The sequence below is a fragment of the Ranitomeya imitator genome, chromosome 1 (genome assembly GCF_032444005.1).
Source record: "Ranitomeya imitator isolate aRanImi1 chromosome 1, aRanImi1.pri, whole genome shotgun sequence".
Lineage (NCBI taxonomy): Eukaryota > Metazoa > Chordata > Amphibia > Anura > Dendrobatidae > Ranitomeya > Ranitomeya imitator.
The window spans coordinates 190,329,558-190,906,273 of NC_091282.1; the positions used below are offsets into that span (position 1 = coordinate 190,329,558).

General features: G+C 43.6%; 1 protein-coding gene across 1 annotated transcript; it reads left to right on the plus strand.

Moving 5' to 3' along the window:
* The first annotated feature begins 124,192 nt into the window (after window positions 1–124,192).
* On the plus strand, window positions 124,193–389,108 carry KCNN2 (potassium calcium-activated channel subfamily N member 2). The gene is made up of 8 exons (XM_069752987.1): window positions 124,193–125,125; window positions 125,812–125,907; window positions 160,834–161,252; window positions 305,462–305,603; window positions 322,760–322,870; window positions 334,204–334,331; window positions 380,674–380,743; window positions 388,178–389,108. The coding sequence occupies exons 1-8, from the start codon at window positions 124,193–124,195 to the stop codon at window positions 388,463–388,465; spliced, it is 2,187 nt and encodes a 728-aa protein (XP_069609088.1). The 3' UTR covers window positions 388,466–389,108.
* The last annotated feature ends 187,608 nt before the right edge of the window (window positions 389,109–576,716 follow it).

Consider the following 576,716-nt stretch of genomic DNA (forward strand, 5'->3'; position numbering starts at 1 on the left):
ATAAGTGAAACAGTGAGAGTTTTTGCAGAGTCAAAAGTAAGAAAAGGGCGAATTCTAGGTGTCGCCGCCCTGTCTGAGTCTCAACTCCATAAAATCAAACAGGGAGGCCGGCTGGCTGAGGAGTACTGCTCAGAGTTTAGATGGACCACTGACACGCAGTGGAATGACCCTGCTCCAATCTCCAGGGTCTGTCAGCTACGCTTCAGGATACTCTGGTGCAGTATGCTGCTCCTGGGTTGTTGGAAGCTGCCATGGCCCTTGCTATCCGGGTGGATAGACGCCTCAGGGAGAGACATACACTGAATCTGCCCCTTGTTCTTTCTAGGGAGGAGGACACACTGGTGCAGACAGATGAACCTATACAGGTGGGAGGAGTCTCTTCTCAAATTGGGTTGCCTGTGGTTCGCCCTGGGATGGGGGCATATTTCTATTATTGTCTTATGGGTTGTTACATCAATGTCTGCCCAGCTTGTGCCAAAGTATGCTCACCATCTCAAAAGCCACGTCCTCCTGGTCATATGGAGGGAGGTGACCAAAGTGTGTATATTTCATCCATCTTTTCGTCTTAGTGTACTATTCCTGCTGAAGTGGTGGTTGGGGGGTTACTGAGATTGTACCGGTGCTTGTGGATAGTGGAGCCGGAGTCAATTTGGTGCATTTTTGGTTTGTCCAGACTCACGATTTGATGGGTAGGACGCAGGAGAGACCGCTTAGCATTCAGGCAATTGACTCTGACAACTGTTTCTTATCCACCATGCATTTGTATCTGTCCCCATGATTGTCAAGTTTTTCTGAATGCCTTGCCATGCAGATGAGAGTGATGAAGAAAATTGTTGCTCCCCGGGAACCCCTGAAGACCCCTCTTTACTGAAAGTACAGAACTGTGGGTGGAAGCCATATGTATCAAACAATGGTGAGTTACCAGTGCACTCACTGCGACGATTATGCAAAGCAAACTCAGCTAACGGTAAAAAAAGATGACCAATCCATCTGATTATATGATATAAAACACTTGCGTTATGTCTCCAAACTCTGGTTTAAACATTCAGTCTGACCATTAGTTTGAGGATGGAACGCCAAAGAAAAGGATTCATGCATCCCAAGATGAGAACAAAATGCCCTCCACAATTTAGATAAAAATTGGGTCCCTGATCTGACACCACATCAGATGGAACCCTGTGAAGCTGCACAATCTCAGTGACAAATACCTGAGCCAGGGTCTTAGCATTAGAGAGAGCAGGTAAAGCAATGAAGTGTGCCATTTTACTAAGCCAATATACCACAACTAAGTCAACAGTCTTACCAGAGGAGGAGGGAAGATCTGTAATAAAATCCACAGATAAATTTATCAATGGTATGGTTAAAAGTAGAAGAGCCCCAAATGGACGAGTATGCGGGGTCTTTGAACGCGAACAGACATTACAGAAGGACACAAAGTCGACTACATCCCAATGCAATCTTGGCCCCGAAAAATGAAGAGAAATGAGGTTGATTTTCTACCCGGATGACCAGCCAGAGCCGAGTTATGATTTGCCCCTAAAACTTTGAGGCGCAGATGCAATGGTACAAACAATTTCTCTGGAGGGCAAGCCGGAGTGTCCTCTTGAACCTTCAATACCTCTCCCTCCAACTCAGAACTCACGGCAAAGACAACCACCCTTTCTTGTAAAATTTGGACAGAGTCATCTGAAATACCACCACAGGGAAGCACCGAGATAAAGCATCAGCTTTGGCATTCTTAATTCCAGGAGGGTAAGTGACAATAAAATAAAACCTGGAAAAAATAGAGACCAACTAGTTTGTCTAGGATTAAGCTATTTAGCTGATTTGAGGAATAGCAGATTTTTATGATCAGTAATGACAGGGACAGGGTGGACTTCCCCCTCCAAAAATGATGCCACTCATCAAAAACCAACTTGATGGCCAAAAGTTCTCCATTGCCTACATCATAGTTCCTTTCATCTGACAACAAATTTTTTGAGAAAAAGGCACAGCAATGCCACTTGCCTGGGGACATGAGACAACACAGTCCCCATCCCTATCACAGATGCATAAACCTCAACAATTTATGATTGAGAAACATCTTGTTGAATGAGTACAGGAGCAATGGAAAAGCATTTCCTCAAAGAAGAGAACAACTGAAGGGTGCAGTTGGACCACCTCAAGTAGGCTTTTCCTTTCTTTGTCATGTCAGTGAGGGGTTTGACAAATGATGAGAAGTTTTTAAAGGGAACCTGTCAGCAGCTTTGGCCAATATAAGACAGGGCCATCACTTTTCAGGTCTGATATACAGCATTCTATAATGCTGTATATCTGCCCTCAACCCGACCTGGAAGAAAAGAATAATAACTTTTATTATACTCGCCCGCGGGGTGGTCTGGTCCGAGGAGTGTCTCTAGTCCGGCGCTTTCCATCTTCTTGCGATGCCATTCCCATGCTTTCTTTGTGAGGACTGACCTAGCACAAAGTCTTGTTTGTAGATGTGCAGTAATTGTATAACGATGAGGTACGTAGATGATGCGTATGTGGCACCCCTAGGGGTATTTGCCACAAAAATAGTTACTGACAGTAAGTACAAATACTAAAATAGCAAGACTGCACTACCACCTCCGGCCAGAAGGGGGAGCTCCAGAGACTCCCCTTGATCCATTCTGGTCTGAGAGAAGAAATGGCAGTTGGGCTAAGGAGCTGAAAGTGAGAGGTCATACAGTTGAATCTCTAACAGCCCTGTGACTGTTACCAGGCCTAAATCACCGGCCTGAGGAGAAGAGGGATAGAGAAAAAGGACATTGTGAGAACCGGGTAGCATTAATCACTACCCAGAACAGGCGCAAAGACGGATACCGGATCCGTGGCTGTATTCATTATATATAATACAGCAACCGGAAAAACGTGAGGTGATATCAGCTTCACTAGGGCCGGACGCAGCAACAGACACAGAGTTCAGCGGTACTCCCAGAGGGGGTAAACCGATAAAAGGACTCGGGTTGCCCGTCGAACCAGGACCCGGAGGGGACAGATTGGGCCGGCAGCCAGTTCACATACAGCAGCAGGGCCACACAGAAATTGCGCACAATAAGAGGCGAAGACCCCGGCAGGGTCAAAGTAACTCAGAGTTCCCATACAGACTCCGGTGACAGGACTGGTTGTAAATCCTTTTATGTTAAAGTAAACTGGTTAAACGTTTCAGTGCCTCAGTCTTTCATTTGGACAATAGCCATCTATCCAGGATCGGGATCGTCACCGCTGGGAGAACCTGCTGCTGATCAAGTAAGTGCCTGTCCCCTCATGATACCCCTTACACTGTGCATTGCCTGAGGCCACAGCACCGGGTCAAGCCACCCGTGACATCCCCCTCAAGAGACAGACTCCATTGGTCCGGTGCTGGGTATCCCGGTCTCCTGGGCGTCACAATTGGCGTCACGAACAGGATCTAGCCAGCCCGTATACCGGGTATTGTGTGCCGTGATTGGAGCCCAAAACTGTGAAAACTGGGATGAAAAATCTTGAAAATTGACTTTATTAAAGAAAAATCCATTCCCCATTGAAAACTATTGAAAGTGACTTTTCCCCATTGGTTATAATGGAGTAAAGATGGCCACCATCCCCTGAGGTAATCACTTCATAACCGTTAGGCACGAGACTGTTAATTGAGCTACGCCATTACCTGAGCCCCAGTCTAACTGAAAAACTTCAGAATCCGCCATTACTGAGCGCGCGGCGGGCGGGAGCAGCAGGGGGCGTGTCATTGTGGGCGGCACCAAGCTGAGCGCTCTGACATCAGAGCAAGGGGAAAATCGATCCTGCTGCACAGCGGAACGAATCTACACTATCCCGACGGAAGCGGAGGACCGGAAGGGTCCGGATTAACTAAGGGGGCACAGTATGTCGCAGCACGGAGACGCCGCAGCACCCGGCAACGCTAATGCAGCTGAAAGACAGAGTGTCAATAGAGAGTCCGGTAGCGCAGCGGTGCAAGGAGTGGCGCCCATCATGCCGGTGCTGATGCCATATACCCCGGGTGGCCCATGGCTTCCAATGTATGAAGGTGAGCCTAATACCCTTGACGATTTCAGAGAAAAGATGCTGGCCCATTTTGACATGTTCCCTGTGGGTGAAGTTCAGCATGTTAGTCTCCTGATGATGCAGTTAAGTGGCCATGCTAAGCGAGAAGTCACAGCATGGGCAGCTGATCTAAAAGGCACTGTTGAACGCATATTTGCTGGATTAAAAGCTACATTTGAAACCACGGCCAGCAGCAAAGCTAAAATACGATTCTTTCATTGCAAACAAAAAGCTAATGAGGGCGTGAGAGACTTTGCCTTAAACCTGCAGGAAGCCCTTAAATCACTTACACTGGCTGAACCCATTTTTAACACCGGAGCGGATAAACTACTAAGAGATCAATTTATTGAGGGACTCTACACCCCTTCTCACCGGGGGCATGTGAGCATGCTTGTTTTTAAGAACCCTGAATTGACATTTGCCCAATTAAAGGAGAGCGCTATACGTCTCCAGCTGGCAGAGGCACCTCGGGATCAGGATCCTGCGCAACCCATGGCAGAGGCACCTCAACAACAGGGAGTGCCAGTGACATCAGCTATGTCTGGGGCCATTGCTTAGCCCCTGGGGCCCAGTACTAATGAGGCTCTTCAACAAAAGCTTGACTCTTTAGCTGATGTTGTTGCTTCAATGGCTAAAACCATGCAGGAGATGAGAGGACACAAGATGGAGTTGGCAAACTGTAGAGAGGATGTTCCATGGATGAGACCCCGGAGATACCCGACATGGAGAGGACGACCCCGCGACCGCTACCAACCGGATGGACAGCCCATTTGCCGCCGTTGCCAGCAGCCGGGCCACTTTGCACGAGATTGTGATTTAAACGGGAATCCCCTGGGAATGCGGGCCGCTTCGCAGGAATGAACTTTCAAGGCCCAACACCCTGGCACGACAGGTACATCGGAGGACGACCCATTATCCCTATCGTGCTGGACGGAATTCCCCTCAACGCTTTGCTGAACACAGGTTCCCAGATTTCATCTATACCGTATATCCTTTATAAGAGGTACTGGGCTGATGCAGATATTGATAAAGGGCCCTCTGATGTTGAACTAGATATATGGGCCAGTAATGGTAAGTTGGTACCGAAACTAGGATTCAGGGAGATGACCATAAAGATTGGTAAAGTAGAACTGAAGAAACAGGGTATAATTGTTGTTGATGTTGACCGGCGGAACTGTGAACCAACTGTATTGATAGGAATGAATGTGTTAGAGAACTGCTTTTCCGAAGTCATTTCTGTCTTACAGCAAATTGCTGAAACTGCCCAATCCTGCCAGCAGAGAGTTCTCCGGAGGGAAATAAAAGTATTGATGTTAAGGCAACAGGTAGAAGTTGCAGGTGGAGAAATCGGCAGTGTGAGGGTAAGTGATCCAACGTCTATTGTAATCCCACCAAAAACAGAAATGCTGGTATGGTGTAGAGCAGCCATTGGTACTAAGGGACGAGATTATCAAGCCTTAATAGAACCAGTGTACACCGACAGCAGGCCCACTATACTCACAGCACGAGGGATAGTCGAGGTACACCGGGGACGAGTGCCGGTACGACTTTTGAACTGTGGAGAGGAAGAGGTCACTTTGCCAAGGTATGCTACAATGGCAAAGCTATATACTGTTGACAACAATGCCATCACAACCATTGAGCCCTTAGAACCAACCTGTCAGGTGGAAGGCAATGGCTCAGATGGAGAAATGGAGGATTGGTGCCAACAGCTACACGTGGGCATAAATTCAACACCTACCCATCAAAAACAAGGGGTGTATAGGCTAGTGACGGAATATGAACAAGTCTTCAGTAAACACCCATTGGACTTCGGACGGATAGAAGGGGTAGAACACACAATCCCCACAGGTGACCATCCCCCAATAAAAGAAAGATATAGACCCATACCGCCCGCTCACTATCAATGTGCAAAAGATATGCTGAGGGAAATGAAACAGGCCGGGGTAATAAGAGACAGCTGTAGCCCCTGGGCGGCCCCTCTAGTGATTGTCAAAAAAAAGGACGGAACCATGAGAATGTGCGTAGACTACCGGAAGATTAATAACATCACCCATAAAGACGCCTACCCCTTGCCTAGGATAGAAGAGTCCTTAACTGCTTTGAAATCTGCTAATTATTTTTCCACCTTAGACTTAACAAGCGGGTATTGGCAAGTCCCTGTGGCTGAGAGAGATAAGGAAAAGACGGCATTCACCACACCAATGGGTCTATGTGAATTTAATCGCATGCCGTTCGGACTCTGCAACGCATCCGGTACCTTCCAGCGGCTGATGGAATGCTGCCTCGGACACAAGAACTTCGAGACCGTCCTCCTGTACCTAGATGATGTGATCGTCTACTCGAAGACTTACGAACAACACTTAATAGACCTGGCAGAAGTGTTCGAAGCCTTATCCAGGTATGGCATGAAAGTCAAGCCATCCAAATGTCACCTTCTCAAGCCAAAGGTACAGTACCTGGGACACATCGTGAGTTCGGAGGGAGTAGCACCAGATCCCGAGAAAATAAGCGCCATAAGGGATTGGCCAAGACCTACCAGCGCAAAAGAAGTGAGACAATTCCTGGGATTGGTGGGTTACTATCGCAGATTTATAAAAGGATTTACCAAGTTGGCAGCACCCTTGCAAGACACCTTGGTAGGGCAGACGAAGAAACCTTCAAACCGAAACCCTCCTTTTCAGTGGAACGACGAAAGGGAAGACTCCTTTGAACAACTAAAGAAGGCACTAACCGGAGAAGAGGTTCTGGCATACCCAGATTACCATCAACCTTTCATCCTCTACACCGATGCCAGTAATGTGGGACTAGGAGCGGTGCTGTCACAAAAGCAAGAAGGTCGGGAGAAAGTCATCGCCTTTGCAAGTAGAAAGCTCCGGCCTACTGAAAGAAATTCAGAAAATTACAGCTCCTTCAAATTGGAACTACTGGCAGTAGTTTGGGCTGTGACGGAGCGTTTCAAACACTATCTGGCCGCTGCAGAATTTATTGTCTATACTGACAACAATCCGTTGACCCACCTGGACACAGCCAAATTAGGTGCGTTAGAACAGCGATGGATAGCCCGGTTATCTAATTACAACTTCATAATCAAGTATCGAGCAGGTTGCAAGAATGGAAATGCCGATGCCCTATCCCGGATGCCACACTTGAGAGATGTAGAAGAGGAAACGGGGGAGCTTGAAGAAATTGAACTACCAGCCTTCCATCGTCCCAAGGCAAAACATCATCAGTCAAGTACCTATCAGAAACAACAAGAGGTGAATTTTAATCCGTTAGCACACCATAGATGGGCTGACACCCAAGACAGCAATCCGGCTGTGAAGTTGGTGAAGGAACTGTTGACTGAGCAAAGTGCATATCCTGATGAGGATGCCCCAGAAGAGACGCATCAACTCTGGAAAGAGAGAGGCAAAATGTTCCTGTATCAAGGGAAGCTCTGTAGAAGATACACCAATCCGAAAACACATGAATTGGTTTGGCAGATTATTGTGCCTAAACAAGATGTGAAGATGGTCCTCGAAGCTTACCATAATGGTGCTGGTCACTTCGGTTGGAAAAAGTTAGAAGTACTTCTAAGAGAAAGATTTTATTGGGTCGGGATGAGAAAATCAATCGAACAGTGGTGCAGAAATTGTGGCCCGTGCAACCTCAGAAGAAACGATCAAAAGAACCAAAGAGCACCACTGCAACCCATAATCACCAAACAACCACTTGAACTTGTAGCCATGGACCACGTGAAGTTGACACCAAGCCGGTCCGGCTATGTCTATGCCTTGACCATCGTGGACCATTATTCACGTTTCTTGGTAGTAGTACCCGTAAAAGATCTGACAGCAAAAACAGCAGCCAAAGCGTTCCAAACGTACTTTTGTAGACCCCATGGATATCCGGAACAGGTTCTCACCGACCAAGGTACAGCCTTTGAATCAGAGATCTTCAGAGAATTCTGTAATATGTATGGTTGCAAAAAGATCTGGACGACGGCCTATCATCCACAAACAAACGGCTTATGCGAGAAGATGAACCATATTGTAATAGACCTACTAAAGACTTTACCTGAGACAGATAGGAATCAATGGCCAGAGAAATTGCCTGACTTGGTGGATCTGTATAATCATGTCCCGGTGAGCTCCACCAACTGCACCCCAGCTTACCTTATGCGTGCAAGACCCGGCCAATTACCAATCGATCTAGAAATGGGAATTCTGAAACCAGACGCAGAAGTTCAAGACTCCAATTGGGATATCATACGGCAAAAGCAGTATCGCCAAGTGCAAGAGAGTGTGGAAAGAAGCCTTCAGCAAACTAGAGAAAGACAAGAGCGAACTTTCAACCAGAATGCTCTAGCGACCCCATTAAGACCGGGTGACCAAGTGCTCAAGAGAAATCGTCGAACCAATAAACTAGACAATCAGTGGGAAGCCGTACCCTACACAGTTTTACCAACAAGAATGGATAATCCTAAAATGTGTCTCATTAGCAAAAACGGAGGCTTAACATCTGTACTAGTGTCAAGAGACAATCTTAAATTGTGTCCGGAAGCATTGAAAGAGCCAGAAGTTGTCCAGCCAGAACCAGAAGTTATTCAACCCATACAGGTTCAACCAGTAAAGGAAAAAGAAGAGGAAATGTATCACACCTGTATAGGAGACTTTCCCAAAACCCTACTAACATACCATGGTGCAGTAGTGGTTCCCATGGTGGCCTTTTACCCAACACCGAACCCAATACCAGAAGTCCCAAGACAGGAAGAGGCTGACCCCGTACTACAGGAGGTTCCAGGCCAGGAAGAACAGATTCCTGATCAGAGTAATCTCATTCACGGTGGACTTGCCAACTCCATAGTCATGGAATTATCTTTAGCAGAGCGGGCAGATACTACATCCGCAGTAGACAGTAGTACACCACATGAAGAGATACCGCTATTACGTAGATCACAGCGTAGTACCCAGGGCCAATTACCGGCCAGGTATGCAGATTACCAACTATAAAGCTCATAATGTGAATTGTATATACAGGTCCTTCTCAAAAAATTAGCATATAGTGTTAAATTTCATTATTTACCATAATGTAATGATTACAATTAAACTTTCATATATTATAGATTCATTATCCACCAACTGAAATTTGTCAGGTCTTTTATTGTTTTAATACTGATGATTTTGGCATACAACTCCTGATAACCCAAAAAACCTGTCTCAATAAATTAGCATATCAAGAAAAGGTTCTCTAAACGACCTATTACCCTAATCTTCTGAATCAACTAATTAACTCTAAACACATGCAAAAGATACCTGAGGCTTTTATAAACTCCCTGCCTGGTTCATTACTCAAAACCCCCATCATGGGTAAGACTAGCGACCTGACAGATGTCAAGAAGGCCATCATTGACACCCTCAAGCAAGAGGGTAAGACCCAGAAAGAAATTTCTCAACAAATAGGCTGTTCCCAGAGTGCTGTATCAAGGCACCTCAATGGTAAGTCTGTTGGAAGGAAACAATGTGGCAGAAAACGCTGTACAACGAGAAGAGGAGACCGGACCCTGAGGAAGATTGTGGAGAAGGACCGATTCCAGACCTTGTGGAACCTGAGGAAGCAGTGGACTGAGTCTGGTGTGGAAACATCCAGAGCCACCGTGCACAGGCGTGTGCAGGAAATGGGCTACAGGTGCCGCATTCCCCAGGTAAAGCCACTTTTGAACCATAAACAGCGGCAGAGGCGCCTGACCTGGGCTACAGAGAAGCAGCACTGGACTGTTGCTAAGTGGTCCCAAGTACTTTTTTCTGATGAAAGCAAATTTTGCATGTCATTCGGAAATCAAGGTGCCAGAGTCTGGAGGAAGACTGGGGAGAAGGAAATGCCAAAATGCCTGAAGTCCAGTGTCAAGTACCCACAGTCAGTGATGGTGTGGGGTGCCATGTCAGCTGCTGGTGTTGGTCCACTGTGTTTCATCAAGGGCAGGGTCAATGCAGCTAGCTATCAGGAGATTTTGGAGCACTTCATGCTTCCATCGGCTGAAATGCTTTATGGAGATGAAGATTTCATTTTTCAGCACGACCTGGCACCTGCTCACAGTGCCAAAACCACTGGTAAATGGTTTACTGACCATGGTATTACTGTGCTCAATTGGCCTGCCAACTCTCCTGACCTGAACCCCATAGAGAATCTGTGGGATATTGTGAAGAGAAAGTTGAGAGACGCAAGACCCAACACTCTGGATGAGCTTAAGGCCGCTATTGAAGCATCCTGGGCCTCCATAACATCTCAGCAGTGTCACAGGCTGATTGCCTCCATGCCACGCCGCATTGAAGCAGTCATTTCTGCCAAAGGATTCCTGACCAAGTATTGAGTGCATAACTGAACATTATTATTTGATTTTTTTTTTGTTTGTTATTAAAAAACACTTTTATTTGATTGGATGGGTGAAATATGCTAATTTATTGAGACAGGTTTTTTGGGTTATCAGGAGTTGTATGCCAAAATCATCAGTATTAAAACAATAAAAGACCTGACAAATTTCAGTTGGTGGATAATGAATCTATAATATATGAAAGTTTAATTGTAATCATTACATTATGGTAAATAATGAAATTTAACACTATATGCTAATTTTTTGAGAAGGACCTGTATGTTATGCCATATATAGTTAAACAGAAAATGTAGTATAGTCATTGTTATCAGTCTGCAACGTTTAAGCCCAGTGCCTACAGAGACTTGTCTGTATGAACTTATTGCATATTCTTGAACTTTTTATCAGCCTGGAGGCACTAAATCAAAGCTCCGGAAAGACTGCTTTTTGAACTTTGCTTTTTGCTCTTTTTGAACTTTCTTTAGACTTTATATTGATAACTCCGTTGGAAAAATGGAACTAAATTCCTGGACACTAAGTACAGTGCCTTTCCTAATACCTTCAAGGATAGAACTGTATTAATGGACGCTATTTGAAGTGACTTTTTACAGAACTCTATTTTTGTTTCCTTGAGTGGTTTTTGTAACTTTTCATTTTTAAGACTCTGTACATATTAATTGTTATTTCAAAATGTTATTGTCCCACAGTCCCGGAGTACTGTTCTTAACTAAGGGGGAATGTGGCACCCCTAGGGGTATTTGCCACAAAAATAGTTACTGACAGTAAGTACAAATACTAAAATAGCAAGACTGCACTACCACCTCCGGCCAGAAGGGGGAGCTCCAGAGACTCCCCTTGATCCATTCTGGTCTGAGAGAAGAAATGGCAGTTGGGCTAAGGAGCTGAAAGTGAGAGGTCATACAGTTGAATCTCTAACAGCCCTGTGACTGTTACCAGGCCTAAATCACCGGCCTGAGGAGAAGAGGGATAGAGAAAAAGGACATTGTGAGAACCGGGTAGCATTAATCACTACCCAGAACAGGCGCAAAGACGGATACCGGATCCGTGGCTGTATTCATTATATATAATACAGCAACCGGAAAAACGTGAGGTGATATCAGCTTCACTAGGGCCAGACGCAGCAACAGACACAGAGTTCAGCGGTACTCCCAGAGGGGGTAAACCGATAAAAGGACTCGGGTTGCCCGTCGAACCAGGACCCGGAGGGGACAGATTGGGCCGGCAGCCAGTTCACATACAGCAGCAGGGCCACACAGAAATTGCGCACAATAAGAGGCGAAGACCCCGGCAGGGTCAAAGTAACTCAGAGTTCCCATACAGACTCCGGTGACAGGACTGGTTGTAAATCCTTTTATGTTAAAGTAAACTGGTTAAACGTTTCAGTGCCTCAGTCTTTCATTTGGACAATAGCCATCTATCCAGGATCGGGATCGTCACCGCTGGGAGAACCTGCTGCTGATCAAGTAAGTGCCTGTCCCCTCATGATACCCCTTACACTGTGCATTGCCTGAGGCCACAGCACCGGGTCAAGCCACCCGTGACATCCCCCTCAAGAGACAGACTCCATTGGTCCGGTGCTGGGTATCCCGGTCTCCTGGGCGTCACAATTACCTGCTCTACCAATGCTCAATCACTTTTTCAATATGTAAATTGTGCAGAATGCTTTGCGCGTCACCTTCTTCAAACTTTCCACCAAGAAGACAAAGTTCAGGCGGATATCAACTAGAATCCTTCAGACCTCAAAGAAAATTTTTAGATTATGCCTAAAATGCTATCCGTTACCCCATTTGCACCATGTCATGGATTCTGCTTCATCCCTGAGGAAGGTATTTGTGTTTTCCAAAACAGTTAGGATCCATTTGTTTGTCTTTGCTTTTAACAATAGGTACATCTTGACATCATGTGACACCATTTCCTTAACTCTTATGTAGAAAGCACAGGCAACTTTTATTTCAAGTGATGACTGCCGGCCAGACTCCTCAGCCGGGACCTACATCTGCTGTAATACAATTACTGCACATCTACAAACAGGACTCTGTGCTAGGTCAGTCCTCATACAGAGAGACCTGCTAATGTTGGAAATCAGTCTGGATTACTAAACTGTAATGAGTCTCACCTAGTGTATGCTGCTATTTTTATCCATGTAGACATACTGACATATGTACGCAAATAGTATCTATATACATATATATTTTAATTACTTGTTGGATTAATGTGTGGCACCTCAGGGGTCTGGTTGCCTGGGGCCCCCACTCCGCCTGTGGAAAGCAGAACCATCCCACCTGCATCACCATCAGCCCCAGCGGTCTCCCTTTAATCAGCATCGGGCATTCCTGGCCGAGTACCACAGGTGGCGTCACGAACATTTCCCGTATTCCCTACAAATGTTCCCTCATCCCTTTATTGCACACTCAGGGCCTCGGCCTGGATCACTGCTGCTGTGACCACCCCTTTAAGAACCGTCCAACCCAGTTCCGAGTACCTCACGGCCCTAGCTGGTGTTGCATTTTCTGGCATCACGAATAGGATGGACCAACCGAGTAAACTGAGTCCTTTGCGCCATTGACTTTATCGAACTGTTTAATCATCGCCATGGTCTCACCATGTGGTGTGGGAAAAATGGAGATGAGTTGTCGCGGGCAGAGCCCAAGGAAGGGCGCAAAAACCGTACCCGCTCACTGTAAAGATTTCAATAGAGAAAGAACTCATCCGTCAGTGGGATGGATCCGCCTCCTGATATGGCTGGCGGGACAAGGGGGTGGAGGAGCTGGCCCGCCAGCTCATGCAGACTCAGCTGGCGGCAGTGAGCAGGTGGAAATCAGCCCTGCGGAAGAAGATCAAGCTGGAGGAGCAGCGTCCCATTCCATTGTCTCCAACCGCAGTGGAGTAGGAGACTGGCACCGGTGAGACTCCAGCAGCAGGTATTTTGACCAACCCTGCCCCAGTGGCCGACCGGCCCTACTCCGGTGACTGACAGCTTTAGTAGACCCACTTCCCACCCCGACAGCCACTAGGCCTGGCTGGGCGTCCAGGAATGGGTCCTGGGACCAGACACCTGAGATCTTAGATGAGATGCCAGCTCCACTGACACCAATGATTGGGCCTCAGGAGGTGGATGCTGAGCTGGTGGTATTTAATGGGGAACCCCAGGGGTCTGATATGATCGATCTCCAGGGGGAAACACCGGCTATCACGTGGGAAGAATATCGCAGGCAGCGGGCAGCAAAATATGATGCAGAAAGGAGGGCCTGGCAGGAGGAGACGGAGAATAGGAACCAGCAGGCTAAAGCCCAAGCCCTTAAGAGCAAACTCATTGACAAATGCCCATTGCGGCAAGGGGTGGTGGTTGCCTTTCATAAAAAAAGCGGGTGGTATGCTTTGAACATTTGAAAATGTACCTCCATGTCAGAGAAACCAACAGCTGTGGACCAGGTAGCAGCCCCAACCACTGAAAGCGCAGCCATGCCAGTCACCCAGCTCACACAAGCCAATCAGAGTTAACTATCCTAGCATTATACGATGAAATGTTATTTATGGATGTTTTTGTGTGTTATGACTATCTGGATTAAAGGGATAATCATTCAAAGTTTGAAAATTGCTAATTTTTTTTACATTTTTCTCAAATTTTTGATATATTTTAGAAATAAACACAAAACATACTGACCTAAATTTACTATTATCATAAAGTATAATGTGTCACGAAAAAACAGTCTGAAAATCACTGGGATATGTTGAAGCATTCCAGAGTTATTACCACATAAAGTGACACTGGTCAGATTTGAAAAATTTGGCTCCGTCACTAAGGGGTTAATGTGCATTTGGAAACTAGGCAGCACTGAAAGTTGTGTCATACATGGATAAAACTATTTTCTCTTTAGCAGATTTTGCAATGCAATGAGTGAAACTACAAAATCAGTAGCGTAGCTACCGGGGGGGGGCAGAGGGTGCAGGCGCCCCAAGCCCTGTGCTCTGAGGGGGCCCACCCGGAGCTAGGCTACTTTCTGTGGCAGAGCAGGGAGAATCGATCTCCCTGCTCTGCGCCCGGCCGCTGTGCAGCCCTGAGCAGGCGGGGGCCCGGTGCCAGCAGTGGACCCCCGCTGTCATCGGAAGATCAGCTGTACCAGCATTTAGCCGATACAGCTGATAGCATTGATGGGAGAAGGAGCGCTGCAATCCTTCTCCCATCATCCCCCTGTCAGTGTCGGTGTCTGACGTCGCCGACACTGACAGCGGGCGCGATGACGTAATGCCCGGCGCCCGCTGTCAGGATATCAGCAGGAGCAGCGCAGGAACCAGGAAGAAGAGAGGTGAGTATTTTTTTTATGGGGCTGCCTTATTACAGGGTCTGCCTATGGGGGGTCTGCCTTATTACAGGGTCTGCCTATGGGGGAGGCTGCCTTATTACAAGGTCTGACTATGTGGGGGCTGCCTAATTACAGGGTCTGCCTATGGGGGGCTGCCTCATTACAGGGTCTGACTATGGGGGGGCTGCCTTATTACAGGGTCTGACTATGGGGGCTGCCTTATTACAGGGTCTGACTATGGGGGCTGCCTTATTACAGGGTCTGACTTTGGGGGGGCTGCCTTATTACAGGCTCTGCCTTATTACAGGGTCTGACTGTGGGGGCTGCCTTATTACAGGGTCTGACTATGGGGGTGCTGCCTTATTACAGGGTCTGAATATGGGGGTGCTGCCTCATTACAGGGTCTGACTGTAGGGGTGCTGCCTCATTACAGGGTCTGACTATGAGGGGGCTGCCTTACTACAGGGTCTGACTATGGGGGGGCTGCCTCATTACAGGGTCTGACTGTAGGGGTGCTGCCTTATTACAGGGTCTGACTATGAGGGGGCTGCCTTATTACAGGGTCTGACTATGGAGGTGCTGCTTCATTACAGGGTCTGACTGTAGGGGTGCTGCCTCATTACAGGGACTGACTATGGGGGCTGCCTTATTACAGGGTCTGACTATGGGGGGCTGCCTCATTACAGGGTCTGACTATAGGGGTGCTGCCTCATTACAGGGTCTGACTATGGGGGCTGCCTTATTATAGGGTCTGACTATGGGGGTGCTGCCTTATTACAGGGTCCGCCTATAGGGGTGCTGCCTCATTACAGGGTCTTACTATAGGGGTGCTGCCTCATTACAGGGTCTGCCTATGGGGCTGCTACCTTATTACAGGGTCTATGGGGGTGCTGCCTTATTACAGCGTCTGACTATGGGGGTGCTGCCTTATTACAGGGGCTGCCTTTTTACAGGGTCTGACTATGGGGGTGCTGCCTTATTACAGGGTCTGACTATGGGGTGCTGCCTTATTACAGGGGCTGCCTTTTTACAGGGTCTGACTATGGGTGCTGCCTCATTACAGGGTCTGACTATGGGCGTGCTGCCTCATTACAGGGTCTGACTATGGGCGTGCTGCCTCATTACAGGGTCTGCCTATGGGGGCTGCCATATGCTATAGAGTCTGCCTATGGGGAGTGCATTATACTATATTGTTGACTATTTGGTGCATTATGCTACTGTATATGGAGGCTATCTAGGGGGCCATCATACAGTATGGAGATTACAGTGTGGGGGTCATTATACATTGTTGGAGCTATCAAACAGTTTGTGGGCTACTAAGGGGCCAGTATACTGTGTATAGGGGAGCTGTACAGGGGAGACTCGGGACTTTATTAAATGTAAAGTGGGCACTTATTGTTATAGGGGAACTGAGGTTACTATGGCTATCAAAGGGGCACACAGGGCATTATTATATTATAGAGGGGTGCTTTAGAATTTAGAGGGCACAGAGAACCACACAGCAGGTGCAGTAATAGGGACACATACGGCAGCAGGGGCTCAGTATTGGGGTATCAGGGGCAGTAATAGGGACACATACGGCAGCAGCGGCTCAGTATTGGGATATCAGGTGCAGTAATAGGAACACATACGGCAGCAGCGGTTGAGTATTGGGGTATCAGGTGCAGTGATAGGGACACATACGGCAGCAGCGGCTCAGTATTGGGGTATCAGGGGCAGAAATATGGACACATACGGTAGCAGCGGCTCAGCATTGGGGTATCAGGTGCAGTAATAGGGACACATACGGCAGCAGCGGCTCAGTATTGGGATATCAGGTGCAGTAATAGGAACACATACGGCAGCAGCGGTTGAGTATTGGGGTATCAGGTGCAGTGATAGGGACACATACGGCAGCAGCGGCTCAGTATTGGGGTATCAGGGGCAGAAATATGGACACATACGGTAGCAGCGGCTCAGCATTGGGGTATCAGGTGCAGTAATAGGGACACATACGGCAGCAGCGGCTCAGTATTGGGGTTCAGGTGCAGTAATAGGGACACATACGGCAGCAGCAGCTCAGAATTGGGGTATCAGCAGGATGAGGAGTTTGTGCAGGTTGGGAATAGATGGTGATGACTGGAATATGAGAAGTTAAATATGTCTTTCTTGTATTCTCTGCAGGTGAGTCATTACTGGAAGATATTGTCATGTCAGTCTGGGCCAGATGGAAAAGACGGGAAAAATGAATGATTCCATTAGAAAGGACGTCAGTGGTAAGACATTATCTGTAACTGTGCAGTGATCTCTTATATGTTGTAGGGCTGGTATCTACAACTGACCATATGGTAGTAATATCCATATTGGTCTTTATATAGAAACTAGCTGAAGAGCCCGGCGTTGCCTGGGCATAGTAAATATCTGTGGTTAGTTATAGCACGTCACTTCTCTTATTTTCCCATCACGCCTCTCATTTTCCCAATCACATCTTTAATTTTCCCCCTCACATCTCTCATTTTCTCCCTCACACCTCTCATTTTCTCCCTCACTCCTCTCATTCCCGCCTAACACTTGTCATTTCGACCTCACATCTGTCATTTTCCGATCACTACACTATTTTCCCTCACTCCTCTCATTTTGCACTCACACCTTTTCATTTTCACCTCACACCTCTCATTTTCACCTCAGTATATACATGTTTGTCATCTCCCTTATATATAGTATACACCTGTATGTCATCTCCTGTATATAGTATATACCTGTATGTCATCTCCCCTGTATATAGTATATACCTGCTGTGTGTCATCTCCCCTGTATATAGTATATACCTGTATGTCATCTCCTCCTATATATAGTATATACCTGTATGTCATCTCCTCCTATATATAGTATATACCTGTATGTCATCTCCTCCTATATATAGTATATACCTGTATGTCATCTCCTTCTATATATAGTATATACCTGTATGTCATCTCCTCCTGTATAAAGTATATACCTGTGTGTCATCTCCCCTGTATATAGTATATACAGGTCCTTCTCAAAAAATTAGCATATAGTGTTAAATTTCATTATTTACCATAATGTAATGATTACAATTAAACTTTCATATATTATAGATTCATTATCCACCAACTGAAATTTGTCAGGTCTTTTATTGTTTTAATACTGATGATTTTGGCATACAACTCCTGATAACCCAAAAAACCTGTCTCAATAAATTAGCATATCAAGAAAAGGTTCTCTAAACGACCTATTACCCTAATCTTATGAATCAACTAATTAACTCTAAACACATGCAAACGATACCTGAGGCTTTTATAAACTCCCTGCCTGGTTCATTACTCAAAACCCCCATCATGGGTAAGACTAGCGACCTGACAGATGTCAAGAAGGCCATCATTGACACCCTCAAGCAAGAGGGTAAGACCCAGAAAGAAATTTCTCAACAAATAGGCTGTTCCCAGAGTGCTGTATCAAGGCACCTCAATGGTAAGTCTGTTGGAAGGAAACAATGTGGCAGAAAACGCTGTACAACGAGAAGAGGAGACCGGACCCTGAGGAAGATTGTGGAGAAGGACCGATTCCAGACCTTGGGGAACCTGAGGAAGCAGTGGACTGAGTCTGGTGTGGAAACATCCAGAGCCACCGTGCACAGGCGTGTGCAGGAAATGGGCTACAGGTGCCGCATTCCCCAGGTAAAGCCACTTTTGAACCATAAACAGCAGCAGAGGCGCCTGACCTGGGCTACAGAGAAGCAGCACTGGACTGTTGCTAAGTGGTCCCAAGTACTTTTTTCTGATGAAAGCAAATTTTGCATGTCATTCGGAAATCAAGGTGCCAGAGTCTGGAGGAAGACTGGGGAGAAGGAAATGCCAAAATGCCTGAAGTCCAGTGTCAAGTACCCACAGTCAGTGATGGTGTGGGGTGCCATGTCAGCTGCTGGTGTTGGTCCACTGTGTTTCATCAAGGGCAGGGTCAATGCAGCTAGCTATCAGGAGATTTTGGAGCACTTCATGCTTCCATCGGCTGAAATGCTTTATGGAGATGAAGATTTCATTTTTCAGCACGACCTGGCACCTGCTCACAGTGCCAAAACCACTGGTAAATGGTTTACTGACCATGGTATTACTGTGCTCAATTGGCCTGCCAACTCTCCTGACCTGAACCCCATAGAGAATCTGTGGGATATTGTGAAGAGAAAGTTGAGAGACGCAAGACCCAACACTCTGGATGAGCTTAAGGCCGCTATTGAAGCATCCTGGGCCTCCATAACATCTCAGCAGTGTCACAGGCTGATTGCCTCCATGCCACGCCGCATTGAAGCAGTCATTTCTTGAAAGTATTGAGTGCATAACTGAACATTATTATTTGATGTTTTTTTTGTTTGTTATTAAAAAACACTTTTATTTGATTGGATGGGTGAAATATGCTAATTTATTGAGACAGGTTTTTTGGGTTATCAGGAGTTGTATGCCAAAATCATCAGTATTAAAACAATAAAAGACCTGACAAATTTCAGTTGGTGGATAATGAATCTATAATATATGAAAGTTTAATTGTAATCATTACATTATGGTAAATAATGAAATGTAACACTATATGCTAATTTTTTGAGAAGGACCTGTATCTGTGTGTCATCTCCTCCTGTATATAGTATATACCTGTATGTCATCTTCTATATATAACATATACCTGTATGTCATCTCCTCCTGTATATAGTATATACCTGTAGGCAATCTGCTCCTGTATATAGTATATACCTGTATGTCATCTCCTCCTGTATATAGTATGTACCTGTATGTCATCTCCTCCTTTATATAGTATATACAGTGGGGCAAAAAAGTATTTAGTCAGTCAGCAATAGTGCAAGTTCCACCACTTAAAAAGATGAGAGGCGTCTGTAATTTACATCATAGGTAGACCTCAACTATGGGAGACAAACTGAGAAAAAAAAAATCCAGAAAATCACATTGTCTGTTTTTTTAACATTTTTTTTGCATTTTATGGTGGAAAATAAGTATTTGGTCAGAAACAAACAATCAAGATTTCTGGCTCTCATAGACCTGTAACTTCTTCTTTAAGAGTCTCCTCTTTCCTCCACTCATTACCTGTAGTAATGGCACCTGTTTAAACTTGTTATCAGTATAAAAAGACACCTGTGCACACCCTCAAACAGTCTGACTCCAAACTCCACTATGGTGAAGACCAAAGAGCTGTCAAAGGACACCAGAAACAAAATTGTAGCCCTGCACCAGGCTGGGAAGACTGAATCTGCAATAGCCAACCAGCTTGGAGTGAAGAAATCAACAGTGGGAGCAATAATTAGAAAATGGAAGACATACAAGACCACTGATAATCTCCCTCGATCTGGGGCTCCACGCAATATCCCACCCCGTGGGGTCAGAATGATCACAAGAATGGTGAGCAAAAATCCCAGAACTACGTGGGGGGACCTAGTGAATGAACTGCAGAGAGCTGGGACCAATGTAACAAGGCCTACCATAAGTAACACACTATGCCACCATGGACTCAGATCCTGCAGTGCCAGACGTGTCCCACTGCTTAAGCCAGTACATGTCCGGGCCCGTCTGAAGTTTGCTAGAGAGCATTTGGATGATCCAGAGGAGTTTTGGGAGAATGTCCTATGGTCTGATGAAACCAAACTGGAACTGTTTGGTAGAAACACAACTTGTCGTGTTTGGAGGAAAAAGAATACTGAGTTGCATCCATCAAACACCATTCCTACTGTAAAGCATGGTGGTGGAAACATCATGCTTTGGGGCTGTTTCTCTGCAAAGGGGCCAGGACGACTGATCCGGGTACATGAAAGAATGAATGGGGCCATGTATCGTGAGATTTTGAGTGCAAACCTCCTTCCATCAGCAAGGGCATTGAAGATGAAACGTGGCTGGGTCTTTCAACATGACAATGATCTAAAGCACACCGCCAGGGCAACGAAGGAGTGGCTTCGTAAGAAGCATTCCAAGGTCCTGGAGTGGCCTAGCCAGTCTCCAGATCTCAACCCTATAGAAAACCTTTGGAGGGAGTTGAAAGTCCGTGTTGCCAAGCGAAAAGCCAAAAACATCACTGCTCTAGAGGAGATCTGCATGGAGGAATGGGCCAACATACCAACAACAGTGTGTGGCAACCTTGTGAAGACTTACAGAAAACGTTTGACCTCTGTCATTGCCAACAAAGGATATATTACAAAGTATTGAGATTAAATTTTGTTTCTGACCAAATACTTATTTTCCACCATAATATGCAAATAAAATGTTAAAAAAACAGACAATGTGATTTTCTGGATTTTTTTTTCTCAGTTTGTCTCCCATAGTTGAGGTCTACCTATGATGTAAATTACAGACGCCTCTCATCTTTTTAAGTGGTGGAACTTGCACTATTGCTGACTGACTAAATACTTTTTTGCCCCACTGTACGTGTGTCATCTCTCCTGTATATAGTATATATCTGTGTGTCATCTCCCCTGTATATAGTATATACCTGTGTGATCTCCTGTATTAGACCTCGTTAACACGTTATTTGCTCAGTATTTTTACCTCAGTATTTGTAAGATAAATTGGCAGCCTGATAAATCCCCAGCCAACAGGAAGCCCTCCCCCTGGCAGTATATATTAGCTCACACATACACATAATAGACAGGTCATGTGACTGACAGCTGCCGTATTTCCTATATGGTACATTTGTTGCTCTTGTAGTTTGTCTGCTTATTAATCAGATTTTTATTTTTGAAGGCTAATACCAGACTTGTGTGTGTTTTAGGGCGAGTTTCGTTTGTCAAGCTGTGTGTGTTGAGTTGTGTGTGGCGACATGCATGTAGCGACTTTTGTGAGATGAGTTTTGTGTGGCAACATGCGTGTAGCAACTTTTTGTGTGTCGAGTTGCATGTGACAGGTTAGTGTAGCAAGTTGTGGGCAGCAAGTTGCGCATGGCGAGTTTTGCGCGTGGTGAGTTTTATGTCTGGTGCCTTTTGAGTATGTGCAAGTTTTGTGTGAGGCAACTTTTGCATGTGTTGCAAATTTTGTGCATGTGGCAATTTTTCAGCATGTGCAAGTTTTGCGTGTGGCGAGTTTTCCATGAGGTGAGTTTTGCACTTGTGGCGAGTTTTGCGTGAGCCTATTTTTTGCATGTGGCGAGTTTTGCGCGGCGACTTTTGTGTTTCGACTTTTATGTGGCGAGGTTGGTGTATGTGTGGTGAAATGTGTGCTGAGGGTGGTATATGTGTTCAAGCACGTGGTGTGTGTTCATATCCCCGTGTGTGGTGAGTATCCCATGTCGGGGTCCCACCTTAGCAACTGTACGGTATATACTCTTTGGCGCCATCGCTCTCATTCTTTAAGTCCCCCTTGTTCACATCTGGCAGCTGTCAATTTGCCTCCAACACTTTTCCTTTCACTTTTCCCCAATATGTAGATAGGGGAAAAATAGTTTGGTGAATTGGAAAGCGCGGGGTTAAAATTTCACCTCACAACATAGCCTATGACGCTCTCAGGGTCCAGACGTGTGACTGTGCAAAATTTTGTGGCTGTAGCTGCGACGCCTCCAATACTTTTCATTTCACTTTTTCCCCATTATGTAGATAGGGGCAAAATTGTTTGGTGAATTGGAAAGCGCGGGGTTAAAATTTCACCTCACAACGTAGCCTATGACGCTCTCAGGGTCCAGACGTGTGACCTTGCAAAATTTTGTTTCTGTAGCTGCGACGCCTCCAACACTTTTCCTTTCACTTTTTTCCCCATTATGTAGATAGGGGCAAAATTGTTTGGTGAATTGGAAAGCGCGGGGTTAAAATTTCACCTCACAACGTAGCCTATGACGCTCTCAGGGTCCAGACGTGTGACTGTGCAAAATTTTGTTGCTGTAGCTGCGACGCTTCCAACACTTTTCCTTTCACTTTTTTCCTCATTATGTAGATAGGGGCAAAATTGTTTGGTGAATTGGAATGCACGGGGTTAAAATTTCGCCTCACAACATAGCCTATGACGCTCTCGGGGTCCAGACGTGTGACTGTGCAAAATTTTGTGGCTGTAGCTGCGACGGTGCAGATGCCAATCCCGGACATACACACACACGTACACACACACACACACACTTTCAGCTTTATATAGAGACTAGCTGAAGAGCCCGGCGTTGCCTGGGCATAGTAAATATCTGTGGTTAGTTATAGCACCTCACTTCTCTTATTTTCCCATCACGCCTCTTATTTTCCCAATCACATCTTTCATTTTCCCCCTCATATCTCTCATTTTCTCCCTTACACCTCTCATTATCTCCCTCACTCCTCTCATTCCCCCCTAACACTGGTCATTTCGACCTCACATCTGTCATTTTCCAATCACTCCACTATTTTCCCTCACTCCTCTCATTTTGCACTCACACCTTTTCATTTTCACCTCAGTATATACATGTTTGTCATCTCCCTTATATATAGTATACACCTGTATGTTATCTCCTGTATATAGTATATACCTGTATGTCATCTCCCCTGTATATATAATATACCTGCTGTGTGTCATCTCCCCTGTATATAGTATATACCTGAATGTCATCTCCTCCTATATATAGTATATACCTGTATGTCATCTCCTTCTATATATAGTATATACCTGTATGTCATCTCCTCCTGTATATAGTATATACCTGTGTGTCATCTCCCCTGTATATAGTATATATCTGTTTGTCATCTCCTCCTGTATACAGTATGCGCGTGGCGAGTTTTGAGTGGCGACTTTTGTGTTTCGACTTTTATGTGGCGAGGTTGGTGTATTTGTGGTGAAATGTGTGCTGAGGGTAATATGTGTTCAAGCACGTGGTAGTGTGTGGCGCATTTTGTGTGTGTTCATATCCCCATGTGTGGTGAGTATCCCATGTCGAGGCCCCACCTTAGCAACTGTACGGTATATACTCTTTGGCGCCATTCTTTAAGTCCCCCTTGTTCACATCTGGCAGCTGTCAATTTGCCTCCTACACTATTCCTTTCATTTTTTCCCATTATGTAGATAGGGGCAAAATTGTTTGGTGAATTGGAAAGCGCGGGGTTAAAATTTCACCTCACAACATAGCCTATGACGCTCTCGGGGTCCAGACGTGTGACTGTGCAAAATTTTGTTGCTGTAGCTGCGACGCTTCCAACACTTTTCATTTCACTTTTTCCCCATTATGTAGATAGGGGCAAAATTGTTTGGTGAATTGGAACGCGCGGGGTTAAAATTTCACCTCACAACGAAGCCTATGACGCTCTCAGGGTCCCGACGTGTGACTGTGCAAAATTTTGTTTCTGTAGCTGCGACGCTTCCAACACTTTTCCTTTCACTTTTTTCCCCATTATGTAGATAGGGGCAAAATTGTTTGGTGAATTGTAAAGCGCGGGGTTAATATTTCACCTCACAACATAGCCTATGACGCTCTCAGGGTCCAGACGTGTGACTGTGCAAAATTTTGTTGCTGTAGCTGCGACGCTTCCAACACTTTTCCTTTCACTTTTTTCCTCATTATGTAGATAGGGGCAAAATTGTTTGGTGAATTGGAACGCGCGGGGTTAAAATTTCGCCTCACAATATAGCCTATGACGCTCTCGGGGTCCAGACGTGTGACTGTGCAAAATTTTGTTGCTGTAGCTGCGACGGTGCAGATGCCAATCCCGGACATACACACACACATACCCACACACATACACACATTCAGCTTTATATAGTAGATTATCTTCAGTAACAGCGCGGTCATCTGCTGAGGTTCTCCTCCACTATTAGGGCTCATCACCCAGTTGTAATCCAGGATACCTGGTTAGGGGCCCACTCAGAAGCTTCGCCCCTCCTTGACCAAAACCCTAGCTACGCCTCTGTACAAAATATATTATATAGATTGGTGATCAGGTGACATACAGAACAGAATGGCCGCTTAGTAAACACACAAGTCTCAAAAGTATGTGGTGGGGCAGATCCCCTCCTTTGTGCTGCTGCTGTGGGCTGCAGACACCATAGACCACATAAACTCATCCCTGATTAGAGGAGAATGTCTTCTCCCCCTCATCTGAGGTACGTTCTTGAACTTGGATATGATATGGCTCTCATCCAATATTTTGCTAAGAACAATCCACAGTCAGAAGCGCTTCCTTCACTAGCTGCTGTAATGGTGGAGCTACCCTGCGTGAAGGACATGGTGCTCTCTTCTATCTGGGGCTACTTCATCAACCTCAGCTGTCAAATCACAACAGTCTCATTTAAGACAACAGGTCTCTTGTACATGTGAGCTTGAACATACTGCACAATAACATGGACTTCTTGGTCCGAGTCAGCCCAGTCACACTTATCTCCCCTCTTCGTCCTTAATTATTACACCACCAGGGACAAGGTTTTCAGTGTAGTCCAACTGTAAGAAAATAGCGTGAAGTGATCTATGCACAAGTGCTCAGAAATTCAGATCATCATCTTCTCTCTCCATTTTCTATTGCCCTACAAACACTTTCTGTGGTTAAATAGTTGCTGTCACTTGGAGTGCTTCAGGGGCATTCTACTTGGTTGATTAATATCAGCCATGAGGTCAACAGCTCATTTATTCACATATTGATTATTGTTGGCATGTTACTCCAAGCTAAAGTTAATTGACATTATGAATAATGTATCTTTTGCTCAACAAAATGTGTTCTCATATTTACTTATTTATTTATACAGAGTAGAGTAGTACATCAATAATAAAATTATTGGTGCTGGATACTGTGGAGGAAATGATGGGACTGCATAAAGATGCAAAAACACATAGGAAATGGTGAGCAGGCCCATTGTGGGCAATACATAATGTAAAGAAATTAAGACACAAATTCAGCATCTAATTTAACTCTCAGAGGGTCGGCCACAGATCTAATAAAATGTGATTGTCTTTAAATTGTAAGTAAAATGTTCAAATGTACCATAACCTGAATGCCAGTCACATTCCGTATTGATATTGACGAGGGACCAAAATTTGAGAGTCTTATAATAATATTGCCAGATGTGACATAAACTATTATAATTTAATTATATTAAATTATATTTGCCCACTTATATAACCCAGGGGAAGGGAGGGTGGGGGAATCGCACTGTGTAAAGGGCAGTAGCCCGGCGAGACCAGAGTTTGAGTAACTTCCTCTCAGATTTTGAACCCTCCCCTGTCAAAACTCAGAAAAACCTTAAAGGTGTCCTATTCCTGAAATATCTGTATCACAGTATCAGCGCACACGTCTGCGCCGGGGCCGGGAGCTGTGCACGGCTGTCTCCGTGATGGCTGCGCAGCTCCCGCTCCCTCCATGTTCTCTGTACTTCCGGGTCAGGTGTCGGGCATGTGCGATGATGTCATCGCGCACACGCTAACATGCCCCAGAAGCTGGAAGCAGAGAGCCGCTGCAAGGGAGCGACTGGTAAGGTAAGTTTGAAAAACTTTTTTGTTTTCTTTATAAAATGAATTCAATGGTGGGTAACTGCAAGTGATGACGTGAGTGGGTCTAAGGAGGACTGCACATGATGGAGTTTTGGAGTTAAAGGAGACTGCACATCATGGAGTGGGGTTGTAAGTGGGGCTGCACATGATGAAGGGGGAGTAGGGCTGCACATGATGGAGTTTGGGGGTTAAAGGAGACTGCACGTGAGGGAAGTGAGGCTGTACATGATGGAGTGGGGCTGCACATGATGAAGGGGAGTGGGGCCGCACATGATGACATGGGGGGTAAGGGGGATTGCACATGATGAAGGTGGAGTAGGGCTACACATGAAGTGTGGGGTAAGGGGGACTTCACATAATGAAGAGGGGGGAGGAAGGGGGACTGCACATGATGAAGGGGGAGTGGGGCCGCACATGATGAAGTGGGGGGTAAGGGGGACTGCACATGAAGTGGGGGGTAAGGGGGATTGCACATGATGAACTGGTGGTTAAGGGGGACTGCACATGATGAAGTGGGGAGTAAGGGGGACTGCACATGATAAAGTGGTGGGTAAGGGGGACTGCACATGATGAAGTGGGGGGAAGTGGACTGCACATGATGAAGTGTGTCTGAGGTGGGACTACACATGATGAAAAGGAAGGGCGATTAGGGCTGCAAATGATGAAGGGGCACTGCAGATGAAGTGAGGGGGTGATAGGGGACTGCAATGGATGAAGGGGACTTCAAATTAAAGTGGGGGGACTGCAAATGATGAAGTGGGGAGAGATCGGGGGACTGCAAATGACGAATTCAGTGTGAGGGATGGGAGACAGCAATTTAATTGAAGGTGGGGAGAGCAAATGATCAATTGAAGTAGGGTGGGAAGAGCAAATGATGATCTAGGGGGAGAACAAATAACTAATTTTGAGAGTAGGGGGGTAAATGATACATTGAATTTGGGGTAGAGCAGTGGATAATGAATAGAGGGTGGGTGAGAAAGACATGACAATGAACTGGGGCGGGAAGGGCATGTATATATAATGAATAGGGGTTAGGGTTAGAGTGGAGGTATATAGTGGGGGCGTTGATGAATTGACTGGTAATGAATTGGGGGAAAGAGTACAGATGCTAGTTAATTTATATATTAAATGGGGAAAGTGGCTATTTATAGTTAGTGGGTGCACAGTGGTGGATTATAATTTACATTTGCAATTTGCAATAACAATTTTATTTCTATAGCACCAACATATTCCACAACACTTTACATTTTAGAGGGGACTTGTACAGACGATGGACATTAAGCATAACAATAAACACATAGATCAACAGATACCAAAAGGAATGAGGGCCCTGATCGCAAGCTTACAATCTATGAGGTTGCATAATAACCAATTATATATTGATTGTGGGTGCACCTCTGTATTCAGATTTGTAGTGTAGAAAAAAGGGAAAAAGTGGGGAATGTGCTTTGGAAGCTGTGCTCTAGGTAACTATGTTATTTTATGCAGAGTCGAGTCCTGGTTGGTAGAAGTGACGGCGGTCTGCGCTGGATGAAAAAGAAAAGCAAAGATGAAAGTCTTCAGCTAGAGACGTCACTGGTGAGTCAGTGTGTTACCTGTACACTGACACTATACACTGTATACTACATACAGAGCTCCTGTGTATAATGTCACTGGCAGTGGTGATCACTGTATTACCTGTGCACTGAGACTTTATACAGAGCTCCTGTGTATAATGTCACTGGTGATCCCTGTATTATCTGTACACCGACACTATATACAGAGCTCCTGTGTATAATGTCACCATTGATCACTGTATTACCTCTACACTTACAGTAAATACAGAGTTCTTGAATACAATGGCATTTAGTATTGTGTTTTTTTTTTAAATTAATGATCAGTATTGTAGTATTCAGTCACTATGTGGTGGTAATATGTGGTCTGGTCACGGTGTGGTGGTATTTGTTCCTTGTATGTGGTATTATACAGTCACTATGTGGTGGTAATATGTGGTCTGGCCATGGTGTGGCGGTATTTGTTTCTTGTATGTGGTATTATTTGGTCACTATGTGGTGGTAATATGTGGTCTGGTCATGGTGTGACGATATTTGTCCCTTGTATGTGGTATTAATGGTTGGTTAAAGAAAAATGTAAATGTATGTCACTCATTCCCTTAACCCCTTCATGACCTTGGGATTTTCGGTTTTTCTGTGTTTGTTTTTCGCTCCCCTCCTTTCCAGAGCCATAACTTTTTTATCTTTCCATCAATATGGCCATGTGAGGGCTTATTTTTTGAAAAATAAGTTGTACTTTTGAAGGACATCATTGGTTTTAGCATGTCATGTACTAGAAAACGGGAAAAAAATTCCAAGTGCGGTGAAATTGCAAAAAAAGTGCAATCCCACATTTGTTTTTTGTTTGGCTTTTTTTACTAGGTTCACTAAATGCTAAAACTAACCTGCCATTATGATTTTCCAGGTCATTACAAGTTCATAGACACCAAACATGTCTAGGTTCTCTTTTATCTAAGTGGTGGAAAAAAATCCAAACTTTGCTTAAAAAAAAAAAATAAATTGTGCCATTTTCCGATACCCGTAGCGTCTCCAATGTTCATGATCTAGGGTCGGTTGAGGGCTTATTTTTTGTATGCTGAGCTGGCATTTGTAATGATACCATTTTGGTGCAGATACGTTCTTGTGATCGCCCTTTATTGCATTTTAATATAATGACGCGGCGACCAAAAATACGTAATTCTGGCGTTTCTAAAATTGTTCTCGCTACGTAGTTTAGCGATCAGGTTAATCCTTCTTTTTATTGATAGATTGGGTGATTCTGAATGCGGCGATACCAAATATGTGTAGGTTTTATTTTTTTATTGATTTATTTTGAATGGGGCAAAAGGGGGTGATTTAAACTTTTTATTTTTTTTAATTTTTTCACATTTTTAAAAAAATTTTTTTTTACTTTTACCATGCTTCAATAGCCTCCATGGGAGGCTAGAAGCTGGCACAACTCGATCGGCTCTGCTATATAGCAGCGATCATCAGATCGCTCCTATGTAGCTTAATAACAGGCTTGCTATGAGCGCCGACCACAGGGTGGCGCTCACAGCTAGCCGGGATCAGTAACCATAGAGATCTCAAGGACCTCGATGGTTACCATTCTGATGCATTGCTGACCCCTGATCATGTGACGGGGTCAGCGATGTGCTCATGTCCGGCCGGATGGCCAGAAGCGCCTGTTAAATGCCGCTGTCAGCGTTTGACAGCGGCATTTAACTAGTTAATAGCGGGGTGTGAATCGCAATTTCATCTGCCGCTATTGCGGGCACATGTCAGCTGTTCAAAACAGCTGAGATGTCCCGGCTTTGATGCGGGCTCACTGCCGGAGCCCTGCATCAAAGCGGGGGATCTGACCTCGGACGTACTATCCTATCCAAGGTCAGAAAGGGGTTAAAGAAAAATGCATAAAAATATACACTCCACAAAAAAATTAAGTGAACGCTAAAATACCACATTCTAGATATCACTGCATGAAATATTTCAGTTGCAAATCTTTATTCATTGCATAGTAGAATGTGTTGAGAACAATAAAACATAAAAATGATCAATATAAATCCAAATAAATATCCCATGGAGGTCAGGATTTGGAATTATACTCAAAATCAAAGTGGAAAATCAAATTACAGGTTGATCCAACTTCGGTGGAAATGCCTCAAGACAAGGAAATTATGTTCAGTTGTGTGTGTGTTGATTCCATGTGCCTGTATGACCTCCCTACACCTGGGCATGCTCCTGATGAGGCATTGGATGGACTGCTGAGGGATCTCCTCCCAGACCTGGACTAAAGCATCCGCCAACTCCTAGACAGTCTGTGGTGCAATGTGACGTTGGTGGATGGTGCGAGGCATGATGTCCCAGATGTGCTCAATCGGATTCAGGTCTGGGGAATGGGTGGACCAGTCCATAGCTTCAATGCCTTCATCTTGTAGGAACTGCTGACACACTCCAGCCACATGAGGTCTGGCATTGTCCTGCATTAGGAGGATCCCAGGGCCAACTGCACCAGCATATGGTCCCTCAAGGGGTCTGAGGATCCCATCTCAGTATCAAATGGTAGTCAGTCTACATCTGGCGAGTACATGGAGGGCTGTGTGGCTCTCTAAAGAAATGCCACCCCACACCATTACTGACCCACTGCCTGAATGGTCATGCTGAATGATATTGCAGGAAGCTGATTGCTCTCCATGGCGTCTCCAGACTCTGTTACGTGCTTAGTGTGAATCTGCATCTTCTGTGAAGAGCACAGGGCACCAGTGGCAAATTTGCCAATACTGGTGTTCTGTGGCAAATGCTAATCGTCCTGCATGGTGTTGGACTGTGAGCACAACCTCCATCTGTGGACATCGGGCACTCAGACCATCTTCATGGAGTCGGTTTCTAACCATTTGTGCAGACACATGCATATTTGTGGCCTTCTGGAGGTCATTTTGCAGGGCTCTGGCAGTGCTCCTCCTGTTCCTCCTTGCACAAATGCTGAGGTAGCTGTCCTGCTGCTGGGTTGTTGCCCTCCTACGGACCCCTCCACGTCTCCTGATGTACTGTCCTGTCTCCTGGTAGTGCCTCCAGCCTCTGGACACTACGCTGACAGACCTAAATCTGCGAACTCGGCTTCAGGAAAATGGTCACCGCGATCTCCATCTGCGCACGCGCGGCCTCCCGCGACCATTTTTCTGAAGCCCCGGGAAGCAGAGCATTCCATCTGCACACGCGCGGCCTCAGGAAGATGGCCGCCACCACCGATAATGCCATAATTCACCCAGCTCTGCTGCTTACCGGGCTGCTGCGTCACCTCACCTGTGGAAGGGACCCCGCTCATGCCATACCGCCTCCTCATCCCCGCAACTCTGCCGCCACCACATCACTGCCGGTAAGCCTGTATTCCAACTATAATACGCACCCCCCATTTTCCCCCCCTTTTTTGGGGGGGAAGTGCGTCTTATAGTCAGGAAAATACGGTATAAACTTCATTATTTTTTGATATGGAGAACTTAGGCCATCAATATATATATATATATATATATATATATATATATATATATATATACATATACAGAATATTACTCCAAGTAAATCAAACTTCTATGAAATCAAAACTGTCCACTTAGGAAGCAACACTGTCTGACAATCAATTTCACATGCTGTTGTGCAAATAAAAGACAACAGATGGAGATTATTGGCAATTATCAAGACACACTTAATAAACGAGTGGTTCTGCAGGTGGGGACCACAGACCACATCTCAATGCCAATGCTTTCTGGCTGATGTTTTGGTCACTTTTGAATGTTGGTTGTGCTTTCACACTCGTGGTAGCATGAGATGGACTCTGCAAACCACACATTTGGCTCAGTTAGTGCAGCTCATCCAGGATGGCACATCAATGCAAGCTGTGGCAAAAAGGATTGCTGTGTCAGTCAGCGTAGTGTCCAGAGGCTGGAGGCGCTACCAGGAGAATAACCAGTACATCAGGAGACGTGGAGGACTGCTACCTCAGCCTTTGTGAAAGGAGGAACGGGAGGAGCACTGCAAGAGCCCTGCAAAATGACCTCCAGCAGGCCACAAATGTGCATGTGTCTGCACAAATGGTTAGAAACCGACTCCATGAGAATGGTCTGAGTGCCTGATGTCCACAGATGGGGGTTGTGCTTACAGCCAAGCGCCATGTAGGATGATTAGCATTTGCCACAGAAGACCAGGATTGGCAAATTCGCCACTGACACTCTGTGCTCTTCACAGATGAAAGCAGGTTCACACTGAGCACATGTGACAGACGTGACAGAGTCTGGAGACGCCATGGAGAGTGATCTGCTGCCTGCAACATGCTTCAGCATGACCGGTTTTGCAGTGGGTCAGTAATGGTGTGGGGTGGCATTTCTTTGGAGGGCAGTACAGCCCTCCATGTGCTCGCCAGAGGTAGCCTGACTGCCATTAGGTACCGAGATGAGATCCTCAGACCCCTTGTAAGACCATATGCTGGTGTGGTTGGCCCTAGGTTCCTTCTAATGCAGGACAATGTGAGACCTCAAGTGGCTGGAGTGTGTCAGCAGTTCCTGCAAGATGAAGGCATTGAAGCTATGGACTGGCCCGCCAATTCCCCAGACCTGAATCCGATTGAACACATGGGACATCATCCAATTGAACACATGGGACACCATCCACCTATGTCACGTTGCACCGCAGACTGTCCAGGAGTTGGCCGATGCTTTAGTCCAGGTCTAGGAGAAGATCCATCAGGAGACCATCTGTCGCCTCATCAGGAGCATGCCCAGGCATTGTAGCGAGATCATACAGGAACGTGGAGGCCACACACACTACCGAGCATAATTTCCTTGTCTTGTGGCATTTCCACTGAAGTTGGATTCGCCTGTAACTTCATTTTCCACTTTGATTTTGAGCATCATTCCAACTCCAGACCTCCATGGGATATTACTTGTGATTTACATTGATCATTTTTATGTTTTATTGTTCTCAACACATTCCACTATCTAAAGAATAAAGATTTACAACTGGAATATTTTATTCAGTGATATCTAGGATGTGGGATTTTAGTGTTCCCTTTATTTTTTTGAGCAATGTATAAAATTTTCATCCTTTACATTTTAAAAATTACAAAAATGAAAATGGGCCGATAAAGGTTTGGACATTCTGCATGGTTAGTACCTAGTAGCACTACCTTTTGCAAGTATTACAGCTTGTAAATTCTTTTGCAGCCAGCCAAGAATTTCTCTATTCTTGTTTGAGGGATTTTAATCCAATCTTCCTTGGAAAATTCTTCCCGTTCTGTGAGATTCCTGGGTCGTCTTGCATGCACTGCTATTTTGAGGTTTAGCCACAGATTTTCAATGATGTTCAGGTCAGTAGACAGTGAGGGCCATTGTAAAACCTTCAGCTTGCACCTTTTGAAGTAGTATATTGTATAGTTTGATGTGTTTGGATCATTATTCAGGGTGAGAGAACATGCTTGGTGATACTCGGCTATCACTCGAGAATCACAGTGCTCGGATGTGCTCGTTACTTGGCGAGCAATGGGCGATGCTCGATGTAAAACTCGAAAACCCCACCCTGCCATTTTTGGTGCCTGTTATGCAGCAAATATGCATGTGGCGCTTGCCTGTGAGTCACTGTAATGTTATAGCCATGCTGGTTATGGCATTACTGTGATTGGCTGGCAATCTCACATAAACTGGGATTATAAAAGGGCACATGGACGCCATTGCACAGCTCTGTGACACTTTGTAATAGAGGGAGAGAGTGCTTTTCTAGACCTATGTACACAATATAAGGAATCATAGGCCTGTTGTGTTCATACTGGTGCTGAAGCTGAGCCATCATAGTAATAGCACTTGAAAGGGCTAATCATTTGCTTTGCGGTTTGTGTCACATATAATCTGCATTTAGCCTAGGGAGGGAGAGAGACTCGAAGGAGCAGGGAGAGAGACAGAATCCAGTCTATAGACATAGATTAGGCCTGTACAGTGCATTGGCAAATACATTTGTGCTCAAAAGTTTACATACCCCAACAGAATTTTTGCTTTCTTGGCTTTTTTTCAGAGAATATGAATGATAACACCAAAACTTTTTCTCCACTCATGGTTACTGGTTGGGTGAAGCCATTTATTGTCAAACTACTGTGTTTTCTCTTTATAAATCATAATTACAACCCCAAACATCCAAATAACCCTGATCAAATGTTTACATGCCCAATTTCTTAATACCATGTATTGCCCCCTCTAACATCAATAATAGCTTGATTTCTTTTGTGGTAGTTGTGGATGAGGTTCTTTATTTTCTCAGATGGTAAAGCTGCCTACACTTCCTGGCAAAACACCTCCAGTTCCTGTAAATTCCTGGGCTGTAGCATGAACTGTGCGCTTGAGATCTCCCCAAAGTGGCTCAAAGATATTGAGGTCAGGAGACTGAGACGGGGACTCCAGAACCTTCACTTTGTTCTGCTGTAGCCAATCACAGGTCGACTTGACCTTGTGTTTTGGATTGTTGTCAAGTTGGAACGTCCAAGTATGTCTCATGCTCAGCTTCCAGGCTGATGATTGCAAATTTGCCTCCAGTATTTGATGATAACATGCTGCATTCATCTTTCCATCAACTTTGACCAAGTTTCATGTGCCTTTGTAGCTCACACATCCTCAAAACATCAGCGATCCACCTCCGTGCTTTACAGCAGGAATGGTGTTCCTTTCATCATAGGCTTGTTGATCTCTCTTCAAATGTAACGTTTATGGTTGTGGCCAAAAAGTTCAATTTTGGTCTCATCACTCCCAATTACATTGTTCCAGAAGTTTTGAGGCTTGTCTCTGGGCTGTTTTGCATATTGTAGACAAAATACTTTGTGGCATTTGTGCAGTAATAGCTTTCTTGACCATACAGCCCATGTTTCTTCAAGTGCCTCTTTATTGTGCATCTTGAAACAGCCACACCGCTAGTTTTCAGAGAGTCCAGTATTTCAGCTGCTGTTATTTGTGAGTTTTTCTTTGCCTCCCGAACAATTTTCCTGGCAGTTTTGGAGAAAATTTTTGTTCGTCCGCCTGATCGTGGTTTTGTTTTACAGAGGCGAGTTCACCAGGAGAATTTCACTGCAGTTAATTTTAACTGCAGTGAACTCACCTTTGCACCATGCAACTATCTCATTGTGCTAGCGGGGATCTCACCGTGGTCACAGCAGTTCAGCCCAGCTGGAAACGCACTCAGTAACGTCATCACTAGTCACTGAGGCTGCGCTCACAGCAGTTTATTCCCCAGTGGAACTCAGCCTGGACGGACGCATCTTGGCACTGTCCAGGTTGAAAACTGTTTCTCCCCGAGACATGGATTACAGCATGGGACAGAACGACAGTCAGGTATGTTATATTGTTGTTTTATTATTTTAGTTTCATTACTAGAGAACGAGGGCCTCGGTAGAAATAGGCAAGATCGTAAGTATGGTTTAATTAAGATTATTAAAGGAGTCTGGGTAATTTTTTCAATTAACGGACTTTATTCTTGGTGTGTGTTTTTATACAATGTGACTATGGGGTTAGTAGTGGGTGCGTCTTATTGACGCCTCTCCATTGCTTACCTTGGGGCTTGATGTCACCTGACAATACAAAGGTGACATCAACCCCACAAATATGAACCCCACTTGCCACCGCTACAGGGCAAGTGGGAAGAGATGGGCAAAGCAGATGTGCCTTTTTCTGGGCAGCAACGGGTTGCTATTTTTAGGCCTGGGGGGTCAATATCCATGGTCCCTTACTAGCCTGAGAATACCAGCCCCCAGCTATAAGCTTTAGCAAGGTTGTTGTAAAAAATGGGGAAGGACGCCAAACGATTTTTTTTACATTTAAATAAATTTAATTTAAATATTCACTTAAATAATTAAAAAATACAGCGTCTCCCCCAGTTTGGTGCATGCTCTGGTGATGAGCTGGCACTTTATCCAGAATATAACAGCAGATCTGATCAGCTGACATGTGCCCCTAACAGCCGTTAGGGTCAAATGCCACTGTCAATCTCTGACAGCGACATTTAACATACAACGCAGGAAGCGCATCATTACCTCCTTCCATCGGCGCCCGTGTCACATGACTGCTGGTCTCCGATGGGTTGGCATGACAACCTGGGGTCAGCAGGACCCATTGGGACTACTGAAGCACGCAAAAAGTGAAAAAAAAGTTTTTAAATCACCCCTCTTTCGCCCCATTCAAAATAAAACAATAAAAAAATCAAAAATGCACATATTTGGTATCGCCGTGTTCAGAATCGCTCTATCTATCAATACAAAAAAAGATGTGACAAATAAGTTACATTTTTATTGAAACATTCCTTAAAATATAAAATATTGTAGGGTTTGGATTAAAATTCTTCTGACCTCATGCATAATCATACTACTATTTAGTAGTACTATTTTTGTAATTTGCCCTTTATGGTACTATGCATTGGCTTAACTGTATACACTCCCTGACAGAAGTTACAACTCTTATCCATGTTATGTAAATAAAAGCTTATAACCGGACGTTAAATTCATCCATTGGTTGTATAAATTATTCTTTTGAAAGCTGAAACCCTCCGAAATGTGGTTTAGGTTAAGAAAATAAATTGGCAGCAACGCAGAAATATTGTTGTTAGTTAATGGACACAGAAAGGTCAGATTTTGGCAAGACAAAAGTTTTGTCGCCCACAGAAAGTAATGCGATATTCAAACAAATAATTAAGTTAAAATCTAAATATATGTTGCATAACATTGGGGAATGAAGTTGTGGTGCTATTAGAGTCATATTTAATATTTTATGTGACTTTCATGAGCTTGAAGGACTGCATCCATGCGGTTTAACAATGATTCATACAATTTATTAATGTAGTCATCAGGAATAGCAAAGAATGCAGTCTTACATGCCTCCCAGAGTTCATCTAGATTCTTTGGTTTTGTCTTCCAAGCTTCCTCTTTCATCCTACCCCAAACATGCTCATGTCTGGTAACTGGGTTGGCCAGTCCTTGAGCACCTTGATCTTTTTTGCCTGGAGGAACTTTGTTGTAGAGATGGATGTATGAGATGGAGCACCATCCTGCTGCAGAATTTGACCCCTTTTATGATTTGGAATATAAGAGGCAGCTAATACTTCTTGATATTTTAGGCTACTGATATTGCCTTCCACTTTGCAAATGTTTTGCACTCCCCCATACTGAATGCAACCCCAGACCATGGTCTTTCCACCACCAAATTTAACTGTTTTCTGGGTGTATTTTGGATCCATACGGGCTCCAGTAGGTCTCCTGCAGTATTTGCGGAATGCTGTAGATAAGCCTCTAATGTCAGTGGCCGCAGATTATATGCAAAAAATGAGGTGACAGATTCCCTTTAAAAAGTAAATATGGAGTTGTAAGTGACACATTTATTAAGCTACAATTTTCCATTTATGCCCTTTGATAATTTTTAGCTTGGAGTTGCCATCTAATTTGTTACTAACATATACCAATTTTATAAATTGTGTGCAAACATTTTTATGTCAAAGATCGTATTAGAAGTAGACTGTAGATGAGGGTTGTGATAGGCTGCACTTCTAATTTTCAAATACCTTGCACCAGTGTTAAACTGGAACTTCCTATGTCCCACTGTCGTGATTTACCTCTGTTATCCCATGGGAAACAATGGAGAAATTGGCAATTGGATGTTACCATTTCCTTGACACTATGTATTCGGCCATTTTTTATGCAATTAAAAATCATTCTTATGTTATGATTTATAGCTTACCTCAGTGTATGGATGTTAAAAATGTATCTCCTAATCCTATGATATCACTTACATGTCCTAATTGCCTTTTACACGCTTACAGTTCCCAATAATGACTCTTTACATGCCCGGTAGGAATTGATGTGGTTATAGCAGTCTTTGCAATCATTATTATTGTGTGAATCATTGTTTTCTTGAGTAACACATACAAGGAGAAGGATTTTATCTACTAAAAAAAGTTTAACTGTGATTTAAATTTTAGATTTTCTGCTTGTGAATTTGCCAATTTGTTTTAGTTCGCATGCGTTATCACGCAGCATCTTTTTCAAGCGGACTCGCACCGGGAATCCACCTGAAGTGCTAAAAAACCCTGTGCTAAAACAAATGAATATTATGCATAGACATGCAAAAATCACTTAGGCTGGTTTCACATTTGTGGTTGTGCCCACAGCGTTTCGGATGCATACATCTGCATGCGTCTTGATTTCATATCTTTAACATTGTAGACGCAGGTGCATGTGTTTGCCCGCATTTGCTTATGCATGAGTATTTTCGCGGTGTGCAGCTGGGCATGGCTAACGCACCATGTTGGAATTTTTGTGGCAGCAAATTTCTGTTGCCATACGTATGTGGACCATTACGGAAGGAGTGTGTCAAATAAACACATTACAGTCTATGAGAACGCATGCATACGCAAGTACAAATGTGTTTGCTTACGCATGTGTTCTTATGAATAAACATGTCTAGGAACTTGTTTTAAGCCAAACCCCAAACAAACCTTATAAAAGATGCGGGCAGTGGAAGTCCAGTACTCTCAAGACTCTGTAAGCGATTCAACAATTGCTGCTTCTTTTTTGGAAGACTGACTATCAAAATGTAAGTATACAAGCTATATGTCTGTCTGTCTGTTTTTCTCCCTGCAGTCTGTAATCATTTCAGTCTCTCTTGCAGCATTTCTCATCATGTCCTCCACTGAAGGTCAGAGCTCACAGAGTGGACAGGAGACGTAAGAACATTTGCTACTGATTGGTAAGTATTCACTGTCACTATTAAACATGTGGCAAAATATTTATTTTTCTTTTTACAGAACCATTCCAGGGCAGATGAGCAGGAGCAGCAGGCTCAGGCCCAAGTTCCAGTGGCAAGACGTCATGTAAGTATTCTTGACTGTTTTTATTTATTCTTGACTGTTTTTGGTACTCAACTGTTTTTTTTTTCTTTTTGACTGTTTTTGTTTTATCTTTCCAACATTACTGTCTGTGTTTGATTTCTAGGTCCCACAGTTGGAGGAGGATTTCATAGACAATGACCTCATCACCTTGGTGTGGAGTGAGTTGCATTGTGGGACACCCGGGAGCAGCAGCACTTGAACGCTGTGGTGATTCGGCAGCTGTGGAATGAGGTGGCCATTGGTGATCGCTGAAGGATCGCTTCAACAAGGACCTGAGGCAGGAGATCCAAGTTCGTAGGGGTGCTGCAACAATGACCGGGAAATACAAATACCACCGGGAGCTGTCTTTCCCGAGGAAGTATTTTTGTGTTGTAATCCATTGTGTTGTATTCAGTAATCTGAAATTTTCTATTCCACAGGAGTTGGCGCTTTTACAATTGTTATTTTTGGGTAGTAATGTTTTACTTTTCTTGTCACAGAACCTGTAGCAGCACCCTCGAACCTGGATCGTCCTCTGGAGCGGTCCCTCATCGAACAGCCACGGACCAGTCCCAGCCATCCACCAGCAAAGCAGCAAGTGGGCCAGCATCACAGGCTGGGGAACATGCTGCTGGTCCTTCCGGTGTTCCCCTTTTCCCAGTCCTCTGCCTCTTTTGGGGGAGCTCTTCCTGCCAGTGGCAGAAGGCCTCAGACACGTCACTCATGCCTGAGTTTATTCACTTGAGCTCGGTCTACCAGAATGGCTTGAAGGCGCTGGGAGATAGACTGGAAAGTGGTCTGACCCATATTAACACATTTTTCCAGGATGTAAACCAACACCTTAACCATCTGGAAGCTGACCTCCAGAGACCAGCACACCATTTTTTAAATAAGATAGAGCAGGGCATGTCAGAACACTTTACGTCTGAACTCCAGCTCAACATGATGCAGGCCTGCAATGCTGCTTACGTTCAAGCTATGCAGCAGACTCGGTACTTCTAACAGCCACAGGTGGTATTTCCACCTGTGTCACAAATTACACACTTAACATCAATACCAAGTTCTGCTGCATATCACTGTACGGCCCCCACCATGCCCAGTCCTGTCGCACACCACTACACCGCCACCACCATGCCGGGTGCTGCTGAAAGCCACTCCACCACCACCACCATGCTGAGTCCTGCTCCTGCATGGCTGACCACCGGTACTAGCACTAGGCCACCTACAGATCCTGCACGGCGGTCCGCCGCCACCACCACTAGGCTGCCTGAAAATCCTGCATGGCTGTCTACTGCCATCACCATGCCGGATCCAGTTCCTGCACACCCTGCTGACCCCACCACTCCCACCCTCCCAAGGAGACACAAAAAAAGCAAGCTGCTGCATAAAATGGGACAGAAAGCCAAAAGGACTAAAGGCAGCAGAAGTGTCGAACTACCTCCACCCTCACTTCCCAATGTGTCTGTGTTGTCCAGTTTTCTCTCCCTTCCAATGTGTCTCTCCCATCCCATGATTCCACTCCTAGTGTGTTTACTTCCATCTTTGACCTCCCAAACTCCATAAAAGTTTAGTTAGCCCTTCCCCTGGAACCCCTTCATCTTCCACCCGTAACCAATCCTCCCAGCACCACACCCCCAGGTCCATAACATTTCCCCCTCATTGGTTTGTAAAAGCTAAATATTTTTTTGGAAATAAATTTGTGCTGTTTTTCCCCAATCACTGCTTGATTTTTGTCTCTTTCGTTGCCGGCAACACACACTGTGATACGTCAACACACGTCGCCGTGTACGCACAGTGTTTTTGCCACCTCATGGCTCCATGACACACAATCTACTGCCCCTCTTCTTTATTTGCTTTACACTGCAGATTTACTTCTTGTGTGTGTAATGAAGCTATGAGGTGTCAAAAACTCAAAGAGGACTGAAAATCCTCCAAAAATATATATTAATACAGGAAAAAAGGTCGGGGTCAACAATGTTTACTTGCCCAGGTGTCAGCACTAGTGTACTCAGGATGCAGCATTTTCTGCATCCTCAGTGCACTAGTTCTGACACACGGGTAGGTGAGTAAAGATGTGAGGTGGATTAGGTCCTTCATCTCTTCAGTCTGCATTAATGTATAGAAATATAGAAATGCAGACTGAAGAGACAATGGAGCTAATCCAATGTCACCTACCATAGCACTGACCTCAGAGAGAAGAGGTGTAGTGTAAAGCATCGGTTACATAACCCAATTTGGGTATAATCCAATCCCTGTCTCTTGCAATCTGCATGATACAGCAAGTGGATTTTGTAAAAACTGTAGTTGTGAAATAATTCTAATATAGAGGGCACGTGGAACAGGTGTTTAACTAGAGGTGTTTTATGGTCAGCAAACATTAAAGGTACATTTTAATAATTACAGGTACATAACATTGCACAACATTACAAGAACACTAAACCATGTCATCTTGCCAGGACAAACGTCCACTCTCAGAAACAAAGTAGGACGCAAATGTATCCCTCATTTTGGCAACTTCAACTGTTGTCCTGAGAGGGTGATGATGGTAATCTAGCAATGGGTTAGAAACAGGTTCATCAAGTTCAACGTTGGGTCGTTCTTTAGCCATTATGTAGTTTTGCAGAACCACACACGCCTTGACAACCTCATCTACTGTCTCAATTTTGAGATTAATGGCTATCCCTAAAATGCGCCATTTTAAGACAAGGATACCAAAGGCACACAACTGTTCTTCGAGCCCTGGTCAGTCTGTAATTAAAAATCCTTTTTGTGTGTGTTAAGTCCCGACTGGAGACACATCTGAAAGGCCTCATCCCCAACCACAACAAATGACATTGGCGGGCCTTGAGTGTTGGGAAGAGGTTGTGGCAGGAGGAAATTAAAATGATTCCCATACAACCTTTGGCCCATGTCCAAGTTTTTAAATGTCTGGGAGTCATTACCACGACCAAAAGATCCAATGTCCACGGCGACGAACCTACAGTCCGCAGTTGCAATCGCCATGACCACTATGGAAAAATATTTTTTATAATTAAAGTACTCGGATCCAGTTCCATCTGGTTTGGTAATTCTGATTTGTTTTCCGTCCATTGCTCCCAAACAGTTGGGGAAATCACAAACTTCAAAAAATTGGTCTGCAGTTTGCTGTCAGATTTCCGTGGTGGGTAGGGGGATAAATTCCGCACAGAGAACATCCCACAAAGCCCGGCAGGTGTTTGCGACAATTCCAGAGAGTGTGGAAATTCCTATCCGGAACTGGAAATGGAGCGATGATAGGATCTCTCCGGTAGCCAGGAATCTGCAGAACAGAGAAAGAAAAAAAGAATTAAGAACAATTATATTTAAGACTGGGGTTTTTCAAAACAGTAAGAAAAAAAAAAAAAGAGAGAAAGAACATGGCTTTTATAACAATAATATTTAGGACAGTATTTTAGCAAAGCAAAAAAAGTGTCTATATAAAAGGTATCCAATAACACACGCCCACTGTTGTCACATTGGCGGTGTCTGTTTATCTAGATTTTTCTCCTGTAAAATGTTCCACCATGCGCACAAAAAACACAAAAGCATGCAAATCGAATGAAAAAGCATGTAAACGTTGCGTTTTTTTGACCGCATGCGTTAGCTTATGCGTCTCAAAACACTGCGTTATCGTGCGTTTCAGATTGTGGCATAAACGCTGCGGATTCTACCGCAAATGTGAGACTAGCCTTAAAGACATACAGTATTTGTGGCATTTTAATGATACATAGAGCAGTTTTTTTCACATTGACTTCAATGGAAAAACTACTACTTCAATACTGTTTTCTATATTTCAATCAATATTTTCCCACAACTTGCTTCTCTAATTCTGGCATTTATGAAGCAAAGTATCAAATTACTGGCCCTTTTTTTTATAGAACTAATTTTAGACATACCTGCAATTGTGATTTTTAAACATCTATTATTTTCCTTAACCCCTTTCTGACCTCGGTCGGGATAGTACGTCCGATGCCGGCTCCCCTGCTTTGATGCAGGGTTCCGCGGTGAGCCCGCATCAAAGCCAGGACATGTCAGCTGTTTTGAACAGCTGACATGTGCCCGTCATAGGCGCGGGCAGAATCGCGATCTGCCCGCACCTATTAACTAGTTAAATGCCGCTGTCAATCGCAGACAGCAGCATTTACCTACCATTTCCGGCCGGGCGGCCGGAAATGACGTCATCGCCGACCCCCGTCACATGATCGGGGGTCGGCGATGCTTCAGAATAGTAACCATAGAGGTCCTTGAGACCTCTATGGTTACTGATCCTCGGCAGCTGTGAGCGCCACCTTGTGGTCGGCGCTCACAGCACACCTGCAAATCTGCTACATAGCAGCGATCTGATGATCGCTGCTATGTAGCAGAGCCGATCGTGCTATGCCTGCTTCTAGCCTCCCATGGAGGCTATTGAAGCATGGCAAAAGTAAAAAAAAAAAAGTTAAAAAAAATGTGAAAAAAATAAAAAAAATATAAAAGTTTAAATCACCCCCCTTTCGCCCCAATCAAAATAAATGAATAAAAAAAAAAATCAAATCTACACATATTTGGTATCGCCGCGCTCAGAATCGCCCGATCTATCAATTAAAAAAAAGCATTAACCTGATCACTAAACGGCGTAGCGAGAAAAAAAATCCGAAACGCCAGAATTACGTTTTTTTGGTCGCCGCGACATTGCATTAAAATGCAATAACGGGCGATCAAAAGAACGTATCAGCACCAAAATGCTATCATTAAAAACGTCATCTCAGCACACAAAAAATAAGCCCTCAACTGACCCCAGATCATGAAAAATGGAGACGCTACGGGTATCGGAAAATGGCGCAATTTTTTTTTCTTTGCAAAGTTTGGAATTTTTATTCACCACTTAGGTAAAAAATAACCTAGTCATGTTAGGTGTCTATGAACTCGTAATTACCTGGAGAATCATAATGGCAGGTCAGTTTTAGCATTTAGTGAACCTAGCAAAAAAGCCAAACAAAAAACAAGTGTGGGATTGCACTTTTTTTGCAATTTCACCGCACTTGGAATTTTTTTCCCGTTTTCTAGTACACGACATGCTAAAACCAATGATGTCGTTCAAAAGTACAACTCGTCCCGCAAAAAATAAGCCCTCACATGGCCAAATTGACGGAAAAATAAAAAAGTTATGGCTCTGGGAAGGAGAGTAGTGAAAAACGAACACGGAAAAACGAAAAATCCCAAGGTCATGAAGGGGTTAATGAAGTTATACTGATGCCACAGGAAAAAACACTATAAAGTAGGAAAGTATTTTTGGAAAAAAGGAAACCTATTTGCATTTAATTTAATCTGTACTTTTATTAAGCATTTCTTTTTAGAAAATGTTTATAAAATTTGGAATTTCTCAAGTTTCAGGAAACTTAAAACAAATAGAAAGCTTTTCTTACAAGTAAGTCGAAATCTTATTTTTCAGTTATTCTCTAGGAGGTTATTTACCCTTCAATAGATTTTTACATGACCACGAGAATGTCCTATAACCGGAAAACTATCAGCTCACATTGATTTTAAGTTTAAGGCATTTTACTTATTTTTTATATGGATCCATTGAAGCCAAACACAGATTGAAGCATCAATGATATGAGGACAGGGGATAGGGGGCACAGCACATTTGATTCCCCAAATTATACAGCAGAATCTAGTTACAGAATAAATTCACTCACATCAGATTCTCAGAAAACGATTTCTCTTTATTTAATACTAGATGGTATTCTAGAATATGTACACTGTGTGCAGAATTATTAGGCAAGTTGTATTTTTGATCACATGATACTTTTTATACATGTTGTCCTACTCCAAGCTGTTCAGGCTTGAGAGCCAACTACAAATTAAGTAAAATCAGGTGATTTGCATCTCTATACTGAGGAGGGGTGTTGTCTAATGACATCCAAACCCTATATAAGTTGTGCTTAATTATTAGGCAACTTTCTTTCCTTTGGCAAAATGGGTCAGAAGAGAGATTTGACGGGCTCTGAAAAGTCCAAAATTGTGAGATGTCTTGCAGAGGGATGCAGCAGTCTTGAAATTGCCAAACGTTTGAAGCTTGATCACTGAACAATCAAGCTTTTCATGGCCAATAGCCAAGAGGGTCGCAAGAAGCGTGTTGGGCAAAAAAGGCGCAAAATAACTGCCCATGAATTGAGGAAAATCAAGCGTGAAGCTGCCAAGATGCCATTTTCAACCAGTTTTGCTATATTTCAGAGCTGCAACGTTACTGGAGTATCAAAAAGCACAAGGTGTGCGATACTCAGGGACATGGCCAAGGTAAGGAAGGCTGAAAACGACCACCTTTGAACAAGAAACATAAGATAAAATGTCAAGACTAGGCCAAGAAATATCTTAAGACTGACTTTTCAAAGGTTTTATGGACTGATGAAATGAGAGTGACTCTTGATGGGCCAGATGGATGGGCCAGAGGCTGGATCAGTAAAGGGCAGAGAGCTCCACTCCGACTCAGACGCCAGCAAGGTGGAGGTGGGGTACTGGTATGGGCTGGTATCATCAAAGATGAACTTGTGGGACCTTTGCGGGTTGAGGATGGAGTGAAGATTAACTCCCAGACCTACTGCTAGTTCCTGGAAGACAACTTCTTCAAGCAGGGGTACAGAAAAAAGTCTGTATCGTTCAAGAAAAACATGATTTTCATGCAGGACAATGCTCCATCACATGCCTCCAACTACTCCACAGCGTGGCTGGCCAGTAAAGGTCTCAAAGAAGAAAAAAAATGACATGGCCCCCTTGTTAACCTGATCTGAACCCCATAGAGAACCTGTGGTCCCTCATAAAATGTGAGATCTACAGGGAGGGAAACAGTCCACCTTTCGGAACAGTGTCTGGGAGGCTGTGGTGGCTGCTGCACGCGATGTTGATCGTAAACAGATCAAGCAACTGACAGAATCTATGGATGGAAGGCTGTTGAGTGTCATTATAAAGAAAGGTGGCTATATTGGTCACAAATTTTTTTTTGGATTTTGTTTTTGCATGTCAGAAATGTTGATTTCTATATTTTGTGCAGTTATATTGGTTTACCTGGTGAAAATAAACAAGTGAGATGTTAATATATTTGGTTATTATTATTAAGTTGCCTAATAATTCTGCACAGTAAGGCTGCAGTCACACTAGCAGTATTTGGTCAGTATTTTACATCAGTATTTGTAAGCCAAACGAGGAGTGGAACAATTAGAGGAAATGTATAATAGAAACATATGCACAACTTCTGCATTTATCACCCACTCCTGGAGGGGATTATGGAGCGGGCGCCGGGCACTGACTGCGGGGAGTAAGGAGCAGCCATTTTGCCGCCGGACTGTGGCCGTTGCTGATTGGTCGTGGCCGTTTTGCCACGACCAATCAGCGACTTGAGATTTCCGAGACAGACAGAAAGAAAGACAGGCTGATAGACAGAAAGACAGAAGTGGCCCTTAGACAATCATATAGTAGATAGCATAGACAATACAGAGGTGTGACAGGAGCCTGCGAAGAGATTTTGTAAGTTGATGACTGATTGACATGATTATTAGTGACTAGATGGAGGCCCGATGCTATAACATCGGGAGGGCGGTAATGTCACGATGGGGGCAGGCATGCGGCGCTGTTGTTGCCTAATGGCATCCTGTGATAATCTAATGAGTTTTGCATCAGGGGACTCATGTGCTTGACGCCTACGCTTCTATACATTGTTTTTGTCCCAGTGATGCTGTTGCTCTTCAAAAGTCTCATTTGCCCTTTGTTGTCTTAGACGTTGTGCCTTTGCTGCTTTCCTTTCATTGTCATTGGAGTACTTTTTAGGAGGAGCCATGTTGGTGTTGATATTTGCTTTTTAAAAGGGGGTTTTCCACAAACAAAAGTTCATTTTAAAAATTGTCTGTGTCTGACCGTGTACAGAACATACTACAGCTCCTAGGCAGGGGAGGAAGCAAAAAACAAAACTGACATTACAGCAGATCACAGAGGATGCATTTTGTGAGGCTGCGTGAGTGTGAGTGTATGAGTGTGTGTGAATGTGAGTGTGAATGTGAGTGAATGTGAATGTGAGTGAGTGTGAATGTGAGTGAGTGTGAATGTGAATGTGGTGCATATAGAGTGTGTGTGTGTGTGCGTATAGAGTGTGTGTGTGTGTGTGTGGTGCGACGGTTTAAACAAAAAAAAAAGCAAATGGAGAGCACCATCTCCAATTCACTGAAGAAGTATGTAAACAAATGTAGGGGAATCAACCTGGCATCTGTCTAAAATAGGGACTAGGATTAAAGAGAAAAAGAGACAGACTATATTCCAGGGACCACCAACAAATACCACTAAATAACACATTTTATTAGAGTCACAAAGCACAAACATTAAAATCAATTAAAACCACAAAAACAAATACCCCATATAGGAATGAGTACCCCCTGGAATAACACATAAGAAGTATAGTTATGTGACATTGTCCAGTTATACACAAATGATTGCAGAAAATCTGGTCAAAGGTATGATATAATAAATATTTGATAAATAATGGTATATACACAGGGACACTACAAATTAACCATGAGCAGGAAGGTATAAATGACAAGGTGTCAACAAAGCCCATATACTAGTTACCCGCCATATAGTCCTCTGGGTGACTACATATTTGTGATTCCAAGACCCACACATGAAAGAGAAAAAAAAAAGGTGCTTGTTGAAAAATGTCTTGCAAGAGTATCAAATAATAAACAAAATTGTTTCATGGGTGGGTACCTTTGCCAGTTGTGCACCTTAGAGGTTTAAGTACATATGGGACTCCAATCTCAGTTTAGGCCCAATATGTTGGTCAGTACTAGGCTCTAAAATAAAGCTGATAGCATGTCTCAAATAGGCATACCACATGCCAATGTGGGCATAGACTCAAACAATAACAAAGAAGATGTAAGCTATATTTGGAGCTCCTTGATAATTTCAAATAGGTGCAATGCAAAATTACACAGCAGATGCCCTGTATAAATAAAGATTATCCTATAAAGGTCAATTAAACCATATACAGGGCGGCACAAAATCAGTAGCCTTATGAGTCATACCACATACGATGGCAAAAAAGTTAGATAAGTGTCATGTAGAGAGAAACAGGCTAAATGCTGAGCCACAGCATAATAAAAGATGTGCACCTATTGAGCATGACCAGAATGAACGCAAACCTATATTTCAGGGGGTGCTGGAACCTAAACAGTGGCTTCAGCAGGGGTAGGAGTACTGTCAGCTGGACTCTTGATACCTTTATATACATTGTACCTAAATAGAGGATCCCTCTCAGCTGGGCGACTAGAGTGTCGGCATCCAACCAGAAGTGACATACAACAATAGAGCTTTAAAGGTGTACAAAGCCAAGGCTGAGTGTAGCAAGATGGCTGAAACCAAGATACTGGGCATGTGGGAAATGACAAGCAACATGTAGCAAACATGTGTGGTGCGACAGTGTTCCGCTGGTGGTACCAGCAGCAGTTTCCATATTGAGACACCCATCACTTGGGTGTCCCATTATGGTGGTCGGTGAACTTCCTCCACTTGGAATTCTGGGATACAGTGACATCTGGACAGAACAGGAAATGAAAACACTACAAGGCAATTATATAAATAGATTAAATGAGAACTCAAAATTATATATATTATATACAGTACAGACCAAAAATTTGGACACACCTCATTTAAAGATTTTTCTGTATTTTCATGACTATGAAAATTGTACATTCACACTGAAGGCATCAAAACTATGAATTAACACATATGTAATTATATACTTAACAAAAAAGTGTGAAACAACTGAAATTATGTCTTATATTCTAGGTTCTTCAAAGTAGCCACCTTTTGCTTTGATGACTGCTTTGCACACTCTTGGCATTGTTTTGATGAGCTTCAAGAGGTAGTCGCCGGGAATGGTTTTCACTTCATAGGTGTGCCCTGTCTGGGTTAATAAGTGGGATTTCTTGCCTTATAAATGGTGTTGCGACCATCAGTTGTGTTGTGCAGAAGTTTGGTGGATACACAGCTGATAGTCCTACTGAATAGACTGTTAGAATTTGTATTATGGCAAGAAAAAAGCAGCTAAGTAAAGAAAACAGAATGGCCATCATTACTTTAAGAAATGAAGGTCAGTCAGTGTGAAAAATTGGGAAAACTTTGAAAGTGTCCCTAAGCGCAGTGGCAAAAACCATCAAGCACTACAAAGAAACTGGCTCACATGAGGACCGCACCAGGAAAGGAAGACCAAGAGTCACCTCTGCTTCTGAGGATAAGTTTATCCGAGTCACCAGCCTCAGAAATCGCAGATTAACAGCGGCTCAAATAAGAAACCAGGTCAATGCCACACAGAGTTCTAGCAGCAGACACATCTCTAGAACAACTATTAAGAGGAGACTTTGCGCAGCAGGCCTTCATGGTAAAATAGCTGCTAGGAAACCACTGTTAAGGACAGGCAACAAGCAGAAGAGACTTGTTTAGGCTAAAGAACACAAGGAATGGACATTAGACCAGTGGAAATCTGTGCTTTGGTCTGATGAGTGCAAATTTGCGATCTTTGGTTCCAAACACCATGTCTTTGTGCGATGCAGAAAAGGTGAAGGGGTTGACTCTACATGCCTGGTTCCCACCGTGAAGCATGAAGGAGGAGGTGTGATGGTGTGGGGGTACTTTGCTGGTGGCACTGTTGGGGATTTATTCAAAATTGAAGGCATACTGAACCAGCATGGCTACCACAGCATTTTGCAGTGGCATGCTATTCCATCCAATTTGCGTTTAGTTGGACAATCCTTTATTTTTCAACAGGACAATGACCCCAAACACACCTCCAGGCCGTGTAAGGGCTATTTGACCAAGAAGGAGAGAGTTATGGGGTGCTTCGCCAGATGACCTGGCTTCCACAGTCACAGACCTGAAACCAATCAAGATGGTTTGGGGTGAGCTGGACCAGAGTGAAGGCAAAAGGGCCAACAAGTGCTAAGCATCTGTGGGAACTCCTTCAAGATTGTTGGAAGACCATTCCCGGTGACTACCTCTTGAAGCTCATCAAGAGAATGCCTAGAGTGTGCAAAGCAGTGATCAAAGCAAAAGGTGGCTACTTTGAAGAACGTAGAATATAAGACATATTTTCAGTTGTTTCACACTTTTTTTTTAAGTATATAATTACACATGTGTTTTTTCACAGTTTTGATGCCTTCAGTGTGAATGTACAATTTTCATAGTCATGAAAATACAGAAAAATCTTTAAATGAGGTGTGTCCAAACTTTTGGTCTGTACTGTATATATATTGTGTTTAAACAACTTACAAATAAATCATCTCTGTTTGGTAAAATAGTTTAAATCCACCTTAAATAGTATAAGGTAGCAATTAGTGGAAAATAAAACTTAACTTTTAATCCAAAGAAGCTAATAAAACTGTGAACAAATATATTCCAGCCGGACCAAAGAGTGCAAAAATTAGCGCAATATGTAAACAGCAATTAATCAAAATGGATGTGATGCCATCAGTACTGACCAACATATAGGACTAGAGTACTGGCAGCATGTAAATAATGACACCAAACAAAATATCAGCAGACCTGGTCAGATAACAATGTGTCATAGATCCATTACTGGCAATCACAATTACCCATATAATGACAGGCAATCTGACTTAATAGTCATGCACATATCCCCATTAATGAGATCATGTATCAATCAAGGACAACACTCTCAACAGTTCAGACGACATATGCGGTCATGATAATCCATTGGGGATGTAAAACAAAGTAAGTGCACTGTTTTTTACTCCTCTGGACCACTTAGGTAAGGTGTCATGCTGTCTATGATGAGGTACTGCGTTTAAATCCATATGCCTGCAAAGTTACCAGAAGTGCAAATCAACACTTCTGGTCGGCAGAATGCAGCGTCCCATGACTCGCAAGTGTCACTGACAGGTGAACGTCATATCTGGACGGCACCCGACCTGAACCATAGCATACAAACAACATGCGCTGTTAAGTGCCGCCCAAAGGACATATGCTATATATTCATAATGCAGGGGGTGGGACCAACAGATAGAGACACTCCTCACTAACCTCCATGACTAGAATGAATATTCACAAAAGACATGGGAAACAAGATCATGGGAAACCAGATTGAGACTAGTGTTGAGCCACCTCCCTAGTGTTCGGGTTAGGTTCGTCGAACAGGGACGTGTTTGACAAATTTTTCGTCGAACGTACGAAGAACACCGTTGAACCCCATTTAAACCAGTGGCAGGCAAACACAAACCCATACAAACACATGGAAAACACACAGAAAACACCTTAAAAGGTGTCCAAAAGTTGACAAACTGCTCAGAAGACACAACAAACACATGGAAAAGTCACAACTACATAGTCATGCGAAAGGAAAAGAGGTGGAGGAGTAAAAGGAGGAGGAGACACAGATATAGGCATGTCATGCCCTTCTAAAATCAAGAAAGGCTGGAGTAAAAATCTAAAATCACCCTACCAACACCCAGATGTTGTTAAAAAAATAAAATAAAAAAGAAATAACTTTAGGTAGAATGGCGGTGGGTCCATTCAGAACACTTTCCTTAGAAGACGTAGTGGTACCCCCGTTGGGCGTTGGGCCAAAAAATGAACCCAACACATTCAGACTAATCCACCATTTGTCATATCCAAGGGGCAGGTCAGTAAACGACAACATCGACGCGGAACCATGTACAGTACTATGTACTGTACCTCCTTTGACGAGGCAATCAGGTGGGTCAAAAAGTTGGTAAGGGGCACCCTAATGGCCAAAACAGACATTGAGGGGGCGTTCGGGTTACTACCTGTGCCTCCGATTAGTGTACTCCCATTGGGCTGCTTCTGTGAAGGAGCATACTACATAGATCGCTGCTTGCCCATGGGGTGCTCCATATCCTGCTAACTATTTGAGGTGTTTAGTTGCTTCCTCGAATGTGTCGTCATGGAGGTTTTAAGGTGGCACATATCATCCATTACCTCGACGACTTCTTATGCCTGGGCCCAAAAGATTCGCCACAGTGTGAAAACACGCGGTAGTCCACCTGTGAGAAGGAGAGAGCTAGAGGGAGAGTAGACACCCCAGAGCCGAGGGGTTAGATTGAGAAAGAAAGAAGGTGGTGTAGCTTTCTTCATGGGTGGGGTACTCTGCTGAGTAGCAGAAATTGCTACTAAGCCCAAAAGGATTTCCTGGGCCAGATGTCGTTAAAAAATAGTAAGGTAAACAGGCGGTGTAGCTTGCTTCATGGGTGGGGTACGCTGCTGAGTAGCACTAAATTCTACTAGGCCCAAAAGGATTTCCTGGGCTAGATGCCATTACAAAATAGTAAGGTAAACAGGCGGTGTAGCTTGCTTCATAGGGTGGGGTATGCTGCTGAGTAGCACTAAATTCTACTAGGCCCAAAAGGATTTCCTGGGCTAGATGCCATTACAAAAGAGTATTTAGGTAAACAGGCAGTGATGCTTGCTTCATTGGTGGGGTACTCTGCTGAGTAGCACAAAATGATATTAGGTACAAAACGATTTCCTGGGCTTGATGCAGTTAAAAATTAGTAATTAGATCAACAGGCGGTGTAGCTTGCTTCAAGGGTGAAGTACACTGCTGAGTAGCACCAAATTCTACTAGGCCCAAAATGATTTCCTGGGCTAGATGCCGTTACAAAATAGTAGTTAGGTAAACAGGCGGCGTAGCTTGCTTCATGGGTGAAATACGCTGCTGAGTAGCACCAAATTCTACCAGGCCCAAAAGGATTTCCTGGGCGAGATGCCATTACAAAATAGTACTTAGGTAAACAGGCGGTGGGTGACTGGGCTACTCTGCTGACTAGCAGACACTGCAGCTTTGGAGCAGACCTCTGAATCCCAGGCCATAGTATGAGTAAACAACTCTGCAGATGACCCCACCAACCTGGAATTGACGATCGCAACATCAAGTAAAACACAGCAAGGGGACTCAATAAAGAGTCCCCATTTTTCCCAAAAATTCGGCCACAGACACCACTTAAGTGGCATCAATTTCACCAGAGTTTTTTAAAACGGTTGGAGAGGCGATTTAAAAAATCATCAAGCTTTTAGTCTCCCCAAGATGACACAGGGGTAGAAAAGTCCTTGCAGATCCAGGATTTCTTCATCTTGATGAACGTTCGTCTGTCTACATTGTCACTGGACAGCCGCGTGCGCTCATCTGTCAGTACACCACCAGCAGCGCTGAACACACGTTCAGAGAGAATGCTGGCTGCGGGGCATGACAAGATCTCCAAGGTGTGAGTGGTGAGCTCAAGCCATTTTTCCAGATTGGAAGCCCAAAATAAGCAAGGCTCCAGTTCCACAGTCATGGCATCGATGTTAACTTGGAGATACTCTTGTACCATCCACTCTAGGCGTTAGCTGTGCGTAAGACTTCTTGTCTCCTGTGGCCTTGCAAAGGATGGTCTAAAAAAATCTTGAAACGATTGGAAAAAAATTGCTGTTACCACCAGATACGATGTTACTGTTACGGTTTGAGTGATGACTCGATAGTCCCACGGTTGGCAAGTTAGAACTCAGAGATTGACTATGTGCACCACTGGTGTTTTGTGGAAAAGCAGATGTTAGATTCTGTAACAGTCTCTGCTGATACTCCTGCATGCGTGAATCCCTTTCTATGGCAGGAATTATTTTGCCAAATTTGCTTTTGTACCAGGGATCTAAGAGTGTGGCAACCCAGTAGTCGGCATTACTTCGGATTCTGACAATCCGAGGGTCATGTGGCAGGTAGTGCAGCAAGAAGGCACTCATGTGTCTTGCGCATCCAGGAGGACCAAGTCCTTGTTGTCTTGGTGGGGGCGAGGCGAGAATCATGCTTCCTTCGTCTGCCCTCTCCTCCAACCTCGCACAACAGAAATTTGATCAAGGTCTCCCTCATCTGATGAGTCTTCCATGCCCAGCGCCAGTTCGTCCTCCAGTTTGGCTGCTACCATGCGCCCCTGGTAATCCCTCTCCCCCAGCCTCCAATGCCAGCCGCCTTGGTGCTGCCAACCTTCTTGACCTTGGAGATATGATCCCTTCTGCATACGACTCCTCCTGTTCCTCTTCCACCTGACTCCGAACACTGTGTAAGGTGTGCTTCAGCATGTAAATCACCGGAATGGTCATGCTGATAATGGCATCATCATCACTAAACATCTTTGTTGCTATTCCAAAACTGTACAGAAGGGTGCATAGGCCCCTGATCTGAGACCACTCCTGCAGTGTGATTTACATAGTAACATAGTAACATAGTTAGTAAGGCCGAAAAAAGACATTTGTCCATCCAGTTCAGCCTATATTCCATCATAATAAATCCCCAGATCTACGTCCTTCTACAGAACCTAATTGTATGATACAATATTGTTCTGCTCCAGGAAGACATCCAGGCCTCTCTTGAACCCCTCGACTGAGTTCGCCATCACCACCTCCTCAGGCAAGCAATTCCAGATTCTCACTGCCCTAACAGTAAAGAATCCTCTTCTATGTTGGTGGAAAAACCTTCTCTCCTCCAGACGCAAAGAATGCCCCCTTGTGCCCGTCACCTTCCTTGGTATAAACAGATCCTCAGCGAGATATTTGTATTGTCCCCTTATATACTTATACATGGTTATTAGATCGCCCCTCAGTCGTCTTTTTTCTAGACTAAATAATCCTAATTTCGCTAATCTATCTGGGTATTGTAGTTCTCCCATCCCCTTTATTAATTTTGTTGCCCTCCTTTGTACTCTCTCTAGATTTGCCCCACCTCTTGATCTCGTTGACCCAGGCTATATGTCATAACACATTGCACCAGGGCTCGTCGGTGCTGCTACAGTCGCTGCAACATGTGCAGAGTTGAATTCCACCGTGTGGGCACATCGCATTGCAGCCAGTGAACTGGCAGGCCCAACGACTTCTGTAGAGATGCAAGTCGTCGAGCTGCAGAATGCGAACGGCGGAAGTGAGCATACAGCGACCGTGCCCTCTGCAGAAGCCCATCTAGTCTGGGATAGTGGGATAAAAATTGCTGGACAACCAGGTTCAAAATGTGAGCCATACAAGGCACGTGTGTGACATTGCCCCGGCGAAGGGCCGCACCCAGGTTTGCAGCATTGTCGCACACAGCCTTCCCTGGCTGCAGGTTGAGTGGAGGCAACCATTGATGGAACTCAGTCTCCAGAGCTGACCACAACTCCTCTGCTGTGTGACTCACATTTCCAAGACATTTCAATGTAAACACTGCCTGATGCCGTTGAGCCCTGGTGACAGCATAGTGAGCTGTGCAGGATTCCTTCTGCGCAGTTACAACGCGGGTGGCATTACCAGACAGGCTTTGGGTGCAGGTGGAGGACCAAGAGGAGGTTGAGGAGGCAGAAGCAGTGGAGGAACTTCCAGATACAGAGGATCGACGAGCTACTCGTGGGGATGGCAAGACTTGGACAGCAGCCCCTTCTCCTGATTTTGCCATAGTTACCCAGTGCCCAGTCACCGACATGTAACGCCCCTGTCCATGTCTACTCGTCCAAGTGTCTGTGGTGAAATGCATCCTGTCACGCACAGAATTTCTCAAGGAAGCGGTTATGTGTGCGACATGCTGATGTAGCACAGGCACAGCTTTCTTTGAGAAGTAGTGGCGACTGGGCATCTGGTACTGGGGCACTGCGACAAACATAAGGTCTCGAAAATCCTCTGTGTCCACCAGGTGGAGTCAATGTCAGAGAGCGCTAAACAACAGCAGGTGTTTCCACTTGCAAATGTCCTGACGACCTGCCAATCACACTGGCTGTTGTGGGTAAAAAAGGTGTAAGGTCTACATCCAAAACCATGTGCGACTGCTGTCCCCACAGTCACAGAGGATGAAGAGGACGTGGATGCACTTGATGGGGCAGACGGTGGTTGACCCGGCCCACTAGGCCACATTGTAGGACAGTGAGCTTCCCACTGCAACTTATGCCTCATATCCATGTGACGGTTCATGAATGAAGTACGCAAGCTAGTGATTTTTTGGCCTCTACTGAGATTTTGTTGACAAATCTTACAGACAACATGAGTTGGGTCATACTTTGCAATGTCAAAAAATGCCCAGGCTATGCAAGGCTTAGAGCCAGTGTGACCTGAAGAGCCACCACGAATTCTGGTCTGAGGCACAGTTGGGGTTGAGGATGCAGTTGTTAACATGCTTCCAGTACTCCATCTGTCCAGGAAGGCGCACCGTTACCTCGTCATCAGACTCATCACTAGCATCCTCCTCCATCTCCTCTGCTGACCTCATGGACTGGTGGACTGGGGGTTGACAGTAAGTGGGGTCTACAACCTCATCATCATCCTGTGTGTTCACACCTGTCGTCCTCAGAGCCAACCTCTTCCTGCCCCGACCGAAAAGTAAAGTTTTCATTCCAATCAGGTATCTCAGTCTCATCATCGACTTCCTCATCACCAACAGGAGTTACAGTTTGGGAATGAGGGTCAACATTATGCTCAGAACCTTCTTCATCTGGGCCTGGATCCGACTCACAAAGATTCTGGGCATCAGTGCAGATCATTTCCTCGTCTGGATTCACAGAAGCTCTGGAGCAGACCTCTGATTCCCAGGCTATAGTTAACAGCTCTACAGACTGAGCCATGTGTGTTACCCCATGCTCAGATGGGCAGCTGGAGACTTGGGAGCTGTGAGGAAGCAAGTGCGATTGGGGTGACAACTCTGAGGACTGGAGTAGTTGTGATGTTGAAGTTGACATGGAGGAGAGCCCACTTGAACGAGCACTTGATATCCGTTCAAGCACCTGCTGTTTTTGTGCCACATCTGGAATTTTTTGCGATGCTTGAAGCGATGGTCGTAAGAAAGGGATCATATCAGATTGTCCACGAAAATAAGTAGACATCTTACTTTGGCTGGAAGATGGTCTTTCTTCTGCAGATGTTACTGTTGCTTTACCACCTACCTCACGGACACAACCTTTTTTTCCCTTTCCAACACGCCTATTCCCCTTTCCACCAGCAGCAGGCCTTTTGCCACTTATATTAGTGCCTAACTAATTGGCAACTCTGTATCTGTAGTTGTTGGCACAACAACCGATGGATGAAAACTGAGCAGAACTGAGTGGCCAAACTGTGGTACTAGGCCCAAAACTAATAACTGGATTAGATGCAGGGAAAATAGAGATACACAGGCGGTGTAGTTAGTTTCACAGGCGGGCTACTCTGCTGACGTACAGACACTGCTCCTAGGCCCAAAACTATCAACTGGATTAGATGCAGTGAAAATTGAGATACACAGGCGGTATAATTTGTTTTACAGGCAGGCTACTCTGCTGATGTGCTTACACTGCTCCTATGCCCTAAACTATTAACTGGATTAGATGCAGTGAAAATAGAGATACACAGGCGGTGTAGCTAGCTTCACAGGCGGGCTACTCAGATGACTATCAGACAATGCTACTAGCCCAAAAGGATTGGCTGAGCTAGATTACACCAAATGCTGTGAAAAACACTGCACAGCACTGGCACAGACCTGCCTGGTAAACAGTGCTATGAACTGCTGTAACCTACCCTGAAAAGGGCTGATATTACAACTAGTACAGACTCCTTCTGACTCCCTTAACCTATCTCTCTGACAATTCGCTCCAAAAAAACACTATTAGTCTGTATAGCGCCCACAGCAGCAGCGGTGCTGTCTAACACTAAGCTGCAGCAGTGAGGAAATGGTGGCGACGGGGCAAATGGCTGGTTCTTATAGGGCAAGGACATGTGACATACACAGCCAATGACACATGCCCTTGCTTGTGTGCATCACATGCACCTTGCTGTGTGTGTGTGCACTGCTGATAGGCTGAGAGACTGCACCGCCCCACTGTAAATGCGGTAAAGAAAAAAAAATGGAGATCGGCGTTATTTTAGCACAGATCTATCCCCTGCCCAGTATACACTGAAACAGTCTATTAACAATGATAAACAGGGACACTGTCACCTGAATTTGGAGGGAACAATCTTCAGCCACGGAGGCGGGGTTTTGGGGTTTTTGATTCACCCTTTCCTTACCCGCTGGCTGCATGCTGGCTGCAATATTGGATTGAAGTTCACCGCTCATCTCTAATTGAGACTCGGCAGCCTGTGTCTCAAAACAAGCATCATTGGAGCAACTGCGACGCAGTCATATGAATTGCCCTTAAGGGATCCATTTCTTCAGAGGCACTGGGTGATTACTCTCCCACCTTAGTATTCAATTTGTGGCAGTAGCTTTCCTATGGGTTTCAGTCATCAATTCCTTATTAGTTTACTTTTGGATCAGTAGGCCCAAAAAGGGAAGTTAATCAACACCAATTTCAAATGTAAAATGTAAATAGAGAATGTTATTATTCAATTTACTCACAAATTCATTAAACTGTGCCGAGTACGCCCTCCAAATAACCAGAATGTCATCTATAAAAGAGTCTACATTGATATATTCTAATTGCTCTCCACTGGAATGTCCCCAAAGACCACTATTTCCTCACACCAGCCAAGGAATAGGTTGGCTTACCACAGGGCAGTGAGTCCCCATCGCCACCCCTGAGCTGGTGGAAGTACTTACTGTCAAAGTTAAAGACATTCCTGGTTAGACAGAACTAAAATGCTTTGAGAATAAAACCATTATGATTTTGAAATTGGCGACCTCTACTCCTGAGAAAGAACTCCACGGCCAGCAAACCCTTATCATATGGAATAGCTGAGTATAATGACAACATCAATGTTAGCCAGCATCATGTTATTTTCCTGGCTTTTTACCCATTTTGCTTCTTTAAGGGTAGTGTTGGGTGCAGTATTATGATTAACTAGATGGTGGCCCGATTCTAACGCATCGGGTATTCTAGAATATGCATGTCCACGTAGTATATTGCCCAGTCACATACTATATTGCCCAGTGACGTAGTATTTTGCCCAGCCACGTAGTATATTGCCCAGTCACGTAGTATTGCCCAGTCATGTAGTATATTGCCGTCACGTAGTAAATTGCCCAGCCACGTAGTATATTGCCCAGTCACGTAGTATTGCCCAGTCATGTAGTATATTGCCGTCACGTAGTAAATTGCCCAGCCACGTAGTATATTGTACAGCAACGTAGAAAAAGAGAAGAGCCACGTAGTATATTGCCCAGCCATGTAGCATATTGCCCAGCCATGTATGTAACAGGTTAAAAAAGACTTAAAATAAAAAATAAACATATACTCACATTCCGAGGGCCCCTTGTAGTCCTGGTTCTTGTGTGCAGTGCACGCGGCAGCTTCTGATCCCAGGGTTGGTATGAGCACAGGACCTGTGATGACGTCACGGTCACATGACCGTTACTTCATGGAAGGTCCTTCTCACATAGCATCCTTGCCAACGGAACTTGCCGCTTGCACTGCCAAGGAGAGGGCGCACGTCGGAGGATGAGAATAACCTTTTTGTGTGAGGGCTGATTAGAGGGGAGTATGGAGCAGGCACTGACTGCAGGGAGGAAAGAGCGGCCATTTTTCCGCCGGACTGTGCCCGTTGCTGATTGGTCGTGGCAATGGTTATGGGCGTTTTGCCACGACCAATCAGCGACTTGGATTTCCATGACAGACAGAGGCCGCGACCAATGAATATCTGTGGCAGAAGACAGACAGAAAGACAGACGGAAGTGACCCTTGGACAATTATATAGTAGCTACTCCCCACCAAGAATTGTCATGCATGGGCCCAGATCACAGTATCAGTGTCATGCTCACGATCTTGTTTCCCATGTCTTTTGTGCATATTCATTCCATTCATGGAGGCTAGTGGGGAGTGTCTCTATCTGTTGGTCCCACCCTCTGCATTATGAATGTATAGCATATGTCCTCTGGGCGGCACTTGCCAGCGCATGTTGTTTACGTGCTATGGTTCAGGTCGGGTGCCGCCCAGATATGACGTTCACCTGTCAGTGAAGCTTCAAAGTCACGGCCAGATGTTGCATTCTGGCTACTGGAAGTGTTGATTTATACTTCCGGTAACTTTGCAGGCATATGAATTTAAAAGCGGTACCTCATCATAGGTCTGAGGAGTAAAAAACAGCAGTCTCCTGGTGTCATCATGTTGGGAGCCACCACCTCTATGCTATAGACTCCCCTGAAGAATTTTTTAAAGAAAAAGCACCTTACTTTGTTTGTTTTACGATGGATTACCGTGACAGCATATGGGTGATAGTGTTCCAAGTTGTGTCCTTTATTGATACACACTCTTATTAATGGGGATATGTGCATGACTATTAGGTCAGATTGCCTGTCATTATATGCGTAACTGATTGCCAGTAATGGATCTATGATACATTGTCACCTCACCAGGTCTGCTGATATTTTGCATGCGTGGTGTCATTTACATGCTCCCAGGACTAGTCCTGTATGTTGGTCAGTACTGATGGTATCACATTCATTTGATTAATTGCGGTTTACATACTGCACTAATTCTTGCACTTTTTGGTCCAGCTGGACTATATTTGTTCACGTTCTTATTAGCTTCTTTGGATTAAAAGTTAAGTTTTATTTTCCACTAATTGCTACCTTATAATTTTTCGTAGTGATTTTCTCTCTTACCCATTGCTTATTACCACCTGAAATAGTGCATTAGTCTTAGGCCGAGTGCCCACAATCTGGAACTTGCAGCACTTTGGATTCAGCGCATGTTTTGCCTTGTGCAGGCGTGTACTACGGAGGACAGAGAATGAACTTCAGTCCAATATTGCAGCCAGCATGCAGCCAACGGGTAAGGAAAGGGTGAATCGAACACCTGAAAACCCCGCCCCTATGGCTGAAGATTGTTTCCTCTGAATTCGGGTGACAGAGTCCCTTTAAGTGGAAGGAAAAAGTATGGTAGAAAATGGTGCACAAGCAACAGGGTAAACTGCAACTTGGAAAGGATTAAGAAAAGGTCATTCAAAAATTTTGGGGAGATTTACAAGGAGTGGACTGCTGCTGGAGTCATTGCTTTAAGAGCCACAACACAAAGAGGTATAAAGGACATTGGCTACAAGTGTCGTATTCCTTGTGTAAAGCCACTCATGATCAATAGACAACACCAGAAGCGTCTTACCTGGGCCAAGGAGAAAAAGAACTGGACTGTTGCTCAGTGGTCCAAGGTGCTTTTTTCAGATGAAAGTAAATTTTGCATTTCATTTGAAAATCAAGGTCTCAGAGTCTGGAGGAAGAGTGGAGAGGCACACAATCCAAGCTCCTTGAGGTCTAGTGTGAAGTTTCCACAATCAGTGATGGTTTGGGAGCCATGTCATCTGCTGGTGTAGGTCCACTGTGTTTTATCAAGACCAAAGTCAGCGCAGCCGTCTACCAGGAAATTTTAGAGCACTTCATGCTTCTCTCTGCTGACAAGCTTTTTGGAGAGGGAAATTTCATTTTCCAGCAGGACTTGGCACCTGTCCACACTGCCAAATGTACCAACAGTATCACAATGCTAGATTGGCCAGCAAACTCACCTGACTTAACCTCATAGAGAATATATGGGGTATTGTCTAGAGGAAGATGAGAGACACCAGACCTAGCGAGAAGCACTTGTAGAAATTAATGTCCCTGTGCACAACGCGCCCCGACGCGCGTTTCTGTACAGTTTCCTTTGTCAGGGGGAGGAAGGAAACTGTACCGAAACGTGCGTCGGCGCACGGTGTGCACAAGGACATTAACCCCATTAAGGTACCTGTATGCTCTTAATTTTTACCTTCTATCACTATTTTTTACATTCATAGCGGTGTTCTGATATTTATGCTGGCCCTGATATATATTTTGGGCCAGTGAAAACACTTTTTGTTTACTATAGCACTTGAGCACTTTAGTCACTTATTTATATATATGTGTATATATATACACTTTATACAGATATATACTTTTTCCACAAAAAAGTTTTTTATTTTCACTTATCTAATTATTCAGCATCAGGCTTTGCCTTCCCCCCTTTTTTTTATACTGAGGGTTACTATTATGTATATACCTATGTATTATTTAGATCAGTATATGTTCTGTAGTGCACATCTCTTTTTAATAATTTTATAATATTATATTACCATTTGTTACCATAATAAATAATAAAATTGAATATTTGCACATCCTAGCCTGGTGGTCCTCCTTCTTTGGATCCTTGTTTTAGGTTTTGGTTTTCTCTATATTCTGAGTGGGCTCCACTTTTTCCTTGTCACACACCTCATACACTATATACTTTGTATACCTATTTTTAAAAAATTATTCTAAGTATTCTATTATTTTGGATATACGAGTTATATTTTATCTAGGTTGATATAGAGAGTGTGTGTCTTTTTAGTTATTAAACTTTACAAATGTGATCAATAGGCCTTAACTACGAACCATAAATAACACCTAGAGAATTATAAAAGGCCTTCATTTACCTTTATTCTTCTACTAGCCAAATGACATAACGTTTAAGCTGTTTTCGCCAATGCAGAATTGACCTGTATCTGTAATATCCTGCCATTGTATAGAGAATTATATTCATCTGATAGATCAAAATGAACATAAAATCCCCCTGAGGAAGTCTGTAAACCAGTAAATTTAAATCCTGCTAGTGATATATTTAGATCTTGTTCTATTTTGTAATATTGGGTATAACTGTTTAATATCAGCTTTCGCAATTTCATGCCTTTATTTTTTGCATTTTCATGGGAAAGTCATTATTCTGAAACATTATAAAGGGGATTTCCAAATACTATTTAAGATTCAGGACAAATGGTACCAATATAGATGAATACATGAAGAGGATGATTGAGCTATAATATCGGTTTCTCATTAACACTGTTATGACCTGGTGGTCAGGACAATAATGGACCTGGTGGTTAAGAGCACACGGAATGACCTGATAGTTGCTGATAATAAAGGACGAGCTCTGGGACGTGGAAACTCTGCTAACCGCAATCCCTAATCCTATCAAACACACTAGAAATAGCCGTGGATTGCGCCTAACGCTCCCTATGCAACTCGGCACAGCCTGAGGAACTAGCTAGCCCTGAAGATAGGAAAATAAAGCCTACCTTGCCTCAGAGAAATTCTCCAAAGGAAAAGGCAGCCCCCCACATATAATGACTGTGAATAAAGATGAAAATACAGACACAGAGATTAAATAGATTTAGCAAAGTGAGGCCCGACTAACTGAACAGACCGAGGATAGGAAAGGTTACTTTGCGGTCAGCACAAAAACCTACAAAAAGACCACGCAGAGGGCGCAGAAAAGACCCTCTGCACCGACTCACGGTGCGGAGGCGCTCCCTCTGCGTCCCAGAGCTTCCAGCAAGCAAGACAACAATAAAAATAGCAAGTTGGACAGAAAAATAGCTAACCAAAGAAATACAAGCTGGAACTTAGCTTCTGCTGGGAAGACAGGTCACAAGAACGATCCAGGAGAGAACTAGACCAATACTGGAACATTGACAGGTGGCATGGAGCAAAGATCTAAGTGGAGTTAAATAGAGCAGCCAGCTAACGAATTAACCTCGTCACCTGTGGAAGGAAACTCAGAAACACCCACCAGAGGAAGTCCATGGACAGAACCAGCCGAAGTACCATTCATGACCAAAGGAGGGAGCCCGACAACAGAATTCACAACATAACCCCATAAAAGTTCTGGGAGCTGCCTATAGGTATGCCCTTTCACAATACTGTGAAGAGCCTATTGACTTCAAAGATAAAGAAAGAATCCATTGATGGTCCATTGAATACAAAAATTTGACCATCAGAGTAGGGAAGTTAAAAACATACTTCAAGATCACTTTGACATTTTAAAGACCAGTCAAAGATCATATGCTAGCTGACTGACCAAAGTTGTGAGGGATATGCTCCTTTAGGGGCTAATGGTGACTTAGATAAGGGATAAGATCCTCAAAGATCAATTTTGTTGAACCCAAAAAGTTACTGGTACGCAAATAAGGTGCATGCAAATGCTTTAGAGAAATCAAGAAGAACAATACATTCACAATCACATCTATGCATAATATGTTTCAGAAATTGATTTGGCAATTGCAAAACTAAGGTTATATATCGGGCCACATGCGGCTGACCCCTGCCTTATATTGACGAACAGGGAATTTTTATTTGATAAACCGTGGACCACATCGGTTATATACGGAGAAAGGAATATACTATTTTATCCTGGCATATGTTGAAAATACATAAAACCAGAGAAATCCAGTGAAAAGTCTATTTCAGGTAATTGAGGTAGAACGCTCACCGGTGGTAATTGGGACAGATAGCTCTTCCAAAAAGGAATGTACGTGGATTCAATGCCTGCACTCCTTACAATTATCGGGCTTAAATGACTTTCTTTCCCTTGCTTTATTGAGGATTACCCTAACAGACTAATGCTCCCTAAAATAATAAAAAGCCTTTGAGTCCCACAATTAATTCAATATTAAATTCTATTATGATCTTCACAATACTATTGAAGTTTGTTATTGCTTCTTTCACCTCCTTCCCTACTATTATCCCACACACCAATTAGGATTATTCAGGTCTTACCCTTAATATACATGTATATATCACAGAATATTTTCTCCCAATCCTTAACATATATTTCTATCAGTTAATATTTACCTGAAACGCTTCTCTTATTTGTGTGCTTCTTTAATTATGGAAATCACTTTAATTTTTTTGACTGACATATGCATCGATAGATTTGTGTAATCGATTTTTTTTTTCTTTTACCATTAGTAGTTTTTATCATAGTAACATAGTAACATAGTTAGTAAGGCCGAAAAAAGACATTTGTCCATCCAGTTCAGCCTATATTCCATCATAATAAATCCCCAGATCTACGTCCTTCTACAGAACCTAATTGTATGATACAATATTGTTCTGCTCCAGGAAGACATCCAGGCCTCTCTTGAACCCCTCGACTGAGTTCGCCATCACCACCTCCTCAGGCAAGCAATTCCAGATTCTCACTGCCCTAACAGTAAAGAATCCTCTTCTATGTTGGTGGAAAAACCTTCTCTCCTCCAGACGCAAAGAATGCCCCCTTATGCCCGTCACCTTCCTTGGTATAAACAGATCCTCAGCGAGATATTTGTATTGTCCCCTTATATACTTATACATGGTTATTAGATCGCCCCTCAGTCGTCTTTTTTCTAGACTAAATAATCCTAATTTCGCTAATCTATCTGGGTATTGTAGTTCTCCCATCCCCTTTATTAATTTTGTTGCCCTCCTTTGTACTCTCTCTAGCTCCATTATATCCTTCCTGAGCACCGGTGCCCAAAACTGGACACAGTACTCCATGTGCGGTCTAACTAGGGATTTGTACAGAGGCAGTATAATGCTCTCATCATGTGTATCCAGACCTCTTTTAATGCACCCCATGATCCTGTTTGCCTTGGCAGCTGCTGCCTGGCACTGGCTGCTCCAGGTAAGTTTATCATTAACTAGGATCCCCAAGTCCTTCTCCCTGTCAGATTTACCCAGTGGTTTCCCATTCAGTGTGTAATGGTGACATTGATTCCTTCTTCCCATGTGTATAACCTTACATTTATCATTGTTAAACCTCATCTGCCACCTTTCAGCCCAAGTTTCCAACTTATCCAGATCCATCTGTAGCAGAATACTATCTTCTCTTGTATTAACTGCTTTACATAGTTTTGTATCATCTGCAAATATCGATATTTTACTGTGTAAACCTTCTACCAGATCATTAATGAATATGTTGAAGAGAACAGGTCCCAATACTGACCCCTGCGGTACCCCACTGGTCACAGCGACCCAGTTAGAGACTATACCATTTATAACCACCCTCTGCTTTCTATCACTAAGCCAGTTACTAACCCATTTACACACAATTTCCCCCAGACCAAGCATTCTCATTTTGTGTACCAACCTCTTGTGCGGCACGGTATCAAACGCTTTGGAAAAATCGAGATATACCACGTCCAATGACTCACCGTGGTCCAGCCTATAGCTTACCTCTTCATAAAAACTCATTAGATTGGTTTGACAGGAGCGATTTCTCATAAACCCATGCTGATATGGAGTTAAACAGTTATTCTCATTGAGATAATCCAGAATAACATCCCTCAGAAACCCTTCAAATATTTTACCAACAATAGAGGTTAGACTTACTGGCCTATAATTTCCAGGTTCACTTTTAGAGCCCTTTTTGAATATTGGCACCACATTTGCTATGCGCCAATCCTGCGGAACAGACCCTGTCGCTATAGAGTCCCTAAAAATAAGAAATAATGGTTTATCTATTACATTACTTAGTTCTCTTATCGAAGTATAACATGTACATATTAAGGTAATAAACAGAAAACATAAGAAAAATAAAGTTATTAGTTCAAGAAGAAAAAGATGAGCGCATTAACAACAATGATACAATATATATCTGATTGATAATCGTGCCCTGGATTATAAAGCATCTATTGCAGTTAATAGTTGTTTTCACTGTACTGTATCCTATTTTTTTATTAAGTGCACATTGTTGCAAGTGTTAAGTATATGGATGGCTATTGGATAGTTATCGAAGCCTCACATTATGGATTGGACTGGTGAGGGTCCCCCTGCAATTGGCTACTTACATAGTGATATTCATCTTCATTGGTGTCTAGTCAGGAATTAGAAGGATAGACAGCACCGGCGAGCATATGTTGCGGCTGATCATTGTTTGTGGTCACTGACTAAACAAATTACGGGGAAGTTCTAACTGAAAAACGGGTGAGCCTCTGACCAGAACATTGCAGGAGGGTTGGAGATTTTCAACTTTATAAAAGGAGCAGTCTGGACGCCAAACGTGGCCAACAATCTTGCCGAAATGTGTACATACTGAACACATTTTAATTAATCTACTGAATATGCATCTTTTTCTGATATACTTCTGGCCCCTGATGATTCTAAGCAGTTTACAGTGAACTGAAGAAAGGCACAGAGATATTTCTGTATGGCAGATAAAAAAACACTCATTGAGTTATCTAGTCATGTGTTACATCTCTGGAAGCTCCAATCTAGCAGCATTTTTCTAGATCTTTTCTTTGAGATCTCCAGCTAAAGTGAATGTTTGGGTCACTATGTAACCTCCAAGCGAAAAATATTTAGTGAGCAAGTATCACTTTTCAATTCTAATAGATCTTTCCACTTTCTACACTCCAATTGTATTATAAAGTGAATTACAACACTACTGGAGAAGAAAGTACAAAAATAGGTTGCTGTATGGAATTGATTTTCACCATAATTTTTTTTATTATTATTAATAGTGATGATGAGCGAATATACTTGGTACTCGAGATTTCCCGAGCATGCTCGGGTGTCGTCCAAGTATTTGTAAGTACTCGGAGATTTAGTTTTCAGCGCCGCAGCTGAATGATTTACATCTGTTAGCCAGCTTGATTACATGTGGGGATTCCCTAGCAACCAGGCAACCCCCACATGTACTTATGCTGGCTAACAGATGTAAATCATTCAGCTGCGGCACTGAAAACTGAATCTCCGAGTACTTACAAATACTAGAAGGACACCCGAGCCTGCTCGGGAAATCTCGAGTACCAAGTATATTCGCTCATCACTAATTATTATTGTTAATTTGGAAATGTCACAAAATCTCACATTAGAATGTGGTATTACAAAGATATAACACACTGGAACATATGTGCAGGAGCCCTGAGTTATGGCTTATTCTCACGTCAGTATTTTACATCAGTGTATGTATGCCAAAACCAGGAGAGAAACATACAGAGAAGAACTATAATTGAAAGTTTGACACCTGTTTTGTGTTTTGGAGACACTCCTGATTTTGGCATAGAAATACTGATAAAATGCTGCTAAAAAATATTACATGTTAACATAGTTAGCAAGGCCGAAAAAAGACATTTGTCCATCCAGTTCAGCCTATATTCCATCAGAATAAATCCCCAATTCTACGTCCTTCTAAAGAACCCAATAACTGCAAGATACAATATTGTTCTGCTCCAGGAAGACATCCAGGCCTCTCTTGAACCCCTGAATTCACCATCACCACCTCCTCAGGCAACTAATTCCAGATTCTCACCACCCTAACAGTAAAGAATCCTCTTCTATGTTGGTGGAAAAACCATCTCTCCTCCAGACGCAAAGAATGCCCCCTTGTGCCCGTCACCTTCCTTGGTATAAACAGATCCTCGGAGAGATTTTGTATTTTGTAATTATATTGGTGTGTGAATAAAGCCTTATTATAAGGGTTCACTCACACTTGCATATAAAATGAATGAGCGCAATGCGATAAAAAAAATTCACCAATGATATTCAGTGAGGCAGTATAGATTTTTTTTTCTCAGCTGTATTCGGCATGAGTAAAAAAAAATTGCAGCATGATGCGATATTACTCCAAAAATCAGATAGCGAGAAAATAAATGAAAAAAAAAATGAAAAAAAAAAAACATTTGTGTGTGTGGTGTGTGTGTATATATATGCCATATGGACCATCAGTGTGGCATTCGATGTTTATGGATACATTACCATTATGTAGCATAGGAAACTGTAAATGGTCCTGTAAAAGAATAATAGCTGCAGAGTAAAAAACGGATTGCATGTGGACTGCACAAGGATAACAAGAGAGAAAAAATCGTCACACTCTCCTGGATGAGAATGGGACAGATTATCATTTATACACCAGTGTGAACGAGCCCTAAGGCTGTATTCACAGTCTTTTTGCTGAGTTTTTAGTCAGAAATGTTCCAAAATCCTCCTCAAAGAGTCAAAACTCCTCAAAAACGTGCAAATTGTGACTCGGCATGAACACATCCTAAGCCACCTGTGTCCATAAGCGGTTCTCATGGTAGAGCACGTTACAGAATACATTTACATAGAAATTAACTGAATAGTGTAACCATGCATTCAGTGGGCCAATCTCGACCCGTTAACGGGTGCCGATTGACTACATACAATCACTTCTTGCTTACTGGCCTGCATAACCAAGTTGAGTACTGATTGGAACAGAAGGATCTTGGTTCCGATAATAATGTACCCATACAGCATTACTATCATCAGCACATCCCATTTATGATGTGCAACAAAAACCAATCATTTTTATACCACCATTTATACTCCCAATCACACTGCGAACAAACATTTTGCTCATTCGTTAGAAGATAACATGTTCACAGGGGTCTATGATCTTTCAAACATTCGTTCATCGCACATAAGGAAGTATTGATCAGACACTTCTCATTCCAGTGGATTAGTGGTAAGTTGTGATTCTGAAAAGATCCCTTTAAATAGCACCTTTTATCAGTGATAAAACAGGGTTCATACTTGCTTTGAAGTTATTGTTAGGAAACTCAGAAAGTCCCATTATCACAAAAAGAAAAATGACAGCATGCTGGACTACTGGAAACTCAATGGACTCCACTCTAGTTGATGGAAAAGGACTGGCATCATCTGTGTCCACCATGAGACAGATCAGTTTGTTTTATGCTTTCTATAACAGAACATAAAAATGGAACTCCGAATGTTAGTGTACATCCAGCCTAATATGCGTGACTGTACGATGGCAGGAAAATCCCTTTCTCATTTTTGCCGTAATAGTCAGTGGGGTAGATTTGGGAATCTGTATATGCAATAGAATAAATGGATGTATTCTGTATTTTGTCTTTGAATGAAATGTGGCGGGACTTTACCTGGTTCATATACCACATTCTTAGAGGGATCTGCTAAGATAAATTATTCAACTGAAGCTGTAAAAAGGCCAGAGGTGTCTGAACAGCAACTTTAAAGGTGATAGAGAGTAGAATTTCAGGGAATTGAATCCAGGTCAGAAATTCAATTACTTAATGACAGCTATTTTGTTTCAGTTAGTGCTTCTCGGAGCAGGGGGAGCTCTCTTTTAGTCAGCAGAAAATACAATTTGTTAAAGGGAAAATCAACACATGGCTGAGTAAACAAGATACTCTTTTTTGGTTAAATAATGCTTTAGCAGCGCCGTCGGGGACGATGCCAAGCACCTGAATGGCCTTAAAGCCTTTCATTTGTATGCTCCTGCAGTCAAACTAGCCTTTAATTTCTAACAAAGGTTTACAAGGCATCAAGTATGAAAGCATTCGACTAAGAGGTTTCCCTTTATTGTGATTCAAACAACAGGCTTGGAAAATGATTGCATTTATTTTACTGGTTAATGTACATTTCTTCAACTAGCATGAAAACAAAGACTCTACATGTGCACGCTCATACACCCACACACGCTCATGTTTATGGGAAATAATAATGCCAGATAAAGAGCGCGGGTAAGGGAAATGCTGGGGTATAGAATTCTCCTATTATATATGATCATTGTGTGAAGGATGACAAAATGGAAAGGAACAGGTGTAAAGAATAGCACTTTTATGAGTTTTTAACATTCATGCTCCAGGTAATAGTTACCTTCCAGCTTTTTACTTGTCAACATTGTCTATCTGGACACCAAACAACGCACAACTGCCTATATAAACAATAATAATAGTCCTAAGTTAATGAAGACACTTCATGCAAGATACAACAGCCTAAAACCCAATAAGTGTGGTAAATACGGTAAGGCAAATGAAGCGATCCAACAAAATAAATTAAAACAATTTTTTTTTTTTATTGAAATATATTAAACCATATTATTTAAAAAGCAGAAAAATGCCGTAAAAGGGATGCTGAGTGAATGAATGGAGAGTAGAATATATGGATATAATAACAGTTCAATGGCCCCCCATAGTGTGATGACAAAACTCCCTAAATAGTACAGCAGGGGTGTCAAACTGCATTCCTCGAGGGCCTCAGACCATGCTTGTTTTCAAGATTTCCTTTGCATTACACAAGGTGCAGGAAACATTCTGTGCAGGTGATTAAATTATCCCCTGTGCAATGCAAGGAAATCCTGAAAACATGACCTGTATGCAGCCCTCGAGGAATGCAGTTTGACACCCCTGTAGTACAGTACATTCAGTAAGTATAAATACAAGAAAAAAAAACATCCCAATAGTGGCGGTGGTCACAGTAGGGGATAAGGAAATAGGAAGGGTTAAAGGATATCAGAATACACTAAATATCCCATGGTGCAGTTAGCAATAAATAAACCCTAAAGCTGAAGTGTTAAAAAACATAATATAATAAGGTGCTGCCAACAATAGGATTAACAAATTCAAATAGAAAGGTGTGAGGTATACCTGTGTAAGGAGAGGTAGGACCACCAGAAGGGATGAGCTCAGCGTCCCCTCACACTCACTGGATTTGCCTCCAGCTTCTTCCGGGGGCATGAAAAAATGGTTAATGACCAGAAAGATTTTTTTTTTTTATTTTGCGCTAAATTAATGAACCACATGCATCATTGTGATGAATTTGGAGCAATAAACATCAGCTGATACCACAAGACAAAAGAGGAAAAATGACATAAAAAATAGCACTTGATGAATTGGGAGGGCATGGACTATTCAGTGACTCTACCCTTTTTCGTAATGGATTTTTGGGGCAGAATTAACACTGAATTTTTAACTAAAAGCATTTTAAGTACGTAAACACTGGGGTCCTATACTCAAACATGATTGCATGCAATCTTTTAAGTCTCCTCATAGAAGCTAATTGGAAGAAAAATGCAACAAAAATGCACAGTTCAATAGAGTCTTTAATATTTTAGGCAAAGTTGATGAGATTTCATGAAAACTCAAGCCCACTAAGCTTTTAAATGCAGCAGGTTTTTACTTTATGGGAATATGGTCTTAAAAAGAATCTATCAGCAGACGTTTGTAATGTAAAGTAAAGCCATGGTTGTAATGGTTCTGTAATACAGATTACATTGATACCTTTGGTGAAGAAATCCACAAAGCGAATTTCTTCACAAAAGGTATCAATATAGCCAAAGAGGAGTAGGGCTGATAGTGATATAATATATGTCACATTGAGTTCAATTTTGACAGATGCTAAGGTTTTAATACTAGAGGGTAGGACTGTCCTGACAGGATACACCTTTGCATTGTTGGGATGACTTTTACACTTTTTTTTTTTTAATCAAAACCGATGTTCATCTAGAACCTTAGTTATTTATATGCACTGCTGCTTTTTACTTATTTACACAAGGATATATGTTCTCTTTGTTTTTGTCTTATCAGTGTGAACATGCTCCTATACATTGCATGTATACCAACTCAATTCAATTCATTTTTTTTGTTTTGATATTAGAAACATTTTCTTCTTTTTTTGTGGTTTTACACAAAGCCTTGCACACTTTTTTTAGAAGTGCAGAAAATGCTGCAAACAGATTTTTCCATGAAAGCCTACAGGGAAATGAAAGACACTAACAAAAAAATGCTATTTTTTAAGGTCTTTTTGTTGATTTTTTTTTATTAAAAAAAGCACAGACTAGTCAAAAATATAGTGAGAAACATTTTAAATCCATAGCATTTCTCACAAGTTAAAAAGAAAATGATAAAACAAGTCTATGTGAAGGAGGCCTAATTTAGAATTTCTTTTCATCTTGTTGTTCATGTGCAAAGAGGAAAAAAATGCCTTGAAATGCATTTGCATAAGACAGATCATAGCCATGTGCACTAGACAGTTGTCAGTTTTCCCCGTGTGTGGGAATGTGCACAGATGAATAAGAATACTGGATCAACAGAAGCATATTTATTGTCAATATTCATTTATTCAGGAGATATACAAGCAAGTTTGCAGAGAACTTGCAGTAAAGGCATTACAAAAATAAAGTTCACTCTATATGACGATATTTTCTTGAGAGACGAGATGATTTTCATGGCACCATTTTGGGTTCAATATATGGTATTAAAAAAATAACTTTTTTTTGGAAGGATGATCGAAAAATAACAGCAGTTTTGCAATTTTTTTTAGTTCAGTTTTTAAAGCGATCAATAAGTAGCATAAAAGATATTAACCATAATTTGTCAAGTTTAGACAATTACAATGCCATCTTTAAGGGTTTTACAGTGCAGACTGTGTGGTATTTGTGTTGAGGCTCGGATAAAAACACTATTAAGTTCATGATTTTTTACAAGTATTGTTGGTGTCTTTTTTGGTGCACACACTTTGATTTAGGGCTCATTCAGACATCAGTTTTTCTCTCATGAGTGTTGTCGGTATTTTTCACCCATGATAGCCTATATAGTTCACATGTACAACTTCTTCGTTGACAGAGTGGGCCGCACAAAATCACAGCACAGGGACGTATCTGACATTGATCTGGTTGTTGGATCCAACTTGCCAATGCAAGTCTATGGGTCAGTGAAACAAGTGGACAGCACTCGGATGCTATCCCTGTGCTGCCTGTTTTAACACGGTCTGTTTGATCAAAGAAGCTTGAGAATCCTCCACCAGTAATTTCCCATGCAAGAAAAACGGATGAAACTTTTATCACACTCTAATGGTAAACACTGACATACTCACCAAACTCTGATAACACTGATCTAAGAAACTGGTGAAACTTCGTCAATATTTTTGTGTGCGAGAAAAATCACTAACGTCCAATTTAGGTCTTATGTACAGGAAAAAATTCTAAAGTAGTGTCTACCTAGGGTATGAGAGCATGGTTCTTTTAAAAGAAATATCACAAATACACAAAGAAAATAACTCATTAAATAAATGGCACAAAAATCACAATGTTTTTATTGTGTCACAATTTCCAATGAAACAACAAGCTAACAATTGTCCAACAAAAACAGGTGCTGTTTTTTCCTTGGTTTCTGTTTTGCAAATAAACAAAAAAAACACATCATTAAAAAAAGGTTTGTTTTTTTACACCATATTGTGAGACAAATAACTATTTATGTTTAGAAAAATATTTAGAATTGAGAGTCCCCAGTGGTTGATACCTTTTAATGGCTAACTGAAAAGATGGTAACAAATTGCAAGCTTTCGAGACTACACAGGTCTCTTCATCAGGCAAAGACTAAAACAAATTCTGAAGAATCACATATTTATGCACAACATAGTATAGGAAAAAAAAAAAAGGGAAAAAAAAAAAACCATGGATAAGCCAGGTGACATGAAGCAGAATTACCATGGGTGATAAACAGTTACGTCCATAAATATTCTCCTAAACCTGTTCTCAGCCTTCAACACAGTGGACTATTCCCTCTTATAACATCATCTCTTGGCATCAAAGACTTGGCCCTATCTTGCATCTCCTCATCCCTAACAGACTGGACATTTAGCATCTCTCACTCACACACCACCTCCTCATCTTGCCCCCTATATGTTGGTGTCACCAAAGGTTCAATTTTAGGACTCCTGCTCTTCTCCATCCACACCTTAGGCCTGGGGCAGCTCATAGTATCCCACAGCTTTCAGTGTCAGGTGTCGAGTTCCTGCCCCTGCACAGGGGTAATCTCAAGTCACCTCCGCTGCGGTCTCCCATTCTTCTCCAGCCACAGTGGAGCCTGCTCAGCGGAGACGTCAGTCCCAGTGTCTGGCTCAGGCAGATACTGTAACTGTTTATCACCCATGGTAATTCTGCTTCATGTCACCTGGCTTATCCATGGTTTTTTTTTTTTCCCTTTTTTTTTTTTTCCTATACTATGTTGTGCATAAATATGTGATTCTTCAGAATTTGTTTTAGTCTTTGCCTGATGAAGAGACCTGTGTAGTCTCGAAAGCTTGCAATTTGTTACCATCTTTTCAGTTAGCCATTAAAAGGTATCAACCACTGAGGACTCTCAATTCTAAATATTTTTCTATCCACTGGCTAACACGGTACCAAGATATATTTCTTTCCTGTATTTATGTTTATTAACTATTTTAACTACTCAGTCCTCCTGCTCCAAAACCATCTTCTCCGCCATTATGGAAGATCAACTTTCCTCTCTACTCTCCAGGTCACATCTCACCACCTGTGTACTTGACCCGATCCCCTCCCACCACATCCCAAATCTCAACAAAGTCTTCAGCCCAACCCTAACCCATCTCTCCAACCCATCACTAACAACTGGTATCTTCCACTCATGCTTCAAACATGCCTTGATCACACTCATCCTCAAAAGGCCCTCCCTTGACTCATCCTCTCTAGCTATTGCCCCAGATCACTTCTTCTCTATGTCTCAAAACTACTGGAACAAGTCCATTTTGAACTGTCCTCACACCTCTCCTCCTGCTCACTCATCAACCGCTTACAATCTGGCTTCCGACCGCATCATTCCACTGAAACAGCCCTGACTAGTCACCAATGACCTACTAACTTCCAAATCCAAGTGACATTACTCTGTCCTCCTCCTCCTAAACCTGTTCTCAGCCTTCAACACAGTGGACTATTCCCTCTTATAACATCATCTCTTGGCATCAAAGACTTGGCCCTATCTTGCATCTCCTCATCCCTAACAGACTGGACATTTAGCATCTCTCACTCACACACCACCTCCTCATCTTGCCCCCTATATGTTGGTGTCACCAAAGGTTCAATTTTAGGACTCCTGCTCTTCTCCATCCACACCTTAGGCCTGGGGCAGCTCATAGTATCCCACAGCTTTCAGTGTCAGGTGTCGAGTTCCTGCCCCTGCACAGGGGTAATCTCAAGTCACCTCCGCTGCGGTCTCCCATTCTTCTCCAGCCACAGTGGAGCCTGCTCAGCGGAGACGTCAGTCCCAGTGTCTGGCTCAGGCAGATACTGTGCGCTTGGCTGCTGCCCTTCCAGGCTCAGCCATTGTAGCCAATACTGGTCAGCGGCGAGAGGACACTTCTGGGACTAAGTCCTACTTTTCTCCTTCTGAGCATGCCCAAAGGAGGAACTTTCATTGGAAGTCGGGGATCACACGCTCAGGTCCTGTAGCAGCTCTCATTTGTCCTCTAGGAAGGTCCTGAAGTTGCTGCAACTATAAAAGGTTCGCATGGCCATGCGCTAGCATCATTTATGTTTGAGCTTGTCGCCAGTGAATACTCTGCCACTCAGGCTACATGTGCAGTGCACTCAGGCTACATGTGCAGTGTAAGCATAACGCCCAATCCTATAACCCCTTTACAAGGGGAGTAGGCAACACTTTATATAGATCAAAAACATACCAGGAACACAATAAGTGAACTATTGTGATCCACAAAAGTGCAGCAAAGATATATTAAAACAGATTCTTTTATTAACAATAAATACAATACATAACATACATAAAAATACTAAGGTGCCTCTGAATCACAAAAGGCGGACAGCTGGAGGAAGACACTAAATATCAAGAGCAAAACAAATGGGCATATATAGATCTCAAAGTACAAATATTATTGGTTACAGGAGCAGGAAATTATTAAGAATGTATCCATAATATCCAATTAAAAAATTAACCAGCCATGCCGATAATTCCCTATCCAATATAGATGTCACCATACAATGTACCTAAATCGGTATATAAGGCTGGCAGGATAATATCCCCTATAATTCAACTAGATAACTCTAATTCACCGGCATTTGTCATCTTATAATAACCGTTGTAGCTAAATGTTACTATGCGCCCCTAAAAAGGCAGTGTACTTACAATAAACATGCGGCTACAATTAGCCTGCATTCACCACAATGCAATGTCCGCTGTAGCTAACTCCTGCTATATACCTGTAACATGCTTCCTGTCCTATATTCTGCTCATGCTGCCGTACGCACAGTTGACAATAAATATGAGGCTTGAATTAGCCCGCATTCACCATAGTGCAATGTCCGCTGTAGCTAAATGCTACTATATGTCTCTGACAACCCAGCGCAATAAGCTTCTGATCTAATACATATCACCTGCACAAGCTGCCGTACGTCTCCGCAAATGCAGCCATAATGAGCCCCCTGTCCCACACGTATTACCTGCTCCGTGTCTCCTCGTAGAATACCTAGCCAAAGTGGCGTGCTGAATCCGCCTGCCCCGACGCGCGTTTCGTGTGATGCTTCTTCCAGGGGGTTTATTGTAAGTACACTGCCTTTTTAGGGGCGCATAGTAACATTTAGCTACAACGGTTATTATAAGATGACAAATGCCGGTGAATTAGAGTTATCTAGTTGAATTATAGGGGATATTATCCTGCCAGCCTTATATACCGATTTAGGTACATTGTATGGTGACATCTATATTGGATAGGGAATTATCGGCATGGCTGGTTAATTTTTTAATTGGATATTATGGATACATTCTTAATAATTTCCTGCTCCTGTAACCAATAATATTTGTACTTTGAGATCTATATATGCCCATGTGCCCATTTGTTTTGCTCTTGATATTTAGTGTCTTCCTCCAGCTGTCTGCCTTTTGTGATTCAGGTTGTACAGAGGCACCTTAGTATTTTTATGTATGTTATGTATTGTATTTATTGTTAATAAAAGAATCTGTTTTAATATATCTTTGCTGCACTTTTGTGGATCACAATAGTTCACTTATTGTGTTCCTGGTATGTTTTTGATACATGTGCAGTGTGTCTGTCTAGCTGTGGGAATTGTTCAGGCAGGCAGCTAGCATCAGTGGTGGCAATTAGTCGCTTGGCTCTGGTTCCTTCTTGTGTGCGGTTAGCACAGAATTGTTCCGAGCAAGCACAACCCTAGTTAGGGTATTAGTCCCACTAATATTACACAGCTCTGTGAAGCAACAGGGTTTGTCCTTGTACTGACCGAGTGACCAAACTCGCGTCTAATTTGGCATTGTCCCGTCATATGGGGCCGCCATTTCACTAGCAGCAGGTCTCTCTCCTGCATGGTGGACCCCGGGCTGCGAACGCACCAATATCATATCAACTTCGCATTTACTCGGTGCATTCCGCCAGCAATAACAATACTAGCACCAGGGTCTGGCTAGTAAATGGAAGACAATCAGCATCTACAATGGTACATCCAGCAGCTGGAGGGTAGGTTGGCAGCTCTAAAATGCAAAACCTTAGCTGTGGATGTTACCGCAGTCGCTGTTCAGGCTGCTAGCGTAGCTGCAGCCAGTTTGCCCTCTGCCACCCCTGCTCCGACATTATCCCGTCTCCCGTTACCAGACAAGTTTGCTGGTGACAGTAAGCTATGTCGGGGATTCGTGAGCCAGTGTGCCATACATCTAGAGCTCCTGGCTGCATGTTTTCCTACGGAACAGGCTACAGTGGGATATAACATATCCCTTCTGTCGGGCAGGGTGTTTGAGTGGGCAACGCCGCTGTGGAAGCATGATGATCATGTGGTGCAGAGTGCTCCTCGCTTCCTGGACTTCCCGGAACAGGTCTATTTGGGACCTCGTGTCACCCATGATACGCGCTCCAACTGCTGGCATTAAACCCTTCCCAACCTTTGACGCAGCATATGCGTAATGAAAACCTGTGCCAATCTGACCTGTGACTCAGCATATACGTCATGGTCGGCTCTCGCTACTGAAGGTCGAGTGAAAGGGTTAACTGTAATTTCACCCGATCTTTAGGGACAGGGGAGTGGTACTTGAGCTGGGGGGTGGCCTCGTCCCCCCGTGGCTACGATCACGTTGATTGGCTGTTGAAAGTGACGTTTCACTTTCAATCAGAGCAATCGTAATATTTCACCAACGAAAATTGGTGAAATATTACAATCCTGCCATAGCCGATGCTGCAATATCATCGGCCATGGCTGGAGACCGCGATCTGCCCCCGCCACAACCCCGTCCTGTCCTCTGCTCAACTCCATCCTTCTGTATGCTCCCCCAGTGCTCCAATTCCACGCCCCCGTGCTCCGATCCCACCCCCATATTTACCAAGCTCTGGTGTCCCTCCCGGTGTCCGTCCGTCTTCTCCATGGGCACCGCCATCTTCCAAAATGGTGGGCGCATGCGCGTTGCGCCTGCCGAATCTGCCGGCCGGCAGATTCCTTCCAGGTACATTTTGATCGCTGTGATAGGTTCTATCACAGCAATCAAAATAAAAAAATAAACCTTCCCTTTATCAGCCCCATAGGTAGGGACAATAATAAAATTAAAAAAATATATTTACTTTTATTTTTCCACTAGGGCTAGGGTTACAACTAGAGCTAGGGTTACAACTAGGGCTAGGATTACAACTAGGGCTAGAATTAGGGTTACAACTAAGATTAGGTTTACAAGTAGGGTTAGAAGTATTGTTAGGGTTAGAATTCGGATTAGGGTTACAATTAGGGTTAGAACTAGGGTTAGGGTTGCAATTAGGGTTAGAGTTAGAATTAGGCTATGTGCACACGGTGTGGATTTGGCTGCGGATCCGCAGTGGATTGGTCGCTGTGGATTTGTAGCAGTTTTCCATCACGTTTACAGAACCATGTAAACCTATGGGAAACTAAATCCGCTGTGCCCATGGTGCAAAAAATACCGCGAGGAAACGCTGTGTTGTATTTTCCACAGCATGTCAATTCTTTGTGCGGTTTCCGCAGCATTTTACACCTGTTCCTCAATAGGAATCCGCAGGTGAAATCCACACAAAAAATGCTGGAAATCTGCAGTAAATCCGCAGGTAAAACGCAGTGCGTTTTACCTGCGGATCTTTCAAAAACTGAGGAAAAATCCTCACACGAATCCGCAACGTGGGCAAATAGCCTTAGGGTTAGGGTTGGAATTGGAGTTATGGTTGGAATTAGGGTTAGGGTTGGAAACAGGGTTAGGATTAGGGTTAAGGGTGTGTTGGGGTTAGGGTTATGGTTGGGATTAGGGGTGTGTTGGAGTTAGGGTTGTGATTAGGGTTATGGCTAGAGTTGGGATTAGGGTAGGGGTGTGTTGGGGTTAGTGTTGGAGTTAGAATTGAGGGGTTTCCACTGTTTAGGCACATCAGGAGTCTCCAAACGCTACATGGTGCCACCATTGATTCTAGCCAATCTTGCGTTCAAAAAGTCAAATGGTGCTCTCTCCCTTTCGAGCCCCGACGTGTGCCCAAACAGTAGTTTACCCAAACATATGGGGCACATGCGTACTCAGGAAAAATTGCACAACAACTTTAGGGGTCTAATTTCTCCTGTTACCCTTGGGAAAATTTAAAAATGGGGGCTGAAAACTTATTTTTGTGGGGAAAAAATGAATTTTTTATTTTCATGGCACTGCGTTATAAATTTCTGTGAAGCATTTGGGGGTTCAAAGTGTTCACCACACATCTAGATAAGTTCCTTGGGGGGTCTAATTTCCAAAATGGGGTCACTTGGGGAGCTCCAATGTTTAGGTACACAGGGGCTTTCCAAACGCAACATAGTATCCGCTAACGATTGGAGCTAATTTTTCATTCAAAAGTCAAATGGCACTCCTTCCATTCCGAGCCTTGCCATGTGCCCAAACAGTGGTTTACCCACACGTGAGGTATCGGAGTACTCAGGAGAAATTGCCCAACAAATTTTAGGATCCATTTTATCCTGTTACCCATGTAAAAATGAAAAAATTGAGGCTAAAAGAAATTTTTGTAAAAAAAAAAAATAGTACTTTTTCATTTTTATGGATCAATTTGTGAAGCACCTAGGGGTTCAAAGTGCTCACTATGCATCTAGATAAGTTCCTTGGGGGGTCTAGTTTCCAAAATGGGGTTACTTGTGGGGGAGCTCCAATATTTAGGCATACAGGGGCTCTCCAAATGTTACATGGTGTCTGCTAAAGATTGGAGCCAAATTTTCATTCAAAAAGTCAAATGGTGCTCCTTCCCTTCCGAGCTCTGTCGTGCGCCCAAACAGTGGTTCCCCCCACATATGGGGTAATCGGCGTAGTCAGGACAAATTGTACAATAACTTTTGGGGTCCAGTTTCTCCTTTTACCCTTGGGAAATTAAAAAAAATTGTTGCTAAAAGATAATTTTTGTGACTAAAAAGTTAAATGTTCATTTTTTCCTTCCATGTTGCTTCTGCTGCTGTGAAGCACCTGAAGGGTTAATAAACTTCTTGAATGTGGTTTTGAGCACCTTGAGGGTTGCAGCTTTTAGAATGGTGTCATTTTTGCGTATTTTCAGCCATATAGACCCCTCAAACCAACTTCAAATGTGAGGTTATCCCTAAAAAAAAAATATGGTTTTGTAAATTGTGTTGTAAAAATGAGAAATCGCTGGTCAAACTTTAACTCGTATAACTTCCTATCATAAAAAAAAAATTTTGGTTCCAAAATTGTGCTGATGTAAAGTAGACATGTGGGTAATGCTATTTATTAACTACTTTGTGTCACATAACTTTCTGGTTTAACAGAATAAAAAAATCAAAATTTGAAAATTGCAAAATTTTTAAAATTTTAGCCACATTTCATATTTTTTCACAAATAAACACAAAAATTATCGACCTAAATTTACTACCAACATGAAGCCCAGTATGTCACGAAAAAATATTCTCAGAATCGCTAGGATCCGTTGAAGCGTTCCAGAGTTATTACCTCATAAAAGGACACTGGTCAGAATTGCAAAAAATGGCCAGGTTATTAAGGTCAAAATCGGCTGGGTCATTAAGGGGTTAATACAGGGCTCGTCCATGGTCAGCAAATTCGCCGTCCACTTCCGGAGTTTGGCATCAGAGCTGGAGTGGCCGGATAAAGTCCTTATTCCAGTGTTCTGGAGGGGACTGGCTGACCATGTGAAGGGCGTCTTGGCCACCAGGGAGATTCCCGCCACACCGTCTTGGCTTACATCTATATCCACCCGCATCGACCTTCGTTTTAACGAGCAAAGGTTGGAGCAGACCCAGTGTAGGCACAGGTTCCGGTTAGCTCCTACCTTCGCCAGTCCTCTGGAATCTCCTGTTCAGGTGTCCGACTCCCATGAGGCCATGGAGGTTTCTCGAGCGGGACCTAAGTCCCGGGCTGCTCAAATACCTGTGGTCTGTAATGTCTGCCAGCAGTTACGACATTATGCCAATAAATGTCCCAAGCGGTCGGGAAAATGATCGCGTCTAGTAACCATAGGAGGTTCACTAGACACAGCAGCATTTTCTTCTAAACTGTCCTTTGCGGAGAGCAATTTTATGTCATTTGCCTTCGCCCAATGCCACGCAATATCCCTGGTGATGCTCGCCAAGCCACTAACCGTACAAGTGGTGAATGGGTCGACACTACCCTCACAGATTACTCACCAGACCATCCCATTTACTCTATGTCACCATCTCATCAGGAGATTATATCCTTGTCATTCCTGAGGGAATTGATGAGGTCCTGTTAGGGATATCTTGGCTTCGGTATCACTCCCCTACTATAGAGTGGTCCACAGGCAGAATTTTTGGTTGGAGTAAATCTTGTGAGGGTAGATGTCAGAGGGAGTACGTTCAGGTTGCTACTACAGAGGTACTCACAGATCTTTCCTCTCTCACCAAGCATTATCGGTCCTATGCGGATGTGTTCTCCAAGAGGTCTGCAGAGACCCTTCCATCTCACCGCCCCTATGACTGTCCTATTGACCTCTTGCCTGGTGCTGAACTTCCCCGGGGGTCGAGTCTATCTGTTATCTCTCCCGGAGATGGAGGCAATGTCTCAGCACATCCAGGAGAATCTGGCATGAGGATTCATTAGGAAGTCAGTGTCTCCTGCAGGGGCTGGGTTCTTCTTTATGCATGGACGTAGTTCTCCGTTCTTCTGCACAGACTACAGGGGTTTTAACGCCATCACCGTTAAGAATAAGTATCCTTTGCCCCTGATATCTGATCTCTTTGATTGGCTTCGGGGAGCAAGGGTATTTACTAAATTAGATCTGCGGGGTGCTTACAACCTGATTCGCATCCGTGAGGGGGACAAATGGAAAGCGGCTTTTAACACCAGGGATGGGCACTATGAATTCCTAGAGATGCCCTTTGGGCTCTGTAATGCCCCAGCCATTTTCCAAGACATTGTAAATTATATCTTCCAGGATATGCTTTCCACCTCGGGCATAGTCTATCTGGATGATATTCTCATCTACTCTCCAGATATTGACTCCCACCGGAGAGATGTTTTCAAAGTCTTCGACCTCTTACGGGCAAACTCCATCTATGCCAAGTTGGAGAAATGCGTGTTTGAGAAGGAGTCCTTACCTTTCCTTGGCTACATCATCTCCGCCCAGGGATTGGCTAAGGATCCTGCCAAACTACAGGCTGTGATGGATTGGCAAGAACCCCATTCTCTTAAAGCGGTGCAGCGCTTTATGGGGTTCATTAACTATTATCGTCAGTTCATCCCTCATTTCTCAACTTTGGTAGCTCCCTTGGTTGACCTCACCAAGAAGTGGGCAAATCCCAAATTGTGGTCAGAGGTCTCCAAGGCCTTCACCTCTATTAAGTCTCATTTTGCTAGCGCTCTCATCCTACATCGCCCCGATAAGCCGTTTATAATGGAGGTGGATGCCTCATGCGTTGGTGCTGGAGCAGTCCTCTTCCAAAAGGATGCTCAAGGTCGGAAGCATCCTTGCTTCTTCTCCAAGACCTTCAAACCAGCAGAGAGGAATTATTCCATCGGTGACAGGGAGTTGCTAGCCATAAAGTTGGCTTTTTTAGAGTGCAGACACCTCCTGGAGGGGGCTCGCTCTTCCTTTAAGTTTATACAGACCACAAGAATTTGGTGTACATTCAGACTGCCCAGCGGCTACATTCTCACCAGGCTAGATGGTCCATGTTCTTCTCCGGGTTCCATTTCACCCTCCATTTTCTCTCCAGGGAGAAGAACATTCGTGCCGATTCTCTCTCTCACTCCATTGTGTCATCCGAGGAGGAAGAGGAGCCTTGGCTTATTGACCCTTCTGAGAGCCTGAGAACCATGGCTCCGGTCTTGCTAGAGTCTGTGCCCCCAGGCAAGACTTTTGTACCATCACATTTGCGACCGAAGTTTCTCTCGTGGGCTCATTCCTCCAGGGTGGGTGGAGATTTTGGGACCAAGAGGACATCTGAGCTGCTGGCAAGGACATACTGGTGGCCACATATGGTCTGTGACGTCGGGGACTATATTCGGGCATGTGTCTCCTGTGCCAAGAATAGGTCCCCTCGACAATGGCCAGCTGGGTTACTTTACCCCCTGCCGGTTGCGGACAGGCCCTGGGAGATGGTCAGGATGGACTTTGTGGTGGGCTTACCCAAGTCCCATAGCTGCACCATTATTTGGGTAATTACCGACCATTTTTCCAAAATGGTGCACTTGGTGCCTCTTCCACGGCTACCTTCTGGACGGGCTCTGACAGCGCTGTTTATTAAACACATCTTTCGCCCAGACGGTATGCCAGACAAAAAGTAAATCAAAACACCCCTTTATCACCCCCTTAGTTTGGTAAAAATAATAAAATTAAACAAAATGCATTTTTTTCCATTAGGGTAGGGTTGGGATTAGAGCTAGGGTTAGGATTAGGGTTGGCTTTGTAGTTATGGTTGGCATTAGGGTTGGGATTAGGGGTGTGGTTAGGGTTATGGTTAAAGTTGCAATTAGGGTTAGAAGTGTGTTGGGGTTGAAGTTAGAATTGGGGGGTATCACTACTTAGGTACATCAGGGGGTCTTCAAACGCGACATGACACCCGCCATTGATTCAAGTCAATTTTGCGTTCAAAAAGTCAAACAGTGCTTCCTCCCTTCTGAACCCTGCCATGTGCTCAAACAGTGGCTTTCCTTCACATACGGGGTATCGGTGTACTCAGGAGAAATTGCACAACACATTTTGTAATCCATTTTCTCCTGTTACCCTTGTGAAAATAAAGTTTAGACCCAAAGTATTTTTTTTGTAAAAAAGTAAAAATGTTCATTTCTTCCTTCCACATTGCATTAGGTCTTGTGAAGCACCGAAATGGTTAATAAGTGTGGTTTTGAGCACCTTAAGGAGTGCAGTTTTTACAATGGTGTAACTTTTGGATATTTTCTGTCATATTGACCCCCCAAACTAACTTCAAATGTGAGGTGGTCCCTAAAAAAAAAAAAAAAAAAATATTTTGGAAATTTTGTTGGAAAAATGAGAAATCGCTGATCAACTTTTAACCCTTATAATGTCCTAACAAATAAATAATGTTTCCAAAATTGTGCTGAGGTAAATTTGACATGTGGGAAATGTTATTAACTATTTTGTGTGACAACTCTCTGATTTAAGGACACAAAAATTAAGTTTGAAAATTGCAAAATTTCAAAATTTTTGCCACATTTGTTTTTTTCAGATATAAATGCAAGTCATATCAAATAAATGTTACCAGTATCATGAGGGACAATATATCACGAATAAACAATCTCAGAATTAGTGGAATCCGTTGAAGCGTTCCAGAGTTATAACCTCAAAAGTGACAGTGGTCAGAATTGTAAAAATTGGCTTTGTTATGAAGTAAAAAATTGGCTCGGTCAATAAGGAGTTAACATTTTTCATTTGCATTGACCAAAAAAAAAAAAAATTCACAAAAGGCAAAATAATTTTTCAATTTATAATCAATGTATTTAAATGTATTTATTTCACTCACATAGCACCATTGATTGCACAGCGCTTTACAGATATCATTTTCACTGTCCCCAATGGGGCTCACAATCTAAGTTAACTATCAGTATGTGTTTGGAGTGTGGGAGCAAACCCGGGGAAATCAGTGACATGGGGAGAACATACAAACTGCTTAAAGATTGGTGAAATCTGAAGAGGATGTAAGGCACCATTTCTAACCACTATGATGCCCACACTTAATTGATTTTGCTCCAATCCCCATTAATTATTTATTTATTTTTGTAGTTTTATAGGATATAATTTTTTTATATTTTTTTAATAAGAAAAGTCACGTCACAGAATTTCTGTGAATTCTTCCAAATTAGGGAAAATCTCCAACAAATGCACAGTGTAATCCAATGAAATGAGGATTTGAGGGAATGCTGCAAAAATATGATCTCCAGCATTCACTGTACTGCCTATCATGAATTTTTCAATCACGTTTTATTATGTGGGGTGAAATCCACAGCAAAGATTTCCACAAAATACTGTACATGAAAGCTTTCAGGCTACGTTCCCATGATGAGCTTTCGGTGAGTTTTTGATGTTGCAGATTTTCTGCATGATTTCTGCACCCATTAGGGCAAGTTCACACTAGGCGTGTATTGAGCTTTTTTTTTACGCATTTTTTTTTATTCAAATTTTCAACGTTGTTTTACGGTACCAGTTATGTCTATAAGATTTCAGAAATCTCATACACACACTTTGGTTTTGGGTCATCAGTATTTTGTGATGTGCATGTTTTTTTGCACAACAGAGCATGTCAATTTTTTCATGTTTTTTCAGCGCATTTCACCCATTGATATGGATGGGTGGTGAAAAAACGCTGAAAATCTGCAGCAATAACACAGGTATCAGGTTTTCTTGAGTTAATGCCAAAACTTGCATCATAGGGAGCGAGCTCAGTCAGTGACGTCACCACTAGTTACTGAACCTGCGCCCGCTGCATCTCATTCATTCCCCAGTAGTTTACAGCCAGTGGAGGCCCCATTAGCAGCGCTCCTGGTTGTAAACTGTACATTCCCAGATATGGATTACGACGCACGACTGACTGTACGCTGGACAGGTATGTGTATATTGTTGGTTTATTATTTTGACTTGTGTTTATTGTTTTAATTAAAATACTTTATTCTTACTGTTTTATTAACCCTTTAACAACTAAAGGATTAGTAATGGATAGGTGTCTTATTGACACCTCTCCAGTACTAAGCCGGCTTAATGTCACCTTACAATAGAAAGGTGACATTCACCCCTAAATACCCCACTTGACACCACAGCAGGGCAAGTGGGAAGAATCGGGCAAAGCTCCAGAATTGGCGCATCTAATAGATGCGCCTTTTCTGGGCAGCTGCAGGCTGCTGTTTTTAGGTTGGGGCCCCATATCCACGGCCCCTTACCAGCCTGAGAATAGCAGTCCGCACCTGCGAGTTTTGCTGGCTAGGTTTAAAAATATAGGGGGACCCTACGTCAGGTTTTTCTTTCATTCGGGGAGAAGGGATGACAGCCAGCTTCAGCACCACACGCAGGGGAACAGCACTTACAGTAGCGCTGCTTCCACGTGGCCCGCCGTGCACACGGAGGACAGTGTACACTGTTCTCTGTGTGCACGTGTGTGGCACGTTTTGCGGCCCGTGTATCCGGGTAAAAACGGACATGTCTGCGTGTTTTGCACATGGACACACAGTCCGTTAAAACATGCTGACATGTGCATAGACCCATTCATTTGAATGGGTCTACATGTATCAGTGTCTCTGGTACATAAGCTGTCACTACATGTACTGGAGACACCGACGTGTGAAACCGGCCTTAGGTAAATTAGGTTTCTTGTAAGTTGTACTGCATTTCTGAGTGCATTTTTCTTTAGAGATGTTTTAATAGTGTTTGTATATGTCATGTTTTAAACAAAGTTACTTTGTTTTTTGATATTTGCGGTATTTGGCATTAACAAAATTTTATTGATATAGTCATGTGTGGACGCATGTGTTTTTTACCTGAGGATTTTCCCACATAATGCAAGTCTGCACATAAAGCTCAGCATACCCGCAAGAGAAATTGACATGCTGCAGATTTGAAACATGCACCACAGGTCAGTTTATGCCAAGTAACAAAAACTAGGAATTAGTCCTACCGGTAATGGTATTTCCAAGAGTCCATCATGACAGCACCACCAGGAGGTTGTCCTTCATATCCTTGATAGGGAGAGGAACACAGAAGAGGTTAAATAGTTATAGATTTTCCAAACTACCACACCAGGATGGATGCAACGCAATTTTATTGAACTTCCTCTCTATACATGTTCATATCACACATCAGAAAGGAATTCAAGGGAGGGTAAATAATCTGTGCTGTCACGATGGACTCCTGGAAATACCATTACCGGTAGGACTAATTCCTAGTTTCCAGGTCGTCCCTCCTGACAGCACCACCAGGAGAAATACCAAATAACTCCTATTCAGGGTGGGATTACAGCTTGGAGGACTTTCCTCCCAAAGACAGACTGTTGATTTGACAGAATGTCCAGCTTGTAGTGTTTGCAAGAGGTATTTGAGTTAGACCAAGTTGCCGCCTGGAAAATTTGGTCCATGGATGCACCTGCACTCTCTGCTCAATGAAGCAAATATTGCTCTTAGTGAGTGAGCCTTTAGGTTTTCTGGAGAAGATTCACCAGCTGAAATATACGCAGCACAAATGGTAGATTTAATCCATCTGGCTAGAGTAGCCTTTGAGGCTTTTTCCCTCTATTCTTCCCGGACATCTGGATAAATAGGTTTGAGTCAATTCTCCAGCCGTCTGTAAGTTTTAGATATTGAAATACTGTTCTTTTAACATGCAGGGAATGGAGAGAACGTTCTTTGTCATTGTTGTAGTTCTGGCAGAACGTAGGCAATATAATTTCCTGGTTTCTGTGAAAGTCTGTCACTACTTTTGGGAGAAACGTAGGATCCAATTTTAGAATAATGCAATCTTCTTGTATTTTTAAGTATGGGTCTGTTATGGACAGGGCTTGGATCTTGCCTATTCACCTTGCTGATGTTATTCGACTAGGAAGACGGTTTTGAATGTTAGACTTTAGGTCTGCTTCATCTAGCGGTTCGTATGGAGCTTTCCGTAATTTGTTTAGTACCAAGCTGAGATTCCAGGGGGGTACTGAAATAAGTATTGTTGGCCTGATATGTTGCGTAGCTTTGTTGAACCTCACTACCCAGGAGTGATCAGCTAGTGGATAGTCATAAAAGGTGCTTAAAGCTGAAATTTGTACCTTTAGCGTACTAGGCCTCAAACCCATATCAAAGCCCGCTTGAAGGAAATTTAAGATATGAGGAATATCTGGTTCTTGGAAGACGGATATTGGAGTTTTGCTCTGTGTGCAAAATTTCTTCCAGATTTTTAGGTATATAGCCGAGGTCACTGGCTTCCTGCTATTTTGCATGGTTGAGATAACCAAATCTGACAGACCTTTTGATCTTAGGATTTCCTTTTCAAGATCCACGCTGAAAGTTGTAGCATGTCTAGATTTTGATGGACTAGCGGTCCTTGCATCAGAAGGTCCCACCTTAGTGGTAGAACTTGTTCTTCCAACGCCATCCACTTCAGCAGGGGAAACCAGCTCCTCTTGGGCCAATATGGCACTATTAGGATTACTGCTGCCAGACTTTCCTGAATTTTCCTCAGAACAATGGGAATTAAAGCGAGTGGAGGGAATGCATAAGCAAGTTCCATGTCCCAGTGTTGAGCCAAGGCGTCTACGACAGTTGGATTGTCTCTTGGATTTAACGAAAATAATTCTTTTGTCTTAGACTTATTCGCCTCAAAGCAAAATACAATTTGTGGAGTGCCCCATTGCCGAGTTAGCTGAAGAAAGACTTTTTCGTTTAGAGACCACTCCGAGGGTTGCACCTTTTCTCTGCTGAGAAAGTCTGCTATCTGGTTCTCTGAACCTTTTAGATGTATTGCCGTGATGGACTTCACAGTGCATTCCGCCAAAGAGAATATTGATTCTGCTAGTCTCTGGAGGTGACGGTGCCTCGGACCTCCCTGATGAAAAAAGGATACCGTGGTCGAGTTGTCTGAGAAGATTCTGATGTGACGCCCCTGCATCTCCTCTTGGCACTGATTTAGTGCTTCCCAAACCGCTCTAAGTTCCCTGTAATTGGAGGAACTGTTGCGTACCGATGTGGGCCATGTTCACTAAAGGTAACCTCCTATGTGGGCTTCCCAGCCGCTTAAGCTTGCATCAGTGGTTATATTTAAGCATGGAGACACTCTCCAAGGTCTCCTTTTTTGAGGTTTTCTATGTTGACCCACCATGAGAGGGACTGCTTTACCTCGCTGGGTAACAACATTTTGTTGTTTAATGATTTTTTCTTTCCATTCCATACCGAAAGGACTTCCCGTTGAAGCGTTCTGGAGTGAAACCGGCTCCATTGTACGCTGGGAATACATGAGGTCATCAAACCTAGAATCCTCATGGCTTTCCTGATGGAAGTGTATTTGCGTTTTCTTAATGCTTGAAATTCTTGTTTGATTGCTCGTTGTTTTTGGTCTGGTAGGAAGGAGTATTCCAGTTCGGAATCTAGTAGTACTCCCAGGAATATTTTCTCTCTTTCTGGTTTGAGACTTGACTTTTTTGAATTTATTATCCACCCTAGACTCTTCAGGAGTGATATGGTCATTTTTAAGGATTCTTCCATCTGATGACACGAATCTGCTATCAACAACAGATCATCCAGGTATGGAGCGATGAGAACTTCTTTTTCTTGTAGGTGAGCCATGACCTCTGTCATGAGTTTTGTGAATATTTTTGGGGTGGAAGCGAGATCGAATGGTAGACACTGGAACTAGAAATGAAGTATTTTCTTGTGGCTCTTTATTGCAAATCTGAGGAATCTTTGGTGTGAGGGATGGATGGGCACATGATAGTAATGTGCACACTAGATCTCAAACACACGTACTGAGTTCTTTTTTTATTAAAGGTATGATTGATCAGAGAGACTCCATCTTGAAACTTTTGTAAGCCACCCATTGATTTAATGGTCTTAAGTTTATTATTGTACAGTATTCTCCGCTTGTTTTTTTTTTTTTATGGAGAACAGGCTGGAGTAATGTCCATGAAATCGCTGGTGATGGGGAACCGGAACTATGACCTGCAGCTCTAAGAGCCCCTGTATATGTTAACAGTCTTTGATGAACTGCTGACGACTCCGTACGCGTTAGGCAGTACCTTTTGGGGGGTAGGTGAGTGAATGCTATCCTGTACCCTTGGGCGACTGTATGAAGAATCCACTTATTCCGAGTGATATTCTGCCATCCCTCTAGGAAGTACTGTAGTCTTCCTCCTATATTGTTGGCGCCATTGTCTGCTGGGTCCCAACAATTGGTCTTGAAAGAAACCTCTTCCCCGCCACCTTTAGGGTAGCTCCATCTGCCAGACTTCTCTTTCCCTTTGTAGTCCAGCCTAAGGTGGGAGCGAGTTTTCCGAAAGAATGGCGTCTTCTTTGGCTTCTCTTCAGGAAAGCCATTTTTCTTGTTAGATGCTTTCTCGAGCAGCTCATCTAGGACTGGACCGAATACATGAGAACGGAATTGAACACAGTTTTTCGATTGAGTATCTCCCGTCCAAGATCTTATCAACAGGGCCCCATCTTGCTGCATTTGACAGTGCGTTATTTCTGGCTGCAAAACGCACTGACTCCGCTGAAGCATCCGCCATGAAATCCGTCACCATTTTTAGTATTGAGAGACTTCAGAATTTCTTCCCTGGGAGTCCTGTCTTTAATGTGACCTTCCAGTTCGTTTACCCAGAGACTCATGGATCTTGCTACAGAGGCGGCTGTTATGTTTGTTTTCTGAATGGCAGCTGACGACTCCCAGGCTTTTTTAAGAAGATCTTCTGATCTCTTATCCATTGGGTCTTTTAAGCCAGATGAGTCTTCAAAAGGAATAATGTTTTCCTTGAAACTTTTGCTACCAGAATGTCGATCTTTGGTACAGATTCCCAGACTTTAGTCTCTTCCAGATTAAAGGCAAGACTGTACTTGAAGTCCCTCGGGACTACTAGCTTCTTTCCTACATCTTCCCATTCTTCCAGTATCATCACTGTTATATGGTTGTTTACTGGAAATACTCTGTTCCTGCGGGTTGTCAGGCCACCGAACATCTCATCCTGAACCGATAGTGGTTCAGTGGAGTCCTCTACCTTCATGGTACTTCAAGCCGCTTTTAGGAGAACATCCGTGTTTTCAGATGAAAACAGGTATCTTTTGCGTTCCTCTGGAACCATTACCGAGGAATTCTCCTCCCCACCCGAGTCCAGGTCAGAATATCCTGATACCTCTCCTTCTTCCGAACTCCAGTCCACATCCCATCTGGGTCTCTTAGGACAAGGGGATTGGGGTGGAACGATTGTTGAGATGGTAGCCTGGACTTCATCTCTAATCAAGGTTTTTATATTAGTTAACAACGAAGCATGTTCGTCTGAGTAATTTAGCGATGCACACTTCACATAATTTCTTGTTATAACCGTCTGGGAGTTTGGCAGTACATAACAGACATCTGGTAGCCTTCTTTTTAGTTGTAGCAGACCTTTTGGGGATGTCCTTGTCCTAAAATGTAAAAGAAGGCCCTGTAGCTATTGGATCTAAAGTCCCGCTAGGTCCTTTCCCCACGTTTACTCACATGGCTCGTGGGCAGCTCTAGGGACTGGACGTCTGGACGACTTGAACTGTCCATCTTACTAAGTCAGGGTGTGCTGTCAGCTGTCATCATTAAATAGTCAGTCTTACCCGACTTCAAAATATGATTTGTCCTCCTTCCGAGCTCAGCTGCTGGTATTCACTGTGTCATCTGGAACGCATGCTGACCAGCCTAAAATCCCCTGATGTCGGCGCCATCATGGCCGGGACTCTTCTCTCGCCAGCGTGCCCGGCTGATACCGGAAACCGCCGGCACTGGAAACTCCGACCATGTACCCTCCCCCCCCCGGAAGTAGTCACCGGCGCGCCCCCCTCCGATATGCCACCGGAAGTTCGGGGAGACGCCGCCGGCTCCCCGAGGGGCCAGGGAACAGCGCCGAACACCGCTGCAGCAGCTGCTGCCTCAGACCCCCTTCTGAAGGGATGAGGCAACAGACGGGATCACACAGCTCTACCTGATCATGTGAGGGACCTCTGTCGGTGTCCTGCGATCTCAGGAGTCCCTTCATGGAGACAGCCATGGTCCAGAGCCCCCTCCAGGAGGAGAAGACTGCCCCGGGAGCACCAGCTCGACCGAACCTGATCTGCATCAGGTAAATCCATTTCTTCTGGCGAACACTCTCCTGCGTCTGTCCCTGATAGGGACAGGAAAAACACTGAAGGGTGGTGATGAGGAGGGGCTATTTAACCTCTTCTGTGTTCCTGTCCCTATCAAGGATACGAAGGACAACCTCCTGATGGTGCTGTAAGGAGGGACGACCTGGAAAAAAGCATTTTGGGCATGAGATTTCTACAAATCAAATCCACTGTGAGCATTGGTGAGTTTTTTCACCACAGTATTTATAAGCCAAAACCAGGAGTGGGTGATAAATACAGAGGTGGTGACGTGTTTCCATTATATTGTTTCCTCTGAATGTTCTACTACTGGTTTTGGCTTATAAATACTGAGGTAAATAAACTCCAACAAAATTCAACTTGTGCACATGGCCTACAACGATGCTTTTTTGACATAGAAAAAATATGCAGCATCAAAAACTCACAAAAAGCTCATTGTGGGCACATAGCCTTGGCTAAATTTGCTTACCTACATTTTTTTTCAATTGCGTTTACAAGAACAGTTTTTTTTTCATGCATTTTTTGATCGCTTTTTTTTTACATCCTTGGCAAATCTATGGGGAAAATCCACAAATGAAACTCAACATACCCGCAAGAGAAACTGACATGTTGCGGATTTCAAAGATGTACTCCAGGTCAGTTTACGTTAAATGAAAAAGGCACAGTGGGCATAAATCCCATCACTTTGGTGGAACTGTAAGGTGTTGCATTTTCTCAACAGTGAAAATAGGCATTGTCAAAAAAATCACCACTTATCGTGGGAACTTAACCCAAAGGGCATGTTCACACGCTGTATTACAATATTTTACAGTACTAACAAAGTGAATGAGATTTTATAAATCTCATGCACATGCTGATTATTTTTTCCTTGTAGACTTAAACCATCCAAGCATATTCTTTCAAATCTGCAAAATGTGAACTCACCCAAAAACTTGAGTATTCTGTTTTTTTTGCTGTAGAAAAATCTGCTGCAAATATTCAACATGTGCACATATGGGTATTGCTAGTGGAGTATCAGCAGTATACAAAAAAAATCTAAACAAAATTCTACCATGGCTTACTCTTTAGGTTCCATTTCCAAATTTATTATGAAAAAAAAAAATAATTAAAATAAAAAAAAAAAAATTAAAAAAAAAAAAAAATCAAACACTAGAAAACGTAATACGGGCCTTTACTTTAGCTAGTTCCATGTATAGCGATTTCTCTTATACAGTATATTATTTTTTGAAGATCTGTTTCCAAGTGGAAGGAGTGAAATTTCCAGTCTGGTGATTTATTAGCGAAATGTTTCAATCTGTTCTAACATTATGTGATTCTATAATCTAATGGCTCCAAACCAAAATTTCCTTTTAAAATTCTAAATAATTAATCATTCATTAAACTACCATTGCAGTTTCTGCATAGATAAAGAGAAGGATGGATGTCAGCGAAAACATTTTACTGAACTACTGCATCCAGTGTAACAGAGGTATAGTTCCTAGGGTGGGATGAATTATATAACTATTCTTATACATATACAGATGTGCAACATACATAAGTCATATTTAGCATATACCCACACATTCCAATCCAATAGCATACATAATAAGGCCTCCTTCACACGTCCATGTTTACAGTACGTGGTCCCCATGTACCGGTAGCTGTTTTTCAGCTACCAGTTTTATATGGACATGTGAAGAAGGCCTAAAGCAGCATTTTCTTAGGCCAGGTTCACATTGCGTTAACAGCAGCTCGTTCAACACATGCGTTAACGGGCTGCTGTTTACGCAAGTGCCGATGTGTCATCGCGCTAGCGCAGATAGAGCTAGCAGATGCTCTATCTGCGCTAGCAGCGATGGACCCGGAAATGCTGCAGCCCGCGTCCCAGGATCCGTCACTCAATGACGCCACATCGCTAGCGCACGCTCATTGTGGGCGTGCGCTAGCGGTGTGTCCGACATTGGACTCAATGGCGGCGTTAACGGACTGCGTTACACTGCGTTATGCCACGGTGTAACGTAGTCCTTCTAACGGATGCCAGTAAAGTAATGTGAACCCAGCCTTACAGGTTGACAAGAATTTTGAAAAGGTAAAATGATTCAATCACTGATAATGTGTAGTTTGCCTTGAAGCCACTTTAAAAGGATTCTCCAGAAGTAGAAAAAAAATAAAGAGGAAATAAAATTATAAATGTCTAAAATGTTAAAAGACAAGTGCCTGTGACCATGTGCAGTAGAAGGCCTAAAGTTAAAGATGACACATTTCCTTTGTATTTTAGGCACACAAAAAAAATATTTTTTCTCTTCATCTAACATTTTAAAAATTAGAAAAAGGAAAATGGGCAAGAGCAAAAGTTTGGGCATCCTAGAAGGAATTTTCATTCTTCCTTAAAACATTCTTCCAGTTCTGTAAGATTCCTGTGTAGTCTTGCATGTACTGCTATTTTGAGTTCTAGCAACAGATTTTCAACGATGTTCAGATCAGGGGACTGTGAGGGCCATTGTAAAAACTTCAGCTTGCGCCTTTTGAGTTAATCGATTGTGGATTTTGATTTGTGATTAGGATCATTATCCATTTGTAGAAACCATCCTCTTTTCAACATATGGTGTTATGTTTGCATCAAGAACTTGTTGAAATTTCATTGATACCATTCTTCCCTCTTTCCATGAAATCTTCCTCATGCCATTGGCTGCAACACTACCCCAAAGCATGATTGATTCATCCCTGTGCTTAATGGTTGGCGATATTTCCTTTTCCTTAAATTCTGTGCCCTTTTTATCTCCACACATACTCATGATCACTGTGACCAAAAAGTTTTATTTTAACTTCATTGGATCACAGGACTTGTTTCCAAAATGCACCAGGCTTGTTTAGATGTTCTTTTGCATACTTCTCATGCAGAATTTTATGGTAAGGATGCAGTAGAGGTTTTGATCTGATAGCTCTTCCATGAAGGCCATATATGTGCAGGTGTCTCTGAACAGTAGAACAATGTACCCCAACTCAAGAGTATGCAAAATCTTTCTAAAGGTCTTTTGCAGTTAAGCGTGGGTTCAGATTTGCCTCTCTAGCAATCTTAAGAGCAGCTCTCACTGAAACTTTGCTTGGTCTTTCAGACATTATCTTGACCTCCACTGTTCCTGTTAACTGCCATTTCTTAATTACATTTCGAACTGAGGAAACGGAAATTTGAAAAGGCTTTGCTATCTTATTCTAGCCTCTGCAGCTTTGTGGGCCTCCATCATTTCCATTTTGAGAGTGCTAGGCAGCTGCTTGGAAGAACCCATGGCTGATGTTTATGGCACAAGGTTGGAGGAGGCTGGGTTTTTATAAAGCTGGGAAATTTGCATCACCTTGCCTTTCCTAACGATGATAGTGAGCAAGACTTAAAAATATTTGAAACTGTTTATGATGTAGATTGTGCAGCAGAATCTGATCCAAACATCCAGTACAAAAAAACCTGTGCAAGTATAACCCCGAGTCTACTAGAGCAAAAAAAGGGGAGAAGCCAGTGCAATCTAAGGTTAAGACGCAATACATAAAGTGCAAATGCACATATTAATTTCTAACTGTATTTTCAAAATGAGACATTTAGCAAACAATTGATCAATTCTTTGAGCCACACCGCCTCTTCACGGCAATCTCATATTGGGGCAGTCCTACACTACGTTTTTTATATTCGCTGTGCCATAAAGGCCTCCTAAATGAACTAAAAGCAAGACCACATTAAAAGCATGCTGTACCTGGAGCATTACTGAGTCACCCCCATGGCGCCAGAGTAGGCAAGCGAGGATAAAGGTTGACCAGGTCCAGACATTTTGGATCCAACCTCCACACTGCCAATCCAGTACCACAGATGAAGAGTGAGACAGGCTGAGGCATAGGTGCATAATTAAACAAAGCCTGAGGCAGGGCAGGGCTGCTATGTGTCTAAATGTCTCATTTTGAAAATACAGTTAGAAATTAATATGTGCATTTGCACTTTACGTATTGCGTCTTAACCTTAGGCTGCGCTGGCTTCTCCCCTTTTTTGCCCCGAGTCTACTAGTCCACATTTACTTAGCAGTTTTCACGAGACTGACATACTGGGCAATGATAGTAACAAATTATGACATGCCAACTTTACACAAAAAATTGTGACTTTCTGTCATTCATCAAATTTTAAACGTGGCCACAGTCTGCAAGGATTACTCAAATACAGTAACAACAACAACAAAAAAGCACGATATCTGATCATAACAGATTTAAAGGGAACCTGTCACTCCCCACCCCCGGCGATTTAACTAAAAGAGCCACCTTGTGCAGTACTAATGCTGCATTCTGCCAAGTTGGCGCTTTTAGTTCGGGTCCCTTCTACCGCTGACAATATCTGATGATTCTTATGATACTGCACATTAGAGAAGAGGCGGAGGGAGAGCCGCAGAGAACTACTGCGCATGCCCAAGATTCCCAGCCCCGCAGTGTGAACAAAATCAGAAGAGACTGCGGGGCGGGATCTCGGCCGCATGTCCACACAGGTGCAAGAAGAAAGACATCATGTGATGTCAGTGGACGGGCAGCACTAACTGAGCATGCCCAAGAAACAAAGATTACAGCACAGGCGCCGGGTAAACGCTGAGGCGGCGCCCAGAAGAAAGGAGGAAATGACTGATGGCTGTGAGGCATTAATGTCAGGAGGAAAGACCTGCCCCCCTGACAAACTAGGGGTATGAGGAACAAATTATAAAAATGATACTTTCAGCGGTGGAAGGGACCCGAACTAGAAGAGCCACCTTGGCAGAATGCAGCATGAGTGCTGCACAAGATGGCTCTTTTAGTTAAAAAAACCTGGGGGGGGGTGACAGGTTCCCTTTAATAATCCCACACTGAACAGCATAATGTTTGCACAGTCTCTCTACCCATCTACAGCACTGTACAGCATGTGATGTTTGCACAGTCTCTCTACCCATCGCCAGCACTGTACAGCATGTGATGTTTGCAGTCTCTACACCCATCTCCAGGACTAAATGACGCGCCCACAGGGCCGTGGAATACTCGGTACCGGGTCCTGCAGTTCATGGGGGGATGTCAAGGTGGCGACCCGGTCCGTGGCCCTGGGCATCAACGTTAAAAGGGAAAGGTCTTTAACCCCTTTACCCCCAAGGGTGGTTTGCACGTTAATGACCAGGTCAATTTTTACAATTCTGACCACTGTCCCTTTATGAGGTTATAACTCTGGAACGCTTCAACGGATCCAAGTGATTCTGACATTGTTTTCTCAGGACATATTGTACTTCATGATAGTGGTAAAAATTCTTTGATACTACCTGCGTTTATTTGTGAAAAAAAATGGAAATTTGGCGAAAATTATGAAAATTTCGCAATTTTCCAACTTTGAATTTTTATGCAATTAAATCACAGAGATATGTCACACAAAATACTTAATAAGTAACATTTCCCACATGTTTACTTTACATCAGCACAATTTTGGAACCAAAATTTTTTATTGTTAGGGAGTTATAAGGGTTAAAAGTTGACCGGCAATTTCTCATTTTTACAACACCATTTTTTTTTTTAGGGACCACATCTCATTTGAAGTCATTTTGAGGGGTCTATATGATAGAAAATACCCAAGTGTGACACCATTCTAAAAACTGCACCCCTCAAGGTGCTCAAAACCATATTCAAGAAGTTTATTAACTCTTCTGGTGCTTCACAGGAATTTTTGGAATGTTTAAATAAAAATGAACATTTAACTTTTTTTCACAAAAAATTTACTTCAACTCCAATTTGTTTTATTTTACCAAGGGTAATAGGAGAAAATGGACCCCAAAAGTTGTTGTACAATTTGTTCTGAGTACACCGATACCCCATATGTGGGGGTTAACCACTGTTTGGGCGCATGACAGAGCTCGGAAGCGAAGGAGCGCCATTTGACGTTTCAATGCAAAATTGACTGGAATCGAGATGGGACACCATGTTGCGTTTGGAGAGCCTCTGATGTGCCTAAACATTGAAACCCCCCCACAAGTGACACCATTTTGGAAACTAGACCCCCTAAGGAACTTATCTAGAGGTGTGGTGAGCACTTTGACCCACCAAGTGCTTCACAGAAGTTTATAATTATCTTTTCACCCCCAATTTTTTATTTTCCCAAGGGTAAGAGAAGAAATTGGACCCCAAAAGTTGTTGTACAATTTGTCCTGAGTACGCTGATACCCCATATGTGGGGGGGAACCACTGTTTGGCCGCATGGGAGGGCTCGGAAGGGAAGGAGCGCCATTTGGAATGCAGACTTAGATGGAATGGTCTGCAGGTGTCACATTGCATTTGCAGAGCCCCTAATGTACCTAAACAGTAGAAACCCCCCACAAGTGACCCCATGTTGGAAACTAGACCCCCAGGGAACTCATCTAGATGTGTTGTGAGAACTTTGAACCCCTAAGTGTTTCACTACAGTTTATAACGCAGAGCCGTGAAAATAAAAAATCTTTTTTTTCCCACAAAAATTATTTTTTAGCCCCCAGTTTTGTATTTTCCCAAGGGTAACAGGAGAAATTGGACCCCAAAAGTTGTCCTATTTGTTCCGAGTACGCTGATACCCCATATGTTGGGGTAAACCCCTTTTTGGGCACACGGAAGAGCTCGGAAGGGAAGGAGCACTGTTTTACTTTTTCAACGCAGAATTGGCTGGAATTGAGATCGGACGCCGTGTTGCGTTTGGAGAGCCCCTGATGTGCCTAAACAGTGGAAACCCCTCAATTATAACTGAAACCCTAATCCAACAACACCCCTAACCCTAATCCCAACAGTAACCCTAACCACACCTCTAACCCTGACACACCCCAACCCTATTCCCAACTGTAAATGTAATCTAAACCCTAACTTTAGCCCCAACCCTAACCCTAACTTTAGCCCCAACCCTAACTGTAGCCCTAACCCTAGCCCTAATCCTAACCCTAGCCCAAACCCTAATGGGAAAATGGAAATAAATACATTTTTTTAATTTTTCCCTAACTAAGGGGGTGATGAAGGGGGGTTTGATTTACTTTTATAGCGGGTTATTTAGCGGATTTTTATGATTGGCAGCCGTCACACACTGAAAGACGCTTTTTATTGCAAAAAATATTTTTTGCATTACCACATTTTGAGAGCTATAATTTTTCCATATTTTGGTCCACAGAGTCATGTGAGGTCTTGTTTTTTGCGGGACGAGTTGACGTTTTTATTGGTAACATTTTTGGGCACGTGACATTTTTTAATCGCTTTTTATTACGATTTTTGTGAGGCAGAATGACCAAAAATATAGTTCTTACCGATAACGGTATTTCTCTGAGCCCATGACGGCACCACGGAGAGAGGGGATCCGCCCACCAAGGACAGGAAACCTACGGATAAAAAGGCGGTACCACTCTCCTGCATCAGTTGTTTTACATAGAGAACGATGGGAGACTACTAAACATTTGTTAATTTTAACTGTTTATCATAACTAGATACCGCGTGACTTTAAAACTATGAGTAGACTATGGAACTATTTTGATGTGAGCACCCACAAGTGAAGGGAGGGAATGTACGGGTGCCGTCATGGGCTCAGAGAAATACCGTTATCGGTAAGAACTATATTTTTCTCTGATCGCCCATGACGGCACCACGGAGAGAATTGCATAGATAGTACATTCAGGGGGGGACCACCGCCTCCAGAACCCTTTTACCAAAAGTAAGGTCTGAAGAGGAGATTAGGTCCAATCTATAGTGCCTATAGAATGTGGATGGTGAGGACCAGGTAGCAGCTCTACATATCTGGTCAATGGAAGCTCCAGCCTTCTCCGCCCAGGAAGTCGCTACTGCCCTTGTTGAGTGAGCCTTAACCTCCCCGGGAACGGACATCCCACTTGCCGAGTATGAGAGACTGATGGCGTCCGTGATCCATCTTGCTATGGTGGCTTTAGATGCTTTTTTCCCCTTCCGGGGACCCTGAAAAAACACAAACAGAGAGGAATCCTCCCTACTCTCTCTAGTGACTTCTAGGTAGTGTAAGAGACACCTTCTTACATCTAGTGTATGTAGTGTTTGTTCCTCCTTATTTTCCCAGCGTCTCGCGAGACCAGCGTAACTCCGGGCATGCGCCGGACTCTCAAGATGGCCGCCCGGAGTGCAGATATGGCGCTGCTGACCGGCACCCCCGGTCCTATGCAGACCCTACCGCGCGGCTCTGCATGCCCGATGGCAGTGTAGTGTGCAGGCTGACGCGTACTAGGGGAGGGCCGCGCAGCACCTCCCGCAACCACAGAGGGACCCCCCTGGATGTTGCCACTGCTGCATCTTACCTGGGGAGGTGACCGCAAACTCCTTGTCACCTCCCCCACTCACCCTAGAGGCCCACTAGCCCCCAGCGGTGGTGCTTCGGGTCACCACCCCAGCCGAGGCAGAGGGACCCCAGCTGCCTGAGTCGGACTGGTTGGCCCCGGAATTCCAACGTTGAACCGGTAAGTCCGTAGGTCTCCCATCAAGGACAGGAAACCAACTGATGCAGGAGAGTGGTACCGCCTTTTTATCCGTAGGTTTCCTGTCCTTGGTGGGCGGATCCCCTCTCTCCGTGGTGCCGTCATGGGCGATCAGAGAAAAACCAGCTATTAATGAATTTCTTTTGGGGGAGGCGTTTATACCGTTCCGCGTTTGGTAAAATGGATAAAGCAGTTTTATTCTTCGGGTCAGTACGATTACAGCGATACCTCATTTATATCTTTTTTTATGTTTTGGCGCTTTTATACAATAAAAACTATTTTATAGAAAAAATAATTATTCTTGCATCGCTTTATTCTCAGGACTATAACTTTTTTATTTTTTCGCTGATGATGCTGTATGGCGGCTCGTTTTTTGCGGGACAAGATGTCGTTTTCATCAGTATCATGGTTATTTATATCTGTCTTTTTGATCGCGTGTTATTCCATTTTTTGTTCGGCGGTATGATAATAAAGCGTTGTTTTTTTGCCTTTTTTTTTTCTTCTTACGGTGTTTACTGAAGGGGTTAACTAGTGGGCCAGTTTTATAGGTGGGGTCGTTACGGATGTGGCGATACTAAATATGTGTACTTTTATTGTTTTTTTTATTATTTAGATAAAGAAATGTATTTATGGGAATAATATATATATTTTTTTTCATTATTTAGGAATATTTTTTATTTTATTTTATTTTTTTATACATTTGGAAGGTTTTTTTTAAACTTTTTTACTTTGTCCCAGGGGGGGACATCACAGATCGATGATCTGACAGTTTGCACAGCACTCTGTCAGATCACCGATCTGACATGCAGCACTGCAGGCTTCACAGTGCCTGATCTGAGCAGGCTCTGTGAAGCCACCTCCCTGCCTGCAGGACCCGGATGCCGCGGCCATCTTGGATCCGGGGACTGCAGTGAGGAAGGAGGTAGAGAGACCCTCGCAGCAACGCAATCACATCGCGTTGCTGCGGGGGGCTCAGGGAAGCCCGCAGGGAGTCCCCTCCCTGCGCGATGCTTCCGTATACCGCCGGCACATCGCGATCATGTTTGATCGCGGTGTGCCAGGGGTTAATGTGCCGGGGGCGGTCCGTGACCGCTCCTGGCACATAGTGCCGGATGTCAGCTGTGATAGGCAGCTGACAGCCGCCCCCGCTATCGGTGGCGCTCCCCCCGTGAGCGCTGCCGATCGCATATGACGTACTATCCCGTCGAGGGTCAGATAGGCCCAGGGCACCTCGACGCGAAAGTACGTCTAAGGTCAGAAAGGGGTTAAAGGGAATAAAGCTTATGTTCATGACGCCACCTGTGGTATTCGGTCAGTAGGGACCGACGCTGCTTTAAGGGGTCCTCTGGGGTGATGTTATGGCAGCTAGATGGTATAACTTCCCACAGGTGAAGTGTATCCCCAGGGCTCCTGGTGGTGTACATGAAAGATGGAGAGGAGTGCAGTAAAGAATGAGGACACAAGGTTGCAGTCTCTTTACCTTGGTTTACTAAAGACTTCAGCATCCACAGTCCAGAGCACCAGATCACAGGGCAGGCAGGGTCTGGCCGGCTTGAAGGCAAGTTAGGAGTCCCCTTACCCAGGTGGAAGTCAAAAGCCTTCCTCTAGCGCGGTGGTGGTGAAGTCCCTTACTATTAAGGCTTCACATAAGGTCCTCACAGATGTCTCTCTCTCTGTTCCCCGCATAGGATAGGACTTAACCCGTATGACTGGTGGCTTGAGGCTGTTTATAGGGACTCTAGCACGCCCCGGCTTCAGAAGGATGCCACCGTGTCTCCTGGGTATTAGGTCGAACAGGTAACTTGAAGTTCAGCTGTCCTGCTGGACAGCATTCTCTCTACCCATCTCCAGCACTGTACAGCATGTGATGTTTGCACAGTCTCTTTACCCATCTCCAGCACTGTACAGCATGTGATGTTTGCATTCTCTCTACCCATCTCCAGCACTGTACAGCATGTGATGTTTGCACAGTCTCTCTACCCATCACCAGCACTGTACAGCATGTGATGTTTGCACAGTCTCTCTACCCATCACCAGCACTGTACAGCATGTGATGTTTGCACAGTCTCTTTACCCATCACCAGCACTGTACAGCATGTGATGTTTGCATTCTCTCTACCCATCACCAGCACTGTACAGCACGTGATGTTTGCAGTCTCTCTACCCATCACCAGCACTGTACAGCATGTGATGTTTGCACAGTCTCTCTACCCATCTCCAGCACTGTATAGTATGTGATGTTTGCATTCTCTCTACCCATCTCCAGCACTGTACAGCATGTGATGTTTGCAGTCTCTCTACCCATCTCCAGCACTGTACAGCATGTGATGTTTGCACAGTCCCTCTACCCATCACCAGCACTGTACAGCATGTGATGTTTGCAGTCTCTCTACCCATCTCCAGCACTGTACAGAATGTGATGTTTGCAGTCTCTCTACCCATCTCCAGCACTGTACAGCACGTGATGTTTGCATTCTCTCTACCCATCAACAGCACTGTACAGCATGTGATGTTTGCAGTCTCTCTACCCATCTCCAGCACTGTACAGCATGTGATGTTTGCACAGTCCCTCTACCCATCACCAGCACTGTACAGCATGTGATGTTTGCAGTCTCTCTACCCATCTCCAGCACTGTACAGAATGTGATGTTTGCATTCTCTCTACCCATCACCAGCACTGTACAGCATGTGATGTTTGCAGTCTCTCTACCCATCACCAGCACTGTACAGCATGTGATGTTTGCATTCTCTCTACCCATCTCCAGCACTGTACAGCATGTGATGTTTGCAGTCTCTCTACCCATCACCAGCACTGTACAGCATGTGATGTTTGCATTCTCTCTACCCATCTCCAGCACTGTACAGCATGTGATGTTTGCAGTCTCTCTACCCATCTCCAGCACTGTACAGAATGTGATGTTTGCAGTCCCTCTACCCATCTCCAGCACTGTATAGTATGTGATGTTTGCATTCTCTCTACCCATCTCCAGCACTGTACAGCATGTGATGTTTGCAGTCTCTCTACCCATCTCCAGCACTGTACAGCATGTGATGTTTGCACAGTCCCTCTACCCATCACCAGCACTGTACAGCATGTGATGTTTGCAGTCTCTCTACCCATCTCCAGCACTGTACAGAATGTGATGTTTGCAGTCTCTCTACCCATCTCCAGCACTGTACAGAATGTGATGTTTGCACAGTCTTTAAACCAGTCTCCCACACTGTACAGTCTATGTTTGCGCAGTCACTGCAACTCCCACACTACATGACAAACCTGAACTATGCCTATAATATATGTAAAGATCAAAGTATATGAGTCAGAGACGAAATTCATCATAAATTATACATATATCTGCCGGACACATTATTGCAGAGACCATTTGTGAAAAACAGGAAAACCAATTAGAAGGCATTCCGAACTATGTGGTCGTAAATAAATACGGAATCAATAAATAAATTTAAAAAACTTTTATTAGAAAATGGTTGATACTATGGTGGCACTGAAAAGATGTGTGAACACTAGTGATGAGCGAGTATACTCGGTGTATGATTTACATCTGTTAGCTAGCATAAGTACATTTGGGGGTTGCCTGGATGGTAGGTTGCTCGGTTGCTCAGAAGGGGTGCATTCTCGAAGGAAGAGATTTTCGAAATGCGCATCAGGGGGTATGTTGTGGCAGTCCGGATCCTGTGTAATTATCTGCATATTTTCAGCTAATATTTATCAAGCACTTTCTCAACATGTGTCTATGTTTTGCTATGATGTGCAGAGAAATGTTTTTATGTCTCGTATAAAGTTTCTAAGTAAAAACTTTTTTCCCCACTATGCATTGCATTATACTACCTGAATAATTATACCCAGCTCTGCTGGATGTGTTTGGTCCTCATTATGTATTTTTGCACATGATTTATTTCAAGCACTGTGCTGTTATTAATCTGTTGACTTATGTACGAAGGGTCTTCTCTATTATTTATATATTTATTGTTGGACCTGATTCATCCCTCTGCCCAATATTTGCTTGTTCGTTCTTCTCTGTATGAGGTCATCCCATTTTAATATTTTTTAGACATGGCTCAATAAAATATACATTTAGTATGAATTTTTTGGAGGACTTTTTCTGTAGGTTTTCATGTGATATTTCAGTTTTTCTTTTTTAATAAATTTGCAAAAAATTCTACATTTCTGTTTTCTTTCAGTCAATATGGGGTGCAGAGTGTACATTAATGAGGAAAAAAGGAACTTTTTGAATTTACCAAATGGCTGCAATGAAATAAAGAGTGAAAAATTTAAAGGGGTCTGAATACTTTCTGTACCCACTGTATAACATCTGATATTTCTCTGATGTACAGTAGAACACAGATTAAATCCTGAGGTTAATGAACTGAAAGTACGCACAGGGTCCTAATGAATGGATTACGACATCAAGATACAAATAAAGTTTGTAAGTAATTGAGCAGAGTACCTATATAGTCTGGTCAGTGAGTGTGGCGCCCACCCAAGGCTGCGTTAGGGGCAGGCAGAACAGGCAGCTGCCTAGGGCCCCCGATCCCCTAGGGCCTCCCAGCTAGCGGTACATCACACAGCCGCTATGAGGCCCCTGTGAGGCAGATAGGCCCACCTGCCGCCAGCGCCGACTTCCCTGCCACCACCCCATTGAACTATACCGATGTCTGCCGGTACAGTTCAAAGTGATGGAGGAGAGTCAGCCGACGCTCCCGCTCCCATCATTCCTCGCTCTGCCTCTGACACTGCGGGTGCACGATGACGTCCACGGACTCACTGTGTGCCAGGCAGTGCAGCCACTGAGACAAGAGCAGGGAGCAGTACGGGCACGAGGAGAGGTGAGGAGAGTTTTTTTTTTTTCACTATAACAGTGAGTACTGGACTGTGGGGCCATTCTGCGGGCTGTGCTATATGCTGTGCGGGCTATGCTATATACTATGAGGGCTGTGCTATATACTATGGGGGTATATTATATTCTATGGGGGAGGATGTGTTATATACTATGTGGCTGTGTTATATACTATGGGGGGTACATTATATTCTATGGGGGAGGCTGTGTTATATACTACGTGGCTGTGCTATATAATGTGCGGGCTGTGCTATATACTATGAGGGCTGTGCTATATAATATGGGGGGTATATTATATTCTATGGGGAGGCTGTGTTATATACTATGGGGGTATATTATATTCTATGGGGGAGGCTGTGTTATATACTATGTGGCTGTTTTATACTATGGGGGTACACTATACATTATATTCTATGGGGAGGCTGTGTTATATACTATGGGGGGTACATTATATTCTATGGGGAGGCTGTTATATACTATGGGGGGTACATTATATACTATGGGGAGGTGTGCTGTATTATTTTCTATGGGGGGCTGTATTAGATTTTATGAGGGAGGATTGCATCATACTCTTTGATGGGGCTACATTATATTCTATGGGGGGCTGTATTGTATTTATATTCTATGAGGGGTGATTGCAACATACTCTATGAGGGGGCTACATTATACTATATGAGGGGGCTGCATTATAGTCTATGCGGGGGTTACATTATACTCTGTGGGGTGGTTGCATTATACCATTTTACTCTGTGGGGTGGCTGCATTATACTGTATCGAGGACTATGGGGAATACATTATACTATATGAAGAACTAAGGGGTGCATTATACTATGGGAAGTGAATTGTACTTTGTACTACATGGATGACTATGGCGGTGCATTATACTATATGGAGCACTATGAGGAGTGTATTATACTATGTGGAGGACTGAGCAGTGTATTTTAATATATGGAGGACTATGCGGTGTGCATTTTACAATATGGAGGACTGAGGTGCACATTATAATATATGGAGGACTATGGGGTGTATTATACTAAACAAGCAAAATGCTGCATATTCATCGAGTGATTGGATTGTTAATGCCGGAACAAAAATCATTGTTCTCAGCAGCACATCACCAGCGTAAACTGTAGATGTGCTGCTGATAACATGATATTGTATGGTGATCTGTTAGTGATCTATTACTGATTGTTCAGTCCCCATCATTCTTTCTCAGACGGTGGAAAGAGGCCGTAAAAAACAAGAGTTGAACTATTTGAATATTGTCGATCACACTCGTTTAGCGGCCTGAACTCAGCGCATGTAAATACAACAGAAATGCTTTTGTGTGATGTGCAATATGTTAGCATTTCGGGCCTCATTTTAAACTTTACCTAGGGTCCCACTTTCCCTAAAATCAGCCCTGCGCCCACCTCGATGCACGTTTTGGTAGTCACCTTCATCACTTTCCCACACTATACACAATATGATGTGTTTGCACAGTCTCTAGCCCCATCTCTCACACTGTATAGAAAGTGATGTTTGCAGTCTCTACATCTGTCTCTCACACTGTACACAATATGATGTTTGCAGTCTCTACTCCCATCTCACACTGTACACAATACCGTTTTCGGTAAGAACTATATTTTTCTCTGATCGCCCATGACGGCACCACGGAGAGAATTGCATAGAAAGTACATTCAGGGAGGGACCACCGCCTCCAGAACCCTTTTACCGAAAGTAAGGTCTGAAGAGGAGATTAGGTCCAATCTATAGTGCCTATAGAATGTGGATGGTGAGGACCAGGTAGCAGCTCTACATATCTGGTCAATGGAAGCTCCGGCCTTCTCCGCCTAGGAAGTTGCTACTGCCCTTGTTGAGTGAGCCTTAACCTCCCCGGGAACGGACATCCCACTTGCCGAGTATGAGAGACTGATGGCGTCCGTGATCCATCTTGCTATGGTGGCTTTAGATGCTTTTTTCCCCTTCCGGGGACCCTGGAAACACACAAACAGAGAGTAATCCTCCCTACTCTCTCTAGTGACTTCTAGGTAATGTAAGAGACATCTTCTTACATCTAGTGTATGTAATGTTTGTTCCTCCTTGTTTTTAAGGTTGGGACAGAAGGAGGGGAGAGATATCTCTTGAGACCTGTGAAATTTTGAAGCCACTTTCGGGAGATATGCCGGGTCTGTTTTTAAAATGACCCTATCCTCTAGAAATTGTGTGTAAGGAGGGTTAACTGAGAGAGCCTGTAAGTCGCTAACCCTACGGGCAGAAGTGAGGGCGACTAACAGAGCTGTTTTGAGAGATAGGTTTTTTATTGTAGATTTGTGTAATGGTTCGAATGGTGGACTAGTCAGGGCTTTAAGGACCAAGTTTAAGTCCCATTGAGGAACTACTTTTACCGGAAGAGGCCTCGATCTTCCTGCCGCCCTGATGAATCTAGAGACCCACCTATTTGAGGCTAAGTCAAAATTGAATAGGGCTCCCAATGCCGCCACGTGAACTTTTAGGGTGCTAGTGGCTAAACCCATCTCCAACCCGTTCTGTAGGAACTCTAATATAGAATTAAGGGGAATTTCTTTCCCTATTTTTGCACCTGATGAAGAAAGAAACTTTTTCCATATCTTGCCATACTGTTTTGTTGTAACTGGCTTCCTACTTTGTAACAAAGTTGAGATTAACCCCGGGGAGAACCCCCTGCTTTCTAATAGTTTCCTTTCAAGAGCCAAGCTGTCAAGTGCAAGTTCTTGACTCGTGGATGACAGACTGGGCCCTGTGACAACAGATCCTGGAGGTCTGGTAATACCCAAGGGTCGGATATTGACATCTTCCTCATCCATGAGAACCAAGGTCTCTTCGGCCAGAAAGGGGCAATTAAGATGACCAGCGCCCCGTCCTCCCGAATCTTCCTCAGCACTGCTGGAATCAGAATGAGAGGAGGGAAGGCATAGACCAGATGGTGACCCCAAGACATCAGGAAAGCGTCCACAGCTACTGGGTTCTCCAGGGGAGATAGGGAGCAAAAGGAGGCTACTTTTTTGTTTAGATGACTTGCAAAGAGATCTATTTTGGGAACACCCCATTTCTCTGTGATCTGGGTAAATATATCTTGATTTAGTTCCCATTCCCCCTGTTTTAGGCTGGACCGGCTGAGGAAGTCTGCTTTGTAATTGTCTACTCCCTTTATGTGCAGGCTTGTTAGGGATAAGAGATTGCTCTCGGCTATTTGTAGAATTGAGTTGGTCACTTCCATTAGATTTTTGGAACGGGTGCCCCCCTGGTGATTTAGGTACGATACTACCACCCGGTTGTCCGACATCACCCTTACATGGTGAGAGTGAAGGACCCCCAAGAATTCCTGAAGGGCAAATTTTACCGCAAGAAGTTCCTTCATATTGGAGGATTTGTTTGCTAGAGACGGAGACCAAATGCCCTGGGCTACTAGGTCGCCCAGATGAGCCCCCCACCCTGAGGGGCTTGCGTCCGTAGTCAGGACTTTCGAGATCTGAATTACCCATGGGACTCCCTGGGAAAGATTTTCCTGCGATTTCCACTATATCAGAGAGTGATTGGTGCGAGGAGATAGAGTTAACCGCCCGTCTAAATGCCCTCCTAGATGGATTTGCTCCGATAATATCTGCCATTGAAGATCTCTTGAGTGTAATTGGGCCCACTGGACGGCGGGGATGCAAGAGGTCATGGAGCCTAAGAGGGACATGGCCTGACGGAGTGTTATGGAGGGGAGAGATTGGACTCTTGATACTAAACTTTTTAGTTTCTGTATCTTGTTCTCCGGGAGCCGACATTCCATTTTTTTGGAGTCTAGAGTAAGACCTAGGTACTCCTGGACCTGAGAAGGCATTAGTCTGGATTTTTCTATATTTATTAGCCAACCCAATTTCTTTAAGGAATGTATCACTATTGCCAGTTGATCCTCGCAATGTTGCGGGGAGGAGCCCATCACCAAGAAATCGTCCAGATATGGTACGATTAGGGTATTTTCTTCCCTGAGGTGAGCCATTACCTCCGCGATCAGTTTTGTGAAAACCCTCGGGGCTATGGCAAGACCAAATGGTAGAGCTGAGAACTGGAAGTGACTTAGGACTCCCTTGATGTGAACTGCCATCCTGAGGAATCTCTGGTGATCCTTGTGTATTGGGACATGATAATATGCGTCCTTCAGGTCTAGGACCACCATGAAGCATTGGGGAAACAACATTTTGATAGATGACTTTATCGTTTCCATCTTGAATGCTTGAAGCTCTAGATAATCGTTTAGATTTTTCAGATTTATAATGGTCCTGAAGGAACCGTCTGGTTTTTTTCTCAGAAATAGAGGGGAATAATACCCTTGCCCTCTTTCTTGAGGGGGAAGTTCCAGGAGTACTCCCTTTTTTACTAACCCGATGACCTCGTTTTCTAGTGCCAAATGTTCTTCTGCCGAAGATCTTGTAGATGTCATCGTGAAAGAAGGACGGGGGCATCTTTTGAATGTTAACCTCAGTCCTGATTCTATGATGTTTAGTATCCATTGACTGGAGGTAATCTTTTCCCAGGCTGGGAGAAAGAGAGATAATCTCCCTCCCACCTGGGGCGAACCTTCATTGAGAAGGTTTCTTGTTATCGTTGGGGTTTTTGTTAAAGATAAACCCCTTATTTTTGTTCCTCTTATCCTCCCATTTTCCCTGGCCTCTCCCCGGGTTCTTACGGAAAAACCTCTTGTTCCGAAAGGGCTTCCGGTAAGAGGGGAGACCCAGAGAGGGAAATGACTTTCTTGTCCCCTGCTTTTTCCAAGATGTCGTCTAAGGAAGAACCAAACAAAAATTCTCCTTCGCAGGGGATAGTACACAGTTTTGTTTTTGTTTGCAGGTCGCCAGGCCAGTTCTTAAGCCAGAGGGCGCGCCTGGCCGCATTAGCAAACACTGCTGACCTGGCGGCTAATCTGATAGAGTCAGCCGAGGCGTCAGCCAGGAAAGCCGCAGCCCCCCGTATTACTGGTAAAGTATTCAGCATCGAGTCTCGGGAAGTCTTCCCCTTTAATTGACCCTCCAGTTGATTTAACCAGATCATTAGGGAGCGAGACGTGCATGCAGCTGCTACTGCTGGTTTTAGGCCTCCTCCCGCTGACTCCCAAGAGCCTTTGAGGAAGGCGTCCGCCTTCTTGTCCATAGGGTCTTTTAGGACCCCCATGTCCTCAAACGGGAGAGCGAATTTTTTTGATGCTTTAGCCATTGCTAAATCTAATTTGGGGGCTTTCTCCCAAAAGGAGCAGGATTCATCCTCGAAGGGGTATTTCCTTTTTTGGAGTTAGGAGAGTCTTTTTCATGGGTTTTTTCCATTCTTTCTTAATTAAAGCTGCAATTGCGTCATTAAGCGGAAAAGCTCTTCTCTTTTTTTGTTCTAGGCCCCCAAACATGATGTCTTGTGCCGATTTTTTAGGGTGGGAGTCTACTAACCCCATAGTACTTCTCACTGCCTTTATGAGGCCATCGGTGTCCTCTAGAGGGAAACAATTGTGCCCCCCCGAGGAAGAAGTGGATGATGAAGATGAGGAGGAGTCGGAGGATACTGAACTCGCACTATCGCTGTCAGATTTTGAGACAGGAGACGGGGACCTGTGTCTGTTCTTTCTCCGTTTTTTTCCCCTTTTTAGGGATCTAAAGGAGTCTTCCACTTGCTCCTTAATCAGGTTTTTTAGATCGGTTGCAAACCCAGGCAGGCTTTCAGATACTGTCTGTTGTATGCAAGAATTACATAGCCGCTTCTCCCAGGCGGGTGGAAGATCCTCTCTACAGATGGCACAGATTTTGTGCTTTGTTTTACCTACGCTTTTCCTCCCCTAGAAGAGACAAATAATAATCTTACTGTCTCTGACTTTCACGAAGATCCAGTTACCACCTCCAGGACCCATAAATACCGGTTGGGGATTCTCTGCCTCTGGCTTTTTCCCCGACGCCGTACTGGACTCCTTACTATGTTGGGACCATTGGCGTTCTTTGCTGGTGTCCTTTCTGCTTGCTGTCGCCTTTTTTGCTGCTGCTGCTGCTGCGGCGATGGTATAGGTGGAGGTGATTCTGGCAAGGGTGATGCCGGGTCACTCATACTGCTGCTGGTCTGCGGTGGCTGCTAATAACGCTTTCTGCGCTCATGCTGCGATGACTGGTAGCTCCTGAGGCTCCTGCTGATGTATTGCAGAGCCACTGGGAGGAAGTAACTTCTCCCATTTAAATCTTTCCCGCCGTCTTTTTTTTTTTTTTTTTTTCTTCTTTCTCCCGGCGCCTGCGCAGTAGCGCCCAGCCGACGGCGAGGAGCGGCGAACGCCGGCGCCTGCGCAGTTGAGCTTCTGCGGTATCGCAGATTCCCCCGACGCCGCCTGCGCAGTGGCGCCCAGCCGACGGCAAGGAGCGCCGAACGCCGGCGCCTGCGCAGTCGAGCTTCTGCGGCCTGATCGGTAATCCACCGTTCCTGCGCAGTAGTCGCAGTCAGGCTTCAGCGGCGCCTGCGCAGATCCGACCGCCGGCATCTCGCGAGACCAGCGCAACTCCGGGCATGCGCCGGATTTTCAAGATGGCGCCCGGAGTGCAGATATGGCGCTGCTGACCGGCGCCCCCGGTTCTATGCAGTCCCAACCGCGAGGCTCTGCATGCCTGATGGCAGTGCAGTGTGCAGGCTGACGCTTGTATGGGGAGGGCCGCGCCGCACCTCCCGCAACCACAGAGGGACCCACCTGGATGTTGCCGCTGCTGCATCTTACCTGGGGAGGTGACCGCGAACTCCTTGTCACCTCCCCCGCACACCCTAGAGGCCCACTAGCCCCCAGCGGTGGCGCTTCGGGTCACCACCCCAGCCGAGGCAGAGGGACCCCAGCTGCCTGAGTCAGACTGGTTGGCCCCGGAATTCCAACGTTGATCTGGTAAGTCCGTAGGTCTCCCATCAAGGACAGGAAACCAACTGATGCAGGAGAGTGGTACCGCCTTTTTATCCGTAGGTTTCCTGTCCTTGGTGGGCGGATCCCCTCTCTCCGTGGTGCCGTCATGGGCGATCAGAGAAATAATAATAAAAAACAAGTGTGATATGGTAAAATGCCTTTATTATAAAAATATATACTGGGCAAAAGATGGCAACAGCAGTACTGTGCCTATAACTGGAGGAAAAGATATATAATAAACAAAATATACAGCAAAAATAGCAATAATAAAACCGGACGCAGAAAGGAGGTAAGGTACGTATTATATGAAATATATACATAAAACAGTGGTCATATGATGACTAGAAAGAAGCACTCCACATATATAGTACATAACAATAATAATAGCTCTCAATTATGCTGCAATGCTAAAAAATATATAATAATCATATATATAAACCTATAAGTGTAGGAAGTGAAAAATACTAAAAAAAGGGGGGCACTGAATAATATGTGATAAAATATATATATATAAATGGGTAGTACCACTAAAGAAGTGTGATGACAATGTAAATATAACAAAAAATATATATAAAAAAATATATAAAAGTGTTACTACGAACAGCTCATAAAAATAACATGGGCTGTACAAAAAGTGTATACTTGTGTAAAAGAGTAAATGCAGTGCACAATAAAACATGCAGCGCCTTGAGCATAAGAAAACATAAACGTGAGCTGAACTCACAAGAAAAAAGTGCAGTATGTGAGTATATGGATACTGCAGCATAAACTGGAGACCAATGCAGAGTATATTTGTGCAATGAAATAAATGCAGTACTCAATAGAACATGCAGCGCTTTGAGCATAAAAAGACATGAACGTGAGATTGAACTCACAGGCAAAAAGCGCAGAGTGCCAATATATGGATAATGCAAACCAATGCAGAGTTACGCATAAACAGCAACAATATTACCTCCTCCTTAGAGCCGTCCGATCCTCCTCCAGGTACAGAGCACCCCGACGCGCGTTTCGGACTGACTGACTGACGAAGGACACAGTCCGAAACGCGCGTCGGGGTGCTCTGTACCTGGAGGAGGATCGGACGGCTCTAAGGAGGAGGTAATATTGTTGCTGTTTATGCGTAACTCTGCATTGGTTTGCATTATCCATATATTGGCACTCTGCGCTTTTTGCCTGTGAGTTCAATCTCACGTTCATGTCTTTTTATGCTCAAAGCGCTGCATGTTCTATTGAGTACTGCATTTCATTGCACAAATATACTCTGCATTGGTCTCCAGTTTATGCTGCAGTATCCATATACTCACATACTGCACTTTTTTCTTGTGAGTTCAGCTCACGTTTATGTTTTCTTATGCTCAAGGCGCTGCATGTTTTATTGTGCACTGAATTTACTCTTTTACACAAGTATACACTTTTTGTACAGCCCATGTTATTTTTATGAGCTGTTCGTAGTAACACTTTTATATATTTTTTTATATATTTTTTTTGTTATATTTACATTGTCATCACACTTCTTTAGTGGTACTACCCATTTATATATATATTTTTTATCACATATTATTCAGTGCCCCCCTTTTTTTAGTATTTTTCACTTCCTACACTTATAGGTTTATATATATGATTATTATATATTTTTTAGCATTGCAGCATAATTGAGAGCTATTATTATTGTTATGTACTATATATGTGGAGTGCTTCTTTCTAGTCATCATATGACCACTGTTTTATGTATATATTTCATATTATACGTACCTTAGCTCCTTTCTGCGTCCGGTTTTATTATTGCTATTTTTGCTGTATATTTTGTTTATTATATATCTTTTCCTCCAGTTACAGGCACAGTACTGCTGTTGCCATCTTTTGCCCAGTATATATTTTTATAATAAAGGCATTTTACCATATCACACTTGTTTTTTATTATTATTTTTGGGTTTACAATTTGGTTATCATTTCTTAGTCATTTACGTGTTTACTTCCATACATAGGGCCTTTTTTTGTTTTTTATTACCGAATGGTATGCCATTCATTCTTTAAGTAGTGGGCTTTTCTATAGATTGGATATATCTATATATTTTCTCACTTGGACAGTAATACACATTATTGTTTATCATTTTTTATTATAATATTTTTTGTCCATTTGATTTAGTATTTTTTGTCCGCTGCTTCCTTTTTACAATATGATGCTTGCAGTTTCTACACCCGTCTCTCACACTGTGCACAATGTGATGTTTGCACAGTCCCTATACTCGTCTCTCACACTGTACACAATGTGATATTTGCAGTCTCTACACCCACCTCTCACACCGTACACTATGTGATGTTTGCAGTCTCTACACCTGTCTCTCACACTGTACACAATGTGATGTTTGCAGTCTCTACATTGGTCTCTCACACCGTACACAATGTGATGTTTGCAGTGTCTACACCCCTCTCTCACACTGTACACTATGGGATGTTTGCACAGTCCCTACACCCATCTCACACTGTACACAATGTTTGCACAGTCTCTACACCAGTCTCTCACACTGTACACAATGTGATGCTTGCACAGTACCTATACCTGTCTCTCACACTGTACACAATGTGATGTTTGCAGTCTCCATACCCGTCACATTATACACTATATGACGTTTGCACAGTCTCTACACCCGTCTCTCACACTGTACACAATGTGATGCTTGCACAGTACCTATACCTGTCTCTCACACTGCACACAATGTGATATTTGCAGTCTCTACATCCATCTCTCACATCGTACACTATGTGATATTTGCAGTCTCTACACCTCACACTGTACACAATGTGATGTTTGCAGTCTCCATACCCGTCACATTATACACTATATGACGTTTGCACAGTCTCTACACCCGTCTCTCACACTGTACACAATGTGCTGTTTGCAGTCTCTACACCCCTCTCTCACACTGTACACTATATGATGTTTGCACAGTGTCTACACCCGTCTCTCACACTGTACACTATATGCTGTTTGCACAGTGTCTTACATCCGTCTCTCACACTGTACACAATGTGATGTTTGTACAGTCTCTACACCCGTCTCTCACACTGTACACTATATGATGTTTGTACAGTCTCTACACCCGTCTCACACTGTACACTATATGTTTGCACAGTCTCTACACCCGTCTATCACACTGTAACTATATGTTTGCACAGTGTCTTACACCAGTCTCTCACACTGTACACAATGTGATGTTTGCAGTCTCTACACCTCTCTCACACTGTACACTATATGTTTGCACAGTGTCTTAAGGCCCCGTCACACATAGCGAGATCGCTAGCGAGATCGCTGCTGAGTCACAAGTTTTGTGACGCAACAGCGATCTCAGTAGCGATCTCGCTATGTGTGACACGTACCAGCGATCAGGCCCCTGCTGTGAGATCGCTGGTCGTGTCGGAATGGCCTGGGCCATTTTTTGATCGTTGAGGTCCCGCTGACATCGCTGAATCGGCGTGTGTGACGCCGATTCAGCGATGTCTTCGCTGGTAACCAGGGTAAACATCGGGTAACTAAGCGCAGGGCCGCGCTTAGTAACCCGATGTTTACCCTGGTTACCATCCTAAAAGTAAAAAAACAAACGCTACATACTTACCTATCGCTGTCTGTCCTCGGTGCTCTGCTTCTCTGGTCTGGCTGTGAGCGCCGGTCAGCCGGAAAGCAGAGCGGTGACGTCACCGCTGTGCTTTCCGGCCGCTGTGCTCACAGCCAGACCAGAGAAGCAGAGCACCGAGGACAGACAGCGATAGGTAAGTATGTAGCGTTTTTTTTTTTTTACTTTAACGCTGGTAACCAGGGTAAACATCGGGTTACTAAGCGCGGCCCTGTGCTTAGTTACCCGATGTTTACCCTGGTTACCGGGGACCTCGGGATCGTTGGTCGCTGGAGAGCTGTCTGTGTGACAGCTCTCCAGCGATCAAACAGCGACGCTGCAGCGATCCGGATCGTTGTCGGTATCGCTGCAGCGTCGCTATGTGTGACGGGGCCTTTACACCTGGCTCTCACACTGCACACAATATGATGTTTGCACAGTGTCTTAACCCCTTAATCCCATATGACGTACTATCCCGTCCAGGTGACCTGGGACTTAATTCCCATGGACGGGATAGTACGTCATATGCGATCGGCCGCGCTCACGGGGGGAGCGCGGCCGATCGCGGCCGGGTGTCAGCTGCCTATCGCAGCTGACATCCGGCACTATGTGCCAGGAGCGGTCACGGACCGCTCCCGGCACATTAACCCCCGGCACACCGCGATCAAAGATGATCGCGGTGTGCCGGCGGTGCAGGGAAGCATCGCGCAGGGAGGGGGCTCCCTGCGGGCTTCCCTGAGACGATCGGTACACGGTGATGTGCTCACCGTGTACCGAGCGTCTTCTCCCTGCAGTCCCCGGATCCAAAATGGCCGCCGGGCTGCATCCGGGTCCTGCAGGGAGCACTTCCGGGTCAGGATCAGGCTGCAGCTGCAGCTCTAATCCTGCCCGGCTGTATGTCAGATCACCGATCTGATAGAGTGCTGTGCACACTGTCAGATCGGTGATCTGTGATGTCCCCCCCGGGACAAAGTGAAAAAGTAAAAAAAAAAATTTCCACACTTGTAAAAAAAAAAAATAAAAAAAAAATTCCTAAATAAAGCAGAAAAAAAAAAATATTATTCCCATAAATACATTTCTTTACATAAAAAAAAAACAAAAAAACAATAAAAGTACACATATTTAGTATCGCCGCGTCCGTAACGACCCGACCTATAAAACTGGCCCACTAGTTAACCCCTTCAGTGAACACCGTAAGAAAAAAAAAAAAAAAACGAGCCAAAAAACAACGCTTTATTATCATAACGCTGAACAAAGAATGGAATAACACGCGATCAAAAAGACGGATATAAATAACCATGTTACCTCTGAAAACGTCATCTTGTCCCGCAAAAAACGAGCCGCCATATAGCATCATAACCAAAAAAATAAAAAAGTTATAGTCCTCTGAATAAAGCGATGCCAAAATAATTATTTTTTCTATAAAATAGCTTTTATCGTATAAAAGCGCCAAAACATAAAAAAAATGATATAAATGAGGTGTCGCTGTAATCGTACTGACCCGAAGAATAAAACTGCTTCATCAATTTTACCAAACGCGGAACGGTATAAACGCCTCCCCCAAAAGAAATTCATGAATAGCTGGTTTTTGGTCATTCTGCCTCACAAAAAAATCGGAATAAAAAGCGATCAAAAACTGTCACGTGTCCGAAAATGTAACCGATAAAAACGTCAACTCGTCCCGCAAAAAACAAGACCTCACATGACTCTGTGGACCAAAATATGGAAAAATTATAGGTCTCAAAATGTGGAGACGCAAAAACTTTTTTGCTATAAAAAGCGTCTTTTAGTGTGTGACGGCTGCCAATCATAAAAATCCGCTAAAAAACTCGCTATAAAAGTAAATCAAACCCCCCTTCATCACCCCCTTAGTTAGGCTAGGTTCACATTGCGTTAATGGGTTAACGCTAACGGACAGCGTTGCACGGCGAAAATGTCACAATTAACGCCGTGCAACGGGTCCGTTAGCACAACCATTGACAGCAATGTGATTTTCAGGTGTAGCGCATCGCTAGAACGTGCCATTTTCGGCTCGCGCTAGCAAGGTGCCATTCTTTTGTGGCGCGCCTCAGACGCTGCTTGCAGCGTCCGCGGCGCGCCCGAGGTCCGATCCCCGATCTTCCAGAGCGGGGACGTTAACGCGACCACTAAACACGACACCTAAAAAGACATTGTGTTAGCGCAATCCGCTAGTGCTAAACGGATTTCCCTAACGCAATGTGAACCTAGCCTTAGGGAAAAATAATAAAATTAAAAAAAATGTATTTATTTCCATTTTCCGGTTAGGGTTAGGGTTAGGGTTAGGGCTAGGGTTGGGGCTAGGGTTAGGGTTTGGATTACATTTACGGTTGGGATTAGGGTTGGGATTAGAATTAGGGGTGTGTCTGGGTTAGGTGTGTGGTTAGGGTTACAGTTGGGATTAGGGTTAGTGGTGCGTTTGGATTAGGGTTTCATTTATAATTGGGGGGTTTCCACTGTTTAGACACATCAGGGGCTCTCCAAACGCGACATGGCGTCCGATCTCAATTCCAGCCAATTCTGCATTGAAAAAGTAAAACAGTGCTCCTTCACTTCCGAGCTCTCCCGTGCGCCCAAACAGGGGTTTACCCCAACATATGGGGTATCAGCGTACTCGAGACAAATTGGACAACAACTTTTTGGGTCCAAGTTCTCTTGTTATCCTTGGGAAAATAAAAATTTGGGGGGCTAAAAATCATTTTTGTGGGAAAAAAAAGGATTTTTATTTTCACGGCTCTGCGTTGTAAACTGTAGTGAAACACTTGGGGGTTCAAAGTTTTCACAACACATCTAGATAAGTTCCATGGGAGGTCTAGTTTCCAATATGGGGTCACTTGTGGGTGGTTTCTACTGTTTGGGTACATCAGGGGCTCTGCAAATGCAACGTGACGCCTGCAGACCAATCCATCTAAGTCTGCATTCCAAATGGCGCTCCTTCCCTTCCGAGCTCTGCCATGAGCCCAAACAGTGGTTCCCCCCCACATATGGGGTATCAGCGTACTCAGGACAAATTGAACAACAACTTTTGGGGTCCAATTTATTCTGTTACCCTTGTAAAAATACAAAGCTGGGGGCTAAAAAATCATTTTTGTGAAAAAAAAAAGAATTATTAATTTTCACGGGTCTGCGTTATAAACTGTAGTGAAACACTTAGGGGTTCAAAGTTCTCACAACACATCTAGATAAGTTCCTTAGAGGGTCTAGTTTCCAAAATGGTGTCACTTGTGGGGGTTTTTAATGTTTAGGCACATCAGGGGCTCTCCAAACCAACATGGCGTCCCATCTTAATTCCAGTCAATTTTGCATTGAAAAGTCAAATGGCGCTCCTTCCCTTCCGAGCTCTGCTATGCACCCAAAAAGTGGTTTACCCCCACATATGGGGTATCGTCGCACTCAGGACAAATTGCACAACAACTTTTGTGGTCTAATTTCTTCTCTTACCCTTGGGAAAATAAAAAATTGGGGGCGAAAAGATCATTTTTGTGAAAAAATAAGATTTTTTATTTTTACGGCTCTGCATTATAAACTTCTGTGAAGCACTTGTTGGGTCAAAGTGCTCACCACACATCTAGATAAGTTCCTTAAGGGGTCTACTTTTCAAAATGGTGTCACTTGTGAGGGGTTCCAATGTTTAGGCACATCAGGGGCTCTCCAAACGCAACATGGCGTCCCATCTCAATTCCAGTCAATTTTGCATTGAAAAGTCAAATGGCGCTCCTTTCCTTCCGAGCTCTGCCATGCGCCCAAACAGTGGTTTACCCCCACATATGGGGTATCGTCGCACTCAGTACAGATTGTACAACAATGTTTGGCATCCATTTTATCCTGTTACCCTTGGTAAAATAAAACAAATTGGAGCTGAAATAAATTTTGTGTGAAAAAAAGTTAAATATTCATTTTTATTTAAACATTCCAAAAATTCCTGTGAAACCCCTGAAGGGTTAATAAACTTCTTGAATGTGGTTTTGAGCACCTTGAGGGGTGCAGTTTTTAGAATGGTGTCACACTTGGGTATTTTCTATCATATAGACCCCTCAAAATGACATCAAATGAGATGTGGTCCCTAAAAAAAAATGGTGTTGTAAAAATGAGAAATTGCTGGTCAACTTTGAACCCTTATAACTCCCTAACAAAAAAAAATTTTGGTTCCAAAATTGTGCTGATGTAAAGGAGACATGTGGGAAATGTTACTTATTAAGTATTTTGCGTGACATATCTCTGTGATTTAAGGGCATAAAAATTTAAAGTTGGAAAATTGCGAAATTTTCAAAATTTTCGCCAAATTTCCGTTTTTTTCACAAATAAACGCAAGTTATATCGAATAAATGTTACTACTAAAATGAAGTACAATATGTCACGAGAAAACAATGTCAGAATCGCCAAGATCCGTTGAAGCGTTCCAGAGTTATAACCTCATAAAGGGACAGTGGTCAGAATTGTAAAAATTGGCCCGGTCATTAACGTGCAAACCACCCTCGGGGCTTAAGGGGTTAAGGTACCTTCACACTCAGCGACGCTGCAGCGATACTGACAACGATGTCGATCGCTGCAGCGTCGCTGTTTGGTCGCTGGAGAGCTGTCACACCGGCAGCTCTCCAGCGACCAACGATGCCGAGGTCCCCTGGTAACCAGGGTAAACATCGGGTTACTAAGCGCAGGGCCGCGCTTAGTAACCCGATGTTTACCCTGGTTACCAGCATAAACATAAAAAAACCAAACACTTCATACTTACCTTCTGCTGTCTGTCCCCGGCGCTGTGCTTTCCTGCACTGACTGTAAGCACAGCGGCCGATAAGCAGAGCGGTGACGTCACCGCTCTGCTTTCCGGCTGGCCGGCGCTCACAGCCAGTGCAGAGAAGCACAGCGCCGAGGACAGACAGCGGAAGGTAAGTATGAAGCGTTTGTTTTTTTTACGTTTATGCTGGTAACCAGGGTAAACATCGGGTTACTAAGCGCGGCCCTGCGCTTAGTAACCTGATGTTTACCCTGGTTACCAGTGAAGACATCGCTGAATCGGCGTCACACACACCGATTCAGCGATGTCTGCAGGAAGTCCAGCGACGAAATAAAGTTCTGGACTTTCTGCAGCGACCAACGACATCACAGCAGGATCCTGATCGCTGCTGCCTGTCAAACTGAACGATATCGCTAGCCAGGACGCTGCAACGTCACGGATCGCTAACGATATCGTTCAGTGTGAAGGTACCTTCACACCCGTCTCTCACACTGTACACTATATGATGTTTGCACAGTGTCTTACACCCGTCTCTCACACTGTATACAATGTTATGTTTGCACAGTGTCTTACACCCGTCTCTCACACTGTACACTATATGATGTTTGTAGTGTCTTACACCCATCTCTCACACTGTACACTATATGATGTTTGCAGTGTCTACACCCGTCTCACACTGTACACTATATGATGTTTGCAGTGTCTTACACCCGTCTCTCACACTGTACACAATATGATGTTTGCACAGTGTCTTACACCCGTCTCTCACACTGTACACAATATGATGTTTGCACAGTGTCTTACACCCGTCTCTCACACTGTATACAATGTTATGCTTGCACAGTGTCTTACACCCGTCTCTTACACTGTACACTATATGATGCACAGTGTCTTACACCTGTCTCTCACACTGTACACTATATGATGTTTGCAGTGCCTACACCTGTCTTTCACACTGTACACTATATGATGTTTGCAGTGTCTTACACCCGTCTCTCACACTGTATACAATGTTATGCTTGCACAGTGTCTTACACCCGTCTCTTACACTGTACACTATATGATGCACAGTGTCTTACACCTGTCTCTCACACTGTACACTATATGATGTTTGCAGTGTCTACACCCGTCTCTCACACTGTACACTATATGATGTTTGCAGTCTCTACACCCGTCTCTCACACTGTACACTATATGATGCACAGTGTCTTACACCTGTCTCTCACACTGTATACAATGTGATGTTTGCACAGTGTCTTACACCAGTCTCTCACACTGTACACTATATGATGTTTGTAGTGTCTTACACCAGTCTCTCACACTGTACTCTATATGATGTTTGCACAGTGTCTTACACCAGTCTCTCACACTGTACTCTATATGATGTTTGCACAGTGTCTTACACCCGTCTCTCACACTGTACACTATATGATGTTTGCACAGTGTCTACACCAGTCTCTCACACTGTACACTATATGATGTTTGCACAGTGTCTACACCAGTCTCTCACACTGTACACTATATGATGCACAGTGTCTTACACCTGTCTCTCACACTGTACACTATATGATGTTTGCACAGTGTCTACACCAGTCTCTCACACTGTACACTATATGTTTGCAGTCTCTACACCCGTCTCTCACACTGTACACTATATGATGCAGTGTCTTACACCTGTCTCTCACACTGTACACTATATGATGTTTGCAGTGTCTACACCCGTCTCTCACACTGTACACTATATGATGTTTGCACAGTGTCTACACCCGTCGCTCACACTGTACACTATATGATGCAGTGTCTTACACCCTGTCTCTCACACTGTACACTATATGATGCACAGTGTCTTACACCCGTCTCTCACACTGTACACTATATGATGCACAGTGACTTACACCCGTCTCTCACACTGTACACTATATGATGCACAGTGACTTACACCCGTCTCTCACACTGTACACTATATGATGTTTGCACAATGTCTTACACCCGTCTCTCACATTGTACACTATGATGCACAGTGTCTTACACCCGTCTCTCACACTGTACACTATATGTTTGCAGTGTCTACACCCGTCTCTCACCCTGTACACTATATGATGTTTGCACAGTGTCATACACCCGTCTCTCACACTGTACACTATATGATGCACAGTGTCTTACACCCGTCTCTCACCCTGTACACTATATGATGTTTGCACAGTGTCATACACCCGTCTCTCACCCTGTACACTATATGATGCACAGTGTCTTACACCCGTCTCTCACACTGTACACTATATGTTTGCAGTGTTACACCCAGCTCTCACACTGTACACTATGTTTGCACAATGTCTTACACCCGTCTCTCACACTGTACACTATATGTTTGCACACTGTCTTACACTGTACACTATATGTTTGCAGTGTTACACCCGTCTCTCACACTGTACACTATATGTTTGCACAGTGTCTTACACTGTACACTATATGTTTGCAGTGTCTACACCCAGCTCTCACACTGTACACTATGTTTGCACAATGTCTTACACCCTTCTCTCACACTGTACACTATATGATGCACAGTGTCTTACACCCGTCTCTCACACTGTACACTATGTTTGCACAATGTCTTACACCCTTCTCTCACACTGTACACTATATGTTTGCACAGTGTCTTACACTGTACACTATATGTTTGCAGTGTCTACACCCTTCTCTCACACTGTACACTATATGTTTGCACAGTGTCTTACACTGTACACTATATGTTTGCAGTGTCTACACCCTTCTCTCACACTGTACACTATATGTTTGCACAGTGTCTTACACTGTACACTATATGTTTGCAGTGTCTACACCCAGCTCTCACACTGTACACTATGTTTGCACAATGTCTTACACCCTTCTCTCACACTGTACACTATATGTTTGCACACTGTCTTACACTGTACACTATATGTTTGCAGTGTTACACCCGTCTCTCACACTGTATACTATGTTTGCACAATGTCTTACACTGTACACTATATGTTTGCAGTGTTACACCCGGCTCTCACACTGTACACAATGTGCTGTTTGCAGACACCCATATACTACTCTCCCTAATTCCTCCCTGTGGCTCTTTTGCAGGACTTGCTGCCATGAACCCCCTGTGACTGCACCGATGACTGCTCCCTGCAGCCGCACAGCTCGGCACACGTGCTCACACCGCCTCCTCCTAGGACACATGTGGATCCTCTGTTGAGCCCCCAGAGCGGAGAACAGTGGTGGTGAGAGCAGCGCCCCTCCCCCGGAATGCCTCGCCGGAGTGGGCACCCCGCAGCACATGGCAGCCCCACAGTGACACCCACCTGAGTGCTGCCGGCGGCGCGGGGACATGTGTGCTGAGGACTCCTCGGTGGCCGCACGTCCCAGCACCAGGACACACTGACTGAGCCGCTCTTCGGCCACAAGCTGCGCTTTCCTTGTTATAGACCCCGCCCAGGCGTTGACGTCATGCCCTTTGTTTTGGTTCGCCCGACCAATCGGACGTGCTGCTTGGATTCTACGGGAGCTGAGATGGGCCCTTCCTCCCGGACTGAGGACTTCCCCATCCCTGAGAGCACGCATTGCGCTGGGCGCACAGCCTGGCGATCCTCCTGCAGCTTTAACAGCTCTGACATGGAAACATCGCTGCAGTTCCAGCCCGGCTTCTTCCCAGAGCAGCCGCCTCCTCCCTCTCCTCCTCCTCAGCAGCACAGTCCGGGCGAGCAGCTCTTCTTCCAGCAGGACGGCCCGTGCCTACAGTGCAACAGCTGCTCCCAGCACGGGGACCACCTGCCGCTTCTCCGCACCTCGTCCCCCATAACCGCCGGCGCGTTCCGCACTAACTCTTCCCCGCTGTCGTCGTCCTCCTCCCGGCAGGGCAGCCAGCTGAACGTGAGTGAGCTGACGCCTTCCAGCCATGCCAGCTCCTCCAGAGCCCCGCAGCCCCAGTACCAGCAGTGCCACAGCCGGCAGCAGGCGAGTCCCAGCAGCCAGCGCCGGGAGAGCAACCCCTTCACGGAAATAGCCATGAGCAGCTGCAGGTACAACGGCGGCGTGATGCGACCGCTGAGCAGCCTGAGCGCGTCCCGCCGGAACCTCCACGAGCTGGACGCCGAGTCCCAGCCCCTGCAGCCGGCGGCCGCCCCGGAGATCGTCGTGTCCAAGCCCGAGCACAACTCCAACAACCTGGTGCCGTACAGCGGCGGCTCCGGGCAGGCGGCGGCGGGCGGCGGCAGCAAGTCCAGCAAGAAGAAGAACCAGAACATCGGCTACAAGCTCGGGCACCGGAGAGCGCTGTTCGAGAAGCGGAAGCGCCTGAGCGACTACGCGCTGATCTTCGGGATGTTCGGGATCGTGGTGATGGTCATAGAGACCGAGCTGTCCTGGGGGGCCTACGACAAGGTGGGCACGGGGAACCATGGCACTCTTCAGATAAGGGGGGTTCGGAGGCTTTTTCTTGAAGAGGTATTGAAAAACTTCTGGAGTGAAGAAAGTGCCCGTCCCTTCTCCAAACCAAGGACTGTCCTATCAAAGCATCCTGAGGGAAAACACAACTCTCCCAAAACTTTTCAAAACCTCTTCAGGACAAGAAAATCTCCAAATCGCCAACCTCACCCTTCCAAAAAAGGTTTCCACCTGAAACCATCTCAGTGTGAACACAGCCTAAGCCTCTGTCCTGTGCACATGTCCCCCTGTAATCAGCCAGTGCAGGGGCTGGTGGAGGTCTGGGTCACCTTCACCCTGTGTGCCTCCTTATCTCAGTGCAGGGGCTGGCAGAGGTCTGGGTCACCTTCACCCTGTGTGCCTCCTTATCTCAGTGCAGGGGCTGGTGGAGGTCTGGGTCACCTTCACCCTGTGTGCCTCCTTATCTCAGTGCAGGGGCTGGCGGAGGTCTGGGTCACCTTCACCCTGTGTGCCTCCTTATCTCAGTGCAGGGGCTGGTGGAGGTCTGGGTCACCTTCACCCTGTGTGCCTCCTTATATCAGGGGGCTCTGCCAGCCCCTGCAGCTCAGCTCACATTGTGCCCCCACACCCTTGCCCCGGCCTCCTCGTGTCTTCTCTGACCACTGCATCTGTTTCTATTGCAGGGCTCGCTCTACTCATTAGCTCTGAAATGCCTTATAAGCCTCTCCACCATCATTCTGCTTGGTCTTATTATTGTGTACCACGCAAGGGAGATCCAGGTAAATATTATGACTTTCCAATGTTTTCCTTAAAGTGAAGATGATTTTTTGTTGTATGCACCTGAATGCAATCCACGACATTTCCGTTATTATGTCCTGTCCTACAGAATGTACAATAGGTCTAGAGGTTTCTGGTTCTGGGTGGACTCAGTGTGATAAGTGGGGCGTCCACAGCTCGTGCTTTCTGAGTGGATAGTGTCATTAACCCCTTGTTTGTTCGGGGAGTAAAACTTCTTTATGGCTCAGAGCATCTTATCCTAACTCCATGGACTGGGTGTAGTAAATCATGTGGGTTCTGACCCTGCTGGGGAGAAGTCACTCCTGTCAGTTATCTTCCGTGTCCCCAATGTCTTACTTTTAGTAATTAATTCGGTTTTACTTCCATAACTGATCCATTTTGGAATTGGAATAATTGAACTGAATTGATTGCACATGATGAAGGTGTTGATGTGTGGTGTGCTGTAATGTGGGCACATTGTTACAGAACTTATATGTGAATGGAGTAGCCGTCTTCTCGTTATTTCAGAATGTTCATGTACAAATTAGCAGGTGATGCAAATGCGCAAGAAAGGATGTTGGGCTAGTAAGTGACTCACATTTCCGTCATGTTTTGGCTGCAGAGTACAGAGATATTGTCATTTTATTCCTGTTCTGTGTGAATAGATGTAGCAGAGCTAAGCTTGTCATTTATCCCTTTCCCTGCACACTCCCTCAGTGTCAGACACTGCTTAATTAATTACTACTGCAATGGGCATTATTAATGTGCCGAATGTCAGCTTTTTCACATCTTTAGATTTTCTTCATTACTTTAAAGCCATAAATCCCGAGCTCATGTGTCAATTCTGGAACCTAATTCGTTTCAAGGACAATTTGTGATACATAATAGATACAATGCTGCTCCTCAAGATGTTCTGTGCAGGGAACTTAGAATTTAGGCATCAGAGCGTGGATTATTACCTTCAATATCTGGCGTAGAGAGATTTCAGCACCAGGGAGAGCGCCTCACAATTAGGATGTGGAGCTCCGGGCTGCGGGCGAGGAGCTTTCAGCACCAGGGAGAGCACTGCACAGTGTCGGGACCTGCCATTGTGAGGGACCTGCCATCCCCTGCCCGTGAGCTTGACCTGCCATCCCCTGCCCGTGAGCTTGACCTGCCCGTGAGCTTGACCTGCCATCCCCTGCCCGTGTGCTTGACCTGCCATCCCCTGCCCGTGTGCTTGACCTGCCATCCCCTGCCCGTGTGCTTGACCTGCCATCCCCTGCCCGTGAGCTTGACCTGCCATCCCCTGCCCGTGTGCTTGACCTGCCCGTGAGCTTGACCTGCCATCCCCTGCCCGTGAGCTTGACCTGCCATCCCCTGCCCGTGTGCTTGACCTGCCATCCCCTGCCCGTGTGCTTGACCTGCCATCCCCTGCCCGTGTGCTTGACCTGCCATCCCCTGCCCGTGTGCTTGACTTGCCATCCCCTGCCAGTGTGCGGGACCTGTCATCCTCTGCCCGTGTGCGGGACCTGCCATCCTCTGCTAGTGTGCTGGGCCTGCCATCCCCTGCCAGTGTGCTGGACCTGTCGTCCTCTGCCCGTGTGCGGGACCTGCCATCCCCTGCCAGTGTGCTGGACCGGCCATCCCCTGCCAGTGTGCGGGACCTGTCATCCTCTGCCCGTGTGCGGGGCCTGCCATCCTCTGCCCGTGTGCGGGGCCTGCCATTCTCTGCCCGTGTGCGGGACCTGTCATCTTCTGCCCGTGTGCGGGACCTGTCATCTTCTGCCCGTGTGTGGGACATATCCTTATCTGTCCGTGTGCGGAACCTGTCCTTATCTGCCCGTGTGCGGGACCTGTCCTTATCTGCCCGTGTGCGGAACCTGTCCTTATCTGCCCATGTGCAGGACCTGTCATCCCCTGCCCATGTGTGGGACCTGTCGTCCTCTGCCTGTGTGTGGGACGTGTCATCCTCTGCCCGTGTGTGGGACCTGTCATCCCCTGCCCATGTGTGGGACCTGCCATTCTCTGCCCGTGTGCGGGACATGTCCTTATCTGTCCGTGTGCGGAACCTGTCCTTATCTGCCCGTGTGCGGGACCTGCCATCCCCTGCCCGTGTGCGTGACGTGTCATCCTCTGCCCGTGTGCGGGACCTGCCATTCTCTGCCCGTGTGCGGGACCTGTCGTCCTCTGCCCATGTGCGGGACCTGTCGTCCTCTGCCCGTGTGCGGGACCTGCCGTCCTCTGCCCGTGTGCAGGACCTGTCATCCTCTGCCCGTGTGCAGGACCTGTCCTTATCTGCCCGTGTGCGGGACGTTTTATCCTCTGCCTGTGTGCGGGACCTGTCGTCCTCTGCCCGTGTGCGGGACCTGCCGTCCTCTGCCCGTGTGCAGGACCTGTCGTCCTCTGCCCGTGTGCAGGACCTGTCCTTATCTGCCCGTGTGCGGGACGTTTTATCCTCTGCCTGTGTGCGGGACCTGTCATCCTCTGCCCGTGTGCGTGACGTGTCATCCTCTGCCCATGTGCGTGACCTGCTATTCTCTGCCCGTGTGCGGGACCTGTCCTTATCTGCCCGTGTGCGGGACGTGCCATCCCCTGCCAGTGTGCGGGACCTGTCATTCTTTGCCCGTGTGTGGGGCCTGCCATTCTCTGCCCATGTGCGGGACCTGTCATCTTCTGCCCGTGTGCGGGACCTGCCATTCTCTGCCCGTGTGCGGGACCTGCCATTCTCTGCCCGTGTGCGGGACCTGCCGTCCTCTGCCCGTGTGCGGGACCTGTCATCCTCTGCCCGTGTGCGGGACCTGTCGTCCTCTGCCCGTGTGCGGGACCTGTCATCCTCTGCCCGTGTGTGGGACGTGTCATCCTCTGCCCGTGTGTGGGACGTGTCATCCTCTGCTCGTGTGTGGGACGTGTCATCCTCTGCCCGTGTGCGGGACCTGCCATCCTCTGCCCGTGTGCGGGACCATCCATTCTCTGCCCGTCTGCGGGACCTGTCGTCCTCTGCCCGTGTGTGGGACGTGTCATCCTCTGCCCGTGTGTGGGACGTGTCATCCTCTGCTCGTGTGCGGGACCTGCCATTCTCTGCCCGTGTACGGGACCTGTCATCCTCTGCCCGTGTGCGGGACCTGCCATCCTCTGCCCGTGTACGGGACCTGTCATCCTCTGCCCGTGTGTGGGACCTGCCATCCTCTGCCAGTGTGCGGGACCTGCCATTCTCTGCCCCTGTGCTGTCCCAGGTGAAAACCCACAGACTGATGCCCCACAATCTATGAATATCCTATATCGCTCATCCCCACTTCTACTACAGAGTGATCCTTGTTCTCTGGCACAGTCAGCACTATGGAGAGCTCCATGTACAGGACTTTCTGCAGACCACATACCGCTCTTGCACTTGTTACTTTACATCACTTGCAGTTTTTCTGCACTAGGAGAATATCCTGTACATTTAATATATAGACACTTTGTTATTATCCTCTGTCTTCTAGTCCTACATATGATGCTTTCCGCACCTCTGGGAGCGCCTTGCACTTTCCCAATACTACTCTACTCTTGTAATATGCAGACTGCAGAGCAGTCAGTAACATGGAGAGCTCCCTGCTCGCCTGTACTGCTCTCACTGCTGGCATGGTCTTGTCTCATGCAGATTACATGGAGAGATCATTGTGCGTTTATTATATTTGGTTCTGTCTTGTTATTTCTTTCATGTTCTACAATGCACAAGGGAGATCATTTTCTACTGTTGTCTATAGTATTCACCCCCTAAAGATATATTACACCTTTCATACAGTTATTGATTAAAGAAGACTCCAGAGTAACCTACGCATCCTTCACTACACGCATTATTAGAGTTGTCATGCTCTTCTCATTTGCATGATTGAGAATCTTATATATGATATTAATGTTTCTGTACAATACAGAACAGTCAACATCAGGGAGACCTAAATGTGCATATTATACTAAATGCAATATTATTCTGTTTCTGCTCATGCTGCCTATGTGTACATCATACAAGGCAATAGCAGCCATTATGCTTCAGTAGAATGTAGATTGATCAGTTTGCAGTTCCACTAGCAGCTGACTGCATACACTATACAGTGTTAGCATTGCTTTTATGGCTGTGTCCTTAGCATCACAAAGATCCTGCCACACATATGCCCACAATATCATTATTTAACTGTTCTCATGCCAGTCCTATGTGCACTGCAGAGCGTTCAGCACCCAAGGGAGCTCCCTGTATATATTTAATTACTTGCAGTGATACTCATGTTCTCACGCCCTTGACCTATGTAGACTGCAATTATTTCAGTACCAGAGACAGCTTTCTGTAGATATTATATTACATACAGGGTTATTTCTGTCTATATGTCCTGGCCACATATATAGTGCCCACCAATCTACACCACAGAAAGCTCTGTACTAATACACAGACACCCTACATTTGTAAAACTGTCCTCATGTTCATTGTTCCATGTAAAATATTAAGCCTTCATTAGCATGGAGCTTCTTCTACATGTTACATGTAAATCTCAGGACCCCTAGATTCTCCCTGCACATTTATAATACTACATACAGTGCTATTACAGCTCTCATACCTTTGTCGTGTGTAATCTGTGCTGCTTCTAGAACCGTGGAGAACTTTCTGCAGATATATCACCTCATTCATATCATATGTAATCTGCTGAGCTTTTAGGACCACTGATGGTTTTTCACACGCCTGATGTTATTACAGCTCTCATACCCTTGAGCTCCAGTATGTTGTGTGTAAAGCTTCCAGGACTACAGAGCCTCCTATGCATGTTATACTGCATACAGTTATTACAGCTCCCATGTTATTGTGCTGTGTGGTCTGTAATGTTCTCAGGACCATGGAGAGCTTTCTATCACTGCACCTATTATTCTGCATACAGAGTTATTACAGCTTCCAGGACCCCGGAGAGCTCTCAGTACACATCATGATGCACACCGTATTACTGCAGCTTCCAGGACCAGGGAGAGCGGTCTGTACTCTTTTGATATCATGCTGCATACATTATTAGTACAGCTCTCAGGACCACATACAGTCTTATCACAGCTCTCAGGACCACATACGGTCTTATCACAGCTCTCAGGACCACATACAGCATTATCACAGCTCTCAGGACCACATACAGTCTTATCACAGCTCTCAGGACCCCATACAGCATTATCACAGATCCCAGGACCACATACAGTCTTATCACAGCTCTCAGGACCACATACAGCATTATCACAGCTCTCAGGACCACATACAGTCTTATCACAGCTCTCAGGACCCCATACAGTCTTATCACAGCTTTCAGGACCCCATACAGTCTTATCACAGCTCTCAGGACCACATACGATCTTATCACAGATCCCAGGACCACATACGGTCTTATCACAGCTCTCAGGACCCCATACAGTCTTATCACAGCTCTCAGGACCCCATACAGCATTATCACAGCTCTCAGGACCCCATACAGCATTATCACAGCTCTCAGGACCACATAGTCTTATCACAGCTCTCATGACCACATACAGCATTATCACAGCTCTCAGGACCCCATACAGCATTATCACAGCTCTCAGGACCACATACAGTCTTATCACAGCTCTCAGGACCACATACAGCATTATCACAGCTCTCAGGACCACATACAGTCTTATCACAGCTCTCAGGACCCCATACAGCATTATCACAGCTCTCAGGACCACATACAGTCTTATCACAGCTCTCAGGACCACATACAGTCTTATCACAGCTCTCAGGACCACATACAGTCTTATCACAGCTCTCAGGACCACATACAGCATTATCACAGCTCTCAGGACCCCATACAGTCTTATCACAGCTCTCAGGACCACATACAGTCTTATCACAGCTCTCAGGCCCACATACAGCATTATCACAGCTCTCAGGACCACATACAGCATTATCACAGCTCTCAGGACCCCATACGGTCTTATCACAGCTCTCAGGACCACATACGGTCTTATCACAGCTCTCAGGACCCCATACAGTCTTATCACAGCTCTCAGCACCACATACGATCTTATCACAGATCCCAGGACCACATACAGTCTTATCACAGCTCTCAGGACCACATACAGTCTTATCACAGCTCTCAGGACCACATACAGTCTTATCACAGCTCTCAGGACCCCATACAGTCTTATCACAGCTCTCAGGACCCCATACAGTCTTATCACAGCTCTCAGGACCACATACGATCTTATCACAGATCCCAGGACCACATACGGTCTTATCACAGCTCTCAGGACCCCATACAGTCTTATCACAGCTCTCAGGACCACATACGGTCTTATCACAGCTCTCAGGACCCCATACAGCATTATCACAGCTCTCAGGACCACATAGTCTTATCACAGCTCTCATGACCACATACAGCATTATCACAGCTCTCAGGACCCCATACAGCATTATCACAGCTCTCAGGACCACATACAGTCTTATCACAGCTCTCAGGACCACATACAGCATTATCACAGCTCTCAGGACCACATACAGTCTTATCACAGCTCTCAGGACCCCATACAGCATTATCACAGCTCTCAGGACCACATACAGTCTTATCACAGCTCTCAGGCCCACATACAGTCTTATCACAGCTCTCAGGACCACATACAGTCTTATCACAGCTCTCAGGACCACATACAGCATTATCACAGCTCTCAGGACCACATACAGTCTTATCACAGCTCTCAGGACCACATACAGCATTATCACAGCTCTCAGGACCACATACAGTCTTATCACAGCTCTCAGGACCCCATACAGCATTATCACAGCTCTCAGGACCACATACAGTCTTATCACAGCTCTCAGGCCCACATACAGTCTTATCACAGCTCTCAGGACCACATACAGTCTTATCACAGCTCTCAGGACCACATACAGCATTATCACAGCTCTCAGGACCACATACAGTCTTATCACAGCTCTCAGGACCCCATACAGCATTATCACAGCTCTCAGGACCACATACAGCATTATCACAGCTCTCAGGACCACATATAGTCTTATCACAGCTCTCAGGACCACATACAGTCTTATAACAGCTCTCAGGACCACATACAGTCTTATCACAGCTCTCAGGACCACATACAGCATTATCACAGCTCTCAGGACCCCATACAGTCTTATCACAGCTCTCAGGACCACATACAGTCTTATCACAGCTCTCAGGCCCACATACAGCATTATCACAGCTCTCAGGACCACATACAGCATTATCACAGCTCTCAGGACCCCATACAGCATTATCACAGCTCTCAGGACCCCATACAGCATTATCACAGCTCCCAGGACCACATACAGTCTTATCACAGCTCTCAGGACCACATACAGCATTATACCAGCTGCCTGCCCCCCTACAGTCTTATCACAGCTCTCAGGACCTCATACAGCATTATACCAGCTGTCTGCCCCCCTACAGTCTTATCACAGCTCTCAGGACCACATACGGTCTTATCACAGCTCTCAGGACCACATACAGCATTATCACAGCTCTCAGGACCCCATACAGCATTATACCAGCTGTCCCCCCCCCCTCCCCTCCCCCCTCAGCATTATCACAGCTCTCGGGACCCCATACAGCATTATACCAGCTGTCTGCCCCCCCCCCCCCCCCTACACAGCATTATCACAGCTCTCAGGACCCCATATAGCATTATACCAGCAGTCTGCCCCCCCTACACAGCATTATCACAGCTCTCGGGACCCCATAGAGCATAATACCGGCTGCCTGCCCCCCCCTACAGCATTATCACAGCTGTCGGGACCCCATACAGCATTGTACCATCAGTCTGCCCCCCTTCCATACAGCATTATCACAGCTCTCGGGACCCCATACAGCATTGTACCATCAGTCTGCCCCCCTCCCATACAGCATTATCACAGCTCTCAGGACCCCATACAGCATTATACCAGCTGTCTGCCCCCCTACAGTCTTATCACAGCTCTCAGGACCCCATACAGCATTATCCCAGCTGTCTGCCCCCCTACAGCATTATCACAGCTCTCGGGACCCCATACAGCATTATACCGGCTGTCTGCTCCCCCCTACAGCATTATCACAGCTCTCAGGACCCCATACAGCATTATACCGGCTGTCTGCCCCCCCTACAGCATTATCACAGCACTCAGGACCCCATGCAGCATTATCCCAGCTGTCTGCCCCCCCATACAGCATTATCCCAGCTGTTTGCCCCCCCATACAGCATTATCCCAGCTGTTTGGCCCCCCATACAGCATTATCCCAGCTGTTTGGCCCCCCATACAGCATTATCCCAGCTGTCTGGCCCCCCCCTACAGCATTATCACAGCTCTCGGGACCCCATACAGCATTGTACCATCAGTCTGCCCCCCCTCCCATACAGCATTATCACAGTTCTCAGGACCCCATACCGCATTATCCCAGCTGTCTGGCCCCCCCCTACAGCATTCACAGCTCTCAGGACCCCATACAGCATTATCCCAGCTGTCTGCCCCCTACAGCATTATCACAGCTCTCAGGACCCCATACAGCATTATCCCAGCTGTTTGCCCCCCCATACAGCATTATCCCAGCTGTCTGCCCCCCTACAGCATTATCACAGCTCTCAGGACCCCATACAGCAGTATCCCAGCTGTTTGCCCCCCCATACAGCATTATCCCAGCTGTCTGCCCCCCTACAGCATTATCACAGCTCTCAGGACCCCATACAGCATTATCCCAGCTGTTTGCCCCCCCATACAGCATTATCCCAGCTGTCTGCCCCCCTACAGCATTATCACAGCTCTCAGGACCCCATACAGCAGTATCCCAGCAGTGGCGACCCCCGAGCCCCTGATCGCAGCACAGCCAGGCAGCTGGCAATCTCTGGTTGCAGTGGTCCAGATAAAGCCCCCATCACTGCAGATGGATCCCTGCTCACGTGCCCCATTAGTAATGATGCGGGTGAGAACGTCTCCTGTCTTCTCTGCCCATTAGTACCAGCGTGTACACAGACAGCCGCCGGTCCCTCCCGTGTGCGGTGTTCCCCGGGGATGCCGGGATCCCATCTCGCTGGAGGAGCTGTTGCTGTCTGGCTGGAGACCACGCGCAGATGAAGGGGGATTCCCTCTGCTTTCCCCGCTGATGTTACGTGCTGCTGCAGCAGCCAGGCTTCTCGCTGCCATTCCCCGGTGCCCCCGCACCTACTGAGTGAGCGCTCTGCATTATTAATGTTTCGGAAGCTAAACATAGCCGCTCGCCTTTTGCTGAGGAGCCCGCAGATTATTAATGAGGCGCGTTCTGGGGTTACCCCGGCAGGAATCACCCGGCTCTTCCAGCTGGGAGTGCGCACGCGTGTCACCGCAGTGCGTGGGAAGGAGAGCGCTGGGGGCGCAGGCAGGATGGCAGCCAGGGGGGTCACTGGGGTGGGGGATTCCTGGCTGCAGGCATCCAACCAGCAGCATTGTGTGCCAGGAGGGTTGAGGGGTTCTTTCTTCTAGAAGAACCTGACACATTCTGCTTTATTGTAGCATTTCTTTTATAGCTGCCATGGTCCATTGCAGGGCTGTATTTATATCACTATATCATTACCTTCTGCAATCACACACCTAGAGAAGCATGGTGGTAGCAGGTGGGGAGGATTGTGCAGCAGGGATTACTCTACTGTATGGTCTGATTTATTAAACTGCAGTTAATAAAAAAAAAAAAACATTTTCTATCTACAGACTCCAATGTTACAAATGAGAAGCCTTGTCCTCCAATATTCAGTCATTGGTTTCTGACTGTTGAGAACGCTATCACTGCTTGTGTGTACTAGGCATAGCTTCCACAAAGGCGGCTGATGTCCTGTATGTGGAGGATGCGTGCGTGGATTTGTTTCTACACCGTGCATTTATCAGGAATTAATTCTGCATTCTAAATTACTCCTAATTTGACTATATGCATTGAACTATAAATTCTTATTACTGACTTTTGCAAATAAGACATATTTAGGCTATGTGCCCACGGTGAGGATTTCTGTGCGGATTTTTCCACACCATTTTTGAAAAATCCGCATGTAAAATGCACTACGTTCACCGTGGATTTCCTGCGTTTTTTGTGCGGATTTCACCTGCGGATTCCTATTGAGGAGAAGGTGTAAAACGCTGCGGAATCCACACAAAGAATTGACATGCTGCGGAAAATATAATGCAGCGTTTCCGCTCGGTATTTTCCGCACCATGGGCACAGCGGATTTGGTTTTCCGTAGGTTTACATGGTACAGTAAACCTGATGGAAAGTGCTGTGAATCCGCAGCGGCCAATCCGCACCGTGTGCACATAGCCTTATGTCGATTTTGAAATTCGTTTTTCTTTAGGAGCTGTTTCACAAATGAGAATCAAACAATGATTCTACACTCTTTATTATCATAAGAATGTAAGCACTAGCCAAATAAAAAGACTCTTCTCTAAATTCAGGGCAGCTATAAATTATTCTCTATATCCAGACACTTATACATTCTCTGGTTGGCTGCACATTGTGTAACATTCAGGCTGAGGCTGACAGTTTTCAAAGCTGCCAAGTATTTCTTGCTTTATTTCTTTAGCAAGGGCAGGGTGAGGTAAAGCTATGGACTGAAAGCCCTGCAGCACGATGTATGGGAAAAATGACACTCCGGTTTCTCTAAGGCCGGTTTCACACGTTAGTGGCTCCGGTACGTGAGGTGACAGTTTCCTCACGTACCGGAGCCACTGACACACGTAGACACATTAAAATCAATGCATCTTTTCAGATGTCATTGATTTTTTGTGGACCGTGTCTCCGTGTGCCAAACACGGAGACATGTCAGTGTTCGTGGGAGCGCACGTATTACACGGACCCATTAAAGTCAATGGGTCCGTGTAAAACACGTACCGCACACGGACGTTGTCCGTGTGCAGTCCGTGTGCCGTGCAGGAGACAGCGCTACATTGTCCCCCCCCCACTGGTGCTGAAGCCCCATTCATATCTTCCCTGCAGCAGCGTTTGCTGTTAAGAAGATATGAATATTAGTGTGTAAAATCAATATCCAGGACCCCACCCCCTCCCACCCCCTGTGCGCCCCCCCCCGCTGTGTTTAAAATACCTAGCTTACGGATCCCTCGCAGCGTCCTCTCCTGGCCGCACCTTGTACTGTATGAGCGGTCACGTGGGGCCGCCGATTACAATCATGAATATGCGGCTCCACCTCCCAAAGCGGTGGAACCGCATATTCACTACTGTAAATGAGCGGCCCCACGTGACCGCTCATACAGTACACGGTGCGGCCAGGAGAGGACGCTGCAAGGGATCCGGAAGCTAGGTGAGTATTTTAATCACACCGGGGGGGGGGGGGGGGAGGCGAGGGCGCACAGGGGGTGGGGGCCTGGATATTGATTTTACACACTAATATTCATATCTTCTCTACAGCAAACGCTGCTGCAGGGAAGATATGAATGGGGCTTCAGCACGATGCCGGGGACAGCGCTTAACTTTAGCGCTGTCTCCGGCACGGTGCGTGTGGGACCCAGTGGGCACACGGGCGGCACACGTGTGCCACACTGATGTGCCACAGAAACGCACCGGCAAACGGACACGGGTAATTCCGGTACCGATTTTTCCGGTACCGGAATTATCTGGACGTGTGAGACTGGCCTAAGGGCGAATTCGGATCTCTATTTTTATCACGAGAAAAAGAAAAACATTAATAGTTTTATCAGTGATTTTGTTCAGGGTTTCATCCGACTTTCATCAACGTCGTCAGAGATTTATCAGTTTTTCTTGGAAGGGAAAAACCCTTTTTCCACCTTCTGTATAGCAGTTCATATGGCATCGTAGTGCTGTTTCGATTTCACTGGCTCATAGACTTGCATTGCTGATTTTGATGCGACACTCGGATCGATATCGGACATGTTGCAGTAATATTGTGCAGATCACAGTCTTCATATTAAAGCAGACATGAACAGACCCACAGACTATACCAGGTATCGTAGCTGAGACTCCTAGGCTAGAGTCACACGAGCGTATACAATTTTTTTTCATCCAGAAAAGTGGGACAATTATTTTCTCAGTTGACATCCATGTGCAATCTGTTTTTACATTAGCAGTAATTAATCATTTACAAGACCATTTACAGTTCCCTATGTTACAAAATTACAATGCATCCGTAAAAAATCAGATACCGTACTGTGGCATCCAATTATTTTCTCGCACCCATAGACGTGAATGTGTGAGTCTCGTCCGATTTCAGAGTGAAATCGCAGCATGCTGCCATTTTCTTCACGTGCAGATTCTGTCAGTGAAAAAAAATCGGTCATCGGCTCTGCCCCATTGAATAATATTTGTCGAATAAAAAATCGGATAGCACTTGTCCAAATGATACGGTTGTATGAGCGATGCCTAACAGTGAATTATGGATGTGCCGATTTTATTGGCGATGTTTAAGGCTACGTTCACACTAGCGTTGCGCCGCCCTGCGTCGGCGACGCAACGCGCGATGCACGAAAAAACGCGCGTTTTGCGACGCGTGCGTCGTTTTTTGACCAAAATCGGACCCACAGAAAATGCAACTTGTTGCATTTTCTTGCGTCCAACGCTAGCGTCGGAAACGACGCAAGTGTCGAAAAACGCCACCCTAAAAACGCACGCGTCCCCTATGTTAAACATAGGGGCGCGTCGCCGCTGCGTCGCCGGCGCAACAGCGACGCACATTGGCGGAACGCCAATGTGAACGTAGCCTAACCCCTTACCGGCATCGGACGTACTATACCGTCCGATGCCGGCTCCCCTGCTTTGATGCAGGGCTCCGCGGTGAGCCCGCATCAAAGCCGGGACATGTCAGCTGTTTTGAACAGCTGACATGTGCCCGTAATAGGCGCGGGCAGAATCGCGATCTGCCCGCACCTATTAACTAGTTAAATGCCGCTGTCAAACGCAGACAGCGGCATTTAACTACCGCTTCCGGCCGGGCGGCCGGAAATGACGTCATCGCCGACCCCCGTCACATGATTGGGGGTCGGCGATGCTTGTATATTGTAACCATAGAGGTCCTAGAGACCTCTATGGTTACTGATCGCCGGTGGCTGTGAGCGCCACCCTGTGGTCGGCGCTCACAGCACACCTCCATTTCTGCTACATAGCAGCGATCAGCAGATCGCTGCTATGTAGCAGAGGCGATCGTGCTGTGCCTGCTTCTAGCCTCCCATGGAGGCTATTGAAGCATGGCAAAAGTAAAAAAAAAAAAGTTTAAAAAAATGTGAAAAAAAAAAAAAAACATAAAAGTTTAAATCACCCCCCTTTCGCCCCAATCAAAATAAATCAATAAAAAAAATATCAAATCTACGCATATTTGGTATCGCCGCGCTCCGAATCGCCCGATCTATCAATTAAAAAAAAGTATTGACCTGATCGCTAAACAGCGTAGCGGGAAAAAAATTCGAAACGCCAGAATTACGTTTTTTTGGTCGCCGCGACATTGCATTAAAATGCAATAACGGGCGATCAAAAGAACGTATGTGCACCGAAATGCTATCATTAAAAACATCATCTCGGCACGCAAAAAATAAGCCCTCAACCGACTCCAGATCACGAAAAATGGAGACGCTACGAGTATCGGAAAATGGCGCACTTTTTTTTTTTTTTTTAAGCAAAGTTTGAATTTTTTTTTCACCACTTAGATAAAAAATAACCTAGTCATGTTAGGTGTCTATGAACTCGTAATGACCTGGAGAATCATAATGGCAGGTCAGTTTTAGCATTTAGTGAACCTAGCAAAAAAGCCAAACAAAAAACCAGTGTGGGATTGCACTTTTTTTGCAATTTCACCGCACTTGGAATTTTTTTCCCGTTTTCTAGTACACGACATGCTAAAACCAATGATGTCGTTCAAAAGTACAACTCGTCCCGCAAAAAATAAGCCCTCACATGGCCAAATTGACAGAAAAATAAAAAAGTTATGGCTCTGGGAAGGAGGGGAGCGAAAAACGAACACGGAAAAACGAAAAATCCCCCGGTCATGAAGGGGTTAAAGGAACACTGTGTAAAAGGTGAGGGACCTGTCTGGAGGGTGAATGTCCTCTGCTGTATTATTGCTTGTATGAAAAATGTAATATTTTATATTCCTGCAGTGTTTATACATAATGCAGCACATTAAAGTACTGTAATAACAATCACAGCATCTACCAAATATTGATGTTTGTAAACAACCTTTCTTTTCCTCAGTCTAATGTTCTGTGACCAGGAAAATGACATGCAATGTTCCAGGCTGCACGGCAATATGTATCACTCTTCAGCCTGCAGTCTCTCTGGGATTACTTAGTACTAAAGCAAGATTCATTCCCTCTGCAATAAAATAATGCATATGGGATATGCCTAAAAATAGCATTAAAAACAACAATTACAACTTCAATACTATTTCATTGACGGATCTCAATCTGCTTATGCGCTGTGCGTAGCCCACTCTTTATAATAAAGACTTGTGCTTGCAATCTTACAGCTTTTAGAAGCTTACTGTGTGGTAATCTTTGTTATTGTATCTTAATTAAGAAGATATAATACATATGTGAGAAACTAATGCCGCTTTTATATAAAACCAAGGGTGTCTTGATTATAAAGAGAAATGCTTCATTGCTTACAAATAGCCCTTTCTCCATTAAACCTTTTAGCTTTATTAGGATTTGTAAGTGAAATTCTCCTTTTTCTATGAATGTAAATGGTTATCAGGTACTTGATTCATTTTGATCTGCAATCTGTGAGTCAGAAAAATAGTGGCATCTGATTCTTAAATGCTACAAATCGGTGTTTATATATAGGCAAATTCTAGTTAAAGAGGTATTCACATCTTAGATATTTATGATATTTCCAAAGGATATGCCATTAAAATCTGATAAATGTGGGACTCGCGTCTACATATGCTTCTACTTGTATTCACATCCATGGGCATTCGTAATTTAGCCAAGCAGTACCATAAAGGTGCAGCAACTTCCCAATTCATGGCAGCTCAAAACAGGGTCCCTTTCTCAAGATTATTATTATTATTTATTTATATAGCACCATTAATTCCGTGGTGCTGTACATGAGGAAGGGGTTAATACAGAGTTATAGATATCGTTAACAGTAAACAAATTTTCAATGAGAGACTGGTACAGAGGGGAGAGGACCCTGTCCTTGCAGGCTTACATTCTACAGGATAAGATAGATGTGGATTCCGTTGGTTAAACCTGCATCCATGTCTGAGGCCTACACGTATCTCAGGAATGGTGCAGTGTATGAAATGGTGGCTGTGCATGCAACACTTTTTTTTATATACGGTACTTCTATCACAGTTTCAAAAAAATATACAGTACAGACCAAAAGTTGCACACACCTTCTCATTTAAAGATTTTTCTGTAGTTTCATGACTATGAAAATTGTAAATTCACACTGAAGGCATCAAAACTATGAATTAACACGTGGAATTATATACTTAACAAAAAAGTGTGAAACAACTGAAAATATGTCTTATGTTTTAGGTGCCAAGAGTGTGCAAAGCAGTCATCAAATCAAAAGGTGGCTACTTTGAAGAACCTAGAATATAAGACATATTTTCAGTTGTTTCACACTTTTTTGTTAAGTATATAATTCCACATTTGTTAATTCATAGTTTTGATGCCTTCAGTGTGAATGTACAATTTTCATAGTCATGAAAATACAGAAAAATCTTTAAATGAGAAGGTGTGTCCAAACTTTTGGTCTGTACTGTACGTACACAATGCGTCAGCACACTGCAATTAGTACATAAACTCCAATATTGGGGTGCAGGTGTGATATACACAGATGTGACACCCCATTACTTGTAAGTATACCTGTTGAGCACTACATAGAGTACCTTGACCTCTGTTGTTTTTCTCTTCCTCACACAGTAATATGGAACAGTGATTTGACATTCAACTCTAACCAAAGTAAAGGAACTTTGTAACATACATATACAAAAAACACTAGCACCTTAAAGGGAACCTAAACCAAAATAGCCCTCTCGGCCAGCAGAGGGCATACCTCCAAGCCTAAACATATAAACCTATAAAGAAGACGCCAGGTAGTGGTTTTAAGGTAAAGAAAATTACCAAGCCCAAGAAGGACTGCAAAAATGACCCACAGACCACAACCAAGCAATAGAGGTATAGACAACAATTTATTAGAAAAAATATATAACACACAAAATATGTAATAAATATATATATATAGGAACAGCAGGTGTTTGGGATCATACAAAGATCGCTCCACATATGGGCATAACTATGTCTAATAATAAGTAACAGGCCCAGAGCAATAGACCAAGATATGTAATGAAAAATCTCCAAAATATTATACATATATCCGTGGAGCTCACAAAATATACCAAGCATATAGATGTACACAACGCCAGCAAGCCCAAGTCCTAGGAACAATGAACGCATGCTATATAGAGTGTCACTGTGTTACCTTGAGACATGCTGGTGTCCGGGCGCCGGTGTGGTGGGAGCAGGAAAAGAGCCTCGACGCGCGTTTCGCCGTCGCGGGCCTGTTACTTATTATTAGACATAGTTATGCCCATATGTGGAGCGATCTTTGTATGATTCACCCTGGATGCTCATTCCATTTATAGGCATATCTCCGGTGTGGTGTGTTAGTTAGGATGCCTGGATCTTTTGTGTTCCTGTTTCAGCTTTTTACATCTTTTTGCTGATGTAGTTTGATCTGTTTTCCCAAACACCTGCTGTTCCTATATATATATATTTATTACATATTTTGTGTGTTATATATTTTTTCTAATAAATTGTTGTCTATACCTCTATTGCTTGGTTGTGGTCTGTGGGTCATTTTTGCAGTCCTTCTTGGGCTTGGTAATTTTCTTTACCTTAAAACCACTACCTGGCGTCTTCTTTATAGGTTTATACCTTAAAGGGAACCTGTCTGCAGAATTGTGCACAGTAATCTACAGTGTCAGGTCGGCACCGTTATACTGATTAAAATGATACCTTGGATGATGAAATCCATCTTGAGGTTGTTGTTTAACCTTTATTTTCAGTTTTGAGGTAACGATATCCTCATGCTCCGGGGCGGCCTGTGGGGGTCTTCATGTGGTGCTCTGCTTAAGTATTCACCAGTATGGCTCCTGACAGGTCACTGATACCCGTAATGAATATATGTACAATAGATGGTGGTCCGATTCTAACGCATCGGGTATTCTAGAATATTCATTTCCACGTAGTATATTGCCCAGCTACGTAGTATATTGCCCAGCCACGTAGTATATTGCACAGCCACGTAGTATATTGCCCAGTCAGGTAGTATATTGCCCAGCCACGTAGTATATTGCCCAGTCAGGTAGTATATTGCCCAGTCACGTGGTATATTGCCCAGCCACGTAGTATATTGCCCAGCTACGTAGTATATTGCCCAGCCACATAGTATATTGCCCAGCCACGTAGTATATTGCCCAGCCACGTAGTATATTGCCCAGTCAGGTAGTATATTGCCCAGTCAGGTAGTATATTGCCCAGCCACGTAGTATATTGCCCAGTCAGGTAGTATATTGCCCAGCCACGTAGTATATTGCCCAGCCACATATCTCACAGGTTAAAAAATAAAAAATAAACATATACTCACCTTCCGAGGGCCCCTTGTATTTCGGTCACATGACCGTGACATCATGGCAGGTCCTTCTCGCGCAGGCGCGCAGGACTTGTAATGACATCGAGGTCACATGACCATGACGTCATGGCAGGTCCTTCTCGCGCAGGCGCGCAGGGCCTGTGATGACGTCGCATTCACATGACCATGAATTCATGGCAGGTCCTTCTCCCATATTATTATTGGCACCGGAACCTGCTTGAGGTCACCGGAGCGTTGCGAAAGGTGAGTATATAATGATTTGTTATTTTTTTTAATTATTTTTAACATTAGATGTTTTTACTATTGACGCTGCACAGGCAGCATCAATAGTAAAAACTTGGTCACACAGGGTTAATAGCAGCGGTAACGGAGTGAGTTACCCATGGCATAACACGGTCCGTTACCGCTGGCATTAACCCTGTGTGAGCGGTGACGGCGGGGAGTATGGAGCGGGCGCTGACTGCAGGGGAGTAGGGAGGGACTAATCGGACTGTGGCCGTCGCTGATTGGTCACGGCAGCCATGACAGGCAGCTGCCGAGACCAATGAGCGACTTGGATTCCATGACAGACAGAGGCCGCGACCAATGAATATCTGTGACAGGCAGAAAGACAGACAGAAAGACGGAAGTGACCCTTAGACAATTATATAGTAGATACTGAAAAATAAATCCCTTCTGCAGGCAGGTGTCGGCCGTGGCCCCCGGCTGCAGCATAATCGCATGTGTACTGTGTATATAATAAATGTGCTTGAGGTTATCGTGATATTAAAAAAAAAAAAATCCATTTGAAAATGGCGCCCGCCGCTCCAGTGCAGTAGCAGTTATTGGTGTATACAGAGGTGATCCGATAGCTTCGACTGCGCTGTCGTGGGTAGCGCCATCTTCTTAGAGAAGAAAAAAATTCCTCCAAGATGGCACTGCCCACGACTGTGCAGTCACAGCTATTGGATCACCTCTGTATACACCAATAACTGCTACTGCACTGGAGCGGCGGGCGCCATTTTCAAATGGATTTTTTTTTTAATATCACGATAACCTCAAGCACATTTATTATATACACAGTACACATGCGATTATGCTGCAGCCCAGGGGCCATGGCCGACACCTACCTGCAGAAGGGATGTTTTTTTTTAATATGTACAGTGCATATTCATTATGTAAACTAGGGGTGCAGGTCAGTGAGGGATCAGTGACCTGTCAGCAGTCAGAGCACCACAGAAAACTGTAAATAAAGAGTAAACAACAACCACAAGATGGATTTCATCAACCCAGGTATCATTATAATCAGTAGAACGGCGCCGACCTGTCACTGTGTGTAGGTCACTGTGCAAAATCCTGCTGACACATTCCCTTTAATGTATTTAGATATCTACATGGTCCTGTTTTTGAATGTAATTCTTTCTTTATTCTTTCTATCCTTAGTCTAGTTTTTTCTCTTTGATTAGTAGCTCTCAATTCCACTCACAGAAACAGGAATTTAGTATAATATAAAAAGCATTTGCACTTTAACGTATGTTTAGGATTTAGATATCCCTATTTGGTTTATATGTTTTGATCTGGTTAGTCTAATCTCAAATAGGTTTATTGAGGTATCATTTTTGGTCATCTCTTTAGTGTGTATATATATACCTAGATCTTGGCTATATCAGCTTGCTACAGATTGACTGCTTGTTTTACAGTCAGGCTGGGACTGGCCCATAGGGTAACAGGGGAATCCCCCGGTGGGCCCCTGTGTAGATCTGGGCTCCCAACCCCACTATATGGGCAGTACTTGGCATAATTCACTTGATTACCTCTGCACAGGAAAATGCAGCATCTCATCATTCGTTAACCAGATTATCCAGTTTATTATATATATAGAGATATGGGTAAATTTGTGAATGAGGGTAGTCTAATATTTGCAAGCAGATGAAAAGTGGGCCCCCCAAAGTCAATATTACTGGTGGGCCCTTGACACCCCAGTCCGACACTGTTTACAATCATATCTGTTAGTGAAATTTTCTAATAAAAATTGCATTTTTTTTCTTAATTTCACATATCTGCCTTTTTGTCCCGAGGCTATGTCTCTCGGGTAGTGTTTTTGTCTGATATTCTGTAGCTTTTAACCACTTCACAACAGGCCAGTTTCCGTTTTTGTGGGTTTGTTTTTTACTTCTCCTTCTTCTCAGAGCCATAACCATTTTATTTTTCTGTCGACATTAACAAATGAGGACTTGTTTTTTGATGGACGAGTTGTACTTTTCAATTACACCCTTCTTTTTATCACATGGTTTACTAGATAATGAGAAAAAAAACATTCCAAGTGGGAGAAATTGTGAAAAAAAAACCGCTATCCTGACATTGTTTTTTGGAAATTGATTTGACAGTGTCCGTTTTGTGGTTAAAAATGACCTCGCAATATGATTCTGCTCAATAAGATTATTGCGATAATAAACATGTCCAGTTATTTAAATTATTTTTGTGATTAAAAAAAATCAGAAGTTTGCAGAAATAACTAAGGTGTTTGTGCCACAATTTTCCGAGACCCATAACGTTTTCATTTTTTTAAGCAAGACATTGCTTTTAGTCATACCATTTTGGGATAGATGTGACATTTTGATCGCTTTTTAAAGCATTTTTTGTGGTGTTACATCACCTAAAAATGTAATTTTGATGTTCTTGATTTTTTTTTCTACGTTTACAATATTTACTGATCGAGTTAATTATTTTTATAATTTGATAGATCAGACTTTTCTTAATTCGGCAAAACCATGTGTGTATTTTTTAATTTTTTTAGCATCTTTTTTTTTAGTGGGGGATGATTTGAACTTTTTTTAATTTTTTTTTTTCAAATCAGTTTTTTCTTTTCACTGTATTTGTTAGTCCATTTAGTGGACTTGATACTACGATCATCTTATCGCTTGTGCTATATACAGCAATGCCACAATTTTGCTGCATATACCGGTAGTTAAAATCACAGGCTAGGTTTCAAAGGAGATCTGTAATGATCTGTAATAAGCATGGAGGTTTTCAATAAAACACTGACTGTCATAGCAACCCATCGGTGTCCAGAAATCCTGTTACGGGTGCACTGATGGGTGCATGGAATAACACTCCCCCATTCCCGCCTGTGTTAAATATTGCTGTCAGAGATTGACAGTAGCGTTTAACAGGTTAACAACGATTGTTAGAGTCCGTGTAGAGACACTTGGCACTCGTGTAAGTGTTTTCAAAGGAAATTTCTTAAATGTAGAAATCCAGAAAAATAAACGTTTTGGTCAACACAAGGGCACTGATTCAACCATGGAGGCCATTTCGAGACAGAATCCTACAAATTGTTCTAGTTGACACAGGGACTTGAGGTGACCAGGCCTGTTGGAGCTCTGCTGCAGTGGAAGAGGGGCTTGCTTTGGATTTTCTAACCAACAAACGTTCCACCTGGGCAGTTGTCTTGCGGGGTCTGCCGGACCTGGGTTTGTCAAACACATCTCCAGTCTCTTCAAATCTTTTTTTAACTTCTTTGTACTTGACGCTGAGACACATTAAAGGTGCCAGCCACCTCTGCAGTGGATCTGGTCTTCAGCCTCTTGATAATCCAGGCTTTGGTCGCAGGGTGGATTTTTGGCATGTTGTCAGAGCTCAAGTTGCAGTTCAAGTGAAGGTCTGGGGTGCTGGGTTTCTTTTTATACACACTAATTAACCTATCATTTACTGAGCACAGGTGAGGATGTAAACTAGAATTGGGTGCATTATATGACCAGGTGACAACTTTTGTCTTGCCAAAATCTGACCATTCTGTGTCTATTAACTGATCAATATTTCTGCATTGATGCCAATTTATTTTCTTAGCCTAAACCACATTTCGGAGGGTTTCAGCTTTCAAAAGAATAATTTATACAACCAATGGATGAATTTAACGTCAAGTTATAAGCTTTTATTTACATAACATGGATAAGCGACATAACTTCTGTCAGGGAGTGTATAGTGGTTAGGTGTCATCCATATTTAAAGATGCATCTTGATGTGGATGTATGGCTTTTGCTCTCTTTGATAAAAAAAATGCTAAGTACTTTAGTTTTTTTAAATATTTACAGCAATAGTGGTGTTCATTTATCGCAGTGTGCTGACGCATATGTTTATATATTGGCCAGATAGTGTATTTGTGCACCTGTACATTAGCACTAAAAGTGTGCGGGCCCTATAAGCCAACCCCCCTAATTTTGCCACAAAAAACTGGGAAAACTTAATGACTCGAGTATAAGCCTAGGGTGGGAAATGCAGCAGCTACCGGTAAATGTCAAAAGTAAAAAGAGATACCAATAAAAGTAAATTTAATTGAAACATCAGTAGGTTAAGTGTTTTTGAATATCCATATTGAATCAGGAGCCCCATATAATGATCCATAAAGTTTATGATGAGCCCCATAAGATGCTACATATTAAAATATGCCCCATATAATCCTGCATAAAGGTTAATAATGGCCCCATAAGATGCTCCGTAGACACATTTGCCCAATATAGTGCTGCACAAATGTTGATTATGGCCCCACACAGACACTTGTCCCATATAGTGCTGCACAAACGTTATGGCCCCATACAGACACTTGCCCCATATAGTGCTGCACAAACGTTATGGCACCATACAGACACTTTCCCCATATAGTGCTGCACAAACGTTGATTATGGCCCTATAAGACACTTGCCCCATATAGTGCTGCACAAACGTTATGGCCCCATATGATGCTCCATACAGACACTTGCCCCATTTGCTGTTGCTGCAATTAAAAAAAAAATATTACATACTCACCTCTCCGTTGCTCAGGCCTCCGACACCTTCAATATTCACCTGCTCCTCGTTCCGGCGCTGCTCCATCTTCAACATCTTCTGCACTGACGTTTAGGCAGAGGGCACGCACTAAGCACGTCATCGCGCCCTCTGACCTCAGCGTCACTGCAGAAGACGCTGAAGATGGAGCAGCGCCGGAACGTGGAGCAGGTGAATATCGCGCAGTGCTGCGCTCTCCCTCCCCACTATACTCACCTGCTCCTGGCGCGGTGCAGTCCCTGCTTCCCCGGTGCTGCTTCCTGTACTGAGCTGTCATCGTTGCCGCTCATTACAGTAATGAATATGCGGCTCCACCCTTATGGGAGGTGGAGCCGCATATTCATTACTGTAATGAGTGGTACCATGTGACCGCTCAGTACAGGAAGAAGCTGCCGGCTCCGGGGAAAAGACATGCAGGGACATCGCCAGGAGCAGTTGAGTATAATTAGATAGCCCCCTGTTATGATCCGGTGACCTTGGAGCTGCATGAGAACCTTCACTGGAGAAAGTGGCCACTATACTGACCGCAAACCTGAACTTAAGACGGCAACTAGAAGTAGCCGTGGAGTGTACCTAACACACCTAGACACCTCGTCACAGCCGGAGGACTAATTTCCCCTAAAGATGGAAATCGGAATACTATCTTGCCTCAGAGAAAATCCCCAAAGGATAGACAGCCCCCCACAAATATTGGCGGTGAGTCGGAGAGGAAAAAACATACACAGGCAGAAAAAACAGGATTTAGCACAGGAGGCCACTCTAGCTAGATAGGACAGGATAGGACAGAGTTCTGTGCGGTCAGTATTAAAACCCTTCAAAAAATCCACCGCAGAATATACAAAATACTTCCCACATCCAACTAAAGATGTAGGAGCGTATATCTGCAACTCCAGTGAATCCTACAAACAGAGCAGGAATAAACTGAAACAAGCACACAACAGTGTGCCACAGATACAAAAACAAAAACACTTATCTTTGCTGAAATTGGCAGCTAAGCAGGTGAGGCCAGGCTGTGATCCAATACTTCCAAAGAAACATTGACTACTGGCAAGGGCTAATGAATCCTGCACACTTAAATATCCCAGTCAGAACAGCAATTAGCAGATACACCTGGCCAGGACTGTGACTCAGAGACAACTGCATTCCCACTTACCACCACTGGAGGGAACCCAAGAGCAGAATTCACAACAGTACCCCCCCCCCTTGAGGAGGGGTCACCGAACCCTCACCAGGACCTCCAGGATGATCAGGATGAGCAAGATGAAAGGCACGGACCAAATCAGCAGCATGAACATCAGAGGCAAAAACCCAAGAATTATCCTCCTGGCCATAACCCTTCCATTTGACAAGGTACTGAAGCTTCCGCCTCGAAAAATGGGAATCCAAAATCTTCTCAACAACATATTCCAACTCCCCATCAACCAACACAGTGGCCGGAGGATCAACAGAGGGAACAACGGGCTCCACATATTTCCGCAACAAAGATCTATGGAAGACATTATGGATAGGAAAAGAGGCTGGAAGCGCCAGTCGAAAAGACACCGGATTAATAATCTCAGAAATCCTATAAGGACCAATAAACCGAGGCTTAAACTTAGGAGAAGAAACCTTCATAGGAACATAACGGGAAGACAACCAGACCAGATCCCCAATCCGAAGCCGGGAACCAACACACCGACGACGGTTAGCAAAACGCTGAGCCTCCTCCTGAGACAACACCAAATTGTCCACCACATGAGGCCAAATCTGCTGCAACCTGTCAACCACAGAATCCACACCAGGACAGTCAGAAGGCTCAACCTGCCCAGAAGAAAAACGAGGATGAAAACCAAAATTGCGAAAGAAAGGCAAAACCAAAGTAGCCGAACTTGCCCGATTATTAAGGGCAAACGCGGCCAATGGCAAAAAAGCCACCCAATCATCCTGATCAGCAGACACAAAGCATCTCAAATAAGTCTCCAAAGTCTGATTAGTTCGCTCGGTCTGGCCGTTTGTCTGAGGATGAAATGCAGAAGAAAAAGACAAATCAATGCCCAGCTTGGCACAAAAGTCCCGCCAAAACCTAGAAACAAACTGGGAACCTCTGTCGGACACTATATTCTCCGGAATACCATGCAAACGGACCACATGCTGAAAAAACAACAGAACCAAATCAGAAGAAGGCAATTTAGGCAAAGGCACCAAATGAACCATCTTAGAGAATCGGTCACAAACAACCCAGATAACCGACATCCTCTGGGAAACCGGAAGATCGGAAATAAAATCCATAGAAATATGCGTCCAGGGCCTCTCAGGGACCGGCAATGGCAAAAGCAACCCACTAGCACGGGAGCAACAAGGCTTGGCCCGCGCACAAGTCCCACAGGACTGCACAAAAGAACGCACATCACGCGACAATGAAGGCCACCAAAAAGACCTACCAACCAAATCTCTGGTACCAAAAATGCCAGGATGACCAGCCAACACGGAACAGTGAACCTCAGAAATCACTCTACAAGTCCATCTGTCAAGAACAAACAGTCTCCCCACAGGACAGCAGTCAGGTTTGTCAGCCTGAAATTCCTGAAGAACCCGTCGTAAATCAGGGGAAATGGCAGAAAGGACCACCCCCTCTTTCAGAATACCGACCAGCTCTAAGACCTCAGGAGAATCAGGCAAAAAACTCGTAGAGAGGGCATCAGCCTTAATATTCTTAGAACCCGGAAGGTACGAGACCACGAAATCAAAACGAGAAAAAAACAAGGACCATCGAGCCAGTCTAGGATTCAACCGTTTGGCAGACTCGAGGTAAATCAGATTCTTATGATCGGTCAAGACCACAATACGGTGCTTAGCTCCCTCAAGCCAATGTCGCCACTCCTCAAATGCCCACTTCATAGCCAACAACTCCCGATTGCCGACATCATAATTGCGTTCAGCAGGCGAAAACTGACGGGAAAAGAAGGCACACAGTTTCATTAAGGAACCAACAGGATCCCTCTGAGACAAAACAGCCCCTGCCCCAATCTCAGAAGCGTCAACCTCAATCTGAAACGGAAGAGAAATATCCGGTTGACGCAACACTGGAGCAGAAGTAAAACGATGTTTAAGCTCCTGAAAGGCAGAGACAGCCGCAGGGGACCAATTCGCCACATCAGCGCCCTTCTTCGTCAAATCAGTCAAGGGTTTAACCACGCTGGAAAAATTGGCAATGAAACGGCGATAAAAATTAGCAAAACCCAAAAATTTCTGAAGGCTCTTCACGGATGTGAGCTGAATCCAATCATGAATGGCCTGAACCTTAACCGGATCCATCTCTATAGACGAGGGAGAAAAAATAAAGCCCAAAAAGGAAACCTTCTGCACCCCAAAAAGACACTTAGACCCTTTCACAAACAAGGCATTGTCACGAAGGATCTGAAATACCATCCTGACCTGCTGCACATGAGACTCCCAATCATCGGAAAAAATCTAAATATCGTCCAAATATACCATCAAGAATTTATCAAGATAATCCCGGAAGATATCATGCATAAAGGACTGAAAAACAGATGGAGCATTAGAGAGTCCGAATGGCATCACAAGGTATTCAAAATGGCCTTCGGGCGTATTAAACGCAGTTTTCCATTCATCACCCTGTTTAATACGAACAAGATTATAAGCCCCCCGAAGGTCAATCTTAGTAAACCTACTAGCTCCCTTAATCCTAGCAAACAAATCGGAAAGCAAAGGTAAAGGATATTGAAACTTGACCGTGATCTTATTCAAGAGGCGATAATCAATACAGGGTCTTAAAGAACCATCTTTTTTAGCAACAAAAAAGAACCCCGCACCCAACGGTGAAGAAGATGGCCGAATATGCCCTTTCTCCAAAGACTCCTTAATATAGCTCCGCATGGCGGCATGTTCAGGTACAGACAGGTTGAAAAGTCGGGCTTTAGGAAACGTACAGCCTGGAATCAAGTCAATAGCACAATCGCAGTCCCTGTGCGGTGGAAGGGAACTGGACTTGGGCTCATCGAATACATCCTGAAAATCGGACAAAAACTCTGGAATTTCAGAAGAGGAAGAAGGGGCTGTAGACATCAGAGGAACATCATTATGAACCCCCTGACAACACCAACTAGTCACAGACATGGACTTCCAATCCAAAACAGGATTATGTACCTGTAACCAGGGAAAGCCCAGCACGATAGCATCATGCAAATTATGCAACACCAGAAATCGACAATCTTCTTGATGGGCTGGCGCCATGCGCATGGTCACCTGTGTCCAAACTGGGGCTTATTTTTAGCCAAGGGTGTAGCATCAATGCCCCTTAAAGGAATAGGGTTCTGCAAAGGCTGCAAGGGAAAACCACAACTCCTAGCAAAGTCAAAGTCCATTAAGTTCAAGGCAGCGCCTGAATCCACAAACGCCATGACAGAAAATGATGACAATGAACAGATCAAGGACACAGATAACAGAAATTTAGGTTGTACAGTACTGATGGTAAATGAACTGGCGATCCTCTTTGTCCACTTAGGGCAGACAGAAATGACCTGGAAAGCGTCGCCACAATAATAACACAACCTATTGAGACGTCTGAATCTTTGTCGTTCCGTTCTAGACAGAATTCTATCACATTGCATAGGCTCAGAAATTCGCTCTGAGGATAACGCCACAGCGCGCACAGTTCTGCGCTCCCGCAGGCGTCGGTCAATCTGAATGGCAAGAGACATAGAATCACTCAGACCGGAAGGCGTGGGAAACCCCACCATAACATCTTTAACGGATTCAGAAAGACCCCTTCTGAAAATTGCCGCCAAAGCATCATTATTCCATTTAGTCAACACAGACCATTTTCTGAATTTCTGACAATACAATTCTGCCGCCTCTTGACCCTGAGACAGGGCCAACAAGGTCTTCTCAGCTTGATCCACCGAATTAGGTTCATCATACAGTAATCCTAACGCCTGAAAGAAGGAGTCTACATTAAGCACAGCAGGATCCCCAGATTCCAGGGAAAATGCCCAATCCTGTGGATCACCACGCAGCAGGGAAATGATGATTTTAACTTGTTGAATGGAATCACCGGAGGATCGAGGTTTCAATGCAAAAAACAGTTTACAGTTGTTTTTAAAACTCAAAAATTTGGACCTGTCACCAAAAAACAAATCAGGAGTAGGTATCTTCGGTTCTAAAGCAGGAGTCTGAACAATGTAATCAGAAATACCCTGTACCCTAGCAGCAAGCTGGTCTATACGAGAAGCTAATTCCTGAACATTCATGCTAGCACAAGGCTCTTCAGCCACCCAGAGATTAAGAGGGAGGAAAAGACAAAACAGACTGAAGAAAAAAAAATGGCTCAAGACCTTTCCTCCCTTCTTCTGAGATGCAATTAACTCATTGTGGGCCAGTAGTACTATTATGATCCGGTGACCTTGGAGCTGCATGAGAACCTTCACTGGAGAAAGTGGCCACTATACTGACCGCAAACCAGAACTTAAGACCGCAACTAGAAGTAGCCGTGGAGTGTACCTAACACACCTAGACACCTCGTCACAGCTGGAGGACTAATTTCCCCTAAAGATGGAAATCGGAATACTATCTTGCCTCAGAGAAAATCCCCAAAGGATAGACAGCCCTGTTATGACCTGGTGGTTAGGAGCACCCGGAATGACCTGATAGTTAAACCTCATACAGGACGAGCTCTGGGATGTGGGAACTCTGCTGACCGCAAGCCCTAATCCTATCACACACACTAGAAATAGCCGTGGAGCGCTCCTGACTAGACCTAGGCGCCTCATCACAGCCTAAGAACTATCTAGCCCTAGAGAAGGAAAATAAAGCCTACCTTGCCTCAGAGAAATTTCCCAAAGGTTAAGGAAGCCCCCCACATATATTGACTGTGAGTAAAGATGAAGTCACAAACGCAGAAATGAAACAGGTTTAGCAAAGGGAGGCCAGACTTACTAAATAGACAGAGGATAGGAAAGGTAACTTTGCGATCAGCACAAAAACCTACAAAAAACCACGCAGAGTATGCAAAAAAAGACCTCCGCACCGACTCACGGTGCGGAGAGGCCTCTCTGCATCCCAGAGCTTCCAGCTAGCAAGACAAAATCATGATAACCAGCTGGACAAGAAAACAAAGAACAAATAATGATTATCAGGAACTTAGCTTCTGCAGGAGAAGGCAGGTCACCAGAGAGATCCAGGAGCGAACTGAACAAATGCAAAAACATTGACAGCTGGCATGGAGTAACGATCTGAGAGGGGTTAAATAGAGCAGCCAACCAAAGGATAAATCACGTCACCTGTGTAAGGAACCATAGAAGCCGCAGCTTCACTCATAGCCACCAGAGGGAACCCATAGACAGAACTCGCCGAAGTACCATTCACGACCACAGGAGGGAGCTCGACAACAGAATTCACAACACAGCCCCCCACAAATACTGGCGGTGAGTCGGAGAGGAAAAAACATACACAGGCAGAAAAAACAGGATTTAGCACAGGAGGCCACTCTAGCTAGATAGGACAGGATAGGACAGAGTTCTGTGCGGTCAGTATTAATACCCTTCAAAAAATCCACCGCAGAATATACAAAATACTTCCCACATCCAACTAAAGATGTAGGAGCGTATATCTGCAACTCCAGTGAATCCTACAAACAGAGCAGGAATAAACTGAAACAAGCACACAACAGTGTGCCACAGATACAAAAACAAAAACACTTATCTTTGCTGAAATTGGCAGCTAAGCAGGTGAGGCCAGGCTGTGATCCAATACTTCCAAAGAAACATTGACTACTGGCAAGGGCTAATGAATCCTGCACACTTAAATATCCCAGTCAGAACAGCAATTAGCAGATACACCTGGCCAGGACTGTGACTCAGAGACAACTGCATTCCCACTTACCACCACTGGAGGGAACCCAAGAGCAGAATTCACAACAGTACCCCCCCTTGAGGAGGGGTCACCGAACCCTCACCAGGACCTCCAGGACGATCAGGATGAGCCAGATGAAAGGCACGGACTAAATCAGCAGCATGAACATCAGAGGCAAAAACCCAAGAATTATCCTCCTGGCCATAACCCTTCCATTTGACAAGGTACTGAAGCTTCCGCCTCGAAAAATGGGAATCCAAAATCTTCTCAGCAATTAGCAGATACACCTGGCCAGGACTGTGACTCAGAGACAACTGCATTCCCACTTACCATCACTGGAGGGAAACCAGGAGCAGAATTCACAATAGCCCCCGCTCCCCCTCCCCTGCCGACCCCCGGATGTGACTCGAATATAAGCCAAGAGGGGGACTTTCAGCCCCAAAAAATGAGCTGAAAATCTCGGGGACATCACCGCTGTGCTCTGCTTTACGGCAGGCCGGCGCTGACTCAGTCAGTGCGGGAAGCTGACGCCGGGGGACGTGACAGACATCGGAATGTGAGTATGTACTGTTTTTTTTTTTTAACTTTTACAATGGTAACCAGGGTAAATATCGGGTTACTAAGTGCGGCCCTGCCGAAGTCTTTCCCCTGATCGTTGGTCGCTGGAGAGAGTTGTCTGTGTGACAGCTCCCCAGCGACCACACAACGAATTACCAATGATCACGGCTAGGCCGTATCGCTGGTCGTGATCGTTGGTAAGTCATTTTGTGTAAGGGTACCTTCAGAGGCAGGAGCTGCTGTGTCCCAGCACTGATAAGCTCCTGGTGCTAAAACAATCATTGCAAGCAAACAAAGCCAGGGAGCTTGATAAGAGAGGTATTGCTGAATTCTGTGTTTTAACCCCTACCTCATGCTGTCTTCAGATTACATTGCAAAAACCTGCGGAAAGATTCCCTTTAAAATGAATAATGGTATATTTATAGTGATAGCATATCTTGTTTCCTCCGCGGTCAGTTGCCTTGTTAGATTCTGGCCCGATTACTGAGTAACATTTCAATTTTTCCTCTCTTCTTTAATTACTTTGACCTTTCACAATAAGGTATTTTACTTTTTCTGGCACATACACTATTTGGACAAAAGTATTAGGACTAGTGATGAGCGAGTATACTTGTTGCTCGGGTTTTCCTGAGCATGCTCGGGTGATCTGAGTATTTGTTAGTATTTGTTGCCTCAGCTGCATGATTTACAGCTGATAGACAGCTTAATTACATGTGGGGATTCCTTAGCAACCAGGCAACCCCCACATGTACTCAGGCTGGCTAGCAGCCGTAAATCATGCAGCTGCATCTACAAAAACGAAATCTCCGAGCAGTTACAAATAATCGGAGACCACCCGAGCGTGCTCGGGAACACCCGAGCAACTCGCTCATCACTAATTAGGACACCTACATTACGCCTACAGGAAGTTTTATGACATCTCATTCTAAATCAAAAGTTATTAATATGTAGTTGGTCTACCATTTGAAGCAATAACACATTTTACTCTTTTTAGGGAAGACTTTCTACAAGATTTTGGTGTATGCCTGTGGAATTTTTTGCAAATATTTTCAGAAGAGCATGTGTGAGGTCAGACACTGTTGTTATGTGAGAGTACCTGACTGATAATCTGCATTCTAGTTCATGGCAAAGGTCTTCAATGCAGTCAAAGTGCTGTACAGCCAGTCAAATTTTCCCACGCTAATGTCAGGCAGTCATGGACCGTGCCTTGAGCACCGTGACACAGTCATGCTAGGACAGAAAAGGATCTTCCACAACTGTTACAAAAAAGTTGGAATCATACAATTTTCCAAAATGTCTTGATATGCTGATATGCAATTTGCCTATTCAGAGAAAAAGAGGACTTAAACTCTATGGCTCCACCTGTTGGAAGTAGCGATCCTACAAGTCACAATCAACCCTTTAACGAGTCTTGCAATATGACTTAGGATAAAAGCCAAATCAGTATCTCAATTCGCAGATATGGTGTTTCGGGCTGTTGGCCCTCATCAGTGCATAGCATGAGAACTAATTTGGCTAGGTGAGAGAGTTTAAGTCCTCTTTTTCTCTGAAGAGGCAAATTGCATATTCAATTTCTCAGAGGAGCAGTGCACGGCGAATAAGCCTCCTTACCTTGACAAGCCAAAGCTGGTATGTCACTCTCCATAAGGAGAAACGTTACCCCTTGATATGCTGAAGCATTAAGATTTCCCTTCACAAAAATTGAATAACCTAGTCAAATCCTTTTAAAGCAACTGTACAGTATTTTCCATCTTAATCAAACTTTAAAGATGGAACAATGCGGTTGGAGAGGTAAGGTTCTCCTGGCATTAACCAAACCCAGACTCATCCATCAGACTGTCCGGTAGAAAAGTGTGGACCCTCACTCCAGGAAATGTTGCCAATGTTCCAGTGTCCAGTGGTTTACAACATGGCATTTCATGCTTGTCATTGTGCAGAGTGATGTAAGGCCACCATGCAGCTGTTCGGCGATTACAACTCATTATATAATGCTCCCAGTGGGGGCATGGTTTTTAAGCTTATGTTAAAAGGGGTATTCCCATCTCCAAGATCCTATCCCAAATGTAGCAGGTGTAATAATAATAATATTAGTAAATACCTCCAATTAGAAATGTAGTTTATTTTTTCTGATTCGCTACATCTTTCCTCATGTGCAGACATTACGGGACTTCAGGTATTGGAGGTTATGACCACTGATATAGTGACAGTTAGCTAGTTGCTAGTGATGTTAACTAGCCATGGGCGATCCCGAACAATAAAGTTCGGCGTCCGTACCGAACCCCTACTGTTCGAGCACAGACACCAAACAAAAACTTCAGCAGGAAGTGCATGTTACTGTTTGGTTTCGGCCTCCCAAACACTGGTTGTTTGTCGTGCTGTCATGCACATGACAGCGCTGCAAACACCGCTTCTGATTGATGGTAAAATCATCATCGCCAGTTAGACAGCCGCGGTTCCCATGCTGTCAAAAGATAGCGTGATCACGCTGCTGTGATTGAAGGTATAAAGTTCATCTCCGGTCGCTGGTGTCTGCTGATGGGACTACCGCTCCATCAGCTGCCGCCTGCTGCCACTAATAACAGTAAGAGCAGTAGCGGCTGATGGGAGTATTTATCAGTCCACTCCTGTGCTGTAAATAAATAATTAAAAAAAAATGGTGTGGGTTCCCCTGCATTTGTGATAACCAGCCAGGCAAAACTCATAGCTGGGGGCTGCAACCCTCAGCTGTCAGCTTCTGCAAGGTTGGTTATCAAGAATAAAAGGATCCCCACACTGTTTTTTTAATTATTTAAATAAATAATTAAAAAATTAGCATGGGATCTGCCCATTTTTGACAACCAGCTTTGCAAAAACAGACAACTGGGGGCTAGTATTCTCAGGCTGGTAAGGGGCCATGGATATTGCCACCCCAGCCTAAAAATAGGATCCCACAGCCGCCCAGAAAAGGTGCATCTATTTTTCTTAACAGCAACCTGAAAGTCAGAAATGCGTCCAGGCGTCTTCCCCATGCTGATGCCATCCCATTTGAGCATTGTTTCCATTCATTTCAGCAATTTTCCTGCCTCCCCGGCCGTCCTGAGTTTCCCATTGTCTTCCATTATACTCATTACTCGAGTCGAGCCGGTCTGAGCATCCGGCCTACAAAATTAGAGTACCGAGCACTTGAGCATTTTAGTGCTCGATCATCACTATTTACAATGTACAAACATGAGCATTAAAATGGATTTTTGTGGGGGTGTTGACCCTTTCCCCATTAAAGGGGTTGTCAAACTCAGTGCAAAATATCAGCAAGCACTGATAACGAGCCCTTCACATTTCTCCGAAAGCAGAGTGCAAATTACCTTCAGAAATAAAAGTGTGCTGAAAGAGATTGGGACTCTGAGACTGAGTTGATCAGTATGCATCAACTTTGAGAATATGTAGAAGAGGCCTGGGATCATATTTCGGTCCACACATGCTTGAATCTGATTTAGGGCATGCCCAGAAAGATTCAGGCAGTGTTTGAAAGCCAAAGGTGGATTTACAAAATACTAACAAAATAATACAAATAAAAATTTAGATCTTCAGGAGCAAAACAGTAGCACTGCAGTTACATAACACAAATCTGCTTAACTAACCATATGCTAAATAGATGGAAGTCAAATTTATGTATGAGATAGCCAAGATTATTGTCTATAAAATTATGGTAGTCTCACGCTTGAAGCCATGGTAGATGGTGAGAAATGGAGCTTGAAAGTCAAAAGTTCAAAATATCGTTACCCTTTAGTGTGTCAGTGTATGTATATTACGGCGGAAAAATGTTGGCACATTGGAATTTGTCCCAGAAAATGAAGTATTTCTCCCAGAAAATTATTGTAATTACACTTGTTTAGTTTCACACGTTTATTTTCTTTGTGTTTATTGGACAACACAAAAACAGAGAAAAGAAGGAACATAATTTCACACACAACCTCAAAAATGGGCCAGATAAAATTGTTGGCACCTTTCCAAAATTGTGGATAAATAACTTTGTTTCGTTCAATCTCACCTATGGCAAGTAACAGGTGTGGGTAATGTGAATATTACACCTGAAACCAGTTAAAAAGGGGAGAAGTTGACTCAATCTTTGCATTGTGTGTCTATCTGTGTATTTCAGGATATATGAAATGTTCTATAAATGTCTGGTGTGTGCAGCTTTAATCTCTATGACCCACACATATCTCGAAAATGGGGCTCTACCTTATACCTTATGCCTTTCTAATTTAGGAACACCCATAGATGTATATGGAGGGAGCTGCACATGTGTAGGGACTCCTATTATTCAGACATTTATTGCATATTCTGTCTAAGATGGGAAAGCCACTTATAAAATTCATTGTACACAATTATTAGTTCCCATTGATATAAATATAAACCCATTAGATACCTTAGGGCAAGTTCACCCATCAGATTTTTTGTTTTGTTAGAAAGGGAAATGTTTAGTTTTCCATTTTTTTTAATCCTTTTGTCAGTTTTGACATTTATTGTTGCATCCTTTTTTCTTGTAAGAAGAAACAATTGCTTAGTTTTTTTCTCATTAAACAGTAAAACACACAATTTTATGAGGCCATTGACTTTAGTGAGTTTGCATTGATCATAGTAGGATATGCATTTGGTTTTTTTTTCTGAGGGCTGGGAACAAATGGTCCACATAGAAAAAAAGACACAAAAAGTGAATTCATTGTAATGTATCCGTGATCTATCAAAAAAAATAAAAAATAACAGATAATACATGTACCCCAAAAATTGATTTGTGAAAGAATCCTGTTTGGCATATATTTATATCATCATTCGTTTTACATGTCTTGCTAAATCTATCCTAAAAAATTGATGGAAATGCTCCTAAGGGTCAATTAGATTTTGTTAGTATCTTTTATTAATTCGGTGAATTAAAGTACCAACATAATGGACACTGTTCAGACACTTGCGCTGGATTCCCCAGAGCACACATTACACATTATAAGCTCTTTTATAAATATTGCCCATTATAATGTTAATCTAATTTTTTGTTTGCGATGTTCCGTTCTATTTTATTAGTCTTTAAATTAGTGATTTGTTAAGAATAGTATCTGAAACTGCCCAACCCTCTTCTACTTCCAGTTATTCATGGTGGATAATGGAGCGGATGACTGGAGAATAGCCATGACCTACGAGCGGATCTTCTTTATCTGCCTGGAAATCCTAGTGTGTGCAATCCATCCGATACCAGGAAATTATACGTTCACGTGGACAGCACGCCTTGCCTTCTCCTATACCCCCTCCACAGCTACGGCTGATGTGGATATTATTTTATCTATACCAATGTTCTTAAGACTTTATCTCATTGCCAGAGTTATGCTTCTGCATAGCAAACTTTTTACTGATGCCTCTTCTCGAAGCATTGGAGCACTAAACAAAATAAACTTCAACACACGTTTTGTAATGAAGACTTTAATGACCATATGTCCTGGAACAGTACTGTTGGTTTTTAGCATTTCCTTATGGATAATTGCTGCATGGACCGTCCGAGCTTGTGAAAGGTAAGGCCTCTTTCTTCCTGAATTTCTATTAGTGAATGAATATACTGTATCAATTTAAGGACACTTTTCAATTTCAAAGGCAGTGGTTAATTAAGAGCAATATCTTTGTTTCAGTGTGACACTACTACAGGTAATTTATTGTAACACAGCTCCTGTGCAGACCTCCGACTACAGACTACATACAAGCTATGTTTGCAATGTGGTCATACAGAGTAAAATCCAGCTCCTGTGCAGACCTCTGACTACAGACTACATACAAGCTATGTTTTCAATGTGACGCTAGAGTAAAACACAGCTGTGCAGACCTCTGACTACAGACTACATACAAGCTATGTTTGCAATGTGACCCTACATAGTAAACCACAGCTCCTGTGCAGACCTCTGACTACAGACTACATACAAGCTATGTTTGCAATGTGACCCTACATAGTAAACCACAGCTCCTGTGCAGACCTCTGACTACAGACTACATACAAGCTATGTTTGCAATGTGACCCTACATAGTAAACCACAGCTCCTGTGCAGACCTCTGACTACAGACTACATACAAGCTATGTTTGCAATGTGACCCTACATAGTAAACCACAGCTCCTGTGCAGACCTCTCCGACTACAGACTACATACAAGCTATGTTTGCAATGTGATGCTAGAGTAAAACACAGCTGTGCAGACCTCTGACTACAGACTAAATACAAGCTATGTTTGCAATGTGACCCTACATAGTAAACCACAGCTCCTGTGCAGACCTCTGACTACAGACTACATACAAGCTATGTTTGCAATGTGACGCTAGAGTAAAACACAGCTGTGCAGACCTCTGACTACAGACTAAATACAAGCTATGTTTGTAATGTGACCCTACATAGTAAAACACAGCTCCTATGCAGACCTCCGACTACAGACTACATATAAGCTATGTTTGCAATGTGATGCTAGAGTAAAACAAAGCTCCTGTGCAGACCTCCGACTACAGACTAAATACAAGCTTTGTTTGTAATGTGACCCTACATAGTAAAATACAGCTCCTGCGCAGACCTCTGACTACAGACTAAATACTAAATACAAACTATGTTTGCAATATGATCCTACATACTAAAACACAGCTCCTATGAAGTCTCCTTTCTATAGGCTATAAAAAATGTTTGCAATGTGATCCTAGAGACTAAAATACCGTATTTTCCGCTTTGTAAGACGCACTTTATTTCCCCCAAATTTGGGGGGGAAATGTGGGTGCGTCTAACAAAGCGGATATACCGCTTACCATTACAGGCTGGGAGGAGGGGGTGTCCGCCGCCGCTACCGCCTGCCGCCGCTGTCGTCCGCCGCCACTGCCGGGGTTGTCCGCTGCTGCCCCGGGTGATGCTGAAGGCTCCGGTGCTGCGGGGGGCTCTGGCGACATATTGTGAAAGACCAGAGCCCCCCGGCAGTTCTTCCATGCGTTCCAGTATGACTAATTCCGGGAAAATGGCCGCCGGAATCTCGGGAGATGAGATTTCAGCGCTGAGATCTCATCTCTCGAGATTCCGGCGGCCATTTTCCCGGAGTTAGTTCCAGTATGACTGACTCCGGGAAAATGGCCGCCGGAATCTCGGGAGATGAGATTTCAGCGCTGAGATCTCATCTCTCGAGATTCCGGCGGCCATTTTCCCGGAATTAGTCATACTGGAACGCATGGAAGAACTGCCGGGGGGCTCTGGTCTTTCACAAAATGTCGCCAGAGCCCCCCGCAGCAGCGGAGACAGCCCTACAGCACAGGAGCCCCCTGCAGACCCCTCATCCCAGCCTGCAGCAAAGGAGCCCCCTGCAGACCCCTCATCCCAGCCTGCAGCAAAGGAGCCCCCTGCAGACCCCTCATCCCAGGCTGCAGCACAGGAGCCCCCCTGCAGCACAGGAGCCCCCTGCAGACCCCCTCATCCCAGCCTGCAGCAATGCTCCACTCCTGCCTCCGGCAACGAGCCTGGGACCCTGATCCACCACAACCACAACCCCTGGTAAGTAATAAGACGCATGGATTATAAGACGCCCCACCAATTTATTAAAAAATAGTTTTTTCCTATTTTTCTCCTCAAAATTTGGGGTGCGTCTTATAATCCGGAGCGTCTTACAAAGCGAAAAATACGGTACATCTCCTTTGTAGTCATCTGACTAAAGGCTATACACAAGCTATGTTTGCAATATGGTCCTTCAGGCTAAAGAATACGATACATCTCTGTAGACATTTCACTCTAACCTGTTTATAGACCATAAAATCAGTTAAAATCAGTTCCCTTGCAGATTTCCAACTACAGATTACATACGTACCATGTTTTTACTGTTCTCCTATATTCATGTGTTTTGTTCTTCTCTTTTTACTCTTCTATTATCTGCAAATTATTACACAGAGTGGGAATAAAGTATTACTCCAAGATCAGACTATACAGATTTTGTTTGTAGTCCACAACCATTGATATATGTCAATTAGAGTAGGTGCTGTATAGGCCTAACCATGGCATATTTTTTTATCTAGTCTAATTGCAAAGTAGCCGTATTTGTGTAATTCTGGATGCAACGCAGCAAAATTGGCAAAATTAGCTGTAAGTCTTTAATAGGTTTTTTAAGGGCTGGAAAATAAAGGGATAAAGGGTTTGCACCACATTTATTCAAAGACTGTGCTTTGAATTGCAGAACATGCCCATTTGTAATGCAGACGAGTTTCTGTATACACTGCTCAAAAAAATAAAGGGAACACTAAAATCCCACATCCTAGATATCACTGAATGAAATATTCCAGTTGTATATCTTTATTCATTACATAGTGGAATATGTTGAGAACAATAAAACCTAAAAATTATCAACGCAAATCACAACTAATATCCCACGGAAGTCTGGAGTTGGAATGATGCTCAATATCAAAGTGGAAAATGAAGTTACAGGCTGATCCAACTTCAGTGGAAATGTCTCAAGACAAGGAATGATGCTCAGTAGTGTGTGGCCTCCACGTACCTGTATGATCTCCCTACAATGCCTGGGCATGATCCTGATGAGGCGGCGGATGGTCTCCTGAGGGATCTCCTCCCAGACCTGAACTAAAGCATCCGCCAACTCCTGCACAGTCTGTAGTGCAACGTGATGTTGGTGGATTGTGCGAGACATGATGTCACAGATATGCTCAATCGGATTCAGGTCTGGGGAACGGGCGGGCCAGTCCATAGCTTCAATGCCTTCATCTTGCAGGAACTGCTGACACAGTCCAGCCACATGAGGTCTGGCATTGTCTTGCATTAGAAGGAACCAACCGCACCAGCATATGGTCTCACAAGGGGTCTGATGATCTCATCTCGGTAACTAATGGAAGTCAGGCTACCTCTGGCGAGCACATGGAGGGCTGTGCGGCCCTCCAAAGAAATGCCATCCCACACCATTACTGACCCACTGCCAAACCGGTCATGCTGAAGGATGTTGCAGGCAGCAGATCGCTATCCACGGTGTTTCTGTCACGTCTGTCACATGTGCTCAGTGTGAACCTGCTTTCATCTGTTTCCAAATATAAGGCCCATAAATCATAGGCTCATCCACTAAAACAACAGCATTAAACCAAACAAAGAAAGTGGGTCCTAGAGCAACTTGTGGAAATATATATATATATATATATATATATATATATATATATATAAATTTTATTCAAAATTCCAACAAGACAATACTTGGTCATAAAAACAGATAAATATAGAAAAACTCAGGGTAAATCGACAACATGGTGCCACGTCCGCAAACCAGTTGGTGAAAATGTAATCATGAAATAAATAAATAATACAAAAATGCTTGTATCAGAGTACAGACAGCAGAAATACTAAATGCACTGACAAAAAAAGGATACACATATATATGTTTGTATAATCCAAATAAACATGGCCAGATGCTGAATGTGCTAACAGAGCATATGGTATTTCATAAATTCATATATGAACCCAGAATGTAAACAATAATAACTGCATAATACTGCATGATACAGGAAAACATTAGGGTTGAGATAATAATATACAAGAAACAGTACTAAAGTGCAGCGTATACAGGCCAATGTCATTCAGACTGTGCTAGGACAAAAAGTCTGTAAGTGGCATGCAATGGGTGATATGAAAAAAGAAGAAATTCTTGTCAGGAACCAACGTGGGAGAACACACCCCAACGCGCGTTTCGCAATGTTGCTTCCTCGGTTGGTTCATGACAAGCATTTCTTCTTTTTTCAGATCACCCATTGCATGCCACTTACAGACTTTTGTCCTAGCACAGTCTGAATGACAGTGAATGACATTGGCCTGTATGCAACCCCCATCTGTGGACGTCGGGCACTCACACCATCCTCATGGAGTTGATTTCTAACCGTTTGTGCAGACACATGCACATTTGTGGCCTGCTGGAGGTCATTTTGCTGGGCTCTGACAGCGCTCCTCCTGTTCCTTCTTGCACAAAGTCTGGGGTAGCGGCCCTCCTACGGCCCCCTCCACGTCTCCTGGTGTACTGGCCTGTCTCCTGCTAGCGCCTCGAGCCTCTAGACACTATGCTGACAGACACAGCAAACCTTCTTGCCACAGCTCGCATTGATGTGCCATCCTGGATGAGTTGCACTACCCGAGCCACTTGTGTGGGTTGTAGAGTCCATCTCATGCTACCACAAGTGTGAAAGCACAACCAACATTCCAAACTGACCAAAACATCAGCCAGAAAGCATTGGTACTGAGATATGGTCTGTGGTCCCCACCTGCAGAACCACTCCTTTATTGAGTGTGTTTTGATAATTGACAATAATTTCCATCTGTTGTCTATTTCATTTGCACAACAGCATGTGAAATTGATTGTCAAACAGTGTTGCTTCCTAAATTTCACAGAAGATTGATTTACTTGGAGTTATATTCTGTTGTTTAAGTGTTCCCTTTATTTTTTGAGCAGTGTATGTTCAGGTGGTAGATGGGAGCTTGAAATTTGTTTAAAAAGATTTTAGTAAAAGTAGAAACAGTTAAGTGGTCAACCCAATAAATTTGTCAGTATTTTGCGGGCGCATGCAGTAATGGGTGCAGACAGTGTTGGACTGGGATGCTAAGAGCCCACCAGTAACCAACTCTAGAGTCCAACTTTTCAGCTACATCCAATGTGACATTATCCTCACTTGCAAATTTACATAACAATAAAATGAGTAGATTTTTAAATGAATAAGATGCCGCCTTTGTACATAGAGATTCAAGTATATTGTGGCAAATATTGCTGATATAAGAGGGTGGTGGTCCACTCTTGCACAGGGGTCCCCCGGAGGATTCTTCTGTTCTCCTGTTGGCCAGTCCAAGCCTGGGTGCAGTATATAATGATGATGTCCTGGCTCCTGCTCCTAGTCTTGTCCGCTGTCACTCTAAGCCTGCCTTTAATGGATTTATTATTGCTAAAACCAATGTACACCTTGTCTCTCTTTGAGCCTCTATTTTCCCTCCCTTTATATAAAGCTTAGGGAGTGAAGTGTGTGCGGAGAGTGATATTGTTTTGTTCAGCAGCTTCTCCCATAAATTCTTTATAAAAATGTATGTTCAAAGTGGGGGTCCATATTGCGTTATACTTATAACATTTTTTTGCATGGAAATTTTAAAACTGCAACATATTCATTACTTAGTGAAAGTACCACCGATTTGCTGACAATCTGCAGCACAACCCACATGCAGCAAATTTTCTACATTTTCTCAATGGTTTGGGTGACATATACAACAAATTTTGCACTCACCCTGATTCTCTTAGTTTCTCTAATTCTTCTATTTTCAACATTCACCTAATTTAGAACATACCTTAGAAGAGGTGCAAGTGGGGGCTATCATAAGTGTAAAGGTACCGTCACACTGAACGATATCGCTAGCGATCCGTGACGTTGCAGCGTCCTGGCTAGCGATATCGTTCAGTTTGACAGGCAGCAGTGATCAGGATCCTGCTGTGCCATCGTTGGTCGGAGCAGAAAGTCCAGAACTTTATTTCGTCGCTGGACTTCCCGCAGACATCGCTGAATTGGCGTGTGTGACGCCGATTCAGCGATGTCTTCACTGGTAACCAGGGTAAACATCGGGTTACTAAGTGCAGGGCCGCGCTTAGTAACCCGATGTTTACCCTGGTTACCAGCGTAAATGTAAAAAAACCAAGCACTACATACTTACATTCCGGTGTCTGTCCCCCGGCGCTGTGCTTCTCTGCACTGTGTAAGCGCCGGCCGGAAAGCAGAGCACAGCGGTGACGTCACCGCTGTGCTTTGCGGCTGGTGCTCATAGTCAGTGCAGAGAAGCACAGCGCCGGGGGACAGACACCGGAATGTAAGTATGTAGTGTTTTTTTTTTTTTTACGTTTACGCTGGTAACCAGGGTAAACATCGGGTTACTAAGTGCGGCCCTGCGCTTAGTAACCCGATGTTTACCCTGGTTACTAGGGGACCGGCATCGTTGGTCGCTGGAGAGCTGTCTGTGTGACAGCTCTCCAGCGACCAAACAGCGACGCTGCAGCGATCGGGATCGTTGTCTGGATCGCTGCAGCGTCGCTAAATGTGACGGTACCTTAAGGCTAAGAGCAGGATTCATTCCTTGGGTACAAAGCATTGACTATAGTGTGCAGTGACTATGTTGTGCTGCACAAGATTTTATCAGTTGCTGTCCTTGGCAATAGTAAGAATTTTCCCAAATCATGATTGGTTATTTGGTACATGCTAAAGTATATTTAACTGTTTAACACGGCTTTTTTGTCCGCTCTGTGAATATAGTATATAATCTATTTATCTATTTTTTCTTATTGCTTCAGAAAAATTACTTCATAGGAAACTGCTGTTACCAATAAAAGCAGCAATAGTCAAAAGAAATGATTAGGGAGAAAATTGTTTTGTAAGATTAAAAAAATCAACATGAGTAACATATGGCAAACTTAGAAGTTAATAATACTGTTATGTATCTTTTCTGGCACAAGCGCCTGGTCTGGCTCCCTTCTCCTTTGGCTGCATGTACTTGCAGTCACCCATGCTTTTTTTTTTTTTTTTAAAGGGAAGGTGCCACCAGTTTTCTTGTATTTTGTTTTTTTGTGAAATTAAGCTTAAAATAGTAATTAAAATAAAAATATGCATTAATATGCAATGTTTGCACTGTTTGCAAACATTTCTATATGAAAAATATTATATATTTTTCTACAAATATACATATTTACCACTAGGGGGAGCATTTTCCGTTTTAGACCTCAAGCAGCTATAGTAAGATTTAGCAGCTCTGCCCCAGGGATATTAGACCACCCAAAAGGGGAGGGAAATGGTGATGTCAGCAGTTACTGCCCCAACAGTAAGAATGAAGAGCAGCATCACAGGGCAGAGCCATTTTGTGTGTGACTGTCCTGTGACCTGCTGTCACCAGCAGTTACTGCATCAGAGTCACAGCTCGTTTACAGAGGAGCAGAACACAGTGGGCTCAGCAGCATCTGGACCCAAGAAGAGTGAAGACATCTGGTGTGCATGGAGCAGCATTAGGAGCTGTCAGGGACTCATCCCTCAAGAAGATAAGAAGGAGCTCCAGCTCTGCAGTGAATAGCCAGGCATTATGGAGGGAGGGGAGAGATGCATTGTATGGCTAAGGCCGGGGTCACACTAGACCGTAATACGGGCGAGTGCAATGCGATAAAAAATCGCATAGCACTCGTCCCAATGTTAATCTATGGGGCAGCTCCCATCATCCGATATTTTCTCGGCCGTATTCAGGATCCGAGTGAAATCGCAGCATGCTGCGATTGTCAGCGTATCTAGGCCGAGAATCGCCAATGAAAGTCTATGGGGGTGAGAAAAAATCGCACAGCACATGGACCATCAGTGTGACTTGCGAGAAATTCTCAGGCATTGGGCAGGTGACAGGAAAGGTTCAGCCATTATTTGCTTATTTTGCAAGTCTTTGAGAAAATCTCACCATTCGGATGCCACACGGATCATTGGATGCGAGAAAATCGCATCCTCGCACTGCACACGGATCACTGTTTTGGTAACATTTGTGCGATTCTCGTCCGTCAAAAACGGACCTTTTTTTATACGTTGTGTGTGTCCCCGGCCTAAGAGTGACTGATGGGAGAGAAAGAGACGTGAAGTATGATGAGTGAGACACATATGGAGTGTGATGGGGAGATACACATTGAGGCTGTGTGCACACGTTCAGGATTTTTCGCATTTTTTTTGCGTTTGTTCGCTATAAAAATGCGATAAAAACAATTTAAAAATGCATACATATGCATCCCATCATTTATAATGCATTCTGCAATTTTTGTGCATATGTTGCGTTTTTTCTGGGGAAAAAACGCATCACAGTAAAAAACACAACATGTTCTGCGCATGTCGTGTCTCCTCCTTTGATGTGGGCTCCGGCGCTGAGCCCACATCAAAGTCACGACATGTCGGATGTTTTGTACAGCTGACATGTGCGCGCAATAGCGTCAGGATGGTCACCACAGAGGTCCTTGAGACCTCTATAGTTACTGATGCCGGCCTGCTGTGAGCGCCACCCTGTGGTCGGCACTCATAGCAAGCCTGTAATTCAGCTACGGAGCAGCAATCTGATGATTGCTGCTATGTAGCTGAGTTGATCGAGTTGTGCCAGCTTCTAGTTTCCCATGGAGGCTAATGAAGCATGGCAAATGTAAAAAAAAAATGTTTTTAAAAATATGAAAAAAAAAAAAAAAAAATTAAAGATTAAATCACCCCCCTTTTGCCCCATCAAAAATAAAACAATAAAAAAAATCAAACCTACACATATTTAGTATCGCCGCGTTCAGAATCGCCCGATCTGTCAATAAAAAAAAACATGACTGACATGTGCCCGCAATAGCGGCGGGTGAAATCGCGATTCAACCGTTCCTCTGTATGTGTTTTCCATCCGGCGGAAACAGCTGTTTTGACGGATCCTGCAAAAAACGGATGAAACGTGTGGCCATCCGGCGCTAATGCAACTCAATGAGAAAATAACGGATCTGGCGAAAAAAACCTGATCTGGCAGAAAAAAAAAGAACTTGTGGAAAAAAACGTATCTGGCGGGAAAAAACGGATACGGCGGAAAAAACTGATCTGGCAGAAAAAAAGGAACTTGTGGAAAAAAACCGGATCCGGCGTAAAAAAAACGGATCAGGCGGGAAAAAAAGGATCCGATGGAAAAAAAACTGATCTGGCAGAAAAAAAAGGAAATTGTGGAAACAAAACGGATCCGGCGGAAAAAAACGGATCAGGCGGGAAAAAAAGGATCCCATGGAAAAAAAACTGATCTGGCAGAAAAAAAAGGAAATTGTGGAAAAAAAACTGTGAAGGCGGAAAAAAACGGATCAGGCGGGAAAAAACGGAACTGGCAGATAAAAAAAAGAACTTGTGAAAAAAAACGGATCTGGCGGGAAAAAAGGATCCGGCGGAAAAAACTGATCTGGCAGAAAAAAAAGGAACTTGTGGAAAAAAAACGGATCCGGCGGGAAAAAAAAGGATCCGATGGAAAAAAAACTGATCTGACAGAAAAAAAAAAGGAAATTGATGAAAAAAACGGATCAGGCGGGAAAAAAAGGATCCGATGGAAAAAAAAACATGATCTGGCAGAAAAAAAAGGAACTTGTGGAAAAAAAAACGCATCAGGCGGGAAAAAAAAGGATCCGATGGAAAAAAAATGATCTGACAGAAATAAAAGGAAATTGTGGGAAAAAAACGGATCAGGCGGGAAAAAAAGGATCCGATGGAAAAAAAACCTGATCTGGCAGAAAAAAAAGGAAATTGTGAAAAAAAACGGATCCGGCAAGAAAAAAGTGGATACGGCGGGAATTAACGGATCCAGCAGGAAAAAAATGGATCCGGCGGAAAAAAACGGATCCGGCGGGAAAAAATGGATCTGGCGGAAAAAAACGGATTCTGCAAATGTGCTCGCAGGATGCGTTTTTTTTCCCATAAACTTGTATTAGCGACGGATCGTGACGGATGGCCACACGTCGCGTGGTTGCGTCTGTCGTGCAACGGATCCGTCGTGTTTTGGCGGACCGTCGGCACGAAAAAACGTTCAAGTGAACTTTTTTGTCCAGCGTGTCCGCCATTTTCTACCGCGCATGCGCTGCCAAAACTCCGCCCCCTCCTTCCAGACTTCAGAATGGGCAGTGGATGTGTTGAAAAACTGCATCCGCTGCCCACGTCAGGGAACAAATTTCACGTGCGTCGGTACGTCGGCCCGACGCATAGCGACGGACTCGTACAGACGCAAGTGTGAAAGAGGCCTTTATGAGGGTTTAATTAAAACAAAACAAAAAAAAAAGTGTGGGCGCCCGTGCAATTTTCTGCGCCAGAGGGGGAAAGCCGACGGCCAATATCTGTAGCCTGCTATGAATATCAGCCCGCAGCTGTCTGTATAGCCTTTACTGGCTATTAAAATAGGGGGACCCCCAAAAAAAAAATTGCTTGGGGTCCCCCTATATTTTATAGCCAGAAAGGCTACGCAGACAGCTGCAGGCTGATATTCATAGCCTAGAGAGGGGCCATGGATATTCCCCCCCCCCGGCTACAAATACCAGTCCGCAGCCGCCCCAGAAATGGCGCATCTGCAAGATGCGCCAATTCCGGCACTTAGCCCCTCTCTTCCCACTCCCGTGTAGCGGTGGGATATGGGGTAATGAAGGGTTAATGTCACCTTGCTATTGTAAGGTGACATTAAGCCGGGTTAATAACGGAGAGGCGTCAATAAGATGCCTATCCGTTATTAATCCAATAGTAAGAAAGGGTTAAAAAAAACACGCACACATTAGGAAAAAAGTATTTTAATATTCTTCATTTCACCATGCTTACCATACTTCAGCGCCTGCAAAAAACGTAAAATAATAAACCGTATACTACCTGTCCGCCGTAGTCCAATTAATATCGAGTGTCCCACGACGATCTCCCCTATAGAACAGTGACATCGGGTGATGTCACTGCTCTATAGGACCCTCAGTGACACACTGACAGGAGACAATGGCTCCTACAGTGCATCACTGAGAGGTTACCTTAGGACAAGGTCTCACTTTATGGCAATTGCTGCCTGGAAAAATTTCTCATACAGCAATGGCATAAAGTGAGACTAGGGACTTTTTTTTTACAGCGGCGGAGGAATACAGTGGTGGAAGGATACCTTCCTGCTGTCATTGTGTCACTGTTCCTGGAGCCCCTAGAGAGCAGTCGCATTATCTGATGCTGCTGCTCTCCACGGGAGATCGTCGTGGGACACTCGTGGATTTCTGCGGAACAGGGAGTATATTGGTTGTTTGTTTTTTTCATATTTTTTTTACAGATGACACTGGCTTCGGGGAACAAAATGACAAGTAATGGTGAGTATTAAATCTATGTTTAATGTACTGTATGTCTATAAGTATGTAATGTATTGTATGCAGCATGTATGTAGCATGTATGTATGGAGTAATTTTTTTTTTTCATTCAACACATTAGCCGGATGATGGGACTATTACTGTCCCATGATTGGCTAATGTGTCAATCACTGTCATTGTAGCAGGCATCGTCCGATGGGACTTGTAGTCCCATCGGACGATGCTTGCATAGACGCATAGAGACCCCCCCCACGCCGCACAGACCCTCCCACGCCGCACAGACCCTCCCACGCCGCACAGACCCTCCCACGCCGCACAGAGACCCCCCCACGCCGCACAGAAACCCCCCCCACGCCACACAGAGACCCCCCCACGCCGCACAGAGATCCCCCATGCCGCACAGAGATCCCCCACGCCGCACAGAGACACCCCCCACGCCGCACAGAGACCCCCCCAAGCCGCACAGAGACACCCCCACGCCGCACAGACACCCCCCAAGCCGCAGAGACACCCCCACACCGCACAGAGACACCCCCCAAGCTGCACAGAGACCCCCCATGCCACACGGAGACCTCCCCCACGCCGCACAGAGACCCCCCCACGCCGCACAGAGACCCCCCACGCTGCACAGAGAGGGAGAGCAACACAGGGGGAGAGTGCAGTTTACCGGAGATCACTGGGATTGTGGGGAGGCGGTGACAGAGCAGAGGGAAGCACACGGCAGAGTGTGAGAGCAGAGGACGTGTGCCCAGGACGTGCAGTGCCTGGAGTACAGAGGAGCAGTGAGGGCTTCTGTCCTGCGATAGAGAGTAAGTGGAGCTCAACAGATAGCACTGGACTCTAATAAAATGGCAGCTAGTCACACCTACAGCAGTGAGTTGTGCAGCCCACAGAGGCGTGCCCAGCTCACTGCTAATGCTGCTGCAATGTTACAGATAGGGTCCGAGCCGGTCTATTATCTCCTATGTCCATGGGGTGCCGTAATCTGACACTGATAGTGCCCTGCTACTGCTGCAAAACCAACATGTCAGCCCCCAGTTCCTTCTTTCTACTCATATATCACACAAAATCTGTTTTACATGCATTCAAATCTGGGTTATAACAGCATGTTATGCTACATTACATTGATTAATTAATTAATGATCTACAAACGCGGTACCTTCCCTTTAAGTAATCCTGCAAACTTTTCTAACATTGTCACTTTATTCCTTTTTAACCCTCCAGTGACAGAGCCTTAATGACCAGGCCAATTTTTGCAATTCTGACCACTGTCACTTTATGAGGTTATAACTCTGGAACCCTTCAACGAATCCCACTGATTCTCGATTGTTTTTTCGTGACATATTATACTTCATTATAATATTAAAATTTCTTCGATATTACTTGAGTTTATTTATGAGAAAAACTGAAATTTGGCAAAAATGTGGAAAATTTAGCAATATTCAAACTTTTAATTTTTGTGCCCTTAAATCAGAGAGTTGTCACACGAAAATAGTTAATCAACAACATTTCCCACATGTCTACTTTACATCAGCACAATTTTGGAATTTTTTTTTTGTTCGGACGTTTTAAGGGTTAAAAGTTGACCAGCGATTTCTCATTTTTCCATCAAAATCTACAATACCTTTTTTTTAGGGACCACATCACATTTGAAGTGAGTTTTGGGGGTCAATATAACAGAAAATACCCAAAAGTGACACCATTCTAAAAACTGCACCCCTCAAGGTGCGCAAAACCACATTCAAGAAGTTTATCAACCCTTCAGGTGCTTCACGAGAACTAAAGCAATGTGGAAGGAATAAATGAACATTTTACTTTTTTCATAATTTTTTTTTTATTTGGAACCAAACTTTTTATTTTTACAAGGGTATCAGGAGAAAATGGACCACAAAATGTGTTGTGCAATTTCTCCTGAGTACGCCGATACCCCATATGTGGGGGAAAGCCATTGTTGTTTGGGCCCATGGCAGGGCTTAGAAGGAGGGAGCACTGTTTGACTTTTTGAATGCAAAATTGGCTGGAATCAATGGCGGGTGCCCTGTCGCATTTGGAGACCCCCTGATGTTTTTAAACAGTGGAAACCCCCAATTCTAACTCCAACCCTAACACAACCCTAACCCCAACACACCCCTAACCCTAATCTAAACCTAATCCCAACCCTAACCCTAGTCCCAATCCTAACCCAACCCTAACCCTATCCCCAACCCTAATCATAATGGAAAAATAGAAAAAAATACATTTTTTTTATTTTATTATTTTTTACCAAACTAGGGGGTGATAAAGGGGGGTGATAAAGGGGGGTTTGATTTACTATTTTTTTTGTATTTTGATCACTGTGATAGGGTCTGTCACAGTGATCAAAATGAACCAATAGGAAAAATCTCTTATCGTTGCCGGCGACAGATCTCTATGAGCGCACTGCACATGCGCCCACCATTTTCTTCCCGGAAGAAGATGTCGAGGGCTGGGGGTCAGAGGCGGAAGGACCGGGGGATGCCGGAGATACCAGGGGGCTCGGGGGACCCCATTTCTCTCTCTTCTGGCATGCTATATCATATCTGAGGAGAAAGAAAGAAATGGGAAATCTGACTTTTCTTTAATCGCAACACTGGGGTGGGTAAAAACCGACCCAAATCATGTTTTCTGGGGTCTCAGCTAGCCTATATCGGAGATTTTCCGATGCTGGGGGACGCTATACCCTTATATCTCAGCGCTGTTAAAAAGCGGCGCTGAGGAATAAATACTCTTAACTGCCGCTGTTAAAAGGCGAATCGGCGGTTGTTAAGGGGTTAAGGCTAGCTCTGTTGTTTGTTATTAAGTAGCATTGCCCACAACAATTGCATTAAACTGGTCCCAAGATTTTGTTTGTCATTTCACTTCTAGTTTACTCTGCTGCTGTTCTCCTTGGTCCTCCTGGAAGATTACAAAATGCATTTAAGTTGTTTTTCTTTGCTATTGTTAACCATTGGCCTGCTGGAAGATTCACTACTGCATGTACTTTTCAGTTACTGGTGTGTTTATAGGTGCATTATGGGGCTATCATAATTGTAAGGCCACATTCAGATGATCAGGATTCATTCCTTCAGTACAACGCAGTAACCATAGTGTGCTGCATAAGATTTTATCAGGTGCTGTCTTTGGCAATAGTAAGAATTTCCCAAAAAGATGATTGGTTATTTGGCACATGCTAGAGTGTATAGAACTGTTGAACCAAGCTTTTTTTGTCTGCTTTGTGAAATCCAATTTTTAGTATGTAATCTATTTACCTATTTTTTTTATTGCTTAAGAAAAATTAGTTGATAGGAAACTGCTGTTACCATAGTTACCAATAAAAGCAGCAATAGTCAGAAGAAATTATTAGAGAGAAAATTGTTTTGTAAGATTAAAAAAAAACAATACAAGTAACATATAGCAAACTTACAAGTTTTTGTAATTAACACATGATACTGTTATTTATCTTTTCTGTGTAGGCGCCTGGTCTGACTCCCTTATCCTATAGATGCATCTACTTGCAGTCACCCACTCTTCTTTTTTTTTTCGTTTAACCTGCAAACCTTTCTAACATCATCACTTTAGGACTGTTAAGGCCAGCTCTGTTGTTTGTTATTAAGTAGCATTGCCCACAAGAGTTGCCTTGAGCTGGTCACAAGATTTTGTCATTTCACTTGTAGTTTACTCTGCTGCTGTTAACCATGGTCCTCCTGGAAGATAACAGACTGCATTTAAAAGTTGCTTTTACTTTGCTATTATTAACTATTGACCTGCTGGAAGATTCAATGCTATATTTACTTTCAGGTTACTGGTGTGATTAGCCATTTCCCTACTGGAATATAGCAGATTGCATTCCTTAATTTACTGCTTCATTGGTGGAAGATATATGTTTCCTATGCAATTACGGTTGCAGTATGTATATAGACACACAGCTTTATTTCATATGTCAAACCTGTTCAGTCTGTTGGTTTGCCATACTGTCCAGTCAGCTGTCCTGGACCTCACTGATCCTTGATCCTGCTGCTCGCTACTGTATAGTAGCTAGCCAGGGTGGGGCTCGCTATTGTACATCCACCTCCTGTTGAATTGAATGGTAGGCGGATGTGTAGTACCCCGCGGCAGCCACCACAAGTAGATGGCCAAGCTCCGCAAGTAAGGACTTCAGTGCGCCTCCGCCGCCAGCACCAATAACAGCTGGTCAATGAAGGTTCCGAGTACTGGACCCTGGCCAATCAGACATTGATGCCCTATCCTAAGGCTAGAGCATCAGTTTAAATGTAGTGGACAACCTCTTTAACCCCTTCATGACCCAGCCTATTTTGACCTTAAAGACCTTGCCGTTTTTTGCAATTCTGACCAGTGTCCCTTCATGAGGTAATAACTCAGGAACGCTTCAATGGATCCTAGCGGTTCTGAGATTGTTTTTTCGTGACATATTGGGCTTCATGTTAGTGGTAAATTTAGGTCAATAAATTCTGTGTTTATTTGTAATAAAAACGGAAATTTGGCGAAAATTTTGAAAATTTCGCAATTTTCACATTTTGAATTTTTATTCTGTTAAACCAGAGAGTTATGTGACACAAAATAGTTAATAAATAACATTTCCCACACGTCTACTTTACATCAGCACAATTTTGGAAACAAAATTTTTTTTTGCTAGGAAGTTATAAGGGTTAAAATTTGACCAGCGATTTCTCATTTTTACAACGAAATTTACAAAACCATTTTTTTTAGGGACCACCTCACATTTGAAGTCAGTTTGAGGGGTCTATATGGCTGAAAATACCCAAAAGTGACACCATTCTAAAAACTGCACCCCTCAAGGTGCACAAAACCACATTCAAGAAGTTTATTAACCCTTCAGGTGCTTCACAGCAGCAGAAGCAACATGGAAGGAAAAAATGAACATTTAACTTTTTAGTCACAAAAATGATTTTTCAGCAACAATTTTTTTATTTTCCCAATGGTAAAAGGAGAAACTGAACCACGTAAGTTGTTGTCCAATTTGTCCTGAGTACGCTGATACCTCATATGTGGGGGTAAACCACTGTTTGGGCGCACGGCAGGGCTTGGAAGGGAAGGAGCGCCATTTGACTTTTTGAATGAAAAATTGGCTGCACTCTTTAGCGGACACCATGTCACATTTGGAGAGCCCCCGTGTGCCTAAAAATTGGAGCTCCCCCACAAGTGACCCCATTTTGGAAACTAGACGCCCCAAGGAACTTATCTAGATGCATAGTGAGCCCTTTAAACCCCCAGATTCTTCACAAATTGATCCGTAAAAATGAAAAAGTACTTTTTTTTCACAAAAAAAGTTTTTTAGCCTCAATTTTTTCATTTTCACATGGACAACAGGATAAAATGGATCCTAAAATTTGTTTGGCAATTTCTCCTGAGTACACCGATACTTCACATGTGGGGGTAAACCACTGTTTGGGCACATGGTAAGGCTCGGAAGGGAAGGAGCGCCATTTGACTTTTTGAATGAAAAATTATCTCCATCGTTAGCGGACACCATGTCGCGCTTGGAGAGACCCTGTGTGCTTAAACATTGGAGCTCCCCCACAAGTGACCCCATTTTGGAAACTGGACCCCCCAAGGAACTTATCTAGATGCCTAGTGAGCACTTTAAACCCTCAGGTGCTTCACAAATTGATCCGTAAAAATGAAAAAGTACTTTTTTTTCACAAAAAATTTATTTTCGCCTCAATTTTTTCATTTTCACATGGGCAACAGGATAAAATGGATCCTAAAATTTGTTGAGCAATTTCTCCCGAGTACGCCGATACCTCATATGTGGGGGTAAACCACTGTTTGGGCACACGGCAGGGCTCGGAAGGGAAGGCGCGCCTTTTAACTTTTTGAATGGAAAATTAGCTCCAATTGTTAGCGGACACCATGTCGCATTTGGAGAGCCCCTGTGTGCCTATGCAATGGAGCTCCCCCACAAGTGACCCCATTTTGGAAACTAGACCCCCCAAGGAACTTACCTAGATGCATACTGAGCACTTTAAACCCCCAGGTGCTTCACAGAAGTTTATAATGCAGAGCCATGAAAATAAAAAATAATTTTTCTTTTCTCAAAAATGATTTTTTAGCCTGGAATTTCCTATTTTGCCAATGGTAATAGGAGAAATTGGACCACAAATGTTGTTGTCCAGTTTGTCCTGAGTATGCAGATACCCCATATGTGGGGGTAAACCACTGTTTGGGCGCACGGCAGGGCTCAGAAGGGAAGGCACGCCATTTGGCTTTTTAAATGGAAAATTATCTCCAATCATTAGCGGACACCATGTCGCGTTTGGAGAGCCCCTGTGTGCCTAAACATTGGAGATCCCCCACAAATTACCCCATTTTGGAAACTAGACCCCCAAAGGAACTAATCTAGATGTGTAGTGAGCACTTTGAACCCTCAAGTGCTTCACAGAAGTTTATAACGCAGAGCCATGAAAATAAAATAAAAAAATTATTTTCTCAAAAATGAATTTTAGCCCGCAATTTTTTATTTTCCCAAGGGTAACAGGAGAAATTTGACCCCAAAAGTTGTTGTCCAGTTTCTCCTGAGTACGCTGATACCCCATGTGTGGGGGTAAACCACTGTTTGGGCACACGTGGGGGCTCAGAAGGGAAGTAGTGACTTTTGAAATGCAGACTTTGATGGAATGGTCTGCGGGCGTCACGTTGCGTTTGCAGAGCCCCTGGTGTGCCTAAACAGTAGAAACCCCCCACAAGTGACCCCATTTTGGAAACTAGACCCCCAAAGGAACTTATCTAGATGTGTGGTGAGCACTTTCAACCCCCAAGTGCTTTACAGAAGTTTATAACGCAGAGCCGTGAAAATAATAAATACGTTTTCTTTCCTCAAAAATAATTTTTTAGCCCAGAATTTTTTATTTTCCCAAGGGTTACAGGAGAAATTGGACCACAAAAGTTGTTGTCCAGTTTCTCCTGAGTACGCTGATACCCCATGTGTGGGGGTAAACCACTGTTTGGGCACACGTGGGGGCTCAGAAGGGAAGTAGTGACTTTTGAAATGCAGACTTTGATGGAATGGTCTGCGGGCGTCACGTTGCGTTTGCAGAGCCCCTGGTGTGCCTAAACAGTAGAAACCCCCCACAAGTGACCCCGTTTTGGAAACTAGACCCCCAAAGGAACTTATCTAGATGTGTGGTGAGCACTTTCAACCCCCAAGTGCTTTACAGAAGTTTATAACGCAGAGCCGTGAAAATAATAAATACGTTTTCTTTCCTCAAAAATAATTTTTTAGCCCAGAATTTTTTATTTTCCCAAGGGTTACAGGAGAAATTGGACCACAAAAGTTGTTGTCCAGTTTCTCCTGAGTACGCTGATACCCCATGTGTGGGGGTAAACCACTGTTTGGGCACACGTGGGGGCTCAGAAGGGAAGTAGTGACTTTTGAAATGCAGACTTTGATGGAATGGTCTGCGGGTGTCACGTTGCGTTTGCAGAGCCCCTGGTGTGCCTAAACAGTAGAAACCCCCCACAAGTGACCCCATTTTGGAAACTAGACCCCCCAAGGAACTTATCTAGATATGTGGTGAGCACTTTGAACCCCCAAGTGCTTCACAGACGTTTACAACGCAGAGCCGTGAAAATAAAAAAATCATTTTTCTTTCCTCAAAAATGATGTTTTAGCAAGCAATTTTTTATTTTCTCAAGGGTAACAGGAGAAATTGGACCCCAGTAATTGTTGCGCAGTTTGTCCTGAGTATGCTGGTACCCCATATGTGGGGTAAACCACTGTTTGGGCACACGTCGGGGTTCGGAAGTGAGGGAGCACCATTTGAATTTTTGAATACAAGATTGGCTGGAATCAATGGTGGCGCCATGTTGCGTTTGGAGACCCCCTGAAGTGCCTAAACAGTGGAAACCCCTCAATTCTACCTCCAACACTAACCCCAACACACCCCTAACCCTAATCCCAACTGTAGCCATAACCCTAATCACAACCCTAACCCCAACACACCCCTAACCACAACCCTAACCCCAACACACCTAACCCTTACCACAACCCTAATTCCAACCCAACCCTAAGGCTATGTGCCAACGTTGCGGATTCGTATGAGATTTTTCAGCACCATTTTTGAAAAATCCGCGGGTAAAAGGCACTACGTTTTACCTGCGGATTTTCCGCGGATTTCCAGTGTTTTTTGTGCGGATTTCACCTGCGGATTCCTATTGAGGAACAGGTGTAAAACGCCGCGGAATCCGCACAAAGAATTGGCATGCTGCGGAAAATACAACGCAGCGTTCCCGCGCGGTATTTTCCGCACCATGGGCACAGCGGATTTGGTTTTCCATATGTTTACATGGTACTGTAAACCTGATGGAACACTGCTGCGAATCCGCAGCCAAATCCGCACCGTGTGCACATAGCCTAATTCTAAAGGTATGTGCACACGCTGCAGAAAATGCCGCGGATCCGCAGCAGTTTCCCATGAGTTTACAGTTCAATGTGAACCTATGGGAACCAAAAATCGCTGTACACATGCTGCGGAAAAACTGCACGGAAACGCAGCGGTTTACATTCCGCAGCATGTCACTTCTTTCTGCGGATTCCGCAGCGGTTTTACAACTGCTCCAATAGAAAATCGCAGTTGTAAAACCGCAGTGAAATGCGCAGAAAAACCGCGGTAAATCCACCATAAATCCGCAGCGGTTTAGCACTGTGGATTTTTCAAATCCGCTGCGGAAAAATCCGCATAGGACCAGAATATGTGTGCACATACCGAAACCCTAACCCTAGCCCTAACCCTACCCCTAACCCTAACCCTACCCCTAACCCTAACCCTACCCCTAACCCTACCCCTAACCCTACCCCTAACCCTAACCCTAGTTCTTACCCCAACCTTAGTGAAAAAAAAAAAAATTCTTTATTTTTTTATTGTCCCTATCTATGGGGGTGACAAAGGGGGGGGGGTCATTTACTATTTTTTTTATTTTGATCACTGAGATAGGTTATATCTCAGTGATCAAAATTCACTCTGGAACGAATCTGCCGGCCGGCAGATTCGGCGGGCGCACTGCACATGCGCCCGCCATTTTGGAAGATGGCGGCGCCCAGGAAAGAAGACGGACGGACCTCGGGCGGCCAGGTAAGTATAAGGGGGGGGGGGGAGATCAGGGCACGGGGGGGGCGTCAGAGCACGGGGGGGTGGATCGGAGCATGGGGGGGGGTGGATCAGAACACGGGAGGGAGGATTGGAGCACGGGGTGAGGGATCGCTGTGCGGGGGGGTGGATCGGAGCACGGGGGGGGGGGGTCGCTGTGTGCGGGGGGGGGACCGGAGTGCGGGGGGTTTGATTGGAGCGCGGGGGGTGTGATTGGTGCACGGGGGAAGCGGACAGGAGGACGGGGGAGCGGAGTACAGGACCGAGGGGAGCGGACCACAGATCGGGGGGCTGGGGGGGCGATCGGAGGGGTGGGGTGGGTGCACATAAGTGTTTCCAGCCATGGCCGATGATATTGCAGCATCGGCCATGGCTGGATTGTAATATTTCACCAGTTTTTTAGGTGAAATATTACAAATCGCTCTGATTGGCAGTTTCACTTTCAACAGCCAATCAGAGCGATCGTAGCCACGAGGGGGTGAAGCCACCCCCCCTGGGCTAAACTACCACTCCCCCTGTCCCTGCAGATCGGGTGAAATGGGAGTTAACCCTTTCACCCGGCCTGCAGGGACGCGATCTTTCCATGACGCATATGCTGCGTCATGGGTCGGAATGGCACCGACTTTCATGACGCAGCGTATGCGTCAAAGGTCGGGAAGGGGTTAAAGCAATAAAGGAAATTTATCAGATGGTAATGGGATTTTTCAGTAACTTTTCAGAATAAGATGTCCTGTGTGGAATCGAGAAATAACCTTTGGCCTTTATATGTATTGTACAGTGTATTGCAGTTTCTCCAGATTTCCCTTCTGCAAACTCTATTTCTAATTTTCAGTTGTCTCTGAGCTGGTTGGTGGAGACTAACTGCTGTGTTTCCCATATACTGGACAGCACACAAGGATAATTTCTTACTTTTAATTCCTTAGTTAGCATGCAGAGAGAGCAGCGGTAGGATAGAGGAAATTATACAGCAGTACTGAGCTGTGTAAGTGTTAATTCAGCTCTGGTGTGAGGTAAACGTCTTGTTATAAAGCTCAGTATGACCTTTCTGTGTCCCACTGCCTGTTTTTTCACTGTGATCTTCATTCCCCCTCGCTCCTCTTCTATTCGTACAGTATCAAAAATTGTTTAACCCCTTCACCTTGGGTTTTCCATTTTGACTTTTTGTGCTTTGCTCCCCTTCTTCCCAAAGCCACAACTTTTTTTATTTTTCTGTCAATTAGTAATGTGAGGGTTTGTTTTTTTGCGTGTCGAGTTTTTAAACTACACCATTGGTCTAACCATATAGTGTACTGGACAATGGGAAAAAAAATCATAGTGCGGTGAAATTGCAAAAAATTGCAATTGAAATTCCACAATTTTTGTATTTTTTCTCTACCATGTTCACTAAATGCTAAAAATGACCTGTTATTATGATTTTCCAGGTCATTTTGGGTTCGTAGATACCAAACCTGTATTATTTTTTATGTAAGTGGTTTAAAAACAATTACAAAGTTTGTCAGGAAAAAAGCTGCCATTTTTCAAGACCCTTAGGTTAGCACTCCCACCATCATTTAAATATGCATCAGCTGACTGTCGGTGATAGAGCAATCTATGTTGACCAAGCCTGGAGTAAGGAGTTCTCTGGCTGCAGTGGTGAATCTGCTTGTTTAGTGGAGTTCATGGTCCAGGTGCCTTTCTTCTGCTGTGCGGTGCTTTTCAGCAGAGAAAGTTGTTAAGCTAAGTTTGGTGTTTTTACCTTGTCTGTCTCATGTTTGTCACTGTCCCCTGTGTTGTACCATCTGCAGTGGAAAGGCTAGCTCCCTTGTCAGCCAGTGCTCTAGCCAGGGCAATGTGAGGTGACAGTGAGAGATGAGATTCCAGACGACAGGGGGGAAGGACCTGCTTAGGGCATTAGGGGAGTGCAGGGACAGGCTCAGATTGGAGCTTAGGAGGTGTCCATCCCTCATTCTCTATCGGTAGGGCCTTCCTCTCCCCATTTCCATCCTGTTGAGTGTGTGTTGTGCCATCCACTGACCAGCACTCTGTTGGGTTGTTACATTTCTTGACAAAATGTTTATAAAAGCCAAATGGATATCAGCGTTGCAGTCATTATGTTATTCGCCGGGGTTTTTCCGCTGTGCACACCAGAGCCTAAGTCTAGAAATCATGCTACGGAACATGTCCATGAGGTGGCGCCGTCTCATTGGTGCTCGCTCGTCAGCTGTTCTGGTGATGTGGCAGCTCCTGATTGGTCCACGGGCAAGGTCCTATCCGATTGGACTTGAGCTTTATGTATAAAGGCTCTCAGAGGCGCACATGCGCCACTATCAGGTTTGTTCATGTGTGTATGGGATTTTGCTCCGGTGTGGTCTTTGCCAGCATGTGCTCAAGGTTAGCGGTAAGCCGTTAGAATTCTGGCACCTCCAGAGAAGAGTTTGTCTGTGTGAATTCAAAGCTAGCGTATAGCTATTAGAATTCCGGCACTTCTGGAGAGGAGTTGGTTGAGTGTTTTTGCTGGCTGTGTGACCACTGTTTGCTATTTACCCCGTGCGCAGGTTTCGATCTTCTGTGAGGTTAACAGGGATCGTATCTAGCGTCATTTTTATTCCATTACTGTGTGCGAGTGACAGAGCTCTATAGCAGAGCATCTCTTCCATTACTGTGTGCAAGTGACAGCGCTATTGCAAAGCATCTATTCCTTTTCTGTGTGTGAGTGACACAGCTTCGTGTGTAGTTCACTTAGTGACATTTAACTCTGTGCATGCTAGCAATCACTCGCTGTGTGTTCCACCATTGTTCACATTAGCTGCAGTTTCACATCTCTGCATGGTGGACTTCTCCATCAAATTTATTTAGTGCAATCCGCTGACCCTAACACATTATATGAGCAAAAGAACTGAAGATTTCACCCCAAGAAGTTTAAAGTTATGTGTTATCGCAAGCTTTTTGGATGAGGGTGACACCCAGCTCTCAGGCTGAGTGAACATGGTTAACCCTTTTCTGACCTCGGACAGGATAGTATGTCCAAGGTCAGAACCCCCGCTTTGATGCAGGCTCCGGCGTTGAGCCCACATCTAAGTCGGGACATGTCAGCTGTTTTGAACAGCTGACATGTGCCCGCAATAGCGGTGGGTGAAATCACGATTCACCCGCCGCTATTAACTAGTTAACTGCCGCTGTCAAACACTGACAGTGGCATTGAACCGGCGCTTCCGGCCATCGGGCCGGAAATGAGCGCATCACCGACCAGCGATGAGTCAGGATAGTAACCATAGAGGTCCTTGAGACCTCTATGGCTACTGATGCCGGTTTGCTGTGAGCGACACCCTGTGGTCGGCGCTCATAGCAAGCCTGCAATTCAGCTACATAGGAGCAATCTGATGATCGCTGCTATATAGCAGAGCCGATCGAGTTGTGCCAGCTTCTAGCCTCCCATGGAGGCTATTGAAGCATGGCAAAAGTAAAAAAAAAAGGTTAAAAAAAATTGAAAAAAATAACAGAAATATTAAAGTTTAAATCACCCCCCTTTCGTCCCATTCAAAATAAAACAATAAAAAAAATCAAACCTACACATATTTAGTATCACCGCGTTCAGAATTGCCCAATCTATCGATAAACAAAGCATTAACCTGATCTCTGGCGTAGCGAGAAAAAAATTCGAAATGCCAGAATAACGTTTTTTTGGTCGCTGCGACATTGCATTAAAATGCATTAACGGGCGATCAAAAGAACATATCTGCACAAAGTGGTATCAATAAAAACATCAGCTCGGCACGCAAAAATAAACCCTCAACCGACCCCAGATCACGAAAAATGGAGATGCTACGGGTGTCGGAAAATGGCACAATTTTTTTTTTAAGCAAAGTTTGGAATTTTTTTTCAGCACTTAGATAAAAGAGAACCTAGACATCTTTGGTGTCTATGAATTCGTACTGACCTGGTGAATCATGATGGCAGGTCAGTTTTAGCATTTAGTGAACCTAGTAAAAAAACAAACAAAAACAAGTGTGGAATTGCACTTTTTTTGCAATTTCACCGCACTTGGAATTTTTTTCCCGTTTCCTAGTACACGACATGGTAAAACCAATGATGTTGTTAAAAAGTACAACTCGTCCAGCAAAAAATAAGCCCTCACATGGGTATATTGATGGAAAAATAAAAAAGTTATGGCTCTGGGAAGGAGGGGAGTGAAAAACGAACACGGAAAAACGTAAAATCCCAAGGTCATGAAGGGGTTAACTACTTCCGGACTGCACATAAGCCTAATTCATCAAATATTTTACACTGCTGGCATAAAAATATTTGAACAAGTGCAGAATTTTGGCGCAATTTGAGGCTGTGCTAAAATGTTGTGCCTTTAGGCATTCTCACACAGTTTTCGCTTGCCTCTGACAAAGTGGGCGGAGCTGTGGTGGGTGAGTGTGGCAGCTGGAGTAGGATTTGTGGCGAGGTGCACACTGAGGTATATATTGCTGTTACCAGCCCTGATCCCATAAAAAAAAGTGTCCAAGATATTAAAATAATTGAAGCAGAATGGGTAACAATTTTTTAATTGTATTTCAGTGGTCCTTTATGGTCCTAAAAAGGGAAAAAATGCACTTCTTTCCCCTTAGTTTCCCATTGATATAGCCTGATATCGGAAGAAAAAAAAAAGAATGACACTGAGATAAACACAAAGCCCAATGCATCATGAAGTAAATATGCAAATATTACATCAATTTCCGAACAAGAACATTTTTTACAGCTCTTTAAACAAGTGTTCCCCAACTCCAGTCCTCAAGGCCCACCAACAGGTCATGTTTTGAGGATTTCTTTATATTGCACAGGTGATGGAATTATTGCTTGTGCAGGTGATGCAATTATCACCTGGGCAAGACTAAGGAAATCATGAAAACATGACCTGTTGGTAGGCCTTGAGGACTGGAGTTGGGGACCTCTTCTTTAAACTATAAAAAAAAAAAAAGCCTGGTCAGCAACTGGGCTTAAATGGCATGGTCTTGAACTGGTTAATGATATAAGGAAATGTTTTGATTATTTGTTGGTTATCGACTGAGCAGATATCGGTTATTTATTATTTATTGGTTTTATAGGTAACACTTAATAAAACATTGTGACCATTTTATGCTAATTTTGTTGAGACTCCTTTATTTAACATGAGTAATTACAACTGACACACATATTCCCAAGACTGTTCTCCGTAACTTCTGTAATGGATGTCAATGGTTGCATCCAGTCTCTGTTGCGAGGCACACGCCACTTGTCAGACACTTGTGATTCGTTAGAGACATGAACCTCTTAATGAATCAGGAGCATCTGACTACAGCGCATGTGACAATCGCTGGTCTTGATCAATCCGGGCCATGGTCCTACCTAGTGCCATTTAGTGACGTTTTTGGTTTTAGTGTGTGATTTATTACTTTCTATGCTCCACGATTTATCAGTAATTTTTCTCCATAGGATTTACAGTTCTTCATTTTTTTTTAATCAATTAGAAGATGTAGAATATTTATTTTACTACTCATGAAATTTTGCATAATTTTAAGCGCTTGCAACTTATTCTTTTACTTCATTTAAATGATGTATGACTTCACGTTGAGTATATTTACACATTGTATATTTTTGGCAGACATTCCTGTGACTGAGAAATCTGTTTGGGATTGGGGTACGTACATTGGTTTACCATAGCCCCTTGTGCACATCGATAAGACTTGGTGCACATGACCCAAGACATTTTGAAATTTTTCAATTTGCTCTTTCGCCCAGGCTTTTTTTAATATCGGATTTGCACAGCACAATCCAAGTACATTGTATAGAGTCATCTGCTTCCACTTGTGAGCCTACTGTGCATGGAGATTACTGTTAAGGTACCTTCACACATAACGATATTGTTAACGATATCGTTGCTATTTGTGACGTAGCAACGATATCGTTAATAAAATCATTATGTGTGACAGCGACCAACGATCAGGCCCCTGCTGGGAGATCGTTGGTCGCTGAATAAAGTCCAGAACTTTATTTCGTCGCTGGACTCCCTGCAGACATCGCTGGATTGGCGTGTGTGACACCGATCCAGCGATGTCTTCACTGGTAACCAGGGTAAACATCGGGTAACTAAGCGCAGGGCCGCGCTTAGTAACCCGATGTTTACCCTGGTTACCATGCTAAAAGTAAAAAAAAACAAACACTAGATACTTACCTACAGTCGTCTGTCCTCCAGCGCTTACTCCTCCTGTACTGGCTGTGAGCCGGAAAGCAGAGCGGTGACGTCACCGCTCTGCTTTCCGGCTCACAGCCAGTACAGGAGGAGTGCAGAGAAGCAGAGCGCAGCGCTGGAGGACAGACGGCTGTAGGTAAGTATCTAGTGTTTTTTTTTTTTACTTTTAGCATGGTAACCAGGGTAAACATCGGGTTACTAAGCGCGGCCCTGCGCTTAGTTACCCGATGTTTACCCTGGTTACCGGCATCGTTGGTCGCTGGAGAGTGGTCTGTGTGACAGCTCTCCAGCGACCAAACAGCGACACTGCAGCGATCCGGATCGTTGTCGGTATCGCTGCAGCGTCGCTTAATGTGAAGGGGCCTTTACTGGAAGCTCCATGCATGGCAATTACGTTGCTCTGTGACATCTTCAATTAGCTGAGCTCAGGCTGGAGGAGACACAAGCAACACTCATTTAATTAGTGAGAGCACTGACACGCAGTAGACACAGGGGAATGAGACTGCACATAGGAAAAATCAGCAGAATCCTAATTCCGACATTAGAATAATAAATAAAATACGATGCTCTCTATCCTTACGTAAGGCTTTTTATCTCGAAATCAAAGGCGTGTTTCTAAGTTGTGACATAAGAAGTCCATTCACACTGAGGTTTCTATCTAGGTTCCTTACACTTAGGAACTGACCATCAAACTTTTCCATGAAATAGCGGTAATGGCACATATCACTAAACAAGGACAACTTGTGTTACGCTACAGAGGCTTTTAAGTGTATTATTTATGAATGATTTAGAAGTACATTTTAGGCTTCGACTTACTTCAATTAACTTTTACTCATTTGAAACTTTGGTTGAAACATCTAGCTCACCTGTCATATTCTTTCCAACCCATAAATCAAGGTGACGGCAAAACAGCTTGATACCTGTCTTAATGAATATTTAACACGTACTTTTACAGTAATTGTAGAAACGTGATCAGTAGCTGCAGCACATTCAATACACCCTCAAGCAACCCCACATGAAAATCTTTGCTTTGACCTTAACAGCACCAAACCATGTAAATAAACTCTGCGAAGAAGAATACAATGGGATGGAAATGAGTGCTAATGATCTATTCAGCAGGGCTGCACGCTAGGGCAGCCATAGTTGACACACATATATTTAACTTTTTTTTTATGATGTCTAAGTCAATGTCAACTCCACAAAAAAAAAAGACAGAACATGCTATTGAGCATTAGCAGATATGAAAGGCGACTGTAAAAACCATCTGTCACATCTGTTAAATACTTCATGGCAGAGTGACAGGACACAAATCAGCTTGGCATTAATGGGGCATTAGATTTGATTTCAACCAGCTCACAGTATAAAGACTTTATATATTCCTGAAATTAAATTGTGTTTATGACCACTGCCTAAAGTTCTAAAAGGGCTATTAACTTGCTGACCAACATGAAAGTAGACTTGACGTTGACATAAATTCTTTTTCTATCATACTATTTACTTACTGCGATTAACCTGATATCCACAGATGCCATTATAATGGCTTAAAGCACCACACCAGCGTAAGCTTTCAGCAATAGGGAGGTGACAATACAATAATTTCCCTGATCCTAGTATTACTCTTACCAGCTGCTGTTTTCAGCTGTTCCTGGCACCACTCCAGTCCTACGCCACCATCGTGTGACCGCCAGTCAGAGGTAATGGTCCCAAGCTCTCAATGTAAGTCTATGAGTGCCTCCTTCAAGTTCTCATAGACTTACGTTGACTTGTGAGGTCTGGATCACCCAGCATACACTGGAGCGATCCGGCAGGTCACTCACTGCTAAAGACCTACCGGATAAAAGATGAAGACGGCGGCTGGAAGGGAAGAGACTACAAGTAGGGAACTCCAGTGTTGCAATGAAAAAAAAGCTGGAGTGGTGCTTTATATAGATGATTATCAATTAATTTCCCCTGAAAAGCAGTAATATTAGTCTTCTAGGCACAGCATGTATTGAAATGTCCTTGTCAGAACTATTATTCAGCCTTATTGTATGTTGGGTGGTGTTGGAGTCAAACAGGGGTGACGATCATGAAATATAGATTGCCCTACATCACGTTGCACTGTAGCAGAGTCATTACTTTACATCACCAAATGAAGACATGCCTTATATTGTTACTGGGTCTGTATATATCTGGCATTGGAGAAGACTATTTGTATAAATTCTCCATGTATTAATAGGGTTAGATATAGACCTAAAGTATCATAGGGCACCTCAATAATCTTAAAGACGGTGAGAGGTACTTATTATGGCACTGATAGTAGCTGAACATCATTTGTAATAATATATTTCATGCCTTCCATATGGGATTTTAAGCACGAAAAGAACTTGATAAATGACTCAATTAGACAACTGGCTTCTATGAATAGTATAATTGCTCATCTAATTGAGTCTATACCTTATGACGTCCAGACAGAAAATCAGCACAAAAAATGTAGTATCTGTGTTCCAATTGTGTCTATATGCACTCGACCCAAAGTTATAATATGAGGCAGTGCAGATCTGTGATTTTTTTTCTCATCCCGATTCAGCATGTGAAAACAATCACCATATGCTGTGAGTGCATCCAATAATCAGCTCACCCGCACACATACAGGTCTATCTGTGTGTGTGAAACCTCAGACTGCACTTGGATGACATCAGAGTGCAATCAGATCTATGCAAACAGAGATAATGGAGAAAATGGAGGTATTAAAGGAGTTTTCCCATGAGCAAAGTACATTTTAATCAACATTTTAATCAATAGATCTGTTAATATTATTAAGGTCCACAATTGGATGTGCTTAAAAAAAATGTTCCTGTGCTGAGATAATCTCATAAATGTGCCCCTACTGTAACATAGTAACATAGTAACATAGTTAGTAAGGCCGAAAAAAGACATTTGTCCATCCAGTTCAGCCTATATTCTATCATAATAAATACCCAGATCTACGTCCTTCTACAGAACCTAATAATTGTATGATACAATATTGTTCTGCTCCAGGAAGACATCCAGGCCTCTCTTGAACCCCTCGACTGAGTTCGCCATCACCACCTCCTCAGGCAAGCAATTCCAGATTCTCACTGCCCTAACAGTAAAGAATCCTCTTCTATGTTGGTGGAAAAACCTTCTCTCCTCCAGACGCAAAGAATGCCCCCTTGTGCCCGTCACCTTCCTTGGTATAAACAGATCCTCAGCGAGATATTTGTATTGTCCCCTTATATACTTATACATGGTTATTAGATCGCCCCTCAGTCGTCTTTTTTCTAGACTAAATAATCCTAATTTCGCTAATCTATCTGGGTATTGTAGTTCTCCCATCCCCTTTATTAATTTTGTTGCCCTCCTTTGTACTCTCTCTAGTTCCATTATATCCTTCCTGAGCACCGGTGCCCAAAACTGGACACAGTACTCCATGTGCGGTCTAACTAGGGATTTGTACAGAGGCAGTATAATGCTCTCATCATGTGTATCCAGACCTCTTTTAATGCACCCCATGATCCTGTTTGCCTTGGCAGCTGCTGCCTGGCACTGGCTGCTCCAGGTAAGTTTATCATTAACTAGGATCCCCAAGTCCTTCTCCCTGTCAGATTTACCCAGTGGTTTCCCGTTCAGTGTGTAATGGTGACATTGATTCCTTCTTCCCATGTGTATAACCTTACATTTATCATTGTTAAACCTCATCTGCCACCTTTCAGCCCAAGTTTCCAACTTATCCAGATCCATCTGTAGCAGAATACTATCTTCTCTTGTATTAACTGCTTTACATAGTTTTGTATCATCTGCAAATATCGATATTTTACTGTGTAAACCTTCTACCAGATCATTAATGAATATGTTGAAGAGAACAGGTCCCAATACTGACCCCTGCGGTACCCCACTGGTCACAGCGACCCAGTTAGAGACTATACCATTTATAACCACCCTCTGCTTTCTATCACTAAGCCAGTTACTAACCCATTTACACACATTTTCCCCCAGACCAAGCATTCTTATTTTGTGTACCAACCTCTTGTGTGGCACGGTATCAAACGCTTTGGAAAAATCGAGATATACCACGTCCAATGACTCACCGTGGTCCAGTCTATAGCTTACCTCTTCATAAAAACTGATTAGATTGGTTTGACAGGAGCGATTTCTCATAAACCCATGCTGATATGGAGTTAAACAGTTATTCTCATTGAGATAATCCAGAATAACATCCCTCAGAAACCCTTCAAATATTTTACCAACAATAGAGGTTAGACTTACTGGCCTATAATTTCCAGGTTCACTTTTAGAGCCCTTTTTGAATATTGGCACCACATTTGCTATGCGCCAGTCCTGCGGAACAGACCCTGTCGCTATAGAGTCACTAAAAATAAGAAATAATGGTTTATCTATTACATTACTTAGTTCTCTTAGTACTCGTGGGTGTATGCCATCCGGACCCGGAGATTTATCTATTTTAATCTTATTTAGCCGGTTTCGCACCTCTTCTTGGGTTAGATTGGTGACCCGTAATATAGGGTTTTCATTGTTTCTTGGGATTTCACCTAGCATTTCATTTTCCACCGTGAATACCGTGGAGAAGAAGGTGTTTAATATGTTAGCTTTTTCCTCGTCATCTACAACCATTCTTTCCTCACTATTTTTTAAGGGGCCTACATTTTCAGTTTTTATTCTTTTACTATTGATATAGTTGAAGAACAGTTTGGGATTAGTTTTACTCTCCTTAGCAATGTGCTTCTCTGTTTCCTTTTTGGCAGCTTTAATTAGTTTTTTAGATAAAGTATTTTTCTCCCTATAGTTTTTTAGAGCTTCAATGGTGCCATCCTGCTTTAGTAGTGCAAATGCTTTCTTTTTACTGTTAATTGCCTGTCTTACTTCTTTGTTTAGCCACATTGGGTTTTTCCTATTTCTAGTCCTTTTATTCCCACAAGGTATAAACCGCTTACACTGCCTATTTAGGATGTTCTTAAACATTTCCCATTTATTATCTGTATTCTCATTTCTGAGGATATTGTCCCAGTCTACCAGATTAAGGGCATCTCTAAGCTGTTCAAACTTTGCCTTCCTAAAGTTCAATGTTTTTGTGACTCCCTGACAAGTCCCCCTAGTGAAAGACAGGTGAAACTGCACAATATTGTGGTCGCTATTTCCTAAATGCCCAACCACCTGCAGATTTGTTATTCTGTCAGGTCTATTAGATAGTATTAGGTCTAAAAGTGCTGCTCCTCTGGTTGGATTCTGCACCAATTGTGAAAGATAATTTTTCTTGGTTATTAGCAGAAACCTGTTGCCTTTATGGGTTTCACAGGTTTCTGTTTCCCAGTTAATATCCGGGTAGTTAAAGTCCCCCATAACCAGGACCTCATTATGGGTTGCAGCTTCATCTATCTGCTTTAGAAGTAGACTTTCCATGGTTTCTGTTATATTTGGGGGTTTGTAACAGACCCCAATGAGAATTTTGTTACCATTTTTCCCTCCATGAATTTCAACCCATATGGACTCGACATCCTCATTCCCTTCGCTAATATCCTCCCTTAAAGTGGACTTTAGACAAGACTTTACATAGAGACAAACCCCTCCTCCTCTCCGATTTTTACGATCCTTTCTAAACAGACTGTAACTCTGTAAGTTAACTGCCCAGTCATAGCTTTCATCTAACCATGTCTCGGTTATTCCCACTATGTCAAAGTTACCTGTAGATATTTCTGCTTCTAGTTCTTCCATCTTGTTTGTCAGGCTTCTGGCGTTTGCGAGCATGCAGTTTAGAGGATTTTGTTTTGTTCCAATCTCCTCACTGTGGATTGTTTTAGAAATGTTCTTACCTCCCTTCTGAGTATGTTTTCCTGGGTCTTCTTTGTTCAAGTCTAATGTTTTTCTTCCCGTCCCCTCTTCTTCTAGTTTAACGCCCTCCTGATGAGTGTACTGTGTACTGTGTAATGGCTGTGTCTGACCGTACAGAGACATGGTGTAATCATACATCTCCTGGGAAAGAGAGGAAGCAAAAGAGTATACAGACAGGACAGAATGGGATCACAGCTGATTCTTTCATTGAGGTAAAACATTGCTTAACCCCTTTCCAACATCGGACGTAATACTACGCCAATGTCAGACTCCCTCCCTTTGATGTACGCTCCGGTGCTGAGTCCACATCTTTTCTGGCACATGTTAGCTGTTTTGAACAGCTGACATATGCCTTTAACAGCCGTGGGTGGAATCGCGATCCACCCACAGAAGTTAATTAGTTAAATTCCACGGTCAATCTCTGATAGTGGCATTTAAAGCAAGATTCCGGCTAGCGCATAGGAAATCTCGCCCATCGGTGACCCCATCACGTGATCGCGGGTCATCAATTGGTTCGCATGACAACCAGTGGTCTCCAGTAGACCTCTATGGTTGCCATAGCCAGATTGCTATGAGCTTCGCCAGTGGTCGGCACTCATAGCAAGTGAGCAATTCTGCTACATCCAGGCAATTTGATCATCGCCTGTATATAGCAGAGCGGATCGGATTATGGCAGCTTCTAGCCCCATTGAAAATAAAACAATGAAAAAATAAACATACACATATTGGGTATCGCTGCTTTCACAATTGCCCAATCTATCAATATAAAAAAAGAATTAACCTGATCGCTAAACAGCTTAACGAGAAAAATAGTCAAAATGCCAGAATTACGTTTTGTTGGTCGCTGCAACATTGAATTAAAATTAGTGATGAGCGAATATACTCGGTACTCGAGATTTTCCGAGCATGCTCGGGTGTCCTCCGAGTATTTTAAGTACTCAGAGATTTAGTTTTCCTCACCACAGCTGAATGATTTACATCTGTTAGCCAGCTTGATTACATGTGGGGATTCCCTAGCAACCAGGTAACCCCCACATGTACTTATGCTGGCTAACAGCTGTAAATCATTCAGCTGAGGCTATGAAAACTAAATCTCTGAGCACTAAAAAATACTCGGAGGACACCCGAGCGTGCTCAGGAAATCTCGAGTACCGAGTATATTCGCTCATCATGAATTAAAATATAATAACGGGCGATCAAAAGATCGTATCTGCATCAAAATTGTATCATTAAAAACATCAGCTTGGCATACAAAAATATGCCTTCATCCAACCCAAGATCACAAAAAAATGGAGACACTACAGGTATCGGAAAATGATGCAATTTTTTTTTAACAAATTTGTGTATTTTTTCATCACTTAAATCAAAAAGAAACTGTGGGATTGCACTTTTTTTGCAATTTCACCAAACTTAGAGGTTTTTTTTCCCATTTTCCAGTAAATGATATGTTAAAACCGATGGTGTTGTTCAAAAGTACACCTCGTCCTGCAAAAAACAAGCCCTCATGTGGCCATTTTGACCAAAAAATAAAATAAGTTATGTTTTTATGAAGAAAGGGACCTAAAAATGAAAATGCAAAACCAAAAATACCTCTGGTCGTTAAGGGGTTAAAAACAGGCAGTGGAATGTTTTACCTCACAAAAAGAATCAGTTCTGTCTGTATCCTCTCTTTTCCTTCCTCCCCTTCCCAGGAGATGTGGTATGATCAGACCATGTTCCTGTACTGTCAGACACAGCCATTACACAGTACATGGCAGGGGTACATTTATAAGATTATCTCAGCTTAGGGACATTTTAACACATCCAATTGAGGTACTTAGTTTTATTCCAAGATCTATTAATTAAAATAAACTTTGCTAGTGGGAAAACCTTTTTACATTCTCTATCGCCTCGTCACCTGTGATAGTGATACTGTTCTCTCACGCGAGAGAATCAGATAACAGTAAAATGGCATTTGGCTTAAACTCTAATCATTTTGAGCCGAGTGTCATTAGCTAAATCGTCCTGATTCGCATGAGAGAATATACGGCAGTGTGAACTTAGAGCTACAACCAAGTGAACACTTGGTGAAACAGTCAATTTCGTCTTGTTGTCCTGATGTTGAGTACTGTTATGTCCTTCAAGCTGGTAAGAACCTGGCAATGCCCATCTCACAATTACTTATAAAACTGCTCATTTATCAGTCTTCCTGCCATGTTCCCTGGCTGGTAATACACAACATATTTGGTATACCGTATAGCTATTATTTTATACCCAGTGTATAATGTGCTGAAATTTGGAGTGCCTCATTCTATGTAGGAAGCCATGAAGCATTGGTTGAACTTTTGCTAACGGTTGAGAAACCGATCTGTTCTTAAATACCGGTAATTAGCTTTGTGGCCTCCATTTGAGTGGAGCAATTTGCTTTTTCCTGTTGCTAGGTATTACAGGGGAACTTCCTATGATTCCAGCTGAGATTCAAGCTGAAACTGTCTTTCAGGTAGAGCTGACGGAGGGTAATGTTCCTGGCAGGTGTCCTCCTTTAATGAGTCACCAGGAACTTTGACTCTTAAAAGCCAGTGAGGTGAAGCAAAATGATCAGGATTTATTAACCATGCAGGGCCTTATTCACATGCAAGATTGCTGTTGTGGTTAGTGAGGTCCAAAACTGCCCATATATCGTCTACATAGAAGGAGCTGATATCATTGTCTATTGTTGAATGTTATAATTACATATAGACATGGACTACTGGCTGAAGGCTACCCAGACCCACAAGATTGCTTGTGGACACAATGACAAAAGCGAAATCAAGCGGAACTGATATGCTAATATGGGGGGTTTATTGTGCATGTTTAGGTTGTATAAGCATTTAATCAAAATTATAAAAATGTAATAATACTGCCATGGAAAGCTTCAATTTTTGAGATGATGAAAATTGTGCACATAGCATGATAAATTAGGCACAACTTCCTGGGTAAGATTTTTTTCCTCTTCCATATGTCACCTCATGGCCCGTACACCAATATTGTGCACCCAAACTGTATACATCCCCACTTGGATAGAACGCTTTTATAGACACTTTTCAAGCTGTTGAAGTTGGTGTAAATAAGTCTACAATGCATACATTATTTTTAGATTATAAGACGCATATTTTTCCCCTAAATTTTGGTGAAAATGAGTGTGTCTTATAATCTGAATTGTAGCTGTGGTGGAGCTTACCAGCTACTGATGCGCGGGGTCCCAGGGTCGCTGCTGCCGGAAGCTTCTGGCGGAGGCAGGAGGCAGGCGATGGCTGACTCCTGCTGGTACGACGAGTTGTTTAGCGGTGCGGGGGCTCCACTGACATCTCGGCCCCCGAGATCTTAATTGCGTGGCCTCCGGGAGCCATTTTCCTGGAGTCCACTGCATTAGAGCATTAGAAAGTATGGAAGGTGCAGGGCTCCGAGCTGTCACAAAATGTTGGCGGAGCCCCGGCACCACTGAACAGCCCATCCCACCAGCCTGAAGCTCGCAGCATATCCTGCCTAAGCCAGCAGCGACCCTGCCACCTGGGACCCCGCTCCACCACCGCTGCCCCCCAGGTAAACTACAAAAAAGTGGATTATAACAGTTTATTTAAAAAAAACATATTTTTCCTATTTTCCTTTGGGGTGCATCTTATAAACCTATGCATCTTATAATCCACAAAATACAGTAATCAATTTGGCAGCCATCATGTACTGTACATTTACCAGCACCCTATGTGAAAAAAAGTGCTTAGTAATTATCCCCATAATGTCCTCATATAGTGAAATTTTTATCTCACTGAGCACATATCTTGCCTGTCTGCTCTTGAATTTGAGTACATTTTAGACTTAGGAGATTTTTCATTGCTTGAACATTACTTGACCTCAGTTTCCATTTAGGGAAAAAGTTGTAAGGCTCTTGTGATGATCACAATAAGGGTCAGCCACACACTTTATTTTTTTCAAAGTTATTAGGTGTAGACTAATGACTATGATGTTTCCCAAATACTGCACACACAGAGATCCTATCTCTCTGAAGTAGCTGCAACACGGCGGGCATTATACCACAGTACTGAGCAGTGAAGCTATAAATCCTGCCCTAGGGTGAGATACAGGTACGGACTAGGGCTGAAATTCAGCCCTGGCATTTGAAATCACACAGGCCCATGTTGTCCCCATCACCAAGCACCAGATGCGACATATTAATAATATTATCCTGGATAGAGGGAAAACAAGATTTACTAGAAGACCAATATGTCTCATGATACCCATGGCCTGCTGGGGTAAGTAAAGGAGTCAGCGACTTTGTGCTCCATCACAACTCTTAACAGTATGAGTGTCCTGATAACACAGATTTTGTTAACAATGCAGCAGAAAGGCAGCCCACAACCAGACAGGCCCTTCTGGCATTTGCCAGAATTGCCAAATGGCCAGTCCGGCCCTGGTGAGATACAACATTCACGATGAGTTTTTGAAGATCTTTTTACACTGCGTATGTTTGAAAAAATACAAGTACCATATATACTCATGTATAAGCCGAGTTTTTCAGCATATGTCTTTGTGCTGAAAATTCCCCCCACCGGCTTATAAACAAATTATTGTCCCAGTTTAAGGCAAGGGAGGGGGAGTGGCGGGTCACAGGAGGCAGGAGTCGGCGGCTGCGGCTACAGCCTGTACCCGCTGCTAAAGAGAAATGGATATTCACTGCACTGGCAATGAATATTAATTTCTCTTATAGCGCGCACAGTTACATTCCCATTCGTCGGCTTCCAGTATAAAAAAAAATCCTACTTAACTTCCCTGCGCACCCTCGTACATACAAGGATGGGGATAAGGAGCCATGCAGACAAGGATGGGAATAAGGAGCCATGCATACAAGGATGGGAATAAGGAGCCACACATACAAGGTTGAGAATAAGGAGCCACGCAGACAAGGATGGGAATAAGGAGCCATTTTAAATATTTAGTAACTGAACTTATGATGCCCTAATTGCAGATGGTAAGTAACTTATATGATGATTCATCAAAATATAACTTTGCTGACATCCTCTCAGAGGTAATCAAGAAAAGATTTTTAATAACATAATCTAAAATGCCTTAACATTCAAGCCCACAGAGATCCCCATAGTTATGGTTTCCTCCTCCGCGGCTGCCTTAATTATGCGAGTGCAAATTCACTTTACAGTCCTGGATGCCAAACTCTGATGTTTAGAGACAAATGTGGGTTTTTGTTATCTGATTGAATACAGTATGTTTCATATTTTTTTCCACTTCTGAGACCATGATTTGTTTTGCCGTAGACCCATGAACATAAGAAACTTCACATTGCCGTGGTATTCATGGATTAATCAAAACTGGCAGATGATAAAAGTGTAAGAGTGGAAATTGTATTAAGAGGTGAACATATCTTTATAAATTTAGAGCATCTTCAGCTGTTAGTGTATAGCAAACTAAAACTTACAATAGATATGAGCTGGGATAGGTTTCGCTATAACTTCTGGATTTTTTAAATGTAAATAATACATCTGTGGTTAGCTCTGCCACCACTAAGCCTCACTAATATTTTTAGGAAAATTGAAAGAGAAGTCTAATATTGAAAAAAAAAAAATGTTTAGCACAAAACAGTCAATCATCAAAATTTTAAACTTTAACCCCTTCATGACCCAACCTATTTTGACCTTAAAGACCTTGCCGTTTTTTGCAATTCTGACCAGTGTCCCTTCATGAGGTAATAACTCAGGAACGCTTCAATGGATCCTAGCGGTTCTGAGATTGTTTTTTCGTGACATATTGGGCTTCATGTTAGTGGTAAATTTAGGTCAATAAATTCTGTGTTTATTTGTGATAAAAACGGAAATTTGGCGAAAATTTCGCAATTTTCACATTTTGAATTTTTATTCTGTTAAACCAGAGAGTTATGTGACACAAAATAGTTAATAAATAACATTTCCCACACGTCTACTTTACATCAGCACAATTTTGGAAACAAAATTTTTTTTTGCTAGGAAGTTATAAGGGTTAAAATTTGACCAGCGATTTCTCATTTTTACAACGAAATTTACAAAACCATTTTTTTTAGAGACCACCTCACATTTGAAGTCAGTTTGAGGGGTCTATATGGCTGAAAATACCCAAAAGTTACACCATTCTAAAAACTGCACCCCTCAAGGTGCACAAAACCACATTCAAGAAGTTTATTAACCCTTCAGGTGCTTCACAGCAGCAGAAGCAACATGGAAGGAAAAAATGAACATTTAACTTTTTAGTCACAAAAATGATTTTTCAGCAACAATTTTTTTATTTTCCCAATGGTAAAAGGAGAAACTGAACCACGTAAGTTGTTGTCCAATTTGTCCTGAGTACGCTTATACCTCATATGTGGGGGTAAACCACTGTTTGGGCGCACGGCAGGGCTTGGAAGGGAAGGAGCGCCATTTGACTTTTTGAATGAAAAATTGGCTGCACTCTTTAGCGGACACCATGTCACATTTGGAGAGCCCCCGTGTGCCTAAAAATTGGAGCTCCCCCACAAGTGACCCCATTTTGGAAACTGGACCCCCCAAGGAACTTATCTAGATGCCTAGTGAGCACTTTAAACCCTCAGGTGCTTCACAAATTGATCCGTAAAAATGAAAAAGTACTTTTTTTTCACAAAAAAATTATTTTCGCCTCAATTTTTTCATTTTCACATGGGCAATAGGATAAAATGGATCCTAAAATTTGTTGAGCAATTTCTCCCGAGTACGCCGATACCTCATATGTGGGGGTAAACCACTGTTTGGGCACACGGCAGGGCTCGGAAGGGAAGGCGCGCCTTTTAACTTTTTGAATGGAAAATTAGCTCCAATTGTTAGCGGACACCATGTCGCATTTGGAGAGCCCCTGTGTGCCTATGCAATGGAGCTCCCCCACAAGTGACCCCATTTTGGAAACTAGACCCCCCAAGGAACTTATCTAGATGCATACTGAGCACTTTAAACCCCCAGGTGCTTCACAGAAGTTTATAATGCAGAGCCATGAAAATAAAAAATAATTTTTCTTTTCTCAAAAATGATTTTTTAGCCTGGAATTTCCTATTTTGCCAATGGTAATAGGAGAAATTGGACCACAAATGTTGTTGTCCAGTTTGTCCTGAGTATGCAGATACCCCATATGTGGGGGTAAACCACTGTTTGGGCGCACGGCAGGGCTCAGAAGGGAAGGCACGCCATTTGGCTTTTTAAATGGAAAATTATCTCCAATCATTAGCGGACACCATGTCGCGTTTGAAGAGCCCCTGTGTGCCTAAACATTGGAGATCCCCCACAAATTACCCCATTTTGGAAACTAGACCACCAAAGGAACTAATCTAGATGTGTAGTGAGCACTTTGAACCCTCAAGTGCTTCACAGAAGTTTATAACGCAGAGCCATGAAAATAAAAAAAAAATTTTTTCTCAAAAATGAATTTTAGCCCGCAATTTTTTATTTTCCCAAGGGTAACAGGAGAAATTTGACCCCAAAAGTTGTTGTCCAGTTTCTCCTGAGTACGCTGATACCCCATATGTGGGGGTAAACCACTGTTTAGGCACATGCTGGGGCTCGGAAGTGAAGTAGTGACGTTTTGAAATGCAGACTTTGATGGAATGCTCTGTGGGCGTCACGTTGCGTTTGCAGAGCCCCTGATGTGGCTAAACAGTAGAAACCCCCCACAAGTGTCCCCATTTTGGAAACTAGACCCCGAAAGGAACTTATCTAGATGTGAAGTGAGCACTTTTAACCCCCAAGTGCTTCACAGAAGTTCATAACACAGAGCAGTGAAAATAATAAATACGTTTTCTTTCCTCAAAAATAATTTTTTAGCCCAGAATTTTTTATTTTCCCAAGGGTTACAGGAGAAATTGGACCACAAAAGTTGTTGTCCAGTTTCTCCTGAGTACGCAGATACCCCATGTGTGGGGGTAAACCACTGTTTGGGCACACGTGGGGGCTCAGAAGGGAAGTAGTGACTTTTGAAATGCAGACTTTGATGGAATGGTCTGCGGGCGTCACATTGCGTTTGCAGAGCCCCTGGTGTGCCTAAACAGTAGAAACCCCCCACAAGTGACCCCATTTTGGAAACTAAACCCCCAAAGGAACTTATCTAGATATGTGGTGAGCACTTTGAACCCCCAAGTGCTTCACAGACGTTTACAACGCAGAGCCGTGAAAATAAAAAATCATTTTTCTTTCCTCAAAAATGATGTTTTAGCAAGCAATTTTTTATTTTCTCAAGGGTAACAGGAGAAATTGGACCCCAGTAATTGTTGCGCAGTTTGTCCTGAGTATGCTGGTACCCCATATGTGGGGGTAAACCACTGTTTGGGCACACGTCGGGGTTCGGAAGTGAGAGAGCACCATTTGAATTTTTTAATGCAAGATTGGCTGGAATCAATGGTGGCGCCATGTTGCGTTTGGAGACCCCCTGAAGTGCCTAAACAGTGGAAACTCTCAATTCTACCTCCAACACACCCCTAACCCTTATCCCAACTGTAGCCGTAACCCTAATCACAACCCTAACCCCAACACACCCCTAACCACAACCCTAACCCCAACACACCCCTAACCCTAACCACAACCCTAATTCCAACCCAACCCTAAGGCTATGTGCCAACGTTGCGGATTCGTATGAGATTTTTCAGCACCATTTTTGAAAAATCCGCGGGTAAAAGGCACTGCGTTTTACCTGTGGATTTACCGTGGATTTCCAGTGTTTTTTGTGCGGATTTCACCTGTGGATTCCTATTGAGGAACAGGTGTAAAACGCTGCGGAATCCGCACAAAGAATTGGCATGCTGCGGAAAATACAACGCAGCGTTCCCGCGCGGTATTTTCTGCACCATGGGCACAGCGGATTTGGTTTTCCATATGTTTACATTGTACTGTAAACCTGATGGAACACTGCTGCGGATCTGCAGCCAAATCCGCACCGTGTGCACATAGCCTAATTCTAAAGGTATGTGCACACGCTGCAGAAAATGCTGCGGATCCGCAGCAGTTTCCCATGAGTTTACAGTTCAATGTGAACCTATGGGAACCAAAAATCGCTGTACACATGCTGCGGAAAAACTGCACGGAAACGCAGCGGTTTACATTCCGCAGCATGTCACTTCATTCTGCGGATTCCGCAGCGGTTTTACAACTGCTCCAATAGAAAATCGCAGTTGTAAAACCGCAGTGAAATGCGCAGAAAAACCGCGGTAAATCCACGATAAATCGGCAGCGGTTTAGCACTGTGGATTTTTCAAATCCGCTGCGGAAAAATCCGCATAGGACCAGAATACGTGTGCACATACCGAAACCCTAACCCTAGCCCTAACCCTACCCCTAACCCTAACCCTAGCCCTAACCCTAGCCCTACCCCTAGCCCTACCCCTAACCCTACCCCTAACCCTACCCCTAACCCTACCCCTAACCCTACCCCTAACCCTAACCCTACCCCTAACCCTAACCCTAGTTCTTACCCCAACCTTAGTGAAAAAAAAAAAAATTCTTTATTTTTTTTATTGTCCCTATCTATGGGGGTGACAAAGGGGGGGGTCATTTACTATTTTTTTTATTTTGATCACTGAGATATAACCTATCTCAGTGATCAAAATTCACTCTGGAACGAATCTGCCGGCCGGCAGATTCGGCGGGCGCACTGCACATGCGCCCGCCATTTTGGAAGATGGCGGCGCCCAGGAAAGAAGATGGACGGACCTCGGGCGGCTAGGTAAGTATAAGGGGGGGGAGATCAGGGCACGGGGGGGGGGCGTCGGAGCACGGGGGGTGGATCGGAGCATGGGGGGTGGATCGGAACACGGGAGGGAGGATTGGAGCACGGGGGAGGATTGGAGCACGGGGTGGGGGATCGCTGTGCGGGGGGGTGGATCGGAGCACGGGGGGGTCGCTGTGTGCGGGGGGGGATCAGAGTGCGGGGGGGTTTGATTGGAGCGCGGGGGGTGTGATTGGTGCACGGGGGAAGCGGACAGGAGGACGGGGGAGCGGAGCACAGGACCGAGGGGAGCGGACCACAGATCGGGGGGCTGGGGGGGCGATCGGTGGGGTGGGGTGGGTGCACATAAGTGTTTCCAGCCATGGCCGATGATATTGCAGCATCGGCCATGGCTGGATTGTAATATTTCACCAGTTTTTTAGGTGAAATATTACAAATCGCTCTGATTGGCAGTTTCACTTTCAACAGCCAATCAGAGCGATCGTAGCCACGAGGGGGTGAAGCCACCCCCCCTGGGCTAAACTACCACTCCCCCTGTCCCTGCAGATCGGGTGAAATGGGAGTTAACCCTTTCACCCGATCTGCAGGGACGCGATCTTTCCATGACGCATATGCTGCGTCATGGGTCGGAATGGCACCGACTTTCATGACGCAGCGTATGCGTCAAAGGTCGGGAAGGGGTTAAATCAAAACTGGTGTAAACAGCTTAAAATAAAACTGAATTGCAACAACCTTTTCATAAATTGTAGAGGCAAATACAGTGCCTTGCGAAGTATTCGTCCGCCTGGAACTTTTCAACCTTTTCCCACATATCATGCTTCAAACATAAAGATACCAAATGTAAATTTTTGGTGAAGAATCAACAAGTGGAACTCAATTGTGAAGTTGAACAAAATGTATTGGTTATTTAAAATTTTTGTGGAAAATCAAAAACTGAAAAGTGGGGAGTGCAATATTATTCACCCCATTAGCTTAATACTTTGTTGTGCGACCTTTTGCTGTGATTACAGCTGCAAGTCGCTTGGGGTATGTCTCTATCAGTTTTCTTGCCCATTCTTCCTTGGCAAGGAGCTCGAGCTCAGTGAGGTTTGATGGAGAAAATTTGAGAACAGCAGTTTTCAGCTCTTTTCACAGATTCTCGATTGGATTGAGGTCTGGACTTTGACTTGTCCATTCTAACACCTGGATATGTTTATTTGTGAAACATTCCATTGTAGATTTTGCTTTATGTTTGTGATCATTGTCTTGTTGGAAGACAAATCTCTGTCCCAGTCTCGGGTCTTTTGCAGACTCCAACAGGTTTTCTTCAAGAATGGTCCTAAATTTGGCTCAATCCATCTTCCCATGAATTTTAAAGGGACACTGTCACCTGAATTTGGAGGGAACAATCTTCAGCCATGGAGGCGGGGTTTTTGTGTGCAGGCATGTACTACGGAGGACAGATAATGAACTTCAATCCAATATTGCAGCCAGCATGCAGCCAGCGGGTAAGGAAAGGGTGAATCAAAAACACAAAAACCCTGCATCCATGGCTGAAAATTGTTCCCTCCAAATTCAGGTGACAGTGTCCCTTTAACCATCTTCTCTGTTCCTGCTGAAGAAAATCAGGCCCAAACCATGGTGCTGCCACCACCATGTTTGACAGTGGGGATGGTGTGTTCAGGGTGACGAGTTGTGTTGCCTTTATGCCAAACATATTGTATGGCATTGTTGCCAAAAAGTTTGATTTTTGTTTCATCTGACCAGAGCACTTTTTTCCATATGTTTGGTGTGTCTCCCAGGTGGCTTGTTGCAAACTTTAAACAACACTTTTTATGGATGTCTTTGAGAAATGGCTTTCTTCTTGCCACTCTTCTATGAAGGCCAGATTTGTGCAGTGTACGACTGATTGTTGTCCTATGGACAGACTTTCCGACCTCAGCTTTAGATCCCTGCAGGTCATCCAGAGTGATCATGGGCCTCTTGGCTGCATCTCTGATCAGTCTTCTCTTTGTTTGAGATGAAAGTTTAGAGGAACGGCCGGGTCTTGGTAGATTTGCAGTGGTAGATACTCCTTCCATTTCAATATCATTGCTTAAAGTTTACATTTTAAAGTTTTGGAAATCATTTTGTTTCCAAGTCCGGCTTTAAATTTCTCCACAGCAGTATCAAGGACCTGCCTGTTGTGTTCCTTGGTCTTCATGATGCTCTCTGTGCTTGAAACAGAACCCTGGGACTATCACAGAGCAGGTACAATTATACTGAGGTATGATTACACACAGGTGGATTATAGTTTATCATCATTAGGCATTTAGGACAACATTGGATCATACAGAGATCCACAATGAACTTCTGGAGTGAGTTTGCTGCACTGAAAGTAAAGGGGCTTGAATAATATTGCACACCCCACTTTTCAGTTTTTGAATTTCCACAAAAATTTAAAATAACCAATACATTTCATTCAATTTCACAATTGTGTTCCACTTGTTGATTCTTCACCAAAAATTTACATTTGGTATCTTTATGTTTGAAGCATGATATGTGGAAAAAGGTTGAAAAGTTCCAGGGAGCCGAATACTTTCATAGGGCACTGTATATTAAACTTTACAATACATCTTATTAGTGAAATCAACTTCTTTATCCATTTATGAGACACTTCTTCCCCTCCATGCTGAAGAAAACCAGCTTAACTCAGCCAGCAAAGGACGTTGGCAAATTAACCCCTTTAAGACCTCGCCTCCCCCTGTTTGATGCAGGTCCCGGTGATGAGCCTGCATCTTTTCCAGCACACGTCACCTGATTTAATCAACTGACATGTGCCTCTAATCCACCTGTGGCTGTTAACATGTTAAATGCCTCTGACAGCGGCATTTAACATGATCGTGCCAGAAGCGTGCAATTAGCTCTGTCTATTGGCACCCATGTCACATGACCGAGGGTCGCCAATGGGTTGGCATGACAACTTGTGGTCTGCAGGAGACCCCAGTGGTTGCCATTGCTGGATAGCTGTGGTTGGCGCTCATGGGAGATGAGCATTTTATCTGCACAGTGGCTCAGTGGATACCACTGCAGCCTTGCAACACTAAGGTCCAAATCCCACCAAGGACAACATTTGCAAGGAGTTTGTATGTTCTCCCCGTGTTTGCGTGGGTTTCCTCCGGGTTCTCTGGTTTCCTCCCACATTCCAAAGACATACTGATAGAGATTCTAGATTGTGAGCCCCATCGGGGACAGCGATGATAATGTGCGCAAACTGTAAAATGCTGCGTAATATGTTAGCGCTATATAAAAATAAAGATTATTAAGATTATTATTACAAAGAGCAGGGTTAAAGCCCTGCTATGTGTAGCACAGGCGATAAAAGTTCAAATTACCCTCCATGCAAAATAAAGAAATAAAAAAAATACAGGTGTTTGTTATCGCCGAGTTCAGAATCTCTTGATCTATCAATATATAAGAATTAATCCAATTGGTAAACGGTGTAATGAGAAAAAAATCAAAACGCTAGACTTACGTTTTTACTGGTTGCTACAATATTGCATTAAAATGCAATAATGGGCGATCAAAACATCGCATCTATCCCAATATGGTATCAGTAAAAACATCAGCTCGGCACGCAAAAAATAAGCTCTCACCCTGAACCAGATCAAGAAAAATGGAGACGCTAAGGCCAATACCCACATTAGCTGACGTAGCAACTCTGGAATTGCAGCACACTGCCAGCAAGGGAAACTGACATTAATTCCTGCTGAACTGAAAGAAAAAAAGCAACATGGAAATCATATTGGAACCAGAGCTGCCACGCCTCTAAAAAATGGGCACCTTTTTCCTGTCTTATGATCTAACTTGACCAGTTCAAGATTGCCATTCTGAGCAAGAAATTTGTTTCTGGGGCTTCCATTCTGTTCAATTACCTAGTAAGTTCATGACATCTTAACATAGTTAGCCATTGATGTTGCTCAAAGAAAAGTATATGATTAGTTACACTGAACATAACTATTAAAACATTACCAAACTCATTTCGCCCAATACTCCCAAAGGCCCCCTATGCCTTTTGCCCAGCTGACCCAGTATTTGGTCATCCAACCTATATACACAGATTATAACTAGTATTTGTAAAGCAAGGGGTGATCATAGAAAATCCCACACTGGACCTACTAATGAAAATTCCTCAATGCGTATAGCTTTTTTTTTGCAAAGTATGACGCAAGTAAAAGCAAGTATATAATTCATACATCAATAATAAAATATAGCTTTTTAATAGTGACGGGTAAGCAGTTTACACTGGTCTCTGTATGGTCTTTGCTGGTGGATTAATAAAACAAAGAACAGAGGTTTGTTCCCCGAACATACACAATCTGTACAAGCACACATGCCACTACTCGGAAAACTGTTCTAGTGGTTCATGTTGGTCAAGAGTTCTAGTAACCATGGAAACTTGTTGTCATGCCTTCCAATGCTTCTCTTCCATAAAGAGAAAACATGTTTATTCTACATTTCACCCTATAGAAAAATAGAACTGACGTCCACAAGTGGCTCAAATATCCTACATACATAGGTACTGTATATATGAAGAGGGTTGGGCAGGTTGAAGAAATAGACCAGTTTTCATATTCACTTCCTACGTTTGTCACTGTAAACTATTTCAAGTATTTTTTTTCCAGAAAGTATTACATTCAGATTTTTCCCTTACACTGTGTGGATGTAGATGGAGATATTTGCTAGAAGCCAATTCCTGCGACTACTTCTGCCCATTTATACTTTCAATTAGAAGCACAAGTGACCACAGCTGTTGCTTAGTAAATAACTAGGCAGATCGTTATGAAGATGGGTCTTTTCGCTGGTCTTTATTCGGACAGAGATCTTTAATCTTTTATATTACCACTGGGCAAATATTGATTTATTCAACTTACTCAGCTGATTAGTCCATTAAGTAGAGTGGAGGCAAGATTAGATAGTTCAGTAAAATATCATGTACAGATTCTATGTAATTAGATGGAGGGTTGGTAGGGTAAGATAATTATCTTCAATAGCAATGATGGAAATAAAAAGTTTATTTACGTATGGTATAAGTACAGTATACACTGTATCTAAGGAGCACTCCACTCCTTTAAATACGCTAACCAATCATTTATATAATACTTTATAGGAGCCTATTGAATCTTGCCAAAATAATAGATCAACATGTCAGATCCAATATGCGGGATATGGAAATCATTGCTCTGTTCACAGTTATGTTAAATGCAACAGATACATTGCATCTGTCACAAGTTCTGCCTGATCTGGTGGGGGGGATTAGCTATTCTTCCCGCCTCCATAGATGCCACAATAGGTCACTGGCTAAGGGTCCATCAGGTGCTGTTCGAATCTACAATGAGTACTTCAGAGCCTTGTGACTTTTGCTATGAATGCAAGTGTAAACGAGTGTTAGTTTTAATCTTTTTTTATTCAGTCCATTATTAAATTGGTTATTTTAGTCCAAATTATTTCGTTCTGGTCGCTTTCAAAGTAGACAGCCATCAAACCCAATTTTTACAGTAAGGGTAGGTTCCCAAGACTGATGTCTCTACATATGAGAAAAATGGTCTGATTATTCTGATCCGACTTTGGTCAGAGTGGCATCTGTTTTTCTCAGGCTTGGAGAGAAAAAAAGGTCCTCTACCTTCTCCATTCTGTCTTTCCATGAAAATGTCATCCGATGGCAGTCCGATTTTTTTCACAGACCCATAATGGTTTAACTGCCAAAGCACATTCACACAGGTAACATACAAACCAGGGAGACAAATACTTAAATCTGACAGGTCCCTGTTCAGTCTTGGTAAAACCCTTTTCTGACCAGGTCTCTGCCTGACCGCGGAGGTTGGCACCCTAAGATAACGCTCTGTCGCCCCCACTCGAAGGTGGCTTACCCTAAATGTCCTTAGCATCTACCAGGATAGCTAGAGTAACAGTTCTTTAAGGAATGAAGGAATCACACACAAAACTGAAATCAACACAAACTACAGCCAAGTGAATGAATCCAGCAAAGTCTATCACCAGCAGGTAACACCAGTAGGGAAAGGTACTTACAGCTGCACTCGAAAGGTGATAGGACAGACAAACAGACTAAGTGAAACAAATCTGTGTTAAGCTATAGAGACTGCAGCCAGTATAGCAGAACCAAAAGACCCAGTGAAAAGGTGTGTCTCCTGTGGCTTGGCAGAAAGAGAAGCCGACCACAGAACACAAACTCAAGGAGTTGAATCCAGGTGCATGATACGTAGTCGTGTATTGCCAATTATAATTTCACTCGTGGATTAAAATTTTATATGTCTCCAATTTTTTTCCGAGGACCCATTGGTCCGAAGAAAAAGTTGGACATCTGCATAGTCCTATAGACTATCATAGGTACAAGTACTATCCATGAAAACCATGGATAACATTTGTAAAAGATTATCAGTCCAGCTCATACCATGTGAACTAAGCAACAAATGAAACAGTTTGTCCAACATTTTCCAGAATCCATTAAAGTGAATATTTCACTGGATTTTGTAATTTAAACTGAATTGCTCCACCAATTGCCACTGATGCACTAAATTCTCAGTTTAACCCCTTCCTGACATGCGCCGTGCATATACTGCTTTGCGGGAGCAGAGTTCCCACAAACAACAGTTTGTGTACAGTTCCGCGATTGCGGGGCCTCACGCTGAGCGCCAGAGTGATCGGGTGTGAGTGTCAGCTCTGTGTGAGAGCTGACACCCTGCAGCAACATCCATGATCGGTGCTAGCACCTGTCACATGCATTAAACCCCTCCGATGCCACAGTCAGTAGTGACAGCGACATAGAGAAGCATCCATCAGGACAATTCGATGCGATCGCGTTGTCCTGATGGTCTCAATGGAACCCCCCGGCCACAAGATGGAGTCCTTCAGGGAAGGTGGCTTTGCAGTGCCTGAAGAGAGCCTTCTTCCCTGCCTGTCAGATGCTGGTCTGATGCTCTGTAGTGCAGAAAATCAGAATAGAAAGCGATAAAAAAATGATGTGCCCGAAATGGTACCAATAAAAACATCAGCTCGTCCCGCAAAAGACAAACCCTCAAATGATTTTGTCAGCCAGAATATGGAAAAATTATAGCTTTCTAAATATTGTGATGCAAAAACTAGTTTTCACAATAAAAAGCATCTTTTGGTGTGTAACAGCGGCCAAACATAAAAACCCCAATATAAATCTAGTATCACTATAATCGCACTGACCCGAAGAATAAAGTCACCTAATCACTTATACCACAGGAGGAAAGGTGTAAAAAATAAAACAAATTCTTCACATGCTGTTGACTTTTTCATTCTGCCTCCCAAAGATCGCAGTAGGGCTCGGTGCACATTTATCCTGCGCTCTACGCTAAGCGCTTACATCGGGGTTTCCATGTAAATCTCTGAAATACGTGATTCAGACAGAACTTCCGGTGGAAGATTCCCTATAATGAGGCAGATGGAGGCACTGTGGATGACATAGGACCTGTAATCCAGTAGTTTCCGTACTTTTAGGATTGCATAAAAGTGCAGTCTGCCACAGTAACTCTGCTGCCTCATTATAGTGAATGGATCCATCGGGGGTTTCCCCTGTCACATCACTCTTGAGATTTTGATGGAAACCCTAATGTAAGTGCTTAGCGTAGGGTGCCGGATAAATGTGATCGTAAATGTTATATAAAATGTTCCCAATAAAAGCCTCAACTGCATTCACAAAAAAAGCAAGCCCTCACTCAGGTCCGTCATCTGTTAACGGAAATATAGATGGCTTCCACATTGTTGGTAGCACAAAGGCCCTGGAAAAGCAAAATGACTCTTCACCCCCAAAGAAAATTTCGCAAACTCTCCGCTCCCAAATCCAAATGCCCCCCTCCCTTCTTAGCCCCAGTGTTTACCTAAACCACATTTAGCACCCGCATATTTGGCATTTCTGTAGTGATGAGAGCCTGCCTAATTTACAGGTGTGTGTCTCCAGAAGCATGAGCTGGACATAATGTACTGGTCACTAGTGTTGAGCATTCCGATACCGCAAGTATCGGGTATCGGCCGATACTTGCGGTATCGGAATTCCGATACCGAGATCCGATACTTTTGTGGTATCGGGTATCGGTATCGGATCCATAGTGAGGTGTAAAATAAAGAATTAAAATAAAAAATATTGATATATTCACCTCTCCGGCGGCCCCTGGACATCACCGCGGGTAACCGGCAGGCTTCTTTGTTTAAAATGAGCGCATTTAGGACCTGAGGAATGACGTCGCGGCTTCTGATTGGTCGCGTGCCGCCCATGTGACCGCCACGCGACCAATCAGAAGCCGCGACGTCATTCTCAGGCACTAAACTCCTCATTCTAGGAATTTAGGACCTGAGGAATGACGTCGCGGCTTCTGATTGGTCGCGTGGCGGTCACATGGGCGGCACGCGACCAATCAGAAGCCGCGACGTCATTCCACAGGTCCTAAACGCGCTCATTTTAAACAAAGAAGCCTGCCGGTTACCCGCGGTGATGTCCAGGGGCCGCCGGAGAGGTGAATATATCAATATTTTTTATTTTAATTCTTTATTTTACACATTAATATGGATCCAAGGGCCTGAAGGAGAGTTTCCTCTCCTTCAGACCCTGGGAACCATCAGGATACCTTCCGATACTTGGTGTCCCATTGACTTGTATTGGTATCGGATATCGGTATCGCCGATATCCGATACTTTTCGGGTATCGGCCGATACTATCCGATACCGATACTTTCAAGTATCGGACGGTATCGCTCAACACTACTGGTCACTAAAATGGCAGTTTGCAATTTTCACTCAGGAACATCCACTGCTGCTTGTTTCTGGAAAACACATGGAGTCAAAATTATCACTACATCTGTAGATAAATTCCCAAAGGGTTATAATTTCCAAAATTGGGTCACTTGAGGGAGGATTCTGCTTGATAGCACTTAGGTGCTCCTTATATGGAATCCGCAAACTCTTGTAGGAAAATCTGCACTCCAGGAGACAAATAGTGCTGTGTGCCTCCCGAGTCTCTCCGTATGGCTAAGCAGTACTGTACAGCCACATATGGGATATTTTTACATTCAGCAGAAATTGTGAGACACACTTTGGTGCCATTTTTACCCATTTCCCAGTATGAAAATGTAAAACTTGGGGCTAACACACAATCTTCATGGTAAAAATGTAAATTATTTTATCTTCACTGCCCAATGGTATAAAAGTCTGTGACACACCTTTGGTGTCAATATTATCACTGCACCCCTAGATGAATTGAGAGGTTTAGTTTGTAAAATGTGGTCACTTATGGGAGGATCTGTTGTGTTGGCACCTCAGGGGCTTTGCCAATGTAACATGACACCCTCAAACAAGTGCAGCAAAATCTGCACTGTAATATGGCTTTTCTTCCCGTCTGAGCTTAGCACTGTGCCTCAAAAGTAGTTTTTGACCACATATGGGGTATCAGTGAGCTCAGGAGAAATTGCTCAACAAATCTTGGGGTCCATTTTCTCCTGTTATCCTTGTGAAAATACAAAATCTGGAGCTAAAAAATATTTTTTTTTTGCGTGAAAAATTTGATTTTTTTAATTTTCACATCTCAACATCATAAACTTCTGTGGAATACCTTGGGGTTCGTTGTGCTCCGTACACATCTAAATATGTTCCCAAAGGGGTCTAGTTTCCAAAATTGTGTGACTTGTTGAAAGTTTCCACTGTTTAAGCACATCAGGTGCTCTCCAAACACGACATGGCATCCGCTAATTATTACAGCAAATTTAACATTCAAAAAGTCAAATTGTGCTCCTTCCCTTCCAAGCGCTGCCGTGCAGCCAAACGGTTGTTTTCCCACATAGTGGGTATCTATGTACTCAAGAGAAATTGCGCAACAAATTGTAAGGAGCAGTTTCTCCTGTTACTCTTATGAAAATGCAAAATTTGGAGCTAAAAAAAGATATCTGGTTAAATGTGATTTTTGTTTTTCATTTTCACGGCTCTACGTTATAAACTTCTGTGAAGCACCTGTGGGTTCAGGGTGCTTAATACACATCTACATAGTAACATAGTAACATAGTTAGTAAGGCCGAAAAAAGACATTTGTCCATCCAGTTCAGCCTATATTCCATCATAATAAATACCCAGATCTACGTCCTTCTACAGAACCTAATAATTGTATGATACAATATTGTTCTGCTCCAGGAAGACATCCAGGCCTCTCTTGAACCCCTCGACTGAGTTCGCCATCACCACCTCCTCAGGCAAGCAATTCCAGATTCTCACTGCCCTAACAGTAAAGAATCCTCTTCTATGTTGGTGGAAAAACCTTCTCTCCTCCAGACGCAAAGAATGCCCCCTTGTGCCCGTCACCTTCCTTGGTATAAACAGATCCTCAGCGAGATATTTGTATTGTCCCCTTATATACTTATACATGGTTATTAGATCGCCCCTCAGTCGTCTTTTTTCTAGACTAAATAATCCTAATTTCGCTAATCTATCTGGGTATTGTAGTTCTCCCATCCCCTTTATTAATTTTGTTGCCCTCCTTTGTACTCTCTCTAGTTCCATTATATCCTTCCTGAGCACCGGTGCCCAAAACTGGACACAGTACTCCATGTGCGGTCTAACTAGGGATTTGTACAGAGGCAGTATAATGCTCTCATCATGTGTATCCAGACCTCTTTTAATGCACCCCATGATCCTGTTTGCCTTGGCAGCTGCTGCCTGGCACTGGCTGCTCCAGGTAAGTTTATCATTAACTAGGATCCCCAAGTCCTTCTCCCTGTCAGATTTACCCAGTGGTTTCCCGTTCAGTGTGTAATGGTGATATTGATTCCCTCTTCCCATGTGTATAACCTTACATTTATCATTGTTAAACCTCATCTGCCACCTTTCAGCCCAAGTTTCCAACTTATCCAGATCCATCTGTAGCAGAATACTATCTTCTCTTGTATTAACTGCTTTACATAGTTTTGTATCATCTGCAAATATCGATATTTTACTGTGTAAACCTTTTACCAGATCATTAATGAATATGTTGAAGAGAACAGGTCCCAATACTGACCCCTGCGGTACCCCACTGGTCACAGCGACCCAGTTAGAGACTATACCATTTATAACCACCCTCTGCTTTCTATCACTAAGCCAGTTACTAACCCATTTACACACATGTTCCCCCAGACCAAGCATTCTCATTTTGTGTACCAACCTCTTGTGCGGCACGGTATCAAACGCTTTGGAAAAATCGAGATATACCACGTCCAATGACTCACCGTGGTCCAGCCTATAGCTTACCTCTTCATAAAAACTGATTAGATTGGTTTGACAGGAGCGATTTCTCATAAACCCATGCTGATATGGAGTTAAACAGTTATTCTCATTGAGATAATCCAGAATAACATCCCTCAGAAACCCTTCAAATATTTTACCAACAATAGAGGTTAGACTTACTGGCCTATAATTTCCAGGTTCACTTTTAGAGCCCTTTTTGAATATTGGCACCACATTTGCTATGCGCCAGTCCTGCGGAACAGACCCTGTCGCTATAGAGTCACTAAAAATAAGAAATAATGGTTTATCTATTACATTACTTAGTTCTCTTAGTACTCGTGGGTGTATGCCATCCGGACCCGGAGATTTATCTATTTTAATCTTATTTAGCCGGTTTCGCACCTCTTCTTGGGTTAGATTGGTGACCCTTAATATAGGGTTTTCATTGTTTCTTGGGATTTCACCTAGCATTTCATTTTCCACCGTGAATACCGTGGAGAAGAAGGTGTTTAATATGTTAGCTTTTTCCTCGTCATCTACAACCATTCTTTCCTCACTATTTTTTAAGGGGCCTACATTTTCAGTTTTTATTCTTTTACTATTGATATAGTTGAAGAACAGTTTGGGATTAGTTTTACTCTCCTTAGCAATGTGCTTCTCTGTTTCCTTTTTGGCAGCTTTAATTAGTTTTTTAGATAAAGTATTTTTCTCCCTATAGTTTTTTAGAGCTTCAATGGTGCCATCCTGCTTTAGTAGTGCAAATGCTTTCTTTTTACTGTTAATTGCCTGTCTTACTTCTTTGTTTAGCCACATTGGGTTTTTCCTATTTCTAGTCCTTTTATTCCCACAAGGTATAAACCGCTTACACTGCCTATTTAGGATGTTCTTAGACATTTCCCATTTATTATCTGTATTCTTATTTCTGAGGATATTGTCCCAGTCTACCAGATTAAGGGCATCTCTAAGCTGTTCAAACTTTGCCTTCCTAAAGTTCAATGTTTTTGTGACTCCCTGACAAGTCCCCCTAGTGAAAGACAGGTGAAACTGCACAATATTGTGGTCGCTATTTCCTAGATAAGTTCCCTAAGGGGTCTAGTTTCCAAAATGGGGTCACTTGTGTGAGTTTCCATTGTTTAGTTACATCAGGGGCTCTCCAAACATGACATGGCGTCCGCTAGTTATGTCAGCAAATTTTACACTCAAAAAGTGAAATTACTCTCCTTCCCTTCCGAGCCCTGTCGTGTATCCAAACAGTGTTTTTCTTCCACATATGGGGTATCGACATGCTCAGGAGAAATTGTACAATTTCTATGGTCCATTTTCTCCTGTTATCCTTTCAAGAATGAAAAAATAGGTCTAAAGGAAAATTTTTGTGAAAAAAGTAAATGTTTATTTTTTCCTTCCACATTTCATTAATTCATTAATTCATATGAAGCACCTGAAGGGTTAATAAACTCCTTGAATGTGGTTTTGAGTACCTTGAGTGGTGCAGTTTTTAGAATGGTGTCACTTTTTGGTATTTTCTGTCATAGAGGCCAAGTCACTTCAGATGTGACCTAAAAAAATGGTTCTGCTAATTTTGTTGTGAAAACGAGAAATCGCAGGTCAACTTTTAACCCTTATAACTTCCTAACAAAAAAAATTATGTTTCAAAAATTCTGATGATGTAAGGCAGACATGTGGGAAATGTTATTTATTAACTACTTTGTGTGGTATGACTCTTATTTAAGGGCATAAAAATTAAAAGTTTAAAAATTGTGAAAATTTCAAAATGTTCACCAATTTTTTGTGTTTTTTTCTCCCAAATAAATGCAAGTCATATCAAAGAAATTTTTACCAGTATCGTGAAGTACAATATTTCACAACAAAATAGTCTCAGAATCAGTGTGATCTATTGAAGCCTTCCAAAGTTATGACCTCAGAAAATGACAGTGGTCAGAATTGTAAAAATTGGCCTGATCAGGAATGTGAAGAAGACTTCGGGATTACAAAATCCACTTTAATGAATTCTTGAAAATTCTGGACAAAGTGTTTCTTTTGTTGCTTATTTTACATGGTATTTGTGAGAAATGGGTTTGATTCCTGTCTACTTTGAAAGAAACCAGAACAAAAAAATGGATTCAAATAATCTGTCTAATATTGGACTTGAAGAATAACAGATTAACTCCTGCTTCTTTCTCTGTACATGACAGCCAATCTGTGGCTGTTAAAAAGTTAAATGCTGCAGTCAGTCTCTGACAGCAGCATTTAAAACGTGCGGAAGCATGTCACAAGACCTGCCCATCAGCGCCTTTGTCATGAGATCATGGGGTGCTTATGGGTTGTCATGACAGATGGGGGTCTGCAGAAGGTCCCCATCCCTGTCATTGTAAATCTCCTATGGATGCCAGCCCGTGATTTATGCTGCACTTAGCAGTCTTAAAGCTCTACTGTTTGTAGCACAGGTGATCGGAAGGGAACTATTGAAGCCAGCAAAAAGTTAAAAGAAAAGTAAAACAAATTAAAAAAACAAAAACTAAAGTTGTGAGGCAGTGAGGGGGATCGTATGTGAGGGTCGATATGTATCCCCCAGGATGCGGACAACAGAGTCCGATTCAGTCCGCTGGAGTGTCTTGTGTTCACAGCAGGTCACCTGTGAGTCACAAGGCAAAATAAAAGTAAGTGTGGACCTGGTCAAGCTATTTGGCCAAGGCAGCGTTTAGGAAAACCAATTAAGGGCTTTTATTTTCAGAGCGAAGTACAGGATGGTAGTGGGATGGTTCCCTCTATCCAGCTTGGTCTTAAAAGTGTTGATGTCTTGACGCTCTGGCTGTGATCCGGGGGATACCATTTACTCTTCATTTGTATGTTTTGGACATTAAAAGCGCTTTGTTTTAAACTTTCTTGTGGTCCCTGCCTATCTGTCGCACTGCACCAACCCCGCAGCACACCCTTTTTGCCCCATTCAAAATAAAATTTAAAAAAAAAACATATATGGTATCACTGCGTTTGGAAACGTCCAATCTATCCAAATATAAAAAGAATTAATCAGATTGAAAACAGCTTAACTAGAAAAAGATCGTAACACCAGAATTAATTTTTTGGCGATAAAATGCAATAACAAGTGATCAATGCATCCTATCTGCACCAAAATGGTGTCAATAAAAAGGTCAGCTCAGGGTTAAAAAATGAAACCATCATCCAGCCCCAGATCCCAAAAAATGGCGACGCTTTGGGTCTCAGAATATGGCAACATTTTGTTTCTTAAAAATGTCGGATTTTGTTTTCAACACTATTGAAAGATCCTATACATGTTCTGCATACTCGTACTGTCTTGAAAAGGTTAGTTTTAGCATTTAGTGAACATGGCAAATTAAAAAAAACAATTGTGAAATTTTACTTTTTTTCTCAATTTTACCTATTTTTTTCCTGTTCTCAGTACACTATATGGTAAAATCAATGGTGTATTTCAAAAGTACAACTCATCCTATAAAAATCAAGCTCTTATAAGCCTATATTGATGGAAAAATAAAAAAAACATATGGCTCTGAGAGGAAGGTGAGCAAAAAAATGAATGTGCCTAAATGGAAAATCACAAGGTCGTGAAGGGGTTAAAACAAAACTTTCACACTCACATTCATAGTGTAAGCCACAAGGCTCTGAAGGATTCATTGTAGGTTCAAACAGCACGTGATGAACCTTTGGTCAGAGTACCGTTGTAGGAAGAATAATTAATCCTTGCATCAAATTAGACAGAACTCGTGACAGATGTAATGCATCTGTTGCATAATTGCGAACAGAGCATGAGCCAATGATTTCCATATCCCACATGTTGGATCTGACATGTTGATCTATTATTTTGGCAAGATTCAATAGGTTCCTATAAAGTATTATCTCAATGATTGGTCATTGAAGGATTTGAGGTTCTCAGTTTAAAGTGAACCTGTCGGCAGGCTTTTGCTAAGTAAACTAGAGACATTGTAATTTTGCCACTGTTATACTGATTAAAATGATAGTTGGGGTGAAGCAATCCATCTTGTGGTTCTTGTGTAATCAGTGTTAGAAGTTTTCAGTTTAATGAGGTGCCAGTGCTCTGGGGCCGGACTGTAGGCAGAGTCTTATCTTCCTATTCTAAGCCATAGAAACCAAGGAAAGACCTGCCCACAGGCTGCCCAGAAGAACAAACAGTGTCTCTTTCTGTCTCTATTATGAGGAACATGTTTGTGCTTCAGGGCGGCCTGTGGGCAGGTCTCTTTGGTTTCTCTGGCTTAGAGCAGGAAGATAAGACTCTGCCTTAAATCTGGCCCTAAAGCACGGGCTTATCATTAACTGAAAGCTTCTAACACTGATTACACAACTACAAGATGGATTTCTTCACCCCAGTTATCATTTTAATCAGTGTAACAGCAGCAACCTGACAATGTCTGTAGTTTACTTAGCAAAATCCTGATGACAGGTTTGCTTTAAAGGGAGCCTCAAAGGTTGGATTGCCCTATAAACCTGCAAATCTAGGGTTAATCTACAGGCTTATAGCATTAGGAAGGTGCCCGGCTGCTATAATGAACGTGTGAGAAAATGAACTTTTTTCCTCCCTGGAACCGCTGCCTTTCAATTATACAGATGTGCTGTAGGATGCTAGAGTCACTGCTCACAGCAATGAGAGCTGAAGCTATTAGCACGCCCGACACTGACTGACACCTGGCTCTGCACTGATATCAATGCGACGGCCGGGCACCTTCCTAATGCTTTTAACCTGCAGATTAATGCTATATCTGTAGGTTTATAGCATTATCTGTCCTGTCTTTAAAATACAAGTGCTTTTCACTAAATTAGAATATCATAAAAAAGTTAATTATTTTTAGTTCTGCAATACAAAAAGTGAATCTCATATATTATATAGAGTCATTACAAATAGAGTGATCTATTTCACGTGTTTATTTCTGTTAATGTTGATGATTATGACATACAGCCAATGAAAACCCAAAGTCATTATCTCAGTAAATTAGAAGACTTTATAACACCAGCTTGAAAAATGATTTTAAAATCCGAAAATGTTGGCCTACTGAAATGTATGTTCAGTAAATGCACTCAATACTTGGTCGGGGCTCCTTTTGTATCAATTACTTCATCAATGATGCATAGTATGGAGGTGATCAGTCTGTGGCACTGCTGAGGTGTTATGGAAGCCCAGGTTGCTTTGATAGCAGCCTTCAGCTCATTTACATTGTTGGGTCTGGTGTCTCATCTTCCACTTGACAATACCCCATAGATCTGAGGGGTTAAGGTCAGGCAAGTTTGATATCCAATCAAGCACAGTGATACTGTTGTTTTTAAACCAGGTATTGGTACTTTTGGCAGTGTGAACAGGTGTCAAGTCCTACTGGATAATGAAATTTCCATCTCCAAAAAGCTTGCTGGCAGAGAGAAGCATGAAATGTTCTAAAATTTCCTGGTAGATGGCTGAGCTGACATTGGTCTTGATAAAACACACCAGCAGATGACATGACTTCCCAAACCATTATTGATTGTGAAAATTTCCCACTAGACCTCAGGCAACTTGGATTGTGAGCCTCTCCACTCTTCCTCCAGACTCTGGGACCTTGATTTCCAGATGAAATGCAAAATTTACTTTCATCTGAAAACACCACTTTGGACCACTGATCAACAGTCCAGTTCATTTTCTCCTTGGCCCAGGTAAGACGCTTCTGGCGTTGTCTATTGGTCATGAGTGACTTGACACAAGGAATGCAACACTTGTAGCCCTTGTCCTGGATACGTCTGTGTGTGATGGCTTTTGAAGCACTGACTCCAGCAGCAGTCCACTCCTTGTGAATCTCCCCCAATTTTTTGAATGGCCTTTTCTTAACAATCCTTTCAAGGCTGCGGTTATCCCAGTTGCTTGTGCACCTTTTTTTATCACACTTTTTTCTTACTCTCAACTTTCCATTAATATTCTTGGATACAGCACTCTGTGAACAGCCAGCTTCTTTAGAAATGACCTTTTGTGGCTTTATTTCCTTGTGGAATGTGTCAATGACTGCCTTCTGGACATCTGTCAAGACATCAGTCTTCCCCATGATCGTGGAGTCTAATGAAACAGACTAAGGGACCTTTTTAAATGCTTAATAAGCCTTTGCACGTGTTTTTTGTTATTTATTTAAATTTACTGAGATAATGACTTTTGGGCTTTCATTCGCTGAAAGCCATAATCATCAACATTAATAGAAATAAAAAACACTTGAAATAGATCACTCTGTTTGTAATGACTCTATATAATATGTGAGTTTCACTTTTTGTATTGAAGAGCTGCAATAAATTAACTTTTTTGATATTGGAATATATATTATCTACCATACACTTTACAAGTATTAAATGCCATTTATTGACTGCAGTGTATTGTAATATGCAGAACAAAATGTTAGATCATTATCTTCCTTGCAGGGAGTAAAAAATCTTTGTCTTGATGCTTTGGCTTTTTATAATTCTTTCCACTTCATTCAGTGCACAGGAAGGCAGTAATCTTTATTTTTTGTAGGTCATGTTAGATGAATACTTGGATGAACACAAATGACCCTGAGGGGTACTCTTTCCATCTAGACAATTTTCTGAATGACATTAGAACATTTAGTTTGATGGAATGAAGAGAAGAATCACAGTATTTTGGATAACAATCCTTAAAGTTCACTGTGGATATGATTATGACCCTAATATATTTGTGATAGCCTACAGATTTTTTTTTTACTTTAGTGTCCATTCTGCTTCATGTAGAAAAATCCATACACTTTCCCCGGTAAAAAAAAAACTGGGTCTATAATACAATAACTGACCTTGTTTAGATCCTGGTTCTTAGACCTACAAACATTTTTGAATGATACATTCACAAACTGGATAGCCCATATACAGTTGTGCTCAAAAGTTTACATACCCCTGAAGAATTTTTGCTTTCTTGGCCTTTTTTCAGAGAATATGAATGATAACCCCAAAACTTTTTCTCCACTCATGGTTAGTGGTTGGATGAAGGCAATAATTGTCAAACTACTGTGCTTTCTCTTTTTAAGTCATATTGACAAACCAAAACATCCAAATGACCTTGGTGATTTTGGCCTGGTAACATGCACAGAAGTTGACACAAATGGGTTTGAATGGCTACTAAATGTAACATCCTCACCTGTGACCTGTTTGCTTGTAATCAGTGCATGTGCATAAAAGCTGAGTGAGTTTCTGGGATCCAGACAGACTCTTGCATCTTTCATCCAACCACTGACGTTTTTGGATTGTGAGTCATGGGGACGGCAAAAGAATTGTCAACAGATCTATGGGAAAAGATAGTTGGTTGAACTGTATAAAACAGGAAAGGGATACAAAAAGATATCCACGGAATTGATAATGCCAGTCAGCAGATTTCAAACTGTGATTAACAAATGGAAAATCAGGTGCTGTGAAAAACAAAACCACGGTCAGGTAGACCAACAAAAATGTCATCCACAACTGCCAGGAAAATTGTTTGGGGTGCAAAGAAAAACCCACAAATAGCATCAGCTGAAATACAGGACTGTCTGAAAAACTATTGGTGTGGCTGTTTCAAGATGCACAGTAAGGCGGAACTTGAAGAAAACTGGGCTGCATGGTCGAGCCGCCAGAAATAAGTCATTACTGCGCAAATTCCACAAAGTTTCGCCTATAATACACAAAACAGAACAGAGACAAGCTTCACAACTTCTGAAACAAGGTAATTTGGAGTGATGAGACCAAAATTGAACTTTTTGGCCAAAACCATAAACTTTACATTTGGAGAGAGGTCAACAAGGTCTATGATGAAAGGAACACCATTCCTACTGTAAAGCACGAAGGTGGATCGTTGATGTTTTGGGGATGTGTGAGCTACAAAGGCACAGGAAACTTGGTCAGAGTTGAAGGAAAATGAATGCAGCATGTTATGAGCAAATACTGGAGGTAAATTTGCACTCATCAGCCCAGAAACTGTGAATCAGATGTACTTGGACGTTCCAGCATGACAATGATCCAAAACGCAAGGCCAAGTTGACCTGTCATTGGCTACAGCGGAACAAAGTAAATGTTCTGGAGTGACCATCTCAGTCTTATGACTCAGTATCATTGAGCCACTCTGGGTAGATTTCAAGCGCACAGTTCATGCTAGACAGCCCAGGAATTTGCAGGAACTTGATGCTTTTTGCCAAGAATGGGGAGCTTTACCATCTGAGAAAATAAAAAACCCTCATCCACAACTACCACAAAAGACTTCAAGCTGTCATTGTTGTTAGAGAGGGCAATACACAGTATTAAGAAACGAGGTATGTGAACTTTTGATCAGGGTCATTTGGATGTTTTGGATTGTTATTATGATTTAAAAAGAGAAAACACAGTGGTTGGGCAATATATGGCTTCACCCAACCACTAACCATGAGTGGAGAAAAAGTTTTGATGTTATCATTCATATTCTATGAAAAAAGGCCAAAAAAGCAAAATTTCTTCAGGGGTATGTAAACTTTTGAGCATAACTGTATATGGAGTGAATCTGCTCTGTTATGAAGAATGTTTTTTCTGCTGTGCATTTAAAAATCATATAACTATATATCTAAAGAAGCCAAATATATTTATTGCCCAGTGCAGTATAACTAAGACAGTGGAGAAGAGAAATATTAGATTGAAGGAAGGAAATAAAAGGAAGATACATAAGGGCAATTGCTGTTGAGTCATCTCAGCCTGTAGGCATAATTCACTGGTTCATGTTTTATCAAATAGTGCAGACCTTGTATTGGCACTAGTTCCGGCAGATGGAAGTAGAAAAGACCATTTAAGCCAAATCAGATCAAAAACATTAAAAAGGAGTTATAATAAAAAATGATGTGCCTGAAAAGGAGATTCCAAACCTAGAGATGAGAGAATACTGTATATTTAAGTGAGATTGAATTCTACTCCATTACAAAAATCTACCGTTTTTTGTAAGTTGCTTCAGAGATGGCAGGATTTTGCTGAACCTTAAACGGCTGTCAAAAGGTAGGAAGTTAGGAACATTTAAAAAACTTATGCTCACCTTACGACTCATCTCTCCTGTTCCTACACTCCTTACTGTACCCTGTCCAGTTCTCTTCGCGTATCGTTATGACTGGGCTTGTGTTTAATCCCCTGGCCCCTTCATGCTAAGACAGGTTTTCTGACCCTGATAAATTCTGTGGATATATGACAGTGATAAGTAGTTGTGATGAAGACTCAACAGTGAATAGTGAAGATCAGATGAGCCAGAGAGGTGAGCAGAAAGGTGAGTATATATATATATATTTTTTTTACATCTTTTGTTTATAATGGTCTTTGGTCTCTCCAAACACCAAATAATAACGGACATACACTTCATGGAAAATTACACATCTGCAATTCAAATTTTTTAGGAAAATTTGCAACAAGAGAAATTTAATTTTATCTCATCTTTAATCAAGTCCTTTTATAGAATTTTTCTGCCACATTTAGATCAGCGAAATCTATGTATTTTTTTTCAGGGAATCTTAAGTTTTAATTGTGTTGTCTGAAGTTTCCAAACTATCCTTTATCCATTGAATAGGGGATAACTTCAAGAATGCTGGGGATTTGACTGCTGGGGCCCCCACTGATCCTACGAATTGGGGTTCTGAAGAGCTCAGTGGGAATGGTGCTGTGATTGATTAAGAACCCATCCACTCTAGTTATTCTTAATGGGGCTGCTGGAAATAGCCAAGTGCTACGTTCAGATGGTCTTCGGCACTCCCATTAAGAAAGAATACAGCAGATGTGCGCATAATGGATTACTTCTCCAATCACATGGGGCTCCCTTGTTCTCGGGATTGGTATGGATCCCAGCAATTGGATCCCCAGTGATCGCAAAGTAATCCCCTTTCCCATCAAGAAGGGAAACAATAATCACCAGAATTATATGAATGAAAAATAATAAACTAAAATCTTAGATTTATCACTGCAGCATCCATTATGGTGCTTGCTAGAAATCTGACGCAGACATTTGCCTAATTTTGCAGCACGCAGATATCAACTTTGATTGAAAATAATGTGACAGAAAAGGTTACGGTGACAACTAGTGATGAGCGAGTGTACTCGTTGCTCGGGTTTTCCCAAGCACGCTCGGGTGGTCTCCGAGTATTTGTTATTGCTCGGAGATTTAGTTTTCATTGTCACAGATGCATGATTTCCGGCTGCTAGACAGGCTGAATACATGTGAGGAATGCCTGTTTGTTAGGGAATCCCCACATGTATTCAGGCTGTCCAGCAGCTGTAAATCATGCAGCTGAGGCGACGAAAACTAAATCTCTGAGCACTAGCAAATACTCGGAGATTACCCAAGCATGCTCGGGTAAACCCGAGCATCGAGTACACTCGCTCATCACTAGTGACAACTTATATAGACTAGTTATTTTACTAGCTGGGGGTGTTGGTGAACACTTATAGAGTGACTGAAGATTATGTTTCAACTTTCCTCCAGCTTACAACCGAGTCTACGTGTCTTAATAAGTGAAATTATAGACGTATATGTGACATTATAGATGTATTGCTTAGGAGTGCACAGGCAGATAAATGTATTTTTAACACTTCTGTATTGCTAGCAATTTCCAAGCCACAAAGTAGTTATTATGGGAGGATTACAAAGGTGAATGTATCATGAAAACTCGGAAAGCTGCATCACAAGCTTCTAGAAAAAGTTAAATATTGCATGTCTTGTTTTAAATATGACATCAATCAGTTACCTGGGGATGAATCCACTACTTCATATTTTATGGAAGTATGCAATCATAAAATGTGAAAAAAGGAACAGCTACAGTGTTGAAATTCATGCTTCCCTTTGCAAATCCCCCTTCTAATGCTTTTGACATTAGCCCTTGACACCCGGCTAATTGTTCTCTGACCCAAGCAGAGCTAATTATATGCAAAGTGGCTTGTAACATTACCAATCTGAGATACGTTTTCAGAATGCTTGTGCCCACAAATGTACAGAAATATCCTTTCCTATTGAGCCCATCATTGTGTTTCCACATGGCTGCAATAATATACAGAGCCCTTTGTATTATGAACATAATTTGCCGTACTGAAAGCCTACATGGAAATTATAAAAGGACAAAATGTAAAACTTGTCACCAAGAGTTCAAAGAAATATTAAAAAAAAAAAAATCAGCACCTGTAATAGAATAAAAAGGTTACAGACAAAGAGCCGAATGAAACAGCCTGGAGGCAAGTGCTAGTTACACGCAGCTCAACTGCCGGCAGTCAAGGCTCTGAAGTATAAAAAAGACCCTTTCATACTCTAATCGATCTCAGATATTGTTATTGTAAGCGGACAAGCTCTCGTGCACATAAAGATTGACTAAAATCTATAGGGAAATAAACAACTGAGGATATGCGCACACAACTGCAATGTGCAACTGACAGGGACCATAACCTCAGTGTAGGTTCACACAATGCAGTAGCACTACATTTAGTTTTTTGCTACAAAAAATGTCTGAACATAGCTAAAGGGGCTGATTAATCAAGACCAACATTTCTTAGAATGGATGTGTCAACCGGTTTTTGCCACCCCATGTGAGAGCAGCATGATATAGGAGCCGTGAACCTGATTCCAGCGTTGTGTCACTTACTTTACTGGGTGATGCAGTTTTGATTAAAGACTGATTCATCAGGTGCAGCTTTACCAGTCCTCTGAATTCTGAGCTCTGTATAACCCCACCCACACTCTGACTGGCAGCTTTCTGTGTACACTGTGCATAGGCAGAAAGATGCAAATCATTGAGGAGGACTACAAAGCAGCAAGCCAAGTAGTCCTCTAGTGATAAGCTTCTGCTGGTTAAAGAATGATTGTATAAAAACTACACTAAGCAGCCCAGTTAGTGACACATCGCGGGAATCTCAGACTAGGTAGCAAAATAATAGTGATTCCCTTTAAGCCAATTTTAAAGAAAAGTACTATGGCCATGCAGTTTTCTTAATAAATCTGATGCATCCTTCGGGATACATGAACCCCAGAATCTGAAATCATTGTCAGCTATCTGCCGGAGTAGATTTCAGCTACAAGTTATACAACGTATAGCATACATTTTAGTGACTTTGTCAGGCCTAGATGACAACTCTTCTCGTACTAAGCCCCACTCAATTTTTATAAAACTGCGGAAACTGGCATAAAGATGGCAATAGTTGCCATGTTTTTGAGCAACTACGCAAAAAAGCTGCCACTTTTATGCTCATGAAGTGCATGAAGATCCCCCCTTATAGTATAAAGTAGCATTAAGGAAACAGTATAATGCTTTAACAGTAAAGTAGAACCACATCAGAAATCTTATTCTGGTTATTGACTCCGAGTTGTGCCAAAATTCTGCAGATTTTCTAAATAATTTACGCCAGAATTCTGGCAAAATGGTTTTACTGAATCAGGGCCATAATTATCACAAATGTATAAAACCGGGATACAACGTAACAATTTCCAAAACCAAAGTTTAACGTAGCAACTAAAGAAGCATTTAGCATGAGGGATGAACATGATGTGCCTTAGGTTGTGAGCCCCAATGGGGACAGTGATGATGATGTCTGTAAAGCGCTGCGGAATAAAATAGTGCTGTATAACCAAGTTATTAGCATAGTCAGAGCCTTCGTTCTTAAAGGGAACCTGTCACCACCAAAATCGAAGATGAGCTAAGCCCACCAGCATCAGGGGTTTATCTACAGCATTCTGTAATGCTGTAGATAAGCCCCCGATGTTACCTGAAAGAGGAGAAAAAGAGGTTAGATTATACTCATCCAGGGGCAGTCCCGGTCCGATGGGCGTCGTGGTTCAGCGCCTCCTATCTTCTTACGATGACGTCCTCTTCTTGTCTTCATGCTGCGGCTTCGGCGCAGGCGTACTTTGTCTGCCCTGTTGAGGGTAGAGCAAAGTACTGCAGTGCGCAGGCGCTGGGCCTCTCTGACCTTTCCCGACGCCTGCACACTGCAGTAATTTACTCTGCCCTCAACAGGGCAGACAAAGTACGCCTGCGCAAGAGCGGCAGCGTGAAGACAAGAAGAGGACGTCATCGTACGAAGATGGGAGGCGCCGGACCGGACCACGACGCCCATCGGATCAGACCGCCCACCCAGGTGAGTATAACCTAACCTACAGAATGCTGTAGATAAGCCCCTGATGCTGGTGGGCTTAGCTCATCTTCGATTTTGGGGGTGACAGGTTACCTTTAAGATATTATATAATTCGGACTTAATGGTATCTCTGGCGCTGATTACTATGCTGCAGGTGACAGATGACAGTCTCTATTCTCTAGTAGTTAATAATCGGTGGCACATACTGACATCAGCATTTACCTCAAAGAAAAAATGACAGCTAGGACCCAGAATTGAAGAAAAAATGTTGCTCATATAGAATTTATTATCAATTACGCATTTATGCAACCTATAGTGACTTGTGACTGCTACTCTTCTCTCTCCATAAAATTAATGGAGTCTAAAAAATATGAATGTTTAATATATCTAATTAATCTCTTCATAAGGCCGGTGGAGTGACCAAGTATAAGACTCTATTTTAGATTTAATTGAATACAGATCATATCTCATTCTATATATCAATACATTCTTAGACGCCATTGATGTTTATGGATCTTCTATAAACAGAGAATCCATTACGGATCCATATCTTCCACATACTTGTCAACGGAGATGAGTTGAAAATCAATGTATTTAGACAAGTTGTATCCAAGCATGTTTTTTTTACCAATACGTTTATAAGTATTTACTAAAACACTGACGATTACTCTGTAACGATACTCGTCCCACCATCACTAGTATCACAGCCACAGCAGCATGATGAAAGCGAGCAGAGAGGTGGAAGATAAGAAGGAGGACTTGTTCTTCTCCTCCCTGCACCACAGGCTTTATATGCCAGCCATGCTGCTGTGGGTGTTATAACAGTGAAATGCTGGGACATGTGATGGCGCTCTAAGGACTAGTCCGGGTGCAAAGACGCCAAAAATAAACTACCTTTTTGTAGTAAATGCATAAAAAATGATAATCAAGACATGATTAAAAAAGTTATTAAGAAGCTGATTCAGTTGAAAATTATGGAGGTACATCCTGCCGTCAGGTTCCCTTTGGGAATCGTGCTCAGATTTGCTGAATCACTGACAGTAATTTGCTGTCGCTGTAATGAAATAATGTGTTAAAACATTAAAAAAAATTATCCTCTTCTTTTCCTTTTGTCTTTTTTAGCCATTAGTCAGAATTATTATCATTTCTCTAGGAAACCAAAAACACTTTTTTTGCTGGATTCTGTGGTTTCCAATACAAAGCGCAAAGCTGATTTGTGTCATGTCCCAGGGCAACAGAAAACTGTGTTAGGGTACGTTCACATTTGCGGTTTGCGCCGCAGCGTCGCCGCCGCAACAAAACGCATGCGTCGTGCGGCCCTATCTTTAACATTGGCGCCGCATGTGCATGCGTTGTGTTGCGTTTTACGCCGCATGCGGCGTTAGGGCGCACCTGTCTGGGCGCGGCAAACGCAACATGTTGGATTTTTTGTGCGGCGCCGACCTTTTAAAAAACGCATGCGTCGTGCGGCCCTATCTTTAACATTGGCGCCGCATGGGGCCGCATGTGCATGCGTTTTGCTGCGTTTTTGTTTGCGTTGTGCGTTGCGGCGACGACGCTGCGGCGCACAACGCAAATGTGAACTTAGTCTTACCCAGTTATATAATGCTTGCCTGAAAATGCATGAAGAAAAGCCAAAGGTTAAAGTTCTGGATTTTGTGAAACCTATAGCACAGCTCTTACAAACATGCAAACCAGGGCCGGACTGGCCATTGGGCAATTCTGGCAAATGCCAGAAGGGCTGGTCTGGTTGTGGGCGGCTATGTCTGCTACATTGTTAACAGAATCGATGTTCTCAGGACACCCATACTGTTAACAGTTGTGATGAAGCACAAAGTCACTGACTCCGTCACTTACCCAGCATGCCATGGGTATCATTTGAAATATTGGTCATGTAGTAAATCTTCCTTTCCTCTATCCAGGGTAATATTAGTAATATATCCCATCTGGTTCTTGGGGACGAGGACAACATGGGTCTGTGTGGTTTCAAATGCCAGGGCTGAATTTCAGCCCCAGTCCGTACCTGATGCAAACCTATAAATAATACAAAGCAAAAACATCATGTATAATAGTAACGAATGCATCTATAAATAAAAAGTCCTCTCTCTGTTAATAAAGAGGATACTGGCATGATCGGCACTGCATCTGTCTCTGGGCAATAACATTTAGGCTATGAGCACAAGTCAGGATTTCTTGCAGAAATTTCCTGACAAAAACCGGATATTTCTGCCAGAAATCTGCATGCGCTTTTTTGGCGGTTTTTACGCGTTTTTTGCACATTTTTCCCAATGCATTAACCCCTTCCCGACCTGTGACACAGCGTATGTGTCATGACAGTTGGTGCCAATCTGACCTGTGACGCATATGCTGTGTCACAGAATGATCGCGTTCCTGCAGGCTGGGTGAAAGGGTTAACTCCAATTTCGCCCGACCTACAGGATTAAGTGGGAGGGGTACTTCAGCCCAGGGGGGTGGGTTCGCCCCCCCGTGGCTACGATCGCTCTGATTGGCTGTTGAAAGTGAAACAGCCAATCAGAGCAATCGTAATATTTCTGCAATGAAAATTGATGAAATATTACAATCCAGCCATGGCCGATGCTGCAATAGCATCAGCCATGGCTGGAGACCCCGATCTGCCCCCCCCACACACTGACAGCGGCGATCTGACACCGCTGTCAGCCTTTCCTACCCCTCCATTCTGTCCCCGCTTCCCTCCTCTCCCCTCCGCCCCCCCCGTCCTGTCTGGCGCCCCCCGCTGTCCAATCCCACCCCCCCATACTTACCGAGTCCTGGGGTCCCTCCCGGTGTCCGTCCGACTTCCAGGATGGGCACCGCCATCTTGCTAAATGGCGGGCGCATGAGCAGTGCGCCGGCCGAATATTCCGGCCGGCAGATTCGTTCATTCATTTTGATCACTGTGATACATCCTATCACAGTGATCAAAATAAAAAAAATAGTAAATAGCCCCCCCCCCCCCCCTTTATCACCCACATAGGTAGGGAACATCCTAAAATAAAGAAATTATATTTATTTTTATTTTTCCACTAGGGTTAGGGTTACAACTAGGGTTAGGGTTAGGGCTAGGGTTAGGGTTAGAACTAGGGCTAGGGTTAGGGTTAGAACTAGGGTTAGGGCTAGGGTTAGAACTAGGGTTAGGGCTAGGGTTAGAGCTAGGGTTAGGGCTAGGGTTAGGGTTGCAATTAGGGTTAGGATTGCAATTAGGGTTAGGGTTAGAACTAGGGTTAGGGTTAGAACTAGGGTTAGGGTTAGAATTAGGGTTAGAATTAGGGTTAGAATTAGGGTTAGGGTTAGAATTAGAGTTAGGGTTAGAATTAGGATTGGAATTAGGGTATGTTCACACAGTGCGGATTTGGCTGCGGATTCGCAGCAGTTTTCCGTGCGGTGTACAGTACCATGTAAACCTACGGAAAAGCAAATCTGTGCTCTTGGTGCGGAAAATACCATGCGGAAACGCTGAGTTGTATTTTCCGCAGCATGTCAATTCTTTGTGCGGATTCCGCAGTGTTTTACACCTGCGCCTCAATAGGAATCTGCAGGTGTAAAACCGCATGTGAAATCCGTACAAAAGATGCAGGAAATCCACGGTAAATGCGCAGGTAAAGTGCAGTGCGTTTTACCTGCGGATTTTTCAAAAACGGTGCGGAAAAATCCGCACACGAATCCACAACATGGGCACATAGCCTTAGGGTTAGTATTGGAATTAGAGTTATGGTTGGGATTAGGGTTGGGTTTGGAATTAGGGATAAGATTAGGGTTAACGGTGTGTTGGGGTTAGGGTTAGGCTTGTGGTTAGGGTTGGGATTAAGGCTAGGGGTGTGTTGGGGTTAGAGTTGTGGTTAGGGTTATGGTTAGGGCTGGGATTAGGGCTAGGGGTGTGTTGGGGTTAGAGTTGTGGTTAGGGTTATGGTTAGGGTTGGGATTAGGGTTAGGGGGTGTGTTGGGGTTAGTGTTTGAGTTAGAATTGAGGGGTTTCCACTGTTTAGGCACATCAGGGAGTCCCAAACGTGACATTGCGCCACCATTGATTCCAGCCAATTTCACGTTCAGAAAGTGAAATGGTGCTCCCTCCCTTCTGAGCTCTGCCGTGCGCCCAAACAGTGGTTTACCCCCACATATGGGGCATCAGCGTACTCAGGACAAATTGTACAACAAAGTTTGGGGTCCAATTTCTCCTGTTACCCATGTGAAAATAAAAAATAGCGGACTAAAAATCATTTTTGAGGAAAAAAAAGATTTTTTATTTTCACGGCTCTATGTTATAAACTTCTGTGAAGCACTTGGGGGTTCAAAGTTCTCACCACACATCTAGATAAGTTCCTTGGGGGGTCTAGTTTCCAAAATGGGGTCACTTGAGGGGGTTTCTACTGTTTAGGCACAGCACATCAGGGGCTCTGCAAACGTAACATGATGCTCGCAGACCATTCCATCAAAGTCTGCATTCCAAAACGTCACTACTTCCCTTTCCAGCCCCGACGTGTGCCCAAACAGTGGTTTACCCCCACATATGGGGTATCAGCGTACTCAGGACAAACTGGACAACAACTTTTGGGGTCAAATTTCTCCTCTTACTCTTGTGAAAAATAAAAAATAGCGGACTAAAAATTATTTTTGAGGGAAAAAAAAGATGTTTTATTTTCATGGCTCTACGTTATAAACTTCTGAGAAGCAATTGGGGGTTCAAAATGCCCACCACACATCTATTTAAGTTCCTTGAGGCGTCTAGTTTCCAAAATTGAGTCACTTGTTGGGGATCTACAATGTTTAGGCACACAGGGGCTCTCCAAATGCGACATGGTGTCCGCTAACGATTGGAGCTAATTTTTCATTCAAAAATTCAAATGGTGCTCCTTCCCTTCCGAGCCCTGCCGTGTGCCCAAACAGTGGTTTACACCCACATATGAGGTATCGGTGTATTCAGAAGAAATTGCCCAACTAATATTATGATCCATTTTATCCTGTACCCCATGTGAAAATAAAAAAAATTGAGGCTAAAAGAAATTTTTTGTGAAAAAAAGTACTTTTTCATTTTTACGGATCAATTTATGAAGCACCTGGGGGTTCAAAGTGCTCACTATGCATCTAGATAAGTTCCTTGGGGGGGACACACATACCTGTTAGGTATTATTGTATTTACAAACTTGTGCACGACCTGCGCATGCGCTGCTGTTCGGTGTGAGTGCCAGAGTTCTATACAGGCATCGCGTTGACCTGGTTACGGGTCCGGTCAGCTGACCGGATCATGTGACCGGAAGACGCGATCCTTGAGCGCCGCTCTCATCACTGAGTGACAACATGCCGGGGATGCGCCGTTACAGCTGCAGACACTCGGGTAATTATAGGCACTATATAAAGAAAGGCCATACACAATACTGTCCTCCTGACGAAGCTGCGGTGACAGCGAAACGCGCGTCGAGGTGCAGCCTTGTGATCATTATCCTTAGACTGCGATGGCCGCAGGTAACCGATACATCTATTTACACTAAGCATGTCTTATGAGATTGGGCTTACTGGTGCCTTATTTTGGGCAAGACTTATGGTGGTCTAAGTTATCATTAGTGTTGAGCATTCCGATACCGCAAGTATCGGGTATCGGCCGATACTTGCGGTATCGGAATTCCGATACCGAGATCCGATATTTTTGTGGTATCGGGTATCGGTATCGGAGGTGTAAAATAAAGAATTAAAATAAAAAATATTGTTATATTCACCTCTCCGGCGGCCCCTGGAACATCACCGCGAGTCACCGGTGTCCGGCAGGCTTCTTTGTTCAAAATGAGCGCCTTTAGGACCTGCAGAATGACGTCGTGGCTTCTGATTGGTGGCGTGCCGCCATGTGACCGCCACGCGACCAATCAGAAGCCGCGACGTCATTCCTCAGATAAATTCCTAGAATGAGCGCCTTTAGGACCTGTGGAATGACGTCGCGGCTTCTGATTGGTCGCGTGGCGGTCACATGGGTGGCACGCGAGCAATCAGAAGCCGCGACGTCATTCCGCAGGTCCTAAAGGCGCTCATTTTGAACAAAGAAGCCTGCCGGACGCCTCGCGGTGATGTTCCAGGGGCCGCCGGAGAGGTGAATATAACAATATTTTTTATTTTAATTCTTTATTTTACACCTCACTATGGATCCCAGGGCCTGAAGGAGAGTTTCCTCTCCTTCAGACCCTGGGATCCATCACGATACCTTCTGATACTTGATGTCCCATTGACTTGTATTGGTATCGGATATTGGTATCGGCGATATCCGATACTTTTCGGGTATCGGCCGATACTATCCGATACCGATACTTTCAAGTATCGGACGGTATCGCTCAACACTAGTTATCATGCATATTTATTATAGGTGGTGTGTAGCGGCTCTGTAGATTGACATCATATGGGATATTTGTTATATGATATAATATCTTTATACATTTAGGTCGGTTAATATCCCTATAGATCAGCAGTGTCAGGATATATGAGTCACATTCTCTATTTTCTCTGTTGCTAGTCATTTTCTGTCCATGAGCAACAGGGTTGTTTTATTCACCTGTGTTGCGTATTATATATGTGGTTATTTATAGTGAGATATATTTATATTCTATTTACGGAATTGTCCTGTTTGATATCCTAATAAAGCCATTTATTTTATACTATTTTGATCGTGTTTTGACTTTACTGTCTCTGTTGGTAGTAGCTCCTTGGGGGGTCTAGTTTCCAAAATGGAGTCACTTGTGGAGGAGCTCCAATGTTTAGGCACACAGGGGCTCTCCAAATGTGACATGGTGTCCGCTAACCATTGGAGCTAATTTTTCATTCAAAAAGTCAAATGGTTCGCCTTCCCTTCCAAGCCTTGCCGTGTGCCCAAACAGTGGTTTACCCCCACATGTGAGGTATCGGTGTACTCAGGAGAAATTGCCCAACAAATTTTAGGATCCATTTTATCTTGTTGCCCATGTGAAAATGAAAAAATTGAGGCTTATAGAATTTTTTGGAGAAAAAAAAAGTACTTTTTCATTTTTTTGGATTAATTTGTGAAGCACCTGGGGGTTCAAAGTGTTCACTATGGAGCTAGATAAGTTCCTTAGTGGGTCTAGTTTCCAAAATGGGGTCACTTGTGGGGGAGCTCCAATCTTTAGGCACACAAGGGCTCTCCAAACGCGACATGGTATCCGCTAAAGATTGGAGCCAATTTTTCATTCAAAAAGTCAAAAGGCGCGCCTTCCCTTCCGAGCCCTTTTTTGCGCCCAAACAGTGGTTCACCCCCACATATGCGGTACTCAGGACGAATTGGACAATGACTTTCGGGGTCCACTTTCTCCTTTTACCCTTGGGAAAATAAAAAAATTGTTGCTAAAAAATCATTTTTGTGACTAAAAAGTTAAATGTTCATTTTTTCCTTCCATGTTGCTTCTGCTGCTGTGAAACACCTGAAGGGTTAATAAACTTCTTAAATGTGGTTTTGAGCACCTTGAGGGGTGCAGTTTTTAGAATGGTGTCACTTTTGGGTATTTTCAGCCATATAGACCCCTCAAACTGACTTCAAATGTGAGGTGGTCCCTAAAAAAAATGGTTTTGTAAATTTTGTTGTAAAATTGAAAAATCGCTGGCCAAATTTTAACCCTTATAACTTCCTAGCAAAAAAAAAATTTGTTTCCAAAAATGTGCTGATGTAAAGTAGACATGTGGGAAATATTATTTATTAACTATTTTGTGTCAGATAACTCTCTGGTTTAACAGAATAAAAATTAAAAATTTGAAAATTGCGAAATTTTCAAAATTTTCGCCAAATTTATGTTTTTTTCACAAATAAACCCAAGAATTATCGACCTAAATTTACTACTAACATGAAGCCCAATATGTTGCGAAAAAGCAGTCTTCTCAGAATCGCTAGGATCCATTGAAGCATTCTTGAGTCATTACCTCATAAAGGGACACTGGTCAGAATTGCAAAAAACGCCAAGGTCATTAAGGTCAAAATAGGCTGGGTCATGAAGGGGTTAAATAGCGGAAAAAAACATGAAAAATCCGCAAAATTAATGAACATGCTGCTTTTTTTACCGCGATGCATTTTTTCATGGAAAAAAACGCATCATGTACACAAAAATTGTGGAATGTATTCTAAATGATAGGATGCATATGTATGCGCTTTTATCGCGAAAAAAGCGAAAATTCCTCAACGTGTGCCCATACCCTTACAGTTTAATCCTTTAAATGTGTCACCCAGTAATCCATATACATAATTATAGGGTTGTTACCAAAATTAATTATCCACAATTAATAGAGTATAACTTTTCCGACCACTTGGAACTCCAGCTGTACAACCTTGAGAACAAGGAGCTGCAGCCCTGTTCTGAACAGATGAAGGTTCAAATGTTTGGCTGCTACTTCATTCATTTTTGATGCGACTACTAGAGGAAGCCAAGTATAGCACTTAGCTATTTCCAACAGTCCCTTAGACAATGAATAGAGATTGAGAGTGCACACTTGTACTACATTCCAGATGTGGCTGCAGAGCCCTGTTCTTGGATATCCTTTGTGCCAATCTCAGAATCATTTTGTGTCCAAGCATTCGGAAACCAAGCACTTAGCAAGTTATGCCCTATTACCGTATAAACTCGTGTATAAGCCGAGATTTTAAGCACATTTTTTGTGTGCTGAAAACACCCCCCTTGGCTTATACACGAGTCATGGTCCCAGAAAGCCTGCAGGAGAGGGGGGGCGTGGGAGCGGCAGGAGCTGGCGTCTGTGACATCATACTCACCCTCCTCACGCGGTCCTGCATGTCCCTGCATCTCCGTTGACTTGCGCCGGCAGCTCTCGTCTACTCTGTTCAGAGGTCAGGTGGTACCACTCATTAAGTAATGAATATATACGCATCTCCACTCCCATAGGCGTAGAGCGCATATTCATTACCTTAATGAGCAGTACTACGTGACTGCTTAGTAGGGGAGAGGAGAGCTGCCTGCGCCGAACAATAGAGATACAGGGACATGCAGGACACGGAAGGAGGGTGAGTATGATGGGGAAGATTGGGGAAGGCGCCGAGCATTACATACAAGGGGATGTTGAGCCATGCATAGAAGGAGGAGGATGCTGAGACATGCATAGAAGGGGGAGGACGCTGAGACATGCATAGAAGGGGGGAAGCCGAGCCATGCATAGAAGGGGGAGGACGGGGATGACGCTTAGCCATGCATAGAATGGGGAGGACGCTGATTCATGCATAGAAGGGGGAGGAAGCTGAGCCATGCTTAGAAGGGGGAGGATGGGGATGACACTGAGCCATGCATAGAAAGGGGAGGACGCTGATTCATGCATAGAAGAGGGAGGACGCTGAGACATTCTTAGAAGGGGGAGGACGCTGAGACATTCTTAGAAGGGGGAGGGCGCTGAGCCATGCATTGAAGGGGGAGGACGCTGAGCCATGCATAGAAGGAGGAGGGCGCTGAGCCATGCATAGAATGGGGATGACGGGGAGGATGCTCAGCCAAGCATAGAAGGGGAGGAAGCTGAGCCATGCTTATAAAAGGGAGGACGCTGAGCCATGCATAGAAGGGGAGGACGCTGAGCCATGCATAGAAGGGGGAGGACGCTGAGCCATGCATAGAAGGGGATGACGTGGAGGACGCTGAGCCATGCATAGAAGGGGGAGGACACTGAGCCATGCATAGAAGGGGATGACGTGGAGGACGCTGAGCCATGCATTGAAGGGGGAGTACGCTGAGCCATGCATAGAAAGGGGAGGACCCTGAGCCATGCAAAGAAGGGGTAGGATGCTGAGCCATGCATAGAAGGGGGAGGAAGCTGAGCCATGCATAGAAGGGGGAGGATGCTGAGCCATGCATAGAAGGGGGAGGACGGGGATGACACTGAGCCATGCATAGAAAGGGGAGGACGCTGATTCATGCATAGAAGAGGGAGGACGCTGAGCCATACATAGAAAGGGGAGGACACTGAGCCATGCATAGAAGGGGGAGGATGCTGAGCCATGCATAGAAGGGGGAGGAAGCTGAGCCATGCTTAGAAGGGGGAGGACGCTGAGACATGCTTAGAAGGGGGAGGACGCTGAGCCATGCTTAGAAAGGGGAGGACGCTGAGACATGCTTAGAAGGGGGAGGACGCTGAGCCATGCATTGAAGGGGGAGGACGCTGAGCCATGCATAGAAGGATGAGGGCACTGAGCCATGCATAGAATGGGGATGACGGGGAGGATGCTCAGCCAAGCATAGAAGGGGAGGAAGCTGAGTCATGCTTATAAAAGGGAGGACGCTGAGCCATGCATAGAAGGGGGAGGACGCTGAGCCATGCATAGAAGAGGGAGGACGCTGAGCCATGCATAGAAGGGGGAGGACGCTGAGCCATGCATAGAAGGGGATGACGTGGAGGACGCTGAGCCATGCATAGAAGGGGGAGGAAGCTGAGCCATGCATAGACGGGGGAGGACGGGGATGACACTGAGCCATGCATAGAAAGGGGAGGACGCTGATTCATGCATAGAAAGGGGGAGGACGCTGAGCCATGCATAGAAGGGGGAGGATGCTGAGCCATGCATAGAAGGGGGAGGATGCTGAGCCATGCATAGAAGGGGGAGGAAGCTGAGCCATGCTTAGAAGGGGGAGGACGCTGAGACATGCTTAGAAGGGGGAGGACGCTGAGCCATGCATAGAATGGGGATAACGGGGAGGATGATCGGCCAAGCATAGAAGGGGAGGATGCTGAGCCATGCATAGAAGGGGGAGGAAGCTGAGCCATGCATAAAAGGGGGAGGACGCTGAGCCATGCATAGAAAGAGGAGGGCGCTGAGCCATGCATAGAATGGGGATGACGGGGAGGATGCTGAGTCATGCATAGAAGGGAAGGACGCTGAGCCATGCATAGAAGGGGGAGGACGCTGAGCCATGCATAGAAGGGGATGACGTGGAGGACGCTGAGCCATGCATTGAAGGGGGAGTACGCTGTGCCATGCATAGAAAGGGGAGGACCCTGAGCCATGCATAGAAGGGGGAGGAAGCTGAGCCATGCATAGAAAAGGGAGGATGCTGAGCCATGCATAGAAGGGGGAGGACGGGGATGACACTGAGCCATGCATAGAAAGGGGAGGACACTGATTCATGCATAGAAGAGGGAGGACGCTGAGCCATACATAGAAAGGGGAGGACACTGAGCCATGCATAGAAGGGGGAGGATGCTGAGCCATACATAGAAAGGGGAGGATGCTGAGCCATGCATAGAAGAGGGAGGACGCTGAGCCATACATAGAAAGGGGAGGATTCTGAGCCATGCATAGAAGGGGGAGGATGCTGAGCCATGCATAGAAAGGGGAGGATGCTGAGCCATGCATAGAAAGGGGAGGATGCTGAGCCATGCATAGAAGGGGGAGGATGCTGAGCCATGCATAGAAGGGGGAGGATGCTGAGCCATGCATAGAAGGGGAGGATGCTGAGCCATGCATAAAAGGGGGAGGAAGCTGAGCCATGCTTAGAAGGGGGAGGACGCTGAGACATGCTTAGAAGGGGGAGGACGCTGAGCCATGCATAGAATGGGGATAACGGGGAGGATGCTCAGCCAAGCATAGAAGGGGAGGATGCTGAGCCATGCATAGAAGGGGGAGGATGCTGAGCCATGCTTCTAAAAGGGAGGATGCTGAGACATGCATAGAAGGGGGAGGAAGCTGAGCCATGCATAAAAGGGGGAGGACCCTGAGCCATGCATAGAAGGAGGAGGGCGCTGAGCCATGCATAGAAGGAGGAGGGCGCTGAGCCATGCATAGAATGGGGATGACGGGGAGGATGCTGAGCCATGCATAGAAGGGGAGGACGCTGAGCCATGCATTGAAGGGGGAGTACGCTGAGCCATGCATAGAAAGGGGAGGACCCTGAGCCATGCAAAGAAGGGGTAGGATGCTGAGCCATGCATAGAAGGGGGTGGAAGCTGAGCCATGCATAGAAGGGGGAGGACGCTGAGCCATGCATAGAAGGGGGAGGACGCTGATTCATGCATAGAAGAGGGAGGACGCTGAGCCATACATAGAAAGGGGAGGACGCTGAGCCATGCATAGAAGGGGGAGGATGCTGAACCATGCATAGAAGGGGGAGGACGCTGAGCCATGCATAGAAGGGGGAGGATGCTGAACCATGCATAGAAGGGGGAGGAAGCTGAGCCATGCTTAGAAGGGGGAGGACGCTGAGACATGCTTAGAATGGGGATAACGGGGAGGATGCTCAGCCAAGCATAGAAGGGGAGGACGCTGAGCCATGCATAGAAGGGGGAGGAAGCTGAGCCATGCTTATAAAAGGGAGGATGCTGAGACATGCATAGAAGGGGGAGGAAGCTGAGCCATGCATAAAAGGGGGAGGACACTGAGCCATGCATAGAAGGAGGAGGGCGCTGAGCCATGTATAGAAGGAGGAGGGCACTGAGCCATGCATAGAATGGGGATGACGGGGAGGATGCTGAGCCATGCATAGAAGGGGAGGACGCTGAGCCATGCATAGAAGGGGGAGGACGCTGAGCCATGCTTATAAAAGGGAGGACACTGAGACATGCATAGAAGGGGGAGGAAGCTGAGCCATGCATAGAAGGAGGAGGACGCTGAGCCATGCATAGAAGAGGGAGGACGCTGAGCCATGCATAGCAGGAGGAGGGCGCTGAGCCATGCATAGAATGGGGATGACGGGGAGGATGCTGAGCCATGCATAGAAGGGGAGGATGCTGAGCCATGCATAGAAGGGGGAGGACGCTGAGCCATGCATAGAAGGGGATGACGTGGAGGACGCTGAGCCATGCATAGAAGGGGGAGTATGCCGAGCCATGCATTGAAGGGGGAGTACGCTGAGCCATGCATAGAAAGGGGAGGACCCTGAGCCATGCAAAGAAGGGGTAGGACGCTGAGCCATGCATAGAAGGGGGAGGACGATGAGCCATGCTTAGAAGGTGGAAGACGATGAGCCATGCATAGAAGGGGGAGGACGCTGAGCCATGCATAGAAGGGGGAGGACGATGAGCCATGCTTAGAAGGTGGAAGACGATGAGCCATGCATAGAAGGGGGAGGACGCTGAGCCATGCATAGAAGGGGGAGGATGCTGAGCCATGCATTGAAAGGGGAGGACGCTGAGCCATCCATAGAAGGGGGAGGACGCTGAGCCATGCATAGAAGGGAGAAGACGCTGAGCCATGCATAGAAGGGAGAGGATGCTGAGCCATGCATAGAATGGGGAGGACTCAGAGCTGTCCATGCAACTAGGAGATCGGGGGAGCCACACATAGCATGACAGGGATGAGGGGACAATGTATACCCGGCTTATACTTGAGTCAATAAGCTTACCCAGTTTTCCGTGGCAAAATTAGATGCCTCAGCTTAAACTCGGGTCAGCTTATATTAGAGTATATACGGTAAATGGATCCTATTCAGTAGCTTAGCTACTAGAGTGGTGGGAGGAGCAGGGGGGTGGTTTCCTCTTCCCATTATTATGGTACAGGTTTATCTTAGTTTCATCTGTCCAAAGAATGCTTATCCAGAACTGTGCTGGCTTTTTAAAATGTTTTTGGCAAAGTCTAATCTGGCCTTTCTATTTTTAAGACTGAGTAATGGTTTTGCACCTTGTGGTGAATCGTCTGTATTTACTCTCATGAAGCCTTCTCTTTATGGTTGACACAGATCCTGAAATACCTACTTGCTGGAGAGTGTTTTTCACTTGGGTGGATGTTGTGAAGGGATTTTCTTCACAATGGAAATGATTCTGTGATCATCCACCACTGTTGTCTTCTGTGGATGTCCAGCTCTGAGATCTCATCCCCCAAGATCTTGGTGCCAAGATCTCCATCTGCGCATGCACCGACCCCGGCCAGCAGCCATTTTCCAGTGTCCAGTCCAACACATAGAAAACCATGTTATTGCGGAAGCTCTGGGCTTTCACAAAATGTCAGCACAGCCCCCAGAGCAGCAGACACCCGCAGCACCAAACACTCGCAGCGGTGCATCGCACATCCGAACCCCTCCTCATCCCAGCCTGCGGCTGGTAAGGTATATCTGCATTATAAGACGCACCCCCATTTTCCCCAAAAAAATTTTGGGAAAAAAGTGTGTCTTATAATCTGAAAAATACGGTATATTGTTGTAGAGCAGCAATTCCTAAATTAGTACTCCAGTTAGGATATGAATACCCTTAAATGAAAGCTGAGAGTCTGCACTTTAAGGATATATTGATTATATAGTTGTTTAATGTATATATTTCAGCAAACAGCTCAAAATGCCTAACTGTACCTGTGTATATGTAACGTTGCTCTGCCGGTAGTTAGCCCTAGCCTCTTTAGTTATGTCCTATCCTTTTGATTTGCTTCGGATACTGGTAGGAACAAACCTAGAGAAGATTTTTTTCCTGTTTGTTTTGTCAGCTTTCTACAAAACAAAGCAAACAAGACAAGACAAACACTAATGTACTTCAGAACGGATAGATTTGGTGATATGAGTCATATTAATACATATAGTATGAAGAGACTGCGGCATCTATCAGTAAAATGTACAGGAAATGCAACATGACCACCACGAATTATCGCGTACTACTTTGTTTTTGTTTTTTAGCTTAACAAATGTGATTGGACAGATGTAATTGATCAGGAGCTATGTGTAATTCCAGATGAGGAATATATTAACTCTCTATGGGCAAGAAACGATGTAGAAATGTAATTTATTATACAATCTGAAATTCAACATCACACATGATATATGCAAATTGTTAGGTATGACCTCTGACACAACTAATACATAATCATCTGTGTCGTTATGTTCATCCTTTTAACTAGTAACGTTCTTATAATTTTCATGATGATGTAACTGGTATACAAGTAGGTCCTTTTATTTATGACTGGCTGCCCACAAAGAGACTTTTAGAAGCGATTGGTAGCTCTATAAGTGTGATGTACTAAAATGACCATTTTTGCAATTGTGAAAAATTATTGTATGCAAAATGAATTAAACAAGCTGAAAACTAAATGATGACACACCACACTTGGATATCTCATCTAGACATTTGTTGCATTGACAGATGAAGCATGAAGGGAAGGAAGTTGCTAGCCTATATACTGATGTATACTAGTATGTCCATTGCTTCTTGTATAAGACGTACAAGGATGGGCTACTTACCCAATAAATGCTGGAATATGCACATAAAACATTTACTGTAGAGTTCTGTAATTCCAGTAATAAAGGTCTCCGTTTTATGTACACATAGCCCTTGCACATTATGAGAAGATTCTCTTGGCAGATGAGAAATGATATCGCAAACTGATGTTTATCTATATAAAATACACAATATAACATTCATTAACCTCTGATATAAAATGAAAATAAAAGAGATGTCAATATGAGTTTCTAGGTCAGAATGCCACCCTTTTGGCTGGTAATTAGGTGATGCTGTTCCTGGCATTGTGCACTTTCTTATGAGAAATAGAGATTACTTAGTCAATTGGCTCAAAGAGAATATTTTGCAGTTTTGTGTAATTTCAACATGCATTTTGTCTATTTTATTTTATTCGTTTTATCTATAGGGAATATGTTACACTGAAGTTCTATTTGCAAGCAGTATGTTATTGAGCAGGGGGAGCTGGACATCTAGTTTTGCAGACAGAGATTTACCCACACAAATGCTACAGCGTCAAAAACGTGATAAAAATGCAAGTAAAAAAATGCACATAAAAAAGCAGTCAAAAATGTAATCTCGTTTACTTAATAGATGCAAAAATTCTGAAACATTAAAACCTCACCAATAGCTCATTGTGGGATCATAGCCTTAAAGAGGTTGTTCTCTATTTGGACAATCTCTAATCAACACTATATACCCTAGTAAAAAATAATAATAACAGAAGCTTACCTCCAGTTCTAGTTCTGTTCCAGCGATGTTGGCACTGGGTCTTCCAGGGTTCGTATTACATAATTATGTCACATCAGTGTTGCGGCCAATGTGCTGCCATTCTCACACTTCCTTTGGGCGTCTGAGTTTCATCCGAGTGAAGTAGTCCATTGGTGACTGCATATTGGCTGCGGCGCTCATGCGGCGCTACAATATCAGGCAAACTCTGGAAGACCTACCACCTATATAGCTGAAATGACATTGGGACAGGAATATATGTTATTTTAATTGGACTCTTAGGAATGCAGTAATTATAAAGCAGTTGTCCAAGTAATGTCCAACCTCTTTAAAATCAAATACATAACTAACAAATCAGCAAACCCTTCAACAAAATGTTTTTAAATTTAGGACTCGTGCAAACATGGATTCCCAATAAAGATATTGAAGTGTTTCTATGAGAAAATGCACATCAATATATTTCCATTTAGTGTTGTGTTTTAAGTGTAGTCAGGATAAAAAAAGTACTTCATTGATTATTTTCACGTGTACTGTATTTTGCTTTAAAAGTTTCTAAGTGTGAGATAACCCACTATAGAACAATTAGGCATAATGTACTAAAGAAAAGAAGATAATGCTTAACAAGATCATCCCAGGAGCAATACGGTATTCCTTGGATAAAATATGGAAAAAATAATCATTTTCAAATGTAAATGTATTAAAAATACTATGTGTGTTTTGATATAAAGCATATTGAAGTTCATGGTAGCGCTCACCAAGAGTTTTCCCAAACAATGGTATCTGTGTCTACCTACGGCATCAAGCAGCTGATGCAAATGCTCACACCCTTCTACTAATGCCACACTATTGCGTGAATGTGCTTCAGCCATGTACTGTACACATTTTCTTCTCTACTAGTTAGAAAGTAAGAACATTCAAAATATATGCCGACATCACAACTTCATATAATTATGAACTGCTAAGATGGAGTGAACAGAGTGATCTATATCAAGTGTTTATATCTGTTTATGTTGATGATTATGGCTTACAGCCAATGAAAACCCAAAAGTCATTATAGCAGTAAATAAGGTGTGAAGCTAGCTGTTCACAGAGTGCTGTATCCAAGCATATTAATGCGAAGTTGAGTGGAAGGAAAAAGTGTGGTAAAGGTGCACAAGCAATCGGGATAACTGCAGCTTTGAAAGCATTGTTAAAAAAATGCTATTCAAAAATTTGGGGGAAATTCATAAGGAGTGGACTGCTGCTGCAGTTATGGCTTCAAGAGCCACCACACACAGACGTATCCCGGACATGGGCTACAAGTGTCGCATTCCTTGTGTCAAGCCACTCATGACCAATAGACAACACCAGAAGCTGTCTAGAAGCTTTTTGGAGATGGAAATGTAATTCTCCAGCAGGACTTGGCACCTGTCCACACTGCCAAAAGTATGAATACCTGGTTTAAAACAACAGTATCACTGTACTTGATTGGCCAGCAAACTCGCCTGACCTTAACTGCATAGAGAATCTATGGGGTATTGTCAAGATAAAAATGAGACACCAGACCCAACAATGTAAATAAGCTGAAGGCCGCTATCAAAGCAACCTGGGCTTCCATAACACCTCAGCAGTGCCACAGGCTGATCGCCTCCATGTCACACTGCATTGATGCAGTAATTAATGCAAAAATAGCCCCGACCAAGTATTAAGTGCATTTACTTAACATACATTTCAGTAGGCCAATATTTCAAATTTTAAAATCATTTATCAAGCTGGTGTTATAAAGTATTCTAATTTACTGAGATAGTGAGTTTGGGGTTTTCATTGGCTGTAAGCCATAATCATCAACATTAGCAGAAATAAACACTTCAAATAGATAACTCTGCATTAACTCTAGATCACATGAGTTTAAATTTTTGTGTTGAAGAACTGAATTAAATTGAATTTTTGATGATAGTCTAATTTTGTGAGAAGCACTTGTATATCTCCTATCATGTCATATACAGTAATATCATACATTTTCTTTTAAATTGATAACTACATTAGCAGCACAAGGGAAATAAAGAACATAAATTGAAAATTAAAGGGATTTTCCAGTGGTTCACAAATGTGGCTGAAAAAAGTGAGCAGTCAATGGAGTTTGATATCATTATCAGGTCTGCACCTACACCAGCATTACTCTTTCCAGCACAGAACTAATTACCAAATATGAGATTTCACTATACCAATGAGCAGAAATAATCTTAAAATTCCTCTCACACACATAGTTGTATTAGCACTTTTAAGTATGTTAGGCTCTCTTTGTGAAGATTATCTGTCCTTTAAACAAGAGCTTCCATAATTGTTTTCTTGTTTAACAGGACACATGATATAACAATGGCTGCAAAGCAGAATATTTTATTTTAATCTTTCAGTCATCCTTCCATTGCAGAGATATTAACAATCAAAGTATATGTCACCTGAGTTCCTAATGAGTTAACATTTTCTAAGTCCAATTAGGTGTTTTCAGAGTTTTAAGGAAGGGAATGATGTGTACTTCTTCCCCCTGTTTAATGCTGACCAATCATAGGTGGGCAGCTATACGCAAATAAAAAAAAGAACACACCACCTCAATAACTTAGAGCAGGTTTCCCAGTGTGTAAGATGTATAATGACAGAAGGCCTGGACTCGTGGTCGAACCTCCTGCATGATTAGGCAGCACAGATGACTAATGCCTTTCAGATAATGTCCCTGTGGAGTGAGGGGCAGCACAGCTGAGTTTATCTGTGTCACATTACAAGCCCTTCTATCAGCTCTCCTAGCAGCGCAGCTGAGTTTATTTTTGTCACATTACAAGCCCTTCTATCAGCCCTCCTAGCATTATCAGCTGTATTGCTTTTACACCCACAAGGTGGCAGGTTCCCTTTAAGATGATCTTGTTATTTCAATATTAATGACCTTAATACCTAAATCTCAAGCAAGTGTTTATAAGCAATGTATTTAATGTGTAAGGATTTCATTCTTGGGACACAGAAAGCCAATATCCTGCTCATCTTAAATTTAACTAATGAAGCTAGGTTTGCTGCCTGGGGTGCATTTTGTTCTCTTTTATTATGGACAATATTTTGCATGCTCTGCTTATTACTCTAACAGATAAAACATGTCTCCTGGCTTTTTAATAAATGTTCTGAAAATAGTAGTAGCGTTTTTCTGCAGCTATATGAGCTTACATATGTTTACTATGCAATTATAGAATATTTTAATAATGTTTCTATTCATTTTCATAGCAAGTAGCCCATCAACTCCCAGCAATTAACACTCTTTGCATGCCTAAGGCAAAAAGAATCTCAGCATTTTGTTATGCACCAGTGCCCCATCCCAATACATTTCCCTCACTGTAGTATCCGTACCAGAAGAGATTGCCTCTGTAGTAATCAGGCCAGTTTAAAAGATGTGAGAACCTTGAACCCTGCCCTGCGGGTGAATTATTCACAAGTATTACATACAGTATGGCAGACAGAGTGTCTCAGTTTTAACTGAAGTCTTCCTAAATGCCATATGTTTGTGTCTTGGGGCAAAAATACTTTGAAACAAATGTGATTAATGACAGATGAGGTGCAACCACTTTATGAATTAAACTACTGACACAAGCTCATCATTTACATTTGATTTATCCATCTGTAGTGTTCCCCATAGTCTAGATGTGTTACCCGCCATTGGAAATCATCCAGAATTTCTGACTACCGTAATACAAAAGTCATCTGAGCATTTAAATGAAAGTTGGTTCCCTTAAAATTGAAATGGTAAACCCCTAATTACTGGGAGGAAATATTAGTTTATTGGCTATTCTTTTCTAGTAGCTTCACTTTTATCAGAGAAGGGGTTGATACAGCACTCAAGGTTTTAAGAGGACCTTTCACCAGTTTGAGCATGGTCAATTGACCACATTATGAAGTAGAGGCTGCAGAGTAAAACATTTGGATTTTTTTAATCTCTCCTCTCTGTTGCAAATATATTAGCTTGTAAAGTTTAGCTTATAATTTATCTTATATTTCACTCTGTATTTTTCCAGATATCTGTCTTTGAGGGTATACTTCTTCCTTTGCATGCGGTTGACCAATCATAAGCAGGCAACCTCATGTAGGGGAGAACATCTTCTCTTCACTGATCTCTGAGGTGAGCAGCAGAGCTGAGTTATGAATCAATATGAACAATTCCAGATCTCATGTCACAGCAGTCAGTTTTGGGGAGGGATGATAGCTGACAGGATTTCTAATGATGCATAGCTCAGCTCTTCTGTATCTCAGTACAGACGCTGTAGAGATCAGGGTGGAGAGGAAGTGGTGTTATTTTCTCTCCTGCATGATGCCGCCTGCTTATTATTTGTCGATCTCATGCAGGGGAAGAAGTCCATGCTTCGAAAGACAAATCTCTGATAACACCCAGTTGAACCATAACATAAATTATAACCTAAACTTTACAAGATAATATCTCTGCAACAAAGAGGAGAAATTAAAAACGGTTTTACTCAGCTTTGCAGCCACTATTCCATGATGTGGTCAGCTTGAGATGCTTAAAATTGTGACAGATTCTCATTAACCCCTTCATTGCCTTTTGTATGTACATGTACGTCAAATGCCAAGCCCGCATTTCTCTCCGCACTTGATTGCTTATTTAATTTGCCATCAAGTGCCTCTAACATCCGCGGGACTTAACACACGCCAGCCGGAAGCTCGCCACATGATCGGTGGGTGCTGATGGGTTGTCATGACAGCCGGGGGGTCTGTTGATGATCCCCGTGCCTGTCATTATGATACTCCTGTGAATGCCATCCTATTAATTCTGCCGAAACCCTGATATGTGTAGCACAAGGGAACGGACGATCTCAGCTTCAAATCTCCTAAAACAACGATTGAACACAGTAAAAGGTAAGAAAAAAAGTTTTTAAATATATAAAAAAAAACAGAGTTCAAATCACCCCCCCTTTTACCATAATAAAAATGAAACAATTAAAAAAAAATACACATATTTGGTATCACAGAAATATCGGATCTATCTATAAAACAAAACTAATGTGATCAGTAAAAGGCATAGCGAGAAAAATAAACAGAACACGAGAATTATATATTTTTCTTTTTTTGCCGCCAACACAGTGCAATAAAATGCAATAAGAGGCGATCAAAACTTTGTACCTACCCCAAAATAGTATCAATAAAAACTTCAGCTCAGGGCGCAAAAAATATGCCCTCACACAGCTCCAAATCCCAAAAAAGGAAAACATTAAGGGTCTTGGAAAATCGCAATTCTTCTAACAAATTTTAGATTATTTTTTAGCACCATGTTTGGTATCTGTCTACTCATACCGATCTCAAGAATAAATTTGCAGATTCAGTTTTGCCATATAGTGAACATTCAAAATTAAAAACTCCCAAAACAATTGTGGAATTGCACTTTTTTGTACTTTCAAAGCACTTAAAATGTTTTTTTTTATAGTTTTCCAGTTGTTGTGTCCAATTAGCGAATCCTAATATTGATAATCTCCCCTTGCTAAGCCCATCCTGCAAAGCTTAAATGTAATAACAGACAAACTAAACCAATTGATGTGCCCACCAAGCAAAGTCTCACCCAAGAAGCCTTCACAATAATAACGATAGCTTCATCCGATGTTCTTATTTGGTAAAAACTTCACCTCCATCCATCAAACCTTTACCATGATAGCAGAAATTCTTATCCAATCAATGTGCCTGTCTAGTAAGACTTTATTGTGAAAGCTGACAGTCTTTTCAGCTGATAAGCTCACTCGGTATGGCGCCACAGTGATAACTGACATCTCATTCACTTGATGTGCCCACTCAGCAGACTTTCACAGTGATAGCTGACATTCTTCTCCTATTCTCTACAGTCAAAGTGATTGTTATAGAGCCGTAGTAGGTAAAAGTGGATGTTTAGCTTCAAGGCGTGAATTGCCCAGTGGTTGTAACTGGCCGTCAGTATCGGAATGAGCTCAAGGGAATACTGTAAGATTTTAAAACATTTATGACAACTCCTAAAGATCCCTTGTTTACAAAAATGTGTTGCTGGAAATGGGAAGCTGCACTCATAAAATATTTATATGAGTGAAAATATAGCAATTTAGTTTTATTTTGAAGTGGTTGTAGAGCAGTGATTTTCAACCTTTTTTGAGCCGCGGCACACTTTTTATACTTAAAAAATCCCGAGTCACACCACCAACCAAAATGGCACAAAATGGTGCGTCCAGGTTTGAGATGAAAGTCTGCAGTCATTCTATGTGACTGCAGGCTTCTGAATTCTCACAGCGCAAGCACTGCACACTTTCAGGATTCTCCCTTGCCGGTGGCCAGAGTGGACGGTCATGACAGCACAAGTATGTGATTTGGATACTTCTGGCCACATTCTATCTAGACGTGTCCGGCCTCAGTCAATTCATTTTCATTGAATGAGGCCACACATGTCTAGTCAGCACGTGACCGCATGTATGTAAATCACCAACATCAGAGAATTATGATAGCAGTGTGCACTGTGAGAATTCAGAAGTCTGCAGTCACATAGTATGACTGCAGACTCATCACAACCTTGGACATCCCCTTTAATGTTCCTAACAAATAAAAATGAGAATTAGTATCACAAATAAAACACATTTACATCCAGGTACCTGATAGATGACGTTGTTTGTGGAGTCGCCTCTTTCTTTTCATCTTCACCTTGTCCAGATGCCATGATGACTCTTCTCATCCACCGGCAGAGCTCGTTTCTGCAGACTTCCATCTTCTCCTATCTTCTGCAGCACATCCCGACACAACACCCTTAAAGATAGCAGTGTTATTATAATGCTCCGGAATAACAATATCTGCCCTAGGCTGAGCCCCTGAGTAAATAATTGCCCCCCACTTTATTCCCAGCACATAATATGACCCTCACTGTCCCTCTTATGGTACATGCCATCCACACTACCCTCTCTCTCTTTTCCATACTTCACACTGCCTTCTCATACGGTGTCCCTCATAGAGAGCCCAGTCTCCTACTTGGCATACTGTCTCCTCCTGGCTGTTAGCCTCACACTACTCAGTATCTATTATGTGTCCACTCACACTTTCATCCCCCCATACTGTCTGCACACATTTCTAATAGCCTCCTCCTGTACATCCCCCCCTGCTAACATACCCCTTTGCTCTCTCCATATTTCCTCCTCACACATTCCCCCGACTCCCCATACTGTCCTCACACATCCCATCACCGTTGCTCCCAGTACTGTCAGCACACATTTTTCCCCTCGCTACTGTGTCCACCCCCATCTCCCCACTCACCCCCACAGAATATATCCACTCCCCTTCCGATAGAATAAATCCATCCCCTTCCACACAGAATAAATGCACCCTGCCCCACACATGCTAAATAAATTCCAGCCCCCCCCACGTACACACTGAATAAATCCCCCCCACACACTGAATAAATCCCCCACACACACTGAATAAATCCCCCCCCCACAGAATAAATCCCCCCACACACTGAATAAATCCCCCCCACACACTGAATAAATCCCCCCACACACTGAATAAATCCCCCCCACACACTGAATAAATCCCCCCCACACACTGAATAAATCCCCCCACACTGAATAAATCCCCCCCACACACTGAATAAATCCCCCCACACACTGAATAAATCCCCCCCCACACTGAATAAATCCCCCCCCACACTGAATAAATCCCCCCCACACACTGAATAAATCCCCCCACACACTTAATAAATCCCCCCACACACTTAATAAATCCCCCCACATACTCCCCATAAACCCACCCCACGCTGAATCTTCGGTGTCTTCAGCTCCACAGCAAAGGAGCACTTACCACCAAGTGTCTTCTGTCTCCTGCGCGCCGGATAGTGACGTCAGCAGCGTGATCACATGACTTGATCACGCTGCTGGCGTCGCTCTGACCCAGCGGTCAGAGCCTCAATTGTACTCGCAGCTGGTAGATGTCTGCGAGTACAATTGATCTCCGGGAGCCGGCGCGCTGCAGCTTCTCTGTGCCGGCTGTCAGCTTGACAGTCGGCACAGAGAACAGCTGACTCCCTTTCCCCGCGGCACACCCGACCATGTGTCGCAGCACACTAGTGTGCCGCGGCACACTGGTTGAAAAACACTGTTGTAGAGGATTATAGTAACAAGATTAATTTCTTTCAAAAACAGTTCCACTCGGGTTCTCAGGCTGTGTGCAGTATTACATTCTAGCTAGTTATGAGAGAACATGAAAATGCTTGAACCTAGCAATTCCTAATGATCAGATGCTCATTTTGAGCAAACGAGATTAATGGGAGTCAATGGGAAATCCAAGCATTTTTCTAACAGACCATTCAAGGATGTCTGGGTGGCAGTGAAAATGTTGAAATGGATGGAAAAAGTGTTGAATCGAAGGAGAACAGCATGAGGAAGGACCCTGGAAGCATCTCTGACTCCGAGATCGCTGCTCAGAACAATGGTGTAATAAATTTACTCCATTTTAAGGGCTGACAATAAAACATTCAAAATCAAAGATGAATTGAAGTTTACAGGAAAAAAATGTTAAGAAACATTCTTTCCTATTTAATGACTTGTATATAAGGCGGCATTTAAAAAGGATTTAAAAATAATGATTTAAGTAAACCAAAATTTACATTTTGATTAAAAATTGGAAATGTCAGTGTAATTTGTGAAGGAAGCAAGAAATGACAAAAATTAGATGTAAGAGGAAATGAGATACATCCTGTCCTGTATTAGACATAGAGGAGGGCCTCATGCACATTCTGTGCAAATTGTAATGTAGTGGTACTCTTAGACTAATAAAAGCCATCCACACAGTGCAAATCCAGTAAAAAAATATAAGGATAGTCATGCATACACCTTTGAAGGCACCAACTGGAGTGCATCATTCAAATATTAAGAAAGTGTAGTTTTGGATTTCCACACTTATAAAGGCTCTTCACACAGTGCAAAGCCAGAAAAAAATATAAGAAGGGTAATCCATAGAGCCGTGAAGTCAACAGCTAGAGGGCCTCATTCAAATATTGAAGATTAAAAGCATTTTTTTGTGTGCTGCTGTCTTCTGGTGGTGTAGAAAAGTTGAGGCTAATCCAAGCTTTGTTCATTTTTATCAGAGTTAGCCTGTCAGCATTTTCTTTTGACAGGTGAAAGCGCATGTTTGTTATGACCCCCTCCCCCCCGGAGGCAGTAAAAATCCACTCAGACAAGACATTAGTGGCAGGGCAGCACAACACCTCCAAGGCATATAGGAATAACTCATACCAAGTTTCCAGCTTTGAGACCCAATAGTTGAATGCTGCAGAGGAATTATGGAGTATGCTGGTTTGGTCAATCAGGTATTGCTTGACCATTTTTAAAAACTTTTCCCTCTTTATCAAACATACCTGGTCATCAGGGCCTGGACACTGGGAGGGTGTCATGAAATTGGCCCAGGCCTTTGACAGTATACTCATGCTTCTGCTGTACCTGGTGTGTGTCTCCCCCGCCTCTCCTCCTTGGTTGGGCAAGGAAACTTGCCCCCTGCCGCTAGCATTGTCTTTTTTGAATTTTTTCAACATATTTTCCATAATAGCCTTCTAATATAGCACCATTTTAATATACCTCTCTGCCTCAGGAAGGAGAGATGTAAGGTTTTCCTTGTAGCGTTGGTCTAGCAAGGTGAAGTTTTTTTTAGCCACGATGAATATAACGTGAGGGTCAGGGGAAAGACAGCGGTACATAAAGTCGGCCATGCATGCCAAGCTCCCTGCAGCCTACACTTTCCTGTCTCCACCTTGATGACAACAATCCATCTCCTCCTACCACCCTTTCTGCTCATTTCCATCCTCAGCCCATCCACGTAGGAGAGACGGGACAAAAGTTGTTGTGGTTACTAGCCTTTATTGCACTAGCAACCAGGTCCTGTTCCTCCCCTTCCTCCTCTTCAGCTTCCACCTCCTCCTTGTTACCCAATCCACGCTGAGTAGATGAGGTGAGGCTGAGCTGGGTAGTATCTCTATGTCTCTTGTCTTTCTCCATTTCTACCTGGTCTGCATGCAAAGCTTCATCTATAATTGTGAGCAGTGACTGCTTAAGTCGGCACAGAAGTGGAATTGTAGCGCAGATTACGGTGTCATTGCCGTTCACCATCTTTGCAGAGTCCTTAAAGTTTTGGAAAATGTCATAAATGTCAGACTTCCATGCCCACTCTTCAGCTATGTGCGAAGGCTGACCAGAATACCAATGGGCATGTTAGAGCTGGTATTCACTAACTGGCCTCTGCTGCTCACACAGCCTTGCCAGCATGTGCAGTGTGCGTTCCAGGGCATGGCCAGATCGCACTCCCTGGCCTCTGCTGATCACAAAGCCTTGCCAACTTGTGCAGTGTGCATTCCAGGGCATGGTTACATCGTACACCAATACACCAGTGGGTGAGCTGGCACTTACATGGGCTGCTGCAGCACTGCCAGAGTGGCAGCAGCTGTAGCTGTCTTGACAAAATGGGTGTTGACACGGCGTACATTGACCAGAAGCTCTTGCCAATCTGGATAGGGTTTCAGAAACCACTGAACCACCAAGTTGAGCACATATGTGACCATGCCAAGCTTCACTGCCACCACCAGGTTACGGCTATTATCAAACACGACCATGCCTGGTTATAGGTTAAGCAGTGTGAGCCACAGATCTGTCTGGCCTGTTATTCCTTTCAATAACCATGTGGCGGTGTGTGGTTTGTCTCCTAGACAAATTAGTTTCAGCAGAGCCTGTTGCCTCTTCGCTAAGGCAGTACTGCAAAGTTTCTGGCTGATGTGGACGAAGGGCTTTGAGACAACAAATCGGAGATTAAGGATGAGAAGAAGCAGGAGAGGGTACAGCAACTGGTGTAGGAGGTGGAGGAAATCCTGGTAGAAGCACTGTAGGGCCAGTAATCCCCGGTGTTGGTAGAACATGTGCCATGCCACGGTGAGACTCGGCCCCAGCCTCCACAGTGTTTACTCAGTGTGCCAGCAGGGAAATATAGTGTGCGTGCCCACAAGTGCTTGTCCACGTGTCGCTCATTAAGTGAACAATCTGTTGTGAATTCTGCTTTTGGGTTCCCTCCAGTGGTTGTAGGTGGGAATGCAGTTTGCTCTGAGTCGCAGTCCTGGCCAGGTGTATCTGCTGATAGCAGTTCTGTTGTGAATTCAGCTTTTGGGCTCCCTCCGGTGGTTGTAGAGGGTAATGCAGTTGTGCCTGGACTGCAGGAGTGGACAGGTGTATCTACTAATTGCAAAACTGACTGGGGTATATAGCTTTGCAGGATCCTTTAGTCAGTGCCACTTGTCCATTGTTCTGGAAGGATTCACTTCCCTGCTGGTCTCTCCAGTTTGCTGTGCTTTTCTTCAAAGATAAGTCCTGGCATGGTTTTTGCTGTCCACCTGCAGTGGACTTTATAGTTCTGTGCATTTTCATGTTTTTGTTTTGTCCAGCTTAGTCTGTGAAGGATTTTTTGCAGCCTAGATATTTCTCTGGAGATGCAGATATACCCCCCATGTCTTTAGTCAGATGTGGTGATCCGTATTTTCTGCGGTGGATATTTTCTAGTGTTTTTATACTGACCGCATAGTACTCTGTCCTATTCTTTCTTTTTAGCTGGTATGGCCTCCTATGCTAAAATCTGATTTCATATCTGCGTATGTTATTTCCCTCTCCTCTCACAGTCAATATTTGTGGGGGGCTATCTATCCTTTGTGGATTTTCTCTGAGGCAAGATAGGTTTCCTGTTTCTGTCTTTAGGGGTAGTTAGATCTTAGGCTGTGCCGAGGGGTCTAGGGAGTGTTAGGTACCCCCCACGGCTACTTCTAGTTGCGCTGCTAGGTTCAGGGTTTGCGGTCAGTACAGGGACCACCTTCTCCAGAGTCCGTCTCATGCTGCTCCTAGGCCACCAGATCATAACAAGTTCTGACTGGGATATTTAGGTATGCAGGATTCATTAGTCCTTGCCAGTTGTCAATGTTTCTTGGGAAATGTTGGATCCCTTTCTGGCTTCTCCTGCTTAGCTGCCAATTCAGCAAAGATAAGTGTCTGTTTCTTTTTCTGTGGCACACATGCAGTGTGCTTATATTCTGTGCTATTCATTTGTTTTCTCTGGTCCAGCTTAGACTGTGTCAGTGTTTTCTCAGTCTTGTTGGATTCTCTGGAGTTGCAGATATACGCTTCACATCTTTAGTTAGATGGTGGAGTTTTTGTATTTTCTGCTGTGGATTTTTTTGGAAGGATTTTAATACTGACCGCTTAGTATCCTGTCCTATCCTTTCCTATTTTAGCTAGTGTGGCCTCTTTTGCTAAATCCTGTTTCCTGCCTGCGTGTGTCTTTTCCTCTACTACTCACAGTCATTATTTGTGGGGGGCTGCCTATCCTTTGGGGTTCTGCTCTGAGGCAAGGTAGAATTCCTATTTCCATCTATAGGGGTATTTAGTCCTCCGGCTGTGTTGAGGTGTCTAGGATTTGGTAGGCACACCCCACGGCTACTTCTAGTTGCGGTGTTAAGATCAGGGTTTGCGGTCAGTATAGTTACCACCTACTCCAGTGAAAGTTTTCATGCTGCTCCAAGGTCACCTGATCATAACAACAATCCCAGTAAGTGGGTTGGTAAGGTCACAGTTGATATTACTGTGCTAGTGCAAGGCGGGGACACCACGCTGCTTGAAATAGTGGTGGCTGATGACCGAGTATCGAGGGACGGCTGCCGCCATGAGCCAGCGGAAATCCTCCTTGTGCACAAGCCTAAATGGCAACATTTCCATGGCAAGCAGTCTGGGCTTGTGAGTGGATGGCTGGCTTTTTTTTTCATTTCAAATCCTGGGGTATGAAAAGCTGAACGCTGTTCTGGGACAAAGATTTGAAAGTCCCTGATGATGGTGAGTCAGGATGTGCAAGGCTAGGTGCAGGGCAGAAGGCATCTGCACCAGTGTTATCTACAGGGGCTTGGCAAGCACCTAGCACAGGAGTAGAGGCAGTGGTGTCGGGTGCTTAGAAGACGTGTCTGATCATGCTTGCGGTGGTTAGGCTCTTAGTGGTCATGCCCTTACTGGTCTTAGCATGACACAGGTTGCAAATGACCATTTTTGTTTTCTCAGAACTCCCTTTTAAAAAGTCCCAGCCTTGGTAACACCTATCTGTCAAGGGTTTGCCGTGACAGAGAGGAGCCAGAAGACTGCAGTGTCTAATTTCTCCTACTCCTGCATTGATTAGAAACACTTCACCTTCATATTAAACTGTGTAAATTTCTTTAGCAGTGCAGGGCTTAATCTGCTCAGTTGGGAGCTCCTGGAAACTTTCCTGCTTAAGATTCTCATCTGTGCACTGTTAGCCACTCCCATCTCTATATAAACTGGGTCATGGATAGCACTCATTGTCAAATAGTTCATGCTGCATGGCTTGAGGTTGTTGGTAGTTGTTGGAGAATGCATTTGGTGTATTTATCTGTGACTGTGATAATTCCCTTTCTTCTTCTATTTTGGTTTAACCCCATCTTCCACTCCCCGGTGTTTACCTCTGTTGTTTATGTGTGTATATTTGTATGATTGGTATTTTCCTTTATCCCTGTTCATATTACCTTGTTAGTCTGGTTGGTGTATTACGGTACACTACTACTCCCCTCTTCCCTGGATGTGGGAAAGATACAGACTGAGGGTGGATTCAGGAGTTATGGCAAGGTATGTGACCCTGGCATCTTCAACATCGGAATTAATCCAGGGAACAGGGTGAGCTAGGGTGCCCCTAGCCTTAGAGACAGGGAAGTAGCCCCTGGTCTGGGACACCCAACAACAGAGTCGTGACACTAACTCTCTGATGACATAATTCACGATTGTTGTTGCTCTGCGGAACAGTTTCCTGCCTTCTCTCTGGTCACACCACTGCTTGTTTCAGTGCTACCAATTCCTTCCCCTTAGTGCTGCTGTCCGGGCTCTGCATGCCAGCTTCCCAGGTTAGGTCAGTGACTTCATCATCCATCACCTCATTTTTTGCCTCCGCACCCTGGTGCTCCTGACTTGGTGACTTAAAAGCAACCTGACTTGTTGACAACTGTGTCTCAACATCATATACCTCCTGAGATAAACTTTGCTGTTGCCTACCATCATGTTTTTGTTACCGTAGCTTCTCTAAGTTTGAGCATCACTATCAGCTTGTCCTTCAGTCCATGTTGGAACATGCATGGTGAGAGGACACAATCTAGAAAGGATGATGTACATAGCTCCTTGTTGTTTCCTAGTGTGGGATCACAAGTTGCAGCAGGCAAAGCTTTTTTATTAACCACCATAGTGTAATACAAAGCATGTTAATCTGTATGGATGACAAATTCAATCCAGTAAAAAAAATTTTTGTTTTGTTTTGTTTGAGTTTAATAACGCTTTAATTTAACACAAAGCACGTGAAACTGTATGGATTACAATATAGTAAATTTTTAAACTAAAAACAAAAATTGGTCACGTGCAGCAGCTATATATTTAGTAATGGATTGCAAAGCCCTAAGCCCTGCCTAGATGCTTTATTCAGCCTCTCTCCCTGCTCCAGCAGCTGTCCACAGGCTAAATGGCTAAATGCGGAATGTATCTCATAGAAACAGCAAAGCACAAGATTAACCTTTAAAAGGACTTTTAGTCTGATGGTTCAGCAAAGTATCACCACTAGAGGACTCTGATTCCTTAAACTGTGCACACAAGCCTGGACAACTGCTCCCTCCCTCCAATCAGATCTGTCCCTGAGCTGTGCAATGGCTTCAGTGTGCCGAGCGTGGCGGTGTTGGTCATTTTTTATCCTTTGATGAGGTAATGCGGCCAGCCAATCACAGTAATGCCACTACCAAGATGGATACAGCATTACAGTGACTAGCAGGCAATCTTCGCATGTTTATTAACTGTGTAACAGGCTTCAAACATGCAAGGCTGGAATTCAAGCATTAAATCCAAGCACCAGCCAGTCTGCAACTCCGTACACTGTGTAGTATTGCTTCTGGGGTACTGAGGTACATCTTCCAGTCACTTTAATAGGAGCTTGGCTGCAGTACCAGAGACTAACCCCTGAAGTTTGTAGAGACCTGTGGTGTTTTGGCTCCATACACGGTCTACGTCTCACAGGCACAGGACCTACTAACAGATAATCGGAGTAGTTCAATCCCAATATGATGCTGATGAAGAATGGAAGATACCTTTTTGGGATATTGCACATCTGATAATTCATTTGTAACCCCAGGAGAATATGTTAAGTATTATGTCGCAGGGGGAAATAATATTGCAAGAAATGGCACTATTGATACTTTATCCAATATTTTACAAATGCTGAAATCTAATACACCCAATTTGATAAACAAATTAAATAAAAAAAGATCATTGAGGTCTTTCTTGTCTTTGAAAAGATTTTTAAAATAACAAGAATAGACTAACAAAAATTAAAGCGGAACATTGCAAAATTTATGCAATAATGACACAAAATTTTAATGAGATAAGAACATTTTTAGACCAGATATTAGAATATTTTTGTAATCTTCCTAGACCTGCCACTGTGATCGCCTTTGGGAAATAAAGTCTGATTTTATTCCTTTGTGAAATGCAATATCACATTTTATTGAGCAACATGCCAACATATCCTTCTGTACAGGTTCTCCCACGCATACACAATTTGATTTTACAGCTAAGGGCAAGTTTATTAGTAAACTGAAGACCTGCTTAAATGCAGCCATCACCAATAAACACAGGGTGCATCTACTGTATTTTGTAGAAATCTGTTACTGGGACCAAAGTGCTAATCACATAATGATGCCAATAGGATCAGCTCAAAAAATATTGTAATAATAATAATAATAATAATAATTTTTATTTATATAGCGCCAACATATTCCGCAGCGCTTTACAAATTATAGAGGGGACTTGTACAGACAATAGACATTACAGCATAACAGAAATACAGTTCAAAACAGATACCAGGAGGAATGAGGGCCCTGCTCGCAAGCTTACAAACTATGAGGAAAAGGGGAGACACGAGAGGTGGATGGTAACAATTGCTTTAGTTATTCGGACCGGCCATAGTGTAAAGGTACCGTCACACTAAGCGACGCTGCAGCGATACCGACAACGATCCGGATCACTGCAGCGTCGCTGTTTGGTCGCTGGAGAGCTGTCACACAGACCGCTCTCCAGCGACCAACGATGCCGGTAACCAGGGTAAACATCGGGTTACTAAGCGCAGGGCCGCGCTTAGTAACCCGATGTTTACCCTGGTTACCATTCTAAAAGTAAAAAAACAAACGCTACATACTTACCTACCGCTGTCTGTCCTCGGCGCTCTGCTTCTCTGGTCTGGCTGTGAGCGCCGGGCAGCTGGAAAGCAGAGCGGTGACGTCACCGCTCTGCTTTCTGGCCGCTGTGCTCACAGCCAGAGCAGAGAAGCAGAGCGCCGAGGACAGACAGCGGTAGGTAAGTATGTAGCGGTTGTTTTTTTTACTTTAACGATGGTAACCAGGGTAAACATCGGGTTACTAAGCGCGGCCCTGCGCTTAGTAACCCGATGTTTACCCTGGTTACCAGCGAAGACATCGCTGAATCGGTGTCACACATGCCGATCCAGCGATGTCAGCGGGAGAGCCAGCGACGAAACAAAGTTCTGGCCTTTCTTCCCCGACCAGCGACAGCACAGCAGGGGCCTGATCGCTGCTGCCTGTCACACTGGACGATATCGCTAGCCAGGACGCTGCAACGTCACGGATCGCTAGCGATATCGTCTAGTGTGACGGTACCTTAAGGCTCGGGTGTTCATGTAAAGCTGCATGAACCAGTTAACTGCCTAAGTATGTAGCAGTACAGACACAGAGGGCTATTAACTGCATAAAGTGAATGAGAACATGATGCGAGGAACCTGATTTTTTTTTTTTTTTTTTTTTTTTTTATAAATAGGCCACACAGGGATCGTTAGGTTAATGCATTGAGGCGGTAGGCCAGTCTGAACAAATGAGTTTTTAGGGTACGCTTAAAACTGTGGGGATTGGGGATTAATCGTATTAACCTAGGTAGTGCATTCCAAAGAATCGGCACAGCACGTGTAAAGTCTTGGAGACGGGAGTGGGAGGTTCTGATTATTGAGGATGCTAACCTGAGGTCATTAGCGGAGCGGAGGGCACGGGTAGGGTGGTAGACTGATACCAGGGAGGAGATGTAGGGTGGTGCTGAGCCATGGAGTGCTTTGTGGATGAGGGTAGTAGTTTTGTACTGGATTCTGGAGTGGATGGGTAGCCAGTGTAATGACTGGCACAAGGTAGAGGCATCGGTGTAACGGTTGGTGAGGAATATGATCCTGGCAGCAGCATTCAGGACAGATTGGAGCGGGGAAAGTTTGGTAAGAGGGAGGCCGATTAGTAGAGAGTTACAATAGTCCAGACGAGAATGAATAAGTGAAACAGTAAGAGTTTTTGCAGAGTCGAAAGTAAGAAAAGGGCGAATTCTAGAAATGTTTTTGAGATGCAGGTAAGAAGAGCGAGCCAGTGATCGGATGTGGGGGGTGAATGAAAGGTCAGAATCAAGGATGACCCCAAGGCAGCGGGCATGTTGCTTTGGAGTAATGGTGGAACCGCACACGAAGATGGCAATGTCAGGCAGAGGTAGGTTAGTAGAGGGAGAGAACACGAGGAGTTCAGTTTTTGACAGGTTTAGTTTCAGATAGAGGGAGGACATGATGTTAGAGACAGCGGCAAGACAATCACTGGTGTTTTATTGTACAGCTGAAGTATAGAAAACATTAGAAAAAAAAGCATTTTATGTATAGCTGTATTACTACATTTATCTGTGCAAATTGCCTCTTCTGAGAAAAAGAGGACTTAAACTCTATAGCGCCACCTGTTGGTAGCAGCAATCCTACAAGTCACAATCAACCCTTTAACGAGTCGTGCAATATGACTTAGGATAAAAGCCAAATCGGTATCTCAATTCGCAGACACGGTGTTTCGGGCCGTTGGCCCTCGTCAGTGCGAAGCATGAGAACTAATTTGGCTAGGTGAAAGGCTCTGGACTGGGGTCTAAGGGGTAACGTTTCTCCTTATGGAGAGTGACATACCAGCTTGCTTGTTAAGGTAAGGAGGCAATGCTCCTCTGGGAAATTAAATATGCAAATTGCCTCTTCTGAGAAAAAGAGGACTTAAACTCTATAGCGTCACCTGTTGGAAGTAGCGATCCTACAAATCACAATCAACCTCTCACCTAGCCAAATCAGTTCTCATACTTCGCACTGACGAGGGCCAACAGCCCGAAACACCGTGTCTGCGAATTGAGATACTGATTTGGCTTTTATCCTAAGCGATATTGCACGACTCTTTAAAGGGTTGATTGTGACTTGTAGGATCGCTACTTCCAACAGGTGGCGCTATAGAGTTTAAGTCCTCTTTTTCTCAAAAGAGGTAATTTGCATATTTAATTTCCCAGAAGAGCATTGCACGGCGAATAAGCCTCCTTACCTTGACAAGCCAGCTGGTGTGCCACTCTCCATAAGGAGAAACGTTACATTTATCTGGACACTGAAGCAAATTTTTATTCTGCGACCCATCGAAAGTTTTACATTCACAATGCCATCGTTTAGTGGTAAATAAAAATGGCTTACAGTGATGAAAAATATTACCATACCGGGCTGGCCGCAGCTCTCCTGAGCCAAGCATGATTGCTCCATATATTTCTATGTACCTGTCACGGTTGGGTCACTAGACCCACTGGCCAGTCCGAGCATTGCGGTCCAATCTTGGTCTGACTGCACCCTTAGGCCTCAATCAGGCATCCATCTATTTTCCATGTAAATAAAAAGTGCACCAGATCTTTATACATTTTTTATCTTTTTCTCCATTTTTATCATCAATTTTTCATCCAAAAATCTAATAAACTTGTGCCCATTAAACAGTAAAAACTTGATACCACTTGGATGACACATGGATGATATCTGCGTCTTGTCCATTTTTTTTACTGATCTATTGATTTCAATGGGCAAATTTGATCTTCTAAAAATATGGATAGATTATAAGAGATATTTGTTCTATATGTTAAAAACGAGTATAAAAAATGAGTGTGAAAAACGCACATCAAAATTAGGCCTTTATAGGAGCTTCATTATGGTTCATTGAATTTTTCATTATTGGTTTTCTGGATAAGTAAGACTCTAACCAATCTTTGTACAAGCTTTCTGGCACCTAAATTGTCTAGACTCCTGTATTTCAGTTACATGAGTGCATTATAATCATAAATATTTTTCATTTAAAACTGTATGATGAACAATGACTTGTAGAATCAGTTCAGTGACAATAGCCTGTGGAGATGATTTTGCCTTAGCATGCAGAGCGGTTCCAGTACAGCTCTGTTTTCACAGCTCTTCTTGTATAGAAGACAGTTGAAAGTGTCTCCCAGTCTCATGTTATGCCGTGTCTGGAGATGCTGCCTTTGGCATTTTTTCTGTAAAAATCATACTCAATTTGGTTCATACTTTGATGTTTTCACAGAATGCTCAGATCGCGCAGGACGTGTTAAAATGATGCAGCATATTACAATGGAAATAACAAGTTCTTATGCAGAGGCACAAAAAGACGAAAAGGATGATAGTAATCATAGTAAATCTAACATACATTTAATATTAATTGTGACCTTATACTTTGTCAGAATCTATGGTGTGAACCTACGTAGCCTATGAAGTTGTCAGTGGATAGACTTTTCAGATGGGGAAATCCCCAATGTATTAAAGTACCAGCAAAATAGATAACATTTTACTAAATCTTAATCATCACACAGCTAAAAAAATTGGCAGGAATTACCATACCTGTGAAAATTGGCTTGAGGTTAATTCTATTTTCTTTATTCCCTGTGACATTTAGCCTCTGCAATGCATTGGGTCAGATCCATGGTAAATTCTTGTAATATATTGAGGTCCATGTGGTCAGACTCTACGTCCCCTTCTCCATGCGAGTGGCGGTGGTGTATCGTCCTCCCAGCCCCTCTCATCAGTTCCTGGATCACTTTGCCACCTGGCTTCCACACTTTCTCTCCTGTGACACCCCCACCCTTATCATGGGTGATTTCAACATCCCCATTGCCTCTCCCCTCTCCCCATCTGCTTCTCACCTTTTATCTCTATCCTCCTCTTTTGGCCTCTCGCAGCATACTAACTCTCCAACACATGAAGATGGAAACTCCCTTGACTTGGTCTTCTCCCGACTTTGCTCAGTGGATGACTTCACAAACTCCCCTCTCCCGCTCTCTGACCACAACCTTCTTTCATTCTCTATCAAGAACTGCCATCCCGCTCAGGTCACCCCCACTTTCCACACCTATAGAAACATACAGGCCATTAACACCCAGAAACTTATGATGAACTTGCAGTCCTCATTGGCCCCTATTTCCTCCATCTCATGTCCTGATTCTGCATTGAAGCATTACAATGAAACCCTGCAAAGTGCTCTGGATGAAGCTGCTCCTCCTATACATAAAACAACTCGGCACAGACGGCAACAACCGTGGCACACGCTGCAAACACGTTTCCTGCAGCGGTGCTCCAGGTGCGCAGAACGTCTGTGGAGAAAATCTAATCTACCCGAAGATTTCATCCATTATAAGTTCATGCTAAAGACATACAATTCTGCCCTTCACCTCTCCAAACAAACCTACTTCAACACCCTCATCACCTCCCTGTCCAATAACCCTAAACGTCTCTTTGACACGTTCCAGTCCCTACTCAACCCAAGAGAGCAGGCCCCAACCACGGATCTCCGTGCTGACGATCTGGCCAATTACTTCAAAGAAAAAATTGACCACATTCGACAGGAAATCCTCTCCCAATCTCTTCATACCATGCACTGTCCTCCCTCCCCCACTGCATCTAGTTCACTCTCTGACTTTGAAGCAGTTACAGAAGAAGAAGTAAGCAGGCTCCTTGCATCTTCTCGCCCGACCACTTGCACCAGTGACCCCATTCCGTCACATCTCCTCCAGTCCCTTTCCCCGGCTATCACCTCTCACCTAACAAAAATATTCAACCTTTCCCTCACTTCCGGTATTTTTCCCTCCTCATTTAAGCATGCCATCATACATCCATGACTTAAAAAACCATCCCTCGATCAAAACTGTGCCGCTAATTATAGACCTGTCTCTAATCTTCCCTTCATCTCTAAACTCCTCGAACGCCTGGTCCACTCCCGTCTTACCCGCTATCTCTCAGATAACTCTCTTCTCGACCCTCTTCAATCTGGCTTCCGCTCTTTACACTCTACTGAAACTGCCCTCATTAAAGTCTCTAATGACCTACTAACAGCTAAATCTAATGGTCACTACTCCATGCTAATTCTCTTGGATCTCTCTGCAGCATTCGACACTGTGGATCATCAGCTCCTCCTCACTATGCTCCGCTCCATCGGCCTCAAGGACACCGTTCTCTCCTGGTTCTCCTCCTATCTCTCTGACCGATCCTTCACTGTATGTTTTGCTGGTTCCTCCTCCTCTCACCTTCCCCTTACTGTTGGGGTTCCTCAAGGATCAGTCCTAGGCCCCCTACTCTTCTCGTTGTATACTGCCCCTGTTGGACAAACAATCAGTAGATTTGGTTTCCAGTACCATCTCTATGCTGACGACACCCAATTATACACTTCTGCTCCCGATATCACACCGACCTTTTTAGAAAACACCAGTGATTGTCTTACCGCTGTCTCTAACATCATGTCCTCCCTCTATCTGAAACTAAACCTGTCAAAAACTGAACTCCTCGTGTTCTCTCCCTCTACTAACCTACCTTTGCCTGACATTGCCATCTCCGTGTGCGGTTCCACCATTACTCCAAAGCAACATGCCCGCTGCCTTGGGGTCATCCTTGATTCTGACCTTTCATTCACCCCCTACATCCGATCACTGGCTCGCTCTTCTTACCTGCATCTCAAAAACATTTCTAGAATTCGCCCTTTTCTTAATTTCGACTCTGCAAAAACTCTGACTGTTTCACTTATTCATTCTCGTCTGGACTATTGTAACTCTCTACTAATCGGTCTCCCTCTTGCAAAACTCTCCCCGCTCCAATCTGTCCTGAATGCTGCAGCCAGGATCATATTCCTCACCAACCGTTACACCGATGCCTCTACCCTGTGCCAGTCATTACACTGGCTACCCATCCACTCCAGAATCCAGTACAAAACTACTACCCTCATCCACAAAGCACTCCATGGCTCAGCACCACCCTACATCTCCTCCCTGGTATCAGTCTACCACCCTACCCGTGCCCTCCGCTCCGCTAATGACCTCAGGTTAGCATCCTCAATAATCAGAACCTCCCACTCCCGTCTCCAAGACTTTACACGTGCTGCGCCGATTCTTTGGAATGCACTACCTAGGTTAATACGATTAATCCCCAATCCCCACAGTTTTAAGCGTGCCCTAAAAACTCATTTGTTCAGACTGGCCTACCGCCTCAATGCATTAACCTAACGATCCCTGTGTGGCCTATTTATAATAAAAAAAAAAAAAAAAAGGTTCCTCGCATCATGTTCTCATACACTTTATGCAGTATTAGCCCTCTGTGTCTGTACTGCTACATACTTAGGCAGGTAACTGGTTCATGCAGCTTTACATGAACACCTGAGCCTTCCACTATAGCTGGTCCGAATAACTAAAGCAATTGTTACCATCCACCTCTCGTGTCTCCCCTTTTCCCCATAGTTTGTAAGCTTGCGAGCAGGGCCCTCACTCCTCCTGGTATCTGTTTTGAACTGTATTTCTGTTATGCTGTAATGTCTATTGTCTGTACAAGTCCCCTCTATAATTTGTAAAGCGCTGCGGAATATGTTGGCGCTATATAAATAAAATTATTATTTATTATTATTATATATTTTAGCAATTATTAAAGACAGTTTGCTACTAATATCTGATACAGTGCTTCCATTATAGATTATTAGAAGCCCTCCCTATATGAGTTTACAATCTTTAAGGGACATGAAATAGATTAGAAATACTGAAATATGTCAGAGGCTGATTCAGGCCTGTACGACTGGTACTGCTGTATGGGGCCCTATGCAGATTTCTCTGACTGATGGGATTCACCCCTGGAGTTGGGCTGGGAGGAGAAGAGAGTGGGACACTGAGCCCTGCCTTGTGCACACCCATGTGACTGCTTATCTACACCCCCTAGACCTATTCACATTCCACTACATGATAAAATCAGCCATCCGGCATAAAAGTGAGTGCATTTGCTGTGTGTATAATGTTTGTACAACCCCAATTCCAAAAAACCTTCGAGATGGTGGAAAATTTAAAGAAAACAAGAATGCAAAAATGTGTAAGGCTCTGTGCACACGTTCAGGAATTCATGCAGAAAATTCCTGTGGAAATCCGGACATTTCTGCCAGATTTCCGCAAGAAATCCGCATGCGTTTTTTTGCGCGTTTTTTTGCGCGGCTTTTGCCCGCTTTTTGCGCGTTTTTTTCCGGACATTTCCCAATGCATTAGACAGTGGGAAATCCGCGAAAAAAAACGCAAAAATTAATGAACATGTTCATTATTTTTCCGCAATGCTTTTTTTAATGCGGAAAAACGCACATCATGTGCACAAAAATTGCGGATTCCATTCTAAATGATGGGATGCTTAATGTATGCAGATTATTTGCGGTTTTATAGCGCAAAAACGCTAAAAAAACGCAAATAATCTGCAATGTGTGCACATAGCCTTAATCTCTTAGACATATTAAATTTAAAATAGACCATAAAAGACATGTAAAAGGTTGAACATTAGACATTTTTTTTTCCATTTAAAGATGCACTCCCATCAAAACTTGTCTCTTCATATATTCCAATTGTCATATTATATAGCATTGTTTACTTAAAATTGCTAGTTTTGCCCCTCTAATTCTTCTCTGTTCTATAAGGTCTTATTTCTCTGAATGAGTCATCATTAGAACTACAATTCTACATTACTTCAAATGTCCCTGGTAGGGAGGAAGATGGAGCAGCTGCATCAGGAGTAGAAGAGGGGGATGACTCAAGCAGGGCTTCATGATTCTACATAGAACAGAGAAAATAGAAAGATTAACTGAGTAGTAAGGCAAAATTAGTTTAGCAATTGTAAGTACACAAGTACTATATAATATATTGATTGCAATATACTACAGAGGATGAAATCTTTGATGGGAGGAGTGCTTCTTCAGTTAAAACAAGAGCAAAACTAATTTCTGAATTGATAGAGGCACCAAAGATCAAAACTTGGGACAGGGCCATGCCTTGTCTGATGATCTAGTTACTCAACAATGTTTGGTCTTCTTTCCCAGATTTTTCCATTTTACCTCAGTTCATTTTAAATTAGCTTTAGTCCAGAGAAGACTGGAGCATTTCTGGATTGTGTTGAATTATATGTTGAATTATGACAGACACCAATTTTTTTTTTAGTATTCCTGAGTCCATGCAGTGCTTTTCACTACCAAATTATTCCTGTTCTTAAAGAAGGTGTCCACTGCTTGTACAGCTTCTTCTTATTCACCTGGCATGGCTCCCATAAAATTATAAAGCTTATACTTGGGCAGCACGGTGCAGCCTTGCAGCGCTGGAGTCCTGGGTTCTAATCCCACCTTGGACACCATCTGCAAGGAGTTTGTATGTTCTGCCCGTGTTTGCGTGGGTTTCCTCCGGGTACTCCGGTTTCCTCCCACATTTCAAAGACATACTGATAGGGAATTTAGACTGTAAGCCCCATTGGGGACAGTGATGATAATGTGTGCAGAACTGTAAAGCGCTGCGGAATATGTTGGCGCTATATAAAAATAAAGATTATTATTATTATTACTTACCTCCCGTGCCAGCACCATTCCTGCGGTGTCAGCACTCTGTCTCTTGGGGCTTCCATGCTGTTGTTGTGACACGTGATGCCAACACCCAATCACCAATAGCATCACTGTCCCCGCTTCCTGTCGAATTCAGCAGGAAGAGGAAGTCCGAGATCAGCTGCAGCCCGGGCTTCCTCTTCATGTTCGATTTGTCCGAAGGCGGGGACAGTGACGCTGGCGCTGATTGGACACCGGCGTCTCATGTCACAACAACAGTACTCGAGCCCAGGACCATGAGTGCTGACAGTGCGGGAATGGCGCTAGCACGGAGATGAGTATATGCTTTATTATTTTACGGGGGCCAAACATTTTGATCAAGAAGGGGTTGTCCTAGTAGTGGACAACCCCTTTAATGTAGTCCAGCCTGAGGGCCCAAAGATCCTGAGCACTTGTCTGATTTTTCCTTTGTGGACATGGATTTTTCCAGAGTCTCTGAATCTTTTGATCAAATTATATACTGTAGATTATGGAATATTCAGAATATTTTACGTTCAATTGTTTAACGATTTTAAAACCCAGTTTTTCACAGATTAGATACCATATTTTTCTGATTATGAAACGCTCCGGATTATAAGACGCACCCCAAATTTTGAGGAGAAAAATAGGAATTTTTTAAAAAATAAAATGGTGGTGCTTCTTATAATCCATGCGTCTTATTGCTTACCAGGGGTGGTAGCTACGGTGAAGCGGGGTCCCATGGTCGCTGCTGGAGGAGGCAGGAGTGGGGTGATGCTGCAGGCCGCAGGCTGGGATGGGGGGTGTTCCAATGTGCTACTCGACGCTGTGGGTGTCCGGTGCTGCTGCTGGTATCCGGTGCTGGTTCTGCCAGAGAAGAGCCCCCCACAGTTCCATGGTTTCCTGTGTGGTGGACTTTGGGAAAATGGCTGCTGGGATGCGGCACATGCGCAGATGGAGATCTCGGCACCAGGATCTTGGAAGATGAGATCTCAGCGCTGAAATCTCCCGAGATCTTGGTGCCGAGATCTCCATCTGCTCATGCACTGCCCCCAGCAGCCATTTTCCTGGAGTCCACCACACAGGAAACCATGAAACTGCGAGGGGCTCTGCTCTGGTCCCCCACAGCATCGGAGACACACGCAGAAGCGCCGCACACCCCCTCACCTGGTCAAAGCAGCAGTGTGCATGCAATTATTCTCTATGAGCCAACTAGTATAAGCCAGATACAGCATATGGCTAATTCCGGCAGTCCCATAGGCAATGAACAGAGCGGTTTTTGAGTATATATACTTGTGCTCTATTCAAATATGAAACATAAGTTCTGTTATAGATTGAACTGGATTAGAGTAGTGGTATTACAACCACTAGGGGCAGCACCGGCAGGTAGCTTTATCAGGCATAGCAAGCGGTCAGTACACGGTAGCAGCAATGTAGTTTAAGGATCATCAGGTTGCATAGTCAGAAATAGCCAGGGGTAGGTACACAGAGCAGCAATGTAGTTAAAGTGTCTGCAGGTTGCATAGTCAGGAATAGGTAGGGGTCGGTACACATCGCAGCAATATAGGTAAAGGATCAGCAAGTTGTGTAGTCAGGAACAGCTAGGGGTTGGTACACCGTAACAGCGGTATAATCTTGGAATGAAGCAGCTGATGAAAGAAAAGATTGACTAAAGGCTAGGAGTTCAATAATCTCGAAATGCCAGGTTTAAGTAGGGTGTTCAATCAGGGTGGTGCTAATCAGGAACTCAGGGTGGAGACATTCAGAAACAGCACAGGTACTAGTATCTGGGTTAGCAAGGAACTGACTAGCGAGCTGAATAACGCAGAGGGAAGAGCTGTCTCCTGGTGCACAAGATCTGCTGGATTCGAGTCCTAACAAGTCAACTGTTCTGGTGATTGTGTGCAGTGGGACCACCACCTACAGCATCATCTAGCCTGTTGATACATGATAATGTCTTCTTGATGGAAAACCCTTTATGAAATTGTGTTATATAGAAATCCTGCAGTATAATACTTGATCTCAGTGACTTTCTCATTGTGGCACTGCATGTTGATGCTCTCCTTGAGGGAAAATATTTAAAGCTTTGTGGATCATTTTTGTTGCTACTAGGAGTGTATTTTGTGCTTTACTCTGCTATTTGTTTAGTGGCATTTGGGAGATGCCCTTTTGGTCTTGGTGCTGTTGGTTGCTGTCTGAGCTATTTTGTGATGCAATGTTATATTTTATATATGTTATACTTTCATGTGGTAGGCGATGTTGGAATGGTCAAATGAGGCCCTGATTATTGCACTATGTGAGGTCCAAGATTTTCTAATAGCTGCCGTAGGTTGATTGTTACAGTAAATAGCGGGCTCATGGCATTTATAAAGTGCTACATACTGGGCCACATCTATATATAATCGTCTAAAGGAGCACTTTCGTCTGTTTGTCTGTCTTTCTGTCTGTCTGTTTGTCTGTCCGTCTGTCACAGAAATCCCACGTCGCTAAATCAGCGACGGGCACAGTCCAGCCGCAAATTCGCCTCTTCCTACTCTCTGTCAGTGCCCCCTCCATACTCCCCTCCAGTCAGCACTCACACAGGGTTAATGGCTGTGTTACACCGCGTTATGCAGCGGTGTAAGGCAGTCCGTTAACGCTGCTATTAACTTTTTACTATTTACAAAAAAAGGTTGCACTCTATCGTGCCAAAGCATGTCGAATATGAAATACATGAAATATGACTAGCAAAATGTCTTTTTGAACATTAGGAAAAATATTTGAGATGCTTTGCACAGAATTTGGCCAAATATTGTGAGCCCATCAACCATCGTCAAGGTGGTCTCATTAATCTGATGGGTCCCTGACCTCCCTGTCCAAATGTGAACACTTACCGAAGGCTAATGTCTGTATGCATGGGTGAATGTGGACACCTCTCTCAGTAAAGCCTACATATATGGGTTGGCCGGAACCAAGTGTGATTAGATGTAATTAAAAACCACATGGTGAAGGGAGGAGTGCTCAGTCAGTAAGCTAACATAGAAATGACAGAAAAACGACTGGCACATCCAAACTAGTGTGAATAGGTGCATACCAGGAGCAGTCCGTTAACGCTGCTATTAACCCTGTGTGACTAACTTTTTACTATTGATGCTACCTATGCAGCATCAATAGTAAAAAGATCTAATGTTAAAAAAAATTAAAAAATCATTATGTACTGACCTTTCGGCGCCTTTCCCGCTTCTCGGGATGCTCCGGGCCATGCATTGCAGTCTCGTGAGATGATGACGTAGTCATCATCTCGCAAGACCGCAATGCATTCTTTGGACCAGAGCGTCGCGAGGAGCATCGCTAAACACCTCGCCTGGATCCGGGGGGCGACGGAAGGTGAGTATATAACTATTTTTTATTTTAATTCTTTTTTTTAACAGGGATATGGTGCCCACATTGCTATATACTACGTGGGCTGTGTTATATACTACGTGGGCTGTGTTATATACTGCGTGGGCTGTGTTATATACTATGTCTCTGCTATATACTATGTGGGCTATGCTATATACTACATTGCTGTGCTGTATACTATGTGGGCTGTGTTATATACTGTGTGAGCTGTTATATACTGTGTCTCTGTGCTATATACTATGTGGACTGTGCAATTTATTATGTGGCAGGGCAATATACTACGTGGCCGTGTTATATACTGCGTGAGCTGTGCTATATACTACGTAGCTGTGCAATATATTACGTGACTGGGCAATATACTATGTGGCTGTGTTATATACTGCGGGAGCTGTGCTATATACTACGTGAGCTGTGCTATATACTACGTGAGCTGTGCTATATACTACGTGGCTGTGTTATATACTACGTGGGCTGTGCTATATACTACGTAGCTGTACAATATACATGGCTCGGCAATATACTATGTGGCTGTGCTATATACTACGTGGCTGTGTTATATACTACGTGGGCTGTGTTATATACTATGTGGCCTGTGTTATATACTAAGTGGGCTGTGTTATACACTGTGTGGGCTGTGCTATATACTACGTATGTTATACACTGCATGAGCTGTGTTATATACTACGTGGGCTGTGCTATATACCACATGGGCTGTGTTATATACTATGTGGGCTGTGTTATACACTGCGTGGGCTGTGCTATATACTGCTTGGGCTGTGCTATATACTACATGGCTGTGCTATATGCTACGGGGCTGTGTTATATGCTACGTGGCTATGCTATATGCTACGTGGGCTGTGCTATATACTACGTGGCCTGTGCTATATGCTACGTGGCTGTGCTATATGCTACATGGGCTGTGTTATATGCTACGTGGGCTTTGTTATATGCTACTTGGCTGTGGTATATTTCTCTGCTGTATCTGTGCATCATGAATCGTGGTATGTGTTAAAGAGGGGAGCCCACTGAGACTCTTTCGCCCGGGGCCCTCAAAAACCTGGAGCCGCCCCTGGCTTCACTGATTGCTCACGCCCGGCCGGCCGCGAACAAGCAGCGACAGGCGCAGTCCGTCCCAAATTGGCGCGGAATTTCAACCACACTAAGCTAATTGGTCGCGCCCGGCAGGCCGAATCCTGTGTGTAAATTGCATTATTCTGAAAACTTCATAAATAAACTACATACATATTCTAGAATACCCGATGCGTTAGAATCGGGCCACCATCTAGTACAATTATAAAGCTCTATATAATGGGCTCAGTGCTTTTATAAAGCTCTGATGTACAGTATCATATCATCAGCTAATGTATAGCTAGTTGTAAATTGATATACTACAAGTCAGCAGGGATCTAGGAATCTACAGTATATACATTTGTATGATCCAAGTGCTTTCACATGGTCTGTTTTTATATCTGACACTTCTGCTCCTCATTTATGTGCCGTAGAATTGTAGATTGCAGTAACTAGTGTCTATAACTGGAAACTAAAGTGATGAATATCACTCTGTAATGTTAATACCCTGTAAACTCATTATGATGTATTTCCTTTAATGCAATGCTCAGTATTGGCATTCATTTTCTTCAGTTGCTCTTTCAGTTTTGCTTTCTTTGCTGCCTGCTCTATATTTCACTGGTTTTACAATTGCCAAAAATACAGTTAATAGCTAAGTTAGGATTTTATTAAGAAATGGAAGAAATTACTGATTTATGTGAATTAACAAGGTAGTTATACTGTGGCTATTAAACTTAATAGCCTGTACAAATATTAAATGAGATTTCCTTGTATTTGTAGTGAATGACTTTCATAAATTGAAAAAGTAGAATGAGGATACCAGCCACAAATGGTATGCAAAAAAAATAAAAGGAGTTGAATCACAGATTGTTGGCTGTGAAATCAAAATGAAGACATCTAAATATTGTATTTTTACATATTATAAAATTAGTTATTTTGAATTTTCCAACAAAAGCTTTGCCAAATGTAACAGTAGTGTGTGAAAAATTAGGTACACCCTTACTGCTTCCATGGTAAGTAGTAGTTAGGTTCTGCTAGTCAAATGCTTTTGATTAAAGGGATCCTGTCACCAGGTTTGGCCGATACGATCTGGTCCGATGGGTGTCGCTTTTCTTGGTCTGGCGCCTCACATTTTCTTGCGATGCCGTCCACCTGCTTGTTTTATGTGGATGTCGCGTCCCTGCGTCATCCACATAGGCTCCCTGGAATTGCGCTCTTACTTTCCCAATGCCTGCACACTGCAGTACTTTGCTCTGCCCTCAACAGGGCAGATTAGTATGCCTGTGCAGGAGTGTTATTCCAGGGAGCCTGTGTGGATGATGCAGAGACGTGTCATCCACATGAAGCAAGCAGGAGGACGGCATCGCAAGAAGATGGGAGGTGTCGGACCAAGAAGAGTGACACCCATCGGATCAGACCGCCCTACAGGTGAGTATAGTGAAAGTATTTTTCTGCTCTTACAGGTCGGATCGGTGGCTTATATACAGCATGATAAAATGCTGTATATAAGCCCTGAAAGGGTGTGGCCGTAACTCGTATCAGCCAAACCTGGTGACAGGTTCCCTTTAATTCTTCATCAACAAAGGCTGACCACCTTTCTAAAAACTTCAGTTTTGGCAGTTTGGAACATTTAAGCATGTGTTAACACAATGCAAAGGAAGAAAGACATCAGCAATGAGAAAAATCATTGTTGCCATCATTCACTCTGGAAAAGTTTGTGAGGCTATTTCCAAACAGTTCTGCATCCATCCCCCAAAAATATTGCAAAACATTCAAAATGGTTGACAGACTGTCTTATGATCAGAGAAATTGCAAAAAAAACCAAAAGACACAGACGACTAAAGGCCTTTATGAGCATGTTAAATAAGGATTAGTCTGAATAAGTATGGTTTGGTTAGAATCGCTGCCTGGAGAAATCTTCTTTTCAAAAACAACATGGTCTTCATCATGCTGGCAGAGATTTTCCTGGGATCCTCCCCTTTTCTTTTAGGCGTTTTAGGAGTTAGGGTTTGCTGTTTTCAATGTGCTTGTCCTGCTCTTGGGTACAACACTTTTGGATTTGCATTTATTACCTTTCACAGACAGTCACTCATCGATCTCTAATGAAATCTACTTAGGAGGTGTTCCTTGATGGACCTATACCTGATATCTCGAAATACACCCTGAAATTGAAATTAATCTTATATATGTTCCTTGATGCCAGAATTTCTATTGCAATAACTTGGAAAATGCCTTTGATTAACATTAATCAAGAAAAATTAAAACGCTCATGTATGATAGTAAATGAGAAGCTCTCTAAGGGCTCCTACTCACTTGCGTAAAATACGTCCGAGTCTCGCAGGTTAAAACCTGGCTCTGCCGCCGGCACTCCAGAGCGGAGCGTGCGGCCGCACAGCAATACATGGAGCTGCACGCTCCGCTCTGGAGTGCCGGCGGCAGAGCCGGGTTTTAACCTGCGAGACTCGGATGTATTTTACACAAGTGAGATGGAGCCCTAATATTCTGCTACAGAAAAAGGCCAAGCGTTTTGAGACTACGAAAGATTTTGTTTTTCATAAAGCTTCAGTTTTATTGTAGAAATTTTCATTAATTTACTCTGGATTGTTATGAAGAGTGATCAAATGAATTTTAAAAAAATGCACAGTTAATACTTGCCATGAAAATAAACGTAATCACAAAACCTTATTTCCTCTGAATTTCTGCTCTGCCACAAAATTACCTGAGTACCTGGGTGATCTTGTTGGCTCAGGAAAACATGTTAACAAGGCCAAGCAGCTGATGTCACTCTGTCTTGAATTATGAGATTAAGCTGGTTGCTTTAAAGGGAACCTGTCACCCCAAAAATCGAAGGTGAGCTAAGCCCACCTGCATCAGGGGCTTATCTTCAGCATTCTGGAATGCTGTAGATAAGCCCCCGATGTATCCTGAAAGATGAGAAAAAGAGGTGAGATTATACTCACGCAGGGGCGTTCCCGCTGCGGTCCGGGCAGAGCAAAGTACTGCAGTGCGCAGGCATCGGGAAAGGTCAGAGAGGCCCGGCGCCTGCGCGCTTCAGTACTTTGCTCTGCCCTCAACAGGGCAGTCAAAGTATGCCTTCACCTGCGCCGCAGCGTGAAGACAAGATGAGGACGTCATCGTAAGAAGATGGGAGGCCCCGGACCGGACAGTGACGCCCATCGGATCGGACCGCCCACCCAGGTGAGTATAATTTAACCTCTTTTTCTCATCTTTCAGGATACATCGGGGGCTTATCTACAGCATTCCAGAATGCTGTTGATAAGCCCCTGATGCCGGTGGGCTTAGCTCACCTTTGATTTTGGGGGTGACAGGTTCCTTTAAAATGGGGGTTTTGCTTGAAATCATTGTCTTCTTCTGTTAACCATGGTTACCTCTAAGGAGACATATGCAGTCATCATTACGTTGCATCAAAAGGGCTTTACAGGCAATGACATTGTTGTTTGCAAGATTGCCTCTAAATCAACCACTTATTAGATCATCAAGAATTTCAAGGAGAGTGTTTCATTTGGTGTCACGAAGGCTTCAGGATTCCCAACCAAGTGCCAGGGCCATCTTCTATTGAGAATTCGTATACTGGATCAATTCAACACCAATGCAGAATTTGCTCTAGAATGGCAGGTGTCAGTGCATCTGTACGGACAGTGAGATGAACGCTTTTGGACGCTGGTCTGCTGTCAAGAACTTCAGCAAAGAGGAGACTTATTTCCAAGAAAAACATCAATAACAAATTTACATTTTGCAAGAAGTAGAGGCATTGGTCTTCTGTGGTAATATTATTTTATCTAATGAAACCCCCTTCAGACTGTTTGGGACATCTGGAAGAATTATTATCAATAAAGGGAAAGGTGAGTGCTAACGTGAGCTTTGTTTCATGCCAACAGTAAAGCATCCTGAGATCATTCATGTGGTCCCTTTTATCCAAGGGAGAGGGTTCATTCACAATTTTGCCTAGGAACATTACCATGAAGGAAGATTGTTATTTAAACATCCTGCATAACTCACTTATACCAACGATCTAGAAGCAATTAAGTGATGAACAATGCTATTTCCAGCATGATGGAGCATAATCATTAAGGTGCATTGTCACAAAGCAAAATTGATAACTAAGTGGCTCAATGAACAAGACATTGACATGTTGGGTCAATGGCCAGGAATCTCCTCAAAAAAATAGGTGGACGAAGAAAAGCAAAGAAATTATGACAAAATCCATGCACTGATCATAGAAGAATGGGTTGTCATAAGTCAAGATATGGTCCAGAAATGAATATGCCATATGCCAGAGTGAATTGCAGAAGTCTTGAAACATAAGGGTCAACAATAAGGCTATGTGCCCGCATTCCGGATTTTTCATATTTTTTTGGCGGTTTTCCGCTGCAAAAACAATTACATTAAGCATCCCATCAATTTTAACCCCTTCATGACCTAGCCTATTTTGACCTTAATGACCTGGCCATTTTTTGCAATTCTGACCAGTGTCCCTTTATGAGGTAATAACTCAGGAACGCTTCAACGGTTCCTAGAGATTCTGAGATGTTTTTTTCGTTACATATTGGGCTTCATGTTAGTGGTAAATTTAGGTCGATAATGTTTGCGTTTATTTGCGAAAAATGGAAATTTGGCGAAAATTTTGAAAATTTTGCAATTTTCTAAATTCTAGTTTTTATTCTGTTAAACCAGAGAGTTATGTGACACAAAATAGTTAATAAATAACATTTCCCACATGTCTACTTTACATCAGCAAAATTTTGTAAACACATTTTTTTTGTTAGGAAGTTATAAGGGTTAAAAGTTGACCAGTAACTTGTCATTTGTACAACAAAATTTACAAAACTATTTTTTTTAGGGACCACCTCACATTTGAAGTAATTTTGAGGGGTCTTTATAGCAGAAAATACCCAAAAGTGACACCATTCTAAAAGCTGCACTCCTCAAGCTGATTAAAACCACATTCAAGAAGTTTATTAAACTTTCAGGTGTTACACAGCAGAAGAAGCAACATGGAAGGAAAAAATGAACATTTAACTTTTTAGTCACAAAAATGATCTTTTAGCAACATTTTTTTTATTTTCACAAGGGTAAAAGGAGAAAGTGGACCCTAAAAGTTGTTGTCCAATTTGTCCTGAGTACGCTGAAACCCCATATATGGGGGGAACCACTGTTTGGGCACACGGCAGGGCTCGGAAGGGAAGGAGCGCCATTTGACTTTTTGAATGGAAAATTAACTCCAATCGTTAGCGGACACCATGTCGTGTATGGAGAGCCCCTGTGTGCCTAAACTTTGGAGCTCCCCCACAAGTGACCCCATTTTGGAAACTAGACCCCCCAAGGAACGTATCTAGATGTGTGCACTTTGAACCCCCAAGTGCTTCACAGAATTCCAACCCTATCACTAACCCTAACCCTAATTCCAACTCTAACCCTAATTCCAACCCTAATCCTAATTCTAATCCTAACCCTAATACCAATCCTAACCCTACTTCCAGCCCTAACCCTAATTCTAACCCTAATCCTAGTGGAAAAATAAAAATAAATATATTTTCTTTATTTCATTATTTTTTCTACCTCTGGGGTTGATAAAGGTGAGGGGTTATTTACTTTTTTTATTTTGATCACTGTGATAGGGTCTATCACAGTGATCAGAATGTACCTGGAATGAATGAATGAATCTGCTGGCCGGACGATGGCGGCGTCCATGGGGAAAGACGGACGGACACCGGGAGGGACACTGGGACTCGGGAGGTATAGGGGTGGGATCGGACCGCAGAGGGAGTGGAGGACAGGACAGAGGGGAGAGGAGGGCAGCGGAGGACAGGACGGAGGGGAGAAAAGACTGACAGCGGTGGCAGATCACCACCGTCAGTCGGGGGCAGGGGTCAGATCGCGGTCTCCAGCCGTGGCCGATGATGTTGCAGCATCGGCCATGGTTGGATTGTAATATTTCACCAAATTTCATTGGTGAAATATTACAATTGCTCTGATTGGCTGTTTCACTTTCAGAAGCCAATCAGTGCAATCGTAGCCACGTTGGAGCAAAGCCAACCCCCCCCCTGTAGTCAAGTATAGGTCCCCCTGTACCTGCAGTGTCACTTGGCCACCTGCTGCTGTGCTGGCATTGGAAAATTTTTATAGTGTTCTCTGTGCGACATGTGGATTCACAAGTCTGCAGTCACATAGAGTTACTGCAATTTTTTGTGCCAAACCTGGACAACCGCATTAATGAAAGCTTTGCTTATACTGTATATAAGCTAAGACATTATATATATATATATATATATATATATATATATATACATATTGTAGCATGGCTAAAGGGTTTGTAGTCGATGGGAGGTATGTGCCACATAAGTGCCTGGTTGCTGTAATGTAGCCCGGAGTATTCCTTTCTTGCACATAATCTTGTATATGTGTTTCAGGACCTGTGGTAATGTCAGACCACATGGCTAATCATGTGATGGGTTACTGGGTGGGGTTAGCTCTTTATAAGACTGGCTAATCCTTTACACAGCAGAGATGTGTGGAGGTGAAACCCTCCTGAGTGTGTTACAGCTTCAGGACTGAGCCGGATGAACTGGACACTTGTTTTTCTTTACCTGAACCAAAGGCTATTTGTTTTCTGTTGTTTGCAACATGGTTTATGAAGCAATAAACCCAGTGAACTTTAAAGGAACACGTCTCCTGAGTGTCAGCCGTCGCAGCTGAGTGAGTGAAATCCTTACAATTGGTGGAGACGTGCGAGCAGCGTTCCCAGCGGAGACGTGAGTTTATTTTGAATGTCCTGGGTCAAGGCTGTTGCAAGCCAGCAAGCATTGCCGGAGAAAATGGAGGACCTGCTGAAACAATTGGTCCAGATGCAGTCACAGCAGGAGAAAAGGCAGCAAGAGACCAACAGGCTGTTGATGCAGCAGATACAACAGAGCCAGCAGGAGCAACGGCAGCAGATGCAACAAAGCCAGCAGGAGCAACGGCAGCAGTTACAACAGAGCCAGCAGCAGATGCAGCAGAGCCAGCAGGAGCAACGGCAGCAGATGCAGCAGAGCCAGCAGGAGCATCAGCAGCAGATGCAGCTTCTGGCAACCGCCATCCAGGGCAAGGCGAGCGCCCCAACCCCAGGTTTGGCTGATGACACCCACGTCCGGAAAACGGTAAGACGCGCGTTGCAGAAAATGACTCCCGGGGATGATGTTGAGGCCTTCCTGACGGTGTTTGAGAGGGTCGCTGAGAGGGAAAAACTTCCGCCAGAGCAGTGGGCAGAGGTACTTGCGCCATACCTGACGGGAGAACCCCAGAAGGCGTACTATGATTTGACCTTGCAGGATGCCAAAGAGTATCACAAATTGAAAGCCGAGATTCTCGCACGTTTGGGGGTGACACTGACTGTCAGAGCACAGCGAGTTCACTCCTGGGGCTATCACCGGGACAAACCACCTCGTTCCCAAATGTTTGATCTGTTGCACCTGGTCCAGAAATGGCTGCAGCCAGAATCCTCTGCGCCTGCACAGATGGTAGAATGGGTGATGATGGATCGGTTTGTCCATTCCCTCCCGAGGCCTATACAGTCTTGGGTTGCCCAGGGTGATCCCCAGAATGCCGACGAGCTGATCGGACTGGTTGAGAGGTACCAAGGGTTGGAAGGCTCCTTCGGGAGGCAGCCCATGCCGTACTGGGGATCCCAGAAGGCAGCTGAGTCCCAAAAAGGGGTGGTGCGTCCAAGGTCACAAAGGGCGGGGGAGGTGGTGCCCAAGGTCCCCACGGGTGATATTATTTGTTGGAGGTGCCACAAGCCAGGACATATAGCTGCCCGTTGTTCCCAAACCACTGAGCAGATGGACTGCAGCATGGGACGCCGTTGTTCATACTATGCGTATCCAGCTTGCAGTGTGAACTCTCCGCCCAACGAGGGACCTCAAGCATGTCCCGTGAAGGTGAACGGTCAAGCAGTAACGGCACTGTTAGACTCGGGGAGCCTAGTGACCCTGGTGAGGGCCACTTTTCCTCTCCACCTGCTCCCGGGAAAGAAGGTCGGAGTGCGGTGCATACATGGTGATGCAAAGGACTACCCTGTGGCCAGTGTGAACATTGAAACGACATGTGGCACGGAGTCCCACATAGTCGGCGTCGTTCAGGACTTGTTGCACCCTATAATTATTGGCCGGGATTTCTGTTTGTTTTGGGATTTGTGGGGGAAAGGTTCTGAGCTCCCTAGCAAGAGAAGGGAACCAGTGAACCCGGGAAGGGTGGTGCCACACCCCGAGTCAGACAGATTTCCTTTTTGTGTCCTGGCTGGAGATGAGGAGGAAGTGTCCCCTGCATCTGACATTCTGGAGTTAGAGGTATCCGGTGAAAATTTTGGGACTGCCCAACATAGGGACCCCACTCTGAGGGAAGCCTTTAATAATGTCACAGTTATTGATGGGGTGGTACAGGAGCCGGGGGCAGACACAAGATTTCCCCATTTTCTAATGAGCAGGGAGTTGTTGTACCGGGTCACGAAAATAAGGGAGGAGTTGGTAGAGCAGTTGGTAGTGCCGGGTCCATATAGACGGAAGGTGTTGGACATGGCCCATTCACACATCTTGGGTGGACACCTAGGGGTGGAAAAAACGCAGGAACGGGTTGTGCAGAGGTTCTATTGGCCTGGGTGCCACCGGGAAATAGTGAACTATTGCAGGTCCTGCCCTACATGTCAGCTAACTGCTCCCACTCCTCATTTCCGGAACCCCCTTGTGCCACTGCCCATTATTGAGGTGCCATTCGAGAGAATTGCCATGGACTTGGTCGGTCCCTTAGTTAAATCAGCCCGGGGCCATCAGTATATATTAGTCATCCTGGACTACGCCACACGCTATCCTGAGGCAATTCCCTTGAGAAATTCTTCTTCAAAGAGTATAGCTCGCGAGTTGGTCCATGTCTTTTCCCGGACAGGTCTGCCGAAGGAGATCCTGACTGACCAGGGGACACCTTTCATGAGCAAGGTGATGAGGGAACTATGCAAAGCCCTGAAAATCTCCCAGTTGAGGACCTCGGTGTACCATCCCCAGTCAGATGGCCTTGTTGAGAGATTTAACAAGACACTGAAGAGCATGCTGAGAAAAGCTATAGAGAAAGACGGTAGAGACTGGGATTGTCTCTTACCCTATTTGATGTTTTCCATTCGTGAAGTTCCACAGGCCTCCACAGGTTTCTCACCGTTTGAGCTTCTGTATGGCCGACATCCACGAGGACTCCTGGATATAGCCAAGGAAACCTGGGAAGCCGAAGTCACGCCCCACAGAAGCGTCATTGAGCATGTGGCCCTGATGCAGCAGAGGATTGCAAAGGTGATGCCTATCGTGAAAGAACACCTTCTCCAAGCACAAGAAGCTCAGGCCAGGGTCTACAACCGGTCTGCAAGAGTGAGGCAATTCAATCCGGGAGACCGAGTTCTTGTGTTAGTTCCGACAGTGGAAAGCAAGTTCTTGGCCAAATGGCAAGGGCCATATGAGGTTGTCGAGAAACTTGGTGAAGTAAACTATAAAATTCACCAACCAGGAAGACGGAAACCATTCCAAGTATACCATGTCAACCTTATCAAGCCGTGGCAAGATAGAGAGCCGACAGTAACTCCATCGTTGTTAAGCAACCCAGAAGATGAGGTTGGAGCGGTTACTATAGTGGAGACGCTATCGGAGTCCCAGAAACAGCAATGCCGGGAGTTACTCCAGAAAAACAGGGACCTGTTTTCCGAGTTGCCTGGGTACACCGAAGGTCATAGAGCATGAGGTCCTGACAGAGCCCCATGTGCGCGTGAACGTGAAGCCCTATAGAATTCCTGAGGCCCGTCGAGAAATAGTCTCCAAGGAAGTGGAGCGTATGTTGAAGCTTGGAGTCATTGAGGAATCCAAGAGCGGTTGGTCGAGCCCAATTGTCCTGGTCCCAAAACCTGATGGGGAGTGGAGATTTTGCAACGACTATAGGAAGTTGAATGAGGTCTCCAAGTTCGACGCATATCCCATGCCCCGAGTTGATGAGCTCATCGAAAGGCTTGGGCCCGCCAGGTACATAACCACCTTGGATTTGACGAAGGGGTATTGGCAGATCCCCATGGCACAGGAAGCCAAGGAGAAGACGGCGTTTTCTACACCAGATGGATTCTTCCAGTATGTCCGGATGCCATTTGGCCTACAGGGAGCTCCGGCCACCTTCCAAAGGGCTATGGATAGAGTCCTTGCACCCCACAAGGCATACGCTGCTGCGTACCTAGATGATATCGTCATCTTTAGCCCGGACTGGGAGAGTCATCTGGAGAAAGTCCAAGCGGTGTTTGATGCTATAAGAGAGGCCGGATTTACAATAAACCCGACGAAGTGTGTATTGGGTAAAGAAGAAGCTAAGTACCTTGGATACATAGTGGGTCATGGAGAAATAAAACCCCAAATCAGTAAAGTGGAGGCAATTCAAACATGGCCAAAACCAGTTTCCAAGAAGCAAGTTAAAGCCTTCCTGGGAATCGTGGGATATTACAGGAGGTTCATCCCAAACTTCGCCACAATGGCGGCGCCTCTGACTGACCTGCTAAAAGGGACAAAATCAGTAATGGTTAAGTGGTCCGAAGAAACAGATTCAGCCTTCCAAGAAATGAAAGAGGCTTTATGTAAGCAACCCGTTCTGATGGCCCCAAACTTCAAGAAAGAGTTTATTCTTCAGACAGATGCCTCAGATGTTGGGGTGGGAGCAGTCCTTTCCCAAGAACTACAAGGGGAGGAGCATCCTGTTCTCTATCTGAGTAGGAAGCTGTCCTAATCTGAAAAGAACTACTCAGTCGTTGAGAAGGAGTGCTTGGCCATAAAATGGGCAGTGGACACATTGCGGTACTATCTGCTGGGACGTAAATTTAGACTGGTATCTGACCATGCCCCGCTTAGGTGGATGAGAGAAACGAAAGGAAGAAATGCTAGAGTCACCCGTTGGTTCTTAGCCCTGCAGGACTTCAGTTTCCATGTGGAACATAGGGCCGGAAAGCTGCACGGTAATGCGGATGCCCTATCGAGAATCCCTTGTTTAGTGGGGGAAAGTGCCAAGCCCCACGGCTTTAGGCAGAGGGGGTAGGTATGTAGCATGGCTAAAGGGTTTGTAGTCGATGGGAGGTATGTGCCACATAAGTGCCTGGTTGCTGTAATGTAGCCCGGAGTATTCCTTTCTTGCACATAATCTTGTATATGTGTTTCAGGACCTGTGGTAATGTCAGACCACATGGCTAATCATGTGATGGGTTACTGGGTGGGGTTAGCTCTTTATAAGACTGGCTAATCCTTTACACAGCAGATATGTGTGGAGGTGAAACCCTCCTGAGTGTGTTACGGCTTCAGGACTGAGCCGGATGAACTGGACACTTGTTTTTCTTTACCTGAACCAAAGGCTATTTGTTTTCTGTTGTTTGCAACATGGTTTATGAAGCAATAAACCCAGTGAACTTTAAAGGAACACGTCTCCTGAGTGTCAGCCGTCGCAGCTGAGTGAGTGAAATCCTTACAATATATATATATATATTCATACATACATATAATACATACCTATGGAATATAATGGAATATAGGCTGAACTGGATGGACAAATGTCTTTTTTCGGCCTTACTAACTATGTTACTATGTTACTATGTTACCTACAGTACAAATCATTTATCAAACTGCCATGTCATGGAAGCAGTTTAGTTAATAGAAAGTAGCTGTGAAGGGATTGAATCAGCAAAACACAAGCACTATCTGAAATCCATGTATTCTGTCAAAAAATGGAGAAGGTTTTGTGATGTGCTGATGCGTAGAGATAAACCTTAGTTATAAGGCTATGAACACGCGTTTTATCGGCATTTTTATGCTTTTTTTTCTGCATAAATCAAACTAAATTTTACTGTACCAGCAAAAGCTATAACATTTCAGAAATTTCAAGCACATTCGTTTTTTTCCTGACTTAATGTGAATACTGCAGAAATGTTGAAATCTTCAACATGTCTATTTTTTCAACGTTTTTGTAGCATTCTTTCAAACATAGGAAGCAGCAAGAAAGTGAAAAATATGATGAAATGCCGCAAGCATGTTTTGCTACTCTTTTGGTGAATAAAACAAACTTTATTAAGCATTTACTATAGATAAATCACACATGTATTCAGCACCAAAAAGTTCTGCAAAAAACGAAGAAAAAGCTGTGTTTTGAACTCATTTTTACAGCTAAGGAAGTTGGTTTTGACAAAAGAAAAAGTTGCAAAAGCGCTTTGTGTAAACACAACCTAACTTTTAATTCCTACTTTGTTGGTCATATTACATTTTCATGCCGTACTTGCAGTCCTGTGCGGATGTCTAAACCAGATTTGCTGTTTATGCTTCTGTTATTTACTGAATTACTGCATACCCATTTGCCCTCTCACCCTGTTTCAGACATTTCCTCATTGTAATGGCAAATTTGACATTTTATTGTGGCATATTCAAATCCTTATTTAGTGCTGTCACTGCAGAAACAATTCCTAAAATACCATAACAACATGCAAAAGCATTAACAAGGGATTCTGTGTCCGAGATTACTTTTCAAGTAAAATAAGAAATGAAAACAAGTCTGACTTAGGTGACCACAGAGGATTTTTAAAAAAAGGAATAATATGGACAAAGATATTTGTCAGAGACTGCCTACTAGTGAGGTCTTTATGTGAAAAAAATTTCAATTGTTGCTAATTAAACAGTGAAATGGACAGATGGCGGATGTAACAGATTACATGTGAAAAGAATTATACTTAAAACACCACCGGGTATTTCCAAATCCTATACATACTAAAAATACTGTATCTCAAAATTCTGTTTTATTGTTATTAAATATTTTGTATTTTTACATCATTTATATATTCTGTGTGACAGGTATTCACTCACGTTGATACCTACAGTAGTTCATATAGTAAACTTACATATATTTATATGTAGAGAGGTTGTCTCATGTTCATTAATTGGAAAAAATTCACAATGAAGTATTAGGATTCTTAGAAAGTAGAGATGAGCGAACCTGAACTTAAAAGCTCAAGGTTCGTACCAGACAGTCAGTATCTGGCACTAAACGCTGAACATGGACTTCTACCGGACGCCTGTTGCAAAATTTAGAGTTCGGGGGAAGAGGAGAGAGAACAATAGGGAAGGGGATAATTAGAAGCATTCACCAGATAACATATACACATCCACACACACACGATATTATGTCTATACTAGCGCATGGCCAAGCGGCCATGCAAACCTTTTATAAATGCAGCCTTCTGGGACCTTCCCAGTGGTCCAATCACAGCCGCTACAGGACCTAAGCATGTGACTTCTGACCTCCAATGAGAGGTCGTCCCACGGGCATGCTCACTAGAAGAAAAGCAGGACGTAGTCCTTGGAGCATCTGCTTGCCACTGATCAATGCTGGTTACAATGGCTGAACCTGGGACGACAGCAGTAACCAGATGTACAGTATCAGCTTGAGCCAGATGCTGGGACTGACGTCTCTGCTGAGCAGACTCCTCTGCGACTGGGGAAGAATGGGAGACTGCAGAGGACATGGTTCGAGATTCTCCCTGTGCAGCGGCGGGAACTCGACACTTAACACATACAGGCTCAAAAGACAAGCTCCTATAAAATATAGGTATATAGCCAAGATACAGTACAAAATATATCTTTTATTAATCAATATATACACAAAATATAAATATATATATATTCAAAGTGTAACATCCCTGCTGGCATCACTGCATGGCTTCCCATCTCCTCTCTTACAAACCACTCCAAGCCATGCTGTGAGTTCTGTCCTATGCCGGCTCTTGCTCTGGGCCTCATGTCCTTCCTTACTGCATACTTCCTGGCTGCATGCTTAGGGCTGCGGCCCTGGCACTTCCTGTTTCTTATAGAGACTGTGTGCACATTCCTAAGGTGTCCCCTGCCAATTGCCAAGCGGCATCAGGTACCTAAAGCATTTCCACCCCTAGGGGAATGCCTGAGCAACACTTCCTCAGTTAGTGTCTTGCTGCTGAGGTGCCAGGTCCTGTTTTGCTTTTTCTCTTGTGTCAGCCACTGAGAGGAGCTTCTTACCCTGGCCAGTACCTGTGTCTCTGTGCTCTTTGCTCCACCTCCTGAGGTTCTGCTCTTTTCTCCGCCTCCTGTGGTTCTGCTCTTTGCTCTGCCTCCTGCGGTTCTGCTCTTTACTCTGCCTTTTGCGGTTCTGCTCAGTGCTCCGCCTCCTGCGCTCTTGTCTTTTCTCCACATCCTGTGGTTTTGTTTTTTTCTAAATCTGGTTCTGGTTTTTGCTCCATCTCCTGCGGTTCTGGTCTTTGCTTCGCCTTTTTGCAGTTCTGGTATTTGCTTCGCCTCTTGTGGTTCTGGTCTTTGCTCCTCTTGTGGTTCTGGTCTTTGCTCCGCCTCTTGCGGTTCTGGTCTTTGCTCCGCCTCTTGTGGCTCAGTCCTACCCTCTGCATCATGCGGTTTTTCTCTGCTCCCGCTCCACGCCCTGTGTGTCCTTGTCCCTCCAGTCTGTACTGGTTCCTACCGGCTTTCTTATCCTACTCATTCCAGCCTGTGTTCCCGTGTATCCTGAAACTGTTCCTGTACCTCCAGTCTTAAATGGTTCCCATCTGTTCCCTACTCATACCTGCCTATGTTCCCATCCTACCTGAACCAGTTCCAGTCCTCCTATCCGTGCATGCCTGCTTGCCTAGAGTGCTAGCCATGCCTGCCTGCTTGCCTAGAGTGCCAGCCGTGCCTGCCTGCCTAGAGTGCCAGCCATGCTCACCTGCCTGCCAGAGTGCCAGCTGTGCCTGCCAGAGTGCCAGTCGTGAAAGCCAGAGTGCCAGTCATGCTCATCTATACCTGCTCCCACCTGTTAATAGTGTTCAGTTCCTCAGTGGGATCAGCTGCCACAGCCAGACACCGCCCTGAATTGGTACCTGGCAGCTATCACAAGTCTGACCTCACAAACAGAGGCTCCAGCAAACACCAAGGTAACTGCTTAGTCACGCCCCTTCCAGGGTAGTCTGGTTTGTGGCACACTGTGGCCACAATCCCCTCGCTCACGCCACCCAGTCAGGGCATGAGCGTAACACAAAATAATGCTAATTGAGTAAGAAGTATATATACCGTATATACTCGAGTATAAACCGAGGTTTTCAGCCCCCAAAAATGGGCTGAAAGTGCCCCTCTTGACTTATACTCAAGTCATGGTCGGCGGGCGGGTCGGTGGGTGAGGGGGAGCGACAACAGTCACATGCTCACCTGTTCCTGGCGCTCCTGACGCGGTCCCTACATGTCCTATGGTCTCCTGCGCCGGCAGCTTCTTACCCTGTTCAGCGGTCACGTGGTATCACTCATTAAAGTAAAGAATATGAACTCCACTCCCATAGGGGTGGAGCCGCATATTCATTACAGTAATGAGAGGTACTAGTTACCTCTGGACAGAAGTATTTCATATTCACCTTTCTTCGTTCCACCGCCGCCCCATCTTCCGCGTCCTCTGCAGTGACTGTTCAGGTCAGAGGGCACGATGACATATTATTGTGAGCGCCGCCCTCTGCCTGAACAGTCAGTGCGGAAAGATTATATGTGGCACATTGTTATATGGAGCATCTTATGGGGCCATAATAAACTGCTTGGAGCATTATATGGGGTACATTGTTATATGGAGCATCTATGGGGCCATAATGAACTGTATGGAGCATTACATGTGGCACATTTTTATATGGAGCATCTTATGGGGCCATAATGAACTGTATGGCACATCTTATGGGGCCATAATCAGTATACTATAGGAAGTGTGGATTAAATCCACGCTGCCATAATAATGATGAGGTTTCAATTGATAGAAGACTTAAAACAGTGGTTTATTCAACGCATTTTAGGGCTCTTATGGCCCCTTCTTTAGGAATTACCACATACAACATACCTGGTACCTTAAAGTAATGATGGCCACTCATTTTTCTTTACTTAGCTGCTTTTTTCTTGCTATAATACAAATTCTAACAGTCTATTCAGTAGGACTATCAGCTGTGTATCCACCAGACTTCTGCACAACACAACTGATGGTCCCAACCCCATTTATAAGGCAAGAAATCCCACTTATTAAACCTGACACGGCACACCTGTGAAGTGAAAACCATTCCCGGTGACTACCTCTTGAAGCTCATCAAGAGAATGCAAAGCAGTCATCAAAGCAAAAGGTGGCTACTTTGAAGAACCTAGAATATAAGACATATTTTCAGTTGTTTCACACTTTTTTGTTAAGTATATAATTCCACATGTGTTAATTCATAGTTTTGATGCCTTCTGTGTGAATGTACAATTTTCATAGTCATGAAAATACAGAAAAATCTTTAAATGAGGTGTGTCCAAACTTTTGATCTGTACTGTATTGGTTATAAAAGTAAAGAAGATTATCAAGAAATTATGTTCTTAAGATTGCATGAACCATGAAGGCTATGTGCACACGATGTGCGGATTTAGTGCAGAACTGCAGTGGATTTTTCTGCGCAGAAACGCAGATCCGCACTGTGATTTACAGTACAGTGTAAATCAATGTGAAAAAAAAAAGCTGTGCAGATGGTGCGGAAAAATCCTCGCGGAAACCTCTACTGTGGGTAAAATCCTGGAGGGCATTCTAAGGGATGCTATACTGGAGTATCTGAAGAGGAATAACCTCATGACCCAGTATCGGCGCGGGTTTACTAGGGACCGTTCATGTCAGACTAATTTGATCAGTTTCTATGAAGAGGTAAGTTCCGGACTGGACCAAGGGAACCCAGTAAATGTAGTGTATATGGACTTTTCAAAAGCTTTTGATACGGTGCCACACAAAAGGTTGATACATAAAATGAGAATAATGGGGATAGGGGAAAATATGTGTAAGTGGGTTGAGAGCTGGCTGAGAGATAGGAAACAAAGGGTGGTTATTAATGGAGCACACTCGGACTCGGTGGCGGTTAGCAGTGGGGTACCACAGGGGTCAGTATTGGGCCCTCTTCTTTTTAACATATTTATTAATGACCTTGTAGGGGGCATTCAGAGTAGAATTTCAATATTTGCAGATGACACTAAACTCTGCAGGGTAATCAATGCAGAGGAGGACAATTTTATATTACAGGATGAGTTATGTAAACTAGAAGCTTGGGCTGATAAATGGCAAATGAGCTTTAATGGGGATAAATGTAAGGTCATGCACTTGGGTAGAAGTAATAAGATGTATAATTATGTGCTTAATTCTAAAACTCTGGGCAAAACCGTCAATGAAAAAGACCTGGGTGTATGGGTGGATGACAAACTCCTATTCAGTGGCCAGTGTCAGGCAGCTGCTACAAAGGCAAATAAAATAATGGGATGCATTAAAAGAGGCATAGATGCACATGAGGAGAACATAATTTTACCTCTATACAAGTCACTAGTTCGACCACACTTAGAATAATGTGTACAGTTCTGGTCTCCGGTGTTTAAGAAAGACATAGCTGAACTGGAGCGGGTGCAGAGAAGAGCGTCCAAGGTTATTAGAGGACTGGGGGTCTGCAATATCAAGATAGGTTATTACACTTGGGGCTATTTAGTGTGGAAAAACGAAGACTAAGGGGTGATCTTATTTTAATAAATATATGAGGGGACAGTACAAAGACCTTTCTGATGATCTTTTTAACCCCTTTCTGACCTCGGACGGGATAGTACGTCCGAGGTCAGATCCCCTGCTTTGATGCAGGGCTCCGCGGTGAGCCCGCACCAAAGCCGGGACATGTCAGCTGTTTTGAACAGCTGACATGTGCCCGTAATAGGCGCGGGCAGAATCGCGATCTGCCCGCACCTATTAACTAGTTAAATGCCGCTGTCAAACGCAGACAGCGGCATTTAACTACCGCTTCCGGCCGGGCGGCCGGAAATGACGTCATCGCCGACCCCCGTCACATGATCGGGGGTCGGCGATGCTTGTATATTGTAGCCATAGAGGTCCTAGAGACCTGTATGGTTACTGATGACCGGTGGCTGTGAGCGCCACCCTGTGGTCGGCGCTCACAGCACACCTCCATTTCTGCTACATAGCAGCGATCAGCAGATCGCTGCTATGTAGCAGAGCCGATCGCGTTGTGCCTGCTTCTAGCCTCCCATGGAGGCTATTGAAGCATGGCAAAAGTAAAAAAAAAAAGTTGAAAAAAATGTTAAAAAAATAAAAAAAATATAAAAGTTTAAATCACCCGCCTTTCGCCCCAATCAAAATAAAGCAATAAAAAAAATATCAAATCTACACATATTTGGTATCGCCGGGCTCAGAATCGCCCGATCTATCAATTAAAAAAAAGCATTAACCTGATCGCTAAACAGCGTAGAGGGAAAAAAATTCGAAACACCAGAATTACGTTTTTTTGGTCGCCGCGACATTGCATTAAAATGCAATAACGGGCGATCAAAAGAACCTATCTGCACCGAAATGCTATCATTAAAAACGTCATCTCGGCACGCAAAAAGTAAGCCCTCAACCGACCCCGGATCACGAAAATTGGAGACGCTACGAGTATCGGAAAATGGCGCAATTTTATTTTTTTTTTTTAGCAAAGTTTGGAATTTTTTTTCACCACTTAGTTAAAGATTAACCTAGTTATGTTAGGTGTCTACGAACTCGTACTGACCTGGAGAATCATAGTGTCAAGTCAGTTTTAGCATTTAGTGAACCTAGCAAAAAAGCCAAACAAAAAACAAGTGTGGGATTGCACTTTTTTTGCAATTTCACCGCACTTGGAATTTTTTTCCCGTTTTCTAGTACACGACATGCTAAAACCAATGATGTCGTTCAAAAGTACAACTTGTCCCGCAAAAAATACGCCCTCACATGGCCAAATTGACGTAAAAATATAAAAGTTATGGCTCTGGAAGGAGGGGAGTGAAAAACGAACACGGAAAAATGAAAAATCCCATGGTCATGAAGGGGTTAATCATAGACCTGAAATAGGGACAAGCGGGCATCCTCTACGTCTGGAGGAAAGAAGGTTTAAGCATAATAACAGACGCGGATTCTTTACTGTAAGAGCAGTGAAAGTATGGAACTCTCTGCTGTATGATGTTGTAATGAGTGATTCATTACTTAAATTTAAGAGGGGACTGGATACATTTCTGGAAAAGTATAATGTTACAGGGTATGTATACTAGATTCCTTGATAGGGCGTTGATCCAGGGAACTAGTCTGATTGCCGTATGTGGAGTCGGGAAGGAATTTTTTCCCCCAAGGTGGAGCTTACTATTTGCCACATGGGGTTTTTTTGCCTTCCTCTGGATCAACATGTTAGGGCATGTAGGTTAGGCTATGGGTTGAACTAGATGGACTTATAGTCTTCCTTCAACCTTAATAACTATGTAACTATGAAAGGCTGCGGATTTAAAAGTAGTGCATGTCACTTCTTTTGGGCGGATCTGCAGCGTTTCTGCACCCCATTATAGAAATCCGCAGTGGTAAAAAACGCAGAAAATCCGCATCAATTCCGCATAAAAACCGCACAAAATCCGCATAAAATCCGCAGAAAATCTGCACCTGTGGATTCTGCCAGGAGATGCGGATTTTGTGCAGAAAATTCTGCACTCCATTCCGCAACGTGTGCACATAGCCTAATAACGTTACTTCAGAATGAAGAACATCTTTTTGTGCGAGTAAAAATGAAAATGAAGACATTTACTGAATATCAGACTTCCACAAACACATTGAGAGAAGTAATTTCTACTTTTTTACTGTGAAAAAAAATCTGTACAGTCTGTACAGATTCTGCTTTCATTTCCTTTCTGGAGGGCTGCCAGTGATACAAAGCAAAAGAGGGGGAAAAACTAAACTTGATTGTGTTCCACTGCAATAAAATCACCATGACACGCATATAGATTAGATGTGCTTTTGAATTTAAAAAAATTCTTTCACTGGTTGAGTACTGTGTATATGGGTTGCCTACAGTCCGCAAAATAGTTTTTTCCCGCTGTCCATAATGTTAGGTAGAAAAAAAAATACTATTAATGATTTTATTTAAAATGTTTCCATTATTTGTACCATGCATTAATTAAAAAGACTGACGTGCGCAGTACAAGCAAAAGAGGAAGACCGTTATAGAAGAGGTAGGAAGAGTCTCCATTGCTGCTCAATGTTACCCATCTACCCCACTCCTTTCCCCATTCAGTTCCAAGCTGCTGAGGCTCTGCCAGCGCAGACCCACCTACACCTGAGTCACCTCTTCAGCAGTGTCCAGTAACATCTATGACACCGGCTCTCAGACTTCTAGCATCTGTGCGTTGTAGTCTGCGCCACTGATGATGTCTGCTGCTTACACTTGAAAGTGCTTCAGTTTCTCCCTTTCTAGCACTTCATCTTCATTCTGCATAACCACCATTTTTGTTATTGGCAGTAGTGATAAGTTAATCAATCCACAGAGTATCGAGTTTGAGTCGCATTTCCTAAAATTCGCAGTTTGAAGTGAATTTAACACTTTGAGACTCTGTTCATGGTTTGCAAAAAACTTGCCGAGCACCATTTTCGACACAGCTGAAGCATCAGAGAGAAGGCTAGTCTCTTTTTTTACGTAGCTGTGTGGGCTCAACTTAATGCCTTGCCGCGATGACATCTAGCAGATTATTATATTTGCACTCTGGTGGTCAGTACCTAGGTCATCAGAAATCAGTGGTTCACAGTGGAGCACAGTTTGTATGGCAGGGACGCTTTCCATCTCCAGAGTCGCAAGGTAAGGTCGAAATCACACTACCTTAGAATATAGCCTAGTGCTATGCAAGAAAACATCGCATAGCACTCGGCCCACTGTTACGCTATGGGGCAATCCAGATCAGCATTTTTTTCTCAGGTGTATTCGGCGTGCGTGTAAAATCAAAGCATTCTGCAATTGTATGACACTCGCCAATGTAAGCCTATGGGTGCAAGAAAAAAAATCACACAGCACTTGGACCATGCGAGTGCTGTCTGATTTTTGCACACAGATGTCCTTTGAAAAGCTGGCAATTCAGCTGCTGCATACAATAAAATTACAACATGACAGGTTAGAATAGAATAGATAGAAGATGTCAGTGAAACACACACACATATATATATATATATATATATATATATATATATATATATATATTACATAGATATATAGATAGATATAGATGAGAAAATGGCAATTCAGCAGCTGCGTACAGTAAAATCACAGCATGACCTGACAGGATAGAATAGATGGATTAGATACAGTATATACACATATAACAGAAAGATATAAAGATGTCAGTGATATTTACGATACGTAAAGTGGGTGTGCAGCTTACTGTACATGTATTTACTTATTAAAATATAACCAGCAGAGGGAAGTCCGGTGGATTTGGGCAGATGTTTATAGCCTGGGAAGGAGGTAATACCCATGGAGCTCGACAGGTTATTAAAACCAGCTCACAACTGTATACTTGGCCCTTACAGGCTATCAGAACAGGAGATCCTCCAACAAAATGATGTAGGGTCCCCCTATAATAAATAACCAGCAAAGGCTAGTCAGACAGCTGCGGGTTTATATTAGTAGCCTAGGAAGGGGCCATGGATACCCCCCCAGGTTAAAAACATCAGCTCTCAGCCTCCCCAGAAAAGGTGCATCTATAAGATGTGCCAATTCTTGCACTTAGCCCAGGGGTGTCAAACTGCATTCCTCGAGGGCTGCAAACAGGTCATGTTTTCAGGATTTCCTTGTACTGCACAGGTGATAATTTAATCACCTACACAAATAATGAGATGGTGATTAAATTATCACCTGTGCAGTACAAGGAAATCCTGAAAACATGACCTGTTTGCAGCCCTCGAGGAATGCAGTTTGACACCTCTGACTTAGCCTCACTCTTCCTACTTGCCCTTATGCGGTGGCAAGTGGGGTAAAAGTTGGGGCAGTTGATGTCACCTTTGTATTGTCAGGTGACATCCAGCCCTGAGGTTAGTAAGTAAGATGCCCCCACTACTAACCCCATAGTCTTATTGTATAAACCATCGCAGGTTCAAGTCCCCTAAGGGTAATAAAAAGACAGTAAAAACTAATTTAAAAAAGTTTTAAAATATACATAAAAACAAAATAATTTGAATTATCACCTTATTCCCATTAAAAATAAGGAGAAAATAAATATTTGTCATCACCATGTCCAAAAATGTCTAATATTATAAACAGAACAATTAATTAAAAAATACAGCAGAAAGAAAGACAGCACTGCTTACCCGCCCAGGTCTTTGAACAAATGCACTCCAGAATGCACTCCAGCCCATATAGCAAAGATGTTGCAAAACACAGGTGCAAACTACTAAATAGACAGCCACTCACCACCTACCCATTCACGGAGGGGGTGACCTGAGCAGGTAAGTGGTGCTGCCTTTTTTTCAGCTGTATTTATGAATTTTTAGAGGATTTTTAGTCCTCTTTTGAGGCTTTGCTATAAAATTAATAAATAACCAGATAAGTAAAAAATGAAGATGCCAGAACTGTAGTGCGATCACCGCTAAGGGCAAAAAGGATGCTAGAAATGATCATAATGTATAAAAAAAATCATCTCAGGGCTCAAAAAAAGCACTCACACAGCCCCATCAATGAAAAAAAGAAAATGTTACAGGTCTCAGAATATGACAACAGCAGCGAACATTTTGTTTTACTCATTTTTTAATTTTTTTTTCCTACACTTAAATGAAGAAATATAGGTACACAATTTTAGCATTGCTGTATTCGTACTGCCCTGAAGAATCATATTGCGAGGCCATTTTTACTGTACAAGGAATGCCATAAAATGAAACAAACAAAAAAAATCTGTTGTGGAATTGCATTTTTTTGTTCAATTTCACTGCACTTAAAATGTTCTTCCCATTTCCAGTACTTTAATGGTAAAATTAATTTTGTCATTCAAAACTACATCTCGGCGAAAAACAAACCCTCATATGTCTGTGTGGATGGAAAAATAAAAAAGGTATAGCTCTTTGGAAGGAATGTGTTAAAATATATCTAATAAAGATCTAAATAACCTTTAATTGAATAATCTGGTCTTATGCATGTGTTTGTTCTGATAAGTATGCTTTACCAATCATAAACATTAAACATACTGCAGACAATAGAGTTTTCTAGAGATCTAAAATGTGTAATAAATAAGCATAGTATTTATCAAATTGGATGCAATTTAATGTGACGGCTATTTTTTTATATACTGTAAGATTTTTTAAAAAGTTGCATAAACTGTAACACAGCAAACACAATATACTGTACATCGGTTTGCAGTTGCTATGGATGCAGCTTTAATGGATTTCTGTTCAAGGGGCTAGCATATACTGTATATTACTTAGCATAGAACTCCATCCACTCTCTGTGGTTCTTTTCAGTTCTCTGATTTCAATTGCAGTTGTTATTTATTAATATTTTTGGGGGGTTACATACTGTATATACTACATAGATTTTCTCATGAAGAATTTCCAATTTATGGTCATGAAGATTTTGTTGGGAATCCTATATCACCAGGAATTAAGCACAGCATGAAAAAACTAGAAAACTAGATTTGATCCTTCCAAGTAGATTAAAGACATAAAATTGTTTATAAGAAAGCTCAAATGGAAGAGATTTTTTGTACAGAATGATAAAGTGAAATGTCAACAACTAGGGATATTACCGGATGAGCTCCCAGATTTCTTGCTATTGGCAGAGCTGTCAGAAGGATTCTTCTCAGATTTAAAACCTAAGAGCACAAGGATACCCCCCACTGGTGATAAAGGAAGCATTGATATTTTTTTTTACAACTAATCATGGAAGGGATACGTAAAATTGACTCGAAATATGAATCTACTCAATCTAGTTTGTCCCAGCCCGAGTGGAAAACCCTTGATGACTTGAATATTGACAAGGAGAAAGTCCTGAAACATTAGACAAAGGTGGTCATACTGTGGTGATGGACAAGGATAAATATGTTGAGATGTGTTACACCATAATAATAATAATAATCTTTATTTTTGTATAGCGCTAACATATTCCGCAGCGTTTTACGGTTTGCACACATTATCATCGCTGTCCCCAATGGGGCTCACAATCTAAATTCCCTATGGGAGGAAACCCACGCAAACAAGGAGAGAACATACAAACTCTTTGCAGATGTTGTCCAGGGTGGGGCTTGAACCCAGGACTCCAGCACTGCAAGGATGCCCTGCTATCCACTGAGCCACCGTGCTGCCCCATCCATTCAACATGTGAAACACTTCCCAGGGATTACATTAAGGATTACACCTCTTGACATCCCAATCTCCTCTTGGAGGCTCTTCATACACTATTTTCAGACACTCGGAGAACCTAAAAGTGGTCAACTATTATCTGATCAATATAGGGCCTCACAATAGTTTCCTAGGGAAACTTTTGGAGTTTGTACTTTGCGATATTTTTTTCCCTTTTAATGGCAAGTACTACCACCAACTCGGGCACGGCAATGGGGAGCCCATGTGAGCCACATATGCCAATTTGCTCCTGGGTTGATGAGAAGACACTGTGGTCTTCAGGGACGAAAATGTTGTCTGGTGCCCCCAAATACTCTTCTGAGGCTAATACATTGACAACATCTTCATCCTAAGGGAAGGGGACAGGAAGTCTTTTGGATCTTTTGTTGAATATTTAAACGCTAATTAAATAGGTCTATTTTTTAGCTCTGAGGTGGGTGAGAATCAAATTGCATTCTAGGATGTAAATATCTTGATTGAGAAGGATGGTTCACTCAAGACCTCTCTGTTCAGTAAGCCTATGGCAACTAATAGGCTCCTTAGATGGGAGAGCCACCATCCCCCTTTAAACGAAGCATCACCCTGTTCCTTATGGACAGGAGGAACTGCTTCACTTGGGGGGATTTTTAGTCTCAATCGAGTGACTTCAAGACCAGATTCCTTGATCGAGGTTACCTGTGGGAATTGTGGAGTCATCATTTAGACAAGCAAAGGAAGTGAGTAGACCATCCTTACTCATCCCCAAGGATAAACCAGACTTTGACCCCATGGGAAGTTAATTGGGACATTTGATGACCAGCCTGGCAACATCATAGAGGTCTTAAAAAGATATTGGGGAATCCTGAGAGCTAACTATGATATCCACTACTTTATCCCTTTCAAGCCATCTACAAAATAGAGCATTGGGAACGTTCAGATGAGGCCATTGTAATTTTTGTCAATTTGACTAAAACCTTCTCAAGTACCTTTACTAACATGGTCAACAACATGAAATGCTTTGCCAATTTCAAGACCAATTTTGAGGGGGTAGTGTACTAATGTACATGCACTTGCCCCATGAACTACGTAGGTAAGGCGAAGCTAGAACTACGTGTTCAAATTAGTGAACATCTTGGGGACATCAGGCATGGCAGGGACACACCACTTGCAAGACACGTGAATGAAGAACATGGGGTGACAGTAGCAGTATCTTTTTTCAAGTGATTGAAATAATCCAGCCCTCAGAAAGATATGGAACTGGGATTGAGAACTCATCTAAAAAGAAACATGCTGGATGTTTTTGTTAGAATCCCTTTGCCCCAAAGGTTAAACTAACAAGCTTCTCTAGCTCCATGTAATTAAATTATAGGTACTATATGGATAGGTCTAGTCTTCATTATATATATAGGCTTTTTAGCCATAATTGTGAAAATATACCCCTAACTTTGGTGGTTTTATCTCTTTTCTTTCACTCCTGTATATACTGCATGTGAATTGAATATGGGTAGCACACCGTTTAATATGATGCTTACCTTTACAATGTTTGTGTGTGATTTTGGAGGGTTTTTAAGATGATTCCCCCTTTGTTCCTTTTATGTGAATTGAATATGTTTAGCACACTGTTTTAATATGATGCTTACCAGTACAATCACATAAATAAGGCAGCACACTGCGGCGCTAAGACATGCAAACATGAAAATTGAACTGCATTACTGCATTAGAAATATGAAAAAATGAGAGTGTTTAGTGCATAAATTGGCCAAGTCATGTGTACCTGGTAGCCACATTAAGGCATCTCTCGTATACCAGGACCTAGACATTCCTTTCCTCACTGAGAATAAACGTCTTCATCTGAATGGGTACCTGTGAAACCTCTTCTTAGACTAAATTTCTCTCTCTCTGTGGAGGGGTAATGGACCTGCTGCGATTAAAACACCTGTGGCTAAAGAGGCGGAGGAAGGCTCAGTCAGAAGGCTAATGAATACACATTTTAAAAAACTGACCGTCACATCCAAACCATAGACTAAGTGTGAACAGGTGCTGAACCTAGTGTCACCAACTCGTATACAGTCAAATAGTCAAATAAATAAGGCAGCACACTGCGGCGCTAAAACATGCAAACATGAAACATGAAAATTGAACTGCATTATTGCACTAGAAATATGAAAAAATGAGAGCGTTTAGCGCATAAATTGGCCAATTCATGTGTACCTGGTAGCCACATTAAGCCTTATACTAGTATATATATATATATATATATATATATATATATATATATATATATATATATATATATATATATATACAGTTAGGGCCAGAAATATTTGGACAGTGACACAATTTTCGCGAGTTGGGCTCTGCATGCCACCACATTGGATTTGAAATGAAACCTCTACAACAGAATTCAAGTGCAGATTGTAACGTTTAATTTGAAGGGTTGAACAAAAATATCTGATAGAAAATGTAGGAATTGTACACATTTCTTTACAAACACTCCACATTTTAGGAGGTCAAAAGTAATTGGACAAATAAACATAACCCAAACAAAATATTTTTATTTTCAATATTTTGTTGCAAATCCTTTGGAGGCAATCACTGCCTTAAGTCTGGAACCCATGGACATCACTAAACGCTGGGTTTCCTCCTTCTTAATGCTTTGCCAGGCCTTTACAGCCGCAGCCTTCAGGTCTTGCTTGTTTGTGGGTCTTTCCGTCTTAAGTCTGGATTTCAGCAAGTGAAATGCATGCTCAATTGGGTTTAGATCTGGAGATTGACTTGGCCATTGCAGAATGTTCCACTTTTTGGCACTCATGAACTCCTGGGTAGCTTTGGCTGTATGCTTGGGGTCATTGTCCATCTGTACTATGAAGCGCCGTCCAATCAACTTTGCAGCATTTGGCTGAATCTGGGCTGAAAGTATATCCCGGTACACTTCAGAATTCATCCGGCTACTCTTGTCTGCTCTTATGTCATCAATAAACACAAGTGACCCAGTGCCATTGAAAGCCATGCATGCCCATGCCATCACGTTGCCTCCACCATGTTTTACAGAGGATGTGGTGTGCCTTGGATCATGTGCCGTTCCCTTCTCCAAACTTTTTTCTTCCCATCATTCTGGTACAGGTTGATCTTTGTCTCATCTGTCCATAGAATACTTTTCCAGAACTGAGCTGGCTTCTTGAGGTGTTTTTCTGCAAATTTAACTCTGGCCTGTCTATTTTTGGTATTGATGAATGGTTTGCATCTAGATGTGAACCCTTTGTATTTACTGTCATGGAGTCTTCTCTTTACTGTTGACTTAGAGACAGATACACCTACTTCACTGAGAGTGTTCTGGACTTCAGTTGATGTTGTGAACGGGTTCTTCTTCACCAAATTAAGTATGCGGCGATCATCCACCACTGTTGTCATCCGTGGACGCCCAGGCCTTTTTGAGTTCCCAAGCTCACCAGTCAATTCCTTTTTTCTCAGAATGTACCCAACTGTTGATTTTGCTACTCCAAGCATGTCTGCTATCTCTCTGATGGATTTTTTCTTTTTTTTCAGCCTCAGGATGTTCTGCTTCACCTCAATTGAGAGTTCCTTTGACCGCATGTTGTCTGCTCACAGCAACAGCTTCCAAATGCAAAACCACACACCTGGAATCCACCCCTGACCTTTTAACTACTTCATTGATTAGAAGGTTAACGAGGGAGACGCCTTCAGAGTTAATTGCAGCCCTTAGAGTCCATTGTCCAATTACTTTTGGTCCCTTGAAAAAGAGGACGCTATGCATTACAGAGCTATGATTCCTAAACCCTTTATCCGATTTGGATGTGGAAACTATCATATTGCAGCTGGGAGTGTGCACTTTCAGCACATATTATATATATAATTGTATTTCTGAACATGTTTTTGTAAACAGCTAAAATAACAAAACTTGTGTCACTGTCCAAATATTTCTGGCCCTAACTGTATATATATATATATATATATATATATATATATATATATATATATATATATATATGTGCAATACAGACAGGAGGTTTTCTGCTATTCTTTTTCCAAGTTTCAAATCTCAAAAAGTCAAATAGTAGAAATGTACAGCTAATTTGATTATTGAACTCCTCTGCAACTTTAAGTAACACAAGCAGATAGCAGGAAGAAAAGAATATTTAACATGTTGTTCACCTTTCTATTGATGGATTGACCTCTAACAGACAGTACAATATCACATCCTCTGCATCTTGTCAATGTTTCCAGCTCAGTTGTTCACAAAAGTCAGAATGAAGTGTTTGAAAAGATAGATGGTAATTACATCAGACATAAAACGTGCAGAATGTATTCTGGTCACCATTTTAGAGCTCAAGTAAATGGAAATGTTTGCATTTTAAGAAGAATGAATGGCATAATAGGGATTAGAGCAGCATGTTTATCACTATATGCAAATTATTTCAATATATCTGTTCCGTGTAGCAAAGAATGGGTAGAGAATTTAACCAGTTTCCACCTTGTACTAATTCTCAAGATGAGCTGCAGAAAAGTTGTTGCGCTGGTATCTGTATTTGACAGCTACCCATACATAACAGTGATCTGGAATGCTCCATCTATAAATGTTGAGTGCTCTATTCTCAGTCAGTGATCACTAACTGACAGTTTCTTAGTGACTTATAGGACCCATATGTATTTTCTGAAAATATAGACAAAAAGAAGTCATCTCGCCCTGGAGACAGCCTCACAGTGCAATTAGTTTTTTCTTTATCACTTGGTGAAATGCATAAATGTTTATATTTTTTTATTTTAGACTAGCTGCCTGGGCATAGTAAATATCTGTGGTTAGTTATAGCACGTCACTTCTCTTATTTTCCCATCACGCCTCTCATTTTCCCAATCACATCTTTAATTTTCCCCCTCACATCTCTCATTTTCTCCCTTACACCTCTCATTTTCTCCCTCACTCCTCTCATTCCCCCCTAACACTTGTCATTTCGACCTCACATCTGTCATTTTCCGATCACTCCACTATTTTCCCTCACTCCTCTCATTTTGCACTGACACCTTTTCAATTTCACCTCACACCTCTCATTTTCACCTCAGTATATACATGTTTGTCATCTCCTGTATATAGTATATACCTGTATGTCATCTCCCCTGTATATAGTATATACCTGCTGTGTGTCATCTCCCCTGTATATGGTATATACCTGTATGTCATCTCCTCCTATAAATAGTATATACCTGTATGTCATCTCCTCCTATATATAGTATATACCTGTATGTCATCTCCTTCTATATATAGTATATACCTGTATGTCATCTCCTCCTGTATATAGTATATACCTGTGTGTCATCTCCCCTGTATATAGTATATACCTGTATGTCATCTTCTATATATAGCATATACCTGTATGTCATCTCCTCCTGTATATAGTATATACCTGTAGGTAATCTGCTCCTGTATATAGTATATACCTGTGTGTCATCTCCTCCTGTGTATAGTATATACCTGTATGTCATCTCCTCCTGTATATAGTATATACCTGTGTGATCTCCTGTATTAGACCTCGTTCACACGTTATTTGCTCAGTATTTTTACCTCAGTATTTGTAAGATAAATTGAAAGCCTGATAAATCCCCAGCCAACAGGAAGCCCTCCCCCTGGCAGTATATATTAGCTCACACATACACATAATAGACAGGTCATGTGACTGACAGCTGCCGTATTTCCTATATGGTACATTTGTTGCTCTTGTAGTTTGTCTGCTTATTAATCAGATTTTTATTTTTGAAGGATAATACCAGACTTGTGTGTGTGTTAGGGTGAGTTTCGTTTGTCAAGTTGTGTGTGTTGAGTTTTGTGTGGCAACATGCGTGTAGCAACTTTTTGTGTGTCGAGTTGCATGTGACAGGTTAGTGTAGCAACTTGTGTGCAGCAAGTTTTGCGCATGTCGAGTTTTGGGCGTGGCGAGTTTTATGTGTGGTGCCTTTTGAGTATGTGCAAGTTTTGTGTGAGGCAACTTTTGCATGTGTTGCAAATTTTGTGCATGTGGCAATTTTTCGTGTGGCGAGTTTTCCATGAGGTGAGTTTTGCACTTGTGGCGAGTTTTGCGTGAGCCTAGTTTTGAGCGTGGCGAGTTTTGAGCGGCGACTTTTGTGTTTCGACTTTTATGTGGCGAGGTTGGTGTATGTGTGGTGAAATGTGTGCTGAGGGTGGTATATGTGTTCAAGCACGTGGTAGTGTGTGGCGCATTTTGTGTGTGTGTTCATATCCCCGTGTGTGGTGAGTATCTCATGTCGGGGCCCCACCTTAGCAACTGTACGGTACATACTCTTTTGCGCCATCGCTCTCATTCTTTAAGTCCCCCTTGTTCACATCTGGCAGCTGTCAATTTGCCTCCAACACTTTTCCTTTCACTTTTCCCCATTATGTAGATAGGGGAAAAATAGTTTGGTGAATTGGAAAGCGCGGAGTTAAAATTTCACCTCACAACGTAGCCTATGATGCTCTCAGGGTCCAGACGTGTGACTGTGCAAAATTTTGTTTCTGTAGCTGCGACGCCTCCAACACTTTTCATTTCACTTTTTCCCCATTATGTAGATAGGGGCAAAATTGTTTGGTGAATTGGAAAGCGTGGGGTTAAAATTTCACCTCACAACGTAGCCTATGACGCTCTCGGGGTCCAGACATGTGACTGTGCAAAATTTTGTGGCTGTAGCTGCGACGCCTCCAACACTTTTCCTTTCACTTTTTTCCCCATTATGTAGATAGGGGCAAAATTGTTTGGTGAATTGGAACGCGCAGGGTTAAAATTTCGCCTCACAATATAGCCTATGACGCTCTCGCGGTCCAGACGTGTGACTGTGCAAAATTTTGTGGCTGTAGCTGCGACGGTGCAGATCCCAATCCTGGACATACATACACACACACACACACACACATACACACATTCAGCTTTATATAGTAGATGTGTTAATTCTAAACCTGAAATACTCCTTATATTGGTCTTTTACAATTACATCTGTTGGTTTTTATACATTGTATGTCCAGCCACCCATGTTACGACTAAGGGCCATATTTTCTTGAAACAAGTAAATGAGATGGTTCGAGTTTTTCTCTGTCTGATTATTTGGTTCATTGCTGTTTTTAGAAGAAACAATAAAGATATCTGATTTTAACCTATCTTGGACGCTGGCACATTTCTTCAATATGTATTTTATGTAACAGACAATAATACACTGTAACTATACACTAATTCCATTGTTTTATAAATGGAATTGTTAATCTAAATATGAAGGGGATGTTGAGAATTAGCAGGAAAATGGCCCTTTTTACCTAAAAGCAAGGCCATTTTTGTTGATAAGCTTTCTCTGATATTGCAGCTTAGGCCAACCGAAGTACGAGGTTGACATGGGACATTTCTTCAGTTTATGGAAATATTAACATAAGAGCAGCAGAATAGCAGAACTCCTCAAATCTCCTTCGCCCAACCAATAAAAAGCAAACAACTAAGCTATGGCTGTCGGAATGTGAAGAGGCAAAACATAAATATTGGTTGCAACTTGAAGTGATTTATTTTTGAGACATTATTGTTGGCATACTACTAGAATATGCCATTAAAGGAAACCTAGCACTCAACTTTAGGTAAGATGCAGCAGGAAAAATTTATTGTAGTAAATAAAGGAAAACTTTTCGGTCAATTGTGACCTTCATCAGTTACGGGTTATTAAATTAAAGCTGGTAACGGGAATTATAATCGCTGCACGATCATATATCAAAATTAGTTCAGCGTGGTTGTTGTAGGCAAACCTGCTATGAGCAAATAGGAAGATTCCTGGAGCTGCAGTGCTCTCAGACGCGGCATCCACCGCTTGAGGCAAGCATTAAACAGCGGGAAAAATGTGAAAAATCTGCTAAATTAATGAACATGCTGCTTTTTTTTACCGTGATGCGTTTTTTTCGCGGAAAAAAATGCATCATGTGCACAAAAATTGCGGAATGCATTCTAAATGATAGGATGCATATGTATGCGTTTTTTATGTGTTTTTATCGCGAAAAAAACTTGAAAAATCCTGAACGTGTGCACATACCCTTTAAATTTCCTGTTGCTCTAAACTCGTACATACTGAACAGTTCCTTGATCCCTCACTGGTTATGTAAGTTGCTCCTTCAATAACATGTCATTTCGATGAATAACTATGGCGGCTCAATCACTGACTGTAGCAGTGACAGTCAAATTGACATGTCCTTGTATTGATCAATAGATTAATGACAGTGGCCATAAAGAACCTGTATTCATTTCTCTATGTTTTATACTTCTTGCAGATACCATGACCAACAGGATGTCACTAGTAACTTTCTCGGAGCAATGTGGTTAATTTCAATCACTTTTCTATCAATTGGATATGGTGACATGGTACCAAACACGTACTGTGGAAAAGGAGTGTGTTTACTCACAGGAATTATGGTAAGAAGACATTTAATCGCTATGACTTTTCTTGAACTGCTTTAAACATTGATGAATGAGGTTGGTTCTTTTTTCCCGTATATTTGTTTTAACGCATGGCATCAAATTGCTGAACAGCTCCGAAAATAACCATATATCTCATGGAACATGGCCTGTCATGTTCTCTCTTGAAGGCCTGGTATTTAACAGAGCTATTTTTTGTTCTATGAGTAAGTTATAGCTCCTATACATTACAGTTTAAAAGGGATATTCCCATCTCCAAGATCTTATCCCACTATGCACCATTTCCGGTGACTACCTCTTGAAGCTCATCAAGAGAATGCCAAGAGTGTGCAAAGCAGTTATCAAAGCAAAAGGTGGCTACTTTGAAGAACCTAGAATATAAGACATATTTTCAGTTGTTTCACACTTTTTTGTTAAGTATATAATTGCACATGTGTTAACCCTGCTGTTCTGTTCGGTCTGGGGAGACCTATTTTGAACTTTGGTATTTTTTGGGGTGTTCAAGATGCGGTTCTGAAACTTGTGGTTGATTGACTTAAATGAGGATGGGTCGGTCGGCCACGGGTTTCAGAGCCGCATCTTGAATATTTTAAAGAATATTGAAGTTCAAAGTCGGTCATTTTTGACCAACAGAACAGCAGGGTTAATTCATAGTTTTGCTGCCTTCAGTGTGAATTTACAATTTTCATAGTCATGAAAATACAGAAAAATCTTTAAATGAGAAGGTGTGTCCAAACTTTTGGTCTGCACTGTACATAGTGGCTTGTAAAAGTATTGTGTTGAGTTTGCCAAAAGACAGTGGGGACTCCTCAAATGTATGGAGGAAGATGCTGTGGTCAGATGAGACCAAAACTGAACTTTTGGCCACCCAGGTAGACGCTATGTCTAGTGTCAAACCAACACAGCACATGACCCCAAGGACACAGCCCCCACAGTGAAACATGGTGATGGCAGCATCATGCTGTGGGGATGTTTTTTGGCAGCAGGAACAGGAAAAATGGACCAAGTCAAGAGAAATATGGATGTTGCATAGTACAGGTATATTTTTGAGCAAAACCTGTTTCAGTCTGTCAGTGAATTGAGACTGGGAGAGAGGTTCACCTTCCAACAAGACATTGACACAAGGAATACTGGTAGAGCAGCATTTGAGCGGTGTAAGGGAAAACGTGTAAATATATGGAGTTGCCTAGTCAAAGCGCGGACCTTAATTCAATTAAGGAAACAATCTAACTTAAAGGAGCTGGAGCAGTGTTTCCTTGAGGAATGGGAAAAAATCCCAGTTGCTAGATGTGGAAAACTCATAAAGACTTATTCAACGCGACTTGCAGTTCTAATTGCCTCAAACGGAGGCTCTTCAAAGTTCTGACTTAAGGGGCGTGAATAGTTATGCACAATAAAGTTTTCAGTTATTTTGTCCTAGTTGTTGTTTGCGTCGCAATAAAAGGAAAACCAAATGTTCACAGTTGTAGGCATGTTCTTTACATAAACTGATGTAAACCCTCAAAAATGTGAGATTACTGGTTGTGAAGTACCAAACAGGAAAAATGTCAAGGGGGAGTGAATATTTTCGCAGGCCGCTGTATAGCAGTCTTTGGTGCGTGGGGGCATCATATGAAATCTTTGGGTGCCAAACTCCATGGCAAGAGACGGTTTTCCATTGAAGGGGCCAGTTAGTGGATTAATAAGTTCCTCTACCTTGCACCTTTTTGGATTATTAACCTTCCCTGCTTATATGTATACTAGATGGTGGCCCGATTCTAACGCATCGGGTATTCTGGAATATGTATGTATATAACAGCCACATAGTATATAGCACAGGCCACGACATATTTTTGAATACCCGATGCGTTAATACAGGCCACGCATTATATAACAGTGGCCATGCAGTATATAACACAGCCCAAACAGTATATAAAACAGCCCACGCAGCATATAACATTGCCCACATAGTATATAACACTGGCCACGTAGTATATAGCAGCCATGCAGTATATAACGCAGCCCACACAGTATATAACACTGCCCACATAGCATATAACACTGCCCACGTAGTATATAGCAGCCATGTAGTATATAACGCAGCCCACACAGTATATAACACTGCCCACGTAGTATATAACAGCCATGTAGTATATAACGCAGCCCACGCAGTATATAACATTGCCCACATAGTATGTAACACTGCCCACGTAGTACATAGCAGACATGTAGTATATAATGCAGCCCACGCAGTATGTAACACAGCCCACGTAGTATGTAGCAATGTGGGCACTATATGCGTGGTTAAAAAAGACTTAAATTAAAAATAAACATATACTCACCTTCCGCAGGCCCCTTGTAGTCCTGGCGCCTGTGTGCATACACAGCATCAATAGTAAAAAGTTGGTCACACAGGGTTAATAGCTGCATTAATGGAATGCGTTACACCGCGGCATAACGTGGTCAATTAATGCTGCCATTAACCCTGTGTGAGGGCTGACTGGAGGGGAGTATGGAGTGGGCACTGACTGCGGGGAGGAAGGAGCGGCCATTTTGCCGCCGGACTGTGCCCGTCGCTGATTAGTCGTGGCAATGGTCATGGGCGTTTTGCCACGACCAATCAGCGACTTGGATTTCCATGACAGACAGAGGCCGCGACCAATGAATATCCGTGACAGAAAGACAGACAAAGACAGACAGAAAGACAGACGGAAGTGACCCTTAGACAATTACCGTATATAGTAGATATGTCTGTGCCTGCGCTGTTTCCCTTTTATCACTATTTCTATCTTGAACAGCATATATAAAATGGTGGGTGTCTGTTCTAGTGATAATTGAGTTGGTTTATTGTTATTATTTATTGTTAAGTGTACAGTATATTTTGAGGGTTTTAATACTGAATTTTCTAAAATTGATGTTTTTATTGGTATATATAGGGTTATCTCCTGTAAGCAATATTCTGCTTCTGCTCTTCTGGATTTACACTTTGCAATTCAGGAGGAAGCCAAAAAAAAATTTGTCATAAAAATCCAAATGACACATATTTTTTTTCTTTTAATGATTAGCTGCAAAAACTGAATAAACGGCATATCATTATTATTTATTATTATAGCGCCATTTATTCCATGGCACTTTACATGTGAGGAGGGGTATACATAATAAAAACAAGTACAATAATCATAATCAATACAAGTCATAACTGGTACAGGAGGAGAGGGGACCCAGCCCGTGAAGGCTCACAATCTACAAGAAAAGGGTGAGGATACAATAGGTAAGGGTAGAGCTGGTCAGGCAGTAGTTTGGTCGATCAGTGGTTACTGCAGGTTGTAGGCTTGTTGGAAGAGGTAGGTCTTTTAAAGGTTTCCACAGTAGGCGAGAGATTGATATGTTGTGGTAGAGAGTTTCAGAGGAGGTGGAATGCGTGGGAGAAATCTTATATGCGATTGTGAGAAGAAGAGATACGAGGGGAGTCGAGAAGGAGATCTTGTGAGGATCGGAGGTTGCGTGTAGGTAAGTATCGGGAGACGAGGTCACAGATGTATGGATGAGACAGGTTATGGATGGCTTTGTATGCCATGGTTAGGGTTTTGAACTGGAGTCTCTGGGTAATGGGGAGCCAGTGAAGGGATTGACAGACAGGAGAGGCCGGGCAATAGCGGGGGGATAGGTGGATTAGTCGGACAGCAGAGTTTAAGATAGATTGGAGGGGCGCGAGAGTGTTAGAGGGGAGGCCACACAGCAGGAGGTTGCAGCAGTCAACACGGGAGATGATGATGGCATGCACTGAGTTTTTTCAGATTCTAGGTTGAGTAATGTACAGATGGATGTTTTTGAGTTGAAGTCGGCAGGAGGTGGAAAGGGCCTGGATATGGGGTTTGAACGAGAGATCAGAGTCAAGGATTACACTGAGGCAACGAGCTTGTGGGACTGGTGAGAGTGAGCAGCCATTTACTTTAATGGATAGGTTTGTTGAGGGAGGTCGAGGGAGATGGGGAAAGATGATGAATTCTTTTTTGCCCATGTTAATTTTTAGAAATCTAGCAGTGAAGAAGGATGAAATAGCCGACAGACATTGTGGGATTTTGGCTAGTAGGGAGGTGATATCTGGTCCAGAGAGGTAGATCTGCGTGTCATCAGCATAGAGGTGATACTGCAAGCCGTGAGATTCTATGAGCTGTCCCAGGCCAAAGGTGTAAATGGAGAAAAGCAGGGGTCCTAGTACTGAACCTCGTGGGACGCTGACAGATAGTGGGCGAGGTGAGGAGGAGGTGTGCGAGTGGGAGACACTGAATGTCCAGTCTTTTAGGTATGATGTGATCCAAGATAGGACCAAGTCTGTGATGCCAAGAGATGAGAGGGTCTGTAGTAATAGGGAGTGGTCCACTGTGTCAAAGGCAGAGGACAGGTCCAGGAGAAGGAGGACACAGTAGTGTCGCTTGGCTTTGGCAGTCAGCAGGTCATTGGTGACTTTAGTTAGGGCAGAATAAGGCATATCTAGCCTTATTATACCTGTTTATTACAGCTTAATGCAAGTTCTAATTTCTAGAGGAAAACAGTTGTTATTTATGATGCTTTATGGAGGCATCATAAGATGATTTCCCCATGGTTCCTCAATATGTAAAGCTTAGGTGTTCATGGGAATAAGATCTTATAGTTATTTCAACTATTTTGGTTTTACTAATGTAGAGGATTAAAGTTTTAGAAAATAATATAAAATATGTCTAGCAACCAAGTCTTTAGAGAAAATTTGAAGTTAAATTGTATTGTAACCCATTTGAAACAAATACATTTAACAATACTGACAAAGTGTATATATCAAAAGGAGGACTAAACACAAAGTACTCAGCTCATGCAAAATTCTATATAAGAGTGGTCTAATTTATAGACTTAATCACAATTTTCAGCCTTACAGTACATAACAAATTGCCGAACGAAGCGATCCAGAGGGTAAGTAAAATTCCAATTCTTTATTTAGTTGAGCTTTAAAAAAAAGAGGGATACAAATATAAAACAATATACTAAAATAAATTACAAGAGCGCCCTAACCAGGAGGGACACTGAGTGATAGTCTATAATGTACACAATTAAAGGCCCATATCAGAGGCAGACAAATATCAAATCCAGTATTTTGATCAAAAAGATTAGTGGATGTACATCATGTCCATGTTATCTGGCTAAACAAAAGGTAACTAAGAGTAAAAGCATGTACTGTACATATAACCAGAGGCATTATGGTACAGAGGATGGCTGCCAGTGTTTTGATCAAAGCATTTTAGTGGGAAAACATCATATACATGTTATCTGGCTAGATACAAGCTAACTAAACACAAGATCGTCTAAAAAAGTAAACAACGCATATTACCAGAAGTGATATCATACAGATGATAGCTGCCAAATGAAGACCACAGAGTCCCTCCTCACCCCAACGTACGTTTCACATCCAGCTTCTTCCGGGGGTCGGAAACGTGTTAGGGCTCTCTTGTAGTTTATTTTAGTATATTGTTTTAGATTTGTAGCCCCCTTTTTTTTTTTTTAAAAAAAAACTCAACTAAATAAAGCATTGGAATTTTACTTACCCTCTGGATCTCTTCGTTCAGCAATTCGTTACGCAAGTCCGAAAATTGTGATTATTTGATTTGAAGTGCCAATCACTTTTGGACACTTATGGATTTATATGTAAATATACCAGAAACAGAGATATACGGGACAAAATGTTGAATGAGGACAGACATTTTTCTGGATGTCGAATTTGTTCTTTGTTTTTTGTTGAAAAATACTTAGTCTTATCTCCTATTTCAGCAATTTTAGTGACATCCCAATGTACAAGATATGCAGGGATTATAGTGTTTAGGTTTAGTCCCTCGTTAGTAAAATATACTATATTATTTTTGACTGATATAAGTTCAGTCAATTAGCATTTTAGAAAAATGAACCATGTACCTGTTAAACAGTACATGACATGCACTTGTTCAAGGCCATGTGGAGTGGGTATTGGCATCAAGCTCTGCCACCACCCACTGCGACACATGCAATGTGCCCATACATCATGCCCTGGCAGCTGTGAGAGCAGCTCACTCCTCTTTATACTCAGTTTATTACAGCTATCCAGGCTAAGAAATAGTTTCAGATATACTGATTGTCAATCTCTACAAATCAAACCGCAAAGAAATAGTGTACCATGGTATAAAGTTTACTAGATAGGCTGTGTGATGAAAGGCCAAGCGGTTGATGGTGAAGGAAGGCGATAATACTTGTCCAAGTGTCAGTAGATATCTTCACGTCCCAGATCTGCATTTCATAACACAACCTTATCTTATCTCCTCCATCATTCAAGTTGCTTTAGAACCTGTAAACTCTCTGGACTGTAAAACTGCTCCATATGTCTGTATTCAAACAACCCGCAGACAGCTCCGAGCAGCAGATTTCAACACTCATATACTGGAGGGCATGCAAAATCATCAAGGCAGAACAAAATACAAAATAGGGATGACCAAGCAACACAGCATCTGACTTAAAACCCCCGCAAGCATCTGTCATAAATATCTCTGCAGACTACTGAATATTAGCAATATACCACCTGACAATAGAAGTATATTGATAAGGAAAATAGATTATTAACCATAAATATTTCACTTGTCATTCTACAACAATTTATTCCTTCTTTTCTTCTTTTCCTTTTACTGGTTTTCCGCTGCCCTTTTTCCCCTTTCACTTTCTATCTACCTCCATTTCTTTGTCTCTGTTTATTTAATTTTCTGTATATCTCTTTTTTTCCATTGTTTCCTACTTCCATTTTTTCCTCCTTTCCCCTTCCACTCAGGGGTGGACATATCATTGGTTCAACCTTTGCAGCTGCACAGGGCCCAAGAGGTAAGGATAACCATTTCCATGTACAAGACAAGTGGAATGGTGCATTATGATGAGCTATAAGACAGCACAGAGCCCATCTGCTTCTCTTGTCTGTGTCTACCAGTCCTTCCATTTATCTTACTTTCCTCACCACATCTTCCTTTTCTCCCTCAACCATCTGAAACTTATTTGCTTCTCTCGCTTTCCTTCCTTCATTCTATCTTCTTTTTGGACTTCTACCACCTTTCTTCCTTCCACTCCTTCTCTGTGATTTTCTTCCTTCCTGATCATGTTTTTGTCAAAGGGGTTGTCCAATGTCTATGGCTGCGTGCCCACGATCAGGAATAGTAGTGTTTTGAATGCAGCACATTTGCGCTATGTCCAAAACGCTGTGTTCTACATTAGAAGCACAGTGGATGGGATTTATAGAAATCACTATGCTTCTAATTACCTCCGCGTAAACTCATGCACAATGCAGGATTATGAGCCGCAGCTATTCTCAGCTGCAGATTTGGACCAATTGAATGTCATTACATGCGGTGAATCTGCGTTTTGGATGCAGCAAAAACACGCTGCGTCCAAAGCATTGCAATTCCTGATCATGAGGATGTAGCCTAATATGCCCTTTATAAATACCTATCTTTCAATCCTAACCACTTTTGTAATAATCATTTTTATTTATATAGCACCAACATATCTGGCAGCACTTTACATTCCATAGGGTACTTGTACAGATAATGAAGACGTAATAGATTAAACGTATAATTCAACAAATACCAACTAACTTTATTATAAAATTCCCTACTGTTCTCCCTATCTTACTATTCTGTATATGTCATTTTTTTTATTTAATTCCTGTGACGTTTAATTTGAGGGGAGTCTCAAATGCGATGTCACAGGGGGATGATCCTGGAATCACTTCTCCATAGATTCTATCACCCACACTGAAACAGGACATCATCACCTGCATCTTCAATAGCCACTGCCACACTTTTGTCACCGCTACCTCTTTCCTAGAAATTAAACTCCATCAAGGAGCGGTGATAGAAGCAGGGTGAGTGACATCCTGTCATCGCCCTAAAACTAATTATTATATTATATTCACAATATATGTCAGTGGAGTGTCTTTCTGGCAATTAACTGATGAAAAAGTACAACACTTGTGTGTCTGGTGAAATGATTTTTAATCTTGCTTAAAAAGCAATGTTCTCGACCGACAACACATCGTCCCGTGTAAACAAGTTGTGCGAGCATGAATATTATTTTCTTTGCGCACAAAACAGCCAGAAATGTGGTCAGCCTATCTAAACAGACTGTTACGCGACTGTCTTAAATGTAGCCAATCGACATTCGTTTAACGCCCATGATCGCACTGCCTACAGTATATGCGGCCTTTGAATAACTTCTGTGTCTTAGGCTGCATTTAGACCCCTGAATTACAAACACTGAAAAATGATCCCTGAAGGGCTAAATATAAGCCTGTCATGGTCATTTAACAACCTGTTTAGATGTGTGACCGCACTTTTGGGTGCACAGAATGAGTGTTAATACAATGAACAGTGATCAAGCAAGCTTAAAAATCATTTCACCCAACGAATGAGCACTTTGCTCATTCATTGGGTGATTTCCAGCCTCTTTAGGCTTCTTTTACACTTGCCATGATTTTGCGGCCGCAAAAACAACGGAAGGTTGTTTATGCGGTGCACCGTGACTTCCGTTTTTGCGGACCGCTGTTTTTTTTTTTCCCCAACACTTCTGCTATAGTATTGGGAACCCGAAAAACAGCGATCCGCCAGTTTTTTGTGGTCCGTTATTGCGGAAGACCGTGAAAATTCTGGCGATACGGCCCGTAAAAAAGGCCCGCAACAATAACGGGCCGCAAAAAACTATGTGTAAAAGAAGCCTTCGATAAGCCAGTTATCCAGAGATAAGCATTCCTAGGAATACTAGTTTGGAATTATTGGACAGCATAAATGGACTCTTACTGTAGCGAGATTAGATAATAGTGAAATCTCTAATGTGAGAGCGTGTGAAAATACATTTGTAAAAAGCTTAGCGGTGGTGTGTACAGAGCCTTATCTGTAAAATGTAGCATTGTTGTAATGGGCTTTGTAAATTAAATGTTGACATTTTAATAGTGAATAGTGTTGTTTATGTTTAAAGAGTAATCACCATTTATTGATTTTTTTCTAAATCGGTGGTACATGTGAAAATAAACAACTTTCTAATATGTTTTAGCAGAGAAATCTGCTTCTTTCACCTCCTGGACTGATCATTCTCAAAATGCTCAGTTTACTGGTAAAATCTGTATTCGGTGAAGACATATTATTATTATTGCAATAATGAGATAGGAGATGACAATTGAATTGGTGCTTATAACCTTTTCTGGACAATTGTAACTGTCGTTCCAGGAAAACTTGCAGCACATTGTCTGTGTCTCCTTCCCCACTGCTGTCCATAGAGTTTTATAATCACTGCCATCTCCTATGTAAGTTGTGTGAAATCTGTCTTCACTGAATTCAGATCTTACCCATGAATTGAGAATGAATGATCAGTCCAGGAGGAGCAGATAGCTCTGATGAGATATATTACAAAGTTCCTTTTTTTATCTGTAGTTTTGATTTATGAAATAAAAATTAAAACAAAGGTTACTCTTTATGTTTTTAGTGATAGAACAGGAAAGCTCTTTAGATTGATTACCACATGTACCAATGTACATTTTTGCTCCTGTTCTATGGCAGCTATAAGGAGTGCCATATTCACCTCTAAATTAATTGTTGCACCTTACTACAGTGCACATTTAATCAAAACTTACTTATAAAACACCACTCTTCTCAAATCTGCGCCGTAGAATTGTAGACTAGCACCATAGAATGTTATGCTATGGGGCCGTGCATATGTCCGATTTTTACCGGTGTCTGAGGAAAACAATCAGTGCATGCCCGAGTGTGATCCTGTATTCAGATCACACTCTGCCATGCAAGTCAATGAGACTGTGGAAATCATCAGACTACAATCGGATGACATCTGACTGCAGTCCGCTTTCCACACACTGACACAATGGAGAAAGTGGAGAAATTTGGTTCTCCATCTTCTCCTCATCTGAAACAATCAGATCACACTATTCTGACACTGATCAAACTCTGATCAGCATTTGATCAGTGTCATTTGCATAATCGGCCTGATTCTCTCGGACGAGAGACTCTACGGCCTTCTGCACCTGCCCCTTGGAATATACTTTGACTTCAAGCACTGAAGAGATGTGGTCAGATGTGTGTTGAGATTCCATCAGTGTCAGGTGTAGATGCCTTGTAAATATCTAGTTGCTATTTGGAATGAAACTAGCTGATGCAGTAGGAGCCATACAGAGGCCAAATGAAGGAGCCCTGGCATACAAAGCACGTTACCCTACCAGAATCCAGGGCAGAGGCAATCAGTGACTGATCAGATTTCATTTGTGTCTGTCTATTATTATGAACAGTGACCTTTATTTTGCCATGCTTAGTCATCTCACTGATTCAGTAGTTTATTAAAAGCATTAGGGGTCATCTGAAGCTGTGAAACCTATTCTAGACTATTGAAGGGTATTGCCCAAAAACACATTTGGCAAACAGCCAGCAGCAATGTTATTGTGTTCTGCTTCTCCTTCCTCACACTCATACGTCTAAAGATCTCTTATATTCCATACATATATGGTATGTAAAGAAGTAATTTACAGTAGCAACATTACAAATCTATTAAAGAGTTTCTCCACAACTTTCTCATTGATCACCCATCCTATGTGGAATCTGACACCTGTCACTCCCACCAATCAGCTGTTCTCAGTGGCGACAAGAAATGCTCAATTGCTCCATCTTCTGATAGTGGCTGTGTCCGGGTACTGCACATACGCCTCTTATTGCTTTAAATTGGAGGCAAATGTGCAATCCCAGCCCCTGCCACTATCGGAAGATGTAAGCAGCTCCTCAATTGAGCATCTCCAGCTGCCGACACCGAGATCAGCTGATCAGTGAGACGCCGAGAACAGCTGAGCAGTGGGACACCGAGAACAGCTGATCAGTGGGACACCGAGAACAGCTGAGCAGTGGGACACCGAGAGCAGCTGATCAGTGGGACACCAAGAACAGCTGATCAGTGAGACACAGAGAACAGCTGATCAGTGGGACACCGAGAACAGCTGATCAGTGGGACACCAAGAACATCTGATCAGTGGAACACTGAGAACAGCTGATCAGTGGGACACCAAGAACAGCTGATCACTGGGACACCGAGAACAGCTGATCAGTGGGACACCGAGAACAGCTGATCAGTGGGACACCAAGAACAGCTGATGAGTGGGACACCAAGAACAGCTGACCAGTGAGACACCGAGAACAGCTGACCAGTGAGACACCGAGAACAGCTGATCAGTGGGACACCAAGAACAGCTGATCAGTGGGACACCGAGAACAGCTGATCACTGGGACACCGAGAACAGCTGATCAGTGGGACACCGAGAACAGCTGATCAGTGGGACACCGAAAACAGCTGATCAGTGGGACACCGAGAACAGCTGATCAGTGAGACACTGAGAACAGCTGATCAGTGGGACACCAAGAACAGCTGATCAGTGGGACACCGAGAACAGCTGATCAGTGGGACACCGAGAACAGCTGATCAGTCGGGGTGCCGGGTGTTTGATCCTGACTGATCAGACATTGATGACCTATCTAAGTCATCAATGATAAAGTAGTGGACAGCTTCTTCAATTGGTATTTCACTTTGCTTTTATTTACTCTTGACTTCTTTGGAGGCATTTTTTTCTACACAATTCAAGAAAATTGTTTAGGTTACTGATCCAATAGGCTATTCATCAAAGCTTTTAAGCCAGAAAAGTGGTAAAAAAAAGCTTTGAAAAAATGAAAAATTGTAGTGCAGTGCAGAGTGGTGCAATCATTTTGCAACTTTAAGCGTTTGAATATGCTCAACCAAAATGGACTGAATGGGGGGGGGGGGGGGGAGTACTGGAACGGGACGGGAAGGAACATGACTATACCCGTCTGTCCAGTTAATCAAAATTGCTGACGTTTTGTACTGTAGAAATGCTACGCCAGTCCCTGACTGGAGTAGCATTTCCGGCACGACGTGTGGAAGCGGACACCACTCAGAAGCAGCGCCGAATTCATTAGATGGCACCTTTTACTTCAGCAAGACTGGCAAAGTGAGTTTTCCATAGTTTTTCAATCCAAATCTCCTGGGTCAAATACTACTGCATGAGTAATTGGCTTATATTTAAGAGGGAAGTCCCACCATAGCAAGTAATATCTTGCTGATCTCAAGAACAGGGCTTTAAAGTCTTCATTCAAATGGAGAGATAACCCATTTACTGCCTATGGAGCTACCAGAGATTTACAAGTACACTGCTGCATAGACAATGCATGGAGCTGTTGTGTGCATGCTTGGCCAGCATGCTATTCACATGGGGCACTTTGGAGCATCAGGAACAGCAGTGATGGAATGGTGGGGATCTCGGCACTTAAAATTTTAACTATTTTAGTTGCATGCTATAACTTGTTATATTGAAATATACCCTTAAATATCTGGGCTGCTACTAGACACCACTAAGGGATGATGAGGAACTTAATAAAGGCAGGTAAATTAGTTCAGTAAAAGCTGACAACTCCATTTTCTGTAAACTACACAATTGCTGGCTTCAGACAGAAAATGTTATCACTTAAAGGCATTTTTTATTACTTTCTTGCATTTTTTAAAAACTCTGGCTGTATTTCTTGTTATTATGGTACTCAAATCCCCCATAGACATGGCAGGAGTCCAATGGGCCTACAGAGGGAGCCACCTAATTCTATCACACAGTTTAGATGCCACAGATGCTATTGATTATGGCACCTAAGCTGTTAAATGATCAGACACCAACTTTATGCGTGATAGCCTATGCTCTTAGCATCAACCTGAGCATCGGGAATGTGCAGTATATTCTACTTCCAAGTGCCATCATAAAAAGACTGCACATCAGAAGACCCATCAGCAGCTGCCATAGAAACACCATAGGGATTCATTAAGAAGTTAAAAAAGGATAATTTTACATTCATTTAATACATTTGTGGTACATTTCTAGCCTCTCACAAAAAAGTAAAGGATCCAGAGGATGCACCAAAGTGTGTAAAATGCCTCAAAACCGCACTGATTGTATTACATGTAGTATTTTACTACAGACTAAGAACAAACATCTGGCTCCAGCTTTTTGGCCACAAACAATTGTGTGCGCACTTGTGTGAAATTACCCTTAGTCTCGCTCATACCACCTTATCAATTGGATGAGTGCTATACGATTTTTTTAGCGGATAGCACTTGGACCAATGATATGTAATGCGGCAGTGCTAATCAACGCAAGCTGCGATTTGACTCGCTTGAGGCTCACCCATTCAAGTCTATGGTCATGGAAATCATCAGATTGCATACGGATGACATCTGAGTACAGTCCGATTTCCACGGACTCATACAATGGAAAAGATGGAGAAATTTTGTTCTCCATCTTCCCCTCATCCAAGAGAAATAGATCACAGTGTGTTGACACTTAGGTCAAACTAGGATCGGAGTGTCATTAGAAAGATCGACCCTGTTCGCTCTGATGAGAGAATCTACAGTTATGTGACCTTGACCTTAACGTGATTTTTGCACCTTTTTTGTGTCACTACTTTAAAATCTGTTTTCTCCAATCACATTAATAGTCACTACTAAAGCTAAGCTGGAGGCTAAGATTTCTCAGATATATTATAGGTTTGTGAGATGTTCATGTGGAAAATGGAACGTTCACAGTCAGCACATAGACCAATGTTAACTAATGTGTTGGTTCACATGATAGTTTTTACCACATTGACCATAGGTCTGTGTTAAACAAAAAATTGAAGCATGTACTAATCTGATCATTTTCTGATGAATATTATCCATACATTACAATACAGATACATTATAACGATGCCATGGAAAAATGTATTATGCTTTCAATTTTTATATGGATGAAATATTATCCATGTCCCTGGATGGAAAACAGACTATTTTTCATAAGTTTGCCTGAACTTAGACTTTGGCATGGATATTGGCATGGCATATTCACCTCTATGCAATAAAATTTGATCCTCTTGTTTCTTGTGTTTTACATACAGTATGTCTAGCTCTAACATCTGCATATTTGGATATGATATATAAAGAAAGCCATAAAAAAGTTTATCCTAGAGAGTATTTCATGTTCTTTATTTAGTTATGTACTCCTAAAGTCCAATTAAATTGATGGTGAATTGTTTGCTTTCATTTATGTTAAGGCTTTTTGCTTTATATAAAAAGTATATCCACCTATGGCACAGGAGTGTGAGGCTCTAGAGAAATATTGTATTGTATATTGTCTGCTATATACATGTAGACACAGGTGTGCATAGCAGCTGTAGTCACAAAACAGTTGCCCATTTGTACTGTAGACAATTTCCAAACTTAAGGCCCCCATGCATAGTAGACTAATGTTGCCTAATTCTGTCGGTTTTGGTAGGGTCAGCTTTGAGTTTACTGTGTTTGGGGGCCTCCGGACTCTACCCTGACAGATGATGACGGGGGAGAGAATAATCCGCCACATCAGATTTCCAATTGACAATCCTTTTATTCTCTGGAAGATAAGCCTCTGCCAGACTCCTCCTTACTTGTAGAGAACGCAGGGGTGTATGCCAAGCCAAGAGTTGCTGGGAGAGATACAGTGGCATGTAAACGTTTGGGCACCTCAGGTCAAAAATACTGTTGTTATTGTGAACAGTTAAGCAAGTTGAAGATGAAATGATCTCTAAGAGGCCCAAAAGTTAACGACAACACATTTTCTTTGTAATTTAGGCAAGAAAAAAATGTTTGTATTTTTTTACATTTGAAAAATTACAAAAAGGAAAATGGGCCAATGCAAAAGTTTGGGCACCCTTGGAGATTTGTGTGCTCAGATAAATTAAGCCAAGGTTTCAGACCTTAATGAGCCTGTTTGGGTTATGACTTGTTCACTATCATCATTAAGAAAGGCCAGGTGATGCAACTTTCCAAGCATTATACTGTATAGACCCAGCTACCTCTATCTTTGTGCAAAAAAACAGAAGCCATGGGCTCTTCAAAGCAGGTGCTTAGCAGTCAGATTAAATTAAAATGATGGAAGCCCAAAAAGCAGGAGAAGGCTAGAAGAAGATAGCAAAGTGTTTTTAAATTGCCCTTTCCTCGGTTTGAAATGTAATTAAGATATGGCAGTTAACAGGAACAGTGGAGATCAATATAATATATATCAATAAAAGGTCTAAAAGACCAAGCACAATTTCAGTAAGCGCTGCTCATAGGATTGCTAAGAGGCAAATCAGAACCCCCAATTGACTGCAAAGACCTTCAGAAAGATTTAGTAGACTCTGCAGTTGTGGTACCCTTCTACTGTTCAGAGAGACCTGCACATACAGGGTGGAGCGCGGTAATTTGCTGATTTGGGAATGAAATAAAAAAATTATGATCATTAGAAAAATTTATTTTATATTTTAATTATACTGAACAGTAATGGAATTTTTAAATTACATGGTTTTAAATAGTGTATCTGGCAAATGTCGACCTTCGCTATCCACACACTGCTGCATACGTTTTCTGAAGTTTTCATGAACTCTAACAAGCATGTCCACTGGTATTCTGCCAATTTCAGCTTCAATATTGTTCCTTAGGTCTTCCAAGGTGTTGGGACGGTTGATATACACCTTAGACTTCAGGTAACCCCAAAGGAAAAAATCGCATGGGGCTAAATCTGGTGAGCGTGCTGGCCAGTTCACATCTCCCCTCAAAGAGATAAGCCGTCCAGGAAACATTTGCCTCAAACAATTCATGGTAACCCTCGCTGTGTGTGCAGTGGCACCATCCTGTTGGAACCATGTATCCTCTAGTTCCATTGCCTCAAGAGCCGGCTGAAAATAGTCCTGTCCGCCGTGTCAAATAGTCCCATGCTGACAAATGTTGGACCACGCACATTTTATACGGGTGAAAATTCAGTTCATCATGAAGAATCCGGTGGAGAGAACGTCTTGAAATGCCAAGAGCAAATGATTGCTTCCGAGCAGAGCGTTTCGGAGATTGCAGTACTGCTGCTCTAACTCTCTCGATGTTTTGTGGTGTTGTAATCCTTCTCTCAGGTCCCCTTCGTACACATGACACATTCCCTGCTGTTCTGAATGCATTCACCCAATTTACAATTGATTGCCGTCCAGGAACACGTCCGCGTGGAGGAACAGCGAATTGTAAACGAAAAGCACGCTGCACTGCAATGATCGAGTGGGCATTTGAAAAATACGCTTCAACACAAAATGACCTCTCCTCACGTGTCCACTGCATGATGGCAACTGAAAGGCAGAGGAATACAAATCTCCCATCAGCCACTGTAAGCCACACCCACTCTCCCCTCTCTTCGACCGACAGTGCCGCCACAGCATGCAGTGCAAAAAAGCAAATTACCGCGCTCCACCCTGTATATGGAAGAGTCAACAGAAAAAAACCTCTCCTGCGTCCTCACCATAAAATTCAGCATCAGAAGTGTGTAAGAAAACATCTAAACAAGCCTGATGCATTTTGGAAACAATTCCTGTGGAACTATGAGGTTAAAATAGAACTCTTTAGCCACTATGATCGAAGGCATGTGTGGAGAAAAAAGGGCACTGAATTGCCGGAAAACAACATCTTGCCAACCATTAACTATGGGGGTAGATCAATCACACTTTGGGGTTGTGTTGCAGCTAATGGTACGGGGAAAATTTCAGTAGAGGGAAGAATGAATTCAATGAAATTTTCAACAAATTATTGATCCGAACATAACACCATCTGTAAAAAAGCTGAAGTTGAAAAGGGGATGTTTCTACAAATGGATAATGATCCTAAACAGACGTCAAAATACACAATAGACTACCTATGCAAGATGACCATGGGATCTCACAGAACTGGAAGAATAGATGAAAATCCCCCACACAAGAATTGAAAGACTCTTGTCTGGCTACAAAAAGCGTTTACAAGCTGTGATACTTTCAAAAGGGGGAGCTACTCAACTTGCTTAACTGTTCACAATAACAATAATTTTGACAAGAGTTGCGCAAACTTTTACATGCCGCTGTAGCTGTCGGCCGGACTGTCGTTCGGACAACAGCTGTGTGTTGCATATTGGAGGCTGTGCCAAATGCTTTTTATATCACATAGGAGCAAAACAACTTTATGTTAAAGGATTTGTAGTTTTACATTTAGCGTAATATAGCTCTGAAATGATTGTTCATTTGTCTCACTGATTTCAGGGCGCTGGATGCACTGCCCTTGTCGTTGCCGTGGTTGCAAGAAAGCTAGAACTTACCAAAGCAGAAAAACATGTTCACAATTTCATGATGGATACACAGCTCACTAAAAGAGTAAGCAAGCAATGCTCGTTTTTGCATTATTATATGAATGTAAAGGGATGGGATGTCAATGAAAATGTGGATCCAAGAAAATATTTTCGAAACTAGGAAGTGTTTACAAAAATGATATGGTGCCCATGTTGCATCCTCCATGCTTGTCCTTCATCTACACTCTGGCTGCAGCCATTGAACAATTTTTTCCAATTTCTTGCAGATAGATTGTTAAGACTTCACCTTATCAGCACCTGTTGATTGTCTGCAGTAGTGACCTGACACCTCCACCCAATATGTCATGCCAAGAGACTGTGGAGTCTACCATGCAAAGTGCAGATGAATGGTGTATGCCAATTAGTTAAAAATAAGTTTTTGTTTTGTTACGCTAACTTGGGTATTATGTTTAACTGTTTTAACAGCGGAGAACATTTTTTAAAAGGAACTTTAGAAATCTTCTGACATTTCAGAGGCATATCAGAAGATTTTTCCTGTGGGGTGTGTGTGCTGAGATCCCCACCAATAACTGAAGTGAAGACTATGACCTTGAAGAATAAAAATGGGTCAATACAAAGTTGATCGCTTGTGCCTCTTTATTTTAGTGATAGGTGGGGATTTAGCACATGGACTCGATCACTCAAAACGTCTGACTTGTAATAAGTTTTGCGAAAGTGCAACATACCTCCAAAAGCAAAAAAGAATATTAGATATTATCAAATGAGAAGTTAGAGGGATAGCCAACATTTTGGTACTATGATTCAGTGTTTGAACGCAAAAGATGTCTACACTTCTTGTTGTCCCTTTATGAATATGGATGAAAAAATCAATGAGTATATTATTTCATAATACCCATGCTTTGTCTTCTGATGAATATGTGGCCAACGTAAAGTGAAAATAATAAAATGGTATTCAATGTGTTACATTTTTGTTGTCATAAACTAGGGCACCATGCTAGAAATGTAGAGATGTCTATATACAGTATGTCTACTTACGTACACCCATCCATACAGCAAGACAAGCTAAGTCCTGGAATATTATACTTTACACACCATAATACAGGCACAATATTTAATTTAATGTTTGTTAGCTACAGAATACAATATATGACAGTTATATTAGTGATATGTTTGGTGCATTAGTTCTAAAATAAATATAAAATAAATAAAGCTCCAGTACATTGTACAGAAACCTGTAGAAATCTCTACAGCAATTGAATAATTACTGTTTGGTTTTTCCGGTAAGTATATTTCAGTTAATCTTTCTGCATAAACCTTTTTGCACAGAATACCATAAAACATGTTACCATTAACATGAAGAGACGTTTACGACTTGAGGATAAAATCCGTGGGTTATAATGACACAGATTGGTAGATGGCTTACAGGAGTAGAAATTTGCAGGAAACATTTATATTCAAATAGAAGAAACTTTTGTTCATTTCTTAAATGAAGTTTACCTTATATACTCGAGTATAAGCCGACCCGAGTATAAGCCAAGGCAACTAATTTTCCACGGCAAAGTGGGTAAGCTTATTAAGCAGGTTATGCATTGTCCACTCATCCCTGTCCTGGTATGTGTAGCTCCCCTTGATGTATGCATGTCTCTTCCATCCTCCCCCTGTTGTGTGCATGGCTCCTCTGTCCTCCCCCTGTTGTGTGCATGGCTCCTCTGTCCTCCCTCTGTTGTATGCATGGCTCCCCCCCGTCCTCCCCCTGTTGTATGCATGGCTCCTCTGTCCTCCCCCTGTTGTGTGCACGGCTCCTCCATCCTCCCCCTGTTGTGTGCATGGCTCCTCTGTCCTCCACCTGTTGTATGAATGGCTTTTTCGTCCTCCCCCTGTTGTGTGCATGTCTCCTCCGTCCTCCCCCTGTTGTGTGCATGGCTCCTCTGTCCTCCACCTGTTGTATGAATGGCTTTTTCGTCCTCCCCCTGTTGTGTGCATGGCTCCTCCGTCCTCCCCCTGTTGTTAGCATGGCTCCTCCGTCCTCCCCCTGTTGTGTGCATGGCTCCTCCGTCCTCCCCCTGTTGTGTGCATGGCTCCTCTGTCCTCCCACTGTTGTGTGCATGGCTCCGCTTGGCTTCCCCCATCCTCATCCGACCTTCTCTGTCCTCCTGACCCTGCTCACGCTGTCGCTGCACGTCCCTGCATATCTCTGTTGTCCCGGGACTGGCAGCTTCTTCCTGTGTTTAGTGGTCACGTTGTACCGCTCATTAAGGTAATGAATATGCGTTCCACCCCTATGAGAGTGGAGACGCCTTCATATTCATTACTTTAATGACTGCTGAACACAGAAAGAAGCTGCCTCGCCGGGACAACAGAGTGGTGCAGGGAGGATCTGCAGCGATCGCGCAAGAAGTGGGTGGGTATGATGTGACAGCCGCCGGCTCCTGACGCTCCCCCTCCCCCGTGACCCCCTGGGACAACGGCTCTTGTATAAGCTGAGGGGGCCGTTTTCAGCACAAAAAATGTGCTGAAAATCTCTGCTTATGCACGAGTATATATGGCAGATTATTGTTGTGGCTGAATACAATTTCTGCTTAAAGGGAACCTGTAACCAGGTCAAAAGTCCTCTTATTTTATTCCCTTTGCTCCTCTGAGTATTCTATTTTTTATGTTTGTTTTTTAAATCCGTCAATTTAATTTTTTCCTAATCCCTCCTAATTTTGTATTTAATGTAATGCAAATATATTGAAATATTTACTGATCCTCTTCCCAGGTGTCCAGTGCTGCATGCTATTCTGGTCCTTATAACCACTTTTCAGTGTTGCTTCTCACACTGTGTGGGGTGGTGCTTCATTTCTAATGATAGTCTACGAGACTCAAAATAAAGCTCTATAAGCATATATTACAGATCGTAAGCTTGCGAGCAGGGACCTCACGGTTGGGGGTGTGGTTGGACTAGGATGCACAAAGCTAATTGACCTGTAGTGATAATCACTGATTGTATTGAAACAGCATACACCGCCTATTAAGTGACACATCATGGTAATCAGGCTCTCTGTACCTACAATATGTTGTTCTCAGATTACATAGAAAATTTCCCTTTAACCTCTTTCTGACATCGGGTGTAAATGTACGCCAATGTCGGACTCCCTCCGTCGCTGAGCCCACATCTTTCCCTGCACATCTCAGCTGTTTTGAACGGCTGACATGTGCTTCTAACAGCCGTGGGTGGAATTGTGCTCCACTCGTGGCTGTTAACTAGTTAAAAGCTACTGTCAAACTCTGACAGTGGCATTTAACACGCGCTCCTGGCAAATGTGCCAGAAATCCTGCCCATCGGTGACTCCATGGTCAAAGATGGGATGGCATGACAGCCAGAGGTCTCCAGCAGACCTCTATGGTTGCCACTGCCGGATTGCTATGATCGCCACCTGGTGGTCGGCATTCATTGCAAATCAGCAATTCTTCTACATACAGGCGATCTTATCATCGCCTGTATGTAGCAGAGACAATTGGGTTATGGCAGATTCTAGTCTCCCATGGAGACTATTGAAGCATGCCAAAAGTTAAGAAAAAAATGTTTTTAAAAATATTTAAAAGATTAAAAAAAATATAAAAGTTCAAATCAACCCCTTTCGCTCCATTCAAAATAAAACAACTAAAAAAAACATAAACACCAGAATTACTTTTTTTGGTCGCCCCAACATTGCATTCAAATGCAATAACGGGTGATCAAAAGATCGTTTCTGCACCAAAATGGTATCATTAAAAACATCAGCTCAGCACACAAAAATATGTCCTCAGCCAACCCCAGATCACGAAAAATGGAGATGCTACAGGTATTGGAAAATGGCACAATTTTCTTTTTCAAGAAACTTTGGAAATTTTTTTTCACCACCTAAATAAAAAACAACCTAGACATTTCTGGTATCTATGAACTAAGAATGACCTGGAGAATCATAATGGCAGGTCAGTTTTAGGATTTAGTGAACATGGTAAAAAAAAAAAACAACTGTGGGATTGCACTTTGTTTGCAATTTCACCGCACTTGGAATTTTTTGCCCATTTTGGTGTCGTTCAAAAGTACAACTCGGCCTGCAGAAAACAAGCCTTCACATGGCCATTTTCACCAAAAATTTAAAAAGTTATGGCTCTGGGAAGAAGGGGAGCAAAAAATGAAAATGCAAAACCAAAAATATCTCTGGTCATTAAGGGGTTGAGAAAGTGACTTCCCACACTTAGGGTACGTGTCCACGTTCAGGATGGCCGGCGCTTTGGATGGAGTGGAAAACTCGCTCCGCCCCCTTCTGGAGACGCGATGATGCCAGATGTGTTCATTGCACATATCCTGAATCATTGCACCCCACACATAGGGCCCTGTGTTTTACCTTGCGGCGACGCAGAGTCGCCGCAAGGTAAACCGGCATGCTGCGATCTAAAAAGACGCGCCACACGTCCGGAATCGCAGGGCCGTCGAATGCGTGTTACCACGCATAGTGGAGATGGGATTTCATAAAATCCCCTCCACTATGCTGTAACATTTGGATGCTGCGGATTGAATGCTGCGGTTCCACGCAGTGTTCAATCCGCAGCTAGTCTGGATGTAAAACAGCCCTTGGACACGTACCCTTAGGCTATGTGCACACGTTAAAGATTTCTTGCAGAAATTTCCGGAGAAAAACCTGAAATTTTCTGCAAGAAATCTGCATGCGTTTTTTGCGCGTTTTTACCACGTTTTTGGTGCATTTTTTGGCGGATTTTTCCGGACATTTCCCAATGCATTATATAGTGGGAAATCCACAAAAAATCCGCAAAGTTAATGAACATGCTGCGTTTTTTCGCGGGAAAAAAATGCATCATGTGCACAAAAATTGCGGAATTCATTCTAAATGATGGGATGCTTAATGTATGCTGTTTTTTTGTGGTTTTATAGCGTTGTTATAGCGAAAAAATGCAAAAAATCAGCAACGTGTGCACACAGTCTTAAACCTTTGTCTTAATGATTAGTCTGATTTCAATATTTGTCAGTCGGAGGAGAATCAGAGCCAAGCTGGAAACCAGAGAGGACGGTGATCAGTATGTATTTTAATACAGTTTCCCTGCATCTGCATCCTATACATGTTCATCAGTGATTATGCAAAAAAGCAAAAAAATTAGCTGAAACATCTTTAAATTTCATTAAACTTCAAATAATTCAGAAAAAAAACAAGTCAATACATTCCATTTAAATGAGCATTTCTATGAAATGTGTAACTTATAAAATAAAAAAATAGGTGTTTTAGGAAATTAAGTGATTAAAAAAGCCAACATATTTAAAACTCCTAACAACCAGAATTGACAATCTAGGAAAACTGCAGAGTGTGAACTTTTAACGTTAGTTTAAAACTTGCGTCACGGATATACCTCTATTTGACCCCCAAAAATGAACTTTTTGTTTGTATCTACATTTAGAAAAAAAAAAATAGGTCACCCTTTTGTCTTAACTGAGTTTACTACCAAAGCAAGATGAAAAACACTACTGAAGAGCGTATCTCCCCTGCTGCTCGTGGATTTAAGTCATAAAAGGAAATGTAGTAGTTTGAATTAAGCTGCTTTGAATTACTGAAATGATTAGGATATCTTACTCCAGATTGATCACTGAACATCAAACCATGAAGGTCAAGGAAAGTGAGTGACTCGCAGGAGCTTTCATGCTGACTGGATATTCTTACCACTAGTGTGACCTGTTGGAATGAGATGATGATCAGTTTCTCTTAATAGCAACTGGAACCCGACATTGAGCTTTCAAAGACATACAGACTGAGTAGAACATTGCGGGCCCTGTGGAATATAGTTGTAATCTTCATTAATTCTCCATCAATAGTTCCAGGCATTTTTACCCAGCACAGATTTCGAGACATTAGTAAAAGAAGCAACTTCTCCACAGGCTATTGATTTTTGATTCTTTATAAAGCATTTAGATGGAATGCTTATAAAAATTGTTATAACTTTCACTAATTAATGTTCAGCCACAAAATTGAATGGAAAAAACTTTAAGGTCCACGTTTGAATATGTTATGGACTCTTCATTTATTAACATACACCAGTTGTCCTCTTCCATCTGGTAGATCTAAACCTACCATCTACTGGTTTTTGAGATCACAAGTATTGCAGCCATGGTGAAACTAAGAGGGATCTGAACCTTTAGCATTAAAGATTATTACAATCACTGTAGCCATGGTGTAATTTCATAAATTGTATTTGAAAAGCACCTATCACTTGCAGTTTTTCTTGACCCATTGTTGCACTTTAAGTAGTGTTTTAACCAGTGGCGTAACTATAAAGTTATGGGCCCCGGTGCAAACTTTCAAATGGGGCCCCCATGCCAAACTTTTAACATTAATTACCCTCACTAACCTTCTGTTTACAGTCCACAATTCTGTTTTCATTCGGAAGCTGGTCAGTGCACAGCTCAGTAAATGCTTCTGCACTCCAGATCTCCACAGATCTAGAGGGTTTTTATGGGACACCGATATATTCTTAAAAAAATACAACTATTTACTCACAGTACAGTACTAGGCTATCTAGTTTTAAAAGCCAACGTACCAAATGTAAACCCAAAAAAGATCTTGCCAGTGCTCACTTGACATAAACATGAGCTTCAGCAAACATAACAGTGACATTGCTGGAATGTCACAATGTGGGATGTCAGCATGTGAATTATTTTTACTGTACATGAGATACTTTAGCATTTAAAGGGAACCTGCCATCTACTTTATGCCCCCAAACCTATGACTTCTTGTTCCTGCAGCTTCCTAGTACACCCATAATCATCCCTGTCTGACCTAATACTGTCCTGTAATCGCTGAGAAAAATTATTTTATAACTTACATGTCCCTAGTAGTGATGAGCGAGTATACTCGTTACTCGGGTTTCCCAGAGCACGCTCGGGTGGTCTCCGAGTATGTGTGAGTGCGGCTGCTAGACAGGCTGAATACATGTGGGAATTCCCTAACAAACAGGCAATTCCTGCATGTATTCAGACTGTCTAGCAGTTGCAAATCATGCAGCTGTGGCGATGAAAACTAAATCTCCGAGCACGCTGAAATACTCTGAGACCACCCGAGCATGCTTGGGGAAACCAGAGTAATGAGTATACTCGCTCATCACTAGTCCCTATGCTAATTAGGGTGATGTCTTTGGAAGTGCAGACACTTTGGGCGTTAATTTCCTCCCTCGCTCTGATTCCAAGCGCATTCCCAACTTTTGAAATCTGTGTGCTGTTTCTTCCTGGTATGACGCTGCAGCATGTCATTTCCAGGTCTGTGCAATGTGCGGGTGTATTGGGTGTACTGGTCGGCTCTGGAGCATGTGCACTACACATTCTAAAGCTGGCGAGTAGACTCAATATTACCCCACAATGCACAGGACCGGAAATGACGCAGACAAACGTCATACCTGGAAGAAACAGCACACAGATTTCAAATGCTGGGAGTGCGCTTGGAATTGGAGCGAGGGAGGACATGACCGCCCAGAGCTAGGCAGGCCTCTAAGCACTCCAGGCCCCATCACAGCTGTGATCCCTGCGACCTCGGTAGTTACGCCCCTGGTTGTAACTGACCAAAGGCCCATGGGATCATGTGTCTGACCCTTTTCTTAATGATTTTTCTGGAATCTGTGAGGGCCGTGATGACAGACATATTGGTTGTCACTGGTGTTGAGCGGATCAGGCAAATTCAAATTTGCCTGTTTGTGTGATTTTTGGGGGGGAAGTAATTCTCCGCATATTTAATGTCCCACATTATGATCTGGAATCTCTGCAGACCCGAGAGCATAATTAATAATTTTGAAAACAATGCTTACACTCAACTTACCGCTCACCTCTCCAGCCCCTTTGCTTCTCACCAACCACTACCTGTCCGATCCTCGCCGCAACTTCTGATCCCCTTTGGATCACACTACAATTTCTGGGCCTCTCACTCTGAGCCAGGATTGCCAGCATTCATGAAGCATTCGCACAGAACATCATGGTGTTGAGACATCACAATGTGGACTGTGACATTCTGTGCTCATGCACATAACTCTCTGGAGCCTCATGAATGCCAGAAGTACCAGCTTAGTGCGAGAGGGCTTCGGATTCTGAGCAAGTGTCGTGGATCAGAAGATGTGACGAGGAACGTTAGGTTTTTTATTTATGGTTCAGGAAAATATCAGTCAACTGCTACCAATTTGTTGAATCCACGTGGAAGCAAATTATCTAAAACCTGCATTTTGGTGAATGTGGGTTTTTGGAAAATTTGAGTGGAATTCAAATCACTCCACTCAAATTTATTCTCTCATCTCTAGTCATCTAAATTTCATTGTAACTGATGAATAGAAACAGTGTATGATGTTAAAGGGGTTTTCTGCTTCGAACAATCTCTATTTATTAGATCTTTTTACCTTGACTAAGAGGGAGGAACCTGAGCAATAAGGCACATTAGCTCCTTGAAATGACATCATACAAGTGAACTATTCAAAAACATATTACAAATTATCCTATTTAGTTTTATGATATGTTTTATTTTTATTGAATTGCATGTGCAGGAATGCAGTTGCAGGTTCACAATTACAAGTTTATTGAAATTGGCTGATCAGTAGGGAAATTGCTAGAGACTAATGAGAAAAGTTTCCTTTTGCCATCCTTTTCCAGTTGTCTTTTTAGAACATACTGTTTTTGCACACAGGAACACTACAGCATGTCTGTGACTACCCCAGGCTACTCTATGAATGTTGAGATGATTTATTATGATATTAATTGTTATTTAGAATCAGGCACTTGAGGCTAAGTGGAAATGAAGCTCTTATTATGAACATTATTTTTTTAAGTAAGGGAATTTTTATGGTGTTGTGTGTACTTTTAGTTTGAGATCAGGATATTCTGTTTTTGTGTGATGTCTTTTATTACAGAAGCCAACAGCATATGGGAAGCAGAATTTGTTCTCACAAAGCCTCTCAAAGTATTCTTTGTTATATATATTCTGTTTAACTCTTTCCTAAGGCCACATGCACTCATTCAGTATTTGGTGATTTTTTTACCCCAGCATTTGTAAGCCAAAACCAGGAGTGGGTGAAAAATGCAGAAGTGGTGGATATGTTTCTATTATGCTTTTCCTCTGACCGTTCCACTCCTGGTTTTGGCTTACAAATACTGGGGCAAAAACTCAACAAATTCTCAATGTGTGAATGTGGCTTTATGGAAATATTGCTTGTGTTATTTTTACACCACCAATTGATCACTTCAATCTTACGCTGATGTCAGTTTGGAAACAGAACAAATCTGCCTCCTAATTGCACACCTGATCTTTTCATTTTTTTTTTAATTTGAAAAATCTGATTCTGCCTCATCTCACATCCATCCATTTTTTTTAACCCTTTAAAGTGGGGTTTCCACCACAGTAAAGGGAATCTGTCAGTTGGGTCAATCTTTGCTAGCCGTCAATATTGGCATGCAGGTCATAGGAAGCTGAATAAAATGATATCTTATATCTGCGATCCGATGTCTTATTCCAGAGTTATCCACATTTTTCTGAATATGTAAATGAGCTGTTAAGATCTAGGGGTGTGACACAGATCTCACCCTAGAGTCTGCCTCCAGTGCACATTTTAAATGATAAGGGGCATTATCAGTGTGTGACAGGTAATGACTGACAGCCTGATCTACATGCCTCACACTAGTAATGCCTCCTTTCATTTAAAATAAGCTCTAGTGTCTGTGTCTGGCCCATAGACTTTAACAGCTAATTTACATATTAAGAAAAACTTGGATTTCTCAGGAATAAGACTTCAAATCACAGATATCGAGGTATGATTTGTATTAATTTTTCTATGATCTGCATGGCCATATAGATGGCTTAGGATGGCTGAACCTAGCGACAGATTTCATTTAACAATTAAACTTTATGGGACCAGGGGCGTGAAACGAAAAAAAAATCTCACCTCCTGAATGGCTGCAGCTCCTACACTATTCCAGCTGTATCCCCCTCTGAAAGCTGGCATGATCATCCAGCATGGGGGGCATCATCTGACAGCTCTAACTGATTACTTGCCACTGATATGCTGCAGCTGAAAAGTGATGCTCCCTACTGGCTGTTTAAGCAAACAGTCTGTCAGGAGACCCATCTGCAATAGTGGAGGAAAAGTCCTCATACAGACGGTGAGTACAATTTTTTTTTTATTATATTCTTCTGGACTTACAGATATTCATTGTTAATGTGATGGAAAACCCATTTAACCGCTTTCTGATCGCTCACTGTACATAAACGTTGACGCGTGTTGGGCTCTGAGCAGCTCCCACGCTTATGAGCAATCAGTGGTCTCGCAGCGCTCAGGACCCCCAGGGTCCCTCATCGTGGCATTTATAAGATAGCATAGGAAGACCACTGATATACTCACGTCTCCATTGCCCTCGAAATATCTGTAATAGCAGCAGACAGAACTGGAATGGACCCTTCTGCTATATGCACTGCAGTCTGCCACATACACTGCCTGCCTGCCTAGCACTGATATCTATGCAGCTGGATTAGTCCTCAGAAGGACTGTTAGTTGAGATGGATATGTGTATAATATATTGTGGTATACCTACACTAACTAGGACACAAGCAAATCTCTCCCTAGCTCAGCAGCAACTCTCCCTACACTGCATGATTCCGGAGTAGACTGTGATGAGCATGGCGGTGTCAGGTCTGATATAGACCTGACGACGCTGTGCGGCCAGCCAATCACCGTAATGCCACAACCAACATGGCTGCGACATTACAGTGTGTGGCAGACAATCCCTGCATGTTCATTGGCTCACTAAAGAGCGCCAAACATGCAGGGTGGGGACCCGAGCTCCCACCGAGCAACCCGGAAATACTCAGCGAGCTCCGAGCATTTCGAGCAGTGAGTAGTGGCGAACATGCTCGCTCATCACTATTCATAACCAGAGTGTTTCAGTCTTAAAGGCCAAGACATTTTTAGATTTTTGTTCGCGGGTTGATTTAATGTCCCTAATTTTCACTTATAATTCATTCTTTTCACATCAGAGTAATTTTTAATCATTTTCATGTCACATAGGTTTGTTGCGTGATAACTAGTTTCAGAAATGTTTATTTTTTCAGTTTTTTGTTGTATTATCAATAGTCAAATTTACCGAGAAATCTGTTAAACTCTGAAGCGTTCATAAACTTTCAAGCACCATGATATGAATTTGGGTTTCTGTAGTTGTGGAGCATTCAGGATTTATGAAATCCTGTCTATGAGTGTAACATATTTTGCTGAAATTATTGGTGTTATGTATCTTTCCACAAATGTCAGTAAACTCAAGTTTTATTTAGAAACTGTCTATAATACAAAATCAAATGTAAATAAGCCTTCTAATGTTTTACTAGGGTTTTGTCTGTTTTTCCACAGGTGAAAAACGCAGCAGCTAATGTTCTCAGGGAAACATGGTTAATTTACAAAAACACAAAACTGGTCAAAAAGATAGACCATGCAAGAGTAAGGAAACATCAGCGAAAATTCTTACAGGCTATCCACCAGTAAGTGATTTACTTATCATTTTATTTGGATACATTTTCTAGTTACATTACTTTGATTTAATTTGTAATGAAAATTTTGATTAAAACAATGAAATATTACCCTGTATTGAAGGTCTTGTTGACTTAAAGTAAAATCTTTGGATTATGTGACATTTGATATGCATAGGATTATATTACTAATTGGTCAACATGTCTTGTACGAATCATAATTTTAAAAGATTGATAATGTACCTAAAGGATCAAAAAGATCAAAAAGATCAACCTTTCTTCATTGGGCTCCTTATACTACAGAACCTCTGTTACCAAAAGGAGAAGCCGATGCGCTCTTCTCCCTACCTCTTCCTTGTATGAATTGACATTCTCATCTGATTTATTCTATTTAAGAAATGGAATCAATCTTGTTTTTAACCCCTTTCTTGCATGAAACGTACTATTTTGTCCATGTGCCCTGGGCCAATTTCACCATGGACGGAATAGTACATCTGAGCGATTGGCCACTCACACAGGTGGTGTGTGGCCGATTGCAGCTGAGTGTCAGCTGATTCTCACAACTAACACCCGGAACTAAGTGGCGGGAGCAGTCTATGGCATTTTAACCCCCCGGAATACTGGGATAGAACATGATCGCAGCATTCCGGAAGCAGGCAGAGGGCTGACAGCCCCTCTGCCTTCGGATCGGGGACCCCAAGTCATGACGCGGGGTCCCGATCACTGTGATGGTAACCCAATGTTGTCATGATGACATCCGGGTTACCAGAGCTGAGAAACTTCCTGCCATGCGCAGTGCATGTCAGGAAGTCTCTCAGGTCAGTGTGCACTGATTGCAGCGCTGACAGCTTCTATAGCATGCAGATGCTGCTTCATTTGCATGCTATAGAAGCGATCAGCCTGCAAAAACTGAGTGTCTCATAGTGGGACAAAGTATATGTTAGGTTTCGAGTTCCCGCTTCTGCACAGGGGGAGTCTCGAGCCATCTCCGCTGCGGTCTCCCATTCTTATCCAGCCGCAGTGGAGTCTGCTCAGCAGGGACGTCGGTCCCAGCGTCTTGCTCAGTCTCACTCTGTACAGAGAGTTACTGCTGCTTCTTCAGCTTCTGCCATTAAAGCCAGTGCTGGTCAGCAGCGAGCGGACTTCTCTGGGACTAAGTCCTTGTCTGCACACACTGAGCATGCCCAGGGCAAGATCTCCCGTTGGAGATCGAGGGTCATGTGCTCAGGCTCTGCAGCACATTCCATTGGTCCTCTTGGCAGGTCTTGGAAGGGCAAAGTTTCTGTGGCCACTTCCTGTGCTGCAACTATATAAACTGCGCATGACCGCACGGCCATGCGCTAGTGTACATTTGCTTACATGTGTTTGTTGTGAGTGCAAGTCGTCCTTGGATACCCCTTCCCTATTGAATGTCTGTTCACGGAAGGTGTATGGTTGCTATCTAGCGCCCGACTTATCCTACAGCACTAATCACACGTTACAGCGTCCAGTTGCTGTGACCGCCAGTACGGCGCCGTGCACTTCCTCTGTGCTTTCCTTACCCAAGCCTGGGTGGTTAGTGGCGTTCGTCAGTGGGGCACCGCATGCACTCTTGTGCCCTAATATTGTTATTCAGCTTCCTTACACACCCAGTTGCGGTGTTGTGCCAGCAAGGGTCTAATCGGACTTCAATCCTAGTTGGGGTTGAGTTCGCTGACTGCTTGCTCGCCTTCTATGTGCGGTACCGCGATCCTGTGACGCAACAGGATCGCTTCCTTCACGCTGGGTGAAGTTTAACCCACGTGTGTATACTTATGAGTACCGCCATATAGTCCGTCATTACTTAGCAGCAGGTTCCATCTCTGCACGGTGGACCCCGGGCTGCGAACGCACCATACACTATCTGTCTTATTATTTGGTGCGTTCCGCTAGCCCTAACATTACACTAGCGCCAGGGTCTGGCTAGTAATGACGGACAAACAGCAATCCTTGCGGTATATCCAGCAGCTGGAGGGTAGGTTGGCGGCTCTTGAGAGTGCAACCTCAGCTGTGGATGTTACCGCAGTTGCTGAACAGGCTGCTAGCGTGGCTGCAGCAACCCTGTCCATTGCCACCCCTGCTCCGACATTTTCTCGCCTCCCGCTGCCAGAAAAATTTTCTGGTGATAGCAAGTTTTGTAGGGGATTTGTGAGTCAGTGCTCTATTCACCTCGAGCTCCTGGCTGCACGTTTTCCCACAGAGCGGGCTAAGGTGGGATTTATAGTGTCTCTCTTGACGGACAGGGCGTTGGAATGGGCTACGCTGCTGTGGGAGCGTGGTGATCATGTGGTGCAGAGTGCTCCGCTGTTTCTGAGCACTCTGAAACAGGTCTTTTTAGGACCTCAAGTCACCCATGATACTGCGCTCCAACTGCTGGCATTAACTCAGGGTGAGTCCTTGGTCAGTCATTTTGCCGTCCAATTCCGCACTTTAGCTTCTGAGCTGGATTGGTCGGATAAAGCTCTTATCCCCATATTTTGGAGGGGCCTGGCTGACCATGTTAAGGACGCTCTGGCCACTAGGGAGATTCCTGCCACACTGGAGGAGTTAATAACTGTCTCCACTCGAATTGACCTCTGTTTTAACGAGCGGAGGTTAGAGCGAGCCCAGTGTAGGCAGAGGTTTCGGTTGGCTCCTACCTTCGCCAAACCTCTGGAATCTCCGGTCCTGGTTCCTGAGTCACATGAGGCCAGGGAAGTGTCACAAGCGGGATCTAAGTCTCGAACCGCTTGTGCACTCAAGGTCTGTCATGTTTGCCAGCAGTCAGGACATCTAGCCACCAGATGTTCTCAGCGGTCGAGGAAACGTCAGCGTCTAGTGGTAGTAGGTGGAGGTACACTAGACACGGCGACGTTTGCCTCTAAATTGTCCTTTAAGGGGACAATTACTATAGGCTCATTCTCCCACTCGGTAGAGCTCTGCGTGGATTCTGGGGCGGAGGGCAATTTTATGTCTTCTGCCTTCGCCCAACGTCACGCAATACCCCTGGTTATGCTAGCTCAACCAGTAATGGTACGAGTGGTGAATGGGTCGACACTGCCCTCACAGATAACACACCAGACCATCCCTTTTACTCTGTCCATGTCGCCATCTCATCAGGAGATTATATCTCTGCTCGTCATTCCAGAGGGAATTGATGAGGTCCTGTTGGGAATACCTTGGCTACGGTACCACTCTCCTCATATCGAGTGGTCCTCTGGCAGAATCCTGGGATGGGGTGAATCTTGTGGGGGTAGGTGTCAGAGGGAGTGCGTTCAGGTTGCTACTACAGAGGTACCCGCAGATCTTTCCTCTCTCCCCAAGCAGTATTGGTCTTATGCAGACGTGTTCTCCAAAAAGGCGGCGGAGATCCTTCCGCCCCATCGCCCCTATGACTGTCCTATTGATCTCTTGCCTGGTGCTGAGCCTCCCCGGGGTCGAGTCTATCCGCTATCTCTCCCGGAGACGGAGGCAATGTCACGGTACATCCAGGAAAATCTGCCAAGAGGATTCATTAGGAAGTCAGTGTCACCTGCAGGGGCAGGGTTCTTCTTCGTGCAGAAGAAGAATGGGGAATTGCGTCCATGCATAGACTACAGGGGTCTTAATGCTATCACCGTTAAAAATAAGTATCCTTTGCCCTTGATATCTGAGCTCTTCGATAGGCTTCGGGGAGCAAGGGTATTTACTAAACTAGATCTGCGGGGTGCTTACAACCTGATTCGCATCCGTGAGGGGGACGAATGGAAGACGGCTTTTAACACCAGGGATGGGCACTATGAATATCTGGTGATGCCCTTCGGGCTCTGTAATGCCCCAGCCGTTTTCCAAGACTTTGTGAACGATATCTTCCGGGATATGCTTTCCACCTCGGTCGTAGTCTATCTGGATGATATTCTCATTTACTCTCCAGATATTGACTCCCACCGGAGAGATGTTTGCAAAGTCTTCGACCTCCTGCGGGCAAACTCCCTCTATGCCAAGTTGGAGAAGTGTATGTTTGAGCAGGAATCCCTACCTTTCCTAGGCTACATCATCTCTGCCCAGGGATTGGCTATGGATCCTGCCAAACTACAGGCTGTGATGGACTGGCAAGAGCCCCATTCTCTTAAAGCGGTGCAGCGCTTTACGGGGTTCATTAATTATTATCGCCAGTTCATTCCGCACTTCTCAACTTTGGTAGCTCCCTTGGTTGCCCTCACCAAGAAGGGGGCGAATCCCAAATTGTGGTCTGAGGAGGTCTCCAAGGCCTTTAACTCTATAAAGTCACACTTCGCTAGCGCTCCCATCCTACATCGCCCCGATGTTGATAAGCCATTTATCATGGAGGTGGATGCCTCTTCTGTTGGTGCTGGAGCAGTCCTCTTCCAAAAGGATGCTCAAGGTCGGAAGCATCCTTGCTTCTTTTTCTCCAAGACCTTCGCACCTGCAGAGAGGAATTATTCCATCGGGGACAGGGAGTTGCTAGCCATGAAGTTGGCTTTCTCGGAGTGGAGACATCTCTTGGAGGGAGCACGTTTTCCCTTCCAAGTCTTCACAGACCATAAAAATTTGGTGTACCTGCAGACAGCCCAGCGGTTGAATTCTCGCCAGGCCAGATGGTCCTTATTCTTCTCCCGGTTTCATTTCACCCTCCATTTTCTTTCTGGGGAGAAGAACATTCGGGCCGACGCTCTCTCTCGCTCCGTTGTGTCATCTGCGGAGGAGGAGGAGGAGCCTCGGCTTATTGTCCCCACCGAGAGCTTGAGAACTGTGGCCCCGGTTTCACTAGAGTCTGTGCCCCCGGGCAAGACTTTTGTTCCATCCAATTTGCGACCGGAGGTTCTCTCTTGGGCACACTCGTCCAGGGTGGGTGGACATTTTGGTACCAAAAGGACATCTGAGTTACTGGCGAGGACATACTGGTGGCCGCATATGGCTCGTGATGTCGCAGAGTATGTTCGGGCGTGTGTTTCTTGCGCCAAGAACAAGACTCCTCGGCAACGGCCAGCTGGTTTGCTTTTTCCTCTGCCGGTGGCGGACAGGCCCTGGGAGATGGTCGGGATGGACTTTGTGGTGGGCTTACCCAAGTCTCGTAACTGCACCATTATCTGGGTGATCACCGACCATTTTTCCAAAATGGTGCACTTGGTGCCTCTTCCACGGCTACCTTCTGCACGGGCATTGGCTGTCTTGTTTGTCAAGCATATCTTTCGCCTACACGGTATGCCAGACAAAATTGTTAGTGACCGGGGTCCCCAGTTTGCGTCTCGATTCTGGAGGGAGCTTTGTCGTCTACTCAGTATTGAGTTGAATCTCTCTTCGGCATATCATCCCGAGACGAATGGGTTGGTAGAGAGGGCCAACCAGACCTTGGTCACATATTTTCGACATTTTGTTTCTGCCAGGCAGGATGACTGGGCATCCTTGCTACCGTGGGCAGAGTTTGCACTGAACAATGCCGTAGCCGACTCCACCGGTCAGACTCCATTCCTCCTAAATTACGGCCAGCATCCGCGTGTTCCTGTGCCCATGCCTGTGTCTTCTGCTGACTCCAGGGTGGCAGACTGGGCTGTGGAGGCACGGGACATTTGGGACCGCACGCAGGATGCCATTCGGGCCTCCAAGGAGAGAATGAGGTCCTCCGCCGATGTTCATCGGCGCCCCGCTCCGACCTTTGCTCCTGGCGACTTGGTGTGGCTCTCCGCCCGTAACATCAGGCTGCGAGTTGAGTCCACTAAGTTTGCTCCTCGCTACTTGGGTCCCTTCAAGGTTCTCGAACAGGTTAATCCTGTGGTCTACCGTTTGGCTCTTCCTCCACGCTTGGGTATCACCGACACCTTTCATGTGTCCCTCTTGAAACCCGTATACATGTCCCGGTTTTCCGAGTCATCTGCCGGGACATCGGGTTCGTCTACGGACGATTACGAGGTGAACGCTATTTTGGGGTGCAAGGTGGTACGCGGCTAAAAGTTCTATCTGGTGGATTGGAAGGGTTATGGCCCAGAGGACAGGTCATGGGAGCCTGCTGAAAACATTCGGGCCCCACAGCTCATTGCTGCCTTCGAGCGTAGCGAGGCCCAAGGAGGGGGGGCCCTAGGAGGGGGGGGTAATGTTAGGTCTCGAGTTCCCGCTTCTGCACAGGGGGAATCTCGAGCCATCTCCGCTGCGGTCTCCCATTCTTATCCAGCCACAGTGGAGTCTGCTCAGCAGGGACGTTGGTCCCAGCATCTTGCTCAGTCTCACTCTGTACAGAGAGTTACTGCTGCTTCTTCAGCTTCTGCCATTAAAGCCAGTGCTGGTCAGCAGCGAGCGGACTTCTCTGGGACTAAGTCCTTGTCTGCACACACTGAGCATGCCCCAGGGCAAGATCTCCCGTTGGAGATCGAGGGTCATGTGCTCAGGCTCTGCAGCACATTCCATTGGTCCTCTTGGCAGGTCTTGGAAGGGCAAAGTTTCTGTGGCCACTTCCTGTGCTGCAACTATATAAACTGCGCATGACCGCACGGCCATGCGCTAGTGTACATTTGCTTACGTGTGTTTGTTGTGAGTGCAAGTCGTCCTTGGATACCCCTTCCCTATTGAATGTCTGTTCGCGGAAGGTGTATGGTTGCTATCTAGCGCCCGACTTATCCTACAGCACTAATCACACGTTACAGCGTCCAGTTGCTGTGACCGCCAGTATGGCGCCGTGCACTTCCTCTGTGCTTTCCTTACCCAAGCCTGGGTGGTTAGTGGCGTTCATCAGTGCGGCACCGCATGCACTCTTGTGCCCTAATATTGTTATTCAGCTTCCTTACACACCCAGTTGCGGTGTTGTGCCAGCAAGGGTCTAATCGGACTTCAATCCTAGTTGGGGTTGAGTTCGCTGACTGCTTGCTCGCCTTCTATGTGCGGTACCGCGATCCTGTGACGCAACAGGATCGCTTCCTTCACGCTGGGTGAAGTTTAACCCACGTGTGTATACTTATGAGTACCGCCATATAGTCCGTCATTACTTAGCAGCAGGTTCCATCTCTGCACGGTGGACCCCGGGCTGCGAACGCACCATACACTATCTGTCTTATTATTTGGTGCGTTCCGCTAGCCCTAACAGTATAAAAGTTAGAATGAAGTTAAAAAAATGTTTAATAATTGTAAAAATATTTAAAAAATAATAATAAAAATTAAATCTTTATGCTATCACTAAATAAATATTCGAATGGATAAAAATCTAAATAGTAAAAATACACATATTTGGTAACGCCGCGTCCGTAACGACCCGACCTATAAAACTGTCCCACTAGTAAACTTCTTTAGTGAACACCATAAAAAAAAAACAAGGCAAAAAACTGCTTTATCATCTTACCGCCGAACAAAAGGGAATAACATGCGATCAAAAAGGCGGATATAAATAACCATGGTATCTCTGAAAACGTCATCTTGTCCCACAAAAAAACAAGCTGCCATACAGCGTCGTGAACGAAAAAATAAAAGCGTTCTAGCTGTCAGAATAAAGTGATGCAAAAGCAATTATTTTTTCTGTAAAATAGTTTTATTATATTTAGGTATCGCTGTAATCGTTCTGACCGAAAGAATAAAACTGCCTTATCAGTTTTACCACACACGGAACGGTGTAAATGCCTCCCCCAAAAGAAATTCATGAATTGCTGATTTTTGCTCATACTGTCTCCCAAAAATTGGAATAGAAAGTGATCAAAAAATGTAATTTGCCCAAAATTGGTACCAATAAAAACACCAGCTCATCCCGCAAAAAAAGAAAACCTCACATGACTCTGTGGGCCAAAAGGTGGAAATATTATAGCTCTCAAAATGTGGTGATGCAATAACTATTTTTTGCAATAAAAAGCATCTTTTAGTGTGTGACTGCTGCCAAACATAAAAACCCGCTATAAGGTCTCTTTCACATGTCCTTATATTTTTAGTACTGGAGATGTCAGTGTCCGTGTGTGTAATACTTGCGGCACACGTGTGGCATGTGTGTGCCGCATCAGTACCACACAGACGGGTGCCAGGGAAGAAGCGTTACAGTAACCGCTGTGCCCCGGTGCCGGTTGCTGAGCATGGCTTTCTTCATTCTCCCCTGCCCTGCCGGTGATGTGCGCAAGCAGGGCAGAATGATGAGAGTTACATTTAACCCCTTATCGAATGTAAATACACCTTTTAACAGCGGCAGCTAAGGGTAATTAAACCACAGCACCAATTTTTAACAGCGCTGAGGTTTAAGGTTATAGCGTCCCCAGCGTCGGAATTTCTCTGGGGTCTCGGCTGCCGGGAACAGCCGAGACCCCAGAGAGCATGATTTGGGTTGGTTTTTACCGACCCAGGTGTTGCAGTAAATCATACTCTGCTTTATCACCTTCTTAATTAAGGAAAAATAATAAAATTAAGAAAAATGTATTTATTTCTATTTTCCCATTAGGGTTAGAGTTGGGTTAAAGTGAGTTGGGCTAAAGTTAGGGTTAGGGTGAAGGCTAAAGTTAGGGTTAGGCTGGGGGCTAAAGTTAGGGTTAGAGTTGGGGCTAGAGTTGCGATTAGGGTTTGGGGTGTGCTAGGGTTAGGTTTGTGGTTAGGGTTATGGTTAGAGTTGCGATTAGGGTTAACCCCTTCCCAACCTTTGACGCATACGCTGCGTCATGAAAGTTGGTGCCATTCCGACCCATGACGCAGCATATGCGTCATGGAAAGATCGCGTCCCTGCAGGCCGGGTGAAAGGGTTAACTCCCATTTCACCCGATCTGCAGGGACAGGGGGAGTGGTAGTTTAGCCCAGGGGGGTGGCTTCACCCCCTCGTGGCTACGATCGCTCTGATTGGCTGTTGAAAGTGAAACTGCCAATCAGAGCGATTTGTAATATTTCACCTAAAAAAATGGTGAAATATTACAATCCAGCCATGGCCGATGCTGCAATATCATCGGCCATGGCTGGACACACTAATGTGCACCCACCCCACTCCTCCGATTGCCCGTCCTCCTGCCCGCTCCCCCCGTGCTCCAATCACACCCCCCGTGCTCCAATCAAACCCCCCCGCACTCCGATCCCCCCCCCCGCACAGCGATTCCCCCCCCGTGCTCCGATCCACCCGCCCGCACAGCGATCCCCCACTCCGTGCTCCAATCCACCCACCCATGTTCCGATCCACCCCCCCGTGCTCCGACGCCCCCCCCCCGTGCCCTGATCTCCCCCCCCTTATACTTACCTGGCCTCCCGGGGACCGTCCGGCTTCCTTCCTGGGCGCCGCCATCTTCCAAAATGGCGGGCGCATGTGCAGTGCGCCCGCCGAATCTGCCGGCCGGCAGATTCGTTCCAGAGTGAATTTTGATCACTGAGATATAACCTATCTCAGTGATCAAAATAAAAAAAAAAAGTAAATGACCCCCCCCCCCCCTTTGTCACCCCCATAGGTAGGGACAATAAAAAAAATAATTTTTTTTTTCCACTAAGGTTGGGGTGAGAACTAGGGTTAGGGTTAGGGTTAGGGGTAGGGTTAGGGTTAGGGGTAGGGTTAGGGTTTCGGTATGTGCACACGTATTCTGGTCCTCTGCGGATTTTTCCGCTGCGGATTTGATAAATCCGCAGTGCTAAACCGCTGCGGATTTATGGCGGATTTACCATGTTTTTTCTGCGCATTTCAATGCGGTTTTACAACAGCGATTTTCTATTTGAGCAGTTGTAAAACCGCTGCGGAATCCGCAGAAAGAAGTGACATGCTGCGGAATGTAAACCGCTGCGTTTCCGTACAGTTTTTCTGCAGCATGTGTACAGCGATTTTTGTTTTCCATAGGTTTGCATTGAACTGTAAACTCATGGGAAACTGCTGCGGATCCGCAGCGTTTTCCGCAGCGTGTGCACATAGCTTTAGAATTAGGCTATGTGCACACGGTGCGGATTGGCCGCTGCGGATCCGCAGCAGAGTTCCATCAGGTTTACAGTACCATGTAAACATATGGAAAGCCAAATCCGCTGTGCCCATGGTGCGGAAAATACCGTTGTATTTTCCGTAGCATGTCAATTCTTTGTGCGGATTCCGCAGCGTTTTACACCTGTTCCTCAATAGGAATCCGCAGGTGAATTCCGGACAAAAAACACTGGAAATCCGCGGTAAATCCGCAGGTAAAACGCAGTGCCTTTTACCCACGGATTTTTCAAAAATGGTGCTGAAAAATCTCATACGAATCCGCAACGTTGGCACATAGCCTTAGGGCTAGGGTTGGGTTGGAATTAGGGTTGTGGTTAGGATTAGGGGTGTGTTGGGGTTACGGGTGTGTTGGGGTTAGGGTTGTGATTAGGGTTACGGCTACAGTTGGGATAAGGGTTAGGGGTGTGTTGGAGTTAGAATTGAGGGGTTTCCACTGTTTAGGCACATCAGGGGGTCTCCAAACGCAACATGGCGCCACCATTGATTCCAGCCAATCTTGTATTCAAAAAGTCAAATGGTGCTCCCTCACTTCCGAGCCCCGACGTGTGCCCAAACAGTGGTTTACCCCCACATATGGGGTACCAGCATACTCAGGACAAACTGCGCAACAATTACTGGGGTCCAATTTCTCCTGATACCCTTGTGAAAATAAAGAAATGCTTGCTAAAACATCATTTTTGAGGAAAGAAAAATGATTTTTTATTTTCACGGCTCTGCGTTGTAAACGTCTGTGAAGCACTTGGGGGTTCAAAGTGCTCACCACATATCTAGATAAGTTCCTTCGGGGGTCTAGTTTCTAAAATGGGGTCACTTGTGGGGGATTTCTACTGTTTAGGCACACCAGTGGCTCTGCAAACGCAATGTGATGCCCGCAGACCATTCCATCAAAGTCTGCATTTCAAAAGTCACTACTTCCCTTCTGAGCCCCGACGTGTGCCCAAACAGTGGTTTACCCCCACACATGGGGTATCGGCGTACTCAGGAGAAACTGGACAACAACTTTTGGGGTCCAATTTCTCCTGTAATCCTTGGGAAAATAAAAAATTCTGGGCTAAATAATTATTTTTGAGGAAAGAAAACGTATTTATTATTTTCACGGCTCTGCATTATAAACTTCTATGAAGCACTTGGGGGTTCAAAGTGCTCACCACACATCTAGAAAAGTTCCTTTCGGGGTCTAGTTTCCAAAATGGGGTCAATTCTGGGGGGTTTCTACTGTTTAGGCACATCAGGGGCTCTGCAAACGCAACGTGACGCCCGCAGAGCATTCCATCAAAGTCTGCATTTCAAAACGTCACTACTTCAATTCCGAGCCCCGGCATGTGCCCAAACAGTAGTTTACCCCCACATATGGGGTATCACCGTACTCAGGAGAAACTGGACAACAAATATTGGGGTCAAATTTCTCCTGTTACCCTTGGGAAAATTAAAAAATTCTGGGCTAAATAATTATTTTTGAGGAAAGAAAACGTATTTATTATTTTCACGGCTCTGCATTATAAACTTCTGTGAAGCACTTGGGGGTTCAAAGTGCTCACAACACATCTAGATAAGTTCCTTTCGGGGTCTAGTTTCCAAAATGGGGTCACTTCTGGGGGGTTTCTACTGTTTAGGCACATCAGGGGCTCTGCAAACGCAACGTGACGCCCGCAGAGCATTCCATCAAAGTCTGCATTTCAAAACGTCACTACTTCAATTCCGAGCCCCGGCATGTGCCCAAACAGTAGTTTACCCCCACATATGGGGTATCACCGTACTCAGGAGAAACTGGACAACAAATATTGGGGTCAAATTTCTCCTGTTACCCTTGGGAAAATTAAAAAATTCTGGGCTAAATAATTATTTTTGAGGAAAGAAAACGTATTTATTATTTTCACGGCTCTGCATTATAAACTTCTGTGAAGCACTTGGGGGTTCAAAGTGCTCACCACACATCTAGATAAGTTCCTTTCGGGGTCTAGTTTCCAAAATGGGGTCACTTGTGCGGGGTTTCTACTGTTAAGCCACATCAGGGGCTCTGCAAACGCAACGTGACGCCCACAGAGCATTCCATCAAAGTCTGCATTTCAAAACGTCACTACTTCACTTCCGAGCCTCGGCATGTGCCCAAACAGTGGTTTACCCCCACATATGGGGTATCAGCGTACTCAGGAGAAACTGGACAACAACTTTTGGGATCCAATTTTTCCTGTTACCCTTGGGAAAATAAAAAATTCTGGGCTAAATAATTATTTTTGAGGAAAGAAAACGTATTTATTATTTTCACGGCTCTGCATTATAAACTTCTATGAAGCACTTGGGGGTTAAAAGTGCTCACCACACATCTAGATAAGTTTCTTTCGGGGTCTAGTTTCCAAAATGGGGTCACTTGTGGGGGGTTTCTACTGTTAAGCCACATCAGGGGCTCTGCAAACGCAACGTGACGCCCACAGAGCATTCCATCAAAGTCTGCATTTCAAAATGTCACTACTTCACTTCCGAGCCCCGGCATGTGCCCAAACAGTGGTTTAGCCCCACATATGGGGTATCAGCGTACTCAGGAGAAACTGGACAACAACTTTTGTGGTCAAATTTCTCCTGTTACCCTTTGTAAAATAAAAAATTGCAGGCTAAAAGATCATTTTTGAGAAAATAATTTTTTTTTTTTATTTTCATGGCTCAGCGTTATAAACTTCTGTGAAGCACTTGGGGGTTCAAAGTCCTCACCACACATCTAGATTAGTTCCCTTGGGGGTCTAGTTTCCAAAATGGGGTCATTTCTGGGGGATCTCCAATGTTTAGGCACACAGGGGCTCTCCAAACGTGACATGGTGTCCGCTAATGATTGGAGCTAATTTTCCATTTAAAAAGCCAAATGGCGTGCCATCCCTTCCGAGCCCTGCCGTGCGCCCAAACAGTGGTTTACCCCCACATATGGGGTATCAGCGTACTCAGGACAAACTGGACAACAATATTTGGGGTCCAATTTCTCCTATTATCCTTGGCAAAATAGGAAATTCCAGGCTAAAAAATCATTTTTGAGGAAAGAAAAATTATTTTTTATTTTCATGGCTCTGCATTATAAACTTCTGTGAAGCACCTGGGGGTTTAAAGTGCTCAATATGCATCTAGATAAGTTCCTTGGGGGGTCTAGTTTCCAAAATGGGGTCACTTGTGGGGGAGCTTCAATGCATAGGCACACAGGGGCTCTCCAAACGCGACATGGTGTCCGCTAACAATTGGAGCTAATTTTCCATTCAAAAAGTCAAATGGCGCGCCTTCCCTTCCGAGCCCTGCCGTGTGCCCAAACAGTGGTTTACCCCCACATATGAGGTATCGGCGTACTCGGGAGAAATTGCCCAACAAATTTTATGATCCATTTTATCCTACTGCCCATGTGAAAATGAAAAAATTGAGGCGAAAAGAATTTTTTTGTGAAAAAAAAAGTACTTTTTCATTTTTACAGATAAATTTGTGAAGCACCTGAGGGTTTAAAGTGCTCACTAGGCATCTAAATAAGTTCCTTGGGGGGTCTAGTTTCCAAAATGGGGTCACTTGTGGGGGAGCGCCAATGTTTAGGCACACAGGAGCTCTCCAAACGCGACATGGTGTCCGCTAACGATGGAAATAATTTTTCATTCAAAAAGTCAAATGGCGCTCCTTCCCTTCCGAGCCTTACAATGTGCCCAAACAGTGGTTTACCCCCACATATGAGGTATCGGCGTACTCAGGAGAAATTGCCCAACACATTTTAGGATCCATTTTATCCTGTTGCCCATGTAAAAATGAAAAAATTGAGGCTAAAAGAATTTTTTTGTGAAAAAAAAGTACTTTTTCATTTTTACGGATCAATTTGTGAAGCACCTGGGGGTTCAAAGTGCTCACTATGCATCTAGATAAGTTCCTTGGGGCGTCTAGTTTCCAAAATGGGGTCACTTGTGGGGGAGCTCCAATTTTTAGGCACACGGGGGCTCTCCAAACGTGACATGGTGTCCGCTAAAGAGTGGAGCCAATTTTTGATTCAAAAAGTCAAATGGCGCTCCTTCCCTTCCAAGCCCTGCCGTGCGCCCAAACAGTGGTTTACCCCCACATATGAGGTATCAGCGTACTCAGGACGAATTGGACAACAACTTTCGTGGTTCAGTTTCTCCTTTTACCATTGGGAAAATAAAAAAATTGTTGCTAAAAGATAATTTTTGTGACTAAAAAGTTAAATGTTCATTTTTTCCTTCCATGTTGCTTCTGATGCTGTGAAGCACCTGAAGGGTTAATAAACTTCTTGAATGTGGTTTTGAGTACCTTGAGGGGTGCAGTTTTTAGAATGGTGTCACTTTTGGGTATTTTCAGCCATATAGACCCCTCACACTGACTTCAAATGTGAGGTGGTCCCTAAAAAAAATGGTTTTGTAAATTTCGTTGTAAAAATGACAAATCGCTGGTCAAATTTTAAACCTTATAACTTCCTAACAAAAAAAAATTTTGTTTCCAAAATTGTGCTGATGTAAAGTAAACATGTGGGAAATGTTATTTATTAACTATTTTGTGTCACATATCTCTCTGGTTTAACAGAATAAAAATTCAAAATGTGAAAATTGCGAAATTTTCAAAATTTTCGCCAAATTTCCGTTTTTATCACAAATAAACGCAGAATTTATTGACCTAAATTTACCACTAACATGAAGCCCAATATGTCACGAAAAAACAATCTCAGAACCGCTAGGATCCGTTGAAGCGTTCCTGAGTTATTACCTCATAAAGGGACACTGGTCAGAATTGCAAAAAACGGCAAGGTCTTTAAGGTCAAAATAGGCTGGGTCATGAAGGGGTTAAGGGTGTGTTGGGGTTAGGGTTGGAGTTAGAATTGGGGAGTTTCCATTGTTTAGGCACGTCAGGGGCTCTCCAAATGCGATATAGTGTCTGATCTCAATTCTAGTCAATTTTGCATTGAAAAAGTAAAATGGCGCACCTTCCATTCCGATCTCTGCCATGCACCCAAACAGTGGTTTACCCCCACATATGGGGTATCAACATACTGAGAACAAGTTGCACAACTTTTTTTGGGGTCCAATTACTCCTGTTAACCTTGGAAAAATTTATATTGGGGGCGAAAAGATCATTTTTGCGAAAAAAAATTTGATTGTTTATTTTTGCGGCTCTACGTTATAAACGTCTGTGAAGCACTTGGGGGTTCAAAGTACTCACCACACATCTAGATAAGTTCCTTAGTTTCCAAAATCTTGTCACTTGAGTGGGGTTTCCACTGTTTAGGCACATCAGGGTGTCCGATCAGCATGGTGTCCGATCTCAATTCCAACCAATTTTGCATTGAAAAATCAAATGGCGCTCCTTCCCTTCCGAGCTCTGCCGTGCGCCCAAACAGTGTTTCACCCCCACATATGGTGTATCAGCATACTCAGGACAAATTGTACAACAACTTTTGCGGTCCACTTTCTCCTGTTACCCTTGGTAAAAAAAATAAAGAGGATCTGAAGTACAAAAGTAAAAAAGTTAAATGTTCATTTTTTTAAACATTCCAAAAATTCCTGTGAAGCACCTGAAGGGTTAATAAACTTCTTGAATGTGGTTTTGAGCTCCTTCAGGGGTGCAGTTTTTAGAATGGTGTCACTTTTTCTTTTATATAGACTGCTCAAAGTGACTTCAAATGTGAGGTGGTCCCTAAAAAAATAAATGGTGTTGTAAAAATGAGAAATCGCGGTTTAATTTTTAACCCTTATAACTTCCTTAAAAAAAAAAAAGTGGTTCCCAAATTGTGCTGATTTAAACATGTGGGAAATGTTACTTATTAAGTATTTTTGTGACATATCTCTGTGATTTAAAGGGCCACTGTCACCCCCCTCCAGCCGTTATAAACTAAAAGAGCCACCTTGTGCAGTAGTAATGCTGCATTCTAACAAGGTGGCTCTTTTAGTTTTGTGTTCAAGTATTACTAAAATAAAGCGCTTTGAAACTTTTCAAAAATACTTGTCTTTGTCCACGGAGGCGGGTCTGAAACCTCCTCTGTGAAGCGCCCAACTGCCGTCACTCATCTCTTCTGGGGCGATGGTCGCCGCCCCCTGCGCGCTGTTCTTCTTAAATCCGGCGCCTGCGCTGTGCGTGCCTGCCTGGGGCAGGCGCATTGAGAATTGGCAGTCATAGCTCTCAGATGCCGGGTTCCTGACTGCGCCTGTGCGGGCAGTGCGGCCACCCTGTTACTGAATCCCCGCCCTGCACTGTGTTATGCATTATGCACAGTGCGGGGCTAGGATTCCTGGGCAGATTCCTGCACAGACTGACGCTGGAAGGCGGGGAACCTGGGGGAGTGTCTGACAAGCGCAGTGCGCATGCCCAGGAATCCCAGCCCCGCACTGTGCATAATGCATAACACAGTGCGGGGCGGGGATTCAGTAACAGGGTGGCCACACTGCCCGCAAAGGCGCAGGCAGGAACCCGGCATCTGAGAGCTGACTGCCAATTCTCAATGCGCCTGCCTCAGGCAGGCACGCACAGCGCAGGCGCCAGATTTAAGAAGAACAGCGCACAGGGGGGCGGCGACCATCGCCCCAGAAGAGATGAGTGACGGCAGTTGGGCGCTTCACAGAGGAGGCTTCAGACCCGCCTCCATGGACAAAGACAGGTATTTTTGAAAAGTTTCAAAGCGCTTTATTTTAGTAATACTTGAACACAAAACTAAAAGAGCCACCTTGTTAGAATAAAACAAACGCAAGAAAAAGGTGCAAAAAAGTCCAAAAAATAATAGACAAATCTTTATTAAATATAGAAATATAGCAACACAAGGGATACAACAATAGTGGATAAAAAGATGCAAACATCATGTACAGTACGCATGGAGCGAACACGCACCACACATCAGCAGCCAGGCAAGGCGCATAAAAGGGTACTCCTAGGTACTACATGCTCCATATAGAAGCTCCTTAGTGTATTAAATGTATGACCAGAGCCCATAACCAGACAATAAAAGGATAGTATATAGATATAAATAATAACCACCAGAAAGCGCCTTACCAGCTGCAGATGCGGGGAGAGCGCCGACTCCAACCCACCCCAGCACGCCTTTCTGCGATGTCCTTTCTCCTGAGGAAGGACATCTCCGAAACGCGCGTTGGGGTGGGTTGGAGTCGGCGCTCTCCCCGCATCTGCAGCTGGTAAGGCGCTTTCTGGTGGTTATTATTTATATCTACAGTTAGGGCCAGAAATATTTGGACAGTGACACAAGTTTTGTTATTTTAGCTGTTTACAAAAACATGTTCAGAAATACAATTATATATATAATATGGGCTGAAAGTGCACACTCCCAGCTGCAATATGATAGTTTCCACATCCAAATCGGAGAAAGGGTTTAGGAATCATAGCTCTGTAATGCATAGCGTCCTCTTTTTCAAGGGACCAAAAGTAATTGGACAATGGACTCTTAGGGCTGCAATTAACTCTGAAGGCGTCTCCCTCGTTAACCTGTAATCAATGAAGTAGTTAAAAGGTCAGGGGTGGATTCCAGGTGTGTGGTTTTGCATTTGGAAGCTGTTGCTGTGAGCAGATAACATGCGGTCAAAGGAACTCTCAATTGAGGTGAAGCAGAACATCCTGAGGCTGAAAAAAAAGAAAAAATCCATCAGAGAGATAGCAGACATGCTTGGAGTAGCAAAATCAACAGTTGGGTACATTCTGAGAAAAAAGGAATTGACTGGTGAGCTCGGGAACTCAAAAAGGCCTGGGCGTCCACGGATGACAACAGTGGTGGATGATCGCCGCATACTTAATTTGGTGAAGAAGAACCCGTTCACAACATCAACTGAAGTCCAGAACACTCTCAGTGAAGTAGGTGTATCTGTCTCTAAGTCAACAGTAAAGAGAAGACTCCATGACAGTAAATACAAAGGGTTCACATCTAGATGCAAACCATTCATCAATACCAAAAATAGACAGGCCAGAGTTAAATTTGCAGAAAAACACCTCAAGAAGCCAGCTCAGTTCTGGAAAAGTATTCTATGGACAGATGAGACAAAGATCAACCTGTACCAGAATGATGGGAAGAAAAAAGTTTGGAGAAGAAAGGGAACGGCACATGATCCAAGGCACACCACATCCTCTGTAAAACATGGTGGAGGCAACGTAATGGCATGGGCATGCATGGCTTTCAATGGCACTGGGTCACTTGTGTTTATTGATGACATAAGAGCAGACAAGAGTAGCCGGATGAATTCTGAAGTGTACCGGGATTTACTTTCAGCCCAGATTCAGCCAAATGCTGCAAAGTTGATTGGACGGCGCTTCATAGTACAGATGGACAATGACCCCAAGCATACATCCAAAGCTACCCAGGAGTTCATGAGTGCCAAAAAGTGGAACATTCTGCAATGGCCAAGTCAATCTCCAGATCTAAACCCAATTGAGCATGCATTTCATTTGCTCAAATCCAGACTTAAGACGGAAAGACCCACAAACAAGCAAGACCTGAAGGCTGCGGCTGTAAAGGCCTGGCAAAGCATTAAGAAGGAGGAAACCCAGCGTTTGGTGATGTCCATGGGTTCCAGACTTAAGGCAGTGATTGCCTCCAAAGGATTTGCAACAAAATATTGAAAATAAAAATATTTTGTTTGGGTTATGTTTATTTGTCCAATTACTTTTGACCTCCTAAAATGTGGAGTGTTTGATAGAAAATGTAGGAATTGTACACATTTCTTTACAGATATTTTTGTTCAACCCTTCAAATTAAACGTTACAATCTGCACTTGAATTCTGTTGTAGAGGTTTCATTTCAAATCCAATGTGGTGGCATGCAGAGCCCAACTCGCGAAAATTGTGTCACTGTCCAAATATTTCTGGCCCTAACTGTATATACTATCCTTTTATTGTCTGGTTATGGGCTCTGGTCATACATTTAATACACTGAGGAGCTTCTATATGGAGCATGTAGTACCTAGGAGTACCCTTTACCTTTTATGCGCCTTGCCTGGCTGCTGATGTGTGGTGCGTGTTCGCTCCATGCGTACTGTACATGATGTTTGCATCTTTTTACCCACTATTGTTGTATCCCTTGTGTTGCTATATTTATATATTTAATAAAGATTTGTCTATTATTTTTTGGACTTTTTTGCACCTTTTTCTTGCGTTTGTTTGCTTTGGCAATTATTGGTGTGTCCTGTGACATCCTTTACACAGGCTCTAGTTACCTCTTTATTATCTTTTTCATCATGAGTGGAGGATTTACTAGATTCTGCCTGTGTTGTTTTCCTTGTTAGAATGCAGCATTACTGCTGCACAAGTTGGCTCTTCTATATATATAATTGTCTAAGGGTTTTTCCGTCTGTCTGTCTTTCTGTCTGTCTGTCTGTCCTGGAAATCCCACGTCTCTGATTGGTCGAGGCCACCAAGCCTCGACCAATCAGCGAAGGGCACAGTATCGACGTAGAAATCCCGCGTCTGATTGATCGAGGCCGCCAGGCCTCGACCAATCAGCGACCGGCACAGCGACGATGATGTCATAAAGGACGTAGACATCCCGCGTCTCTGATTGGTCGAGGCCGCCAGGCCTCGACCAATCAGCAACGGGCACAGCGACGATGATGTCATAAAGGATGTAGAAATCCCATGTTTTTGATTCAGCGACGGGCACAGTATCGACGTAGATGTCATAATGGTTGCCATGGCGACGATGATGTCATAAAGGTTGCGTCGACCAATCAGCGAAGGGCACAGTCTGCCGCGAATTCTGTAATCATCATTGTCCATATACTACGGGGACATGCATATTCTAGAATACCCGATGCGTTAGAATCGGGCCACAATCTAGTTTAGTTTATAACGGCTGGAAGGGGGTGACAGTGGCCCTTTAAGGGCATGAAAATTCAAAGTTGGAAAATTGTGAAATTTTGACAATTTTTGCCATATTTCCATTTTTTTCACATATAAATGCAAGTCATATCAAATAAATTTTATCAGTATCATGAATTACAATATGTCTCGAGAAAACGATGTTAGAATCAGCAGGATCCATGGAAGCGTTCCAGAGTTACACTCCCTGACAGAAGTTATGTCGCTTATCCATTTAATGTAAATAAAAGCTCATAACCTGACATTAGATTCATCCATTGGTTGTATAAATTATTCTTTTGAAAGCTGAAACCCTCCAAAATGTGGTTAAGGTTAAGAAAATAAATTGGCATCAATGCAGAAATATTGATCAGTTAATGGATTCAGAACGGTCATATTTTGGCAAGACAAAAGTCTTGTCGCCTGGTGATATAATGCACCCAATCCTAGTTTACATCCTCACCTGTGCTCAGTAAATGATCAGTTAATTAGAGTGTGTGTATAAAAAGAAACCCAGCACCCCAGACCTTCACTTGAACTGCAACTTGAGCACTGACAACATGCCAAAAATCCACCCTGTGACCAAAGCCTGGATTATCAAGAGGCTGAAGACCAGATCCACTGCAGAGGTGGCTGGCACCTTTAATGTGTCTCAGCGTCAAGTACAAAGAATTAAAAAAATATTTGAAGAGACAGGAGATGTGTTTGACAAGCCCAGGTCCAGCAGACCACGCAAGACAACTGCTCAGGAGGAACGTTTGTTGGTTAGAAAATCCAAAGCAAGCCCCTCTTCCACTGCAGCAGAGCTCCAACAGGCCTGGTCACCAAGTCCCTATGTCAACTAGAACAGTTTGTAGGATTCTGTCTCGAAATGGCCTCAGTGCCCAGAATCCAGCACTAAACAAAAGGCAAATAATAAAACGTGTGGCATTTGCAAAGTCCCATAGACTGCTAAACAGATGGATACTGGAAAAGTGGCAAAAGGTGGATTTCTCTGATGAATCTTCAGTAGAATTACTCCACAGCTGCCACAAATACTGCAGGAGACCTACTGGAGCCCACATGGATCCAAAATACACCCAGAAAACAGTTAAATTTGGTGGTGGAAAGACCATGGTCTGGGGTTACATTCAGTATGGGGGTGTGCGAAACATTTGCAAGGTGGAAGGCAATATCAATAGCCTAAAATATCAAGAAGTATTAGCTACCTCTTATATTCCAAATCATAAAAGGGGTCAAATTCTGCAGCAGGATGGTGCTCCATCTCATACATCCATCTCTACAACAAAGTTCCTCCAGGCAAAAAAGATCAAGGTGCTCAAGGACTGGCCAGCCCAGTCACCAGACATGAACATCATTGAACATGTTTGGGGTAGGATAAAAGAGGAAGCTTGGAAGACAAAACCAAGAATCTAGATGAACTCTGGGAGGCATGTAAGACTGCATTCTTTGCTATTCCTGATGACTACATTAATAAATTGTATGAATCATTGTTGAACCGCATGGATGCAGTCCTTCAAGCTCATGGAAGTCACACAAAATATTAACCCCTTTACCCCCAAGGGTGGTTTGCACGTTATGGACCGGGCCAATTTTTACAATTCTGACCACTGTCCCTTTATGAGGTTATAACTCTGGAACGCTTCAACGGATCCCAGTGATTCTGACATTGTTTTTTCGTGACATATTGTACTTCATGACAATGGTAAAAATTCTTTGATAGTACCTGCGTTTATTTGTGAAAAAAAACGGAAATTTGGCAAAAATTATGAAAATTTTGCAATTTTCCAACTTTGAATTTTTATGCAATTAAATCACAGAGATATGTCACACAAAATACTTAATAAGTAACATTTCCCACATGTCTACTTTACATCAGCTCAATTTTGGAACCAACATTTTTTTTTTGTTAGGGAGTTATAAGCGTGAAAAGTTGACCAGCAATTTCTCATTTCTACAACACCATTTTTTTTTAGGGACCACATTTCATTTGAAGTCATTTTGAGGGGTCTCTATGATAGAAAATACCCAAGTGTGACACCATTCTAAAAACTACAACCCTCAAGGTGCTCACAACCATATTCAATAAGTTTATTAACCCTTCTGGTGCTTCACATGAATTTTTTGAATGTTTAAATAAAAATGAACATTTAACTTTTTTTCACAAAAAATTTAATTCAGCTCCAATTTGTTTTATTTTACCAAGGGTAACAGGAGAAAATGGACCCCAAACATTGTTGTACAATTTGTCCTGAGTACGCCAATACCCCACATGTGGGGGTAAACCACTGTTTGGGCGCATGGCAGAGCTCGGAAGCGAAGGAGCGCGATTTGACTTTTCAATGCAAAATTGACTGGAATTGAGATGGGACGCCATGTTTCGTTTGGAGAGCCCCTGATGTGCCTAAACATTGAAACCCCCCACAAGTGACACCATTTTGGAAAGTAGACCCCCTAAGGAACTTATCTAGAGGTGTGGTGAGCACTTTGACCCACCAAGTGCTTCACAGAAGTTTATAATGTAGAACCAAAAAAATAAAAAATCATATTTTTTCACAAAAATTATCTTTTCACCCCCAATTTTTTATTTTCCTAAGGGTAAGAGAAGAAATTGGACCCCAAAAGTTGTTGTACAATTTGTCCTGAGTACGCTGATACCCCATATGTGGGGGTAAACCACTGTTTGGGCGGATGGGAGAGCTCGGAAGGGAAGGAGCGCCATTTGACTTTTCAATGCAAAATTGACAGGAATTGAGATAGGAAGCCATGTTGCGTTTGGAGAGCCACTGATGTGCCTAAACATTGAAACCCCCCACAAGTGACACCATTTTGGAAAGTAGACCCCCTAAGGAACTTATCTAGAGGTGTGGTGAGCACTTTGGCCCACCAAGTGCTTCACAGAAGTTTATAATGCAGAGCCGTAAAAATAAAACAAAAATTTTTTCCCACAAAAATTATTTTTTTAGCCCCGAGTTTTGTATTTTCCCGAGGATAACAGGAGAAATTGGACCCCAAAATGTGTTGCCCAATTTGTCCTGAGTGCGATGATACACCATATGTGGGGGGAACCACTGTTTGGGCGCATGGGAGGGCTCGGAAGGGAAGGAGTGCCATTTGAATGCAGACTTAGATGGAATGGTCTACAGGTGTCACATTGCATTTGCAGAGCCCCTAATGTACCTAAACAGTAGAATCCCCCCACAAGTGACACCATTTTGGAAAGTAGACCCCCTAAGGAACTTATTTAGATGTGTGGTGAGCGCTTTGACCCACCAAGGGCTTCACAGAAGTTTATAATGGAGAGCCGTAAAAATAAAACAAATTTTTTCCCACAAAAATTATTTTTTAGCCCCCAGTTTTGTATTTTCCCGACGGTAAGAGGAGAAATTGGACCCCAAAAGTTGTTGTACAATTTGTCCTGAGTACGCTGATACCCCATATGTGGGGGTAAACCACTGTTTGGGCGGATGGGAGAGCTCGGAAGGGAAGGAGCGCCATTTGACTTTTCAATGCAAAATTGACAGGAATTGAGATAGGACGCCATGTTGCGTTTGGAGAGCCACTGATGTGCCTAAACATTGAAACCCCCCACAAGTGACACCATTTTGGAAAGTAGACCCCCTAAGGAACTTATCTAGAGGTGTGGTGAGCACTTTGGCCCACCAAGTGCTTCACAGAAGTTTATAATGCAGAGCCGTAAAAATAAAACAAAAATTTTTTCACACAAAAATTATTTTTTTAGCCCCGAGTTTTGTATTTTCCCGAGGATAACAGGAGAAATTGGACCCCAAAATGTGTTGCCCAATTTGTCCTGAGTGCGATGATACACCATATGTGGGGGGAACCACTGTTTGGGCGCATGGGAGGGCTCGGAAGGGAAGGAGTGCCATTTGAATGCAGACTTAGATGGAATGGTCTACAGGTGTCACATTGCATTTGCAGAGCCCCTAATGTACCTAAACAGTAGAATCCCCCCACAAGTGACACCATTTTGGAAAGTAGACCCCCTAAGGAACTTATCTAGATGTGTGGTGAGCGCTTTGACCCACCAAGGGCTTCATAGAAGTTTATAATGGAGAGCCGTAAAAATAAAACAAATTTTTTCCCACAAAAATTATTTTTTAGCCCCCAGTTTTGTATTTTCCCGACGGTAAGAGGAGAAATTGGACCCCAAAAGTTGTTGTACAATTTGTCCTGAGTACGCTGATACCCCATATGTGGGGGTAAACCACTGTTTGGGCGGATGGGAGAGCTCGGAAAGGAAGGAGCGCCATTTGACTTTTCAATGCAAAATTGACAGGAATTGAGATAGGACGCCATGTTGCGTTTGGAGAGCCACTGATGTGCATAAACATTGAAACCCCCCACAAGTGACACCATTTTGGAAAGTAGACCCCCTAAGGAACTTATCTAGAGGTGTGGTGAGCACTTTGGCACACCAAGTGCTTCACAGAAGTTTATAATGCAGAGCCGTAAAAATAAAACAAAAATTTTTTCCCACAAAAATTATTTTTTTAGCCCCCAGTTTTGTATTTTCCCGAGGATAACAGGAGAAATTGGACCCCAAAATTTGTTGCCCAATTTGTCATGAGTGCGATGATACACCATATGTGGGGGGAACGACTGTTTGGGCGCATGGGAGGGCTCGGAAGGGAAGGAGTGCCATTTGAATGCAGACTTAGATGGAATGGTCTGCAGGTGTCACATTGCATTTGCAGAGCCCCTAATGTACCTAAACAGTAGAATCCCCCCACAAGTGACACCATTTTGGAAAGTAGACCCCCTAAGGAACTTATCTAGATGTGTGGTGAGCGCTTTGACCCACCAAGGGCTTCACAGAAGTTTATAATGGAGAGCCGTAAAAATAAAACAAATTTTTTCCCACAAAAATTATTTTTTAGCCCCCAGTTTTGTATTTTCCCGACGGTAAGAGGAGAAATTGGACCCCAAAAGTTGTTGTCCAATTTGTCCTGAGTACGCTGATACCCCATATGTTGGGGGGAACCACCGTTTGGGCGCATGGGAGGGCTCGGAAGTGAAGGAGTGCCATTTGGAATGCAGACTTAGATGGAATGGTCTGCAGGCGTCACATTGCGTTTGCAGAACCCCTAATGTACCTAAACAGTAGAAACCCCCCACAAGTGACCCCATATTGGAAACTAGACCCCCCCCATGGAACTTATCTAGATGTGTTTTGAGAACTTTGAACCCCCAAGTGTTTCACTACAGTTTATAACGCAGAGCCGTGAAAATAAAAAATCTTTTTTTTCCCACAAAAATTATTTTTTAGCCCCCAGTTTTGTATTTTCTCAAGGGTAACAGGAGAAATTGGACCGCAAAAGTTGTTGTCCTATTTGTCCTGAGTATGCTGATACCCCATATGTTGGGGTAAACCCCTGTTTGGGCACATGGGAGAGCTCGGAAGGGAAGAAGCACTGTTTTACTTTTTCAACGCAGAATTGGCTGGAAATGAGATCGGACCCCATGTCGCGTTTGGAGAGCCCCTGATGTGCCTAAACAGTGGAAACCCCCCAATTATAACTGAAACCCTAATCCAAACACACAATCAACCCTAATCCCAACAGTAACCCTAACCACACTTCTAACCCTGACACACCCCTAACCCTAATCCCAACCCTATTCCCAACTGTAAATGTAATCTAAACCCTAACTGTAACTTTAGCCCCAACCCTAACCCTAACTTTAGCCCCAACCCAAACCGTAGCCCTAACCCTAGCCCTAACCCTAGCCCTAACCCTAACCCTAACCCTAGCCTTAATGGGAAAATGGAAATAAATACATTTTTTTAATTTTTCCCTAACTAAGGGGGTGATGAAGGGGGGTTTGATTTACTTTTATAGTGGGGTTTTTAGCGGATTTTTATGATTGGCAGCCGTCACACCCTGAAAGACGCTTTTTATTACAAAAAATATTTTTTGCATTACCACATTTTGAGATCTATAATTTTTCCATATTTTGGTCCACAGAGTCATGTGAGGTCTTGTTTTTTGCGGGACGAGTTGACTTTTTATTGGTAACATTTTCGGGCACGTGACATTTTTTGATCGCTTTTTATTCCGATTTTTGTGAGGCAGAATGACCAAAAACCAGCTATTCATGAATTTCTTTTGGGGGAGGCGTTTATAACGTTCCGCGTTTGGTAAAATTGATAAAGCAGTTTTATTCTTCGGGTCAGTACGATTACAGCGACACCTCATTTATATCATTTTTTTATGTTTTGGCGCTTTTAAACGATAAAAACTATTTTATAGAAAAAATAATTATTTTTGCATCGCTTTATTCTCAGGACTATAACTTTTTTATTTTTTTGCTGATGATGCTCTATGGCGGCTCGTTTTTTGCGGGACAAGATGACGTTTTCAGCGGTACCATGGTTATTTATATCCTTTTTTTGATCGCGTGTTATTCCACTTTTTGTTCGGGGGTATGATAATAAAGCGTTGTTTTTTGCCTCGTTTTTTTTTTTTTTCTTACGGTGTTTATTGAAGGGGTTAACTAGTGGGCCAGTTTTATAGGTCGGGCCGTTACGGACACGGCGATACTAAATATATGCACTTTTATTGTTTTTTTTGTTTTTTTTAGATAAAGAAATGTATTTATGGGAATAATTTTTTTTTTTTTCATTATTTAGGAATATTTTTTTTTATTTTTTTTTTACACATTTGGAAAAAATTTTTTTTACTTTTTTACTTTGTCCCGGGGGGGGGGGACATCACAGATCGGTGATCTGACAGTTTGCACAGCACTCTGTCAGATCACCGATCTGACTTGCAGCACTGCAGGCTTCACAGTGCCTGCTCTGAGCAGGCTCCGTGAAGCCACCTCCCTCCCTGCAGGACCCGGATCCGCGGCCATCTTGGATCCGGGTCTGGAGCAGGCAGGGAGGGAGGTAAGACCCTCGCAGCAATGCGATCACATCGCGTTGCTGCGGGGGGCTCAGGGAAGCCCGCAGGGAGCCCCCTCCCTGCGCGATGCTTCCCTGCACCGCCGGTACATCGCGATCATGTTTGATCGTGGTGTGCCGGGGGTTAATGTGCCGGGGCCAGTCTGTGACCGCTCCTGGCACATAGCGACGGATGTCAGCTGCGATAAGCAGCTGACACCCGGCCGAGATCGGCGGCGCTCCCCCCGTGAGCGCCGCCGATCGCGCTGGACGTACTATCCCGTCGGTGGTCATAGGGGCCCACCCCACCTCGATGGGATAGTACGTCCGATGTAAGAAAGGGGTTAAATATGACTCTAATAGCACCACAACTTCATTCACCAATGTTATGCAACATATATTTGTATTTTAAGTTAATTATTTGTTTGAATATCACATTACTTTCTGTGGGCGACAAAACTTTTGTCTTGCCAAAGTCTGACCATTCTGTGTCCATTAATTGATCAATATTTCTGCATTGATGCCAATTTATTTTCTTAACCTAAGCCACATTTCGGAGGGTTTCAGCTTTCAAAAGAATAATTTATACAACCAATGGATTACTTTAACGTCAGGTTATAAGCTTTTATTTACATAATGTGGATAAGCGACATAACATAGTGTATTACCTCATAAAGGGACAGTGATCAGAATTGTAAAAATTGGCCTGGTCATTAACATGCAAACCACCCTTTGGGTAAAGGGGTTAAAGACTGTTCTCATCATATTAAAATTCTGTATTATTTGTAGTTATCATCAGGTCTAGAATCATGACCCAAACATAAGGATTCTCACAACTTTTATTTCCAGTTTTCATCTTAGAGGAAGCTTTATTTTTAGTTGAAATTGAACAGCTGTATTAGCATAATGGCAGTTACAAGAGATGATTGCATCGACCTGTGGTGAATCGAATTTATCGAATTTTGCATTTCTGTGCAGTCGCCGCACACGTCAAATCGCCGCATGCAGACGCATCCGCATACAACACACGTCCCTGCGTACCCATTGTTAAAGATAGGTACACAGGATGCATGCAGAGTAGGCGAAGCGTAGGCGGGTCTACAAGGAGGGAGAAGGGTGGAAGTATGCTGCCTTCCGCAGCCCTCACGACCGCAAATGTGAACGTAGCCTTAGTGTGACTGTCAATTAATTGATCTGTTGTATACTGAAGTAACAGCACAACACTTTAATAACAGTATTATTTTTAATCTTTTTTTAGTCTTCTTCACACACTGCAATTGCAAACCAGGAGGTAGTTTAATACCATACAACCTTATCAACCTTACAAGACCATTATGCAAATTGTTGTCTGTTTTTTAGTTTCCAGGCATGAAACTAAGGGTACCGTCACACTATACGATTTACCTACGATCACGACCAGCGATATGACCTGGCCGTGGTCGTAGGTAAATCGTAGTGTGGTCGCTGGGAGCTGTCACACAGACAGCTCTCCAGCGACCAACGATGCCGAGGTCCCTGGGTAACCAGGGTAAACATCAGGTAACTAAGCGCAGGACCGCGCTTAGTTACCCGATGTTTACCCTGGTTACAAGCGTTAAACTAAAAAAAAACAAACAGCACATACTTACATTCTGGTGTCCGTCAGGTCCCTTGCAGTCTGCTTCCCGCACTCAGTGACTGCCGGCCGTAAAGTGAAAGTGAAAGCACAGCCGCTGTGCTCTGCTTTCACTTTACGGCCGGCAGTCACTGAGTGCGGGAAGCAGACTGCAAGGGACCTGACGGACACCAGAATGTAAGTATGTGCTGTTTTTTTTTTTTTAGTTTAACGTTTGTAACCAGGGTAAACATCGGGTAACTAAGCGCGATCCTGCGCTTAGTTACCCGATGTTTACCCTGGTTACAAGCGAACGCATCGCTGGATCGCATCGCTAGATCGGTGTCACACACACCGATCTAGCGATGACAGCGGGAGATCCAGCGATGAAAGAAAGTTCCATACGATCTGCTACGACGTACGATTCTCAGCAGGATCCCTGATCGCTGCTGCATGTCAGACACAGCGATATCGTAACGATATCGCTGGAACGTCACGAATCGTACCGTCGTAGCGATCGAAATGTTATAGTGTGACGATACCCTAAGTGTGTAACTATTTTGCAGCATGGAATTTTGGGGTCTGTTTCATTCAGTTACAAAAGTTGGTTAGTGGTGGGTGGCAACAAACTTTGATAAAGTATTTAACTTTTATATCCAAAATGTATGTTAAACCAAAATTTGGCATTGGCAACAGGTGTGATACAGTAAGAGAAATAAACACGCATACCACAGCAAAAAATGTGGGAGCTGTTGGCAGCAGAAGTACTGGCACTTCTGGCAACAGAAATACAGAAAATTAAATAAATTCTGTAAAAAGCAAATCAAGGCAGCAAAGATTGAGACAGAGAGACTCATTGCCAGAGAGAGTAAAAATAATCCTAAAATATTCTTTAACTACATAAATAGTAAGAAACTAAAAAATGATAGTGTTGGCCCCCTTAAAAATAGTCTGGGTGAGATGGTGGATGAGGATGAGGAAAAAGCCAATATGCTAAATGACTTTTTTTCATCAGTATTTACACAAGAAAATCCCATGGCAGACAAAATGTCTAGTGATAAAAATCCCCAATTAAATGTCACCTGCTTAACCCAGCAGGAAGTGCGGCGGCGTCTAAAAATCACTAAAATTGACAAATCTCCGGGCCCGGATGGGATACACCCTCGAGTACTGCAGGAATTCAGTACAGTCATTGATAGACCATTATTTTTAATCTTTAAAGACTCCATAATAACAGGGTCTGTGCCACAGGACTGGCGTATAGCAAATGTGGTGCCAATATTCAAAAAGGGGACAAAAACTGAACTCGGAAATTATAGGCCAGTAAGCTTAACCTCTACTGTGGGTAAAATACTGGAGGGCATTCTAAGGGATGCTATACTGGAGTATCTGAAGAGGAATAACCTCATGACCCAGTATCAGCACGGGTTTACTAGGGACCGTTCATGTCAGACTAATTTGATCAGTTTCTATGAAGAGGTAAGTTCCAGATTGGACCAAGGGAACCCAGTGGATGTAGTGTATATGGACTTTTCAAAAGCTTTTGATACGGTGCCACACAAAAGGTTGATACATAAAATGAGAATAATGGGGATAGGGGAAAATATGTGCAAGTGGGTTGAGAGCTGGCTCAGGGATAGGAAACAAAGGGTGGTTATTAATGGAGCACACTCGGACTGGGTAGCGGTTAGCAGTGGGGTACCACAGGGGTCAGTATTGGGCCCTCTTCTTTTTAACATATTTATTAATGACCTTGTAGGGGGCATTCAGAGTAGAATTTCAATATTTGCAGATGACACTAAACTCTGCAGGGTAATCAATACAGAGGAGGACAATTTTATATTACAGGATGATTTATGTAAACTAGAAGCTTGGGCTGATAAATGGCAAATGAGCTTTAATGGGGATAAATGTAAGGTCATGCACTTGGGTAGAAGTAATAAGATGTATAATTATGTGCTTAATTCTAAAACTCTGGGCAAAACCGTCAATGAAAAAGACCTGGGTGTATGGGTGGATGACAAACTTAAATTCAGTGGCCAGTGTCAGGCAGCTGCTACAAAGGCAAATAAAATAATGGGATGCATTAAAAGAGGCATAGATGCTCATGAGGAGAACATAATTTTACCTCTATACAAGTCACTAGTTCGACCACACTTAGAATACTGTGCACAGTTCTGGTCTCCGGTGTTTAAGAAAGACATAGGTGAACTGGAGCGGGTGCAGAGAAGAGCGACCAAGGTTATTAGAGGACTGGGGGGTCTGCAATACCAAGATAGGTTATTACACTTGGGGCTATTTAGTTTGGAAAAACGAAGACTAAGGGGTGATCTTATTTTAATGTATAAATATATGAGGGGACAGTACAAAGACCTTTCTGATGATCTTTTTAATCATAGACCTGAAACAGGGACAAGGGGGCATCCTCTGCGGTTGGAGGAAAAAAGGTTTAAGCATAATAACAGACGCGGATTCTTTACTGTAAGAGCAGTGAGACTATGGAACTCTCTGCCGTATGATGTTGTAATGAGTGATTCATTACTTAAATTTAAGAGGGGACTGGATACCTTTCTGGAAAAGTATAATGTTACAGGGTATATACACTAGATTCCTTGATAGGGCGTTGATCCAGGGAACTAGTCTGATTGCCGTATGTGGAGTCGGGAAGGAATTTTTTTCCCCAATGTGGAGCTTACTCTTTGCACATGGGTTTTTTTTGCCTTCCTCTGGATCAACATGTTAGGTTAGGCTATGGGTTGAACTAGATGGACATATAGTCTTCCTTCAACCTTAATAACTATGTAACTATATGTAACTATGTAACAACCGTCTTGGCAGTAGTAGTATGAAATGCAGGTCACAATTGGCATCCTTTGCCAATTGTATCAGTATGGAAAAAGTAGAGGGAATAATCGTATATATGTCATAGCACTCCACTCAATCACAGCAGGATGATGTACCCTCTGACAGTGACACCATCAGCTTGAGTGAGTGTTCTAATTAGTCCTCCTCTGCCATCATAACTATGTTGTAAAGAGAGGAATTTCCATTCTGACGATGATAACTTCTGTTATGCCCTTTAGTCCCCTAACCGACAGCACCTTGGGGATAGAAAAGATACTATATCAGAATAAGTTTTTCCAGTTGATTTATTAAAAAGAGATAAACAGTCAGCCTGTGTACTAGAAAAACAAGGGGCTGGAGAAGATGGAGAACCCAATTCTAACACCAAGCTGTGTTTCTGGCTCTGCGAGCTATGGTGGTAAGGATGCTGTCAGGGGTATTAGCACTCTAAACCAGGTCAAATCTTGAGATAGTAATCAGGCGGGGAAGCAAGAAGCTCACACCATTTCTCATACAGAGGCAACTGTCATTCGAATCAGGGGTGATGAAGATAATTCTGTGGTGGGCAAGATCTGGGAAACAGACAACGGTGCTGAGAAGGTGATGTCATCAGAGGAGGATGGTGTTGGCCTTAGCTATACACTGTACAAGAAGTGTTGCTTTTAAAAGACCTTCTGGGGTAAAATCTGCTTGTTCTGAGGTCAGCTCTGGAGCAAGTGATGTCAAAACTGTTGCTGCTGTAGGAGGCTAAAACGTGCCTGTTAGCTATGATGGTGGTCATGGTGCTGGTGATTCTTATGTGTGTGTGTACCTTGAGTTTTTGGAATTCTTTTGCATTTTGTCGAAGAAACAATCTATTGAAGTGTGTTGTCTATGCCGTTGGAAATAAATCAGGTATATCCTGTCACAGATGGTCTAGGAACTACGTCATTCCATCAGCACATGAAAAATCATGTGGCGAAAGCAAACTGACAAGCAAGATGAGTAAGACTCAAGCTGTCATCCATCTTCACCTCATAATCATTTTTCTGGTAAAGGTCTGCACCCTCCAAGTAGAGCCTTGTCAATGTTATAAACCCCATCATCATCCTCATCAAGTGCTTTGCGTACACTTCCTCCTCTACCTCCATTGCATTGTCTGTTCTCTTTTTGAATACCCAAGAAACACGCATTCAGTCATCCAGTTATATGGAAATTCTACTCCCACATGTCCAAGTTCACCACAATTGATGCCAGACCACATGGTTGTGCTTCCTTTTGTGAAAGAATCATGTGCATTCAGCCTCAGTGGAAGACACCTATCTAGCATTATATATTGTACTAAAAAGCCATCTACTCCTTGTAAATCATGTCATCTATACTGTCATACTGCTGATCCAGTAGCTGTCTTGGCTGGCCTTTCAATGCCACACATCTTTTTGTCTTTTCTATCTTAATTCTCTACTATGCTGCTTCTCCCACTGCCACTGCACAGCCATGCCAGACACACATCTCCTGCCTGCATTCCCACTGTGAGTTATATTGCTAGACTGTATTATTGCTGCCAAGAGGCTGCCGTTGCTGACTCTATACTGCCAAATATATATATATTTATATCTTCTGAAACTGACACTGCACAGCCATGCCAGCCACACATCTCCAGACTGCACAGTGTGTTCTATAGTGATAGAATGTACTGCTGATCTGATACGTACTCTCGAGGGAACACAAACATGAAACAGCTAACAAAATAGGGTTACGGTATTTTTAAAGGCTTGTTGACAACATGCCATTACTTTTTCACTTTTAAAACAGCCTGCTCTTATTCCCTTAAAATGGGATAATTTTTAGAAGGCTTGATAAAAAAGCCTTTATAATTGTTTGATTGGGCATCACGGTGGCGCAGTGGTTAGCACTGCAGCCTTGCAGCCCTGAAGACCTGGGTTCAAATCCCACCAAGGACAACATCTTCAAGGAGTTTGTATGTTCTGTTGTGAATTCTGTGGCTGAATTCACTCCTGTGGTCACAAGTGGTACTGCAGCTTCTGAGCTTCCTCCCTCAGGTGTTCTGGTGAGCTCGTTAACTGCTTCATTACTTAACTCCGCCTGATGCTGCTATCCTTGCTCCTTGTCAATGTTTCAGTGTTGGATCTGAGCTTCTCCTGATTGTTCCTGTGACCTGCTGCTCTGTATAGCTAAGTGCTTTTTGCTTTTTTGTTGCTTTTTTTTCTGTCCAGCTTGTCTTTTGTTTTGCTGGAAGCTCTGAGACGCAAAGGGTGTACCGCCGTGCCGTTAGTTCGGCACGGTGGGGTTTTTTTGCCCCCTTTGCGTGGTTTTGCTTTAGGGTTTTTTGTAGACTGCAAAGTTCGCTTTACTGTCCTCGCTCTGTCCTAGAATATCGGGCCCCACTTTGCTGAATCTATTTCATCCCTACGTTTTGTCTTTTCATCTTACTCACAGTCATTATATGTGGGGGGCTGCCTTTTCCTTTGGGGAATTTCTCTGGGGCAAGTCAGGCCTATTTTTCTATCTTCAGGCTAGCTAGTTTCTTAGGCTGTGCCGAGTTGCCTAGGTAGTTGTTAGGCGCAATCCACAGCCGCTTTTAGTTGTGTTTAGGATAGGATCAGGTGTGCAGTTTACAGAGTTTCCACGTCTCAGAGCTCGTTCTTGTATTTTTGGGTATTTGTCAGATCACTGTGTGCGCTCTGATCGCTAAGCACACTGTGTTTCTGGATTGCCTTCATAACACCTGTCATTAGCAAACATAACAGTACAAGGAGCCAAACTAATGATTCTCAATAGAGGGAAAGAAAAAGTTCTGACATCATTTTTTTTTTTTTTCTGCTCTGTGTTCACTTTTTTTTTTCCCCTAGACATTTGGGTGATTCTGGACACAGGTGTGGACATGGATATTCAGGGTCTGTGCTCTTCAATGGATAATCTCGTTATAAATGTACAAAAAATTCAAGATACTATTGATCAGAAATCTATGTTAGAACCAAGAATTCCTATTCCTGATTTGTTTTTTGGAGATAGAACTAAGTTTCTAAGTTTCAAAAATAATTGTAAGCTATTTCTGGCCTTGAAACCTCATTCTTCTGGTAATCCTATTCAACAGGTTTTGATTATTATTTCTTTTTTGCGCGGCGACCCTCAAGACTGGGCATTTTCTCTTGCGCCAGGAGACCCTGCATTGAGTAGTGTCGATGCGTTTTTCCTGGCGCTCGGATTGCTGTACGATGAGCCTAATTCAGTGGATCAGGCTGAGAAAAATTTGCTGGCTTTGTGCCAGGGTCAGGATGATATAGAAGTATATTGTCAGAAATTTAGGAAATGGTCAGTACTCACTCAGTGGAATGAATCTGCGCTGGCAGCTTTGTTCAGAAAGGGTCTCTCTGAGGCTCTTAAGGATGTCATGGTGGGATTTCCTATGCCTGCTGGTTTGAATGAGTCTTTGTCTTTGGCCATTCAGATCGGTCGACGCTTGCGCGAGCGTAAATCTGTGCACCATTTGGCGGTACTGCCTGTGGTTAAACCTGAGCCTATGCAGTGCGATAGGACTATGACTAGAGTTGAACGGCAGGAATACAGACGTCTGAATGGTCTGTGTTTCTACTGTGGTGATTCCACTCATGCTATTTCTGATTGTCCTAAGCGCACTAAGCGATCCGCTAGGTCTGCCGTCATTGGTACTGTACAGTCCAAATTCCTTCTGTCCATTACCTTGATATGCTCTTTGTCGTCGTTTTCTGTCATGGCGTTTGTGGATTCGGGCGCTGCCCTGAATCTGATGGATTTGGATTATGCTAAATGTTGTGGGTTTTTCTTGGAGCCTTTGCGGTATCCTATTCCATTGAGAGGAATTGATGCTACACCTTTGGCCAAGAATAAACCTCAATACTGGGCCCAGCTGACCATGTGCATGGCTCCTGCACATCAGGAAGTTATTCGCTTTCTGGTGTTGCATAATCTGCATGATGTGGTCGTGTTGGGGTTGCCATGGCTACAAACCCATAATCCAGTATTGGATTGGAATTCCATGTCGGTATCCAGCTGGGGTTGTCAGGGGGTACATGGTGATGTTCCATTTTTGTCGATTTCGTCATCCACCCCTTCTGAGGTCCCAGAGTTCTTGTCTGATTATCAGGATGTATTTGAAGAGCCCAAGTCCGATGCTCTACCTCCGCATAGGGATTGTGATTGTGCTATCAATTTGATTCTTGGTAGTAAATTCCCTAAAGGTCGATTATTTAATTTATCCGTGCCCGAACACGCCGCTATGCGCAGTTATGTGAAGGAATCCCTGGAGAAGGGACATATTCGCCCATCGTCATCACCACTGGGAGCAGGGTTCTTCTTTGTAGCCAAGAAGGATGGTTCGCTGAGACCGTGTATTGATTACCGCCTTCTTAATAAGATCACTGTTAAATTTCAGTATCCCTTGCCATTGTTATCTGACTTGTTTGCTCGGATTAAGGGGGCTAGTTGGTTCACTAAGATAGATCTTCGTGGTGCGTATAATCTGGTGAGAATCAGGCAAGGAGATGAATGGAAAACTGCATTCAATACGCCCGAGGGTCATTTTGAGTATCTAGTGATGCCGTTCGGACTTGCCAATGCTCCATCTGTGTTTCAGTCTTTTATGCATGACATCTTCCGTGAGTATCTGGATAAATTCCTGATTGTTTACTTGGATGACATTTTGATCTTCTCAGATGATTGGGAGTCTCATGTGAAGCAGGTCAGAATGGTTTTTCAGGTCCTGCGTGCTAACTCTTTGTTTGTGAAGGGATCAAAGTGTCTCTTCGGTGTGCAGAAAGTTTCATTTTTGGGGTTCATCTTTACCCCTTCTACTATCGAGATGGATCCAGTTAAGGTCCAAGCCATCCAGGATTGGATTCAGCCGACATCTCTGAAAAGTCTGCAAAAGTTCCTGGGCTTTGCTAATTTTTATCGTCGCTTCATCTGTAATTTTTCTAGCATTGCCAAACCATTGACCGATTTGACCAAGAAGGGTGCTGATTTGGTTAATTGGTCTTCTGCTGCTGTGGAAGCTTTTCAGGAGTTGAAGCGTCGTTTTTGTTCTGCCCCTGTGTTGTGTCAGCCAGATGTTTCTCTTCCGTTCCAGGTCGAGGTTGATGCTTCTGAGATTGGAGCAGGGGCGGTTTTGTCACAGAGAGGTTCTGATTGCTCAGTGATGAAACCATGTGCTTTCTTTTCCAGGAAGTTTTCGCCCGCTGAGCGTAATTATGATGTGGGCAATCGAGAGTTGCTGGCCATGAAGTGGGCATTCGAGGAGTGGCGTCATTGGCTTGAAGGAGCTAAGCATTGCGTGGTGGTATTGACTGATCATAAGAACTTGACTTATCTAGAGTCTGCCAAGCGCTTGAATCCTAGACAGGCCCGTTGGTCGTTATTTTTTGCCCGCTTCGACTTTGTGATTTCGTACCTTCCGGGCTCTAAAAATGTGAAGGCGGATGCTCTGTCTAGGAGTTTTGTGCCCGACTCTCCGGGTTTATCTGAGCCAGCGGGTATCCTCAAGGAAGGAGTCATTGTGTCTGCCATCTCCCCTGATTTGCGGCGGGTGCTGCAAAAATTTCAGGCGAATAAACCTGATCGTTGTCCAGCAGAGAAACTGTTCGTCCCTGATAGGTGGACTAATAAACTTATCTCTGAACTTCATTGTTCGGTGTTGGCTGGTCATCCTGGAATCTTTGGTACCAGAGAGTTAGTGGCTAGATCGTTCTGGTGGCCATCTCTGTCACGGGATGTACGTACTTTTGTGCAGTCCTGTGGGATTTGTGCTAGGGCTAAGCCCTGCTGTTCTCGTGCCAGTGGGTTGCTTTTGCCCTTGCCGGTCCCAAAGAGTCCTTGGACACATATTTCGATGGATTTCATTTCTGACCTTCCCGTTTCTCAAAAGATGTCAGTCATTTGGGTGGTCTGTGATCGCTTTTCTAAAATGGTCCATCTGGTGCCCTTGGCTAAATTGCCTTCCTCCTCTGATTTGGTACCTTTGTTCTTTCAGCATGTGGTTCGGTTGCATGGCATTCCTGAGAATATTGTTTCTGACAGAGGTTCCCAGTTTGTTTCAAGGTTTTGGCGAGCCTTTTGTGGTAGGATGGGCATTGACCTATCCTTTTCCTCGGCTTTCCATCCTCAGACTAATGGCCAGACCGAACGAACCAATCAGACCTTGGAAACATATCTGAGATGTTTTGTTTCTGCAGACCAGGATGATTGGGTGTCCTTTTTGCCGTTGGCTGAGTTCGCCCTTAATAATCGGGCCAGCTCGGCTACCTTGGTTTCTCCATTTTTTTGCAATTCTGGGTTCCATCCTCGTTTCTCTTCAGGACAGGTTGAGTCTTCGGACTGTCCTGGTGTGGATTCTGTGGTGGATAGGTTGCAGCAGATCTGGACTCAGGTAGTGGACAATTTGATCTTGTCCCAGGAGAAAGCTCAACTTTTCGCTAATCGCAGACGCCGTGTGGGTCCCCGACTTCGTGTTGGGGATCTGGTTTGGTTATCTTCTCGTCATATTCCTATGAAGGTTTCCTCTCCTAAATTTAAACCTCGTTTTATTGGTCCGTATAGGATTTCTGAGTTTCTCAATCCTGTGTCTTTTCGTTTGACCCTCCCAGACTCCTTTTCCATACATAATGTATTCCATAGGTCGTTGTTGCGGAGATACGTGGCACCTATGGTTCCATCTGTTGAGCCTCCTGCCCCGGTTTTGGTGGAGGGGGAATTGGAGTATATTGTGGAGAAGATTTTGGATTCTCGTGTTTCTAGACGGAAACTCCAGTATCTGGTTATATGGAAGGGTTATGCTCAGGAAGATAATTCCTGGGTTTTTGCCTCTGATGTTCATGCTTCCGATCTTGTTCGTGCCTTTCATGCGGCTCATCCTGGTCGGCCTGGGGGCTCTGGTGAGGGTTCGGTGACCCCTCCTCAAGGGGGGGGGGGGTACTGTTGTGAATTCTGTGGCTGAATTCACTCCTGTGGTCACAAGTGGTACTGCAGCTTCTGAGCTTCCTCCCTCAGGTGTTCTGGTGAGCTCGTTAACTGCTTCATTACTTAACTCCGCCTGATGCTGCTATCCTTGCTCCTTGTCAATGTTTCAGTGTTGGATCTGAGCTTCTCCTGATTGTTCCTGTGACCTGCTGCTCTGTATAGCTAAGTGCTTTTTGCTTTTTTGTTGCTTTTTTTTCTGTCCAGCTTGTCTTTTGTTTTGCTGGAAGCTCTGAGACGCAAAGGGTGTACCGCCGTGCCGTTAGTTCGGCACGGTGGGTTTTTTTTTGCCCCCTTTGCGTGGTTTTGCTTTAGGGTTTTTTGTAGACTGCAAAGTTCGCTTTACTGTCCTCGCTCTGTCCTAGAATATCGGGCCCCACTTTGCTGAATCTATTTCATCCCTACGTTTTGTCTTTTCATCTTACTCACAGTCATTATATGTGGGGGGCTGCCTTTTCCTTTGGGGAATTTCTCTGGGGCAAGTCAGGCCTATTTTTCTATCTTCAGGCTAGCTAGTTTCTTAGGCTGTGCCGAGTTGCCTAGGTAGTTGTTAGGCGCAATCCACAGCCGCTTTTAGTTGTGTTTAGGATAGGATCAGGTGTGCAGTTTACAGAGTTTCCACGTCTCAGAGCTCGTTCTTGTATTTTTGGGTATTTGTCAGATCACTGTGTGCGCTCTGATCGCTAAGCACACTGTGTTTCTGGATTGCCTTCATAACACCTGTCATTAGCAAACATAACAATGTTCTCTCCGTGTTTGCGTGGGTTTCCTCCGGGTTCTCCACTTTCCTCCCACACTCCAAAAACATACTGATAAGGAATTTAGATTGTGAGCCCCATCGTGGACAGCGACAATAATGTGTGCAAAAATTGTAAAATGCTGCGGAATATGTTGGCGCTGTATAAATAAAGAGATTATTATTAATAGCAAGCCTGTTGTGGATCACAATAAAGGTTCATTTTTTTGTGAAGAAGCTTGAAATTGTACGCAAAGAAAAAAGCTCCTTAAACTACTGCACAGCTATTGTTTTCCTAACTCCCCTTCCCCCGTTTGAAAACGCTATGGCTTATTCTGTATGAACTGCCTGTGTATAATCACTAGCAAGACAGGCATCTGCCCCAAAAAAGGATAATACTTGAACTGTTTCCACAATGTAAGCTACCTAACCTGTGTGATACTGTAGTGTGTTGTTAATTAGCCAGTTATTTAACATCGGTTATCATTTTTTTTTTCACCTAGCCAGATAGGTGGAGCTCAATATTCAGAGCACTGCCAGATCTCAAGCAGAGAAAACAGTGATTTTATCGAGATGACAGCAAGCAACCCATTAAGTCATACATAGCTGGAATCAGGGTATTGGCCCCTTCGTTATGCCGCTCTCAGATGGGGTAGCAAAAACCTGGTGAAAGATTCCCTTTAAAAAGCTTTTTATACATTTGTAGTCAAAAGAAAAAAAGTACTGTGTTTGGTAATACAGTTGTAGTAAAACGCGCAGGAATATAGTCTACAGTGGTCTAATTATCATATTACTAAATTGTGCATGTCTCGCAATCATTTGGGATTCACCTAAACTTCCCTAGGTTTACACATAACAAGGCTAAATCCTAGAAATGCCAATAGAGGTAATGTATTTCTTAATTTAAATTCCCTATTAGTATGTCTTTAGTACATGCCTCACACTGGGAGAACAAACACGTACATACTCGATTCAGCAATGCAACTCATCAGTACTAACCACTGACAACCATGCAATCAATGATTGCCAGATTTCAAGATTGGAAATCTATTATTGCAAATTGATAAAACATAAACTACTTATAGTACGTGACACATGAAAAGTTTGCCTACGTGGATTTATTTTGGTGTATATTTTACTCACAATGTGTTAATGATATTTTTGTAACCTTTTGTAACAACTAAAAACCAGTAAAAAAAAAAACAGCAGCAAATTAGGTATTATGTAGAATAATGAATAATTAAGAGTGGTTATCTGGATGTACATCTATATTCTGTATAAACAGTACCTGAGTGGCAGACATCCCTCATATAGCTTAATTCGACATTTGATTCTAACTATCATGCATTGGGACAATTACTTTTTATGTCCTTATAATTTGTACTGGGCTTTTAAAGAGATTTGTATTCTTTAGAGGTCCATTTAACTACCCCATATATATAGATTAAAATATTCATAGAAACACAACAGTCATAACTTCTTAGGTCTGTGCTCATGGCCAAAATTTTAGACCTTATTGGATAATGAGGACATACATAACATCAAAAATATGTACATTCAGAAAACCACTTAAATAAATGTCTTAAATATATGTAAGCAAAACAGAAGAGAATATATACCGGTATTTATAAAAAAAAAATGCAGTTTCTAACTTTCCCTTAACATGTATATTTTCTTACAGTTTATGATAAACAGGTTCTCCATTGCTTGTCTTATTTTTTATTTATTTTTTTTGTTTTCCGACAAAATGAAAATAGAGCTCGGAAGTAAGTTACGTTGTGTCCACTGCTGTGTCCAACTTTTCCCGACTGTTTACAATTGCATGCCAAGAACTGATTATTTCTCTATAGATCATTAACTTTGATGCTTGAGAGGGTGCCAGCTCCTGAATATGTGCTGCTGTCCTGTCAATCACAAATGAGCTCTTGATATGATTGCTGTCATTAAATCTTAACCTACAGTCATGATCGTAACCCTGTGATAAGTGAAATTAAGGATTAAATGGACCGCTTCACACTAATAATTTACATTTATTCATTGATAATAAGATGTTTTGCATACTATTGTTATTAAGCCAGGTTCACAAAGGGCAGTTATTGCTGCAGTTTTAATATATGTCTTTTAACCAAGGCCAATAGTGGCTCCTAAAGGGGTGAAAGTGTAAAGAAAAGACTTATACGTCTTTTTTTTTTAATCCACTGCCTGTGTGAGCCAGGTCGTAGTGTTGCCTTTCCAAATTTCCAAAATGTATTAAGTTACTTTAATGGATTCCACACCTGTTTAAACTAACTTACCATGTGTGATCATATTGAGTACTCACAATCTGTGATATAAAATTACATTGCTTTTCTGATGAAAATCGCTACACAAGAGCAGTGGTGTAACTTACACCTATCTTATGCTATATTTAATATTGCTATCATCTTGTGTGGCAGAAGGGCAGTGGGTCTCCGCTATGCACTAGGGTCTCTACGGCAAGTAACACAAATATTGACCCTATTTTTGCTCCATCCTTCCACCCGATCCTCTTTAGAGGCATAACTATGGAAGGTGTGTCACTTTTAGTTATGTCCCTAAACTGGATCAGGTGGGAGTAAGGAACAAAAATAGAGTCAACATTTGTGTTACCTGCTATAAAGGACAAAGCAACCTGTAAAGATAGGCTTGCCATTACAGTTCCCATCTTAGATTCTGCTTTATTTTTGGTACTTACAACTGCTCTAGTATAGCCCATCCTAAAATTTGAACGGACTACATATCAAAGAGATAGTACTCTATATGCTAAAATTTGATGACCGTGCTTTAGCTTAGTGTGGAACCTCTTTAAATTATCTGCTTGTGAGCTGGAGATTTCAGATATTTATTAAAGGCAACCTATCACCAGGTTTGGCTGATAAGAGATACAGCCATCACCTTTCAGGGCTGATATACAGCATTCTATAATGCTGTATATGTGCCCCCTACCCGACCTGTAAGAGAAGAAAAATAACTTTTATTATACTCATCTGCAGGGCGGTTTGGTCCAATGGGCGTCACTGGTCTTGGTCCGGCGCCTCCCTTCTTCTTGTGACCACGGTCCTGCTTGCTTTGTGTGGATGATGCATCTCCTCGGCATCGCTCTCCTGCGCAGGTGTACTTATCTGTCCTCTTAAGGGCATAGCATAGTACTGCAGTGCGCAAGTGCCAGGAAAGGTCAAGTGCATGCGCACTGTTATACTTATCTCTGCCCTCGACAGGGCAGTGCAGCACGCATGCGCAGGAGTGCTGTGCCGAGGAGACTGTGGATGACGATGGGATGTGTCTTCCACATGAAGCAACAGGAAGATGGGGATCGTAAGAAGATGGGAAGCGCCAGACCAAGAAGAGCGACACCCCTCAGACCGGACCGTCAGGTGAGTATAATAAATTATTTTTCTTCTCTTACAGGTTGGGTTGGGGGCACATATACAGCATGATAGAATGCTGTATATCAGCCCTGAAAGGTGATGGCCGTATCTCTTATCAGCCAAACCTGGTAACAGGTTCCCTTTAAGCAATGAAGGAATTGTAAAGCTTTCTACATTTTTCATTGTAGACAGTAGTAATTGATATAGTTGAGCAAAAATATTTGCGTTCCCCTGGTACGGCAACCAGTCTGGCAGCCAGTCCAGGGCAGACTTCAGCCTGACATCCTGGGCGCCTGTAGAGATTAGCAGTCCCTGCTTGGTCAATAGGACTATGACATCACAAGGTCTAATAAATGACAGAGGTGCCCAGGATGCCAAGCTGAGGATGCCGTCCACAGAAGTGAAGACTGCTTTGGTCCAATTGTCATGAAAAATGGACTAAGAAACAGAGGCTTTTTTATCAACTATACTAATTGATTGTCTTGCCATGAAACAATGTACAATTATCCTTCAGAACATCTATTAGCAACTTAATTTCCAGCCATAAAACAATATAAAGTAATAACGATGCTATCAGATTACCTTATTATCAATTCAGAAATATGCATTTCTGTCAGCTCTCTAACAGGTAGTCTTTTGTTAAGATCAGGCTATACAAAGACTGTAACAAAAGAAAATCATGTCACCTTTAAGATCACTTTGATAAATAAAGGAGGGTATTCATTGTCCAATTATGGCCAGATGTTTGGCTTATAAAAGCAAAAAATGTACATGTGATTGGTCTTAGACATGGCCAACCGAAGGTCCGACAGATTACATTTTTTTTCACCAGAAAGTGGAGCAAATTGTAGCAAAAATCTGCTAACACACAACTGGAGTAGATTTCTGATTCTGGCACTCAGAAAGCCGGAAGGTGCATCTTTTAATGAATTTTGTGTAAATCTAGAAGTGGGAAACAGAGCGCACAATAGGGTGATACCCTGTGGAGGGAGAGTAGGAGAGGGCTGGTTACGCTGACAGGCACCACTCCTATGTGGGGTGAGGAAAAATAGCTGCTGCTGCCCCATGGCTGGTGTAAAAATCCTCCATGAAATATTGGATCCAATTGGATGATCACGTACATGCGCTGCTGGAGTAAATAAATTCTTCAGAAATGATGATAAGGAAAAGCTTTTTATTCACAGCGTGTGTCAACGCTGTCCCACCATCTTTTTCAAGTGACAAAAAACGCATTTCTGTTTTCCACCTGAAAAAGACACCGGTACGGCATTGAAACACGTTGTGAATGCAAAGCCTTTTCCTCATCATCATTTCTGAAAAAAATTGGTTTACTCCAGCAGCGCAGCCCACCTATGTGTTCATCCAACTGGATCCTTTTAATGAATTTTGAAGCATCTTAGGCTAGTTTCACATTTGCGTTTAAAAACACAGCGTTTAAAACGCAAACGCAGGTGGTGAAAAAAATGCATGTAAACCCGTGCAAATGCTGCATTTTTTAGACGCATGCGTTTTTGCATGTGGAAAAAAAATGCGGCGTTTTGACGCGTTTACATTCGTTTTTTCCTGCGTTTGCATTTTTGAAACGCATGCTGAGAAGTGTGTGACAGCTGCCAATCATCAAAATCAACTAGAAAACCCACTATAAACAGAAATAGCTAGGGTTAGGGGTAGGGTTAGGGTTAGGATCCCTAGGGTTAGGGTTAGGATCCCTAGGGTTAGGGTTAGGATCCCTAGGGTTAGGGTTAGGATCCCTAGAGTTAGGGTTAGGGTTAGGATCCCTAGGGTTAGGGGTAGGGTTAGGGTTAGGATCCCTAGGGTTAGGGGTAGGGTTAGGGTTAGGATCCCTAGGGTTAGGGTTAGGATCCCTAGGGTTAGGGTTAGGATACCTTTATCACCTTTATGGTGGGGGGTGGCTTATCAGTGTGTTTTCTTGTTTTTTTCTATGAAAACGCATGCGTTTTTAATGCAACCAAACGCATGTGCTTAAAAACGCATGCGTTTACATAGACAGCAATACGTTTTTTTGCCGCAAAATAACACGTGCATTTTTTTGCGGCAAAAAAACGCCTCTAGAAATTACTACATGTTGCATTTCCGCAACAAAACGCAAGCATAGAAAAGACGCATGCGTCGTCAAACGCGGCAAAACGCATGCAAAAAAACGCATGCGTTTTTTATGTTAAGTATAGGAAAAAAAGCATGCATTTTTTTGCGCTAAAACGCAGCGGCAAAAAACGCAAATGTGAAACCAGCCTTACTCCAGTTGACTTTTCTACTGGAATTGCCAAACTTGAGCATTTTTACTTAAAATCTATTCTCTTGAAGCAAGTCACCTTCCAAGCCTTTGGCTATATGGTAGTGGCTCTACTTCTTCTATATTAGCAACAGCACCAGATCAAACAATAGAACCTGAGTGACAGTTCCTATGTCTGTTAATGATAAGAAGCTGGACACTTTGGTGGCTTCCTTTGTCTGCTATTTTATGAACGCATTCTTCAAATCTACACACCACCCATAAAAAAGAGGATAGTGGCAGCATGACCTCAGATACCCATCTTCATGTGCCCCCTAACAGCTGTTATAATTGCATTTATGATATTTATAACATTTCACTTTAGTATTTTGGAAAAGAGAAATGAAACAGATGTGTAATGATTGAAATTTGTGTGTTGGTACATTTTATAGTAATACATTTATATAATAACCCCAGTCATAGAAACCCTTTGTGCCAATTTTTGGTGCAAGATCATTTTTTATAGCCTGTTCGTAACAAAAAATTACAAATATAATTGACAGATCGTCTGTTAAATAAAAACAAATCTAATGGAACATTACCTTAAAATACATTTTTGTCTATGGGTAGCTTGGTTTCCTATATTTTGACCAGTGCAGCTAAATTTTGGAAGCAAGTTAGAAAATGTTTAGCTATGAGGAAAGAAATCTCATACACAAGTCACTAACTCAATGAAATATTCCAATATTTCCTTAAAGGGAACCTGTCACCCCCGTTTTTTCAGATTGAGCTATAAGTACTGTTAAATAGGGCCTGCGCTGTGCGTTACTATAGTGTATGTAGTGTACCCTGATTCCCCATGTATGCTGAGAAATACATTACCAAAGTCGCCGTTTTCGCCTGTCAATCAGGCTGGTCTGGTCAGGTGGGCGTGTTCACAGCGCTCTTTTCTTCTCCAGCTTTCCGTTGGTGGCGTAGTGGTGTGCGCATGTCCAAGGTCCAAATTCCCTGCGCCCACGTGAAGTGACGCACAGCGCAGGCCCTATTTAACAGTATTTATAGCTCAATCTGAAAAAACGGGGTGACAGGTTCCCTTTAATCCTATGACCAACATAGAACTAGTGTACAGATTTTTCTGACTTCGGTGATACACTACATCCCTTTTTTTTTACTAATTTGACAGTATTAATTTATTCGCTCAAATCTGACCATACAGGTAGATGTATTAACTCAGCAACTGAAGTAATTCATCTAGAAGTCCCTGATTGTGTGTATTCACTGTCATTATCATGAGTAATTGGCATTGGCAACAGCTTTGGCAATCCTACAGCCTTTCAATGGCTTTGTATAAATCTGACCATGTAGAAGTTGGAAATAATACAATTATTACATAGAGATGAGACATGGAGCTATACAAGACTATAACTGGAAAGTATTAATTCCATCTTATATCAATACATTGAGAACAGTTGCAATATTCACCATGTAATTATTGTTTTAGCTGCTGGTCAATTTAATAATGATTTTATGTAATGGAAATTCTCACTTATCACTGAATTTTCATCAAAAGGTATCAAACGCAGTCTAACCAATCCATCGCAAACTAAAAAGGGCTATACTTGTATCAGCACATGCAGATACAGGGAAGAGCATATGCTTGTACATTAGATAATATGGTTACTTCCATAGTTCGGTATGTTTCCTGTACCTGCTTGTCATGATATTTGCTGCTTTTCTCTTTACTATAATCGGTTAGAACAATGACGAAGTTAACAACATCACATTTCCTTGCTCTATGCTTTGCTGTGTTGAAGATGCATGCTTTTCATTCTACAGAAACATAACAAAACTGAGCAATCAGATTTCTCAAGACATTTCTCATATACTTTGAACTTTTACTGCAAAATGCATGTGGTAAGCCTCTGTAAATTATGGGAAGAGATCTATAACCTATTGTTTTTCCAGGTTACGAAGTGTTAAAATGGAACAACGGAAACTAAATGATCAAGCAAACACCTTAGTGGATCTAGCAAAGGTGAGTAGAAATAATAAAGACATTTCTAAAAGTATTTTTTCGCTTTATAAGATGCACCTTATTATTAGGCTACTTTTACACATCAGCTTTTTGTTTCAGGCACAATCCGGCCAATTTTTGAAAAAAACTGATCCATCGCAAATAGTGAAAAACTCATGTGACGGATCCGTTTTTTTTTTTTGCTGGATCCAGCTTTTGTTTTTAACCCGGGGATAACTTCCTGTTCCGGGGTGAGGAGAGAGAGAAAGAGAAAATCCTCCAAGGCCGGTGATTCCATAATTTTTGCCAGGGGTTGTATATGTGACTGACATCTTTATATCTATCAATTCTATGTGTATACACTCTATGTATTCTATCTATTCTATTCTGTCGGGTCCTGCTGTGATTTTACTGTACGTGGCTCCTGAATTGCCAGCTTCCATCAATCTAAAACATACATGTATTTGTGTATTGAAGAATATTTCCTTTTGAAAACGAATTGTAAATGTCAGAGAATTGCTCTATGTAAAAGCTCGTGTTAAAATTGCATTGCAATAAGATAGCAATCGTATGGCATTCGGAGGTAAATCGGATGCTAGGTGTGAAAAATCGAATTGTACTCACACAAAAAATCACATCAGACTTGCATTATACTAGTCCTACATTTCTGGACCGAAATCGGTATGTTTTTTTTTCTCGGTGATGGGTATGAGACCTTATAAATATTGTGGCTGTTTTCTGTTCCTGATTACCTTTATTGAATAGTGCAGAGTTAGGGCTGATCTTCCAGGGTGGGGTTGATTACCGAGCCCTCTTAACAGGAAATGTTAGCTCATGAAATATGTATGATAATTTTTTGTAATGGATCAAACATTTCTTCTGTAGAAGTATTCACTGTATTGATTGTGATTACACTTTGGTGCTATTAAGAGCTGAGATATACTGTATATACTCGAGTATAAGCCGACCCGAGTATAAGCCGACCCCCCTAATTTTGCCACAAAAAACTGGGAAAACATATTGACTCGAGTATAAGCCTAGGGTGGGAAATGCAGAAGCTACCGGTTAATGTCAAAAATAAAAATAGATACCAATAAAAGTAAAATTACTTGAGACATCAGTAGGTTAAGTGTTTTTGAATATCCATATTGAATCAGGAGCCCCATATAAAGCTCCATACAGTTCATGATGGGCCCCATAAGAAGCTCCATATTAAAATATGCCCCATATAATGCTGCACAAAGATTAGTAATGGCCCCATAAGATGCTCCATAGAAACATTTGCCCCATACAATGCTGCATAAAGGTTGATGGCCCCATAAGATGCTCCACACATTATGACCCCATAAGATGCTCCACACATTAGGGGCCCCATGAGATGCTCCATACATTATGGCCCCATGAGATGCTCCACACATTATGGCCCCATAAGATGCTCCACACATTATGGCCCCATAAGATGCTCCACACATTATGGCCCCATAAGATGCTCCACACATTATGGCCCCATGAGATGCTCCATACATTATGGCCCCATGAGATGCTCCACACATTATGGCCCCATGAGATGCTCCACACATTATGGCCCCATGAGATGCTCCATACATTATGGCCCCATGAGATGCTCCACACATTATGGCCCCATACATTGTGGCCCCATGAGATGCTCCACACATTAGGGGCCCCATGAAATGCTTCACACATTATGCCCCATACGATGTTCCATACATTGTGGCCCCATGAGATGCTCCACACATTAGGGGCCCCATGAGATGCTCCACCCATTATGCCCCATAAGATGCTCCTCATATATGCCCCATAAGATGCTCCTCATATATGCCCCATAAGATGCTCCTCATATATGCCCCATAAGATGCTCCATACATTGTGGCCCCATAAGATGCTCCATACATTTGCCCCATTTGCTGTTGCTGCAATTAAAATAAAAAAAATTACATACTTACCTCTCTTCGCTCAGGCCCCCGGCACTTGCGATAGTCACCTTCCAAGTTCCATCGCTGCGCGCTGCTCTGTCTTCCATCCTCGGCACTGACTGTTCAGGCAGAGGGCAGCGCGCACACTAATCGCGTCATGGCGCCTTCTGACCTGAACAGTCACAACCAGAGGATGGAAGACAGAGCAGCGCGCAGCGATGGAAAGTGGAAGGTGACTATCGCGCAATGCTCCCCCTCCCCTGATATACTCACCTGCTCCCGGCACGGTCCCTGGCAGCGTCTCACTGTCAGATGGTCACCGGGAGCCAGCGGCATCTTCCTGTGTTCAGTGGTCACGTACCGCTCATTAGAGTAATATAGTAACATAGTAACATAGTTAGTAAGGCCGAAAAAAGACATTTGTCCATCCAGTTCAGCCTATATTCCATCATAATAAATCCCCAGATTTACGTCCTTTTACAGAACCTAATAATTGTATGATACAATATTGTTCTGCTCCAGGAAGACATCCAGGCCTCTCTTGAACCCCTCGACTGAGTTTGCCATCACCACCTCCTCAGGCAAGCAATTCCAGATTCTCACTGCCCTAACAGTAAAGAATCCTCTTCTATGTTGGTGGAAAAACCTTCTATCCTCCAGACGCAAAGAATGCCCCCTTGTGCCCGTCACCTTCCTTGGTATAAACAGATCCTCAGCGAGATATTTGTATTGTCCCCTTTATATACTTATACATATGCGCGCATATTCATTACTCTAATGAGCGGTACCACGTGACCGCTGAACACAGGAAGCGCTGCCCGGAGACCATGGGACATGCAGGGACAGCGCCAGGAGCAGGTAAGTATATCACAGCCGCCGCTCCCCCTCACCCGCCGACCCCACACCGACACTGACTCGAGTATAAGCCGAGAGGGTCACTTTCAGCCCAAAAAAGTGGACTGAAAATCTCGGCTTATACTCAAGTATATACGGTAATTTATGGTTTATCTGTGTGAACACTTTGCATCATTTGTATCAGTGAACAGATGCAGATAACCCCACAATGACTGATCATGTCCTTCTTTGTAAATGAACACTTGCATATGGACAAAAGTATCAGAACACCTACACATTACAATTACATGAGCTTTCACGACATCCTTTTCTACATCCGTAGGCATTAATACCTTTTTTTCAGCTAAAAATGCTTCCACTCCTTTCTGGGAAGGCTATCTAAAAGATTTTGGACTGTCTGTAGCAATGTTTGCCTATTTATCTAGAACAGCATTTGTGTGGTCAGACGCTGATGTCGGACAAGAAGGACAGGCCTTCTTTTCATCTTATCCCCTAGATGTTCAGTGGGATTGAAATCGGGGCTCTGCACATACCGATCATGTTCTTTCACATCAAACTCACGCACCCATACTTTTATGGACTTTGCTTTGTGCAATAGAGCGCGGTCATCCTGATAACCCAGTCATGCCAAACCCAGACTCAACCCTCAGGTTGCTAGTTAGAGAAGAGTGATTTGTCACTTTACAGAATACGTTTCCCCTGCTCTACAGTCCAGTGGTGTGTTTTTTATCTGGTGCTTGTGATTGTGCATAGTGATGTAAGGCTTGCATGCATCTACTATGCCAGGGAAACCCAACCCGGCTCAGTTTTTGTACTGATGTTAATCACGGAGGAGGATTAGAAGTCACTTATTGAGATAGCAGAGTGCTGGCACCCTTTATGCACTATGGCCTCAGCATTCGGTGACCCCGCGGTGTAACTCTGTGTAGTCCGCCACTTCTTGAATAAGTTGCAGTAATTCCTAAATATTTCAATTTTTCATTAATACCACCTACTGGAGGGAAGAAATTTAGGGTGGATGAAATTTAATGGGCTGCCTTGTAACAATGGTGATGTCTTATTGCAGGACCACACTCTAATTCAATGAGCTCATCTACACATATGATAGTAAAGGTGACAGTATGGCGAAGGGCTGGATTTTATCGGACTGAATGTAAACTCTGAATTCAATGATGGACGTGTATCCCAAAACATTTGTCCTTATTGTACTCTATAGACAAATACAAATTACACAGAGACAGAAATATAAGTGCATTGCCTTCTGGCAAATTAGAAAAATAATTGGAACCATTTTGTAGTCAGTTCAATGGGATTAGAAATGTGAACATAAGAAATGACTCCCACATACACTACATACAGCAAAAAGTACTATTGTCTCCTTTCTGTAATGTTATGGTTGCCATGGGAACCTCAAACAACAGAAAGAGCCCAGGCTCTATACTGTACGTGTGGTTTTATTATTTATCTCGATACTGTGCTTGCCATTTACATAAACTGCTGGTATATGATCCCATACATACTGTGTCATGTACATGTACTGTATTAATAAGGAGGTCACACAAGTCTGGGGGAGGAAAGTTGTTTTTCACATTTTATGTTAAATGGAATCCATATTCCCATCTGAACCAGCTTACCCTAATAGCGCAATGCCAGTTTAAAAAGCTCTGACACTTAAATCTGTCTTCAAAAATCTGATATTATTATGGGAGAAAGAGAAAATTGCCCACCAGTAAGGTCTGACATAAAGGGGTCCAAGCAGTCTGCAAATAGGTGTAATTTTCTGTAACTGAGGAGTGGCAAGTCAGAAGAAGTAATTGACTGGAATGATGGAATGGCCGCCCCTTACAATTCACTGGCTTTTTGCTTCTGGTTATCAGAGATTCCTGATTACAGATTTCAGAGCTGAAGTTAGAGAACATAAGGTCTCCTATAATGCTCATATAGGGGCATGTTCTGTAAATTTATATATGTTGAACATTTCATATCTTTCTGTCTATGTCATATATATCAATTCAGGCAAAAATTAGCTCATGGGATTGACATCTGCTGGGATAGATGTTTGACACAAGAAAACTTTTTTTTTTCCTGGCGCATTATGTATGAAGATTATAAAACTGGTTGCGGTCAGCCTTGAAGCTAATGCAGTCAAGCAAGTTACATTAAACAATAAAATTCACACCCTTTTCATTTGGCCACTAAGTAAACATTCTCATTTCCCTAATCAATACATAAATCAAATACCGTATATACTCGAGTATAAGCCGACCCGAGTATAAGCCGACCCCCCTAATTTTGCCACAAAAAACTGGGAAAACTTATTGACTCGAGTATAAGCCTAGGGTGGAAATGCAGCATTTACCGGTGAATTTCAAAAATAAAAATAGATCATTATTTCCCCATAGCTGTGCCATATAGTGCTCTCCACCGTTCATTTTGCCCCATATCTGTGCCCCATACTGTGCTCTGCACCGTTCATTTTGTCCCATAGCTTTGCCATATAGTGCTCTGCACCGTTCATTGTGCCCCATATACAGTGCTCTGCACCGTTCATTGTGCCCCATAGCTGTGCCCATATACGGTGCTCTGCACCGTTCATTGTGCCCCAGAGCTGTGCCCATATACAGTGCTCTGCACCGTTCATTGTGCCCCAGAGCTGTGCCCATATACAGTGCTCTGCACCGTTCATTGTGCCCCAGAGCTGTGCCCATATACGGTGCTCTGCACCGTTCATTGTGCCCCAGAGCTGTGCCCATATACGGTGCTCTGCACCGTTCATTGTGCCCCAGAGCTGTGCCCATATACGGTGCTCTGCACCGTTCATTGTGCCCCATAGCTGTGCCCATATACGGTGCTCTGCACCGTTCATTGTGCCCCATAGGTGTGCCCATATACGGTGCTCTGCACCGTTCATTGTGCCCCAGAGCTGTGCCCATATACGGTGCTCTGCACCGTTCATTGTGCCCCATAGATGCTCCACATAAATCTCTGCCGCCGCTGCTGCTGCTGCTGCAAAAAACACATACTCACCTCCCTTGATTGCAGCTCCCAGCGTCTCGTTCCGGCGCCTCCATCTTCTGATCAGGCAGAGGGCGCCGCGCACACTATATGCGTCATCGCGCCCTCTGACCTGCACAGTCAAAGCGCAGACGCCGGGAAGATGGAGGCGCCGGCCGGGAAGATGGAGCGACGCCCGGCGGCTGGAACGCGGACAGGTGAATATGCTATACTTACCTAGTCCTGGCGATCCTCGCGCTGTCCCTCTGCCTGTCACAGCTGTCTTCGGTGCCGCAGCTTCTTTCTCTATCAGCGGTCACCGGCACCGCTGATTAGAGGAATGAATAGGCGGCTCCGCCCCTATGGGAGGTGGAGCCGCCTATTCATTTTTTTAATGAGCGGTCCCACGTGACTGCTGAAGAGGGGAAGACACTGCAGCACAGAAGCCCGTGGGACGGCAGGGACAGCGCGAGGATCGCTGGGACTAGGTAAGTATACCTCAGCGCCCTCACCCGCCGACCATGCCACCCACCTTGACTCGAGTATAAGCCGAGAGGGGCACTTTCAGCCCAAAAATTTGGGCTGAAAATCTCGGCTTATACTCGAGTATATACGGTAATTATCACCAAGTGGATTAGACCCCCCTCACTCCACCCACCCAACTATTAAGCCAACACAACTTCCTTAGTTCTCTGGCCTAGTCTTCACTCATTGTACCCTCCATAAAGTTCACCTTCACCAGGCTTAAAAAGTTTGTCCGCTATCTGGACAACCACTTTTTAAATATAGCAGTTTCTAAAAATAAAAACACCTACTCGCCTCCAGTTCTGGCAACGTTCCTGCGATGTCGGTGCCAGGTATTCCAGGTTCTCGTGTGACATTGTTATGCTACATGAGCCCTCCAGTTAATGAATGGCAGCTAATAGGCTGCTGCACTCTCACTACTTCCAGTTGTCCGAGGTTCGACTAAAGTCATGAATCTCAGACAAATTAAAGAAGTGAGAATGCACACGTGACCCAGCAGAGTGCAACAGCCATTAGTGGCCTCTGATTGTCTGCAGGGCTCATTGGCATAACAATGTCACCAGCGACCCAGAACGGACATCGCAGTAACAGCGTTGCACAGGAGGTGAGTATAAGGTGTTTTTATTTTATAATGGGGTCTCTTTCATTTGAAAATAGATTGATCTTGTACTGGACAACCCCTTTAACAGGTATTTATGTAAAAACTCATACTGGAAGGAACGGGAGTGGCAGGTCCCAATTTCTATATACCTGCCACTCCAGGCCCAGAAATTTCGAAATTCTGTAAACTCATTTTGCTGAGAAACTCAACTCCTCTAAATTGCTTTATTTGACTCAGATTTCCTGACAAACGTAAATCCATCTCTATATAGTAAAATTCTCCTGCTGTTCAATCACACTATCTATCTACCTTATCTATATATTGATTTCATAGCTATCTGTTACAAAGTAGTAATATTTACCATATACGTTAAAGAACTGATAAAGGCTTATTCGTATTCTACTCCTTTTCCCCTGTTTACATAAAATATTAGGAAATGTTCAAATTCCTCTGTGTACAGTATATCCTTAGAGAATGGTTTTCAAAGATTGTGTACTATGACATAATAAAAAGCGATTTCTTTTTATTTCCACTTTTGCTTCCTAGACGCAAAACATCATGTACGACATGATCTCCGATTTGAATGAAAGAAGTGAAGACTTTGAGAAGAGGATTGTTGTCTTAGAGACAAAGCTAGAGACATTAATTGGTAGCATCCAAGCTCTCCCTGGACTGATTAGTCAGGCAATCAGCCAACAGCAAAGGGACTTGGTTGAAACTCAGCTGCAGAATTACGATCAGCATGTTGCATACAGCATGGAGCGATCACGGTCTGTGTCAAGAAGGCGACGGTCTTCATCCACAGCACCTCCAACTTCATCAGAAAGTAGTTAGAAGGGGATATGTTAACCAAAAAGACTTTTTGCCATCATATGGTCAATATTTTAGCTTTTATTGTAAAGCCCTATGGTTCTAATCAGTGTTATCTGGGTTCTGATGTCAGAATCTTAGAAACCTGAACATTAACGTTTTAGGCCAAATAGAGTGAGAACTCTTTTATTATTTATTTGAGATGCACAGTGAATGCACCTAACATTGCTATATAGATTGTTTCTCTGTTTCACTAACTTTTTATTCTTGCACTTCAAAGTTTATTACTATATAGTATAAAAAATATTAATTTCTGAACATAATTGTATGGTCACTTCTGTTCATACAATGGGTTCTGCTTATATTAGGCAAGTTTATTGAAATAACCAAGTGATATGTACCAATGTGATTTTTATAAAATTATTTATTTATTTATGAATTGAAAAAAATAGGACGATAGCCAAAAAGGCTTAGTTATTTTTTTTTAATCGTATAATATTATAAAATAATAAATGCATAAATACATTATATTACCTTTAGACCTTGCCTTAAGATATATAGCATAGTTCTCGGTTGTAGATTTATCCAGGCTTGAATAAAAGTTTATGTTTTTCAACTATTTAATTTTCTTTTTCCTTTTTTTGTTTAATAAAATTGATATATATGATATGGGTTATTTTCTTTCCATTTAGGTGTTCTACTGTGCCGTGTTGCATATTATTTATACTGTTGCTTAATTTAGCCAAAATCTCAAGAATCTTAGGGTTTTTTCACATTTTGTTTTTTTTCAGGCGAGCGCCAACATTAAGTTTCTCAAACACAAAGTCTTTCTGTAAATGCCGGGTTTTTATCTTGAAGTGTTTTGGTAAACTTTTTTCCTAGGAGCTTTCTTGTAAACTTGTTTTTTTGAGCATTTTTAGGCATTTTGTGGACAATTTTCAAAATTTTTAAACTCCATTAAACAGTGAATGAAACACTAGCATTATTTGTGACAAGAATACTGACGATCCAAAAGACACAAAGTAAAGAAATCTAATTTTTTTTAGATTTCCTATTGACTTATAATGGGGAAAGTAAGGTAAGTATGTGAAACACTGCTGATTTTGCAAGTTGACAAAGAAAGGAGAGGTCTGTAATCTCTATTGTAGGTACACTTCAACTGTGAGAGTTAGAACATAAAAAACCTAGAAAATCAAATTGTATGATTTTTACATAATTAATTTGCAGCTTACTGCATGACATGAGTATTTGATACAATAGAAAAACAGAACTTAATATTTGGTACAGAAACCCTTTGTTTGCAATTACAGAGTTCAAATGTTTCCTGTATTTCTTCACCAAGTTTGCACACACTGCAGAAGGGATTTTGTCCCACTGCTCCATACATATCTTCTCCAGATCTTTTATTTTTCGGGGCTGTTGCTGCGCAACATTGAGTTTCCGTTTCCTCCAAAGAATTTTTATTGGGTTCAGGGCTGGAGACTGGCTAGGCCACTCCAGGACCTTGAAATGCTTCTTACGGAGTCACTCCTTAGTTGCCCTTACTGTGTGTTTCAGGTCATTGTCATGCTGGAAGACCCAGCCACGACCCATCTTCAATGCTTTTACTGAGGGAAGGAGTTTGGGGCCAAATTATTGCGATATATGACCCTATCCATCCTCCCTTCAATACAGTGCAGTCGTCCTGTCCCTTTTTCAGAAAAGCACCCCAAAAATATGATGTTTCCCCCACCATGCTTCATGGTTGGCACTGTGTTCTTGGTATCATCCTTCTTCCTCCAAACACGGCGAGTGGTGTTGATATCAAAAAGATTTATTTTGGTCTCAAAACGACAGCCCTAGAATACCTTTTCACATTGCTTTCCCCCTTCTATGTTGGTAGCCTTGTGGGCAGTTGAGGAATTTTTGTCGGACAGTTATTTTTTATAATATCTATGAAAAACTTGGCACTCAATTGAAGTAGAAAAAGGATGATTTATTCGCAAACCACAGTGAATATATTTGACATTTTGGTCTCAGTTTAGACTTTCTTCAGATATAAAGATTGCCATCGAAGAATATAGGACTCAATGCTGAAACTAAAAGGATTCAGTTTGTCTGGAAAGTGGGAATACCACTAAAGGTGTGGCACCTATAGAAGTCTGTATATCTTATAGAGTTACGCCTTTTCCATGTTGTGTAACCATTACATGGAACCATATACTAGAGAACCGAAGGCATGTAATTGAACATATGTCACATTTTGCAAAAAATAAACAATATTTCTTCATAACAAAGTATATTCTGCCGTATGTTAAATGATTATTCTCATCTTAAGTAGGTAAGATAGCAAAGTGCTTGTAAAAATAAGTATGCAAATTGCCTCTTCAGAGAAAAAGAGGACTTAAACTCTATAGCACCACCTTTTGGAAGTAGCGATCCTACAAGTCACAATCAACCCTTTATCAAGTCTTGCAATATGACTTAGGATAAAAGCCAAATCAGTATCTCAATTCGCAGACACGGTGTTTCGGGCTGTTGGCCCTTGTCAGTGCGAAGCATGAGAACTAATTTGGCTAGGTGAGAGGCTCTCGACTGGGGTCCAAGAGGTAAGGTTTCTCCTTGTGGAGAGTGACATACTAGCTCTGGCTTGTCAAGGTAAGGAGGCTTATTCGCCGTGCAATGCTCCTCTGGGAAATTTATTATGCAAATTGCCTCTTCAGAGAAAAAGAGGACTTAAACTCTGTAGCAAACCTGTCATTATAATCTTGTTAAAAATGTTTTGCATTCGTAAGAATGGTGGGATTTTTAGTTCCATTGTTACACACCTGTCCCAGGTATCTCAAGCTCCTTTTCCTTACTCTCTGTGCTCCATGTCGGGTTTTGCAAGTTGTTTGGAGTGGATCAATGACATCATCTCCCTTGACCTATTTAAAGCCCGCTTAGATACACAGTGTGTCTTGTGATATAGACTGTAATCCTATGTTTGATGTGCTCCAACATCTGTGCTTTTTGTGTTTGTTTGTAATTGCATCCATCCATGCTGTGTTCCACTTCATCCATCTCACTGAGATTCCTGTGTTTGCCAAGTCTTTGCTGCCCATGTGCCTTCCTGCTTGCTGCATGAGGTCCTTAACTTTTAATTGTTAACTTTTAATTTGTTATACAGGGTGGAGCGCGGTAATTTGCTTTTTTGCACTGCATGCTGTGGCGGCACTGTCGGTCGAAGAGAGGGGAGAGTGGGTGTGGCTTACAGTGGCTGATGGGAGATTTGTATTCCTCTGCCTTTCAGTTGCCATCATGCAGTGGACACGTGAGGAGAGGTCATTTTGTGTTGAAGCGTATTTTTCAAATGCCCACTCGATCATTGCAGTGCAGCGTGCTTTTCGTTTACAATTCGCTGTTCCTCCACGCGGACGTGTTCCTGGACGGCAATCAATTGTAAATTGGGTGAATGCATTCAGAACAGCAGGGAATGTGTCATGTGTACGAAGGGGACCTGAGAGAAGGATTACAACACCACAAAACATCGAGAGAGTTAGAGCAGCAGTACTGCAATCTCCGAAACGCTCTGCTCGGAAGCAATCATTTGCTCTTGGCATTTCAAGACGTTCTCTCCACCGGTTTCTTCATGATGAACTGAATTTTCACCCGTATAAAATGTGCGTGGTCCAACATTTGTCAGCATGGGACTATTTGACACGGCGGACCTCTTGTGAAGACATGTTAGCAACGATACCCCGTGACGCAATTGTGTTTTTTTCTGATGAGGCACATTTTCACCTCAGTGGGTGTGTAAACAAACAAAATATGCGTTACTGGAGTGAAACAAACCCCAGAGAAGTTCACGAGAGACCTCTGCATTCGGACCACGTCACTGTGTGGTGCGCCATATCACGAGTAGGCATCATTGGTCCTTACTTTTTTCAGGATAATGGTCGTGCCATAACTGTGAACTCCGAACGGTACTTGTCTATGATACAGGATTATTTTCAGCCGGCTCTTGAGGCAATGGAACTAGAGGATACATGGTTCCAACAGGATGGTGCCACTGCACACACAGCGAGGGTTACCATGAATTGTTTGAGGCAAATGTTTCCTGGACGGCTTATCTCTTTGAGGGGAGATGTGAACTGGCCAGCACGCTCACCAGATTTAGCCCCATGCGATTTTTTCCTTTGGGGTTACCTGAAGTCTAAGGTGTATATCAACCGTCCCAACACCTTGGAAGACCTAAGGAACAATATTGAAGCTAAAATTGGCAGAATACCAGTGGACATGCTTGTTAGAGTTCATGAAAACTTCAGAAAACGTATGCAGCAGTGTGTAGATAGCGAAGGTCGACATTTGCCAGATACACTATTTAAAACCATGTAATTTAAAAATTCCATTACTGTTCAGTATAATTAAAATATAAAATTAATTTTTCTAATGATCATAATTTTTTTATTTCATTCCCAAATCAGCAAATTACCGCGCTCCACCCTGTATAAGGACTTTCTTTTTCTATGCTGAGCTGATGTTTTAAAATTATAGCATTTTGGGGTACAAATGAGGGTCTGATTGCCTTTTATTCTATTCTTATGACTCTAGTCACTACTGATGGACAAGTCGCGACACACCGTGGTCCTGATTGGATGGCTAAACTGTCACTCAAGACCCTGACAACTCAGCTCAGCATGCCCTAGCATCTGGTTGGAAGTCACCTGTCCATCACCAAACTGACAACTCAGCATGCCTCAATCCAAGATTGGACAGCAGAATTGTCATGAACTGTGAACAGACACTCTGATAGGAGGAATTGTGATAGTACCTTCTTCTAGGGGGCCACTGGACCCCCAGGTTTCCCAGGAAACCTATGATGGCAGGCCCTGACCAGACTATCAACCTTCATGGAATGAGCTGGAATCTAGGATCTCAACTCGTACTCCAAATCTTCACTGACAGAAACCAGAGGAGGTGGAGGTGAGACAGACAACACTGACTGGATAAACTCCTTTAACAGGGATTTGTGGAATACATTTGGAAAACCGGGAAGTCTTAATCTAAAGGCCAAGGGATGAATTCCCTTCAGAATCTCATATGGGTCAATAAATATAGAACCCAACTTTGTTGACTGTACTTTCAACTTAATAGTTTTAGATGATAACCAAACCTTACCACCTACATTGAAGATGGGACCTGTCGAATTTTCCCACTGACCTTCCGTTTTTGGTGAAGCTGAGCCATTCCAATATTTTCCTGAACCTACCTTCAGACATCCCCAAGTTTCCTTATGGCAACCTCTTCTCAAGGACATCCAGAACTCAACCTAGAAAATTCACCAAAATGAGGATGAAAACCATAATTAACCCCTTTATCTCCCAAGGTGGGTTGCAAATTAACCCCTCTCTGACCTTAGATGTACTATCCCATCGAGGTACCCTGGGCCTATCTGACCCTCGACGGCATAGTACGTCATAGCGATCGGCCGCACTCACGGGGGGAGCGTGGCCGATCGCGGCCGGGTGTCAGCTGCCTATCGCAGCTGACATCTGGCACAATGTGCCAGGAGCGGTCACGGACCGCCCCCGGCACATTAACCCCCGGCACACCACGATCAATGATCGCGGTGTGGCGGCGGTATAGGGAAGCGTCGCGCAGGGAGGGGGCTCCCTGCGGGCTTCCCTGAGACCCCAGCAGCAACGCGATGTGATCGCGTTGCTGCGAGGGTCTCCTTACCTCCCACCCTGCTCCAGGCCCGGATCCAAGATGGCCGCGGCATCCGGGTCCTGCAGGGAGGGAGGTGGCTTCACAGCGCCTGCTTAGAGCATGCACTGTGAAGCCTGCAGTGCTCTAAGTCAGATTACTGATCTGACAGAGTGCTGTGCAAACTGTCAGATCAGTGATCTGTGATGTCCCCCCTGGGACAAAGTAAAAAAGTAAAAAAAAAAAAATTCCAAATGTGTAAAAAAAAAAAAAAAAAATCCTAAATAATGAAAAAATAAAAAAATATTATTCCCATAAATACATTTCTTTATCTAAATAAAAAAACAAACAATAAAAGTACACATATTTAGTATCACCGTGTCCGTAACGACCCAACCTATAAAACTGTCCCACTAGTTAACCCCTTCAGTAAACACCGTAAGAAAAAAACGAGGCAAAAAACGCTTTATTATCATACTGCCGAACAAAAATTGGAATAACACGTGATCAAAAAGACAGATATAAATAATCATGGTACCGCTGAAAATGTCATCTTGTCCCGCAAAAAACGAGCCGCCATACAGCATGATCAGCAAAAAAATAAAAAAGTTATAGTCCTCAGAATAAAGCGATGCCAAAATATTTATTTTTTCTATAAAATAGTTTTTATCATATAAAAGCACCAAAACATAAAAAAAATAATATAAATGAGGTATCGCTGTAATCGTACTGACCCGAAGAATAAAACTGCTTTATCAATTTTACCAAACGCGGAACGGTATAAACGCCGCACCCAATAGAAATTCATGAATAGCTGGTTTTCGGTCATTCTGCCTCACAAAAATCGGAATAAAAAGCGATCAAAAAATGTCACGTGCCCGAAAATGTTACCAATAAAAACGTCAACTAGTCCTGCAAAAAACAAGACCTCACATGACTCTGTGGACTCAAATATGGAAAATTTATAGCTCTCAAAATGTGGTAACGCAAAAAATATTTTTTGCAATAAAAAGCATCTTTCAGTGTGTGACGGCTGCCAATCATAAAAATCCGCTAAAAAACCCGCAATAAAAGTAAATCAAACCCCCTTCGTATTTTTTTCCATTAGGGTTAGGGCTAGGGTTAGGGTTAAGGCTAGGGTTAGGGCTAGGGTTAAGGCTACAGTTAGGGTTGGGGCTAAAGTTAGGGTTAGGGTTGGGGCTAAAGTTAGGGTTAGGGTTTGTATTATATTTACGGTTGGGAATAGGGTTGGGATTAGGGTCAGGGGTGTGTCTGGGTTAGAGGTGTGGTTATGGTTACCGTTGGGATTAGGGTTAGGGGTGTGTTTGCATTAGGGTTTCAGTTATAATTGGGGGGTTTCCACTGTTTAGGCACATCAGGGGCTCTCCAAACGCGACATGGTGTCCGATCTCAATTCCAGCCAATTCTGCGTTGAAAAAGTAAAACAGTGCTCCTTCCTTTCTGAGCTCTCCCGTGTGCCCAAACGGGTTTACCCCAACATATCGGGTATCAGCGTACTCAGGACAAATTGGACAACAAATTTTGGGGTCCAATCTCTCCTGTTACCCTTGGGAAAATACAAAACTGGGGGCTAAAAAATATTTTTTGTGGGAAAATTTTTTTTTATTTTCACGGCTTTGCGTTATCAACTGTAGTGAAACACTTGGGGGTTCAAAGTTCTCACAACACATCTAGATAAGTTCCTTGAGGGGTCTAGTTTCCAATATGGGGCCACTTGTGGGGGGTTTCTACTGTTTAGGTACATTAGGGGCTCTGCAAACGCAATGTGACGCCTGCAGACCAATCCATCTAAGTCTGCATTCCAAATGATGCTCCTTCCCTTCCGAGCCCTCCCATGCGCCCAAACGGTGGTTCCCCCCACATATCGGGTATCAGCGTACTCAAAACAAATTGGACATCAACATTTAGGGTCAAATTTATCCTGCTACCCTTGGAAAAATACAAAACTGGGGGCTAAAATATAATTTTTGTGGAAAAAAATATTTTTTATTTGCACGGCTCTGCGTTATAAACGGTAGTGAAATACTTGGGGGTTCAAAGCTCTCACGACACATCTAGATGAGTTCCTTAGGGGGTCTACTTTCCAAAATGGTGTCACTTGTGGGGGGTTTCTACTGTTTAGGTACATTAGGGGCTCTGCAAACACAATGTGACGCCTGCAGGCCATTCCATCTTAAGTCTGCATTCCAAATGGCGCTCCTTCCCTTCCAAGCCCTCCCATGCGCCCAAACGGTGGTTCCCCCCACATATGGGGTATCAGCGTACTCAGGACAAATTGGACAACAACTTTTGGGGTCCAATTTCTTCTCTTACCCTTGGGAAAATAAAAAATTGGGGGCGAAAATATAATTTTTGTGAAAAAATATGATTTTTTATTTTTATGGTTCTGCATTATAAACTTCTGTGAAGCACTTGGTGGGTCAAAGTGCTCACCACACCTCTAGATAAGTTCCTTAGGGGGTCTACTTTCCAAAATGGTGTCACTTGTGGGGGATTTCAATGTTTAGGCACATCAGTGGCTCTCCAAACGCAACATGGCGTCCCATCTCAATTCCTGTCAATTTTGCATTGAAAAGTCAAATTTCCCTCCTTCGCTTCCGAGCTCTGTCATGCGCCCAAACAGTGGTTTACCCCCACATATGGGGTATCGGCATACTCAGGACGAATTGTACAACAACTTTTGCGGTCCATTTTCTCCGGTTACCCATGGTAAAATAAAACAAATTGGAGCTGAAGTAAATTTTTTGTGAAAAAAAGTTAAATGTTCATTTTTATTTAAACATTCCAAAAATTCCTGTGAAACACCTGAAGGGTTAGTAAACTAAGCAGAAATATATTGTCAGAAATTTCGGAAATGGTCGGTGCTTACTCAGTGGAATGAGTGCGCCCTGGCTGCAAGATTCAGAGATGGCCTTTCTGAGGCCATTAAAGATGTTATGGTGGGGTTCCCTGCGCCTACAGGTCTGAATGAGTCTATGACTATGGCTATTCAGATTGATCGGCGTTTACGGGAGCACAAACCTGTGCACCATTTGGCGGTGTCTTCTGAGCAGGCACCTGAGACAATGCAATGTGATAGAATTCAGTCCAGAAGTGAACGGCAAAATTATAGGCGGAAAAATGGGTTGTGTTTTTATTGTGGTGATTCAGCTCATGTTATATCAGCATGCTCTAAACGCACAAAAAAGGTTGATAAGTCTGTTGCCATTAGTACTTTACAGTCTAAGTTCATTCTGTCTGTGACTCTGATTTGTTCATTATCAGCCATTTCCGTTGATGCCTATGTGGATTCAGGCGCTGCCCTGAGTCTTATGGATTGGTCATTTGCCAACCGCTGTGGGTTTAGTCTGGAGCCTCTGGAAGTCCCTATTCCTTTGAAAGGAATTGACTCTACACCTTTGGCTATGAATAAACCTCAGTACTGGACACAAGTGACCATGCGTATGACTCCCGTTCATCAGGAGGTGATTCGCTTCCTGGTACTGTATAATTTACATGATGTCTTAGTGCTTGGTCTGCCATGGTTACAAACTCATAACCCAGTCTTGGACTGGAAAACAATGTCTGTGTTAAGCTGGGGATGTCAGGGGGTTCATGATGATGCACCTCTGATTTCTATCGCTTCATCTACTCCTTCTGAGGTTCCGGTATTTTTGTCTGATTATCGGGATGTTTTTGAGGAGCCTAAGCTCAATTCGCTTCCTCCTCACAGGGATTGCGATTGTGCTATAGATTTGATTCCTGGCAGTAAATTTCCTAAAGGTCGTTTGTTCAATCTGTCAGTGCCAGAGCATACTGCTATGCGGGATTATGTTAAGGAGTCCTTGGAAAAGGGACATATCCGTCCATCTTCGTCCCCTTTGGGAGCAGGTTTTTTTTTTGTGGCCAAAAAAGATGGTTCCTTGAGGCCTTGTATAGATTACCGTCTTTTGAATAAGATTACAGTTAAATATCAGTATCCTTTGCCATTGTTGACTGATTTGTTCGCTCGCATTAAGGGGGCTAAATGGTTCACTAAGATTGATCTTCGGGGTGCGTATAATCTTGTGCGGATAAAGCAGGGTGATGAGTGGAAAACCGCATTTAATACGCCTGAGGGCCATTTTGAGTATTTGGTGATGCCTTTTGGACTTTCTAATGCTCCTTCTGTCTTCCAGTCCTTTATGCACGATATTTTCCGTGAATATCTGGATAAATTTATGATTGTGTATTTGGATGATGTTTTGGTTTTTTCGGATGACTGGGAGTCCCATGTTCAGCAGGTCAGGAAGGTGTTTCAGGTCCTGCGGGCCAATTCTTTGTTTGTAAAAGGTTCAAAGTGTCTCTTTGGAGTCCAGAAGATTTCTTTTTTGGGGTATATTTTTTCCCCTTCTACTATTGAGATGGATCCCGTCAAGGTTCAGGCTATTTGTGACTGGACGCAGCCTACATCTCTTAAGAGTCTACAGAAGTTCTTGGGCTTTGCTAATTTTTATCGTCGTTTCATAACTAATTTTTCTAGTGTTGTTAAGCCTTTGACGGATTTGACTAAGAAGGGTGCTGATGTTGCTGATTGGTCTCCTGCGGCTGTGGAGGCCTTTCAGGAACTTAAGCGCCGGTTTTCTTCTGCTCCTGTGTTGCGTCAGCCAGATGTTTCGCTTCCTTTTCAGGTTGAGGTTGATGCTTCCGAGATTGGAGCGGGGGCGGTTTTGTCACAGAGAAGCTCCGATTGCTCAGTGATGAAGCCATGTGCGTTCTTTTCTAGAAAGTTTTCGCCCACTGAGCGGAATTATGATGTTGGTAATCGGGAGCTTTTGGCCATGAAGTGGGCATTTGAGGAGTGGCGTCATTGGCTTGAGGGTGCTAGACATCGTGTGGTGGTCTTGACTGATCACAAAAATCTGATTTTTCTTGAGTCTGCCAAGCGTCTGAATCCTAGACAGGCTCGTTGGTCACTGTTTTTCTCCCGTTTCGATTTTGTGGTTTCATACCTGCCAGGTTCAAAGAATGTGAAGGCGGATGCTCTTTCTAGGAGTTTTGTGCCTGACTCTCCTGGAAATTCTGAGCCCACTGGTATCCTTAGGGATGGGGTGATTTTGTCGGCTGTCTCCCCAGACTTGCGACGTGCTTTGCAGGAGTTTCAGGCGGATAAACCTGATCGTTGTCCGCCTGAAAGACTGTTTGTTCCGGATAATTGGACCAGTAGAGTCATCTCCGAGGTCCATTCTTCTGCATTGGCAGGTCATCCTGGAATATTTGGTACTAGAGACTTGGTGGCCAGGTCTTTTTGGTGGCCTTCCTTGTCGAGGGATGTGCGTTCTTTTGTGCAGTCTTGTGAAGTTTGCGCTCGGGCTAAGCCTTGCTGTTCTCGGGCCAGTGGATTGTTGTCACCTTTGCCTATTCCGAAGAGGCCTTGGACGCACATTTCCATGGACTTTATTTCGGATCTCCCTGTCTCTCAAAAAATGTCCGTCATCTGGGTTGTGTGTGACCGCTTTTCTAAGGTGGTTCATCTGGTACCCTTGCCTAAGTTGCCTTCCTCCTCTGAGTTGGTCCCTCTGTTTTTTCAGAACGTGGTTCGTTTGCATGGGATTCCGGAGAACATCGTTTCTGACAGGGGATCCCAGTTTGTGTCTAGATTTTGGCGGACGTTCTGTGCTAAGATGGGCATTGATTTGTCCTTTTCGTCTGCATTCCATCCTCAGACGAATGGCCAGACGGAACGAACTAATCAGACCTTGGAAACTTATTTAAGGTGTTTTGTTTCTGCTGATCAAGATGACTGGGTTACCTTTTTGCCACTTGCCGAATTTGCCCTTAATAATCGGGCTAGTTCTGCTACCTTGGTTTCTCCTTTCTTTTGTAATTCGGGGTTTCATCCTCGTTTTTCCTCTGGTCAGGTGGAGCCTTCTGATTGTCCTGGAGTGGACATGGTGGTGGATAGGTTGCATCAGATTTGGAGTCATGTGGTGGACAATTTGAAGTTGTCCCAGGAGAGGGCTCAGCAGTTTGCTAATCGCCGTCGCCGCGTGGGTCCTCGACTTCGTGTTGGGGACTTGGTGTGGTTGTCTTCTCGTTTTGTTCCTATGAAGGTCTCTTCTCCTAAGTTCAAGCCTCGGTTCATCGGTCCCTATAGGATCTTGGAAATTCTTAACCCTGTGTCGTTTCGTTTGGATCTCCCGGCATCGTTTGCTATTCATAATGTGTTCCATCGGTCGTTGTTGCGGAAGTATGAGGTACCTGTTGTTCCTTCGCTTGAGCCTCCTGCTCCGGTGCTGGTGGAGGGAGAATTGGAGTATGTTGTGGAGAAGATCTTGGATTCTCGTGTTTCCAGACGGAAACTCCAGTATTTGGTCAAGTGGAAGGGTTATGGTCAGGAGGATAATTCTTGGGTGGTTGCCTCTGATGTTCATGCTGCTGATTTGGTCCGTGCATTTCATAGGGCTCATCCTGGTCGCCCTGGTGGTCCTCGTGAGGGTTCGGTGACCCCTCCTCAAGGGGGGGGTACTGTTGTGGATTCTGTTTTTGGGCTCCCTCTGGTGGTTACAGATGGTACTGGGTGACTTGTGTTCTCTGCGGTCTCTGGTGTCCACCTGTTCTATCAGGATATGGGAGTTTCCTATTTAACCTGGCTTTCTTGTCATTTCCTCGCCGGCTATCAATGTAATCAGTGTGTCTTGTTACCTCTGCTTCCCGCTTCTGTATTCTTCAGGACAAGCTAAGTTTTTGATTTTCCTGTTCCACGTTTTGCTTAATTTTTGTCTTAGTCCAGCTTGCAGATATGTGATTCCTTTTTGCTGGTTGCTCTAGTGGGCTGATATTACTCCTCATGTTCCATGAGTTGGAACATGAGTTCAAGTAATTTCAGGATGGTTTTTTGTAGGGTTTTTCGCTGACCGCGCAGTTCACTTTTGTATCCTCTGCTATCTAGCTTTAGCGGGCCTCATTTTGCTGAATCTGTTTTCATAACTACGTATGTGCTTTCCTCTCATTTCACCGTCATTACATGTGGGGGGCTGCTATTTCTGTGGGGTGTTTCTCTGGAGGCAAGAGAGGTCTGTGTTTCTTCTAATAGGGAAAGTTAGTTCTTCGGCTGGCGCGAGACGTCTAGAATCATCGTAGGCACGTTCCCCGGCTACAGCTAGTTGTGTGTTGAGGTTCAGGATCGCGGTCAGCTCAGTTTCCATCACCCTAGAGCTTGTTTTGTTTTTTGTGCTTGTCCTTTTGTGATCCCCTGCCATTGGGATCATGACAGCATGGTATGTGTGTATATATTTATATATATACATATATATAAACAAAGAAAAAAAACCAACCAGCACTCCCAATGTGAACACATACAAGCTGCAAGCTGTATCATATAGATATAAAGAAACACAGCAGCACGTGTATATGAATATAGGCCATGTGAAAACACAGACAAATATTCGATATGAATCATACTACTCAAAAATATTTTTTCATAAAAAAATTTTCAAAATTTTTTTTTTCATAAAACTTACAGTTATAGATAAAATGAAGATTCTTAGCGCATAAATTGGCCAATTCATGTGTGCCCATCAACCACGGCAAGGTGATCTCCCTCTGATGGGTCCTACTCTACTGTACATACCACTCTTGGGCCTCGAGCCTACAACTTAGGACAAACATGTCACTCTGGGCTAAACCTACAATTTATGGGCAAGTAGAGATGATTACCGCCACCTGCAAGGTCAATGGGAGGAGTGCAAGATCAGTCTGGATGCAGCCACATCCATACACTAAACAAAAAAAAAAAAAAAACCAGCACTCCCAATGTGAACACATGCAAGCTGCAAGTTGTGTCATATAGATATAAAGAAACACAGCAGCACATGTATATGAATATAGGCCATGTGAAAACACAGACAAATATTCGATATGAATCATACTACTCAAAAATATTTTTTCATAAAAAATTTTTCAAAAATGTTTTTTTCATAAAACTTACAGTTATAGATAAAATGAAGATTCTTAGCGCATAAATTGGCCGATTCATGTGTGCCCATCAACCACGGCAAGGTGATCTCCCTCTGATGGGTCCTACTCTACTGTACATGCCACTCTTGGGCCACCAGCCTACAACTTAGGACAAATATGTCACTCTGGGCTAAACCTACAATTGTTTAGTGTATGGATGTGGCTGCATCCAGACTGATCTTGCACTCCTCCCATTGACCTTGCAGGTGGCGGTAATCATCTCTACTTGCCCATAAATTGTAGGTTTAGCCCAGACTGACATGTTTGTCCTAAGTTGTAGGCTGGTGGCCCAAGAGTGGCATGTACAGTAGAGTAGGACCCATCAGAGGGAGATCACCTTGCCGTGGTTGATGGGCAGACATGAATTGGCCAATTTATGCGCTAAGAATCTTCATTTTATCTATAACTAAGTTTTATGAAAAAAATGTTTTTGAAAAAATTTTTATGAAAAGATATTTTTGAGTAGTATGATTCATATCGAATATTTGTCTGTGTTTTCACATGGCCTAGATTCATATACATGTGCTGCTGTGCTTCTTTATATCTATACATATATATATATATACATATGTATATTATATATATATATATATATATATATATATACTTGTATGTGTATGCCTGTATGTATGCATGGTATGTGTGTGTGTATAGATGCGTGTATGTGTATGCCTATATGTGTATATATGCTTGCATGTGTGTATATGCTTGTATTTGTATGCCTGTATGTATGCATGGAATATATGTGTACATATGCTTGTATGTGTATGCCTGTATGTGTATGTATGCTTGTATGTGTATGTATGCATGGTATATGTGTGTGTATATATGCTTGTATGTGTATGCCTATATGTGTATATATGTTTGTATACAGTATGTATGCCTGTATGTATGCATGGTTTATATGTTTATGTATGCATGGTATATGTGTGTACATATGCTTGCATGTGTATTCCTGTATGTGTGTATGCATGGTATATGTGTATATATGCTTGTATGTGTATGCCTGTATGTGTATATACTGTATGCTTGTATGTGTATGTATGCATGGTATATTGTGTATATATGCTTGTATGTGTATGCTTGTACAGTTATATGAAAAAGTTTGGGCGCCCCTATTAATCTTAAGCTTAATGTTTTATAAAAAATTGTTTTTTTTGCAACAGCTATTTCAGTTTCATATATCTAATAACTGTTGGACACAGTAATATTTCTGCCTTGAAATGAGGTTTATTGTACTAACAGAAAATGTGCAATCTGCATTTAAACAAAATTTGACCAGTGCATAAGTATGGGCACCCTTATCATTTTCTTGTTTTAAATACTACTACCTACTTTTTACTGACTTACTAAAGCACTTTTTTTGGTTTTCTAACCTCATTGAGCTTTGAACTTCATAGCCAGGTGTATGCAATCATGAGAAAAGCTACTTAAAGTGGCCACTTGCAAGTTGTTCTCCTGTTTGAATCTCCTCTGAAGAGTGGCATCATGGGCTCCTCAAAACATCTGTCTAATGATCTGAAAACAAAGATTATTCAACATAGTTGTTCAGGGGAAGGATACAAAAAGCTGTCTCAGAGATTTAACCTGTCAATTTCCACTGTGAGGAGCATAGTAAGTAAATGGAAGAACAGAGGTACAGTTCTTGTTAAGGCCAGAAGTGGCAGGCCAAAAAACATCAGAAAGGCAGAGAAGAAGAATGGTGAGATCAGTCAAGGACAATCTTCAGACCACCTCCAGAGAGCTGCAGCATCAACTTGCTGCAGATGGTGTCACTGTGCATCGGTCAACTATACACTTTGCACAAGGAGAAACTGTATGGGAGAGTGATGCAAAAGAAGCCGTTTCTGCAAGCACGCCACAAACAGAGCCAGCTGAGGTATGCAAAAGCACATTTGGAGAAGCCAATTTCTTTTTGGAAGAAGGTCCTGTGGACTGATGAAACCAAGATTGAGTTGTTTGGTCATACAAAAAGGCGTTATGCATGGCGGCCAATAAACACAGCATTCCAAGAAAAACACTTGCAACCCACAGTAAAATTTGGTGGAGGTTCCATCATGCTTTGGGGCTGTGTGGCCAATGCCAGCACCGGGAATCTTGATAAAGTTGAGGAATGCATGGATTCCTCTCAGTATCAGCAGATTCTTGACAATAATGTTCATGAATCAGTGACAAAGTTGAAGTTACGCAGGGGATGGATCTTTCAGCAAGACAATGATCCAAAACACCGCTCCAAATCTACCCAGGCATTCATGCAGAGGAACAATTACACTGTTCTGGAATGGCCATCCCAGTCCCCAGACCTGAATATCATTGAACATATGTGGGATCATTTGAAGAGGGCTGTCCATGCTCGGCGACCATCAAACTTAACTGAACTGGAATTGTTTGGTAAAGAGGAATGGTTAAAAATACCTTCATCCAGGATCCAGGAACTCATTAAAAGCTACAGGAAGCGACTAGAGGCTGTTATTTTTGCAAAAGGAGGATCTACTAAATATTAATGTCACTTTTCTGGTGGGGTGCCCATACTTATGCACCTGTCAAATTTTGTTTGAATGCAGATTGCACATTTTCTGTTAGTACAATAAACCTCATTTCAAGGCAGAAACATTACTGTGTCCAACAGTTATTAGATATATGAAACTGAAATAGCTGTTGCAAAAAAAAAACAATTTTTATAAAACATTAAGCTTAAGATTAATAGGGGTGCCCAAACTTTTTCATATAACTGTATTATTATTATTATTTATTTATATAGCACCATTGATTCCATGGTGCTGTACATGAGAAGGGGTTACATACAAGTTACAAATATCACATACAGTAAACAAACTAACAATGACAGACTGATACAGAGGGGAGAGGACCCTGCCCTTGCGGGCTTACATTCTACAAGATTATGGGGAAGGAGACAGTAGGTTGAGGGTTGCAGGAGCTCCGGTGTTGGTGAGGCGGTAGCTCCGGTGTTGGTGAGGCGGTAGCTCCGATGTTGGTGAGGCGGTAGAGTATGTGTATATATGCTTGTATGTTTATGTATGCATGGTATATGTGTGTATATATGCCTGCATATGTACATTATGTATGCATGGTATATGTGTGTCTGTGTGTGTGTGTATATATGCCTGTATGTGTATGTATGCATGGTATATGTGTGTATGTATGCGTGTATGTATGCATGGTATATGTGTGTATATATGCTTGTATGTGTATGCCTGTATGTGTATATATGCTTGTATGTGTATGGATGCATGGTATATGTGTGTATGTATGCCTGTATGTTTATGTATGCATGATATATGTGTGTGTATATATGCCTGCATACAGTCATGGCCAAAAGTATTGACACCCCTGTAATTCTGTCAGATAATACTCATTTTCTTCCTGAAAATGATTGCAAACAAAAATTCTTTGGTATTATTATCTTAATTTAATTTGTCTTAAATGAAAAAACACAAAAAGAATTGTCCTAAAGCCAAATTGGATATAATTCCACACCAAACATAAAAAAGGCGGACAAAAGTATTGTCACTGTTCGAAAAATCATGTGATGCGTCTCTAATGTGTGTAATTAACAGCACCTGTAACTTACTGTGGCACCTAACAGGTGTTGGCAATAACTAAATCACACTTGCAGCCAGTTGACATGGATTAAAGTTGACTCAACCTCTGTCCTGTGTCCTTGTGTGTACCACATTAAGCATGGAGAAAAGAAAGAAGACCAAAGAACTGTATGAGGACTTGAGAAACCAAATTGTGAGGAAGCATGAGCAATCTCAAGGCTACAAGTCCATCTCCAAAGACCTGAATGTTCCTGTGTCTACCGTGCGCAGTGTCATCAAGAAGTTTAAAGCCCATGGCACTGTGGCTAACCTCCCTAGATGTGGACGGAAAAGAAAAATTGACAAGAGATTTCAACGCAAGATTGTGCGGATGTTGGAGAAAGAACCTTGACTAACATGCAAACAAGTTCAAGCTGCCCTGCAGTCCGAGGGTACAACAGTGTCAACCCATACTATCTGTCGGCATCTGAATGAAAAGGGACTGTATGGTAGGAGACCCAGGAAGACCCCACTTCTTACCCCGAGACATAAAAAAGCCAGGCTGGAGTTTGCCAAAACTTACCTGAAAAAGCCTAAAACATTTTGGAAGAATGCTCTCTGGTCAGATGAGACAAAAGTAGAGCTTTTTGGGCAAAGGCATCAACATAGAGTTTACAGGAGAAAAAAAGAGGCATTCAAAGAAAAGAACACGGTCCCTACAGTCAAACATGGCGGAGGTTCCCTGATGTTTTGGGGTTGCTTTGCTGCCTCTGGCACTGGACTGCTTGACAGTGTGCATGGCATTGTGAAGTCTGAAGACTAACAACAAATTTTGCAGTATAATGTAGGGCCCAGTGTGAGAAAGCTGAGTCTCCCTCAGAGGTCATGGGTCTTCCAGCAGGACAATGACCCAAAACACACTTCAAAAAGCACTAGAAAATGGTTTGAGAGAAAGCACTGGAGACTTCGAAGGTGGCCAGCAATGGGTCCAGACCTGAATCCCATAGAACACCTGTGGAGAGATCTAAAAATGGCAGTTTGGAGAAGACACCCTTCAAACATCAGGGACCTGGAGCAGTTTTCCAAAGAAGAATGGTCTAAAATTCCAGCAGAGCATTGTAAGAAACTCATTGATGGTTACCGGAAGCGGTTGGTCGCAGTTATTTTGGCTAAAGGTTGTGCAACCAAGTATTAGGCTGAGGGTGCCAATACTTTTGTCTGGCCCATTTTTGGAGTTTTGTGTGAAATGATCAATGTTTTGCTTTTTGCTTCATTCTCTTTTGTGTTTTTTCATTTAAGACAAATTAAATGAAGGTAATAATACCAAAGAATTTGTGATTGCAATCATTTTCAGGAAGAAAATGAATATTATCTGACAGAATTGCAGGGGTGTCAATACTTTTGGCCATGACTGTATGTATGTATGCATGGTCTATGCGTGTGTATGTATGCCTGTATGTGTATGTATGCATGGTATATGTGGGTGTATATATGCTTGTATGTGTATGTATGCATGGCATATGTGTGTAAATATGCTTTTATGTGCATGTCTGTTTATGTTTATGCATGGTATGTGTGTATATGCTTGTATATGTATGACTATGTATGCATGGTATATGTCTGTATATATACTTGTATGTGTATGCATGGCATATGTCTGTATATATACTTGTATGTGTATGCATGGTATATGTGTGTGCACGTATGTCTATGTATGTGTGTCTGTGTCTGCATGCACATGTCTGTATTTACATAGGCATTTCTGTGTGTGTATGTCATTGAGTGTCTAGGTGTGTGTGTGTGTTTGCATTCCTGCGTGTGCTTGTATGTGTCTAGTCTATGTGTGCATTTCTGTCTGTGTCTTCACGTGTGTGTGTGTGTTTGTGCTTGTCTGAGCGAGAATTTCTGTTTGAGTATCTGTGTGTGTGAGCATGACTGCGTGTTTACGTATGCACTTTTGCATGCATAAGTGCACTTGCCTGTGTGTATATGTGTGTGTGTGTCCCCATTTCTGTGTGTATGCAATCTGCAAGTGTGTGTGTGTGTGTCTACTAATTCATGTCTTCGTGTGTGTGTGTGTGTGTGTGTGTGTGTGTGTGTATGTGCTTCTGTGTTTCTTTGTGTGTCTTTGTGCTCTTCCAAATATTTTAATTGGGGAGATATGGGGGCGAAATTTTAGGATACAGTATGAAGAAAATGTGGTAAGAAACAGTATGGTGAATGAGGGGAGGAATGGGTGCAGGGACAGAATGGGGATGTATGAGGAGACAGTATGGAGAGTGAGGAGACAGCATAGGGGAGAAAAGAGTGAGGGGACACAGAACTAGGTAGTGTGGGGAGAGATATATAGATCGGGCAGTATGGGGGACAGTGTAAGGGCACAACAAGGAGGGAATAGTATGCTGTAGAGCGGTAGTGTGATGAGGGGGCACATTATACAGATGGGCAGTATAGGGAGGATACCGTGTGAGAGGACAGTGCAAAGAGGAGGCCCAGTATAGAAAAGAGAATTCAGTGAGGAGGGCATGCACCATAAGAATTATAGAGTGTGTGGGTCATATTTAGCATAGGGAGCGTTGTGAGAGTTAGTAGTCTCCATGTAGGGCAGGTATTTTTATTCAGGAGCATTGTAATGACTCTGCTATTTTTAGGGGCATTGTGTGGGGATGTGCTGCAGGAAACTGGAGGTCGACAGAGAACAGCTGTGCATAAGAAGAGTCATCATGGAGTCTGGACAAGATGGAGACTAAAATAAAGAGAAAGACTCCAAGCAGAGAAGAGGTCACAGGTAAGATACCTGGATGTAAATGTTTATTTGTGATCCAGCCTGCGTCTCATCAGTGCTGTAGTTCCTGTGTGGTCCGCAGGCTGATGATGACTGATAACAGCAACTCCCAGTATCTCGATTGTTAAGGGCATACTGGGAGTTGTAGGTTCATGTGATACAAAGGTATATGGGGCTGACCTGACACTACAATTAATGTACCATGTACTGATGGTGGTTCAGGTAATGTATTCATGTACTGGCGTGTTTGTGCCTGTCTGCGTGTTTGTGCCTGTCTGCGTGTTTGTGCCGGTCTGCGTGCTTGTGCCTGTCTGCGTGTTTGGAATTATATGTATCTTTGTAAGATGTGTATTCTGGAGTGTAAAAGCATTTGTATGTTTGTGCACATTTACTAAATCTATTAGGGCTCTTTCATGTGTTAGGGAATTCCATTTGTCTTTCCATGTTTAGGAACAGACTGTTATGAAAGGCAATTCAGTACCACAATGGACATAGCGGTCAGAGCACATACAGTGATCTGACAATAACCCAAAATCATAGAACGAGCTCTGAGACGTGGGAACTCTGCAGACCGCAATCCCTAATCCTCTCCAAACAACACTAGAGGCAGCCGTGGATTGCGCCTAACTCTGCCTATGCAACTCTGCACAGCCTGAGAAACTAACTAGCCTGAAGATAGAAAATAAGCCTACCTTGCCTCAGAGAAATACCCCAAAGGAAAAGGCAGCCCCCCACATATAATGACTGTGAGTTAAGATGAAAAGACAAACATAGAGATGAAATAGATTCAGCAAAGTGAGGCCCGACTTTCTTAACAGAGCGAGGATAGAAAAGGTAACTTTGCGGTCTACACAAAACCCTAAAGAAAACCACGCAAAGGGGGCAAAAAGACCCTCTGTACCGAACTAACGGCACGGAGGTACACCCTTTGCGTCCCAGAGCTTCCAGCAACAAATTAGACAAGCTGGACAGAAAAAATAGCAAACAAATAGCAAAGAAGAACTTAGCTATGCAGAGCAGCAGGCCACAGGAATGATCCAGGGAAAAGCAAGTCCAACACTGGAACATTGACAGGAAGCCAGGATCAAAGCACTAGGTGGAGTTAAGTAGAGAAGCACCTAACGACCTCACCAGATCACCTGAGGGAGGAAACTCAGAAGCCGCAGTACCACTTCCCTCCACCAACAGAAGCTCACCGAGAGAATCAGCCGAAGTACCACTTGTGACCACAGGAGGGAGCTCTGCCACAGAATTCACAACAGTACCCCCCCTTGAGGAGGGGTCACCGAACCCTCACCAGAGCCCCCAGGCCGACCAGGATGAGCCACATGAAAGGCACGAACAAGATCGGGAGCATGGACATCAGAGGCAAAAACCCAGGAATTATCTTCCTGAGCATAACCCTTCCATTTAACCAGATACTGGAGTTTCCGTCTAGAAACACGAGAATCCAAAATCTTCTCCACAATATACTCCAATTCCCCCTCCACCAAAATCGGGGCAGGAGGCTCCACAGATGGAACCATAGGTGCCACGTATCTCCGCAACAATGACCTATGGAATACGTTATATATGGAAAAAGAATCTGGAAGGGTCAGACGAAAAGACACAGGATTAAGAACCTCAGAAATCCTATACGGACCAATGAAACGAGGTTTAAACTTAGGAGAGGAAACCTTCATAGGAATATGATGAGAAGATAACCAAAACAGATCCCCAACACGAAGTCGGGGACCCACACGGCGTCTGCGATTAGCGAAACGTTGAGCCTTCTCCTGGGACAAGGTCAAATTGTCCACTACATGAGTCCAAATCTGCTGCAACCTGTCCACCACAGTATCCACACCAGGACAGTCCGAAGACTCAACCTGTCCTGAAGAGAAACGAGGATGGAACCCAGAATTGCAGAAAAATGGCGAAACCAAGGTAGCCGAGCTGGCCCAATTATTAAGGGCGAACTCAGCCAAAGGCAAAAAGGACACCCAGTCATCCTGATCGGCAGAAACAAAGCATCTCAGATATGTTTCCAAGGTCTGATTGGTTCGTTCGGTCTGGCTATTAGTCTGAGGATGGAAAGCCGAGGAAAAAGACAAGTCAATGCCCATCCTACCACAAAAGCCTCGCCAAAACCTTGAAACAAACTGGGAACCTCTGTCAGAAACGATATTCTCTGGAATGCCATGTAAACGAACCACATGCTGGAAGAACAATGGCACCAAATCAGAGGAGGAAGGCAATTTAGACAAGGGTACCAGATGGACCATCTTAGAAAAGCGATCACAGACCACCCAAATGACTGACATCTTTTGAGAAACGGGAAGATCAGAAATAAAATCCATAGAGATATGTGTCCAAGGCCTCTTCGGGACCGGCAAGGGCAAAAGCAACCCACTGGCACGAGAACAGCAGGGCTTAGCCCGAGCACAAATCCCACAGGACTGCACAAAAGCACGCACATCCCGCGACAGAGACGGCCACCAAAAGGATCTAGCCACTAACTCTCTGGTACCAAAGATTCCAGGATGACCAGCCAACACCGAACAATGAACCTCAGAGATAACTTTATTGGTCCACCTATCAGGGACAAACAGTCTCTCCGCTGGACAACGATCAGGTTTATTAGCCTGAAATTTTTGCAGCACCCGCCGCAAATCAGGGGAGATGGCAGACACAATTACTCCTTCCTTGAGGATACCCGCCGGCTCAGACAAACCCGGAGAGTCGGGCATAAAACTCCTAGACAGAGCATCCGCCTTCACATTTTTAGAGCCCGGAAGGTACGAAATCACAAAGTCAAAACGGGCAAAAAACAGCGACCAACGAGCCTGTCTAGGATTCAACCGCTTAGCAGACTCAAGATAAGTCAAGTTCTTATGATCAGTCAATACCACCACACGATGCTTAGCTCCTTCAAGCCAATGACGCCACTCCTCGAAAGCCCACTTCATGGCCAGCAACTCTCGGTTGCCCACATCATAATTTCGTTCAGCAGGCGAAAACTTCCTGGAAAAAAAAAGCGCATGGTTTCATCACTGAGCAATCAGAACCTCTCTGCGACAAAACAGCCCCTGCTCCAATCTCAGAAGCATCAACCTCGACCTGGAACGGAAGAGAAACATCTGGTTGACACAACACAGGGGCAGAAGAAAAACGACGCTTCAACTCTTGAAAAGCTTCCACAGCAGCAGAAGACCAATTGACCAAATCAGCACCCTTCTTGGTCAAATCGGTCAATGGTTTGGCAATACAAGAAAAATTGCAGATGAAGCGACGATAAAAATTAGCAAAGCCCAGGAACTTTTGCAGACTTTTCAGAGATGTCGGCTGAGTCCAATCATGGATGGCTTGGACCTTAACAGGATCCATCTCGATAGTAGAAGGGGAAAAGATGAACCCCAAAAATGAAACCTTCTGCACACCAAAGAGACACTTTGATCCCTTCACAAACAAAGAATTAGCACGCAGGACCTGAAAAACTGTTCTGACCTGCTTCACATGAGACTCCCAATCATCCGAGAAGATCAAAATGTCATCCAAGTACACAATCAGGAATTTATCCAGGTACTCTCGGAAGATGTCATGCATAAAGGACTGAAACACTGATGGAGCATTGGCAAGTCCGAATGGCATCACTAGATACTCAAAATGACCCTCGGGCGTATTAAATGCAGTTTTCCATTCATCTCCTCGCCTGATTCGCACCAGATTATACGCACCACGAAGATTTATCTTGGTGAACCAACTAGCCCCCTTTATCCGAGCAAACAAATCAGATAACAATGGCAAGGGGTACTGAAATTTAACCGTGATCTTATTTAGAAGGCGGTAATCTATACAAGGTCTCAGGGAACAATCCTTCTTGGCTACAAAAAAGAACCCTGCTCCTAATGGTGACGATGACGGGCGAATATGCCCCTTCTCCAGGGATTCCTTCACATAACTGCGCATAGCGGCGTGCTCAGGCACGGATAAATTAAACAGTCGACCTTTTGGGAATTTTCTACCAGGAATCAAATTGATAGCACAATCACAATCCCTATGCGGAGGTAGGGCATCGGACTTGGGCTCATCAAATACATCCCAGTAATCAGACAAGAACTCTGGAACCTCAGAAGGGGTGGATGACGAAATTGACAGAAATGGAACATCACCATGTACCCCCTGACAACCCCAGCTGGACACCGACATGGATTTCCAATCTAATACTGGATTATGGGCTTGTAGCCATGGCAACCCCAACACGACCACATCATGCAGATTATGCAATACCAGAAAGCGAATAACCTCCTGATGTGCAGGAGCCATGCACATGGTCAGCTGGGTCCAGTATTGAGGCTTATTCTTGGCCAAAGGCGTGGCATCAATTCCTCTCAATGGAATAGGACACTGCAAGGGCTCTAAGAGAAACCCACAATGCTTAGCATACTCCAAGTCCATCAAATTCAGGGCAGCGCCTGAATCCACAAATGCCATGACAGAATACGATGACAAAGAACAAATCAGAGTAACAGACAATAGAAATTTCGACTGTACCGTACCAATGGTGGCAGACTTAGCGAACCGCTTAGTGCGCTTAGGACAATCGGAGATAGCATGAGTGGAATCACCACAGTAGAAACACAGCCCATTCAGACGTCTGTGTTCTTGCCGTTCAACTCTGGTCAAAGTCCTATCGCACTGCATAGGCTCAGGTTTAAGCTCAGGTAATACCGCCAAATGGTGCACAGATTTACGCTCACGCAAGCGTCGACCGATCTGAATGGCCAAAGACATAGACTCATTCAAACCAGCAGGCATAGGAAATCCCACCATGACATCCTTAAGGGCTTCAGAGAGACCCTTTCTGAACATAGCTGCCAGCGCAGATTCATTCCATTGAGTGAGCACGGACCACTTTCTAAATTTCTGACAATATACCTCTATCTCATCCTGACCCTGACAAAGAGTCAGCAAATTTTTCTCTGCCTGATCCACTGAATTAGGTTCATCGTACAGCAATCCGAGCGCCAGGAAAAACGCATCGATATTACTCAATGCAGGATCTCCTGGCGCAAGAGAAAATGCCCAGTCCTGAGGGTCGCCGCGCAAAAAAGGAATAACAATCAAAACCTGTTGAACTGGATCACCAGAGGAGCGAGGTTTCAAGGCCAGAAATAATTTACAATTATTTTTGAAACTCAGAAACTTAGTTCTATCTCCAAAAAACAAATCAGGAATAGGAATTCTTGGTTCTGACATAGATTTCTGATCAATAGTGTCTTGAATCTTTTGTTCTCTTGCCGAGAGCTGATCCACAAATGAAGACAGACTTCTAATGTCCATCGCTACACCTGTGTACTGAACCACCCAAATGTCTAGGGGGAAAAAAAGGCAAAACACAGTGCAAAGAAAAAAAAAAGGTCTCAGAACTTCTCCTTTCCCTCTATTGAGAATCATTAGTACTTTTGGGCTTCCTGTACTGTTATGAAAGGCAATTCTGTACCACAATGGACATAGCGGTCAGAGCACATACAGTGATCTGACAATAACCCAAAATCATAGAACGAGCTCTGAGACGTGGGAACTCTGCAGACCGCAATCCCTAATCCTCTCCAAACAACACTAGAGGCAGCCGTGGATTGCGCCTAACTCTGCCTATGCAACTCGGCACAGCCTGAGAAACTAACTAGCCTGAAGATAGAAAATAAGCCTACCTTGCCTCAGAGAAATACCCCAAAGGAAAAGGCAGCCCCCCACATATAATGACTGTGAGTTAAGATGAAAAGACAAACGTAGAGATGAAATAGATTCAGCAAAGTGAGGCCCGACTTTCTTAACAGAGCGAGGATAGAAAAGGTAACTTTGCGGTCTACACAAAACCCTAAACAAAACCACGCAAAGGGGGCAAAAAGACCCTCCGTACCGAACTAACGGCATGGAGGTACACCCTTTGCGTCCCAGAGCTTCCAGCAACAAATTAGACAAGCTGGACAGAAAAAATAGCAAACAAATAGCAAAGAAGAACTTAGCTATGCAGAGCAGCAGGCCACAGGAATGATCCAGGGAAAAGCAAGTCCAACACTGGAACATTGACAGGAAGCCAGGATCAAAGCACTAGGTGGAGTTAAGTAGAGAAGCACCTAACGACCTCACCAGATCACCTGAGGGAGGAAACTCAGAAGCCGCAGTACCACTTCCCTCCACCAACAGAAGCTCACAGAGAGAATCAGCTGAAGTACCACTTGTGACCACAGGAGGGAGCTCTGCCACAGAATTCACAACACAGACGTGAAATTTTCTAACCTTGTCATCACTGTCACCTTAGGGGTATGATAGTATGGAGCGGGTTCAGGAGCTGAGCCTGCTCCATACCATGCAGATGTCGGATGTGACACACAGCCGGCGTTTACCTGTAACAGCAGTGATCAGTAGTGTTGAGCATTCCGATACCGCGAGTATTGGGTATCGGCCGATATTTGCGGTATCGGAATTCCAATACCGAGTTCCGATACTTTCAGTATATCTGATACCGGAATCGGAAGTTCCCATAATTCAAACAGCCAGAATTCAGCCAATGAGGAATGATTAGAAGTGTGGGCACATCCTGTTCTGCATGGTAGGCATGTAACTACTGACATGGCTGTGAATGGCTGCTGAAATGATGTCATGATGCACTATAAAAGTCGCTGCCGCCATTTTGGGTTCACTCTGCTGTGAATTCAGTTTGGGACAGGACGCTGTGTTCTGACTGATACCTCATACCATTCCATTGTCCGTTTCTCAATTAGTGCAGCCTGCTGCACATTTGTTCAAATTTATCCTATTAGTGGCTTCCCATCCGTATACAGCTAGATTGTGAGAAAACACTATAGGATTGCATAGAGGAGCTTTTTTTGGCCTTGCAGCGCCGTTCACAGCGGTCTGCATGGTCTCTGTGTGAGTGCAGCTCACTCTGTAGTCTGTTCTACCGCCACAGCCGGTTATAGTCAGCTCAGGGTGCGTCACTGCCTCATACCGTTCCATTCTCCGTTTCTCAATTAGTGCAGCCTGCTGCACATTTGTTCAAATTTATCCTATTAGTGGCTTTCCATCTGTATCATGCTAGATTGTGGAAAAACACTATATAGGAGTACATAGAGGAGCTTTTTTTGGCCTTGCAGCACCGTTCACGGCTATCTGCACGGTCTCTGTGTGAGTGCAGCTCACTCTGTAGTCTGTTCTGCAAAAAAAAAAGCTTAGCTTATCTTATATAAAAGTCTAGTCCACACTTCTGAAAATTATTGTTTCTTATACCATTTATAACATCTTTATAAAATATTTTTGATAAAGCACTGCCTAATTTTTATGGGATATAATATTTAATATTAGTTCATTCTCCATGCTCTAAACGTACCCTGTCTCTTGAAGGGAAATACGCTACTGTGTTGGGTTAGCTTCGGACCCGATTAATCGAAGCTGGTGGCAGCGGCCGTGTGCAGACGTTTGGGTTATGTTGTAGCGACTGCGGTGTTGATAATTATTGTTCCTGCCTGAGTGGGAGTAGTTTATCGCGTTGCTGCAGCGTGCCCAATAGCCAGTACATAGCAGGCAGCCTGTCTGGCGACCAATTACCCAGGGTGCAGTACCTAATCTGACCTGAGAGTAAGGGGGGCGCCAGAGAGCTGCAAGTTTTAAGTGGAACTGTAAGCGGGATATACATAAATCCCTGCAGTTCGTGGTATATTGAAGAGTAGTGGGATACCTAGAATAAGCCCCTGCTGTAAACTAAGAGGTCAATAGCCTTGTGTGTGTTTTTTCATCACGTTGTGGAGTGGAGGGATAACAAAGATAAGCCCCCCTGCACATTTGATAGCTGTCTGTTGGCCTAAAGTCACCCCGACCCGTGACGTAGGGGTGACGGTCAGGGGATTCCTGACAAATTATACCTGTTAGGAGCTGTTCAGGAATAAGCACACTAAGCCCTTAGTACTTTTCTGCCTATCTTTATCAGTCTACCAAGATGAAGAAGGCAGGGAGTAAGGCACGTGGGCATGGGCGTGGAGCAGGGAGAGGACGTGGGGATTCTGTGCCTGCTGCGGGCACCGGTGACTCATCATCACCCAGTTTCAGCAGGGAACAGTCCTTCATGTGCAGCTTTGTAGAAGATCGCCGTACCCCGCTGCTGCGGGAAGAACAAATTGAAGCCATTGTCGGATGGATGGCAGCTAACGCATCGACTTCAATTAGTGCCACATCCTCTCAGGCACAGAGCACTGGAGAGCACCCATCTGTCTCTTCACCACCTGCCAAATTGCCCAGGCAGTCAGAGAGCCCTGGACAGGAGCCATCTCTACTTCTGTTCTCTGAACTTCTTGGCTTGGAAAGAGGGGGCCAGCCAAGCAGCATTGGAGAAATGGAAGAAGAGGCAGTATGCAGTGATGCCCAACAGCTTTGTCTCTCTGATTCTGAAGAGGCGGGTGGGCCAATGCCTCCGGTCAGCACACCTCAGTACGCATCTGATGATGAGACTCAGGTGCCATTTTCAGGTGCGTACTGTGCTGCCGAGACTACCCAGGAGAAGCAGTTGGTGGAAGAGGGTAGTGTAGATGATAAGGTCCTTGACCCATCATGGCGTGAGGTACAGGAAGGTGGTGGGAGCAGCTCTGAGGAATCGATTCCCCAAACGGCCCAAAGAGCGACAGGGAGGGGGAAGACTGCGGTGCCTGTAGCCTCCACTTCGGCACCCATTAGGAGCATGCCTCTTCCAAAAGCCAAAACGGGCGCTCCCATGACTTGCAGTGCCTGGTCCTTTTTTGACACAGTTGCAGATGACATTTGCTTAGTCAAATGCAAGGTGTGTCATCAGAAAGTCAAAATAGTGAAAAGTGTCAGCAACCTCAATACCACAAATATGTGGAAACGTGTGGACCAAGCACGTGGTGGAGTTACAAAAACAAACTGAAGACCAGGGCCAACCAACAGCGGCACCTACCACCTCTTCAGCTCGTGTTGTAGCCTCTTCCTCCAGCTCACACACAGCTGGTTCGGCTTCCTCCCAGGATCGCCATGGAAGAACCTCTGGCACTGTTGTCCAGAGACCCAGTGTAATTCTACCCACAGCACCACGTTCCCAGTCATCCTCACACTCCCAGCCCAGTCTACAGCCATCGGTAGCACAGGCATGGGAGAAAAGGCAGCCATTCTCAGCAAACCACCCCCAAGCACAGGCTCTGAATGCTAGCATTGCAAAACTACTGTCCCATGAAATGCTGTCATTCAGGCTGGTGGAGACTGACACCTTCCGTAACTTGATGGCATTGGCAGTCCCACAATACAACGTGCCCAGCTGCTTTTATTTCAGCAGGCATGCCGTCCCTGCCCTGCAAAAGCATGTGGAGGGAAACATTAAACATGCACAACTAAACGCCGTCAGTAGCAAGGTCCACCTCACCACCGATGCGTGGACCAGTATCCATGGACAGGGACGATACCTTTCCCTCACTGCTCATTGGGTCAATGTTGTGGAGCTGGGTACAGATCTTGCGAGTGGCGCTGTACATGTTCTGCCAACTCCAAAGATTGCAGGAATCCAGTCTGTACACATTGCCTCCTCCTCATACTCCTGTTCCTCAGAATCATCGCTGCAGGAGCCGTCACGGTCTACCTCCACCTTGACCCGTGAACGCTTACCTGTTACGACCGATATGAGCACAGCCGTGGCCAAACATCAACAGGCCGTACTGAAATGAATTTCATTGTTGAATCGATGCCACACAGCGCAGGAGCTCTGGAATGCCATCAATCAGGAGAGCGACATGTGGTTTGTGACAGCGAATCTCAAGCCAGGCATGGTAGTGTGTGACAATGGCCGAAATCTGGTGGCAGCTCTGGCCCTAGGCAACCTCACTCACATCCCATGTCTGGCACATGTGCTCAACTTGGTCGTGCAGAGTTTTTTGAAGGACTATCCGGATCTTGATGCACTGCTGCACAAGGTCTCCCTAGACCGAGAGTGTGCTCACTTGCGGCGTTCCAGCATGGCAAGATTGCGCATTGCAGCTCTGCAGCGCCGATTCCGCCTTCCGGAACATCGCATCATATGTGACCTACCCACCAGGTGGAATTCAACATTACATATGTTTGAGCGGTTGTGTGAGCAGCAGCCAGCAGTAATGGACTACCAGCTGCATCAGGCGCAAAGAAGTCGCACTGCACGCCGTTCAGACTTCACAACCACTGAGTGGGCCACTATGAAGGACATCTGCGAGGTTTTGCGTGCCTTTGATGATTCCACGCGGATGGCGAGTGCAGATGATGCACTAGTCAGAATGACTGTCCCCCTTATCTGCCTGCTTCAAAGAACACTGCAAGCGCTAAGGGATGATGCTGTGGAAGAGGTGGAGGATGAGGAGTCACAAATGCCATCTGCTTCTGGACAGTCTGCGCGACGTGGCTCCTCGCAAAGGCCTAGGCAGGGGACGCTTTGTGAGGAGGATGAGGAGCAGTCAATGGAGGAGGAAGACATCTTTCAAGAGGAGGGAGTTACACAATTCTCCAGAAGTCAGTGTGTAGAGCGAGGGTGGGGTGATGCTGAGCAGGCAGAGGTCACGCCTCAAGCAGGGGGCAGCGTTTCTTGGCCAGTTGGCAGTCTGCAGCACATGGTTGATTTCCATGCTGCAGTGCCTGAGAAACGACCGCCGCATTGCCCACATTCTCAACATGTCTGATTATTGCGTGTACACCCTCCTAGATCCTCGCTACCGGGACAACTTTCAAAGCCTCATAACACCATTGAACCGGGAGCGTAAAATGCGGGAGTACCAAGATAATGTTGAAGTCAAAGACCCCCTCGCAGTGAGGACATGATTATTCCCACTGTGACTCATTTCGTGATGACTAGGGCCGCAGGGTACAAAATAGCCTGCAGCTCTCCCTGAACACCCTAAACAGGTCTTTCTCCCCTGAAAATTTTTCAGGAAGGGCCATTACTGATTCAGGAGAAATCAACTGCACATTTTTTTTTGCTATTTGGATCTGGACCCTGATGGGATCTTGCAGGTGGACCAGCAGCTAGTAGAGCTTTCATCCATTTTAACCAGTGTTGTGCCTTAGCTGCACATCTTCCATAGGTGAGTAGTATTTTAACCATTTTCAGCTCTCCTACTTTGTTGATCCCCACAAGGTGCTCTTTCCTTCTTCTTAACTACACACTAGAGGATTCTCACAGACACTGCCAGCAGTGGAGAGCTATGGGAAATTTTCATCAAACTAATTATCTGATCCTGTAACAGATATTGCGACAATTCAAGACTCTCGTATTCCTTGGACAGGATCCATACTGGCGAAAAAGACAAATGTATGGATATGAGCCAATTATAATGTGATGCTAGTCACTACTCTTAGACAAGCTTCGAGGCTGAGTAGTCAAGAGGTCCGAGATCAAAACCCAGGAGGGTACGTCATTGACATAGGGGTGAGACAAAAGTGTAGTCATAGCACAGTTTGGGGTCAGAATTCCAAGAAAGTAGTGGATTATGACAAAAGGACTAGACAAATGCAATGCCAAAGGCAAATCCGAGGTCGAGCATCACAAATCAGAATATAAAGCTAGCAGCACAGAACACACACACCTCTTAAGCAAATCTACAATTAACAGCAATCTAAGGCAGAGAGCTGGTTAAATAGCTAGGTAATTACTGTGAACAGGAGACACATAGCTGAAGCCCTGGCACACCCTGGCCCTGATTGGACAGTTAAACTCAAGACACTGACAGTTCAGGAAGCCTCAGCATGTGATTGGACGGCTGAGCTGTCCATCAACATACTACTGACAGCTCAGTATGCCCCTGTGCTATATTAGAAGGCAGAACTGTCATTCACTGCGAACTGACACCCTGATAGGAGTAATCATGACAATTCTTTTACAAATTGTGGTAATCTTAAAGGAGCAGTTCTATCATTTCTTTTTTTTAATTTTGGCATTAGACGTATGTATTATATTTTGAAATATTGGATGTTTTTGGACTCTGTATTATCAAACATGTTTATTTATTTTTATTTCTCTAATTAGTGAAGTAAAAGAGGAGTGTATTTTTTTTCTTTTTTACTTCATATTGCTATCGTTTTGTTGCTTATAATATATATTGCAATCTTTTATTGAAGCTTATAGGGAAATTGCAGTACTCCTAAGGAGCTAAGCTAAAGGCTGTGCTTCACAAGGGGACCAAGAAGTTTTGTTCTGTAGGTCTTCAGCAGGCCCCCGACTGCCTTGGTATACTACTGGTACCCCCAATTGCATTGCAGTTGGAAGCCGGCAACGATGCAATTTACATGCCACTGTCACAGAAAATGGAATTTAAGTGGTTAGACTACAGCGATAGGAGTTCACTCCAGTCACAGCAGTTACACACAATGCCAGCTATGTAAGAGAGACAGCAGCTGCTCAGGAGATGAAACTGCTTCCCGCATTCCTTAATGAACTACGTTATACATTTTTCTCATAGTTCAAAAAGGAATGTATGAAATATATATATTCTCAGGGCATAAAACATGACATGCCAAAATGAGACAAAATCCATTGGAGAACAAATCACATGTTAAAAAAAAACACTAAAAATGCAAAAAGGGCAAGTAACCTTAATTAGCTAGAGTAATTAGCTAATTGGTACATAACTCCTGCAAAAATCTGGTGCATCAAAAATGAATCAAATACTTATCCTGGGAACGTAACCTAAGGATACATAAACGTTATGGATCTGATACGGATTTGCTGTTGCAATGCCGCATCATATCTACTTTGTTTCCACATCACAATCTGCACACTTTACATATGGATTTCCTTGAAGATTTCACACTATGCATTATGTGAGCCAACACTGCAATTTTTCAGCACAAAGACTTAGCATGCTGAAGATTATAGAATCTGCACAGCAGGCCAATTTATGTGCTGCGAGTTTCTGTAGCATGTAGATAAGAATTTTAAAGTCTCGTTAACTGATATGCATGTAAACAAATGTAAAAAAAAAAAAATGCTGCAAATATTCACCACGTGCATTTATTTAGCCTATCGGGTCAGTGACTATTATATCTACAGTGGGGCAAAAAAGTATTTAGTCAGTCAGCAATAGTGCAAGTTCCACCACTTAAAAAGATGAGAGGCGTCTGTAATTTACATCATAGGTAGACCTCAACTATGGGAGACAAACTGAGAAAAAAAAATCCAGAAAATCACATTGTCTGTTTTTTTAACATTTTATTTGCATATTATGGTGGAAAATAAGTATTTGGTCAGAAACAAAATTTCATCTCAATACTTTGTAATATATCCTTTGTTGGCAATGACAGAGGTCAAACGTTTTCTGTAAGTCTTCACAAGGTTGCCACACACTGTTGTTGGTATGTTGGCCCATTCCTCCATGCAGATCTCCTCTAGAGCAGTGATGTTTTTGGCTTTTCGCTTGGCAACACGGACTTTCAACTCCCTCCAAAGGTTTTCTATAGGGTTGAGATCTGGAGACTGGCTAGGCCACTCCAGGACCTTGAAATGCTTCTTACGAAGCCACTCCTTCGTTGCCCTGGCGGTGTGCTTTGGATCATTGTCATGTTGAAAGACCCAGCCACGTTTCATCTTCAATGCCCTTGCTGATGGAAGGAGGTTTGCACTCAAAATCTCACGATACATGGCCCCATTCATTCTTTCATGTACCCGGATCAGTCGTCCTGGCCCCTTTGCAGAGAAACAGCCCCAAAGCATGATGTTTCCACCACCATGCTTTACAGTAGGTATGGTGTTTGATGGATGCAACTCAGTATTCTTTTTCCTCCAAACACGACAAGTTGTGTTTCTACCAAACAGTTCCAGTTTGGTTTCATCAGACCATAGGACATTCTCCCCAAACTCCTCTGGATCATCCAAATGCTCTCTAGCAAACTTCAGACGGGCCCGGACATGTACTGGCTTAAGCAGTGGGACACGTCTGGCACTGCAGGATCTGAGTCCATGGTGGCGTAGTGTGTTACTTATGGTAGGCCTTGTTACATTGGTCCCAGCTCTCTGCAGTTCATTCACTAGGTCCTCCCGCGTGGTTCTGGGATTTTTGCTCACCGTTCTTGTGATCATTCTGACCCCACGGGGTGGGATTTTGCGTGGAGCCCCAGATCGAGGGAGATTATCAGTGATCTTGTATGTCTTCCATTTTCTAATTATTGCTCCCACTGTTGATTTCTTCACTCCAAGCTGGTTGGCTATGGCAGATTCAGTCTTCCCAGCCTGGTGCAGGGCTACAATTTTGTTTCTGGTGTCCTTTGACAGCTCTTTGGTCTTCACCATAGTGGAGTTTGGAGTCAGACTGTTTGAGGGTGTGCACAGGTGTCTTTTTATACTGATAACAAGTTTAAAAAGGTGCCATTACTACAGGTAATGAGTGGAGGAAAGAGGAGACTCTTAAAGAAGAAGTTACAGGTCTGTGAGAGCCAGAAATCTTGATAGTTTGTTTCTGACCAAATACTTATTTTCCACCATAATATGCAAATAAAATGTTAAAAAAAACAGACAATGTGATTTTCCGGATTTTTTTTTCTCAGTTTGTCTCCCATAGTTGAGGTCTACCTATGATGTAAATTACAGACGCCTCTCATCTTTTTAAGTGGTGGAACTTGCACTATTGCTGACTGACTAAATACTTTTTTGCCCCACTGTATATCACCCTTATATAACCAGTAGCCTGCAAGTATCAGCAGTTTTCATCTTTACAGTTTTCCCTGTATAACTGTCCTTTTATTCTGAACTTGGCTCCAGAATGGATAGAGAGAAAACACTAAATCCTTCTCCCGATCTCTCTGTAGTATGCCATCAAAGACATTTGGGTAAGTGAGGACACTGACTAAAGAAGAAAAATTCAATTCGATACAAATCAAATTCAAGACTAATTTTATTGCATTTTCAGGTCGCGCCGAATTAAAACAATGCAAGATTCATTTTGAAAGAATCATCAAAAAGTGGTTTTTTACACATTGCAAAATATTGCAGCAGGCAAAGAAGGGTGACATAACCTCGTGCGTGACTGCTCAGATTTCTGGATAATGTCTTGCAGGTATCACATGGCTTACGCATTCAGGAAGGATTATCGTAGTCTGTATAAAAGCCTAAGCAGGTTATGCAGTAGCCATTTTATGATGATTTTAGGATGCAGAGAATATATCAGATCTCACTGCTGAACATAAGAATTAGGGCTCGTGCACATAGCTGTAATTTTGGTTTGACTGTGATCTGACAAAACTTTGTCTCACACTCAGACCAATGTTTTCTTATGGGGCCGTGTACAAAGAAAAAAATACTGCATACCCAAGGTTGATCCAATATGCAAGTCAATGAGTTCATGGAAACCATAGGACTGCACTTGAATGACACCAGAGTGTAGTCTGATGTTTCACACACACCCATGCACTTGTATGAATGTGCATGATCCAAATTCTCACAGATCTGCAATGCGCCATAGTAAAACATTGGTTCGAGTGTTATCCAACAAAACATCGGATAGCACTCATTCGTGCTATACACTCATGTGAGCGAGTCCTGATACAGAGATTCAATTTATAGGGGAGGTGCACGCAGCAGTGCCAAACTTACAGTGATTGATCAGTAGCATCTGTCCTGGTCACTGATTATATTTCAATGGTCTCACTGTAGTAAAACGTTACCTTTACTAAGTATTGATTAAAATAAATGAGCATAATGGAAATAAGACAGTCATATAATAAACCGATATATATATGGATAATTCTATATCTGTGGGAGAGAGGAGAGGAAAGGAAAAGGTTGGAGCTTGACACACTGAGACATATATCACAAGCTGTTGCAAATAAATGTAGCTGGTGGGTGCTGTACCTGCTGGTGATTTCAGCCGAAGTGAGGAAGAAGGAGGGGTGTTTCCAGCTCGTCCTTCCAGTTTAAATTTGTTTTTATTAGAGCATTTTAATACCAATGGTACAATTGAGAGAAAGAGACCTCCGCGACCTTAGTCATAGGATATAGTGCAAGACAAACAGATGACGAGTATGTATACAGTGGGTACGGAAAGTATTCAGACCCCTTTAAATTTTTCACTCTTTGTTTAATTGCAGCCATTTGGTAAAAGTTCATTTTATTTCTCATTAATGTTCACTCTGCACCCCATCTTGACTTAAAAAAATAAACAGAAATGTAGAAATTTTAGCAAATTTATTAAAAAAGAAAAACTGAAATATCCCATGGTCATAAGTATTCAGACCCTTTGCTCAGTATTGAGTAGAAGCACCCTTTTGTGCTAGTACAGCCATGAGTCTTCTTAGGAATGATGCAACAAGTTTTTCACACTTGGATTTGGGGATTCTCTGCCATTCTTCCTTGCAGATCCTCTCCAGTTCCATCAGGTTGGATGGTGAACGTTGGTGGACAGCCAGTTTCAGGTCTCTCCAGAAATGCTCAATTGGGTTTAGGTCAGGGCTCTGGCTGGGCCAGTCAAGAATGGTCACAGTTGTTCTGAAGCCAATCCTTTGTTATTTTTAGCTGTGTGCTTAGGGTCATTGTCTTGTTGGAAGGTAAACCTTCGGCCAAGTCTGAGGTTCAGAGCACTCTGGAAGAGGTTTTCATCCAGGATATCTCTGTACTTAGCCGCATTCATGTTTCCTTCAATGGCAGCCAGTCATCGTGTCCCTGCAGCTGAAAAACGCCCTCATAGCATGATGCTGCCACCACCATTTCACTGTTGGGATTGTATTGGGCAGGTGATAAGCAGTGCCAGTTTTCTCCACACATACCACTTAGAATTATCACCGAAAAGGTCTATCTTCGTCTCATCAGACCAGAGAATCTTATTTCTCATAGTCTGGGAGTCCTTCATGTTTTTTTAGCAAACTCTATGCGGGCTTTCATATGTCTTGAACTAAGGAGAGGCTTCTGTCAGGCCACTCTGCCATAAATGCCTTACTGGTGAAGGGCTGCAGTGATAGTTGACCTTGTGGAACTTTCTCCCATCTCCCTAATGCATCTCTGGAGCTCAGCCACAGTGATCTTGGGGTTCTTCTTTACCTCTCTCATCAAGGCTCTTCTCCCATGATTGCTCAGCTTGGCTGGACGGCCAGGTCTAGGAAGACTTCTGGTGGTCCTAAACTTCTTCCATTTAAGAATTATGGAGGCCACAGTGCTCTTTGGAACCTTGAATACTGCAGAAATTCTGTTTTAACCTGGGCCAGATCTGTGCCTTGTCACAGTTCTGTCTCTGAGCTCCGTGGCCAGTTCCTTTGACCTCATGATTCTCATTTGGTCCTATCAGTTTAATTAAACACAGTTGGACTCCATTGAAGGACTTGAACATCTCAAGGAGGATCACAAGGAAATGGACAGCATGTGACTTAAATATAAGTGTCTGAGCAAAGGGTCTGAATACTTATGACCATGTGATATTTCACGTTTTCTTTTTTAATAAATATGCAAAAATTTCTAGATTTCATTTTTTTTCAGTCAAGATGGGGTGCAAAGTGTACATTAATGAGAAAAATATGAACTTTTTTGAATTTACTATATGGCTTCAATGAAACAAAGACGGAAAAATTGAAAGGGGTCTGAATACTTTTCATATCCACTGCATAATATATAGCAAGGAACAAGCATAGTAATTAATGACATTAGGAAAACAACAGCTGAACATATATGGCATGAATCTCTCATTTCAAAGCATGTCAAAATTACATAAATTAGTATTTCATGTTACCGCATAATTTTAACATATATATTTCAATTTAATAAATGTAAAAAATGTCATTCCTATAGTCGGGCTCGGACTGGCCCATAGGGGAACAGGGGATTCCCCCCGGTGGGCCCTGTGCAGACATGGGTCCCAAACCCCATTGTATGGTCAGTACTTGGCATAATTCACTTGATTTACTCTGTATAGAAAAAAAGCAGCATCTCATCATTCATTAACCAAACTACCTAGTTTTTTATTATATAGAGATGTAGGTAAATTTGTGAAAGATGGCAGTGTAATATTTGTATGCAGGTTAAAAGTAGGCCCCCAAATACAATGTTACTTGTGGGCCCTCGGCACCCCAGTCCGACACTGTCTATAGTTCATGCCGTGTTGGTGTTTAGTGTGTAAGGTCAAAATCCAAAGGCTTCTCGAAGCAGTGCCAATTGTTTCTTCCAGTCACCACCCCTTGGTGACTGATCAACCCTTTCTATGCCCAAACAATTGAGATATTTGATAAATCTCCCTTATGCACAGAGATGAAATGTTTGATGGCTCCAGAATAACTTGATATTATTGTTTATATTAGCTATGTGATCTGAATGTTGCATGCCTGGCATTCTTTGCAATATATAATGTGATCTAAATCACAGTTAATGAATTATTTTATTTTGGAAATGGTGTTGTGATTGGAAGAAAAGGCAGTTATTATCTGCAGACATGGTATCTGTTGCCAGCACATTTGAAATTTCCATCTCTAAAAAGCTTGTCAGCAGAAGGAAACATGAAGTGCTCTAAAATTTCCTGGTAGATGGCTGCGCTGAATTTGGTTTTGATAAAACATAGTAGACCTACACCAGCAGATGACATGGCTCCCCAAATCATCACTGATTGTGGAAACTTCACACTAGACCTCAAGCAGCTTGGATTGTGTGCCTCTCCACTCTTCATCCAGACTCTGGGACCTTGATTTTAAAATGAAATGCAAAATTTATTTTCATCTGAAAACACCACCTTAGACCACTGAGCAACAGTCCAGTTCTTTTTTCTCCTTGGCCCAGGAAAGACGCTTCTGGTATTGTCTATTGATCATTAATGGCTTGACACAAGGAATGTGACACTTGTAGCCCATGTCCTGGATACATCTGTGAGTGCTGGCTCTTGAAGCCATGACTCCAGCTGCAGTCCACTCCATGTGAATCTCCATGAATGGCCTGTTTTTAATCCTTTCAAGGCTGCGGTCATCCCAGTTGCTTGTGCACCTTTTTATAACACACTTTTTCCTTCCACTCAACTTTGCATTAATATGGTTGGATACAGCACTCTGTGAACAGCAAGCTTCTTTAGCAATAACCTTTTGTGGCTTACACTCCTTGTGGAGTGTGTCAATGACTGCCTTCTGGACAACTGTCAAGTTACCAGTCTTCCCCATGATTGTGGAGCCTACTGAAACAGACTAAGGGACCATTTTAAACTCTTAGGAAGCCTTTGCAGACATTACATCTGTTGCCAGCACAAACCTTTTACTGATATCCACAATGTGGGAGTTTTAACTTGATGCACCATGCTGGGACATAGTATATTTCCCAGTGTGCAGCCTCTCCTGGCCACTACTCTGCATCCATTTTGAAGGATTGTGCATAAGGATTTATCCTGGTTAACTGCAAGGATAATTCTATAGTATTATACCTCCTCACAAGGTGATATAAAGTATGATGAAAATTAAATGTACCTCCTCACAAGATGGAGACCTACATAAAGCATACAGCATACACATATTGGCAAGAATGCTGTCATCTGTCCTGCTGCATTTAAATTCCAATTTCTCATTTTTTTCTTAGGCTAAGTTCACATTTGCGGTTGAGTCCGCAGCGTATCGTCTGCAACCGCAAACGCATGCAAAAACTCATGCAAAGGCATGATAACGCAGCATTTTTTATCCGCATCAGCTTACACATGATGGGAAAAAAACGCAACGTTTGCATGCATTTTTGCATGCGTTAGCGTTTTTTATGCGCATGCATTTGATAGGAAAACATTTTTCAAGGAGAATTTCCTTGAAACAAGCCACGCCAAATGGGCTTGTCTCATGGGATTTCTTTAAATAAAACTTTTGTACAGATGAAATCCTCAGATTTTGCTCTTGTATCCTGCGTCAAGATGAATCTTCGCATGGGCAGTTTCTATCGGAATCTGGATTTGGATGTCAACTTGTTTCTTTCCTTTGCATTTGCTTGTGGGCAAGAACGGAAAAGAGAAAAACAGAGAAGATGGCGTTGGCGCTTTTAGCAGCAACCGATTCTTGAACTCCGACAGAGCCGTGGAGCCTACCACTCCTTATTCAGTTAGCTCCGTGAAAACCTGGAGAAATATTTCGCGTGCACGAGAATGTCTCAACACAGCTTCATGGAATTGCTGGTCCGTGTACAAGGAGCCATCAGCAGACAGGACACCCATCTCCATTGTTAGGGCTAGCGGAACGCACCAAATAATAAGACTGATAGTGTACGGTGCGTTCGTAGCCCGGGGTCCACCGTGCAGAGATGGAACCTGCTGCAGAGTAATGACGGACTATATGGCGGTACTCATAAGTATACTCGCGTGGGTTAAACTTCACCCAACGTGAAGGAAGCGATCCTGTTGCATCACAGGGTCGCGGTACCGCACATAGAAGGCGAGCAAGCAGTCAGCGAACTTAACCCCAACTAGGATTGAAGTCCGATTAGACCCTTGCTGGCACAACACCGCAACAGGGTGTGTTAGGCAACTCTTATAATTAGAGCACCGAAGTGCGAACTGTGCCGTGCTGGCAGGCACCACTAAGCACCCAGACGTGGGTCAGGAAGCGCACTGCTGGCGCGTGGCGCCGCACTGGCGGTCACAGCAATAGACGCTGATACGTGTGTGACACGTTGAGTGATTTGTCGGGCGCTAGATAGCAGCCATACTCCATACGCGAACAGTCATACAATAGGGTAGGGGTATTTAATGAACGACTTGCACTCACAACAAACACACATATTCAATTGTACACTAGCGCATGGCCGTGCGGTCATGCGCAGTTTATATAATTGCAGGACAGGAAGTGGCCACAGAAACTTTGCCCTTCCAAGACCTGCCAAGAGGACCAATGGAATGCGCTGCAGAGCCAGAGCACATGACCCTCGATCTCCAACGGGAGATCTTGCTCTGGGCATGCTCAGTGTGCGCAAACAAGGACTTAGTCCCAGGGAAGTCCGCTCGCCGCTGACCAGCACTGACTTTAATGGCAGGAGCTGAAGAAGCAGCAGTAACTCTCTGTACAGAGTGAGAGCGAGCAAGACACTGGGAGCGACGTCCCTGCTGAGCAGACTCCACTGCGGCTGGAGGAGAATGGGAGACCGCAGCGGAGACGGATCGAGATTCCCCCTGTGCAGCAGAGGAAACTCGACTCCTATCATCCATACTGCGATTCCTGCTGAGAAACGTCTGCTGGTGACACTAAGGAATGTAATATTTAAACATTAACGCCTGTCATAATTCTTATTTTTCTGCATGTACTTCATATTTTTCTCTTTTTTTTGTTTTGCAAAAAAATGTCCTAAATATTATTGTTATAAAAGCCATGTCCTTTTCTTTTTTTTCCTTTTTTCTCTGTTTTGCAAAACTCCAGTCATAAATATTATTGTTCTGAATTTTTTTTTTCTTTCTCTGTTCGGCAGATTCCTGGCTACCAGAGACAGCCTACCATCGCTCCATTTCTAGTTCCGGATAGGAATTTCCACACTATTTGGGATTGTCGCAGATACCTGCTGGGCTTTGTGAGATGCTCTCCATGAGGAATTTATCCCCCTACCCACCACGGAAACTGGCAGCAAAATGTTGATAAATACTGGCAAATTCGTAATTTCCCCAACTGTTTGGGAGCAGTGGATGGAAAACATATAAGAATTACCAAACCGGCTTGAACTGGATCCGAGTACTTTAATTATATAAAATATTTTTCCATAGTTCTCGTAGCAATTGCAGCTGCGTACTGTAGTTTTGTCGCCGTGGACATTGGATCATTTGGCCATGGTAATGACTCCCAGACATAAAAAAAACTTGGACATGGGCCAACGGTTGTATGGCAATCATTTCAATTGCCACAACCTCTTCCCAACACTCAAGGCCCACCAATGCCATTTGTTGTGGTTGGGGATGAGGCCTTTCAGATGTGTGGAAACCTCCTGAAACCATACTACAGTCGGGACTGGACACACACAAAAAGGATTTTTAATTACCGACTGACTAGGGCAAGAAGAACAGTTGAGTGTGCCTTTGGTATCCTTGTCTCGAAATGGCATATTTTAGGGACAGCCATTAATCTCAAAATTGAGACAGTCAATGAGGTTGTCAAGGCATGTGTGGTTCTGCACAACTACATAATGGCTAAAAAACGACCCAACGTTGAACTTGATGAACCTGTAAGTAACCCATTGCCAGATTATCATCATCACCCTCCCAGGACAACAGTTGAAGTTTCCCAAATGAGGGATACATTTGCATCCTACTTTGTTTCTGATAGTGGAAGTGTTTCCTGGCAAGATGAAATGGTTTAGTGTTCTTGTAATATTATGTACCTGTAATTATTAAAATGTACCGTTAATGTTTGCTGGCATTAAAACACATCAAGTTAAACACCTGTAACAAGTGCCATCTATATTACAATATTTTTTTTTAAAGTTTAATAAGGTGATCATCGGTTCACAACTACAGTTTTTATAAAATCCACTCGCTGTATCATGCAGATTGCATGAGACAGGGATTGGATTATAACCAAATTGTGTTATGTAACCCATGCTTTACACTACACCTCTTCTCTCTAAGGTCAGTGCTATGGTAGGTGATGTTGGATTAGCTCTATTGCCTCTTCAGTCTGCATTTCTATAGTTCTATATATTAATGCAGACTGAAGAGATGATGGAGCTCATATCTTTACTCACCTGCTTGTGTGTCAGAACAAGTGCACTCAGGATGCAGAAAACCCAGCATCCTGAGTGCACTAGTGCTGACACCTGGGCAGGTGAGCATTGCTGACCCCTGACCTTTTGTGCTGTATTAATATATATTTTTGGAGGATTTTCAGTCCTCTTTGTGTTTTTGCCCCCTCATAGCTCCAAGACAGACACAAGAAGCAAAGCTGCAGCGTAAAGTAAATAAAGAAGATGGGCAGCTGATTGTATCATGGAGCTATGAGGTGGCAAAAACACAGTGTGTGTAGACGGCAACATGTGTGTTGATGACACACGGTGCGTGTTGCCAGCGACAAAAGAGACAAAGAACAAGCAGTGATTGGGGAAAAAACAACACGAATTTATTTAATCAAACAAAAAAAATTTCACTTTTACGAAACAATGTGGAGTTAATGTTATGGACCTGGGGGGTGTAGAGCTGGGAGGATTGGCTATGGGTGGACGATGAAGAGGTTCCAGGGGAAGGGCTAACTAAACCTGTGGAGTCTGGGAGGTCAAGGATGGAAGTAGGAGTGTAAGCATGGGATAGGAGAGACACATTGAAAGGGAAAGAAAAACTGGACAACACAGACACATTGGGAGATGAGGGCGGAGGTAGTCCGACAATTCTGGTGGGACGACTCTTTTTTGCTTTCTGTCCCGGCTTAGGTGGCTGCCTTGATTTTTTGTGTCTTCTTGGGAGGGTGGGAGTGGTGGGGTCAGCAGGACATCCAGAATGTGGACCTGGACTGGTGGTGGCGGTGGACAGCTGTGCAGGATCTGGAGGCGGCCTAGTGGTGGCGGTGGACAGCCGTGCAGTATCTGGAGGCAGCCTAGTGTTGGTGGCGGTGGACAGCGGTGCAGGAGCAGGACTCGGCATGGTGGTGGTAGTGGAGTGGATTTCAGCAGCACCCGGCATGGTGGTGGCGGTGTAGTGGTGTGCAGCAGGACTGGGCATGGTGGTGGCCATACAGTGGTATGCAGCAGAACTCGGTATTGAAGTTATGTGTGTAATTTGTGGCACAGGTAGAAATACCACCTGTGGCTGCTGTAAGTACTGAGTCTGCTGCATGGCCTGAACATAAGCAGCATTGCAGGCCTCCATCACATTGAGCTGTAGTTCAGGCGTAAGGTGTTCTGACATGCCCCGCTCTATCTGAGTAAAAAAATGGTGTGCTGGTCTCTGGAGGTTGGCTTCCAGATGGTTAAAGCGTTGGTTGACATCCTGGAAAAGTGCGTTAATATGGGTCAGACCACTTTCCAGTCTATCTCCTAGAACCTTCAGGCCATTCTGGAAGACCGAGCTCAAGTGAATAAACTCGGGCATGAGGGACCTGTTCGAGGCCTTCTGCCACTGGCGGAAAGAGCCCCCCCAAAAAAGAGGCTGGGACAGGGGAACAGCTGAAAGACCAGCTGCCTGTTCTCCAGACTGTGGTGCCGGCCTACTTGCTGCTTCGCTGGTGGATGGCTGGGACTGGTCCGTGTCTGTTTGATGAGGGAGCGCTCCAGAGGACGATCCATGTTCGAGGGTATTGCTCCAGGTTCTGTGAAAAGAAAAGTAAAACATTACTACCAAAAATAACAATTGTAAAAGCGCCAACTCCTGTGGAATAGAAAAATTCAGATTAGGGAATACAACACAATGGAACACAACACAAAAACACTTCCATTCTCTGAGCAAGGACAGGCCTCAGGAAATCCAGCACCCAATGGTATTTGTATTTCCTGATCCTTGCTGCAGCACCACTTCGAACTAGGATCTCCTGTCTCAGGTGCTTGTTGAATCCTTCATCGAACGCCAACTGGTTTTCACTTTGTTCATTGTGAATAGGGAAAAAAAATTGTTAAACAATGCACTTTAGGCCGGGATCACACAACCGTGTGTGATGCGAGAAAAACTCAAAGGAGTTTATCACATCACACATGGTTGTGTGCTCCTGGCCTTCAGGTTCACTGCCGCATCAGACCACATTGCAATACTTACGAAAAGCTTTTCTGACTTAAGCATTAATGTTTTGTCACATGTGTAATAGTGACAGTGAATACTTACCAATAAGTAGCAAATGTACTCACTTCAGTCTCCTGTCCACTCTGTGAGGTCTGCTCTTCACTGGAGGACATGATGAGGAATGCTGCAAGAGAGACAGGCAGACATGTAGCTTGTATACTCACACTATAGTCAGAGTCTTCCAATGCTTCCAAAAAAGATGCTGCAATCCTAGTAGAGTCTTGAGAGTAATGGACTTCCACTGCCCACACCTTCTTTTATAAGCTTTGCTTGGTGGGTGGCTTAAAACCAGTTCCTAGACATGTTTACTCTTAAAAACGCATGCGTACGCAAACGCAATCATACGCATGTACTTGCGTACCAATGAATTCCCATAGACTGTAATGTGTTTATTTGACGCACTCCTTCTGTAAGCATCCGCATGTGTATGGCAGCGGAAATTTGCCACCACAAAAAATGCAACATGGTGCGTTAGCTGCTCCCAGCCGCACAAGGCGAAAAGACGCATGCGTACGCAAATGCGGGCAATCGCATGCATACGCATGCACCTGCGTCTACAATGTTAAAGATAGGAAATCAAGACACATGCGGATGTTTGCGTCAGAAACGCTGTGGACATAACTGCAAATCTGAAACCAGCCTTAATGCAGTAGAAAGCAGAAGATAACATACCGTAATAGGGTTTTTTATACATGGTATGCAATTGATATATTTGCAAAGCAGAAAAAAATACCCTGTCTCATTAGAATTCAGATTTTTTTATCAAAGTGGCTGAATTTACCTGAAATAAAAACCAAGATAAACTTCGACAGAGGCTAGGGTCAAGCAACCAATTTTCTCTCCTCCGAGAATATCTGTCCAATTATGCCAATTACACTCTGATAAGAGTCTGATCAGTTTTTAACAAGCATGTGATCAAAGTTACCGTACTTGGATGTAGAGAAAAAAAAGTTTCTTCATCCTCCGCATGCAGTGTGTCCATGAACATCGGACCACACTCGGATGTCATCCAAGCGCAGTCCAATGTTTTCCATGTATCCATAGATATAAATGTCCAAGTGCAATCCAATTATTGGAAGCAACTCGTACATGCTGCAATTTTTTGGACAGAATAGGTACGAGGAAAATCACACATGTGCGCAGCCTCAGTGAATGAGGGGGGTACGGGTGCGATCTGTCAAAATGATGGATAGCTCTTGTCCGATTATCACGGTTGTGTTAGGAGCCAATGTTTAGTCTTAATTAGACATTTCAATTTTTGTAAATATTTTCGTTAGCTTTAAAATAGAAATAAAATATCAGGCAAGAGGAATAATGTCAGCTGTGCTCGCTATACTTCTACATTATTCCACATTCATACATAACGCTGTTGTTCAGAGTTCACACAGTTTGTGGCCATTTCACCTCTGCACATGGCAGGGTTCCTATTGTTTGGTGATTGTACCTGACAAATAAATATTTTCGTTTTGTACAAAGGAGTTATGTTTTGCTCCATGGAAAGTTACAAAATCTATTTTTATAGTCTGTATTTATGTGATTTGAAACGCTGCCATATTTTATGGTTTCTGTAAGATATCTAGTTTTTTGTGCAGCACATTGGCTTTATGTTTGATACAGAAATAAATCTAACCAACTGAGCTCACAGTAGATAAATCATGTACAGCACTAAAGGCGTCGCACATAAATGCAATGTTCACTTGTAACAAATGCTTATATTCCTAGGAAATCCCCCATACTAAAAAAAATATATATTTTTTTCAGCTATAGCTGTACGGCTTTCTTAATCAAATGTCACTTCTAGTCTTTGAGGCTTCTTCACATGCACAATATTTTTCCACTGTCATTTTTTGTTACATTTTTTGCACCATTTAAAATATTTTTTTTCTGGGGCACTATAGAGAAGCTTTTGCTGTTACAGTGTTCATTATGCATTAAAGGGAATCTGTCACCTCATTTTGGCCCTATAAACTGTGGCCTCCGCCATCAGGGGTTTATCTACAGCATTCTTTAATGCTGTTTATAAGCCCCCAATGTAATCTGAAAGATAAGAAAAACAAGTTAGATTATACTCACCCAGGGGAGGTTCGGTCAGGTCCGATGGGTGTCGTGGTCCAGGTCCGACACCTCCCATCTTAATACGATGACGTCCTCTTCTTTTTTTCCTGCCGCTGCTCCTGTGCAGGCGTAATTTATCTGCCCTGTTGAGGGCAGAGCAAAGTACTGCAGTGTGCAGGCGCCGCGAAAGGTCAGAGAGGCCCGGCGCCTGCGCACTGCAGTACTTTACGCTGCCCTCAACAGGGCAGATAAAGTACGTCTACACAGGAGCCTCAAAATTTTGAGACTGTATCGATATTCTCTGTTTTTGTGTAAAAAAGTCTCAAAAATTAAATTGCATCAAGACCATTAAAAGCACCCTTTCCCTTTTCTTTTGCAATATTTTTCAACTCTTACTTTAATCCTCTTTCCTTTTTTCCTCAATACACCATGAGAGAACTTTTGACTTGATAATGGTGTTTTAAATGGAAATCTTTAATTTGCCGCACTGGAACATTTCCAAGGCAGCCTGCATATTCCTTTGGGTTAATTAAACAGTGAGTCAAGTAAATTCTGGCTTTAAAAAAGGGAAATGACTGTTCTAAAGAGCTTAACATTTCACAGCAATTGTCAAAGAAAAGAAAAAGTCTCTCTACCACATGCTATTACTCCTTGATTGTGTAATTGTTACAAATTATATATATACGGAGCGCCCCCAAGGGCGGCGGGGAACTCGGTACCAGGCCCTTCGGTTCTCAAGGGGGATGTCACGGTGGCTGACCCGGTCCGTGGCCCTAGGGACGTCCGTTGATAAATGGGAGGGAAAGGTCTTTAAAGAGAAAATGTTTGTGACGCCACCTGTGGTATTCGGTCAGGGTGACCCATGCTGCTTGGGGGTCAGCTGGGGTGATGTTATGGCAGCTAGTTGGTATACCTTCCCACAGGTGAAGTATGTGCCCAGGGCTTCCCAGAGTGTAGATGGTGATGGTGTGAGGCACAGTGAAGATCGAGGACAAAAGGTTGCAGTCTCTTTACCTTTTTACTGAATGTTCAGCATCCACAGTCCAAAGCACCAGATCACAGGGCAGGCAGAGTCCGGCCGGTCCGAAGGCAAATCCAGAGTCCCCTTATCCAGGTGGAAATCAGTAGCCTTCCTCTAGCTCCTGGATGTTGTAATACCTTACTGCTAAGCTTCTCATAAGGTCCTCACAACTGATGTTGGTGTTGTAGATGTTATATCTTTCTCTCTGTCCCCCAGATGGATAGGAACAACCCGTATGACTGGTGGCTTGAGGCTTTTTCCAGGAGCTCTAGGATACCCCGGCCTCCCATCGTTGCCACCGTGGCTCCTGGGTAAGGGTCAGGCAACTAATTAGCTGTCCTGCCGGTCTCTGGAGCCAGGCTTGGAGACGATGACTCCCTTGGTGTTCCGGCTACCGGATCCGGCGCCTCAGATAGGAGGCAGCCTTTTACAGGGCAGAACTCCTTCTGGTTTCCTCTCCTTTTGCTATGACTGCCTTTCTCACTCTCTGCAACACAATACTTCTTCAATGTCTCTTTCTTAGGATGATGCCGCACGTCGGGCCGACGCAGCTCCGTGGCCTTCTGTCTAGGCCTCTGACAGGATCCCACCCCTGTCAGGGACCCACTACCTGAGTGGAGCTCAGACAGCAGCTCACTGGGTGAAGCACAGCTCGCTTCTGCCTAACTTCCTATCCAGACCACCAGTTTTACCTAATTGTGAAGAGTGCCCTACTAAATAGGAGCATAGCTCCCCTTGGTGGGCTGGAGTGTGAAGTGTGTTGTGTGGTTTGTGATACCTGGTAAAGTGATCTCCTTTATTGCCTTCAGACGTAACATCACTCCCCCTGGTGGAAGAATGACATTACTGCAACGACCAGGACCCTGGGGCTCTGCATATATACAGTTAGGTCCATATATATTTGGACAGAGACAATATTTTTCTAATTTTGGTTATAGACATTACCACAATGAATTTTAAACAAAACAATTCAGATGCAGTTGAAGTTCAGACTTTCAGCTTTCATTTGAGGGTATCCACATTAAAATTGGATGAAGGGTTTAGGAGTTTCAGCTCCTTAACATGTGCCACCCTGTTTTTAAAGGGACCAAAAGTAATTGGACAATTGACTCCAAGGCTATTTCATGGACAGGTGTGGGCAATCTCTTCATTATGTCATTCTCAATTAAGCAGATAAAAGGCCTGGAGTTGATTTGAGGTGTGCTGCTTGCATTTGGAAGGTTTTGCTGTGAAGTAAACATGCGGTCAAAGGAGCTCTCCATGTAGGTGAAAAAAGCCATCCTTAAGCTGCGAAAACAGAAAAAACCCATCCGAGAAATTGAGACAATATTAGGAGTGGCAAAATCTACAATTTGGTACATCCTGAGAAAGAAAGAAAGCACTGGTGAGCTTATCAATGCAAAAAGACTTGGGTGCCCACGGAAGACAACAGTGGTGGATGATCGCAGAATAATCTCCATGGTGAAGAGAAACCCCTTCACAACAGCCAACCAAGTGAACAACACTCTCCAGGAGGTAGGCGTATCAATATCCAAATCTACCATAAAGAGAAGACTGCATAAAAGTAAATACAGAGGGTTCACTGCACGGTGAAAGCCACTCATAAACATCAAGTATAAAAAGGCTACACTGGACTTTGCTAAAAAACATCTAAAAAAGCCAGCACAGTTCTGGAAGAACATTCTTTGGACAGATGAAACCAAGATCAACCTCTACCAGAATGATTGAAAGAGAAAAGTATGGCAAGGGTGTGGTGCAGCTCATAATCCAAAGCATACCACATCATCTGTAAAACACGGCGGAGGTAGTGTGATCGCTTGGGCATGCATGGCTTCCAGTGGCACTGGGTCACTAGTGTTTATTGATGATGTGACACAGGACAGAAGCAGCTGAATGAATTCTGAGGTATTCAGAAACATACTGTGTGCTCAGATCCAGCCAAATGCAGCAAAACTGATTGGTCGTCGTTTCATACTACAGATGGACAATGACCCAAAACATAAAGCCAAAGCAACCCAGGAGCAAAAGCAAAGAAGTGGAATATTCTTGAATGGCCAAGTCAGTCACCTGATCTCAACCCAATTGAGCATGCATTTCACTTGTTAAAGACTAAACTTCAGACAGAAAGGCCCACAAACAAACAGCAACTGAAAACTACCGCAGTGTAGGCCTGGCAGAGCATCAAAAAGGAGGAAACACAGCGTCTGGTGATGTCATTGCCAACAAAGGGTTTTCAACCAAGTACTAAAATTAGCATTTTATTTAAAATTATTGGATCTGTCCAATTACTTTTGGTCCCTTTAAAAACAGGGTGGCACATATTAAGGAGCTGAAACTCCTAAACCCTTCATTCAGTTTTAATGTGGATACCCTCAAATGAAAGCTGAAAGTCTGTACTTCAACTGCATCTGAATTGTTTTGCTTAAAATTCATTGTGGTAATGTCTATAACCAAAATTAGAAAAATATTGTCTCTGTCCAAATATATATGGACCTAACTGTATATATATATATATATATATATATATATATATATATATATACTAGATGGTGGCCTGATTCTAACGCATCAGGTATTCTAGAGTATGCATGTCCACGTAGTATATTGCACAGCCCATGTAGTATATTGCCCAGCCACGTAGTATATTGCCCAGCCACATAGTATATTGCCCAGTGACATAGTATACAGCACAGAGCCATGTAGTATATTGCCCATTTACGTAGTATATTGCCCAGTGACGTAGTATACAGCTCAGAGCCACGTAGTATATTGCAGAGCGACGTAGTATACAGCACAGAGCCACGTAGTATATTGGCCAGTCACGTAGCATATTGCCCAACTACGTAGTATATTGCACAGCCAGGTTTGTCACAGGTTAAAAAATAAAAAATAAACATATACTCACCTTTCCGAGGGCCCCTTGTAGTCCACGGCAGCTTCCGGTCCCAGGGTTGGTATGAGCGCAGGACCTGTCATGACGTCGCGGTCACATGGCCATGACGTCATGGCAGGTCTTTCTAGCGCAGGTGTGCAGGGCTTGCGATGACGTCGCGGTCACATGGCCATGACGTCATGGCAGGTCCTTCTCGCGCAGGCGCGCAGGGCCTGTGAGGATGTTGCGGTCACGTGACTGTGACGTCATGGCAGGTCCTTCTCCCATACCATCTTTGCCACCGGAACCTGCAACGGAAGATGGCAGCCGGCGCGAGCGAATACAGAGGGTGAGTATAGCAGTTTTTTTTTTATTATTATTTTTAACATTACATTTTTACTATTGATGCCGCGTAGGCAGCGTCAATAGTAAAAAGTTGGGGACACACAGGGTTAATAGCGGCGGTAACGGAGTGCGTTACCCGCAGCATAATGTGGTCCGTTACCACCGGCATTAACCCTGTGTTAGCGGTGACCGGAGGGGAGTATGCGGGCTACAGGCACTGACTGCGGGGAGTAAGGAGCGGCCATTTTCTTCCGGACTGTGCCCATCGCTGATTGGTCATGGCAGCCATGACATGCAGCTGGCAAGACCAATCAGCGAATGAATAACCATGACAGACAGAAGGACAGACGGAAGTGACCCTTAGACAATTATATAGTAGATATACATATATATATATATATATATATATATATATATATATATATATATATACAGAGCAAAAGTTTGGACACACCTCATTTAAAGATTTTTCTGTATTTTCATGACTATGAAAATTGTAAATTCACACTGAAGGAATCAAAACTATGAATTAACACATGTAGAATGATATACTTAACAAAAAAGTGTGAAACAACTGAAAATATGTCTTATATTCTGGGTTCTTCAAAGTAGCCACCTTTTGCTTTGATGACTGCTTTGCACACTCTTGGGCCAAGAGAATCCCAAGAGTGTGCAAAGCAGTCATCAAAGCAAAAGGTGGCTACTTTGAAGAACCTAAAATATAAGACATATTTTCAGTTATTTCACACTTTTTTGTTAAGTATATAATTCCACATGTGTTTATTCATAGTTTTGATACCTTCAATGTGAATTTACAATATTCATAGTCATGAAAATACAGAAAAATCTTTAAATGAGAAGGTATGTCAAAACTTTTGCTCTGTTCTGTATATATGCAATACACCATATACAGGTGTCTCTCACAAAATTAGAATGTCATCAAAAAGCTAATTTATTTCAGCTCTTCAATACAAAAAAGTGAACTCATTTCTATTAATGTTGTTGATTAAAACCCAAAAGTCATTAACAAAAAAACACGTGCAAAGGCTTCCTAAGCATTTAAAAAGGTCCCTTATTCTGTTTCAATAGGCCCCACAATTATGGGGAAGACTGCTGACTTGACAGATGTCCAGAAGGCAGTCAATGACACATTCCACAAGGAGGGTAAGTCACAAAAGGTCATTGATAAAGAAACTGGCTGTTCACAGAGTGCTGTATTCAAGCATATTAATGGAGAGTTGAGTGGAAGGAAAAAGTTTGCTAGAAAAAGGTGCACAAGCAATCGGGATAACCGCAGCCGTGAAAGGATTGTTAAAAAAAAGGCCATTCAAAAATTTTGGGGGAGATTCACAAGGAGTGGACTGACAATGGAGTCATTGCTTCAAGAGCCACCCCATGTCCTGACGTATCAGGACATGGGGTACAAGTGTCGCATTCCTTGTGTCAAGCCACTTATGACCAATAGACAACACCAGAAGGATCTTACCTGGGCCAAGAAGAAAATAACTGGACTGTTGCTCAGTGGTCCAATGTATTGTTTAGAGATGAAAGTAAATTTTGCATTTTATTTGGAAATAATGGTCCCAGAATCTGGAGGAAGAGTGGAGAGCCATACAATCCAAGCTGCTTGAGGTCCAGTGTGAAGTTTCCACAATCAGTGATGGTTTAGGGAGCCATGTCATCTGCTGGTTTAGGTCCACTGTGTTTTATCAAGAGCAAAGTCAGTGCAGCCATCTACCAGGAAATTTTAGAGCACTTCATGCTTCTCTCTGCCGACACGCTTTTTGGAGATGGAAATTTAATTCTCCAGCAGGACTTGGCACCTGTCCACACTGCCAAAAGTACCAATACCTAGTTTAAAACCAACAGTATCACTGTGCTTGATTGGGTAGCAAACTCCCCTGACCTTGAACTCATAGAGAATCTATGGGTTATTGTCAAGAGGAAGATGAGACACACCAGACCCAACAATGCAGATGAACTGAAGGCTGATATCAAAGCAACCTGGGCTTCCATAACACCTCAGCAGTGCCACAGACTGATCTCCTCCATGCCACGCCGCATCGTGCAGTAATTGATGCAAAAGGACCCCCGACCAAGTTTTGAGTGTATTTACTGAACATATATTTCAGTAGGCCAACATTTCGGATTTTAAAATAATTTTTCAAGCTGGTGTTAGAAAGTATTCAAATTTACTGAGATAATGACTTCTGGGTTTTCAGTGACTGTAAGGAATAATCATCAATATTAACAGAAATAACACTTGAATTAGATCATTCTGTTTATAATGACTCTATAATATATGAGCTTCACTTTTTGTATTAAGAATTAGATGCTGCAAATTACAGTTGTTTTGTTTGAAGGACGTAAACAGTTCCTCGGAATGGCCAGCGTTAGGGTGATATGTCTCCTGGGACTCTTGATGAGGGGATGAAGGAGGACCAGGTTGAGAATTGTGAGGCCAAGCCTCTTGGCTACTAAGACTGGACCATGTGGAAAACGTGATGATGCTGCTTGTCAAGACACTGGAGCCTTTGTCTGCTATCCAACCCACAGCATCCTCGCACTTGTCTGGGTTCGATAGCGCTGTAGCGCTCTTACTGAATTTTGACAGGTAGCTAGAATGAAATACTGTCACTTTCTGATCTGTCACACGGCCTTGGCGGGCACCTCCACATCCACATCCACATTCCTTAACATCAGCCTTTCCCATGTTAATATTATTATAGCACCATTTATTCCATGGCGCTTTACATGTGAGGAGGGGTATACATAATTAAAACGAGTACAGTAATCTTAAACAATACAAGTCACAACTGGTACAGGAGGAGTGAGGACCCTGCCCGCGAAGGCTCACAATCTACAAGGGATGGGTGAGGATACAGTAGGTGAGGGTAGAGCTGGTCGTGCAGTGGTTTGGTCGATTGGTGGTTACTGCAGGTTGTTGAATGCATTATGAAAAAAAATTCCTGGCTTTATTTTTCACAAGTACACTCACTTGTGTACAAATTCCCTGTAGCTAGTAATGTGTAGGTATTTTTTTTTTCAGATATCAGCTTTATTATACACGGCAACAGCAGATTCATTAAAATTACAAGTAAATAGTCACATTTACGTAGCTCAGCAGACTTTGCACCAGTGCCACAAAAGCAAGATAAAATATACACTATTTATTTAACCAATAGAAAATTAGTATTTTTATATCACCTTTATGACACATAGCAATAGCAGAGTAAGGAAAATTTTTGGCACTGGTAAACTGTGACATTTGTGTATCTCTGCAGGTTTTGCAGAAGTCGTACAACTGCTAGATAAAGATATGCCATTTATTTATCAAATAGAAAATAAAAATAAAATATACACTATTTATTTATTTAATTAGTATTTTTATATCGCGTTTATGACACACGGCAACAGCAGAGTAAGGAAAATTACTGGTAAATAGTGACGTTTGTATATCTCTGCAGGTTTTACAGAAGTTGGACATCTGATAGATAAAGATACGCTATTTATTTAACCAATAGAAAATTAGTATTTTTTTACATTGCTTTTATGACACTTGGCAACAGCAGGGTTTGCACCAGTTGAACAACTGCTAGATAAATATTAGCTATTTCAGCAATAGGCAAGGAATATTATTTAGCAATTAGCTTTTAAAAAAGATGTTTACAATATCCTGGCACTGAGGAATATTATTTTAGCTGTAAAAAAAAGTTTTTTGCATGCTGGCACGCAAGAATATTATGTAGCTCCCCAAATGTTTTTTTAGCATATGCTGGTACTAAGTAATATTATTTGGATATAAAAAGAGCTGCTTTGTATGGTAGTGGATGAAATCCTGCCTATCTCTCTCTAATCCTTCTGTCTGCTTCTACATTATACAACACAATGCAAACTAGAAGAGATCTGCAGAATGTACTTGCAATGATAACACCCATGTGCCAGCCTTTTCCCTTGGATTATGCTAACAGAGAACTAATCATCATTGTCAGTAGCTCTTAAAAAAGCTTTTTGTAAACACAAACTCTCCCTATATGCTGCTTTCACTCCCCCTACACTCACACTATGCACACACTATGCTGTTTCCAGCTATAATGTGTGCAAGATGGCACCATCAGGGATTAAATATCCCCTATAACTCTGTAAACCCAGTCAATCACAGTTATGCCACACAAAAGATGGCGTAGGCATTACTGTGATTGGCAACCAAGCCCAACATGTTCATTGGCTGCAAATATAGCACCAAACATGCTGGGTGCGTCACTTCAATATACCGAGGCAAATAGAAAATTACTCGCCAAATAGCCCAAATACAGTATGATCCGTGTGAGTAGCGAATAGTACCGAATGTATTTGCTCATCATTAGTTAAAAACTGTGATTTATATTTGCCCCCAAATCGCATCAAATAAGCAGGAAAATGCATAAAAGAAATGCAGCAGACATTCAATAATCAGAGATTGTTATTGCATTGTACAATGCTTATACCTGCAGAAAAAATGCAGGATAAAAGCATCAGCATACATTTTTATTATACTGTACTTTTTATGGGTTTAATAGAGAAAAATATAAATCCCTCAATTTTTTTAATGTCATTTACCGATCCACGTTAAAAATCTGATCCTAGGTCGTTAGGGTCGTTACCATTACAGGGCCACAAATATGTCCATGTATTTTGCTGATTTGTGATATTTAATGCATTTTAAAAAATAGATAAAGAAATATGACATTATTTTTTTCATTATCAAGTGTTTTATTATTATTTTTTTGTAATTTTATAGGATTAAAAAATTGTATTCTCCCTCTAGAATAGATACCTAGAAATCCAATGCTGTGTGCAAAGTATCTCTTTGTAATCTGGCTGTGTAGTTAGAGCCATATATGTGGATTACATATACAAAATCCTCCCCAGTACATCACCAGAGCTTGTGGCTCAATAGCTTAATCTCCTGTCTGTAATTGTAAGGTTGTGGGTTCAAATACTGGGTAGACTCATTAATATTATTATTTTTACTACTTTATAGGAACAAAAAAATATTTTTCTTCACCTCAGTATACATGGAACACAGAAATGCATTGTTATATACAATGTATCTTTATAGACATGTATAACATGCTTCTGGGTTCATTGCCTGCAATACAGTTTAAGGTTACAGAACCTAATAATTGTATGATACAATATTGTTCTGCTCCAGGAAGACATCCAGGCCTCTCTTGAACCCCTCGACTGAGTTCGCCATCACCACCTCCTCAGGCAAGCAATTCCAGATTCTCACTGCCCTAACAGTAAAGAATCCTCTTCTATGTTGGTGGAAAAACCTTCTCTCCTCCAGACGCAAAGAATGCCCCCTTGTGCCCGTCACCTTCCTTGGGTTTGCGGTCAGTACCGGGGCCACCTTCTCCAGAGTCCGTCTCATGCTGCTCCTAGGCCACCAGATCATAACAGTACAAATGGCCAACAATGAATTAATTGCATCTCAGAAGAAGGGCGGGAAGCTTTTGAGCCTTTTTTTTATTCCTTAGCCTGTTTGGTATTTTCCTCCCTCTTTACCTCTGGGTGGCTACGGAGTCTAGTATTAACATGAATGTTCAGGAGTTAGTTTCTCGGGTGGATCAGCTTGCTGCTAGGGTACAGGGTATTTCAGATTTCATTGTTCAAACTCCTGCCTTAGAACCTAAGATTCCCACTACTGATTTATTCTTTGGTGACAGATCGAAATTTTTGAGTTTCAAAAATAACTGTAAACTGTTTTTTGCATTAAGACCCCGGTCTTCTGGTCATCCTATTCAGCAGGTTAGAATCATCATATCTCTGCTGCGTGGTGACCCACAGGATTGGGCATTTTCCCTGGAATCATTGGGGTTGTTGTATGATGAGCCTAATTCTGTGGATCAGGCTGAAAAAATCTTGTTAGCCCTGTGTCAAGGTCAAGAAGCGGCAGAATTGTATTGCCAGAAATTTAGAAAATGGTCTGTACTGACTAAATGGAATGAGGATGCCTTGGCGGCAATTTTCAGAAAGGGTCTTTCTGAATCCGTTAAAGATGTTATGGTGGGGTTCCCCACGCCTGCTGGTCTGAGTGATTCTATGTCTCTGGCCATTCAGATTGATCGGCGCTTGTGCGAGCGCAGAGTTGTGCACACTGTGGCGTTGCCCTCTGAGCGGAGCCCTGAGCCTATGCAGTGTGATAGGATTTTGTCTAGAGCTGAACGTCAAACATTCAGGCGTCAGAATAGGTTGTGTTTTTACTGCGGCGATTCTGCTCATGTTATTTCTGATTGCCCTAAGCGTTCTAAGAGAATCGCTAGTTCTGTTGCCATCAGTACTATACAACCTAAATTTCTGTTATCCGTGACCTTGATCTGCTCATTATCATCATTTTCTGTCATGGCATTTGTGGATTCAGGTGCCGCTCTGAACTTAATGGACTTAGAATTTGCCAGACGTTGTGGTTTTCCCTTGCAGCCTTTGCAGAACCCTATTCCTTTGAGGGGCATTGATGCTTCACCGTTGGCTAAAAATAAACCTCAGTTTTGGACACAGCTGACCATGTGCATGGCGCCAGCCCATCAGGAAGATTGTCGTTTTCTGGTGTTGCATAATTTGCATGATGATATTGTGCTGGGTTTTCCATGCTTGCAGCTACATACCGTAATCCGGTGTTAGATTGGAAATCCATGTCTGTGACTAGTTGGGGTTGTCAGGGGGTTCATGATCAGGTTCCTTTGATGTCAATTTCCTCTTCCCCCTCTTCTGAAGTTCCTGAGTTTTTGTCTGACTTCCAGGATGTATTCGATGAGCCCAAATCCAGTTCCCTTCCACCGCATAGGGACTGTGATTGTGCTATTGACTTGATTCCAGGTTGTAAGTTCCCTAAGGGCCGACTTTTCAACCTGTCTGTGCCTGAACATACCACCATGAGGAGCTATATTAAGAAGTCTTTGGAGAAAGGGCATATTTGGCCATCTTCTTCACCGTTGGGAGCGGGGTTCTTTTTTGTTGCCAAGAAGGATGGCTCCTTGAGACCCTGTATTGATTATCGCCTCTTGAATAAGATCACGGTTAAATTTCAATACCCCTTGCCTTTGCTTACTGATTTGTTTGCTAGGATTAAGGGGTCTAGCTGGTTTACTAAGATTGACCTTCGAGGGGCATATAATCTTATTCGTATCAAGCAGGGTGACGAATGGAAAACTGCATTTAATACGCCCGAAGGCCATTTTGAATACCTTGTGATGCCATTCGGACTCTCTAATGCCCCATCTGTGTTCCAATCCTTCATGCATGATATCTTTCGGAGTTATCTTGATAAATTCATGGTTGTATATTTGGATGATATTTTGATTTTTTCCAATGATTGGGAGTCTCATGTTAAACAGGTCAGGATGGTATTTCAGATCCTCCGTAATAATGCTTTATTTGTGAAGGGGTCAAAGTGCCTCTTTGGAGTGCAGAAGGTTTCTTTTTTGGGTTTCGTTTTTTCTCCCTCATCTATAGAAAAGGATCCGGTTAAGGTTCAGGCCATTCATGATTGGATTCAGCCCACATCTGTGAAGAGCCTTCAGAAATTCTTGGGCTTTGCTAATTTTTATCGTCGTTTCATTGCCAACTTCTCCAGTGTGGTTAAACCTCTAACCGATTTGACCAAGATAGACGCTGATGTGACGAATTGGTCCTCCGCGGCTGTTTCTGCCTTTCAGGAGCTTAAACGCCGATTTACTTCTGCCCCTGTGTTGCGTCAGCCAGATGTTTCTCTTCCATTTCAGGTTGAGGTTGACGCGTCTGAGATTGGGGCAGGGGCCGTTTTGTCTCAGAGGAATTCTGATGGTTCCTTGATGAAACCGTGTGCCTTCTTTTCTCGGAAGTTTTCGCCTGCGGAACGCAATTATGATGTCGGCAATCGGGAGTTGTTGGCTATGAAGTGGGCATTTGAGGAGTGGCGACATTGGCTTGAGGGAGCCAAGCACCGTATTGTGGTCCTGACCGATCATAAGAATCTGATTTACCTCGAGTCTGCCAAACGGCTGAATCCTAGACAGGCTCGATGGTCCCTGTTTTTCTCCCATTTTGATTTTGTGGTCTCGTACATTCCTGGTACTAAGAATGTTAAGGCGGATGCCCTCTCTAGGAGTTTTTTTCCTGATTCCCCTGGAGTTCTTGAGCCGGTCGGCATTTTGAAGGAAGGGGTGATTCTTTCTGCCATCTCCCCTGATTTGCGACGGGTTCTTCAGGAATTTCAGGCTGATAAGCCTGACCGCTGTCCTGTGGGGAAACTGTTTGTTCCTGATGGATGGACTAGTAAAGTGATTTCTGAGGTTCATTGTTCTGTGTTGGCTGGCCATCCTGGGATTTTTGGTACCAGAGATTTGGTTAGTAGGTCCTTTTGGTGGCCTTCTTTGTCACGGGATGTGCGTTCTTTTGTGCAGTCCTGTGGGATTTGTGCGCGGGCTAATCCTTGCTGTTCCCGCACTAGTGGGTTGCTTTTGCCATTGCCGGTCCCTGAGAGACCTTGGACGCATATTTCTATGGATTTTATTTCCGATCTTCCTGTTTCCCAAAGAATATCGGTTATCTGGGTTGTCTGTGACCGATTTTCTAAGATGGTTCATTTGGTACCTTTGCCTAAATTGCCTTCTTCTGATTTGGTTCCGTTGTTTTTTCAGCATGTGGTGCTTTGCATGGTATTCCGGAGAATATTGTGTCCGACAGAGGTTCCCAGTTTGTTTCCAGGTTTTGGCGGGCCTTTTGTGCCAAGCTGGGCATTGATTTGTCTTTTTCCTCTGCATTTCATCCTCAGACAAATGGCCAGACTGAGCGAACTAATCAGACCTTGGAGACCTATTTGAGATGCTTTGTGTCTGCTGATCAGGATGATTGGGTGGCTTTTTTGCCATTGGCCGAGTTTGCCCTTAATAATCGGGCTAGTTCGGCTACTTTGGTTTCGCCTTTTTTTTGTAATTTTGGTTTTCATCCTCGTTTTTTTTCTGGGCAGGTTGAGCCTTCTGACCTTCCTGGTGTGGATTCTGTGGTCGACAGGTTGCAGCAGATTTGGGCTTATGTGGTGAGCAATTTGGTGCTGTCTCAGGAGGAGGCTCAGCGTTTTGCTAACCGTCGTCGGTGTGTTGGTTCTCGGCTTCAGGTTGGTGATCTGGTTTGGTTATCTTCCCGTCATGTTCCTATGAAGGTTTCTTCCCCTAAGTTTAAGCCTCGATTTATTGGTCCTTATAGGATTTCTGAGATTATTAATCCGGTATTCTTTCACCTGGCGCTTCCGGCCTCTTTTGCTATTCATAATGTCTTCCATAGATCTTTGTTACGGAAATATGTGGAGCCCGTTGTTCCCTCTGTTGATCCTCCGGCCCCTGTATTGGTAGATGGGGAGCTGGAATATGTTGTTGAGAAGATTTTGGATTCCCGTTTTTCGAGGCGGAAGCTTCAGTACCTTGTCAAGTGGAAGGGTTATGGCCAGGAGGATAATTCTTGGGTTTCTGCCTCTGATTTGGTTCGTGCCTTTCATCGGGCTCATCCTGGTCGGCCTGGGGGCTCTGGTGAGGGTTCGGTGACCCCTCCTCAAGGGGGGGGTACTGTTGTGAATTCAGCTTTTTGGCTCCCTCCGGTGGTTGTAGAAGGTAATGCAGTTGTGCCTGGACTGCAGGAGTGGACAGGTGTATCTACTAATTGCAAAACTGACTGGGGTATATAGCTTTGCAGGATCCTTTAGTCAGTGCCAGTTGTCCATTGTTCTGGAAGGATTCACTTCCCTGCTGGTCTCTCCAGTTTGCTGTGTTTTTCTACAAAGATAAGTCCTGGCTTGGTTTTTGCTGTCCACCTGCAGTGGACTTTATAGTTCTGTGCATTTTCATGTTTTGTTTTGTCCAGCTTAGTCTGTGAAGGATTTTTTGCAGCCTAGATATTTCTCTGGAGATGCAGATATACCCCCCATGTCTTTAGTCAGATGTGGTGTTCCGTATTTTCTGCGGTGGATATTTTCTAGTGTTTTTATACTGACCGCATAGTACTCTGTTCTATTCTTTCTTTTTAGCTAGTATGGCCTCCTATGCTAAAATCTGATTTCATATCTGCGTATGTTATTTCCCTCTCCTCTCACAGTCAATATTTGTGGGGGGCTATCTATCCTTTGGGGATTTTCTCTGAGGCAAGATAGGTTTCCTGTTTCTGTCTTTAGGGGTAGTTAGATCTTAGGCTGTGCCGAGGGGTCTAGGGAGTGTTAGGTACCCCCCACAGCTACTTCTAGTTGCGCTGCTAGGTTCAGGGTTTGCGGTCAGTACAGGAACCACCTTCTCCAGAGTCCATCTCATGCTGCTCCTAGGCCACCAGATCATAACAGACCAAATACTTATTTTCCACCATAATTTGCAAAATAAATCTTGCCAAATCAGACAAGGTGATTTTCTGGATTTGTTTTCTAATTTTGACTCTCATAGTTGTGGTATACCTATTATGTCAATTACAGGCCTCTGTAATCTTTTTAAGTGGGAGAACTTGCACAATTGGTGGCTGACTAAATACTTTTTTTCCCCACTGTACCACAGTATGTGTGAAAGTGATAGGTCCCCTTTAAGTGCAAGTCTGACACTGCCCAGTGACAGAGGCAGAGGTCATAGGAGTGGATTCAGATTTGGACGTGATACTATCCATATAAGAGGGAATTCCTATTATGCGAAAAAACATAATCTGCCTTGCATACACTTGTGAAGATGGTTATCCTGACTCTGGAGAAGATATTATTTTTTATTTTTCCTTCACACTATAGTTACATCTGTATTAACAATCCAATATTTCTACAGCCGGAGTTGAAAATATTTTCTGAAATCGGCTTAATGGAATGAAGCAATATATTTTGCTTTCTTTAGTTATCAGAACAACTTAATCCTCACATTTGTTCCAATTTTACTACTGCAATGCATCATAACCAATCTTTTTTTTTTCTTGCAGAGAATTATGTTGCCTGATCTTTGCTGAAGCAATATAATCTCTGATGCTGTTCTCTAATAAAATTGTTGACCGGAATTAACTTCAAGAAAGCTAAAGCCTTGTAGGTTTTTGTGCATGTATGTAACATTATAGGTTTGGAGTACATCAAGAAACTGTGTGCACAGGCGAATTGTGATTCCTTTACCGTGGGTAAAATTAATAATAGGGAATATATGGCCTACATAGAGAGTTGATAAAGAAAAGAAAAAGAACAGCAAGGCTTAACAAATGGAGAGGAATGGATTCAGCTGCTAAGCCCTAAGTCCGGTACTTGGCCGGTTGCCTAAGTGTTGTTTGTTTCATTTCTAAATACATCAATTTAACTTTAGGGATAAATAATCACTGTGCGTTTTTCTAACAGTCCTTTGGTTGGACTCATATTTTAATCTGTTCACTGGAGGACTAAGCACCACATGACTCTCCCATCTGCTGCTTGGCTGCAAAACTTATAAAAAGTTGACTCTCAAGCTTTCTATCAACTTTAAGGGTTTGGGAAATACAAAGGTTGCTCACGTTCAAGCCTGTAAACAAATACAGCAGACTTTTTAATTTTGTACACTGGAATTGACATTTATTTATGTCACATAATATATTCTCAGCAGCTTAATTAAACTCGGGTCCATCTGTTGCGTTTTATGTAAGATGTAGGGTACTTAATAAGGTGTTGCACTGGTAAATATTTCTAGCTATGTATAAACATAGGACATTAAAGGCATCACACTAGAAATATGGCACTGTGAAAGTGTTATAACTCTTTATAAAATCACAGGCTTGTGAAGGTAGACTAGAGGGATCGTGCACAATATAACAGCGCCATAATGACAGAGCCATTATATGGCCATCTGAATCGGTCCTAAAATATAAGTAGATACCAAGACAGCAAAGATTGAATTATTTGTGCCAGTGTATCATATATGTCATATATAGAATGCAAGTAGTACAATAGGTGAAGCAAAATTACAGTTAAACTGAGTTCATCACCCCCAAAATGAATTGCAAATAGGCTATTCAGTGTTGTAGCGGGCTTAGCCCCTATATAGTAACAACCATACTAGCACTGTATCCATTACTGGTAGAGTGCCTGAGAAAATAGCTTTTAAATCATATGCAAATAAGGAAGCTTCCATGCACCCTTTGCTTGACCAAGAGTTTGATGCACAATTATCCCTCCTCATTTCGATATATAAGAGGCTTTCCCCCACTTCTGATTGTCAGTGCTTGCTTTCTAGAGTGGTGCCTGTTCAGCCAATCACACTGCATATTCTTGAAACGCGTAGGCCAAGTGTTTTTTTTTGTTATTTTTTTCTCTTTCGAAATTTAGAGTGACCAAACAAATAAGTTTAAAAAAAATTTGCGGATGCTGGAATTATCCACTTTACCTTATTCAGCAATGGTAACTTTAGCAGAAGCAATAATAAAGTTTAGATGACGTGAAGGACAGGGAGTAATTGCGTGGATACCGACAATGAACAGGCAAACAAGTTACATGGCTGATGATCTTAGCATCAGCAGTAGGTAAATAAAAGTCAGGACAGTTCTGTTTCTAATTAATTTTGACATATCTATGACTTTGCACTCTTGAAAAGGATAACCTGGTCTGCATGAATGTGACAAAGCCACCGTCTGTGCAATACCTCCATTCTGTGCAAGGAGGAAGAGCAGTGCCAGGGCCTTTCAAAATGACCTCCAGCAAGTCACTAACATCCATTTGTCCGCTCAAATTACCAGAAACTCCATGAGGGTGGAGTGAGGGCCCAACTTCTACAATTGGGTGTTGTGCTTAGAGCCCAACACCATGCAGAGCAATTGGCATTTGCCACATAACACGGATAAGAACAGGTTCACACTAAGCACATGTGACAGATGTGACGGCATCTGTAGGCATGTGGAAAACATTCTGCTGCCAGCAACATCCTCCAGCATGACTGGTTTGGCAGTTGGTCAGTAATGGTGCGGGATGCATTTCTTTGGGGGGCTGCACAGTCCTCAATGTGCTAGTCAGTTATTCCCTGACTACCATTAGGTAGCAGGATGAGGTGCTCAGACACCTTGTGAAACCATTTATAGGTGCAGTCGACATGGGGTCCTTCAGATGCATGACAATGCTAGGTTTCATGTTTCTTTTCTGTAGGATGAAGGCATTGATGCATTGGACTGGCCTGCCCGTTCCCCAGACCTGAATCCAAATCGAGCACATCTGGGACATCATGTCTCATTCCATCAACCAACGCCACATTGCACCTCTCAGGAGAACATCGGCTACCTGATCAAGAGCATGCCCAGGCATTGTAGTGAAGTCATACAGGTATGTGAAGGCCACACACTAATGAGCATCATTTCCTTGTCTTGAAGCATTTCCATTGAAGTTGTCTGCTGCCTGTAGTTTTGATAAAATCACTATTTTAGCAGCAAGATAATCAACATTTCTTTATGCTGCCAGGTAGTCTTTTATATTCATAATCTCTGTAAAACCCTGTACCCATCTCTGATTGGCAACTTTCTGTGTATACTCCACATTGGCAGAAAACTGCCAATCAGTGATTTGGGCAAGGTTATACAGAGCTCGGCATTCAAACAGCTGGTTGATTTGTAACAGATTAAACAGTGATTTTATCAAAATGAAAGCAGCCCTGTAAGTGACACATTGCTGAAATTAGAGTCTCTATCCTTACATCATGCTGCTCACAAATGTAGTAGCAAAAGCTTGGTGACAGATTTGCTTTAAATCAACAGGAGCAAGCCCATCTTAAGCTTAAGCAAGCCCATTTTATGAGCATTCTGACCCACCATAGACAGTGGTATTTTTCCATATCACAATTTTATTTTGCACTTTATATACTAGAGTAGTAATATTAAATCTGATAAAATTCTTAGCATCAACAAAAACAGTATCATCAGAAACTTTCAAACCAACTAATAGATTTAATCGACTCTCCACTCTACTCTCAAGATCACATCTCACCGCCTGTGCACTTGACCCGATCCCATTCCACTTCATCCCAAACCTCACCACAGTCTTCATCCCAACCCTAACCCATCTTTTCAACCTGTCACTAACAACACCTTAAGCTTTAAACATGCCTCAATCACACCTATCCTCAAAAAGCCCTCTCTTGACATATCCTCTTTATCCAGCTATCACCCCATATCACTTCTCCCCTATGCCTCCAAACTACTGGAACAACACGTCCATCTTGAACTGTCCTCCCACCTCTCTTCTTGCTCCCTCTTTGACAGCTTACAATCTGGCCGCATCACTCCACTGAAAGTGCCCTAACTAAAGTCACCAATGACCTATTAACCACCAAAGCCAAGCAACACTACTCTGTCCTCTTCCTCCTAGACCTGTCCTCGAATCTCATGGCTTTCAGTATCACCTCTACGCTGATGACACATAGATCTACATCTCTGGACCAGATATCACCTCCCTACTAACCAGAATCCCACAATGTCTGTCCACTATTTCATTTTTCTTCTTCGCTAGATTTCTAAAACTTAACTAGACTCCCCCAACAGACCTATTCATTAAAGTAAATGGCTGCTCACTCACCCCAGTCCCACAAGCTTGCTGCCTCGGGGTAATCCTTGACACTGATCTCTCTTTCAAACCACATATCCAAGCCCTTTCCACTTCTGCAAAATCTGCAAAAATCCTAGTCTATGCCCTCATCATCTCCCCCCTTGACTGCTGCAATCTCATGCTCTGTGGCCTCCCTTCTAACACTCTCACACCCCTTCAATCTATTCTAAACACTGCTGCCCGACTGATCTACCTGTCCCCCTGCTATTCCCCAGCCTCTCCCCTCTGTCAATCCCTGCATTGGCTCCCCATTACCCAAAGACTCCAGTTCAAAACCCTAACCATGACATACAAAGCCATCCACAACCTGTGTCCTCCATACATCTGTGACCTTGTCTCCCAGTACTTACCTGCAGGCAACCTCCAATCTTGATAAGATCTCCTTCTATACTCTCCTTTTATCTCCTCTTCCCACAATCGCATACAAGATTTCTCCTGTGCATCCCCCCTACCATGGAAACCTTCAGAAAGAACCTGAAGACATTCCGACAAGCCTAAAACCTGCAGTAACCACTGATCGACCAAACCACTGCACGACCAGCTCTACCCTCGCCTACTGTATCCTCACCCATCCCTTGTAGATTGTGAGCCCTCACGGGCAGAGTCCTCTCTCCTCATGTACCTGTTGTGACTTGTATCATTTAAGATTACTGTACTTGTTTGTATATAGTATACCCCTCCTCATATGTAAAGTACCATGGAATAAATGACGTTATAATAATAAATAATAATATTAAACCAATGGGCTATACATGAATACATAATAGCCCAAATCATCAACATCAAGACGTGCAGGTTTAGACCAATTAATCTACAAATCAGAAAAATCTTCAAATCTACTAAATAATTCAAAGAGTCGCTCTGTTGAATTATGGAATAACAAAAAAGGCTAAATCATCACCATAAAGTCATATTTTTGTAGCATCACCAAAGTAAATTCATTCCACCTCAACTTCCTGTCTAATAAGAGAGGATGAGGGCATTAGAATTTTACTAAACTACAAGGGGGAAGGTGGAAACTTTGAAGGTGGAAATACTTAATTTACTAGAATAGATGAAGAAACTGAGCTATTGATATAAATTTGAGAACATGGGCAATAACATAACCACTTAACTCAATAAGCCTTAACACCCTCTAAAGAAAACAGAATTTCACTGTATCAAGCGTTCTAGATGCATCTAAGACTTGTTCTTTCCTCAGGATTGCAGAGTCAGCAGCAGGTCCAGATAAAAATGCCTAATATAATTACAAAACTAAATCAAAATCAATTAATTAAGTAAGAGCTAGAATGATCAGAGATGCCTAATCTTTCATAATTCACATAAACAATATTTTTAAATATACTGTATTGTCAAAGCAGTTCCTCTAACCAAATCATTGTGCGGTAATAAAAAGTGTTGAAAGATTTAAAAAAACAGGAACATGTTTGTGTCTCTGTTACAGAACCCCCAACACCAAGAATATGTTATGCAGTATATATTATGTATAATAGGTTCCATGTGAAATGCTACAGTCCACAGGCTGCGCCACTGGGCAGAGGGGACACGATATTCCCCTTTTGTCCTCCCCCACCTTTGTAATTCCCACAGTAAATATCAGCAGGCTCCGGCCCCCTGCGGCTATTGTAATGTATGTCTGGCCTGCTTTTTCTATTGGCCTGCCCTGTGTATCTGTGTTATATATTCTGTGTGTTGTAAATAAAGTGAGTTCTTTTAGACTGGAAATAAGTGGAGTAGCAGTCAGCTTTTATATGCTCTCACGTAATCAAGGAATTCCAGCCAGCGTCCTTCATTCAGAATCCAGCAAAAGCAGAGTGGACCTCCTGAAACACGGGGTGGTACTGAAAGAGGTACCCCAGCTTGTTAGACCCCGTTACAGTCTCCATTTCTAATACTCCATACTCCAATCTTAAAATCTCATAATTGTGATAGCTTATTATTAGAGGTGAGTAAGCACTAAAATGCTTAGCTTTTCGTTACTCGAACCAAGGATTTTCTAATTCTCTGATGCTTGTTTCGAGTATTGAGCATAATGGAAGTCAGCAGGAAATCCGAGCATTTTTCCAGCAGACCCTAGAAGGAGGTCTGGAGGGAAGTGAAAATGTTGAACTGGATGGAAAAAAGTGCTGAATAAAAGGAGAACAGCATCGAGAATATCCCTGGAAGCATCTCTGACTCACAGATAGCTGTTGATAGCTGTTGAGCGTTGTCACACTTTTACTTTAAGAAAAAATGTTCCTGTATAATTACATGTATATATGGCAACATTTAAAAAGGATTTAAAAATTACAATTTAGACCCTATTGAAATCATCAATAATAATTCAGAACATGATAAACCTTATCAATCATAAATTCCTCAAATATAACCAGCACCATTAAGAGAAAAAAAGAGGTATATAAATATTAACAACAACCCCAAATACACCATTTAAAAACACTCAAAGATAAATCTATCATACATATCCTTAACTGACAGAATCTGAATTTTAACATCTATTTGAATTAATATTACAATTTTCTGCAAACAAATATTTGGTTGTTAATAAGATTAAAGGGATTCTGTCAAGTCAGATAGCGCTATTAATTTGCAGATACAGGTGCTTCTCACAAAATTAGAATATCATCAAAAATACACCTGCAAAGGCATCCTAAGCATCTAAAAAGGTTCCTTAGTCTGTTTCAGTAGGCTCCACAATCATGGGGAAGACTGCTGACTTGACAGATGTACAGAAGGCAGTCACTGACACATTCCACAAGGAGGGTAAGCCACAAAAGGTCATTGCTAAAGAAGCTGGCTGTTCACAGAGTGCTGTATCCAAGCATATTAATAGACAGTTGAGTGGAAGGAAAAAGTGTGTTAGAAAAAAGTGCAAAAGCAACTGGGATAACCACAGCCTTGAAAAGATTGTTAACCCATTATCTACCAATGTCCTTTTTTTGGGGACGCCTAATCTTTTGCTTCTAGCAACCAAGATTTTATAATTTTTATAATTAGGTCCAATTTTTTGTGGTATGTTTGTAAAATGAATGTTTTCAAAATAGGAAATCATGTCATTGTCATTTTTAATTGACTATTGGGATGCCCTTTTCTGAAAAATCCATAAAATGAAAATTTCTAATTTGTCAAGTAATGGGTTAAGAAAAGGTAATTAAAAAATTTGACAGAGATTCACAAGGATTGGACTGGAATCATTGATTCAAGAGCCACCACACACAGAAGTATCCAGGGCATGGGCTACAAGTGTTGCATTCCTTGTGTCAAGCCACTCATGACCAATAGACAATGATAGAAGCATCTTACCTGGGCCAAGGAGAAAAAGAATTGGACTGTTGCGCAGTGGTCCAAGGTGTTGTTTTCAGATGAAAGTAAATTTTGCATTTCATTTAGAAATCAGGGTCCCAGAGTCTGGAGGAAGAGTGGAGAGGCACATAATCTTTGCTGCTTGAGGTCTTGTGTGAAGTGATAGTTTGGGGAGCCATGTAATCTGCTGGTGTAGGTCCACTGTGTTTTATTAAGATCAAAGTCAGCACAACCGTCTGCCAGGTAATTTTAGAGCACTACATGCTTCCCTCTGCTGACATGCTTTTTGGAGATGAAAATTTCATTCTCCTGCAGGACTTGGCACCTGTCCACACTGTCAAAAGTACCAATACCTGGTTTAAAAACAACAGTATTACTGTGCTTGATTGGCCAGCAAACTCACCTAACTTTAACTCTATGGGGTATAATCAAAAGGAAGATGAGAGACACCAGATCCAACAATGCAGATGAGCTGAAGGCTGCTATCAAAGCAACCTGGACTTCCACAACATCTCAGTAGTGCCACAGGCTGTTGCCTCTATGCCACGCGACATTGATGCAGTAATTGATGCAAAAGGAGCCCCGAACAAGTATTGAGTGCATTTATTGAACATACATTTCAGTAAGACAACATTTTGGAATTTAACCCCTTTCTGACATTGGTCGCAATAGTAAGCCCACATGAGAATCCCTCTATTTGATGTGGGCTCTGGCGCTGAGCCCACAGTTTTCCCAGCACATTTCAGCTGTTTTGAACAGCTGATATGTGCCTCTAACAGCTGTGGGTGGACTCGTGATCCACCCATGGCTGTTAAGCTGTTAAATGCCGCTGTCAGCCTCATACTTTCCGGATCAGCACTGGAAATCCCACCCATTAGTGACCCTGTCATGTGATCACGGGTCACCGATGGGTTGGCATGACAACCAGAGGTCTCCAGCAGACCTCTATGGTTGTCATAGCCAGATTGCTATGAGCTCCACCCGGTGGTTGGCGCTCATAGCAAGTGAGCAATTCTGCTACATATAGGCTATCTGATCATTGCCTGTATGGAGCAGAGCTGATGAAAGTACTGCAGCTTCTAGTCTCACAGATGTCTTATACTGATGCACTTATTAGCCTGCTTTGACTGGTGAACATAATTTGCTTGGGTACGACTGCATAAATGAAAGCCAGCGGCTCCCTGCTGAAATATATTTAAATTTTCTCCCTGGTGTCGCACTTTCAGTACTGCAGCTAGGCATTACTGAGCAATAGAGAAGAGATCTAGTCTAGCTGAACTAAATAACTGGCAGTGTGGCCAGAAATTTAGATATTTAAATGGTATCAGCTCTTCACAGTATTGGTCAGATAAAGGAGCAAAGAGACAGAAGTAACCCTGAAGCCCTGAAAGCAGCACCACAATTTACATGGAATACACAAAGCTGCCACACTATGACCCCATGTCCACTGTAGCAAAAGTGCAAGAGTCGACATTGATGTAACAGCCATCATGAAGTGTGGTATGCGTTACACTCTAATGATTCCCACGTGTTCACCATGTGAGTGAGTGATCACGTGACTTCATGTATGTAATTTGCATATTTGCAGACATGTGCTGACTAGTTTCACCTAGCTTTTTTCATTAGAAGAGAATGAGAGACACTGGATGAGACTAGTTTTGCATGCGACCAAAGGAAACAAGATGAATAAATGTGGTTAGTGCTTGACTGGGGTGTCAAAGGCCCACTAGTAACATCAACTTTGAGGGACCGCTGTTCAGCTACATGTAAATATTACATTACCCTCATTCACAAATGTCTATAAAAATAAACTAGGTAGTTTGTTAAATTAGTGATTATATGCAGCCTTTGTCTTTAGATAGTGTATCAAGTGTATTGTGTTAAATCCTGCTTACATAGGAGGTTAGGGGGCCCACTCATGCACAGGGGTCTACCAGGTGTTTCCTCTGTTACTGAGTCGGCGAATCCGATCCTACATGCGGTCATGCACAGTCTTTTTAAACATTTTTCCCATCAATGAGAGATATTGAGAGAAAAAGAAGACTTGATCATCGAATAATAACTGCAAACCATAATTTAATTCTCATTGTTGGCTCTTTCTTAAGAAGAAATCCCACTTTTAGTTTAGTTTAGTTCTCCATCATATATTGAAAATTTGAATTATATGCCTTTCATTTTTATATAGCCCTCAACATGGTTAAATGTATGGCTGTTAAGTTTGCTCATTGAAAATTGACGAGTTTTTTTTTTCAATGTTCATTACCATCTATTCAGATCTTTATTAGCTCTGCCAAACTAGGATTTGCTCTGAAACAACTGATTTCTATACATGATGCAGTTTTAAAGTGCCCCAGAAGAATAGCATAGCAATAGGGTTTCAGAGGTTGCAATCACTCTTTGTTCTAAAGTGTGCAAGGATCAAAAGCAATACATATGAGACATGTGGAGTCACAATATGATATTATTCTAAGCACAAAATGGTTTAATTGTCTATGGAAAAGCTATTTTACTGGGTATTCTAAAATAGATATTCTTTCTTTGCAGCTTGTAATCAACAGTTAAAATTGTGGGTTTGGGATTTTGCATTGTGTCCCTAAGGGTACCAATCACTCCTTCTCTTGAGAAATGTTATATCTATATATCCTATTTTAAAATACATATATACAATATTTTCCAAGATATTAACTTTTATACTCCTAATATGCTTTGCCTTCAGATATGCATTGGGATTTACATTTTTCTTTCATAAAAGCAAAATGGAGGCTGAGAAAGGGTGAGTCATGCGATTGACACTAGCAGTGGCCAATGAATACAATTGACTCATAATTGGAATTTTTGGTTCCTTAATTGGTGTCCACTATCTCAACCGAGCCTCAAATTCAAAACCATGGCTTAAAGTGTTTGCTCATTTTGAGAAGGGATTTCTATAAATTAACTCCTTCAACCCTGAGCCTGTTTTCATCTTCGTGAAGAGGCCAAATTTTACAATTCTAACCAGTGTTAATTTTTGTGGAAATAACTGGAATGCTTCAACGAGTCCCACTGATTCTGAAATAATTTTATTGTGACACATTTTACTTTAGTGGTAAAATTTGTTCGATATGACTAGAGATGAGCAAACATGTTCGGAAAACGTTGCTAATCTCAAATTCAGCACAAATATAGTACATTCGGATTTGCGATCGCTTTCACAAGCACTTTTACTCAAAATGGGCAAAAGTCGCCTATAGTTCGATAAATGATCGCATTTCCACTATTGCTTTTGTATTACTAAGACTATAACAGTTGTGCTGTATGATGAGCGGTTGTAACGGTGGGACATGTTTGATGAGGGGAGAGGGTGTGGAGAGGTTAAAGGAGAGTCTGAAGAGATTACAGGAGCAGCGCACACTTTTTTTTATTCCCATAACTTTATGTGTGTTGATTCCCACAACCAATCAGGGCGCAGAAACCATTCACAGCGTTAAGACACAAGGTCTTCTGTGAGTGGTTACCAAAGTCACATGTCCCTGCCCATATAAAAAGCAGACATCTTGTTTTACTGGCCCCATTTGCTCAGCGTTACAGAGCAGAGAGGTCACTCCTGCGCTACAACTGGTGCTGCTGAAAGTGAAATTGTCAGTGAAAAAGTTAGAATCCTGTTCTGTATGAAATCAGTCTTCCAGCCTCGAAGAAGATTGTGCAAACACTGTGTGGCAGATTTCAGAAGACCTATTTGCTACTTCAAATCATTTTTTGTAAAACGGTGTTTCAGTGGCAAATCAGAAGGCCAGATTTCCACTTAAAAATTCTTAAGCCTAATATAGTGGTGCAACCATGAGGCCCAATTAGCTACTCCAAATCGTTTGTGCTAAAACTGTGCTTCAGTGACAAATCAAAAGGCTATATTTCCACTTAAAAATTGTTAGGCATAACAGTGTTCTTAAGGCACTCTAACTAAGAAAATAAATAGTGATTGTTCATTTAGTGAAAGGTGACTGACAGCTGTGGGCATAAGGTTGTGAAACAGCAGAGTACAACAAGGGAAGGCTTCTTACAACATGAGTGGGAAAAAGCGAGGTCATGGTGGAAGTGGGAATAGGCCTGGTGTTCGATAGGGTTAGGTGTTAATGTGAATGAAAGCTCAACTGAATAAACACCATCTCGTCCTATCCAAAGACCACTGACAATATATGTTACTGGCTTGCCTGACTGTGGGAAACCTCAGTGGCAGTAGCGTAGCTACTTCGGGGCCAGAGGGAGCCATCGTCCCGGGCCCTGCGCTCTGAGGGGCCCCACCCAAAGCTACGCTACTGTAACTGCATCAGCGCGTGCAGCACGCCGACACAGTTACATTCTGCGGCAGGGCAGGGAGAATCAATCTCACTGCTCTGCCGCAATGGGGCCCCTGAGCAGGTGGGGGTGCCCGATGCCAGCAGTGGGCCCCCGCCATCATCGCAAGGTCAGTTGTATCGGCATCTAGCTGATACAGCTGACTGCAGTGATGAGGGAAGGAGCGCTGTGCTCCTTCTCCCATCATCCCCCACATCGTCTGACAGCGGGCGCAATGACATCACCGACCGCTGTCAGATGAGCGAGAGCAGGGAGCGCCGCTGGAACAAGGAGGAAGAGAGATGAGTATTTATTCTGTTTTTTTTAATGGGGGTGCTGCCTTACATACAGGATCTGCCTATGGGGGGTGCTGCCTTATACATAGGATCTGCCTTGGGGGTGCTGCCTTATATAGAGGATCTGCCTCTGGGGGGTGCTGCCTTATATATAGGATCTGCCTTTGGGGGGTGCTGCCTTATATACAGGATCTGCCTATGGGGGTGCTGCCTTATATACAGAATCTGCCTTTGGGGGGTGCTGCCTTACATACAGGATCTGCCTATGGAGGGGTGCTGCCTTATATACAGGATCTGCCTTTGGAGGGGTGCTGCCTTATATAGATCTGCCTATGGGGGGTGCTGCCTTATATACAGGATCTGCCTATGGGGGGTGCTGCCTTATATATAGGATCTTCCTTTAGGAGGCTGCCTTATATACAGGATCTGCCTATGGGGGTGCTGCCTTATCTACAGGATCTGCCTATGGGGGTACTGCCTTATATATAGGATCTGCCTCTGGGGTGCTGCCTTATATATAGGATCTGCCTATGGGGGTGCTGCCTTATATACAGTATCTGCCTCTGGGGGGTGCTGCCTTACATAAAGGATCTGCCTTTGGGGGGTGCTGCCTTACATACAGGATCTGCCTATGGGGGTGCTGCCTTATATACAGGATCTGCCTTTGACGGGGTGCTGCCTTACATACATGGAAAAGGGTTTTTGGCGTGCACTCAGCCTGAATAAAGCGAGGTGCCGGTGTAATGGACCAGATGCCCTGATATAATGAAATAATCAAATTCACTGCACTCTCTTTAGATAATTTATGCAAAGGTTGTGCCAATTTATTAGTGTGTACTGGGAGCGTAACAGAATATTACAGCATATGCGATTAACAACGTTTCGGCTCAACCAGAGCCTTTGTCACGTATTCGCTTGTTCCAGGTACAAGATAGTGTGCAGAGGGGGAAAAAATCCCAGCGGTGAAATGTAAATTCTTGGATAATGCACTAAGAATGCTATATGAGGCTCCCTTCGGGTGGTGTGAACCTGCAATGTCAGGATCAAGAGCAGCGCTCCCGCGCTTTGCTCAGTTGCAGCGTGTGTCCGGTCTGCCTTACATACAGGATCTGCCTATGGGGGGGTGCTGCCTTATATACAATATCTGCCTTTGGTGGGTGCTGCCTTATATATATAGGATCTGCCTTTGGGAGCTGGTGCCTTATATATAGGATCTGCCTTTGGGGAGCTGTCTTATATACAGGATCTGCCCATGGGGGGTGCTGCCTTATATATAGATCTGCCTATGGGGGTGCTGCCTTATATACAGGATCTACCTATGAGGGGTGCTGCCTTATATACACGATCTGCCTTTGGGGGGGTCCTGCTTTATATACAGGATCAGTCTATGGGGGTGCTGCCTTATATATAGTATCTGCCTTTGGGGGGTGCTGCCTTATAAATAGGATCTGCCTATGGGAGGGTGCTGCCATATATACAGGATCTACCTATAGGGGGTGCTGCCTTAGGCTATATTCACACTTTGCGGATTTTGCTGCGGATCCGCAGCGGATTTGACCGCTGCGGATCCGCAGCAGTTTCCCATGAGTTTACATTACAATGTAAACCTATGGGAAACAAAAAACGCTGTGCACATGCTGCAGAAAAATCCGCGCGGAAACGCTGCGGATTACATTCCGCAGCATGTCACTTCTTTTCTGCGGATTTTCACCTGCTCCAATAGGAAACTGCAGATGAAAATCCGCAGAAGAAACCGCAGTAAAAACCGCGATAAATCCGCAGTAAAAACCGTGATGGGTTTTCACTGCGGATTTTGGAATTCTGCTGCAGAAAAATCCGCAGTGGAATCTGCAAAGTGTGAACATAGCCTTACATACAGGATCTGCCTTGGGGGGTGCTGCCTTACATCCAGGATCTGCCTATGGGGGTGCTGCCTTATATACAGGATCTGCCTTTGGGGGGGTGCTGCCTTATATATAGGATCTGTCTTTGGGGGGTGCTGCCTTATATACAGGATCTGCCTTTGGTAGTTGCTGCCTTAAGGCAGCACCCCTCCATAGGCAGATCCTATATACAGTCATGGCCAAAAGTATTGACACCCCTGCAATTCTCTCAGATAATTCTCATTTTCTTCCTGAAAATGATTGCAAACACAAATTATTTGGTATTATTATCTTCATTTAATTTGTCTTAAATGAAAAAGCACAAAAGAGAATGAAGCAAGAAGCAAAACATTGATCATTTCACACAAAACTCCAAAAATGGGTCAGACAAAAGCATTGGCACCCTCAGCCTAATACTTGGTTGCACAACCTTTAGACAAAATTACTGCGACCCACCGCTTCTAGTAACCATCAGTGAGTTTCTTACAATGCTCGGCTGGAATTTTAGACCATTCTTCTTTGGCAAACTGCTCCAGGTCCCTGATATTTGAAGGGTGCCTTCTCCAAACTGCCATTTTTAGATCTCTCCACAGGTGTTCTATGGGATTCAGGTCTGGACTCATTGCTGGCCACCTTAGAAGTCTCCAGTGCTTTCTCTCAAACCATTTTCTAGTGCTTTCTGAAGTGTGTTTTGGGTCATTGTCCTGCTGGAAGACCCATGACCTCTGAGGGAGACCCAGCTTTCTCACACTGGGCCCTACATTATGCTGCAAAATTAGTTGGTAATCTTCAGACTTCATAATGCCATGCACACGGTCAAGCAGTCCAGTGCCAGAAGCAGCAAAGCAACCCCAAAAGATCAGGGAACCTTCGCCATGTTTGGCTGTAGGGACCGTGTTCTTTTCTTTGAATGCCTCTTTTTTTCTCCTGTAAACTCTATGTTGATGCCTTTGCCCAAAAAGCTCTACTTTTTTGTCATCTGACCAGAGAACATTCTTCCAAAACATTTTAGGCTTTTTCAGGTAAGTTTTGGCAAACTCCAGTCTGGCTTTTTTATGTCTCTGGGTAAGAAGTGGGGTCTTCCTGGGTCTCCTACCATACAGCCCCTTTTCATTCAGATGCCGACGGATAGTACGTGGTGACACTGTTGTACTCTCAGACTGCAGGGCAGCTTGAACTTGTTTGGATGTTAGTTGAGGTTCTTTATGCAACATCCGCACAATCTTGCGTTGAAATCTCTTGTCAATTTTTCTTTTCCGTCCACATCTAGGGAGGTTAGCCACAGTGCCATGGGCTTTAAACTTCTTGATGACACTGCGCACGGTAGACACAGGAACATTCAGATCTTTGGAGATGGACTTGTAGCCTTGAGATTGCTCATGCTTCCTCACAATTTGGTTTCTCAAGTCCTCAGACAGTTCTTTGGTCTTCTTTCTTTTCTTTATGCTCAATGTGGTACATATAAGGACATAGGACAGAGGTTGAGTCAACTTTAATCCATGTCAACTGGCTGCAAGTGTGATTTAGTTATTGCCAACACCTGTTAGGTGCCACAGGTAAGTTACAGGTGCTGTTCATTACACAAATTAGAGAAGCATCACATGATTTTTCGAACAGTGCCAATACTTTTGTCCACCCCTTTTTGGACAATTTGGCTTTAGGACAATTCTTTTTGTGTTTTTTTTTCATTTAAGATAAATTAAATGAAGATAATAATACCAAATAATTTGTGTTTGCAATCATTTTTAGGAAGAAAATGAGTATTATCTGACAGAATTGCAGGGGTGTCAATACTTTTGGCCATGACTGTATATAGGATCTGCCTATGGAGGGGTGCTGCCTTATATACAGGATCTGCCTTTGGAGGGGTACTGCCTTATATAACTGCAATCTGCTAATTGTCTCCTGCTAGGAACTGTCCTCCACCTCCTTCCTCCTCCCCCCTCCCTCTTCTCTCGCCTGGCTTCATTTCTTGGTCATTTGAATGGTATAAGTTGCATGGAGCGGGTCAGATCTGACTTCAGTCAGATGTGACATAATTTCAAGTGACATATTTTAAGTGTGTCATCTGAAATATACCAGAAATAGTCCAGAAATCGGCCAGACGGTAAGACTAAACACTGTCTTCTAAGTTTACTTGCCTTTCCTTTTCTCCCCTGCTCTTTAACCATGCTCACATTTCCCCCACTGTTTTTTCTCCACTAATCAGCACTCTCCTCCACTAACCCCATACCCTTGCACCCTCCAACCACATAACTATCTCCCCCACTCTCTTACCCCCACCTCACTTCATATGCAGACCTGCTCTCTAACCTCAGACCTCTACCACCAAAATATAATATAAGCCAATCACTCTCCTTCACCCACCTGTTTCCCTTTCTCTGCTTATTCTCACTGCTGGCGACACATCCCCCAATCCTGCCCCCCCCCTCATTCATCACTAATCCTCACCCCTATCCTTCTCACACTGTGAGAAACTATCGCAACCCCTCACACTTAAAATCTGTGCCACTGACCCCCACCACCCTGCTTCCTCTCTCTGGGGCACTTTGGAATGCCCGCTCAATATGCAACAAGCTCCATGTGATCCACGGTCTCTTTACTTCCCGAAACCTTTCCTTCCTGGCCCTCACTGAGACCTGGCTGACGACCCCTGACACGGCCTCGCTGGCAGCACTGAGCTACGGTGGCCTCCAATTTACCCACACTCCTCGCTCTGGCAACAGACATGGTGGAGGAGTGGGTATCCTTCTTTCTAAAAACTGTTCCTTCAACCCTATCCAACCCCCACCCTCCCTAAATGGCTGTCATATACCGACCACCGGGCTCAGCCACTGCCTTCATCGACCAATTCTCCACCTGGCTCCTTCACTTTCTCTCTGCTGACATCCCCACCATCATCATGGGTGACTTTAATATCCCTACTGACACCCGCCAGCCAGCAGCTTCCAAGCTCCTGGCCCTTACTTCATCCTTTGGACTCACTCAGTGGTCCTCCACAGCCACCCACACAGACGGACATAAACTAGACCTCATCTTCACCCGTCTCTGTTCCTTATCTAATCTCACAACCTCTCCCTTCCCCCTATCTGACCATTATCTACTCACCTTCTCATCCTTGTCCTCCTCACTTGCCCCCCAGGTCCAGCCATTACCACATCCTCGCAGAAAACTCGCACATCTAGACATTCACAGACTCTCAGACTCTCTCCTACCCCTGTCCTCCATTTCTTCACTCCATGACATGGACAGTGCCACCGCTTTCTATAACTCCACCCTCACATCAGCCATAGACTCAGTCGCCCCTCTCATGCATGGCACAGTGCGACGAACCAATAGGCAACCTTGGCATAACAATCTCACAAAAAACTTCGACAAGCATCCAGGGGTGCGGAGCGGCGTTGGAAGAAAACACGCCTGCCAGACGACTTCACTGCTTTCAAACAAGCTACATTTGACTTCAAATTAGCCCTCACCTCCGCTAAACAGACCTATTTCACTAACCTTGTATCTTCACTATCCTACAACCCAAAACAACTATTCAGCACATTTACCTCCCTCCTCCGCCCACCACTGCCACCTCCAACTCCCTTCATCTCCTCCGAGGACTTTGCCACCTACTTCAAAAACAAGATCAACCAAACAAGGCAAACCTTTACAGTTCCATCACTCCAACCATTCCATATACCAGACCTCTGCCCTTCCCTAATAACCTCCCTCTCCAACATCACTGAAGGAGAGCTTACGCGCCTCTTCTCCAAATCGCACCTCATCACCTGTGCACTTGACTCCATCCCCTCCCACCTGCTCCCCAACATCACTAACATGCTCATTCCAGCCCTAACCCATCTCTTCAACCTATCGCTATCTTTTGGTACCTTCCCCTCGGCCTTCAAGCATGCCACCATCACACCCATCCTCAATAAAACTAACCTTGACCCAACTGCTATGCCCAGCTACCGCCCCATATCACTGCTCCCATTTGTTTCAAAACTCCTTGAGCAGCATGTCCATACTCAAATTTCCTCCCACCTCTCATCTAACTCTCTCCTTGACAACCTCCAATCTGGCTTCTGCCTCCACCACTCCACCGAAACTGCCCTGACCAAAATTACTAATGACTTACAGCCAAAGCTAGCAGACCGTTCTCCATCCTCCTCCTTCTTGACCTTTCCTCTGCTTTCGACACAGTCGATCACTGCCTACTCCTACAGATTCTTTCTTCCCTTGGCATCAAAGACCTTGCCCTGTCCTGGATTGCCTCATACCTTTCCGACCGCACCACCTCCTCATCCCACCCTCTCTCTGTTGGAGTCCCTCAGGGCTCTGTCCTAGGGCCCCTACTTTTTTCCATCTATACTCTTGGCCTAGGAAAACTCATAAAGTCCCACGGCTTCCAGTACCACCTGTATGCGGACGACACTCAGATCTATCTCTCTGGCCCAGATGTCACCTCTCTGCTGTCCAGAATCCTGAAGTGTATGTCAGCCATATCCTCCTTCTTCACCTCTCGCTTCCTAAAACTCAATGTAGACAAAACCGAACTCATCATCTTGCCCCCATCTCATGTATCCCCCCTACCCGACCTATCTATTATGGTAAATGGCATCACGCTCTCTCCCGCACCTCAAATCCACTGCCTCGGGGTAACTCTCGACTCTGCCCTGTCCTTCAAACCGCACATCCAAACTCTTGCCACCTCCTGTTGCCTCCAACTCAAAAACATTGCCAGAATCCGTTCCTTCCTCAACCCACAATCTACCAAAACTCTTGTGCATGCCCTCATCATCTCCCGCCTCGACTACTGTGGCCTCCCCGCTAACTCTCTTGCACCACTCCAGTCTATCCTCAACTCTGCTGCCCGGCTAATCCACCTCTCTCCTCGCTACTCCCCTGCTTCTCCCCTCTGGAAATCCCTCCACTGGCTCCCAATTCCCCAACTAATCCAGTTCAAACTATTAACACTGATCTACAAAGCCATCCACAACCTGTCCCCTCCCTACATCTCTGAACTAATCTCCCAATATCTTCCCTCACGTAATCTCCGATCCTCCCAAGACCTCCTACTCTCCTCCACACTTATTCGTTCCTCACACAACCGCCTCCAAGATTTCTCCCGAATATCCCCCATCCTCTGGAATTCTATGCCTCAACACGTCCGACTATCCAGCACTCTCGGCTCCTTCAGACGGAACCTGAAAACCCATCTCTTCAAGAAAGCCTACAGCCTGCAATAACCATCCTGCCACCTCGCCATCACCAGAGCCGCCACCTCACCATCGCCAGAGCCGCCGCCTCGCCCCTACCTTCTGTCTATTCCCCACTATCCCATAGAATGTAAGTCCGCAAGGTCCTCTCCCCTCTGTACCAGTCTGTCACTGTAAATTTGTTTACTGTAAATGATATCTATAACTCTATATGTAACCCCTTTCTCATGTACAGCACCATAGAATTAATGGCGCTATATAAATAAATAAATAATAATAATAATAATATATAGATCTGCCTATGGGTGGTGCTGCCTTATATACAGGATCTACCTATGGGGGGTGCTGCCTTATATACACGATCTGCCTTTGGGGGGGTCCTGCCTTATATACAGGATCAGTCTATGGGGGGTGCTGCCTTACATACAGGATCTGCCTATTGGGGGGCTGCCTTATATACAGGATCTGCCTTTGGGGGGGTGCTGCCTTATATATAGGATCTGCCTTTGGGGAGGTGCTGCCTTATTTATAGGATCTGCCTATGGGGTGTGCTGCCTTATATACAGGATTTGCCTTTGGGGGGTCCTGCTCTACATACAGGATCTGCCTTTGGGGGATACTGCCTTACATACAGGATCTGCCTATGGGAGTGCTGCCTTATATACAGGATCTGCCTATGGGGGTGCTGCCTTACATACAGGATCTGCCTATGGGGGGTGCTGCCTTATATACAGGATCTGCCTTTGTGGGGGTGCTGCCTTACATACAGGATCTGCCTATGGGGGGTGCTGCCTTATATACAGGATCTGCCTTTGGGGAGGTGCTGCCTTACGTACAGGATCTGCCTACGGGGGGTGCTGCCTTATATACAGGATCTGCCTTTGGTGGGATACTGCCTTAAGGTACCGTTACGCTAAACGATTTACCAACGATCACGACCAGCAATACGACCTGGCCGTGATCATTGGTAAGTCGTTGTGTAGTCGCTGGAGAGCTGTCACACAGACAGCTCTCCAGCGACCAACGATGCCGAAGTCCAAGGGTAACCAGGGTAAACATCGGGTTACTAAGCGCAGGGCCGCGCTTAGCAACCCGATGTTTACCCTGGTTACCATTGTAAAAGTAAAAAAAAAAAAAGTACATACTCACATTCCGGTGTCTGTCACGTCCCCCGGCGTCACCTTCCCGCACTGACTGTCAGCGCCGGCCGGCCGTAAAGCAGAGCACAGCGGTGACGTCATGACGTCACCGCTTTGTTCTGCTTTACGGCCGGCTGGCGCTGACACAGTTAGTGCGGGAAGCTGATGCCGGGGGACGTGACAGACAACGGAATGTGAGTATGTACTGTTTTTTTTTTACCTTTTACAATGGTAACCAGGGTAAATATCGGGTTACTAATCGCGGCCCTGCGCTTAGTAACCTGATATTTACCCTGGTTACCAGTGAACACATCGCTGGATCGGCGTCACACACGCCGATTCAGCGATGACAGCGTGTGATCAGCGACCAAAAAAGGTCCTGATCATTCCCAGCGACCAACGATCTTCCAGCAGGGGCCTGATCGTTGGTCGCTGTCACACATAACGATTTCGTTAACGATATCGTTGCTACGTCACAAAAAGCAATGATATCGTTAAAGAAATCGTTATGTGTGACGGTACCTTTACATACAGGATCTGCCTATGGGGGGTACTGCCTTATATACAGGATCTGCCTTTGGGGGGCTGCCTTACATACAGGATCTGCCTATGGGGGTGCTGCATTACATACAGGATCTGCCTATGGGGGGGTGCTGCCTTATATACAGGATCTGCCTTTGGGGGGGCTGCCTTACATACAGGATCTGCCTATGGGGGTGCTGCCTTATGTATAGGATCTGCCTTTGGGTGGGGTGCTGCCTTATATACAGGATCTGCCTATGGGGGGTTGCTGCCTTATGTAGGATCTGCTTTTGGGGGGTGCTGCCTTAGATACAGGATCTGCCTATGGGGGGTGCTCCTTATGCTACAGGATCTGCCTATGGAGGTTATCTATGGGGGCCATCATACAGTGTGGAGATTACAGTGAAGGGGCCATTATACAGTGTTGGAGTCATCAGTTTGGTACTAAGGGGTCAGTATACTGTGTGGGTGGTACTATACAGTGAAGTTGGCACTTATTGTTATAGGGGAACTCAGGTTACTGTGACTATCAAAGGGGCACACAGGATAATATTACTTTCTAATGGGCAAAATGTGGGCACTGTTTCTAGGGCACTTGCACCTGGCATTACTATATTATAGAGGGTTTCTTTAGAATTTAGAAGGCACAGTGAACCACACAGCAGGTGCAGTAATAGGGACACATACGGCAGTAGCAGCTCAGTATTGGGGTATCAGGTGCAGTAATAGGGGCACATACGGCAGCAGCGGCTCAGTATTGGGGTATCAGCAGGATGAGGAGGTTGTGCAGGCTGGGAATAGATGGTGATGGGGATGGAATATGAGAAGTGAAATGTGTATTTGTTGTATTCTCTGCAGACAAGTCCTGGCTGGAAGAAGTTGTCATGTCGGTCTGGGCCAGATGGAAAAGACGTGAAAAGTGAACGATTCCATCAGAAAGGACATCAGCTGTAAGACATTACCTGTAACTGTGCTATGATCTGTTATATATTCTGTAGGACTGGTATCTACCACTGACCATATGGCAGTAATATCCATGTTGGTCTTTATATAGAGATTATCTTCAGTAACAGCGCGGTCATCTGCTGAGGTTCTCCTCCACTATTAGGGTGCCTCACCCAGTTGTAATCAAGGTTACCTGGTTAGGGGCCCACTCAGAAGCTTCGCCCCCCTGGACCAAAACCCTAGCTACGCCTCTGCTCAGTGGCCATTCTGAAGAGCTGTTGACATATTGCATTCCATGGGCATCAGAGGTCTGCTCTGATGAATCACAGAATCCAGAGAAGGAAAGCATCTGCACCGATGCCCAAAATTTTTTCATGTTGGATTCGGAGTCAGACAAAGTGACCCCGCAGAAAATGTGTTGGTATTAATAAAAACCGTTTTGGAATTCCAAGGCTCTTCATTCCTGCAGTGCAGCCAGCCTAAACGTGCCAACTTCCATTTTTGCCATTATTTTTCTGGAAGAACCTTTCCCTCCAGCCACGGGGCAACATCAGTAGCTTTCCATGCCCTGCACACAGAACCTTTAGGTGAGTACTACCATTGATTATACCATCTCACTCGACCCCCCATCAAACCTATCCATTACAGTAAATGGCTGCCCACTCTCCCCAGTCCCACAAGCTCACTGCCTCGGGGTAATCCTTGACACTGATCTCTCCTTCAAACCATATATCCAAGCCCTTTCCACTTCCTGCCACCTTCAAATAAAAAATATTTCACGGATCCTTACATTCCTAAACCAAGAATCTGCCTTCACTGGCTCCCCATTGCCCACAGACTCCAAAACAAAACCCTAACCATGACATACAAAGCCATCCACAACCTGTCTCCTCCATACATCTGTGATCTCGTCTCCCTGTACTTACCTGCATGCAACCTCCGATCCTCACAAGATCTCCTTTTCTACTCCCCTCTTATCTCCTCTGCCCACAATCGCAAACAAGATTTCTCTCGCGCATCACCCCTACTCTGGAACTCTCTACCACTAAGGTTGAGCGACTTTTACTTTTTTAGGATCGAGTCGGGTTTCGTGAAAACCGACTATCTCAAAAGTCGAGTCGAGTGAAATCGGACGATTATCGCGAATAGTCGGGGATCTACCGAAACACGAAACCCAATGCAAATCATGGGGGAAGCATAGTCGGCAGTGAGTGGAGGCCAGGAAAACACCTACAGTGCTCATTTTAATGGCAAAAACATCCATTCTTGTTACTGAAGCTTGTCAATCTTAATTTACCTTATAATAATAGTTAGGCATTGGAAATTGGGGGTCATTTGGCTAAAGTTGTGGGGGGTATGGCTGGTTCAAGTATTTAGTGGGCCCAGGAAACGTGGACCACATCACGGCAGTGGAGCAGGGAGAGGTAAGTATTTCAACTTTGCAAGTGCTGTGATCCTGAGCAAGCAGGGGGGGCCACTCGTTTGCATTGGCACTGGCACAGGGCCCCTCAAAGTACGGCGGTGTGTTTGCACGGTGGGGGCGCCTCCCACCGGCAGCGACACTTTTGCGTACTATGAGGGGCCCTGTGCCAGTGACGTCACCAACGAGTATTCCCCCCCACCTGATGAAGGAACCTGCACTTTCATCTGCACCTTCCTCTTTGTCCCCATGTAATGTGGTATAGTATGCGGGAAGGGGTCACATTCTGGCTGTGTAGCGTGCAAGGGGAATGTAGTGGTCTGGGTCAATGTACCATCAGATTCATCTAGCACTGGCTGGGCAATGGGCAGGATGAGGAGGAAACACAGATATAGGCCCAAATAATAAAGTGGGCTAAATGCATTTCAAAATTGGTAACAGGACTAACCAGGCGCATTGCTTTGTTCAGTGGAGGACAACTGTAATGAGAGGCTGACACAGTGAGTAGGCCCAAATCAGTAAGTACGCTAAATGCAGTTCAAAATTGGTAACAGTAGTAAACAGGCGGCACTGCTTTGTTCAGTGGAGGAGAACAGCAAGGAGCGGCAGAAAACGCTAGTAGGCCCCAACCAAACTAGTAGGCCAAATGCAATGTAATATTAAAACTAATGAAAGCCTGAAGATAGAAGCTCAGGAAAGGAAACCAGGAGAAAACCTTGGAGCGGCAGACACCGTTAGTCGGCCCCAACAAAACTAGTAGGCCAAATGCAGTGTAATCTAAAAACCACTTAATGAAACCCTGAAGATAGAAGCTCTGGAAAGGAAACCAGGAGAACACCTAGGAGCGGCAGACACCGTTAGTAGGCCCCAACCAAACTAGCAGGCCACATGCTTTATATTATTAAAATTACTTAATGAAAGCCTGAAGATAGAAGCTCAGTAAAGGAAACCAGGAAAACACCTAGGAGCGGCAGACACCGTTTGTAGGCCCCAACAAAACTAGTAGGGCAAATGCAGTGTAATATTAAAACTACTTATTGAAAGCGTGAAGATTGAAGCTAAGGCAAGTAAACCAGGAGAACACCTTGGAGCGGCAGACACCGTTAGTAGGCCCCAACCAAACTAGTAGGCCAAATGCAGTGTAATCTAAAAACTACTTAATGAAAGCCTAAAGATAGAAGCTCTGGAAAGGAAACCAGGAGAACACCTTGGAGCGGCAGACACCATTAGTATGCCCCAACCAAACTAGTAGGCCAAATTCAGTGTAATATGAAAACTACTTAATGGAAGCCTGAAGATAGACGCTCTGGAAAGGAAACCAGGAGAAAACCTTGGAGCGGCAGACACCGTTAGTAGGCCCCAACCAAACTGGTAGGCCACATGCTTTATATTATTAAAACTACTTAATGAAAGCCTGGAGATAGAAGCTCTGGAAAGGAAACCAGGAGAAAACCTTGGAGTGGCAGACACCGTTAGTAGGCCCCAACCAAAGTAGTAGGCCAAGTGCAGTTCAATATTAAAACTACTTAACAAAAGCCTGAAGATTGAAGCTCGGGAAAGTAAACAAGGAGAACACCTAGGAGCGGCAGACACCATTAGTAGGCCCCAACAAAAGTAGTAGACCAAATGCAATTCAATATTAAAACTACTTAACGAAAGTCTGAAGATTGAAGCTCAGGAAAGTAAACCAGGAGAACACCTAGGAGCAGCAGACACCGTTAGTAGGCCCCAACCAAACTAGTAGTCCCAATGCAGTTTTCAAATTCCGATAGGCTGAAAACCTGACAATTGAAGCTCAGCTTTTTTAAGAGGAGGAAAGCTGTATTGAGTGGCGCAGACAGACACAGGTAGTAGGCCTTAAACCAAAAAGTTGGCTCAAAGCAGTTTAAAAAAGGTTACAGGGGTACAAGGGCAGCATTGATGTGGTCAGCGGAGGACAATTGGAAGGAGGGACCGCAGACAGACTTACTAGGCCTAAAATAAAAAAGTAGGCTCTATGCAGGTTTAAATAGGTTGCAGGGGTACACAGGCAGCATTGGTGTGGTCAGTGGTGGACAATTGGAAGGAGGGACCGCAGACAGACTTACTAGGCCTAAAATAAAAAAGTAGGCTCTATGCACCTTTAAATAGGTTCCAGGGGTACACAGGCAGCATTGGTGTGGTCAGTGGAGGACAATTGGAAGGAGGGACAGCAGACAGACTTACTAGGCCTAAAATAAAACAAGTAGGCTCTATGCACTTTTAACCTTCGTCAGGCTGCATAATTTTGCAACGTTAACTGGCTGCAGCAGTACAATTGTACCTTCATATATATTTTATTGAAATTTGGCCAATATATTCTGGACCAAAACTGCAGAGATGTCACAAAATTTCAGCTCTCTACGGCTTTTCGAAAAAAAAAGTTATTGCAATTTTAAAACGGAATAGTTACAATTGTACCTACTCAGCCGGACGAAGGTTAAATAGGTTCCAGGGGTACACAAGCAGCATTGGTGTGGTCAGTGGAGGACAATTGGAAGGATGGACCACAGACAGACTTACTAGGCCTAAAATAAAAAAGTAGGCACTATGCAGGTTTAAATAGGTTCCAGGGGTACACAGGCAGCATTGGTGTGGTCAGTGGAGGACAATTGGAAGGAGGGACCGCAGACAGACTTACTAGGCCTAAAACAAAAAAGTAGGCTCTATGCACTTTTAAATAGGTTACAGGGGTACACAGGCAGCATTGGTGTGGTCAGTGGAGGACAATTGGAAGGAGGGACCGCAGACAGACTTACTAGGCCTAAAATTAAAAAAGTAGGCTCTATGCACTTTTAAATAGGTTCCAGGGGTACACAGGCAGCATTGGTGTGGTCAGCGGAGGACAATTGGAAGGAGGGACTGCAGACAGACTTACTAGGCCTAAAATAAAAAAATAGGCTCTATGCACTTTTAAATAGGTTCCAAGGGTACACAGGCAGCATTGGTGTGGTCAGAATAGGACAATTGGAAGGAGGGACCGCAGACAGAATTACTAGGCCTAAAATAAAAAAGTAGGCTCTATGCACTTTTAAATAGGTTCCAGGGGTACACAGGCAGCATTGGTGTGGTCAGTGGAGGACAATTGGAAGGAGGGACCGCAGACAGACTTACTAGGCCTAAAATAAAAAAGTAGGCACTATACAGGTTTAAATAGGTTCCAGGGGTACACAGGCAGCATTGGTGTGGTCAGTGGAGGACAATTGGAAGGAGGGACCGCAGACAGACTTACTAGGCCTAAAATAAAAAAAGTAGGCACTATGCACTTTTAAATAGGTTCCAGGGGTACACAGGCAGCATTGGTGTGGTCAGTGGAGGACAATTGGAAGGAGGGACCGCAGACAGACTTACTAGGCCTAAAATTAAAAAAGTAGGCTCTATGCACTTTTAAATAGGTTCCAGGGGTACACAGGCAGCATTGGTGTGGTCAGTGGAGGACAATTGGAAGGAGGGACCGCAGACAGACTTACTAGGCCTAAAATAAAAAAGTAGGCTCTATGCACTTTTAAATAGGTTCCAGGGGTACACAGGCAGCATTGGTGTGATCAGCGGAGGACAATTGGAAGGAGGGACCGCAGACAGACTTACTAGGCCTAAAATAAAAAAGTAGGCTCTATGCACTTTTAAATAGGTTCCAGGGGTACACAGGCAGCATTGGTGTGGTCAGTGGAGGACAATTGGAAGGAGGGACCGCAGACAGAATTGCTAGGCCTAAAATAAAAAAGTAGGCTCTATGCACTTTTAAATAGGTTCCAGGGGTACACAGGCAGCATTGGTGTGGTCAGTGGAGGACAATTGGAAGGAGGGACCGCAGACAGACTTACTAGGCCTAAAATAAAAAAGTAGGCACTATACAGGTTTAAATAGGTTCCAGGGGTACACAGGCAGCATTGGTGTGGTCAGTGGAGGACAATTGGAAGGAGGGACCGCAGACAGACTTACTAGGCCTAAAATAAAAAAGTAGGCTCTATGCACTTTTAAATAGGTTCCAGGGGTACACAGGCAGCATTGGTGTGGTTAGCGGAGGACAATTGGAAGGAGGGACCGCAGACAGACTTACTAGGCCTAAAATAAAAAGTAGGCTCTATGCAGGTTTAAATAGGTTCCAGGGGTACACAGTGTTGTGAATTCTGTTGTCATGTGGTCATGAATGGTACTTCGGCTGGTTCTGTCCATGGACTTCCTCTGGTGGGTGTTTCTGAGTTTCCTTCCACAGGTGACGAGGTTAATTCGTTAGCTGGCTGCTCTATTTAACTCCACTTAGATCTTTGCTCCATGCCACCTGTCAATGTTCCAGTATTGGTCTAGTTCACTCCTGGATCGTTCTTGTGACCTGTCTTCCCAGCAGAAGCTAAGTTCCAGCATGTATTTCTTTGGTTTGCTATTTTTCTGTCCAGCTTGCTATTTTTATTGCTGTCTTGCTTGCTGGAAGCTCAGGGACGCAGAGGGAGCGCCTCCGCACCATGAGTCAGTGTGGAGGGTCTTTTTGCGCCCTCTGCGTGGTCTTTTTGTAGGTTTTTGTGCTGACCGCAAAGTAACCTTTCCTATCCTCGGTCTGTTCAGTAAGTCGGGCCTCACTTTGCTAAATCTATTTCATCTCTGTGTTTGTATTTTCATCTTTGCTCACAGTCATTATATGTGGGGGGCTGCCTTTTCCTTGGGGAATTTCTCTGAGGCAAGGTAGGCTTTATTTTTTTATCTTCAGGGCTAGCTAGTTCCTTAGGCTGTGCCGAGTTGCATAGGGAGCGTTAGGCGCAATCCACGGCTATTTCTATTGTGTTTGATAGGATTAGGGATTGCGGTCAGCAGAGTTCCCACGTCTCAGAGCTCGTCCTTTATTATCAGTAACTATCAGGTCATTCCGTGTGCTCTTAACCACCAGGTCCATTATTGTCCTGACCACCAGGTCATAACAGTACAGGTGGCATCTCAATAGAGGGATAAGAGAAGTTCTGAGACCATTTTTTTTTCTTTGCAGTGTGTTTTGTCTCTCTTTTCCCCTTTACCTCTGGGTGGTTCAGGACACTTGTGTAAACATGGACATTCAAGGTCTGTCCTCTTGGATGGATAATCTCACTACAAGGGTACAAAACATTCAGGATTTAGTGGTTCAGAATCCGATGTCAGAGCCTAAGATTCCAATTCCTGATTTGTTTTTTGGTGATAGATCTAAGTTCTTGAATTTCAAAAATAATTGGAAATTGTTTCTTGCCTTGAAACCTCGCTCCTCAGGTGACCCTGTTCAACAAGTAAAGATCATTATTTCTTTGTTACGTGGTGACCCTCAAGACTGGGCATTTTCCCTTGCGCCAGGAGATCCGGCATTGCGTGATGTTGATGCGTTTTTCCTGGCGCTTGGATTGCTTTATGACGAACCTAATTCAGTGGATCAGGCAGAGAAAATCTTGCTGGCTCTGTGTCAGGGTCAGGATGAAGCGGAGATATATTGTCAGAAGTTTAGAAAGTGGTCTGTGCTCACTCAGTGGAATGAATGTGCCCTGGCAGCAATCTTCAGAAAGGGTCTCTCTGAAGCCCTTAAGGATGTCATGGTGGGGTTTCCCATGCCTGCTGGTCTGAATGAGTCTATGTCCTTGTCTATTCAGATCGATCGACGCTTGCATGAGCATAAAGCTGTGCACCATTTGGCGGTACTATCTGAGCATGGGCCTGAGCCTATGCAATGTGATAGGACTTTGACCAGAGGTGAACGGCAAGAACACAGACGTCGGAATGGGCTATGTTTTTACTGTGGTGATTCCACTCATGCTATCTCCGATTGTCATAAGCGCACTAAGCGGTTCGCTAGGTCTGCCACCATTGGTACGGTACAGTCTAAATTTCTATTGTCTGTTACTCTGATTTGCTCTTTGTCATCCTATTCTGTTATGGCATTTGTGGATTCAGGCACTGCCCTGAATTTGATGGACTTGGAGTATGCTAGGCGCTGTGGTTTTTTCTTGGAGCCCTTGCAGTATCCTATTCCATTGAGAGGAATTGATGCTACGCCTTTGGCCAAGAATAAGCCTCAGCACTGGACCCAATTGACCATGTGCATGGCTCCTGCACATCAGGAGGATATCCGCTTTCTGGTGTTGCATAATCTGCATGATGTGGTCGTTTTGGGGTTGCCATGGCTACAGGTTCATAATCCAGTATTGGACTGGAAATCTATGTCTGTGTCCAGCTGGGGTTGCCAGGGAAAACATGGTGATGTTCCATTTTTGTCTATTTCGTCTTCCACTCCTTCTGAAGTTCCAGAGTTTTTGTCGGATTATCGGGATGTATTTGATGAGCCCAAAGCCAGTGCCCTACCTCCTCATAGGGATTGCGATTGTGCAATTAATTTGATTCCTGGTAGTAAGTTTCCTAAGGGCCGATTGTTCAATTTATCTGTGCCAGAACACGCCGATATGCGGAGTTATATAAAGGAATCCTTGGAGAAAGGCCATATTCGCCCATCGTCATCACCGTTAGGAGCAGGGTTCTTATTTGTGGCCAAGAAGAATGGTTCTTTGAGACCTTGTATTGATTACCGCCTTCTTAATAAAATTACAGTCAAATTTCAGTATCCTTTGCCGTTGCTGTCTGATTTGTTTGCTCGTATTAAAGGGGCTAGTTGGTTCACCAAGATAGATCTTCGAGGGGCGTATAATCTTGTGCGTATTAAACAAGGCGATGAATGGAAAACAGCATTTAATACGCCCAAGGGCCATTTTGAGTACCTGGTTATGCCATTCGGGCTTTCCAATGCTCCATCAGTATTTCAGTCCTTTATGCATGACATCTTCCGAGAGTACCTGGATAAATTCCTGATTGTATATTTGGATGATATTTTGGTCTTTTCGGATGATTGGGAGTCTCATGTGAAGCAGGTCAGAATGGTGTTCCAGGTCCTTCGTACAAATTCCTTGTTTGTGAAGGGATCAAAGTGTCTCTTTGGAGTTCAGAAGGTTTCATTTTTGGGGTTCGTTTTTTCCCCTTCTACTATTGAGATGGACCCTGTTAAAGTCCAGGCCATTTACGATTGGACTCAGCCGACATCTGTGAAGAGCCTGCAAAAGTTCCTGGGCTTTGCTAATTTTTATCGGCGCTTCATCGCTAATTTTTCTACTGTTGCTAAACCGTTGACTGATTTGACCAAGAAGGGTGCTGATGTGGTCAATTGGTCTTCTGCAGCTGTAGAGGCTTTTCAGGAGTTGAAGCGTCGTTTTTCTTCTGCCCCTGTGTTGTGCCAGCCAGATGTTTCGCTCCCGTTTCAGGTTGAGGTTAATGCTTCTGAGATTGGAGCAGGGGCTGTTTTGTCACAAAGAAGTTCTGATGGCTCGGTGATGAAGCCATGTGCTTTCTTTTCTAGAAAGTTTTTGCCTGCTGAGCGTAACTATGATGTTGGTAATCGTGAGTTGTTGGCCATGAACTGGGCATTCGAGGAGTGGCGTCATTGGCTTGAAGGAGCCAAGCATCGCGTGGTGGTCTTGACAGATCACTAGAATTTGACTTATCTTGAGTCTGCCAAACGGTTGAATCCGAGACAGGCTCGATGGTCGTTATATTTCTCCCGTTTTGATTTTGTGGTTTCGTACCTTCCGGGCTCTAAGAATGTGAAGGCTGATGCCCTGTCAAGGAGTTTTGTGCCTGACTCTCTGGGTGTTCCTGAGACGGCGGGTATTCTCAAAGAGGGGGTAATTTTGTCTGCCATCTCCCCTGATTTGCGGCGGGTGCTGCAAAAATTTCAGGCTGATAGACCTGACCGTTGCCCAGCGGAGAAACTTTTTGTCCCTGATAGATGGACTAGTAGAGTTATCTCTGAGATTCATTGTTCAGTGTTGGCTGGGCATCCTGGAATCTTTGGTACCAGAGATTTGGTGGTTAGATCCTTTTGGTGGCCGTCTTTGTCACGGGATGTGCGTTCTTTTGTGCAGTCCTGTGGGACTTGTGCTCGGGCTAAGCCCTGCTGTTCTCATGCCAGTGGGTTGCTTTTGCCCTTGCCGGTCCCGAAGAGGCCCTGGACGCATATTTCTATGGATTTTATTTCGGATCTCCCCGTCTCTCAAAAGATGTCGGTCATTTGGGTGGTTTGTGATCGCTTTTCTAAGATGGTCCATTTGGTACCTTTGTCTAAATTGCCTTCCTCCTCTGATTTGGTGCCATTATTTTTCCAGCATGTGGTTCGTTTACATGGTATCCCGGAGAACATCGTTTCTGACAGAGGTTCCCAGTTTGTTTCGAGGTTTTGGCGATCCTTTTGTGCTACGATGGGCATTGATTTGTCTTTTTCCTCGGCTTTCCATCCTCAGACAAATGGCCAAACCGAACGAACTAATCAAACTTTGGAAACATATCTGAGATGCTTTGTTTCTGCTGATCAGGATGATTGGGTGTCCTTTTTGCCGTTGGCTGAGTTCGCCCTTAATAATCGGGCCAGCTCGGCTACTTTGGTTTCGCCATTTTTCGGCAATTCTGGTTTCCATCCTCGTTTCTCTTCAGGGCAGGTTGAGTCTTCGGACTGTCCTGGTGTAGATACTGTGGTGGATAGGTTGCAGCAGATTTGGACTCATGTGGTGGACAATTTGACATTGTCCCAGGAGAAGGCTCAAAGTTTCGCTAACCGCCGTGTGGGTCCCCGACTTCGTGTTGGGGATTTGGTTTGGTTGTCGTCTCGTTATGTTCCTATGAAGGTTTCCTCTCCTAAGTTTAAGCCTCGTTTCATTGGTCCGTATAAGATTTCTGAGGTTATCAATCCTGTGTCATTTCGTTTGGCCCTTCCTGCTTCTTTTGTCATCCATAATGTGTTCCATAGGTCGTTATTGCGGAGATACGTGGCGCCTGTGGTTCCATCCGTTGATCCTCCTGCCCCGGTGTTGGTTGACGGGGAGTTGGAGTATGTGGTGGAGAAGATTTTGGATTCTCGTGTTTCGAGACGGAAACTCCAGTACCTGGTCAAGTGGAAGGGTTATGGTCAGGAGGATAATTCCTGGGTTTTTGCCTCTGATGTTCATGCTGCCGATCTGGTTCGCGCCTTTCATTTGGCTCATCCTGGTCGGCCTGGGGGCTCTGGTGAGGGTTCGGTGACCCCTCCTCAAGGGGGGGGTACTGTTGTGAATTCTGTTGTCGGGCTCCCTCCTGTGGTCATGAATGGTACTTCGGCTGGTTCTGTCCATGGACTTCCTCTGGTGGGTGTTTCTGAGTTTCCTTCCACAGGTGACGAGGTTAATTCGTTAGCTGGCTGCTCTATTTAACTCCACTTAGATCTTTGCTCCATGCCACCTGTCAATGTTCCAGTATTGGTCTAGTTCACTCCTGGATCGTTCTTGTGACCTGTCTCCCCTGCAGAAGCTAAGTTCCAGCTTGTATTTCTTTGGTTTGCTATTTTTCTGTCCAGCTTGCTATTTTTATTGCTGTCTTGCTTGCTGGAAGCTCTGGGACGCAGAGGGAGCGCCTCCGCACCGTGAGTCTTTTTGCGCCCTCTGCGTGGTCTTTTTGTAGGTTTTTGTGCTGACCGCAAAGTAACCTTTCCTATCCTCGGTCTGTTCAGTAAGTCGGGCCTCACTTTGCTAAATCTATTTCATCTCTGTGTTTGTATTTTCATCTTTACTCACAGTCATTATATGTGGGGGCTGCCTTTTCCTTGGGGAATTTCTCTGAGGCAAGGTAGGCTTTATTTTTCTATCTTCAGGGCTAGCTAGTTCCTTAGGCTGTGCCGAGTTGCATAGGGAGCGTTAGGCGCAATCCACGGCTATTTCTAGTGTGGTTGATAGGATTAGGGATTGCGGTCAGCAGAGTTCCCACGTCTCAGAGCTCGTCCTTTATTATCAGTAACTATCAGGTCATTCCGAGTGCTCTTAACCACCAGGTCCATTATTGTCCTGACCACCAGGTCATAACAACACAGGCAGCATTGGTGTGGTCAGTGGAGGACAATTGGAAGGAGGGACCGCAGACAGACTTACTAGGCCTAAAATTAAAAAAGTAGGCTCTATGCACTTTTAAATAGGTTCCAGGGGTACACAGGCAGCATTGGTGTGGTCAGTGGAGGACAATTGGAAGGAGGGACCGCAGACAGACTTACTAGGCCTAAAATAAAAAAGTAGGCTCTATGCACTTCTAAATAGGTTCCAGGGGTACACAGGCAGCATTGGTGTGGTCAGCGGAGGACAATTGGAAGGAGTGTCTGACGCAGTTAGTAGGCCAAATAATAAATTGAGGTTAATGTCTGGCAAAAAATTTTTTTAACAAATAGACAGGTGGCATACCTAGGTACAGGGGTGGGCTCCTCTGCTGACTTGCAGACAGTGGTATTTGGCGCAAAGTATTAACTGGTGTAAATGTAGGACAGGGCCCCTGAATATTTTTAGTAGCATCATGTAGGTCAGCAAATTGGTATTGGCATTGCCATTGAAGGATTTAACCGCATAGACTAAACAGTGGTGGAGCAGTGAGAGATAATTTTGCAAGTGGTAGAGCACTGTTTGAGCTTGGGGGGAACACTCTCTCGTGGCCGGCAGTACTGGCCCAGGGCCCCTCATGTTACAACGGTGTGTCTGACGTTGGCTGCACACCACCACTGCCAGAGACACTTCATTGTACTATGAGGGGCCCTGTGCCAGTGCCGTCGCCCAAAAGTGGGCACACCCACCTCTTCAGACAAACGGCACTCTCACGGGTGCTTGCGCCAAATGGTGACCACAGCCCCGTGGGGGGAGTCAGCCCATTTAGGGAGGTGTAAAAATGTCGTATGCTGGACATACAGCAGCTGCAAATGGAGAAATTGGAACAGTCAGTAAGACCAGTCCAAAAGCAAGACCTTTTTACAGGAAAGCTAGGTGTCAGCCGGGAAAGGTGGGGCAAAATAATTAGAAATCCATGATTGGTTCATTTTAATGAAGGTTAGATCATCAACATTTTGGGTAGCCAGACGACTCCTTTTTTCGGTCAGTATTGAACCAGCAGCACTGAATACTCTTTCTGATAGCACACTAGCTGCTGGGCAAGCAAGCTCCTGCAATGCATATTCTGCCAATTCAGGCCAGGTGTCTATTTTGGATGCCCAGTAATCAAATGGGAATGACGGGTGAGGGAGAACATCGATAAGGGAGGAAAAATAGTTAGTAACCATACTGGACAAATGTTGTCTCCTGTCACTTTGAATTGATGCTGCAGTAACTGTCCTGTTTGCGGTCATTGCGAAATCACTCCACAACCTGGTCAGAAAACTCCTCTGTCCAACGCCACTTCTGATTTGTGCACCTCTAACACCTCTGCCATGTTGCCCCCTGCAGCTCGTGTGAGAACCATCACAGCCGCTGTGTGCTGGGAATGCCTGAATCAAACGGTCTACAAGAGTTGCTTGTTTGGTTGCCAATATTTGCTCAAGGTTCTCATGTGGCATGATATTTTGCATTTTCCGTTTATAGCGTGGATCCAGGAGGCAGGCCAACCAGTAATCGTCATCGGTCATCATTTTTATAATGCAGGGGTCCCTTTTTAGGATACGTAAGGCATAATCCACCATGTGGGCCAATGTTCCAGGTGTCAATTCACTGCTTGTGCTGGGTTGAGGAGCACTTTCTGGCAAACCAATGTCACTTGTCTCCCTCAAAAACCCTGAACCTGACCTTGCAATGCCACCAGTTTCTATTGCCCCCGGAGAAGCTTCTTCATCAAAAAATATTCATCCCCATCATCCTCCTCGTCCTCCTCCTCTTCGCTCGCCACCTTGTCCAGTAGACTTCCCTGACCAGACAATGGCTGACTGTCATCAAGGCTTCCCTCGTCCTCGGCTGCAGATGCCTGCTCCTTTATGTGCGTCAAATTTTGCATCAGCAGACGCTTTAGGGGGATGCTCATGCTTATGATGGCATCGTCTGCACTAACCAGGCGTGTGCATTCCTCAAAACACTGAAGGACTTGACACAGGTCTTGAATCTTCGACCACCGCACACCTGACAACTCCATGTCTGCCATCCAACTGATTGCCCGTGTATGTGTATCCTTACACAAATACATAACAGCACGCCTCTGTTCGCACAGCCTCTGAAGCATGTGCAGTGTGGAGTTCCACCTTGTTGCAATGTCGATTATTAGGCGGTGCTGGGGAAGCTTCAAAGATCGCTGATGGTTCTGCATACGGCTGGAGTGTATGGGCGAATGGCAGATGTGGGAGCAAAGTCTGCGCACCTTCAGGAGCAGGTCAGGTAACCCCGGATAACTTTTCAGGAAGCACTGCACCACCAGGTTCAAGGTGTGAGCCAGGCAAGAAATGTGTTTCAGTTGTGAAAGGGCTATGGCAGCCATAAAATTCCTTCCGTTATCACTGACTACCTTGCCTGCCTCAAGATGTACATTGCCCAGCCATGACTGAGTTTCTTGCTGCAAGAACTCGGACAGAACTTCCGCGGTGTGTCTGTTGTCGCCCAAACACTTCATTTCCAACACAGCCTGCTGACACTTGCCACTAGCTGTTCCATAATGGGACACCTCGTGTGCAACAGTGGCAGCTGGGGATGAAGTGGTCGTGTGACTGCGGTCTGTGGACGAGCTCTCGCTTCTGCTGGAGGACGAGGAGGAGGAGGGGGGCGAACGCCTACAGCCAACTGTTTCCTAGACCGTGGGCTAGGCAGAACTGTCCCAATATGGCTGTCCCCTGTGGACCCTGCATCCACCACATTAACCCAGTGTGCCGTGATGGACACGTAACGTCACTGACCATGCCTACTGGTCCATGCATCTGTTCTGAGGTGCACCTATCTACTGACAGATTGCCTGAGTGCATGAACAATGCGGTCTTTTACATGCTGGTGGAGGGCTGGGATGGCTTTTCTCGCAATGAAGTGTCGACTGGGTGGGTCGTAGCGTGGTACTGCGTAGTCCATCAGGGCTTTGAAAGCTTTGCTTTCAACTAACCGGTAGGGCATCATCTCTAATGAGATTAGTCTAGCAATGTGGGCGTTCAAACCCTGTGTACGCGGATGAGAGGATGAGTACTTCCTTTTCCTAACGAGAGTCTCTTGTAGGGTGAGCTGGACTGGAGAGCTGCATATGTTGGAACTAGCGGGGGTGATGGTGGACATGGCAGACTGAGAGAGGGTTGTTGATGGTATTCTTGCAGTTGGCCTACATACAGTGTTTCCTACCACGAACCTGGTGATTCCCTGACTGCTTTCGCCTTGCGATGAAACCTCCACATGTGCTGCAGGTGGTGTCGTAAAGGGTGGGCTTACAGTGAGGGAAGGAATGTAGCGTTGCTGACTAGCTTCAGTGTGAGAGGGTGCAACAATGTTACGGGACGTTTGGTAGTTAGTCCAGGCTTGCAAGTGCAATGTGGTTAAATGTCTACGCATGCAACTTGTATTTAGATTTTCCACATTCTGACCTCTGCTGAAGGTCCTTGAGCATTTCTTACAGATGACTTTGCACTGATCATTTGGATCTTGGTTAAAAAATTGCCAGACTGCACTCTTCCTATTATCGGATACCTTTTCAGGCATTGCACACTGAGCTACTTTAACCGGATGGCCACGCTGTCCTACAACTGTTTTTGGTTTTGACACACGTTTTTGGCCAGATACGGGCCTGCCAGATGAAAGCTGTTGCGATGTTGATGCCTGCTGCGGCTCCTTCTCCTCCGCTTCAGAGCTACTGCCGGCGGCACCCTGTTCCCCCAATGGCTGCCAATCGGGGTCAACAACTGGGTCATCTATCACCTCCTCTTCTATGTACTGTGCACCTTCCTCTGTGTCACCGTGTAAACCGGTGCTATAGCATTCGGGACAGGGCACTATAGTCTCATCAGGGTCAGATTCTGGATCAGTACACTGCGAAGGCAATGTTGTGATCGGAGTCAATGGAACAGCATAATAATCTAGCTGTGGCTGTGCATCTGTGCACTCCATGTCCGATTCATCTTGTAATGGGCATGGCCTGTTAACAATTTCCCTTTCTAACCCAGGCACGGTATGTGTAAAGAGCTCCATGGAGTAACCTGTTGTGTCGCCTGACGCATCCTTCTCTGTTGTTCTGGGTGAAGGACACAAGAAAGCGACTTGTTCCTGACCGGGAGCATCCACTGACGACACGCTGCTTTTAAATTTTGCACTTTCCGAAGAGGAGGCGAAAGAGCTAGAGGCAGAGTCAGCAAGGAAAGCCAAAACTTGTTCCTGCTGCTCCGGCTTTAAAAGCGGTTTTCCTACTCCCAGAAAAGGGAGCGTTCAAGGCCTTGTGTAGCCAGACGATGACACTGGCTCAACAACTCAAGACTTAGGTGCTATATTGCTTTTCCCACGGCCACGACCTCTTCCACCAGACTTCCTCATTCTTGGAAAAATGTAACCAAAATAACAAACGTTATATGGTACTGTAAAACCAGTTAGAAGGTGTACGTAAACTTGTTGTGAGTTTAAATCTCCCTTTATAGGTGTGTGAGACTGCTTGGAAAATCAGGCCCACTGTATTACACTACACAGTTTGAGTGGCAGAAAGTGGATGACAGATGCCACAAACAGGACTGACGCAGATGCACTCAGTGGCAATACAAATCTCCCTTTTTTATGTGTGGGAGACAACAGGAAAAAAAATCAGGCCCACTGTATTACACTGCACAGTTTGAGTGGCAGAAAGTGGATGACAGATGCCACAAACAGGACTGACGCAGATGCACTCAGTGGCAATATAAATCTCCCTTTTTTATGTGTGGGAGAATGCAGGAAAAAATCAGGCCCACTGTATTACACTACACAGTTTGAGTGGCAGAAAGTGGATGACAGATGCCACAAACAGGACTGATGCAGATGCCCTCAGTGGCAATACAAATCTCCCTTTTTATTGTGTGGGAGAATGCAGGAAAAAGTCAGGCACACTGTATTACACTACACAGTTTGAGTGGCAGAAAATGGATGACAGATGCCACAAACAGGACTGATGCAGATGCACTCAGTGGCAATAGAAATCTCCCTTTTTTATGTGTGGGAGAATGCAGGAAAAATCAGGGCCACTGTATTACACTACACAGTTTGAGTGGCAGAAAGTGGTTGACAGATATATCAAAAAATACAAGGGCTGTAGTAAAATTTCAATCTCCCTACAATGATCAAAGGACAAGTATGGCAGCAATAAAAAGGACTGCTGCACACAAGAGTGTGGACAAAGAAACAAGAGAACTGTGCAGAAAAGAAGGAGCAACAGGATTTTTGCTTTGAAAAAAGCAGTTGGTTTGCACAGTGGCGTACAAACAGCAATGCAGCTATCAGGGAGCCTTATAAGCTACAGAGCTGATGCACAGAAATCTAGCCTCCACTGTCCCTGCAAAGAAAAGGTGGTGTTGGACAGTGGAAATAGCTACAGCACAAGTGGTTTGGGGGTTAATATTCCCTTCCTAACAATATCCCTGCTTCAGACAAAGCTACAGCAACCTCTCCCTATGCTTAGATCAGCAGAACGATGGCGGTCGGCGTGCATGCCCCTTTATAGCCCCTGTGATGCCGCAGAAAGCAAGACAATCACTGTATTGCCCTTCTCTAAGATGGTGGGGCCTGAGACCTACAGTACAGACCAAAAGTTTGGACACACCTTCTCATTTAAAGATTTTTCTGTATTTTCATGACTATGAAAATTGTACATTCACACTGAAGGCATCAAAACTATGAATCAACACATGTGGAATTATATACTTAACAAAAAAGTGTGAAACAACTGAAAATATGTCTTATATTCTAGGTTCTTCAAAGTAGCCACCTTTTGCTTTGATGACTGCTTTGCACACTCTTGGCATTCTCTTGATGAGCTTCAAGAGGTAGTCACTGGGAATGGTCTTCCAACAATCTTGAAGGAGTTCCCAGAGATGCTTAGCACTTGTTGGCCCTTTTGTCTTCACTCTACGGTCCAGCTTGCCCCAAACCATATCGATTGGGTTCAGGTCTGGTGACTGTGGAGGCCAGGTCATCTGGTGTAGCACCCCATCACTCTCCTTCTTGGTCAAATAGCCCTTACACAGCCTTGAGGTGTGCATGGGGTCATTGTCCTGTTGAAAAATAAATGATGGTCCAACTAAATGCATACCGGATGGAATAGCATGCCGCTGCAAGATGCTGTGGTAGCCATGCTGGTTCAGTATGCCTTCAATTTTGAATAAATCCTCAACAGTGTCACCAGCAAAGCACCCCCACACCATCACACCTCCTCCTCCATGCTTCACGGTGGGAACAGGCATGTAGAGTTCATCCGTTCACCTTTTCTGCATCGCACAAAGACACGGTGGTTGGAACCAAAGATGTCAAATTTGGACTCATCAGACCAAAGCACAGATTTCCACTGTTCTAATGTCCATTCCTTGTGTTCTTTAGCCCAAACAAGTCTCTTCTGCTTGTTGCCTGTCCTTAGCAGTGGTTTCCTAGCAGCTATTTTACCATGATGGCCTGCTGCACAAAGTCTCCTCTTAACAGTTGTTGTAGAGATGTGTCTGCTGCTAGAACTCTGTGTGGCATTGACCTGGTCTCTAATCTAAAGTGCTGTTAACCTGCGATTTCTGAGGCTGTTGAATCGGATAAACTTATCCTCAGAAGCAGAGGTGACTCTTGGTCTTCCTTTCCTGGGGCAGTCCTCATGTGAGCCAGTTTCTTTGTAGATGGTTTTTGCCACTGCACTTGGGGACACTTTTAATGTTTTCCAATTTTTCGTACTGACTGACCATCATTTCTTAAAGTAATAACAGCTACTCATTTTTCTTTACTTAGCTGCTTTTTTCTTGCCATAATACAAATTCTAACAGTCTATTCAGTAGGACTATCAGCTGTGTATCCACCAGACTTCTGCACAACACAACTGATGGTCCCAACACCATTTATAAGGCAAGAAATCCCACGTATTAAACCTGACAGGGCACACCTGTGAAGTGAAAACCATTCCTGGTGACTACCTCTTGAAGCTCATCAAGAGAATGCCAAGCGTGTGCAAAGCAGTCATCAAAGCAAAAGGTGGCTACTTTTAAGAACCTAGAATATAAGACATAATTTCAGTTGTTTCACACTTTTTTGGTAAGTATATAATTCCACATGTGTTAATTCATAGTTTTGATGCCTTCAGTGTGAATGTACAATTTTCATAGTCATGAAAATACAGAAAAATCTTTAAAAGAGAAGGTGTGTCCAAACTTTTGGTCTGTACTGTATGTCATCACGCTGCCCACACTCTGCGTCCACCTTCATTGGCTGAGAAATGGCGCTGAATGCGTCATATGAAACGCCACTTTGGTGCAAAGATTGCCGACCACACTGGGATCGGCTCGGGTTTCACAAAACCCGACTTTGCCGAAAGTCGGCGACTTATAAAATTGACCGATCCATTTCGCTCAATCCTGTTGTGAATTCAGCTTTTGGGCTCCCTCCGGTGGTTGTAGAGGGTAATGCAGTTGTGCCTGGATTGCAGGAGTGGACATGTGTATCTATTAATTGCAGGACTGACTGGGGTATATAGCTTTGCAGGATCCTTTAGTCAGTGCCAGTTGTTCATTGTTCTTGCAGGATTCACTTCCCTGCTGGTCTCTCCAGTTTGCTGTGCTTTTCTACAAAGATAAGTCCTGGCTTTGTTTTTGCTGTCCACCTGCTGTGGACCTTAATAGTTCTGTGCATGTTTATGTTTTTGCCTTGTCCAGTTTTGTCTGTGAAGGATTTTTTGCAGCCTGGCTATTTCTCTGGAGATGCAGATATACCCCCCATGTCTTTAGTCAGATGTGGTGATTCGTATCTTCTGTGGTGGATATTTTCTAGCGTTTTTTATACTGACCGCATAGTACTCTGTTCTTTTCTTTCTTTTTAGCTAGTGTGGCCTCCTATGCTAAAATCTGATTTCATATCTGCATATGTTATTTTCCTCTCCTCTCACAGTCAATATTTGTGGGGTGCTATCTATCTGTGCCCGTCGCTAATTGGTCGAGGCAACCTTTATGACATCATCGTCGCCATGGCAACCATTATGACATCTATGTCGATACTGTGCCCGTCGCTGATTGGTCGAGGCGAATTCACGGCAGACTGTGCCCGTCACTGATTGGTCGAGGCAACCTTTATGACATCATCGTCGCCATGCCGTGCCCGTCGCTGATTGGTCGAGGCCTACCGGCCTCGAACAATCAGGGAGGCGAGATTTCCTGGACAGACAGACAGACAGACAGACGGAAAAACCCTTAGACAATTATATATATAGATCAGGAGGACTGATCAATATAGAAGTGTCAGGAGGACTGATCAATACAGAAGTGTCAGGAGGACTGATCAATATAGAGGTATCAGGAGGACTGATCAATATAGAAGTGTCAGGAGGACTGATCAATATAGGAGAGTCAGGAGGACTGATCAATATAGAGGTATCAGGAGGACTGATCAATATAGAAGTGTCAGGAGGACTGATCAATATAGAAGTGTCAGGAGGACTGATCAATATAGAAGTGTCAGGAGGACTGATCAATACAGAAGTGTCAGGAGGACTGATCAATATAGAGGTATCAGGAGGACTGATCAATATAGAAGTGTCAGGAGGACTGATCAATACAGAAGTGTCAGGAGGACTGATCAATATAGAGGTATCAGGAGGACTGATCAATATAGAAGTGTCAGGAGGACTGATCAATATAGAAGAGTCAGGAGGACTGAACAATATAGAGGTATCAGGAGGACTGATCAATATAGAGGTATCAGGAGGACTGATCAATATAGAAGTGTCAGGAGGACTGATCAATATATAAGTGTCAGGAGGACTGATCAATATAGAAGTGTCAGGAGGACTGATCAATACAGAAGTGTCAGGAGGACTGATCAATATAGAGGTATCAGGAGGACTGATCAATATAGAAGTGTCAGGAGGACTGATCAATATAGAGGTGTCAGGAGGACTGATCAATATAGAAGTGTCAGGAGGACTGATCAATATAGAGGTGTCAGGAGGACTGATCAATATAGAGGTATCAGGAGGACTGATCAATATAGAAGTGTCAGGAGGACTGATCAATATAGAAGTGTCAGGAAGACTGATCAATACAGAAGTGTCAGGAGGACTGATCAATACAGAAGTGTCAGGAGGACTGATCAATATAGAAGTGTCAATCAGAGACGCGGGATTTCTACGTCGATGCTGTGCCGGTCTCTGATCAGCAACGGGCACAGCGACGATGATGTCATAAAGGACGTAGACATCTCACGTTTCTGATTCAGCGACGGGCACAGTATCGACGTAGATGTCATAATGGTTGCCATGGCAACCATTATGACATCTACGTCGATACTGTGCCCGTCGCTGAATCAGAAACGTGAGATGTCTACGTCCTATATGACATCATCGTCGCTGTGCCCGTTGCTGATTGGTCGAGGCCTGGCGGCCTCGACCAATCAGAGACGCGGGATTTCTACGTCGATGCTGTGCCGGTCTCGACCAATCAGAGACCTGGGATTTCCAGGACAGACAGACAGACAGAAAGACAGACAGACAGACAGAAAGACAGACAGACAGACGGAACAACCCTTAAGCAACTATATATATAGATTATTTTACTTGTTTTTATTATGTATACCCCTCCTCACATGTAAAGCGCCATGGAATAAATAGTGCTATAATAATAAATAATAATAATAATAATACCAGATGGTATTTCCTTATTTTGTGTGCACTTTTGTCCCTCTCCAAAGTTTCTCAAATATTTTACTGTAGGCACTATGCAATTTTCTAAATTCATTTTTTTAAATGCTTGGTGTCTATAGTGAAACATGGTAGTGGCAGTGTCTCCTCTTAATGGGCATCTACATTTCATTGATGGTATCATGAATTCATGATTTAATTTTTTTTTTACTTATTTCTCCCTGAAAGGGACTTAAACCTACACTCTCTTGTACTTTATACTGCAATGCTTCAGTGCCATGGGCTGAGCTTCATTCAACTACAACAATGGTGGTAATCAGAGGCTTCAGTAAGCTGCTGGCTTCCCAATGCAACTCATTGGCACCCACCAATTGTCCCTGTGGAGGTGTTAGGCAATTGAATACCAACACTGTTAGTAACCATTTAAATGCCGCTGTAAAAAAATGATAGTGACATCTAAATGGTTAAACAGCATCGACAATAGATAATAGAAAAATATACTTGTATGGCTATTTCTACCTGGATTCACTTCTCTAGGATGCCCTGAAACCTTCACTGTCAATTATTTTCTTCCACTGGGTAAATGCCGAAAAAACAGCCTCATATTGATGGCAAATAAGAAAAGCATTTACCGTACTTATTTGAAAGATTAAGGGATCTTAGAGATTTAAACTAAGTACTTGAGTCCTTCATGTGACCACAATGAACACTTAACTCAGTTTCAGACTATCAATATCCCATGGTCCCGATTTATAGATTCTTAAATTGTTTGGGAACTTGCACTCTTCATTTCTTTATTTAAATTAACAGAATGGACAACAAGTGCATGCATATCGATTCAGAAAGTCAAGGTGAGTCAAAGAGTTAAAGCAGATTTAATGTATCTGTTGGGTTAATGAGCTGGAAAGATGATGGAAAATATCTAGTAATCAGTCTTTAAATCAGGTTCTGGTCATTGACTATTTACGTCAGGTCGGTGGAGTTATTCCTTTCGAAGTCTTCAGCTGTTGTGCAGCCAGCACAGTTCAAGCTGATTAAACCACAATATCAATAAGAAGAAATGAGTACTAGTGAAAATCAATGGTCATTTTAACCCAGGACTTTTACTTATTTCTGCTTTTCAAGATTGAACCTCTGTGTTTGAAACATAATCACATTGTCTGATGAATGCTAATATGTAATGGAGACTAAAACCATATCACAGGTCCTCTGGAGTCCTGTTCTGCCATATAGTTTAGGCATTTTAATAGAAGTAGCATTAGTACAGCAGCATTAGACATGTTTTATTTTCTATAACTGGATGTTAAAAAAGGACTAATGTTTAATGTTGGCTCTAGACATCGAAAAAGCTTTTGATACAGTATCATGGCCATATTTTTTTACAGTCATGTCTAAATTTGGTATCTCCCCCAAACTCATCTCTTGTCTTCGGTTATTGTATGATAGCCCTACAGCTTATTTAAAACTCCCATCAGCTCACCCAAAGCCCATAAACATACAACGAGGCACTAGACATGGATGTCCATTAGCACCGCCCCTCTTTGCCTTAGCCATGTATCCCCTGGTGGAAGCTATAAGGAAAAACCCTAATATAATGGGTCCTGATAATCTAGGAGACCAATAAAAAGTCAGTCTTTGTGTTGTGACCTGGTTTTTATATCTTGAGAAAGGCACCGTCTGGAGCGGTAACGCGTTAGTATTAGTGTTGAGCGATACCTTCCGATATCCAAAAGTATCGGTATCGGATTGGATCGGCCGATATCCAAAAAATATCGGATATCGCCGATACTGATACACGATACCAATGCAAGTCAATGGGACACAAATATCGGAATGTAAATAAGCCCTTTCTGTCCTTGTACATCCTGTTCCGGAGGAGGGAAGAGTGTGGGCGGTGCATGGGCAGACACTGTGCGTGTCTGTGTGTGTGGGCGGGGTCTGCGCGGGCCTGTCAGGGATCTGTACGGGCCTCTCGGGGGTCTGTGCGTTCCTGCCGGGGGTCTTGCGGGCCTGTCGGGGGTCTGTGTGGGCCTCTCGGGGGTCTGTGTGTGCCTGCCGGGGGTCTGTGTGGGCCTGCCGGGGGTCTGCGTGGGCCTGCCAGGGCTCTGCACTGCATACTGGGGCTCTCTGCATGTGTGACGAGGCTCTGTGCTTGTGTGCCGGGGCTCTGTGCGGCGTGCCAGAGCTCTGTGCAGCGTGCGGGGCTCTGTGCAGCGTGCGGGGCTCTGTGCGGCATGCCGGGGCTCTGTGCGGCGTGTCGGGGCTCTGCATGTGTGCCGGGGCTCTGTGCGTGTGTGCCGGGGCTCTGTGTGGCATGTGGGGCTCTGTGCGGGCCTGCCGTGGCTCTGTGCGGCGTGCGGGGCTCTGTTCAGCATGCGGAGCTCTGTGCGGCGTGCTGGGGCTCTGTGCGGCGTATTGGGGCTCTGTGCAGCGGGCGGGGCTCTGTGTGGTGTGCCGGGGCTCTGTGCGGCGTGCTGGAGCTCTGTGCGTGTGTGCCGGGGCTCTGTGCAGGTGTGCCGGGGCTCTGTGCATGCGTTCTGGGGCTCTGTGCTGCGTGCAGTGCTCTGTGCGGGCCTGCCGGGGCTCTGTGCGGCATGCGGGGCTCTGTGCAGCATGTGGGGCTCTGTGTGTGCGTGCAGGCATCGTCCGATGGGACTACAAGTTCCATCGGACGATGCCTACTACAGTGACAGTGATTGACACATTAGCCAATGATGGGACAGTAGTAGTCCCATTATACGGCTAATGTGTTGAATGAAAAAAAAAACATACATAGTATATACATACTACATACATGCTACATACATGCTACATACATGCTACATACATACTACATACAAAACATTCATACATTGCATACAATACATTCATACATTACATACAATACATACATACAGACATACAGTACATTAAACATACTTGAGTTCATACTCACCATTGCTTGAGCAGCAAATGTGCTGAAAAACTGCATCCGCTGCCCACCTCGTGCACAAATTTCACAACGTCCAACAGTACGTCGGCCCGATGCATAGCGACGGACTCGTATAGACAGAAGTGTGAAAGAGGCCTTAATGAGCGTTGAATAAAAAAAAAAACTGTAAAAAACGGCGTGGGCTCCAGCGCAATTTTTTGTGCCAGAGGGGGAAAGCCGACAGCCGGGGGCAAATATCTGTAGCCTGCTATGAATATCAGCCCGCAGCTGTCGGCGTAGCCTTTACTGGCTACTAAAATAGGGGGACCCCCCCAAAAAATGATGTGGGGGTCCCCCTATATTTTATAGCCAGAAAGGCTACGCAGACAGCTGCGGGCTGATATTCATAGCCTAGAGAGGGGCCATGGATATTGCCCCCCGGCTATGAATACCAGTCCGCAGCCACCCCAGAAATGGCACATCTGTAAGATGCGCCAATTCCGGCACTTAGCCCCTCTCTTCCCATTCCCGTGTAGCGGTGGGATATGGGGTAATAAGGGGTTAATGTCACTTTGCTATTGTAAGGTGACATTAAGCCGGGTTAATAACGGAGAGGCGTCAATAAGATGCCAATCCATTATTAATCCAAAAGATACAAAAGAGAATAGTAAAACCAAAAACACTCAGTTTGAAAAAATGTTGCAGTAATCCGCAAGTGCTAGTAAAAGATGTAAAAAACAGGGTATTTGGTTGATACGTTTTTTGCAAAAAATGTATACTAAGCTGCTCTACCAATCTTCACAGTATACCCTTATCAGAGCAGTCCTAACTAATGTATGCAATCCCTATCTGATGTATTTAAAGACCTGATCATCTGTATATAACCTGTGTGAACAGGGTTCAGAGAGGAAAAATCCATGTGTGCATACAGGGTAGAACAGCTTTTGTGCAGATAGCCCAAGAGGAGTGGTGGAACTCCCCAGTCTTGTAGACACAAGAGAACAGATTTTTTCAAACTGAGTGTTTTTGGTTTTACTATTCTCTTTTGTGTCTTCAGGTTTCTTGGTGGTGTGTGAACATGATCATACACACTTGTTCACTGTGCAAGTAGCCCATGTGTTCCTGTTTCCATTATTAATCCAGTAGTAATAAAGGGTTAATAAAACACGCACACATTAGGAAAAAAGTATTTTAATATTCTTCATTTAACCATACTTACCATACTTCAGCGCCTGCAAAAAAAAGTAAAATAATAAACCGCATACTACCTGTCCGCCGTAGTCCAATTAAATAACGAGTGTCCTTCGACGATCTCCCCTATAGAACAGTGACATTGGGTGATGTCACTGCTCTATAGGACCCTCAGTGACACACTGACAGGAGACAATGGCTCCTGCAGTGCATCACTGAGGTTACCTTAGGACAAAGTCTCACTTTATGGCAATTGCTGCGTGGGAAAATTTCTCACACAGCAATGCCAAAAGTGAGACTAGGGACTATTTTTTTTTACAGCGGCGAAGGAATACAGTACGGAAGGATACCTTCCTCCCGTCATTGTGTTCCTGGAGCCCCTGGAGAGCGGTCGCATCATCTGATGCTGCTGCTCTTCACGGGGGATCGTCGTGGGACACTCGTGGATTTCGGCAGTTGGTATATTGGTAGTTTGTTATTTTCATATTTTTTACAGATGACACTGGCTTCGGGAACAAAGTGACAAGTAATGGTGAGTGTGTACTCTATGTTTAATGTACTGTATGTCTGTATGTATTGTATGTAATGTATGAATGTATTGTATGTAATGTATGAATGTATTGTATGTAGAATGTATGTAGTATGTACAGTATGTAGTATGTATGTAGCATGTATGTAGCATGTATGTAGTATGTATGTAGTATGTATGTAGTATGTTGTATGTATGTAGTATGCATGTAGTGTGTATGTAGTATGTTGTATGTTTGTAGTATGTATGCAGTATATTGTATGTATGTATGTAGTATGTATGTAGTATGTATGTAGTACGTTGTATGTATGTATGTAGTATGTATGTAGTAGGTACTGTATGTAGTATGTATGTTGTATGTATGTAGCATGTATGTAGCATGTACAGTTAGGGCCAGAAATATTTGGACAGTGACACAAGTTTTGTTATTTTAGCTGTTTACAAAAACATGTTCAGAAATACAATTATATATATAATATGGGCTGAAAGTGCACACTCCCAGCTGCAATATGATAGTTTCCACATCCAAATCGGAGAAAGGGTTTAGGAATCATAGCTCTGTAATGCATAGCGTCCTCTTTTTCAAGGGACCAAAAGTAATTGGACAATGGACTCTAAGGGCTGCAATTAACTCTGAAGGCGTCTCCCTCGTTAACCTGTAATCAATGAAGTAGTTAAAAGGTCAGGGGTGGATTCCAGGTGTGTGGTTTTGCATTTGGAAGCTGTTGCTGTGAGCAGACAACATGCGGTCAAAGGAACTCTCAATTGAGGTGAAGCAGAACATCCTGAGGCTGAAAAAAAAGAAAAAATCCATCAGAGAGATAGCAGACATGCTTGGAGTAGCAAAATCAACAGTTGGGTACATTCTGAGAAAAAAGGAATTGACTGGTGAGCTTGGGAACTCAAAAAGGCCTGGGCGTCCACGGATGACAACAGTGGTGGATGATCGCCGCATACTTAATTTGGTGAAGAAGAACCCGTTCACAACATCAACTGAAGTCCAGAACACTCTCAGTGAAGTAGGTGTATCTGTCTCTAAGTCAACAGTAAAGAGAAGACTCCATGACAGTAAATACAAAGGGTTCACATCTAGATGCAAACCATTCATCAATACCAAAAATAGACAGGCCAGAGTTAAATTTGCAGAAAAACACCTCAAGAAGCCAGCTCAGTTCTGGAAAAGTATTCTATGGACAGATGAGACAAAGATCAACCTGTACCAGAATGATGGGAAGAAAAAAGTTTGGAGAAGAAAGGGAACGGCACATGATCTAAGGCACACCACATCCTCTGTAAAACATGGTGGAGGCAACGTGATGGCATGCGCATGCATGGCTTTCAATGGCACTGGGTCACTTGTGTTTATTGATGACATAAGAGCAGACAAGAGTAGCCGGATGAATTCTGAAGTGTACCGGGATATACTTTCAGCCCAGATTCAGCCAAATGCTGCAAAGTTGATTGGACGGCGCTTCATAGTACAGATGGACAATGACCCCAAGCATCCATCCAAAGCTACCCAGGAGTTCATGAGTGCCAAAAAGTGGAACATTCTGCAATGGCCAAGTCAATCTCCAGATCTAAACCCAATTGAGCATGCATTTCACTTGCTCAAATCCAGACTTAAGACGGAAAGACCCACAAACAAGCAAGACCTGAAGGCTGCGGCTGTAAAGGCCTGGCAAAGCATTAAGAAGGAGGAAACCCAGCGTTTGGTGATGTCCATGGGTTCCAGACTTAAGGCAGTGATTGCCTCCAAAGGATTTGCAACAAAATATTGAAAATAAAAATATTTTGTTTGGGTTATGTTTATTTGTCCAAATACTTTTGACCTCCTAAAATGTGGAGTGTTTGTAAAGAAATGTGTACAATTCCTACATTTTCTATCAGATATTTTTGTTCAACCCTTCAAATTAAACGTTACAATCTGCACTTGAATTCTGTTGTAGAGGTTTCATTTCAAATCCAATGTGGTGGCATGCAGAGCCCAACTCGCGAAAATTGTGTCACTGTCCAAATATTTCTGGCCCTAACTGTATATAGTATGTATGTAGTATGTTGTATGTAGCATGTATAGTACAGACCAAAAGTTTGGACACACCTTCTCATTTAAAGATTGTTCTGTATTTCATGACTATGAAAATTGTACATTCACACTGAAGGCATCAAAACTATGAATTAACACATGTGGAATTATATACCGTATTTTTCTGACTATAAGACGCACCGGACTATAGGGCGCACCCAGGTTTTAGAGGTGGAAAATAGGGAAAAAAAATATTTGAAGCTAAAAAATGTGGTAAAATATTTAATAACATAAATGACATACTATTATATGTGGTGTTATTATATATAATAGTATGTTATTATGTTGGAAGCTGCGGGACAAGTGTGGTGTCTGTACAGTACTATATGAAGATGCTGGAGGGTGAGTATAAGAATGGGGGCACAGGGCTTATATTTAAAGCACCACTCCAGCACTGCAAAATAACACTGGAGTGCTGCTTTAAAATCCCATTTGAGAACTATAACTCCCAGCATGTCCTGCAGATCCTATGACATGCTGGGAGTTATAGTTCACCAAAGGAGTGGCAGAGTGCTTTATTGTGTTTTGTAAAGACTAACCTCTTAAATGTGGCAGCCAGCCACACTATGGTGAGGTTAAAGCTGGAGCATTCCATTACTGTGCACAGAGCAGTCCCTCTTTCATTTCCATAGCACAGGTTATGAGGAAGCTGCAGTGGAGACTGGAGAGCCTGAAGGACCTGTGATGATGTCAAGAAGAGGGAGGGCTCTGAGCTGCCATGTGACATCATCACAGGTCCTCCTGCACAGAACTCAGCGTCCAGCCCAGGCATGGCAGGCAGGTATGCAGCCATCTCCTCTCTCCCTTGGCCCCTGCTGCTGCCTCCTCTCCCCCAGACACACAGACCTGCCCAGCTGCTGCAGGAATCAGCGCTGGAGAAGCCATGTGTGTCCCTGCTTAAGCATTTGCTGCTCCCGGCTCACCGCTCAGCTGATAGGTGGGCGGGGAGCCGCTAATGAATATTCACTGCACTTAATCGTCGGGAGCACATGGTTTCTCCAGCGCTGATTCTGGGCAGCGGGGACATCCTGAAATGGGATAACAGTGCGATCCCACTCACTGCTGCCCCCCTCCCCACATGCTACATCCGTACCATAAGACGCACCCACACTTTCCTCCCAAATTTGGAGGAAAAAAAGTGCGTCTTATGGTCAGAAAAATACGGTACTTAACAAAAAAGTGTGAAACAACTGAAATTATTTCTTATATTCTAGGTTCTTCAAAGTAGCCACCTTTCTCTTTGATGACTGCTTTCCACACTTTTGGCATTCTCTTGATGAGCTTCAAGAGGTAGTCACCGGGAATGGTTTTTACTTCACAGGTGTGCCCTGTCAGGTTTAATACGTGGGATTTCTTGCCTTATAAATGGGGATGGGACCATCAGTTGTGTTGTGCAGAATTCTGGTGGACACACAGCTGATAGTCCTACTGAATAGACTGTTAGAATTTGTAGATTAACCCCAAAATACTCAGGGCTAATATAAGGCACTTCCAATCATAATTCTCCTACAAACGCAACGGAAGCAAATGCCATAGTAGAAAATAAAATATATTTTTATTACACATATACGTACAATACAACACAATCTATACGAAGAGATACAATACAAAATAGCTGCCAATACAGTGCCCTGCACTCCATTCAGAAATGCCTCTTCAGCCCTCTCAAAATTCAATTGTACATACAGTAACTCCAAAAACTGGGTAATATAACATTAGAAAAATAATTCACCCAAGCTAAGAGGACAAGAATAAGAGACATAACAGGACATAAAAGGACAAGTATACATGAAAAAAGGATTAAGAAGGGAGGCAATACATGACTTATGAAATTTTGGATGTATATAGTTTATGTGACGGGATGTTATTTATTAATCATCATGTTGCATTTTTGCAAAATTATATTTCATGATGTATGTAGGATAGTTATGTCTCTTGTTCTTGAGATCTTTGGTTCCAACCACCGTGTGCAACGCAGAAAAGGTGAACGGATGGACTCTACATGCCTGGTTCCCACCGTGAAGCATGAAGAAGGAGGAGGTGTGATGGTGTGGGGGTGCTTTGCTGGTGACACTGTTGGGGATTTATTCAAAATTAAAGGCATACTGAACCAGCTTGGCTACCACAGCATCTTGCAGCGGCATGCTATTCCATCCGGTTTGCGTTTAGTTGGACCATCATTTATTTTTCAACAGGACAATGACCCCAAACACACCTCCAGGCTTTGTAAGGGCTATTTGACCAAGAAGGAGAGTGATGGGGTGCTACGCCAGATGACCTGGCCTCCACAGTCACCAGACCTGAACCCAATTGAGATGTTTTGGGGTGAGCTGGACCTCAGAGTGAAGGCAAAAAGGCCAACAAGTGCTAAGCATCTCTGGGCACTCCTTTAAGATTGTTGGAAGACCATTCCCGGTGACTACCTCTTGAAGCTTATCAAGAGAATGCCTAGAGTGTGCAAAGCAATCATCAAAGCAAAAGGTGGCTACTTTGAAGAACCTAGAATATAAGACATAATTTCAGTTGTTTCATACTTTTTTGTTAAGTATATAATTGCACATACCGTATATACTGGAGTATAAGCCGACCCGAGTATAAGCCGACCCCCCTAATATGGCCACAAAAAACTGGGAAAACTTAATGACTCGAGTATAAGCCTAGGGTGGGAAATGCAGCAGCTACCGGTAAATGTCAAAAGTAAAAATAGATACCAATAAAAGTAAAATTACTTGAGACATCAGTAGGTTAAGTGTTTTTGAATATCCATATTGAATCAGGAGCCCCATGTAATGCTCCATAAAGTTCATTATGGCCCCATAAGATGCTCCATTTCAAGCTGTGCCATACATGATGCTCTATAGCGTTCATCATTGCCCAATAAGATGCTCCATTTCAAGCTGTGCCATATATGATTCTCTATAGCGTTCATTATTGCCCCATAAGATGCTCTATTTCAAGCTGTGCCATATATGATGCTCTATAGCGTTCATTATTGCCCCATAAGATGCTCCATTTCAAGCTGTGCCATATATGATGCTCTATAGCGTTCATCATTGCCCCATAAGATGCTCCATTTCAAGCTGTGCCATATATGATGCTCTATAGCGTTCATTATGGCCCCATAAGATGCTCCATTTCAAGCTGTGCCATATATAATGCTCTATAGCGTTCATCATTGCCCCATAAGATGCTCCATTTCAAGCTGTGCCATATATAATGCTCTATAGCGTTCATTATTGCCCCATAAGATGCTCCATTTCAAGCTGTGCCATATATGATGCTCTATAGCGTTCATTATTGCCCCATAAGATGCTCCATTTCAAGCTGTGCCATATATGATGCTCTATAGCGTTCATCATTGCCCCATAAGATGCTCCATTTCAAGCTGTGGCATATATAATGCTGCTGCTGCAGTAATAAAAAAACAAAATCACATACTCACCTCTCTTGCTGACCGCTGCTCCTCAGCATCCCGTCTCGCCGCACTGAATGTTCAGGCAGGGGGCGGCGCGCACACTAGTACGTCATGGTGCCTTCTGACCTGCACAGTCACTGCGGGTGGAACGCGAACAGGTAAATATTAAATACTCACCTGCTCTGGCGCGGTCCCTTGCTCCTTCTCCCGGACAGCTGGTCTCCGGGCACGGCAGCCTCTTCCTCTGTCAGCGGTCACCGTTATTGCTCATTAGAGGAATGAATATGCAGCTCCACCCCTATGTGAGTGGAGTCCATATTCATAACTTTAATGAGCGGTCCCACGTGACCGCTGAACAGAGGAAGAGCTGCGGCACCCGAAGACCATGGGACAGGCAGGGGACAGCGCCAGGTGTTGTGAGTTCTGTTGTCGGGCTCCCGCCTGTGGTCATGAATGGTACTTCGGCTGGTTCTGTCCATGGACTTTCTCTGGTGGCTGTGGGTGTTTCTGAGTTTCCTTCCTCAGGTGACGAGGTTAATTCGTTAGCTGGCTGCTCTATTTAACTCCACTTAGATCTTTGCTCCAGGCCACCTGTCAATGTTCCAGTATTTGTCTAGTTCACTCCTGGATCGTTCTTGTGACCTGTCTTCCCAGCTGAAGCTAAGTGACTGCTTGTTTTTCTCTGGTTTGCTATTTTTCTGTCCAGCTTGCTATTTCGATTGTTCTTGCTTGCTGGAAGCTCTGGGACGCAGAGGGAGCGCCTCCGCACCGTGAGTCGGTGCGGAGGGTCTTTTTGCGCCCTCTGCGTGGTCTTTTTGTAGGTTTTTGTGCTGACCGCAAAGTAACCTTTCCTATCCTCGGTCTGTTCAGTAAGTCGGGCCTCACTTTGCTAAATCTATTTCATCTCTGTGTTTGTATTTTCATCTTTACTCACAGTCATTATATGTGGGGGGCTGCCTTTTCCTTTGGGGAATTTCTCTGAGGCAAGGTAGGCTTTATTTTTCTATCTTCAGGGCTAGCTAGTTTCTTAGGCTGTGCCGAGTTGCATAGGGAGCGTTAGGCGCAATCCACAGCTATTTCTAGTGTGGTTGATAGGATTAGGGATTGCGGTCAGCAGAGTTCCCACGTAACAGAACTCGTCCTATATTATCAGTAACTATCAGGTCATTCCGTGTGCTCTTATCCACCAGGTCTATTATTGTCCTGACCACCAGGTCATAACAGTACAGGTGGCCCAAAGTACTAATGCATCTCAATAGAGGGATAAGAGAAGTTCTGAGATCATTTTTTTTCTTTGTAGTGTGTTTTGTCTCTCTTTTCCCCTTTACATCTGGGTGGTTCAGAACACAGGTGTAGACATGGACATTCAAGGTCTGTCCTCTTTGATGGATAATCTCACTATAAGTGTACAAAAGATTTTGTGGTTCAGAATCCGATGTCAGAGCCTAGGATTCCAATTCCTGATTTGTTTTTTGGTGATAGATCTAAGTTCTTGAATTTCAAAAATAATTGTAAATTGTTTCTTGCCTTGAAACCTCGCTCCTCAGGTGACCCTGTTCAACAAGTAAAGATCATTATTTCTTTGTTATGCGGTGACCCTCAAGACTGGGCATTTTCCCTTGCGCCAGGAGATCCGGCATTGCGTGATGTTGATGCGTTTTTCCTGGCGCTTGGATTGCTTTATGACGAACCTAATTCAGTGGATCAGGCAGAGAAAATCTTGCTGGCTCTGTGTCAGGGTCAGGATGAAGCGGAGATATATTGTCAGAAGTTTAGAAAGTGGTCTGTGCTCACTCAGTGGAATGAAAGTGCCCTGAGAGCAATCTTCAGAAAGGGTCTCTCTGAAGCCCTTAAGGATGTCATGGTGGGATTTCCCATGCCTGCTGGTCTGAATAAGTCTATGTCTTTGGCCATTCAGATCGATCGACGCTTGCGTGAACGTAAAGCTGTGCACCATTTGGCGGTACTATCTGAGCATGGACCTGAGCCTATGCAATGTGATAGGACTTTGACCAGAGCTGAACGGCAAGAACACAGACGTCGGAATGGGCTATGTTTTTACTGTGGTGATGCCACTCATGCTATCTCCAATTGTCCTAAGCGCACTAAGCGGTTCACTAGGTCTGACACCATTGGTACTGTACAGTCTAAATTTCTATTGTCTGTTACTCTGATTTGTTCTTTGTCATCCTATTCTGTTATGGCATTTGTGGATTCAGGCGCTGCCCTGAATTTGATGGACTTGGAGTATGCTAGGCGCTGTGGTTTTTTCTTGGAGCCCTTGCAGTATCCTATTCCATTGAGAGGAATTGATGCTACGCCTTTGGCCAAGAATAAGCCTCAGTACTGGACCCAATTGACCATGTGCATGGCTCCTGCACATCAGGAGGATATCCGCTTTCTGGTGTTGCATAATCTGCATGATGTGGTCATTTTGGGGTTGCCATGGCTACAGGTTCATAATCCAGTATTGGACTGGAAATCTATGTCTGTGTCCAGCTGGGGTTGCCAGGGGGTACATGGTGATGTTCCATTTTTGTCTATTTCGTCTTCCACTCCTTCTGAAGTTCCAGAGTTTTTGTCGGATTATCGGGATGTATTTGATGAGCCCAAAGCCAGTGCCCTACCTCCTCATAGGGATTGCGATTGTGCAATTAATTTGATTCCTGGTAGTAAGTTTCCTAAGGGCCGATTGTTCAATTTATCTGTGCCAGAACACGCTGCTATGCGGAGTTATATAAAGGAATCCTTGGAGAAGGGTCATATTCGCCCGTCGTCCTCACCATTGGGAGCAGGGTTCTTTTTTGTGGCCAAGAAGGATGGTTCTTTGAGACCTTGTATTGATTACCGCCTTCTCAATAAAATTACAGTCAAATTTCAGTATCCTTTGCTGTTGCTGTCTGATTTGTTTGCTCGTATTAAAGGGGCTAGTTGGTTCACCAAGATAGATCTTCGAGGGGCGTATAATCTTGTGCGTATTAAACAAGGCGATGAGTGGAAAACAGCATTTAATACGCCCGAGGGCCATTTTGAGTACCTGTTTATGCCATTCGGGCTTTCCAATGCTCCATCAGTATTTCAGTCCTTTATGCATGACATCTTCCGAGAGTACCTGGATAAATTCCTGATTGTATATTTGGATGACATTTTGGTCTTTTCGGATGATTGGGAGTCTCATGTGAAGCAGGTCAGAATGGTGTTCCAGGTCCTTCGTGCGAATTCCTTGTTTTAGAAGGGGTCAAAGTGTCTCTTTGGAGTTCAGAAGGTTTCATTTTTGGGGTTCATTTTTTCCCCTTCTACTATCGAGATGGACCCTGTTAAAGTCCAAGCCATTTACGATTGGACTCAGCCGACATCTGTGAAGAGCCTGCAAAAGTTCCTGGGCTTTGCTAATTTTTATCGACGCTTCATTGCTAATTTTTCTAGTGTTGCTAAACCGTTGACTAATTTGACAAAGAAGGGTGCTGATGTGGTCAATTGGTCTTCTGCAGCTGTAGAGGCTTTTCAGGAGTTGAAGCGTCGTTTTTCTTCTGCCCCTGTGCTGTGCCAGCCAGATGTTTCGCTCCCGTTTCAGGATGAGGTTGATGCTTCTGAGATTGGAGCTGGGGCTGTTTTGTCGCAAAGAAGTTCTGATGGCTCGGTGATGAAGCCATGTGCTTTCTTTTCTAGAAAGTTTTCGCCTGCTGAGCACAATTATGATGTTGGTAATCGAGAGTTGTTGGCCATGAACTGGTCATTCGAGGAGTGGCGTCATTGGCTTGAAGGAGCCAAGCATCGCGTGGTGGTCTTGACAGATCACAAGAATTTGACTTATCTTGAGTCTGCCAAACGGTTGAATCCGAGACAGGCTCGATGGTCGTTATTTTTCTCCCGTTTTGATTTTGTGGTTTCGTACCTTCCGGGCTCTAAGAATGTGAAGGCTGATGCCCTGTCAAGGAGTTTTGTGCCTGACTCTCCGGGTGTTCCTGAGCCGGCGGGTATTCTCAAAGAGGGGGTAATTTTGTCTGCCATCTCCCCTGATTTGCGGCGGGTGCTGCAAAAATTTCAGGCTGATAGACCTGACCGTTGCCCAGCAGAGAAACTGTTTGTCCCTGATAGATGGACTAGTAGAGTTATCTCTGAGATTCATTGTTCAGTGTTGGCTGGGCATCCTGGAATCTTTGGCACCAAAAATTTGGTGGCTAGATCCTTTTGGTGGCCGTCTTTGTCACGGGATGTGCGTTCTTTTGTGCAGTCCTGTGGGACTTGTGCTCGGGCTAAGCCCTGCTGTTCTCGTGCCAGTGGGTTGCTTTTGCCCTTGCTGGTCCCGAAGAGGCCCTGGACGCATATTTCTATGGATTTTATTTCGGATCTCCCCGTCTCGGTCATTTGGGTGGTTTGTGATCGCTTTTCTAAGATGGTCCATTTGGTACCCTTGTCTAAATTGCCTTCCTCCTCTGATTTGGTGCCACTATTTTTCCAGCATGTGGTTCGTTTACATGATATCCCGGAGAACATCGTTTCTGACAGAGGCTCCCAGTTTGTTTCGAGGTTTTGGCGATCTTTTTGTGCTAGGATGGGCATTGATTTGTCTTTTTCCTCGGCTTTCCATCCTCAGACAAATGGCCAAACCGAACGAACTAATCAGACTTTGGAAACATATCTGAGATGCTTTGTTTCTGCTGATCAGGATGATTGGGTGTCCTTTTTGCCGTTGGCTGAGTTCGCCCTTAATAATCGGGCCAGCTCGGCTACTTTGCTTTCGCCGTTTTTCGGCAATTCTGGTTTCCATCCGCGTTTCTCTTCAGGGCAGGTTGAGTCTTCGGACTGTCCTGGTGTAAATACTGGGGTGGATAGGTTGCAGCAGATTTGGACTTATGTGGTGGACAATTTGACATTGTCCCAGGAGAAGGCTCAACGTTTCGCTAACCGCCAGCGTTGTGTGGGTCCCCGACTTCGTGTTGGGGATTTGGTTTGGTTGTCGTCTCGTTATGTTCCTATGAAGGTTTCCTCTCCTAAGTTTAAGCCTCGTTTCATTGGTCCGTATAAGATTTCTGAGGTTATCAATCCTGTGTCATTTCGTTTGGCCCTTCCTGCTTCTTTTGCCATCCATAATGTGTTCCATAGGTCATTGTTGGGGAGATACGTGGCGCCCGTGGTTCCATCCGTTGATCCTCCTGCCCCGGTGTTGGTTGAGGGGGAGTTGGAGTATGTGGGGGAGAAGATTTTGGATTCTCGTATTTCGAGACGGAAACTCCAGTACCTGGTCAAGTGGAAAGGTTGTGGTCAGGAAGATAATTCCTGGGTTTTTGCCTCTGATGTTCATGCTGCCGATCTGGTTCGTGCCTTTCATTTGGCTCGTCCTGGTCAGCCTGGGGGCTTTGGCGAGGGTTCGGTGACCCCTCCTCAAGGGGGGGGGGTACTGTTGTGAATTCTGTTGTCGGGCTCCCTCCTGTGGTCATGAATGGTACTTCGGCTGGTTCTGTCTATGGACTTCCTCTGGTGGGTGTTTCTGAGTTTCCTTCCTCATGTGACGAGGTTAATTCGTTAGCTGGCTGCTCTATTTAACTCCACTTAGATCTTTGCTCCAGGCCACCTGTCAATGTTCCAGTATTGGTCTAGTTCACTCCTGGATCATTCTTGTGACCTGTCTTCCCAGCTGAAGCTAAGTGACTGATTGATTTTCTCTGGTTTGCTATTTTTCTGTCCAGCTTGCTATTTCGATTGTTCTTGCTTGCTGGAAGCTCTGGGACGCAGAGGGAGCGCCTCCGCACCGTGAGTTTTTTTTTTTTTTTTCTTCCTTTTACTCACATGCGCATATATGCTTGTCATATTTATTTTTCTTTATTTTTCTATATTTTTTCGATCTTATATGTATATAATAACTATTTACCCGGATATATGGTTTATTTTGGTTGCTACGTCTTTTTTTCCCCTTCCTAATTTTCTCTTTTTTATATTGTCTATCTAGTCTATCGTATGGTGATTTGTTGACTAGTGTTTCATCCGGCACCAAGATGTTCATCCTGGACCTTCTTGAGTATCTACGTCATTATGGCTATCTGTCCATCTGAAGACTTCTGGCTCATATTTCCATCTTCTCCAGGATTTACCGGATATCATAACCTTCTTATTTTATTGGACTGTTTATAAACATACATGGAATATAAATATATATTTTTTATATATATGTTTATCATTAGCATTATTATTCTTTATCCCTTTCTCTCTTATTTTTGTTCGTGTATACATATATATGGATACCTGCTTTTATGGTAATTGCTCTTTTTTCTATTATATATTATCACAGGTTTTTGTATATGTTTTTATATGTATTCATGCCATGCTCATGCACTCATTTTTTATTTTTTATTTTTCATTCCTTATTTTTCCTATGTATCTGTATGCGGACTATATACCCTTTTCAGGCATAAATGGATAGTCCCTATATGCATTATATTCCTTGCTGCATATTCCGGTTATATATTTATATATATTTTTTTATTTCTTTTCATTTATATATATATTCCTTTTATTTTGATTTCCCCTCACACATATTTTTTTCCCCCGTCCTATATTATTTTCCCTGTAGCACCATCCTTCATTTACTATTAATATTACTTTTTTCTGCCCATGATTGGGGGCTGTTGCTGTACGCATGCGCTGTCTGTGCCCCTTTGTTTGTGCGTTCCGGGTCCTTGGTACCTTGGTGGCTCCTTGCTGCCGGTTCCGGGCCTTGGTTCACACATCCTTGGGTCCTCCTGATGACGCATGCGTCGCTATGCTTCTGTTCCCTCATCGGCAGGGTATATTCTCCCTTCCGATGGTGTGGGTGACGCCGCCGTGCGCATGCGCCGCTCGGGTCCCGCTTGCTGCGCGTCCTGCGTCTTCGCTGCCTTGGCAACGCTTCTCTGCCGGGTCGTGTGACGCGGGCTCCGTGCACTTCCGGGTTTCTCGAGTGACGCATGCGCCGTTCCAGCGCCGGCCTCACTCATCGGCGGTATGTCCCCCCACACGTATATATAGACCTCCGGTCCCTCCAGTACGCCACCCCCTGACGAAGGACACAGTCCGAAACGCGCGTCGGGGTGCGCTGTACCTGGAGGACCGGACACTTAGTTGGCTGAGGTAATTATCTTTTGTAGCCGTATGGTCGTTTCTACATTGAGCAGCTTCTGTGATCTTGGGCCCACTTTTTCACCACTCCTACACGTTGTGTGATTACTGGTGTTTTATCACTTAGTAGTCCTTTTGTACTTCTAGTCGGATTTGTTTTATACTGCACGTTTATTTGCACCTTTTTTCCATTGCGGACACTTTACACGCTGTGTTCTTTATTTACACATTTATTCATATATATATTTTTATATAATAATATATTTTTTTATATAGCCCTCATTTAGCTTGCTCAGTGCCCATCCTTTTCCTCTATTATACGGCCATTTTTTCCACATACGGATATTATACCAGTATTGCCATCTATATACATAGTATACATATATATATTGCTCCTTATTTTTATATCTTATTTGTATATTTTAGCCCTCTCTGTGTCCGTTACTATATTGCTGCTATCTTTTGCTGCTATATTTTTATTATTCTGTCCTCCAGTTACAGGCACACTTTTTGTGGTTGCCTATTGTTGCCCTGTATAAAATATATATTTATGTAATAAAGGCATTTTAGTTCATTGTACCTTTCCTTGGCTTTTTATATTTATCTTTATATATTTTTTATTTATTTTTTATTATTTTTTATTTTACCTGGGTATTCTTTATACACCCATGTAAGGTTTTATCATATTCTCGATTTCCATACTATAGGTTCTTTTTTTCACCGTGAGTCGGTGCGGAGGGTCTTTTTGCACCCTCTGCGTGGTCTTTTTGTAGGTTTTTGTGCTGACCGCAAAGTAACCTTTCCTATCCTCGGTCTGTTCAGTAAGTCGGGCCTCACTTTGCTAAATCTATTTCATCTCTGTGTTTGTATTTTCATCTTTACTCACAGTCATTATATGTGGGGGGCTGCCTTTTCCTTTGGGGAATTTCTCTGAGGCAAGGTAGGCTTTATTTTTCTATCTTTAGGGCTAGCTAGTTTCTTAGACTGTGCCGAGTTGCATAGGGAGCGTTAGGCGCAATCCACGGCTATTTCTAGTGTGGTTGATAGGATTAGGGATTGCGGTCAGCAGAGTTCCCACGTCCCAGAACTCGTCCTATATTATCAGTAACTATCAGGTCATTCCGTGTGCTCTTATCCACCAGGTCTATTATTGTCGTGACCACCAGGTCATAACAGCCAGGAGCGCCGGAAGCAGGTGAGTATGCGACAGACCTCTCTCCCTCTCACCCGCCGACCCTGCCGCTGACCGTGACTTGAGTATAAGCCGAGAGGGGCACTTTCAGCCCAAAAATGGGCTGAAAATCTCGGCTTATACTCAAGTATATACGGTATGTTAATTCATAGTTTTGATGGCTTCAGTGTGAATGTAAAATTTTCGTAGTCATGAAAATACAGAAAAATCTTTAAATGAGAAGGTGTGTGCAAACTTTTGGTCTGTACTGTATGTAGCATGTATGTAGCATGTATGTAGCATGTATGTAGTATGTTTTTTTTTTCATTCAACACATTAGCCGGATGATGGGACTACTACTGTCCCATTATTGGCTAATGTGTCAATCACTGTCACTGTAGTAGGCATCGTCCGATGGGACTTGTAGTCCGATGCCTGCACACAAACACAGAGCCCCGCACACCGCACAGAGCCCTGGCAGGCCTGCACAGAGCACTGGCAGGCCTGCACAGAGCCCTGTACGCCGCACAGAGCCCCGTCACACACGCACAGAGCCCCGGCACACATACACAGAACCCCGGCACACACGCACAGAGGCCCAGCAGACCCGCACAGAGCCCCCGCACGCTGCACAGAGCCCCAGAATGCCTCACAGAGCCTCGCACGCCGCACAGAGCTCCGGCAGGCCCACACAGAGCCCCGGCAGGCCGCACAGAGCCCCGCACGCCGCACAGAGCCCCGGCAGGCCCGCACAGAGCCCTGCACGCCACACAGAGCCACAGCACACACGCAGAGAGCCCTGGCAGGCCCGCACAGAGCCCCACACGCCGCACAGAGCCCTGGCACACACGCACAGAGTCCCGCATGCTGCACAGAGCCCCGGCACACACGCACAAAGCCCCGGCACACACGCACAGACCCCAGGCAGGCACGCACAGACCCCCCCACGGTCACGCACAGACCCCGCCCACCCGCACACACACGCAGTCTCCATTCCCACAGCACAGCAGACCCAAACTTCCATTTTTGTCATATACACTAAAAGATTAAACGTTTATCACGTTCAGTAAACAATTTTAGCGATTTTAGCTGAGCTATTATTACAATTTGAGGTAAATTGAATTCATTTCATATGTCATAAAAATTTGGTTTTGCCAGGAATCTGAATTTTTTTGCAATTTGATTTGTGCAAATTAGTTAATATATTGTCCAGACACCATTTTGCTTGATTTTTTTGGCCCAGGAAGTATTTAGAAATTAAACATTTTTATACTTACCTTTCCTCTCAAATGTTCTGGTTTCTAGGTTCCCCACCTGCTACTCCGCTATCTCACTCGCTCCTCACACATCCTCCAGTTTTTTCTTTTGTCTTCATCTTCACTTTTTCTTCATCATCACCCCTTCCTTTTTGTTTTGGCACATCTTGTTTTGTTTTTAATATCTTCAGAGACCACAGAACACAATATGGGACACTCAAGTTTGTGGAAAATGACTTAGCTGGGAATCGTATTTCCCTGAAAAATCTGTGCTATTTAGCAAATTGAAATATTAACAGGTCTGATCATTTCTAATTGCACTTTCCTCCACATAGACATTATGATTGTCCTATTGAGCTGCTTCCTGGGGAAGCTATTCCTTTTGGTAACATATACCCTTTGGCGGCACCTGAGCTTCAAGCCTTAAAGGAGTATATTGATGAAAATCTGGCCACAGGCTTCATACGTCCTTCTTCCTCACCAGCAGGGGCACCTATATTTTTGTAAAAAAGAAGGATGGGACCCTGAGACCCTGTGTTGACTATTGGGAACTCAATAAGGTAACCATACGAAACCATTATCCTTTGCCTCTAATTCCCAAATTACTGGAAAGAGTCCGCCATGCTAAGGTGTTCTCTAAACTGGATCTTCGTGGGGCTTATAATTTGTTGCGTATTCGTCCAGGGGATGAGTGGAAGACAGCATTCAGATGCCGGTATGGACACTTTGAATATCTCGTGATGCCCTTTGGGCTTTGTAACGCCCCTGCAACGTTTCAACACCTTGCTTATGACATTTTCAGAGATTTGTTGGACCAGTTTGTGGTGATCCATTTGGACGATATTCTAATCTTTTCTGCCTCTCTACAGTAACATGAAGAACATGTCAAAGCTGTTTTAAGATGTCTGAAAGAGAACCATCTGTATATTAAGTTGGAAAAATGCGAGTTCTATCATTCTGAGATACAGTTCTTAGGTTATATCATCTCTCCCCAGGGGCTGAACATGGAATCTGGTAAGATTCAGGCTATCCTTGACTGGCCGGTACCCAAGAACGTTAAGAAGGTCCAACGTTTTATTGGTTTTGCAAATTTCTACAGACGCTTTATTCAAAATTTTTCTGATATTGTCTGTCCCATGACTTCCTTGACAAAGAAGGAAAAGCCCTTTAAGTGGTCATCACAGGCTTTTGATCGGCTTAAGATCTGTTTCACCTCAGCACCGCTGTTCATACACCCAAATCCAACACTTTCTTTCATTGTGGAGGTGGACGCTTCTGATAATGCTTTGGGGGCTATTCTCTCCCAAAGAACTGGAGAGAAGGGTCTGCTACATCCTTGTGCTTTGGTTTCCCATAGACTAACCTCAGCAGAGAAGAATTACGACGTGGGAGACAAGGAATTGCTGGATATTATTGTGGCTTTCAAGGAATGGAGGCATCATCTGCAAGGAGCTGCACAACAGATCGTAGTGCTAACTGACGATCGCAATTTAGAGTTTAGATCCGCTAGATGTCTTTCTCCTCGTGAGGCTCGTTGGAATTTATTTTTAAATCAATTTAACTTTGTTATCTCATACCGTCCAGGTTCTCATAATGGAAAGGCTGATGCTTTATCCCGAATCCATGCTGCGGATTCCGTACCTGGAGCCCCGTCCAAGACCATTCTATCTGATGCCAATTTCATCAGAGTTATCCACGATGAGGACTTGTGGAAGGAGTGCAGGGAGGCTTATGACGGTGATGTATTTCTGGCCAACCTACCTGTTGATATTAATCTTGTCTTTAAGGGTGTCATGTGGTTCATAGATCGACATATTTACGTCCCTGAGGTCCTCCGTCTGCAGATCCTCAAGTTGGTACATGACTCCAAGTTGGCTGGTCACAGGGGGTGCAGAAGACACAAGAGTTCCTAAGCCAATTTTTCTGGTGGCCAATTTGCCTGAAGGATAACAAGGACTATGTTCTCTCTTGCGAGGTATGTGCTCGTTACAAGACTCCTCATGTGGCACCTACGGGTCTTCTGCAACCATTACCTGTTCCGTCCCGCCCTTCAGGGTCAATATCAATGGACTTTATTGTGGAGCTGCCTACATTGGGGGGCATGAATACGATCATGGTGGTAGTTGATCGCCTGACTAAAGCCGCTCATTTTGTTCCATGCACTGTCCTCCCCACCGCTAAGGATGCAGTGAACTTGGTTATACAGAATGTCTTTCGATTACATCGGGTCCAGGATGAGATCATCTCTGACCATGGAGTACAGTTCACTTCAAGATTCTGGAAGGGGTTTTGTTCTGCACTCAATATTAATGTCTGTCTCTCTTCCGCTTACCATCCCCAGACAAATGGTCAGACTGAGCATACCAACCAGACGCTGGAACAATATCTAAGATGCTATGTCAGCCATCTCCAGGATGATTGGTTGGAGTTGCTGGCATTAGCTGAAATTTTCATATAACAATTCTCAGAATGCCTCCACTAAATTTACACCTTTCTTTGCCAATCTGGGTTATCATCCGTGTATCTTACCTAGGTCTCCAATTAATTCTTCAGTTCCGGCAGTGGAGGAAACTGACTGTGATGAGCCAAAATCTGGAGGTTCTAAAGGAATCCCTGACCACAGCTCAAGAACATTGCAAGAGATCGGCTGATAGATTCCGTAAACCTGCACCATGTCCAAAGTAAGAGGTTCCGTGTGGTTAGCAACTAAGAATCAGAAGTTAAACATTCCTTCACAAAAACTTGGACAGAAATTCATTGGCCCTTTCAAGATCAATGGTATTGTGAGCTCTGTGGCCTGCCGTCTGAAGCTGCCTAGGACTATGAAGGTACACCCAGTTTTCCATGTATCTTGAATTCCTGCCACGGGATGTTGCCTGAATCCAACCCAGTCAGCTTCTGACTAACTTCCTATCCAACCCCTAGTTTTACCAGTGTGAGGAGTGGCCCAATAAATAAAGCCTTTTTCTCCCCCTAGTGGCCGGAGTGTGAAGTGTAATGTGTGCTGGTGATACCTGGTCAGTAGAATTCCTTCAGTGCCATCAGACGTACCATCACTCCCCTTAGCGGGCAGAGTGTCATACTGCAACGACCAGATCTCTGGGGCGCTGTACTCCTGGACTGGGAAGAAAAACAACAATACATGTCAGCAAAAGACATACAAAATTTTGGAATGCTTGAAACAAGTAAATATAACAAGGCTTCCCTTTATGGGAGGTGAGGACACTTGAATGTTACAAACAAAACAAGGTTAAATATTTTTAAATAACATTTTGACTATAAATAACTTCTGGTACCCTTCCGGGTATTCTACTAAGTGCAAATTCTGAACAATAATTTAACTTTTCCTTTAAGGGCGTATAAGCTGAACCCACCAAAGACCTACTATAAAGTACTATAAGACAAACTCAACTTTTTCTTTTCTTTCTAGCTTCACCAATGCAGGACCGCCTAGCTCCTTGGCTGGGCCTACTGTCATTGTCTTTCTATCAGCAACCAACTATCGTTCTACAGTTCTCAGGAGGACTCTCTCTCTAACCCTGGACGGGTTTAAGCAGCAAAAAGAGTAAGGAAAACAAGAAGATAAAGAGTTAACTATGTACATTTTAAGGCTTCCGAGGTTTAGTTCTTTGATGTTGGTGGTTGTGACAACTCCACCGGCAGCAGTGGGCGGGGCCATCCCGCCGGGTACTCACGGGTACTCGGTGTGGTCACAGGAGATCCCAGGCACCAGTCAGGGGTCTGTGTACCAATTGTTCTGAACCTCACAGCGGCCAAGGTGCCAACCAGGCTGAGCTTTCTGCCACCACCGTAGTGGTAGTGTCCACGGTACAAGTAGTGGTTTTCACAATGTTGCATGTGGGGGTCACTACCGTAATCTTAGTGATGGTCGTGGTCCGGTCACAAGGGGGCACCCTCGCTATGGGGGACGGCTTCTCCGACGCTTTGTCTGTCGATGTCACGGGGACTGGCCGCTTGTGTACATTCAGGGCGAACCACCCCCTTTCCCCAAAGCGTCATGTGTAGGTTACCTCATCCCCCGGGTAGAGATCCCGGTCCGGGTGGCCTTCTCTGAGATGGGACTCCACATCCCTCCGGTTAACGAAAACCTCGGAATACAGGTCCAGCTCCATGATGAAGCCCCATCCCCCACAGAGCTTGAAATCCACAACGGTGCCCTGCCTACGCGGGGCCTGGTGGGTGGTGCGGTCCTTGCGGGCCCGGTCCTTGACCGCGAGGTCCCGCCAGTAGTGGGCTTCTCGCCCGGCCTGGTATTTCTTCTCCTGTTCCTCCCACTGCCGGTCCAGCTGGGCCTGGTACGCTTCCCAGCTGAGGGCCTCCACCATCTTCCCTTCCTGTGTCTTCGCCCCGGGGAACCCCATGAAGTCAGATCCCGGGTTCACCCAGCAACAAACTGCGCTCCGCGTAGACCTCACCTGGCATGGTGATCGGCGAGATTGGGGCCTTTAGGAAGTGTTCCATGCCCGTGGCCCGGTCCCAGGGCGGGATGCGCTGGAGCCTATGGGTGCCAGGGAGAGGGGGCGCTGCGATGGGGCCTATTAACAGGTCCTCTGCCTGCGGAATGGGGTCGGCAGACTCATCGGTCAATGCGACTTCCTCCATTGCAGCCGGCTGCGGTGATGGCAAAGGATCCGGAGTCGAGAGTTCCTCCGCCGGTGCCTCCTGGCCCGAGGCCTTGGTCTCAAGGCGCCACTGGAAAAGCTGTTCCATGAGATCCTCCATCTCACCCTGCAGGAGGCTGGTCCTAGTTGTGGAGGTTTGGTTGCTGTGCTTGTCCGGGTAGCTGGGGGAGCCCTCTGCTTCAACCCCGCAGTCTGGGTCTGAGCGACTGGCCATGGCGTCCTCCACGTGGGTCACTTCCTGGTCCCTTTCCCGCTCTCTCCTTCGTGGGCGGTTCCGTTTCCTTTGTCTCTGCCCTCCATTGAGAATAAGGAGGCGGATCTCAGCCGCTGACGGACACGTCCTCAGGGTGCAGAAATATTTAGATTGGGCGGTCATTGTTGTTCGTGCTCTGCAGTTTGTTCACACCCACTTTCACGCTCTTCTTCTCCTGCGCTCATCGTGGCGCTGTAATGGCGGCGGTTTTGGCAGGAATCTTGTGGCAATCGGCAATACACAGTCCTTGCAATAAATCACAGTTCATGCACAATTCAATCACAGTTCCAAGGCACACATGACCTGATTCCTCAGGCTTAAGTACAATCCTGTTCATGACGCCAAGTTGGAGCGCCCCCTGACACAGGGCCACAGGTTACTCGGTACCGGTCCTTTCTGTCTCAGTTCTGGGGTTGTCACGGTGGCTGGACCCAGTCCGTGACCCTGCTAAGGTACGTCCAATAAAAGGTGATAGGAGTCTGTCAAGGTTTCGTGACGCCACCTGTGGTGTTTGTTCAGGATGACCGACGCTGCTTGAGGTCCGCTGGGGTGATGGAATAGCAGCTAGATGGTATACCTTCCCACAGGTGAAGTATGTCCCCAGGACTTCCCAGTGATGTAGATAGCGATGGTGTGAGCTGCAGACAATAACGAGGACACAAGGTTGCAGTCTCTTTACCTCTTTACTGAAGACTTCAGGATGCACAATCCAGAGCACAGTTAACAGGGCTGTCTGAGACCGGCCGGTCCGATGGCACATCCAGAGTTCCCTTTGCAGGTGGAAATCGTTGCCTACCAATAGCACCTGTGTGTTGTAGTGCTACCCTGCTGAGCATTCGGTATAGTCCTCACAACTTCTGTTCTAGTTTGTTCGTTCTTTCTAGTTCTTTCTCTTTCTTTCTATTTCATTCCAGATGTTACTAGTTTCTCATCCCCCAGGTATGTTATGGCTAGGACGCATACGTATGACGGGAAGGCTCAAAGCTCTTCCGGGACCCTAGAGATGCCCCTCTCCACGCGTTGCCCCCAATGTCTTCATAGGAAATTTAAGGCAGACAGCCAACCTATAATTAACTGTCCTGCGGAGTTTGAAGTAAGGCATAGAGTCAGTTACTTCCTCAGTGTTCCGGCCACCGGCTACGCACCTCAGTAGGATATTGCCATTCTCGGGGCACGACTCCTACTGGTTCTCCTTTGTGCTTGATCTCATTTCTCACTGTTCCACAATATCCTTCGCTTCGTGTCTCTTTCTTAGGATACTGCCGCAAGGTAGTGCAGGCGCGGTTCCGTAACGTTCTGTTCGCTAGGTACCTGCCAGGTTCCCACGCCTGACAGGCACCCCCTGAATCTTCTCCTTGCAACACCCCCTGCCACGGGATGTTGCATGAATCCAACCCAGTCAGCTTCTGACTAACTTCCTATCCAACCCCTAGTTTTACCAGTGTGAGGAGTGGCCCAATAAATAAAGCCTTTTTCTCCCCCTAGTGGCCAGAGTGTGAAGTGTAATGTGTGCTGGTGATACCTGGTCAGTAGAATTCCTTCAGTGCCATCAGACGTACCATCACTCCCCTTAGCGGCAGAGTGTCATACTGCAACGACCAGATCTCTGGGGCGCTGCAAAGACTCTTGGGAACCTGTGGAAAACATCAATGCCCAACAGAAGATTTCTCGTTTTCATAAGAGATTCCCTGAGAAACCAGGTCCAGGATCATCCTGAAGCCGCTTCTAAGGAGGGCATAGTGTCAGGACTCTGAACATTTTTGATTACCTTTTGTGCATTACTGCCCTTTTCCAAGATGGCGTCTTTGGTCTCATGTGCACAGTGTCTTCCTGCTGTATAACTCCACCCCAGCCGTCAGTCTGTGCTAGAGTATTCCGCCTTGCATCCAGCTTCTGACCCTGGTGGCTCCCTGGCTTTGTACCTGCTCCTGTGAACCTGTGTGGTGATCCTGCTACTCTGCTCTGAGCTCCTGCTGCATACACCAGTTTCCAGTAATCCTCCTTCATCTGGCTACTTGTGTTTACTTGCATCTGCATTTGTTGGACATGTAAGCTGTTGCTGCTCTACAAAAACCTGAGACTATTACCCAGGCCTCCCTGGTTGAGCTAAAAAAATATTTAGAATTGAGAGTCCTCAGTGTTTAATACCTTTTAATGGCTAACTGAAAAGATGGTAACAAGCAAGCTTTCGAGACTACACAGGTCTCTTCATTAGGCAAAGACTAAAAGAAATTCTGAAGAATCACATATTTATGCACAACATAGCATAGCATTAAAAGGTATCAAACAAACACTGAGGACTCTCAATTCTAAATATTTTTCCATCTACTTGCTGACACGGTACCAAGATAAATATCTTTCCTGTATCAAAATGGTTGAGCTAAGATATTATTTGAACTGCCTTAAGTTATAAGCATAGCTACTGTATCTGTGTTTGGACTAAACAAGGACTTATTCGTGTCAAGTATCCTCAAGTACAACTGTGCTTCATAGACTTTCTGCTTGATTGCATTTTCCTCTGAAGATCCCTATAGACTGTTAAGCTGCGTTTAATATTTACACCAAGTGTTGTGGACTTGAGTTTCTCTCTGCACCTGTTTGAATCATAGACTTTACCACTTATAGAGCTGTGTCCTGTAGTTGTCTTGTTCCATGCAAAGAGTCTCCTGAGTTACCCCCTATAATTATTACAGAATGTTACAAATGAACAGCAGGACAAAGTGGGTGACTACATATTGCTGGTTCAGGGTCACAAGGGTCAATGTATTTAGCTGTGATCACTGCACCTTAACTACACTTCCTGAGAACAACGTAAGGGAGTTCCACCTGCTATCACCTTACTAAATGTGCCCCCAACCTTGCTGATTCTGCCTTAGATTCTAAGTCTGGCTAGCACTAACAAAAAAGTCTCTTACTGTGTGTGCCCAGACTTGCCTGCTTAAAGGGTATATCTGGGACTTTGTGAAAAACTAAAACTCTACCTAAGCACTAACACACAGGTAGTTGTCAATTACCTTCTTGTTAGTGATTAGACATATTTTTAGTAACAGATCACTTCTGCCAGGGAATTAGCTGCTTCTGATTGACAACTGGATTCTCACTATATAACTGGGGGAGCCGACTGTCAATCAGAATTACATTAGAAGCCACGCCCCATCGACAGAGCCGAATGGAAAGAGAGCAGCTGAATCCCCAGTAGGAGCAATCTGTGACCGCTCTGTGACATCGATGAATGGCGCTGGGTACATCAAGTAGGTAGGTAGCAACACCTACCTGCTAGTGCTTAGGCATACTTTTAGTTTTTCACACAGTCTCAGATATACCCTTTAAGAAAAAACACTGCCGCCACTGAAGATAACTTGCTGAAACTTGCTCTATTTCTGGTCTCTTCCTACACACACCTAGTCATGATAACCTTCCTCTGAGGGTGTCCTTTCTTGTCTCAGGCTCACTAATCACTCACTATAAAACAGGAACTGCCAAGCTGGTCTATATTACTCCTCCCCAACTATGGGCCAGCCCAACAGTTAACCCTGTCATCACTGTCAAACAGGAATTGCAACTTTCAGGAGGATAACACATACAAAACAGTACATTTTCATACGGGTCTCTAGGGAGGCATAACATCATCTTCTCTGCTTCCACACACAGAAAGCTGCCAAAAATGCTAAAAAGAATGAACATATGCACTGGAATAGCAAAATGAATTATGTGGATATGTTCAGTATTTTTAAACTTCTAACCGATATAAGCTTCGAAAGCTGCAAAATTGTTAAAATAAGTAACCTAACCATCTTGCAGGCAGCTTTCACTGTTTCACTTGAAAGTAATTCTTTAGTTTATACATAGAAGTAAAAAAGAACACTGTTGGCATATCCACCAGAAAACCCCCCAGAAAAGATACACACAAAAAAGGTTCAGGAAAAGCCCCATATAAAATATATCACATACTCTTAGGCCCCCAGCTGCCATTAAAACACGTGGTATATCCACAGTGGGGGTGATGGAATAACTCTATATAACCACAGAGAGTACATGAATAAACTACTGGCATCAATGTTCTCAGAAGCATGTTCTATATATCCATCACAGAGAACTAATTAAGCAGCACTCATGACAGATATACATTATAGGGATTTTTCTTGAAATGCATAATGAAGTCCATTATTTTTGTTTTGATGCTTTTTCAATAAAGATGTGAAATTCAAGCTCCAATTGTCAATGTTTTGGATACATTGCTACTTTTGCAGCAACTAGTTCCCAACTAAATGATGTTGATATATGCTCCAAAAGCTTTTCCTATGCAAATACTTGGACTGTTGCACAGGATTGAGAAGTCACGTGACTGACAGTATACATTATGTGAACAAATATTAGGCAAGTTAGAGTTTCAATCAGATCATCATTTTTACACGTATTTTCCAAAACCAAGCTGTATAAACCTGAATTCTTATTGCTTGAAGCATATTGGGTGATTTGTATTTGTATAATGAGGGAGGGTGTGGCCTTAGGAAACAAAACCCTTTATCAAGGTGTGCAGAATTGTTTTCAACTGTTGTAGCTGTTTTGTTTTGAGTCAGTCAGATTACAGGATCACCAGTGTGGCTTAATTGTGGGACTAGACCCTCTTAGTCAAGAGCGCTAAGAGAAAAAAATGCACACCGATCATGAGCAGAAACAATTCTGTTAATTCTTATATGAACTGTTTTCTTATACCATTTACAGACAAATGTAGTTCCCATTGGAAATTTCCAGCGGCCGCCTTTTCTCAGAAATGTTATGACATCTCCACGTCGCCAGACCATGACAATGTGGGGCGAGCGTCCCAGGTGGGAGTGGAATGTGGACCCACTGGACCACAGAAGGGAACCCGGACCTACCCAGACTAGGGAAGGGCAGCAAGTAGGGTCTGTGGCAGCTGAGCTTGTGGACGTGATGGTGACATGCAGAGCTAGATAACACCTCACAACTTCAGGTATGAAGAAAGATAAGGTTTACTCAAACGAAATCACAGTACATAAACAGAACATTACTATGCCAGGCTCCAGATTCCACACAACAAGAAAGGGTATACGCCTCAGGGAAACAGATGAAGGCAGGAGGACATCACAGATTGATGCAGTCCAGTATTATCTAGCACGGGCATACTAGGATGGCACCTCTCTCAGGCCTCAAGTGTAGCACAGGCTCAGCAGGAGAACATCAGACACCAACCTCGGGCAGACTTCAGACGATGGCAGGGGTCATCACGGGTTGATGCAGTCCAGAGTCATCTGGCACGGGCATACTAAAACAGCCTCTCTCTCAGGCCTCAGGCGTAGCACAGGCTCAGCAGTAGAACATCAGACACCGAACCAGGACAGACATCAGACAATGGCAGGGGGTCATCACGGGTTGATGCACTCCAGGGTTATCTGGCACGGGCATACTAGGATGTGCTCTCTCTCAGGCCTCAAGTGTAGCACAGGCTCAGCAGCAGAACATCAGACACCGACCCAGGACAGACGTCATCACAGGGTGGACACTGGCGGAACATTGGGACACAGGCAGAACATCAGGACTCAGGCAGGACATAAGGACACAGGCAGAACATCAGGACATCTGGACACAGGCAGGACATCAGGACATCTGGACACAGGCTGGACATCAGGACATCTGGACACAGGCTGGACATCAGGACATCTGGACATCAGAACATTGGACACAAGCAGGACATCAGGACACAGGCTGGACATCAGGACATCGGACACAAGCAGGACATCGAGACATCAGGACACAGGCTGGACATCAGGACACAGGCAGGACTTGGGAACACAGGCATGACATTGGGACACCATTGTGGTGGCCCAGGTCATCAGCTGGAACACGGATGGCACAGAACCAAGCAGTGGCGGTTGGGCTCAGGGAACCAGACAGCGTTCGCCAGTCTCCAGACATTGGACACCATCTCCAGGCACAAGGCTGTGGTCGTCAGGTTCCAAACTACAGCTGTCAGGCTCTGGGCATCGGACCTAGGAAGGAACTCAAGCGGGATGGTGCAAGCACCGCCGGGTTGGACTGGGGCCAGACGGAGTTAGCACCGCATATCAGGCTGAGCACAGCATAGCAAATGCTCAGCAAAAACACCGGACTCCATCTTTAAAAGACGAACCCAGGTTAGTTCACAGTCACTGGGTACAGGATTCCAGACACAGAGGGACTTCAGAAACATAGCATAGAGGACACAGTTCAGACAGGGTCAGGTACATAAACTTATACAGGATCATGGGTTCAGACCTGTGAATGCAGAGAGGCAGGAAACAAAACATAACAGAAACGAGCCTGGATTTGCAGCCTCCAGGAAAGGCGGATCTGGGTACTCAGCCCCCAGAGCAGGCGGAAAACAGGACACAAACAGAAATGGATCTGGGTACTCAGCCCCCAGAGCAGGCAGAAGAACAGGACACAAGCAGAAACGGATCTGGGTACTCAGCCCCCAGAGCAGGCGGAAGAACCGGTATCAGCTTTCCCAGAACTGAATGCAGGCAGAACAGGAGCTGAACACCCCACACATGGCAAGACTCAGAAACTTAATGCAAAGCACTGGCAATGCCAAACAGGACAAAGGGAGTTTATATAGGAGCTACCCCTCATAAATAGGTTGGGGAAAGAATCTCAGGTGCGCACACAAATCCTAATAAAAGCTGGGAAGGTGTGACCGCGCACCCTAAGCACAAACAGAAACCATTACAGTACAGTCAGCACAGGATTTGAGTCTTAGGGCACCTGGCAGTGGCTGCAAGCCAGGACACACGTGGAAAGTCATGCACTATCTGCAGAGGACCTTGCAACCTGGGGATAGCTTCCACAGCGGCAGCCAGAGACCGCACATGCAGATGGTCATGCAGCAGAGCAAAGACATCACAACATATGTATAGCTACGCAGCGGAGCAGGGAACTGAGAAGCAGCCATACAGGTAATAGACAACAGCATCCCTGCTAGTTAGGGGGAGGGTAGCAAAGGGTTAAAGCAGAGATATGCAGAGTAATACCGGAGAAAAAAAGGTACAAACCCACCAGCGTTACACAGGACAATGCTCCATTTTATGCGTATTTCATGTTTTCACAGCAGTAGCAGTACACTATCAGTGTCATAATACGGCACTCCATGGTCATAGTAGATAACAGACCGGCGCTGACCCTATCTCTATCATTGCAGCAGCATTAGCAGTGAACTGGGCACGCCTCTATGGGCTGCACAATTCACAGCAGTGGGAGTGTTCTGCTGCCATATTCATGGAGCCCTCTGCTGTGATTTGACTCCTGTCATTAGGATCTGCTAACAGAAGCATTACTGCTTCAGAACAGATCCTAGATTGACAGGAGTAAAATGCAGGAGAAAGGTCTGGGCACTGCAGGCAGAGTATCAGAGACTACAAAGACATCAAGGAGGAGCAGTGTAGGATCAGCATTATCAGAGCGAGAGCTGTCTGTGACTCATCCCACAAGTAGATAAAAAGGAGCTCCAGGTCTGCAGTGAAGGACCAGGCATTGTGGAGGGAGGGGATAGATACATTAGTATGGCTGAGAGAGAGTGATGGGAGAGAGAGAGAAAGAGACATGTAGTATGATGCTCTATAAACAAGCTGTGCATCCGATGCAGTAACTGTTGGTGATAATAGATCACAGGGCAGTCACACACAAAATGGCGCTGCCCTGTGATGCTACTCTTCATTATGCCCCAGGGATACTAGACCACCCAAAAGGGGAGGGAAATGGTGATGTCAGCAGTTACTGCCCCAATTTTTCAGCTAACAGTAAAGCTAGTAAGTCTCACTATAGCTGCATGAGGTCTAAAATGGAAAATGAGAAAAAAACAGAAAAAAACAAAGAGCTAGCACTCGACCACTAGGTGAGATTTTTGATGGTGCCAGTGAACGGGACCCGAAGACCCCAATTACATAGGAAAAGTCAAATCACTGCACTCATCCAGTCCGGAGATTAGCTGAAGTGAATAAATTTATTGAAGAAGCAAAATTGAAATAATAAGGCAACAGTTTTTTTGACGTTTCGGCCACTCAGTGGCCTTGTTCACAAATGGTGCTGAAACAAAACAAACAAATAGTGTATAAACATACTATATACATAGTGTAACAAAATATGTACAGAAATATATACAGATATAATACATAGAGTTGAACTCATGTCAAGTAATGTAGAGAGAGGCAAAGGTTCTAGTATCCCTAAAGTATAGGCTTACACCTATAGGGCATAAAGAAAAAGAAGAGGGGTTCTAGAGAGTGGTATCTAAAAAATTGATTAAGGAGACCCAATCGGAGGCAAGAGATGGAAAAACATACCCTTATACTCTGTTCATGATGCGTCATGTGACAAACATGGATATGTTAGTAAATAGGTAGAGGTGATCCAGATGTAACCTGTATGGGATATATAGGGAAAACCGTAGCTATGTAACTGAAGGTGTAGAGAGTCGCATATAAAGTGGAACAGGTCTACATATGTGTGGGGACAAGTAGTTACCCAGGAGCCGGATATAAAGTCTAAGTTATCACAAGGAGACACTAAAGGAAGGTCCAATCTTCATTATAGACATCCGGTTGGGATCAGGTACGCTGTAATGTATAACAATATATACACACACTGTAGACGTCATGGGATCGACCAGCAGCTAAAGTAAATGATAGTAGGGTAGCTACCTGGAAAGTGAACTTGCTCTAATGTGGCCCTGCAACCCCAGAGGTCCCAGCAGGGAAAAGGGTTAATGGCTGTCGCCTGTACCCAAATAGTGCCTAGCATGAGGTTGTATATAAAGAAAACTAGCATTAGGTTACGTCCGGTAGTAGAGTAAGTGTACTTATCTGAAGCTATAGTCCCAGTCTCACAGCAATTGGTGGTGCAGTGGTGGCGCAAAGCCGGATCAAGACGACCGCATAGGGAGTGTGATCCAGGGTCAAGGAGATCGCATGAGTGATGGCGCCGACACAAGCAGTGTCTAGGCGGGGAAGGCGGCGGTAACCTGTCGGCATGGAGCCAGGTTTAAATGGCTAAAGCCGGTCATGTGACCGGAACAGGGGGAGGACGCTGGCGCCTGCGTATTACTACGGGGGGGATGTGAGTAGTGAGCGCCTGCGTACTAGCGGACGGAGGCTAACGCATGCGCAGATAGGTGCAAAGCCGCGCTAGTGTATGTCTAATGGCACGCGAGTATGTCGGGCGCTTGCGTGCTTGGAGGAGAACCGGCGCATGCGTGACTGTGTCATAGGGCAATGTCGGTAATGTTGGCACAGTAGCGTCTGTGTGCTAGTGGGACCTGCACACATGGGATCCATCTGTGTAGGTCCGGAAGACAGAGGCTCAAAGGGATGATACATATAAGTGTAGTGGGTATGTATAAGGTAGCAGGAAGACAGACGGGATGGACCAAGAATATATTGAAATACAATGAAATACATGGAGAGATAATTAACCCCCCACAAAGAATGCAGGGGGAGGGAGAACATAATCAACATAAGACAACATGACAAAGTATAGTAGGAGTCCAAACTAGCGATGATTATTCACAGAACCTGAGTTGAATGGGTAAAACTGAAAAAGAAACATTAAGTGAAAGAAATATTGCATGTATAGCAAGGACTAAATGGTAAAAGACCAGGGAAAAATATTGGAAAATATACAAAGAAAAAAGTAACAAATAAAGATAAAATTAAAAAAATGAAAAAATAAAAAAATGAAGCATAAAAAACAAAAAAAACAAAAAATAATCAGGGGTATACTGACGGGGATAAATGAAACTTGGGGGACTCCTAAGGGGTATGGCTCTTACCATCCTCCAGGGGGCGATACGAGTATTACATGTGCAGGGGGTTAGTTTGCCTATTGGGAAAAAAAACGATTAAGTTAGCCAATCCAACTCTCTATTGAGTCCCCTCGGGTGAAGCGTGTCAAGCGTGTAAATCCAGAAAGTTTCCCTCTGTTTAAGTAGCTGAATATGGTTACCCCCTCTCCTGGGGCGGTGGACCTTTTCAATGATCTGGAAGCGCAACTGCGCTACAGTATGTTGGGCTTCTTTAAAATGAAGGGGTAATGGCAACCAGGTCTTACTACACCTGATGGTAGATTTGTGGCTAGAGATCCTACTTTTGATGGCCTGGGTGGTTTCACCTACATACATTAATCCACATGGGCACTTAATAAGATATACTACAAAGTTTGAATTGCATGTGTAATATTCTTTGATGGGGAAGGCCTTACCGGTACGGGGGTGGAGTATCTCATTGCCCTTTATGACATTTGAACAGCACATACAACTGAGGCATGGGAATGTACCAGTTCTCTTTTGACCCGAGAGTGTCCCCAGTGCAGGTGTTCTAGATGTGCCTAGATCTGCCCGTACTACTCTGTCTCTTACATTCTGAGGTCGTCTCATGCTCATGAGGGGAGGATCTCTAAAGCTGGGAATGTGTGGATATGCTTTAGACAGTAGAGGCCAATGTCCTCGGATCAGGTTATGAATCCTGTGCATGGTAGGGTGGTGGTTATGGACGAAAGGGAGTCTGGGGTTCTTGACTGTGGTGGGTACTGTAGCTTCAGTGACATTGAGGGCTTTAAAGGATTCCAGATCAAGAAGCCTAGGAGGGTAGTTGCGGGCTTTGAATTTGTTGGACATTTCTTGAACCCTGGTGTTTCTTGTCACAGAGTCGGAGACAATTCTAGCCACCCTTTTAAATTGGGACCTGGGAAGACTGTCCCGGGTAGGCTTGGGGTGACAGCTATTGTAAAGTAACAAACTGTTACAGTCAGTGGGTTTAACAAATAAGTCTGTACTTAGATTACCAAATGTGTCTTTCAAGACTTTAGTGTCAAGAAATGCAATCTCCTCGCTGTGTTGTACCAGTGTAAATGTCAGCCCTGGTCTAGCCTCGTTTATGGTGTTAAAGAATCCTTGTAGACTGGTCTGATCCCCTCTCCATATGCAAAAAATGTCATCTATGTATCTGTACCATGTAAGGGCATGTTGTTGAAAGATGGGATTAGGGTAGACATATGTGCGTTCAAAATGGTCCATGTACAGATTCGCATATGCCGGGGCCACATTGGACCCCATTGCCGTACCACACGTTTGTAAAAAGAAGTCATCTTCAAAGATGAAGAAGTTTTCCCTCAGGACAAGGTTGAGTAGGTCAGTACATAGATCTAGTAGATTGGAGTCTATATTGGCTTCACGGAGGGTCAGTATGACAGCTTCAACACCCTTGTCATGTTCGATGGAGGTATACAGACTATTCACGTCTAAAGTACATAAAGTACTGTCGGGTGGAATTTTTTTGATGTTATGGATTTTATTCAGAAAATCGCCTGTATCTAAAATGTAGGATTTCGTAGAGCGAGCGTGAGGGGTAAGAATTTTTTCTAAAAAGATAGACAGTGGATTTAATATTGAGTTAGTGGATGCCACTATAGGGCGCCCGGGGGGGTTATGGAGATCCTTGTGTATTTTGGGTAAGATATATAACATACATAGTAACATAGTAACATAGTTAGTAAGGCCGAAAAAAGACATTTGTCCATCCAGTTCAGCCTATATTCCATCATAATAAATACCCAGATCTACGTCCTTCTACAGAACCTAATAATTGTATGATACAATATTGTTCTGCTCCAGGAAGACATCCAGGCCTCTCTTGAACCCCTCGACTGAGTTCGCCATCACCACCTCCTCAGGCAAGCAATTCCAGATTCTCACTGCCCTAACAGTAAAGAATCCTCTTCTATGTTGGTGGAAAAACCTTCTCTCCTCCAGACGCAAAGAATGCCCCCTTGTGCCCGTCACCTTCCTTGGTATAAACAGATCCCCAGCGAGATATTTGTATTGTCCCCTTATATACTTATACATGGTTATTAGATCGCCCCTCAGTCGTCTTTTTTCTAGACTAAATAATCCTAATTTCGCTAATCTATCTGGGTATTGTAGTTCTCCCATCCCCTTTATTAATTTTGTTGCCCTCCTTTGTACTCTCTCTAGTTCCATTATATCCTTCCTGAGCACCGGTGCCCAAAACTGGACACAGTACTCCATGTGCGGTCTAACTAGGGATTTGTACAGAGGCAGTATAATGCTCTCATCATGTGTATCCAGACCTCTTTTAATGCACCCCATGATCCTGTTTGCCTTGGCAGCTGCTGCCTGGCACTGGCTGCTCCAGGTAAGTTTATCATTAACTAGGATCCCCAAGTATAGTACCGGAGTAACAGGGTGGTGGTTTATGAGATACGTTCTAGTTTTGGCGTCTATAGTTTTGAGTTGTAGATGTTTATCCAGGACAGTAGTAATTTTTTGGCGTATGTTGTATGTGGGGTCACTCTGTAGTTTCCTATACGTATAGGGGTCTGAGAGTTGGCGTCTAACCTCCGCAGTGTACTGGTTTCTATTCATAACTACTGTAGCACCCCCTTTGTCCGCTGGCTTAATGATAATGTTCTTATTTCTGCTCAGTGCACCCAAGGCCTGTCTCTCAGAGATACTGAGGTTATGTTGAACCGGGAGGAGACCTAGGCTTTGGTCATGGAGAGTACTCTTGATGTCTCTATCGAGTAGGTTAATAAATGTTTCTACTGCATGATGGGATTTAGGTGGCATGAATGTACTCGGGTTCCTGAGTCCCAAATCATTGATGGTGATTTTCGGTGTGTCAGGGTTGGGTGCAGTACCTACAGTGATGTCCCTGGTGGCGGGATTGGCATCAAAATGTACCTTTAACCTCACGCTCCTATAGAAGCGTTGAAGGTCTTTTTCTAGCTGAAAAGAGTCCCACCTTGGTGTGGGACAAAACGACAAACCCATATTGAGAACCTTCAACTCAAGGGGGGACAGGGAATAATCAGAGATATTGACTACTGAGTTTGGACTCCTACCTGGGACCTCAGGGTCATGTGTCGGTCTGGCGCTCTTCCTCCTCGACCTCCTGGTAGGCGTCCGTTTGATCCTAAAAAACGAGGGCCAGGTGAAGTAGTCTCGTTGTCGGATCCTACTGAGGAACCTTCTGCTGGTGAGGATCCCCCTGAGCGATAGTTCCCTTTTGGTGTCCGGCGATATCGCTGTCGTGGCTGGCGGGAAAACGGGTCCTCCCATCTGTATACCTTATTTGTGAGGTAATCCTCTGTGTCCCTCTGGAATTTTGTTCTCTTTCTCTCTTCCAGGTTTTTCTGATGAGCAGATAGTATGGAGTCCACTTTACTTTTCAAAGTTGAAAACTCAGTATTACTTAAAGTTGTAGTAAGTTGGGTTTCAATTGATGTAATCTTTTCCTCGGTCGTTTTGATGGCCTCCTGGAGGTACGCAATGGTTAGCAAAATGATGTCGAAGGAACATTTATTAAGAATTTTTTGGAACGTGGTGCAATATTTTTCATTGTCAGCAAACAGAGTGGGTCTCAGATTGCAGCGTAGACCACGGGGTATCTTTCCCTGGCGGTGATATTCACCCAATGTAGCACAGTGTAGGTCAAATGAAATTAGTCTCTTTCTCTCTTTCTCCCAATCCCTTGTCTTCACGTCCTTGCTAGGGATATGCAAAAAGTCTGTATTGGATCTTATTTTGGACAGGATAGTTGAACCAGTAGCATCGTCATAGACGTAGGTCTCGGATGACATGAGTCCGGTCGGTGCTAAAAACTCCAAAAACTATATACCAGAAAAAAACAAAGAGCTAGCACTCGACCACTAGGTGAGATTTTTGATGGTGCCAGTGAACGGGACCCGAAGACCCCAATTACATAGGAAAAGTCAAATCACTGCACTCATCCAGTCCGGAGATTAGCTGAAGTGAATAAATTTATTGAAGAAGCAAAATTGAAATAATAAGGCAACAGTTTTTTTGACGTTTCGGCCACTCAGTGGCCTTGTTCACAAATGGTGCTGAAACAAAACAAACAAATAGTGTATAAACATACTATATACATAGTGTAACAAAATATGTACAGAAATATATACAGATATAATACATAGAGTTGAACTCATGTCAAGTAATGTAGAGAGAGGCAAAGGTTCTAGTATCCCTAAAGTATAGGCTTACACCTATAGGGCATAAAGAAAAAGAAGAGGGGTTCTAGAGAGTGGTATCTAAAAAATTGATTAAGGAGACCCAATCGGAGGCAAGAGATGGAAAAACATACCCTTATACTCTGTTCATGATGCGTCATGTGACAAACATGGATATGTTAGTAAATAGGTAGAGGTGATCCAGATGTAACCTGTATGGGATATATAGGGAAAACCGTAGCTATGTAACTGAAGGTGTAGAGAGTCGCATATAAAGTGGAACAGGTCTACATATGTGTGGGGACAAGTAGTTACCCAGGAGCCGGATATAAAGTCTAAGTTATCACAAGGAGACACTAAAGGAAGGTCCAATCTTCATTATAGACATCCGGTTGGGATCAGGTACGCTGTAATGTATAACAATATATACACACACTGTAGACGTCATGGGATCGACCAGCAGCTAAAGTAAATGATAGTAGGGTAGCTACCTGGAAAGTGAACTTGCTCTAATGTGGCCCTGCAACCCCAGAGGTCCCAGCAGGGAAAAGGGTTAATGGCTGTCGCCTGTACCCAAATAGTGCCTAGCATGAGGTTGTATATAAAGAAAACTAGCATTAGGTTACGTCCGGTAGTAGAGTAAGTGTACTTATCTGAAGCTATAGTCCCAGTCTCACAGCAATTGGTGGTGCAGTGGTGGCGCAAAGCCGGATCAAGACGACCGCATAGGGAGTGTGATCCAGGGTCAAGGAGATCACATGAGTGATGGCGCCGACACAAGCAGTGTCTAGGCGGGGAAGGCGGCGGTAACCTGTCGGCATGGAGCCAGGTTTAAATGGCTAAAGCCGGTCATGTGACCGGAACAGGGGGAGGACGCTGGCGCCTGCGTATTACTACGGGGGGGATGTGAGTAGTGAGCGCCTGCGTACTAGCGGACGGAGGCTAACGCATGCGCAGATAGGTGCAAAGCCGCGCTAGTGTATGTCTAATGGCACGCGAGTATGTCGGGCGCTTGCGTGCTTGGAGGAGAACCGGCGCATGCGTGACTGTGTCATAGGGCAATGTCGGTAATGTTGGCACAGTAGCGTCTGTGTGCTAGTGGGACCTGCACACATAGATCTACTAGATCTATGTACTGACCTACTCAACCTTGTCCTGAGGGAAAACTTCTTCATCTTTGAAGATGACTTCTTTTTACAAACGTGTGGTACGGCAATGGGGTCCAATGTGGCCCCGGCATATGCGAATCTGTACATGGACCATTTTGAACGCACATATGTCTACCCTAATCCCATCTTTCAACAACATGCCCTTACATGGTACAGATACATAGATGACATTTTTTGCATATGGAGAGGGGATCAGACCAGTCTACAAGGATTCTTTAACACCATAAACGAGGCTAGACCAGGGCTGACATTTACACTGGTACAACACAGCGAGGAGATTGCATTTCTTGACACTAAAGTCTTGAAAGACACATTTGGTAATCTAAGTACAGACTTATTTGTTAAACCCACTGACTGTAACAGTTTGTTACTTTACAATAGCTGTCACCCCAAGCCTACCCGGGACAGTCTTCCCAGGTCCCAATTTAAAAGGGTGGCTAGAATTGTCTCCGACTCTGTGACAAGAAACACCAGGGTTCAAGAAATGTCCAACAAATTCAAAGCCCGCAACTACCCTCCTAGGCTTCTTGATCTGGAATCCTTTAAAGCCCTCAATGTCACTGAAGCTACAGTACCCACCACAGTCAAGAACCCCAGACTCCCTTTCGTCCATAACCACCACCCTACCATGCACAGGATTCATAACCTGATCCGAGGACATTGGCCTCTACTGTCTAAAGCATATCCACACATTCCCAGCTTTAGAGATCCTCCCCTCATGAGCATGAGACGACCTCAGAATGTAAGAGACAGAGTAGTACGGGCAGATCTAGGCACATCTAGAACACCTGCACTGGGGACACTCTCGGGTCAAAAGAGAACTGGTACATTCCCATGCCTCAGTTGTATGTGCTGTTCAAATGTCATAAAGGGCAATGAGATACTCCACCCCCGTACCGGTAAGGCCTTCCCCATCAAAGAATATTACACATGCAATTCAAACTTTGTAGTATATCTTATTAAGTGCCCATGTGGATTAATGTATGTAGGTGAAACCACCCAGGCCATCAAAAGTAGGATCTCTAGCCACAAATCTACCATCAGGTGTAGTAAGACCTGGTTGCCATTACCCCTTCATTTTAAAGAAGCCCAACATACTGTAGCGCAGTTGCGCTTCCAGATCATTGAAAAGGTCCACCGCCCCAGGAGAGGGGGTAACCATATTCAGCTACTTAAACAGAGGGAAACTTTCTGGATTTACACGCTTGACACGCTTCACCCGAGGGGACTCAATAGAGAGTTGGATTGGCTAACTTAATCGTTTTTTTTCCCAATAGGCAAACTAACCCCCTGCACATGTAATACTCGTATCGCCCCCTGGAGGATGGTAAGAGCCATACCCCTTAGGAGTCCCCCAAGTTTCATTTATCCCCGTCAGTATACCCCTGATTATTTTTTGTTTTTTTTGTTTTTTATGCTTCATTTTTTTATTTTTTCATTTTTTTAATTTTATCTTTATTTGTTACTTTTTTCTTTGTATATTTTCCAATATTTTTCCCTGGTCTTTTACCATTTAGTCCTTGCTATACATGCAATATTTCTTTCACTTAATGTTTCTTTTTCAGTTTTACCCATTCAACTCAGGTTCTGTGAATAATCATCGCTAGTTTGGACTCCTACTATACTTTGTCATGTTGTCTTATGTTGATTATGTTCTCCCTCCCCCTGCATTCTTTGTGGGGGGTTAATTATCTCTCCATGTATTTCATTGTATTTCAATATATTCTTGGTCCATCCCGTCTGTCTTCCTGCTACCTTATACATACCCACTACACTTATATGTATCATCCCTTTGAGCCTCTGTCTTCCGGACCTACACAGATGGATCCCATGTGTGCAGGTCCCACTAGCACACAGACGCTACTGTGCCAACATTACCGACATTGCCCTATGACACAGTCACGCATGCGCCGGTTCTCCTCCAAGCACGCAAGCGCCCGACATACTCGCGTGCCATTAGACATACACTAGCGCGGCTTTGCACCTATCTGCGCATGCGTTAGCCTCCGTCCGCTAGTACGCAGGCGCTCACTACTCACATCCCCCCCGTAGTAATACGCAGGCGCCAGCGTCCTCCCCCTGTTCCGGTCACATGACCGGCTTTAGCCATTTAAACCTGGCTCCATGCCGACAGGTTACCGCCGCCTTCCCCGCCTAGACACTGCTTGTGTCGGCGCCATCACTCATGCGATCTCCTTGACCCTGGATCACACTCCCTATGCGGTCGTCTTGATCCGGCTTTGCGCCACCACTGCACCACCAATTGCTGTGAGACTGGGACTATAGCTTCAGATAAGTACACTTACTCTACTACCGGACGTAACCTAATGCTAGTTTTCTTTATATACAACCTCATGCTAGGCACTATTTGGGTACAGGCGACAGCCATTAACCCTTTTCCCTGCTGGGACCTCTGGGGTTGCAGGGCCACATTAGAGCAAGTTCACTTTCCAGGTAGCTACCCTACTATCATTTACTTTAGCTGCTGGTCGATCCCATGACGTCTACAGTGTGTGTATATATTGTTATACATTACAGCGTACCTGATCCCAACCGGATGTCTATAATGAAGATTGGACCTTCCTTTAGTGTCTCCTTGTGATAACTTAGACTTTATATCCGGCTCCTGGGTAACTACTTGTCCCCACACATATGTAGACCTGTTCCACTTTATATGCGACTCTCTACACCTTCAGTTACATAGCTACGGTTTTCCCTATATATCCCATACAGGTTACATCTGGATCACCTCTACCTATTTACTAACATATCCATGTTTGTCACATGACGCATCATGAACAGAGTATAAGGGTATGTTTTTCCATCTCTTGCCTCCGATTGGGTCTCCTTAATCAATTTTTTAGATACCACTCTCTAGAACCCCTCTTCTTTTTCTTTATGCCCTATAGGTGTAAGCCTATACTTTAGGGATACTAGAACCTTTGCCTCTCTCTACATTACTTGACATGAGTTCAACTCTATGTATTATATCTGTATATATTTCTGTACATATTTTGTTACACTATGTATATAGTATGTTTATACACTATTTGTTTGTTTTGTTTCAGCACCATTTGTGAACAAGGCCACTGAGTGGCCGAAACGTCAAAAAAACTGTTGCCTTATTATTTCAATTTTGCTTCTTCAATAAATTTATTCACTTCAGCTAATCTCCGGACTGGATGAGTGCAGTGATTTGACTTTTCCTATAAAATGGAAAATGCTCACCCTAGTGGTAAATATATATATTTGTAAAAAAATATAATATTTTTCATATAGAAATGTTTGCAAACAGTGCAAACATTGCATTAACACATTTTAATTACTATTTTAAGCTTAATTTCACAAAAAAACAAACTACAAGAAATCTGGTGGCACCTTCCCTTTAAAGATGAAAGAGCAATGTTATGGCCCCTTCTTCAACTGATCTAAACCCTATAGAGAACTTGTGGAAACTTCTAAAATGGGAGAATTATGGTAAAGGAAAACGGTTCACCTCTCTGTACAGTATCTGGAGGCTGTGGTTAGTGTTGCCCCAAAAAGTTGATCGTCTGACAGACTCTATGGATGGAAGACAGACTCATGACTGTTATTGGAAAAGAAGGGCGGATATATTGGTCACTGATATATTATTTTTAAATTTCAGAAGTATATTTTTGTATATTTAGTTGTTTGGTTTTTAGTCTCACTTTAACAATTTAATTTGTGTATTATCAATTATGAATAAGGCTATTCATGTAGTGTAATAACAATATATTGTAGCCCTATAGCTACTAAATGGAAATTAGAAAATAGCAAATGTTTTCTTAGTTAAGTAATTATATTTCAGTAGCAATAATTAGTAATTCAGCTTCATATTGAACACTGATAAGACTTAACCCCTTCCCGACCTTTGACGCATACGCTGCGTCATGAAAGTCGGTGCCATTCCGACCCATGACGCAGCATATGCGTCATGGAAAGATCGCGTCCCTGCAGGCCGGGTGAAAGGGTTAACTCCCATTTCACCCGATCTGCAGGGACAGGGGGAGTGGTAGTTTAGCCCAGGGGGGGTGGCTTCACCCCCTCGTGGCTACGATCGCTCTGATTGGCTGTTGAAAGTGAAACTGCCAATCAGAGCGATTTGTAATATTTCACCTAAAAAAATGGTGAAATATTACAATCCAGCCATGGCCGATGCTGCAATATCATCGGCCATGGCTGGACACACTAATGTGCACCCACCCCACTCCTCCGATCGCCCCCCCAACCCCCCGATCTGTGGTCCGCTCCCCTCGGTCCTGTGCTCCGCTCCCCCGTCCTCCTGCCCGCTCCCCCCGTGCTCCAATCACACCCCCCGTGCTCCAATCAAACCCCCCCGCACTCCGATCCCCCCCCCGCACAGCGATCCCCCCCCGCACAGCGATTCCCCCCCCCCGTGCTCCGATCCACCCGCACGCACAGCGATCCCCCACTCCGTGCTCCAATCCACCCCCCCGTGTTCCGGGCCACCCCCCCGTGCTCCGACGCCCCCCCCCCCGTGCCCTGATCTCCCCCCCCTTATACTTACCTGGCCTCCCAGGGACCGTCCGTCTTCTTTCCTGGGTGCCGCCATCTTCCAAAATGGCGGGCGCATGTGCAGTGCGCCCGCCGAATCTGCCGGCCGGCAGATTCGTTCCAGAGTGAATTTTGATCACTGAGATAGGTTATATCTCAGTGATCAAAATAAAAAAAAAAAAGTAAATGACCCCCCCCCCCTTTGTCACCCCCATAGGTAGGGACAATAAAAAAAATATTTTTTTTTTCCACTAAGGTTGGGGTAAGAACTAGGGTTAGGGGTAGGGTTAGGGTTAGGGGTAGGGGTAGGGGTAGGGTTAGGGGTAGGGGTAGGGTTAGGGGTAGGGTTAGGGTTAGGGGTAGGGTTAGGGGTAGGGTTAGGGTTTCGGTATATGCACACGTATTCTGTTCCTCTGTGGATTTTTCCGCTGCGGATTTGATAAATCCGCAGTGCTAAACCGCTGCGGATTTATGGCGGATTTACCATGTTTTTTCTGCGCATTTCAATGCGGTTTTACAACAGCGATTTTCTATTTGAGCAGTTGTAAAACCGTTGCGGAATCCGCAGAAAGAAGTGTACAGCGATTTTTGTTTCCCATAGGTTTGCATTGAACTGTAAACTCATGGGAAACTGCTGCGGATCCGCAGCGTTTTCCGCAGCGTGTGCACATACCTTTAGAATTAGGCTATGTGCACACGGTGCGGATTGGCCGCTGCGGATTCGCAGCAGTGTTCCATCAGGTTTACAGTACCATGTAAACATATGGAGAGCCAAATCCGCTGTGCCCATGGTGCGGAAAATACCGCGCGGGAACGCTGCGTTGTATTTTCCGCAGCATGTCAATTCTTTGTGCGGATTCCGCAGCGTTTTACACCTGTTCCTCAATTGGAATCCGCAGGTGAAATCCGGACAAAAAACACTGGAAATCCGCGGTAAATCCGCAGGTAAAACGCAGTGCCTTTTACCCGCGGATTTTTCAAAAATGGTGCTGAAAAATCTCATACGAATCCGCAATGTTGGCACATAGCCTTAGGGCTAGGGTTGGGTTGGAATTAGGGTTGTGGTTAGGGTTAGGGGTGTGTTGGGGTTACGGGTGTGTTGGGGTTAGGGTTGTGATTAGGGTTACGGCTACAGTTGGGATAAGGGTTAGGGGTGTGTTGGAGTTAGAATTGAGGGGTTTCCACTGTTTAGGCACATCAGGGGGTCTCCAAACGCAACATGGCGCCACCATTGATTCCAGCCAATCTTGTATTCAAAAAGTCAAATGGTGCTCCCTCACTTCCGAGCCCCGACGTGCACCCAAACAGTGGTTTACCCCCACATATGGGGTACCAGCATACTCAGGACAAACTGCGCAACAATTACTGGGGTCCAATTTCTCCTGTTACCCTTGTGAAAATAAAGAAATGCTTGCTAAAACATCATTTTTGAGGAAAGAAAAATGATTTTTTATTTTCACGGCTCTGCGTTGTAAACGTCTGTGAAGCACTTGGGGGTTCAAAGTGCTCACCACATATCTAGATAAGTTCCTTGGGGGGTCTAGTTTCTAAAATGGGGTCACTTGTGGGGGGTTTCTACTGTTTAGGCACACCAGGGGCTCTGCAAACGCAATGTGACGCCCGCAGACCATTCCATCAAAGTCTGCATTTCAAAAGTCACTACTTCCCTTCTGAGCCCCGACGTGTGCCCAAACAGTGGTTTACCCCCACACATGGGGTATCAGCGTACTCAGGAGAAACTGGACAACAACTTTTGGGGTCCAATTTCTCCTGTAACCCTTGGGAAAATAAAAAATTCTGGGCTAAATTATTATTTTTGAGGAAAGAAAACGTATTTATTATTTTCACGGCTCTGCATTATAAACTTCTATGAAGCACTTGGGGGTTCAAAGTGCTCACCACATATCTAGATAAGTTCCTTGGGGGGTCTAGTTTCCAAAATGGGGTCACTTGTGGGGGGTTTCTACTGTTAAGCCACATCAGGGGCTCTGCAAACGCAACGTGACGCCCACAGAGCATTCCATCAAAGTCTGCATTTCAAAATGTCACTACTTCACTTCCGAGCCCCGGCATGTGCCCAAACAGTGGTTTACCCCCACATATGGGGTATCAGCGTACTCAGGAGAAACTGGACAACAACTTTTGGGGTCAAATTTCTCCTGTTACCCTTTGTAAAATAAAAAATTGCAGGCTAAAATATCATTTTTGAGAAAATAATTTTTTTTTTTTTTTCATGGCTCTGCGTTATAAACTTCTGTGAAGCACTTGGGGGTTCAAAGTCCTCACCACACATCTAGATTAGTTCCTTTGGGGGTCTAGTTTCCAAAATGGGGTCATTTCTGGGGGATCTCCAATGTTTAGGCACACAGGGGCTCTCCAAACGTGACATGGTGTCCGCTAATGATTGGAGCTAATTTTCCATTTAAAAAGCCAAATGGCGTGCCATCCCTTCCGAGCCCTGCCATGCGCCCAAACAGTGGTTTACCCCCACATATGGGGTATCAGCGTACTCAGGACAAACTGGACAACAATATTTGGGGTCCAATTTCTCCTATTATCCTTGGCAAAATAGGAAATTCCAGGCTTAAAAATCATTTTTGAGGAAAGAAAAATTATTTTTTATTTTCATGGCTCTGCGTTATAAACTTCTGTGAAGCACCTGGGGGTTTAAAGTGCTCAATATGCATCTAGATAAGTTCCTTGGGGGGTCTAGTTTCCAAAATGAGGTCACTTGTGGGGGAGCTCCAATGCATAGGCACACAGGGGCTCTCCAAACGCGACATGGTGTCCGCTAACAATTGGAGCTAATTTTCCATTCAAAAAGTCAAATGGCGCGCCTTCCCTTCCGAGCCCTGCCGTGTGCCCATACAGTGGTTTACCCCCACATATGAGGTATCGGCGTACTCGGGAGAAATTGCCCAACAAATTTTATGATCCATTTTATCCTACTGCCCATGTAAAAATGAAAAAATTGAGGCGAAAAGAATTTTTTTGTGAAAAAAAAGTACTTTTTCATTTTTACAGATCAATTTGTGAAGCACCTGAGGGTTTAAAGTGCTCACTAGGCATCTAAATAAGTTCCTTGGGGGGTCTAGTTTCCAAAATGGGGTCACTTGTGGGGGAGCTCCAATGTTTAGGCACACAGGGTCTCTCCAAACGCGACATGGTGTCCGCTAACGATGGAAATAATTTTTCATTCAAAAAGTCAAATGGCGCTCCTTCCCTTCCGAGCCTTACCATGTGCCCAAACAGTGGTTTACCCCCCCATGTGAGGTATTGTTGTACTCAGGAGAAATTGCCCAACAAATTTTAGGATCCATTTTATCCTGTTGCCCATGTGAAAATGAAAAAATTGAGGCTAAAAGAATTTTTTTGTGAAATAAAAGTACTTTTTCATTTTTACGGATCAATTTGTGAAGCACCTGGGGGTTCAAAGTGCTCACTATGCATCTAGATAAGTTCCTTGGGGCGTCTAGTTTCCAAAATGGGGTCACTTGTGGGGGAGCTCCAATTTTTAGGCACACGGGGGCTCTCCAAACGTGACATGGTGTCCGCTAAAGAGTGGAGCCAATTTTTGATTCAAAAAGTCAAATGGCGCTCCTTCCCTTCCAAGCCCTGCCGTGCGCCCAAACAGTGGTTTACCCCCACATATGAGGTATCAGCGTACTCAGGACAAATTGCACAACAACTTTCGTGGTTCAGTTTCTCCTTTTACTATTGGGAAAATAAAAAATTGTTGCTAAAAGGTAATTTTTGTGACTAAAAAGTTAAATGTTCATTTTTTCCTTCCATGTTGCTTCTGCTGCTGTGAAGCACCTGAAGGGTTAATAAACTTCTTGAATGTGGTTTTGAGTACCTTGAGGGGTGCAGTTTTTAGAATGGTGTCACTTTTGGGTATTTTCAGCCATATAGACCCCTCAAACTGACTTCAAATGTGAGGTGGTCCCTAAAAAAAATGGTTTTGTAAATTTCGTTGTAAAAATGACAAATCGCTGGTCAAATTTTAACCCTTATAACTTCCTAACAAAAAAAAATTTTGTTTCCAAAATTGTGCTGATGTAAAGTAAACATGTGGGAAATGTTATTTATTAACTACTTTGTGTCACATATCTCTCTGGTTTAACAGAATAAAAATTCAAAATGTGAAAATTGCGAAATTGCGAATAAACGCAGAATTTATTGACCTAAATTTACCACTAACATGAAGCCCAATATGTCACGAAAAAACAATCTCAGAACCGCTAGGATCCGTTGAAGCGTTCCTGAGTTATTACCTCATAAAGGGACACTGGTCAGAATTGCAAAAAACGGCAAGGTCTTTAAGGTCAAAATAGGCTGGGTCATGAAGGGGTTAAAGGGAACCTGTCACCAGAAAAAATGACATTAACCTGCAGATATGGCGTAAATTTTCAGGTTACTAGCAGTATTAACCTGTCCAGCTCCTGCACTTACATGCTTGCTGAGGGGAGAAAATGATGAACTTTATTCAATGACCTCTCTGAGATTGCAGAGCCAGTGTCAGTTAGGGCTGTGGGTATGGTTACAGCCACCGTTCTGTATTTTTATAGCGATGTCTGATCCATCATCAGCTCCACCACGTGACTAAAACCTGAACGCTGCTGGGGGGAAATAAGATTCCTTTTCTCCCTGCAGCCTTCAGAAACCGGCGGTCATCGGGCAGTTTAATAATGCTATGAACCTGCGGATTAACCCCATATCTGCAGTTTCATAGTGTTTTTTTTCTGGTGACAGGTTCCTTTTAATAAACAAAAAACCTGACCTGCAACTCCATTTAGTGTGAACAAGTGCAAGCTGCAACTGCATAACATACAAATAGGAGGACACAGCAGCACTCTGTAAGGACGAAGATATATGCAAACATGAGATCTAAACCACATTGTTGCTGAATAAAATGTAGTAAGGAAATAAAAAAAAAGTACTTACAAAAAATGAAGGTTCTTAGTGCATAAATTGAGCAATTCATGTGTGCCCATCAACCACGGCAAGGTGACACTTCTCTGACGGGTCCTATCATCCAAAACATGCTACTCTTGGGCTATAAGCCTACAATTTAAATGGGCAATCTTGCGTCTCTCGGGCTATAAAACTATACAATTAATACAAAATTAATATACAATATAAAGTGCATAGTGCTTTAAATGTATGAATGCAGATTTTATTGATAGATGATATAAAAAAAAGTCTCAATAAAGTGCAAGGTGCACAAAAAAAATCGCAATTAAGTGAAAAAATTATATACACAAAAGTCTACATAAATACATAGAGTGCCAGTGCACAATAAATAATTTAGCCATTAATACATAATGCAATAAATAATGAAATACCACATCAAAAAACTATGTCTAATTAGACATAAAAACTAACACTGATTAGATAATAAAGAGCTGCAGATCTAGAGTATCCAGCCTCCTGCTTGTCTTCCACTCCACCCTCCATTGCACGTTTCACCAACACCTCCTCAAAAATTGGTGAGGTGGGGGAAGAAACAGATATAAATAGGGTAGAGCAAATAAGGAGATGAGGTCCAGATGTGAACAAAGTTAGCCGCATCATACTGTTGCTGCAGTGTCCCTAACTGCTTGTCACAGGTGGCTGACACGGCCGAGAGCACAGCAGAGCAGCAGCTAATTCCACTGGTCAAAGTGACATCAGCTGAGCTGCCCACCCCTCTGACAGTCGGGTGCTCACTGAGCACCTTTTGCGTACACATTACAGCAATGATAAATAGACAAAATTCGCAAAATGGTGTTTGAATGAAAGAATTACAAAATGTTCACATTAAGAAGAATCCAATTTTTTTGAACATTTGAAGCAAATTCAATTCACCTGGAACCTATTTGCTTATCTCTACTCAGTTTGCATCACTGTGTAAATCTAGAAGTGGGAAACAGAGCGCACAATAGGGTGATACCCTGTGGAGGGAGAGTAGGAGAGGGCTGGTTATGCTGATAGACACAACTCCTAGGTAGACATGAAGAAAAACCACTGCTGCTGCCCCGTGGCAGGTGGATAAATCCTCCAGGTGATATTGCATCCAGTTAGATGAACACGTAGATGGGCTGCACTGCTGGAATCAATTCTTCAGAAAAGATGATGAGGAAAAGGCTTTTTATTCATAACATGCTTCAAAGTGTGTTTTTCAAGTGAAAAAAACAAATGTGCCCAAAATGGAAGCCAATCACATAAGAAACACCCACAGGATCACTTAAACCAATAGGGCAATTAGGAAGGGGAGGGAAGTTCAACTGGCAATTACAAATTGATTAAAGTTAGAGCGAAACAAAAAAAAATCCTCACCTTCTCGCCGATAATCCATTATGCTGATGTCCCATGATGAGCCCCAACTCTGCTGTATCTGATTGCATTGCTGAGACATCAGTAATGTTACCGCTCAGCCCAGCAACCAGATGACACAAGGAAACCCAAGCGAAACGCGCGTTGGGGCTCTTCAGGTACTTGGTAGATGAGGCTGACAGATGGGTAACAGCTATTGCGAACTGGTGATTGTAGTGCTGCTATTTAGTGATCATTAATGCAATGTTTACTAATACAGTCATAATGAATTTCCTTACTGAATGGCTTACATGGTGTTTATCTGTACTTATACAGTGTAATGTGATGCTGGTAATCTAAATGTATGTGGCACAATACACCGATCCCTGTATTAAATTAGGAATTGCATTGCATAGAATGTTATTATATGATTAACTTTTCCCAACCCAAATATATATAAGTGACATGTACTATATTGACACCTGTATCTTGCTTATAGTTTTGTCTGCATACAGTATGGGTATGTTCACACGTTCAGGATTTCCATCCTTTTTTTTTCAGGACAGTTTTTTTTAAAAACTGCAGCTCTTGGCAGAAAACGCAGGTCCTTTTTTTGTCCTTTTTTGATGCGTTTTTGATGCGTTTTTTGATGCGTTTTTTGATGCGTTTTTTATCCTTTTTTTACTGTGTGTTTCCTAGGAAGCTTTTTAGGGCTAAAATGGCTGAAAATACCCTAACCCTACCCCTAACCCTAACCCTACCCCTACCCCTACCCCTACCCCTAACCCTACCCCTAACCCTACCCCTAACCCTAACCCTAACCCTACCCCTAACCCTACCCCTACCCCTAACCCTACCCCTACCCCTAACCCTACCCCTACCCCTAACCCTAACCCTACCCCTAACCCTAACCCTACCCCTAACCCTACCCCTAACCCTAACCCTAACCCTAACCCTACCCCTAACCCTAACCCTAACCCTACCCCTAACCCTACCCCTAACCCTACCCCTAACCCTATTCTAACCTTAGTGAAAAAAAAAAAAAAATCTTAATTTTTTTTATTGTCCCTACCAATGGGGGTGACAAAGTGGGGGGGGTGTCATTTACTATTTTTTTATTTTGATCACTGAGATAGGTTATATCTCAGTGATCAAAATGCACTTTGGAGCGAATCTGCCGGCCGGCAGATTCGGCGGGCGCACTGCGCATGCGCCCGCCATTTTGCAAGATGGCGGCGCCCAGGGAGAAGACGGCCGGACGGACACCGGGACGCCGGGTAAGTATAAGGGGGGGAGATTAGGGCACGGGGGGGGGCATCGGAGCACTGGGGGGGGCATCGGAGCACGGGGGGGGGGGGGCATCGGAGCACAGGGGGGCGGGATCGGAGCACGGGGGGGCAGCCACACTCCGCCCACGCACTTCCGCCCGCTCCCCCGCACTTCCTGCTGCTGCGGTTCTGCACATCAAATCGCAGTAAAACCCGCAGATATATTTTTGATCTGCGGGTTTTACTGCGATTTTGACCTCACAATGGAGGTCTATGGGTGCAGAACCGCTGCGGTTCAGGAAGAAGAATTGACATGCTCCTTCTTTTTTCCGGGAGCTATTCAGCGCGGCTTTTTTTTTACAATTTCCGGACCATGTGCACAGTGTGTCCTGTTTTCCATAGGGTACAGTGTACTGTACCCTGCATGGAAAACAGCTGCGGAACCGCAGCGGCAAAACCGCCGCGGTTCCGCGGTAAAAAACGCACTGTGTGAACATGGCCTACATGTGTTATTTCTTATATGCCAATTTTTAAGATGTTTAGCAAAGTAAAATTACTACTTTTTATGGATGGACTAGTTATTCCGTGTTTTCTTATGTATGCAACTGGAATGAAACTGAGAGCACTCAAATATCTTCTGTCTAGAGCAATAAGTATGAGTCTAGTTTTAGGCTTAGTAGCCATTATGAAAATTGCAATATTTCTATTTATTTTCTATCTATTTATTTTAATACAGATGATATACAGTATGTGATATGGAAAATGTAAAAAAAATATACTGTAATTAATTAATTTAAAAAAAAATATTTAACATAAAAACCTGATATTGAGAACAGGTTATTTACTAATTGCACATTACATTCAAGCAGGAAGGGAATTGCATTCTTTTGTTCTTGCATGGCATGATGTGCATATGCTCTTTTATCTTGCGTAAAGCCATTTTATGAAATAAACAATTAACTTAATACCCCATGTGATTGCTTCATTACTTTGGCATTTAGCAGAACATATTCGATTCACTGATTTTTCTCACATTTTCAATATTATCTAAATGTCTAGAATCATTTGTAAGTAATTTTTTTCTAAGGGAAAATTTAAGAGGAGGGACTGTATACTGGAACTTCTAAAAGGGCTACATTTAATCTGCTCATTAAGTCATTACTTAAACTGCAAGCAAGTATTTCCACCCACAAGGAATGCATTATTATTCCAAATTACAATCCATTTAGCAGAGCAATGAATAACTGTAAATGTAAATATGTATGAAGTTTACTGTAAGTAATAATTACATCAATACCTAGAAAGTGTAATCACTTTTTAATATACATTAAGAACCTTATCTCATATGTACTTATTCAGCATTGTAAATATGGCCTTATGTCTTAGAAGACGGCCAATGAATTTGTAAATGGATATTGTGGGGTCTATTAGTCATATTAAATGCCAATGCTTTTAAAACATAACTAAAGCATAACTTGTTTTACCAAGTGCACAAAGTACTCATAGAAAGTCTGTTTTCCTGTAAGGGTATGTGCAGACGATCAGTAAACGCTGTGGGTTGAACGCTGTGCACTTGCGCAGCATCCAATCCGCAGCGTCCAGATGTTACAGCATAGTGAATTGGATTTTAAAAAATCATAAGAAAAGGAGAAAATCCAGCTTTTTAGATGAAAAAAATTGCAGTTTATTTAAATAAATTAAAAACAAGATTGCAAGAAATCCATGGTGATCTAATAGCTACGCGTTTCAAGCACAGATGTGTGTTGTTTTTCAGAGCTCTAAAATAGAACACATCTCTTTGTTTGAAAAGCGTAGCTATTAGATCACCATGGATTTCTTGCAATCTTGTTTTTAATTTTTTGAAATAAACTACAATTTTTTTTCATTTAAGAAGCTGAATTTTCTCCTTTTCTTTGTTACTTCCACGTGTGGCCACATGATCCTCTGCTTCTGTCTGCCATAAACCGTCCAAGTGAGCTGTTTTCTTTCTTTTTTCTATAGACATTTTAAGAAATCCCGTCCATTAGGCATCCACCCACGGAGAAGGAAATGCAACGCTTTTCTCCAGACTGCAGCATGTCAACTTCTGTTGCAGGGACACTAGTATGCGCAAGAGGAATTTCACCAATAGACTGTATTGAACGTAGTGAATCTGCACAGTTCAGTGAACACATGCGGTTTCACCTGCGTTCAATAAACGACAGTGCTTTGGACGCAGGGAACATGTTCGCATGTTCGCATCATCTGCACATACCCTAAGCCATTTTTTTCTCATGAAAAGAACTAGATGTCAGTTCAAGATAGAGAATTTGCAATTAACTGTTTATCTCACAGATGTAAGGTCTACTATGCCTATTGTGAGGCAGTGACTTGTGTCACAGGTAGGGGTCGCTGTGTGTTCGCCCGAGGTTGTGCATAGAGATGGAAGAAGTCCATAGGTGTGCATGGCAGTCACAGATTTCCGGTCCAGGCTTTTTTGTTTGTTAAAAAACCCTGCAGTAAGGGGTATGGGTGTGTTAGGTGTCAGGTGATGTGTCAAGTGCAACGTCAGTGTCAGTCTGGTGTGTGCTGTTGTGCAGAGCAGAGGCCTGCAGAGTGAAGGCTGTGTGTGTATGAAGCAGCACAGGCCAGAGGAGCCAGCAGCTATGGCAGCTGAATACCCTGGCACCCGCAGCGTATCCAGCGATGCAAGTCATCCATGGTGGCTGGTCTCGGATGTGGCCTGGAGGTGAACTGAGGGTGGATATCCTGTTCCCGAAACAGTCGGATGTGGACAGTCCTGTGCCCGGAGGTGTACTGGAGGTGGATGTCCTGTGCCCGAAAGATGACTGGCATGTGTAACGATTGCAAACAGGTGGATATGGTGCCCGACTGCTATCCGGAGGATTTACTGGGCTGTGTATGGCTGTGTGAGCAAAGAGACTGTGATACAGTGGTGCAGGACACCAACGGGAACTTGTCAGAGGAGGACCAGTGTGTGTAGTGTCTGTAAAGCTGTATTTGGGGACTTTAATATGGTGTGCCATCGCCCCATGGATACTGGACAGGGAGAGGTCCGTGTTTAGGGATTGCAACTTAAAAGCCATATGATATGTAATGCTATCAACTAGTGTGAATTGAACACTGATAATATACACTGAAGTTATATGCACTGAAATGATATGCACTTGTCATTTACTTGTCAGCAAGTAAAATTCCTGACATTATAATTTCTATCAGCAGATGAAAATTTAATTGAGAATAATGCACATGGCCGCAAATTATTCAGAATTTTGGCCCCTGACATGAAATGGCCCCTACCCTAACCTCTGAAGCATCCACCTCCAAAATGAATGGTTCCTGAAGACTGGGTTGGCTTACAACAGAAGCAGACATAAAATTCTTTCTTTAGTTTATCAAATGATCCAATAGCATTGAGGTCCGCCTCCTCAAGTGCGACAACCAAGAAACTGTAGGAGAGATCAGCGCAAATAGGGTCTTAACCGAGAAATATAGTTTAGCACTCAGATTAAACTCACCTGCTCAATCTGTTAAAAATGCATATAATATAAAAAATCAGCCACAGCGGATCCATGGGTCAGCAAGCGACCATCAGGCAGCAGACTGTAAAGGGAGTTAGAGGACAATATTCCGCGCTGCCAACAGAATGGAGACGTATATAGCAGTATGGTACAGTAAGGTGGTGGTTTGTTTCAATGCATTTCAAAGAATATATCTTCATCTTCTTCACGGGGTTTATCCTGAAGAAGTTATATACTTCAAAATGCGTTGAAATAAACCACCACCTTACTGTACCATACTAGGATATACGTCTCCATTCTGCTCGCAGCACAAAATATTGTCCGCTAACTCCCTTTACAGTCCTCACATGCGATGTCAGTTGTAATGTGACGTTGAGTCACTACTAAAGGGCAAGCCATGAGAAAGGGTAGTCTGAAGGTCTGAGGTCAGATACCAGGAGGGGTCGTAGTACAGAGGGATAAGACAAAGGCTTAGTCAGGAAACAGTCCAGGGTAAAATGTCAGAATGGTTCATCAAGACAAGGGAGTAAAACAAACAAATAGTGAAAGGCCAAGTCCGGGGTCAGATACCTGAAGTTAGAGAGCATCACAACAAATCCTAGGTCCGGCAACAAGGTCAGAGGAAAGAGACACAGGGCTAAGCACACACACTTAAGTTAAGCAAACCTACAACTGACACTGACAATGAACAGCTAGCCACCTAAAAACCATGCAAATGATTAAGGATAGGAGGCACCTGTGGAAATGCCCGCAGACTAAACGAGATTGAGCAGCGTGGCTGTTGATCAAAATGTTGACAACCCAGCACAGCCCAGGATCAGATTAGATAACTCGACTATCACTCGCAATACTGACAGTCCAGCACGCACCAGATCCCATAAGGCAGCTGAGCTGTCACTCACAGCATTCCTTGGCTACAGTCAAGGTTAAAACCGAGACAGTAGCATTATGTTCTTTTTTAAAGTGTGATAAAGGTTATGTCTTAATTGTATAAGTAGTGTAATTTGATTCTCTTCAGATGAAAATTTACAGGTTGTATTTTTTTTAATCCCTGGCACAAGATTAATCACTACATGGTACAATTTTGGTGGTCCTTCAAGTTAAGGAAGGGATTTATGGACTATATTTTGGAGTATGGTTGCCCATAAGTGTGTGTGTGTGTGAATGTAATTAGATCATTAATGCCTACATCCCTGCATGTTTTGCCTTCCATCTTCATGCAGAGACACCAACATACTCACCACCCTGGGTGCACGGGGTGTTCCCAGTCGTCTCCTGCTTCCTGCTTTCTCATGCATGCCACACTTCTTGGAGGTGTGCTTGGGTGCTCGTGCGCTTACTAGTTCTTAAAGGGGCAACATGCGCACCTGTTAAGATGCCTCAGTCAATAGCTGGGAGGCATCCTGTATAAGCAACATTGAATCATTAGTGAGTGAAGTGTGCTACTAGTGAGCTGTTAGGTCTTGGATCCTGGTCCTTGTTTGGCTAGGTTCCGAACTAGAACCCCTGGTCCTTGTATGACTAGGTCCTGAACCTGCTTCTGTGATCCATGTGTGGCCAGTGTCTACACCTCCTTCCCTGGTCTGTGTGTGGCGAGTGCCTGAAAGTGAAAGCTCCATATATCCGGACTGCTAAGACCAGTCTCCGAATCCAGTCCTGTATGTGACTCCATGTCAGTATCTGTCCTGCAGGAGGAGTAGTCTGAATGGAGCTAAAGTCCGCGTTCGTGTCTGCATACCTGACCCCTTGGGTCAGCTTCTGCAGTACTGGGGACTGCCTAGGAGTGGTACCTGGTGGCTACCTGCAGCTCATGCTTGCCTCCACCATCAGTAGCTTCACTAAACACCAGGTAGCCACTTAGCTATGCCGCTCCTAGGTATGCTCGACTCTGTGGCACAGTGAGTCCACAAACCACGTGCACCACCTGTGTGCGTGAAGTTAGTAATACAACACTAAGCCCCCCAATTGCCAAATGACACGTCTAATATACATAAAACAATGTGCTCCATTTTCAGTATTACATTTTTTACTAAATATTTTCCAATCAACTGTTTGAAAGAACCAGCTGTGCATGTACGTACGTATTTTGCTGGCAAATAGTAATTCAGAACTCAACTGAGGAGCCAGAGCTCAATTTTCAAAAAAGTCAACCTGACAAAACATTAAAACTAATGAAAAATTTAAATTGCTAAATGGGAAAAAGGGTTAACTAACTTTTTGGGTCATTGTTAAAGCTAGGTTCCCACCATATTTTTTTTTTCTTTAAAAGGGAATCTATCACTAGGATCAACCCCCCTAAGCCATCTATATGGGCATGTACATGATAGGAAGCTGAATAAAATTATACCTTGATATCTAGATCTGATGTCTTAGTCCTGAGAAATCCAAGTTTTTCTTATATGTGAATGAGCTGTTCCAGGCTATAGGCTGGACACTGATCTGCATGAGAATCTGCCTCCGGAGCTTATTCTAAATAAAAGGGGGGGGGGGGGGGGGATTTCTTCTACATCAGTCTTGCGGAAGGTATAGATGGATTACAGTCTTTATTATTTTTTCCATCTCTCTTGTTCTGTGACATTTTTGGGGCAGTCTTCTTACAATTTCCTGACTCTTTTATCTAGACTTTTTGAACTGCTCATACATTTTAACATCTTGAATGATACCGTTATTTATGTTCCCGAATATCTCTTCTTTCCGTTATTTGTATATTTTGCATCATTAGTACTCATTTGGGATTGAAATACTGTTGAGTTTTTCATTTGTGCATTCACTCTGTGTAATCTTACACGGACATTCTACATATTTTGATCCATGTCATTATGAGAGAGTTGCCTGTGTCTCTGTATTGGGGGGATTTTGTTCATTAGTACTATTAAGATCTAAGTACTTTCCTCTTTGCATGTCTATTTTTAGTTTGGACTCTTTTTATATTACCTACTATTTAGTCTAACTTTTTTGTCATTAAAATAATATTTAATAAATTTGATTCATGCATTTTTGTCTTAACCTCTTTTTTTTTGTCTGAGTCCTTTTTCACTAGTTTGTCAAAAAGACTACACTATTTTATACACTTTGCCATTGGTATTTTTTGGTCTAAAATAAATAAGAAATGTTTGCCTTTTAAATTGGTCAGAAATGTTGCTACAACTATGACATGTTTCTAGATTAACTATTAAACTAAAAAAGGAAAATAAAAATAAACCAGGGGCGCTAGCGTTATTAAGACACACGCTGCAAATAATGGGACAATACCACATCTTTTGTCCCTAAATAGTGAGTACAGAATTTAAAATATTTTATTTTATTTGCGCAAATACAGCACAAATAACTGTTAAACTAATTCTCATTCACTAATACCTATGACGTTGTTTTATCAAGAAATTGTGTGTATAGCCAGACCAAGACAGAGGGAACCCAAATGTGCACACAGCATACTACAAAAAAAATCAATAGATCAGTGCAGGCAATGTTCTTTTTGTATTAAATAAGTATATATTGCTCTCTTAAATTCACAGTAATGGTAATATATTATTGTTCTTTTTGACAATCACAGCACTGAGTACAAATAATATTGAGTAGTTAGAAGTTTGAGAGAGAGAAAACTATGACAGGACTGTGAAATAAGTTTTAGAAGTCAAAGAAGGTAAGTGTCTATATTGGTTATAGTTAATTATAGTACAACCTTCACACTTTTTAATTGATTTCCATATCTCACCTAGTACAGACTTCAGGTTTAGCAATCTTTAATCTCTTTCCTCCAGTCTTTACATGACTTTGGTGTCAAACACTTTAAAATTTTTACCGTAGACAAATTTGACTTTTACCAAGGTCTTTTCACTCCAAGACTACTCTTTGTCTGAGTAAAATGCAGAAGTAATAGCAAGTATTCCTAGTAATCAGTGTTGATGCAGATATCTATATATATAATTGCCTAAGGGTTTTTCCGTCTGTCTGTCTTTCTGTCTGTCTGTCTGTCTGTCTGTCCTGGAAATCCCGCGTCTCTGATTGGTCGAGGCCCCCAGGCCTCGACCAATCAGTGACGGGCACAGCGACGATGATGTCATAAAGGACGTAGAAATCCCACGTTTCTGATTCAGCGACGAGCACAGTATCGACGTAGATGTCATAATGGTTGCCATGGCGACGATGATGTCATAAAGGTTGCCTCGACCAATCAGCGACAGGCACAGTCTGCCGCGAATTCTGGAATCATCATTGTCCATATACTACGGGGACATGCATATTCTAGAATACCCGATGCGTTTAGTAATGGATGGGTGTCTTATAGATGCCTCTTCATTATGAAGCCGTGGGTTTGATGTCACCTGACAATACAAAGGTGACATCAACCCCACAGATATGAACCCCACTTTCTACCACTACAGGTCAAGTGGGAAGAGTCGGGAAAAGAGCCAGAATAGGCGCATCTAATGGATTTGCCTTTTCTGGGCGGCTGCGGACTGCTATTTTTAGGCTCTGGGGCCCACTCTCCATGGCCCTTAACCAGTCTGAGAATTCCAGCCCCCAGCTGTCTGCTTTAGCTCACAGCGACGATGATGTCATAAAGGACGTAGAAATCCCACGTTTCTGATTCAGCGACGAGCACAGTATCGACGTAGATGTCATAATGGTTGCCATGGCGACGATGATGTCATAAAGGTTGCCTCGACCAATCAGCGACAGGCACAGTCTGCCGCGAATTCTGGAATCATCATTGTCCATATACTACGGGGACATGCATATTCGGCCTCGACCAATCAGCGACGGGCATAGCGACGATGCATATTCTAGAATACCCGATGCGTTAGAATTGGGCCACAATCTAGTAGTAGTTATATTCTTGTACATAGGAGCAGTATTATAGTAGTTATATTCTTGTACATAGGAGCAGTATTATAGTAGTTATATTCTTGTACATAGGGGCACTATTATAGTAGTTATATTCTTGTACATAGGAGCAGCATTATAGTAGTTATATTCTTGTACATAGTGAGCAGTATTATAGTAGTTATATTCTTGTACATAGTGAGCAGTATTATAGTAGTTATATTCTTGTACATAGGGGGCAGTATTATAGTAGTTATATTCTTGTACATAGGGGCAGTATTATAGTAGTTATATTCTTTAACATAGGGGCAGTATTATAGTAGTTATATTCGTGTACATAGGGGCAGTATTATAGTAGTTATATTCTTGTACATAGGGGGCAGTATTATAGTAGTTATATTCCTGTACATAGGGGCAGTATTATAGTAGTTATATTTTTGTACATAGGGGCAGTATTATAGTAGTTATATTCTTGTACATAGGGGCAGTATTATAGTAGTGTTATTCTTGTACATAGGGGCAGTATTATAGTAGTTATATTCTTGTACATAGGGGCAGTATTATAGTATTTATATTCTTGTACATAGGGAGCAGTATTATAGTAGTTATATTCTTGTACATAGGGGGCAGTATTGTAGTAGTTATATTCTTGTACATAGGGGCAGTAGTATAGTAGTTATATTCCTTTACATATGGCCAGTATTATAGTAGTTATATTCTTGGCGGGCGCCAAGGCCATTGGCCATTGGGTGGGTGGGCTGGCGCTAGATTGTGGCCCGATTCTAACGCATAGGGTATTCTAGAATATGCATGTCCCCGTAGTATATGGACAATGATGATTCCAGAATTTGCGGCAGACTGTGCCAGTCGCTGATTGGTCGAGGCAACCTTTATGACATCATCGTCGCCATGGCAACCATTATGACATCTACGTCGATACTGTGCCCGTCGCTGATTGGTCGAGGCGAATTCGCGGCAGACTGTGCCCGTCGCTGATTGGTCGAGGCAACCTTTATGACATCATCGTCGCCATGCTGTGCCCGTCGCTGATTGGTCGAGGCCTGGCGGCCTCAACCAATCAGAGACGCGGGATTTCCAGGACAGACAGACAGACAGAAAAACCCTGTCTGTCTGTCTGTCTGTCTGTCTGGGAAATGCCGGCTCTCTGATTGGTCGAAGCCGCCAGGCCTCGACCAATCAGAGACCGGCACAGCATCGACATAGAAATCCCACGTCTCTGATTGGTCGAGGCCGCCAGGCCTCGACCAATCAGCAACGGGCACAGCGACGATGATGTCATAATGGTTGCCATGGCGACGATGTCATAAAGGTTGCCTCGACCAATCAGCGACGGGCACAGTCTGCCGCGAATTCTGGAATCATCATTGTCCATATTCTGGAATCATCATTGTCCATATACTACGGGGACATGCATATTCTATGCACTGGGAGCTCCACTAGCCTGGTTGCCTGCAATGCTCTGAGAACATGTGAGTGTTTTTCTCCTGTAATCCCTTTATGTTATAATTACCTTGCACATATTTGCAATTGTCTCATTTGTAACATCTTTATAAAATACTAGATTGTGGCCCGATTCTAACGCATCGGGTATTCTAGAATATGCATGTCCCCGTAGTATATGGACAATGATGATTCCAGAATTTGCGGCAGACTGTGCCCGTCGCTGATTGGTCGAGGCAACCTTTATGACATCATCGTCGCCATGGCAACCATTATGACATCATCGTCTCTATATATATAATTGTCTAAGGGTTTTTCCGTCTGTCTGTCTGTCTGTCTGTCTTTCTGTCTGTCTGTCCTGGAAATCCCGGCTCTCTGATTGGTCGAGGCCGCCAGGACTCGACCAATCAGAGACCGGCACAGCATCGACGTAGAAATCCCGCGTCTCTGATTGGTCGAGGCCGCCAGGCCTCGACCAATCAGCAACGGGCACAGCGACGGTGATGTCATAAAGGACGTAGAAATCCCGCGTCTGATTGGTCGAGGCCGCCAGGCCTTGACCAATCAGCAACGGGCACAGCGACGATGATGTCATAAAGGACGTAGACATCTCACGTTTCTGATTCAGCAATGGGCACATTATCGACGTAGATGTCATAATGGTTGCCATGGCGACGATGTCATAAAGGTTGCCTCGACCAATCAGCGACGGGCACAGTCTGCCGCGAATTCTGGGGCCGTCTGTCTGTCTGTCTGTCCTGGAAATCCCGCGTCTCTGATTGGTCGAGGCCGTCAGGCCTCGACCAATCAGAGACGGGCACAGCATCGACGTAGAAATCCCACGTCTCTGATTGGTCGAGGCCGACAGGCCTCGACCAATCAGTGACAGGCACAGCGACGATGATGTCATAAAGGACGTAGACATCCCGCGTCTCTGATTGGTCGAGGCCGCCAGGCCTCGACCAATCAGCGACGGGCACAGCGACGATGATCTCATAATGTTGCCATGGCGACGATGATGTTATAAAGGTTGCCTCGACCAATCAGCGACGGGCACAGTCTGCCAGGAATTCTGGAATCATCATTGTCCATATACTACGGGGACATGCATATTCTAGAATACCCGATGCGTTCGAATCGGGCCACAATCTAGTACAATATAAGGGCCTTCACACTTGTGTTATGGTTTTTGTTTAAAAAAAAAATTATAATGAAAAAGAGATTTGTGTGTAAAAGGAGACTTGGAGGCATGGCATCGATTAACATGTTCAGTTCTAAACTTTCTGCCTCCCAATAATAAAATTGTTTAATGTTAGGCTAAAATCTAAAATAGTTTTTTTCTGTTTGCTATAATGGAATACAAAAATAGAACTCCTGCAAGAAATAGATCCATCTCATAACTGCCACAAATGTCACCTGATGGACCCCATCAGTCCATTTGGGTTTCCATTTGCGAGTCCATCATTTTAGCTGAAAAAAAGTCCAGCATGCTGTGAGAAGAGAGTCCTAACACCCTCAAGCTCATTAAATAGTCACCCAGTCTTGCCGAAATCAGCAGGTGCCAATATTAATCTGATGTGTATGGCTCACATTACTTGCTAGGGTCAATCATTTACGCAGGCTAAGCATATTTACTAAGTTAACAGTAGCAGTAATACAACTCACCAATAGTTCTGAATATAACTGTCCTTTAACATATAGTTAAATGAATGATTGAATGTGATCCTTTGTCACATGTTCTAACTGTCCATATGTAAGACTTTCATGTGGGCACATATTCTTTCTTCTAACAATGTATTTTTTATTGAATTATTTGCATAAACAGAGGTAGTACATAAAGAACAAGAGACCTGCGATTCAAGATCACAATGTTATTATATGAACAGTCACTTGGCTTTTATTCCCCCTTCATATTGGCTTTCATTACCTAAAAAAAAAACTGAAAGAGAGGTCCCATTGGAACTGTCAGGTTAGAAAATATACAAGTAGAGTGTGAGTAAGGCCGGAGTCACACTAGCATAGAATACGGATGAGTACGATGCGAGAACATCACATAGCACTTGGACCAATGTTAACCTGTGGGGCAGCTCACATCAGCGTATTTTTTGTCAGGCGTATTCGACGTGTGTGTAAGATCACAGCATGTATATAGTCCGAGACTCACCAATGCAAGCCTATGGGTGCGAGAAAAACTCGGACTCCACACGGACCATCTGTCTAGCTTGCAACAAATACGCACACATTTTCCTCATTTCAGCCCATTGAGCCATTAAATTCAATGGGGAAAAGCAGTGAGAAATGTAAAGCCATATGGATGTCATACGGATTCATGGGTGTGAGAAAATCACATCATCGTATTGCAAACACATTACACACGGATGACCATACGGAGAACACTGGTGCGACTCTCGGCAGAGAGACTTCATCTGATTTTTCATTTTTCAACTGCTACTATCTGACATATTTTTCATTGCTATTTTTTATGATTTTCTATATTTAGATATTAGTGAACATGTAACTTACTTCCTGTTTTAATGTTTTATTTATTAACCCCTTACAACATCTGCTATACATGTACGGCACAAGTCCATAGCTGTTGTATGGAGTGGTCCCATGGGGTGCGTTAAACCCGCAGTTGGCAGGAAATGACTCTGTGTTATAGCCAGAACCTGCCTCTAACAGTCGTGGTTGGTGCAAAGCTACTATTGCAATTGTTAACCTGTTAAATGCTGCTGTAAAACTCTGACAGCTGCATTAATAGGGAGCCAGCATGCGGACAGTTCATTCTATATGCCTATCGGCACATCCATGACAGCATTGCGGGGCACCGAGGTGTTGTTATGAAAGCCGGGGGTTTGTTCAAGACTTTTGTGCCTGTCATTATGGAGCTCCCTTGAAACCCAGCCTGTGGTTGGGCATCAAAGGAGGCCATGATTTTTACAAAATGCAGCAATACTCTGTTATTGCTGTTTATAGCACAATCAGACAATCTCAGGTTCAAGTCCTATGGTAGACAAACAAAGTAAAACAAAAAGTTTAAAAAAATTAAAAAATAAAAAGGGGAATTTTTCAAAACAATTTAATTTCACTTGTGGGCAGTACTACCTTTTTATATTTAAACTGGGTCAGCCATTACCATTGAATTATTGAACTATTATAAGTATTGTGTTTTAGTCCTGTTGTGCACACAAATATATTGTTTTTACTTTGCCAATCATATTTAATAAAGGCATTTTTATATCTACTTTCTGTATGGTGTTTCTCTGGCTGTCCATATATTGGTTGGGTTGCTTTTCTTGTATAGTGGTTTCTCACTTTTTCACAGAGCACCAACCACTGTAATGATATACATAAACCTTCTTCCTCAAACTATATACAGTCTATTACTTTTTATTTATTTTAATCATTGGTGGTATAATTCTGAAAAAGAATCGAAACCGCGCTTGAGGGAAACTAACAGAACCTATACGTAATCCAACAAAGATTGTGTGACACTATACCTGAACATACTGATCCAAGATGGTAGAGGGAGGCACGTCAAAAACATAAAGGGGTCCACATGAAAGGTGATATGAAGGACTGTATCGAAACCATATAATGATGAGAAAAACGGAAATGGTTAAAATAGAATGAGATAAAACACAAACAGTAGTACACAGTGCCAGGTGTGTGCTAATAGGTGCGAAGCAAGTACCTAAGGACGGATGATGCACCTCTGAGAAATCCGCTGAAAAAATGCACACTCAGGACTCAAAAAATCCCACCGCAAACTGCACACGCTGTGTAAACTTGGCCCCTGCAAGCCCCTAAATTATAAACCACTAATGATACTCCTAAAACAGCATAAAACTGGTGTGCATGAACATAGGACTCACCTAAGAGCCAGAGTACTGGACACCGGGAGCAGGGATGTCTGTGGGGGGCGACAGTTGGCAGGATACAAATAGAAGAGTGCTACGCAGAGCCAGAGAAAACCCCGGCCGGTGGTATCTCTGGTTACGTGCAGGAGAAGACAGGGAACAAAGATGGCCGACAGGACTAACTGGCGTGTGACGTCACAGCTTGAACTACGGAGCAATGTTGGGGCCAAAAAGGCGTACCACCGAAAGCTGGTAAATCAGGTTTCATTGGGGATTGAGGGGATGTACCTTTGCCAGTGGACAAGAGACTGGTGACAGCATTCCCCACACATGGGACTGGGCACACCTCTGGTAGCTGGAGAGATATAACACAGGGGATTTGTGCTTTGGTGCCCTTGCTTCCTGGATGATCAGTGATGAACTCCTACCATGCCAATGTAATGTATAACTTTATTGATTATGTGCTATTTTGAGTGACTGTTATAAGTTGTTATCACACCTAGAGGTCTCGAGGTGTCCCGTGTCTGTGGGTTCAAAAGTTGTGCCCGATCCGCATCCCTAGCCGAGATGAAGGCTGTCTAAGCACACAGTAATTTACATTTTAAGGTACCGTCACACTCAGCAACTTTACAACGAGAACAACAACGATCTGTGACGTTGCAGCGTCCTGGATAGCGATCTCGTTGTGTTTGACACGCAGCAGCGATCTGGATCCCACTGTGCCATCGCTGGTCGAAGCTAGAAGTCCGGAACTTTATTTGGTCATCAGGTCGGTGTGTATCGTCATGTTTGACAACAAAAGCAACGATGCCAGCAATGTTTTACATGGAGCCAACAACCAGCGAGAACGATAAGTGAGTCACCGTTACGTCACTGGATCGCTCCTGCATCATTCTGGAGTTACTGTGTTTGACGTCTCCTAGCGACCTAAACAGCGACGCTGCAGCGATCGGCTCGTTGTCTATATCGCTGCAGCGTCACTGAGTGTGGTGGTACCTTAAGAGTACATTTTACATTTATCTTCAAAGATGAACCAAGGGAATGGATTTGTTCCCATGAGATGGTATCATGTAAATGTTAATTAGACAGACACATGTTAAGCTCCCAGGGCTGCCAGTTCGGTGTTCTTATCTATTTGGCCTGAAGGCTGGGACACAGTAGGAGGAAGACAGAGGGACACAGAGATGGAGAGATGTGGATTGAGCAAAGACACACAGAGAGCAGGCTGAATTGACTCCTACCATTTCCAATGTAATGTATGACTTAAGGCCCCTTCACATTAAGCGACGCTGCAGCGATACCGACAACGATGTCGATCGCTGCAGCGTCGCTGTTTGGTCGCTGGAGAGCTGTCACACAGACAGCTCTCCAGCGACCAACGATCCCGAGGTCCCCGGGTAACCAGGGTAAACATCGGGTTACTAAGCGCAGGGCCGCGCTTAGTAACCCGATGTTTACCCTGGTTACCAACTTAAAAGTTAAAAAAAAAAACACTACATACTTACCTACCGCTGTCTGTCCCCGGCGCTCTGCTTCTCTGCACTCCTCCTGTACTGGCTGTGAGCACAGCGGCCGGAAAGCAGGGCGGTGACGTCACCGCTCTGCTTTCCGGCTGACCGACGCTCACAGCCAGTACAGGAGGAGTGCAGAGCACAGCGCCGGGGACAGACAGCGGTAGGTAAGTATGTAGTGTTTTTTTTTTTTACTTTTACGCTGGTAACCAGGGTAAACATCGGGTTACTAAGCGCGGCCCTGCGCTTAGTTACCCGATGTTTACCCTGGTTACCAGTGAAGACATCGCTGGATCGGTGTCACACACGCCGATCCAGCGATGTCCACGGGAGATCCAGCGACGAAATAAAGTTCTGGACTTTGTTCAGCGACCAACGATCTCCCAGCAGGGGCCTGATCGTTGGTCGCTGTCACACATAACGATTTCCTTAACGATATCGTTGCTACGTCACAAAAAGCAACGATATCGTTAACGATATCGTTATGTGTGAAGGTACCTTTATGATTATTGAATTATTTGCCATTTTGAGTGACTGTTTATATTTATTATCTTTTATTAAGTAAATTCATTTTTGTCTTATTCAATTTTCATGTGAGCATTTATTTATTCATCACAATTCCTTGAACCATAACGAAACACTCATACACATATATGGGCAGAAAAATAAAAAAGTTATTGCTCTGGGAAGCAAGGGAGGAAAAAAATGAAATTGGCAATGTTGGGATGGGTTTAATTTAAAAATTGTATTTTTTTATTATTTCCTATATTCTGATACTGATTATTATTATTCATTTTTATAGCGCCATTTATTCCATGGCGTTTTACATTTGAAATGGCGCTTTACATGTGAAAGTAATAGGGTTGAGCGAAAGAGATCGGACAAATTAAAAAATTGCCGAATTTCGGCAAAATCGGGTTTCATGAAACCCAACCCGATCCTAGTGTGGGATCGGCCATGAGGTTGTCGATCTGCACGCAAAAGTTGTGTTTCATATGACGCTTTCAGCACCATTTTTCAGCCAATGAAGGAGGACGCAGAGTGTGGGCAGCGTGATGACATAGGTCTCGGTCCCCACCATCTTAGAGAAGGGCATGACAGTGATTGGCTTGCTTTCTGCGGCATCACAGGGGCTATAAAGGGGCGTGCACGCCGACCGCCATCTTACTTCTGCCGATCTTAGCATAGGGAGAGGTTGCTGCAGCTTCATCAGGAGAAGGGATATAGTTAGGGAGGGAAGATTAACCCCCAAACTGCTTGTGCTGTAGCGATTTCCACTGTCCTACACCACCATTTTTTTGCAGGGACAGTGGAGGCTATTTTTTTGTGCATCACCTCTATAGCTTATTAGGCTGCCTTATAATGCTCCCTGATAGCTGCATTGCTGTTTGCACACTGCTGTGCAAACCAACTGCTTTTTTAAAAGCAAAAATCCTGTTGCTCTTTTCTGCACAGTTATCTTGTTTATTTGTGTGCAGCAGTCCTTTTTATTGCTGCCATACTTTTCCTGAGATCATTGTAGGGAGATTGAAATTGTACTACAGTCCTTGTATTTTTTCATATATCTTTCAGCCACTTTCTGCCACTTACATTGTGTTGTTTTATGCACTGGGCCTGAGTTTTGGTTCAGTCTCCCCCCAAAAAACTGAGATTCAAATTCTCACAAAGTGGATATACTGCAGTCCTGTTAGTTTGTCGTATGTCAGCCAGCCACTTTCTGCCACTTACATTGTGTTGCATTACGGGAGCTCGCTTTCCCTGCTGCTAGTGTGCTATCAGAAAGAGTCTTCAGTGCTGCTTGTTCAATACTGACCGAAAAAAGGACATGTCTGGCTACCCAGAATGTTGATGATCTAACCTTCATTAAAATGAACCAATCATGGATTTCAAATTATTTTGCCCCACCTTCCCCTGCTGACACGTAGCTTGCCTGAAAAATGTCTTGCTTTTGGCCTCTTCTTACTGACTTCTCCAATTTCTCCGTTTGCAGCTGCTGAATGTCCACCATAGGCCATTTTTATACCTCCCTAAATGAGCTGACTCTCCCCACAGGGCCATGGTCACCACCTGGTGCAAGCACCCGTGCAAGTGCCGTTTGCCTGGACAGGTTGGTGGGCCCACTCTTGGCACAGGGTTCCTCATAGTACAATGAAGTGTCTCTGACGGTGGTGGTGCACAACCAACGTCAGACACACTGTCATAATATGAGGGGCCCTGTGCCAGTACGAGAGAGTGTTCCCCCCCAGTTCGAACAGTGCTCTACCACTTGCAATACTTACCTCTCCCTGCTCCACCGCTGTGTAGTCTGTGCTGTTAAATCCTTCAATGGCACTGCCAATACAAATTTGTTGAAATGATAGATGATAGTTAAAATATACAGGGGCCCTGGCCTCCATTTAGATCAGTTAATACTTTGCGCCTACTACCACTGTCTGCTACTCAGCAGAGGAGCCCACCCCTGTACCTAGCTATGCCACCAGTTCAGTCCTGTTACCAATTTGGAACTGCATTTAGCCTACTTTATTATTTGGGCCTACTAACTGTGTCTGCCACTCATTACAGTTGTCCTCCACTGAACAAAGCAATGCCGCCCGTTTAGTCCTGTTACCAATTTTGAACTGCGTTTAGCCTACTTTAGTATTTGGGCCTACTAACTGTGTCTGCCACTCATTACAGTTGTCCTCCACTGAACAAAGCAATGTCGCCCGTTTAGTCCTGTTACCAATTTTGAACTGCATTTAGCCTACTTTAGTATTTGGGCCTACTAACTGTGTCTACCACTCATTACAGTTGTCCTCCACTGAACAAAGCAATGCCGCCTGTTTAGTCATGTTACCAATTTTGAACTGCATTTAGCCTACTTTATTATTTGGGCCTACTAACTGTGTCTGCGCCACTCATTACAGTTGTCCTCCACTGAACAAAGCAATGCCGCCTCTTTATTCCTGTTACCAATTTTGAACTGCATTTAGCCTACTTTATTATTTGGGCCTATATCTGTGTTTCCTCCTCATCCTGCCCATTGTTCAGCCACTGCTAGATGAGTCTGCTGGTACATTTACCCAGACCACTACATTCCCCTTGCACTCTACACAGCCAGAATCTGACCCTGCTGAAAGTCAGGTTCCCCTTCCTGCATACTATACCACCTTACACGGGGGCAAAGAGGAAGGTGCAGATGAAAGTGCAGGTTCCTTCATCAGGTGGAGTGGCATACTCGTTGGCGATGTCACTGGCACAGGGCCCCTCATAGTACGCAAAAGTGTCTCTGCCAGTGGGAGGCGCCACCCGCAGTCAAACACACCGCCATACTATGAGGGGCCCTGTGCCAGTGCCAATGAGTGGACCCCCCCTGCTTGCTCTGGATCACAGCACTTGCAAAGTTGAAATACTTACCTCTCCCTGCTCCAACGCCGTGACGTATTCCGCATTTCCTGGGCCCACGAAAATCTTGAGCCAGCCCTACCCCCCACAACTTTAGCCAAATGACCCCTAGTTTTCAATGCCTAACTATTATTATAAAGTAAATTAAGATTGACAAGCTTAAGTAATAAGAATTTATGTTTTTGGCATTAAAATGGGCACTGTAGGTGTTTTCCTGTCCTCCACTCACTGCCGACTTTGATTCCCCATTGACTTGCATTGGGTTTCGTGTTTCAGTCGGCCCCCGACTTTTTACAATAATTGGTCGATTTCACCCGATCCGACTTTTGACTCGATCCGAAAAAAGTAAAAGTCGCTCAACTCTACTAATGAGCATATTGTTACAAATCTGTGAATCTACAGTATTGATGCTAGGATTCCTATTGGGAAAATTGCATGTATATTGGATTACACCTCTTTTTGTTTTCTCTGGCCTGTCTGTAAATTTCAATTTAAAGTTTAGTTAGGAGATTATGCTATTTTCATGTATAGTTTACCCTCATGCAGATGGTAAATTCAGGTCTCTTAAGGATCTGAAAACACAATTGAAGAGGGATTTAAAGAAAAAGGAAGGTAAATGGTTAAATCTGGATAGCAATTTAGGAATTAGGAGGGTTTTATCTGCATTGTTTCTTAAGTACACAAAGGTATCAACCTCTGAATGGAATTTGGAAAGTACATCAGCAAAATCTCTCAGCAATTTGCAAGATAATGTAACAGCAGATCAGTTTCAGTCATTTGCAACTGGAATAGATACAGTTGTAATGCCCCTGGAGTAAAAGAAGATATTTTAGATTTTCCAGGAAAGGAAGGAATCTAATACCTTTTGATCTTCTCCAATCCTTCCGGTCTCATATTTCTATGGGGTTTTTTTTCTATTCTTTTTTATTCACTTAGTAAAAACAATTTCATGAAAGCTATGCAATTAATCTGTTTAGGTTCAATGTTCACTGGAGTTTAATAGTCTATAGGCAATATGTAACTAACTGCAACTGGTGTGTCATAGACATTTTGCACTATATATATATATATATATATATATATATATATATATATATATATATATATATATATATATATACTTAGTTTTGTCATTTTTTATTGTTATGAAAAAATTTTTTTTTTTTAAAGGCTAATTGGTTAGAAATGTCTTCCTTGTATAGCTGTACAAAATCTGGAGGGAAATGGCTAATATTGGCTACCTGCAAAATATCTTCTGGAGATGACAAAGGAGTTAGGTAAGAAGGAAAATATAACAGAAAGAAGATTGATGGCAAAGGTTGGAACTCTAAGGTGCCATCCTTTAACTGCAGAGAAGTATATATTGGGGCATAGAGACAGCTATGGATCTTCGATATTTACCGTGACTTTTGTTAAAAATGAAAACATGATGTCAAGGTGAAAAGAGCCTTCAACATTGTTCACATCACATCTCTTTGTCTCAATTTAACATATGCATTGCAAAACTGCACCCAGTGCATACAGTCATAGCTGAAAGTATTGGAAACCTTAAAATTGTTCTCGAAAGTGAAGTATTTATACCATACAAATTTTTGTATTTACACATGTTTTGTTATACACATGTTTATTTAATTTGCGTGTATTGAAAAAAAACACAAAAAAAACAGAGAAATAAAGGCAAATTGGACACAAAACCCCCAAAATGAGTTCAACAAATTTGCTAGCACCTTTCTGAAAATGTGGGTAAACAACTTTGCTTTAAGCATGCGATGCTCATTCAAACTCACATGTAGCAAGTGACAGGTGTGAGCAGCATGAATATCACACCTGAAACCAGATAAAAAGGGGAGAAGTTGACTAAATCTGTGAACTGTGTGTCTGTGTGTGCCACACTAAGCATAGAGAACAGAAAGGGAAGAGAACTGTCTGAGGAGTTAAGAACCAAAATTGATGAAAAATCTCAACAATATTAAGGTTACAAGTTCATCTCCAGAGATCTTGATGTTCCTTTGTCCATGGTGCGTAACATAATCAAGAAGCTTGCAACCCATGTCACTGTAGCTAATTTCCCTAAACGTGGACGGCAGAAAAAGTTTGATGAAATGTTGCAAAGCAGGATATTCCCAATGGTGGATCAAGTTCCAAAAGCAAATAAAGCTTTCCTACAGGCCCAAGATCAATCAATGTCAGCATGGACTAACCATTGACATTTGAATGAAATGAAATGCTATGGCAGTCATCCAAGAAGGATCCCATTGCTGACACAGAGACATAAAAAAGCTAGGCTGCAGTTTGCCAAAATGTATATAAGCCCAAATCCTTCTGGGAAAGCGTCTTGTGGACAGATGAGACCAAGATAATGTTTTTTGGTAAAGCACATCATTCTACTGTTTACGAAAAACTGAATGAGGCCTACAAAGAAAAGAGCACAGTACCTACAGTCAAATATGGTGGAAGTTCAAATATGTTTTGCAGTTGTTTTGCTGTCAGTGTATTGAGTATGTGCAAGGCATCATGAAATATAAAGGTTACCAAATGATTTGGGGTAGCAATGTAGTGCCCAGTGTCAGAAAGCTGGGTTTGCATCCTAGATCATGGGTCTTCGAGCAGGATAATGACCCAAACATATTTCAAGAAGCACCAAGAAATAGATGGAAACAAAGCCATGGAGAGTTCCAAGATGGCCAGCAATGACTCCAGATCTAAATCCCATTGAACACCTGTGGAGCGATCTTAAAATTGCTATTGGGAGGAGGCATCCTTCAAATATCACCCCAGTAGCAGTTTATAAAATTAGCAGTTTACAAAAGACTAGTGTTCCAAAATTCCAGTTGAGAGTGTAAGAAGCTTGTTGATAGTTACAGAAAGCAATTCAGTTATTTATTCCAAAGGGTGTGCAACCAAATGAGAAGTTGAGGATGCTAAAATTTTGTCTGCCCATTTTTGGGGTTCTGTATCAAATTAATGAAACTATATCCAATTTGCCTTATTTTGTCTGTTTTTTGTGCTGTTTCAATAAACACAAAGGAAATAAATATGTGTATAACAAAACGTGTGTAATTGCAATAATTTTCTGGGAGAAACATTTTCTTTTCTGGAACAATTTCAAGGGTTTCAACAATTTCGGTTATGACTGTATGTTAGATGGGGGCTGTAATGGTTGCGTAATATTAGTATCCATCTCCAATAGGCTTTCATGTTACATTAACGGTTCAAAGCTGTAGTCCACAATTTGTATAAAACATTCTTATGTGCAATGTAAAATAAAAACAGCTTCTACTCACCACCCACACCTGCCCCTCAATGAAGATGCCAGTGCTATGTCTCCAGATGTTCACTCAAAATATTTATGTCATATGAGCGCTGAAGCTGCTGCCAATTGACTTCAACGGTCATGTACCATAATCTGTGAGCTATTTGATATGCTCCATAATGTCTATACACAGATACTGTATATACATACATACTGCAAAATAAACCAAGTGTCTATTTTTAGATAGATAGATGGATAGATAGATAAAAAGATAGATAGATAGATACTGTAGATAGATATATACAGTGCAGGTATCCATGTATATACAATGGATATAAAAAATCAACACTTGTGTGACAATATGCCAGGTTTTTATCATGAAAGAAAATGATATCTAGAGAAAAGTTTCAAAGTGTTTCCACTTTTAAACTTCACTTAGTCGCGCCAAAATAATTACATTATTGGTAGGGATAAGTGAGCACTAAAATGCTCTGATGCTCATTACTTGAACCAAGCAATTCCTAATGCTCAGATGCTCGTTTCAAGTAATAATAGTAATCTTTATTTTTTTATAGCGCTAACATATTCCGCAGCGCTTTACAGTTTTGCACACATTATTGTCACTGTCCCCAATTGGGCTCACAATCTAAATTCCCTATCAGTATGTCTTTGGAATGTGGGAGTAAACCGGAGTGCCCGGAGAAAACCGACGCAAACACGGAGAGAACATACAAACTCTTTGCAGTAACAAGTATAATGCGAGTCAATGGAAAATCCAAGCATTTTTTCGTCAGACACTACAAGGAGGTCTGGGGAGGCAGTGAAAATGTTGGAATTAATGAGAAAAATGCTAAATGGAAGGAAAATTGCATGGGGAAAACCCCTGGAAGCACTTCTGACTCCCAGATCGCTGCTGAGAACAATGGTGTGTAACAACTCTGCTGGCATCACGGCATGGCCTCTCATCTCTCACACTATCTTACCCACTGTTCCAGGTCATGATGCGGTTTCTATTTCTTGCCAGCTCCATATTCTGTGCCTCTGCTCTCTGCATGCTTCCTCGCCGTGTGTATAGGGGGCAGCGCCTGAACTCTCTGATTCTTATAGGAATCAGGTGCACCTGTCTAATCTGTTCCTGGCCAATTACCAAGAGGCCTCCAGTATTTAGTGAAGCTCCACCCAGTGGACTGGGCCTGTGCAATGTGTTAGCTCAGTTTGTGTTTAGCTTCTGAGTTTGCCCGGCCTTGCTCTGTGTTACTCCCTCTCTAGAGGCTTTTCTCCTTGTCTTGCCTTGATCTTGTAGTCCGCCCTCCAGGAGGCAGAATATCCTGGTCCCTGTGTCTTTGTCCTTGTGTCTTGTTCCATTGCCTTGTCTGTACGTTGTCTTATCTCGGTCTCCTTGACTGTGGCTTCCTTTCCTGCTGTGTCTTTCCTTGTGTTCTTAGTCTGCTTACGCTCAGCACTCTTGCGGCTCTGCCTGCTCTGTACCTTTGTGGCTTTATCTCTACTCCGCACTCCTGTGGTTCTGCTCCGTTCTACTCTGCTCCGCACCCGTTGCTGCAGAAACCTCTTGCTGCAGATCCTCTCCACATTCCTTGTGCCTCTGCTCTGCTTAGCTTCTGCTGCTGCAGAAACCTCTTGCTGCAGCTCCTCTCCGCATTCCTTGCGGTTCCGCTCTGCTTAGCTTCTGCTGCTGCAGTAATCTCTTGCTGCAGCTCCTCTCCACTTTCCTTGTGACTCCGCTCTGCTTAGCTTCTGCAGAAATTTCTTGCTGCAGCTCCTCTCCGCATTCCTTGTGGTTCCGCTCTGCTTAGCTTCTACTGCTGCAGTAATATCTTGCTGCAGCTCCTCTCTGCATTCCTTGCGGTTCCGCTCTGCTTAGCTTTTGTTGCTGCGCTATCTCTTGTTACTCCTATCCGCAGCCTTGTGGTTCTCTTCCTGTGTGAACAGGTCTCAACCTGTTCCTTTATTCTCCTTTCCTTCTGGCTTGTTTCTGTACCTGCATCTCCTGTGTGAACAGGTCCCAACCTGTTTCTTCATTCTCCTTTCCTTCTGGCTTGTTTCCGTACCTGCATCTCCTGTGTGAAAAGGTCCCAACCTGTTCCTTCATACTTCATTCCTTTCTGCTTGTTTTCTTACCTGCACCTCCAGTGTGAACAGGTCCCTACCTGTTTCTTCATACTACATATCCTTACCTGCACCTCCTGTGTGAACAGGTCCCTACCTGTACCTTCATACACCACACCAACCAGTCCTGTGTTCCTGCCGTCCCTGGCAGTCCTGTGTGCCTACCAGCCCTGTGTTCTCTGCCGTGTCTCTGCCAGCCCTGTGTTCTCTGCCGTGTCTCTGCCAGCCCTGTGTTCTCTGCCGTGTCTCTGCCAGCCCTGTGTTCTCTGCCGTGTCTCTGCCAGCCCTATGTTCTCTGCCGTGTCTCTGCCAGCCCTGTGTTCTCTGCTGTGTCTCTGCCAGCTCTCTGTTCTCTGCCATGTCTCTGCCAGCCCTGTTTTCTCTGCCGTGTCTCTGCCATCCCTGTGTTCTCTGCCGTGTCTCTGCCAGCCCTGTGTTCTCTGCCGTGTCTCTGCCAGCCCTATGTTCTCTGCCATGTGTCTGTCAGCCCTGTGTTCTCTGCTGTGTCTCTGCCAGCTCTCTGGTCTCTGCCATGTCTCTGCCAGCTCTCTGGTCTCTGCCATGTCTCTGCCAGCCCTGTGTTCTCTGCCGTGTCTCTGCCAGCCCTGTGTTCTCTGCCGTGTCTCTGCCAGCCCTGTGTCTCAGCCGTGCCAGCCTACTCATCTGAGTTTCAGCTGTACTCTTCTGCCAGTCCTGCCTGAGGCCCGCCCCTGTCCTAGTGTTCCTGTTCTCCAAGTGGGATCATCAGCCACAGCCAGACACCACCCTGGAGTAGTACCTGGCAGCTGCCTGCTGCACAAGCCTGACCTCACCATCAGAGGCTCCATTGAAAACCCAGGCAGCTGTCATAGTCACGCCCCTTCCAGGGTAGTCTGGTTTGTGGCACAGTTGGGCCACAAATCCCCCGAGCTCACGCCCACCAGTCAGGGCGTGAGCGTGACATGGTGTCACACTTACTCCAATTTAAGGACTGACAATATAAAAAATTAAGAAACATTCTTTCCTGTGTCATTACTAGTCATTACTAGTATATAAGGCAAAGCTTAAAAAGGAAATTTCAGTGCCATTTATGTAGGACGAAAAAACTGCCAAAAATTAGATGGAAGAAGGACGTAAATACACCCTGTATTAGACATAAATGGGAGCTTCATACACATTTGTAGATTGTAAGCTATTGTAGATTGTAAGCTCTCACGAGCAGGGTCGTCTTATTTTGCTTTAATTATTGTATTGTTAACGTTGTTACTTATGACTTTTGTGTTTGAAACTGTTAAACTGTAATGCGCTGCGGAATATGTTGGCGCTATATAAATAAAGATTATTATTATTATTATATTATTATTCTGCTCAAATTATAATATAGTGGTACTCCTAGATTCATAAAGGCTATGCATCCATACACCCTTGAAGTTACCATCTTTAGTACCTCATTTAAATGTTGTAAACAATGTTTAGTTATTGTACACTCACACTCATAAAAGGTCTGCACACAGTGTAAAAAATTACAAGAAAGGTCATCCATACACCTTTCAAGGCATCAACTGTAGTACATCATTCAAATATTGTTCACAAAGAAATCCATACACAATTGGAGTGCCTCATCAGAAAATTAAGAAAGTGTAGTTGTGGCACTTCTACACTCATGATGGCTTTGCACACAATACAAAAATTATAAGGATGGTACTCTATAGTCCCTTGAATGCAGCAACTGGCGAGCCTCATACAAATATTGAATATTAAGAACACTCCCTGCTCCTAAAACTGTCCCTAGGCTACATGCACAATGTATCTGATGCAAACAGCAAAGCACAGAATTAGCCCTTAGAAGTACTGTTAGTATGATAGTTCAACATCAGCACCAGTAGCTCCACTGTAGGAGTCTGATTAGTTAAACTGTGCACACACAGGCCTGCATAACTGCTCTCTCCCTCCAATCAGAATTGTTCCAGAGTTGTGCAATGGCATATACATTATATAGTTAACACTGAGGCTGGTGTATATACATTACATAGGAAACACTTGATCTGATGCATATATATATCACATAGCAGAAACTGGGGCTGGAGCATATACATCACATAGGAGACAATGGAGCTGGAGAACATACATTTCATAGGAAACATTGGGGCTGGAGAAACTGGGGCTTGTATACATTCATCACATAGGAGACACTGGGGCTGGAGTACATACATCACATAGGAGACCCTGCAGCCAGTATATATACAAGAAATAGAATACACTGAGGCAGAAGCATATAGAGTGTATACACTGGGGCTGTGTATACACATCATATAGGAGACACTGATACTGGAGTACATATATCACATAGGAGACACTATGACTGCTGTCTTCATCAGGGGGACGAGAGTGCATAGCTGGCAATCTACGCCTACAAATAGTGTTCTGATGATGGTTAATCCTTTATTCCATGTGCCACTGCATTCAATAGCAAATTCTGTGTGCATGTGCTCACAGTACAAGGAAGCATTAGAGGGCTGGCGGTGGGGAGACAGGGCCGGTGTTCTGAGCACTGCGGTACCCGCCCTCGGATGCCTAGTTGCAGAAATCAGCAATGCAGATGGATCTGGTCTTTAGACACACATAAAAGTCTTCTGTCACCAGATTTTATAGCACAAATTGCATACATTATTAAGTAGATCTCTTAGACGTTATGAGGCTGGTGTACTTACTTTTTACAATTCATGTCAGAGTGGCTGTATATTCCTCTTTAAAAGTTTTACCGCCTGATATTAAAATGAGCATTTTACAGGCTCATAAAATGTTTATTTTGATATCAGGCATGAAATATCAAAGCAAGTACACAAGCCTCATCAGGTTTAATATTGTATGCAGTGTATATTGTGAGATCTGGTGACAGTTTCTAACTACTTAAATGCCTTAATGTGCTCAAATTGCAATTGATGTTTAGGTGGTTTGATGTGGGTTTACATTTATTCAGACATTGTCACTCCCTCACAAGACAGTTGAATAATAATGAGTTACCATGACAGATGTTCCTTTGTGTTCCTTTGAAAAAAAAAATGTCAGTCACTTTGATTCCCCCCCGAAAAAAATTATATAAAAATGTTGAATGCTCCACATAAACATGACATCTCACCCTATAAAACCAAATCCCTCTTACAATTATATTAACAGAAAAGCAGAAAAATGAAAAAGGGAAAAATAGCAATACAAACCACATTCTTTGTACGAAGTTCTAAATTTTCTAAGAGCAGTAAATATGTATAGGCTTTTAAAAAAGTTTAAATGTAACTGTGTGTAGATATAATAAACAGATAGATAGATTTGACATTGCAGTAATTAGACTGAACTGGAAAATTAGAGGGTAATCTATCTTGCACAATGAACACAAAAAATAAACATGAAAAATTGCAGAATTCTGATATTATTTTTCCATTTTACCACATCTCATGTTTTGATTGGATTATATGGTCATGGTATCAAGTTTCGAATGCTCGGACCACATTATGGGTGTCAGAACCGAGCATTCCTACATGAACAGTTTCCTGGAAACATGAACAGTTTCCTGGAAAGGGGATTGGTTGGCGTGGGCCAGTTGAACGGCCACCAAGGTCTCCCAATCTGATTCCCTTAGACTTTTACCTTTGGGGTCATCTGAAGGCAATTGTCTATGCTGTGAAGATACAAGATGTGCAGCTTCTGAAACAGATACTGGAAGCCTGTGCTAGCATTTCTTCTGCGGTGTTGCTATCAGTGTGTGAAGAGTGGGAGAAGAGGCTTGCATTGACAATCCAACCTAATGGGCAGCACTTTGAATACATTTTATAAAAGGTCATAAACTTGTAAATAGCTCATGAAAGAATAAAGGTATGCTAAAACCAAGTACACCATTGTTTTTCTTGTGAAATTCTCAATAAGTTTGAAGTGTCATATGACCCTCTTCCCATTAGAAAAAATAAAGTTGGATCCAAAATGTCCAACTTCAAAATCGCCACCATCATCACCACCCATCTTGAAAAGTTTTCCCCCTCCCATATACTACTGTGCCACAAACAGGAGGTTGCTATCACCAAACATTCCCATTTTATTTAGGTGTATCCATATAAATGGCCCACCCTGTATTTAACCCCTTAGTGACAGAGCCAATTTGGTACTTAATGACCAGGCCAATTTTTACAATTCTGACCACTGTCACTTTATGAGGTTATAACTCTGGAACGCTTCAACGGATCCCGCTGATTCTGAGATTGTTTTTTCGTGACATATTGTACTTCATGTTAGTGGTAACATTTCTTCGATATTACTTGCGATTATTTATGAAAAAAACGGAAATATGGCGAAAATTTTTAAAATTTTGCAATTTTCAAACTTTGTATTTTTATGCCCTTAAATCAGAGAGATATGTCACGAAAAATAGTTAATAAATAACATTTCCCACATGTCTACTTTACATCAGCACAATTTTGGAAACAAAATTTTTTTTTGTTAGGGAGTTATAAGGGTTAAAAGTTGACCAGCAATTTCTCATTTTTACAACACCATTTTTTTTTAGGGACCACATCACATTTGAAGTCATTTTGAGGGGTCTGTTATGGCTGGCAATCAGGCCACACAGCGTGCAGTAATCAGCGCACATACAGAGATCTGGCAATAACCAAAAACAATAGGACGAGCTCTGAGACGTGGAATCTCTGTAGACTGCAGTACCTGATCTATCCTCACACAACTATAAGCAGCAGTGGATTGCGCCTATCACTACCTATGCAACTCGACACTGCCTGAGGAGCTGACTAGCCTGCAGATAGAAATACAAGCCTGACTTACCTCAGAGAAATACCCCAAAGGAATAGGCAGCCCCCCACATATAATGACTGTTAGCAAGATGAAAAGACAAACGTAGGAATGAAATAGATTCAGCAAAGTGAGGCCCGATATTCTAGACAGAGCGAGGATAGCAAAGAGAACTATGCAGTCTACAAAAAACCCTAAAACGAAAACCACGCAAAGGGGCAAAAAGACCCACCGTGCCGAACTAACAGCACGGCGGTGCACCCCTTTGCTTCTCAGAGCTTCCAGCAAAAGTTAATAGCAAGCTGGACAGAAAAAACAGAAAACAAACTAGAAGCACTTATCTAGCAGAGCAGCAGGCCCAAGGAAAGATGCAGTAGCTCAGATCCAACACTGGAACATTGACAAGGAGCAAGGAAGACAGACTCAGGTGGAGCTAAATAGCAAGGCAGCCAACGAGCTCACCAAAACACCTGAGGGAGGAAGCCCAGAGACTGCAATACCACTTGTGACCACAGAAGTGAACTCAGCCACAGAATTCACAACAGTACCCCCCCCTTGAGGAGGGGTCACCGAACCCTCACCAGAACCCCCAGGCCGACCAGGATGAGCCACATGAAAGGCACGAACAAGATCTGGGGCATGGACATCAGAGGCAAAAACCCAGGAATTATCTTCCTGAGCATAACCCTTCCATTTGACCAGATACTGGAGTTTCCGTCTAGAGACACGAGAATCCAAAATCTTCTCCACAATATACTCCAATTCCCCCTCCACCAAAACAGGGGCAGGAGGCTCCACAGATGGAACCATAGGTGCCACGTATCTCCTCAACAACGACCTATGGAATACATTATGTATGGAAAAGGAGTCTGGGAGGGTCAGACGAAAAGACACCGGATTGAGAATCTCAGAAATCCTATACGGACCAATAAAACGAGGTTTAAATTTAGGAGAGGAAACCTTCATAGGAATATGACGAGAAGATAACCAAACCAGATCCCCAACACGAAGTCGGGGTCCCACACGGCGTCTGCGATTAGCGAAAAGCTGAGCCTTCTCCTGGGACAAGGTCAAATTGTCCACTACCTGAGTCCAGATCTGCTGCAACCTGTCCACCACAGAATCCACACCAGGACAGTCCGAAGACTCAACCTGTCCTGAAGAGAAACGAGGATGGAAGCCAGAATTGCAGAAAAATGGAGAGACCAAGGTAGCCGAGCTGGCCCGATTATTAAGGGCGAACTCAGCCAACGGCAAAAATGACACCCAATCATCCTGGTCAGCGGAAACAAAACATCTCAGATATGTTTCCAAGGTCTGATTGGTTCGTTCAGTCTGGCCATTAGTCTGAGGATGGAAGGCCGAGGAAAAAGATAGGTCAATGCCCATCCTACCACAAAAGGCTCGCCAGAACCTCGAGACAAACTGGGAACCTCTGTCAGAAACAATATTCTCAGGAATGCCATGTAAACGAACCACATGCTGGAAGAACAAAGGCACCAAATCAGAGGAGGAAGGCAATTTAACCAAGGGCACCAGATGGACCATTTTAGAAAAGCGATCACAGACCACCCAAATGACCGACATTTTTTGAGAAACGGGAAGGTCAGAAATGAAATCCATCGAAATATGTGTCCAAGGCCTCTTCGGGACCGGCAAGGGCAAAAGCAACCCACTGGCACGTGAACAGCAGGGCTTAGCCCTAGCACAAATTCCACAGGACTGCACAAAAGCACGCACATCCCGTGACAGAGATGGCCACCAGAAGGATCTAGCAACCAACTCCCTGGTACCAAAGATTCCTGGATGACCGGCCAGCACCGAACAATGAAGTTCAGAGATAACTTTACTAGTCCACCTATCAGGGACGAACAGTTTCTCGGCCGGACAACGATCAGGTTTATTAGCCTGAAATTTCTGCAACACTCTCCGCAAATCAGGGGAGATGGCAGACACAATGACTCCTTCCTTGAGGATACTCGCCGGCTCAGATAACCCCGGAGAGTCGGGCACAAAACTCCTAGACAGAGCATCCGCCTTCACATTTTTAGAGCCCGGAAGGTATGAAATCACAAAATCAAAACGAGCAAAAAATAACGACCAACGGGCCTGTCTAGGATTCAAGCGCTTGGCAGACTCAAGATAAGTAAGGTTCTTATGATCAGTCAAAACCACCACGCGATGCTTAGCACCCTCAAGCCAATGACGCCACTCCTCGAATGCCCACTTCATGGCCAGCAACTCTCGGTTGCCCACATCATAATTACGCTCAGCAGCAGAAAATTTCCTGGAAAAGAAAGCACATGGTTTGAACACTGAGCAACCAGAACCTCTCTGTGACAAAACCGCCCCTGCACCAATCTCAGAAGCATCAACCTCGACCTGGAACGGAAGAGAAACATCAGGTTGACACAACACAGGGGCACAGCAAAAACGACGCTTCAACTCCTGAAAAGCTTCCACGGCAGCAGAAGACCAATTAACCAAATCAGCACCCTTCTTGGTCAAATCGGTCAATGGTCTGGCAATGCTAGAAAAATTACAGATGAAGCGACGATAAAAATTAGCAAAGCCCAGGAATTTCTGCAGACTTTTTAGAGATGTCGGCTGAGTCCAATCCTGGATGGCCTGAACCTTAACCGGATCCATCTCGATAGTAGAAGGGGAAAAGATGAACCCCAAAAATGAAACTTTCTGCACACCGAAGAGACACTTTGATCCCTTCACGAACAAGGAATTAGCACGCAGTACCTGGAAAACCATTCTGACTTGCTTCACATGAGACTCCCAATCATCTGAGAAGATCAAAATGTCATCCAAGTAAACAATCAAGAATTTATCCAGATACTCACGGAAAATGTCATGCATAAAAGACTGAAAAACAGATGGAGCATTGGCAAGTCCGAACGGCATCACCAGATACTCAAAATGACCCTCGGGCGTATTAAATGCCGTTTTCCATTCATCTCCCTGCCTGATTCTCACCAGATTATACGCACCACGAAGATCAATCTTAGTAAACCAACTAGCCCCCTTAATCCGAGCAAACAAGTCAGATATCAATGGCAAGGGATACTGAAACTTAACAGTGATCTTATTAAGAAGGCGGTAATCAATACACGGTCTTAGCGAACCATCCTTCTTGGCTACAAAAAAGAACCCTGCTCCCAATGGTGACGACGATGGGCGAATATGTCCCTTCTCCAGGGACTCCTTCACATAACTGCGCATAGCGGTGTGTTCAGGTACGGACAAATTAAATAAACGACCCTTAGGGAATTTACTACCAGGAATCAAATCGATAGCACAATCACAATTCCTATGCGGAGGTAGGGCATCAGACTTGGACTCTTCAAATACATCCTGAAAGTCCGACAAGAACTCTGGGATGTCAGAAGGAATGGATGACGAAATAGACAAAAATGGAACATCACCATGTACTCCCTGACAACCCCAGCTGGTTACCGACATAGAGTTCCAATCCAATACTGGATTATGGGTTTGTAGCCATGGCAACC

What these genes read in the sequence shown, in the direction of transcription:
- KCNN2 (XM_069752987.1), top strand. Translation starts at nt 124,193, where the DNA reads ATGCCCTTTGTTTTGGTTCGCCCGACCAATCGGACGTGCTGCTTGGAT. An exon ending in ACCACGCAAGGGAGATCCAG is followed by an intron (nt 125,908 to 160,833) that starts GTAAATATTATG and finishes TTCTACTTCCAG; the next exon opens with TTATTCATGGTGGATAATGG. An exon ending in GTTTACTCACAGGAATTATG is followed by an intron (nt 305,604 to 322,759) that starts GTAAGAAGACAT and finishes CACTGATTTCAG; the next exon opens with GGCGCTGGATGCACTGCCCT.